Raw genomic sequence first — 483,447 nt, forward strand, 5'->3', positions numbered from 1 at the left:
TGGTTAATGGCATGTTATGACTGTAGGATGAGAGGTTAAAATTGATTAGTGTCGCGTTATAGCGAGGGACCGGGTGGCACCTTGCCTGTGATTGTAAGGCAGCGCCTATTTAATGGTTGGGTAGTGGGGGGGTGTTCAAGTACATGCAGTATATCACTGACTATTGTATCGTGGCAGTGTGTATAGAGCTTATCTCTAATTGATATGCTAGCCCGGCTGTAGCAGCTATTTTAACACTGGTGAATCCTGAACCCACAGTGAAGACTGAGAGCCGGCTTTTGATTGAAGTGGAATGGGCCAGGCGAAGGAGAGCCAACGAGACTTGTGAGGGTCACAGCTCAGGCGATTGATTGATACACGGCCAAGGGGAGGTAACTGGTGTGGGGCAAAGCAATTGAGACGAGCTGATGGTTGGAATGAGGATAGAATTACCGTTCTCACATTGAGCACTAAGAGAGAAGGAAGACGGCCTAGTGTATGTTTGCAAGACCACAGCACACTTTCTCAGCTAATTGTAGGATCACTGAGAGACAAGGAAAACCAGGAATTAGCCTAGCAAGACTGTCAGGCAGACCCTACCGGCTAGCTGCCTCTATTGTTAAACTGCATGCATCACCAGCCTCTGACTGTGATAGTCCGATCGGGAGTGATCCGGTGATCATACGCAAGTACTACCGCCGGCTTAGAGTCATTGACAGGGCAAGAAGCAGTGTAATGGACCAGTAATTGACGATGATTGAACGTAAGTACGTGTGCCTGCTGATTTGGCTTGCTCCTGTCCCTCACACCTCACATAGGCAGGGGAGGGTGGAGATTTAGGGGGTGACAGTCCCTCCTGTGGACTGTAGGGGCCCATCTTTAACGCTTTTCACCTGCTAGTGTACCCTCTTTTGACAAGCCCTGCTAAAAAGCTCTCGTTTGTTGATCAAAGTTCAGCACGTGTTGTTGGTGTTTTTACAGCCTAGCCGAGTCGGCAGTTAACTCGCAGGTTACAAACACAGATTACTAGCTGCTGTCTCCACAGATTACGGGGCTCAGTGAGCCCGGAGGGGGGTGGGACAGGGAGGGGGTGAGGGGTGACAGAGGAATCTCGGGTGGAGAAACAGAGACACCACAGCTGGAGATCAAATGATTTGTCTATTGACGAGATTAGGTGTTAGGAATTGTTGCCAGTAGGGAGGAGGGTTCCTAACCCACAAGTCACTATCTGAAGGGGAGAGGGCAAGGTGAGGGTGGGGTTCTTCAGTTCAGAAGGGAGGGGTCACCTATAGGGGTCTTAGACCATGGGAAACAGGTATTACTTTTACTCTAGTATGTAACATCATTTGATTCTTTGCATGACAAATATTTTTGTACCCCAACCGAAAAAGGGTCCGTTTTGGGTGATAAGCTGTTTTTGTCATGAGGAGATACTTTAGGAAGTTGAACTGGAATTATATGTACTCTGATATTAATCTTCCTTTAATTTACGCTGATGACAAAGATCAATGTACAAAGATCTGAAAAGGGGACATCATAGTAATAAAGCTGCATTTATTGGAAAGGGGCCTTTTTTGGGAGTCGAACAGGTTGATGCATTGTGATGACATATCTGTGATGACCTTGGGTGCAAAAAAAGGTGTAATACTGCATATAGGACGAGTAACTTTAGGAAGTCAGACTTTAAATTAATTATGGCTTTAAATATAATAGCCCAGAAGTGCTTTGACATAAAAAAAAAAACAAGGCAATGCTTAATATTTGCCGTTTGCTAATTATTGTTTTGATTCATTAGGTATTTATATATTTATATACATTCCCCTAAAAACGGGCTAAGTAGGTGTCAGTTTCTTTCTTACTGGGCTGCAGTCTTGGGAGACAGAAACAGGTAGTGTTTAATGTTAATGTTAAACAGAATTTTTCATTCATCTTAACAAATCTGTAGGTATGACTAATAAAAAAAATGAACCGATTCATCTATTTAGGGAGTCATAAACAGACACTGTATTCTATTCTGCATATTAAACATAATTCTGAAAAATGGTGATAGATCTATATGTATCCCAATGGCTAAAAAGTGTCTGAGAGAATAAGAAGCTTTTTGTTGGGAGGGGCCATTTTGTGCCCCTAAAGCAGGTAGTGTTTTCACTCCTGCTTCATCAAACATTGTTTTGCTTCCTCACGATGACAGGTCATTATCAAATCTCTTAATATTTACTGGTGTGTAACAGCTAAAAGTGTGGTGGGAGGGACAGACTGACCACACAGACTCTGTGGTCAAACCAATTGGGCCATTGATGAGATTTAGGGACCTATTATGTTAGCAACACAGGCTTTGGAGTTAAAGCAGCCTTGGCATGAATCTGTTGTATTCCTTCAAGCAGATTGTTATCACGTTCTTCCCATCAGGCTATCGGGCAATCTGACAGTGATGAGCTGCTATTAGCGTTTCTTTCAGGAACTTTAATTGATTAGTTAACATCAAACCTTTAAAACTCTCCACCTTTTGTGGTATAACAGTGTCCATTACATTGACTTCAATGGGTGTGCAGATGTACACAGATACATAAATGGCTGAAGTATTTAGATTTTTAATTACGTTTGGAGATTCATTGATTGTTCAATGAATCAGTATTTGAGTGTAGTTTGCATTTGAAGGGATGCCCTAATAACTATTCTGTTATTTTATAAGCCCCAAATCTGTGCATTTGTTAAAAACATTTGAATATAAAAAAATGTCAGCATAATTATCTGTGTTGATAAAACTGTGGTGTAACCAAGGCTGCAGATGTCAAGCAACTGATTCTTTTTCATTAACCTAGTTTTTGGTTCAATAAGTAAATATATTTCTGACATCCCTTTGGATGGAAATGATTGAGGTTGGTTATAGGATGGTTTCAGTGGAATCAATAATTTCAAAGGTGCTTAGGAATCAGGTTTTTAAAGACTTAAGGATTGTGAAGAGAAATGTTATGAATAATTTCTTGCAGTGGTGACAATTATTGATTGACAGGTGACTAGATTAATGGGAATCCACAATGAACCACCAATATCTGCAAGACTTGTTTTCACTCTCTGTTCTAGTGATGCACTGTTATTGACAACCTTTTTCAATAACAATCAGATCGTAGACTAGTGTACCATATAGATAGGATTTGCTTTAAAGCAGTACGAAATAACTAATGGTTCATGATTGATCGAGTATATGGAGTAATAAATGAATAATTGGTAGCATAAACAAAGTGGCAGCAGAGATGGTGAATGAGTTTGGCTCTGTGTTAGCGACAGAGTTGTGTGGGAATCAATCAATCAATGGGGTTGTCAATTACACAGTTGTCACTTGTCCGTCTTCCCGCCTGTCAATCATACTCAGGAAAAATCATCACCATTGCTTCACAATTTGTTAATGCTAACCTCATTTGACCTTACTTGACATTTTGCTCAAGTTTTAACTGTTAGGAGGCAGAATCTCATCATTAAAGATGTTCGGAAGAATTTAATGCCTTGAAAATTGACTGATTATGCTTGTGTTGAAAAATCTATTAAAGTATTTTTTAGGTGTTTTGATACATTTTAATGCAAAATATTGTCTCTCAAACAGGATATTGTATTCTTGGTGTGCAATATCATATTAATATATATTAATATATTTACCTGCAATTTTCTTCTACTTTCAGTATTTAAATTTCACATGAACATTTGTTTTTCCGTACTCTTAAGATAAATTGACTAAAATCTTGTCATTTGTGTCTCTTTGTACAAATTAGATCTTGTATCATGTATATTGCATCAATTGTTCTGGTATTTCATATTTGAATATGAAATGGTTCAAATTACAAACATTTTGGAGAATATACCTTCATTTCTTTTAAACACTAGCATACTAATATGGTTTTTATGAATTGTTAGATTTGAAACAATCAATACCATCATCTGCAGGATTTAAATATCTAAATATCTAATTTATCAGTGGTGTAGAATCCCAAGTTTGATGAAAATTGTGAAAATGACATGACTTTCAAATGATAAGGCATTTGAAAATAAGTAATCGAAGTTTAAATAATTTTCTTTGCATTGGCAGAAGCAAGCATGCAAGCAATAGCATCTAGGATTTGGCGCTATATTTCTAGGGTGTCAAAATGTTGTGGTGTATGTACATATCATGTCTCTTACACTATGTACACTATAATTTATCAGCTGTCAGTAACAAAACATAAACCTCTCGATGGTGAATAACATGTAAATATCTTAAACCTAACCAGTCTATGTGATACACAACAGGATCAAGTAATTATTACCAATTAAAGACTGACTGGCTAACTGACAATCTCCAAGGGCCACAATCAGTTCTACTTGTAATTATGTGTATATTTCATGCTAGGGTTGTCAGTGGTATGTCAAAACCAACATGTCTATCTTGGTGTGTCATGATTATCTGTCGCTATAGGTGTTGGAGGAATGTTCAGCCATAGGTGAGGGGTGTATCGTCGTAATACATATAGCTCACTTCTCCCCCCACCCCCTTGACAATAGTCAAGGCCCCCACAGGCACTGCGTGACAACTTCGTAGACCCAACAGAGGCTGTCTTGTCTGGGACCATTTGTAAAAAGTACACAGTGCGAAACTTAAATTGCATGGAGAGGCTGTTTAAGAGAGTCAAAAGGGATGTCCATTGTAGCAAATTGGTGTTTTTCCATAAAGAGAATTGTGAGTTTCTATACATTAATGTAATGGCCTATGCTACAAATTTTGCAGGTTCACCCTTTTAAAACTGAATAGCTGGTGATATGTTTTCAGTGCGTTCACAACAGCTTTCAATTTTTGAAAATAATTTTAGGTTGAAAATTTTAAAAAATAATTATACGTTAATGAAAAGTGGCAAGAGTTCTTTAAATTGTTAAAAATGTTTCTATAGCTTAGTAATGTTGAGAAATAATTGAACACCATCAAAAAATTAATATTTTACATTTGGGATTTATGATTGTGAAAGACTGTAAGAAATAGATTTATAACTTCCACCCGAAATGAAAACACCTTAAAAGTCACTCATTGCATTGTATATGTCTAGTAAACACATCAGACTGTTTCTTCGAGACAAACTGTTACTAACAGTGTGACTAGATTTCCTCAGGGGGGCTTGCACCTAGACCTTGCTTGAAATTCTTTTGTTGTACATGTTCTCAAATTACGTGTAACATACGTCATTTGTATTTGTGTGTTTCAACAGCATGATCAAGAGAAAGGCTATTCAATGATAGCCACAAGAATGTTGTTACACTATGTTCTATTCACTGTGAAAGATTCAGGCTCACTCCTTCCATTATAAAGTATGTGACATTTTCCTGTTTAGAGAGATGGTATTTTTAAAAGAGGTGAGATTATTTCAAGAAAACACACGTACATTTCTAGGTGACAACTGAACAGAAGAAACCAGTTTAGTTGTGCTCTCATTTTTTTCAGTAGGTTAGTATATAAATAGACATTGTTCCTGCACTTAAGAGTGCCAGTTCCTTAAAACGAAAGACATGATTTGACAGAAAATGTAGTCATGACATTGACAGAAAGAATTGTCAGAAAGAATTTAGGATTTGATCATTGTTGAACGTTAAGGTGATGTTGGTGACAGACAGTTTGTGATCAGCTTCTGTTGTTTAAGAACTTTTGTTTATATTTGGAAAGTAGAGTGGCATTGATAGCCAACTTATGTTGCTAATAAATGAACAGATCATTAGGTAATCTATAAAGATACTCTTTTAAGTAGTTTCTTAGAGATTTTGTATATAAACAGTTATATTAAACAGTTTGTACTTATTTTTAAAGGCTTGAAAGAATTCACTGTAAGACTTCAGCCATTTAATATTCTTGGATTGAGGTTTGCATAGAGGCTGTGATTTTTCCTGAAGAGCAAGGTTAATAAGTTAATGTTATAGAATTTTCTGACACAATTTCCTCAAAACATTCCTATTGGGGATAAACCTGAAGCAGAAATTATGTATTTTCTACTGTTTTCAGGAAGAAATTGTTTGTAGAAAACAATCGAAAATGTCAAATGGTCAGTACCTAAATTGTGTACATTAGGCAAGCTATGTGGACACAAAAGTGGAATGGATATCTTCTATCAGATGTAGGTTATTGTGGATCATTGTAAGAATCCTCACTTCCCAGATAGTCAATCTCCATTACTCTGCTCTGATTATAGTATATAAGTATAAATGTCACATGAAATCCCCGTTCAAATATGGAAATTTGCAAAAAAATAAAAATGGTAATTTTGTCAGAACCAATATTAAGATCAATATTAGTTGACATGAATATCCTTAGAAGATATGTTGTAAGGAACTTTTCATTCGATTAGATAAGATCTCTGGCATTTTAGTTGTCATCATCAGGATTTGTTTCACCATACCAATGTACCAAGGTATCATTAACATAACAAATATGAGCTGTCAGGGTTTTTTAATTTGTATATTTGTATGATTAAATGAGAGAGGTGGTTTTTGACTACTCGTGTAATTTTCCATCATCCCATAAAATTTTTCTAGTAATAAATCATATTTCATGATATATTTTTTTTCTGTCAAACAAACTTATGTAATAGATATATCATTTAAAGCTGTCAAATCTTAAATGAATCTATTAATAACTTTAGGAATAAGAGAAGATAATGACTTTTTAAAATATATTTTAGGTACCCACTTTGAGGTACCCTTTAATCCATGTTATTATATAAATAAATCAGGTTTTGCTCTTTATATATAAGTTAAAAACATTTATAAGTAACAATGTTTTGTTTATTGAATTTAGTATGTATTTGCAATATACAATAAACAGTAGCTTGTCTATAAAGATATGTTTACACATTGACTCATCAGCTTCTAAAATGCCAGTTAAACAGTTAAACTTTCTGTTATTTGATATTTCATTTAATTATTTTCAGTTAATAATGTGACATAATAAAACACACAGTTTGTAAAATACAGTTTAAGTTTTCACAAATGTGTCCTTAAATGATAAACTGATAGGGTTATCAAGTCACCCTCTCATATTGATAAGCAACCCACAGTGAAATATTCAAGCACAATAAACGAGATATCATGATACTTTTATTTACACTCTGTCAGCTCACACAGAATAGTGCAAGCGTCAGGGGACACAAATCTGTCATAAATCAACATCTGTGATTGGCTGTTCCATTCTATTTAGCCAAATATGAAGTCCGACATTTCAATAGCTTTGTGAACAGGTATGCCATACATTGCTCATAGAGATCGAAAGTGTTATTCACCTGATCCTCGCCACAGCCCAACACTGATAAGTAAAGTTTGCTTATTTCTGATCTGGTTTATGACAGATCGATTTTAAGTCGCTGCTGTGTTTGATAAGGCGAAAATGTCACTCCGTAGCTTTTGTAAGTGACTATTATCAGTGATTGGGTAGTTATTTGAGACCAGTGTGGTGCTTCTGGAGAGGAAATCCTGTAGCAAGTAGAAACCTCGTGAACAAACGACCTGCTGCTATCGGTGTTCTCCATAATTTTGGTGATGTTGAGGCTACTCATGGTGCAATCCATCATTTCAGGTAGGGAGCTCTGAAAGTAATGTAGCATTAGTACACGTAACATTTGGAATTACACTTTCTTAGTAAAGTACAAATTCTAGTACTTGTTTTGGTTGAGTCTCATCCGGGATTCAAACCTGCACCTTCAGTGTCAGGCTTTTAGCTGCCAGCACAATTGTCAGCTGCCTATCTCGCTCAGCTAACGCAAGTTCCAATGGGACTCACCAAAGAAAAGACAACAATTTGTACTTTAGTAAGAAAGTGTAATCCCAAATATGACCTGTTACATTTGACCACTTTCTAAGTGCATTGTGTAATCATCACTAGTGCATGTTTAATCGAGTAGTTTAAATATTCCTTTATGATTATTTTGATAGTTTCTTGTCTCTTTGTCTCTTTTCAGTATTCATTGAAAATTATGTTACTTTTTGTATCTTTGTATTGATCATTGAGCATTAGGTATTTTTTAAAATATATTTTTAATTATTAATTATTTTTTTTCTTCATTTCAAAATTGAAAACTATGTTGCATTTTATATCTATGTATTGATCATTTAACTTTAAGCATTTTTAAAATTTTGTCGTTTTTTATTTTTTTTTTTTTTTTTTTTATATAAATAATACAAGAAGCTGTAATGTTGTGAATTTTATATTGCTTTATATTTTTGCCTCAGATGTAAAAGTGCTTACTTGCAATATGTCACCTGTGTGAATATCTATAAATTAATTAAACCATCTGTTAGGATTCTTTGTCAGTAAGGTTCTGAGAGTTCTATCAGATTCTTCCAGGAATAAGAGAAAAATACTTTCCCAATGTCTTCATGCTGGACCAGTTGCCCTGTTACACATTCCCTTAATGTTGTATCTCAATCAAAAGAATACCACAACTGATTTCTTTGAGCAACTTCTTTGAAATGTGACATTTTTACTTGTTTGAAGTATTTTTTGATGTCTTTAAAATAGACAGCTTGAAAGTATGTCAATGTGATTAACACAGTCAGTCTATATCACAGTGCCTGCTTCAAGTCACCTGTCATTAACAGTTTGATGTATTTTGGCACTGTTGTTCTGTTAAAATCATTATCTATAGGTAGTGTCCATGTGAATCAGATGCTGGAAGAACAGGAATGGGATGTTGATGTCTGAATTTGTTCCTCACAGCTCTGCCTTATGTACTTTTCTTTGAATTTTGGTGAAACTCATTCACAAAGGCAGCATTAAGACTTCAAATGTGTTAATGTATTCTGCAGTTGGCCAGGTGGTTTAAGTGTTCATCCTGTAGATGGGTTTGATTTCTAACATGGTTACACTGTATCAGGTATTCCCTATTGTTCGAATATTGATTAGAGGGCCATAAAACAATGGTTTCTCCCACTCACTTAATTGTGCTGTTGGTTGCATAAACCAATGGTCTCTCTCACTGAATTGTGTTGTTGGTTGCATAAAACAATGCTCTCTCTCACATAGTTAAGCAATGTTCACTCTCACTTAGTTGTGTCGTTGATTATATATGCACTTTGGGTTATGTATTTGAAGAGTGAATGAGAGAATTTAGATTTAGGGCGCACTCAGCAATATTCCAGCTATATGACGACAGTCTGTAAATAATCGAGTCTGGACCAGACAATCCAGTGATCAACAGAATGAGAAAGCATGGGTTGAATGTGGCAAGCATGTTTTGATGAAGACGTATTCTGTATTTGAATATGTGTTCTTGGTGCTGGTGTCCTATTCATGATGTTCAGGAAGTGTTCTTGAGTTTGGAAGTAAATTGAATATGTAGTACAGAGGAGAATGCTATCTTTGAATGAATAATTATCACAACATGTGCATTTAATGTCTGTTCATGTTCAAGATGCTCTGTTCTGCAAAATGCTATGATTGACGTAAGTCTATCTATCCAAAAGTATGGCAGATTGCCTTAGACTCCTATGCTTATCAGATGATCAGATTGTTGGGCTTGGAGGCTTAATTTTGTTTCCTCGTAACTTGAAAATGCTCATTATGTGAATCACTGGTTTGTCTGGTTATATGCATGTTGTCAAGAGGAATGTGGCTGAATGTGGCTGCTAAACCATGGCAGGGTAGTAAATACGATCTGCTGAAGTAAGAGAGAAGTAATTTTGATTTCTATAGCAAGAACAGTTCATGACGTGTTTTGAATTCATATAACAGATGAGTAATGATTTTTAACAGGTACATAATTGTGCAGACAAATTGTATGGTATAGTTTTTGTGATAAAACCTTAGATCATAATTAATTTTAGTGTATGTATCTAATTCAACAAACTTTAATGAAACCATAAATTTCAACCTTAAAGCTTATAAAAGAGTGTTCTACACAAGATATCTTTTGTATTGCAGTTCTGTTGAGTTTTGCCTACTGATAGATAATTTTGTAGCAAGGTGTGCCCTTCTAGGAGATCGTAAGCACTGCGATTTGAGCAGTTCCCAAGTCTCCAGAGACATGACTTTGTGTCAGATGAAATGAAAGAAAAGTCTGATTTCTTTATGAAGATTTTTGTCCTTTCATAGTCTTGCAGTGATTTGAAGAGCCACTGGCAAGTGGAGTTACATGGAAGAAATTTATTCATTTCTCAGGGTCAAAAAATGTGTTCGCTCCAAGATCAATTAAGTTGACTTGACAACAATGGCTACGACTTGTCTCCCAATCAGTGCAAATTGGTTTCAAAAGGTGCTGCCTTGGCCATAGAATTGTATCTTTTTGTGTATGTAGAAAATGTTCCACATATTTCATTTAGAAGTCATAAAAACACCACTGAAATAAATTTGTTGAACCGTGTGATCCTACCTTGAATCAGCCATAATCCTTCACTCAATAAAGTTGCAGCATCATAGCAAGAGTAATTATATTGCAAGTGACTTTCTTCTCCCAAGAAACATCTGCAGGGTTATACTACCCAACGTTTGTTAGGGGCCACACTTTGACAAAAGATGTCTATTTGGGCCCTTTGCAAATATCGAGTAGTATATTTGGCAATTTAACAGACCTGAAGCTATTAGCAGATGGAAAGTTTATGTGTTGAATGTCAGCCACAATTCAAAATGTTGAGATTCTTAATGACGTTTTCACACCATCTCATCAAGAAAGTGTTTTGGACACAGTGTTTTCAAATCCAAATCTATTAGTCATTATTCAACTGAGGGTGTGACTGTCAAATGATTCTCACAGTGAGCAATTTGTCAGCATTTATTATTTTATAAAAGTTTATGTGACAATCTCATCATTCTTGTTTACGATGATTCCTACATGATGATTTACCATAATACAAAATTGATATAAGAACTATTGTCAGGGATGTGTTCAGCTTGTCAGTCCAGAAGCTATTATTCATTTTAAACAGGTGTTTTTTATCCTTATTATTTTTAATACTTTGAAAATGTTCATTTTTAATCCACCATGCCAGAACATTACATCGATCAGCTGGATTTATACAGCTTTAGGTTATAAATCTGAAATCATGATTTTGGCATTTTTACTTTGAAAAAGTATGTTTTCGAAATAATTTTGTGATCATCTTTTCACAGATTAATATCTTTATAATATTATAATCAAGATGATTACCTTTGAAGAAAATAAAACATTTCAATGAAGAACACAACATAATTTGGTCTTTATTGTAGCAAGGAAGCTCATTAAATTCTAGGCGTTGAGAAGAAATTGTGATGAATATTAATGAAAATTTAAATAACCAGAAAACCTTTTAAGGTAACTCAAAAAGCCAATACTTTACTCATCAAAGCAAAGTTTATCTGCAGGAAAGTGCCTTTATTTTGGAATATGACCAATAAATTTTGACAGTAACAAGGTGCTATTTGTAGATCCTTGACACATCAGGACTTCTCCCTCACCCCCTAAAATAACTCTCTAAAATTGCCCTTAAATTGTATCGTATGATCATTGCTGCCCTGTCTGTTGCTTGTCCCTAGTAAGTTCATCCGCCTCTTGTCTTCTTGTTTATATTGTGTGAAATCCATACAAGTAGCTGAAAAAAGGGGTATTTTGGGGGTCAAATTACATTTTAGACTGCAATGAAAATCCTACCATTATTACCTGCCAGTATCACATCCTGTGGTTCTTACATTCACACTATCAGTGACAGACTATTGTTATTAACTTGCACATGTCTTGTCAATTTCAGTGTTTGACCAGGGTTGCATATTTCAGGGTTGTGTAGTTGACTTGTCAATTGCGAGCAGTGAGGACATGTTTGGAGATAATCGCAACCTTCCATCCATAGTGTGGGTTTAGAGGTCAGGGGTCAGAGGCTGTGTGTATAACATCTTTATCAGTAGATATGGTGATTCTGTCTCCTTGCTTACAAAGGCTGATAAAGGAAATCTTGAATGTAGCGTTGTTTAGGATACAAGGTTGGCTTGTCTTTGTTACAAAACAAAAAAGAGCATCCTGTGCTTTTTAAACCTGAATGAGTCCAGCTTTGTGGCTTGAAGCCAATGATGGTGGAGTGTTGGTCGAGAAACATGTCATGCAATTTGTCTGTTTCAACTGACCTGGCTAAAAAAATACTTAACTTTAATTATTTTTTTTCTTAAATACTATAAAATCATTGCATAAAAAAAATATTCAGATTTAGAAAAACAAAACAAAACATTTTCATGATTTTTGTGTGCTTTTGTCTTTTAGTGGGTTTGGGAAAGGACTTCATTCATAATTGAAATTCCTGTGATGTCTTTCTTGAATTTTCACACCTGAAACTAAGTCTGTATTGACAGTCTGTAGTGACATTTGCAGCTTACAAGACCGTCATTGTATTCAACTAACTGTTGTCTCTTCTGTTTGTTTTCGGAAGATTGTTTGACTGAGTGAGGTTAGCTCCCTTCTCCGCTGGCCTACAGCATGCTAACAGCATGTTAACAATGCATGTTTCTTAACTGAGGCCTTCAAGACCACATACCTGTACATCGTGCAGATGACATAAGCAGTTCCCTGTAGAAATCTGCATCTCTCCTTGTTAGTTACTGACGGATAAAAGTGCCATCTTGATCTGCTAAATGTTGACTCGATCAATGGTTACCTGCTTTTCTAGTTGGGAAACATGTCAGTGGTTGAACTAAGATGATGAAAATGTTTCTTAGATTATAAAAAATGAAACTGATTATGTGATTTAAGTGTTCCAATGTGTAATTTACATGGCTTGAAATTGACAGGAGAGATGATTCAGTTGTTTATTTCATGTTGTGATTCTTGTCGTGATGTTAAAGTGATTTGAGGGATGGAAATTAGACTGACATGTTTAATTAGAAACCTCTCTGTTTTGATCTCAACATCATCTTTACTTAATGCCACTTAAACAATAGAAAGATACATAGAATAAAGAAAAAAAATAAATGTTGGTTTTTTTTGTTTATTTGTATAGCAACACACTCTGCAATATTTCAGATGTACAATCTGGTCTGTAAATTGGAGTCTGGCCCAAACAATAAAAAAATTAACAACATACCTTGAGATCAAATGAAATATGAAGGTATTAGGCAAGGTCATGTACATTCATTTAAGAAATATTTGCAGTGATTAAATGGGAAAAAATTTGAGATTCTAGTAGTTTCTTTTAATACATCTAATATCATATTCATGGCTTTCTAACAAATCTGGCATTACTGTTAGCAGAAGTTAAATAACAACATTACTTTTAAAGTCATAGGAGAACAGCCACAACATCAGATAGCAAATGTTGAAAACAAGGTTGGAATTCTAGACAAGATCTGAAACAAGACTGACGGTTAAGTTGCAATGGGCTGTTACCCCCTTTAGACTAACGAGTCAGCCACAGGTATATCTGTGAGACGCCATTTAAAGAATGCAACCGAAGTAAGTACTTTACACCGATACGAGTACAATTGGGCCTGACAAAATCAACAATAGCAAAAAGACTTGTTATGAACTCACAGCAGGTCAGGACATGTTGATTTATATTTAACACACATTCCTGGATTTACACACCAAGTTCATAAGAGCTTAAGAAGCGATCATTTCTTACACGTCTATAGAATCAGTCGCTGATATAAGCAAATCACGATTGTTGTAAATGTATACTCCATATTTCTGACCCTTGTGTTGATAACAAAAGAGCGTCTGAAAAGAGATATGTTGTGTTTATGGAGTGTTTCGCATTTCTGAACTCAGCTTTGAAGGTTTTAAGGGAGCAGTGCTTATGGCAGTGGTATAATAGGAAATTATATACTGGTGTCTGTGGAGCGGGCTGTTGTACATTGCATTGTAATGGACAATTGATATGCAGCAATGTACACACGGTGGACCCAAAAGATGAACTGACTCCTTAAGGGAACTAAGTGATGTACTTGCTTGTAGACAACAGTATTCACCTGACAACTGATAAAACTGGGAAACATGAAAGCAAAGTTGTTCAAACTTCTTATTTTTTTCATTCTGAGTTGATGGTGGCTTTTTTTATGTTGATATTTGGTATAGACTGTCGACTATTGGACTACAGGTATTTGTTTATTATTTGTGTTGTTTGTTGTCGCATTTTGACTAAAATGTACAGGAAGTGACAAGACCAAAGAACCAGTTTGTTACAGGTGTCTTCGTATCAATTTAGCCTCCTGTAGTAATGTTAAAATTGTTTCATCAAAAAACTTTTGGGGGGGGGGAGGGGATTTTTTGTTCGTAAAAATTCTGGTTAATTGTGTTTAGTGTTTAGTGATATAGATTATAAGACTGTTGTTGAGCTTATGTAATAAATTATATCAAAGTAATATTAAATAAACCAAAAGATTCATTATTTTCTCATCAAATTCAAAATGAAAATGAGTAATAGTTATTGAGGTAATATAGCAGCTAAACTCGCTTGTTTGCTTGTATTTATAACGTGAATCTGCAGTGTTCATCTGTGTAATGTAGACTTGGTTGTTTGGATTAAACAATAGGTTTTCTGTTTTAAGTGCAGGTTGTGTACTCTGAAATTTAAAATTTACAGAATGTGCAGTTACACCCCTAAGTATATGTAAGGGGATTTTATAAAACAGTATTGAAGATGTACAATTATGCATATCTGTGTCAGCTACTGTGAAATTTGAAAAGCACAGTGGTATTGTTTGTGCTACTAAGTACCAATGTATAGACTATGAAATTTGAAATGACCAATTTTCTTGGTCTTAGACTGGTAGGTCATGAAACAAACACACTGACAAAAGATTGAAAGCCTTTAAAATGCTGAGTTGTATACACTAAACTATATTATGAATGATCACGTTAAATCAGGCAGTTTCACATAGAATACAAACAGTTTGAGGCGTTAACCGTCATGATCAATCATGTGTGCCAGATATGAAATTGATCATTCTCAAAATGAGGAAACACATGGCGATGTAAATAACACTTATTGACATCGGTGAACTTTTATAGGAGATCAAACAAAAAAAAAATTATCATTGATCAGTTAAGAGCTGAAAGTACTACCTTCCCGAATAATTATGTTTATATGGCTAAACATGCATATGAATTCAATACTTGCAGTAGAAATCATATGCTGGATGTTGGTGAACATTCTGTGACATACTGTTTGACATGTGGTTGATTGATTGACACAATGTCAATATCTGGATGATTATCTGCCTCGGGTGCTGTTTTCCTGAAGAATATATCATCATCATCATCATCATCATCATCATCATCATCATCATGTGGAGAACTATATGGTTGTCTCATTGTCTTTAAGATTTTAAAGTGAGTATGTATGGTTTCATGCCCCTTTCAGCAATATTCAAGCAATATCACGACAGGGGACTTACGATTTAAGAACCAGGGCAATTATTCGTAAGTGTTCATAGACTTAACAATTCTTAACTTTTATTGTAGCCAATGTTTTAAGAATGTGTTTTATAAGTTTGCAGGCCTACAAACATTTCGAGTATAGCTGCCAAGTTATGAGGAAAATGAAGATTTAGTCATATATTATTACTGTGGAATTTATGTATTCTTGTATTTTTCAAGTCTGGACAAAATAAAAAAAGTCTAGATTCCTTGATTCCACTTGTAAATATGGTACAGGAGGAACGTTTCTTTTGACCCCCAAAAAATTACATTTGCTTCAAAGTCTTATTACAGTTAACTTACTGTATCTTTCTTTAAATGGCACTGGCACTTTCTAAATGGCGTTGTGTATTCATAGATATTTATTGACTCATCCAAAATATTCATGACCAGTATTTTAGATGTTCCACTGTAGTAATGTGCTGCTGTGAAATTAAAAAATAGACTAACCTTTAAAATTTCTTTGTTGCTATTTTGGAAAGGAACTTAACTGACAAATTTTAAAAATCTGTGAAAAAGTGCATGTTTTGATTTCAATACTGCATAGGAAATCATTTAAGTGGCTTTGGCACATTAATTCATTCTTAAATTTTGATAAAAGATAAGTCATTTTTTTCACAACCATTGCAATTATCAGTGTTGATACATGCAGTGATTGCTAAGTTATGTATATGATTCTGCTGATCAATAACGCTAATGCTAATAGCGTCCTCTACATGGATATGATAGGATAAATATCCATATCCTCTTTGTCGTTATCACGCCATTATCACATCTTATTTGCTTCGACAGATTGTACAAGCGAGTAGACTGTTAAGTCACTGAAAACAGGTACGGGGAGAAATGGCTTGGATTGATGCTCTTGATTAACACAGCTTTTTATGGCAGCAAAAAAAAAAAAGATGAATCAGTGTCAAAGATATGATGGATATGCTCCAATGTATCAGATATGAACTTCCTATGGTCTCAACTTTTCGTCTTCGCTAGACCGAGAATTGTTCGTCTTAATTAGAAACATCAAAAAGGTATTTTTTTAGGTTGGACAGATTTGTGAAATATTGTTCTTCTGTGTGAGTATTATTAGATATAAGTAGTAAAATGCTTTCATTGGTCAGATTTATCTCAGTTTCTGGATAATATTAGGCCTTATGGATTGTACATTATCAAATATGACAGGCATTTAATAAGATATGTCATCCCTCTGCGATGATGCTGGCTCTTTATGTTCAGTCCAGATAGATTACACCTCATGACAACCATTAGAGGTTACATTCACGTAAATATTTTTGCCACAGGTACAATTTTGTATCTGTCTGTATCTTTTGCTCCATAAAATACGAAGTAAATTATTAGTGAACACAAAATGAAATTATTAAAAAGATGTAGCATATTTAAGACTATGATGAAATATGATGGTGAAATTGCAAATGTGCATAATGTCATGCTATTTTGTAATGTGAAGCTAAATTGTATCATTGTGTAATGATTTGTAATTATCAATAGTTTTCATGTCAACATTTTCATGTGCAAGACCTCTCACATGTAAGACCATGTTACTGAGCTTTTATAATTGTTTATCATATTCACCAGAAAGAAGAAAATATGTTTAATGTGTTGTGGCGAGAAAGACCATTCATTATAACAGTCAATGACTAGACCATGAATATGAATGCCCATTTAGTTGTCATGTAAACATATTGATAGATGAGATGATGTCAATGAGTTTTTGCAACACTTTATCAACCTATTAGTCAAATGTATAAATAAATTCTTCTTATTTAAATGTCACAAGAAAGAAGAAAAGCTTAAGTTGTAAAAGATCATCATCTATCTAGTCAAAAGTACAAATTAATCAATGGTTTCATCAGAAAGAAGAAAAGCTCGTTAAGTTGTTGTGGCCTGGAGAAGCTTTAATTATTGCTGCGGTCAAGGACTTGGCCATAAATATGAGTGACCAATCAGATGAGGATGGTATTACTAATTATGTGAAGAGCATTATTGACTGGCCGATACTTTCCTATGTCGTTATGACAAGTGGCGAACAGTGTAGGTGCTGAGAGCCAGCTTACTGTGATACTCAGACAAGGAACTTGTAGATTTCATATGAAATAGACATGTTGTAATCAATAACCTCTCAATGCTTGAGGTCTAAGCTTGATGGTGCTGACTGTTTTCCTGCAGTTAATAGAAGTTAGAAAGTTCACATCTGTTGATGTGTGAATTTTTTGGTTTACTTTTAAGGTAGTCATAGAGTGTTTCATGGGATTTAGATAATATTTTAAACTCTTTTTTTTCTAATTAAGTTTGAAGTATTTCATTTGAAGCATTTTGAAATAATAGTACGAACTAGTCTCAACCTTACCACTTCTGTCACTATTGAACTTGTCTGTATCGCATTACATATTTCACTGTGGGTCTAGTTTTAATCTGACTTCTTCCACAGTTGGTTCTGTTTCTAGGTTGTCAGTGCCATACTGGTGCCTGTTGGTTAAAGAAATGGTAAATGGCTGAGACTCCATCACTATTCCTATTCAAAACTACTGTTCTGAGCAGTATCCAACCTAGTTCATTTGTTCGTTCACTCACTCACATCAGTCAGTCAGTCAGTCAGTCAATCAATCAATCAATCAATCAATCAATCAACCAATCTATCAATCAATCAATCTATCTATCAATCAGATGCCGTTTTGTCCATGGAATCACCACTATGGAGTTCCAACTGGTATTGGTTTTACAAGTATGGCAGTTGAGCTATCAGTCTGGTTCTGAAATTAATCACAGATGAAGTTCTGTATATCATGTGATTTTAGATTGTACTGCGAATAAATTGTTCTTATTGTTTCAAGTGTTCATCTACACCATAAAGACAGTGCCAAAGTTGACCACACTATTGTCAGTATCTTCATGAAAATAACAGCAGTAATCTTTACTCAATACTTTAATTCGATGCCACCCATAATCTGTCCATCTTTCACAAGGTATTTTATCCTTCAAAGCTACGAAAGTACAATATTAATGAGCGTCCAGACGACTCTACTTTTACCTACAAGTGTATCATGAACTGAAAGCTATGTACAAAATGCTTGCCAAGTTGCAATACAGTTAAATATAACAATGATCCAAGTGGTAATGGTGGGGAAAGAGAAGCCAGGGGATCTAGGTTAATAGCATGGTGCGGATTCGGCATCGAGGGGATAGCACGGGATAGTAGCTCCTTGGCAAGCTACTATATGAAAAGAAAGCAGTAATTTGACAAATGTAGTGATAGATAGATTCTTGATTTTATTAGAAGCAGTCAATACAACATTGGTAGTTTCAATCGCTGGCTCTCTGTTCGGGAGCTGTGACATTGTGGGTTAATGTGAAGGAGCCTCTGCATGGGAAAATTAGAAACTTAACCTGTTAAGCCAGCACGATAGACAAGAAGGGAATGTTCAGTTTCTGTGACAATGTATTCCATTGTAGACTTTGAGGACTTTATTCAGGGAAGTGTTCAGGAAGGAGATTTTTCAAATGTTTGGGTTTTTTTCACAAATGTTTATTTTGCTTTAGGTAATTAAAAGAATTCTGCATGAGCTTAGATGTTTTATTTGTCAGACTGAATTACTGAGTTGTAAGTAGAATGAGTTTTTTTAATTACCAGTGAGAGGTTATTACATGTTCTTTTAAAGATGTAAAGTATTGGAAAAAAAGATGCAGAGATGGCACTAAGTAAGGGTAGACTGATTGTCAGGCACAGTAGCAAATGTCTGGAGAAAATTCAACAATCCAGGCTTGTATGAAACACAGGATGATTAGCGAGGTATAGCCTATGTGTGTCCCTGTTTCTATGTTCGTTTCTATGACTTTTATATTTAAAAGATCAATTGGATTCAGTTCAGTGGATTGTCCAGACTGGGTGTTACCTGGCATTGATGTTAAAGTGAGTTTGGTTTTTTGGTGGTTTTAGCAATACTCCAGCAATATCAGAGCTGCAGACACTGAAAATGGGCTTCACTCATTTTACCCATGTGGGGAATTGAATCCAGGTCTTCGACGTGATGGATGACCACTTTAACCACTAGGCTTCCCCACTGACCCATTGAGATTAAATATTTTAGCAGAACAGATGCCTAGACTAACAGCTAGTCTCTGAAATGAACATATTTTACTGAAAAAACGTCCATAGTGAACAAAAAATAATATAATGAAATGGAGCCCAGAGACTTTCATTTGGAAATCTAGACTTGCCACATTTTCTAGACTTGTGTGGGCTTTCTTGGATATTTATGCTTCAGGGTCTGTACGACAGACTAAACAGATGCCATGATAAACACTTTCACGATAGATTCTCCATGTCATGCTTACCTAACAGTTTTTGCGTTAACGCAGAAACCTGCGTTTTTCAAGCAAAGAAAACATGCAAACAATATTTTGCATGCATATATTCTGATCTATTTAATTTTAAAAAGTACCTTAAAACAGCAACATGTTTTCAAAATTTGAAATGATTCAGGATTGTAATGAACATTTCACGCGCAAAAGATTTGGACCATATATTTATACTTTTATTTCTGCATGCACTCATACAAAACCTACCGTGTCAGAAGAAGTGCTTCTAAAATGGTGATTGGATGGGCAGCTTGTCATATCTTGATCATACTGATAGACATACCTGATCAAATCTCTTCCAACAAATCTGGTGGATGCATGCAAGACTGGTGGCTTGGAATGAAACAGTATATTGCAGTATCAGTAGAACTGTAGTATTTTGCTTTCGGTTTGGTATAGTTTTGCATTAAAAGAAAAATCAGTACTTTCGTTTTTTGTACTGTTGTTTTATTATCCTTTTCTAAAATGTATGGAATTTGAATAATTTTGTTGTAGTCTATCCATTTCTTTTCTGTGTTATGATCATATCTCATATACAGAACTGAAACGGACGGAACCAAATGCCTTGTACCACAATAGATACCATACCGTGGTAAGAGCATACCGTTTCACTCCTACTTGTGGCATTACATCAAGAGATAGATCTCATAAACTCCTGTTTTAATGTCTTACATCAGTCTCTTAAAAAGAAGGTAAAGAACAGTTTGAGAAAGTAGGATTAAACAATAATAATTCACTTAAATATTAAAATGTAAATTCCTGCATTTGAAATATTGAACAAGATGCAGCAACAATTACTGATGACATTGTGAAAAGCAACCTCAATCAGTCTTGTCAAGAAATAAGCAATTACTGAAAACTCATTGAGCATGTTATTGTGATAATAATGATAAACAATCCTGATATCTTATCATCAGCTGGAGCTCACTAACCTATAAGCGTGGATGATTGGCGGCTGTCAATCTTGTGTACATTACTGGGTAGTGAAGGGTGATACCGACAGCTTTTCATTTGTCATACAAAACATATAATTACGCTCTGTGAGGACACTGGTGTTGGTGATGCTGTTTATAGATAGTTGTAATCGTCTAGTTCCGCTTTGACACATGTCGTGATGAAGCAGCTTGAAATCTACCACCTAAAGTAAGTTATGTATGATAAACATGTCACTCTACACACATAGCTAATGTGTACATTTCTTATGCAGTAAAAACTGACATGGTTTATTTTGTCATACCTTGCCAGATGGATTACCATGACAGTTGTTTCAGAGATGGGATAATATTTTCATATGCTTTTTAATAATCTGGTTAGAAATTATGTGGAAATTTTACAACTTGCTGATTTATGCAAGCAGGTCATAAATATACAAGCACATGTATATGTGTGATAAATATTGGCTCTGCATTTACTTGTCAATTTCCGACATGCTGCTAACATGCTACATAAAGACTAGCTTTGTCAACTCCTCTCTGTTTGAGCCAAGACCAGCTGCTTTATAATGAGGTATTTGAGATAACACCTGGCTAATTTAATCCTGTCTTTTCCCATCTTTGTGCTATAGCGAGGCAGGATTGACCACCATGTTGTAGGCTGTAATTAGAGATGTTGAACACACAGGTGAATCAGGAATACATACCATCTGCCAGGGCCATGATGTTTTGGCTACTGGCCCTAATGAAGGATAATGATCTTCAAATACATATTAGGATCTGTGCGATTGACTTTAATCCTCTATAGGATTAATTTAGATTACTGGAGTTTTTATAAGAATTATGCCCTATGTAGAGTTGAGTTTGATAGTCTATCTGTGTTAGTCACTGGAGTTTTTATAAGAATTATGCCCTATGTAGAGTTGAGTTTGATAGTCTATCTGTGTTAGTCACTGGAGTTTTTATAAGAATTATGCCCTATGTAGAGTTGAGTTTGATAGTCTATCTGTGTTAGTCACTGGAGTTTTTATAAGAATTATGCCCTATGTAGAGTTGAATCTGTGTAGAGTCTATCTGTGTTAGTTCATTATATATATGGTTTAGAGAATATGGAACTAGAGGTTACGAATAAAATAGGAAAATGTAATAGAACTGACAAAATCCTTTGCACATCCATAAAAATCTCTGCTAAAAGGTGTGTCAACAGTACAATTGTGACTTTATCATGTGTATATTTTTGTCTCAGCAGTATCAGAGCGCATAATGTTGTTCTTAAACAAATCAAGTCTGGCAGTTTGTCTGCATAATGTTGGTCTTTAAATGTACCCAGTGATTAATCTTATTAACATCTAGCATCTTGCATGTACTAGTGGCCTGGACATATGCATTATAGGAATGTAGTAATATCCATATCCTATAGTCATAATAATAATTGTGCAAGATATTATAATAGAGAATACACATTTTAGTCCACAACAGTATTTGAGAGTTTAGGGTCAAAGATACACATGGTTAGGACATATTCTTCTTAGGGTGACAGACAACATGAAACAGCCTATCTGTTCTTCGCAGTACCCTGTTCCCCATGTGCCTTATAGTGAGGCTGACTTGACCACTTGTTGACCAGTGGTGCAGTCTTTGTTGGATAAGGAACACATGTTGGGGGTAGTATCCCATGTGTTTGTGGTCAAGGTTGCCCTTGTACAAGTCTGAATGAAAGCCTGAGATGCTATTGTGACAGCACTGACAGCTCACTTAGTTTGTTGTCTATGACCCCTGTACAGAAATAGGGTCTTTTATGTAGTCATACACTACACGAATCTTATTTTCTTGGATTTGTTGGTGAATGGAAGAAACTGTTTTGGACAGGAAGTGTAGACAATAGTGGTATTCAGCTGTGCATACATGTGTGATAGGTGTGAGTTTGATGGGCTTTTTGTTACTTTATCATTTAGACAAAAAATTTTTCATTCAGTGTTTGGCAATTGGATTATGGTGGATCTTAAACATGGTGGTTTTCTATGTCTTTTTTGTTTGGGTGGGGGTTGGGGTGGGTAAAGTGGCTGATATAGATACTGATGTGGAGTCTTCATATGGGGGCAAAATTGAAAACTTAGAACACATTTTCCTTTCAAGATATTTGATATTTTATTGCACAAATGTTCCATGTTGAAACAGTGACACTGTTCAATAAATTTCTCATTATCACTTCACGTATAAACAGTCAGGAAATGGGTTCAGTAAGTGTAGTCCATGCTTGCTGTCTTCTGTCAGCTGTGCTTTAATGTTTGGGGGATTTTTTTTTGGGCAAAAAGAATGGCATAAACCCAAACGCGCTAACTTCTTTCCCTCCATATATTGAATATTATCTTCCTTTTACCTTGCTAGTCAGAGAGTGAGCACTGCTGATGTGAAGACACACATCAGTGACTGGTTGAGCCCGTTGACCATCAAGGGTGACCCACCCATGACAACCCTTATGCTGGTCTCTTGAAGAGTGCAGTGGGATAGCTTGTCATCAATCAGGGATAATCATTAATATAATATATGGGAACACCACCTTTGGAAGACTCTGTAGTCAATGCTTAGTCCTTGAAGATGAAGAGCACCATTTCATGTATTCTTCTAAATATTCAGATGTAAGGTGACACTTATTTAAGTTCCTTTTGACACTAAATAATAAATTTCAAAGTCTTTCTACAACAGAAAAATTTAACCTCATGTTTAGAAATGACCAACCTAATAGTATAGAAATAATTTGTTACTATGTATATAATTTCAAACAAATATAGAACACTTCTTGATCACCCTAGGCCATTGTTATATACATTATATCGTATGTGTTTTTTTATTGTGTCTCACTATGTACCTGACATATGTAGCATATAGCTTCTAACTGTTATGATATATTTATATAATGTTTTACCTTTCATGTTTATATTTGTAGTTTATAGAATATTGCCACTGATCCTTAATGAAACGTCATGCAGTAAAATATCTTATCTTATCTTATCTATGGTACCACAGTACCACTCATGTGTATGTTTCTACACTTAACACTCACTAGGTACCAGTGTCTTGCTTCCATGAACTCTTCATGACATCTGTATATAGGGACTAATTAAGGGCCAGTCATCTAATGAACTATTTACTGGTGTATCCTCTGAATGAAACTCGATTGTTAGCAACTTTCCTTATTTTTTAGATGCATCAAGTTCTAAATGAAGTCAGTATACTGTTGTCTGAAACATACTTTGATTGTAGGTAACTCTTGCAAGGTTTGAGATGTATCAAGCTCTAAATAGTCATTGATCTATCGACTGAATCATACTTTGATTATAGGCAAATATTCCTGTTTTTTAGATGCATCAAGTTTTAAATGAGGTCATTGATCTATCAACTGAATCATACTTTGATTGTAGGCAACTTTTTTAATGTTTGAGAAGCATCAAATTTGATCTTTGATCTATCAGCTGAATCATACTTTGGTTGTAGCAATTGTTTTCACATTTGTGCTACACCAAGTTTTAGATAAGGTCATTGCATGCTTGACAAGGATTTTAAGGCTTTTATCCTTGTTCTTCTCAAGCACTTAGCAGGCCATATACCTTTCAACACACAGTATTTAGGGCTCACAATCACTAAAAAATATGATACTGTCGGGCAGTATGTCAGTTGGGTACCCACCAATTAACCCATTCTGTAGTGAGAACACTGTCAATTAGTAAGTGTTCCTTTGAAAATACTGATTTCACCAACCAGTCTGTGAACCACATATCTAGATACAATCTTGAATGATGTATGTCTCAGTGTGGAATGTAAACAACCACTCATGCATGAAACACACCTCTTGCCTCTACTCATCTCAACCCTTACCCAACGCTATACCAACCTACTCAATTATCTGCTGATGTGAATGACCAGGCTGACTGACCATTGGTGAGGGTCATTTCTGGCAGCCTCATGATCAGCCATCTCCCTTGCCTGTACTCTATCTTCTCATCCCCTCCCTGCTTTCTGTCTTCCCAAATCCTCCCCATTCCCCCATCCAGCTGCAAGCTCCCAGCTTCCCTGACCAGCAATCCATTTAATATGGGGTCCTGGCCAGAGAGAGGCCTCTATTTCCAGTGAAGCTCCAGTCCAAGTTCAGGTGTCAAGTTACCCTCTCATTAGATGGGGAAATATGTCAAAACTCTTTTACCACTGTCAGTGTGCTTAGCTTTATGTATACCACTCAGCAGCATCTTGTGGGGCTTCACAGGGGTGGGAAGGAAAGACTGTTGGTATATTGCATGGCTCCACAGGAGTAGATCATAGGGTTATAGCCCTGGATTTTGTGGGGCTCCACATGGGTGGGAAGGAGAGATTGTTACTAAAATGCACTCCCATGGAGGGGGCAAATGTGTTAAAGCCTAGGATCTTGTGGGGCTCCACAGAGGTGAGAAAGAGAGAATGTTGGTATATTGCATAGCTCTGTCAATGTAGATGTAATTGTAGTAGCCCTAGATCCTGTGGGGCTCCACAGGGGTGCAAAGGAGAGATTTTTGGTATATTGCATGGCTCCACAGGAGTAGACCATAAGGTTATGGCCCTGGATCTGATGGGCTCCTCAGGGGTGGGAAAGAGATATTTGGTATGATGGACAGCTTCTATGAAGTAGACAAAAGTGTTGTAGACCTGGATCTTGTGGGGCTCCACAGGGTGGGAAGGGACGATTATTGGAATATTTCATAGTTCCATTACAGTAGATGGACATGTTATAACCGTAGATCTCAGGGGACTCCACTGGGGTAGGAAGGAGAGATTGGTAGTGAAATGCACAGCTCCTATGGAGTAGACAGAAGTGTTATAGCCTTGGATCTCATGGGGCTCCACAGGGGTAGGAATGAGTGATGATTGTTGGAACAAGAACAAAAGTTTGATCGTCTGTATTCCTCAGATTCCTAGCTGTATAAAAGCGAATCTGTTGATATGTTGTTTGGTTCAACAGGGAGATATAGGGATGAATGACAAAATGTTTCCAAGTGTTGCAAGTGTATTGAGAATAATCAATTTGAGAAATAGCCACCATTTGATTTTCACATACAGAATGGAAAGAAACATTGAATTTGATTCTTCACAGCATGTGAATTACAAGTAAGACCCCACCTGACACCATGACTTGTTGAAGTTTGGCCTCTTGGTAAAACATTCTGCTGGAAATTCCAAGAAATGTGTCTTGGGGAGAAAATGATATGCATTTATTCAGTACAACAAAGAAGACCGATCAAAACACTTTCAGAACATCTGAAAGTGAAATAAAAATAACTGTGTTCATATTTTCTTCATTTGATACTCTGTAAATATCTATGTCCTCTGATTTGAGATTGGAAGCATAGTCCATCATGAATGATTCAACATCAGTATTGTCACACCAGAATGGGAAGGATCCAAACGCTTTATGTAGAAACTGGCGATACGCAAGTTCTGCAATGTAAGTTCTGTACCAACTGGAAAATCAATCAATGTGTAATTCAATAGCTCTTTAAGGGTTGAAAAAGATTACATCGGTGCAGTGAACTTTACATTAAGTGTCCCATACTGTGGAGGAAGCTACTGTGAGCTGATAAAATCAGCCATGACACTGTATTTGTCCATTAAATCCACACCATCCTTGTCTAAAGGAACAAAGATGGTCGCCTCAGCTATAATACTTTCTCCCCAACTAGTTCAAACACAATTACTGAAACCTGAAATGAATAAATATTCTGCTGAATAGAACTTCTTAGACAAATTTGCTAATTTTTAGCTACTAAAAAAGACAATTATCATTTTCAGGGAATAAAGATACATAGGATAAGTGAATAAATTCTGTATTTGTTCTAATGAAATCACATCTGGAAATGTGCCATTGGTCATATGGTGGTGTGTATTGAAAATGTTGATTGTATATGATAAAGTCAATGAAAGTGCTATCCTGATGATTATTGCAATCTGGATAAAGCATTGAAATAATAAAGAAGACATGCATTAACTGTGTAGAGTAGGACAAGCTTGAAAGGGTCTCTCTCCCTTCAAGAAAGGCCTCTGTGATGCTAGCTTGAAATTCCTGTTCACCTAAATTGGGTTTCTAGATCTGCAGACACAAAGCTTGTGCTCTTGTATTCTACTAAGGTGGTAAATGTTAGAGACCAGAGGATTTTCCTCACACATTAGAAATATGACTAGAAAAGCAGCACTGATTGTAACTCACTCACTCACTCACTTAACAATTGAGCCCAACTAACTAAAAAATGAACCCAACTCACTCACTGAAGAAATTTAGCTGATTCTTCTCTCGCATTAAGCTGACATGACTAGAAAAGCAGCACTGAACCCAATTTACTCACTCACTCAATAAACACTGCTAAGAGATTCTTCCTCATTACTACTTTATCATGTGATATGTGAGAAAGTGAGAAAGTGAATATTCTTATTTGCTACATCAGCAATATTTTAACTATTTGCCATGGTAAGGATAGGAAACTGGTACATTAACTTGAAAACACCAACATATGTATATGTCATGACCAAATAAGCAATATAAAAACAAAACCACCAGCAATAATACCACACAAAAAATAACCTTTACGTTTGTTTCTGGAAGAAGTATCTTGTATGATGTTTTAAGCTGTGTTACCGCAATTGGAAAGGAAACCGATTATGGTGAAATATCCCCAGACATAACTGTATGTGTTGAAACTGGTAAAATAAACTTGTTTGCAGGATATTATCATGAATTCACCTCAATGAGCCTGTGAAGAATGATGTATGACTTGGGAAACCGTGTCTCCATTCTTTCAATTATATATTTTTATCTCATCGGCTTCATGTTAGTTGGGAAAATGGCAGAAACTGGGTTAAATCACTTTCGGGATTTCGAGAAATTTGATCTCTTATGCAATGCCTGTGCCATTGTGAGAAAAGAAATTTTAGCTGGTAGAGAAAGGGGTTTGGCAAATTTGTATTTTTTTTTTTTTACGTTAAAGTGTTTGAGATTCGCGTTTTAAAAACTCATGGTCTTGTGTTTGTTTCCCATCTGTTTAACTTGGAAAGACAGGCGTTCTAGTTTCAAATTACATGCAAGTGTTTATGCATATCGCAGTTTCATGGAAGATCAAACCAATGAAATGTAGAACTAGTTTCTTTAAACATTGTTCAAATTTGTGAAATTTTAGTCTTTAAAACTTTTTAATGAAAAAGAATGTTTTACTTTTCTTTAAGCTTCTTCTTGGATACTATGAGTTTAAACAGATTCCACTGTTTCATGCAAATTAATGATCACAGGTTCATTCAGACAGCAATGATCTCAGTAGAAAGTGAACATATATGACATGTTTTCTGAAAATTTTGTGAGTGACAGATGGAATACAGTCTGCTTAGCAGAACATCTTGTGTCATTGTTTTTCAGTGATCAGTAATTTTCATCACCCGTTTCCCTGTTGCAACCATTTGAATCAGTTTCTGCAGATCAAGATGAGTGGGTTTGGGCCTTTTTTTTAATTTAAGAAATTAGGTATAAAGAAAAACAAACTCAAAGAAATAGTGTTCAATTGGCACTTAATGGTTATGATAATTTACTAATAAATATCATAATATAGGCTTACGCACAAACTGTATCTAATCCCCCTCCTGCCATTTGGATGTAATAACACCAAACCACCCAAAAAATGATAATCAAGTCTGATATATATTTCATGCTTGAGGTTGCATATTCCCGCTAATCCCTCAGCCACTGCTAACTACAAACAGTGTTATGAAGGTGATGAATATGTAAGACATTTCAAACATGGTAAATTAACTTAAAGTGCCTACAAAGCCATGTTTTCATAATTTACCAATTTCCCTGTAATATGTTCTGTAAAACATATTACCACTGACATGACTGTAATTGTTTAAACGTGTTGGTAGAGTATTTGAAGGAATGCAGGACAATTGTTTCAATGGTGAAAATTAAATTTATGATAATAAAAGATGACATATATTTGTTCTTAGAAAATTAATGGAAGACATCTTTAGGCTGTCTAAAGAGCACCAAAACATTTTTGATTTTATGAAAATCATTTATAGTTAAATATTCTCTTGTAGAAAGCTATTGCTTTTCTCAGACATCCTGATAATTTAATGAGGAACTGAAGAATGGTTTGGCAAGTTAGATTGTTCCTGGCTCCGTATGGTTTTTATTTTGGATATATGTTTTTTCATTAGTATTACTTTATCTCTGCAACCAAATATTTGTAAAACGGACTCACATCTTGTTGAGTTTTCATTACTTTCGTAATGTTGGGCTAATTGTGCAAATTTACAGACTTCAGTCTTTGAATATTTTCATTTCCAAGATTAGTCGTTTGTCTATTAAATAATCCCCATGTAATGTGCATGTAATATGAAAGGGTTTACTTGTATTAATTTGTGTTAAACTTGTATGAAGTCATTATCAGAAGGCTGAACATATATTAACCCACAAAGATCAAGGATAGAATTGATCTTTACTAACCCGTGCTTGTCATTAGAGGTGACTAATGGGATCAGGTTGGCAGACTCGATGGCTTGACACATTTCATCATGTTCCACTTGCAAAGGTTGATATGCATGTTATTGACCACTGAATTGTCTGGTCCAGATTCAATTATTTACAAACCACTGCTATATCTGGACTCTTGTTGAGAGCGGCATTAAACTAAAGTCACTCACTGTGGGACATGTTGTCCATGTATTACTGCCTATGTATTTGTGTGGCTATATTCTCAGAAGCATCGAAAGTTAGCTTAACCATCCCTGATGACAGGGCCTTTTAAACAGATTAATGGTCAGCAGTAGGAAAACAGTTTCATGGATGTTTGCCCAAGTATGTTAACAAGGATATAAAATCAGATTACTTTCTTCAACTAAAATGTCAAAGATAAAACATCAAAACCACAGAATGATGCCTTGATTATCTGCTGAATCACATTTGACATAAAATTGTGTTAAGAGTGAGTTGCTTTAGTTTAAACAATGTTCTAGCAATATCAAGGTGGGTGGACATAAGAAATTGGCTTCATGCATTGTGCCCATGTTGGGAATTGAACCCAGGTCTTCATCATAACAAACCTTAACCATGAGGCTACACCACTGTCCCTATTGTGTTGAGAGGAATATTGTAATGTATCACTAAAATTATGTGATGGTACCAGGTGTTTCTGGCAGAAAGAGTAAACGTGTTTTGCTTCATAGGAAGAACCTACCATACACAATATTACTAGTGGATGCAAGCTACAGAATATGTAGTATATGATATGAAATCCTTCTAAATCATGATGATAATGTATATTGTACATTTAACAATATATCCTAGGAGAAGGATTAAATTTGAAAAACACAAGTCTTGAAATACCAAATGGTACATTAGTCTTTTCAGTATCACATACTTGTACAAAGAGCAGTGTTGACTTCACACATAAATGTCAAATAGTAATTAAGATGTTATGAAACTCGCCCACAGCGAGACAGATTATGTATGTTTAAATTGATGGCTGTGAAACCTTTTGTCTGTTAATGTCAGTATGATCGACATCTACCTTACAATCCTCAAGGGCTGAAAGCTGCAAGTGGAAATACAGTTTTGCACGATCTGGTAAAAATGCTGTGGAGGTTTGCAGCAAATTAGAAAGTTTTCCAGTGATTTCTGGTTTTGTAGCTAAGATGATCCTTTAGCTTTTATCAAGGACAGAATTATTGATAAAACTGGAGCGAGTGACACCAAATTATTCATGAACGTTCTGGTTACGCATATTGTTAAATCCCTGGGACTGGAATACTGCAAGTTTCTCCCAAAGGAAATCAGACCAAACCAGTTTTGTATGAACGCTGCAGCCATCACTCGAGTTACTATGAATGATTCACGGAAGGAACACAATTAAGATTCCAAATCAAGCCAATTTTCAGATTGACAAAAAAATGTGCTTAGATACTTTTGTCTGTTAAGTTGTACCTGCAATAATACCTATTGACTTGATCAGACATGTTTATGGCTGGGAAATCAGGAACTGTGACACTTGACACAGAGAATTCAGAAGGCATTGATGGAGCAATGGCCATGTTGATTGATGACGGAGGGATGTGTTATTAGATGTTGATTGCATGGGAAATGTTGGATAATTGTTATCGGTGGGTCACTTTTAGCAATTACATTTGATATTGTGCTTTCACATATTAATGATTTTATTGAGTTATTGTTCAGTTATCCAAGTGCCATAATTTTTCTCCAGAGTTGCTTCCCTGGGATGTAGCAGGAAACTGTGATTATTCCTCTGTCAGACAATCCATTTATCTAGACTTGCCACTCTTAAGGATTAAATTAATATGCACATATTACTAGTTGCTGAATTGTCCTTCTTGCAATGCTAAAGCCCTGAATACAGCAGGTTTAGATTTCTTCAGGTTTTTCCCCATCTCACAAGGGCTCCTTTTCAGTTTAAATGAAATTATTTGCTCCTGTCGAGATTATGTATATTCAGAGACTGGCATAGATTTTTTAAGCTGTCTTAGCGTTAAGATAGTTATAAGTGACACACATGAACATCAACTTTCAACCATCTTAGCACTAAGAGTGCTGTAAAAATCTAGGCTCTGGTTGTGAAATAAGTGAAATATCCACTGAGAAACAGAATTGTGAGGTCAGATTCTGTCATTTCTTTGATTCACAACTTCGTATCCCAAATGTATAGAACAATACAAGTGATAATAACGTCGCTAGATTGCATGATGAGACTGACTATGTACCAACCACTGTCAAATTGCTGGAATGTTGCTGAGTGTAGCGTTACAACAACAACAAATGCCACTGGTTGTTACGAAACAGTGAATCAAGACTTGGGAGTTATGGTACCAGGTGTGCTTGATGGGGTGTCCGCAGCAATCCATCCAGAAACTCCTACACCATCCAACATACTGCTTTAATAGCATTGTTATGAGGGATGGTGACATTCTCAGCATCGTTATAGCTGTAACTTTAAAGGTTGTGACTCCTGCGTATCAGTCAAAGCTAATACATTGCAGATTGATCTGTTAAAGTGCTATCTCATAACGGTAAAATGCCATGGTTACATAGAGTATCTCCTTTGCATACAATAAGATGTTAATTTATTTATGTTGAGAATATCGGATTTGAGACTAACACATTCAACATCTCAAGGTAACATTTCTTGGTCAACAAAAATATGTTCCATCACAGGGCAGTATAGAGAACAGACACTACCTAGAGCAGGTCATGACATCATAATTACGTTTATTAAATATAAAAGACTATGGAATAACCAGTTTGGATTTTTTTCTTACAAGATCCCATGGGTGTAAAAGGGAAAATATGATTGAAAATTTAAATCTGTGATATGACACAAGGTGTTCATGAAAGGTGTTGATTAAAGAACGTTGGAAATTTTGGGTTGAAGTAGGTCCTCAATAGTTTTCCATTTCTTCAAGACCAAATGTGAATTGGCAGTTTATCAGAAGCATTCATTGTCAAGGTTGTACTGATGTAACATTTTACCCTCAGTAACAAAAGTTGCCAGTTTGTGCGGAGTCAGTCTTCAGAAATATTCTTCCAACAAGCCCTATTATTGTTTGTCAGGACCATTTTCTTCTTCATGTCTATCATTACTTTGGAAAGTAAGCAGGGGGTAAATATATTGATCATAATAACCAATTGTTATGCTCAAAATGTGGTGCAGCATATGTTGAAGATGATTTTCGTTTCTTTAGGGTTTGTTTGAAGAATATTTCTGAACAATGACTCCGCACAAACTGGCAACTTTTGTTGCTATACTTTCAATGATAAGGAAACTGAATATTCAATTAGTTGGTTAGTTTGTTGTTTAATGCCACACTGAGCAATATTCCTTTGGCAGTCTGTAGCTAACTGAGTCTCCAGACAATCCAGTGATCAACAGCATGAACATCCATCTACATAACTGTGATGCAATGACAAGTCAAGCGAGTCAGCATGTCCTTATTATAAGGCACCTGGAGAACTTTTTGTACAACAATGTTATAACAATTCATCCCATGATAACTTTGTCTCATTGATGTCAGCAACATATTCTGTTCGTATGAAGCAGTTATGGTTGTTTCTAATATGAAATACTTCATGTGAAGTCGTACTGCATTTGTAGATCAAGATATCTCACATGCTGTCTGATGATTTGGTATCTTAGAACTATGGGCCATGAGTCCTCAAATGCAAATAGACTTGTTACTTGTCTCTATAGTCCAATTGTTTAAAACTAAATCTGGATATAACTATGAATATGCTTATTGTTGTTCAAGAAAATCTAAAAGGATGACATGCTAGGTACATTTTTTATATATATTTTTTTTATTTTTATTCAGTAAATATACTGTGTTGTAGGTATGTCTGTTCAAACCAAAAAAAATACTTGTTTCACCTTATTACCATTTTCGTTTATCTTGTAGTGAGTGAGTATGATTGTATGCCACTCACAACAGCCTTTTTCTTTTAAAGCACACACAAACATGATCTGTGTTATGAAATATTCAATGATCTTACAAGGCTAAACTGATCTGATTTATTTCCACTGGCTTTCATTATCGTGCAAATTACATGCTGTTCTGGTCTGAGCATGGGAAGAGAAGAAATGATATTATCAATCTATTATGCCCCAATAGTGCATTAAATTTCAAAACTGTGTCTCAATTCTGTTCATGCTATTTACACAGAGTTATTTTTCTGTTTCAATAAGGAATCTAGCCTCAGGTGGTGTGGGAAGGCAGTTCAGATCAACATGATTCTTTTAGCCTTATTTTGTGACTTAAAGATTTTACATCTCCTGGAGAGTGTTAATAACATTTTGGTCCAGTTGTACAGTTTGGGGTGAAATCTATTAAATTTTCACAGACTTATTTATTTTTCAAATGAATTTGAATATTAATGATTTAATTAGAACCTCCCATGGTGAGGTGTTAGTTTTTAATGTAAACTAATTATTTATTGTAATGGAATGTGTTTCAAGGCTTGCGGACAGTGATTATACACATGTGTCCTTTTTTTCTTTGAAGAAATCTCATTACTGCCGATGCCCTCTCAACAGATTCTAAACTTTTATGTTTTAATGCATATTTTGATCATCTGCTGGCATTCAGTTCACAGTGTCAAAGTATCATTGATAGCTGTGAGTTTCTATAGCCCTGGTCAGGCAAACACAAACATACAGTTATAAACTATGCTGTGACCATATGAATCCCACCCATAAGGATTCTGGTTAACAGCTCTCTTCAGCAACCCATGTTCATCGTAAGAGGCAACTAACGGGATTAGATGTTGGACTAGATGACTCTGATGCATGTCATTGTATCCCGATTGCACAGACTGATGCTCATGCTGTTGATCACTTTATGATTAAGAGACTGACGGCATATAATTGTTTTGATTGACATAAGAATGTTGGCTGAGTGAGACTTTAAAGAAAAACATTACCCTGGTACTATCAAATGAAACACAAATGTTGCTTTACTAGTAATAATTGGGTACCAGATAGTTTGAGATGGTAATACCACTGTGCACCTTGTCATGGGGCAACTTTTTCTACTTGTAAAATCAGCATCATGAAAGACTACAAGACAGTGGAGATATCATTCGTCATTAAAGATTTCATAGGCTATGTATTGCTTTTTTTAGTTGCAGTGTTAAACAAAGAATTTTTTTATGACATTGTCTTGCTTCTTAGTTTAAGTTTCACTTTCAGAAAAATAAGAACAAAGCAAATCCAAAGAACGAGTGCGTGAGTGAGTAAGTGAGTTTAGTTTTACACCGCACTCAGCAATATTCTAGCTTTATGGCAGCCATCTGTAAATAATTGAGTCTGGACTGGACAATCCAGTGACCAACATGATGAGCATTGATCTGTGCAATTGGGAACTGATGACATGTGTCAACCAAGTCAGCGAGCCTGACCACCCGATCCTGTTAGTCGCCTCTAACAGCAAGCATAGTCGCCTTTTATGGCAAGCATGGGTTGCTGAAGGCCTATTCTACCCCGTGACCTTCACGGGTCTACAAAGAATGAAGTAAAAGCATACTCTTACAGAATCTGAAGATGATAATACTCTGAAGACTTGTGATAAAACAAAAGTTTCTTTCAGCATCAGTGAGATTTAATTTTTATATTCTGTAATGGACCTTCAACATATTTGTTACAGTTTTAAGAGGTAATGGATTAATAAGATTACATAGGCGATTAATAATCAGATTACATGCATAACAGTGTAAAACACAGCTTGTAAAAATGTTGAGAGACACATGCAAGAACGCCGATAACAATGTGTGGTAAGTTCACTTTGAACATTCATATAATGTCTTCCCTCATTTGTCATAAGTGAAATAAGATTGTCGTTTGCAAGAGAATCAGGGGTAAAAACTTTGCTAAATATCTCAGTGCAGAAGACAGCGTTGTTGTGTTTATTTTTCTCCTCATATATCTGTTAATGGTGGGATATTACAACCGCAGGAAGATCACTGCAACAGACCTTGGCATATGTGTACAATCCACACGAGAACAATTAGTCGTACTTAGAGCAGTCTCGGTGTGCCGATCCAGCAAGGGCTACATTGGACCTTGGCGTGTTCCTGCAATGTGACTGCAACCCAAGAATCTGTGAAAAACGCGATAACTAGGAAAACCGCCAGATCTACTTGCTGTGAGTGAAAGGGCTTTGCATTCCTCCCCACATGTAAGATCATGGAGAGCATGTGTGCATGAGTAGTGAGCGAGCAGCGGGCGCCAACATTAGAGTTTTGCAATTGCTTCCCACCACAAATCATTTGATACAAAGTTGTATCATTGTTGGAGCCGAAATAGCACTCAAGCACAAGGAGTTGTACAAAGATGTGACCTTCCTTGGGCTTTATCTAATCACTTGTTTTGTTTCTACCCAATGCCCATTCCTCAGATTGCTGAGAAGGAAATACCTGCAAGACAGGGTGTGTGTTTTTTTCGCACATGGCCGTATGAAAGCAAGCAACATCTTGAAACCATACACACTTGAAACTTTTTCTCACTTCATATTGTCAGGAAGTTTTCAATTTTGCTGCAACCAAACTGTGAAAAATAAATGTTTTGTCAGAGAACTAGAGAATAAAACTATAACGTAGATTTAGGAAGATGTGGAGGATTGGTGTGGTCTGATATAGGCCCACATGTTATTTCTCCTCCTCTCCCCCTCCTCCAGCATCTCTAGCAACACACAGAGGGGATGCTGAAGTGAGTGTAACATGGCTACTAACTACCCACTAAAAGTAACACTTTGTTTTACGTTGCACTCAACGACATTCCAGCTATATGGTGGCACTGTGTAAATAATTGAGTCTGGATCAGACAATCCAGTGATCAGCATGATCATTGACCTGCGCAATTGGGAACTGATGAGCTACTATACTCTACTATTAGCCACTATACATCTACCTCACAACTACTGCATAGCTACTGATGCTTTTGATATTTTTTATTTCTGATAGGTACTTTATTTGGGATTGTTTTGTTCCATCTAGAATGGTCCATGGGATACAGATCAATTCTGGCCAATCAATTGATAGGTTGTCATAATCCATCTGTACTGCTTTCTTGTTGCTAATCTTTCTTGCTTATTGGTTCTCCATAGTCCATCTCTAATGATTCATTGTCTTGATTGGTTGCCCATATTGTCCAGTTTTGATTGGTTGTCAAAATCCATCTCAAATTAATGTTGTCCAGATTGGTTGTCCATAATCATCTATGTTAGTTGCAATGTTAGTTGCTATGTTAGTTTGTCATCCATAATGCTCTATTTTAATTGGTTATCATAATCCATCACTGATGATTGGTTGCTCTCAATCTTTCATGTTTAATAGTTGTCCACAATTGTCCATGTTGATTGGTTGTCACTGTCCATCTTGTTGATGGGCTGGTTTGCATCTCTAATGCAGTCAGTCCTTCCATCTGTAGTGGCCACTTATTCATCTATGTAATACCAACTTTGTGAAACTTCTGGAGGTCAAGCAGTACATTTCCACAAAATAAACTTCAATCTTCTACTTGAGTTTGAACTAATCAACTGACACTGAATATTGTCTGGTGTCATCCCAAGCACAGATCAATGTACATTGCGAATGTTACCAATCAGTCAAAAGAACTGATTCAAATTCTCATTGATTATTCTTTTTTCAATCACACAATACCGTCATATATTCCTGGAAATGAGAAACAACATGATAAAATATTGCAGCATATGCTGTGAGCTTGTTGTGAAAGGATAATGCATTGTCAAAACAATACACATGCCACACAACCTATCACATATCCACAGCCTCTTTATCACATACGTACTGCTGGCCTATCACAGATCTTGAATACATGTCTGACCCCAGGGCCACTTATCGTTTTGTGCTTTCTGGTCAATATTTCATAGCTCTCTCATATTAAATGCCTTGATAAGTTGGATAGGGTGAGGTGTATCTTGCTATCAGTGTAGAAAAAGGCTGTCAGGAGTCAAATCAATGAAGCCTAAATAGAATATGTCTAATCGTGTATGCATAGAGCTTGAATGTAGAAAAATATATATTTAATGTGACTACACTGTGTTTGATTAGCACTGTCAACTCTTTCTACTAGTTACTCGGGGTAACACGACAACATGTTGATTGTGGTTTTAACAGAGTCATTGTTACCGGTGTAGTCATTCTGGTACAGACATAGATGTTAGATCATATGTTGTCAGTGACATTGCGACTTTCCACTCCACAGAGCATTATGTTTTAGTCTGGTTTTGTGGGACGATAGGGAATGTGTGGACTTGTGATTTATTGATTGGTTTTCTTTTTCCATTGAATTTTAAACCTTTCTGTTTTGTCATGTCTTAATGGGAGTGTTTCATACTGCAGTTTGTTGGTTGTTGATAGGTCATAACTCGGTGAATGAGCAGAAAGGCAGTTTGTTGGCGTACAGTTGGAGGTCATTTAGTTTTTTTAGTTTTTTTCTTAATTTGATATTTTATTGCTGAATCCCTGCTACAGATGGGGAAAAGAAGCCAGGGAAATTCCTGCCCTCTTTTGAGGAAAATACATGAGAAAGGATTCAGGTTTTTTGACATGATACAACTGTACCAAAGAACACGAACAGTCACAAAAAGCTTCTGGTGACAACACGCTCATGCATACCAAGTAAAGCTAAGATTACTCAAGGAGTGAATGATACATAGGCCACTTAACACAGAATGTATTATGGTTAGACCTGCTGAGATAGACTCTCCCTAATCCACCCACTTATTTCTGAAATGTTTGTGATCAAGTCCGTATGATGTCCATATACACATACATCTAAGCATCAGCCCTTATGTCATCGAACGGTGCAGGGCCCCGTTTCACAAAGCTCTCGTAAGCCTAAGGTCTCGTAACTTTTCTCGTAGCATCCGTAGCTCCTGTGTTACAATATAGGAGGTACAATGGCTACGAGAAAACTTACGAGTTCTTAGGCTTATGAGAGTTTTGTGAAACGGGCCCCTGACACCCAACTAACGTGCATCAGTTCATATACCCGTCATACACCCACCCTCATACTTATCTATGCATTCATACATTCATTCGTCCGTCCACCCATTCGGATTCGCATCCATCCAAATGCCCTAATCCTACATCTCAGCCATTGACATTCAGCTAATGTCAGATACCCATCATACACCATCCTCATCTATGCATTCATTTATCCCATCCATCCATCCATCCGCCCACCCATCCATCCATCTAAACACCACATCTCAACAATTTGCGTCAGTAATGCTAGCAAACTGCTCAAAACTCAAAAATACCCACCAATCCATATACTACTGATCCGGTTTCCCACCCATATAAATGTTCATCCGTTCATTGTCCAAAAATTCCCACCATCAATTCAAACCAGATATAAATCGATCAGCTAGTGATTTAACTACTTTGCCATGAGTCATCCCATTGATTATTAAAGTGTGTAAATCTGCCCAACTCCATTCTACAAGTTATTTATCTTCCCATCCACCTACATCAGCATGTCTTCTCCCACTGTATCGAACCTATGGAATCCATCTAGACTGCCTCACTACCACAGATCTATACTTCCTAATTTGTGTGAGTGAGTTTGGTTTTGCGCTGCATCTAGCAATATTCCAGCACATCACGGTGGGGACAGCAGAAATGGGCTTCACACATTGTACCCATCTGGGGAATGAAACCCAAGTCTTCCATGAGAAGAGTGAACACTTTAACCCCTGGGATACCCCACCACCCCTTCTGTATCATCTGTTCATCTACATCATCCTTACACCTATCTTCCACTCGTGAAGGTCACAGGGTAGAATAGGCCTTCAGCAAATCATGCTTGCCATAAAAGGCGACTATGCTTGTCGTAAGAGGCAACTAACGGGATCGGAAGGTCAGGCTTGCTGACTTGGTTGACACATGTCAACGGCTCCCAATTACGCAGATCGATTTTCATGTTGTTGATCACTGGATTGTCCGGTCCAGACTCAATTATTTACAGATCACCGCCATATAACTGGAATATTGCTGAGTGCAGCGTAAAATTAAACTCACTCACTCCACCCATCTTAATGTCTGGTCATTTAAAGTAGAGACGAGATGCAACACAATGTCCAGCAATATACCGCTTTATCAACTATCTATAATCATCAGTTGTCCATCTGTCACTCCAGCTGTCAACAGACATGTCCTATCAGCACTTTTGCAACCCTCCTCGGCAAATGCACTACACACCATCCCATTCAGACAAACATTGTCATCATGATAATATTATCATCAAATACCTTATTACCCATCAAACAATTATTGCGTTCTGTCTAGCTTGTTCACTTTTCCATCAAAATCTTCATCCATCTTTTCCCATTGGAATTGAATTCCATCAAACCATTCAAATTTCCATCACAATTGTTTTCACCCATCTATTGTGTAGGTATTAAATTCCATCAAACCATTCAAATTTCCATCACAGTTGTTTTCACCCATCTATTGTGTAGGTATTAAATTCCATCAAACCATTCAAATTTCCATCACAGTTGTTTTCACCCATCTATTGTGTGGGTATTAAATTCCATCAAACCATTCAAATTTCCATCACAATTGTTTTCACCCATCTAATGTGTATGTATTAAATTCCATCAAACCATTCACATTTCCATTACAATTGTTATCACATCTATCTTATTCCACCAATTTATCCATACTTCCATCGCCAGTCACTCCATCCATCAACCCCTATTTCTATCCTCCATCCATCCATCTCCTGTAGCCAAAGCTGCTATCCAGCCCTCCCACAGCTCCGATCAGCTTACGTGATGTCATCTGTCCGTGAACAGGCAGCTAATCTGAACCATCTTGTCACAGGGTGTTAAGAGCACAATGTGACTCTGTGAATACCAACAATAAGCCAAACATACAGGTGATGACACTGAGCTTCGCCAGCATCTTCGCAAAGCTCCACAATCAACCACTGCCCACAACCCTGCCCGCTTCTGCTCACACCTCCCCACCACCTCCGTGAAACCGTTGACCATCCTTCGATCTCACACCGACGTGCACAAGCAGATATTAGACTAACCTCAGTATCAATGTTTGCAAAAATAATGTTTCATTTTCATTGATGGCGCAGGGAGGAGGTCGAGAATCAATAATCTATCTCGCCGTCACAATAGCGATCTCAATAGCTGCCCCACGTGTTGCCGGAGAATAACGCATTTAACTCTGCACTGCCCTCCAGTGTCTCAATGGTACAGCAGGCGCTGATACACATGTTTTTAAGGTGTATGTATTAATATACAGGATGGTACAACTGGGCTCGCCATGGATGTACATCAATTGGCAAGTGTTTAGGACCTGATTGTTCGAGCCCCAGCAATATTTATCTTGACTTGGCAGTTCATTCCTCTAATAGCAGTGTTCATCTGAGCAGAGAGGACCATGGTCTCACTCTCAGCGCGTGTGTTATATGTGTAGTAATCCATGCACGACATAAGCATGCTGTTTGCAGGTAGGTTAGACAGGCTATTTACTGTTGGCACGTTATTGACCTCGGAGTGGAGATCGACTGGTGTATTAGTTTTGCAAAATGCATGATTCGAACTAGGAGATTTCAGTTTCTTGACAAGCTGTTGTTAGCGGGTTGGGATCTTAATTAATACCGAGTGAATATTGATATTGTTAGCGGAAATATTGAGCGCGCAATAAATCAGTGTCTGATGGGTTTTGTCACAACGAGTTGACTGGATACTTGCAAGCTGCTAAGCAAATAAAGCCTATATGATAAGGGCTATGATTGATATTTCTAATGTAGTGATATTTTTGTTATTGCTTGCAATGTTTGGTTGGGCTGAGTTGAGTTGTAGAGACAGTATCATAAGATGGTAGATTTATCATTATATAAGCATAGCATTTTCTGATGGTACTCAAAGTGTAGAATTTACACTTGAAGATGTTGCAAATAGCTCACTGTTTTATGCATTGGAATTGATTTTGTTGTTGCTGGGAAAATTGTTGTTTTTTCAGTTCTTGTTTTATGTCAATCAATTTGTATGTTTATTTTTTACATTTTTGTTGAAATGAGTATAATTATTATATTTGATTGCACTATATGCAATTTTCTTATTTTTTCTTGTATCATTAATTTATATCCAATTCGTGGAGAGTCATGTATCAGTAATTAACTTTGAACCATGTGTCAAGATTATAAATTAATTATTAAAAAATCATTTAAAGTAAGTGGAAGTAAATAACATATGATAATGTAACTTTTTTTGAAAATTAGAGATTTGTTTGAATAACCAACACAAAGACATTTTGCTTGTAAACAAATACATCTGAATATGGCCTTATTCTCTCAAAATATCATTTTGGAAGTAAGTCCTTATTTTAAGCATGGTTATATTATTCAGTGTTCAACAGTTGCCTAGTTGGGTCATGCTTTTTAAGACGGACGGACAAAAAAAATTTCAGAATACACATTAGTTGTAGTTATCTCCCCTTGCCTGTTAGATATATGGGTGTTGATTTATTTTTGTATTCATATTCAAGATTTCTTTAAAACACTGAATGTTTATATTCATCATATAAATATTATATCAGCCTGATTTATCAACAAGAGTTGAGGCAATATTTCTTATTTACAGTATAAATGTTCTAATAAAAACAACTACAGAATAAAATGTGGTTACTCTTTCAACATGTTGGTGCAATTTAAGTTAATTATTTATATTATCAACATGCTAATTACAAAAACTGTGCTGCTGAAACATTTGTTAACACTTCAGCATATGCTGGTCTAATTTATCTTCAGTCTTTTATAGTTCCTTACTGGCTTATCATAGCATCACTTTTCAAAGCGCTTAAGAAATGATGATATCTTGTGGTCACATGTGGTTGTGAAACTGCCGGAAACGCGGGTGATGTCAAAGAATTTGCTAATCGAGTAGCACCATGGAGAGATATTCCATTAATATTTCATCTATGATCTCTGATGGAGCTCCTTACAGTGCTGTATTTTGTATTGATTCTCATGTGTTAGCTGATAACTGCTGATTTACAACAAGCTCATTACAAGTATCCTGATTTTTTTATATCAGCTTGGCTAGATGGTTAGTGTTCTAGCCTTACACACCTTCAGTTTGGATTTGTGGTGCCTTACGTCTGTGACCAGTGCGGTGTAGAATTTAGTTTGCCCTGTAATTTTGTAACAAGACATTTTCCTGTAGCAGACTTTGGAATTTTATAGCAGTTCTTACGAGGATTACCTGATTATGAAGTAAAAATATTTATTTTGTTGACTTTTTCGGAAAAATTGTTTTTGACAGTTTTGACAGTTTAGGTTACAGCTTACTTCAAATCTGTGCTAATCATTTTTTTAGTGTGGGTGAATGTCATCTGACATTGATGATCTGATAATTGTGTTTTGATGCCTGTTATAGTGTGGTAAGGAGATTTTATTGCCAAGGTGCTGACTGAGGAACACTGTATGAAAGCATACTGATTCTAAAAAGTGTGTTTCAGTGCATTTTGTGATTAATTTTTCATGTTTCAGATGTTGGATCGGGAGCGATGAACACTTCACGGTAGTGTGGACAGACTTGAACCAGCCCAATGTAACTGTCGGTATCAACTGATATCTTTCTGCCATGACTGATATGGACAGACATATTCATCAAACCAATGATAGACTTGCTTGTATCAAACAGGTAAAGTACTCTAGGTTTTTATAGAGGTAGCTGGGTAGTCTAATGGTTAGAGTGTCTGCTTGTCACGCTGAAGTCGAATTGATTCTTCCCAACCCATGCTTGTCATAAAAGGCAGCTAATGGGATTGTTTGTTAAACTCAAATTGGTTGACACATGATGTTAACTCCTTAATTGTCTGGTCCAGACAGCTGTCATGTATAGAATATTACTGAATGTGGTGTAAAATAACAGACAGACAAACCAAAATTTAGTTTGAGTTAATTACTCTTATCTCTGTTCCCTATGAGGATCTTGGTTAGGAATGGTCTTCAACAACCTGAGCTTGAGAGAGTCAACTAACAGGGACAGTTGTCAGTCTTTTGGGCTTGGTTGATATCTGTCAGTGTATCCCAAATCAGTAGGATATTGCTCATGATATCAGTCACTGGATTATCTGGTCTAGGCTGAATTATTTACAGACCACTGTCATATTGATGAGAACAATGTTAACAAGTGTGCAATACTAACCCTTGCTTTGACTTTGCTATACATTCAAGTCTGCATCTGAACATAGATAATACAGTGGCCATATGGAAAAGAGGTCATAACTTGAATCCGTATTTTTAGCCTTGAAACAAACTTTATCAGGCCATTGTGGTTAACATTCTTCTTGATAAAAGTGAAGCAACTCACGAACCCTCCCACTCACTCACTCACTCACTCTCAAAGTGTTTCTTTACCAATACAGACTGATAAATAATAAGGATGCAATGTTCTATAAAGATAATATATAATGTATACCCACAACAAATATGCGTACACCTACACATGTACACACCCATGCATGCACAACTCACTCCATTACTCTCACACACACACGTACACACACACAACCTCAAAACTCACTAACCACAGAGCAAATCATGTACAGTGATAGAGATTCAATGTTATTCAGATGGAAATACAAAAGTATGTCATGAAACATAAAAACGCAAGTGTATATCATGCCAGCAAACTTTCAATAATGCTTATTGATCAGAAGGGAAATGTACGGCAATGATTTCAAATTAATTCACCTGTGGTGCGACAGATGGTTTCTCACACACAAACACCATTGTACATCCCTGACATAAGATACCACTGCGCTACAGTCATTACTAAGACCACATCAGCACAGCCCCAGCTTACCTACACGGGATTGTTTCAATCACAAAACATTTGGAGGCCATTAACGCACAAGATCAATTTTTCATGACGCATAAATCAACTTCCTAACCTCTTTTGTCATTAGGAGAATCTGATTATTGGGCGAGAGATACGTTACACCTGATTGTGTTTGCGTTGAGCGAATTCAAGGCAGAAGCTTCCCTTCAATCAAGTCAATGCTGTTGCCGTGACCAGTGCTAATATTTGGTTGTTAGAATCTGGCTGAATTCTTGTAGGCTTCAAGCCAAGCACTAAGAGTTTGTGCATTAGTTTGATTAAAGCGAGTCCCCTGAGGAGAGAGACTGATCCTACTCAGTGGTTGTATATGCAGCAGGTCTGGAGTATAGTCAGGAGCAGGTCTAGAGTATAGTCGGGAGTTGCCAGACTACCTCTTATCAACAACTTAGGCTTTCCTTGTCCCACATACTGTTTCTCATGGATGATTACTGTTACAGATTGTAGTTGTGGTGTATTGTCTACTGTATGTAAACGAGATTTGTGTTGGTGGATTAGCCTGGAGCAAGTTGATCTCTCTTGTGAGGAGTCTGTGTTGTAGTTCTTTAGTGTCACAATTTCCGTCCCTGGTATCTGGGGTGGTGGAGGGTGGTGGAGTCCAGGTGGTGTTGGGGATGGGGTAAAGAGGTTTTTCGTGGTGGGATCAGTTTCATGGAGGTGTTCAAGGATCAGAGAAAGGTGGGTAGGGGTCAACAGTTGTGGGGTTGAGAGGTTAGGGTTGTAATGGTAGGTCAAGTTTGGTTGGACAAGAATGACTGGTGGTGAGTTTAGTACTGGGTTTTGGAGATAACAGGGATTTGGTGAGGGGTCAATCTCGTTCTGGGGAGTGGAGTTGGTGGGGTGGACGAGGTTGGCTGTTGAAAAAAAAGGACAAAAACAATGTAGAGGTTTCATCAACAAAAATGTGAACTTTTGACTTGAATGGTATGATGTCTGATTTTTAAACTTACGAAGAAAACAATACAAAAAATGTTTTCACAGACAGATTTTATATTCTGGGTTTCAGTCAGTCATGGCAGAAGACTGTTTTAAGTATATCTGGATATTTTGAAATATGCATCACTGAGACTCATTTTCCAAAGCTAGAGTATCTGTACGTCATTTTTTGAAGGTTAATAAGTCCTATCAATATTTGTTCTGAAAGGGCAGTGATCAGGTATCAAAGTATGAGAAATCTGAGAAAAGAAAAGAATTAAATATGTGATATTAAATGTTTCACAACTGACATTTTAGACGCAGTCTGTATGGTGTCTGCGTAACCCCTAAAATGTCTTGAAAATGTCTTTAAACATCTCTCTGAGGCCAGAGTTAATGACCTCTATGACCCCTTACTGGCAATATAATGGAATGTATTTTCGGCACAACTGATTGTGTAATATCAGACAGTGTTTTCAGTGTCCATCTTCAGATACCAGGTATTTATGTTTTAGATTAATCTTTTCACATCAAAGGAAAAATGGCCGAAATATCTATTTGATTGATTTGTTAGCATGGAGACTGGTCAATGTGATGAGGAGCAGGAGGACTGAATACCACTGCATTAAATTAAATCATTATAGTGCTGTGCTGTGCTGATGATGATGACGATGATGATGATGATGATGATGATGATGATGATGATGATGATGAATAATTTGGTGTTTCTTGTTATTTTGTTGTTTGTATGTTGTTTTATGCTGCATTCAGCAGTAATATTATTCCAGCTGTCTAATGGCAGTAAATAAACGAGTCTGGGCCAGAAAATCCAGTGATCAACATCATGAGCATAAATCTACTTGATTGATATGCAGTGACGTGTCATCAAGTTACCGAGCCTGACCACCTGATCCTATCTGTCGGGCAATGATCAGGGAATGCTTCCATCAGATGTGACACATACTTTAAGTATTTGATTTGTCATCAGTTACATCTTGTGAGTGAGTGAGTGAGGGAGTGTTTTGTTGACAAACATGTGACAAATAGAAAGACCATCTCCTTTTCTCACAGCACTATTGCTGAGGAATATTTGATGTCACTTAATGTTTATTTTATTTCTTGTTTGATGCGACACACAATGTTAGGCCCAAAGGCCCAAGACTTTTTAACAAATCAGACCAGAAAAATATAAGTATGAAAATGTTTTCCCTTCTTATATTGATAAGTTGCATAAGAACAAAATATTTACTGTTACTATCTATACAAATAAATAATTTGAAATGTTATCATTGTAACTTGTAATTTATGCAAAAAACATCGAAGTGTAACAAATTATCATGAATAGGGATGGGAATTCAATAACATATATTTGAATTTGGTGTTTTAGATTGATTTCATCGTGCCTACTCAGGGGAAGGTTTGGGTCAAAGTCAATATCCTCCCCTCTAAAAAATTACTTATGGATTTGATTGGTAGCATATGGCATTCATAAACCCTTAGTAAACTATAGTTACAACAGGTGGTAACGTTACAAACAATTTTTGGATCAGTACCAAGAGCCACACAGTCATATGACAGTGGTCTATACAGACTCAGGTCAATATTGTGAGCGTTAATAGGTCTACAATGACCCACCATAACCCATGTCTCTGAGTCATTTCTCACAACAAGAATGGGTTGCTTAGAACCAATTCGAACCCAGGAACCCTTCCTTTGGCACTCTTGTTGTTGGTGGTGAGGATGAATCCGTATTAAGGGAGACGGCTGCCTGACTTGAACTCAGGGGAAAATGTAGGATTTCATTAAGATAATGCTATTTCTAGAACTCTATGTACAGCAGTTTACAGCTGTAGATGTCTTTCAGTTGAAAGCACTAATATGTCTTTAACAAAGGTTTGGAATCAGCCACAAAGTTTTACTGATAATTATAGAATATTGTTAATTGAGGTAAGTGCATCAACTTTTCTGTGAAAGGATTTGCTCCATTGTTCCAAAGTTTTCAAGAGTAAACCATAAATGTGTTTATTGACTATGATCTTAACAAAGGAACTGTGTTCTGATAAAGCAAAATGCATTTTCCGATAATCTTTAATTATTAATTGGAAAAATCCCTCAGCATAAAACTTCAAATTATGCAAATGGGTCTAAGGATTCAGGTGCATCAATGTTATCAAAGGTAATGTCATCAGTGGTTTCTTATGTTATCAAAAAAAAATAGTCTTCAAAGGTATGGTTTTATCAAAGATGCAGCAGCCATCAGTGGTCACATACTTTCAAAGATGCAGCCATCAATGCTCACATGCTTTCAAAGAAGCTGTGGTCAATGCTCACATATATGTATATATATTATGAAAGATGCGGTCATCAGTGGTCACATACTATCAAAGATGCCATCAATGCTCACATATTATCAAAGATGCAGCCATCAATGCTCACATATTATCAAAGATGCAGCCATCAATGCTCACATATTTCCAAAGATGCAGCCATCAATGCTCACATATTACCAAAGATGCAGCCATCAATTCTCACATATTACCAAAGATGCCGCCATCAGTGGTCACATACTATCAATGATGCAGCTATCAATGCTCACATACTTTCAAACATCCTGCCAGAGATGAGGCTCTGATGATGCAAATTATCAGAGATACAGTAAACTAGATGTCATCAATTGTGGAAATTCAAAATGAAGTTTCAAATCTCTTTAATACAATCAAGAAGGAGAACTCAAATTACTAAATGGAAATGAAATCCTGAAAATCATAAACCTCAAATTATGTTCCGATAAATTTTTTTTAATAAGGCTTATATCCTGTTAAACGTATTAATCAAAGGTCTAGTTTCAAGTAAACCTGATTGTAATGGTACACCAGAGGGAATGCTATGAAAGAAGTTCCATAAATCTTGTTCATGGTATGAAAGAGAATGACTGAAATCGGGTAAATCGTAAAACAAAATGTTTTGTGTAGCTCATGATAGAATGAAAGATAAGGATGGACATGACCGATAGACCTCAATTCATTTCAGATTGACTACTGCTGTCATAGTCTAGCATATGTTAGGAGTAGAAGCTGCATGAAGAAATCATTTAAGACATTCATCAACTTTTAGAAAAATGGTATTCAAAAATATAGAAAATATGGAGTATACAAACCATGCATCTGGGATCATATGTTCAGAATTGTTATCTTAAAATGTTGAACTATGCAAAATCGGAAAAAAACATCTACATTCTTCCACCTCCAAGGAGATGATTACAGCGGAAACATTACGAAAAGTGCTTCAGCAGATGTATGTGATGAAAGCATGTGATGTGTGGTTTCCAAACCAAATACAATCATCGTTTCTTTGGCAAACACTACTTGAGGGCTCAACAAGAATGTTTCAATCTTTCAAACAGGGCAATTAAATGATATTTACTGTATGTCAGTACACTAAGCATCATTTGAATGTTGCTGCAAGGATTACGAACAAACCATAGGTCTATATCCACTTAGGAGGCAATGGTTATGAAAGTGAATTGACTCAAACAGAAATAACTTCAGCACTTATTTCCTGCACTATCGTCCAGTAGCGCTTTCATACTCTAATAATAGAGTGTTTTCAGAAATACTTATGATGCCTTTCTATAAATAAAGACTTTCTGGGGTGTCTGGCCAAGCAGAAGGGCCTTTGGAGTAAGACGGAACTAGCGCTGATCTCCTCCGTATGGTGATGATGTACGCCCATAAATTACTCTTCTCCTGTGCCGGGTGCTGTAAAAAGAAGGAATCTTGGAAGATGTAACAAAAGACACAAGTTTGGAATTCAGTGGAGATGATTCCTTGTACTCGGGCTGAGGTGTTTTTAGGTTTTCTTGATTGAAGCAGGATGGCAGCAAAATGTGGGCAATTACATATTTCAGAGTGTTAGACTTGTTTTCAAAGAGTCACTTTGAGAGGGTATCGCTGCATGAAGAAAGTGAAGGTGTTTGAAGTGTTTTGAAAAACAGGAAAGCATGTTTTGAAAAGGAAAGGGTTTTTGGCTACCTCACAGATTGTCAGAAAATATTTTGAAATTTTGAGAATTTTCGTTTTCAAACTGATTCAGCATGGTTTATCATGTTTTATTTATTATATACAATGCAGGATATAAAAATACGTGTTTGATAGACCCATGTGTGTCATATACAATTTGGAGAAATTCTGTAAATACTTATTTTTCTAATGTAATCTAAAACATGAACGCCAGAGTGCAGTATGTCTTGGTTTTCAGCTGATAAATATTCCACTAAGAATGTATGGCATTTACTTGCACAAATTATATAAATGGATATCCAGGGAGGGGTAGAGTGATTTAAAAGGAGCAATACTCAAATGTATCATGTTATGCTTAACAAATGTACAAGTTAACTGATGCCTTTGTTTGAGGTAGTGGGTGATACAGATTAAACCCTGAGCCTAGACTTTCTAAGCTATCTGAGCGCTAAGGTAGTTATAAGTAAATATTCATGTATGGCGCTTACGACTATCTTAGCGCTAAAGTGGTTAAAAAGTCTAGGCTCAGGTTGATAAGATAGCACATTGTAGGGGATAGACCATAGTGTGACTGGTAGATGATAGATAATGGTTGATGATGGTGCAGGACAGATAGTAATGGAATATAGTAAAAAAACTGCACAATGGTTAATGGTAGTATGAGAAGACAATGGTTGAGGGTCATAAAGGATAAACAATGGTTGTATGTGGTAAAAGATAGACAGACAATGGTTGAATGTAGTAATAAATAAACAATGGCTGATGGTGGTAAAAGGTAGGCAATGGTTGATGATGGTAAAAGACACTCAGTGGTTGGATATTGTAAAAGATTATCAATTGTTGATGTCAGAATATGGTAGAAGATAGCCAACTGTTGATGTTTGTAGGATATAGAGGAAGACAGACACAAGTTATTAGTGATGGTCTTCGCAATAACAGGGTAAACGATGAAACAGTCAGAAACAGTCAATGACATGTCTCCATCCTTGTTAAGTCATTAATCAACCATTTATATTTATGTAAACGTTTAAAGACAAGGCGTTGGGCACCTACTTCAACAAGCAAGGGCTTGAATATCTGTCAGTCACCAAGCTTGAGTGATAGACCAATCAACTGAATGTGAAACAAATTACATGAAAACGGAAAAAGTTTAACCTGTCAATAAATGATTTATGTTTGCCATGAAGTATGAATATGCTGCTTGCTCTATTAACTCTCTGAGGCAAAAGAAGCCCCTCTGTCTTGGAAGTGTTTTCTGATTGATCAGCTGTAGATGCAATTATTATGCGTGATCAGAACAGGTAGTATATATAATAAATCATACTTGGTTTCAGTCATATTTCAGTTATATGAAGAATGTTGGGATTTTTAGTTTTATCATCCTGACAGGAATATTATTAAGAAACAAATGTTTTCTAGAATCCTTCAGTGGATGTTTTCAGGATTTCTTTAAATATACTAAATAATTTGTCTTTTATTTTTACAATTTTATATTTTTTGCTGTTTGAAATAATAGTTTAAAAAACATATTCTTGTTAAGCACTGAGCCACAAAATGCTTTGCTGTGAAGGTATTTTTGAATTTGGAAGTTTGATGTATTTGTATTGTTTTATTAATTTTTCGAAAACTTCATTCGTCATTTACCAAACTTTAAAGATTATCATTAAGATTGTCACTTCATGGCTGGAATACTGCTGATGTAGCAAAAAATCTTGCATGACTTCAGTTGATAAATGCACATCACAAAATACAGGAAGTACCAGATTCAGTCCCTTCAGTTAGAGTTACCCACCCTTGTTGCCACTTAAAACAAAATGACTGTTTACTTGATATGGGTTTCAAGTTTCTTGCCAGTTATCATAAGAGACTGAAACAGCTTGTTTTCATTTCATATAAACTATACATTCATTTGGGAATTGACTTCAGATGAGACAATTCAATGAGAAAATGAGTCTTGCATAGTATAGTATTGCAATGGTTGGTAGCAATAGACTATTGCTTTCGTTGTCGCAATAGAATGTAACAATAGACTATCAGTGTTGCAATAGTTGTTTCCCCATAAATTGTCACTGCTGGTATGAAACCATTTGGTTGAATGTTTATAAGTTTCCACTTCAATGTAATGACCTCCCTAACATCTTCAGAGAACTGTATGATATCAAAGAAGGGCGTGCAGTGCAGCTGTAAGAAAGACTTGTGATGCCACACACAGTCGCTTTATGACATTAGTCGTAATCTAGTATTTTGTTCCTGGTCTTTGAGTATGCTGACAAGACCTTGTTACTTGGTTGAATGAGAAGACAAGTTCACTTGTTTGACATTCATATTCTATAAGCGTGGTTGAGTTATCTTCAATATTAAAATGCCCTTTTCACCATGATTCTTATGAGTTCGGTAGAGTGATGTCTAAACTGCACTCGACTAGCCCAAAAGGCTGTATAATCTCCTTCAGAAACACAACCTGCATATGCATGAGAGGCATCACATGTCATCTGCAGCTTGTACGGGTTTGGAGTTCCAGGGAAAGCAGGTTACATTTAAATCTCGCTTAAAAACAAAAAAAGTAATGCTGGGTGTGGAATGGAAAATTGCACGTCTGTGATGATATGAAGTCATGTGATAGTTATCATGCGTTTAGTCATACATACATACTGTTATCAGAGGCAAATAACAGGATCAAGTGGTCAGGACCTCTGAGCTGGTTGATGCACGTTCTTATGTGTCAGTCACTCTATTATTTGGTTGAGACGTTATTTACAAACAGTCACGTAGCTAGAATATTGATGAGTGCGATGGGAAACAACAAACAAACAAACAAACATAACAGGCTTTTGTCATGTTATCCTATGCTGACAGGTTATTTGCTTGTTTGTTCGAAGAATTGAAGTTGGCGGATGTTGATGAGAGTTTCAAGACAGATCAGTAGGGGTACCATGATGCATCGATACATCGATACTTTTTCTTAGATGACAACTGTGGATACATTCAAAATTGTATCAGTATTATTTTTAAAAGAATCAGTTTAAATATGGTTATGTACTGTTTACTTCCTGTAATAGTTTAATGTTATGAATGATTATTTTTCAGTTTAATGTTATGAATGATTATTTTTCAGTTTAATGTTATGAATGATTATTTTTCACGTACTTAGATGGAAAATTAGAAATTTGTAATCTCTGAGAGTAAAAAATGTTGATTTTTTCATGAACAGTTATAAAATAAGAAATATTAATGTTCAAAGCGTAAGTAAATTTATGCAGTAAGGCGCGAACAAATGTATCATGATGCTATCAAGTTGTACATCGGTATTGTGATACGTGTCAATCTATGAAACTTATGTATCATGACATCCCTACTGAAGAGACTGTTTGTTGATAGTGGATGCACACATTCTGACTTCATTCCAAAATATAAATAAATGCCATATTAATATGTAATTTTGATCCATTTTGAAGCTAAAATGAACAGATAATAAAAATTGATTTTAAAAAATGAAAGACTATTCTTATACAAGATCTTATGAAAAAGGTAACAATGGGCTGCAAGGATTCCATTAAGAAAGGTGAAATTCATGTAAATAATTGATGAAGGATTAATTATTGTAATTTCCTTTTGACTGGGCTCCTTCCTTGTCTCACTGTAACTTAACATTCTTTTTAATTGTCTAACCATCTTTGAAAGTTTCTGGCAGAAAAAAAAAATATTATGTTTCCGCTTACAATCTGTTTTGATGATTGGACAAGTTTTTTTTCTTGTAAATGTAACCAGATGTTCAATGAGTGTCACAGTTTGAAGACAGCTTGAGAACAAGTTAACAGATAAAGATGCACTTCATCGTTTATTGAAAGATTTCTGTTGTAAACTCTACAGGCACGCGTGACCATGGTGGACAAATAAACAGTCTGTTCTCGAGTGTTGAATAATTTGGGTAATCAGGGGTTTTCGTGTCAGCTTTCTATGTAGAACATCACTGTTCAAAACAAGCTTCAGACCATTAATTTTTTGGAATAATTATTTCATTTTAATTTTTGGGGAAGCTGTTTTCAATATTGCTGGATTCTGTTTCCTTTCTATAACTGAGCAGTGTGATCAGTTTCACGTATGTTATCAGGACGACTAATTTCTATGTGCTAATATTTACACTGGATAATATAATCCAAACAAGTTATGAAGCTGCAATCTAATCTAGTTACTGAAAAATTACACACATCTTGAATACAAATTCAATAAATCAACTGATTCTGTTAATTGCATGTAACTGTACCACAATCTATAAGATTGTGAATCATTCATAGCTTGATTGTTGTTAAAAGGGGCGTAAAATAATATGCTCACTAAATCAATTGTACCTCATAATATCAATCACAGATTTGTAAGGGCAAGGTTTCTTAACTCCCAGGCAACCATAGGCAGTGATATTGCTGAGTTTGCATTGATATGATGTAGAAAAACAACCAATAAATGTAACCCAAACACCACTTCATGATGTTAGCTCTGAGAAAAGTGAATGCTGTCGAGTACTTCTCATGTGCTAGTACCTTGATGACTACTTCAGTGTTGTAATAACATCATAACAACTACTTCTGTGTTTTGTTACAGCACCTACAGAACCCAGGCGGCTTTCAGAATGCAGCAAGGGAACTGTTAGAATGGTGCTCTGATACCCGCGCCTTTCAGCATCAGTTTGAGGATGCTCTTATGAACTGTCTGACCGTATGTACCTTCTTTTCATTGTCACCTTATGCTTTGTTCCCTTGCATACTGAACAAATTTCATTTTGGACTGAGCACATATTTAAGATCTTTCAGTCTCTAATGAGATATAAAAGGATGTAAAACTGAAAATGATAAATATAATATCTTATTTGGTTCAAATAACTATAAATGTGCTGATGTTGTGTTTAACTATGCTGCAAAATATAATTTGTTCAGTATAAGCATCAATGGTTAAATGGGCACTTAATGTTATATTAAGTGTCCATGGTAGATGTTTTACACTTTATGATCTAGATCCATGCATGTTACCAAATGTTGTAGACCATCACAGACTGAACCTCATATACAATTTCTTATGGTTTCTTCGGCTTAAACTGGTCCTTAAACTGTTACATGCATGTCTTCCTGTGGTGATTTCAAGGAAGACTGGTCATAGCTATTCATTCGATGCTTGTCTCTTAGGGGGATTGCAAGGTAGACTGGGCTCCCAGTATCACATGCTAGACTCATAATTGTGATTTCAAGGAAGACAGGTCCCAGCTATTCATTCGATGCTTGTCTCTTAGGGGTTTGCAAGGTAGACTAGACTGCCAGTATCACATGCTTGACTCCTAGTTGTGATTTCAAGGATGACAGGTCCCAGCTATTCATTCAATGCTTGTCTCTTAGGGGGATTGCAAGGTAGACTAGGCTCCCAGTATCACATGCTTGACTCCTAGTTGTGATTTCAAGGAAGACAGGTCCCAACCTTACTGTATGCTTGTCTCCAGTGAGGGGCCCCAGTAGGACTTGGTTCCCAGTATCAAATGCATGTCTTCCTGTGGGGATTTCAGGAGAAAACTGTTCCCTTGTATCAAGTGCTTGTCTCCATATCATGATTCTGAGGAAGAATGGATCCCGACTAGTCAGTGCTTGTCTACCTCTTGGGATTCTGAGAAAAAATGGATCCCGACTATTTAGTGCTTGTCTCCCTCTCGAGATTCTGAGAAAGAATGGATCCTGACTATTCAATGCTTGTCTCCCTATCAGGATTCTGAGGAAGAACAGTTCCCAACTATTAAATGGTTCTTTCCTATAGGTATTTCTGGGACCGATAGTTCCCCAGTATCCAGTGCTTGACCCTGATGGGGATTCGGAGGAAGGATCAGTTACAAGTGTCAGTCTGTATTGGGATTTCAGGGAAGAACACTTTCCAAGAAGCAACTTAAGATTATTGTGTGGTTGGGCTCTGTGAAGTAGGGTGATTATAAATGGATTGTTGTTCATGCTTCCAACTGCTGGTTTGTCTGATCCAGACTTGACATTCTTCTGCCTCACTCACCTGATTATCACAGACTGACTCACTCCACCCTAGAGACATTACTCCAGAATGTCATTCACAAATATCCGATATTTTTCCTCAACTTATGTCATACAGCAGTGGAAATACCATGGCATTGTTCTGTAAGGTGTTTGCCACTGTTAACGTCGTGACACGTATGAATATTCATATTCATGTGATATGTTTATTGTGTCACTGTACTGGCAGCTTGCCTGTAATCTTTTCAGGCACATGACTCTGTCTTATTTATTCTTCAGTAGCAACAAAGCACATATCAATGAATTGATTAAGTTGACAGGGCGCAGGATCAGGTGGAATTTGTGGTCAATTTGGGATTGCTCCGAAGTAAATAAATATCAACCTCAGACTAATTTTGTGAAGTAAATGTAATAGTGTGATCAGTTTTTATTCGCACTGTTGGTTTTGGTTTGAAATCGGACTTCTTGTCAGTCAGACTGAAAGATGCCAGACTCACTCCGGAATGACATTGTAAGCTGGAAGAGCAAGGTCTAGATAGGTCCTTTACTCGACCTAATTTCCACCGGAATATCTCGCAGAGAATTAAAAAATCGTGCTAGCATGGTCAGGATCCCCCCAGATTGTAGACTTGTTAGAAACTTGTGACGATATTACATTATCATTGATTTCTCAGAAGTACAGAGACAATTTACAGCGGAGCATTACGCCTTACGTCAATGAGATGCATTTGGAATGCAAAAAAAGAAGATGGAATAAGTGTATTAGCTCTAACATGTTTGAGAAACAAGGCAACTTTTCTGCAGATACACCAGCTCGATTCATGAATATTTTAGATCCTTTAGATCATATCAGACAAATCTCTTAAAACAAAAATGCTGGCCAAATGTTTTTCATCATTATAAAATGAGTACAACTTGCTGGACTGTGTTTGATGTTACAGTGCGTGAACTTGGACAAGGATAAATTTATTCATCAACATCCGTATCAATTTGAGATTGATCAGATCTGTGTGATTGGCCTAGCTTGAGGTTATAGAAACTCTGGAAGTCATGTCAATTGTAGGGTTCATGTTAACAAAATTTATTGTAAAAAAAAAAGACAGAGTTTTCTGAGCTTGAGAAAAGTGATATTTTCACAGCAATGGCAGAGATTCGATATTTTCATTGCAGTGAAAATATATTTGTAACAGAGCTGCTTCATGGCGAAGTAAAGTTTTCTGTCCAGTACCTCGTTACAAAACACAGTAAATGGCATTGTAAGCATATGCATATCACCAAACACATTCGGTCAGCAAGTTGGAGCTTCAGGTGACCAGCCTCCACCAATAAGGTAATCACCAAGACCTTCACGGTCAGCAAGTTGGATCTTCAGGTGACCAGCCTCCACCAATAAGGTGATCACCAAGACCTTCACGGTCAGCAAGTTGGATCTTCAGGTCACCAGCCTCCACCAATAAGGTGATCACCAAGACCTTCACGGTCAGCAAGTTGGATCTTCAGGTGACAAGCCTCCACCGATAAGGTGATCACCAAGACCTTCACGGTCAGCAAGTTGGATCTTCAGGTCACCAGCCTCCACCAATAAGGTGATCACCAAGACCTTCACGGTCAGCAAGTTGGATCTTCAGGTGACAAGCCTCCACCAATAAGGTGATCACCAAGACCTTCACGGTCAGCAAGTTGGATCTTCAGGTCACCAGCCTCCACCAATAAGGTGATCACCAAGACCTTCACGGTCAGCAAGTTGGATCTTCAGGTGACAAGCCTCCACCGATAAGGTGATCACCAAGACCTTCACTCAGTGAGTGCAGTTTGGAGTGACTGTCCATCTCTATGTTGTATGGAGTCAACACCTCGCTTTGTGCAAGTTTACCTCAGTTCAAAACACTCGTGTGACATGCTGGCAGCATTTGAAATTGGCATTTTATGTACAGTGGTTTTATTTCACCTCATTGTCAAATCCTATGTGTATGTTTGTGTGTGGTAATTATGTATTTGTACACCAGTACCAAGTTTGGACATAGTCTTAGATAGTATTTGAAAAATAACCATTATTTGAAAGATAGTAACCGATATCTGTTGTTTTTTCTTTTGTCAAATGTAGAAATATTTCTTAGCATAAAAGTAAACAGTCTTTTTTACAGTTGGAAGAATTTGGATTTTGTTAATCTATTCTCCTTGTATTGGTAATATTTTAATTTAAGGAAATGAAACTGAAGTATGTAAAAAAAAGAATTTTTCATATACTAGTGTCTTGTGAAATATGATGTATCTCTCTTCTTGCGACATGAAGAACATCACTCAGTGACAGATGCATCATGTTTCATGGGACACATGAAATATCATCAGTTATTTTCTCAATTAATAGTTGCAGATGTTGATTATGTCCAAAATGGTTTCAGATAGACTTGTCAGTTTCACTGTAATATTTGTCAAATGAAATATTGACATTATTCTGAAGTGTGTTTAATGGCCTTGTTTGTCATTCATTGTTGGTATCTGAGACAAGCATTTTTCATAATGTCAAAACAGTGTAATTTAAAAATTAAATTTTGTCTTTTGAATATGATGAGAAGTGCAAGATAAACAAAAACTGTTTAAGTGAATTTGTTTAGATTACTTTATATAAAATCAAAAGTAATAAGTTGAAATGATGAGATGTATTTATGGAAGAAAGTTTAACCACCCTCTCATGTGTATATACAGCAAAGATGGGAAATTAAGTACAGAATCTAGTGCACCGCGTGTACATCAGTTGTCAATATCATCATCATCATCATCATCATCATCATCATCATGTACAAAAAAAGCAATATGATTGGTTATGATGTTAAGTTAATTTGAGGAATATATATACACATATGCACCCCTGAGATTAGCCTTATGTAGGAATCATGGTGTATGACGGAGGGTGCCCGGGTACATATTTGGTTCAATGATTGACAGATGCGTGTGAAATAAAATGTAAATATGTGAAAAGCAATTCAGTCGGGTTTTTTTCCATCTTGTTTTTTGCAGCATCGTATATCACTCTTGCCAAGAAATACATTAGCTGATTATGTCATTTACATGAATTAGTAATTAATGTGATAATCATTGCAAAAGATATTCATTTATGTGTTAAATGAGCTGACTTTATTACTCTGTTTTGACGCCTTGGGAGTGAAATAAGTGTTGTCTGAATATGGTACTTACATTGAACTGGCACTCGTTTACCTCATGTTATCTGCAAATTTGTCTGCAATTTCATGTTTATGATTATACAAAGTGGCAGTTTCTCTGTCACTCATGTTTATGTGTGTAACTTAAGAGAAAATGTTTTGCGTTATATGTCAAAATTAGTGCGATTACTATGATGTTGCATTAAGTGAGTATTAACGATATCAGACATGTGTCATTTCTTTCTTCATATGTGGTCAGAAGTACTCCCTGATATAAAATTAATTTCTGTAATTGTTAAATGAGGTGTTAATAGCCATATTTGTGGTTTAAATTGAGAATCCTTTTTTTCCTCCAGCCACTTATCTAATGCATATTATATGCATATATTGTGATATCTTACGGTTTAAAAAATAATTCTATACTAATACTGTTCTCAGCAAGGGTGTTGGGATAGCTTAATGTTTGCTAGTCATGCCTAAGGCCAGGATTTGATTCCCAAGGTTTGATGGGTACAATGTGTGAAGCCCATTTCAGGTGTCCCCCGCCATGATGGTGCTGGAATATTGCTAAAAGTTTCGTCAACTAAAACTCACTAATTCACCCTCTCACTTTTGTTGAGTGGGAGCCATTGTACATTTCCTATAGGTCACTGTTTTTGCACCTGAAAATTTCTTTCAAGCAAAAAAGAATCACTCATTGAATCAATGCTACTAGCTTTTTTGTATGTTCAAAATTGTATGGTCCTTACAAGTTTGTTAATACATTTAGTCTAGAGTATATGATCCCATTCCTAGCATGTTTCATATCTGAATGGAAATATGTTTCATGAGCTTGCGACATTCAGCACTGACTTAAAGGGTTGAAAGAAATGCACACGGTAGTTGATCTTTGATAAGTGACATGGCAAAACTGAAAACAACCTTCAGCATTGGAAACCTCATATTGGTTGATTCAGCTTCTTACAACCCATGAAAATCTGGGTTAGACACTGGTCGTCATTGGTCAGGCTCCCCATCTTTATTGGCACATATCACTGTATCTCAGTTGTGTAGTTCGATGCTTATGCCTTTGATCACTGGAGTGTCTGGTCCAGACATGATGGTTTACAGACAGCTGCCATATAGCTGGAATATTGCTGGAGTGCAGCATTACACAACAGACCAGCATACACATCTATCAATAAACACTTTGAAATCTATAGTTAGCATAGATTTAAGTTAAAAAAGTAAGTGATAGGTGTTCTGAAAATTATACAATTTTAGGTATGTTTTACATAAAATGTAACCATGTGTTCAGATTGAAAATTTTCATTTGAGTGTCTAGTCAGCTTCTTGTTAATGTATTGAGTCATTATTATTGAACAAACTACAGACCATGAGTTGTGATGAATAATATGAAGCTGAAGGACATCAGAAATTGTAACATTTGGGCTTTCATTGTCTGTTTCTTTACAACACAGCAGTGTGATAGATTTCAGTCTGTGACAATGTCAATTTCACAATAGCCAGTTGATTGTGCACTATACTTCATTAGTTCTTTTCATGTTAATTTCAATGGTTTTGGAACTTGCTTTTAGTTTTGTGTGAAAACCAAATGTAAAAATTCTTGGAAAATGGGTAATATCAAAATAGTAAACTGGAAAGTTTCACCTGCTTATTTCAATGTTTCATTTGAAGTTTGTAAATTTAGATTTTAAACTTAGAGTTAGCCAGTGAGTGAGTTTAGCTTCACGCCGCTTTTAGCCGTATTCCTGCAATATGACGGAGGACACCAGAAATGGTCTTCACAGATTGTGCCCATGTGTCTATTCAAACCCAGGTCTTCAGCATGAAGAGACAACACTTTAACAACTAGGCTACCCCACTGCCCCCTTTAACTTAGAAAAGAAGTGTTTACCTATGTGATTTCAGGACAAGTTATATTTCTTATCTACCCATACATCACTGAAACATATGTGTAGTTTGTTCAACAAGAATCCTAGTAATTGAAGTTCATATATATGTCCTATACAAAAACAATAATACCAGGTCTTTGTCATGGTTGACCTTCAGGGCATTTAGTCACATTTTAACTGACTTCATCTGAAATTGACAATATGAGACTAATCTTTATCTAGAAAGTCTTAAGATAAACATGAACTATTAATTTGATCCCTTCTGACCAAGCAAGTGATGTGATTGGTTTAATGCCACCAAGTCATATTCATTGCTGAGACAAGCAACCTTTGAACATAAGTAGATACATGCAAAACAAGATGGTGTTTTTCCCTAAGTAGAAATGTGATTCCTATTCATTTTGATGATCTGTTGTATTCAGAATACTTTGAGATTGAAAGTGAAATTTGATGTCTTATGTGTCCATGGATTGAATAATTATTATAAAATTGGATACAGTATTTACTTGGGTTGTAGATTTATTAGATTGTTTAGATAATTGCACTCACATAGACAGGTTAATTTGTATGATATTGAGAAAGATGGCTGGATTGTTAGTGTCAAAGTAACTTTGTTCACAAAGTTCATTTGGTATCATATTTCTTGTAATAAGGGCACAAGACAGTGAGAAAATTGACCAAGGTTGACATTTAAATCTATTCAAAGTCAACAAACAAGTTCAGCTTTTTTCTGATTTAATTAGCTCAGAACAAATTTTGTTCAAATGTTGATCAAAGCAATACATTTTCAGAAATTTCACATAGAAGTTACACACCCTTTCTTTACTGCAGTTTTGTGTAACGTTTACTACAAAAATATCAGAAAGTTGTGAAGAATCTCATTATATTTATGGGGAGAGCTTTTAAAGATTATTTGATAGAGAATTTGGTTAGAGGGTGCTCACTGGAGTTTGACTCTTAACACATTAAATACGGTTGTCTAAATTCAGTGTTAAGTGTACAGTTGAAATTAATGTCTTCACATTAAACTGTCCTTTAAGTGATGCAAAACAGTATAATTTAAGAAATAGCAATGAAAAAAAGTCCATTGGTACAAAAGAACTTACTGATTTCTCTGAAATAGTGAGAAATATATTTTTTATATTATCCTGATGAAATTTTTCCTTTCCCAAACCATCTGTATTTAGTCAATAACAACGTGATCTTTGCCTTGGAACAAGGACTCAACGTAAATAACTCCATGCACAACCTAACTTATTAATGACCAGTCAATTATCTATGTGACTGACAACTGACAGTGTGTATGTATGGAGAACCAGGTTTGTACTCCAGCCTTCTGTGTACATCTTTACTGTATCGTTCCAAGCCTGACTGATTAATAACGTGGGTTTAGTTATTTACGACTGCCAATCACTCCAGGTTCGCTGACACAGCATGGCCAGTGATCTCCATCAGTGTTGGAGTGGCAGGGATCATCCACAAAATACATCCATAGCTACATCAAAGAGATGTACATTGCATGAGGGAAAAGATGAGCATCATTGATTTCATGTCTGTCTCTGGTTGATTTAGCTGCTGAGGGACCGACAGTGATTTATATGCGTATTTGTAAACCAGCATTAAAGTGTTGGCACATTTGCAGAAGAAATAAGTGCGGTAAGCACTATGCTGGCCAAAGCTCGCGGAAAATGGCAATATGCTCTACCAAACATTGATCTGATTAGAAGAGGCCATTTGCATAGTCGGATGTATAATGGTTGAGATCGACCCCGAGTTGCTGCTATATAATTAGTTGGCATCAGCCGATCGCCAAGCGCAACCTGCCGTCTGCTTGTGTTAATTTCATTGACGATCCCACTCATTTGTGCTTGGATACGATGACCCTTACTTCTTGTCAACAATATCGATATGTTCTTGGTACAGTCTCCTATCCAACACCCACACAAATGATAACAAAGGGAACAAGAATTTATCAGATGCCACTATAGCATGCAAGCTTGTCATGATTCTACGGATCTTTTTCAACACAGTCAAATTAAAAAACAAGCTTTCGCAGATAATTACCTTGCGTAATTACGTCAGCATGTCGTTATCTGTTAGACCTTGCCGATCTGATCAGGCGTTATAACGAGTGAGGCATGCTCATTGGTTGTACCTTTGTGATTACTTCAGAAGCAACAAAGAGTTATTTTGCTGTGTAATTTCAAGAATCCGGTCTCCTTAGCTCTTAGGATGGATATTGACTTAATGACAGCGTATTGATAGATGGCACAGGTATATATCGTGCAGTGACCTGTGGGTTTGCCGGCTGTAAAACATCCTTGCAGAGCGGTCAACATTAATGACAATTGGTCACATGATAATCACCAGCCGTGTGCCACATTAAATTGATTTTAATAATACTAACAATGGATTCTTCATTATATGAGGTGCTTGGCCGTGGTTTCAATAGTGTTTGTAATGCAGTAAACCTGCTCTAACTGGCAGTATTGATTGGAATCCTTTGGTATTTTCTGGCCGGGAGATATAACAAAAAGATGGGATATTTATGATACTGAACCGGCAACATTTAAGTGGTATATCACAGATATTTCTTAGAAAAGATTGAAAAAAATGGATTCTTAAATCTTTAAAGGAAGCAGACATGAATTCATTTGTGTAATTTATGATGCACAAAGAGTTGCTGGTGGTAAGAGTTTTTCAGGTAAGTTAGAATCTGTATTTCAGTATTTTTACCACAGGCTAATACTGATAGAATTGTTTTATCTGTCTTGTCAAGTAATTGTGTGTTTTTTAATGTTTAATGAGTGAGTGAGTGAGTTTAGTTTTATGCCGCACTCGGCAATATTCCAGCTATATGGCAGCGATCTGTAAATAATCGAGTCTGGACCAGACAATCCAGTGACCAACAACATGAACATCGATCTGCGCAATTGGGAACCGATGACATGTGTCAACCAAGTCAGCGAGCCTGACCACCTGATCTCATTAGTCGCCTCTTACAACTAGCATAGTTGCCTTTTATGACAAGCATGGGTTGCTGAAGGCCTATTCTACCTTCGACCTTCACGGGTTTAATGTTTAATGGGTAGTGCATAGACTAAGTAGATGTTGAAACTGAAAAAGGTAGGGATAAGAGTTAAGGTGGATACAGGGTTCGATTCCCAATGTGGGTAAAATGTGTAAAGCCTATACTTGGTGTAAAACCATAATCACTCACTCACTGCACATAAAAATCTTTAAAAAGTCAAGCGTTATATCCTTTGTGCCCCAGAGTTTACTCTCAGCATTTACATGTCATGAATACAACATTTTTATTTTAGATAGCTGTTAAGGTTGACATTACTTAAAGGAATAGTGTCCCCTTTTCATTTCTGATGTCATGAGTTCCCTTTGTGACCCCTGAATGGCAATATTTGTCCCACAAGAATGACATATTATCAAAGATAAGAAACTGAAATGTATAGGGGTTTATGCCAGCACCTCATTCACCCAGTGCTTTCGTTCTGAGTGACAGAGCACAGGAGTTGGCGCCTTGACGTTAGCTGTTATATACACAAATATGCAAAGATCAAAAATATACACTCACTATGGGACGGAAAATAGGGCAGTTTCAATAGGATTAAGAAACTTAGCTTCGTACGCTTTCCAGGGCATTCAGGTATGAAAGACGCATTTGTAAACGCCCAATTTTCACACTGTACAAGAATAAAGGAGAGAAGTATGTCGTACACCAGCGATGAATGGCCGAGATATGTTGGGGTTCATGGTAGCTCATATTTTGCCGTGAATCAAGAATTGATATCTGTATTGCTAGGGGTTTACGACTCCTACACAAGAGAATAGATTTTGATCCGAGGCACGACTGTGCTGTGTAAATTATTATCTTGTAGCTGTTAATACTAAGTTTTATAAGGGATAGAGTTAGTACTCAGGTTTTAAGGTTAAATGTTTGTGTAGTGTAGTTTAGTGTTCTGAAGAATGAATTTGGTGGATTTTGTTAGTTTTTACAATGACTACAGACTGTGGTAGAACAATAGTGATAACAATTGTTAGACATTTAAACATGATGATCATGGTTAAAGTGAACTGGTTCACAAAACTATTGTGTAATTACCCACTGTCCAATGTTGACTTAATTATTTATTTTTTTCCAAAACATCTGTTTATGTCATTTTTGCATCCATAGTATATCAAACGGTTTGAATCATGCAATGTGTCTGTTTTTAGTGTGATGTTTGTTCAATCACAGATGTATTTATGTTGTCAAACAGTGATTTGAAAATGTTGTCAATCATTTATTGTCTTTTTTTTCTTCTTCATTTTGCTGTTATATTGCTGACTCATGTTAGAGACCTTTTTCATTCAGTCACTCCTGTACAGTCTTGTTGGGTGGAAGACAATAGTATCACCTTTTTGTCATAAGGTTTTATTGTCTTCGATGAGAGTTAAGTGTAATTCTTTTCATTGGGGATCAGACAGTGATACAGATGGACTCATTGTGTCAAACTGGGTTGTGTTGATTTCCCACTTGTCTCAAATCCACCTTCCAGTCAATGAGAATCTCATTATTTACGCTTAAGTCTGTTTAAACTGAATGTCTGGTATCCCTGGTTATATCAGACTGGTTGAACATAGAATCCTTGTCAAGATTCATCCAGTTCAAAATGCTCAATGGCTTCCTCTCAACCAGATGTCCAACTCACCGCACAAATGAATGACAATAATCCTTTTTTAATAACTGAAACTCAACTGTAATATTGCTGAGCCCTGCAAACAAACAAACTTTGGATAACTCAAACTTTTTCCCATGCATTCAACACAACCAGGTTCAATTTGCTTGTCATTAATTGTGTTTTGATTATTTACAGACAACCGACATATAGCTATAATATTGCTCCTACTTTATACAACAAACAAACAAAAAAACAAACAAAAATTGGATAACTATAACCTTTCCACATGAGTTCGACAAAGCAAGTTTCAGTTTGAGCATCTTTGTTATTAGTGATGTAGCATGTAATATAAATGTATCAAAATGTATCATGTGTATCAAAAGAACATGTGAACGACGACCGTTCGGACTTTGCCATGACCGACAAAATATTGAATAGTGTAGAGACGTCATTAGTTGATAGCAGTCTTCGTCTGAGATCAGGGAGAAACAGCTTTGTGTTAGGGGCTAGCTTTCTCTCAGACTGCCCTCCTTCTTTACATAAAATGGGTGTGTTCTCCATTTACAAGGTTTTCTGAGTGCCCAACAACTTGTTAACATGTTTCCACCCTCTGAAGAGAGGCCCACCTTGGTTCTTTTGAAGGAGACTTGTATCAGTTTCTGATTGTATGAGAATTGTACACACCATATTGGATTAATACATTGTACCCCAACTTTGGATATTGAAGAGGGGTAACCCCTTTGGCCAAATTGTTTGGACCTTTTGGGATTGACTGTAGTTTCAGTGTAATGTGTGCCTTTAGTTGCAAAATTTACATCAACGTTGAAACTTAGCCCTAGACTGTGGAGAATGGTATTCTTTTTGGAAGGAACTTGTTTCAAGTGTTTCATAGTCATAGGATGTGTTCTTTTAGTCTTGTTTTAGATGTTGGTAAGTTTAGGATTAGTTTCAGAGGTATTTCAACATTTGTCAAAAGCTTAGTAATAATTTATCAGTCCTGTGGAGCAAGACTGTGTATGTTTTCGTTACGACTTTGTCTTGTCTGTAATTAGTGTCAACTTTATATGAATCTGTTAGGAGAAATATAATCAGACCAATTCTGTTAATCATCCTTCACGATGTAGAAATGATGGAGTATGTGGTTGAGTGGTCAAGGGAAAAATAGTAGCTGAAGCCTGTGTGAAGTTAATTATTTACAAATTCAAAATATTGATATGGAAATGTTACCTGATTAGGAAATGGAGATATAACACAATGATCTCGGGATTTTGGAAGTTGAAGTAACGAAACGTGAAATCTGTAGATTGTAGTGGTTTCCCTGATTTAAAACATGTTATAACCTACCTGATTTTTGCTGTAATGACCTTTGGTTGTGTCAGTATTGGTGTGTAAAATGCAGGACAAGTGTATTCAGAAGTCCAGATACACTGCACCAGTGACAGTGTGTTGTCATCATAATGGTTTAATAAACAAAAATATTTCTCCATGAAATATCAGAATCAAAGTTAAGCCATAGCTACTACTGCCACCTTTAAGTGTTACTGAATGATGTTACAACTACTGGTAATTCACATAGTGGTTAGGGAACTATCTAAACACCACTGGTATCTCATGCTACATTAAGATCTCTACAATATGTAATGGATAATCATCATGGACAGGGAACTGTCTAAACACCACTAGTGTCTCATGCTACCTTCAGATCTCTGCAATATGTAATGGATAATCATCATGGATAGGGAACTGTCTAAACACCACTAGTGTCTCATGCTACCTTCAGATCTCTACAATATGTAATGGATAATCATCATGGATAGGGAACTATCTAAACACCACTGATATCTCATGCTACATTAAGATCTCTACAATATGTAATGGATAATCATCATGGATAGGGAACTGTCTAAACACCACTAGTGTCTCATGCTACCTTCAGATCTCTACAATTTGTAATGGATAATCATCATGGATAGGGAACTGTCTAAACACCACTAGTGTCTCACGCTACCTTCAGATCTCTACAATATGTAATGGATAATCATCATGGATAGGGAACTGTCTAAACACCACTAGTGTCTCATGCTACCTTCAGATCTCTACAATATGTAATGGATAATCATCATGGATAGGGAACTGTCTAAACACCACTAGTGTCTCATGCTACCTTCAGATCTCTACAATATGTAATGGATAATCATCATGGATAGGGAACTAACTGTCTAAACACTAGTGTCTCATGCTACCTTCAGATCTCTACAATATGTAATGGATAATCATCATGGATAGGGAACTGTCTAAACACCACTAGTGTCTCATGCTACCTTCAGATCTCTGCAATACGTAATGGAACATTCAACCTTTAAATGTTAAGTTTGTGAATGCTCTAAAAGCAGAAATGTTATCCGGAACTTGTAATGTCCGTTTGAAAACAGCTATATCCCTTCTGGAGAAATGATCTAGCAAGAATCAAGAGTGAATGTCCAATAAGGTGATGAGTACATCTGAGGTATGGCTAGCAAATCGGATAGATGGTAATGCCTGAGTTGTCAATTCTAAAAGATGGATTTGGTACTTGTGAGAATGGAAAGTGGAAATATGGTGGTTTAGTCAATGTTATGATATAGTGAGTTCGCTCCAAATTTTTGTCAGAAAATGGAAAATGAACACAATTTGAAGTATTAAAAAAATGCTGTTGAGGTTAAGGTAATGTCCAAGCAAGGGCATTTATTTTGCAATGAATTAATAACAGGTTTATGAGTATCAGCTACCAGTATGGAAAGTTTAAATTATGCAGGTAAACATAGTATTTAGAAAGTATGTACAAATGATAAACAGTTTGTAGAATAACAGTGTAATGGCCTTTCCCAACATTTCTTTTTGAAACAATGATTTTGGTGAAGAAAAAAAGATAATGTTACTTCAATGTGATTATACAGGTGAAAATAAAAGAAATATGTCCTAATATTTTTAAGTATGTAAAGAATATTCACCAAGCTTTATATTTGAATCAGAAAGTGTGTATAAGGCAAGGATGATGAACTTTGTCCTTCAATATGAATAAGAGCAAGAAAGGTGTAATGTTTCACATGTAATGCTGATTATCTGTGATATTGGTAGCGATTGACTAATAGATTCAAAAGCAGAATGTGGTTTGTGAAAAAGCTAGAAGGTGACCCTTTGTCACTGTGGGATGTGAACGGAGTGGCTAGGGTTTAATTGTATGATCATATTCCTGGCTGATTTGAAGTCAACAACAGCCCAAGGACTTTGCTATAGCTTCATAGCGTGAAGACTCTATTTAATGTGTGGAAATTTCCTTGGCTTGAATACATGAAACATATATTGACATATAACACATGAATATATATAACATTAATATATAACAGAATCAGGTTTAGGTTATGGCCTTGTCACTGTTACTTGTTCAACAAGAACATTTTCTTGCTATGAATGTTCTACCGTATTCAGTTTCTGTACTTTTATGAATATGTTTTATGGTTTTATTGATTGGTCACAGATCATACTAAGCAAATTGTCAGAGCCCTAATTAAATGGCCTTTATTTCCATATTGTGTTTCTCGGAGATTATCCTTGGTTAATTATTCATGCATAATCAGTTTGTCAGCAATGGAGTGGTTTCTGGTCTGTCAATCGAGAGGTCAGTGCTGTTCATGCATAAAACATCGCAATGGGCGGGTTAGTTGTAAACAAACAATCTGTGTGATTCTATGGTCATTTGCTTGTCATGAAACAAGTCTAATAACCAAATCTGGGCTTTGTTTGCTTGACCAGACATGTAACAAAATGGGAGGAGGTGAATTAACTGGCTGTCATGTGCTTATTAATCTACTGGACCAGTTCCTCAAAGCGATCGTAGCAACAGTCGTAAGTCTGTGTAAAAGTATGGGAGTTTCAATCACCACAGTGCTACGATTGCTTTCTGGGGACTAAACCTGTACTGAAACACGCAAACCTGGGCCTAGATTTTTTAAGTTCACTTAGCACTAAGATAGTCGTAAGTGCCACACATTAGCATTAACCTACGACTTTCTTTGCGCTAAGACAGCTTTAAAAAATCTAAGCCCTGAAGAATCGATAAAACTTCGATATATGAGATTTGAACTACAGACTGTCTGATTAGTGGTTGAACTGCTTGTCCACATGACCAAACAGGTTAACCCCATCACAGGCTGATGAGGTAAGGATACCATCCACACGGAGACTCATGTTCTGTTAAGTTGCATTGAGCCATGCCTTATTAGTTCCTTGATAAAAGACGATTGCACTTGCACTGAAATGTCAGTCTGAAAAAATAATGAAGTAGAAATCCACAAGTCAACTGTGTCAACATTGATAGGACATCAGTGGCACTTAAAGATAGAGGAAGTTAGGTGTGTATTATGGGATACTGACTTGTGGGCCTTAGCTAAAATCCTGCCCCTGTGTCCCATGCCTGCCTCCACCATACCCAAACTCTTCCTGTCCAGGGCCCTATTTCACAAAACTCTTGTAAAACTAAGATCTCGTAACTTTTCCCATAGCACTTGCACCTACTATGTTACAGTACACCAGACACAAATGCTACGAGAAAAGTTACGAGATCTTAGGCTTAAAAGAGTTTTGTGAAACAGGCCCCTGTATTATATCTACAGCTCCATCCTGTAACACCTAACTTTCCTCTACCTTTTTCCTCCTAATTGCATCCTACCCCAGCTACCCATCCAGCCTTATTTCTCCCACCCAGCCCTGAACTGTCCTGTCCCACCTAGTCTTGTCCCACTAACCCCCACCCCTGAACTGTCCTGTTCCACCTAACCCTGCCCCACCCTCCCCTACCTACCCCAACTCGGAATTGTCCAGCTCCACCTAACCCTGCCCCACCTTTCCCTACCTCCTCCAGCCCTGAACTGTCCAGTCCTACCTAACCCTGCCCCACCATTCAATACCTCCTCCAGCCCTGAACTGTCCTGACCCACCCTCCCCTACCTCTCCCTGTGCCCTGCCTTGAACCACTTCTACCCATCCAAACCATTACAACTCTACTTCCCCCAGTCATATTCTGTCCTATCCCACCTAACCCTGCCCCACCCTTCCCTGCCTCTCTCCCTCACCTGTGAATTCTGCAGCTGAAACGTACAAGGTCTTCTTTCTTGGCATTTGCAACATGTTGATTGACAATACATGTAATACAAAGAGATTTGATCACACCAGCTGGAAGATTTAAACTTGATGAAGTCCAGATTAATAAGGTTTGATTCTATACAAAGTCAGCCACATTAGCCTGTGAAATGCATTTTAGATTTTGCTCTGACTTCCTATACATGACCTTATTCTCTCCAGTAATTAAGCATAGTTTAAAAGTATGGTCCTTTGTGGCAAGTGAATGATTAGTTTCTGTTAATTCATGAGATAATGAAAGCTTAAGAGGCTATCTGAAAAACCAAACCTTAAATTCCCATTTACAAAAAAATTAATAGAATCTAAATATGCTTGTTACTCAGATCTACTGTTTCTGTATTTAAAATCCATGTTTTCAAATATGTTGATGATCCAAGGAACCATTAGTAAATATTATCAAAAAACACATTAGCGGGATCCTATTTTCTAAACAAATGTTGGTTCGACTTGGTAAGGCTTACATGGTATTTTGAAAGGAATTAGCATCAAATTTGCTTAACTCAACTATAATTGAGCCGATGTTGGAGGAAAACATGCCAGCCCTACATGTATTGTTCGACAAGCAACTATGGCGTTATTTCCTGATGTATTTAGATACCAGCAAGTCAGTAACGGCTAACAGATAAACATAATCACGGAATATTGATCAGTAGGCAAGTGAACCCAAGTGTTCTCTTCACATCTCAGGGGAGGTAACTGTTGCTACACTAGCTTACCAGTCACCCAGGCAAGCGGTAAGCATGGCTTCTGACTCAGCCGAAATGAGAAAGCCAGCTATCAAATGTGAAATATGGCCAAAGTCAGCACCAGGCGAAACGGAATAATTTGACCAGGCGAGTTTTGACACAGACCAGTGTTAACTCTGCTTGCATTAATTGACCGATAGGAAAAGCCCAAACCGAGGCTGGTGTGTTAAAAGACTTGGACCTCCCTATGTCGAAATCATTAGCTAATAAATGGTGAACTCGCTGCACACTGCCAATCGCGGGCTCAACATGGAATCCTTTCTCTTTCATTGGAAGTTCTATTGATTTATTCTACTCGAGCCATCACAGTAATTTGTTGTATCTTGGGTCCTAGGAAGCATTGTTGGCGGAGAGGAAGCAAATGAATATTGCCGCTTAGCTCTCGAGTTTGCAATTTTCCTAGGTCTCCTGTGAGGTTTATAAAGTCTCCCTTGGAAGGAATAATCTGGAGAAAAAATACTGGCCATCGTGTAGGTGAAATCTCGTCAACGCTGTCGGCCATCATTGCCACTTAAAAGTGTAAAGTAGTCTGTTTATGAACTAGCTGCACTTTCTAATGAGAAACTCACACAAAGAAATCTATTTCATAGGATGATGTTTTACCAAGTAATCAAAGTTTAAACATTACTCTGGCTTCTGTCTTTTATTACTCTCGAAGAGACACACAGGATGGTTTTATTTAAGGTTTTAGTACCTACTTAGGGTTTTAAGTCTTGAATTCAAAACCAGTGGAGTCAGATCAATTTAAATATTTAAAATGTCTTTGGATGAAGTTAAGGTCATCTTAAGCAAATTGTTAGTTGTGTTATTTGTAATTTTTATTTTGTTTTGTTTTTTGTTTTTTTAAATAGATGAATAAAAAACATTAATAAAAAATGCGTAATTTGTTTGTTTCCATTCATAATTGAATGTTTGAAAATGTTAAACTAACAATGTTAAAACGTGAAAATTATCTCAATTTTTTTCAGTGCATCAAATGTCCTATTCATATTGTCAGTATATTTTATCAGGTAACAAAAGGATGAGTTAGGATATTTATTGCATAGCCTTCCATTAGGGAACAGTGGCAATATTCTATAAAATAGAAATAAATGTATGTTTTCGTTTATGAATTAAGGTAAATACAAACCAATGGTAAGCATGTTTATAGGAGTTAATGCATCAACAAGTAATCCATCCCAGTTGGCCCAAATCTTTCACTGTACCAAGGGGATGAAGAAAGCTGAAACCTGTGTATGGGTCCATTACAATGCTGGTGTCTGACCACCATGCCCCAAGCAAGATACCTTCTCAAGTTCCAAGCTACCTTGATTTTTCTATGACCCTTTGATAGGGCTGCTTGGTCTATGGCTGACCTTTGACCTAGGTCAGACCTGCCAGAGGTCAGCAGGCTGGCCAGGGAGCAACTATTATTCACGGTCTGAAAAGCAGATTTACACAGTTCTCCGTGTCCTAGGAAAGAAGCTTAGCACGGATTTGTGTAATTCTCTTGACTTATTAATGAATTAGCTATGCAGGAAGGGTAATGATTAATTAATATGGTAATCATTTCATTGATCAGACAAACTTTTGATGGTCAATTTAGTTTTGTATCAACATTTATTTAAAGGGGATGATGGAATTTAGCCTAATTTGAAACCACTCAAAAAAGCAAATCAGAAGAATAAAGATAAGTTAAGTTGTTAATATTAATAGTAGTCAGTGATACGGGAATATATATTATGTAACCTGAATCCTGTACAGAAAGTTGAAATGCTTATAGTGGCTGTTTGTTGAAATTCAAGATATTTGTAAATGTAAAGAAAAATACTGAACATTTCTAATCTTACTACTTTGTTTTTACCTGGTTCTATTTATGGTTTTGCTTCAAGGTAGTTTGGAAGACTACATAAATATAAAACATCAGTACTGGATAGCAATCAGTTTCAGTTATCCATGGGACCAGATTCCATAAAAGGACACTAAAAGCAAAACAGTCATGAATGTTACGTCAGTGGAATCTGAGCATTAGCAGTGACATCAAGACATTAGTGTAACAAGAAGTCATGAAATACTGTCTAATTGGCCTGGCAAGGTATGGATACATGTATATAAAGTTATGGACAGTTATCTCCCTTTGGTTGAGATGTTCCAGAGTTTTACAACTTGATTTCACCACCAACAGAATAGAGCAACTGTTTGTGGATTTATTTACAAGGTGTCCTACATGTGAGTTAGCAAGCAGTGTGTTTGCAGTAAGGTTTATCTCTTGACTATATCCAAGTAATGGCCAGAAATAGCTCCCTCACAGCCTTTACAATGGTCTCTCTATCTTGGGCATAACTTGTAACAGGTTTCCAATTATTAATCAGATTATGAAACCTTTTGCATCTATATTTGTTTCTGACCAATTTGTCATCTTGGAAATTGTGAACTACATACCTGTATTTGTTGTGTAGGTATAATATACTGCAGAAAATAATAGCACATATGTGTTGATTTCATTAGCAATTGTAACCTTGCATAATTGAAAGTTGAAGTTAGTATACTGTATGTGGTCAATGTTTTCTATTTTCAACTACTTTCTGTATACATCAGACGAACAAAGGGTTTATGTTTAAGATTGGAGAGAAAGTTGCATGTATTTTATATGTTTAAGTGTCTTCTACATTCACTGATATATCCAAATTGGCATTTCATTATCATCATCATCATCATCATCATCATCTCATAAAAGTATAGTGAGATTGGCAACAATTAACTGGTTATTATTTTCCAGAATTATGAATGTTTTTCTTGTTTTCTAGTATCAAGCTTGTCATATTAGACTGCCAGTTAATAATCCAACAATCAGACCCTTATAAATATGAACAGTGTGGAAAAATCACAGCTACTTCAAAAGAAGAGAAGTTGGAGGAATCTGTTTGAATACACCTAGTGAGCATTTAGCACCCAGTGTTTCCTTCTTAAAGAGGTTTATGTTGATAGCAAGAATAGAAACGTATTTCCTCTGAATATTGTATGGTTTTTAAAAATGTTCTTTTTAAGTCAGCTATTAAAAAATATGCATGAAAAATTGATCATATATTATCGATTGATGAAATATATCCCTGTTCACTTATGATGTTTCTGCCAAGGACGAGTTGATAGTCACCTATCTCACCAGAACGGTAGGCCTTTTGTGACATTTAATCTTGAAACTGGATAAATTAATCATAATAATCCAATATTGATGAAGAACATTCAGATCTGGCACACAAGCACAAAGACATATAGCTAATATTACAAGTGCGTCAACAGAGGACCAACAGCTTTCTCTGTTATGGTTTCAGAGACCAAAAGCACCTTACTAGGAGGATTAATTGATTTATATCAGGCGTATGTGAATTGTGTGATAGGCCAACCTGCCCCCTAAGCTGGTGGTTTGTTCTGTACATTGATTTAGGTAGTCTTCTCTAGGTCACCATTATCCCTGCCATTCACTTCACTTCTGCTATAAACGACTTCATTTTAACACAGAACATGTTCATTTCACAGCGGACACTCATCACTTTCAATGTGTGTTTGTATATTATGAAATTGACAGATCAGTTGTCAGTTTCATTTGTGGTGTTTTGATGGCGTTTTATGGCCAATATTGCATTTCGCGTTATATAGAGGCACTGCCCTATGCTGAGGCAGCAAGCGTATGTTACAACTGGGCTTAACAGTCCCAGCTATATGATCTGCAAGTATGTACACATTTCACTCAATACTTATATAGGTCTCTTGGTATAAAAACCTTTGAGTAATACATCAGAAGTATATGAAAGATGGAACTGAAATAACTACCACTCTTAATCCATATATGGGACAATTAACTGACTGAATATATATATATGTATAGGTTTGATTTAAGTGTAATAGAATAAGGTATCTTTTTAATGTCGATTGGGGATAAATGCCTTCGATTATTGTGTTGTGATATAGTGCTTGTCCTCACTGTAGGGATTAATTGGCCCCTCTTTATTACGTTTGATACAAGAATATTAGGTTAGGTTTTGATTGATTGCTGTGGAAGCTGAATATGATCTTTCTGACCAGTCTGAGCTGATGGGTTGAGTGTTTTTGTGTTCTGTGACAACAGAAGGGTAGTCAGTCTCTAAACAGAAGAGGTAACAAAAATGATAAGAGATTTGTTGAAAAATCATCATAACTTTGTCACAGTATTGTGTAAATCATAATTTTTGGTGGCGAGTCAGACCTGTGTGGCATTCTATGGATAATCATTGCCAAGGCAATAACTGGATAGTCGTACCTGTGTGGCATTACACGGATAATCATTGTCAAGGCAGTAACTGGATAATCGTATCTGTGTGGCATTACAAGGATAATCATTACCATGGCAATAACTGGATAGTCATACCTGTGTGGCAATACCTGGGTAATCTTAGTCACAAGGCAATTACTGGATAAACTTTCCTAGACAATACTTTGTTACCTTATAAGGAATTTGTTTTTGATTACAGAGCTTGACAAGAATACAAATACATATCATCAAATGTGAAATTAATAAATACATTATACGAGATAAATGTGTGTTTATTAATGATAAACAATTAAGATGATAACTGGACATTCAGCATTTGTTAAAGTGGGATACTTTAAGGTACAGAATACATTTGAGCTCGTTTAGTCTTGGTGATTGGCACAGAGTATCGGGGGAGGCCAGAAGATAAAAACTTATGCTCAAGATTTGAAAACTAAACTGCACTAACTGGATAAACATAGCTATTTAACAATAAATGGAAAATCGTAACGATGGTACAAGACTGGACAAACACTACTGCTGAACAGTTCAAATACTAAAGAATTGAAAATCTGCCTGTGTGTATTTTCTATGCATTTGTACAAAAAGGCATATTATTCCTAGAGCGTGTATGAAGCAAATGGTATCTGGTGTACTATAAGCCTGAGGGCTTCTGAGTACTGGAATAAAGATTGATTGAATTTGGTAATCAAGTTAAAGTCATCTACAGCTTTAAAAATTCAATCGACAAAAACTTGACTTTATTATAGCCATAGTTGTAATTTTAATTTTTCACCTAAAATTCATTATCTGGTAAAGTAAGTGGACAGGACAAAGTAGACAGCTTGTCAAATACTTCGTACGTGTGTTCACTATAGTCTTAATTGACTGCATGTAGCAATTATGAGATGATAAAAGTACATTGTAATGATGAATCTTATCAGGAATCAGAACTTATTCACTCCGAAAATATTCAGATTACTAAGTAAATTAATATAATATGCAAGTACTGGTAATATAATTTATACCATACTTTGATGAAGTCAGAATGTTAATTATGTCATTGTATATGCGTGTACAAAAAGAATTCACTAATTCCTCCGTATTCATCTCGTTATCCTTTCAATACGGATCAGCATCAGTGCAGTTGTCAGCACCTGCACAAGAACATTGACCCGACTTGCCTGTGATGTGGACAACTTATATGTCAATACTCTTGTTTGTTGTTGATGTCGCTCTGAGCAGTATTCCAGATATATAACAGCAGCCTGTGAGTAATAAGTCTGGGTCAGAGAGTTATGTTATTGTGTCTTTGTTTCAAACGAATCAATTAAAGAGACATTCTTGTGAAGCATAGAAGACGGAACAGATTGATGAATTTTTATTTCTTAAGTGGGCATTCCGACAAATTGGACCTATCACAGTGTCATGTTGCTACTTACATGAACTAATGGGGCACAAAACAAATTTTCACAATTTCTGTTTATTTCAAAATGTACTGATGGAGTTCATGTTTAAATAAAAAGTAAATCAAATATAGTGAATTTAACAATGCCAATCCTTTGATTTTACCTTGCCAGTTGAACTTTTGAATCTCAGAATTTGATTTATCTTAGGATAAAAGTTGTTTGTCAAATGATCATTGTTCCAAATCACTATTATTGGTATGCACATTATTTGAAACATTGATAACAAGCTGGGTTTGTCTAAGTTAATGCTCATCACAAACCACATCTTCTTTTGTTTACTAAGTGTAATGCAAACCAGTAATAGCGATTTGAATATATGATCATTTGTTAAACAACTTCTATCCTAAGTTCACGAAAATTCTGAGATTTAAATGTTCGGTTGGCAAGGTAAACTTATGAAGATCCGCAACCTTACTTGATTTACTTTTTTGTTTAAAGTGAAATTCATTTGTACGTTTTATGGCAAACAGACAGTTAGCATGACTGACAGTTATTTGTGTGAATATTTGTATTTGTTTGTGACAGTATTTTCAGATATTATTGTATTGTCACTTGAATGGAAATCTTGTTTTTAGTGACAAAAAAATAGTGATTGCATGGCGAATAATTGGCTAATTGTTAAATGCAGTATGCAGACTGTAGCTAGATGTTGTTTCAGTACTCAAAGAAGAAGATAATTCTTGATATGAGCATCACACACTGGTCTCTTGGAGATGCAATAACAGTAAATTTGATTATTTATTTAGTTGAAATAGAAAGTTAACATATCTGTGTCAGGGTCAGACTGATGTGTTTCATGACAATTCTCATATGGTTACATTAAATAAGTTGTTAGGTAATCATATCTGAGATACTATTTACCAGAAAACTATTATTGTTGTTACATATCATAAGGTTCATTGTAGGGTTGCTTGTGGGCCAAAACCAGCTTGGGGTCATTGGTAGAGCACTGATCGACAGCTGATCTGCCTTACATAAAACCTGATGCAGTCCATATTGATTGCTAGTGATCCATTTTGCTCGTCTGTGTTTAAATATAACTCAGATATTTATGTGCAGTCACAGTCCTCAAGACTGAGTGGGATGACAAGGATGTTTCGAGTCAAAAGCAAGAACTATTATTTTGTAGCTGTTTAAATACATGTGTATGTTAAATATTGGTTTGATATTTAATAAGATGAGCTTCTCCTTCCATCGTCGTCCTTACTATAAAAACCAAGGACAACCAAACTGCATTTTCTTTAGAATGTAAAAACGACATGCTGTGTCACATTTTTGCCTTTGATAATATGGGATAAGTAAGACAATCTTTCATAAATAATGAACATCATCAAATTGGTCTTCATTAAAAGAAATAATTGCAAGTCAGACGTCAAATGAGACCAAATATGCCATGACTCTCTGCAACGTGAGAACCTGAAATGTTCTGCAGGGAACAGATAATTATGTAAAATATAGGTCAGTACGCACTTATAATATGGCAGGTAATCCAGCATCATCTGATGCAAGTGACCAGTGGTGACTGTCCATCTCAGAAGATGTACGTCTGCTGTAGTCTGATGTTTGACCAACAGTCCACAAGGGGTTATGAAATCCTTGGAATTCCTTTGTGTAATATTATTAGTATACAAGGGTGGTATGTGTCATTTGAAATTCACAATAGACTTGAGCTTGAATTTCATTCATTGTATTTTTTTTACCCCATGATCTTACATTAAAGTACATTTTTTTTCTCTCATTGAAAAAGTAATTGCTTTCAGTGGTGTTTGTGTTCTGGGGTTTTTTTCAACATACTTTCCAACGACTGTTATCTGCTGCTAGAGAATGACATAATATTAAACCAGATAAATAATTTACTTTCAATAGTGGAGCAGTGGGTTAGCTTAGTGGTTGAAGTGTTTGCTTGTCATGCTGAAGACCCAGGTTCTATTCCCCACATGGGTACAATGTGTGAAGCACATTTCTGGTGTCCTCCCCCTGTGGTATTACTGGAATATTGCTAGATGTGGCATTGAATCCAAATCACTCACTACTTTCATTAGCCCTGAAAATGTTTTCATTAAGAGCAGGGCTCATTGTAAGATTCCACCTACATCTGATGTTCATGAATCACTAAATAGAGAGTGAGTGAGTCAGTTTAATTTTATGTCACACTCAGCAATATTCCAGCAATATGGTAGCAGTCTGTAAATAATCAAATCTGGGCCATAAAGTCCAGTGATCAACAGCATGAGCATCAATCTGCACAATTGGGAGCTGATGACATGTCAGCGAGTCTGACCACACGATCTTGTAAGTCGCCTGAGTTCCTGAAGACCAATATACTAACCTGTATCTTCACAGAATCCAACCCAAATGTGGCATCTGTCACAAACACATGCAGAGACAAGGCAATCATTCAGCTGAAAACCACAGAATCATGTGGTACAAGCCAAAATTGGGACATCAAACATTATTTTATCCAATTCCCTATTCAAAACCTGTTATCAATATTGTGGAGGCTGTGTAAGGAAGTGGTATCGCCTATTTGACAGTTCAAGTACCGTAACAGTGTTGACCGAGAGAGATAATACTGGTGACAAGGTTAACTCAGGGATCTGGCGTTGATTACTGTGAATTCCTGGGTAGCAGGAAGCCCGGTCATAGGTCACTTGAAATCTACACCTGTCATGTTATGTCACCACTGGCGATGGCTGAAATAGACATAGGTTGTTGTAAGGGAAATATCATCAGTTTCTGAACATATTTCGAAGATAAAGATGGATTAATGCAGATAATTATATTATTAATGTAATTTTATAATTATAAATGATATTTGGTAATATACTGTAATAACATGTGAATTAGAGACAAATTTTAAACATGGCACTGCTTGCTGCAAGATAGCATGTCTAATGGCAGTAAAATATAGATCAAATTATGTTAACCTGCATTGCACTAATTATGACTGATATTTATCAATTTAGCATGATTATATTAACTTCATTATGCTTCAACATTAATTTTGATAAATATATGTAGTGCAGTGAATTTTCATTTTGCATCACATTGTTTTACACCATTGTGTTTACACCAGTTTGTCTACTTTCAACAAAGACTATGATACCGCCAGTATTATGTTTCTTAATCTGAACTACAGGTCAAAGTTGAAAGTCATCATGCATTATACACACACTGGCTTCATCTTTTTAATGCATTTTTTTAGCATGGCAGTAATTTTGCGTGTGTAAATTTGGCCAAATTGTTAATGATTTTGTTGTTGCAGTATGATCCACTGGATATCAATTTGTTTATATTTTACCTGTACTGCCTTATTCAGTTAATTCAGTTTGTTATTCAGTCAAGCATATCGTTACAGAATCCATCTGATAGTTCATTGTTAATAGTAAACACAAAAGATATTCCAATAAAATCTTTACGCTACTCAAGCTGTGATAATATTGAAATATGATACAGAACAACAGCTTGTTTTTGTTCATAGCCTGTCTCACGGTCCCTGAACCATATTATTTTCCTTTCCTTTCCATTTTAAGAAAATCCACATGAAGCAAGTCTAGATTTCCCAATCTCACCGGGTTTCCTTTTTTAATATATATACAGTTGCTTTTTTAAAAATTCACTGAAATCTACTAGAGACTATTGAATCTTGTTCATGGTAGTCCTCACTGAATATAATTAGGCTGTCATTCTGTACCAGTTCTTGGTGTCTCAGTTTTTCACAAATCAAACTGAAAAAAAAATAACCAAACAGGGTAAGCTGAGTAAATGTCTTGTCTTGTTTCCAAGACAAACTCTTGAACAGATCATAGTTATTGTCGTTGCATCAGACATTTTGATATTCTGATATTGTTCTACACATCCTTAACCTTTCCTGTTTGATGTAAAAAATATTCTTTCTGTTTACAATTTGTTACAAATATACTGGTTATGAAATTACTGGAAAAAATGATATCTGTAAACTGAATAAGATATTACCTTTCCATTACCACCTTAACAAAGGCAGTTTGTTTTGAATTTCAGATTTATATATCAGAGATTGTCATCAGTGAGTGAGTTTGATTTGAAGCTGCTTTTAGCAATATTGCAGCAATGGACACCAGAGATAGGCTTCACACATTGTACCTTTGTGGGGAATCGAACCGGGGTCCTCGATGTGACAAGTGAATGCTTGACATTGTCATGAGGACATTGCGGTCATGCACAGTAGTTGAAATGTTTCATTATTACTTGTAAGCACATAAGCCCACCTCTTCATTTTTCTGTGAAAATATATCTTTATGTTCCTTGTATTCCTTGAAGGAGTAGCTGTGGAATGGATAGCTAATATGGCGACTGAATAATGATTAAGTTTGATCAAGATAATTCCTAAATTACACCACTGAGTAAGTTAATGCACTTTTGATGCTCTTTGGAAAATTTATTTGTCATCTAGAGGTGGGAGAAAAGCATATTAAGTAATTTATAAGTATGTAATGGTTGTAATTTGTAGATTTCAATATTAAGTATATTTTATTTTGGAAGCAACATCTCAGGAGCCCTGCAGTGGTGAAGGTAAACAATGGCAGTCTCTCACAAATAGGTTGGCTGGGCGTAGGAAGGTACAACCGTTAAGGTGTTTTTATAGCTGTGAACTATGTCGACTCAGCAGATATGAATGTTGAATTGGATTCAGTGGGTGTGACTTATCTCTCGTGTTTCAATCCTGGCTTTCTACAACTTGTGCTTCGTTAGGGCTGGCGTGTCCCTGTACCACACACAGCCAACAGAGTGACAAAGATAGCAGACAGGTACATCGCCTGTACCACACACAGCCAACAAAGTGACAAAGATAGACAGGTACATCGCCTGCACAGCTGATTAGTGGGGAGTCTGTCTGACTGTCTGTCTGTCTGTCTGTCTGTCTGTCTGTCTGTCTGTCTGTCTGAGAGAGTGTGTGTCTGTTTGTCTCTGATAGAAAGTGTGATTCAACGCAGTTACCTCGTTTGAAGCTATAATTAATAGTTAATTATATCTGACATGGCATATAGAATGTATTTGAATGTATTTGGAGAATGTTTTTGAGTGCACAGCAGATCATGCTTTGTGTGAGATACTTTGCCATGGACATGTATGGATGAGTAATACTGCTGTGAGTGATGTGAGATGTGATGGTATTAGAGACACAGGCATGAGATGTGATGGTATTAGAGACACAGGCATGAGATGTGATGGTATTAGAGACACAGGCATGAGATGTGATGGTATTAGAGACACAGGCATGAGATGTGATGGTATTAGAGACACAGGCATGAGATGTGATGGTATTAGAGACACAGGCATGAGATGTGATGGTATTAGAGGCATAGGCATGAGATGTGATGGTATTAGAGACACAGGCATGAGATGTGATGGTATTAGAGACACAGGCATGAGATGTGATAGTGTGACAGACACTGGTATGAGACATAGGCATGGGATATGAAATGAGAGACAATGGTATAAGTTATGGTATGAGAAACACTAGCATGAGATGTTGCATGAGAGACACTGGCATGAGATATTGTATGAGAGACTCTAGAATAAGACGTGGTATTAGAGACACTGGCATGAGATATTGCATGAGAGACACTAGAATAAGACATGGTATTAGAGACACTGCCATGAGATATTGCATGAGAGACACTGGCATGAGATATGATAAGAAAGACACTAGCATGAGGTATGGTATGAGAGACACTGCCATGAGATGTGATATGAGAAACACTAGAATGAGATAACAGCGTCAACATCAATAAAGATAAAATAAATATTTCCCATATACATGACATGTTCATGTCACGTGGAAAATACCATAGAAATGAAGCATGTAGTAGAAGAACTGAAGCATCAATGTTTATAAGGAGCCGGGCGAGGAGCAGCCCCTCCCTTACACTTATATACTGAGCACCACAGCATGACTGAGTCTGTGACATGACAGCATGTCAGTGAGCATAATGAGCTGGATGACCGCTGACTGTGTGGCCAAAGTGACTAGTTGGACTAGACTGATTGGTCAATTGTTGTCAGGACCTAGCTGTGTAGCTGCGGTTCATAACAACCTCCTATCTGTCCCACTTCAAATGACTCCTGCAGCATGGTACGACAGATCAATACCACAGTCCAACTAATAGGAAATTTGATAGTGGTGGCATATGTTGTGAATATTTTATATGTTTAGCCCAAGAGTCCCAGGGCACCACTCTACCCTTGATAATTTGCAGTATTTCATCATTAATGGTGTGTTTTATTGGATCATTTGTGTTAGAGTGAAATCGTCATAAAGTGTTCCTTGATGTCCACTACCAAATTGCCTTCACTGCTGCTGGTGCCATTGCACCATCGATGCTTGTCTCTTTTTCCATCCTCTGATTCAGTTTTGTGGTAATCTACAACAAGTGTGAATTATTATAAATAGACAGCTGTGTGTTTATTCAAATACTGCTTCGTAAGAAATCGCATTTGTGCTTCAGAGAAGTAGTTATCTCAATATTTATAGCAAAAGCTTCCAATACACCCTCTGGGTATTTAAGAACAAACTGTCATAATATTTTCTAAATGAGGTCTCTTAGGCCTAGGAAAGGGAAGAAAGAGGAATGATACATTTTTTAAAATATTCTTGGGAAAATGTTTGTGTCTGTATGTTTTTGTGTATCTTTTGGGGGATTTGATGATTTAGTTGTATTATAACGGTATATCTTGCTGCCTAAATATGAGCATGGTCCTGAATAAAGTACTGTGTGCGTGTACACGTGTGCGTGTGTGTGTGTTTAGTTTTATGCCACTTTTAGCAATATTTCAACAATATCACTATGGGTGACACTATAAATTGGTTTCACACATTGTATCCATGTGAGGAAGTGAAAACAGGCCTTTGGTGTGACAAGCAAACTAGACTACACCATCTCCTTCAGTTAAGTACATGGTATAGGGTATAGGTCCAGCAGGTGTTTGCAGGTATTATAACCTATTGTAACTGTATAGTTTTCAATAACATTATGATTGCTGTAGAATGATGAAGTTATTTTGTTCATTGGCAAAACTGTAATTACCTCAGATGAATGTATTTAAATCCTTAACACTTACTTTTGTATTGTTGGTATATCCAGCAGAGAAATAATTGTTTACGTAAGCAAATCCTGTAAAGATATACAAACAAAACATAAAACCATAAACGACCATCATTGCAATGAAACTTAATATCAAAGCTATAAAAGCACTTTATCTTTCCCATGTAGCCATAACATTTAATATTTAAAGACTGTGGTTAACTTATTTAAATTGATTTAAAGATATCTATTTACAAGAAGTGCATAAAATTGGGTGAATAGTTCTTACAAGTTTTTGGTCCTTCCAGCAATTCTTTGTACCACTTCCACTCGTGTTAGGGATGGTGGGGTAGCCTAGTGGTTAAAGCATTGGCTTGTCACTCCAAAGTCCCAGGTTCGAATCCCCACATGAATACATTTCTGGTGTACTATGCAATGATGTTAAAGGACTATGATATTGCCAAAAGCGTTGTAAAACCATACTCTCTCGCTCACTCACTCAACTCTCCTGTAAGTGGATGTTTAAGTAAATACTTCCAATCAACAAATGAGGATTGGATAGTATGCGACTTGGTGCATTGGATGTCATCCTATCGGCTTGCTTAAATCAGTTAAAGCAGCTGAAATACTTTCTGTGAGATTTCAAGTGTGAAAGAAGTTACAGATTAACATGAAAACCCCATGAGGGATGTACTTGGCCTGTCTTTTTGTTTGGGAGGGTGGTGGGGAAGGCCAGTGGTTAAAACATTCGCTCATCACCCCAAAGACCCAGGTTCGATTCCCTCACATGGGTGTGTTAGGCCTATTTCTGATGTTTTCTGCCATGATATTGCTAGAGTATTGCTAAAGTGGTGTATAACCATAATCTCACTCACTCACTCACTCATTCACTCTGGGTGACTCAGTAATAAATAGTATTCCATGGTATGACCAATAGGTACAAGGATGTCATCATATCTCATCTGTGTAGATCGACGTTCATGATGTCAATCACTGGATTGTCAGGTCCAGGTCTGATTATTTACAGGCTGCCATCATACAGGTGGAATATTGCATTAAGCCATAAACATAAAAAAAGAACATGCTGAAAAAGCCTCATGGCTTCTGTAGAAGGAGATTTCGATGTTGAACTGGGGAAAATCAACCACTGACTCACAATGTATTTCTTCCAGTGGTTAGGGAGGCACTGTAGCAGAAATGCCAGTCTCTATGATTTTATCATATTGCTGCTAATTTTTTCCTCAAACTGAAATGACTGAACTAGAAATTAAAATCTGGATATATAGGCAAAAACTTATATTATCATCAATTAAATACATTTTCACTGAAAAGAGACAAGAAGAAAAAAAATGTACTGAGAGTTTGGAAATCTGTGTTTGAGGCATGTGAAAACAGAAGCTTCTATCTTGATTAGGGTAATATTATCTTCCTCAGAATCTGACATGTTTTTAGGTATTTAGTTGACTACTAAGCTATGGTGAAACTACTAATTTTGATCCTTGAAACTATTATTTGCAACACTTTGGGATTGGCATCTGAGCCAAAGCATGAGAGTTTGATTTATTGCCGCTTTGAACAGTATTTCAATTATGTCACAACATGTCGGCTTAATGTGGAGAGAAAACCTAAAATGATGCTGATCTCAGGTGCTTACTGGTAACTTCAGTAGAAGCTGACAAACCCGATCAGCATAATTTTGTTAAACCAGGATTCAAACCCATAATCACTGGTTCCTGACATGCCCAAGGGACATAATTCCACACAGTGAATTCAGTAACTTTAACAGCAAGTTGTAATCCCCCAAATGAAATGAAATGGCTCAAAGGGGAATGTCATTTATTTATGGTATTCATGCATCAAAATTCATCATATCCCATCCCGTTAATAATCGAATGGTCCCAAATTCATATTTGCAATATTCTCAGTGGTAACAAGATGCCCTCCTGAGTGTGAAGTTCTTTTCAAAGTTCCTCCAAAGGCTCAGCCTGAATATGTTTGTGCCATTTTCTTGGTGCCATAATGTACCTTTGGGGAAGCACCACAGAGAAGCTTACCCCTCGGGGAATCATAACAGAGAAGCTGTTGGAATGGTTCCTAGAGGGAACCGGTCTTCTTCTCTTGTCTTGCATGCCACCGAGTAGACCATTCTCAGCGATACTGGTTTAGTGATGCTATCGGTGAAATTGGTTCGGTAGATACGGTTATTGGGATGATGTTGCAGCTTGAAGATGCTGCTGACGGGAAATTGGCAAGAAAATTGGTTAATAGATTTCAGATAGCGCCATATGATTAAATACTGATACAATGTTGCAGTGTGGGGAAGTAAAGTTGTTTGATTTGTAATTGATAGTATTGACATGCTGTGCTTTTGTTGTGATATGTAGGTGGCTGCTTTCTGTGCTGGAATTCACAGAATGTTGAATTGTAGTTTGTATATTTGCCATCAAAGCATATCCTTTTATTTTTCATAATGGTAATTGAAATTTTTAGGTTTGAATGAAATATTTTTTCAGCAATCTTTCTTTGTATAAAAGGAGAGTATTATTTGATGACTGCATGAAAAATAATGCTCATTCTTTGGCATGAGTGAGTTGAAATTTCAAGTCACATGGGCAGTATTTCAGCCATATGACTTTTGGTGTCATGAAAACACAGTGGCTGGACAGTACTGAAAAATTGTCGGACAAAATATGCCCAGAAAGTGTAATCCAAAATATTACAAAGAACAAACAAAATTTACATGAGAGTATCATTTACATGATGTGTACATGCACATTTATATATACATATATTTTATGCATATATGTCAAAGATTTGGGAAAAAAAACACCTTACTTCATGTTAAACTATAAGTGAAGCAGATTTCTTATTCCACAGTAATGATTATAGACTCCTGCACGCTGGAGCATCTTGGACTGATTAGATGCAGTGACTCACTGTTGTTTGCGTGTATATGAAATTGACGACTGTTGATACCACGATGTTGTTGTCAGTGTCAGTTCGTTGTCTTTGTTCAAGTGAGCCATCCCTTGAGTACACTGCAGACTGAAACTGATTATCTTAGCCCAAAATAGGACCGGTCTAGTATTGGCGAAATATGAAAGCTTGGCGGAAATTGCAATCACTTTTGGACATGAAAATAAGCTTCCCTCGAGGTGAAGTGCTAGCTGTGACAGACCCAAACTCAGTCGAGCAGAAAAGACTGAAGTCGTGCAGGAAATGAAAATATCAATATCGCGATCATGGTGTATATTTTCTTGCTGCCGATGAAGAAGGTAGCCGATAATTTATTGATCGGTTTAATCTGTACTAGTGGCAGCAGAAGGAAATTCAATCAGGGAGGAAAAAGACAATATCATCCTGTTAAATGATTGGAGGATATGTGATTGATATCACAAATGACATTCATGTTTTTTCATGCCAAGGCAATAATGAGTCCGAGGCAAAGGGACATTGGATTGGCCTGTTTTCTTTCCAAAACCTGAGATCAAGCGTTCTTATTTTCTCATAGTCATGGTTTTTGTTTGTTCAATATTTCTAGTTCTGAACTTTTGTAAAAACAATTGTAGTTGCTCTGCACTTTCTCCTTTACATTTGGCAAAGATATTTTTAAGAATAATTTAAAAACATATTTTTTTAAATATTTTTGCAGAATGTTCAGTGATCTAAAGATATTTGTATGTACCTGACAATGCGTTTTTTAGAGGTATTCAGGTGCTTGAGTATGTGATGGGAATATAATTTTTTTTTAATGCAAAACTTGTTCCAAATTTTGTCACTGATTTTTTTTTTAATGACATAATATAATACCCTTGTTAACCACAGTCCCACAAACTTCACAAGCAAGTTCTGATTCGTCTGTCTGAGGAAACCCTCTTATCTTGGTTAGGCAAACCATCATATGTAACAAGTCGCATCTTTCAATAAAAAAACATCAGATCAAAGTAGTTACTGGGGAAAAAAGAGAGATGCTCCCAGCCAAGGAAAGAAATAGCACACGATGTCAGTGTTAACAGAAATTTATACCACCAAGCAGAGCTCTATATAGGGGACACAACAGTGAACGCTATTGATTTATTGTCTCGCAAAAAACAGTCACAGTTCCCATTGCCTTGAAGAAACATTAAAATAGCTATCATGTAATTGCCAAAAGATGATAAACCTAGCCTTCAACAGAGAACAAAAGCTGCTTATAAAAAATCGAAGGCGAACGACAAAAAAGTCATGCTCGTGAAAACGCCTCTGATTGAGTTATTCCATGACCTGTTACATCACTAGAGAAAAGAGGCGGCTGAAAGGCATTTTAAAAATGGCTGTAAGCTATAGTTTCCTGATGGACAGATCTCAGTGGTTTTGTGTGCACTGCCATGATATTGATCACTATTGGTTCGTCATTTGCAGTCCCGCATTTACACTTAGCTGCGTTAAGTAGAAATGAGGAGATTAAACTCCACACAAAATGTTCATGCCGTCTGACTTTGCCATCTTTCTTTGGTTTGGTAATAATATTTTTTCACATTTAAAAATTCATGCTTGATGGCACATGCGTCATAGCAGTTCGTAATGATTTGAAAGTAGATTTGAGGAATTCTCTTTAAAGTGAGTGAACAGGGGTTAGTATATAAGGGTGATGAATTATTCACACACGCCTTTAAACTGATTGTTATTTCTAGAAGTCTCGAAGATGGGAGACAGATTTATAAAATGTGTATTAGAATTCTATCCCCCATCAGTAAACTGGATCTTCAGAAATTCTGTTAAAGGAGTGTACTTGATTAGACTGAGATAATGACAAAGAGAATTCATGTTGTTGATCGATAACTGGTTACCACGGTGTCAATATCTACTTTGTCCCCCGCACTTCTTCTCCCTCTTCCTCTCTCTCTCTTTCCCCCTCTCCCCTCCAGCCCTTCTCCCTCCTGCTCTAAGAAAAATATATCCTGTTCACTTTACCATTCGATGGATTTTCTGTGCCTGGTACATAGACTTCTGCCAGAAAGGTGGAACATATCTGAAAGTGGTTTTATACAACAATCTACTGTGGAGATGTGCTCACTCTATCAACCAAAAGTTTGCCTTTGCTATATTCTTACTGGCTGCAGTGATGTGGGTGGGTTTTTTTACCGTAGCATACTAGCCGATTTCCCCCACATACAGCATGTAATGTTTATCAGCATATAACATTATCATGTTGTGTTTTTATTCCTCATTATCTCACAAATTTTTAAATATAACTAAGATTTCTGCTCCAAAGGGTAATGTTTAGAATACAGGACTAGAGAGCTTTCTTTCAACTCCCAATGAATATTACTGCATAACTATGTTCAAGATTAATGAGACAAAAAATCAAAGGCATCTTGAAACAAGGGCAGTGAGTTTTCAAACAGGCATGTTTAGGAGGGACAGAATGAAATTATTTTCCTAATCTCTCCAGTTTAAGCCCTCGGGGATTTCTGTAAATCCTGTTGAGAACATATCGCAGATGAGCTTATTCCTGGATATGATAATAATGAAGTTTAATTTCACACACTTTTTCATGAGATTGATGGAAGTTTTGTTGCTGATGGGCCTACCGTAATTGCCATAAAGAGAAACGCCCTTGATATTTGACAATTAGGGCTTTTGTTTTATCCTTTGATTTTCTGGTTTTTCAGGTTGTTTCCTTTCATTCAGATTAACTTTGGATGTCTCTCTTTATTATTTTATGTGAAACCAACATACATTTGTTTTCATTAAAAAATGAATTAAAACAGGTTACTTTAGATATTCTAGAAATTCATTTTTAAAAAAAGGAAATGAGATATACATTTTTGGAGGAACACGCTTCTACCAGGCTTGTTATTTAAGCCAAGTACTAATCATAAATAAAAGGCTTTGTTTATTTAAAATTACTAAAAGATTAAGGGGGCAGTGGGGTAGTCTAATACTTAAAGTGTTCACCTGTCACGCCGACAAGCCGGGTTCGATTCCCAACATGGGTGCAATGTGTGAGGCCCATTTTCTGGTTTCCCTCACCGTGATATTACTAGCATCTTATGCTGGGTTCGATTCTCCACATGGGTGCAGTGTGTGAGGCCCATTTTCTGGTGTCCCTCACCGTGATATTACTAGAATCTTATGCTGGGTTCGATTCTCCACATGGGTGCAATGTGTGAGGCCCATTTTCTGGTGTCCCTCACCGTGATATTACTAGCATCTTATGCTGGGTTCGATTCTCCACATGGGTGCAATGTGTGAGGCCCATTTTCTTGTTTCCTTCACCGTGATATTACTAGCATCTTATGCTGGGTTCGATTCTCCACATGGGTGCAATGTGTGAGGCCCATTTTCTGGTGTCCCTCACCGTGATATTACTAGCATCTTATGCTGGGTTCGATTCTCCACATGGGTGCAATGTGTGAGGCCCATTTTCTGGTTTCCCTCACCGTGATATTACTAGCATCTTATGCTGGGTTCGATTCTCCACATGGGTGCAATGTGTGAGGCCCATTTTCTGGTGTCCCTCACCATGATATTACTAGAATCTTATGCCTATGTACTTGTATTAGCTCAGACTTAAGCTCATTTTTGATAGTAGTGGTTCACTGAAAGAGATACCATGCTGCACCCCACTTGAACATATTATACTGACTCCAAGCCAATTATTGTCAAGCGCCACGTAGGGGCCAACAAGTACCTCATTTTAACATCTTTTGGTATGGCGTGGATGGGGATCAAACCTGCGACCTTCCACTGTCCAGGCAAACACTCTAAGCACTGCACCTTGAAAGCAGCTGTAACATGGCAACATATGGTTCCTGGATGTGAATTCCAAAACAATTCCAAAACAATTCCAAAATATTTGGTCAGTCAATGCAAATAAAGACGTTTTGTTGATATATTTATTTGTCAACCCACATATTTAGTTAGTAGTCTCATCATGTATATACCTAGTTAATAGCGTCATACAATGTAGAAAATTCAATTGTATATATCTATGGGGGACTCCACAATAGGAATGTGAGATAATTGGAGTATCTGCCTATCACTCCCACTCAACAACCGCTCTACTGCAGCAACAGATGTTGAATACTTATATGATAATGACATTTGTTATGAAGGACTGTGAGAATCGGTGGAGCTTCATCTGATATTTACAGTAGCCAGTTATGTTGTTGATCGTTCTTTATGCTGTTTGAATTTTTATGTCAAAATCTCCATTAGCATTATGTGTGGGCATGATCAGTTTTTCTTATTGTTTTCATTGTCTTTATAACCTTATTCACTGAAATGAAAGAAGTAACAGTATTTACATGATTTCAATTAGAGTGGAAGGGTGTGGAAGAAGTGATGAATTTATGACGGCCATATTGGATTTTCTATTCCTTGGCTTTCGGAACTTGTCACCTCTTTAAATATGAGTCAAATGGAAATCTAAAGTACTTTTATTATGTTCTTCCAAAGAATTTGATATCATATAATATATACTGAGCATTCAATACACTTTGCTTGTTTGTTGTCATAGCAATATTCCAGCAGTATGTAAATAATCGCATCCAGACCAGACCCTCCAGTGATCAATATCATCAGCAGCTAGAATGACATGTGTCAACCAAGTTAGAGAGCCTGACCACCTCTGCCTATATCTGGTGTTATTGCTGAAATATTGCTAAAAGCAATGTGAAACCATACTCACTCTGGGGCCAGGGGTGGCCAAGTGGGTGAAGTGATCACTCATCATCTTACGTTCCAAACATGGGTACAATGTGTGAAGCCCATATCTGGTGTCCCCGCCATTATGTTGCTGAAATCTGCATGAAACTAAACTGCCTCCCTCACTCATACCATATATGACACTTAAAGAAATTGTACTAATACTTTCTGTATGTTCCTGTGATATTCATATCACAAGAATAAGAATGCTATAAGAATCTCTGTCTGTAGCACGGTTTGAGAAGCAGTGGAAACAAGATCAGTGTATGTGTACACACGTAATGTCAGAACATCATCAGTTCTTGTGTTCCTATTGCTGTAATGACTTCACAATGCAGGTAACTGATGCCTTTGATATTAACAGTTTGGCCACAGATACCTTCTCATGACACCCTGTCTCATAACTGTAGAGTTCTTAATGTCTGTGTCGCATACAAGCTTGGAAATCCAAGTAATTGAACCATTTTCTCTGATCTTCTTTATGAGTATTTTGTTGAGATTATCAACTACTTCTAGACAGATTTTTGTATTACGTGTCATGTATTGTGTTATTGTGGTTGTCTTCACAGTGTTTTCTAAAAACATATATAGACGATGCTTCTTCATTAAAAACTCAGGTGTGGATAATAATGAAAATATTACATTCAGAGATGGCAACCTTTACGATTTTATTGTGGTCGCTACGAATTTTAGCTCCAAATTATGTCAGTATGGTTGCACTAGAAATTCTATGAAAATTTGAAGAAAATTCATTAAAATTTGGATACGTAGGCAAAAACATATATCATTGTCAAACAAATACATTTTTGTCAAAAAAGGACAAGAAGAAATGTACTACTGATTGGAAATCTGTTGTTTGAGGCATGTCAAATAGAAGCTTCTATCTTGATTATTGTCATAAGGTCCTTTTCAGAATCCAGCATGATTTTAAATATTTAGTTGCCTACTAGTTTATGGTCAAACTACTAATTTTGATCCTTGAAACTAAACTATTATTTGCAACACTTTGGAATTGGCATCTCAACCAAAGCATGAGAGTTTGATTTATTGCTGCTTAATTTTGAGAGAAAACCTAAACTGATGCTGATCTCAGGTGCTTACCACTTCAGTAGAAACTGACAAACCTGATCAGCATAATTTTGTTAAACCAGGATTCAAACCCACAATCACTGGTTCCTGACATGCCCAAGGGACATAATTCTCCACAGTGAATTCACTAACTTGAACAGCAAGTTGTAATTTTGATCCTTGAAACTACTGTTTGCAACACTTTGGAGTAGGCTTCTCAGCAATACTGAGCGTAACCTTCACATGATTTGTCGATTCATACATTTCTTTTATCCTGTGTCAGGAAATAAACAAATTTATGGTCACGTTTCTTGAAACAGTACAATACTCATGATAATCTTTTTTATTGATAATCAACTTTTGGGGATCTGAAGCTGGATTCAGTCACTGCATATCTTGAGGACAGAGACAGTGGTATCTTGATGGGAGTTCACATCATGAAGAGGGCACGGGACCTTATCAACACACCGATATCACATGAAAACCACTTCCTGACTGCTCATGTCAAACTGTTAACATTTTTGATGATACCAAGTTAGTTATATGTGTTGTCATCTTGCAGGTGGTCAGTAAAGTTGCAGCGCAGCCGGGATATGACCTTGACCTTGGCTACAGGTTACTGGCAGTATGTGCGTCACACAAAGAAATGTTTACGCCAAAATCGGCAGGTAGGCATATGCTGCAGTAGTTGTAGATTAGATACATCTCTAAATATATATATGTTGTGCATGTGTTTTATTTTTACTGGGAATAATGTATGTTAGCATGGGTCATAGATGTTAAGCGTTGCCAATATCAGAGAGGGTCTTATGTCAGCATTTTAAATATTTTTCACAGCTATTTACATACATTTTGAAATCATTATCATTTATACCTGGAGCTAAATTTGAAAATGTAAGACGACAACAGGTAGTGCTGTTGACTTATATAACATGCAGGGGAGACAAAAATCGGGACAGATGCATAAGCCAATAAGTCAGTTTGTCTGGCATGCCATGACTGGTGCCTGTTTCAGTGGTGAATTACAGTGATTTTGCCCATTTTCTGAGCACCTTCTATGTTATCAGACCAGGGCATTCTCAAACAATGACAGTTGCTTAAGTGTTTTCTCAATATCTTTGCCATTGCAAAGATGAAGCTGTGATGACAGTGTATGCCTTGGTATGTTTGAAAATCTGACACTGATCATTGATCTAAACATCTTGAATTATTTCTGTCACAGAAGTAGCATTGGGTACTTTAAATAACAGATTTTTATATTGACACTGAATATTCATAGAAATTATGAAATTATAATTAGGCCTAAGTGTCTTCCAGCGAGTTTCATCAAGGAAATATGTGATAGTCATGATCATTGTCATATGCCAACTAGGGCACTATGACCCTCGTAGCAGTAGAAAACAAATGGCAGTCTTTGTTATGGGTGATCAGTATGGAAATAAGCGTGACAAGGGGCAGTTATTGCAGGGGCAATAACTCACTCTGCAGAGTTGCTGCCCTTTTCTGGTCATCATGGATTTGAACACAAGGTTCACCCTGATTACAGTCAGTATTCAGTCAGCAATATGGACTTCACCCAGTGGTATGACTGCCCTTTTGACTTTCTTTTTATATTAAGATTTTATTTAACCAAAATATTTTGAGAAAAAGTGTGAAATTGCTCCATCACTTCCCTACTGTCATGGTGGTCTGTTCCAAGTGGGTTCGACTCAGTCAAGCTTCTGGGTATGACAACACCAAACGTCATGGGAGCCACCCAGATGTCTCTGACTACATCTCTTTGGGTTTGTTCATCTGTTGCATCTTGAGTAATGTTCAGCTGAATGCTAAAACCATCCCACATTCCAACCATTTCTACCTGTGAAGATCCGATTTTGAACTGGTCTTCAGTAACCTATGTTTGCCTTAAGAGGCGACGAACTGGATGAGGTGGTCAGGCTTGGTGCCTTGGTAGACACATGACATCATATTCCAATCGTGTAGATTGATGTTCATGATTTTGATCACTGGATTGTGAGGTTCAGACTTATTTACAGATTGCCGCCATATAGCTGGAATATTGCTGAGTGCGGCAATAAACAACAACCAACCAAACAACCAATTCAACGTTTTCCCTCTTCCACAAACACAAGTGAAAAACAAAAGCGACATTGTGTAAATGCACTCAAAGATTTGAACAAATCCTCTTGGGTAAATGTTATTAAGAAACTTTGCAATTAATATCTCCCAAGTCTTATTTCTAAAGTAAGGTATTGAGGGCAATGGTTATTTTTAACATTTTGGCAGCACTGTTTTAACATATCAAATTGTTTTGGTTGATCATTTTCCGGAAACTATGAGCGATTGATCGAGATGGTTTTTGTGTGTTTTTCACAAGTTTTGAACAAGCTGTATCTGGCTGACTGAAAAAACATCAGTGTCAAGATAGTAAATAACATGGCTTCCCTTCCTGATCATCGTCTTGTTAAAGATCAAAGGAAGTAAGTCTATTTGTATTTTCTAATTAATCTTAAAATGACAGAAGCTTTCAGATTTTTCAATCCCGAACTCAGCTGTGAATAGCCTCTAAGCCAGACCTTCCAACCCCTGGCTGCAGTTATGATAGAGACGTGGTAACGTGCACAAGCTTTTAAAAAGTTTCAAGCTTTTCAAATCAATAATCCATTATACCAAAGATTGTGATTTTCAGGTCTCTGATTAGTTTTGGGATGGAAAAAAAACCGAGATGTCTTTTTCAGTTTGTACAATGGAAGTGATTTTCTCAGTCAATGACGACAGTGTTCAGATCAAGACACTCAGCTGCTATATATTGATCAGGGGGATTCTTTCGAAATTGATTTTCATGGAATGCTAACTCATTCTACTCAATTGTCAAGTCATTGATCTATCAGTGGGGTAATGCTTTCCTAACAAAATGTATTTTCATGGAGAGACTTGATGCAATCGATGTCAACTGTGCTGTTTTCCTGGCGAGAAAGTCGGTAGAAGATCCGTGGCTTGTGGGAATGTTGGAGGGAAAAATATTTTCTCTGTCTTCACAACACCTGGTTTTGTCACTGTTACATAGATATTTGTAGATTGCATGTATATTTCAGTTTGTTTGACATTTGTGGCATGTCTCAGTAGGCCACATTAAACAGTTTTAGAACTGCACAGAAAGTTGAAGTGATCTTGTGATGTTTTATTTGAATACTTTTCTAATATTTATCATTCTCAGCATATGCGCCATTCTTTCATGATCACGTCATGTACATAATTGAATTCAAATCTTACGTTTAAGATTCTACAAACTCATTAATGGAATTTATCCTTACAATTTAGTAATGTTCAGTACATTACTTATATCTTTTCATCTTAGACTTTAATGTTAACTTTCTTTCGGAATAATTTATCTTGGATTTGTGAGCTATGAATAGTAAAGCCACTTTTACACCACACAGATCGATGGAAAAGAATGGAAATTCTTCCCCCCCAAAATTATGTAATTTAAGTCGCATTGATTTGCAACAATGAAAAATCAATTGCTTTCAAGACTGCCAATGGACCCCTGTTTCAAAAATATCTTTGATTTTTGACTGATTATCATGGCTAACAAACAGTTTCATATTTGTTGAGGCGTGTAAATGGCTTCTGTTTGTTGAAGGGCATGTGATTCCTCTGTTCCGCGAAATCAGCTTTTACCTCATGATATTAGCCACAGTGGAGTAGCGAACTTCAAAAAATAATTTCATGGAATACTGCCATTTTTCGTGTTGATTTTCTGTTCTTCTCGTAAATCAATTATTCATGGTGGTTCCCATTATGATCTGTCTATTTGGGATGGGAATCTGTCACATGCATGGTCATAATTACATTACTTCTAATGGCTTGGAAAAGTTTTCATTGAATTTTACTTAGCATCACCTTTTTGAGCCTTTGGATAAACAGAAGTCAGAGATTTTGAGCTCTTTAGCCATTCTTTTTTCTATTCTCCATTTTTATTTTGGAGGTCACATACTAAGACGGCTGTGTCCTTGAGATCGTTTATGATGCTGTGCAAACCACCCATGATTCATCAGTATGCCCTTAGCTTTGTCGAAATGGTTTATGTTTTAAGTCATTGTCTCTGGCAAGCTACAGTGCCTTCAAGAAAAATAAATCCAAGATTTTCGTTGAATTATTTCATTTGCTGTTTTCAGTGATTGCATATTTATGAATATCAGATATATTGACTTGATAATGAAATTTTACTTATTGCTTAATTTGGTAATTATGTTTTCTGTTTGCAGGTGATAAGGTGTATGTTTTAGTTTGTCTTTTATTACTTCCATTTCCTAATCTTTCTCAAGTGTTTAAGTTTACATTTTTGTTTGCACCAGTTGAATTAACAAATCATTTCTTAGTTCTTAAAATTGAATGGAATTAAATGCTAATGTTTTAATATGCATGTTACTTGACTAACTGGTTTACTTACACAGACGGATGTTGTGTTAAAAGTTTTTCTGATAAAAGAACAATTTTATCTTGTAAATGTGAGATACCAGGTTTCAAAATTTGAATACAATTTTAAGAATGTGTTTGGGGGCACAAAGCAGGTTGCAAGTAGATATAAGATCTGATCATGTCATACCTGATAAAATGCAATCACCTTTTTTACCTGTGGCTTATATATGCTGTTGTTCTCAGTGTAAAATATTGTACGCACACTTTGCACATATAATATGCTCTCTTTGTAATAATCATATAGGTTTGTGGTAACTGCAACACTGGTTAGACTCTGCTGTATTGATTCTTTTTTTTGTTCACGTCTATGTCGCTGAAAAAAAATTATTTAACGACAAGAACAAAGTGTCACCGACATCACTGTCAGTGAACTAGTTTTGCCTCATAAATATTCATATGGATAAAGTCCCACTTTCAGCCCTGTGCAGGTATGGTTAGGAAATCAGTATCTGAACATGAACCGACAAGCCTCATTGTGACATTATCTACAAGAATAGCAATACTGATTATGATAATTTAAAGGTTAGATTTACAACATGAAATGTTATATGTCCAGACTTGTAACCTGAATTAAAAAATATGTTTTTTGTTTCACTTTAACAGTTTCTACTCTGTTGTTGTCATCACCACATCTCCAGGTTCATTATCAGTAGCTTAGTTTTGTTTGGTATCAGAGTAACTTACTTACAATCCAGTTAAAGTGAAAAGAGGCTGAAGATTTACACAGACAGAAGTTCGCAGACAATTGCTCAGCAAAAGCAGAGATGTTAATTATTTGGCAACGATTTAACAAGTGACTTGAAAACCCTGACCCTGTGTTGGCAGAGCTCCAAGATTTTTCCTTGTATTTTGTACTTTGCATTGAGGCACAGGCTTGGTGGCAAACATACCTCACAGATTTCTTTTTCCACACCAAACACCTTGGTCTGTTTGCCAGACCAGATGGTTTGGCCTATGTATATGGTATGCCAGTTTCACCTTGTAATGCAATTGATAAAAACAATAATGAAACTGACAGGATTTGTTGGAATTACTTGAACTGCAGTATACAGGAGTATTGGCATGGTTTGTGGTCATCAGCATGGGTGCTCTCATTGCAACTACCCTTCCCTTGCTAGGGGTGGCCAGGCCACGGTATAGCGAGGTCCATGTCAGGGACGTTACAATGAGGAGTGCTATGCTAGGCTGTGGGGAGGGATTGAGCACTTGTAGAACCAAGTTGAACAACAAGATACAGATAAAGTTTGTGAAACTGCAAGGAGAGAGACAAAGACAGGGTGTAGAAATCTGCATCGTGATTAACTGGATTTCTGCTGTCATATTATCTAAACAGCTGCCTGTGTAGCATAACAATTCCACGCATTTCTAGATTGTTGAGTAAGACTCCACCTGAGGAGGCCCTGAAAGCTCAGAGCTCCAGGGAATGCGTACAAAAGTTACAAGTTGTTTGAATGGGATGATTAACTGTAATTGTTCACTTTGGAGTGTGGAGTTGTACACACATTTCTCAAGCTGTTTATCATTGTTAATGATCCATCATATGAAGCTAATAATTCACTTGGTGGTTGTCAGGATGTCAACTGTATTGGTTCACTGAAAGCCATGGTAGTGGGGTAGCCTGCAGGTTTAAGTGTTCGCTTGTCATGCTGAAGATCAGGTTTGATTCCCACATTTTCAGAACTTATCCATATTGTAAGAAGAAACTTTACACAGCATTAGGGCACATCCTTGAAATTAAGAGAGTTTTTACAAAAAAAGTAAACACCACAAAACAAACATAGAATAGTCATCATCAGCTTCAGCAATTGTGTGTGGTGGGGTAGCCTAGTGATTAAACTGTTTGCCTGTCATGCCAAAGACCCGGGTTTGATTTAATTCCCCATATGTGTACTGTGTATGAAGACCATTTCTAGTGTCTCCTGCAATTTTGCTAAAGGCCATGTAAAATCTATACTCATTCACTCACTCACAGTTGCCAAAGTAAGTGAGTCAGCTTTGGTTTTACACCACTTTCAGCAATTTTCCAGCAATATCGTGGCGAAGGACACCCAAAATGGGCTTCACACATAGTATCCATGTGGGAAATTGAGCTTGGGTTTTCAGCATGACAAGGGAACGCTTTAACCACTAGGCTACCCCACCGCCTACAACTGCCAAAGCTGATGATGACCAGCAAATAAGTGATGCCTGTTGCAGTCTGTGAAAAGAAAGACATGTTTGCTGTTTTTAGGGGCTTTTTTTCCCAAAAGAAACGTAAACAAAAGTTGACCTGACAAGTCTGTAAGGCCAGATCAGTCAGTGCCCCTCATGACCTGAACTCAAATATCACACCTCAGGCTGACCTTACTTTACTACAAGGATGCCAGACTGTAATCGAACAGGACTCAGAATGACAAATCTGGCACAGAAAAGATGGAAACAAGTTACAGTGAATAAATCATGTTTTTGCAGCTCTGCAGGAAATATCTGAAAGGTGTAAAGAAGAGTCTAGCACACACATACGTCTTAATCCTGCATTGTTGTTCAAACCTCAGATACCCATGAAGATGCACGTTAGAACTGATCTTCAGTAACTCATGCCTGTCATATGAGGTGACAACAGGAAAGGGTGGTCAGGCTCACTGACTTTGTTGACACATGGAAGCAGATCCATGATGAGTAGACCAATGCTCATGCTGTTGATCACTGCATTGTCTGATCCAGACTCAGGTATTTACAGACCGCTGCCATATGGCTAGAATATTGCTGTGGGCAGCACAAAACCAGACTCACCTACTCACTCCTTCTCTGGACCCTTTCGAATACACAATAGCTTCATTTAAACTGATTCAAGGAGTCATCCAATCAGATCGTTCTCTTCTACCAGAGATTTTTTATGCTGAGTCAGTTAAAGAACAGATTAAAATAAAGACGTCATTTCAGAACCATACCTGTGGTGTTCAATATATCCAGGGTATTTGTTCTATCAAAATGGAGATATTCTTTAAAAATGGATGAAAAGGGATGTTCCTTGTCTGGTCCTGAAGTTAAAAAGCAAGTGCTAATGTGTGCAGCAGAAATTAGATAAATTCTAGAGTCGGAACATACATTACTCAAAATGTGTATGTGAATTCCACATCTTTTTCCTATAAAAAGTTAAGGTGTTCTACAACAAGTGTATAATTTTTCAATAAAAATGTGTTCACTTTTGCATTTAGTAGAAACAGTTGTAATGAAAACAGTATTTGCAAATGTATGTGCCAATATATACGTGCTTTGCATTAAGGAAGTAACACTAGAGGTATGGCGTATGAAAGCATATAATGTATTATATGAAACAAGTGGGCTTTATCAATGTGATTCTACCTGTCATAATGAATTACCATCATTTGTCAATAAAAAGTGATAATGTTGGTGAAAGATTGACATAATGGTATTGCCTTCAAATGAGAACAGATTTACATGCTTTGCTGAAGATGTATCTCATTTGGCAGCAGTTGTTGTTTCCTCTGATGCTGATGGTGCTGGAGGACATATTTTTGCCAATATCTCTACCATTGCAGTACTGCTGTGTGCTTTCTACTCTCAGATAAATACTTTCCAAGACCCAAGTGCAGGTGGGATCTTCATGAGAGGCCTGGTAAGGGTTGGAGAAATGTACCATGGCAATGCTACAAAATTGCTAGCTGTCAGGTCAGGTTTGCATTTTGTAACAAATGCCGAATGAGACGTATTATAATGATAGTTTTATGTCAAATGATATGATATAGCCTTCACCTTTCTCATATTGCTACCTTTGGCATCTTATATCTAGAAACTATTGAGATGTCGAAATGATATATGTATAATTGAGGTTCATATTGATCAGTGTGTTATTAAATTATTGCTCAAGCCTGTTTTTTTATAAATGTTTAAAAATTTCAGTTGATAAAATTTAGTAAGGATAAGAGTATTTGTAGTAGATTATTTAAGGTGAAGTAAAAAACATCAGTTATGTACTTACATTTGTACTTGTATTTGAATAAATGAAAGATTTGGGTTTCATAACAATTCAAGAGAGTAAAAGGCAGCATAAGAAGTGCTTTGATGTATTTAATTTCAATAACGAGGTTTGGGGAAAAGGTAAAATTTATGTGTTGAGTTCTCCCTCTTTGCCATAGTAAGTTATATTGATTATACTCTCACACTAACTTAACAATTTCACAATAGAGTACAACCATCACTCTGGTGTTATCGACCATCCCATCCAGAGCCTCAGGTGAGGAGATAGGGTCCCAGATTTATTCTTCAGTAGCATTTATAAGCACAAGTTATGCCATTCAGTCTAGTTGGCTAGTGAGTATCCTGATCTGACAGGGTTGGGGGTGGTGGGGGTGAGGAACACTTGGCTAATTGCTGGGACTAACAAGCCATTGGTCCCTACTCAGATGTATATGGAATTGTAATTATGTCATCTTGGGATAGCGTTTCTGCAGTGGCGGCTCAAACACATTCTCAGCATAGGCCAGTCCCATACACTGTACCATGGGTGAGGAACACCCAACAATATGAGGGTCTATATGGCGGGTAGAAGCATGCATGATGAGTATGTTATTTGTTCATTGATCATCAGAACATCTACAAAATGAGGGTCTACATGAGGATGCAAAGTGTCAAAGTCATATTACGTGTTGGTAAAAATAAGCAACATATATTTAATGAAAAGATAAATATGTACATGTTAGTTAACTGTAAAGTTATGTTAATGTGAATATTACCAGTTAGGTTTGATTTGAAATATAAGTAATAACCTATATGATACTAAATCAGGTCTAATATTTCCTGTAAGGTGAGATCTGCCATATCAAAATGTAGATGTAGTAATTTTGGCTAACCTGTGGAAACTTGAAGTTATTCAAATGCTAATTAAACTGAGAGACTTTCTTCTTATCAAAGATAAAACAATGGATTTTCATTTAACTTGAATTTCATGTACAATTTATTCAACATAGTTTCATTGCAGTAGGTTTATCTCATTTTAGTGAATGCCAGTCTGTACAGCATAGTGAATGCCAGTCTGTACAGCATTTTGTAAATGTAATTGTATCAACAAATATATACTGTATAACATTTGCTGTTTTTATATGTAAATCTCAACATTTCAACAAAAAGGAATGCTATACTATTTGACATAAGAAATTTTAACACTTAAAATGTCTTGTTATTTACAAGCTATATACATATTGTAATGGGTGTGTCTTGGTATTATAATTGCCTTTAGATTCTCAAAATCATGAGCTCTGCCAGGAGGTCACAGTGCTTAAAATGTGTTATCCAATATTTTCATCATGACAAGGGGTAAAGATCAGCATTCTGTAATATGTGCCAAAGAACACTTTGACAAAAGAAAGGCTTTTTCCACATAAAAACTGAAACTTTACAGGTGGTAAGAAGTTATGATTTAGAAATTTAAAAAATCCATTCACAGACGTATCACAATGAGATTACTAGTAACACTTACAATTACAGAATGTCCAGGTTTACCTGTGTCGTAATTTGTTTTGATCATAGTGTTTGAATGGTCATTTCTGTCAAAGTTTTGTGTAAGTTACTTGTCCATTGGTTCAGGCATCACTGATGATATGAACACTGTGTGAAGGTTTTCATGACAAGCAGTGTTACAGATAGTAACTTCTTTCATCATGTTCACACCACAGGAACATATTTTTACCATGCCATTAATGGGTAATATATATCAGGAATTTCAAACCAGAATTTTAGGGGTCTTTCTTCTTCTTGTGTGTGTATGTTTTGTTTTTGTTTTTTGTTTTTGGGTTTTTTTTAAGAACCCACAGAGACTAAAACTTGATAACATTTTCTTTGGCAAAATGCTATTTATGTATTCCTGAATGTTGCCAGGATCTACTTCAAGTAGATGTGTACTTTCAAATACCATATACACTTTGAAGGCATTCCATTGATGCCGTTGAAACACACCTGAGCAGGCAATATTTATTTCTTGGAACAGCAATACCACCTGTGTGGACCCCTGTGAAATAGTATTGCGTAAACTGTATAACCACCCTCCTCCTGTAGAGCTAATACGAACAACTGAGATACCCAGGAAGAGAAGCAGCTAAGGGGTTTCACTGCATAAATCATTTGCCAGGTATTTCTTCGCAGCCTTTAAATTCTTGGACTTGTTTCACAAAATGGTGTCAATCAGTAAGGCAGTTAGAGCTGGTCGTGCTGTTTTTCCGAGGAGATGTTTCATGCTGTGGTTGAGAATATATCTTGAGTGGGAGCCAATTGCTAAGAGGCGAAAAGATATTCCCGAGGCAGCGACCAAAGTTTCAACAGCTATTTGATTGAGGGTCTACACCCTACCGAGTACTGAATGTGTGCAAACCAGTTTTAACTTTTGATTAACTTAGAAAACTGAACTAGGGCATTAGGTTGTTCATTCAGCACTTCACTTTCATGAAAGTGTTTCATACAAAATAAGCACGAACTACAATAGTTATTCCACAAAGCGTGACGTCTACACACGGACGGTGGTGCTTATGAGAAGGATGTCTTCCTTGATGCAGCTACACTTTAATTAGAAAAATATACTGAGGTTCACGACAATTGATAAGACCTATTCTTGAACCAATTAAGAACAATTTCGTCAAGTTCATCCTCTCGACCCTCAGGGTTGTCCTTCTTGACCTCTTCTGTTGGAGAAATATGGAGAAATTGAAACCCTTGCAGACGGAGACAAGTTTATACTACCAGTTGTTCAGCGCCGTCTGGCGGAGAGTTTCATGTATGATTGACAGGTGGAGTTTTTCACCTCTAATTCTCACATTGGCACTTTCCCTAAACTCGTGCAAATTTTATGATGGGTTTAGAACCGTTTCTGCGATTCCGTGACAACTGGTGCTCCTCGCTTGTGTCTTCTGCAAAGTTTTATTGACCCAATATTTCTGTTTAATTGCTGAGACAAGCAGTTTTAAAGAAGATGGATATTGTTCCTTGAAGAAATTCGTCAGCAGACTCTTTGACGTTTGTTCGCAGATTGTAAAATATTTTATCTCCCGCGTCAAATGTTTGACAGCGTAGCGCACAATTGAGTGGAACAAGTTACTTAAAACATACAATCGACGTTACCAGATCAAACACTTATTTGTAATAGCATGTAAAGGTAAGTTTCCTAGGCCGTGATGTTGGGGAGTTACGGAAAAACCTAACGAATTCTTTATGGTTCTGAGCGAGACACAAGAAGTAAAACACATGTCTTTGAGGGTTTTTTAACTCGCTGATCGTGCATGGCATTGGTCAGACACCTTGTCAGCAAGCGAGCTTCGGAAATGAGGCTATCCCACTCCGCCTTTGTTAGATTCGCTCAGACATGTGGGGAATTCCTCGCATTTCAAGACCCACCGCAAGGTGGCGCTCAAATACAAATGGGGTTCTCTCGGGGTTGGGTCGTTTAGATCCTAATGGAGTATTTGTTTTGTGTCAACAACACTCAGTCGATCAAGAGTTTCTTCACCCTGCTCGAACCCCGTAGCTCTCGGCACGGTCGAGTGACTCCGCTCTGTAAATCTTTCCCCCAGACAGTGAACGCCGAGCGAGTTGCCAGCCATCCTCATTGTTGGCCTATTATCATAGTAAACGCTGCACGTGCCATATGTCAAGCCAAACCAGCGGTAAAAGCTAGTTTGTCATTTCAGAAAATAGGCCATATTAAACAAGCCAGGCCCGACAACAGAGACCTTGCATTTTGAATTTCATACCCTCCCCGCGCTTCACAATGCTCATAATGTAACCGGGCCTCGTGCGTTTGTTAGCGGATGTTATAGTAAGGATTAATGACGTTATGTTTGATGTGACTAAACTAAGCTTCAATGTATTATCCACCCATTGATCACGCTGAGACAAATATGAAACATTGCATGCCTCGAGTTACTTTTGCAGCCCAGAGACAATGACTCATGATATTGTTTGCCACAGACAATTAGACGAATAAACAGTCGTAACTCATTCGTCAAGGGCAAGGTCACATAAGGGAGATAATTCGTGAGAAAGGATGGGTTAACGCCGTAGAAGCAGTAACTACGGCGGGGGTACTGTAATAACCGTAGTTTTAAGTAGAGAATATTTATTGCGAGCGTCAGGGGTAGTTATTTCACCCGAATATATCTCTTTGTATATCTATATATGCGGGTCACGCGCTGACATCAGATAGGGTCATATATTACGTAGCAAAGATAATAATTACAACATGACCTGTTTACTTTCGTTCCGTGTTCTGCAAGCCAGCTACATTATGACACAACGGCCCAGAAAATTTACTGTAAATTGAACGCACAAGCCTCTCGTTTCGCATAGGTGATTTCTAAGAAAGCAAGTTTGAGCCCGTGTCGGTGCGAGTTAAAAGCCGCATTTCGTAGCCACTTTTGAGAGTTTTCGAGGTTATTAAGTTCTCTAAGAGCTGTATTAAATTATTGGGATTGAGATATCAGGTTACATAACGCCCGGTGACCCCCTAGACGCTGACAAAAGAATTTTAAACGACGCGACGGATAGGAAACGATACCGACGATCAAAGATGTGAGGCTGTTGTTGGGCGGTCGCTGTGTATGGGGATCGACTGAAACGTGAACTAAGAAGTCACTGGCCCTAGTTGTGAAATGCCGCTCTCGGTTGTCCTGAAACAACGCGAAGTAGTGTCACATCTCAATGCTGTTGTCACCCTCCACCCAGCTCCAACCCCTACCCTTATCCAACCGTCCAACCCCGTTGTCTTACGGCCTGGCCCTCAGAGGGAAAAAATACTGGTTGAAGAAAAGCTGTGATTTCTCAACAGCTCTATAAATTATCATACGGCTACAACAGATTAACTGGTCTTCAGAAACGCCGTCGTCAGTTGCTGTTGTCTTGTGGGTATTGTTAGAACTGATCATGAGTGTGAGTAGTGAGTGAGCTGAGATTTACGCAGCTTTTAGCAATAATTCAGCTACAATATCAAAGCTGGGAATACCAGAAATGGGCTTCACAGACTGTGCTTATGTGGGGAATCGAACCCGGGTTTTTGGCATGACGGGCGAACATCTTAACTACTAGGCTACCCCACCGCCCCTAGTATATGATTAACTTACATAACGTTGTAACGTCACAACCATGTTTGTGTCTTGTAATTTTACCTCTCCTTGCTTTTTTGTCACTACTGGTGTTCGTTCATTCATCAGACACCCTGAACGGAATGGATCTAGTGTTTAGACTCGGTAACTGGCTTTACGACGGAATCTTGCTCACATCGATCACTGGATTGTCTGGTCCAGATTCGATTGTTTTCATATCATGGACTAACAGGCGTCCCCCGATACATACTGAAATTTTCTTTGCAAGCTCATCACTATGAATCTTCGCTTTCCCATTTGTACAGAATTGCGGGTGGATCTTATACACATAAAGTTCACATTTTAAGATCTACCCGGTTACAACGTACACCCTCGAATGCATGTGACGCTATGCATGCATATATGACGTCGGTGTATATAGGGGTCTGCCTGCATGGTGGGTAACATCGAGTCCCAACGAGCCGTTTCCAATCGTCACACAAGCAACAGCTTGATCACATGTGAGCATTTAGGTTCGTGAAAAATATATTTTCTAGAACAAAGACTCACTGACAAACTATACCATGATGGTATAGTTAGATGAAAAAAAAATTAAAAAAGAGAGAAAAAAAGGTCTGATCGGTCCCTTAAGGCGCTATTCTGAAGTCACTTTGGCTATCGGCATTGTAAACACATTCATCCTAATTTGAATGGAGTCGTGAGGGAGCAAAACCTGTCTTACTCTCGAAAGGAAGCGAGAATCAATAATATATTTCTTTAAGGCGAAAGGTGTTTTTGAAACAAAACGGATTACTGGCGAATGCAATGAATATTTAACAGCCTGACGAAGATATCTCTCGTAATGGCGAGTCATATGAACAAGATCGTCAAAGATGCTTCTTCGAATCAAGAGGAGTGTTAAAATCTATTGAGTCTTACATAACTCTATTAACTTAACTATAAAAACATCAATAATGAAAGACTACGTGGAGAGAAATACCATATGGAGAGTTAAGCATATGTGCTGCCTATGAAGTTCTCATCTACAAAGTGTTTATGTGCCATAGAAGGCGATACAGCTTCTAAAGGAATGCTTCATGCTGTAATATCATCGGGAAAGAGATGGGCGACCTTCAGTAATCGTCAAGGTATCAGTAGAGCGCCCAGTCATCTTCACAGTAACTCGTTGGGGCAGGAACAGCTGACATTTTTTATTTCAAAAGGGATCCTGAAACATTCATAGTAAGTTGAAATTTCAAAGGTTAAACTCTGTCTCCCACTCCGCTGATGTTTATGAGTTGGAACTACATCTCGCCATTATAGATTTAGGCAACGTAAAGTTACCCCAGACGTTCCCCAGAATCGACATGTTGGGGTGAATAGTTACGATGACACGCTTGGGATAGCCTAGTGGTAAAAGTTTCAAGCCGCAGTCCAGGGTTCGATTCCAGAAATTGTGCAATGTTTAAAGCCCGTTTCCTGCATATCCAGCCATCATATTGCTGGAATATTGCTAAAGCGGCTTAAAATTAAACTCTCTTGGTTATGCCAGCCCAGTTCGAAAAGGAAACCCGAAATCGCACGTCACCAAGTCGATAAAACCAATAATACTACAGGTAGGCCAATGGTTTTGAAATGCATGAAGCAAACGAACAGTGTTGGTGTTAAGCCGACAGCCCGATTTGGGGTAGGAGTATTCACACGTTTGACCAGCAACGACTCAACACGTGACCATCTTCTGACCAAGGCCGGGGCGTCTTCTCACATGTGATCACGATGTTTCGCAGAGGTTAATTGATTTGGAGGTTTGAGCGGATGGGGTGCAAAGAATACTGTTTTGGTCGGTAGTTAAGGTGTCGACCTTAAAAACAAGCACTTAAAAACAAGAAATAAATAAAGACGTAGATCAAACGAAACTACACGCCGATTATATATAAGATCGCCTCATTTTCAACCCTCACCATTGGCCAAGTGTTGGAATTTCCCGAGCAAGAGCGGATATACCAATATTTAGACACGAGTGTCGTAAATAGAGTATGATATGGGAACGACTATATTATTCTGGACAGGACAACCGAGTGATTAACAGCATGAGGATCGATCTACGAAATTCTTGTTACGTATGTCACCCAAGTCAGCGAGCCTGACCACCCAATCCCATATGCCTTCTCACAAACGTCGAAACTGCCTGGTATTGAGGATATTCGACCAGTGTCGTACATTTATATACTTGTATCGCCAAGCTAGGTCGATGTTCACATTGCAAGTCGCCGGTTTGTTTGGGCCGGGCTCGATCGTTCACAAATTGCCATGCGGCTCGAATATTGTCGAGTGTGGCTTTACACAACAAAATACAACCATTCCATGCGCAACTATTGTACTTGGGATTATGTTAATGTATATTTGATGAATGAATTTTGATATCCAAATGCCCAGAACATTCCATGCCAGTACACGTGGACTTCGTTGTCCAACTAAGAGGTGGAGCCGCACAGGTGCTTCTATTCGAAACAGATCCATGTTGTGACTTGCAGGGCCTTAAATAGAACTCTAACCAATTCGATCACGTATCCATTGCAGAAAGACCATCTCATGAGGTATTGATCTGAATTCTGTTACTATATAAACCGGGAAGGTGTAGTGTACAAAGAAGAGCCAATGCTGTAAAACGGGTGTTTGTTTGGCATTAATAAGAGGGTCAAATCATGAAGCAATACTATAAACTATAAGTATGCTTAACAGGGCGTGATGCTCTAACTACATGTTTAATAAGAGGGTGAAATAATGAAGTAATCCTATAAACAATACGTATGCTTAACAGAGCGTGATGTTCCAACTGCATGTTTAATAAGTATATGCTTGTGTGTGAGTTTGGTAGATGGGGGGGATACACATTCGGAAGAGAATTTTATGGATGTCAACTTCTTTATTCTGAGAACGACAACGTTTTGGAATTGTAGTATATATTTACTCTATGATCAGGCGAATTAGTATGTACTCCGACATGACGTGTTCTTCATAATGAAAAAGCTGACATCTATGTAAAAGTCTCTTTCGATTGAACACAGACGCACATATACCACATTAAGTGAGTGAGTGAGTTTAGTTTTACGCCGCACTCAGCAATATTACAGCTATATGGCGGCGGTCTGTAAATAATCGAGTCTGGACCAGACAATCCAGTGATCAACAACATGAGCATCGATCTGCGCAATTGGGAACCGATGACATGTGTCAACCAAGTCAGCGAGTCTGACCACCCGATCCTGTTAGTCGCCTCTTACGACAAGCTGAGTCGCCTTTTATGGCAAGCATGGGTTGCTGAAGGCCTATTCTACCCCGGGACCTTCACGGGGCATATACCACATTAAGAGTATATTAATTTACCAGACACGAGACTTTGGTTAAGGCTATGTAGGGTTACCTGCGAGTAGTTAAATATCCTGATAACCATCGTGATACCTTTTCAGACTTGTTCTAATACTTGACCCGGGACGGAAACACAACATGAGACATTGAGATTACCGTCTAACCTACTAGGTCGTTACGTTGTACGGGTGTGTGAGCGGGTGGTATTCGCTGATGAAACCCACAATTGCTGGACCGTTACAGTGTCCGTATGTCTTGTCACCATTCACCTGTTGAGTTTATTCATGCTTTTATCTGCCCGATTTCCTTAAGTGGATCCTGGGAAGCAACTTGCCGTTTTGTAAACCCGGTACCCATTATGCGTGTGCGCTGACATACCCATTGCTTGTAGTTGTATCGCTAATGGTTGCCGTTTACTCTTTATCTACAACATGTTTAACACAGTTTGGAAACGTAAATAAATTACTGTGAAATATGTTATCAACGTTTTATTGTAATCCGTCATGTCCTGAATACACTTTTAACTAATTTTCTTGTTTTAAATTGTTTACGTTCTTGAAAGGGCGTTTTGTATTCAACATTTTTTTAAATTAAAGGCAGTTATTCACCTATCATCAGTCACGCTTTGTTGCAATGATGGCACAGTGCGTTTTCTTTTGCAATTACCAGTTGAATCGAACGTGAGAGTGGATTAAACATTCGGTTTGCGTTGGTTAATCATTAGATCGTTTACGGTATTTTCAATATTTCGCCGTCCGATGGTACTTCGACCGCGATTCGCTATCTGGTGTCTATTACATTTCGCGCAAATGAAGAGTTACGGTAGCAACGTCGCGGCATTTAGGGCCGACAGCAGTTCCTTCCCTTGTAATCAGAGGGTATTTTTGCCGCTGGGTTTACTTGTCCGAGAATGATTCAAGTTGTGGCCGCCGATCTGTTTCTGTGCCAACAAGTAAACAGGGCGCCCTGCAGTCGAGCCGAAGAGAGGCGAATTCCCGGGATTTGATCGCTATATGCAGACTAGTCCAGAATCCCGTCCACAGCACCACGTCACAAACACGGCAAGGCAAAAATTCCATTTTAGGACACGGCCTCATTAGAACTGACGTGCAATCGTTGGCATAGAGGCTGAACAATTGATAACATCGCAAAGTGTTGATTTATTTGTCTTGTTGAGAAATAGCAAGTAAATGTGTAAATATGTGTGAACGTAGGTATGCGGTGTGGAGTCACAGCAGGGGGAAAGCGCATCGGGACTATTACACCCGATGCAGGTACTTACAATTTATGTCGCGTGCCTTTTCTACTTGGTTAATCAGTTTAAGGTCGAATAAAAGAAATCTGCGTCTGTGAAAACAAAACCTATTCTTCTTTAACCTGTAACGTTGCAGTATTTACTTCGTTTCATAGAACAGAATTAGAGATACAAATGCATACGCATGTGTTGTTTCAGCTTGTCATATTAATGGTTCTTTTTCCAAGGTTCAGACTTAAACGAGTTTTAAGAACTTGGGAATTGTCTCCCTTGAAGCGTTCTTGGTTTCCAACGTTTAGACATGTTGTTGGGGTTTTTTTGGCACGAGCCCATATGCCGTACGAAAGTCTTATTACATTTCCAGATCTGAGTCCTTAATTGTTGACACGCGTGTTAAAGATGAAACTATGCTTGTTGACATTCTGAGGATTACAGATCTGATTAGCCTCACAGCGACGAAAGGTGTCGTCGCGTCATCCCCCGCCTATCACACGATATGTCCACTGAAGCTTAGGCGCTGTTGGAAGTTTAGCACATCCCCGTCCCCACCCCTTCCTATGGTAAGGGAACGACAAATGCATGGGTTACGGCTGTTTAGTTAAACAGGGTGACAATTAGGTGGATTCAACGACGGGCGTCTTTCATACGGTTAGGGCTGGAGTATAAACTGGCTTTGTTCCCATCTGGGGTGTTTTGTAAGGGGTTGTGCGCGGGACGATTCAGATGGTGTCGTTAACATAGATGATGTAGCCCATGGCACAATCAGTTTAGGTGAAAAAATACACAGAGTATAAATATATTACATGAGCATTTGTTGGTCAAATGTCGAGTGATTGCCTGTCCCTTTGAACAAAACAACTTATATTTTTTATATTGATTTGAAAATATATACACTTATATATGAAGAATGATGAGAATACCGAGCGTAGAGTTGTAGATATATAACAAGTAGTTTCCGGAATAATAACACAACACAGATCTTCTCCTACATGTTTCCATCGTTTATCTTTAGGGAGAAGTGTACATATATTTATATGAACGAAATCAGTTTTCGATGTATATTGTTCTCGCCTGAATGCGCTGTCAGCAAGTTAAAAATACAGTTTGTCACAGCGTCAGTCAGTGTTTTATGTGATTATCCGGTAGCGTGGAAACATTTGATTGACAAGTCCATATCGGTAGTACACCCGCGAGGGGGATCTCAAGCGATGTACAATGAAATATACTTATGGCGTAACGAAACACGCTCTATTTAACACGAAGTTTGGTAGCGGGGCTTTTATTGTCGGTGGAATGAGATAAACGAATACTTATACAAGTGCGTATTCATCGTGTTGTTACTCTTGACATGTTGTGACAGACCCTCTTTTTTAGAAAAATGTAATGCATTCACGTTCGCTCGCACAATTACACTTTTATCTGAGAAGATGAATGAAAATGGTTCATGTATTGCAAGTGTATAGAGTCGTTTATCATCACCTGTTCAGAACGCGCCTGCGAGTAAGAACGAATCATACGGAGTAAAAAGTCGCGTATCAATAATGTACTCAGTGATATTACCGAGTCTTACGTCGCTTTTCATATCACTCACGGCATATGCGAAGTCAATTACTAAATATTTGCTCTCGCATTGAAGTACAGAGTGGAGATGGAAAAATAGCTACAGGCATTCTAGAGTGAGACAAATCTGACGAAGTCAGATGGTTTGTCTTTTGATAGCAGGGGCGAGATCTGCGAGTTGAAAGTGTACGTTATTTGTCGACAAATGTTCCCTGAACGCAGTGTTTAACACATTGTCTCCCAAACCTACGCCTTGTAGGCCCAGGGTTCCCATCTGTCGTGTTATTTTGAGGCCGCACGCTTCCACTTTCGATTTGTTTCTTTGTCGAGATCAAGGGAAGCTATGCCGATGCACCCACCCCGCCGACGATCTCGCACACACAAGCTCTTAGGTCATTCGGTGTTCCCAGCTTAATTCATTTTCAAGTCATTTTCCCCTAGTCATTCACTCCGCTATGTTTAGCTTTGCAATGGTTACAAACATCAGCCTCGTGCTGTGCACGCGGTGGTTTGTAATGCTGGTTCCAGGGCTCTAATTAATATTCATGAGCTGTTGGCCCTGGCTGTCTATTGTGTGAACTCTCTAATCGAGCTAAACTCTATGTTCCGGTGCGTGATTGTTGTCGAGTTTATAGAAACTGCGAGTTATCGCGACTCTGTTGTGACCCTCGCGTAAACAAGTGATTTCACACTACTCACAGCTCGGAGACACTTACCAAGAGTGACTGTTGTGTAAAGACACGATGCAAGCGGGACGGTCGGTAAAGTAACTGTGAGATAGTATCTGTATGATGTTTTGATAGCGTGAACGACAAACTCCTCAGTGTTTGGCTGCATGTGCGATCGTCCAAACGCAATGAGAGACAAGTTGTGATACCACTTTCAGGACCGAATATACCTCACAGCTCCAGCCAATGTTGACCAACGTTACCTGCTCTGTGTCAAATCGGATGTATAATTCTGTAAGGTTTGTACACATTTTGCCCCACATGATGCTGTGTTAAATGTATTCAAATGCCTTGGTTTTCCCTCCAAACCTGCTGTCACTCGTAAGGCTTCATACAACGATCGGGTGTTAACTGACTTACAAACAGTGCTCAGTGTTTAACAATCTTCCCTTGTTACAGTCCGACAAAGCTTCATAAGTGTAAGGATGTCCAATGACATTCTCCTTAACCGTGCCAATATTGCTGGAACGGTGTGGTGTTTGTGATAATTGATTTATCAACAGTCATATCTATTAAAAATTTATTACAGACACAAAGCACTCTCAATTTGTACTAGTATTAATGAAGGGTAGGGGTAATTAATATGTTTGAAGAATCCACTGGGATGGCAAAGAACAGTTTGTCATTAGTTTAATTAAATTAATATCACCAAGAGATTTGACTGATTGGTTTATGTGGGGGGAATAATTTTGACCAAGGTTGAAATTGGATTTATGTTTTCCATATTCCCATTCAAGTATAGCAAATATAAATATATGTATTAAAATATTAATTAATGGATTACAACAATATTTTTTTACAACTAGCACTGGTTAAAGAACAATTTTCAAACATGGGATACATTGACCGATATTAACTTAATGATTGAGTATTAGATATTTTACAACCTTACCCTCATACTTTTTCTTAAAGGTAAGTTTGCCAATACATGTAAGTCTGAAACAAACAGCCATATAGGCTTAAATCTGTTATTTTGCTTTTTAAAAATTAAACATTGACAGTTTTGTGAATTTAACGAGGGAAACTCCATGTATACCCATGTTGCCTGCTTACAAGACATAAAACAAGAGTAATTACATTGTACCACATAGTATAATAATAACAGCAACTAAGTAATGTTCCTTAGCATGTATGAATGACAGTTATTACAATGTACTACATTTGCATACATATTATCAAGATGTTTTATGTCTTCCTCTATGTGATATATACTCAACCAACAAACACATACTCTCATGTTTCACATCAAAATGACACCAAATCTGAGACGACAATGTAAATGGAAGGGAGGTAACTCTAATTTTCCAGGATGAAGCAGCTGTGAGTGTATTTGAATGGCTGTCTACAGATGTGCAGGAATCAACTGTATTGATTGTTATACTGAGGGTTTCAAATAAGGTTGTCAATGTATAGTATTGATCATGGGTAATCTTTGTCAATTATGCGAAAGGCATTTCATGCTGATAGTATTGAGATTAGCAACAGTGTCAGCCATGACATTTTGTTGGGTATTGTTGTCGCTTCTCACTGTCATTATTCTTGCGGGTGTGGGTGGTGAATGGCATTGTTATATAAGCAGTATTGAAAGTTTGTCACTGGAATTCCATGGTGAAATTGGGGGTTGAAATTATTTTGGATTGTATTTAGTTCTCATATGATTTCAGCTAGTGTATTTCAAATTTCACATATTTCTAAATTTGATAGATTTCCTTATATTGACAGAAATGTGATAAGGAATTAAATATGAAATGACGGTGTAGAGAGACTAGTCAGTCTGAAATGTTCCATTTCATCAACATGATTAAATATATTGTCATTCAATTTTATGAATGTCACAAATATCTTGGTAGTCCTCTCTAAGACAAAGTAATGCTTCAGCAGGATGACTGGTAATACACATACTAAATTATTGATGTCAAGTTTGCTGAGACTAATGGACTGTTGATAACATAACTGATTGATTACCACAGAGAATAATGCATGTGGGATGACTTGAAGCAGTAAGTAGGTCAAGACAGCCTTTAATTTATTGAGTACTACGCTGCATTCCACAGATACACCATCAATTTGTTAGAATCAGAACCATTATGGTGAAGCAGGCAGAGAGGACAATAATGGCCACCTATTGTCAAGGTGGCCACTGTGAACTGCTAAACAAACACCTACTATATAATCTCACCAGGTTGATCACTCAACTGGAACAGCAGACAACCTCATTATAGGGCAGGAGTTGGGAGATGTAGTACTGACCATTTGCTGACCAGCTGGTTAGACAGGGAGCATGGTCAATTGAACCTGGTATGATATTGGATATATACAACATCGCTGGGAGGGCTTGCAAAGTCATTTCAATGCCTGCTTTGTTTGGAATATATATGGAGAAGCACACTTAACAGGTGTTGTGTGGATAGGTTGATCAGTTAGGAATAACGGTTATGTATGATAAGGGGCATTGATAACAAATTGTTTGTAATATATACAGAACATTTCAAGGATGATTCTTATCCTATCAGTTGAATGAAAGGGGAAGATATGTCCCTGAAATGTTGTTTATATAAATAAAAAAGTTGTTATCCAAAATATTTTTGTCATGAGTATGTCCAACTGTATACTGTGTACTGTATTGTTCTCAGATGTTCTGTAGAATGACTTTTTAAGGATTTTGGATTTAGGAAAAAAATATGTCCTTTTTATAGCGAAAACTGACTGAAAGAATGCTCAGACGTAAGTTATAGATGCAGACATTCCAGGGTAGAAACCTTAAATCATATATATTTTGGTCTGTGGTAGCAGTATTGTGTCTGATGTAAGTGCAAATAGTTTGGTGTTGATAAAAATGATGTAACTTGGAAGATCTGAAAACTCGAACAAAACAAAAACCTATCTTGCTTTTTGTCAATTAATAGGTGTTAATTGTTCTCAACAAACCTTGTATAATGTGAAGTATAACATATTTACATAAAATCTGGTGTTAAGAATTGGGTTCCCAATTGTATAAGAATAAATAATTTGCATATTTATTAACTTGACAGCGATGTTTTATGAACTAGGGCGGACCAAGTTACGGTAGCTAATCTTACTCCAATGGCAACTTGCATACTGACAGCTTTCTGTCAGATTCTCTGTGGACTGACTTGTGTCAGCTTAAGCTTGGACTGTAGACATTAAACAGACTTGATGTATCTGCTTGGTAGAAATATTTAGAGTTTTTATTTGGCTCAGATCTACAGGTGTTTAGGAGATACAAAGATGACACTTTGTAGGCTTAATTGTATCACAAATTTTGATAATTACTATGTGAAATAGTTTTATTTAATGCTTAGTCAAATTGTACTCCATGGGAGGTCAACATAAGGTGGTTACTGTATTAAAATGTTAACTCATAAAAAGATTTCTGTGTGTCAAATATGATTTTTTGTTTTGTTTAAACATAAGATTTACTTGTATTTTATGGCTTTCAGAATTTTTTTTTTTGTTTTTTTTTCGATGGTACAAAATTTAAGTCCCCTTTTACTGAACTTAATGCTGTGACATCAAATTTTTGCCTTCTGTTCTCCAGTTCGAACACTGATGTTATGGTTTGAAGTCAGTTTGCAAATGTTTGTGTGTAAGTGTTGTTACACTGCATTCAGAGGTTTACTACAATTATCAGTTATCATTGCTTCAAAAGGATTTCATTCATTGAATCAGATGCTACCTCAGAACCTTCCTTAAATTAACCAGCTAATGGACGTACACAAACATGATATTGCACGTCAGCCACCAGAACATGCAAACATATTGAAATCCTTCTTCAGTTGTAATTCACCATGAGGTGCATTTTGAAGTCCTGTTTATTTGAAATTTATCTTCTTGATGTTGCAGGGAGGGATCTTTTCTCAGGAAGTCATTAACCCTGAATCTATCTAAGGGCTTCTTAGTCCAACTGTGGAGGGTTAAAGTCTGTGGTTCAGTGTCAGGCTTCACTTGTATCTCATTGCAAGAGTCTCGGAAATAATAAGAAAAATACTTATCCTAAAAATTAATAATTTCACTGGTAACAAAATCCAGTATTTTTTGTGCACATTGTAAGTTGACAGTCTGAAATAAGATATCCTGTATAGATTATATTTTTTCAAATTAAGCCAAGATTTATTTTTTCGTTGTCTAAACTGTTCAGATAGTTTATTCACTTCAAGAATAAGATGAGGAAATACATGCGAAGCACAAAACTAATGGAGGACCAGCCTAACCCACTTTCGTAGTTGTCACTCTCAATTTGTTCAACGTGTAAATTTGACACAATATTATGGATTACCTTTGTAGAATTGGCTTCATTTGTATGGAAGTAACCAGTGCTGTCCTGTCATCACTAGACAGGCGAAAGGCCTAGCCCCAACCATATTGAATGAGGGAGTTAAAATTTAACGTCACATCGGCAATATCTCTACCATGTCGTAAGGAAAACCATTTATACAATAAAGATCATCGAAACATGTAGATGAGAATTTAATTGTACAATACACTCTGATGTGGAAGAGTAAATCATTGTACAATTGTTATACAGTTGAACAGTCATGGTACAAACATGGTAAATTTGTTATCATACAGAAGGTGCCATACAGTTGTATGTATAGTAAGGTTCTATACTATTCCATGTCCTATTATGTCCAAGTTTTAGTGAAGACTCTAAACCAGTTAATTGTTCACAGGCTCCCCGGCTTTGGCTCCATCAGGCTCCAGAGTGGTTTATTATTTATCAATCAATGATTAATTTTGAAATTTAAACTGAGTATTGGTGATCTAAAAAGATATAGTGTGGATTCATCAATGACCCTCAGATATTGGGGAAAGCGTGATTTCATTGATCAGATAGATATTTATTGCATAGCATTCCATGACAGAAAAGTGGCAATGTTCTGTAAACTTCAAATATAAACATAAGTTTGATAAGTCTCTCTATTCTGTATTTTCATATACTCCAACATATTTTAGATTACTGTTATATGCAGTTATACAACTCAGATGGTTAGTAGACATTTCAGTTTATTCACGATGGTCCTGTGCTGAGTGTTTAAGATTTAAGACAATAGGAATTTTGTCCAACATGAGTAGCAGTAATTGCAGAAGACATAGTACTGAATGTCTGCCTAACAAGCTCTCCAGATGAAGTCATGATAATATTAATATATTTAAATTGAAATACACAGATCTGTGAATGAACGTAAAAAAGATAACTTGCCTCAAATGCATTTATTTATAATTAACATGATACAGATTTCTTTTATTCATGTCCCTTTCAATATTCATGCTGAGTTCACCTTTGTTTTCCCAGATTCCAAATCAGTAAGTGCTGTTTCAATTTGCATTGCCTTCTAATGGTGATCCCTTATCAATCAACAATCAGGTCCTTTCACGCTTACTGCTCTTGTCCTTATACTGAGGTAGATATCATTGACTTCTCCCATGCTGGCCTCCTTCCCATGGATTGTATTGCATAACAGTGTCCAGCAGGCTGACTGACCAGCCCTGTATGTTCTACAGCCATGACTGGTCAGTGGACAAGCTGACATGGACAAAAGCATTGGTTAGAGCTGGCATTGTAAGTATGGAATGCTGACTGCCCATGGGTGAGCTGAGATGATGTGGTCACTCTTAGCCAAGTAGGTCAGCAACAGGTGATGATGGAGACTAGTGTGATGGATATAGAGCTGTACAGATGTTCTGGAGATGTTGCCAACATGACTGGCCGGTCCCTGTTTGTGGATTAAAATGGTATGGAGAATGTTGCAGTATGTTTGTTACAGAATGCCTGACCAGTTAAAATTTGACCGTGAAAACCTGTGTACATGGTTGTTGATTTTAGGCCTGACAACAGCCAAGAGCAGGGGATTACTTGTGGCAGAGGACTCTTAAGTCTGAGTGTTTCACACTAAATCATTGATTGTATGAGGAATGCTTGCTGGGATAATGGAGGTTGATACAATAGTCATCCCTGTCGTGTTAGGCATTCCTTCTTGAATATTTGCCAACAGAGGCACCCCTATCATTTACCATCTACGGCAATTTGGGCTAGTCAGTTAGTGGATCATACTAAAACAGTATCCTGGTTTGAAACATGGCCTGCAGACAGCTGTAGAAGTGCTGATACTGTAAAACACCATTCATTCGTTCAGTAAAACCTGTGGTTCACAAATTAATGAGAGAAATTTGTCAGAATTTCAGAGTAATATAATGTAATCGTGTATATTTAACAATGTAAGTCAGTGTCACTTGCCTACAAGTATAAACTTTGTTCCTAAATATGTGCAGTGTGCCTTGCCTGTCCAGGGTCCCCTACCTCAAAGCATTCGTAGGGCTGCGACAACCTCAAATCTATGTTAAAGTTGGGGAGTTACAATCATCTTTAGTGCTGTGATCTCTTTGATCTAAGAGATATGTAATTGTTTTATGCCATTGACTACATGAAGTGTGTACCAGCTGGATGAGTTTTAATGACTGTTTGGAGATGAAGAAGGATGTGGCAGTATTCACTAAGGTTCTGAAACTGTCAAAACGTGCTGCTGTCTGGGTTTATTTCTGTTTAGGAAACTAAAACTGCAATGTCTGTCATGTTAAATTTCCTTAAACTTCCTGAAACTGAATCAGACTGCTCCATCCCTGATCCACAGCCAGTGAAATGTGTGGTTGACTTTTAACCATTCAGAATTAGCAGAAAACAGCAACTAGTTCATGGTGAAGGAATTCATTACCATTAGTGCAAAAACATTCATTAGCTCACCCTTGCAATATTTGTTCTTGCCCAACCCAGGCTAACATTTTTGGTAGGTTAGTAGGTAACAGGGCTGATACTTAGGGAATTGAATTACCAAGCCTCGGCAACACACAGAAACACAGACAATACTTTTAAACTTTGAATCTTTGAAAACTACCTTGTAAATTGATATACAGTTTACATAGAGTTTGTTGAGATGCTTTTCTGATCATGAAATAATAACTGTATCATAAAGAAAATTACAGCCAGATTGTAATCAGATAATGACGATCCTTTGCTGCTTTTCTTCATGCTAATAAGTGTTTCGTATTCTGTTACATTATGAGTTTATTATAAAATCAGAGGCAGTGCTTATGTCAACTGTAAATGTGTGTGTGGTTTGGTTTGTACAAATATTGTAGTTCGGTCTCCAGAATGATGTCTTAATAAACATCTTTATGAGGATTATATTGGTTTTGCTAGTGGTGTATAGGATAAGACTTCTTATCATTATGATTTACAACATACACAGATATTGCTGTCCATGTGACCAGCGTGTGCAAGTCAACAGTGTATCCAGCCTATGCTGGTTTGGCTGAGCTGGAGTAGTAGTTTTGTGATTTAGTAGTGGTTTGAATACCATCTGCAATTTGGGTCCAGCCTAATGAGGTGCTGTCTACTCCAGGCAGTTGTAGAGGCCGAAGCATGCTAGAGCTTGACATTGCAAGGCAGCTGATGAGCTTGTAGAATGCTGATGATGGTGATTGGGGGAATTGAGTTTTGATTTCATTTGAATTGGGATGAAACTGTTTTTAAAGGTTGGTTTGAGTTTTGATTTGGGGGATGGAAGTTTTCTTCTTCTTTTTTTAAGCAAACAATTTTGAAATTGAATTATTATTGTTATCGATTTCATAATAGATTGGGGTGACATATAAACATGAAATTAGCAGTTTTACAAATTTCAGAATTTTTTTCCAAATTGAAATGGAAACAGAATGTTTTCTAGTCTGAAATTAGCGATTTTGGAAAAGATCTGCCAATAAGAGCAGAGTATGTTTCCAAATTATCAATAAAGTAAATTGTTAAAAATAGTATTTATAATTCATTTCTTTTGAGTATTTTACTGCTATAATGTAGGCATGTAAAGAGATGGTTTTCAAACTTGTGATAGAAAGTTTAACAAAGGTCTACTACCCACAAGACCAAGAGTTTCCACTACCGGGTGGGATTGACCCTGTCCCCTGTCCCCACCCCCACGCTAGGGTTATTGTCATCCCTTTATCCCAGTCCCCAACCCTACTGTGATTTCCTGTTTATGTACCTCTTAGGAGTTCAGGTGTGGGTCATGGATATTAAACATTTAGTGTTGAGATTCTGTATGGCAGGGTGAATAAACCAGCACCCTCCCTCAGATAGTATGTGCCCCCCCACATGCTTTTTCATTGGATGACATGTGAATGACATTTTCAATGGGGGCTTTTAGATAACACAAATAAGAATAGGGAAAAATTCTTTGAATTGAAATGAAGAGAAAGGTTAAATTATATTGAAAGCATATTACTTTTGAATGATATTTTATTTCTAAATACCAATTATTATGTTGCTGAAATTTTCTTTAATGCAGCATTAATTTCCATTTAAAATTACTTAAGATGAACATACTTTCTTGGAAGGTTTTTTTTATTGTGAAAACATTGCTTTTTCAAGTCTACAAGTTTGTAATTATAACAGTCATGATATTGAGCATGTTGCCTATGTAATGATAATGAATGTAGGTGAAGGGCATCTGATAACTAGTTACATAAAGTTTATTTCTGTGTCTGCATGGGTGGTCTGTGTGTGTGTGTATTTTTTGCTGGTTGTGCCAACAACAGCTGATACACTCAGACAAAGAGGGTCCCATAAACAGTAATGGTGTTTGAGGGCATGGAGTTAGTGAGTGAGTGAAGGTTTATTCAGGCTGCTTTAGCTGTCTCTGTAAAGGTTTTACAGACTGACCATTTTGGGACTGGAAGTTAAGTGATTCAAATCATGAGTAAACAATACCCATAGAAAGAGTAAATAATAAGGAATCAGAACTAGAGGCATTTAATTTTGTTGCAGCCACCATTATAGTCTTTTCTCTTTTCTTCTTCTTTAAAAAGCGTTTAGAACGTACCGCAATATACATTCATATCCTTGCCTAATTTTGTCTTCAGTATGTTTAAATTTGAAACAAGAGTACTCAAATATTCTGCAGTCAATTTTAATAGATACATTTTCTTGAAAATGAAATAACAGTGGTGCGATCTCCGTGAATTACTTCTGAATATTGGCAGAAGTTTAATCTCTCTACAGTGCAAGTTCAGACCTACTACGTTATTAAGCAGCGGTTTAGCTATGAACAAAGAATAATTACACACTGCCATTAAGAAAGTGGTACTGGCGATCAGGTGCCTGACTCTGAGGGTGTGGGGTCGAGTCCACGATGGGACTCAACCAGTAAAGTCCTAGAATTTGTACTTTACTAAGAAAGTGTAATCCCAAAAATGACATATGGAACTAAAAATGAAATTAACATTATAAGTTTTCGGTGTGAATTTGTTTTCCCCATCATGTTCTTGTTTGTGTATGGTTAATAACTGACTGAATATCATAACTGTGCAGATCGATGCTCATATTGTTGATCACTGGATTGTCTGGTCCAGACTCGAGTATTCACAGACTGCCACCATATATATAGCGGAAATATTGTTGAGTGTGGCGTAAAACTCAGCTCACTCACTCACTGGTTGAATGTAAATTGTTTTCACAAGCATACAGTTAACAATAAGTTTTCTCTTTGTCCAATTTTTAGCCATAGTTTGCTTATGTAATGAGTGTATGCATGGATTCACTAGTGCCCATTGATTAAGGAATGCTCCATAAATATATCATCAGACACTTGATGCTTGTATTCGTAATTTATTTAAAGTAACTTAAAGCAAACATTCACCGACACTTCGTTGATTTTGCCGCATGTCAACAGCTTACTGTTTGCTGTTGAACACCCTGGGGCGAATATAAGACAATATTAATATTCACACATGCTCTACAACCTTAAAGGATTTGTTGTGCATTGTATCACCATTGTATTTGTTCATGCAGATTCTGCAGTAGGCATTTGTTGTCTCGGCAAACCCAGGTCATAAGCACTAGACAGAAGTTAACAGACATGCAGAGAAATATTTTTTTCACGTCCTTTAACAATAATGGCTTATTGTATTTACATTGCTGCTATATTTGTGATGGCATTTCAGAAGCACTTATTAATTTAGAATGTAAAAAACATTTCTACCTACTGAACCATGCTCTCTTTTTTGTGTGTGTATTTGTTTCTGTTTTTTGTTTAGTTAAATAATTTAAAATGAATGTCATAACGTTAATTCAGACAATGGTTATTTCATTTTGGTCTCTAGTTTCTTATAACTAACTCCTTTATGTTTATTTTCTAATGCCAAAATCTACAGATTGTTGAAGGCACTCAAAGGAAAGTCAGCTCTTAAATATCTTGGTTCATGGTGCTTGAAGGAAAGGTGCTCAAAGGGGGATAACTCTGTTTATCCCCCCCAGGGTTGACAGAGAACAGTTTATGTAAATAAATCACTTTGCTAACAGTGCGAGACACATGCAAGCTGCTGAAGAGTCAGTGACATTAGTGGAAGATTTTGCTAATCATTGACATTTGGCACAATGGAGTTTGGCTGAGGAGTATAGCTGAGGTCAAGCATAGAGGAATGTTTTTTGTTGTTTTTTTTTCCTTCAATCAAGGAAAGCACAGCCCACTCAACACAGTGTTATCTTCATGTTAAAATGTATGTGATTGATTTGAACTTAGTGTAGCATTTTTCATCAGTTATCTCCTTTTTTAAAGACAAAAATATTAACTGAAACTTGAGCCAGATTGTATCAATAGTTCATTGCTATAATCCAAGTTATTGTGATATCTTCAGTGGGCCCACAGTTATTGAAGCTGCCTATTAGATTAGAGTTTGTGAATTGTGAAAATTAAAACAAATTTTTCAGTAACTAAGGTTAATGTTGGGAGGAATGTTTTTCCTTGGTTTGTGTAATTTAGTTATGATCAAGAATAGAGGTTTTGATAAATTGTGTTTCATTGAAAGTTTTGGGAAGAGGAAGGGAGTTTTGAAATATTATGATATAAATTTGTTTAGAGTACATCCTGTTTTGTGCTATGCAAATTTTTCAGTAACTAAGGTTAATGTTGGGAGGAATGTTTTTCCTTGGTTTGTGTAATTTAGTTATGATCAAGAATAGAGGTTTTGATAAATTGTGTTTCATTGAAAGTTTTGGGAAGAGGAAGGGAGTTTTGAAATATTATGATATAAATTTGTTTAGAGTACATCCTGTTTTGTGCTATGCAAATAGTTGGTGAAGTTAACAAGCCCCCACACAGAGGAAATACAATCTCCCAACTTCCTCCAATAATTTGCTTCAATACTTCCTACTGTGTCTGTGTAGAGGGCAAAGGTTAACACTTGAGCAGGTCAAGGTCAGTGGTCACTTTGGGATAAGTTGTGAAATACTAATGTTCAGGCTGATCTCATGTGTGATGATGAGTATTTCTGTAATGGGCCATAATTTCTGTAACATTGTATTCAGTGACACTGTGAAATGTGAAAAAAACATTCTAGATAGGTTGGAAAGTGGTTAAACAATGAAACATAGAAACTTGTCCCCTTCCTGCAAACCGAATTCATGATACGAATGAGAACTTCTGTTACTAGTTATGGGTTCATCCAGTCGAAAAACCTGGATGTTTTGTTCAGGTTTTCATGTCCCATGATCGATAAGAATATCCTTAAAAAACAATGACATACTATGAGATAATAACAAAGTTAATATATTTTGTAAAGGAACATTTCAGTTCGAAACAGATTCAACCTGGGAGGCGCATAATTTTATGTATACATTCTTATGTTCATAGCAATGCAATACAGTTATCAATAAGAGAAACAAAAGAAATTTTGATCAAATGTAATGTGAGAATTTCTTGCTATCATGAAAAGGTCGTAGTGCTATTTGACTCTGGCAAATCCATTTGTGTTGTAACATCCTCAGTGTATAGTATGGTGGCTGGTCATCACATATTGATTCCCATCTCCGGCCTACATCTCTAGTGTGGCTGTTTGGACGAACTGAAACCTGGATGTCAACAAACAGTGAACCACAGGAGATAATCCCCTTTCCTTCAGAGTTAGCACTCAACGGTGTGGCTAGGTGCGAGGCGATCCAGTGTCTTCCACTGTTGGTGGACACGTAGAATCGTGTCAAGGGTCATCTTTTTAAATGGGCTGTGAGGCATGATGGTCCTGTGTGGTTGCTGAGCTAGTGCTATAATGTATTTGTATCTGTGGATTGTCTTACAGGCAGATGGCATTGTAGCCATTTAGTTCCACTGCTCTAATGCAAAGCTGGCTGTTCTGATATTTACTGACCTGCATGTTAGGATGGAAATCGCACTTCTGGTGCTGGTCCTATCTTACCATTTAGTTTTCTCATGACAGACGTTGAGGAAAATCATTGTTTTTTCCAGTCAGGAAATTTTTATGGCAAGGAAATGTGATTTGACTGTGAAAATCGGCAAGAGTGATTTAAGTAGCGAGACTTCGGTTAAACGAGAGGGCAATTAATTAACACCCTGACTAGAAGGGAATTGGAGGGAAGAGTTCACACAAGGGCATGTAACTCTTGATTGAGACAGTCTAGGACACAACAGATTGAGATAGGGAATGTTGACCAAGTCAATTTAATAAAGGGAGGGCAGGGATATTGACTAGCAGACGCAGTCTATTTATAGTCACAGGAGATGGTAGTGGTGAGAGATGCCATGGCCCTGTGTCTCCCTCAACCATTTCCCCTTCATACATGCTCAATTCCAGTTGTGTTCCCTGAGGCTGACTAGCACTGATCCTTCTTGCCCCATTGATTTCTATTGTCATGGAACATTCAATAACGCCACATTTAGCTCCATCTGCTTTGTCATGCTTGCAGTAAAACTAAAGATTGGGCAAGTGGATCCACAGCTTATTGTAGTCTATTTAAAGGTAGTTGATTTATTGCTGATGCAGGCAGTCTGTGACACTTATTGATACTGGTAGGTATAATTGATAACACACCTTCACTAGGTGATCAGATATGCTTATCCCAGATGGGATGGTGTAGGAGTTTCAGATTTAGAATTACATGTCAATATTTGTTTGTAATTGTTGAATTTGCTTTACTTACAAGGCAGAGTTTAAACCATTGTAAAGGCAACAAGTGTCTATCCAGTTGAACAGTATCTAAATATATTTAAATATTTCATTATCTAAATGCCAAAACCCGGTCAAAGAAGGAGTTTATCAAAAGCTAAACTGTGGACGGACCATATGTGTCCATGTTAATAACTTGAGTCATGTTATTAGCACAATATCATGCATACAGTTATCTCATTACATTGAAGTGTCTGAAGAGTTAACTCGATAACTACATGTTACGAGCTGTTTCAGTCAACATGACACAGTCAGTTCAATTGTAACATAAGCCTGTATACAGTGGTTAGGAAAGTATGGTTTCCTATAAATGTTTCTGCTTAAACTACATCAATTCCAACCCACATTCATTTATTTCGGTCAAATCCAGGATTATTTTGATCAAAATCAAGAGGAAACACATCTGTTTGTAGTCAGAATAAGTTATATCTTCCCGAAATGATGGAACGTAATTTGTTGACTGACAGTGGTGACTGCTGAAGGTATTTATATGTTGCAATGTTATGTCAGCATATGACCTTATTTCACCAGCTAACCATAAAACGGGCATTCTTTAGGCTCCTGTTCTTCCTCCCCGCAAGCTATGCCGGCATTCAGCTCCTGTATCATGCACTTGGCACCAGGAGGAAATATGACAGATCGTCTATACTTTATCTACCGCTTCATTGTTTATGATGATGTTTAAGTGGGTGCTATTTCCTGGTAGAAGTCATTTTTATGTTTTCCCATGGCTTTCCTGAAACCTTTGTTTCAACTTGCTGCGGACGTTGTGTTTTTTAGACATACAGTATTTATTGTTCATTACACCTTGGGTGTTTCCATATTAAATTATGAGATAACATTTGAATGATCAAATTATATATATATATATTCTGAGTGAGGCGTGATAGAACATATTATATTTACGACACTCCATTACTTACTGGGTCATGGGTGTTTCCATATTACAGTGTAAGATAATGAAAATGTAGTTATGTTTATTTAGAGTGAGAAAAGTGAAAGCATACTGTTTCTTGTGCAATACATTCCAAATAGTGACCCCAGGTTTCCCAGATCACTCCATATGAGGACAATTTGTGGAGCCCAATTTCTGGGGTCCTTCATTGCAAAATACTGTGAAAAGCTGTCTAAAACCATATTCACTCACTCACTCTATAGTCATGTTATTTTTTATGAGAAAAGTGAAAGAAGGTATTCTGTTTCTTCTGCACTAAATTCCAAATAATGACACCAGATTTCCCAGTTTACTTACAGATCAGAGGATGGTAGGTTAGCCTCATTGTTAAAGCATTTGCTCACTATGCCAAAGACCAGGGTTTGATTCCCCTCAGTGTGTGAAACTCATTTCTGGTGTACCTCAACATCATACTGTTGGAATATTGCTTTAACAGCATAAAACTAAACTCATTCACTCACCCACCAACCCACTCACTCACTCCACAAATCGTTCAAAAACGTTCAATATTAAGGGGAGTGTTTGGGTTCTCCATGGTATTACAATAGAGGGTCCTTCTATGACAAGAACAGCCACCACCCACCCCACCACCCTTGGCTTTATTGCTTTATTTCCGAATCCAGCAGTGTTTCAGTGTTACTGCCTTGCAAGCACCTGTTTTATGTGTAGTGAGAGAGGATGGAAATGAATCTGAATGTCCTCACTGTAAACAGAGCGGTTATCCAACTAGATGGATCATGCCCATGCTAGTATGACGGATACACAACTGTTGATGTTATGCTATAAGGAGCCAGTCACCTGTTGACAATAATACTTTTATCCCTCTGTTAAGCAATAACATGTTGGTTCAGAGTGTTTAAGTAAGCAAACTAATTGGTTCAGTTCAGTTTCATGCAGCAGTGTCATTAACTGTTTGCCATACTGTTTATGTAATACCTGGCTTTATCATCATGGATTTTGACGAAAGTGTTTATCTTGCTCTGACAAGATCTATCAAATTAATATTACTTGTACAAACATAAGAAATCATGCCTGACTGACATTAAACTGTCAACCAGTTAGTAAATTTCAGATATGCTGGTACATCATGAACGTTTCCCCACGTTTTGAAATTATTAAGAAACAAGTAATAATGATATGTCATTAGCAGTTAGTATATGCAGAGACCATCTATTATATGGTCTCTGGTATATGCTCTTATTTACTTAAATTTGTGATGATGTATGTTATTCAGTGCCAGAGAAAAATATTTTCAATAGAAGTTGCCTGTAGCAACATACAAGGTATGATTCATTATATATGACAGGCAGATGAAACATGAAATAGGGTATTATCAGTGGCAGTAAAACGAACAAACTACATGTCATCTGGCTCATAATGACTATATTCATTGAGATGTGGATTAAGTCTAGTACCATTTTTGTTTAAGCTCATAAATTCCATACAAATCTTTTCTGTTCTTGATTGATCTTCACAAAGTTACTTTTTTCAGAATTCAGAGTACTTAATTAAATGATTAATTAAATCCTGAAATATCATGAGGGTGTTAAAATGTGAAAAGTTTGTTTCCTAAGTGTGTGTATTAGTATTTGTTTAAAAGAAAAATGTATGTATGCTACTTAAAGAAGTTAAAGAATATCTGGTGTTTTCATATGACTATAGTTTATCAGTGACACATGACAGGTGAACATTTAGTCATCTGAAAAACTTGGGTATTCTCTAACTAATTTTGAATAGTATATGTACTATCAGTCACTGTGTCACACCTCTGGCTACAGGGCAGGATTTACCATGTATTTCAGACAAATACCACACCTGAAGTGTACTCACAATCAGCAAATTATTCTCTTCTGAATCATGAGGACACACTGGGATCTTACCAAGAGCTATAAATAGCAAAGGGGAAATCCTTATGTAAGGTTCTCCATTAAAGTAATGGGTCAGGTGATTGGCAAGAAGCTGTACATTTACGTCAGCTATTCCAGGTAGTTAAACCATGAGCTAAACGGATGTTTCACATCAGTGTTGTAGGTGGCTGAGAAAGGAAGTTCTATAAGTAATAACGAGGAAATTTTAAAGACCCTCTGTTTTAATTGATGTGTACAGCATTATGTTAGTAACTGTCTAGTAATTATTTCTGTAAGTGAGTAATGATTTGACGGTAGTTGATTCGATAGTACAGATTTCATTCAGTGATGAAATGGACATCCCTTCTAATTATATCTAGGGCTCTTAGTTATGAGCTACAAGTCATTGTGTCAGTACTTAATGGTTTTGTAATGTCAACTTTTTCACCCATGTTCTCTTTGGTTGACATTTTACGTTTACGTCTTTTCTTTTATGAGTGATACCGATATAGAATCGTAATTCTGAAATATTATTTTGCTGTGGAACTCATAATGAATAGTTCTGACATTTCCAGAAAAGTGAGGAACTCTTCCCAAAGTATGGTTATGTTTTATCTTCTTTTTAAATAATGTTCAGTCATATAAAAATTTTGTGAACTTAAATATGTGTTAACAGTGCTGTTGTGTTCGTTCTTGTTTGTGTTTCTCTTACTGTTGATCAGTCTACCTTAGGTTGATTCTTGACATGGACTGATGTGCGAACAATTTTCTGTTATCTCTTCTGCGATATAAATGATATATTTGCTAAGAGTGTTAATTCTTGCCCATATGCTTAGATAGCTGTGTGTATATTTCAGGTCTGCTGACGTCTTGGTGTGAGGAACTGGGAAGGTCGTTACTATTAAGACACCAGAAAAATCGTCCCAACGATCTTGGGAAGGTTCCACCACCTGCCATGCACCAACAGATGAAGTCAATGCCGCCAGTGCATCCTGGGTAAGCTTAAACATGATTCCTTATTTTCACTTCACAATATTTTGAACTTGAGTCAGTCTAAATAGAATTCTGATCCCCTGTTTGAAAAAAAGAATGCAGTTTTTTGGTTCACAGAAGAATTAATTCGGTCATCTTTGACTGTAGGAAATGGTCTTTGTGTTATTTGATATAGGCTGTCCTCATCTCTTTAACAACACCGGAAAACGTGAAAAAAAGGATGTGGAATGAAATGTGTCGCATTGGGGTGGTCACTAAACAATAGTTCATAGCGACCCAACACCCTCAGTATTTGCAAGGTAAAAGCATCTTTTGAGTGAGGACAATGTTAACTACAGTTTGCCTTAGAAGAGATGGAAGTCATTGAAGCGTAGGATCACTCCAAGGCACAAAAGCAGTCTTTGGCCCCGGTAATGGTTTGATAGAGTCTGAATGTGGGCCACATAAAGATCACCAAGCAGGACTTGGGTGAAAACTCCACTTGAATCTTTTGTTGGTCTTTGTGATACACTTGTCAGTGTTCCTTGGGCAACTCGACTTCCAGAGACTCTTTAGAAAGCTGGGTTAACGTTGCACCCAATTACCAGCTGGCTGAGCAAGCGTTTTATATACCTCGGGCTGTTGCTTTGTGTGAAAAACATGGCTAATAATATGTGCGAGTGTTTAGTACATACGCAAGAATGTTTCAGGCTGTGATCATTGGGACGAGGTGTGAAAGGCGAATGTTATCTGACTGATTAACGAAGAATGCCATGTCTTTTTACATGAAACAGGATTAAGAGGGATCATGAAAGCACTTCTGATGTTAAGAGGAAAAGCTATAACATCGAAGATAAAGTGATTTGTGATTTACTGTTAAAAATATCACTGTTTACTATTGAAAATAAAAACCTTGATATCGTCACTTGTGACATGTATTCTATAAAAGCTTTAATATTAAATATTCTTCTCTCATAATGAAATAGAAGTTGACAAGGCATGCAGTGAATGAGAAACAATCTTATAAGATTAAACAAATAACCTTCTGCAAGTGAATGAAAAAGTAGCAAAACTAGTTTATGTTTGAAAACAAATTATTGGTTAGACAAGTTGTAGACAAAGCTGAGTGACGTGTGCGATGGAGCCTGTGTCATGCAGGTATCACGTTCCAGGCAATATGTCACTGCCGGCTCCGTCTGGTGCGACAGGGCAGCAGCCATCATGAGGCCTAGTTATGTCGCAGCCTGAACACTTGCAGAACATTGTGAGGGATTGCCACCAGATATGTTATCTCGCATATATATGAGGTAAATGTGTTTCAAGGTCTTTGCTCAGAGTTGTTAAAACTGTACATGATTGTCGGTATAATTTATGGTCGAGTTCATGGAGTTACATGTAGCAAGTCAGAATTATTTTGGGGTCAGAGATATATTTGTCATTTTAAGTGGCAAAAAAACCCAAAACACTAAGCAGCAGTTTTATATTTTAAAAAAAAAAAAATCTGAAAATAACTTGATTCTCTGTCACCAGTCAACTCTAATGTCTAGCAATGTTGCTTTTTCTGTTTGTTTTTTTTCCTTTTTTCAAATGAGTAAATGTTGATATGTTAGGATCAAATTATGTGAAACACAGTACAGAAGATGTTTTGAGGATTGTGGTTCCAAAAGGATTAATTTTTGCCATACAGTGGATAGAAATCATGGTGTATTAGAATGGCTAATTCTCAAGGATCACCAGCATTGTAACAAATGAAGGAAAGAACAATCCTTGATTTCCATATTTTCATTAAGGTGATGTCTGTTGACTAATCAAAAATGAATTCAATGATGAATTGATCATGATCATATGACTAAATGGTCCATGACCAAGTAATTGAACAATTGTTGCAAAATCGGGGATGTAAATGTCATTGCTGATCAGGTTGTAGAAGGTTCATGTGAGCTGAATAAGCATTTTGAAGTGCTTCCTAAATAGATTCTGACAATAGCTTAATCAATAGGTGCACAGTTCATGCTTTTACCTATAGTTGGCATAGTGTCATACCTGGCATCATTTTTGAGTTTCTAGGAAACTGTATTGGAACCTTCTTGCTAACCTGTATATTCATTAGCGCAGTCTTGGAAATCAATATTCACGATTATGAAGGAATACGAAAGGGCACTGAGTGCATGCAAGAAAGTGTTGCTGGAATGTTGCATAATGGGTACATTTTGTATAGATTGGAAGTAATTGATGTTTACTTTTGTTATCTTGAAATGTCTCCCCTTGTCATTGTAGGTACTTACGTTCAGATTCCATATCGGAATACTCTTTTTCTCCTGTCATTGTTCGATCACTCGCAAGTTCAATTTGTTTTGATGGTATAAGTGTGTCTCACTCATTTGTCAAAGTTTAATTGATTAATTATTGATTGGATTGTTTGTACCTTTCTGTTCTTTGAAAGAAAAAAGAAATTTTCTAGAATATTTCATGTTAACCCTATTAAGCATTGTGACTACAATTTGTCTGTGAGTCAGTAGTCTCTGTGTGGTACATGAGGGATAGGTGATAATTCAGTGTTTTATAAGAAGCACTGCTCACACTGAGGGGAGTGTAACAAACGGTAATGACGATCACCAGGCTCATGTTTGTTGCTGCACTTTGGAATGTCTGTGAATAGAAGCAACTTTCCCTCTTGAACTTAGTGTGTCTACAGTATATCAGATGGCCACTTGTGATAGAACTGCTGCATGGTGCTGGAGAAAAGGGTGGGGCAGAGTTCAGGCTGGGGCAGCATACAGGTGAGACAGTGTGTATGGTAGGGCAACATACAGGTGAGACAGTGTGTAATATGGGGCAACATACATATGAGACAGTGTGTAAGGTGGGGTAGCATACAGGTGAGAAAGTGCAAGGTGGGGCAGTATGCAGGTGAGACTGTGTGTATGATTGGGCAGCAGTGTGTAAGGTGGGGTAGCATACAGGTTAGAAAATGTGAAAGGTGAGGCAACATACAAGTGAATCTATCTACCAGGTGGGACAAAAACAGTTGAGACAGTGTGAAAGATAGAGCAACATACAGGTGAGACAGCGTGTAAGGTAGGGCAACATATAGGGTAGTCTGTGTGTCAGGTGGGGCAACATATAGGTTAGTCTGTGTGTCAGGTGGGGCAACATACAGGTGTGGCAGTGTGTAAGGTGGAGCAACATATAGGTTAGTCTGTGTGTCAGGTGGGGCAACATACAGGCGAGACAGTGTGTAAGGTAGGGCAACATATAGGTTAGTCTGTGTGTCAGGTGGGGCAACATATAGGCGAGACAGTGTGTAAGGTAGGGCAACATATAGGTTAGTCTGTGTGTCATGTGGGGCAACATACAGGTGGGGCAACATACAGGCGAGACAGTGTGTAAGGTAGGGCAACATATAGGTTAGTCTGTGTGTCAGGTGGGGCAACATACAGGCGAGACAGTGTGTAAGGTGTGGCAACATATAGGTTAGTCTGTGTGTCATGTGGGCCAACATACAGGTGTGGCAGTGTGTAAGGTGGAGCAAGTGAAAGAGAGTACAGCAAGATTAATCATGGAACTGAAATGGGGCAAGGTATGGGGTGAGAGAGTGATGTTTACTTCTTTCATGGGATTGTATATGATCCTCCAGTTGAAAATCAGGTTTGGTACAGGTAGTTGCATTGATAATCAGGTTTTGTTTGTACAAACAAAATTGCAGTTTGTTTCCTTTTACTTTTGCCATTCATTTAGCACATGTGTGATGTGATTTGCATATTAACTTGTTTTTCTGTTGTTTTTGGGTTTTTTTGTTGTTTTTTTTTGTTGTTGTTTTTTTGTGTGAATGGGGCTAGATATAGGAAACTTTCAGATCATCAGATGAACATTGAAGAGATATGGTAAAAGTCAAAGTGTTAAATATTGTTGAGTTTGGCATGTGATGGTTGTAAAGTTCCACCAGCTGGTGTCCAGTCTTCATCAGATATTGTCCAGCTGTCTTGGGAAACTGCTAGATCAGCACGTCTGAACTTACAACCACATGGGACAAGCCTGGCATAAATCCTAGCTCCGATGAATAAGTAATGGTGTTCTACATACATGATTTAAATCTTGCCATGTCATGGTTACTACAGATGTCAGCCTGACCTCCACCGGTAGTATAAAATGTAAATGTGGTGGCTACTGTAACCCCACCTGTAGAGCCTCGGCAACATTGACCACTTGACCCTGGCTATTGTGGTCATAGGTTACAGCCACCCAGCTCAGCAGGGAGAGGAGGGAACACTGACAGCTCCAGAGTTCATACACTGCCTGGCTACTAGAGGCCATTACCCCAGTGGTGAAAGCACTTCAAAAGGCCAGTGGCAGGTGTTATGCAACAGTTTCAGGCTCTACCCCTAAAACTTGGGGAGGTATCAGGGGGAATGGGGAGGGGGTGGTGCACTGATGAGGGTTAAGGTGCATGTAGTTATAGGTCAAAACCCTCAGTATAAGGCAGAATTAGGATACATGGGTATTAGAACATGTACATGGTACATTTTGCAGTAATTATCAGGAAGGTTTTCTCACAGTCCCTGAACCATGTTATTTACCCTATTGCCAAGCCTTCCCTGCAATGCTAAAGCCCAAAATGAAGGAAGTGTAGATTCTCTCAGGTTCTGAATTTCCCTTCTGACTGAGGCTCCTTTTCAATATAGATGTGTTATGTTTTACAATTAAAATTACAGATGCTCAGAGACGAAGCACTAGTCTAGAATCAGGACTGTATGGTATTACCCCGCTATACCTCAACAAGCTTTTCAAACGTATATCGTCATATGTAAGTGGAGTAAACTGAGTAAAACTGTCTTTGTGAAGGTTTAGTCTCTTTAGTTTTCAAGTGATGTTTCTCTTCATAATTAATGGACAAAGCAACATACTTTTGATTTTATTATTGTAGAAAATAAAATCCTAAACTATCCATTTGCATTTTGTGATGGCTACTATCAGAACAATAATGATTATATTCAGGGCCTTGGTGTGTGAAAATTGAGATGTCATGTACCATCAGCGTCACTACCGTCAAACACTTGCAATATATTGCAATGCAATGTATGTAGTATTTAGAAACAACTCTTGAAAATATATATTATGGGAATTTCCAGAATTCATTACCAGTGTTTTAGTTGGATTTATGTGGATATACAGGTTAGCTTCTTTGAGAAGCATTTAGAAGTTGTGCAGTACAGGAAAGATAACAATATATCGATGAACAACTTCTTTGTACCTCTTACAGGAACAAAGAAGTTGTTCATCCTTATGTTTTGTAACCATCCTATACGAGCTAGGTTTGGGATATTGGGATACAAGATACCACAGACTGAGGGTTCTTCACTGTCAAGAATTACTCTTGTTTCTGTATAAAATGTTTCGTAAGTATACACTGAAACATTTGTGTTCAAAGTTAACACACCTTTACGTGCCATCATGTGGTCTTAACTTTGAACCATTTTGACGTCATACGTCAAGCGGTATTACACTAGTGCAATATTGTCGTAAAAATATTACACTGCTGTTTCTTCAATGGGCGAGTAATAAAACAATGATATCCCACAAGCAGGCCTTATTGGTATGTAACAATGATATCCCATAAGCTGGCCTTAATGGTATGTAACAATGATATCACACAAACAGGTTTGACCATTTGAACTGATGGGCATTTCAAACTAAACAGTGACAGTTGTTTACCAGAATGTATTATGGCCACTAGAGAAAGATGTAATATGCAGTACGATGATGAATTTTTGGTTGAAATTCCTGCTTGTGATGATCTTCAGAATTTGTGCCTGTGATTGGCTGAAAGGAAGTGGAACAAATTATCTGAATTAATATCTCGATGCACGGCAAGACCTAAAAAGACCACACTTCACATTACCAGTTCCTCAGACACCATGCTAAGAATCCACTTCCTCTTCAAGAGCTCATCTAAATATACAGAATGTTGTCATGGCCACCAGACTATCACTTCCCCTCCTAGTTACCCTTTCCATGAAAAATCAAACCCTTGAAATTCTTAAACGCTTTTGTGTGTCTGCCTACGCAGACTTAAAAATTCCTCTGGGGCAATACCAGCATTAGCATATGGTTACAGTGTGTCAATTTCTCAAAATGAACATTGTTGGCAGACATATATGTAAGGCCATACAATTGTATAAATAGATATCCCAGGCACTGTATTCAAGGTTATCACACGGTCGTCTTGAAATGAACATGGTGTATGTAAATAGAATCATTTCACTTCTATGAAAATAACTACAAAGGATGATGCTTTGCATCAGGACCTATTCCAGAATCGGCTGCACTATTTTGGCACAGACTCACAATTACTTTTGCGCGAACATGTTTTTGTGGAATGACATCTTTTGCCATGCATTCACATTAATCTTTGTTAAAAGCTTACCTTAGCATAGACTTATGATAGTTTGCTAAGACCTTTTGTGGTATGACATCTTGGTCCATGCATTCACATCAGTTTTGGTGCACTAATGTTTGTAAAAAGCTTACCTCAGTAAAGTCTCTTGATAGTTTACTAAGATCTTTTTCCAAGATGAAATCCTGGGCCATGCATTCACCGTAATGTGTGTTATTTAACAAAACCGTCTTAGTACAGTGTCTGTCTCTGACACCAATTTTGTAGTGAACTCTGGTAAGGCATAGATTGTTGTTAAAGTCACTCTATGGCTGAGCTCCGGAGGCCACTAATCTAATCTCTGCAAATTACAATGCTAACGTTCGAAATGCAAATACTGTGACATTAAGACCACATTTGTGACTATTTGTGGTTAAGATTTACAACCCCTTCATACTTCAAGACAGGGTTTATGACGATGATTGGTTAACTGGAGTTTGCTTTACACAGTCTATCGTGATAGCATTTAACCTGTCAACAAAAATTTGATGAAATCTCTGCTTTTGTGCATTAAAGCTAATTTATCTAGACTGAGGCCATTTCTTTTATGACAGATCTCACAACCTGATAGCCAGTGCTTTTTGTACGGAAAGTTAGCAGTCCTCGGAAAAGTGCACTTCCTAGAAAACGTGCTTTACATCTCAATGTAACAAATCAAATTAGTAGACTTTCAGCAAACTGTTTTGTGCAATCATCGTTGTGTAATTGAAGACGAAATGCATATGTGTGCCTTGTAAAAGTAACTTGAAAATTTCAATTTTTTATGATTAAAGATAATTAATATGCGTAATGAAGTGCCGATCTGGGTTTTAGCCAAGAACTGAGACTTTCATTCAGTGTTCTCCTCCAGATACATGAGGGTAATCTTTCAAGAGATACCGGAATGCTTCAAGGGTATGTGTTAGAGACCAGACCGTTGACATGTAACCCCTGCACATGCTAGTATGCACTGCATACATAACGCGCTGGAATAATCCCATCCATCAAGCTGTCTTGCTGATTGATTCAAGCCTTATTTCTCAACGTGCAGCAACATGTAATGAATTTGTCCTAACCTGGTAGAGGGCATATGTTATTTCTGGAAGCTCGGTTCAAGTGTAAACCACCAAAGCCTTCCTGTCAAATATTTAAAAATGTTACATTTAGTGTGTTGGTTGTTGCTGTGCTGCAGAGCCAGCTCCGCTAGGTTAAAGAGGCAGTAGTGGGCTATCAGCAACACATCACGTGATGTTTCGATGATAATTCGTGCCTCGGCTGTTCTATTGATTCAAAGAGGGCACTAAGATCTTAACCCTTGCCCATGTGATTTGTATACTGCTGTGGCCTAGGCTGTACATTGTGTAAGAAATGTCGCAACACTTTACCAAATAATGAAAGTGGTTTTCTCCTGAAGCAGACGCTGGTTGGTGAATCGATGATGTGCTGGGTCTGTTTAATAGAGTGTTGTTGGTCCGATTTTTACATGAATAAAAGAACTCACAGAGAGATTATGACCCAATTGCCATGCCAGCTGTTGCAGGATCACGACTGGTATGCTTGATAATAGTCATGTAGCTTGTGGCTGCAGGTGTTACATAGGAACATTATTGATAAATAAATTCTCATACACTTCACTGTAACATTACCAGTGCAGTAGACATGGTTTCCTAACCCATGTGGTCAACTAAATTTAAATTTGGTGAATATGTCTGTCAGAAAATATCTACATCTAATTGTGTATTCATGGTGCCGTCTCTTGCTGATGTGGCAAAGAGCATTCAATGCCCATCCTGATCCAGTCACTATTCCAATATAGATGGGGTGGATGGGTAGCCTAGTGGTTAAAGTGTCTGCTCCCCATGCTGAAGGCCTGGGTTCAATTCTCCACTATAGTAGATCGTGTGAAGCCCATCCATTTATGGTGTTCTTGCCATGATAATGATGGAATATTGCTAAAAGCAACTAAAAATCATACTCACTTCAATACAGATATGTATTTGTGTTGACACAGATTGAACTGGTGACATAGGATTTGACATTTGTTTTGTAGTGTTTTCATACAAGACACAGACACATAAACATCAACCAGCTCTGTGGCACCCTGTCGGGACTTCCTGATCAAACCTTACGCCCCACTGACATCAGAGATTCATCTTCTATGCCAGATAACAGAGGTCTCTTGTTGTCTATATTTAATGTGTTCAAACAGACAAATTTGGTATATTACCATTTCTGCATAACAGCTTGAGCATTGCTTCAGCAGGTTTGAAAAACAGATTCAGTTACCAGAAAAAGAATAATTGAATAACTAAATATATTGAGATATTCTCAAATATTCACAAGTAAAGTTCAGAGTGATGTTGGAAGATTTACATCATTGAAGAACTAGTCCTGTTGGCAGTACATGTGTTGTGACAGTGTTCAGTATTTTCCTATACTGAGCAGCCAGTTAGAAAATGATGAATTTTATCAGGGCATGAAACTCCAAGAAAATTCAGCCAGACCACAAGACTGATTAGATGTAAAACTTGCCTACCCTGATCAAAATTTAACCTAACCGTCTGGTGGATGAATTTGAGAATCTGGCTGTTAGTGTTAAAATAACCTGTCCCAAGCTGTTGGGCAGGCAGGTATTTCGAATGCTGACATACCTGCCTGATTTACTCTATAATGCATTAAACTGTTGGGATTGGTATTTATGTATTTAGAAGGTTTTGCAATTACTGAAAAGAAATGGTGCAACTCAGATATGTAATCTGATGTTGAAATGACAGTAAGTTTGAAGATCATGAAAAGTTATCTTTTTGTAAACTTAAATTCTGAAGGGCAAACCTAAACAGCTTTATGATGCCCTGAGGTACACAGAAAATACATTTTATCCCTGCAATATGTAATAGCTCAAATCAGCTAGTTTCAGAATGGGCATGGTTGAAGAAACATTAATTCATTTTCTGTTGACAACTCTTGCTCACTTATGTTTGTATGATATCAAGATATGTGATGTTTTATCCCATATTGTAAAATAATTTTATTCTAATGATGGATAAATGAGGTGTATATTTCATAGAAATACCATAAAGCCATTTTGGCACAAAGATATCATAAATTCGTAATCTAACATGGACACATGTATCACAGCCTTTACACTAAGTTATTATTTATAAATAATCCCTTGTAAATGTAAGCAGAGACCAGCACATGATTTACAGATTTCTGTATACAGTATGTTACTGATGTTATGCTCATATAGTGAAAGCCACGATTCAGCAAAAATACAGCTACGTATTGCTTACATGGATAGGCTTGTCAGGAAGCAGTACAACCAAATATAATTTAACTAATCGCATCGCTGGAAACCTTCATGAATATTCAGTCACCTGAACCAGCTGTTTTGTCTCTATTGTGTCGACCTTATTCTACTCCATATGGTTCTGTACTGTTTGTATTGGCCTTTACGCAAGCCGTATGACAGTGGAAGATAACATCCAGTTCTGGAATTTATTCAGTAGTTTTCCAACATTTTCTGTTGTCATGGTTATTTCTGAATTTCGATAGTTTAAACTCTGGGAAATACCCAGGCAAGAATATGAAAACTATTTATAGAAAGTGTTTGGGTGACACCATGGTTGGTAATCATTCAGAGACATAAGTTCATGAATTAGATATGCTTTGTTGCCATGTTCAATGAATAGAAGTGCAGTTTAGCTGATTTTCATCATGAAATTACTCTCAGTTTGTAATTACGACACAAGGGCTGGGCTTCACTGTTTATGCGATGAAATGTAATTAATTAATAGGAGGAGATAATTGATGAGAGATGTTTCACGTAAATAGCTAATTATTTGTGAAAGATAATGGCGGAGTAGATTATGCGATGGATTATTTTGATATCGCCTATAATTGAAACAAAAGCCATCTGGTTGCTAATGGAGTGGTCATGTGACCGCCATGCAGGACCGACATTGATCGTGGGTTTTAATAGATCATTGCCGACTGCAAGTCTGCAGTAATCAGGAGGTGGATTTTTTCATTAATAAACAATCATTGTAGGCAGTGGTTGTGTTTGTTGTAAGATACAAGTTGAGCTGGGAAGGATCTTGTCAGTGGATTCGTGTGGGATGCTTATAGCTCGCCTGGATGTAGATGTATGTGTGTGTGTGACATTCAGCCTGTGCAATGTTGATCATATCTAGATACTGCAATTTGGTCGTGGTGTTTCCGTGTTTTTGTCATGACGTCAGGTCATTGGGAAAGTCGTCGGATCGGGTCAGTGTGATTGGCCATCAGAGAAGCGGTAGGCCCAGCATTCAACTACGAAAAGTGGGAAGCTAGTAGGCTGACTCGTCACGTTGATAACAAGCCAGGCAGCCAGACTTCTCACTGATACTTGCTTATATGCGAGAATATGAAACAGGCGAGGAGTAACTCGTGACTGTGTACTGACGAAGCGATCAGCAGCAGACGGACAGTGGCTTCTCTCTCTTCACTGCCAGTAGCCAATGTTGAATGGGACTGAAAATCTTGTAATGACTTGTGCTCTGTGACTGACACTGACTTAACCAGAGAAAAAGACACACTACATCTGTCCCTCGTTCTCTTACAAATTGGATTTATATGGAAACAACAGCGGAGAACACAACCCTGGCTGGAGCCCTTGAACTAGCAATACTGAGGTTACCATTTGCTTGTTTGCCTTTGTCTGTTGCCAGTCAATAGTCCCCACTTTGTTGATTCCCTCGTTATAGCGTGCAACGTGTTAACTCAATAAGAATAGCATGTTAGCCCCTTCAGCTGAATGTACACACAGCTGTGGGCAAGAGGGAGAAGTTGCTCATGAGTTTGCATCACCTAGGCGATGTTATCTCTTTTTCATTGTGCGGTATAGTAAGGTTCAGGTCCAATTTGAAATAATAGCAAGTTGACAAGATGTTGCAGCCAGCTCTGTCTACAGTTGTCCAACTTTAATTTGGTTAATGACAAGTATGACCAGAATATGTTTAATTCATTATGATAGAAGAAATGACGGGTGATGGGCCTTGTTTTCATGGGTGATTGTTTCAGGGACCAGCAACGCCTAAGTAGATGTAGGTCAAATCCAATGACTTGATCACAACATGTTTAGGATTTTTGCAGTCTGAGCTAAAAATAATTCATGAGATAAGGTTAAGATGTGCTGTTTCATGCTTACTGCTACATATTTAACGAGATAATTAGTCTGTGATAGATTACATCCTTGTACAGGATTAAGACTGGGAATTTAAATATAGACATTGTCTCAGGTCAGTGTTTAAGATGTTCAGCGGATATATCATAATTATTGTTAGTTAACTGTTGGATAGGCTCCATAGATTAAGCTTTGAAGAATGTTATGAGTTATAAGTTTGGTACAGGATTTGAGAATGTGTTTGTAGTTTATAATATGACAGGTTTGTCCAAATTGTTTGTTCACATGGCCACATTGAGTATTGTTGTTTGTTTGTGTTTGACATGAAATGTACCAACATCACCCGTCAAATGTCACTCAACAGCGCAAGACTTGACTAAACAATACACAGTTCTTGCTTCAAAGAATAACATTCATGATATGTACTTGTCAGCAGTATGTCAAGTGAAGATGCACATGTTTACTCAATGAATCTTCATTTTCTGATATTTGAAGTTACGAAAATAATCATTGTTGAAAATATAAATGAATTTGCCTGATGAGGGAATTGCCTGATTCAAATAGTTTTGATATTTTACTTTTGAAACAAAATTCCCTATTTAAAACTTTTTTATGCTGACGTCAGTCAGTAAATATACAAATATACTTTTTATCTGGTTGTGAATGTTTTATAAAGTATGTAGCATGTATACTGTAATTTGAATGTTGATTTCATTGAAATGTTCTTTTTGGAATGCTAGTACTCGTGTTTTTGTGATGTGTGGTTCAAAATGTATCCATCGGAGTGCCGAGTGCCTGTGGGCTGTAACGAATAAACAAGTCCTTTTCCACACTGGAGTTTAAAATGTGACCCCGTGAAATGTCCGAGTTTAAGCAAACGTCCTTGCTTGCAGAGGAATAAACCCAAAATTCCTGTACCGCAAGACATCATGTTTGTTTACTGCCTCTTTTGCAGCTCAGGGGAGGCAATTTCAGACATGCACTAAAAACGGCACTTCGAAAGTTGTCGAGAGAGGAATATGAAGAGAAATGTTACTGGGATAAGAAAAGATACTTGCAGTCACTTCCAGTAGCTAAATTATCATGTTACGATCACTCCTTCAATGGTAATCATCTTATGGATACGTTCGGTTATGTGTTGTAGGATTTGTGAACTTATTGGATATTGTGGATTCGTGCGAATCTTAGAGGTGGTAACAGCATCTGTATGTTTACCTTGTCTGTTTCAGTGGAGACCCAAATGGAGGTTGGGGTGCACCAAACCAGCCTGGCTTGTCGGTGGTGACAACGGTGTGGGGGGTGACACAGACCACCCAGAGTGGTCCCTTCACCCACAGCACCCCCACCCCAGGGTTCACGAACACCACCATGACAGCCACAGGATACAGCCAGCCCCAGCAAGGGTTCCCTGGAAATGGGATGCAGAAGGCTCCACAGTATAATCAAGTCATGCCACAGTACAGGCGAGAACCACGACCGAGGTAAATGAATTTTTAAAAAGACAAAAAAAAATTTAGTTAAGTTGGAATTTTAGAATATTTAACTTTGAAATTTTTTATGATCAAAATAAAGTTTATGATTCATATTCATGTGGCAATGCTTTGAAAATATATGTATCTTATAATAACATGAGGTGAGACAAATGTGAAAGAATGGTGAAGTCTGTTAATTTTATGTCTTACTGGTGAAGTCTGTTAATTTTATGTCTTACTGGTGAAGTCTGTTAGTTTTATGTCTTACTGGTGAAGTCTGTTAGTTTTATGTCTTACTGGTGAAGTCTGTTTTATGTCTTACTGGTGAAGTCTGTTAGTTTTATGTCTTACTGAAACTTTCTCAGGCAAGTGGTTAAAGCATTTGCTCATCATGTCAAAGACTCAGGCTCGATTCCTCACATGGGTACACTGTGTGAAGCTCATTTCAGATGTCACCTGCTGTGATTTTGTTGAAGTATTGCTGTAAGTGGCATAAAACTAAACTCACTCGCTGAAACTTTCTCAGATTAGAATATTAATGTAATAACATCATGGAGATTTAATGTAGACCTTTTCCTTGCCACAGTGGGTACCCGCCAACCCCTAACACGCCGGGAGCAAATCCAGGACCTCCTGTGTCGGGTGCCTCGGAGTACACAGCACCCCCAGCAGCACTGTCTGCAGCAGCGTTCGTTGCAGCAGCTGCCACAGCTACTGCCACAGCAACAGCGACCGCCAGTATGGTGCTACAAGAGCAACAGAACCAGCAGCAACAAATGAATATGAATATGCAGATGAGCATGAACAATCCCCAGTATGGACCTCAGATGCCAGTAAGTTCTCTTTTGTTTTTTACCACACTGAGTTTATATACTCAAAAACAAAAGTAAATATGCAAATTTATCAATACTCAAAAGACTCCAGTCTTTCTGAAAATTTACAATAAGCTTGTGTTTATGTGAGCTGAGAATGAACCCAATAGGCCTCCTAAGAAAGAGATTTATTTCTGTACTAGGTGGTTTGGTAGTGTAGTGGTTAAAGCGTTCGCTTATCACGATGCAGACCTATGGTTTATTTTCAATGTGGGTACTTGTTATGGGTGTATGAAGCCAATTTCTGGTGTGATATTGTGTGCTATATCAATGATATTGTTAGAGTATTGCTGAAGTGGCTTAAACTTCACTCATGCTTACACCTCTCTTGGTTTAGTATTGTAAGTAAGATAGGGAACTGTCTTCAGCCTGCAGAGTAACATGCCCAGTGTAAATGTGGACTTGCTAAAGCAATTGAAGTTCTTAGGTATATTTTTATCGTGTTTTGTTCAGTATTTATTGAATTCAAACATACAGATCTATGTTTGTTTTTTGGGGGTTTTTTAATTTGTGGGGGTTTTTTTATTTTGTGTGTGTGTGTGTGTGTTGTTTTAATGTGTTTTTGTTTGTTTGTTGTTGTTGTTGTTTTTTTTGGGTGGGGGGGTGGGGTTTGGGTGTTGTGTTGTGTTGTGTAACTACACAATTAAGTTGACCATAAGTTTTGCTAGATATCCTTGAAATATACAAGCTGTAATATTACAGATTTGTAGAAAATAGTTACTTTATGATTTTGCTTTATAGCTTGTGATAGGCTGTTGTTGTTTTACAGCAATGGATTCAATTAGGTATCAAGTCCCATTCAGTTTCAATAAAATGTTACAAAGTGAAAGCTTTATGTCATTTTACAATGTATGGTGGTCTTAACCCTTGACCTTCTGAAATTTAGCTATTACTGAGAGAAATATTTAAGAATTGCTACTTTGCTAGACATGTTTCATATTCAAGTTTAAACTAGAAAAGCAAAGCTCATAGACTTTTTAAATTGACTTCTGTCTATTTTTAAAAGTCTTGTCAAACAAGCAAAAAATGACAAAAAAATCACCTTTGATCGTATGTCAGATGATATCCCCTGGCTTTGATCACATTGGAATGATGTAAAACTTTCAGCAATTGAGAAGAAATTAAACCAAATGTCTCATGAAGCATAATTTTATGAAAAGACATGTGATTCTGATGATAAACGTTTGATGACGTGCTTCAGTTATTGCCTTGGTTGTGTTGTCTGATGTTGTCATTGGTTGACCTGTTCATAGAAACCTTCAAGGATATGTGGTTTACCTGAATGTATCTTACAATACTTGAGAAATAAATCGCTTGGTCTTGTCCTCAGTTCGAGATCTACAGGTTTAATGAAGTTGATGTCTTACTTGAACTGCTTGATTAAATACAAAGACCCAAATAGTTATTATTGCAGGTATGATTACAGTCAGTGGTAAATTATGACAACTGAATTTGATGGGAGTTAAATGTCATGACGTAGCCATTACATTTTACTGGAGTATCACGTATAAGTTTCTGTTGAAGATTATGTCAACTTTGATCTTCTAAATTTATCCTAAAACATCTTATCTACTAATCTCCTTCAGTGGAAAGTTTGTGAATATATTAGTCCCCCATTTTCCAAGATTTGAGATGATTAGTAAACCATAAACATGATATTTTTTCGAAGTAGAACTGTACACCTGCTCATTTTGTGGACTTCAGTTGTTTTCTAAAAGCTTAAATAAAAAAGTAAAACGTCCTATTCAAATGAAATTGCTGATATGTTTATCTATAACCTTAACCACTAGGCTATCCCACAACCCCTAAATGAGATGCGAAATAGCTTACTTTGATATTGTTTATTATTAGAAAACAATGTTTACCTTAATCACAGAATATTATCAGTTAAGTCCCCATTTATCGTGTTAATGATAATTTAGTTATTATAAATATGGCCACTGAAAAATGCTTGAAAACATTATATAAGAACCAATACCGAATTGTCACCATTTTTATCATAAAGAAGGTGATCATTCATAAGTGTGTTTGAAAGTTGTGTCAGCAACTTCAGGATCTCTCTCAAACAAATAAAAAGAGTTATAGTAAGTTAAAGTCCGTAATTTTCTTTTTTCAGATGCAGCATGGTCAGGCGTTCAATAACCAAGGCTACCCGGGGATGGGTCAACAGCGCCCTCCTGGTCCTATGCCCGGAATGGGCCAGGGTGGAGGGCCAGGACCAGGACCCATGCCCACTAAACCCACCATGCCCAGTATGAGTATGTACCCCCGACGGGCAGGCCCATACCCCAACCCCTCGCAATACATGCCTCAGAAGCGTGGCCCCATGCACTACCCCAACGGAGCCCAAGTGGACGTAAGTATAGCTTTGCTCTTCATTTAAAGTTGAGAAACCATAATTAGAGCATTCAGTAACTCACAAAAAAAGATACTTTTTTTAATCTGAGATGAATATTGTATCTTGTCGAAGAAGATGAATGCAGCAATAACATATGCCAAATAATTATTCTGTGTGTATTAGTAACCATGTTCCTATTTTTTGCAGTTCGGGCCATCATACAATAACCACCAACAGTACCCCACAAAACCGCAGTATCCCCCTACCCAGCAGCCCCTCCCATCTCCAACGTACCCTCCGCATCAAGGCATGAGGCCAAGCGGCCCCAGCCCATACCCCAATGGTCAGAATCCCTACGTCGGACAGACGCAATACCCGCCGAACAGACCACCTCCTGGGCAGGGCCCAGGGTTCCCAGGCCAGTTCCCTGGGCAGGTGAGCAGCCCTGTACGAAACTTTTACTTATTCCTCTATATCTGTCTATAGTCAGTGGTTAACGCTCTACAAGCATGTATTTATTCATATATATCTATAAATAGTCATTGGTAAATGCTGTACAAACTTGTATTTATTCCTCTGTATCTGTAAATATGGATATATAGATACATCTATGTTCATTGGTGAACCAAACACAAGCTTTCACTTATGCCTGAATGTCTGTAAATATCATTTGGTTAATCTCATATAAAACTTTTGCTTATACTTCTATCTCTATAAATATTCCTTGGTTAATCGTCTCAACTGTTTGCTTATTCCTCTGTATCTATAGGTGATAGAAACATGAATACTATCCAGTTGCTCTTACCTGTATTCATTTAAGCAGTTTTTCAGAAAGTAGTGGCTCAATGCCAAGATATGTGAAAGTAGTTGTGCAGAAACTCTTAGCTCTATCTGCCAATGTGATTCAATGATTCATCCATTGATTTCTTTTTAGTTTCAAAAGGCAGTTTTGCAGAATGTGTATGTGAATTTGAACTAGTCTTTGTAAGATTTCTGAAATTAGTTAATGCACTAATATCTGCTGATACAAAATGGATATGTTAATTTCCAACAGTTGACACAATGGTGTTTCTTTTAGCAGCCCAGCTATCAGCACTCACCGATACCTGGGAACCCCACGCCGCCAATGACGCCGGGTGCTGTACCCCCTTACTCTAACCCTGATGTCAAACCCAACTTCCCAGAATTTAAACCACAGCTCCCCATAAAGAAAGGTGGGTGGTGTACCTGTTTTCACCTTCCTCATGAACCCATGAAGTCAATACTAGAACTGGTCTTCAGCAACCCATGCTTGTCGTAAGAGGGGATTAGCATGACTGTCTCTGACAAGTATACTGGTAGTATTAGTTCTATTTTAATTTGCTACTACAAGTTATCTCCAGTATCCACCAGGAGACCATTGCTTCTTGTACCTGTTTTGCCAGCATGTGAAACTTGTTTTAAAATACCACAGATATAGCTACATAGTAACTCGTAGTGGCAAACATTCGAGCAGACATTGATACTACGAGTGTTCTCAAGGTGGCAGTCAACATTTTAACAAGATAGGGTCGTTAGGCTTGTTAACTTGGTTGATACATGTCATTGTATCCCAGTTTCAAAGATTGATGACCTGTGAAGGTCCCGGGGTAGAATAGGCCTTCAGCAAGCCATACTTGCCATAAAAGGTGACTATACCATTTATCGGGTGGTCAGGCTCGCTGACTTGGTTGACACATGTCATCGGTTCCCAACTGTGCAGATCGATGCTCATGATGTTGATCACTGGATTGTCTGGTCCAGACTTGATTATTTACAGACAGCTGCCATATGGTTGGGATATTTCAAAGTACAGTGTTAAACAACCAACCAACAAACTTTCTTACGGAGCATGTCTCAATAGAAGTGTTGTTTAATTAAGCTTAAATCCAACACACTGGTAATAATGCACCCCAGTTCTGATAATTTGATGCTTTAAGAAGCATCTTTTTGTGCACCAAGTCCTCTGTGTTCAGTGAAAATTCAAAACTTGTGTCAAATAACTATAATATGAGAAAAAAAAGAACGTTATCATCAAAATTACAGGAAATATTTATGACAACAGAGAAAGTTCTCTATCATACATAAGGAAAGCATCTAATTGTCATGATAAGGATGCATTTGTTATTGAGGAAATATTTTATTGAGAAAAAAAGGCTTCAAATTTAGAATTTATGAAGAGTTAATTGATCTCTTATATTAGTGCTATAGCACATTAAGTATAAATGCATCTGCATCTGCATCAAGCATCTCCTTGCCGACTACTTGGATTGGCTATGTATCAAGTTGCGAGAGAGTGTGCAACACGCCCATACGATAACACACCTCAACATTGAGGCAAAAGGTGACAGGTCAGCTTGTTTCCTGTGAGGAAATTTGCCCAGATCAACTGTGCGCTCGTGTTGAAGTTTATCTTGGTTTTTCAACTGCATGTTGTCTGTCCCCGGTTACATGATTGCATGGAAGGGGGTGAAATTTCAGGATGCTCTCTTTATTTAACTGTCACAATTTCATCAGCCGCAACTTGGTGCAATCACATTTGTCATAAATGATGTAGACATGGTAATAGGTTTGTTAGAGTTGAATGTTGAATAAATGTATATATTGTGTTATATATTGTTACATGTTGCCAAAATGGGGTAATCTTTGTTTGAAATGGCAACATTTGAGCATTAATGGTTTATACAAAAATAAAATAAAAAAACCCAACAATTTACAGGAATGGGAGTTTCGTTTTGGAATAATGTTATTTCCTCTAAAACAATGTGATCTAATGGTTGCAAGAGGCACATTGTGAACGCTTTCAGAGATTTTTTAAAGCATTACATTTAACAAAATGGGATGAAGTAATTGTGTGGTACTTTGTCAGATGAATGCTTACCACAGATTTGTAATTTTGCAGAGAATGATGAATTGCGGTTAACATTTCCTGTGCGAGATGGGGTGGTGTTGCCGCCATTCCGTCTGGAACACAACCTGGCTGTCAGTAACCATGTCTTCCATTTGCGGGAGTCTGTTTATCAGACTCTGATGTGGAGGTATGTACCAGTGCTGGAATTAGGATCAGAGAAACATGACATTTTGAAAATATTTGTACGCGATTTTTTATTTATATTGTTTTTAAATATATATTGAACCCATATACTGTAAATGAACATTTTCAAAAACTGATTAATCCAGATATGTTACTGTTGCTTGGGAGTTTTGAATATGTTTGTTTTAGGATTTGTATGAGGGACAAAATTTAAATGGACTCTGTAGGATGTAATTTTCCAATTTTCAAAATGTATATTTTTAGTGTTATTTATTTACATCTGTCAATGTTATTGGTGTTGATTTTAATCATTAATATTTTTTTTTTTTTTTTTAAATTTAACATCACTTCCAAGATTTTGTAATGTGTTCCATGCAGGCCTGATTTAGACTGACCATATTGGTTTTCAGTGTTATTGCCTGTCAGATTTTGAACTTATTTCTTAAATTTCTTTCACAGATTCACTCTGGTGTGTAGTTTTGTATTAAAGGGTAATTTGAAAGTATTGCAATTAAAATAAGACAAGATATGATGCCATTACTTTTTCTTTTGATTCTGTAATCCAGTTGGGGAGGGAGGGGTTTTAGCCTGGTGGTTAAAGTGTTCACTCGTCACAAGTTCCAGGTGTGATTCCCTATGTGGGTACAATGTTTGTAGCCTATTTCTGGTATCCCCCACTGTCATATTGCTTGAATATTGCTGAAAGCGAAGTAATGCCCAACTGACTCTCACTGTAATCCATCGCTCAGTTTAGGTGAATTGTTGAGCAATGTGTTTGTGTTACCACTCAGGTCTGACCTGGAGCTGCAGTTGAAGTGTTTCCACCATGAAGACAGACAGATGAACACCAATTGGCCAGCCTCTGTCACGGTCAGCGTCAATGCCACACCCCTCACGATAGAACGAGGGGAAAACAAGTCATCTCATAAACCATTGTACCTGAAGGAAGTGTGTCAACCTGGTAGAAACACCATCCAAATCACTGTCACCGCATGTTGTTGTGTGAGTACCACATTTGTTAGGTCACCCAGTACACAAAACATCCTGTTGATTAGATGAAATGGGGTGAAGGATGTACTGATTCTCATTGAATGACTAGAATAGAAAACCAAATAAACACTAGCACTGTTTATGCTAACAGTCCGCATCAATTAAAGCCACATTCATGAATTAAAAAGAATGGCAACCGTAGCATTGATTTTCTCTTCATCTTTGTACTGCTTTTTGCAGAAGTTAAATTGCCAATATAGGCATTGATTATGTACATGTGTTTCAACGTACACAGGTGCTTCACACTAGGTTGATGACACTAGTAAGTAGGGCATGAAAACTGTCAGCCATATAAATTGATTTCTGAAATTTTACCCACATCTATTTCAGTCTCATCTGTTTGTTTTGCAACTGGTTCATCGGCCAAGCATCAGATCCGTGTTGCAGGGTTTATTGAGAAAGCGCTTACTGCCAGCTGAACACTGCATCACTAAAAGTATGTTCTAACAACATTTGCAGCCATCTTGAATTTTTTTTTTGCATAAGTCAGTTATCAACTAAAGTAGATGAAAACATTGCCAGATTCATGCATATGTTAGAATATTTAACCCATTTCTTTATTGTCTCAAATGCTAGAATAAATTATCTCCATAAATTCTATATATTACCTTTTAAAAATATGCAGATTTTTAACTTACCTTGAAATAGAGCTTTATTGTTTGAAGTTAGGTACGAAGGAAGGTCTAAGTTAGCTAATTGTACTGATGTGTGAATCTTTGTGTGTTTTTTTCCAGTCAAAAGGAACTTCTCTCACGTGCCCACCAACAGCAATGGCATGAATGATGATGGAGTGGAACAAACGGCAATCAAAGTGTCCCTCAAATGTCCCATTACATATCGTCGCATCACATTACCTGCACGAGGACACGACTGCAAACACATACAGTGCTTCGACCTCGAGTCCTACTTGCAACTCAATTGTGAACGTGGCACGTGGCGATGTCCTGTCTGCAAGTAAGTGATGCCACAACTGTATACTTATCTGCAGTGAATAGTTTATAGCAGCAATTGATATCTCCTACCTCCATCCATGAACTGCACTAACTGAACTCTGAAATTTATGCTTCCCCATGAAAATATGACTATTTCAGAACATGTAATCATTACAGCTTAGTCTTTAACAGATAATGTTCATTTTGCCTTGTCCAGATTCATAGAGTTTATTTCTATCCCTTAATCTGAGATATCGTGGAAACATTTTGTTATGTTCCCCAAGTAGAAACATACAAGGCGAAGGGGTGTTTTTGGGTGAGATCTTTATACTGCTCTTTGGGAACATAACACAATTCTGATGGAACATACTCCAGATTCAGGGAGAAGCAAATAGCATGACTCAGGATAAGTATAAAATAAACTTTAAAATATGTTCTCTACACTTAGAACCTTTCTTGAGGCATCTTTTTCTATATAGATGAAAAAAACGTCGGAACATGTGAGCCTATTTAGCTGAGAGAAATGTTTATTTGGACGCAAGACTTACTAATTGCTGAATTCCACCATTGTGACCCCCTGAAGCTCACCTTGTGTACTTGTTTGCAGCAAAACAGCATTGCTTGAGGGTCTGGAGATTGACCAGTACATCTGGGGCATCCTCACCAACCTCAGCAACACAGAGTTTGAGGAAGTCACTATCGACCAGACAGCCAGTTGGAAACCTGTGCCCATCAAAACAATCAAGGAAGAGGACACAGGTAGCAATCATCTGTTATTCATGTTCTTGGTTGAGAGTGAGTGAATGAGTTTAGTTTTATCCTGCTTTTAGCAATACTCCAGAAATGGACATCACACATTATGCCCATGTGGGAAATCAAACCCAGGTCTTTGCCGCAGTGAGCTAATGCTGTTACCTCTGGGCCACCCCACTTCCCCACTTAGTTTAGTAGAAAGAGTTGGTGGTACAGATATACACTACTGCCAGCCCTATGATGATGATGTAGATTACAGAGGGCAGGTTATAATATGCAAGGCTGTTGGTCCAGGCTCTCACAATTCCATGCTGCTGCTGCTGCTATATAAAGACACTATGTAGTAGAGGTATTGCTTAAAACAGTCTTAAACAAAACACTCTCACAATAAAGAGGGAGGCTAAAGTACACTGTGGTTCACATGGAATAGCATCAAAGCAGTGACTTCAGTTGATGTGGTTGGAAAATTGGAGAGTGTGGCGTGTGACCTTAATCATAAATGCTTAATGTTGCTGATCCTGAATAGAACTGTCGCTTTGAATGTAAATAGGTCTCCTGGTGATGGGGTATTGTTTTTGAGATTGTAATTATATCAATGTAACATTTGTTTTTGTTTAGGTCAACCGGAACCGTGTGCGAATTCGCGTTGGGTGAAGGCCATGTCCCCGGCCAGTATGCAGCTACCCACAATGAACAACTGGGATCACTGCCCACAACCCTCACCCTTCGTCATGCCTCCCGGATCACAAGGTCTGTACCATATCCTATAATCAATGTATATAGAGCGGTGAGATAGCCTACTGGTTAAAGCATTCATTCGTCACGCCAAAGGCCTGGATTTGGAATCCTTCAATCGTATGGAGTTTCAGGTCCATTTCGAGTGTTCCCCATGATATTGATGGAATATTGCTAAAAGACATACTTGGATTCCTGTAACATTCTGCCATATTCTACTGTTACCTGTGAAATCATCACAGTCTCAGAGTGGACAGTTGAATTAAGAAGGCGCATACAATCATGCAAATTATTGCAATTTCAGCAATACTATAAATACAGAATAATATGATTCCTGTATTTTTTCTGCTGCCTTTGAAACTATCATTAGCTATCAAGTCAGTGATTGATTTGTAAAATCATTTCTGAAATAGAATATGAAACCATTTTCATTACAGAAAAAGCTTCATATTTCTGGCTTGTGTCAGTAAAATCTGTCTGTATCTTTATAGTTGTTGCGTTATTGGGCAATTCTTTATGAAGTTGGTTATTTAAGTGGAATCTATGCCTTGAAAAATCGTTCCATAATTCTTGTTTGTTTTGCCAGGCGATCAGTTAAGTCAGCCCTTGCGGCATCCCGACCCTCAAGTTCCCAACGGCAATCATATGCCGCCTGGACCAAACCAAGGAGTCATGAATCACCAGAATGGGAATGGTAGCCACCCCCTCAGTCACACGCCAAACTCTAACCAGCACAACCCAGGGGGACCCGGGGACCACAGCTTGTCCGATCTCACCTTCGATCCTCCACCTAGTTTTGGGGAAACAGAAAGTGGACAACCAGGTTTAGATGTAAGCTGCAGAAATTGTTTACTCTTTTACACTGTATTATTGTTGGTATTCAAATGAAATCAGAGTTGTCTTAAAGAGACATTAATGACTTTTTCAAGGAACATTTTTGAGATACGATGCAGAGAATTTGTGATGATGTGTTGTGGACTCATATTTAAGTTGTGGACTCATATTTAATAGAAAGGAAAACAAATGCTGAGTACAAAGGTGTCCTAAGTGACGCCTGTCCAACACCCCACGTGAGCACAATGTGTGAAGCCCTTTTCCTGGTGTCTCCTGCCCTGATATTACTAGAATATTGCTAGAAGCAGAATAAAGTCAGACTCATTCGATATTTTGAAATGCTAGATATGTCTCACTGATGCAGTTCTTTTTCTTTGTTACAGCTTTTGCCAGAAAATCTCGGTGATCCTATTGAACTGTTATCATACCTCGGTCCACCTGATGGGACAGAGTCCTCAAATCAAAACACTAACTGTGGGGGTGGGACAACGGGGGCACAAAATAGTGACGATATTTTGGCATTGTTTGAGGCGTGAACCGATGTCCAAATGTGAAGAACCTGTGATCCCATGTGTGTGAGATAAGACTCCTGTTCAGACCAGCAACCGTCAATATGATGACGACGTTGGTGAAGCAACTTCAGTCATTTGTCATCTTCATCTTCATCTGTGACAGAGCCAACAGAGGAATACTGTGCTATACTGACAAAAACATTACAGGGCAGAAACCATGGGGGATGCGTGCTCAAAAACTGAAAGTGCAAAAAGGGCGAGAAGAATCAGGGAGGCTGGCAGTCCTGAAAGAAGCCACAGCAAGTGCAGCAGATTTTTGTTTTCTATTTTGTGCAAAAAAAAATACAAACCTGCTGTGAACAAGATAGTGACTTGATTCTCCATACTGTGTCTGTTGTCTCATCTGTGTCATATTGCAAGTTGTGTCAGCAATCATGTGACCTTTTGACCTTGACCTTGCCAATGAAGGACATGGCAGGCATGTTGCTAAAATGATAGCCTCAAAAGACTATAAACAGCAAAATATATATATTTGTGTTTATTTTTACCAGTGAATGCCATGCCGACTTTTGGCGGGAGCATTTGTTGCAGACATCAACATGTTATTTTAAGACATGATTTTCAATATTTGTGAGACAGTGACTCGATGTGTATTTAATATGGACCTGCAGTGGTCGCGGGACTATGCGACTTGCGAGACAGGAATATGTGTTGGTGACAATTCAGGAAATCTTCACCTAAAGATCATATCAAACGGACATTTAGTTAGTAGAGGCAGCAACACTCACCCAGCATTTGTTTCAAATCGTTACACACATGAAGTACAGTGTCTTTAATTTTTACATTTTTTTTGTTTTGTTGTTTCATCGTGATAACCAGCGTCATACACTATCTGAAAATAAGACTGAGACATTTTGAGAAAGGAAACTTGCAATATTAAATAAACCTAGATCGTAGACAGGTCACAGTCCAATGCTTCTCTTTACAAACCCATAATATGTGCAAAGAGAAATATTTATATTCAGTATGCAATGAATTTTAAAGGCAATACCTGAAGGAAGAACTGAACGAGGGATTTTTTGTGGAGCTTAGCAATTATCGGTTTGGTGCAACCTGTCATATTTAAAAAGATATTCATTTTAGCTGTGCAACTTGTAAATTCTATTCCCTAAAGAAGTCATGAAAATATTTATTTTATGTTAAATTTTGATTGCTGTTTTTATCTCCACAGAGTTTAATTGTTTGGGCAGTTGGTGAAGTGTAGGGCTTCTGTTTCAAGTGCGATATCTTCATTTTAATGGTATTAATTGTCATAATTTGTAGTATATCTGAAAAACCACAATGACAACAAACCATGACTGTTACCATGGCAGTACGTTGACATTTTAGCCACCAGGGAATTAAACTCTAACATAACCTTGGATACAGTTTCAGACAGTTGTTAGGAGGAAAGATTGTTTTATAAATTATTTAACATCAAGTCTGACATTTTTGTATTCATCGTCATTGTCCTTGTAGGTCTTAAACCTGTGCGTGTTTTTTTTTTTTTTTTTTTTTTTGCTTTTAATTATTTTATGGATCATTTGTTGTTTTAAAGGTGCTTGATTTCAATTAAATTCATGGTTCCTTTCTAATCGGTGTTGATGAAAATTCAAAGAAAATATCTATATTTTTAGTTCCCCCTCTCCCTCAGAGCGCCTTCCAATATATACATATATATATAAAAGATATAACCAATTGTTACCATTGCCAACCTGAAACAAGTTAGTACTGTATATTATTTAAGCTCATTTTAAACATTGTACATAAAACGAGTGTTGTCCATTTCATAGGCTTGTTCAAGTTGACTTGAAAATAACTTTATGTTACCATGGTTATTAGTGTAGGGAAGTGTAAATATTTTAAATTTTAAAAATTTATAATCATCCGATGGCTCTGTAAATGTGAAACTTCCCTCTCCCAAACCCACTGCGGTCAGATATATTTATATTCAATACGACTGAAATCTACACCCACTAGTTAAGTCAATTTCTCAATTATATCTTAAACCTTTCATTGCCAAATGCTGAATGTGAATTCTTTTTCTTGTTTGGAATTAAGCAGTATAATCTGAAATAGGTTAGTATAAAGTGTAAAGGATTAAATGAGCTGATGTTTTAAGTGTAAATTAAAGAATCTTGGAAATTTTATTTTTATGTTAACATAAGTGAAGGGAATTCATCTTGATTCACAATGAGCATTTGACATTCAAAGAGATAGGATTTGTTAGACAACACCTAGTTTGTGTGGGTTTGGGAGTCTGTAGTAACTCTACTTCAGCTGGTGGTATTAGGGCATAGAAGAACTTCAGGCTTCCTGATCATGTGCTAGACAATAGGCTTATATTGTGGACATTTAAATACAGTGGGCATAGGGGTTGATGTAGACTGTTCAACTGGGATGGGATGTAGATATGAAATATGGATTTTAAGTAGATGGTATCTGGCATACAGATTATGTTTTATTTAGTATGGTTTGAAAATAAATGTTGTTTATCCAAGTAATGACAAAAGAAGCATGTTTCATGTGCAGGACTTTTTCGGGGTTTTTTATTTATGTATATTTTTTTTTCCAATGAAACATTTTATGTATGAGTGAAAGGCAGAAGGTTTTATGCAAACAATAATTTTATAAATAGAAATTGTGAATTTATTAACAATCTCCACAATACAAGCCTGTGTATTTGTAGACAAATGTTAATAGTGTACATCCGGACTGCCACTTCTCGCCTATGAAGTTGGTTGGTACTAACAACCTGTGTATTTATTGTCTTCTTTGTACAGTGTATTTTATCAACCGTCTCGCCCTCCCTTCCCGTGTACAGAACCCCTTGCCCGACCCCTCCTCCTCCAATGAGTTGCAGTATTGTGATGTACAAAACTCACCTGCCTATGTCAAAAAATACAACCAATAATTTATTTTTTCCTCTCAGCTCATCCAAATGAATTAAATTCTTGCTGGATCTCAAAACTATTGACCCTGGTGTCCATGTCACTGTCATGACAACTGTCGTTGTGGCAAGGTTGCCAAAGATACCAAGGTTGGATTAGATCAGCCATTTTGTTTCTTATATATATATATATATATATATATACATATATATATATATATATATATTTTTTTTTTTTTCAAATTCTTGCTAAGAGCTGCAGACCACTCACCAGGAGATCTTAGCAAGAATGGGGTCTAGATGACATGGAGTTTGATGAATTGAAATTATATATATATTTCCAAGATAAATATATATTTACATATGTTTAAGGTAAAATCAAATTATACTTGATCTAGATCTTTTATATTTATTAAAGTATGAATTGTACATATTATTTCTCACAGATAATATTCTAAAAGAGTACAGAAATTGCTCATGGAAACCAATGGTAAACTTTCCAGCTATTGAGCAGCATTTGAAACGTCCTTTTTGAATTTTTTACAAGCTGTGACCATCTAGACCCTCTTGTTCATTGTACTATGCCCGAAACTTTCATCACGTGACCCAAGGGAACCATTCAGCTGCTGTGAAGCGATCATGACGTCACTTCCGGCTTCTGTGCAATGAGTGTACATTTCAGAGTCAGCAATGACATGTGATTTTGACACCAAAAATATGTCCTTTAGTCCCTTTCATGTGATCATTATTTAATCCAATAAATGAGATAAAATTAAGCTGATGTTTTGTGTTGATTGCGATGACAGCGTCGCGTTTGATGGCCCTGCTCTCAGAGAAGTATAGTGCCCACGCGAAACCTATCCCCACATATTGTTACGATCAGGGATAATCAACAATAATCTGTATATAGTCTCCTTGCTACGATATAACTGAACGTCATTGATGCAGAAACGGTGGACCAATAATGACTATACCTAGGCGGATCCAGAGCATTGAGACCCGTGAAAATGAACTACGCACGCACAAACCTTTGCCAAAGTATCCGTCCTTGTATATATGGAAACATCTCACTACTTCATGGACCTGTATCCTTTGTCATCACTGGAGTAGGTGTAGCCTAATCATTTCACAAATGAAGAGACAAGTGCCTGTAGATAATCCTACTAGCTGTCATAGGATAGTAGTGAATGGTAAATGGAATCCCCGCGTATAGTATGAATCTTTCCATATAATCTATTAGGGGCGGTGGGGTAGCCTAGCGGTTGAAGAGTTGGTTCGTCACGCCGAAGGCCCGGGTACATGTGTGAAGCCAATTCCTGGGCCCCGTTTCACAAAACTCTCGTAAGGCTAAGGTCTCGTAACTTTTCTCGTAACCTTTGCACCTCCTATGTTACAGTATGCCAGGTACAAATGCTACGAGAAAAGTTACGAGACCTTAGCCTTACGAGAGTTTTGTGAAATGAGGCCCAGGTGTCGCCTACCATGACACTGCTAAAAGCGACGTAAAACCCAACTCACAAGTCTGGTTTAGCATACAGTAAAATTATTTGAGTTTTTAGGGACACATTTTCATCATTAAACAATATGCTCTGAGACTTGCGTAAGTCCTACCAAGGTGTAGCGGCGACCAAACAGGGTTATATAGTATTCAGAAGCCAGATTGACCCACATTGGAAAGATATTTTTGAGAAGCCTACCCTTGCTTGATGTATATAAAGGCCATTTTCACAGGGCACAGATCATCTGGTGTCAGATTGCTAAATCACATGGTTGGTATGACAAATTCCTCCCACAAGAATAGAATTCCTTGGATGATGTTCCACTGTTGGAACAGTGGGACTGGGTAAATGCGACTTCTGAATGTCAACTGTATAAATCTACGATTGATATTATGAACGATATATGGTGGACGAAGTAAATGGATGTAAATTATGGCGTCCTAGTGTATGTATTTCCACGGTGATACCAGTGACGGATATTATGAGCATCTAACAAGCCCCCGGCAAAATAACTCGACGTCAGCGATCATTATATGACCGGGGCCATCCTAACCCGAAATCCACCTTAAGATCCGGTGTTCACACACACAGCGTGTAACCTTTATAACACAAAGCTAAGCACCCCACGTGATACACAGCGAGTACACCACCCATGTCCGTGTACCTAAGGATGCAAAGAATTTACCCCTGTTGACAACGAACCGGTGAAGATCCTAGTGAGAACTAGTCTTCAGCAGCCTATGCTTGTCGTAGGATGCGTCTAACGGGATCAGGTGACTCGCTGTCCTGGTTGATGCATATCATCATATAGATCGTCAGATTATTTTCAGAGCGCTGTAAGACAGCTGCAGCAGTACGGCTGTAAGCAACAGGGACAACAAAACTATATTCAAACCGGATCCAGTGGTTGTCACAGTGCTTGGGGAGCGATGGGGTGGCATTGTGGATGATGCTTGCGCTCGATACGCCCACTGTCTGGACACGATTCCACACATGAGTAGAGCCGACTGATGTTATGTGGTGACAATTATGACCCTCACTCTATCAACCACTGGCCTTGCTGCCCCGTGCTCAAGTATTTACTGTCCGATTAGACATGGTGACTTTATCCATGAGCATATACCAATACAGTACATCACATATATCCAGTAGAAAACATATTACCAATACAGTACAGCACATATATCCAGTAATGTACATGCTACCAATACAGTACAGCACATATATCCAGTAATGTACATGTTACCAATACAGTACAGCACATATATCCAGTAATGTACATGTTACCAATACAGTAAAGCACATATATCCAGTAGAAAACATATTACCAATACAGTACAGCACATATATCCAGTAATGTACATGTTACCAATACAGTACAGCACATATATCCGGTAGAAAACATATTACCAATACAGTACAGCACATATATCCGGTAGAAAACATATTACCAATACAGTACAGCACATATATCCAGTAATGTACATGTTAACAATACAGCACAGCACATATATCCAGTAATGTACATGTACCAATGCAGTACAGTATATGTATCCTGTACAGTACATATTACCAGTACAGTACAGTATATGTTTCCAGTACGGAACATGTTACCAATACAGTATATGTATCCAGGACAATACATGCTATCAATGCAGTACAGTATATGTATCCAGTACAGTTCATGTTACCAATACAGTACAGTACAGTACATGTTATGAACCAATATCGTGAGAAATGAAGTATCAGTCACCTCACAAGCTAAGTATTCCCAAATATTTAAAAAGCAGGACATTCTAATTAAAAACAACATTTTTGCACTAAAATACTCGCTTTACACGTTCGCGAAAACATACTTTTGTATGACAAGGTCAAAGGTCCAGTCCCATGCGACAGATTTCGTGCGATATCTGCCTTGCCAACTTCCGGCACAGGATGACAGAAAAAACGAATTTGTAAACAAGGCACAGATTTTCCGTGATGTTTGATCATATTAAGTGCAGGCACTTAAACTGATTCGACTGCGAGAAAGTGATTATTCGATATGACTTCTGTTATACGTCTCACTACAGGATAAGTTGGCTATGCCTTCAGGATATTTTTAGTTGTATCAATTCATTAGTATGGTGAGGTGAGAAGAGATTTTATACTTCTCATTTAGGATTATTTTATCTTTGCATTTATTAAGCTATCGTCACGCACGCTGACACCACACTCCATGAGTACAGTTATCTAAGTGAGTATCCGAGAATAATGTACTTACCGCTGCACTGTACGTAAATACCTGTATTTGAAGTTTGGCTACAAGTTCGATGAAGGGATAGCGACAATCCAGCAGGGGTCCATGCAGGTTGCAAAAATACTGTAAATTCCTATAGTCCCATGTATGGTGATCTTCACCACCGAAACATTACTACATGCAATGTGAAGTCATTACTAGATGCAATGTGAATATATTACTAGCTGCAACATGAAGACATTAAGAGATGCAATATGAAAACATTACTAGATGCAATGTGAAGACATTGCTAGATGTAACATGAAGACATTACTAAATGGTCTGTGAGAGATGAATACACAATGTACACTTAGGTCATACACACGTGGAATTGGAATTCTAAACAAAGGTCCCATGGAAAAAGCATAAAGAGGCTATGACCGACTCATATGCAGCGGTTTATGGTATGTTCAACATGGGATCTACAGTATACCTTAATAAGGGCAGAAGGGTAAACGCGTAATGTCAAACGCGCACTAGCAGACTGTTTATGCTATGTCCTGCACTAGAGATTCATACACAACCGATGATGCACGGGGCTAGGGCAGGCTGATACAGATACACTGTTCATATACACTCCTGCAGTTATATACACAGGTATTGCCATATATCCACTAGGGCAGTGATATACATAGGTATGTGTAGGTTGATCACCATTACAAGGTAGTGATTTGAATAAACGCCAGAGTTTATTTAAATAACTACGGCAGTGAGCGCGATTAAACGGCTTACGCCATAAGGGCATACTAACATCATACGCGTGTATGACATGACTTTCCCTAGTGGTTTAATGTTATATATACACTAGGGCTGTTATATAAAGAGAGAATCTCACCCAATGTCTACTGATATCAAAATATATCGAGTTGATGAAGTAACAAATATCCGATGTTTACTGAGGATATTTTTACCTTTATCGACTAGCGTTGACATACTTGATATCAGGAGACACAAGGGTGAGATTCTATTTATCATACAAAAGCATTCTTCATTAGTTTTCACTGAAAAATGTACATCTCTGAAAACAGCACTGCCAGTAGATTTTCAGCGGAACAATGTCATAGCATTGTGACGTCATAAAGTTCATGACGTCATAGCATTGTCAGGGCATTGTGCAAAAGCTACTGTCACAGCGATATCTTCTAGGAGATATCGTCTGATCTCACACAAGCGATATCGCCTTTGGAATACAGTTTTGGATGATAAATACAGTTAGTATTTATTAAGAAGCGACTGACAGGATCGGGTGGTCAGGCTTGCTGACACAGGCTCGCTGACACATGTCATCGGTTCCCATTTGTGTAGATCGATGCTCATGCTGTTGATCACTGGATTGTCTGGTCCAGACTCGATTATTTACAGACCGCCGCCATATGGCTGGAATAATGCCGTGTGCGACATAAAACTAAACTCACCCACTCACCAGATGTGCACTTACTTTTTAACGTGCACTATAGCAGTTATATGCAGTGTATATCATATTTGTACTATAAGGAGTTAGATATGCAGTCATTGTTATATACGCACTAGTAAGTTGTATACAGAATGGCTGTTATTTACACACTTGATGTATATATACACTAGGACAGTTATATGCATAGTTTGTGCTGTATATGCACTAAGGAAGTATACACACAAAATAAGTATGTATATGCAGTAGGCAGTTTTATACACAGTTGATGATATAAATGCACTAGCTAGAGGGTTAAGTACGTAGTCTACGTCACTAACAGTGTCTGGATTGTAGTTGCTGGATGCTTTATCAGAACTGTGACGGTGACATGGCCATGTTACACCCTTTCTAGCTCAGTATCATAAATATACAACGTTTTGCACAAATCCTCGTTACCAGTGATGGTAATCCCACAAAACAAGGCGTCGGGTCTTTACGCATCCTTGCTTCCATGATGACGTGTGTGTTGCTTCCGTGCTTCATGATGACGTGTACATGATGCATCCTTGCTTCCTGGTACTAAATATATAGTGGAAATATACAGTCTTGGTTTTGGGAAGGGTGGTGGGGTGGGCTGGGTAGGGTATTGGTGGCAGCTGGAGGAAGGGCGAAAGTGTGGTTGAGGAACAAATGAAGAATAAGATCTCGGTCATGTTTAAACATGTACAAAAGATGCCCGAAGACCCATCTGAGAATTCATCTTCAAGATGTGACTGACTGATTGTGTCGGGGTGTACTTTTTACATCGATTTTAGCAATACTCCAGCAATATCACGCCGGGGAACACCAGGGATGGGCTTCACACATCGTACGCATATGGGAAATCGAATCCAGGTCTTTGGCTTGACGGGAGAACACTTTAACACTTCAAGTCCAAGACTATCCCATCGCCTCCGACTGATAATACCAGGTGGACAGACTCGCTGGCATGATTGATGAACGTCATCGTATACAACTCGCGTAGACTGATGCTCGTCATGTCAGTCACCGGATTGCCTCACCCTGACTTGACGTTTGGACTGACAGTCGTCTGTAACTAAATCCATTTCAAGAGAAGGCACCATTTACATTGTCACGACACACGAACGTGTGACTGACGCAATCAATTAAACCAGCACAGTTCCTCGTGAACTAAACTTCAGCATCCAGGACAGGTCACGTTCGACACGTGCCGAACACTTCCGGGTTCAATACGGATGATGGAAGAAAGTACAATTAACGCCGCAACTCACACTTGTCCAACATCACGTTTTACGTGACAAGGCATTCCGTTTTCATGCGAAGTTACTATAGAAAGTGTACACACGTTTATCGCTGGATGTATCTCTTAAACTCATGACTAACGGGCACCGTTACGTATTGGTACCTACTCATTGTGTACCGGTAGTGGGCAGCGGGATTTATGCTTGTCGTGATTTGACACTTTACGTTCAAGGAAATGCTACGAAACAGGATGCATTGCTCTAAATCCTACTCTGACAGATACACGGATATTTCTTCCACAGGTCGTATTTTCCCTCCGTTTTGCCACTGTTTGTATATTGCCGGAACAAGTCAGGATTCCTGTTGTATAACTGGGTGGTCCGTTGTAAAATTATGGTTACTGGTGATTAACGAGGTGGGCCGTTCTAGAGTCAAGGTTCGTGGTGTATAAATAGGTGATTTGTTGTAGAATCATGGTTCACAGTATATATCGAGGTGGTCGGTTGTAGAATCATAATTCGCATTGTAAATCGAGGTGGTCGGTTGTAGAATCGTGGTTCATAGTATATAACGAGGTGGTCGGTTGAAAAATCATGGTTCGCGTTGTAAAACGAGGTGGTCGGTTGTAGAATCATGGTTCGCGTTGTAAAACGAGGTGGTCGGTTGTAGAATCATGGTTCATGTTGTAAAGGTCGTGTTGTAAAACGAGATGGTCGGTTGTAGAAACATGGTTCGTGTTGTAAAACGAGGTGGTCGGTTGTAGAAACATGGTTCGTGTTGTAAAGGTCGTGTTGTAAAACGAGGTGGTCGGTTGTAGAAACATGGTTCGTGTTGTAAAACGAGGTGGTCGGTTGTAGAAACATGGTTCGTGTTGTATAACAAAGTGACCAACTGAAGAATACTGGCTCCTGGTATATAACGACCATTGCCTGTTGTGGAATCATGTTTCTAGGTGTCTGTCTAACAAGGCTGCTTATTGGGAAATCATGGTTCCTGGACAATGATGATACTGATTGTAGAACCATGGTTCCTGTTGTAAGCGATGTTGGCTGTTGTAGAACCATGGTTCCTGTTGTAAGCGATGTTGGCTGTTGTAGAATCATGATTCCTGTTGAATAACTAAGTGGTCCGTGGCAGAATCATGGTTCCTGGTGTACAACGATGTTGCCTGTTGTGGAATCTGGGTTCCTGTTAGTGGGATGGCTTTAAGTTTAACATGTCTCAGAACAGTATTACCAACTTACAAACGTTTGTCATTATCTTCATATTTCCTTTTACAATCTGAAGCACATGTTGTATTCATATTCAGTGCTATCAACACTGAGTTTGCCTATTGCATATTGCATTACAGAGTAAAAGCAAAATAAACCCAAACTCTATTGAAGTTTTATTTAACTAGTTTCGATTGAATGAATTATCTATCCCTTGCTCCACCAGTATCATAGTGGTTTATTTTCCAAAGCAAAATTTGGTATTTTTTCATGTTTCATTACTAGCATAACAGAAATAAGCAAAAATAAAAACTTATTTAAGTAAGTAAGAATGTAACTGCTTAGCTCACAGCATTGTGCTTGAAGGACTTCTGCGGGGACCTAAAGACATTACCCCACGCAGACCAAACACAAGCAGACATTTCACCACACGGATACCATGTCTTATTAAGTGAAATAAGTCGTATTTTCTGTTTAAAATAGATGTGTTTATAACACCAATCTCCCAGTATACTTTGGAACTTGTAGTTCAGTTTCTGTCCTACCTTTTTGGAAGGTAATCTTTTGGATTCAGAATATCATGGCAGTTACCTATGAACCAGAATGTGATGACTGTTCTCGATGAACCAGGATTCCGAGAAAGTTCTGTAATCAAGAATATCATGACAGTTCTATGATCCACAATACCATGGCGATTATTCGATCCAGAATATCACGACAGTTATAGGATCCACAATATGATGACCGTTCTAGGATCCAGATTATAATGAAAGTTCCTTGATCGAGAATGTCACGACATTTCTATGATGAAGAATACCATGGCAGTTTTATGACCTACAATACCATAACGGTTATTTGATCCAGAATATCACGACAGTTATAGGATCCACAGTATGATGACCGTTCTAAAATCCATAATGAAAGTTCCTTGATCGAGAATGTCACGACATTTCTATGATGAAGAATACCATGACAGTTTTATTACCAACAATACCATGACAGTTCTATGACCAACAATACCATGACAGTTCTATGAGCAACAATACCATGACAGTTCTATGACCAACAATACTATGACAGTTCTATGACCAACAATACCATGACAGTTCTATGACCAACAATACCATGACAGTTCTATGACCAACAATACCATGACAGTTCTATGACCAACAATACCATGACAGTTCTATGATCTGGAATAAAGATGTGACAATGAATGGGTTCATGTGAGGGTATGCAGAGTCAGCTTTGGTCTTTTTGAGAGTGGATGCTATCATATGCTGCACAAAGGTTAAGACAAGACTGGAGTCGTATGAAAAATATTTCTTGACCTCACATTGAACAGTATATGTGTGCGTAAAGTTATTAATGCACATGCTTCACTATTTCAAATCAGTCCGGGAAGAGCACTGAAACAGAGAAGTATTGCCTTGCAAAGAAATTATACTAATAACACTACATCTGTTCTCATCCAAATAACAATCTGTGCATTTACGTCAGCAGTTCATTGTCATTTATGCTAAAAGCCAACGGATCTATACCTCATGACCTTCATCACAGATCGTGTTGACCGGAAAGGCTCAGCGTACGTGATATGTTTCTATGTGCTAACATTTCAATATAGGACTCTAGACATAAATAAATAATGATAATTGTTCGAGTATTTTTGGGATGGGAAATGGGTGGGGGTGAGGGGTGGGTTTGATGGCGGAGAGAATAGTAAACTATTTCGTTCCGACGAAAAACTCGTTCTTTGTTTTCTTAGTTCATACGAGTTTTGTGCACGTCACGAAAAAGAAACCAAACACGTACTTCTGTAAAACTGGAGAAATTACGCTAGGATATGGCGTCATTCGCCCAAACGTCACTTTCGAATTCTTCGACAAAATCATTCAGCTGTGAGAGTCACGAAATGACTAAGTCCGTACAAATACTGATCTAATCCTTACAGATTATTTAAAAATAAAACTACATTAAGCAGCAAGACAGAGTTTTGTGCAAAGGAAAGACTCATTTGAAATCAGCTGATGGAAATGACAAACCCAAACCATGAACACTCGCCACAAACCACCACTCACCACCAACACCAACTGCGCGCCAACACCAACCACTCACCAACACACCACCCAACCACCCCGAACAACCACCTACCGACAAGAGCCACCAACCACGAGTCATGAACAACCGACCCCCACCAACCACGAACCACCAACACCAACCAAGAACCACCAACACTAACCATAAACCACCAACACTAACCACGATCCACTTACACTAACCATGAACCACCAACACTAACCATGGAGCACCAACACCAACCACGTACCACCAACACCAACCACCAACATCAACCAGGAACCACCAACACTAACCAGGAACCACCAAAAACAACACTAACCACGGACCACCAACACTAACCACAAACTACCAACACCAACCACGAACCACCAACACCAACCACAAACCAACAGCACTAACCACGAACCACCAACACCAACCAGGAACCACCAACACTAACCAGGAACCACCAACACTAACCGTGAACCACCGAAACCAACCACGAACCACCAACACCAACCATGAACCATGAACCACCAAAACCAACCATGAACCACCAACACTAACCACGAACCACCAACACCAACCATGAACTACCAACACCAACCATGAACCACCAACACTAATCACGAACCACCAAAACTAAGCACGAACCACCAACACTAAGCACGAACCACCAACACCAACCATGAACCACCAACACCAACCATGAACCTCCAACACCAACCATGAATCACCAACACCAACCATGAACCACCAACACCAACCACGAACCATCAACACCAACCATGAACCACCAACACCAACCACGAACCACCAACACCAACCATGAACCACCAACACCAACCACGAACCACCAACACTAATCACGAACCACAAGGCACCACTTACGTTTAGTAGATGAAAATGTTGGCAGACCATCCTGACCACTGCTCAGGGCGCTGGTCCGGTCAGCCATGGTTGATGATAACAGATCCAGGTCTTACTGCTACCCTTTCCTTTTGACTGTAATAGTGGCACTGTCGTGAAATCACACTTTTTGGTGTTGAAAACATTCACATACTATGGCATTTATCTGCTGGTATTTTCCTTCCCACTATTCACTGTCTTGTGCGTTCATTTGGGTTTTATCTCGGCATTTCTAAGCGCGTGTAAGCTCACATGTACTAGTGACTGTGAAATTATATATTCAGAAGTCGAACAGGAGTTAAGGTTAGGCTTACTTGAATGCGACCTCACTCACTCACTCACTCACTCACTCACTCACTTGACGAGTATTAATCTCTGAGGTGTCATCTGGCTCTTCTAGTCAACCATCACACCTTTGTAATGACGATCAACACTAGCTCGATCCACGTGTACTGTAGCTCACCTTCAAAGCAGCGCAATGGCGCATATATGAATCGAAGACAGCTAGGAGATATGTCACACTTTGAACTGGTCAATATAACGCCTTGCATCTCAACACAAATCTTGATGCTGAAAAGTCTTAAGGTATTTCCGATTTGCTGGCCAATTTTAGCACCAGTTGCGTTCTGGGTAAGAGCAACAGTTCATAGAGAAATGAGATTGTTTATCCTCTTTTATATTATGAAAACATCTAAGCGAGGTCACGGTTAGACAGGAGTTGTCGTTCTTTTCTATATTGGTTGATCAATACTGAGTCGAAGCATTTTGGATACGGATCCGTTGTATTCAGGTCAGAGTCTGTGCAAAGCATCAGCTGTGCGCCACTGACTCTCATAAACAGACAGATCTTTGTTGCTACCCACAGTGACGACGTTGCTGGTGTGAAGACTTGCTGTAGGGGGATGAGCACATATTTATTTTTACTAAATAAGATCTATGGACATTTTCACAGCATTGAGGATTTAATATAGTCATAGATGGATCCAGAGATGGGGTGAAGGGGTATGCACCCCCACCACCCACTCCCCTATAGTAGGGGGGAAGGAAAAGTGTGTCACGTGTATTTGGAGTGGTTGGGGTGGGGGGATGGGCATGAAAGCATATTTCACAAAGTGATGTATTGTAGAAGCGAGATACCACCAAAGTAACAAAATTCCTACATGGAAACCCATCTCAAGCTCATGGCCGAAACAATCCCGGGTGAAGTTTGCGATAACTACACTCGCGTCACTACCAACAGGAAGCTAAAACATCAATGGTTGGCTGATGGTATTATAATCGAATGGAGACATTACGCACTTGATAAGCGAGGATGTATTTGGGACAGTAACAAGTTGATTCGTGACTTTCCTATTCTCGTAAGAAAACAGTCTGATACCCAAAACAGGTATTGACAGAGATTCTAAATGAAACACAATCCATATACTACTTTCACCCCTGTACTGGCTTAACAGTTTAACATGCAAAATCTAAATACACTTTCACTCACAGTTTCCACGACTAAACTGCCTGTCTTAATCTATTAATAACCATAGATGCTACGTCTCGCTTGCAATTAGCTTATAATCCAAACGTATGTGTGTTTATATCGCGGTTAATTCAATCATGTGAAGGAGCATGACTTTCGATATAGAAATAACGCATTTAATAGGTCCAGGCAAGGACATTTATATCTCCCAGTATTTGATATCCGGAAATCACAAAAAGACCCTCCCTCCCTATCTCCTTGACTGCCCCCTAAATATCAAGCAAGCCACCCCCTCCCCCCACCCCCTCATGTTAAGCACTCCTCCCCAACCCCCCACCTACCCCACCCACCCACCCACACATCCCCATCCCTCCCCCATTCTTAACGTCACAGAATCAGTCAGCATACAGAGTTCAACCAACATACATCAATGACGTCAAATGGATTGCCTGATTATCGGCCGGTGGCTATCAACCATTCTCCATACAACAGCGGTTAGCGTCGTGCCACTTTTCCTGTTGGTAATCAAGGCTTGTCTATGAGTCTGTTGTGTGGCTTAATCGGTTTGTCAGCTCCGAATGTTTACGATATGTTCTTTCGCCTCTCCCGCAGTTGTTTTTGAGGCAGCGGAAGAGGTAAACAACTGCTTATTGTAGAGGCTTGTCGATCTAACTGCGTATCAGCACCGTATTCGAAAACAGAATATTTTTCTGTTTCCTCTTGCAATATTAATGCTATCGATTAATCCATATATAGGCTTGTGTTCGATTAAATATCATTTCGAACAATACTTATGAAACCAATACATTTTATAAATTCTTCTTCTGCCTCTAATTGATCAATATTGGTATAAACCTGACTAAGGACACAAAAAAATAAACAGTAATTAACACGGAACAAGTTAAAAGGCAAATGGAACGAATAAAACAGGCATGATACAATAACAGATAAAAGATATCTCTCTAAAAATATAGTTAATGGACCCATCTCTTCATCATGCATAAACATGCGACAAACGAATCACCAAAAGCTATAAATATGTATATCTGTTGCTTCCGGGATGATGTCAAAAGTGAAACTGATCAAGACACGAAACGAGAGTCAAAACAATGGAGACGCGAATCTCCGCCAACAAAAGCTGCGGCGTAACGCGATTCCAGAGCTCTCAGATTCATGGAAGAGCCACGAGTTCGGTTGCGCCTGTGACAGGTTTCCAAAAATCAATGAAGCGCCCTATCGACTAGAGAGAACGGGTCTTCGAGCTTTAGCGGCACGAAATGATCAAGTAATTCAATAACACACAAACCAGTAGCGAACACCGGCCTTGGAATCGGCGACCGACGACTAATCAGAGGGTTGAACCGCGGCAGTATGTGGGATCGATGTCAAAGTGATTCCCGTGTATATAATTCATCCTACCTACATAAATGTTTAATGATATACTACACAGAGTTTCCAATGATTAAATGTATTCCCCCCACCCCACCCCCACCCCCACCCCCAGTGCTGCATTTTACATCAGTGTGTAGCGTTCTTTACATAAGTAGGTAGTTTCGTACGTAAGTGGGTTGCATATTTTACATAAATGTGTAGCACATTAAACGTAGAAAGGTAGCGCATACGTTGATAGCATATTCTACGTATAGGTAGAGCTGTACGCAGGTGGGTGACGTATTTTACATAAGGATATAACATAATTAATGTGGATAGGTAACTCACGTTTATAGCATATGCTACATAGATGGATAGTGTCGTACGTTAGTGAGTAACGTATCTTGTAAGTATGCAGCATATTTAACGTAGATAGTTAACGCATGTGTTGATGACTTATTTTACGTAAATAGGTAGCGTTGTACGTAAGTGGGTTACATATTTTACGTAAGAATATAAGATAAGTAATGTAGAAAGATACAGCATATGTTGCTAGCATATTTTACGTAACTGAGGAGTGTTGTATGTAAGTAAGTAATGTGTATTTGAAAGTATGTAGCGTATTTGACAAAGATAGGTAACACATGGTAGCGTATGCTACGTACGTGATTAGTGTTGTACGTAAGTGGGTAACGTATTTTACGTAAATATGTAGTGTACTTCTTATAGACAGGTAACGCAAATACTGATAGCATATGCTACGTAAATTCGCGGTTTTGTACGTACGTTGGTAAAATATTTTACGTAAGTATGCAGCATATTTAACGTAGAAAGGTAACGCATGTGTTAATAGCATATTTTACGAAAGTGGGTAGTGTTGTACGTAAGTGGGTAATGTACATTTGTAAGTATGTAGCCTATTTCACGTAGCTAGGTAACGGATGTGTTGATTGCGTATTTTACGTAAGTAGGCACTGTTAAACAGACGTATGTAACATATTGTACGTGATAACGTATCGTATTTGACGTAGAAAGGTAAAGCATGCATTGGTAGCATATTTTACGAAAGTGTTTAGTGTAGTACGTAAATGGCATGGATACCGTATATTTGTAAGTTTGTAGCGTGTTTCACGTAGATAGGTAACGCATGTGTTGATTGCGTATTTTACGTAAGTGGGTAGTGTTGTACGTAAGTAGGTAACATACTTTACACATAGTTTCCACTGATTATATGTATTTCATCGGTATAGCTAGCCTAGTTCCGTAAGTTACATAAGTGTGCGTACAGAGTATGCTACGTAAGTAGGTAGCGTATTTCACGTGGGTAGGTAACACAAATGTTGATAGCATTCTCTAAGTAAATGAGTAGTGTTGTACGTAAGTGAGTACCGTATTTTCATAAGTAAGCCCTATGTAGCGTATTTCAAGTAGACACGTAACGCATTTGTTGATAGCGTATTGTATTAAATGGGTAGTGTTGTACGTATGTAGCTAACGTCCTTTACTTAAGTATGTAGCATTTTTCACGTAGCTAACATAACTAACGTAACGTGTTTTATCTGAATGTCGATATTCCCCCACACAAATTTACTTTATGATTTAATTTTACATAATAAGCTCTGTTGAAGAGTATACATTCATGTATTGCTTTTGAAAGGTCTTCAGCTATTGTGGATTTTCCCATTCACACCCAGGAATCTGTCATTATCCGGCCAACTGGTTCCATCTCTTCCAGAGTTATCTCCCTTGCCTGTTCACTCCAACATAAACAAATTACCACCCTTGTTGGCCACAAAGCTCCACACCAGGGCAGGCATCTTCGTCATCCCCGGTATAGTGAGATATCGCTGCATGAAGCCAAGTGGACTGCCCCTGACAGACAGTTACCGTCCGTATCTTGTGGACTACAAACCTGCGTTCCAACACGTACCATCTTCCTTATCTTCCGGTGGAGAGAGCAGGACAGGGTGGAGGGAAGGCATGGAATCTTGCTCCACCCTTTCACATATAAACCTACCGTTCTTGCCTAACCATGCCAGCTATATAAAGCAATATAACCAAGGCTAGTACATGTAGACAGGCGATCAGGTAGGCACGCACGCATATTGCACTAATCCTTCACGCCATTTGTAACTTTCCGTGACCTACAAGGCATGCCGGAATGACACGAGTAGTTAAGAATGCCTTATGTTAAACACCATTTCCTAGTTAATTTGCTAATTATGGCCAATCACAGATGGACCAGACAAACCAGCGGTCGAGAGTTTCAGGATCAACCCATGTGATTCACTGTACAAGTGCCGACATTGTGGACGAATTCGGTCTTCTCCCACTTGTATACACCCACTTGAAGACCAGCTACACGTTTCCTCTCGGCCAGTGCAGTCCACAGGCACATCCTGTTCTGGCGACTTCTTCCACCCATGCAGACATCTCACATGCTGTAAGGGTATGACTTGAGACATGCTTTGTCGGCTGTCTAGAATGTCTGGCCCAGACTCAGAATTATTTACAGATCGCCGCAATATAGCTGCAATATTGGTGAGTGCGGCGTAAAACTAAACTCACATCATCACTCTTTGTATAATTTTAGTCACTAACAGGTGTATACTTTCTTTAGTACGTCAGTATGATTTGATAACTCTACCACCGAACAGTTAACGTATGCCCTATCCAGGGTCGGCTATCAGCTGGGAGACTGCAGTGTCTCGCCCATCTATCATAATGACTAGCACGCATACATCTGAATACCTTGAGAGGTAAATTACTAATGCTTGACAACGGGAGTTATACCTTGGTGTCAGTTGGAGACACCCAGCTGTCTGTTGATGCTGCAGACAGTATGCAGAGGTCTCTATCAGTCTCTGGCTGCCTATGTACCTGATTGCTAGGATGACTTATCTCGTGTCGGATTTACTGTTATTTCAAGAGCCACTGTCACCTCAGGCTAGTTAATCGTCTTAAAAGTGAAGTGCAGTGTTTCGCTAGTACATGCACAGAACAGGTAGATATTATATTGATATAATATTATAATTTATTTAGTCGATAGTATTGTTCATCGTTACAGCCATACAACTGAAAATAATGTTTCGAAATTGTCTTCTGCACAATGTTATGATATATTTAGTTGATACGAATACTCGTAAATCGACTTAATGGGTGCACGCAGAAGTGTATTTTGTTTCTCTCAGCACTACAAAATATAACTTTTGTGTAATATTTAATTTATCTAATTGTTGTGTTCCACTGATATAACCTGGAGGTTTTTAGCACTTGAAATGATATTTTGCATGTTGTTATTTATTCAAATGATTGCAGTTAGATATCAACATATTGTAATGGCAGTGGTGCACATTATATCATGCTTCTGATCAGCTGGGTTTGTTATCCCTCAGAGCTCGTGACGCACGTAGTGCGTCATTGATGACGTGCATCACATCAATGTAAGTGAAACAATGTGTCCCGTATCTGTGACTCTCTTGACCCTTTGACAGAAATCAGTGGACGCTCTCGAGAGGTGGAAATAGCCAATGGCTTGTCGTTCTAACACGTGCGCTCCTCGCGGCAGCCCGCTTACGAGCTGATTACTTAAGGATAGCTTATCGTTGATATTGATGAGTTCAGTGCAAGATGAGAAGGTCTTGACTTTGGTTACAGGCCGTGACAACAGTGAACCTTTAAATACATTGCCTGCTCACTGAAAATGACAGTTGTCGTTCTTCTTAACCTAGCTGTAAAATAGGATAAAACGTATTTGTTAGGTGGATCCGCCAGGTTTAATGGCCAATCGGAAGAAATAAATCTGTTCGGGTATCTTTGGAAAAGCAGGAAGTTCTTGGGTTTGGAAAAAGAAAAAAAAGGGGGCAAAGGGAATATGGGTCATGCCGCCACGGCAGATGACATCGTACAACTGGGCATGGTTGCAGTATGACGTAATGAGAGAATTTTTGTTTTACATCTCTTTCATTCCCGTGAAGATCCGGGGTAGAATAGGTTTTCAGCAACTTATGCTTGCCATAAAAGGCAACTATGCTTGTCGTATGGAGGCGTCTAACAAGATCGGGTGGTCAGGCTTGCTGACACATGGCATCGATTCAGAATTGCGTTCTTGCTGTTGATCACAGGATTGTCTGGTCAAAACTCGATTATTTACAGACCACTGGCATATAGCTTGAATATTGCTGAGTGCTTCGTAAAACTAAACTCACTCACTAACTCACTATTCCAACAATATCGCACAGGAAAGAACAGGAATGGACTTCACTCAATGTATCGAGGTGGGGAATCGAACCCTGGTCTTCGGCTTCCACTGGGCTGCCCCAAAGCCACTCAAGGACAGTGTAAACAATGTATAGTAGTCGGGTATGTTTTGAAAACGTCTTCCTTGTTTTTTTCATGGAATGAGATAGAATGAATGGTAGAATGTTGCTTGACGCCCAGCCAGATATACAGAAAACTATGTTTATAACGAACACGGATTTATCGAACTGATGGAAATAACGAACAAATTGTGGATCCCGATCACTTGCTATATTTTAGTCGAAATGCGTATAACGAACTGAAATGGGTGCTTCAGTTTAAACACAAAAACGTGAATATCCTCGAGACCTGTTCCAGTGCTTCACACTACTGACATTGGTTCATACCGTCGGGTTACCATGGCGTCACGTCATTTTAATCATCCAATCCTCACTAGTTGGTTGTTTTGGTAACGGACAAGGTCTTGGGCGTCTGTTCAGGCGTGTACTGGTCGTGAGCTCGAAATAACAACTGGCTGACTCAATGCAACAGTCAGTATCCGAACATTCCGTTAGCACAGGTCACTCGGTTGCCCAACTCTTAGTCCGACATTTTCCAGTATGTATTCCAGGCATGGAGTGTTCGTTTGTCCCGCAGAAAACCCGGGTTCGATTCCCTATATGGGTTCAACGTGAAGACCATTTTCTGGTGTCCCTCGTCGGGATATTGCTAAGATATTACTAACAGCGACGTAAAACTCACTCACATTGACTTGAAGAGTGGTGGGGTAGTCTAATGGTCAAAGCGTTTACTCGTCACGAAGAAATCCCCGGTTCAGTTCTCACATGGGTACAATGTGTGATGTCCGTGTGATGTCCAGCTCAGTTATTGCTGGAATAGTGCTAAGGGCGGCGTAAAACCATATTCATTCACTCACTCACTCCATAACCATTAGCGTGGTCTGTTAATGTTAGATGACTAAAACCACACCCATCCACTAAACAAGCAGCACTCATTAGAACAACGTTTTGTGCTTATAATGGGCGGATGGGGTAGCCTAGTGGTTAAAGCGTCCGCTCGTCACGCTGAAGACCCAGGTTCGATTCCCCATATAGGAACAACTGGTTAAGCCCATTTCTGGTGTAACCCGCTGTGATACTGCTGGACGATTGCTAAAACCGGGGTAAACCCAGTTTTTAACAGTCGTGTTTGTAAAAGGAAAATTAATCCGGGTTGAAACTAAAACTTATTCATTGCCTCATCAGCCGATGTAACTTCACCTCCGCATGTACGGTGCAGTTGCCGACGTATATGAAAGTATGCCGTGTAACAAAGTGATAACATTCTCTGTTTCAGTATGCAAATATTCAGTTAAATATACATCTAGGTCAGCCAACATCGATCCGTGATAACCATCATCTACGTTCACATAGACTGTACACTTGTCACAGATGGGAGCTAATGAAATGGAATGCCTGTTCTTCTAGATATAGTCTAGCGAACGGGGGGCGAGGTAGCTTCATGTCATGTACGAGGTGTACTAACAAGACGTGCTTGATCAGCTATAGTAGCTGTTAGTGAAGACAGTAACCACTGGTCTACCCCACTAAAGAAATTAACGTTGAAATCGTAAGCGTACTATGAAAAGCCTCTATGCAAATCTGTTGTAGGTGTATATCACACACTAGATAATACAAACATTTCTATATTCACTTCTCTGTCATAACGGATTGACTATGATCATACTGATTGTCGCTGTTCTTCAACGCCAACACTTCCTCACCATAGTTATGGCGGCAGTCGGAACGCAGTGATGAACTTAACGCTTAATCTCTGGTTAAATACAACTCTGACAGTAACTGTTGCATTCATTTAAACTGAGAATGAGCCCCAGACAGATGAGAGATTGAAAACCCGAGAAAAATGTAGACCTTGTTCACATTTTCCTATTTTCACAGTCTTGATTTACTTGAGCCTACTCTTAAGAAAATGGTAGATAAAAAATAAATACGTTCACGAGTGGTGATATAAAGTGTTAAAAATACGGCTTAAGCATCGATTGATTGGGCAAGTCTCGATTGTTTCTGCTGTTCCCGTCTAAAATTCAAATATCCTGGGCGGGTGTTTTTTCATTTTGATTTAATTACCTTTTTAGACATTTATATTTAAATATGGCAACTCTGTAACTTGAATTAGATCTAAATGTCAGGTTAGAGTGTGGTCGTGTGTAGCTGGAGTGGCGTCAAGCAATCACGCACACAAGTATTCATTTAGTGGAACGCGGGTTTAATTGACGCTGTCAGTTACTTGATAAGCATGTAATTACAATACTAATTATAACATACATCATATTTTACCAGTGTGAAACAGGGGAACTCAAAATTTATATGATTTCGCAACAGACTGAACGAATAACAATTAGGAAGTATATATTTATCGCGTCAGTTGCCTGGAGATTATCGCCTGCTGGACGTGTGAGATGAATTATGTTCTGTTAATCAAACAGTTATAAAATTATAAGGTAAATCTACTGAAGTATGATAGTTTATACACCATGTGAAATTTAATTAACTTGGCACAGGCAAATTGGTAGCCCTACAAGGTTTGTTAAAGATGATATGATACTTGGGTGTTGCTCTGGCAACTGAATTCATAAATTGGTCATAAATCTATACAAGGAGTCAAAAGGCTGGTTTCATGCAGTCAAGCATCCTGCTACGTCTATTCTTCAGTTAGGCGGTGGGATAGCCCAGCGGTTAAAGTGTTCTTTCATCGCGCCGAAGAACCGGGTTCGATTTCCTGGAATATTTATGAAAGCAGCATGAAGCTAAAGCCCACTCACTCACTCACTCACTCACTCACTCACTCACTCACTCACTCACACGAGTTATATGCGGATGACGTACAGTAATCTGTGGAAAATAGTTCCTCGCAAAACGTGTGTGTGAGTGATGTATTGAGGTGGATTTAAATGCGCTTTCAACAGTATTTAGCTATATCACTGTATGTCGGCTTGATTTGGAGGCAAAGTCTTTTGTGATGCACTGAAACCCACGGTGTGGAGCTGACCAATGTAGAAATATTTTAGTGGTCAACCGTGGTTCGAACCCACAACCATAGATAGAAGGGACGCATCTCATGTTGATCAAGTTGTGACAGCTTAGACGAGGGAGCCACCCGTGTCCCCCTGACCTTCAACCAGTCCAGGTGTTTACATGAACAATGGACAGGCGTTTGCATTGTGAAGTGGAAAGGGCCGAGTCACGTGTTTCAAACAATCAACCTTGACCTTTTGCGTGATTGACAGCTGTGGCAGGTGCGTCTGATACATGTAAGCTTAGCTTGATTTGATGTCGTGTAATTAGATATGAGTAGTACACAGACTTGCAGGCTGCTGTAGCTACCTAGACGTGTCAACACTGTCACCTGCATCTGAACACTGGTCCGTCATCTGAACGTGGTCACCGACATCTGTACACTGTCAGCGACATCTGACCAGCGTTCCCATCATCTAACCGTTGTCACCGACATCTTAATACTGTCTCCAGCATCTGCACACTGTCACCAACATCTGATCGTCGTCACTGGCAACTGAACGTTGTCGCAGACATGTGAACAGTGTCACGGACACCTGAACAGTGTCACCAACATCTGAACGCAGTCACCGACATTTGAAATCTGATACCGACATCTGAACACTGTGACCATGATCTGAACGTTGTCACCGATATTTGAACTGGGTCAACGACATCTGGACAGCGTCATCGCCACCTGAACACAGTCACCGGCACCTGGACAGTGTCACCGATATATGACCACTGTCACCAACATCTGACTGTTGTCACCAACATCTGAACATTGTCACCAGCATCTGTACAGTGTCAGCAACATCTGACTACAGACACTGGAAACTGAACATCGCCACCGAGAAAAATGAACATAAACGGTGAACAGTGTCAGCCACATCACCACCAACATCTGAACGTTGTCATTGACATCTGAATACTGACACTGACATTTGAACACTGTCACCAACATCTGAACGTTTTCACCGACATCTGAACACTCTCACAATGCCTGAAGACTATCACCAACATCTGGTCACTGTTGCCATCATCTACACACTGTCACCGACATCTAAACGTTGTCAGCAATATCTGAACACTGTCTCCGACATCTTAACACTATCACCGACATCTGAACATTGTTACTAACATCCGAAGAGTGCAACTAACATCTGAACACGAGCATTGACAACTGAACATTGTCAGAAAACAGACCAACTGAACACTCTCATCAACAACCGAGCACTCTCATATCCTGGTCACCGAAAACAGAAAAAGTCGAAGGAACAAAACACTGTCGCCAAACTGACGACTACAGAATCAGTAAATTCTTACATTTTAACACCACTTGAAGTAATTCACGTTTCATATGTCAGTGGATTCACAAAATACTCTAAGCGCAGCCCATTAATGAGTACTGTCTGCGGTTACCTTTCGTCTGGTGTCTATCACGTTAATGTCGTATATTGTGCAGTATACCATTGTGTCGAACTCTGGTGAGTCGAACGCACGGTTGTCCCGAAATAAAAACCGCACCCCTTCGTATGGTTTAAACACAAGTTCATGTATGTTTCTGCTATGTCGAACTTCGTATATGTCGAAGTACAAGTACATACGTAAGTTTCCTTCACTGTTTGGCAGTACTGATCAATAGCGTACAAGGCCATCGCACCACTGTAAAATGTACAACTTTACCTAAACCCATCTCACGACACTCTTCTCAGAGCTTAACTGTTTTTCAAATCGATATGCCATACACGCGGCTTATGTAATAAAGTTGGAACAGTACAGACCGTAAATCAATAGGAAACCTCAGTCTGTTTGGTTAATGATAACCTTTTGTCCAAATATACTGGACACTACCAGGTCAGCGATGACCTCAAGGTTGGTGACACACTAGGAAGGGCACCATATGCCGAATGACATGAGCCGTGTTTTTTAACGACGATAACTGTGATGACAATGGTATTAAGCATGCTCCTCCCACACATATGGAGAATGTTGTGAGATCAATAAGTGATCTATTTACGGCGTTTGCTGCGACGACACTGGCTACTACATCATCGTTTCTCCCACAGTCGGCGATGACGTCATTAGTGAAATTAATCTTATTCACTTCGAGCTGGGTTAAAGTACACCATGTAAATAAATTAGATGGGTAGCTTTACCCTTTTTATGTTAGCTGTGTGATGTGGTTGTATGTGTTAAGGTGAAATATCTATACTGTTACCACTGACTCTCTGAATAACCGTGGATGTGTATATTAAGGTACCATGTCTGTATTGTTACCTCAGTCTATCTGAAAGACCGTTGAAGTGTTTATTAAGGTATCGGGTCTATATTGTTACCTCTGTCTCTCTTCACGACCGTGAATGTGAATATTAAGGTAGCATGTCTTCATTGTTACCCCTGTCTCTCTGAACGACCGTGGATGTGGATATTAAGGTACCGGGTCTATATTGCAACACCTGTCTCTCTGAACGACTGGGGATGTGTATATTAAGGTACACTATCTACATTGTTACCCCTGTCTCTCTGAATTATCGTGGATGTGTATTTGAAGGTACCATGTCTGTATTGTTACTCCTCTCTTTGTGAACGACCGTGGATGTGGATATTAAGGTATCAGGTCTATATTGTTACCTCTGTCTCTCTTCACGACCTTGGATGTGTATATTTAGGTAACATGTCTTCATTGTTACCTCTATCTCTCTTCACGACCTTGGATGTGTATATTAAGGTAGCATGTCTTCATTGTTACCCCTGTCTCTCTGAATTATCGTGGATGTGTATATTAAGGTACAATGTCCACATTGTTACACCTGTCTCTCTGAATTATCGTGGTTGTCTATATTAAGGTAGCATGTCTATATTGTTACCCCTGTCTCTCTGAACGACCGTGGATGTGTATATTAAGGTACAATATCTACATTGTTATATCTGCCTCACTGAACGACCGTGGTTGTGTAAAATAAGGTAGCATGTCTATATTGTTACCTCTTTTTATTTCTCTGAACGACCGTTTACATGCTGGATGGGTTATGTGCCTGTATTTATTCCCAGCCAGTATGCATGTATTTCCAACAAGTTTACAGAACACACACGTAAAAAATACCTTAAACCGATTTCATTACGATATTAATAGAAAAACGGACAGTTCAGTTGCGGTATTTCAATCGTCTGGTTCCGGTGCCGGAAATCTTGACGGATGTTTGGTGTGCCTATCTGCTTTCATCGAAGGCTGACTCTTTTTGACGTTTTCGAGGTTAGAAGACGCAAGTGTGTGTTGGTATGTTGATGGGTTTGAGGTCAAGAAGTTTCCGTCATACTCTTTACAGTTTTCAGGAAATCAGTATATGGTGTTGCCTTCAGCTTCAGCGTGTAAAACCTTCGACTTCAGCCTGTAACATCTTCGACTACAGCCTGTAACACATTCGACTTCAGATTGTAACACATTCGACTTCAGCGATCTCTGCTCTCCCTTGGGTTCCTTTCCAATTTAAAATAAGTTTGTTCGTTACTATCAAAATTATATCTATTGAGAGACTAAGAATTAATCTAGATGTTTCCATAAAAAATCAGGGCTAAACCAGTTCAATTTCTTTATTCCGTTAGTGTTAATCCAGTCTGTCATGGAGACCCTGAAGCAAAGATATATGTTCAAGAAAAATATGTTCATTTCAGAGACTAGTTGTTGGTCTAATGTTGGTCTATCATCGGACCATTTATGTATATGTCATAGACAAGTCCCATAGGTGTTCAATATTCTATAAAAATGTTGACTTTCAAGTTAGTGTTACACGTAGGGGCATTGAATTATAGAACTGACATTTGTAGATTCTTAATTAGAATGCAGTTTTTGGTTGTCAAGTCTGGACCAAACAGTCCGGTGAAATTAGGAGTTTTGTTTTAAGCATATTTCATTCACACAGAAATTATTTGCAAGTTCTCCAGAGAATACCTTCTCCTTGGTATGTCCATAGGTTATGAAATTATGAACATCGATCTACACAACTGGGATACGATGACATATGAAATAATAGCGACAGCGAGGCTGACCACCCGATCCCGTTAACCGCCTGTTACAACCAGTATGCCTGTATGGGTTGGTGAAGAAAACCTTGTAACTGTTTCACATCATGTCTTTTACATTTTTGAAGATTTGATTCGAATTGGCGAAAACAGAAACTCACCTTGAAACATGTGAGTAATCTGATACAGGAGATGTACTCGGTAAAGTGGGAGAGTGAAAAACAGAGTGTTCGAGCGACTATCGTTTTCGGAACAGCAACAGCATGTTGTTGAGGGAACATCAATGTATGACGTCTAATTTCGTGTAATTTCTGTGTCTAGACAGTATTCGACATTTTACTTATGTAACAAATTTTGATAAATATCAATATTTTTTAGCTGAAAATCCAAATTTATCATGATACGGAGGTAGTATGGTCTTGGTCCCCAGAAGTAATTGTTACACAACCTATGCAGCTTATATACAGTGAACTCGGTCTTTGGCGACATCCGTCGGAGCGATTTGTGAAAAAAACCTGAAGATAAAGAGATGCCAGCATTTCTGATTCCTTTTGCGTTGCAGCATCTAAGTGATTTTCTGAAAGTACATTGGAATCTGTTCAATTATATATATTTGAAATGACATTTGATTTTATAATTCGGAGAAATAAAAGTTACAACTAGACATTTCGACGACGTACTGTGGCGAAAACACAATGACTTTGCTGACATTTATAAAATATATATTCATCCCAAGAGCCGATAAAGCAGTTTTGCTCTCTAAATAAAATTACTCCTAGTTGAAAAGACTTTAATATATGTTACCGTGGATCGGGTTCGTATATAACTAGTCTTTCGTCTTCTTAACACTGTGGGAACACACAAACCTATGTGTAAGGGAAGAACAGAACAGGCCTTAGGGATCCGGTGGCCTAGTTTTCTGTCATGGTTCGAAGTTCAAGGCATGTCAGTGGTATGGCTGACAATTTGTTTTTGTCGACATTTTGGAGCATAAGTTATTTTTCAAGAATTTTCGGGATATTTTTTTTTAATTCATAGTGCGAAAGGTTATAGGCCTTCAGTAGCCTATGCTTGACGTAAGAGTCGACAGAAGGGATGGCGACAAACGGGATCGGATTGCCAGGCTCGCTGTTGACCCATATCATAGCAGATATAATCCTAAAAATGTATGCTCATGCTGTTAATCACTAGATAGTCTGGTCCGTACTCGAATATTTATAGACCGCGGCCCTGTAGCTGGAAATACCGGTGTTAACAATGAAGAAACAAATCACTAAAATGTAGTGTCAGTTAAAGATTATTATATAGTTCCACCCACATGATCTGTGCATAAACACTGTTAACATGTCTGTTTCATAAACAATGATTTATGATTCTTGCGCTTAAATAAAACAAAACTTAGGAGAAGTTTGAACATTTTTCTGTTCATCAAAGGAATTTTACACGAGGTACCAGTCTACCAGGCCCTTACAGTAAATGGTTTAAACTCCGTGGTTAGTTCTGATAATGCAACTTATATGTCCATATAATATTTCCAGATGAAACACACGCCTACGAGCTATATCTAATCACCCACAGCACACTGACGCGGAAAAACGAACTCAACCCACTCACTAACTATTAAGTTACGTTCAATGCTGTCTCCAGGGGCATCGTGGGCGATGGTTTAAGTAGTTGTGGTAACGACATCACCTATAGCCAGCCGAAGTCAATACAACCGATGGAGAAGACTGATAGAGTGCAGGATGGGCAGATATGCATATATCCTGATTGTATAAACGTGTCAAACAAACGTGACGTCGTATCCGCTCAAATGAATGGTCGTTCTGATCGTGACGTCATATCCGCCCAACTGAATGGTCGTTCTGATCGTGACGTCATATCCGCCCAACTGAATGGTCGTTCTGATCGTAAGAATCTACTATACATCTCGTTGCTGACATGGGTTGCTGACGGCCACCTCTTTGAGCGGCATTTAGAAGTTGGTGTGATGAACATGGTTTTTTTTCATAATCAGGTCCTTTGTTACAGTATATGCGACGTTTCGGTGTAGATGCTAAAGTTATATATTATTACAATATTTTAGGCTTTTCGGTGTAGATGCTGACAATATTTATTAGTCAAAATATGCGGCGTATAGGTGCACATGTATATGTGCGGCATTTCAGGGGCGTAGCTAACATTATAAAAAACACCCAGGGCTTACTCATGATTTTGAAAGAATAGGTTGGGCAAACCCCTTGAGTAAAAACTAGTCTCTGAAATGAACATATTTACTGAAAACAGTCCATAGTAATAAAATAATAATGATATCATGAACGGGAGCCCTGAGACTTTTCAGAGACTAAACAAATCTGCAGAGCGATAATTTCTTGGAATTTCTCTACGCGTGCTAAGATTCTTATCACCCATTACTGACACGCTGCTGAAAGTGTATGTGACATGACTTTTTATTGAAATTAAAGGAGTCTAGACTTGCATGGGGTGTCTTGGATATATTTGCTTCAGGGTCTGTACGACAGACTACAAGCCCCAGTAGTATCTAAATATGAATATATGTTTGCAGCCTGTCACGACAAAATTAGCTTGCTACGCGGTTGGTTTCGGTGTAGATGCAAACAATATATGTCATTACAATATTCGACATTTCGGTGTAGATGCAAACAATACACATTGTGAATGATTTTGGGTTTTTTTTGGTTTGTTTGTTTGTTGTTTTTTTAATCCACGCTAGTCAGTTCTTCTGAACTGATTGGGAGATAACGTAGTTGGAAAGCGCTCGCTCCAACATCCGGTTGGATTCATTGAGTACAAAATGTGAAACCCGTTTCGGGTGTCCAGTGGTGAGTTTGCTGGAAGATTCTTAAGACACCATACTCACTCGCTCTGGATTTATACAATCCATAGATAGTTTATAGACGTTGAATTAGCCTCAGAGCCTACACATTACCAGCAGGACTGAGGTTTCCTGTAGCATCTAATATGATCAGTGTGCGAAATAACAGCTGGTCCGACAGAATGTGGCTAGTAGAAATTCAGTCGGGCCAGTAAATCTCCACAGTCACAGATGCGACAGGCTTGTGAATTTCCATGTGTGCAGTCAATTTGTAAATATATCACTCTCTCCGACTTCTTATGTTATGACACTTTTGAATCATACTAGATTATCGCCTGATAAAAGTATTCATCATAATAGCAGCTTAATTGTGAAACCCGTGTCTACATTCAAATTTCGGACTATTGAATTAATTTGTGGGCTAGTAACTCTCAGCAAAATTTTGAAACTGTTTCACACACTGAATATGGCACATCTATCAGTTACCCCAGCTCTTCACCAGCATGTGACATTGTGCAGATACCTACCGTTTTCATCGTAATAGTATTTATCATAAGTACACACTGATTATATCATGCCGAGACATGGTTCTCCCTGCCAGATTAGATGTCAGTTGCATTCGATGTGATTATTCTACGTCCGCAAAGCATCTGACAAAATCAAGGTGCTGGACGAATTGTTTTTCTATTCTTGTGAATTTCAATCAAATTTGGTATCCTTCCGAACAGATGAAATGTTTTATGATTCCACATGACCCTTTGATATGATGAGTTATTAGACATTTATCTAAATCGATGCACTGTTTCACGGCTGTGGACTGAAATGATCGGAACAGGAGGCAGACAGGGAGACGTTTGCGTTCCTTAATTCTTTATATTTTCTGCTGATGTTCCTCTCAGATGCAATGAATCAACCGATCTTTAGACGTGTTCTAGTTAGACGTCAATACAAGACTTTAATACTGTTTCTTGTAATACTGGAATCGATGTTAGAGCGCAGCCACAGTCTGTTATCTCTGCTAGGTGTTGCCTGAATTAAGTGTTTCACTAGTGACATGTGCCGCATTAGGTGTGCCAGTTTTGTACACATACGTTGAGCATGCAGCAATGTTCCATCGTTATGGTAAATACAATAAGGCTCCAATATGACAATATTCAGTTAAACATAACATCCATTTTCATTAGCAACTAGAAACAAAAAATCATTTTACAAAAGCAAAGAGCATAATTGTTGAAGAAATCTGTGGCGCGTTCGATTTAGGCATTTATTTAGATAAAACAATAATTAAACGGGATACCTCATACCATAAGTTTCTAGTGGAAAAACTTGAAGGTAATCACTACCTACATGCATATGAAAAAGCCGATTTCACCTGTGTTATGTTTGATAATGATAATTAATACACGGCACTCAATCAGACATGGACAACCAACAAGTCGCAGACAAAGACTCACTACATGGTGTTTAAGTCCATAGTCAAGCAACTTTAAGTACCTATCATCTGTAAGTATAACGTCTTTGAATGGCAGTTAGAAGTAATATTAACAGAAATAAACTAAAAAAGTATTTTAAAAAGCATCCATGCACTGTTGTGTAACCTAGGTGAGACCACCACATGGCTTTAAACAGAGCTGAAAGGCACAACACCCATTCACACTAACACAACTAATCATAAGACAGCACATCCAGCATGTACTGTTCTTGTATCGCTTGTATCCTCTATGTATTGATGACGGTCCTGTCAGGTCACTTCAAGGCACTGAAACTCAATATCTAGATGAAACATTTAAAGAAATGGAATAAATTGTCATGTTTTCCCTTCGGAAGAGAATTTTGTGGATGTTAACTCAACGTTTAGGGGTATATACTACTTACTGTTTCGTCAGATGATGCCGGAGTTACAATGCAGTCCGTAACGGTGTGTTCCCCATAATACATACGTCGACATCCATATAATTCTTTTCCTCGTCTGTCAGTAATCAAATCTGGATTAAACAAAACGGAATTCTGAAAAGTTGAAGAGTGATCCACAGCACCAGGATCCAAAGACATTAAGAAAACCAAGTAACGAGCCACCAGATCCCCAGTAAAACGGCAAAACGGCTCTAGGTACACTTACCTGGCACTATCTATCGATCTATAGTCACTCATATAGTCCCCGTGATCCAACATGTTTCTCCTTCATCTTTCATAATTTACCATCATGCTATTTCTCAATATGATTGAGTGTGTGTAGCTTTACTCTGCTTTCAGCAATATTCCAGCAATATTACGGCGAGGGACACCAGACATGGACTGCACACATAGTAGCCATGTAGGGAATAGAACCCGGATATTCGGCGTGACGAGCCAACGTTTACCCCGCCAACCACAAATATGTGCAAGCCTAGATTTTAATTTTTTAATTCCCCGATTCTCTATAAGATGGAGTTGTTGACTTCCTCAAAACAAACAATAGAATACGGTCACACCTATAGAGAGCGCTATTTCTGATTCAATGTAACCGTAGTTCGGCGTATGCATTCGACTAAAATACCCAGAAACCGACCGTCGCAAAAACACCATCACTTTGTTGTATTCGCCATTTCGTCTTAAGCGTGGTCGGTATATGTGTATTATATTTATCTACATCCAATGAAGCCTAATGGTACTATATGGTGACCCTGAAGGGGCGTAGATCGTAGCCTGTGATTAGTTGAATATATAACGCTGAGTAGCTGTACTTGTACTTCCTCAATAGAAAAAAGGAAATGCAAACGTGTATCGGTCCGAAACGGTACACATACACTAATGTCTTTTCTTCAAATTACACCCACAAATAAAGTGCCTGCATCATTAGGCAACGCCCATAGCGAATAGAGTCACGATGTCGACCTTGAGTTAGCTCGCTTAGCCTGTTTGATACAAGCCGGCTGCATACTGGGCGCCAGTCGATTAAATTTCATGAGATACTATTTTAAAGCAATTCAGATATTCAGGCTTAATATAAATAATGCACAATGAATAAAACGATATATCATACCAAATGGCCGATGCTTTCTGTACATATATATAATTCACGAATGCAAGAAACAATTTAGATAGATGCGTATATGCAATATAGCTCTATAACGGTATCTCTTCATTGTAAATGAGAATATATGTAAGTCGGTGTATGTATTTCGGGAACCTGTTTCAGGTAGATAAGGATATCCGAGCGTAGATTGTCTGGTATATGGATTAGATGTGTCTTGCACTCTCATCTGTGTGAGACCGCTTTACAACCGACAATGACAATATTGTTCTGAATTGTTGGTCGGTCTAGTTAAATTTCACATTTGGAATAGCATGGATATTGATGCCATTCTTTAAGTTTTTTAATGGAAGTTGTTCATATGAGATAATATGCTATGTTTAAAAGGTAACTATAGGGTTAAAGTTTAACTTATCATATACGTAATGTCAAACAATTAGACTAATGTTTCAGCACAATGTTGTACAAATGGCTCGCTTAACATGACCCTCAATCCGTTCTTTAAACAGAATATGTTGACGTGGATAGTTAGTGTTTGAAACCACGGGGAAGCGCTTCCAGGGGGTCACAAAAAACAAACCAAGTTAATAGGCCTTATGAGCGTCTTCTTTGAGAGTTGACATAACGCATCGGCGACAATGACAATGTTACAGAAAATCATTTGTGACAAGCACTCAGTATGCACAAGACACAGCGCTCAGGTGAAACTATGCACTGCTATTCTCGGCGGATTCAGTCGGGCCGAAAAGCAGCCGGTCACTTGGCGCTCTTCCAAAAGTGGTAATATTTCAGATATTTTGTACAAACAAACATGTTGTGTTTCCCCTCGGCTCGGGACAACTAGGGCGACCTTACAACACTTCGTGACCTCTCGCTCAGGTAGAGAAATAAACAAGACAACAGGGTCTGCGCAGAAACAGGTCTTTTGGAGATTTAACAACTGTATTACTCGTTGTGTATATCAGTTTGCATAAATGCTGAATAAGCATTTGTTAGGGAGGCTGTATGTATGTAGATCACGCATTATGGTGAATGAAAACGAACCTAGCCCTCTGTAAAACGTGGTTTCAGCCAAGCTGTTGGATTTTAACGACACCAGAATATAACGTCTGTTGAACCAATCCATCGTTGTATTTAAATGCTGGTGTTTTTAACAAAGACGTGATTCAATAGGGGACGTGGCATGTGTCATCGACCCGGGTTTTTTTTTCATCCAGCTCATCATTTGGTTTAGGACGGGGAATTAGATCATTTTGCCTTTTCTTTTTGTAACGATTATTTTTTCATGACCTGTCCCTCCAACGTCACCCGCCTCTCCACTACCACCACTTCAAAAAGTAAAACAAACAATATGAATACACCATTTACAATGTTTCCAAATTATTGTATTTCAAACATGAATTCTGGAATGTTTATATGCCCCACCCAAACACCCCAGATATATTTCTGATAATTCTCCAAACGCCACATGCCTCTCCTCTTCTCCCCTTCCCCTCACCATCAACTGAGCGGGTGCTGAACGAATACCGCAGTAACGAGTACTCTGGTATACCATCTAAAATATGTATTAGTCATGGAGAATTTAAATGAGATATTGTTACATTGCTTGGTCAGAAAAGGTTGAATGTTTTCGATATATCTTGCAACAAACCGACATATTATTCGACCCAACACACATGTAAGTCGAACATGTAAGTCGAACATGTAAGTACATTGACAGAGAATCAATAGCTAGCTATAAAGTTGATGATATCACAAGAGGATACCGGTTGAAGGGAGATAACTCCGAAAAGCTCGAAATGTGGTATCAAGACACCAGAGAAGCTAATGTTTGTTGGCAGGCAGTCATCGCGTATATTATCTGTATGTACAAAGTGTTTTACGTGTAGGCATTTGCACGTCATTATAGGAGAAGGAAAATGCATCTGGTTGGTGAAGGGAAGCTCTCCCTTGTTATCGGTCGTTACGAAACGAGAGTGACGCTCCGTCTCGCGTTTAAGTGCCAGGGCAAAATGAAATGACTTGGGGCTGACAAAGAATAAACGTATTTATGCAACCACATGCTCAGGCTTACGCAAAAATGTTTATCTAAATCACCGCAGGTAATCGTAATATTTTATGGTGTTTTTACGCTGTAGCTTTTGGCAGGATGTATTCAAATTAATGAATATCAAGGAAAGTTGTTTCAAGTTTCTGAAATGAACATGATTTACAGAAAAATATTCATAGTAAACAGTTATAGAAAAGAAAAGGCGCTAAACTTCCACATGTTCTAGACTCGCACAGAGGCTCGCACAGGCTTTCTTGAACTGCTTCAGTGTCTGTATGACAGACTAATTATTTGCTTACAGAAATATCCTGATACATTAAATCGGCATAACGAAGTTCTTTCACTGAACATGTAAATGCACGTTATTGAATGCTCTTGGGCGTATAGTGTAAATCCACTTTGTATAGTAATTTCTATTGACGACTGTCAACATTTTATTGTAATTTCAAAAAAAGATATACAGCATTTAGCTTCATCAGAGAGCGTTGACATGGCATAAGAGTTAGACGCGAGAGTTGCTTCTGTGCTGAAATCCATGGACTGCATGGAGCAGATGAACCAATGACACAATCAGACGCATCGGGTTCGAACACCCTGAAACTCGGCAGTCAGTGAAACTATATGAACCTCAGACGATGCGAGGAGCATGAGGGTAGCTGAACAGGAATAAGGGGTGAGGTACACATACAAGCACACATGCACGAATAGACACACACAAACTGACAGAAAGACGCATGTGGTCACAGAAAGACAAACATACGAGCTTGCAAACACGAACATTCAGACAGACGCGTCATGATGCACACACAAACGGACAGACACGCAAGCGCACACACAGACGGAAATAATGTGTCTCACAGTCCCTTAACCGTGTTATTTTGTATACAATCTATCCCTCCCTTCAATGGTTAAACCAAGTCTACATTTCTAAATGTTCAGGGGCTCGTTTTCAGTTTAAATGGGTTTATTTGTTGCAGTCAAAAATATTTCTATACAGAGATTAAAGATTGATACGCGTGCGGACACACAGACAATTACACGAGCACGGACATAAAGACAGGCGCGCGCAGACACGCACGCACACAGATTTACGAAAAATGTAACCTCCTCGGCAAGTACAGCTGTATTTCTGTCCACTGCATAGTGTGAATAACTGCACGAATGCTGCCCTTACGCCGAGAACGATGACGTCACACGAATGTAAGTGATTCGGTTATATTTACTTTGAAACGCCCCGACGACGTGCGAGCTTTGCGGCCGGCGAGCAAAACCGCCTTAGCAACACAATACGAAATGAGCCTAGCACTGTCTTACGGCAAATAGACAAGACATGTTTTATAGCGTGTACACGGTGCGTGCAAAATCACACTCTTAGCCATAGGGGAAGATTGAAAGAGACTATTTGCATTGCATAGATTCAACCTGTGCGTCATTTGGATGACGTATGAGCCGATGTAAACAGTTCAGAAAAAAAATATCAAATTCCCTTATGTGTGATTAGTGCGAATATTGCTGTGCGTACTGCAATGTGTAAAACAGTACTGTTTGACAGTCCGATAAACACAAAGCCTAAACATTGTTATTAAGAACGAATATTGATAAGTATAATCAGTTTCTGATTAGTAGAGTTTCATCGATGCGCGTTCAATTCACCCAACAATTTATCCAGTGTCATCAGAGTGAGCCCCGCAGATAAGAATATTCATCCAATCAGTCCTTTTGATGTTGATGATCAACTGGACTAATTATATTGTTAATACAAGTATTTCAGAATCACAGTTGCATGCATATAGCAGAAAATAGAATGAACGTTGTTTAACGGAACGTTGTTTATACCAGTTAACGGACCACTCTCTGAGAAGAGAAATAAAATTTGAAAATTAGAAGAACTCCTCTTTTTAAAGTTATTCGTCTGTTGAAAAAAAACATTAGTTAGTAATGTATCACTGCTTAAAGGATTTTTGCATTTGTGACAAAGGATAACAACAAGATGTTCATGAATCATATGTTCTTGCATAAAACATCAATGACTGTCCGAAGCGAATTTAAGTTTGTATGTAATCAGCTTTGATTAATGATGTAAACAGATGTGCTTAAGGCAGAATTGCAGGGTGTTTAAGAAGCCATATCTTGGAAAAACTCTAAGACATTCAAACAACCTACAATCAAACCTGTGAGTTTGCGTAAGCTTAAAAAATTCGAGAATTTTAATGAATACCAGCACAGGTGTGAGTTTTGACGGGAGCGTTTGGAGATTTTACGTTCGCTTATGACAATTGTCGTGTATGATTCAGTCTCGTGTGGACAGATATGCAAAACGTGCACACGAACGTGTGATTAAAAGTTCATTTGACTTTACAGCGTAAACTCAGCTTGGGGTTTGTCTGTTAGATAGGCACTAAATTAGTTTACTTCGTAAAGTAGATCAAATTTTGGCAAATATAGCAGGTAAACTAACGGTGTTTACTTGAGTGAGTTTGAGGATGGCTACATGAAAGGAACATCAAGTAGCCTTTAAACGGCGATGTATTTTATATACAGCTTCGGCGGGTTTGCTCGGTTTAGTTTTGAAAGCGTTTGTAATCTTTGTTGAAATCCAAATTGAAGATGTGTATTCCTTTTAGTCCGAGAGTGCGCACGTCAACAAAAACAGCTACTTAATATTTTCTTCAACTCTATACGTTCCACTGAAATCTGTATGGCTATTGGTGTCTTGAAATTTATGTTGTAGTCAGTGTCTACCGTGTGCTATAATTGGGATTACGTGTTCGTAGTAACGTACAGATTCTCGTATCTTTTTGAGTCCCATCCCCCCAAAATACCCCCAGTCGGGCAACTAATCCCTGACTTTGTGTCCTTGATGTGTCTGACGGAATACTTAAACAGTCTTAGAAGTTGTACTTTACTGTGAAGTGTAAACACACATGTAACACACATAACATTAGAGATGACATCGTGTGTTCTAGTTGAATGTTTCTCCATTCTAGAAGTGTTATGTAACGACAAAGATGTAGATACTGTTTTTTTTATAAGTTTTGAACACTATTAGTACAACGGCAAGTGCATGTGTCATACTGGATTATATATCATAATATACATATGGAAATTAATTAAGCAACACCAAATTCAAAGACACATAAAAACTTAACAAAGTTTAACGAAGTAATTTTGATGATTGATTATTCAATTTTGATGTATTGACATACAGCATGAGCTTTTCATGGGTTGATATGACGCGCGTGAAGCTTGCACAGCGCACGTGCATTGCTTTAACCTCAACTTTCGAAAAATGCACTTTTTCCCTGGGGTGTTTACAAGCGCAGGTTGTCGATTGCATTCGGTTTTTCATTCATTTCAATGTCATGGCACGTAGGAAATTATCAGAGGCCACTCGTTGGCAAATAATCGGCATGAGGAATGCTGGTATGTCTCTAAGACAAATCGGGACTCAAATCGGACGACATCATTCCATAATTTCAAAACTTTTGAAAAAATACCGGGCCACTAATGAAGTTAAAGACCTGCCTAGACCAGGAAGACCCAGGAAGACCACAGTCCGGGAGGACAGAGCTTTACTGAGACTTGTACGGCGCAGGTCCTTCGACTCGAGCTCTCGGTTGAGACAGGAGTGGCTTCCAGGGAGACCCATCTCGAACAGGACTGTTCGGAATCGTCTGAAAGCTGCAGGATACCGGGCAAGGAGGCCAATCAAGCGACCCAGACTGTCTCCAGCCCATAAGGCAGCCCGACTGGCCTGGTGTAATGACCGTTTGCACTGGAACATTGCCTCTTGGAGGAAGGTCCATTTCTCAGATGAGAGCCGGTTCTTGCTGCACATGGTGGACGGTCGTACTCGGGTCTGGAGGCAGAGGAACACAGCAATGGCTCCACGGAACATCCAGGAGACTGTGGCCTTTGGGGGAGGTTCCGTTATGGTATGGGGGTGCATTTCCATGAACTGCAAGTTGGATATCATTACCATCCGTGGCAACCTTAACGGTGTTCGTTACCAACAGGAGGTTCTTGACAGGGCTGTGGTACCTCATTTTGAGAACCATCCTCTGGCAACGAGACCCATATTTATGGACGACAATGCTAGACCTCACATGGCGCATGCTGTAAATGATTTTTTGCGGCAAAATGCAATTGACAGAATTCCATGGCCTGCCATGAGCCCTGACCTCAACCCCATTGAACATTTGTGGGACTTTATTGGCCGTCGTGTGAGGCAGAGAGACCCACCAGTCCATAATCTCAACGAATTGACGGCTGCCCTGCATGAGGAGTGGAACAGGATCCCCCAGAATCAGATCCGGAGACTCATCCAAGGAATGAGGAGGCGTCTGGAATCGGTGGTGCGTGCGCAGGGAGGACACACTAGATATTGATGAAAGTCGGTGTGCAGACTCTCAGATGACTGTTCTTTCTTTCCATGTGACATTTGTGTTAATACACCTGACAACAACGTCTGTGGATGAATAGTAAATTGTGTCCATTTTTTCATGAATTTAAGACAGTTTTAAGAATTTGGATTTCGTTGCAATAAAGCAAAGTCTTGATACTTTTTCCCTTTAAGTTGTTTGTCAGAGATCGTCTGTTGAATAAAAAAGTGTCAAACTATATCAACCCGGCATATTTTGATTGTCAGAACACTTCAAAGTTGCTCCAATAGAAAAAATTGGGGTGTTGCTTGATTAATTTCCAGGTGTATATTATATATACAGTGGAACATGTCTTGAACGGCACTCATTGCGACTGAACAAATAATCCGGTTTAGACAACCGACCGGATTGTAGAGCCGGATTGGACAGATGCAGGTTCTGACAGCTTCTATTCTAGATGTGCCAGATCGTTCTTACCTGTGAAGATCAGGGTGAACATTGGTTTTCTGTAGCCCATGTATGCTTGTGGTAAGAGGGTAGTCAGGCTCGCTGACTGACAAGACTGACGCTTCTCAATCATATGCACATTTTGCAGAGCAATGTGCATTGTCTCAATCACTGGATTGTCTTTTCAAGACAACATTATTTACAGATCATCAGATTGAAAATTACGGATGAAAAACTAAACAAACATTACCTTGATGTCGATATTTCAGTGCACATTGGGCTGGCTGCCAGAGGATTTTATCAAAGAATAGGAAGCGCATGTTTCGAAAAAATGAAATTTCACAAAAGTAAGCGTTGACGTTTATGTCTTCTATTTCAAAACATGACAAAAATCCAGGATTGATTTTCATTTGCTGATCAGTGTATATATATTATTTATTATCAAACATGTTATTTAGTTACATTATCTACAATGACCCGTTCTCACTGAAGGAGTGGGGTGTTGCGAGGTAGCTTAGTGGTTAAGACCTTGTGATCTCATCACCCCGAAGAAATCCATTCGACTTCACATAAACGGGTATTTTTTGGTGTCTTTGTCCCATGTAATTGGACGTAGAATGGTGCTGCAAAACGGCATTCGTTCAGTATACGCTTGTATTTAATTGGCAATCACCATAATTACATATCCTGCAGGGAGTCTGACGATACAGTCATTACGTGTGTTCCGCGAATACCAAAAGTCTGCTTTACGCGATACGAGCAATGCATCAGTGTTGGTGCATAGGAGATGAGCAAAGGGGAGAAACAATCATAACTGAGGTTAGGTTTATTTTATTATTAGACATATTCTCATAAGTGTGGAAACGGGCAATACACGAGTCTTTAATCCAACAGAAGGCTTGTCGTGATGTTTATGTTCTTGTGGGTGTTCATCAAGCAGAGTTCTTGTCGTGATGTTTATGTTCTTGTGGGTCTTCATCAAGCAGAGGTCTTGTCTGGGGTTTATGTTCTTGTGGGTGTTCATCAGGCAGAGTTCTTGTCTAGGGTTTATGTTCTTGTGGGTGTTCATCAAGCAGAGTTCTTGTCTGGGGTTTATGTTCTTGTGGGTGTTCATCAGGCAGAGTTCTTGTCGTGATGTTTATGTTCTTGTGGGTCTTCATCAAGCAGAGGTCTTGTCTGGGGTTTATGTTCTTGTGGGTGTTCATCAGGCAGAGTTCTTGTCTAGGGTTTATGTTCTTGTGGGTGTTCATCAAGCAGAGTTCTTGTCTGGGGTTTATGCTCCAGCTAGTCTTTATCCGGCAGAGGTCTTTTCGAGAGGGTTATATTCTTGTGGGTGTTTATCAATCAGTATTCCTGTCTGAGGATTATATTCTTGTCGGTCTTCCCCAATCAGAGTTCTTGTCTGCGATTTGTGTCCTTCTGGACCTTCATCGAGCAGAGTTCTTACTGTGAGGTTTATGTTCTTGTAGGTCTAGAGGTATTTCATAAGTCTTGTTTAATCTAGAAGAGACATTGTCTTGTGGTTTTTGCTCTTGTGGGTCCCCATCTAGCCGAGTTCATGTCTGGCATGTGTTCTTGATGGTTTTCATCAAGGAGAGGTCTTGTCGTGAACGAATGAACGCTTTAATCGCCAGGCTACCCCATCGCCCCGCCGTGAGAGGAAAGCTATCGGTTATGGAGGTTTCAAATGACTGCCACTATGGCGAAACCCACAAATGGGTTTGGAGCTGACGGACCTCGAGCGCGGATATGGAGCTGACGAACCGGGGCTTACTGGAATTCGAACCCAAATCTACTCAACGAATTTCGGATAACCAGGATGCGAACCCATGATGTCAGGTTTCTTGAATACCTAAAAGGGGTACCCAAGGGACGCAGATCTGCACTGCACTGCAAATTATGTTACCTCAGAAGACTTCAAACCCGATGTTCCTCGCTCCTCTATAATATCTATACCATTCAAAAACAACAACAAAAACAAAACCAACCAACCAACCAACCAATCAACCAACCAACCAAACAAACAAACAAAAAAATAGTAGGGGATATACCATTTTGCGAGCATACTACTAACCAATGCCAATACATATAAGATGAAACATTTCCACGAAGAATGGAATAAATTGTCACATTTTCCCCTTATACCAAAGTGTATAACTTCAGAATCATTTACAATCTTAAAAATATGCAGTCCAATGTACACAGTTAAACTAAACACATCTCTTTATTGTGATCTGCCAGTTTCGAACATTATGCCTTTCGTGTGAACAAATCCGTATAGAAGATTAGATTTTTTATTGTATACATTGCCTTGTTGTTTAACCAAATGCTTTTTCTTGACTTGTTCTTGGAAACGCTAGCCGGATATATTTATCCTTGAACCACAATGGTTCCATTACTGAGAGTTTCCCATCTCAAGGACAATAAATAGAATGATGGAAAACAAAAAGAGGAAAATGCTAAAAGTCAGGGAAGTGAACGATCGGACAACCACAAGGGGATAAGCTCAGGTACTTGATTGATTTTCTTACTAATGTAATGGAGATGTCTCGCATTACGGCCAGAACTACACGCTAGGTAATGAAAGCTTCTATTGACGAATCGGAGCCACGAGAAGAACTTGATGTCGGATCTGTTCCTGTGGATCAAGTCCTGTTGTCAGCCCACGTTCATGGAATGACAAATTACTTGTGCTGCAAATGTTGGGCGGTATTGATTTTTCTTCACTATGTTGATGGTTTTTCTCATGTTTGTGCCAAATGGCTGTCTGTGGCGGTAATCGCTGTTAATGGAGAGACCGAAAGACACTACAAACTTCATTGCCCGCAGGAGCTCTTTACCTCGTCCTAATTTCGATCGCCAAGACTCTGCCCCGTTTAACCGCGAAGACCTACTACGAAATCGATGTTAACGAAGTGGCAATGCAGGGGAGTTTAGGACAGTTTTAGTAGAATGATGATAAATGTTATATTCCTTCTCACTGTAGGCTTTGTAATGGCCACAAAGTGAGCTTTCATATATCGAGGGGGAGGTGACCCAATCGCTGCTGCATTAAGTGATGGGCTTTCACCAGTAACTGTTTAGAAACGAAGAACGTATGTGACCTCCTGACCAGATTATTCAAGACGTAGGGATGCTGTTTTCGTTGTTAGAAACGGATATTTATCTCAAGAGAACTTACGTAACCTAACAGAACACACAGCAAAAGAAGATCGGGACAATGTTTTCCGTAAATAATACAATGCATCGAATTTTTCAGATATTTTGTCACTTAAAGTGGCCTGATGTTGGTGATTACTTTCTGTGTGTGAGGTAGCCTAGAGGTTAAACGTTCGCTAATTACACCACAATTCGATTCCCCACGGATGTGGAATTTGTGAAGCCTATTTCTGGTAGCCCATGGCGTAATGTTGCGTGACTTACTTACTCACTTACTCACTCACTCACCATTAGTTATAAAATGGATATACCTTCCTTCTCAAAACTGAAGATTTGGTGCTCAAAATGTCTGACAACACGCGCGCGCGCACACACACACACACACACACACACACACACACATACGGATTCGTGTGTTCTTTTAAGAGCGCAGAGCTGTGTATTGCATACTAGGGGGTTGTGACAAGACTGAAAGAGTCTGCACACAAAGGAGACCTCAAGGTTTTTACACCCGGTCACAGGTTGGTACGATCCTGCCACCTCCGAGCTCGCTCGATTACTAACCTGTCGCATTTACACAACTCGTCCACCGCGCACTTCGAGTGTGTAGATGTTTCTCGGCTTATGAGATATGAAATTGTTTTCCTGGTTCAGATTCGATTCTATACATAATGATATAATTGAACTATTAATTGCTAAAAACATCATAAAACACCATGCACTCGTCGGCCTCGGTGAGACTTGAGCATTCATTACATCTTTACACATAAAAGTGACTTGTCCAAACACGACCTTTGGGAACAAACTATATTTAACGAAACCACTCTTCATACTTTTCTTTAGTACATGGGGATTTTTCATTTTCTCGCGATTTTGCATTGTTGAATGTTTTGACGTTTGTTTCTGTGGGAAGAGCATCCACTGGACTTTTGGAATAACATCTTCGAAAAAGAGCAGATGGTCCAACATCATACACCGACACACAGTGGAAGTGCGTTTGGGTTGTACAAGACTCACAAGGTTAACCTGGCCAGACATGATGACAGCTATAAATCCAGAAACATCAAAAGTCATCATGAGTTATGTCTTCCCGTGACTGACATGAATCCTAGTGATCTGTCAAGTATCTACAAACAGACCGTCAACTAGTGTACTAGTAACTAATCACTGCATTTGCCTCACCTCTAAGGTGGAAAACGTGAAGGCTTGCAAAGTATACACTGCATCATGTCTGAATCAGCATATTTGAATTAACTGAGGTGACATATGCCAGTGATGCAGTGAGTCATATTCTGTCTGGAAAAACGCCAGTGAGGGCTGAGGGACTACATGTTCTGGCTGATAATGTCTTTAGTGAAACGGCAGCGTGTTTATACCTTAGGATGTCCTGCCTTGATACCTCAGGATGAGTTAGTGTTGATACCCCTGGATACCCTGTCTTGATACTGTAGCATGTCCTCATGATGGCCTGTCTTGATACCACAGGGCATCTTGTCTTGATACCCCAAGATGTCCTGTCTTGATCACTCAGGATGTCCAGACTGGATGCCCCTGGATGTCCTGTCTTGATACCCCACGATGTCCCGTCTGGATACCTCAGGACGTCCTGTCTTGATTCCCCGGGATGCCTAGTCTTGATAGCTCAGGATGCCCTGGCTTGATACTCTAAGATGTCCTATCTTCACACCCCAGGATGTCTTGATACCCCAGGGTGTCCTGTCTTGACAACCAAGGATGTTCTACCTTGACACTCAAGGATCCCCTGTTGTCATGACCCACACAGGAACCCCTGTCTTTATATCCCAGCATGTTCTATCTTGATAGCACACACAGGAGGTCCTATCTTGATACCCCACACAGGAAGTCTTGTCTTCATACTCCAGGATGTTCTCTGTTCATATCACACACAGGAGGTTCTGTCTTAATATCCCACACAGGAAGTCCTGTCTTGATACCCCACACAGAAAGACCTGTCTTCATACTCAAGGACATTCTCTGTTCATATCCCACACAGGAGGTCCTGTCTTGATACCCCACACAGGAAGTCCTGTCTTGATACCCCACACAGGAAGTCCTGTCTTGATACTCCATACAGGAGGTCCTGTCTTGATACCCCACACAGGAAGTCCTGTCTTCATACTCCAGGACGTTCTCTGTTCATATCCCACACAGGAGGTCCTGTCTTGATACCCCACACAGGAAGTCCTGTCTTGATACCCCACACAGGAAGTCCTGTCTTCATACTCCAGGACGTTCTCTGTTCATATCCCACACAGGAGGTCCTGTCTTGATACCCCACACAGGAAGTCCTGTCTTGATACCTCACACAGGAAGTCCTGTCTTCATACTCCAGGACGTTCTCTGTTCATATCCCACACAGGAGGTCCTGTCTTGATACCCCACACAGGAAGTCCTGCCTTCATACTCCAGGACGTTCTCTGTTCATATCCCACACAGGAGGCCCTGTCTTTATACCCCACACAGGAGGTCCTGTCTTGATACCCCACACAGGAAGTCCTGTCTTGATACTCCACACAGGAGGTCCTGTCTTTATACCCCACACAGGAGGTCCTGTCTTGATACCCCACACAGGAAGTCCTGTCTTCATACTCCAGGACGTTCTCTGTTCATATCCCACACAGGAGGTCCTGTCTTGATACCCCACACAGGAAGTCCTGTCTTCATACTCCAGGACGTTCTCTGTTCATATCCCACACAGGAGGTCCTGTCTTGATACCCCACACAGGAAGTCCTGTCTTCATACTCCAGGACGTTCTCTGTTCATACCCCACACAGGAGGTCCTGTCTTGATACCCCACACAGGAAGTCCTGTCTTCATGCTCCAGGATGTTCTCTGTTCATATCCCACACAGGAGGTCCTGTGTTCATATTCCACACAGGAGGTCCGGTCTTTATACCCCACACAAGCGGGCCAGTCTAGATACCCAGAGATGTCAAGTCTTCATAACCCCTGAATGTCAAGTGATACCTCAGGATATGCTCCATAAATTGTTCTTGCCTCGGAGCGTTACATATTCTGATATATATACATGTATTGCACGAGAAACATTGTGGCCAGGCCAGTACTAACGCTTCACATACACCAGATAACGTAAGCGTCTTAGAAGACCAGATGGATGTGTTGGATCTGGACCCACAGTGACAAGATCTGGAAATTGTTAAAAATGGTAAGTTTTGCAATTTGAGAACTGTCAAGGAAAAGAAAAGGAAACCCGGATGCAATACAACCCACATATTCCAGCGGCACCTCTGTCGACGACGTTGTCAGAATCAATGAAAGTCATCTACATGCCTGATGATGTCGATATCTTTCCACAATCAATGTCGTTGCAGCGCTACACCACGTTTTGGAACGTCACCACAAAACAAAGAACATGCTCCGTGGCAGCTTTAGGATGTGACCCTAAATCGATGGTGCATGAGTTGAAATAAACACGCACACGCACGCACTCGCCATCTTAACAACCACTAAGATAAATTGTTTGACGTTCGGGGCAAATGGTCTATGTTAGAGAGACGTAGCCACTTGTTACCTTCGATATCTTCCAAAATGGAAAAGGGAGAACAACCGGACTTATTCCTAAAGACTGGGGTTTTAAGGCAGCTGGCAACAGTTTCCCGCACTAACAAAGCCACGGGCACAAGAGTATTATGAAATGTAACTGTAAATCAGATGCTTGCAACTTTGGGCGATAGAAATATACCCTGGGGTGATGTATGGAAGAAATATACTACGTATGCAGCTCCTGATTTCAGTGATGAACAGCATAAGACGTTTTCCTTAATGTGTTCCATGTACAATGATGTGCAGGTTACAAAAGACTGATAATTACCATTCATGATAATATAAGATATAATATACAAAGACTGATAATTACCATTCATGATAATATAAGATATAATATACAAAGACTGATAATTACCATTCATGATAATATAAGATATAATATACAAAGACTGATAATTACCATTCATGATAATATAAGATATAATATACAAAGACTGATAATTACCATTCATGATAATATAAGATATAATGGACCTCAAATTACTCTATTTCAATATATGTCATCTTATTGCAAGACTGACAATAAGAAATTGTCTGCTTTAGAATAAATCGGATATATTTAGTTTACTTTCTAAACAAAATGGTAAGGTATATTTGAACTGCATGTCTCTATCTTATAAATATACCATGTACCATGACATTACCACCCTACAATCTGCAACCTTCCCATACCTGCTTAATATTATCTGCTATTCCCCATGGAAGCGCATTGCTGCCAGCAGTGACAAAAATATGGAATATAAATTATACGATCGTTTCATCTTATTATGTGATAAAGGTGACTTCGACTCGATTGTGATGAATACATATAATCTTGATTATAAGTTTGGAGTTTGACCTGTCAACGTGAATATCCGCTGTAAGTTGGAATTTTTATGATTACCAGTAGTCATCCTTATAATCCTCCAGTGGTGTGAAATAGTATCTACTTATTGTCGTTGCTGGCAGGATATAATTCGGAATGTCCACCTCGCAACAGTTATAATCCAAAAGCATGCTGCCCCAAAGTGAGGTGAAAGATCACTGCATAATAATATAATTATAAAAGAGCCCGATTTACAATCTGCAAACGTTTTAGCAATATGTCGCCTCAAACCCGAATCCTCTGGCTTTTTAAAAATTATTTTTATTTATTTTTAATTGAACCCCATGTGATCATCCAAGAAACCAATAGCTTCCACGGCATCTTGAAGGATGTCATTTCTCGACTGACAGGTGTATGAGTGTGTGTTCATCCAGTGTTCTTTGAGGTGCACTAGGCATCATTGCTTCCCTGGTTCCAGGAGATGAAGGCTCTTACTGTATCTCATCTGATGATGTGTGGCCTTGTGTTTCTCTCCCTCCTTGTTGAGCAGTGGGTTGTTCATCATAAGTGACATGTTCATCAGTATTAATAGATATTGTGTGGAGGTACAATGTTACAATGCCAGTTTTGTGCAGGTCATAGCTATCTGTTACTGACATCTCATTTGAAGTGAATTTTTGTTCGAAAACAAACAGATCACATGTGACGTCACTGAGAGATCATTTGTAGACTAGCCATTTGGGAGAAGTAACCCCTTGGCCATTTCAAAAGTTCTTGTTTACACAAAGAACGTTTCATGTCCACTTTTCTGACGCCGCCGCCATCGTTTTCGGACTTGGCCGGTGTGCATCATGTATGCACGCGAATTCTATGGCTCTTGGCTCATTCCTGATCCTCCTTCTCCAATCAGATGAAGGGATCTCTGCAGTCTTTTACGGATTTTCTTGTGACTCTCACGAGCCAGTTTCATTGTTTCAAATAATTCCATTTTTGAAAATTAATTCTTCTTTGACTTTTGGACGATTTCAGAGCTGTGTCCCCTCAGTGTACCTGCACGACTACAAGGACAGTCACACCTTCTACCTGGAAACAGAATAAAATAATGAACAGATGTAACATCAATTTATGATAGAGGCTCATTATTGTAACATACAGGCTAATGCTTGTAAAATACAGGTTCATACTTGTAAAATGCAGTCAAATATGCTTAAAAGTAGAGCGTCAAACCGATAGAGACATAAGATAACTATCTTACCTTTTCATTACTGAATGCTGCTAAAGTGGAAGGAGAAACCTCTCTGGGGGTCATCAACTCAATGATCTCATCAACACTGATGGTGGTTGTAATAACAAGGATACTTCATGAATGTATATCCCACTTTAAGTTGAACTGAACGGTTCTTTGGAATGTGAACGATGTAATGCATATATGGAATTTCATATATCTGTCTGTATAATGTAAGGGACTCACCTTTTGGAAATACAGTAGATTGTTGCCGTCATCGAATTCTTGTGAAATATGCTCATCTTGCAACCACTTCGGCCCCTTTAAGAGCACCATAATCTACTTTGACAAAACTATTGTCCACTCAGGTACCGTGTTATTTAATTAGATAAAACTATCATATAATTAAATAAAAGTACCATCTGCATGTTCAGTTAAAACTGTCGTGTAATTAGATGAAATTATCATTTACTTAGGTGAAATTATCATTTAATTAGATGAAAATCAAATCTAATTAGAACATATACATTTTCACCTAATTAGTTTATAGCAATACATAATTATTGGAACTACAGTCTAATTAAATTAAACTATTATCTACTCGCTTAAAACTATTATATAAATAGATGAAACTATGAGCTAATTAGATGAAACCATCAGTTACGTAAAAATACAATGTGGTCAAAAATAAAATACAATACAAAGTAAAAATACAATGAAACTATGATGAAATTATAAATTATTATAAATTATTCTGCACATTTTCCATCTGATGGCAGCAATGCCCTTCCGTAGTTTCCGACTATAGCCTAGTCTTTGTGAAAGCATACTTGAAGTCCGTCTGAAAATGGAACAAAGATACCTTATTTCTGTTTGAAAATGCCAGCGTTCCTGATAAGCTGCAATATTTGTATTTAGGTGCAGGTGTTTGTAAGGTGGTTATCAATCACGCGGAGCCGTGAAAGTCGACTCGGAAGATATTTTATATAAAGTGTACATCCTTGTACATCCTCGGATATTTAATATAATTAACAACAACTCTGAGACACACTGTTAACAGAATGGTCTTTTCGATTCATGCTATGTACACATCTGATAACTCGACTATAATATGCACCATCTCATATAAATGTGTTTGTACAAGGTTCAGATCAAGATGTAATATATTTAATATTCACTTGACCAGAAAATGTATGTTAATGTTCCATTATGTAAGCACTGTACAGCTGGACACTATATCTCCATCCAAAGTCTCCGTATATCCTCAGATGTGTAGCATAAATAAGAACATGGTGGTGTATTTGAAATATGCTTATTCAGTGAAACACTGCTACCAGAATTTGCCTCCTCAACCTATACTATATACACATCGGGTAACACAACCACAGTATACTATTTTGTACTGTAGGTCGAATGGCCTCGCATGCAAATAAATCTCTCTAATACATGCTGCTATATGGAATGTATCTACGGAGAAAGCAGAGCCTCTTCGATCTTTCCATGTTTGCACGAATTACAACATAACTAGGACGGATTTAAGTGTGCGTGTGCGTGCGTGATAAATAAATCACGATTCGTTTGTGCTTGTCTCGTTATGTTATCGTAACCATAATTTCAGCACAGATATACTTTGTCGAAATTTTCATGACATTTTTGTATATTTATTATTTGTCTTTCAATTCAATGCCAACATCTAACTCACTGTAGACACTGGCGCATACAAAACGTAATTTGTTGCCTCTCCCAATCACAGAAATAATCAAGAAATGTGTATGGTTTCGTGAGTTCACGTGGGCGGCCAAACGACGATAAGTCCACCTACATGCACGTAAGTAGGGCTGTGCAACGTCCACGAAACGTGAGGCATTGCTGGATAAAGCAAATATATGTAGATAACCTACTTACATCGAACTACATGGTACCATTTCTGACTTAAAGTCGAAATACGAATATTTAGTTTCATAACTTTAAAACCTTCTGCTTTTATTGAAGTCACATGGGTAATGTAAATTTATGAATAGTTGTGTGAGTGAGTGAGTTGGGTTTTACACCGCTGTTAGCAATATTCCAGCAATATCAAGGCAGGTGACACCACAAATGGGCTTTAAACAATGTACCTATGAGGGGAATCAAACCAGGGACTTCGGCGTGACGAGGGAACTCTTTAACCACTAGGCTACCTCACTGTCCCGTATATGTATGGGTGATTAAATGTGTTTGTGTGTCAGGTTGAGTGAGTGAGTGAGTGAGTGGTTTGACACACCTTAGCAATATTTTAGCCGAGGCAAGCTGTAAAATCTATATTCACAAGCCCACAGTATCTCCCCGCAATCGTAAAAGGCATACAGCCAAAGTGTGTTTTTTGAAATTATCTATTAAAAAATCTTTTAAAAATCCGTGATTAATTCGTTTTGTTTCACTTCCTCCCCTCAAGGGAAAACTCAATTTTACATTCATTTCTTTCCTAGAAGAAAAGTTTGTCCCATGGCTCTTACCTGCCGTCCCATAGATGACATTCACGATTTGGCGTTGTCGACAACTCAACTACTTACAGAATTTCACTAAATGAAAAACACAAAACAGCAACATTCGTAATTCAGCTATTTAAAAAAGGTGCTTTGATATGCTCTGACTGAAATGGACTTTCTAAGAAAACTTCTGGAATTATTTTCTACGACAGGAAACTTGTGAGAATCCCATACGTATCCAGCGCAACAGGTTGTAATTTCTAACGAAAGTTATCTCGTCAATGATTTCTTACATGAGCAAATCACACATCCTTTTAACACTCCTGGGAATCAGAAGCACACACACAAACAGACACACACACGCACACACACACACACACACACACACACACACACACACACGCACACACACACACACACACACACACACACAAATCCCACTAATAACGTCAAATGATACATCTGACCACTTTCTAAGTGGCATTGTATATTCAAAGCGTTCGGCCGTGGGAGCAAATATTATTTACAATTGTCAGAGTGGTATACAAAGCCACTGCCACTTGTCAGACTTTTGTGGGGAGGCCGTAGAGGCTCAGTGGAGTCGATGTCTATTAGGTGCCTGACGCGTTCGATGCTCGGATGGGACCCAACCCAACAAAAGTACTAGAATCTGTACATCTCGATTTAAGGTATATGTGCACATCTATGTTCTTAATGCAGCTAGTTTAAGGTATATTTGCACATCAATGTTCTCGCTGCAGTAGCCAGGTTTAATATATGTAACACACCTATGTTCTTGTAGCCAGGTTCAAGGTATGTATTTAAACATATGAATGTTCTTCCTGCAGCTTCTTCAGAGCCGCATATACACATCTATGTTGCGACAGCAGCAAAGTTTAGAAATTCATATACAGCTCTTGCAGTAGACAGGTCTGAATGTACGTCTTAATTTATAGTATTATGATTTACAGATTAGGCACAGTCAGGCTGGTAAAGCTCATCATCAGCTCTTGGGCCTCGCCCCCTCTACACGCAGCCCAGGCAGCGAATGGGACTTCTCCCAGAAAACACTGCCTGGTCGAACCCACCAAGAACTTTCCGGAGAATATGAAGGCTCCCCGTCCAGCAGTACATTGCACACAATAAAATCAACCTCAAATTTCAGATTGTGTCCAACAACCTTGGCACGCTTAAAATAGCTGTTGAATTCTTTGCTTTTATCATGAGTCTTGACATGCATGGACCAGAGGATAATCCGATATATAAATATGTGCATAACTACACAATAAAATGAAGAGCCTCCACATTAATCAAACGCCGACCTCCAGAATTTATTGGCATGTATAAACGATTAAGAGAGGAACGAGGGTGGTGTGCTCTGTTATCAGACATGATCCTTCTGGTCAGGCGGTCAAGACTGGATGTCTTGTTTTGTCCAATCAACTACTCCAAAGGAATAGGAAAGGACTGGCACAGCAAAAGTATTGGTAGTTTTGACCTCGTTTCGAGCATTTAGCTCTGAACTCAAGATTTTCTTTAAACGAGATTTATATTCGGCCCGAAGTTTACCTTGAATCTGGGCATTCTGGAGCTTGTCTCGAATTTGCATTCCAAGACAGGTGTATGCCTGATCTTCCACAAGATGTTCAAATACTCCTCCCCCTTGTAACATGACCGATCCATCATTAGTTACCTTACCACGTTTCAAATGCACCTGCCCTTGCGAATACATCTCAAGTTGAGTCGACCAGCAACTCATCAAAACACTGAAGAGACTTCAAAAATACCTTTTTGTAGTCTATCCAGCATATGGAGAGGTTGCGGTGATGCGTTTTAGCCTCTTCCAAAATCATTCTCTGTACAAAATGTTGATCCTTGCACCCCCAACATCCCTTTCTCGCCCCCTTCTGCTCTCTGTAAATTATCTCATTGGACGAGCAGTAAGATGACACGAGGTTTGTCAAACACCCTGTGAATAATTTATATTGAGTATTCAAACACGTGATAGGGCGGAAGTGTTTGGGATCAGTCAAGTCTCCCTTTTTGGGGAGAAGTATTGTGCGACCTTTGCAGAACCATGGAGGAACATCACCTGTGTCCACAAGAGAATTGAAACAGTGAAGTAATGGTGCTTGGACACAGGGAATCAGTTTCCAATACCGGTTTCGAATGCCATCAGGCCCTGGAGCTGTATTAGATTTGGACTTTTTAATGACACTTTTCAGGCAATCTGGTGAGATGTAACACACAAACGACCTAGATACTCTCTCATGCATTGCATGGTCATAATCACTGACCCATGGTGCCTCCAGGTTACAGTTGCCGGGTATAGACCACAACTGTTTCCAGAACCTTTCATTGGCAGCCATGGGAGGCCGTTTGTCATGCTCATCAACACCACTTGTCTTGAGTTGCCTGTAAAATTGCTTTTCATTATTTCTAAATAGTTTATTTTGTTTGATAAATTTGTTTCTCTTTTCCCATTTTTTCTTTCTTTCAGTCCAAAGTTTTATTTTTGCCTTGAGGGAATCGACAATTTGGAGAAGTACCTTTTCTTCTGTTGTCTTGTACTGTAATTTTAATTTTCTCTAAATTGCCTTTTGTCGTTTAGACATGGGATTCCCTGATGATCCTAATTTCAGGCACAGCTCTATCCAGGAAATATGTTTTCTAGTTTCTGTTACTTTAACTTGAAACCGGTTTTTTCTTGGTTTATTGTTCTTAGTATAGGGAGATTTTTCTTTGGAAACTGTGTGAAGCTCCTCCAAAGTTCGAGCGGCAGCATAGATACAACAATATATTTCATGTAATGAACATTCTGCAGGGAGTTTTAGAGAGATAATTTCATTAAGTAAATCAATTTCATTTAATTTCCGTTTCTTTAAAGGTAAATCACAAATTTCCTTATAAATAGATGTAAACAGAATGTACACAGGATTTTCGGTAAGGTCTGCAACTGAAGAAGAGGAAGAGTGAGGGTCCAAAATTTCGGGGCCAATTGGCTCTTTCTGAGAAGAGTTTCCATCAGGAAGAGGAAAGAGGTTGACACGGACGTCCATCAGAAGTTTGGGGTCTGCTGCCACTTGTGCACTTTGCTCTTGCAAAGGTTCCTGACGGGCACCAGTTGTGGATTGAACTGGCTCACGGGACATGAGATGTTTATGCCGCCGGAGTTGATCTCGTAGATTTTGCTCTGTCAGGTAAGCATACATGGGCATGGCATTGTCCCAATGCAGCTTAAGCGACTTGCCATTAATACATGGATTATCAGGCCATCCAGTCGCCATCGCACACTCACGTAGTGTGGATTTGAGATGTTTTGACCAAGATATTCTTGGCCGGGTTCTGTGCCTTCCCCTGGGGCAAGTCCCATCTCCAATAAGGTTGGTTTGACTACCGGAGGAAGGCTCACTTGGCTGCGGAAGTGAAAGATTGAATTTTCTTGTCTTGCTGTAACCCAGTAAGAAAACCAGCTTCGGGGGTCAGCCCTAACTGGGTGATGTACGTTTGGTTCAGGGAATAACATACCACTCTCTCATTCTAACGAGGTACCCAATTCACAGTTGGGTGGACTGGGACACATACTCACAGTACTTTGTCCAAGTTTACTGCACGTTGCTGTACCTGCAAATAGGTGTATGCACGTGTTCATGTGGCCGCCATCTGGCCATATACCAACGGATTCGTGGGTTCTTTTAAGTGCACATGATTGTGTACTGCGCACTAGGGGTTGTGACAACACTGAAAGAGTCTGCACACAAAGCTGACTCCAAGTTTGTTTTCGCTGAATCACTGGCCTGGCGCTTTAACCATCTCACCTATGTTCTGTAGCCAGGTTCAAGGTATGTATTTAAACATATGGATGTTCTTGCTGCAGCTTCTTCAGAGCTGCATAAACACATCTATGTTGCGGCTGCAGCAAAGTCTAGAAATTCATATACAGCTCTTGCTGTAGACAGGTCTCAATGTACGTCTTAATTTATATCACATTTTGTACAAAAAGATTTAAACATGAATTATACAAGTTTGTGATAAGGACTGTCGATCCTGCCATCCACTCCCTGAACAAGGCACCTGTCTGTTCGGTGGTCAACGTAGGTGTATCATTTTGGTGTTAAGACCTCGAGGTGATATGTTGTGGGTGATCACTGTCCTGTGTTTGGGGTACTCCCTCGCTGTGCCTCTCGGGCAGGTAAACTAACCAACCATACTCGATATCTCCTGAGTACTTGCGCATACTGGGGTTGTTCTTTAAATTAATAATGGCCCCACATCATTGACTGGGTGTCTTTTGCTATGCGGGTCTGGCAGTGCTACACGTATGCACGCTGTGGAGCAGGCAGTGAGCATCATACTTGATGGGAATCGAACCTGTAGGCATGGCTTAACAACTGTCCCTCATTGGATGAAGCATGACTTGTCTGTTACCAAACTTTTGAAAATCGTTTCGCTTTGTCTTTTCAGGTCCCGGAGATACAAGGTGGGATAAAGTAATCATTTCAACAACAGTGTTTCGGAATGCCTTATAAAAGCAGTTCTTGCACGCCTTTTAATGGAAAATTTTTATTCAAAACAATGCATCAATGTACACGCATATCGCTTATTTAGACATAACAACATGAGTGTCATGGATATTTCATCTAATACAACACAATATTGTCTCCTAGCGTTAAGAGAGTCTTATGGTAATGTTAATGCATAGCACTTACGACTACCTTAGCGCTATGAGAGAAAATCAAGGCCCAGCTGGTAAACTATACAGTTAAGACCGGTCGAAATGTTACGAATGCAATGTTTGTGTCTCAAGACCCTGTTCTTTATGTGAATCGTCAGTAATACAAGTATAATATGTTTTGACAGCACACTTAACATTTTAACACACGTGTAACAGCAGGTTCTCGCGTGTTTATTTGGAAACAGTCCGGTAGCGGTTTATGTAACCTAACTCTATCTTAAAATACAGTGTCTGTATCTACCCCTGACCAGGGAACTCTCTCTACCTCCTGATAATGATGACAAATGCATGTATTATTCAGTTGTATTGTTCTTTCAGAGTTCAATGAGGATTTCCCGGAGGAAAACCCAGGTGAGTTAGCTTCCATTGATCCTTCTTAAACACAGATTTAGCAAATTGTATTGGAGAGTCCAGCATCCGTATTGTCATTATTCACACCCCTGTGACGATTTCAAGTCAGGATGTGTCTCCAGGGATGCGATCAACGAAGCATTTGTAGCCCTACGGCATTCGTAATCCTATGGTTAGAAAAAGAGTTACGACAGGTCGTAACGTTACGAAAACTTTGAGGTTCGGAACACAGGGCACCTTTCATGAAGTCACCATAATGCTATCTTAAAGAATGGGAGTTAAGGTTAACATGAGCAAACGTTGCAACGTGAAAGGGGGCCGTGACAGTTTCACCCAGAGATGTGAATCCACTTATTTGTGGCGACTTGTACTAGTGAGGTCCTCTGTCGGTATTACAGAGCACGGATACAATGACGATGAATAGCTGTGATATCCCCCTCAGACAGAGTACACTGACACCGTGCTTGTAATATCACCATAAAGCCCAGCCAGGCAGGGTAACAACAAGTTTAGAGTTTTTAGGCATGACGGCCGGTGCGCTCTCCCGGGAACGCTGGTTTCCGGAAAACACTGTCAGTTGCAATGAGGATTGGGTGGACCATACCATGTAATGTGACTTATAACATGAATGGTCTCAGTCAATCGACCCAGGGGCAGCATGGGGTTTCCCTGTTGAGAACCAGTTGATTAACTCGATGTGGTTATAGGTTAAGTCGTGGCATGGTGCAGCTTGAACATTACTGAGAACGTCATAAAACACTTCTTCACTCATCTACCGATTCGAACATTGAACGGAAACAGAAATATCCAGGACTGAATATTGCCCCAGGCAGAGTAAGACCATACTCACTCACTCATACACCCATTGTCATCGTGGTGCGGTCGTTGCAATAAGGGGAGGCTACTCCAGATTAATCGGCTCAATTCTCTATTTTGTTGAGAGAACACGAGCGATATTGGTTCCAGTCATTGACAAACTCAAGTCTTATTTCTATACCACTGGCGGTGAAGACGTTCACCTGATACATGGAAACGTGATGAATACGCGCTGGGAAAGGTAAAAAATTCTCGTTTGTCCATAGTGTTAGCTAGTTTAACAATCATGCCATTGGATCACTAATTTGACAATTTATTTCAGGTCTCTTTGAGGGAGATATCGAGCTTAGACCTGGACAGAGCCCACTGGTGAGAGTGTTTTAGAAATATGAAGATTTAAACCTCTTGCATTTGCGTTTATTGACCCAGCATGCACATGGTCAATATATCAGCCAACTTTGTATGTTACTATAGTTACTTTACATAAATAGCAAAAATGTGTTTCGAGGCTTCAATTCTCACGGGAACAAGTGGGTCAACAGATTCTTTGGTTGATTCAGACCCTTAATTTTCATGTAAACAAGCAGATTCTACAAATCTTTCGAAATCCTTCGGAGCAGTAATTCTCACGAAAAATGTAGGTTATGAAAATCCCGCGCATGACCCTCGAGCCAGTAATTCCCACTGTGACCTGTATCCTCGTCCTACAATGTCTGTTAATGTTTCAGGACATGCCTATAGAGACATGTTGTATCCTCGTCCTACAATGTCTGTTAATGTTTCGGGACATGCCTATAGAGACATGTTGTATCCTCGTCCTACAATGTCTGTTGATGTTTCAGGACATGCCTATAGAGACATGTTGTAGCTTCGTTCTACAGGTCCTGTTAATGTTTCAGGACATGCCTATAGAGACATGTTGTAGCTTCGTTCTACAGGTCCTGTTAATGTTTCAGGACCGCAATGCCTACAGGAACAGAAATTACAGATGGCCAGGAGGCGTGGTGCCCTACGTCATCGACACTCACCACTTCTGTGCGTATATGAATATAGTTGTTGTGTGTGTATATGTAAAAGACGCTAGTAATATGATGAATTATCGTAACATTCGATGTGTATTGAAAACAACGATGGCGAACATATCTTCTGTTGTCACAGTGGTTCCATTTCACTTTGATCATGGAACTTTCTATTCCCTGTGTTTATAATACGATATACCACACAAAGGTTTTGTTTTAACAAAGTGTCTTATACCGTGTTGATTAACAAGATAGCAAGGTCGCATGTGTACTCAAAGTTTGTCAAGGATAGGACGCACACAAAGCAGGATCAAAGGATGTCATACTTGAAAGGAGATGTCCTTGCAATCAGGGCAGTGTTTGAAGAACCACTTGTTCGGTAACACTATATAGAAGGCATCAACGGTCACAGATGCATCTACAACCAAGTCGCATTTGGGAAATCGTGAAAGACGGCTAACATCTACATGTCGTGGTATACAAATTTCTGTTTGTATGGCTTGTCCGTGACGCCATCGTGATATGGGTTCTCCGTGATGGAATCGCGATATGGGTTGTCCCTGATTATGGGTTGTCCGCGATGGCATCGCGACATGGCAAGGTGGTCTTACGTTACTCAAAAGTGGATGGCTGCCGTTCGCAGAGCGATCGTACCGCAGCGTAACAGAATTGGTTGCATGATTGTGTATGTGTGAAAGGAAAAGATTGTCTTTAGAAAAATAACCAAATATTGTTTTTCAATCCTGATAATTTGTTTTTTTTCCTCTCTGATTGCCACTGGCAATCTGACTGCATCAATCCCGAATGAAATTTGTATACCGTTAACAAAACAAATGTAATATATTGTCCAAAACCTCTTTAATTTCTGCTGGATGTTTTACAATGGCTTAAATTGATGACGTGTGCAGAAATGACTTCTTTTTATTACATATCTATTCAATGACAAGGTGTTTGGACTTGTTCACAGTTCATAAAATGGGAAAACCTTTGCGAAACAGTATGACACTTTTGCAATAAAATACGATATATAGTTGGATTACGTGTGCACGTCTAAAAGGAGACCCCTTCAATTTACTTTCAGCTGTAGATAGATTTAGTGTCAATTGGATTTAGTTTGAACACGCAAAATCGATATCAACACATTAAAGCTTTGAACAACATCTGTCGAAAGAAATATATCTTCGTTTTTCTTTGCCAGTTGGACATCTACAGTACATACTACTTTATACAGCTGTTTAATGCTATTCACGTGGATAGGGGCACTGCGTATTTTAAAGGTCACATGCAACGTAAAATACAACTTTGCAGATTCTGGTACCTTTCGGTGTGCACTTACCGAAACAAATCATAAAAAATGCCAATTCAACCTGTAAAGTTGAAAAAAAACGCGATGAAAAAAAGCCCGCGAAATCGGAGTTCAAACGTTTCACTAAATTCCCCCCAGCGCTGGGGGGAAAACTGGTTTCAACAGCTGTGCTGCGCTGCGTCCATAACGCATGCGCAGTGAATAGGTTCGCGGAGCTTGAAACAGTATGCATGCCCAGCGTCTGAGGTCGTGAGCAATAGTCTAATCTCGGTTGTGTACACAAACAAGTACATAATCTACTCGTTACGTAAAACAACTTGCAATTGTTGACTGTGGCAAGCAGTCTCTGTCACAGAGTAAACTCAGTGTCTCGTTTATTCACACCTATATGTCTGTCTGCCTGTCTGCTAAAGACAACATGCAATACACAGCTTCAATCATTGACAACGTGCAATTTGAACTTAACACCTATCAGACTATACGACATAAAGAAAATAATTGTAAGTTGATTTATGACTCGTGCACCCAAGTCCCGTGTCTGCCACATTATGTAATTAGGCACGTGTGATACACATGACATGTTTTTATGTCTGTGGGTTGCAAACAAACTACATTCATTTTATTCGGATGACTGGATGTGACGGAAACTTGTGCAAACTCCAGATTCCAGTCCTGTTTTGTACTTGGACGAATGACAGATGGCTGGAGCCACGCAGTAGTTTACCATCTCTACTGACATGATTTTTTATTGGATCGAGCGCAAATTCAGAGAACATGTATTTTCAAAACCTAACATCTCTATATACATTCGTCATGGATATCGACTTCTTTTGGTGTATATGATTTTGCTTGACAACAGAATATGAATCCATACTGAAACGACGCATCAAGTACACAAAAAGAAGTTGTTATCCACAAAGAATCTTACTTTCTTGTGACTGGCTATACTTCTAAAATGCCCATCAAACAGATCATCTTTCTGTACACACAATGAACCCTCAGCATGTCAGCAAATGGAACAGCCAATCGGAAACCGTCGTTACACTTGAGTGCATATCCACCCGCTATGACTGGGTTCGGTCTCCCGAGGGCTTCGTTTCGGGGGAAGTAAGCCCAAGTACAAAATATTGCACTTTCGAATCGCGATTGTACGCTTATAATTTTGTTTATTTGTTTTTTTAAAAGCAGCAATGTATATTATATGTCATGAATAAGTGATAAATGTGTTTTAATTATGTTTGATTTTTTGGTTGCATGTGACCTTTAAGTTTCTAGTTCAGGAAATATGCAGATGTTTCTTGAACTGGGTAACGTTTACAACAAAACCAAAACCCATACGAACCAGACAGTTGAAAAGACCAACCAAACTGGGAAATAATCGTTTTTACCATTGTCAGGGAATAATTTTTTTCTGATAACTTTACATACTTCCCTAAGGGGTTTGTAGGCAACTTTCAAGTTGTCCATGACAGACGATTTTTCTGGTGTTTTTGAAAGAACAAAACATACCGGGGTTTTACGAAAGCAAGCCCAGGGCTTCTATACGGTTTGACGTCAGTTAGAAGCCCCGGCTTATACCTGGAAAAATGGGTTTTTAGTCGGAATGTTTTTCACAGCGACAATCATATGGAATAAAAATCTCACGGCAATAAGTGAAGGATATCTTCATATTACTTTCACGAATATTGCAATGACTATGCAGTGAAATGGAACGTATACAAACTCTAATGTAACTCTTGTAACTCTGTAATGTTTACAAATTGGTCACGAGAACTATGGGATTCAAACGAGGCAGGCCATCGCAGTCGACACCACTTGCGCCATCATCTATGGGGTTTCTAACAAGTCAATCAAGCAGCTCAATTTCTCCGAAACGACCTTCGTCATCAACGTCGCATGCGCCATCATCGTCTACATCCATGTCACCCTCCTCCAAACCTACATTGTATCAGAGTCAGCCTTGTAGTCGACTGTTCATATTCGATGTAGCACTTTGGAACTGATTAGAAGCCCGTAATAAAAAATATCCGAATTGTGGTCCATGTGCTTCTAAACGAGAGGGTTTGTTGTCGGAAAATCCGGGTACGCCAATCCTCTTACTGTGTTGATGTTTTGATGACATCTTGATAATATCCTGATGAAATGGATCATGATGTCTTGACAAGCACCTGCTTGAATCATTACCATGTTCCCGTCACCACATGTCCAAATATCGCGTCCACATAAAACACAGATGCGTTCCCTTAAACAGCCAGAGAACAGGTTCTCGTGTTGTGTACCTCACTAATCCTCATTTTATTACTGGAGCTCCAGCTAGAGGTTGGGCTGGGACGGGTCCATATTTTCTACCCGGGTACCGCAGCCCCTATTATCCTACTAAATCATTACCCACCCGTTTCCCTTCAAAGGCTTAGTCAGAGGGCGCATAGCTTGTTGTTCACCAGGAAACGCGTAAGGAGCCATGTCTTGTGGTAATTAATAATATTCTGGGCCCTTATTCTCCAAACGTTCGTAGCCCTAAAAATTCGTAACTTTGATCGTAGCCAGTGTCTTAAGAATGGACTTACGAAGTTCGAAAGGTTACGAACGTTTCGAGAATAGCCTGGCTGTTGTCTTTTTAGCTTCTTCAGAACAGCATACAATCCACCAGGCCATGCAGACCATCTCCGACAAAACCAAGCATAACGGCAAAGCTTGTATCACCTTTAAACCACGTACCCATGAGACAGCTTACATCAAGTACCAGGGTGGATCGGGGTAGGTGAACAATACTGGTGCTGATGAGCAGGTGTTAGTGAGGGTGGATTGGGGTAGGTGAACAATACGTGTGCAGATGAGCAGGTGTTTGTGAGCGTGGATTGGGGTAGGTGAACAATACGTGTGCAGATGAGCAGGTGTTTGTGAGGGTGGATTGGGGTAGGTGAACAATACGTGTGCAGATGAGCAGGTGTTAGTGAGGGTGGATTGGGGTAGGTGAACAATACGTGTGCAGATGAGCAGGTGTTTGTGAGGGTGGATTGGGGTAGGTGAACAATACGTGTGCAGATGAGCAGGTGTTTGTGAGCGTGGATTGGGGTAGGTGAACAATACGTGTGCAGATGAGCAGGTGTTTGTGAGCGTGGATTGGGGTAGGTGAACAATACGTGTGCAGATGAGCAGGTGTTTGTGAGGGTGGATTGGGGTAGGTGAACAATACGTGTGCAGATGAGCAGGTGTTAGTGAGGGTGGATTGGGGTAGGTGAACAATACGTGTGCAGATGAGAAGGTGTTAGTGAGGGTGGATTGGGGTAGATGAACAATACGTGTGCAGACGAGCGGATGATTGTGAGCGAGGATTGGGGTAGGTGAACAATACGTGTGCAGATGAGCAGGTGTTAGTGAGGGTGGATCGGGCTAGGTGAACAATACGTGTGCAGATGAGCAGGTGTTTGTGAGCGTGGATTGGGGTAGGTGAACAATACGTGTGCAGATGAGCAGGTGTTTGTGAGCGTGGATTGGGGTAGGTGAACAATACGTGTGCAGATGAGCAGGTGTTTGTGAGCGTGGATTGGGGTAGGTGAACAATACTGGTGCTGATGAGCAGGTGTTAGTGAGGGTGGATTGGGGTAGGTGAACAATACGTGTGCAGATGAGCAGGTGTTTGTGAGCGTGGATTGGGGTAGGTGAACAATACGTGTGCAGATGAGCAGGTGTTTGTGAGCGTGGATTGGGGTAGGTGAACAATACGTGTGCAGATGAGCAGGTGTTAGTGAGGGTGGATCGGGGTAGGTGAACAATACGTGTGCAGATGAGCAGGTGTTTGTGAGGGTGGATTGGGGTAGGTGAACAATACGTGTGCAGATGAGCAGGTGTTTGTGAGCGTGGATTGGGGTAGGTGAACAATACGTGTGCAGATGAGCAGGTGTTTGTGAGCGTGGATCGGGGTAGGTGAACAATACGTGTGCAGATGAGCAGGTGTTTGTGAGGGTGGATTGGGGTAGGTGAACAATACGTGTGCAGATGAGCAGGTGTTTGTGAGCGTGGATTGGGGTAGGTGAACAATACGTGTGCAGATGAGCAGGTGTTTGTGAGCGTGGATTGGGGTAGGTGAACAATACGTGTGCAGATGAGCAGGTGTTTGTGAGGGTGGATTGGGGTAGGTGAACAATACGTGTGCAGATGAGCAGGTGTTAGTGAGGGTGGATCGGGGTAGGTGAACAATACGTGTGCAGATGAGCAGGTGTTTGTGAGGGTGGATTGGGGTAGGTGAACAATACGTGTGCAGATGAGCAGGTGTTTGTGAGCGTGGATTGGGGTAGGTGAACAATACGTGTGCAGATGAGCAGGTGTTTGTGAGGGTGGATTGGGGTAGGTGAACAATACGTGTGCAGATGAGCAGGTGTTTGTGAGCGTGGATTGGGGTAGGTGAACAATACGTGTGCAGATGAGCAGGTGTTTGTGAGCGTGGATTGGGGTAGGTGAACAATACGTGTGCAGATGAGCAGGTGTTTGTGAGGGTGGATTGGGGTAGGTGAACAATACGTGTGCAGATGAGCAGGTGTTTGTGAGCGTGGATTGGGGTAGGTGAACAATACGTGTGCAGATGAGCAGGTGTTAGTGAGCGTGGATTGGGGTAGGTGAACAATACTGGTGCTGATGAGCAGGTGTTAGTGAGGGTGGATCGGGGTAGGTGAACAATACGTGTGCAGATGAGCAGGTGTTAGTGAGCGTGGATTGGGGTAGGTGAACAATACTGGTGCTGATGAGCAGGTGTTAGTGAGGGTGGATCGGGGTAGGTGAACAATACGTGTGCAGATGAGCAGGTGTTAGTGAGCGTGGATTGGGGTAGGTGAACAATACTGGTGCTGATGAGCAGGTGTTAGTGAGGGTGGATCGGGGTAGGTGAACAATACGTGTGCAGATGAGCAGGTGTTTGTGAGGGTGGATTGGGGTAGGTGAACAATACGTGTGCAGATGAGCAGGTGTTTGTGAGCGTGGATCGGGGTAGGTGAACAATACGTGTGCAGATGAGCAGGTGTTAGTGAGGGTGGATCGGGGTAGGTGAACAATACGTGTGCAGATGAGCAGGTGTTTGTGAGGGTGGATTGGGGTAGGTGAACAATATGTGTGCAGATGAGCAGGTGTTTGTGAGCGTGGATTGGGGTAGGTGAACAATACGTGTGCAGATGAGCAGGTGTTAGTGAGCGTGGATCGGGGTAGGTGAACAATACGTGTGCAGATGAGCAGGTGTTTGTGAGGGTGGATTGGGGTAGGTGAACAATACGTGTGCAGATGAGCAGGTGTTTGTGAGGGTGGATTGGGGTAGGTGAACAATACGTGTGCAGATGAGCAGGTGTTTGTGAGCGTGGATTGGGGTAGGTGAACAATACGTGTGCAGATGAGCAGGTGTTTGTGAGGGTGGATTGGGGTAGGTGAACAATACGTGTGCAGATGAGCAGGTGTTTGTGAGCGTGGATTGGGGTAGGTGAACAATACGTGTGCAGATGAGCAGGTGTTTGTGAGGGTGGATTGGGGTAGGTGAACAATACGTGTGCAGATGAGCAGGTGTTTGTGAGCGTGGATTGGGGTAGGTGAACAATACGTGTGCAGATGAGCAGGTGTTTGTGAGGGTGGATTGGGGTAGGTGAACAATACGTGTGCAGATGAGCAGGTGTTTGTGAGCGTGGATTGGGGTAGGTGAACAATACGTGTGCAGATGAGCAGGTGTTTGTGAGGGTGGATTGGGGTAGGTGAACAATACGTGTGCAGATGAGCAGGTGTTTGTGAGCGTGGATTGGGGTAGGTGAACAATACGTGTGCAGATGAGCAGGTGTTTGTGAGCGTGGATTGGGGTAGGTGAACAATACGTGTGCAGATGAGCAGGTGTTTGTGAGCGTGGATTGGGGTAGGTGAACAATACGTGTGCAGATGAGCAGGTGTTTGTGAGCGTGGATTGGGGTAGGTGAACAATACGTGTGCAGATGAGCAGGTGTTTGTGAGGGTGGATTGGGGTAGGTGAACAATACGTGTGCAGATGAGCAGGTGTTTGTGAGGGTGGATTGGGGTAGGTGAACAATACGTGTGCAGATGAGCAGGTGTTTGTGAGCGTGGATTGGGGTAGGTGAACAATACGTGTGCAGATGAGCAGGTGTTTGTGAGCATGGATTGGGGTAGGTGAACAATACGTGTGCAGATGAGCAGGTGTTTGTGAGCGTGGATTGGGGTAGGTGAACAATACGTGTGCAGATGAGCAGGTGTTTGTGAGCGTGGATTGGGGTAGGTGAACAATACGTGTGCAGATGAGCAGGTGTTAGTGAGGGTGGATTGGGGTAGGTGAACAATCACAATGTCCCACTGACACAAAGTTGAACACCCTGAAACTGAGCTCCTGGTGCTGATGAGCGGGTGTTAGTGAGGGTGGAGCAGGGTAGGTGAACAATACTGGTGGTGATGAGTAAGCGTTAGTGAGGGTGGATCAGGGTAGATGAACAATACTTGTGCTGATAACAGGTGCTAGTGAGGGTGAGGCAAGATGTCAGAGTGGATGAGATAATTGGGAGTTAGTCGAGGTTAAGTATTCAGGTATTAGTGATATGGGGATATTAGTGTGGGTTTGATACAGTGGTGTTACTATGTAATGGAGCAAATGATGACAGAAAAAGTTGTAAAGGGAGTATCTGCCTGTGGGAAATCAAAACTAAATGGTGAATCCATATATCCGCTGTCATGTTCCAGATGCCATACCCCTGTAGGATATCACCACAGCATGTCTGGTGTGACCCTTGGAAGTGGCTGCGGCAGAATCGGGACAATCATGCATGAGACTCTCCATGCTCTGGGTTTCTGGCACGAACAGAGCCGCCCAGACAGAGATAGCTACGTCACCATTGAGTGGGATAATATCCAGCATGGTATGGAAAAACACTTCCATTGTCAAATCTTACAAATCTTATTTCACACTCTTATCAGAGTATCAAAGTTTCGAATGTATATCCCAGAAATGACATTTTTTGCCAGCCTCGATTCAACATTTCAGGTCATGAGCACAACTTTGACAAATATTCAACTGCCATGATTGACACCCTCGGACAGCACTACGACTATGAATCTGTCATGCACTACAACGCCTACAGCTTCGCCATCGACCGCAGGAAGCCAACCATTCTGGTCAAACAGAGGGGAGCAGTTATTGGGCAGAGAACTCATCTCAGTCCTATTGACATCAAGAAAATTCAGCTCTACTATGAATGTTGAGATGTACATACACTGGGTGCTTGGTCATTAAAGGGAGTTGATGCAAGTCCAATTGTTCCTGCAGCCTTCAGTTCTAGTCCCTAGTCCAGTCTAGTCTGCATGCCATAGTGGGAGCACACTTGAGACAGACCAGTATAGCTGGAGGTAAACTGTAAGTCAATATCCTGTAACTTAACCAAATCCCTTTTTGTTGGCAGTTTTTTGAGCTTTTTCCTGAGCGCAACTCACTCATTATATAAATAGCCATTCTCTTGTTGGAAACAAAACAATGGATATGGTCACAGTTTTTTATTTTCAGCTGCTTGTACAAAAGACAGAAAACAAACATGATTTGAATATACAAGTAAACATCCATCCAGAAAACAAAGGCAAACATTCATGACAAGCATGCTATGCTTATACTGCATACACTGACTTTTTGCAATCTCATGAAAGAACAATGATCAATTCTGGCAAAACATTTGATTTTCAACTTCCTACACCATTATCTGACAAGACAAACGTAAGGAGAAACTTTATACATGGATCCATGATCTCCTGTTACAGAACTTGGTTACCATAGATACAGATTCAAGTTCTGAATCTCTGAATTTGTCGCAATCAAAATTATACATTCAGAGATTAAGCGTTAGTCTATGTTTCTCATCTATGGATAAAGATTCTGAGTCTCTAGAAGGCTCCATGACAAAAGCCATGACTTCAACCTTCCAACCATCAGCTATTCTTTTCTGCTAGTTTACCAGAAGCTTCAGACTTTTGTGTTCATATTTCATGTTGTTTCACGTAGATTTATACATGCTTATTCTACCAAGCTTTCACACAGAAGTCATGCAACTCTTGCTCAGTTGGTACATGATTTAACATTCAAGACCTCATTAACCTTTCAGAAGTTTTATCATGTTCATGAATAATATTTTCAAGTATCCTATGTCAGTGCCAAATGGTGTCTGATGCAGTTCCAATTTTGGGGGGAATGTTCACATATTTCTTTCAGGTGAACTGGTTTCCTTTTGCATATATCTGTGATGGTTCCAACAGTGTAGGATATGCTCTCCTTTCTGTTAACACTTGCTGTAATCACTATTTGATAGCGATCGATAAACACTTGCTCATGATAAAGTTGCAACAGTACAATCAAGTTTGTTTTTGCATTCAGGTCTTATGGATTATTTGGACATTGTCTCTTCCATTTACATTTCAGATAGCTTCTTAAATACTTGTACTCCAGAGGAACATGACTAGTTTCAGGTTTAAATAGATTGTGACACCCATGGTATTGATTGTTTCAGTTGTGGTCCCTCATTTAAATCTTATTTATTAATATAGGTCAAACAAGATTTAAGAAAATACAAGTGAGCAAAAAATAAAGACAAATCAGGGAATACTGTTATTAGTTGATACAAGAAATGCAAAAGAGTGTTCTTTAGTTCAAATCTGACTCAACATGAGACAGGTACTGGTTGTTAAGGGCTATGTACGGATTGTTCATTTTGCTGTCAAAGTAAACTCAGGCTAAGTAATATTCCTTACACTGCTACACTAAGTCTAACAAACCTTTAGTTGAAGGTCGCATCTGCTAGTCTTTGAGTGACCTATAACCGTCTAATCATATGCATGATGACCGAACTGATTTAACCAATCAGACAAAGAGTACTGTATAGGGTTTGGTGGGATTTACTAAAATTCACAGATACCTCAACAAATGAAAATCCACATAAAACACAGATATTTGCAGTGTATATATGCTTGAGGCTTTTTGATGACATGGTTACCATTAGCTAATATTTCTGCAAGCTGACATCCTTGAATATCGCCAAAACGCTATTTTCAGCGACTGTTTACAAACTGTTGTGGTGGGATTACTTTGCATGACTTGGAAGTGATCACACAGAAAACACCATTCAGAATTATTTGGGTACACACGTTTTGGAGATAAAAAATTTAAAAGGCATGTGCGAATGTCAACTTTCACGGTTTGGCAAGTTGTGTTCTGATTGGTCAATTTAAAAAGTTCTACTAAGGATTTGTTAGACTCAGTATAAGAAGTACAACGAATGAGTTTGAGTTTACTTAAACTGTTTAATTTTGCTGGTTTCTAACAGTGGAGAAGGAAAATACACACTGACTGAAGCCTTGGATCAAACATATCAATGGTCACAAGTATCTGATGATAATCAGTACACTAAGAAATGATACGTAGAGTTAGGGACTGATCATGTCATATTTTGCTGCTCATGAATGACCTCATCTTTTTTGGATAGAGTGACTGATAGATATCACACCTGTAACAAATATCCACTGTAGGCAGGTCTCTATGGCTGCGATTACAAATATCAGCCATGTTGTCATCTGGGCCTTGTCAAACAGTCAAGTGTGCCTTCCAGACATATGTTGGAATGTCTTTTGAGATTCTGAAACCTTTTGTATCTTGTGACCTTGAGTTTTAACCAGCACTTATTCAAAGAATAATCTGTCAAAAGTCTGAGAGTGGTATTCATTAAATTCATCACTGGCATCTGGGGCGGAGACAACAAGTAATTTGAAAAACCCAAACCCCAAATACCCACAAGGGTCTGTAGCTCACCTACTTCTTCTCTTCATCTTCTGTATTTGCAATGAGATATTCCAAAATTCAAAAGACACAGGTCATGAAAGGGTCCACCAAGCAAAACGTTTCTGTAGCCACTGCATTTAACCATTGTCAGCAGTGGGCAAAATAGTCAGGAAAGAAATGTATACAGACAAATCCTGATGAGTCGAATGCCAGCATCTTGAATATTATGCATAACTCAAAGTACCTGTAGGTCCCGACCATTTTTCCTACCATCATAGACATACCTGTGTCTCAAATACTTTGAAAAGTTGAATTTCTTACTTGGTCCCCAGCGATTCGACTCACGGGGATTTGACTGTAAATATAAACTCACATGACATATATATCTGCTTCATACCAGCCACTAATTCACAACTGATATGTTGGATGTTACACTTTGCATGGACAAAACTCCAGAGAAGTGTTCTGTCCATCATCTCTTGTACCCAGTTTACAGCAAGATGGCCAATGGACAGCATATGGCACAGTTGTCTAATGGAGTTTCAACAAAGATGTTTGTGTAAGAGGTTGAGAATATGGCACTTCAAATGTGCAATATCTGTCTGGGACAAGTTGGACTCAAGTTGGTTTCTCAACCTGCATTCCTACACTGTCTTCACAGATACAACAAAGTATCAACAGGACAAAATGATATACCATCTAGGCTGCTTTAAAAAAGTTAAATGTTTCTCAGGCTCATTTTTTTCAAATGTGACAAGGGTGGTGGGATGTTTTTGTCATTTTTGATCCAAAAAAAAAAAAAAATGATGAAGGAGGAACACATTTGCATTTTTTTCTCAGAATTACAGCTTGGAATGTTTAGCATGTGTGAATGAGTTGTAGATTCAGTAACACTCATTCTTACAGACACTCATTTGTATAGTGGACAAATGGATGATCAGGACTAGGCCATGTCAAAATTATTTTTGTAAAATGGCAATAAAACATTGTTACGCACACAAATAAAAGTGATGTGCTGATGGCAGAGAAACATTTCACATTTTTAATACAGCCTTAACAAAAGTATGGGATATTCCACTTTGCAAGCATACCACAAAGCAATGCCAATGCACACGAGAAAAAGTAATATATATCCAGATACATATTAAACATTTAAAGAAATGGAATAAATTGTCACATTTTCTCTTAATCTCTCTTCATCATCTCTTTCCTCCTTGCTTTAATCATTTGCATTTTATCAATCTTGTAAATCCAAAATCCCGTATTTTTTTTAAGAACAAGTATATAATCTGTTCATAAATTCTAACATATAGTGTGTGTAGATACTTCTACTTAAAGACATGTAAAATACAGCTATCTGTCTGTATATCTTAACCTTTTTCATCTGCTTATTTCAAAACACAGAAATCCATTTCAGACATCATAAAAATTTTCATTTAAATTTTGTTCATCTACTTACTAAAACTACATTCAAAGGGGAAGTACTGAACTAAGATGTAAGGAAGCAGATATTACACTATCATGATGACTGTAAATTTCATAAATATGAACATTTCCCTTGTCAAGTCAAACAAGTGTGGTCATATGTCTGTAAGCATGGCAATTATCCATTAACAGTTTCAACAAACAGAATTACAACTTACAGATTACAGTACACTACAGGATATTTACCTCTGACACTAACATCAAAATGTCACATGAAATAAATGTCATCAGTAACAAGAGAAATAAAAAACAACGAACAAATGGGAATGTAGACCTTTGTTTCCATGTTTGACAAATAAAAAATGGACATTACAATATTAAACAATGGTAAAATAGAAAACAATCATAAAAGATAAGAGACATTATTCTCGTCTCTGATTATACGCCCACATGCTCAATCCCAACTATCAGGAATGATAAAAATATGGACCAAACATTGCTATCTCCATGTCGATGCCAGTGTGGTGTATATTTCCCTTACATTACATGTCACTCAAAACACATATCAGCTTGTCGTCATTCACATTCAACTCTCTACCTTAAATTGGTAGATAGGTATACGCTGTCCAAAAACTCATTTTCACAGGTAAATTTATTTGTTACGATAAATCATCTGATTCCTAACAAAACTTTTCACTGTGCAATACCATGATTTGAGTTGTCAATGTCCAAACCATTTTTGGACGAAACATAAAATAGGTTAGTATTGTGACACAGTACTTTCATAAACCTCAACTCCGCAATACAAATGTCCTATAACATTCACTCCAAATTCGACTCTGACCTGTACATCCTTGTCCATGTTTTACAGTGCATGTGCCGTGAAACAGTGATTTTGATTGGTCGTTGCTCTAGGTGACTCATCTGTTTACAGGTGAGTCATCGATGAATGCAAGAACTGATTTGGCCACCTCTTTCACCTTTTCCTCCTCATGTAACGAGAGTTCTCTCGTGATGTCAGCAATTCCAGAGGCGACAAGTTCTTCACGTAGATTACCTGAAAAAGTAACACAAACATCAAAACTGTCAGCCAAAAGGAAGTGAACTTACATTTGCACAAACAATAAACTCACTTCAGAAATACGCCTGTAATCTCAGAACCAAAATTATATCATTCAAATTAGCAAGTTTATTTCCATAATGAGTTTTGTCTAAAAGGAGATCAGGGTCCCATTTGTCAAAGCAATCCGTGCGCTGCGACTGTCATTGGTCACGTTTATGTAAAAGAGTTATGATCGTCACAGCAACAAGACCACTTCCTGGAAGGGGGTGCAGCATTTAGGAAAAATGAAACAGAAATAAGCTAAAAAAGTATAAATAAGCATTCATGCACTATTGTGTAACCTTGGTGAGACCACCTTTAAACAGAGCTGAAAGGCACAACACTCATTCACACACACAACTAATCATATGACAGCACATCCAGCATGTACTGATCTTGTATCGCTTGTATCCAGTATATACTGATGACGATCCTGTCAAATCACTTCAAGGCATTGACCATCGATATTTATAAAGACTGAAAAGTATGCTTAACTTCAAAGCAGATTTGCAGGAATGAATTAAAAATTTGGTTAAGTGATGGGGAAAGAGCCTATTGATTTTTATTCCATTTATATATCACATTTAGTGTCAGGTATTTATAAAATGGCAGATCAATAGTAACAAGGCATGGATCTTGAACCTCTTGATGGTCCTACTTGGACAATAGGACTTTCTGGTTTACTGATTAAATATATTTCCGAGTTACTGTATATATGACACAGATTAGAATGCATGTTACAGAGAATGTGTAGAGACAGACGCTGTTCTTGGACATTCACTAGCATAGTACTTTTAATCTAAGAATAGTTTATGAAATCAAGAGGACAGAATATCATTGTTTGACTGAAGTCTTGGTTAGGATAGGTAAAAATACATCATGAAATACATTTAACATAATCAGGACAAGTGTAAGAAAACATTTCATGGTAAAGCACATATGATAAACACAGTAGAAAATTGTTCTCCCAGCAGTCAGCAGTATTCCAATGATATGATCCAGCTGTTTGGTGGTGGAGAGTAGACCAATCCAATGTGGATCAGACAGACCAGAGATTGGTATTTTGGGCAACATTGCACATTGATATGCAATCAATCAAATTATTGCGTCTGCTCCATCTCAGCTCCATCTAAGTTACTTTGGCTAACTTATACAACACCAATAGCAGAGCAATGGCTGCAGCTGGAAAAGAATGAATGAGTTTACTTTTGTGCAGCTTTTAGCAATATTCCAGTAATATCATGACAGGGGACGCCAGAAATGGGCTTCATGAAACGGAAGTGATTCATCCAGTGTTTCTAAATGTTACATGGTGGACACTACATAAGTTACAGGGTTTATGAACACAGATGGCCAAGGGACTAACATCTGTCATGTTTTCTTGGGAAAATTATATATCTGTTGCTGGAATCTGTCACTCAATTACATTGTGATAAATCCACAAGATGTCTGAAATATGATCAGGAATCAATGACAGACAGAAACAAATCATCCATATCTGACCAAATATTCTGTTATAAGTAAACAGGCCAGACATAAAGTGCACAGTCCAGTCATGGCTGAAATATATACATGAAGTACGGAAAGGTAGCCAATAAAATAAGGTGAAGAAGCTAATAGAATCTAGTTACCAGTTATACAACACAATACAAAACAAGTCACATCTAGTCTACACACGACTGTACTACAGCTTGAGGCAAATTTTTTACAGACACATACAAGTTTCTTGCTTTTAAGACACCTTCAGCTCAAAAAATCACTTTGCCTGAACCACCGATGCACTGGGTGTTTGTTGGATCTAAACCCAGTGTAGGCTGTTGGTAATCTATTCAAACTTGGAATTCCACTGAAGCCAATAACAGGAACCACACCAATGGTTCCAAAGCATGCTAAGCCTTGTGACTTAAGCAGAATTGATCAACAGTTGTAACGAGGACAGTCAGGTTACAGCTGACTAAGTAAGCATCACTACACAACTAGACAGCACATAACACCAATCATCCAAACTTCATGGATTGTTATACACTACAGTCCTCCATCCTCTGTGAACACGTACCACTGTTAGTAAGTCTGTTAAAGGTCACAAGCAACGTAAAACACAACCTTGGGGATTCTGATATCTTTCGGTATGCACTTATCAAAACAAATCATCAGAAATGCCAATTCAACCTATAATGTTGAAAAAAACAAAACGTCATGAGTGCACACCAACCGGCTCTGACTGCCTCGGCATTGTGGCTGCTTTGTTTTGGGGGAGGAAAACCCAAATACAAAATATTGTACTTCTGACTTGCAATTATACGCTTATAATTTTGTTCATTTGTTTTTTTCTTAATCAGGAATGCATTTTATATATCATGAATAAGTGATAACTGTGTTTTAATTATTCTTGAGTTTGTGGTTGCATGTGGCCTTCTACAAAATGATCATATGTTTAACCCTTTAACCTTTCTCCATGCATGAACTTACTTTGTTTCGCTTTTTTGTTGTTTAACGCCACTCAGCAATATCCCAACCCTATGGCAATGGTATGTAAACAATGGAGTGAGTGAGTGAGTTTAATTTTACGCTGCACTCAGCAATATTCCAGCTATATGGCAGCAGTCTGTAAATAATCAAATCTGGACCAGACAATCCAGTGATCAACAACATGAGCATCAATCTGTGCAACTGGGAATCGATGACATGTGTCAACCAAGTCAGAGAGCCTGACCACCTGATCCCGTTAGTCACCTCTTACGACAAGCACAGTTGCCTTTTATGGCAAGCATGGGTTGCTGAAGGCCTATTCTACCCTGGGACCTTCATGGGTCTATAGATAATGGAACCAGGACCAGACAATCCAGTGTTCGACAACATGAACATCAATTTGAGCAACAGGGAAATGATGACATGTGTCAACCGAGTCGGTGAGTCTGACCACCTGATGCTGTTATCTGCATCATACAACAAGCATGGGTTGCTGAAGACCCAATTATAACCTGGATCTTCACCAAACTCATGGACATGGTGCAAACTATACCCCAGCAGAGATGGTGCATGTGGAAGTGAGTTTGGATGTTGACAATTGGTATGATGGGCCATATTCAAGATGCACTTTAGATGAGTAGTCCAAGGGGTTCGACACAAGGAGCACCGTAAATGACTGATCCAAGGGGCACAACTCCAGGAGCAGCTTAGATGATTGGTTCAAGGGTATACAACTCAAGGAGCACCTTAGATGACTGATCCAAAGGGCACAACTCAAGGAGCACCTCAGATGACTGATCCAAGGGGCACAAATCAAAGAGCACCTTAGATGACTGGTTCAAAGGGCACAACTCAAGGAGCACCTTAGATGACTGATCCAAGGGGCACAACTCAAGGAGCACCTTAGATGACTGATCCAAGGGGCACAACTCAAGGAGCACCTCAGATGACTGATCCAAGTGGCATAACTATAGGCGTACATTAGAAGACTGATTCAAGGGGCACAACTGAAGGTGGATCTCATATGATTGCTCCAAGGGGCACCTCAGATGACATCCAAGGGGCACAACGCAAGGTGAACCTTAGAAAATGATGGGCACCTCAGAAAACTGGTTCATGGGGCACACCTCAAGGGGCAGCTCAGACAACAAGGTAACCTTGTTGATTTATGTGAGTGCTCACTGGACTAACTTGTTTGCCTTCAACTGGAACAAACCCATAGCTAGGTTTATCATTCAACTACTTGAAACTACACCTCACAGTGTCTGTATCTATTCCCAGGTGATGGAGGTGACTGTATTGTACACAAACTTGTGGAGACTGACATTACAGCAACAGACAACAGAAGGCTGGGTGAAGCAGGGCTGACTCTCAGTGACAACACCTAGGAGGTTAACCTACTCTGTACATCTGAGAGAATCCCTGTACAAGCCAGGAGACTACAGGGTATGGCCTGAGGACTAGTTGGTGAGGCTGAAACACAAGGGTTATGCTGTTAGAAGGCTCACTACAGCTGTTCAGGAAGTGGCTAGTGCTTAAAGCTGCTGACTACTTCCGGGTGATGATGACGTCTCAAATAGTGCTGCAGCACAACCAGCTCAAAAACATTTGGAAATCCTTAGAAGCTAACACGATATATTTAGATTACATTTCTGAAACTACAGATAATAAAAAAAATTGCATTCAGATCTATCCAGTATTTAAATCCACACTCTCAGAGAGAAGCATGTAATGGCCAACATACAAAATCAAAATAGATAAGTCCTAATATCTGTTATTTACTGAGAAAGGGTTATTCCTGAAATACCACATTAAATATGACCACTTTCTAAACGCACTGTGTACTATAGATTGAATCATGATGGAATCCCCCAATGGAGTAAGGTTTTGCTCTCTGTAAACCACTGACTGACTGAGATCTTTTATCTAGTGAGTGAGTGAGCAAGTTTAATTTTACGCCGCAATATTCCAGGTATATGTCTGTAAATAATCAAGTCTGGACCAGACAAACCAGTGATCAACAGCATGAGCATCAATCAATTGGGAACTGATTGATTGGGAACATGTGTCAATCAAGTCAGCAAGATTGACCAGTTGATCCCATAAGTTGTCTATAGGACAAACATAGTCACCTTTTATGGCAAGCATCAGATTCTGAAGGCCTAATCTTACCCTCAGGAATCAAATTGAAATTTGCGAAAGTCAGTCAGACTTTGTACCCACTTGGTGAGACTGAGACTGTGTACCCACCAGGTAAGACTGAGACTGAGTACCCACCAGGTGAGACTGAGACTGTGTACCCACCAGGTGAGTCTGAAACTGTGCACCCACCAGGTGAGACTGAGACTGTGTACCCACCAGGTGAAAATGAGACTGTGTACCCACCAGGTGAGAATGAGACTGTGTACCCACCAGGTGAGACTGAGACTGTGTACCCACCAGGTGAGATTAAGACTGTGTGTACCCACCAGGTGAGACTGAAACTGTGTACCCACTTGGTGAGACTGAGACTTTGTACCCACCAGGTGAGACTGAGACTGTGTACCCATCTGGTGATAATGAGACTGTGTACCCACCTGCAGTACAGATTGACATGCTGAGACTGAGACTGTGTACCCACCAGGTGAGACTGAGACTGAGTACCCACCAGGTGAGACTGAAACTGTGTACCCACTTGGTGAGACTGAGACTTTGTACCCACCAGGTGAGACTGAGACTGTGTACCCATCTGGTGAGAATGAGACTGTGTACCCACCTGCAGTACAGATGGACATGCTGAGACTGAGACTGTGTACCCACCAGGTGAGACTGAGACTGAGTACCCACCAGGTGAGACTGAGACTGTGTACCCACCAGGTGAGACTGAGACTTTGTACCCACCAGGTGAGACTAAGACTGTGTACCCACCTGCAGTACAGATGGACCTGGTGAGACTGAGAGTATTACACAGGATCTCGGGGATGGTATCAGGATTCTTCAACAGGGTGGTGATGGTAGTTGCCAAGTCAGCTTCCTTCAGGGGCACAGCTGCATCTCCTGGACAGAAGATGTGGAATTAGGAAAGGAGGGAACAGTTCACATGCACCTGTGTGCTTTGACCTCATGATTTGTATGCATGTGTTATGTGATGACTGGCAGTGTGAAAGTCATTGCTGATGATGATAAGAATGTAATATGGATGATATATTGTAAATTCCTTGGACACATTAGGATGTCTTTAACTGCAGGAACAATTTAAGCTTTAAAATTTCAGCATCATTTAACTAAGTGGTATCAGAGAAACTGTCAATGCTGTCTGCTGAGTGAAAAAGCAATGACTGCCTGATTTTGTGACCAATTTTGACGAAGCAGTTTAATAGCAATCATACCTAATACAGTTGAACAGATGAGTGTGAGAGAGAACAGAGCCTCATTCTGCATCACCACATGCTCTGACGTTGCCATGCCGACCAGATACTGTATACCATCATTCTTTATAATATTCTTCATCACATCACTTGACTTGCTGTGTTTGATGAGCCAGGCCAGCAGTCGAGTTGCCTCCCCTGAAAAGATGTCATGTACCAGTTATGATGGATTTTCTGCTTTGAAGGTCAAAAGTAGAGAGATGGAGAAAGAAGGGGCAGTTTTCAAATAACTTGAGTGATTGAGTGAGTGAGTGAGTGAGTTTTACGCTGCTTTTAGCAATATTCCAGGGGGCACAAGAAATAGGCTTCACACACTGTGGCCATGTGGAGAATTGCACCTGGGTGTTCAGTGTGACGAGTGAACGCCTTAACCACTAAGGCTACCCCACTGCCATTCACATGACTTGAATCATTCATGGATAGGATGGTATGGCCATATACAACAAGCAAAGAAACGTTTCAAAATATGTCTCATTTCTGAACAAATGATAGGAGGAACCTGACCTGTGACCCCTGCATGACCTTCAACTCCACACCACTCGACTAGTTTCAACACGAAGTCTTTATCACAGCCAAGTGACTTTGATGCCTCCTCTGAAAACAAGATCAATTACAAATTACACACATGTTCAAAATACACTTTAACTATCTTGTGAACTGTCCCATCCACGTCAAAGTATCATCCATCAACCATAACACAAAAGGAATACCTGGACAATATTGTCTGAGGATTAAACTCATCTGCTGAAGTCATCTCTTGCCAAATGTATAGATATGCCTGCTAGGTTGGTGTTGTTTTAATGATGCATGTTTCATGAAATTCTTCCTTGTTTCAGGACCCGTGAAGGTCCCGGGGTAGAATAGGCCTTCAGCAACCCATGCTTGCCATAAAAGGTGACTATGCTTGTCGTAAGAGGCGACTAACGGGATCGGGTGGTCAGACTACCTGACTTGGTTGACACATGTCATCGGTTCCCAATTGCGCAGATCGATGCTCATGTTGTTGATCACTGGATTGTCTGGTCCAGACTCGATTATTTACAGACCGTCGCCATATAGCTGGAATATTGCTAAGTGCAACGTAAAACTAAACTCACTCACTCACCTTGTTTCAGTTTTAGGCCATATAATCAAAATATCCCTGCTGCATATCCTGGAATGTCACTTCTCAAAATGGTAAGGATCAACAAAAGAAACATAGGGTATCTTTCAGGTTACACTTTCTGATTCTGGATTACCAGACGTCTCACTTCAATTTTGTGGAAACACTGGTGGCTGAGTGGGTTAAATGGCTGATTTTGTGTGATTTCGATCAGGTGCCTCACTCTGCGAGTGTGGGTTTGAATCCCAGATAGCACTAAACTTAACAAAAGTGCTAGAATCTGTGCTTTTCTGAGACAATGTTATCCGAAATAGAACATATGTTACATGTGACAGCTTTCAAAATGGCATTATGTATTCAACAAACGAAGACAAGAAAAGTGTAATGTCTGACCCTGTGAATCGATGAGCATCCTAATGAGTCCCAAGAGCTTGAAGACAACAGCCATCACTTCTGTCTGAGACAGCTTCAACACTACATCCAGCACACCAGCCTTCAGCATCCGGGGCTTGTTTGGGGCTTAAATACAATCAGCCGATAATGACAGTTCCAGACAAACAGATCCAAAAGGTTCACCACAGTTATGAAGGAATAATGATGGCCATATATATCAGATTGGAATATCATTAACAACATTTCCAAACATCACTGCTTGGATCAGCAAGACAAAGTTCAGCTCCAAAAGGACTTGCACTTTTACAAGAAAAGTCTAAAAGATAACAGATGTATGAAAAACTGATTTCTAAAGGAAACGTAAATGAAATAAGACATAAATCAAGGTCGATTGTTCAAACAATCATTCTCATCAGCTGGGTGTTCTCATGAGACCGAGGTGGTCAATAATGTAGGATACACTCAACACTGGAAACCCATTTCCCATGACTTGTAAGTGATGTTAACCTGCTTCAAAAGTAGGTACAACAAACTAGACAATATTTCATGAAGGAACTGCTGCTCTACACCTACAACTACATACTGTCTATATACTATAACCATTGGCAAACAAAGAGATAAGACAAGATAAGATATAACTTTATTATTATTTTACTAACTTTATCACCCTTGGAAGATCCTGCAGAGTAATATTTTTAAGGCAGCATGACACTAGTGTTAATACTGCTTGACATATGACGTCAAAATGGTTCAAAGTTGTGACGTCACAATGCTAATGTCGCTGCTGCAATTTTAATAGACTTTGTTTGACTTGCGGAAAGCAGAGAGTCCTCACACTGTAGGCAATTTCGCCGCAGTTTCTGTCAATTTACGTTGGTGAGTAATAAACAGAATACTAAACCAACTTCCATGAAATATCATTTTCATTAAACTCATTAAAGATGTGGTATCACACTTGCTTTCACTCATTTGATACCATATCATTAACTCCTTTAATACCAATGGTATTACACAGAAGCTTGCTTTGTATCCTCTATCTATCCTGAACAAGACATTTTTAGGAGACAGAGATGTGTTTGAGTTTAAATTAACGGGAATTCATCACATTTATTGCTGCAGGGTTTGAAAGGCTGTTGTACCTGGAATGGCAAGGTTGCGCAGAGCACTGAGGACGGCGTGTTGCAGTGTGATGTTGTGTTCCTTGTTGTCGGCAGCCTCCTCACGTACCAGCTCCAACAATTTGTCCATCACACCATCCTCCACCAGCACGTGACAGTGCTCATCTGAATACATCAGCATTGCGACGTAGTGTAAGGGAGACAACCACCTACAAAGTTCATACTTATCTCCCCTTAACCATACAGTTATCTCAGTCTAAGTATTCGTGGAAGTGTACTAAGCACCAAAGCCATTTTCTTAAGCTTTCATATGCAGAACTATCAATCTCTGTGCAGTTATTCAATGAAGGTAAATACATTAATCATGATGCAGAGTTAAAAAATAAAAAAATTGTATAAGGTATGAGCATAAAATTTTGAAACTTCCAATTTTCAAATCATGCACCAAATATATTTGGAAGTATTTCTTTAATTAAGCATCCATGGTGATCTTACCACTCCTGGCAAAGTTGCCTATAGCGAGGGCCCCGGAGACTTTCAGAGTGTCTGTGTTTCCCTCCAACCACTTGACAGACTCCATGAACACTGGCCCCTCCCCACCTCCAAACAACTTTTCCATACTCTTGTCTGAAACACGCAACACACTCTCAGCGTGTAGCCACTGACTCCAACTCAGAAAAACTTTTACAAGGGACATGAATGAATCCATGAGCACATCCCTCCCCATCCCAACTCCAAAAAACTGTTCCACATTCTTTTCTGAAACACCTACTGTGTGTTTACTCAAACAATGGACAATATTCCAACTATATGGGAACATCTTTTTAACAATTTGTGTCTTAGTTTCCTAGTAATTTTAAGGACAACACACATATCACAAGGTAAGTAACAGTGCGTCCAGAAATATATATCATACAAACATACATTTTCAAAATTCAATACTTATTTTCTATATGGTTAAACAAAATCGCCTAACAATTCTCTCAAATTGCTTTAAGTTATGAACAGGTAAATAGCAGATGATCGACAAAAAAGAAACTTTAGGATTTTCAACCTAGAAGAGTACTTTATAAATTAAATATTAAATGTGTAAGTTAGCAAATATGATTCTCCACTGAAAATTTATAACATTTTCAAATGATTGAGAAAGGCAATAAAATATCACATATGTGACTAATCTTGGACTTGCTGTTGTGTGTGCATGACTTAATTGGTGAGTGAATGGTTGTGGTTTTACACCACTTTCAGCAATATTCCAGCAATATCACAGCAGGGAGCACCAGGAATTGAGCCCATGTGGAGAATCGAACCTGCGTTTTTTGGTGTGATGAGGAAACACTTTCACCACAAGGCTACCTGGCTGCCCCATATTTACTTGGTACTGAGTTTACCATCTTATCTACATAGAAAACATGTAATTCATGTTTGCTTTGATAAAAATATTGGTTAATTTGCAAAACAGTCTATAGGTGAAACATTATATGCAGAGTCACAGACAGTTGGCTTTTGTTTTGTTGAGCTATACCTCCCACTAGAAGAGACACCAGGAGGTCAGAGGCAATCTTGACACACTGCTGACTGTCATCATCCGATCGCCCAGTGTTGCACTGGATGATCTTGATCAGGTGGTTGCTGAGGTTGGTGTCCGCCAGGGTGTCCTTGATCTTGTCTGCAGATAGGAGGATTAATGTCAGTTACATGTCTACAATCATCATCGGGTTTGTAATGCAGTCTACACTCATGACAGTCGTCTAATTAGATGAGGTGATCTAGTTGTCTCTTCAGAACTTAGAACTTAGAGGACGAGAAAGTGTAGATGCTGTTTGGCATTTGAGTGAAGCACTAGTATGAGAATGAGATCTGGAATGTGTCCTGAGACTTACCACTATCAACCAGCAAGATGATGAGATCTAGAATCTGTTCTGCGACTTACTACTATCAGCCAGTCAAATGAGAAGATCTAGAATCTGTCCTGCGACATACCACTATCAGTCAGTGAGATTAGGAGATCTAGATTCTGTCCTGCGACTTACCACTATCAGCCAGTAAGATTAGGAGATCTAGATTCTGTCCTGCGACTTACCACTATCAGCCAGTAAGATGAGGAGATCTAGAATATATCCTGCAACTTACCACTATCAGCCAGTAAGATGAGGAGATCTAGAATATATCCTGCAACTTACCACTATCAGCCAGTAAGATGAGGAGATCTAGAATATATCCTGCAACTTACCACTATCAGCCAGTAAGATGAGGAGATCTAGAATATATCCTGCAACTTACCACTATCAGCCAGTAAGATGAGGAGATCTAGAATATATCCTGCAACTTACCACTATCAGCCAGTGAGATGAGGAGATCCAAGATGGTGTCCTGGTGACTCTCTCCCTCCTTGGATGCAAGGACACTGACCAGGGTCTTCGGCATCTCTGACTCACTAATCATCTCTTTGCCAAAGTCTGGAACACATTTATTAGACATTTCATACATCATTCTCTTAAAAATAATTCCCTTGACTGGAATTTACATCAAAGACAAGTTTAGAAATTTTAACGTTCTATTCTTAAGACGAATGTATCAAAACTGTCACTGAAATGTGTCAACTGTTTTATTGATTCATTTTCAAAACATGTAATAATGGCAAAATTTTGGGGGCAGAAAATAGCCTGACAGATAAATCTACTAAACATTTCACTGTCTGAGCTCCTTTTGTCAAGATAAAACTTCTAAGTTCAGACAATGGATTCATACTGGGGGTACATGATTTGCAGGCTTCTCTTCATATAGATGGTGTACAGAGCACTTATTCCACCATGGAATCTCACACAAAAACAAAATAGCAGTGGAAATATACATTGACTTTTGAAAGACTGTCAACATCAGTCTGAACCATGACTGTTCAGACAGTGACCTAAAAATCCCAACCATGCATTTGTCACCCTGCGATGAAACTTATTCACTTTGTATCACATTCTGACCCAATCTAAAAGATTCTGACACTTATCACCTGCTGGTCTAGACTATATGTTGATATTCATCACCTACTGATAAAGCCTGTATAACATTGATATTTCTCACCTACTAATCCAACCTATATAACATTTATATTTGTCACCTGATCCAACCTATATAATATTGACATTTGTCACTACTGATCCAACCTAACCTACTGATCCAATGTATGTGATGTTGACATTTAAAAACCTCGATAATATTTTAAAGATGATGTTGTAAGAAAGAAATTGTGGGATATGAAGAAATAAATACTTAAAAGCCAGAAAGAAGACCTAAAGAAAGCTACCCACTCTTAATCAACATTCATAAAATTCAAGAGTGGCACTAGCACCTAAATTACCTACTGAAATATTCATAAAAGACATCCAGAAATTTGCTCCATCTCCTCTCCTGATATGTTAGTAATGTAAACTGTCAGTAGAAACTTCACATTTCACCTTATCTCCCCACCACACGAGATGGCATAATCCCATAGGTCATCAGTATCAGAGGGAACAGTGAAGGAGAAACACAAGTCCAAGACAAAGGCATTGATGAGGAGGACCTGGAGCAGGCCCTGCACAGTAGTGTGGGCTTCCTTATCTACATACAGCTACATTAGGGCAGTGGTTGCAGCAGACAGGTCTCCACTATCTGGCTTCTGGAATGAAGGTCTCACCCTGGGTTCACACAATATGGGTCTGTGTATGACTACCTTGTCATGGCAGTAGTATTCAGAGCATCAGTGTGTGGTGGAGTAGATCTGGGGTACTGTCGCTCACTTTGTATGTGTACAATTATATGATCAGATATAGGTTAGATCAGTTACAGTTGGAAGGGAAAATGAAGAAATCTAATCTTGATTCATTTAGGGCATTCGTGTTACACTGAGGGTTAGGCTGTAGGGAAAATAATGTGGTTCAGAAACAGTGAGAAAGACTAGCTCCCTTTGTATGTGTACATTTATAGAGCATGTTGTTAAATGATTGCTATTAAGATGAAGAGAAGTGAGTTGATGAGCCGTGGTAGTGAGGTAGTGAGTGAGGTGAGTGAGGTAGTGAGTGAGTGAATGAGTGAATGAGTGAGTAAGTGAGTTAGTGAATGAGTGAGTTATACACTGCAGTCAGCGATACTTCAGCGATATGGCAGTGGTCGGTAAATAATCAAATCTGAGCCAGACAATCCAGTGATCAACAGCATGAGCATCAGTTTATGCAACTGGGAACCAATGACATGTATCAGCGAAGTCAGTGAGCCTGACCATCTGATCACATTAGTTGCCTCTTGTAACAAATATGGTTTTGATGAGAAGTAATGACCAAAGGTATGGTCCTGAAATACTATAATCCAACATAGCAAATCTGTTATTTAAATCCCAAAGAGACAGCAATGAAGTGTCCTGGACAGCTGGTATGCAAGTCTCATACCACCAAACAAAGCTTCAGCAATCATTGGTCCTCTACACTGGTAGTATTTCATAGTACATAGCTGCATTTCAGTACCATGCCAGACCCTCCTCATCATATGGTTTTCATAAGACCAGATATAATCCTTGGTCTGTTTGCCCTATACTTGTGACCATGAGTTTTACCAGTCCGGAAAACATTTTTAACTTTGGGCTTTCTTCTAGAATTAAGTTGACACACTTCCCAGTTGATGTTATATCACTGAGGTAAAGCCAACTTACTCAGGTAATCAGTTCCTGGTAGTGCTGAGCGATGGAGGGCTGCTTCACTGATGACAGAACAATGTGACCTATATCTCACCATCCTTAATTAACACAAACATTCTTGGGGTTTCTTGGCATAGATGATTACTACGAAAGGTGCCTCCTAGCTTTGTGGTAGCAGCATTGATGGTGGTAACAGCACTAATGGTGGCCACAGCTCAAACTGATGTTAATCTCTCAACTTATGTATACAGGAAAGTGTGACAGAATACTCATTAATGTACCCAAGCAAACACAAAACAGAGAAATAACAGCTGAGGATTGGACTAAGGATTGATAGAATCCAGTGATCCAGGTCCCTTGGCTTATAAAATCCAGAGATCTAAGTCTAATGGCTGATAAATTTCAATGATCATACATAGATTAGTTAAGTGTTCTTAAGCATTTACATATATTTGAACAACAATATAATAAAGAAAATAAAGTGAGTGAGTGAATTTTGTTTTACGCTGCACTCAGCAATATTCCACCTATATGATGGCAGTCTGTAAATAATCATGTCTGGACCAGACAATCCAGTGATCAACAGCATGATTGATCTGTGCAATTGGGAACCAATGACACATGTCAGCCAAGTCAGTGACCACACAATCCTGTTTGTCGCCTCTTACGACAAGCATAGTCGCCTTTTATGGCAAGCATGGGTTGTTCAATACCTATTCTACCTTGGACTTTCACGTGTCAAAGAAAATATAGACGTTTGACCACAACATATTAAAGCAATCTCTATTACAATTAATTACAGAAGAATACTCTGTTAACTTTAACTGAGTGAGCTCCATCTGTATGAACTGAAATATTGATGGGTAGTTCTAAATTTGAAAATGATTTGCTTTAACAAGATATAGGGTTATAAGGATTGCAATTTTTCAATAAATAACCAAAAGAACATTCTCTTTGATACTGTTACCAAGCTTTGCATTTTTTATAATATCCAACTTTCCTTGTTAAGTAGTCATAGCTGGTCCAAAGATTGATAAAACTTAGTGATCCTAGTACTTACTTTACCTAGTGAGGGTTGGGCAGTGCTTAATAAAATTGAGCAATCTCCATAATTTCACAAGCAGCAACTTGTCCAATGATTGATCAAAAGTAAGGATAAACAGAGGTGACAGAAAAGCCAAGTGACAACGATGATATGATCAACTGAGCAACAAAATCCCTTAACCAGAACCATAATTCCAACAACAATAACAAGCTTTCAAAAACATCATCATCCCTACAACAACATTTGCGAACACCCATACAGCTGTGACAATGCTTTTTATGACACATAAACGCTTACACAGAAGATCCCAGGAATATTTGCTACATAAGTCGACTGATGAAGGTTTCATGAACAGTACTTAGGCCAGATCAATTTTATTTCTTGTTTAACAGGCTTTGTCATCAGAAAACCTAAAAACAGGAGGGAAAAATATACTTAAAAATCACCAGTCAAAGTAAAACTCCTTTCAAACACTCAAAAGTATTTCATTTCTGGCAATTTCTTATTTTCCTATTCTTGAAAAAATATGGCTTGTGGATATAAGAAATATGATTGGTCTGACCTTACATTACAAAAATATTCCAGTTGAAAGAAATCACTCTTCATACAAGAATAAAGAAATGCGAAACACCATTTACAAATGCACAAATTATAGCTTATATCTTGGATACTTATGTACATCTGATGTGTCACTTTGCAAGTAAGAATAATACCTTTCCCTTGCAAATGCTAAACCTGTTTTAACAAACACTAACATTTTCCTCTCAGAGTTTATACCACACATTCTTGAACTATGGAATAATTTCACTTTCCTTGCATACAGAAATATTTATTCTCACCTGAAGATAAACATGGATATACTAACAGATGAATATGAAAGGAACTTCTGACAAGCATTCAGCAAGAAATCTCCCCACCTACAGTATAATCATCTCCATCCATCTTAAGCATGTACTATAAAGAAGACAATGCTTTGAAGAAGCAGCTAGTCGGCATCCCAGTGAGATCCCAGTACTGGGAGGTAACATGGATAAAATCACAACACACTCTGAACATACTGTTGGGAGCTTGTTGTACAACATTTGATGTTCTATGGCCATAACTGGTATATTTGAAGATGAACAAGACATATTTCACTATGAGAATAATTTTTTAATCATGGAATAAAAATAGACATAGAAAAATATCACTATGTAAAGAGTCACGGAAAGGTCAAAGCTCAAACTGTCAGTATAATTTTAATTACTATGGATTTTCTGTTATCAGTTACTATTGTCCTTTATGAAATATTAATTTATAAAATGTTGGAATATGTAAGTGCACTTTTCACAAAATCACTTATCAAATGTCACACTGGCAGTGTTTAAGTAATAAAGCAACAGGTTTACAATTTACAAGCCCCTTATACAGGCAGTTATAAACTAGTAACAGAAAATTTGACCATGACATTTTAGGAAAATATGACAAGGTCAAGGTCAGTTCAAGGCCACTGGGTAAATCAAAGAACAGGACAACGGGTGCACAAAGTCGTTTATCAATGACAAACAGCACGTGCATGTCACATTATGCGTTCGTGATGTAGGAAGTAAACAACATTAACTGCACACAAAAACCTCAACTACTCTGTCGGCACCTGCTGCAACTGTGTGATCTCTCCTCAGATGAAGAGTTCTTGTCGACATGGAATCAGCTACTAGAAGTGCTGCCAAATTGTTTCCATGGTACAGGACTGAACTTGTAGTCAACCCTAACTGTCAAAACTGCCACAACAGATGAGGCAGGAAGATGAGGCAGCAAGATGATTTAGTCAGTGGTTTCTGACAATCCAAACTTTCAGAACGCAATTCTTGTATCTGCCTAGACTAATGCTTAGTCTCTAACATATTACTCTGACAGTATGAAAAACACCACCATTAAATTTAAAATGAGACCCAGGGGGACCAGTGATCTTGAACCTGTGGAAATATAGACTTGCTGCATTTAGGGCTTTAGCATTGTAGGGAAGGCTAGGCAGTAGGGAAATAATATGGTTCAGGGGCTGTGAGACAGACTCGTGTCCTAGAAAGAAGGAGTGAAGTCAAGTAATGCTTAGTCTCTGAATAGGTATAATTTTGACAGTAACAACAACAAAAAAATAATATAAATTGAAAAGGAGCCCCATGGGGAGCAGAGATTCAGAGCTTGGTGAAATCTAGACTTGGTATATTTAGGGGTTTTGCACTGCAGTGAGGGCTAGGCAGTAGGGAAAATAATTTGATTTGGGGATTGTGAGACCGACTAGGAGTGAAGCATCTTGGCTGTTTCTGACCTGAGTCAGTAGGCATTGACAGGACACTATTCTGAGGGGCAGCTGTCATTTACTTCACAGTTGTGCTGGAAATACATTTTACACACCACATGTGATTCAGGGGTTTTAAAGTTTTTCGGGGAACCTATTTTGGTGATTTAAGATGTTTTTTTTAAAACTTGAGAATTTTTAGTTTATATGATGACATGAATGCGTGTGCAAGTGTGGCTGCTTGTACTAATCAAGATTTAAGCCGGTTTTATAGTGCTAACTCACTAAGATACCATGCTGCAGTTCGGCATGAATACCCCACTCAACTAGTTCTTGTTTTACACATTAATGCAGCATGCCAGGCAGGGACCAACAAGTACCATATTTTAACACTTTAACATGGATTGAGCTCATGACCACCTGCTCATCAGGCAAACACCCTGACCACCTCACCAAGGAGGCGGATATATTTTGGTTGTCAGATGACTTAATGAATCAGGTTGTCATGATTGGCTACTTAGATGAAGTGTGCATGTTATCATATCTAGTAGCTGGATTTTCTCTTAGATTATCAGTAGCTTGATTCCTGGACCAAACTCAATCATAGCTGCAGCAATTTGCTAAGAGATTGAAATTATATCATTTATTCAAACCATTCTGTCCAATTCTAACTCACAGAGTTATATCAAATTATGTGAAACTGACGGTATAGCTGATGATGGTTTAGAACCACTTACTGAAATGTTTGGCACTATTTAGATAAAGATAAAATCAATGTGCATGATGAAGTACAAGTATTTCCAAACCATCAGCGAAGTACACTCCCTGTCCAATGTTTTACATGGACTGACATGGAGGGCGAGGTCCTGGAGTGTTGCCATGGGTATAACATAAATATAATTATGTGGGTTGAGCTGTGTCAAGGAGCTTTGTCGTGTTTAACACATTTCATCTGCAAACATAAGAAATAGAGTTCCTGTGTGTTAATTTGTTTCTGTTGGAAAGAGTGACTAGGTACACTGTGTGGTATTCTGTAAAATTGAGCGATGTATTTCTAGATTACTGTTGTCTGGACAGACATACCAGTGGTTGATGGCGTGAGCACCAACCATGACCTTTACTGAAACATATACTATTTTCACTGATACTTTAAAAGTTGTGAAGCACAATATTAACAAACTTTAAGGGTAACATTCCTGCTTGACAATGACTAACAATAAAGTCCATTACAATAAAAACACAAGCTTGCACGTTGGTGATGAAAAGGCATGATGCAGAGTAGCTCATCACTGAGTGTAACCCCCTCAAGCCTGTTGTTATATGGCAAGTAAGTAGTTGAGTCTGCATTAGACAATCCAGTGATGGACAGCATGAGCATTGATCTATGCAATTTTTATACGATGACATGTGACAACCAAGTCAGTGAGTTTGACCCTCTGATTCTGTTAGTTGCCCCTAACAACAAGCATGGGTTGCTGAAGATCAATTCTAGCTGGATCTTCATGTGTCCCTTTTTGTGTATGAAGCCAGATTTGGGGGCAACCTACAGTGATCAGCTAATCATGGTATATCACAGAAAGGTATCAAAGGTCTGGGTCCAGCAAGTCAGCGACTGATTCAACATGCTATGGCAATGTTTGGTTTGTACACTAACAATAAGACTTGTCATACATTGCTGCCATTCAGTATTTATATTCCTATTGGTTCCTGGCATTAGAGAGACAGTGAAACCTTCATAGTGGTAAAGCTTTAACCATAAAACATGGGGAAGAGCAAGTGAATCATACAGTCCAACCAGGAATTCCATAAAGGGGAAAACGGAAAGATGTATACCAATAAACAATGTGAACCTCTCTTATTATATCAAATATACATCCTCAGGGCAAGAAGATTTGATGTTACTAAGGTGAGTGAAGCCATCTGAAACACCTATTTTACCATGAACTCCTTGACTACCATTAAGTACAGTTAATGTGCAATTCCAGACATTCCACCATTTGATTAAGGTAAACATCAACACTGACATGCTCCATGAACACTGATGCCATCAAACACAACAATCGCATGCTACACAGCAGGCAGTTCCACAAAGACCTTCACACCAATCAGACATCCTGCTCCAGGTCACCATGTGACGGTATCTACAAATATCTTCATCAGGAACACCTCATGGGAAAACTCATGACAACATGTGGTGTCATGGTCTGTAATACTGCTGAGTGCTGCATGAAACTAAACCCACTCACTAACGGTCTGTATGACATTACATCCTCTGTGCTGATGGAAAACGCATGACCTTGAAAACAATTGGTACTTTGCCAAGTCTCACTTTAATGATGATGGCTTTAGTGGCTATGGTATGCTTGCATTACGCCAACAGAATGATTTGTGATTCTTGCTGATGCCACAGTGAGACCTTCGCCACAATCTCAAAACATAACAATTACCCCAACCAGCTAGCTCTTCAAGGTGGTATTTTTGCTTCAACTGGTGTGAATAAGCTACTGAGATCCCATAGACAATTTTCCTTTGGAACTGTCTTTATGACATATTTGTTATGCTTCCTACATATGTAAGATATGTTCATATTTATCTTGCGGGGTCTGAACAATCAAAATTTGGAAAGTTTGGAATCAAAGTGGGGACCATCTACATATTTCACTTGTGCAATGACTACAGACCCTTTGACTTTCAGACTTACCTCAGTGCACTTGATGAAATATTATGTTCTGGAATACATGCAACCCACTATCTGTTCCTGACAAACAACCTCGGGAAAACAAAACTTGAGCATAATATCCATCAGAGGTTCTTGAACATGTTGTAAAAGATACAGGGACAAGAGGAGGATCAAAATGAATCCTTGTTTATGACTGGACCTGTAACTGGTAGGGTGAGTGAGTTGAGTTGAGTTTTATGCCTCTTTTAGCAATATCTAGCCACATCCTTGCTGGGGACACCAGAAATAGGTTTCACACATTGTACCAAACTGGTGAATCGCACCAGATCCTTGGTGTGACAAGTGAGTGCTTTAACCACTTGGTCACTCCACCGCCCCAGCTGGTAGAGCTTCTGTCCAGCTCCACTGTGACAGAACTTCACACAAACAGCAATGTATCATATAACCTGCAATCACATTTCTCTATCACATATGCTCCATGGAAAGGATCAACCACTGACAGCCTATACCCTCATGCAGATACAATCTCCCATATATACTTTAGTCCTTCGGCCATAAACAGCCCTTCTTGTCTTGTTAGAACTAAGTAATGGTGGTGAAATCTCATTTCTCCTACATGAAATGCCCTTTGGTGTCAGTGGAGAATGTGGACCCTATGGAGCCTATGGACCTTTTCACAAACTCATCATACCGCCATGACTGTCTTATATTTATGTTGAGGTATATACGTAAGGCCATCTTTGTATCTGAGATGACTTTGTAGTTTGGATTCTCACTATGTGAGCACCTTGAACCCATTCTACAGCCTTACTGCAGGGAAGATATATTCAACCATCCATGACAGTAGGTGGGTATAGCCTTTGATGATGTTCTGACTTCAATAAAATGGTCTATAAAAGTACATAGCAGCAAGGTACAGAAGGGTTTCAAATACAGCATGGGTATATGCATGGTCTTACTGAGATGACTGAAGACATCCAGACCACCTATTTCACTATGAACTCCTTGACTACCATTAACAACAGCTAATGTGCAGACATTCTACCATCTGATCACGTATCCATGTTGCTATGTCCAGTCTGTAACATATTGACCATTAAAGCCACTGCGGACCTGCACACACCACTGGCAATACTAAAACCGGCAAAACATCTTCATATCTAGCTGTTCTTTTTATTTTTCAAGATCCACTGTGTTAGAATATGACAGAAGAGACTATGGACCAACATGACCAGTCAGTACTTATCACCAGTGTTAATGAAAACTAAGAAAACTTATGGCACAGAGTCTGGACCTGGTGTGAACTTTCAGCTTTACTGTCGTGGTTATGTTCCGGGCACATGTTCAGAAAGCACACTTAGTGCTATTTGAGTGAGTGAGTGAGTCTCCACATTTAGCAATATTCCAGCAATATCACCATGGAGGACAGCAGAAATGGGCTTTACAGATTGAAGCCATGAAGAAATCAAACTTGTGTCTACGGCATGATCAATGAACACTTTATCCTCAAAGGTACTGACCCTTAGAATTATATGGGACAAAATAAGTTGGTATTTTTATGATTGATATCTTATCAATGTCTCAACTGATAAATATATCACTCTTAATGATTTCAAAATTTACATATATCCCTAACTATTTTTGTCTAGTATATATGACAAAGGCAACTTACGTGTGGCTATTACAATAGGAACTGCTGTCACTTTGTCCCAGAGGACAAAATTACACAATTACTATCAATAAACAACAACACAAGAAACTGACATGTGGCAAGATTACAATTTACAATAACATCTACGTAAGTAGGTAATTCCTCTCCGATGTTCACAACCAGTGTTTACTAGCTTGCATTGACATTCATCAAACCTGAGTGAGAACCCTGTGTAGAGCTGCCCTGTGGAATGCAGACACCCAAAGTACAGTGTTTATCTGCGACCGCAGCATCTGAAGCCAATATAAACTCTACCTTGGGTAGCACTGTATACTTACATGTTGCTGTTCCCGGGCTTAGTGTTGGTATTTCCTTGCCATGTTATTGCCAACTGTGTCGATACAACCCAACAGCCCAACACTAGTCTGTGTCTACACACCCTAACATTAGACTGTGTCAATACAACCCAACACTCTACTGTATCTCTACAGCCCCAAACTAGTCTCTGTCTATATACCCTAACATTAGACTGTGTTGATACAACCCAACACTGTGCTGTATCTCCACAGTCCAACACTAGTCTGTGTCTATATACCCTAACATCAGACTGTGTTGATACAACCCAACACTGTGCTGTATCTCCACAGTCCAACACTAGTCTCTGTCTATATACCCTAACATTAGACTGTGTTGATACAACCCAACACCGTGATGTATCTCCACAGTCCAACACTAGTCTCTGTCTATATACCCCAACATTAGACTGTGTTGATACAACCCAACACTGTGTTGTATCTCCACAGTCCAACACTAGTCTGTGTCTATATACCCTAACATCAGACTGTGTTGATACAACCCAACACTGTGCTGTATCTCCACAATCCAACACTAGTCTCTGTCTATACACCCCAACATTAGACTGTGTTGATACAACCCAACACTGTGTTGTATCTCCACAGTCCAACACTAGTCTCTGTCTATATACCCTAACATCAGACTGTGTTGATACAACCCAACACTGTGTTGTATCTCCACAGTCCAACACTAGTCTCTGTCTATATACCCCAACATTAGACTGTGTTGATACAACCCAACACTGTGCTGTATCTCCACAATCCAACACTAGTCTCTGTCTATATACCCCAACATTAGACTGTGTTGATACAACCCAACACTGTGTTGTATCTCCACAATCCAACACTAGTCTGTGTCTATATACCCTAACATTAGACTGTGTTGATACAACCCAACACTGTGTTGTATCTCCACAGTCCAACACTAGTCTCTGTCTATATACCCTAACATTAGACTGTGTTGATACAACCCAACACTGTGCTGTATCTCCACAGTCCAACACTAGTCTCTGTCTATATACCCTAACATTAGACTGTGTTGATACAACCCAACACTGTGTTGTATCTCCACAGTCCAACACTAGTCTCTGTCTATATACCCTAACATTAGACTGTGTTGATACAACCCAACACTGTGCTGTATCTCCACAATCCAACACTAGTCTCTGTCTATATACCCTAACATTAGACTGTGTTGATACAACCCAACACTGTGTTGTATCTCCACAGTCCAACACTAGTCTCTGTCTATATACCCCAACATTAGACTGTGTTGATACAACCCAACACTGTGTTGTATCTCCACAATCCAACACTAGTCTGTTTCTATATACCCTAACATTAAACTGTGTTGATACAACCCAACACTGTGCTGTATCTCCACAATCCAACACTAGTCTCTGTCTATATACCCTAACATTAGACTGTGTTGATACAACCCAACACCATGATGTATCTCCACAGTCCAACACTAGTCTCTGTCTATATACCCTAACATTAGACTGTGTTGATACAACCCAACACTGTGCTGTATCTCCACAGTCCAACACTAGTCTGTGTCTATACACCCTAACATCAGACTGTGTTGATACAACCCAACACCGTGATGTATCTCCACAATCCAACACTAGTCTGTGTCTATATACCCTAACATTAGACTGTGTTGATACAACCCAACACCGTGATGTATCTCCACAGTCCAACACTAGTCTCTGTCTATATACCCTAACATTAGACTGTGTTGATACAACCCAACACCGTGATGTATCTCCACAGTCCAACACTAGTCTGTGTCTATATACCCTAACATTAGACTGTGTTGATACAACCCAACACTGTGCTGTATCTCCACAATCCAACACCTGTCTGTGTCTATACACCCTAACATCAGACTGTGTCGATACAACCCAACGCTGTGTTATATCTCACTGTCAGTGAGCTTAGTATGACATCCCTCTTAGCAATATTCCAGCAATATCAAAGCGGGGTACACAAGAAATGGGCTTCCCACAATGTGCCTATGTGGGGAATCAAACACAGGAACAATGAAGTGTCCATACAACCCAACACTTGATCATGAGACCTAGTTGATACCATCTGACTACTGATCCTGGAGTCAAACGCATTAGTGAAGCTGCCATTGTACAAAGCGATCTTAATGCCAAGATGATCACAACTCACATACCTTTACACAGACTTACAGCAATAACAGTGGTAAGATTGTTCTGCAGAATGGCAAAACGAGTCTTGCATTATAAACCTGATGGAGATCTTAGTGCCAAGATGATCATAGCTCCAATATCTTAACAGAGACTTACAATATCATAGCACTAAGATTGTTTTGTCCAATGACAACCAGGGCCCACTTGCACAGAGCAATCTTAGCGCTACAATTATTGTAAATCCTTAAGATCACAATCTTAGGCTTCCAACATTAAATCGGAGGTGACTTCTCTGTGTTGTTGAAGAGTCGAGGTGAATCTAACAGTTTTATGCAATATAAAAACAATCTCCAAAAAAAAAGCTGAGTATCTGTGTGAAACAGGCACTAACGTGAATGCCATTTGTCACAGACTACAGTGATCTTACCTCATTACAACTGGTGCAGACCAACTGCAAGATTTGACTGTGATGACTTACAGTGATCTTAGCTCACAACAGGTTTGTGCAAGTGGACGGTGATTGTAGTCGAAGCCTAAGACCGTGACCGTGCTAAGATTGCTCCGTGTATATGAGCCCTGGTGTCTATCTTTACACCTACCTGAGTCTGCTATACTACTGATGGTGAGTAGTGCCATGTTGGTCAGGCCCTGGTCTGGGAGGTGCAGCTGTAGACACTGGTCCAGAAGCTTGAGGACATCCTCCTCCAGGGCCTTCTCCTGTAGGGCTTCTGGAACACAACAGACACCAGTAAAACTCAGGAAATGGCTAGCATGACTATAGACAGGAATGTTCACACACCAGTAAAACACAAGTCAGTGTTACAATTCAGGAAAACAAAGTTTTACCTGGGAGCTAACTTAAGGGCATGGTAAAGGTAACAATTCTTCACAATGCAAAACAGAGAACATACGTCATATCCACTACTATTACATTTATCAACAGTCATGATACAGCCATTAACGTTTTTTTTCAATATGGCTGCCATGGAAGCAATCTGGAAACTTGCACAGAACAGTCTTGTACATCTAAGTTTTCATCACTGAATAAATGCATAAAGTTCCAGCTTCATCGATCCTTTGTTTTCTGTGAAGATGCTTATAGACATCAATGACTTTCACTAAAGCACGCTGAAAACTTCTGGAAAGTAATGAAAAAAGTGCCTCTAAAAACTGTCTCAATGATACAGTAAAAAGAGCAACAAAATGGATAAAAGGTACAAAATGTTCTTTGCACATCATCAAACTGTGGAGATTGAAGAGTGGGCTACACCAGTTCTCTACCCTTGTCACTACACCACAGTACGCGCATACCTAGGTAACACATACTTAGTCTCCATGTAAGATGAACACATTACTCAATGAAAGACTCATGAACTCCCTGACATAGATGATTCATGTCATTACATCCTGAGTAGATCAATCCATAAGATGCCCACCACTGCAAACACATGGCTGGTTAAAAGCAAACATTTACTCTCAACTCAGACAACCATTCTGATGAGTCTAACAATTGTCAGAGTTCGAGAGTGGCTGATGGTATTCATCACTGCCTTGTGTTATTGTGACTACACACTTGCTGACAACACCTGTCTTGTCTACATCTGTCTGAAGGATCAGACATAATACACACAACTGTCAAACAGTTCACACCTGGTGTCATAGGTGTACTTGTGACACCTGCTACGGTTACTGTAGATATCTTTAACACCTGGCATATGAGATATGACATCTGTCTTTGGCAGGTGCAAATGTGACATCTAGGGGTTAGATATAGTTGTGTCACCTGTTCTGTGTAATGAAACACCTGTCCTAAGATGGAGATATAGCTGTGACACCTCTCGAAAGCATAAGATATACCAGACTCCTGTCCAAGGAGGAACATATAGCTGTCACACCTCTGTAAAAAGTGAGATATACCTGACACCTGTCCTAGGAGGGAGATATAGCTGTAACACTTCCCTAAAGAGTGAGACATATCAGACACCTGTCATAGGAGTGTGATATACCTGACACCTGTCAATGAGCTAGATATTTGAAAGATGACAGCTGCTGTAATGCTTCAATGTATATGTGATACCTGTTAGGTAAGAGGTTATATTTAATAGAAGCGCAAGATATAGTTCTCACACCTGCCCTTGGTGAAAGATATAGTAGTGACACATGTGAAGTGAGATGTAATACTTACTATAAGAGCTAGATATAGTTGGGACACATGTCCTAGGAGTAAGAAATAGACAAGAGCTAGATATAGCGGCGACGACTGCTATGTGATATAAGTTAAAAGTTACACAAAACTTACCTGTAAGTTGATGTTTGACTGGGATTCTATCAGCTAATCATGTAATGTATATATACCACCTCAGTATATATATATATATCACCTCCTACAAATGTGGCACCAGATATCGGTGTAATGTGCTTTCCAGCTTTACTTGACAACATACAGCCTGTGATCTGTTTGTCCCAAACTAAATATTAAAACACTGTCCTGCTGTAACATTTCTAAACAACATTCACCAGATCAGACCAGACTATAATGAGAAACAGCCCTGTCAACACAGCCACCTACAGACCACTACAGTAACCATTTAACACATCACAAATGGCTGAACCCTTCACACTGACTGTTTAGGCACACTCATAATACAAACATATTCTGTTATCACTAATACAGGCCTGTAGGGATGTAGCAACTCTAAACAAAACCAACAACCTCACACTCATGTGCTGCTCCAATCACTCCACCCCCTACCTCCAAGCAAACACAGTGGTTCAGTTTTTTTCATTACACAGACAGACTGGAGTAAGTATAGAAAGTGCATCCTGTTACAGGTAAAGTAGACTAACACTTAGCCTCTGAATAGATATCTTTTTATAGTAACAAACAAATCCATATAAATTGAGAAGGAGCCCAAGGAAGACCAGAGATTCATAACCTGGGGAAATCTTGACTTGTTTCATTTAAGACTTTAGCAATGCACTGATAGCTAGGCAGTAGGGAAAATAATGTGCTTCAGGGAAGGACTATGAGATAGAATACAGGTAAACGTGAGCATGCATTATGTAAGTGACACCATTCCTAGAGCCACTGAGGGCATATCTCTGGTGCTTGCACTCAGGTAAAGTGTTGAGCTCAGCATAACAACAGCGACTAGGTATTCTCGATTTGGGACTAAATCAGATTAGACTGTCTGTCAGAACGTGTGCTGTTAAAAAATGGTATACTTTTCTTCCTGTGTGAGTTTTTGAATCATCAAGGAAGAGTGCCAAGGTTTATGTCAGCTGGGTTCAAGGCAACATAACTGAGTCAACATTAAACTTGGACAAATGCTCTGTGTCTAGAAGGTTTGTGTGCACGACTCATCACAGTGAGAGAGTGAGTGTGAGTGTGAGTGTGCGAGTGTGAGTGTATGTGTGTGTGTGAGAGCAAGAGTGAGAATGAGAGTGAGTGGAAATGTGTGAGTGTTAGAGCGAGTGAGTGTGTGAGTGCAAGAATGAGTGAGGGAGTGTTTAATGTGTTTTTTATTACTAATCGAGTTATATCACTGTGTGTCAGTTGAAGATGAGAAAAGTAGAGGTGAGGTGGCTGTCAGAAGCTTACAACATTGGTGAAACCCACAGGTATGGTGCTCACAAACCTAGACACATGACTGGGACAAACCAGGATTTGAACCCACATTCCTTAGTTTCTGGGAAGCATTACTGCACAGCAAATGGCAGCATCTTAGATGACTCAGTCACCTCATCTTTAACAAAGATCAAGTCTGCCATAGGTAAACTGTTCATTAGTGCACAAATCATCTAGTTGACTATAATACACTGGTTGAGAGTGGTAGACCATCAAGGAAATACCAAAACAGCAACTAACAACATTACTTCATTGATATACAATATAATGCAAGCACATAAGAATTCATATCAAATTATGGTGAAAAAGACAAGAATGAATGGTATAGATCACCCAACAATCATAATCAGGGAGAATTCATAACATGATATAATGTTCAGCAGATCCTGCAATGGCCAGGGGATACAACTTGCAATGCATTAGACCACTACATACTTGTGTTATCAGGTGTTAATGGAGAAGTTATGCCTAAAAATATCTTCAGCATGTGTCAACTGTCACTTTGTGCACATCAGGCTAGGGCCCATCAACTGTAAACACTTCTCGGAGCTCTTACAGTACCACAAACTGACATCCTTAGTCCACTAGACTGCATTTTGATAACATGTAGAGCAACCCTTAAAAATGGCATGATAACTAAACTATTCAGCAGTTGGGTGAAGAACTACAGTACCTGTGCCAAGTTCTGAGGTTGTGTTGTCTCACTAAATCTCCCCACTGCATGCTGGCTGTTCCACTCAGGATGTTCAGTTTGAATGACCCAATTACCACAATCATTGCTCTGATAACAACCTAGAAACTGAAGGAGATGATGAGAACACCTGACTTAACTTTGACACAAGATGACATCCCGTCACAGTGATCAGGGACTTTTAACACAAGATGACATCGAGACAAAGTGATCAGTAATATCTAACACAAGATGACATCCCACAAAGTGATCCCACAAAGTGATCAGGGATATTTAACAACTCTAGCAACAAAACCAGTCAGTGAATTAGCAATAACAGGGCCTTGTTTTTTTCATAATAAAATAAAACATATTAAAAATATAAATCAGCTTGTAAGATCTACCTATCTATAAGAGAAAAACAGATCTAATTTGTGTTTAAGATTTCTTCAGCTATGTATTGTACCATCCCAGTCAGCGAACTGTCATACACATGAAGGTTCCGGGTAGAATAGGCCCTCAGCAACCCATGCTATAAAAGGTAACTCTCATTGTCATAAAGGGCGTCAGGAACAAGTGGTCAGGCTCACTGATTTGGTAGACATGTCATCGGTTCCCCCTTACGCAGATTGATCACTGGACTGCCTGGTTCAGACTCGATTACTTACAGACTGCCACCATATCGCTGGAATATTGCAGAGTGTGGCATAACACTAAACCCACTCACTCACACTCACCGAACTATCAATAACAGGGCTTTATTTAACATATAAAAGACTCAAATACCCTAAAAGAGAAATGAACGTGTAAGATATACCTACCTATTGAAGTAAAACAGATCTAATATGTGTTCCAAATTTCTCTTTAGTAAACCAACTTTTCTTCCTGAAACATTAATCTTTTTTCTTTGCTGCTTCTAAAATAAATTGGCACGTGAGCATTATTTGGCCTCATGTCACTGATGGGCGTATGGCCAAATTCCGTTCCCCATTTGGTGGCAGCCATTACCCATTTTTGCAGAGGGTGGTTTCTGTGGATTCCTTAGGCTGGTACTCACTGGCTTCAGACGGCCCTGTTATTAAAAGCCCAAGGAAAGAGAGCAGATTCTCTCAGTGGTATTTATAACTGCAGTCCTGTGTAGTGGATATCCCCTGGTCAGTGTGACTGTGGTATGGACACATAGGGAACAGTGGTAATCTGGGTGGTTATGTGGTTATGAATTCCAAAAGAAATATGAATATTACAAATGTTTGAAACTATATGAAATAATACATAAATCAATTCTTAAGTGTGTTTGATGCTCAGATAGCCATTCTTGTCAGCTATGTGTTATGATACTGAATTGGCAGCCAATGGAATCCATACTTATTACTAAAATGTCATTTCCCACGATTCATATGTGACGTTAATGAAAGGCACAATCTTAGGACGTCTATTTAGCATCATCACAAAAACCATTGGTAAGGAATAAACATACTTTGTTTAGTTTAAGAACTCGTGCTGTTTTCTTGCATGTTTTCATAAGCAAACGTATATCTCTCAATATATACTGGTACTCACCATGTTTTTGCAGTTTTACATGGATTTGCATTTCTTTTGGTGCTGAGTATACTTTGTACACTCAACTACACATTGGTATCAGTAGGTCAAATACGATTTGATGAGTAAGTAAACCAGAGGTTTACAGCAAGAACAATGACCCATACTGTTGTGTCACACAGTCAATGAGCTCATGCACTGTATTCATCTAATCCTAATTTCAGTGAGTACCAACCAAGAAGTTAGCTGAGATTGTGTGAGTGAGTTTAGTTTTATGCCACACTCACCAATATTCCACCTATATGGCATTGGTCTGTAAATAATCGAGTCTGGACCAGACAATGAAGTGATCAACAACATGAGCACTGATCCGTGCAATTGGGAATTGATGACATTTGTCAACCAAGTCAGCGAGGCTGATCACCCAATTCCGTTAGTCACATCTTACGACAGGCAGAGTTGCCTTTTATGGGAAGCATGGGTTGATGAAGACCTATTCTACCCCTGGCACAGATTGAGATATAGTATTGAAAAATGTATTTTCTTGAAAAAAAGCTGTAACACCCAATTTTAATCCGAATGGCTCTTATATCATGGCTTATTCAAAGACATCTAATTAATTATATTCTTAATTAAGTTGTTTGATAATTTTAAATAAACTTTTGTATGAATGGTGAGTGAATGGTTTGTCTGGTTTTGTCAAAATTTATATCTGTATCCCATTAGATTCCTGCATATCTTCTGACTCAGTAGTTCCCTGGCTAGACTAAGTCTTAGTCTCTGAATATATATAATTATGATAGTAACAATTTGAAAAGGAGCCCGAGGGAGACCAGAGATTCAGGAAATCTAGACTTGCTTCATTTAAGGCTTTAGCACTGCAGAGATGGCTTGGCATTAGGCAAAATAATGTGGGACTGTGAGAGAGACTATTCCCTGGCCGGTGAGTTTTGACTGTAATGTGGATTCAGAAATAAACTTCAAATTACATACAGAAATTTGAGTGAGTGAGTGATGGAGTGACTTTTATGCTGCTTCAAGTGATTTGGCAAATTTGGCTCTGGGATAGTGCTATGGAATCTGTTGTCTGGTTTGGGGTTTTGATGTTGGATTAAGCATAAGGTTTGATGTTTAGGTAAAATCATACTTCAAAAAGTCAGGACATTAATTGTTATTGGTAATCAAGTAACTATTAGATTCAATCAAGATGAATAACCTTTTACTTATTTCTCACAAATATATTTTATCAAAATTCTGTTTATCTCATACACATCAGCCTTCTAAGCGTAACAAGCTGCCACCACCAATGTGATTTCACCAGAGTAACTTGGGGGAAAATGATCATACAAATCCCCTAATGTTAAAATACCCAGAAAACCTACTTCAGTGACTACATCATGGGCATGTTGAAGATAGCCAATATGAATGTTCTCGTATGAATGGCCAAATGGTGGAGCCCAGCATAAGACCATCATGGCGCTTTGGGCCAACTAAACTCCAGTTGGCCTACAATGGATGGCGGCATACCTGGAATGAGGCAGGGAGCAACTGGTAGGCTTCATCCTTGAGTTAACCTGAGATTTAGGACTAATCAGGTATCAAAACAAGCTGGAGTGCTTCCTGGGGAGGGGATCTCCAGGCTGATGGAGTATGACAGTGTGAAATTGGCCTCATCCTGATGCAGCACATACATTAGCGCTTCACTACCTGCTGTAGCCTGGATGTCCCAGAACAGCTTGGTGCCGGTGTTTAGTCAGTCTGTTTGGGGCCCAGTGGTTCCACATATTCTGGAAACTGGTTATGTATGTGTAAGTGAGTGGCCAGTGCCTGAGTGTGTGGATGAGTAACTGAGAAGGTGAATGAAAGTGATGGTGAGTAGGGAGGTGAATGTCTGGATGTATGAATGAATCAAGTTTCTGGGCGAATGAAAATTTTGATGAGTGAGTGAGTCATCATTGAGAAAGTAAATGAGGCGAGAATGACTTAAACTTGCATAAGTTAATAATAATTACTTTAAATGATAATTTCTATAAAATATAAGTATTCCTAATGACTTGAGTTGTTAGACTGCTAATCTAGACTTGCCTCTTCAAAAGATAATATTACTATACACCAATGGGTGTAGCATTCAGTACAGTCTTGGAGCAAGGCTTAGAATAACTGTATCAATGAGTGAATGAGTACATGTAACATGAGAAAATTAGGGAAAAAGTGTCCATTTATTCCATTCTTTGGGAAATGTTTAATCTATATGCATACATATTACTTTTTCTCTTATGCATTGGCATTGGCTAGTGGTATGCTTGCAAAATGGAATATCCCCTACTTTTTGAATGGCATATTTCCTGAGCTGATAATTAGTAAGAAGGAATCAGTGTCTCAAGTACTTGTACTCTGTACCAAACATAAGTTATCTTATCTCGGCCATGTCTGCATCAGCAACAAGAAACAAGATGTCCCTCCTAAAGAACCTACTTCAAACTGGCTACTTCCTCAACTGGCCACCCATCCATCATGTCCAGCTGACAGTCTTAACATTAACCTGGAGCAGTTGTGTGAGAGAACAGTCCACTTAACATTACCTTTTTATAGCTAGTGGTCAAGAAACTAGGGTGTTTGCAAGTCCATGCAGGCTTGAAAAGGAAACTTGAATGGCCAGTTATGCATAAATCAATAAAAAAACTGATACTTTGGTCAAGTAAATGTATCATAATGAAATATGGAACATTATTTTAATGAACTTAGGCTAAAAAGAACACTGAGAGTTAAGAAGACAAACTGATCACTATCTATACAACTCAAAATGAAGTAAAAGAACACCTGACCCTTTCAACTGATCATGGCATGCCAGAGCAGCGTAAGTAAAATTGGGTGGTACTTGGCTTTGACTAAGTAGTATGAAGTGGACTGGACTAAAATAAGAGAGCTATACAAAAGCAAATGCAATGCAAATGCTACAAACAATATGTTTAGTTACATATTCATGTATTTCTCAAGTAACAAAGTAATGGATCCTGGTGTAAGGATCCATACCAAAAACATCAAAACAAATTGTGCAAGTAAGTGAGTGAGTTTAGTTTTATGCTGCAATATTATTTTAGCAATATTCCAGCAATATTAAAGTGGAGGACACCAGAAATGGGCTTCACACTTTATACCAATGTGGGGGAATTGAACTTGGGCCTTTGGCATGATGAGCAAACGCTTTAACCACTAAACTATACCCTCTGATCCTTTAACAAACACACACACATATATATCAGATATGCAATACGTTGCAATATTTACCTAAACAAAGATGCTTAGTCCATTGTCTGGACCAGACAATTTCCTTTACTAACATCAAGGTATCCAAACATCCAAACAATTGGGATATGATGACATGCATCAGCCAAATCAGCAAGTCTGACCTTTAGATTTTTTAGATGCCTCTTACAATAAACAGGGGTTTCTGAAAACCAGCAGTAACCAGGCTCTTCACAGGACCTACATCTTGCAGAACTAGCAGACCAACGTTTAGTCTCTGAATAGACATAATATTGATGGCAACAAATAAAGCCATGTAAATTGAAAAGGAGCAAAAGTGAGATGTGATTTAGAATCTGAAGAATTCTAGACTTGCTTTCTTAAGAGTTTTACCATCAGTAGGGAAATTAAAGTGTTTGAGAAACTGTGAGACAGACTCGGTCACTTTGTACATGTACATTTACAGAGCATGTTTTTAAATGATTGCTGTGATGTGAGATGAAGAGAGGTGAATTGCTGAGCGAGACAAAGTGGTATAGGGGTGACTTAAAGATCATAAATACATAAATCATTTACTGACATTGTTACAAATGAAACTCTGTCATTAAAACTACTGATTTCGACATGTAGATATGCCAACCAATCAGTAGGGCACGTCTTCATGACGTAACGCGAGGTATGCCTATGTGGGCCATTGTAGAATGCATGTACACCTCTAGGGGTAAATTATCTTGTTTACAGGTTTGCCTACAAATGCAATCATGACAAAAATTAACGATTTATGTTTTCACAATTGTCTTTAATGTCGTCATCAGATTTGCCTTGCTTCCGACTTGTTTGTCAAAATTGTTGTTGTTATAATGGATAAAAATCATTATGTTAGAAGCTGTGTCATGCAAAATCGTTTTGGGCATGATTCAAAAACATATTTAACTATGATTCTCCAACAGACTTTAGGCCGTGATGCCACGATTTTAAAAAATGGCAACACTTTGTCACGAACATCCTGCAGTCTGAGAAGAAATGCTTTTGTTTCTACTGAGTTACAAATTTTAAACTACTTTATACTGGTAGTAAAATATGATTTTGATTGACGGACAACATGCTTGACACCACAATTTCACTCTTGGAATCAAGATGGGTGTCACTTTGACCACAACCTTGCTTCCAAGGAAGAAATCGCTGTGTTATAACAGAGACCATACAATATTATATGGTCTCTGGTTACAAGTTGTGCCATGCAAAATTCTTTTGATCATCAATCATTTACTACACCTAGTAAGTAGTTCTAATTTTTTCAACTTGATGAAAAGAAATCTGACTAGCATTTTCCACCTTGGAAATGAGGTAGGGGGTGAACCATCCAATTCAACAAAATACTACAAGCTTCCTTAAAGCTTGCTTCGCAATAACAAACAACCCATTTAGCATGAACTGCAGGGTCCATGGAAATCTGTGCATGGTAACACCATCACCCAACTTCTGGGACCAATTGATGGCAACACAGTGATTTGACATGTATTTGATGACAAAGAGAACACAGCAAGACTACAAGTTTCTAACACACCTTCTATACACCTAACTGAAAATCCTTCCTCGCATGATATCATCGAGGTTTGCCGCAGTGCTCTGGCGACAGAGTTACGTAACCTGTCTGTGGTTTTGTTGGTGGGCGAGTGTGAAGCAGACAACTTTTGGGCAGCTTTTAATTGCTCGCTATTAACTAACCAAATGTTTTTCAGAAAGAATTCAGTGTTCTGCTTAAGACTAACCACAACTCTTTCAAAAGCAATGGTTAAATGAGTACAAACATCAAAAGTGTATTCGTCCTTTAACTACCAGCAGAGACTACGAAAAAAAGGATATTTTATATGGCCTGTGTTAGCAGTCACTAACACAAAAGAGACCCCTCCTTCCACACTTTCTGATTGGTCCTGGGGCATGCAGCATAAACAGAACTTGCTGCAGCATATTTCCTGTCAAGAAAGATATAACAGTCATGTCAAAGAAGGGATATATGAGACTTTTAGGTTGCCATTGATAGACATACAAATATTTTACTTCTGCAGCAATCACTGTTCTTTGGATACAGCTTATTTAAAGTATTTTTGTAATCTGGTTAAACAAATCCATTTGATGCCTGATGTGTCATGTCTGAAGCAAACCCGAAAAAGAACAGTTTATTGATGGAAACAAGAATTATACAAAAATACTACAGTAATCACCTTATTTAAAAATAAGAATATTGTGGATACATTGTGAAAACATTGATGGTATTTTGGCTAATCTGTCTTCACATAAATGCCGATATTCTATATACAGCTGCCTCCTGTCTGTAACCCTTGGGGAAATCTCACAGAATTACTGATCATTCACTGTTGAGATTTGCCAACTGTGCTGCTATTTGTTTGTAGCATGAAGGAAAAAGCTGCATTGCAAGCAAATTGATTGAGCTTGCCAGCTTTACTGCAGAGCAACGCAATGTGACTGGAAGATTACACAACATTCAGTCGTGGCTCAGAATGATCCACAGTGTCATATATTAGATAAAGAGTGTTTGGAAGTTTGAAGTCTCACTGAAGATTTGGAACTAACCACTGTAGTGCTCTCTCCTGCACATGGATTATCTCACCTCCTCACTTGCTTATCTCTCCATCCCCCCACCCTATGCCACAATTCCCTCTCTTCACTACACCCAAACGTACATTCCAATGAAAGTTTATTGTGGGGTTTGTTTCTTTGTTGTTTAACACTACATTCAGCAATATTCAGCTTTATGGCATCTGTCGGGCCGTCATGGACTGAATCTGGATCAGGCAATCCAGTGATCAACAACATGCACATTGATACCAATAAGTAAAATAATCTCACCATCTTTTAAGGACAGTTAAAAGCACATTTGGGAGAATTTAGAAATACATATTTTGCAAAGAGTCACATACTCTTAACCTGAAGTACCTCCCCTCTACATATCAAACACACATTCAAATATAATAATTTGTTTTCCTGGGGTGGTGTTTATTTTGGTTAATGCTGCACTTAGCAACATTCAGGTAATTGTCATATAATCGAGTCCAGACATGTTAATCCAGTTATCAATATAAGTACAAGTGAAATAATCTGAAGTCCCACTTTGTTGCTCTTAAGAACAGAAAAGACTTGGGAGAATCTGTACCCAATGGGAATCTGTTTTGCAATGGGTTTAACACTCCAAATACACAGCACAAGAAAATCTCAAATCAGTCTGCATAACTAGTACACGCTTCAAAAGTCATCCTAGGAATAATGTTCTCAAATCAATCTGACACCATATGCATGAAATGCATTAAATACACAAAACAGCCATTACCTTCAAATGCAAACATTATATCAAAAATGGCTGCTGTCTCCTCTAACGATAATAACAGTTTTTGTGGTAAATGTCATAATTTATTACAAAAACAGAAAGACGTAACTGTGGCACAAGCTGAAGCTGACAGTTCTGAAGCTGCTCGAGGCATAGCATGTGGGTGTAGTTTCATGTCAGAATTTATTTTAGATTTCAGAAAATTCATTTCCTTTTAACCTGTGCCTTTTCGCAATAATTGGTTCTAGTTGCGTGCAGGAGTGTTTGAGGAAAACACATAAATTGTGCTGCCATTCTCCTGAAGAAGGCCACTACACAAGCCAGTTGGGTTTAATTCAGGAACCTGCCAGAAGTTGGAGTGAAGGGAGCTGGAAAGTGATTATTAGTTAGGGCTGTACATGATGAACATTCCAGAGAAGCTACAACCACGATGTGCCATCAATGCTACTACTGCCTCCCATGTAAGAAAACAGTAGATAATTCCCATTTGTCCTGGCTCAGTGAGGACACAATGTTGGCCCAGGTCCTCATCTTGGTCCTCTTGGTGCTCTCTCGACTGGGCTGTCTCTAGGGTAATAATTAATAGTTGAAATGTTAATTTCTAACACAAAATAGATAATAAGAACACACTATTCCTCTACCAGACTGATGCTTATATAGACTTGCCTCTTTAAAGGATAGACTTACTATATAATCATAAAGAGGGTATTTTTACCATGCAATAATCCACAACACAAAGTGGCATGATCAATGTGCTCACAAACAGCACAACATTGTTATCCTGGATAACCCAAGCTGTTTGTTTGCCTTGGAAGGTTATGGTAATCTGACACCCACCAAGTACCCATTTGCAGCTGGGTGAACAGAGGTAATTTTGAACAAACTCACTTGCCTAAGTTGAGACCACATGTAAATAAATGGGTATAGCATTTGGTACAATCTTGGAGGAAGGTGAGATGCTTTCTTACTTCTTCTGTGTTATCCCACTGTCGTCTTGACTTTTACTTCATGGTTAAGCATTACTTGGTTTTGAGACAGCTTCAGGCAAACTGTCCGTTATCACATGGACTCCTAATAACCACCCTGATAGTGTTTTTAATGAAAGAGCACTTCAGCTCACCTTGCTATATCTCCACAGTTTAAGATGTCAATGAAGATAAAAACTAGTTGATATCAGCATATATATATATGGAGGGAAAAAAAATATGGGATCCCATGAAAACACAAGGTTTCGCCAGAAGCTTTGTATTGCATAGCTTGTGAGGAAACCTGGGAAAAACATAAAGGATACTTGGCCTTCCATGTGAATCCAAATCTCTTTTCCCTCAGTATATATTCAAATGTTCTGAGACCACAAGTTACAGATACATATAATTTGTTTCTTTGTTGTTTTACATTGCACTCAGCAATATTCCAGCTATATAGTGGCGGTCCATGAATAATCGAAACTGGACCAGACAATCCAGTGATCAACAGCATGAGCATCAGTCAACACAGCTGAGACACCAACCAAGTCAGAGAAACTGACCAGTTTTACACTGCAAATATAATGTGTATTGGTTTGGTTAATGGCTTCTTCAATGACCTTCATATGCTTACCCATAGGCTAAAATAGCCACAAATGGGTTATTGGTTTCCTTGTTGACGTACTGATGTCTGTCCATAAACAGTAATTAATGTTAACGTTTTCTGTGCTGCCCTACCAATGTCTTACCATGAGTATTGGTGAGGTTGAGTAGGAATCCACATGCAATGGTCCTGAGTCTGTCAGCGCCTTCGGCATCATTCTTCAGTTGAGTCCTGAGGAGGTCCAGCAGCTGCTTCATGGCATTAGCTTCATCTACAGCATTACGGCCAGCATCTACAACACAATGATACCATCCAGAGTGTCACACCTGTATACGTATCATAATGCATGGCACCATCCAGATATATAAGTATATACCGTTGTACATACCAATCATGTACAACACTATGATATCAACCAGAGTGCTGCACATGTATCATAATGAAAGGCGCCATCCAGATATATAAGTATATACCGTTGTACATACCAACCATGTACAACACAATGATATCACCAGTATAAATATCATAATGCATGGCACCATCCAGATATATAAGTATATACCGTTGTACATACCAATCATGTACAACACTATGATATCAACCAGAGTGCTGCACATGTATCATAATGAAAGGCGCCATCCAGATATATAAGTATATACCGTTGTACATACCAACCATGTACAACACAATGATATCACCAGTATAAATATCATAATGCAAGGCACCATCCAGATATATAAGTATATACCATTGTACATACCAACCATGTACAACACAATGATATCATCGGTATAAATATCATAATGCAAGGCACCATCCAGATATATAAGTATATACCATTGTACATACCAACCATGTACAACACAATGATATCACCGGTATAAATATCATAATGAAAGGCGCCATCCAGATATATATGTATATACCATTGTACATACCAACCATGTACAACACAATGATATCACCAGTATAAATATCATAATGAAAGGCGCCATCCAGATATATATGTATATACCATTGTACATACCAACCATGTACAACACAATGATATCACCAGTATAAATATCATAATGAAAGGCACCATCCAGATGTAAGTACATACCACTGTACATATCAACCATGCACAACTGAGGATACTAAACGACCTTACATGTAATACCAATTTTATTAAACAAGTTATTGATTTGTTATCAAACAAGCAAAAGCGAGTTTGATGCTACATCTTTCCTCAGTTTAATGAAAATGGCATTTCACAGAAGCAAGTATAGCATTATGTTTATTACTCTAGAAACATTACTTGAGAGAAACCACATGCAGTGTGATGACTCTCAAACAAACAAACAAGTAAATTTAAAGTCTAACACCACTGTAACAGAGGTATTAGCATTGTGACGTAATAACTATAAACCATTATGACGCCATATGTCTTGTGGTAATACACTAGTGTAATACTGCCATAAAAATATTGCTGCCGCTGCATTATCTTCCATGGGTGAGTAATAAACAATTATATCATCCAGAGTGACTACTTTCAGCTACACCCGCAAAGCAAGATTTTCAACGAATGAAACATGTGAGAATATGTTGATGAAAAATAAGTTGCTAAATGGAATTATTGAAGCAGTCAACCTCTTTCTCATGTGACAGTCTAAGGCAACATCTTTTTTTAAGAATTTAGGCACAGGTAGCATATTATAACAATTTCCACTATTGGTATGCTTAGTGGTCTCTTTGTTTTGCAGACATTTGTAAAGAGGAGCCAAGTTTAAGACAGACCAATAAAAAAACCAAAAAAAAATACTACTACTGCTGCTGCTGCTGCTGCTGCTGCTGCTGCTGCTACTACTACTATTACTACTACTGCTGCTGCTGCTGCTGCTGCTGCTGCTGCTACTACTACTACTACTACTACTACTACATGATGACTGTACATGTGTGACAATCAGCTGGTTTAGTCATGGTTACCCATAAATCAAAGCATTGTTCACGTACCAGATTGCAAGAAAATTGTTACAAAATTGAAATGTCAGTAGTTGTTTTGTTACAAAAAGAAAAAAAAAAAGTTTAAGACAGACATTCATATCTCCACTCTTGAAAATTTATTCTTGTCACAGATAGAGATACAAATTGCTGCTTTTGCCTGTGGAATAAGACAAAGGAACTGTGATTGTTAAGTTGATTGTAATCCCATTGGATTGACAGGAATTAAGGCTGTCTGAGCAAGCGGTACTGATCAGCAAGACATTACATATTACACAAAGATATTCCTAGCTGTTAATCCATGTAAGTTTCAACTATTGATTGTGTTCTTTATGGGATCAATAACACTTATTGATCTGACAAAGAATACATTCTCCAGGTCCATATGTAATTTTTTTGTATTTGGACAGTATTTCTAGTAATTTAAGTTTCAAGACTTAACTTCAATGCAGTCATAGGTGTTAGAGATATCTTACTAGCAAAAAACAAACTGGTAAAGTGCTTTCAATGACCTTGAAAATAAGCACACCACTGTGAACTAAGAACTGTCAATATCCCTGAAATTCTTTGGTAACAACCTTCAACCCAGTTCCATGTTCATCACAGTTGTAACAATTATGGGCCTGATTAACAGCTGGATAGATTCAAAATAATGCTCAGCCACTTGCATCAATCCAAATGGACCAAGGTTAGAACTGGTCTTCAGCAACCCATGCTTGTGACAGAGGTGACTAAAGGGATCAGTTGGACACATTTGACTTAGTTGACAAAGGTCACTGTATCCCAACTGAGTAGACAGGTGCTCATGATGTTCATCACTGGATTGTCTGGTCCAGACTCCATTAGTTACAGAGACTGCTGTATAGTTGGAATATTTATTAGTGCAACATTAAACAATGACTGCATGAGACAAATACTAAGATAATAAGCGGAAATTATTTCTTTTTCTTGATATAACTAATGTGATTGTATTTCCCAAAAGGCCCTGATCCTCCCACACAAGGTGTTAAACTAGTGCTATGAAGCTCCCTGGAGTGCCATGCCAGACTGTTCCTGCAGGTATTCCACCTGTGTGCAATATATGAGCTGTCTATTACAGGAAGCAGAAGTTATAGGTCAGACTCAAACTGGAGCCTGTGATATTGACAACAGATGGAAGATCTGTTGCATGTACAGCTGATATACATTTCGCCAGCTCAGCAAGGTCACAACATAACACTGGAAGGTGAGATGGTCTCAGTGAGGTGGATCTCGGTGAGGTGGATCTCAGTAAGACTTCATCTATTAGGAATGTGAAAACTGGACCTAACGATATTTAAAGTGACCTTCACACAGCAAATTAGAGTTTGACAACACAGGTTGTTCAAATCTTAAAAGTAGTCAAACTTGTGTTTTCACATGTCAAACACATGTTGTCAAACGTTCGTGTCATTTCAGAACCATCTCTGTTTTGTAGGCCAAATTGATGACCAAAATATCATGTGACAATATCGGTGACTGCGCTTTGTTGCGTCAACACAAGTTTTACAACACGTCACACGTAAAACTTGAGTTTGACGAACTGAAATTTTGACAAGTGCTGTCAAACCATAGTTTGCTATGTGAAAACTTCTTAAGATTGATGCCATTTCAACAAAACTGTTTTTTTCCTAATTAGTGATGCAATATATGTAAAATTCAGACATTCCAGTTGTGGAGTGAATGAGCTAAATGAACTGAAAGATGATTGAAATACAACACCTGCTACATCCCCCTGGCAACTTTACCCATACATTGATTCACTTATAAAATTGTTACATCAGATGTTTTTATTTATCCAAACTATTAAGGTTTTATTCAGTGCATAAAAGCAAGGATGCTTGAAGTTTTGCCAAGTGGCCATATAACTCACACAGGTATACCTATAGTGAGTGAGTGAGTTTAGTTTTACGCCGCTTTTAGCAATATTCCTGCAATATCGGGGGACACCAGAAAAAGGGCTTCACACATTGTACCCAAGGTATACCTATAACCCTTATATACTTGACAAAATAAGTTAGGGATATTGGTATTTTATGACTGATATTTTATCAGTATGTCAACTGGGCTCCAGATAAGGGCCATATCGGTGTATGTACAGATAAAAAATATGCATGAAGTGGTAGGGAAAAAAATCAGAAAAAGCAGCAGATATGCACAAGAGCAATGGTGTACGGTCTTATAATAATTTATGGACGCATTTATTTGAGAAAGTGTTGCTTTATTGTTTATTGACCTGTTTACACAAGAGTAGCAATGTTGTGGTGCATATATGAAACGAAACAAGATTACTTACACGACATTGAATTCCATTCAATGCTCTAAATGTACTCTTAACTTTCCCCAGTACTTTTATACTGAAAAATATAAGGCATACATACTCCTCATGCTGAAAATTATCTGGAGCCCTGTGTCAATTAATAAATACATCATTATTCATAATTTCAAAATTTGCAAATATCCCTAACTATTTTTGTCCAGTATATACTACACAAGTAAGTGAGGATGGGTTTACACTGCTTTTAGCAATATTATAGCAATATCAAGGTGGGCGACACCAGAAATGAGTTTCTCACTTTGTCCCATGTGGGATTCGAACCAGGGTCTTAACGGTGACAAACTAATGCCTTAACCATTAGGTTACCCCACCGTTCCATATATACTACATAAAGGAAGATAAGGAATGCAGGATTCTTTCATATCTTGGCATGATGTTAACTATATAGTATCATGGGAAAAAAAATTCGGGGTCATTTATATCCCTTTGAGTAGGATTTAATAAACAAATATAACACTTCTCTTTGTAACAAATTGCCCAATGTACACAGTGAATCTGACAAATTAGGCATTCATTTCGCCTATTTGCGATATTGACAAATGCACACTGTGTTGAGAGCCATGTATTGACTCTGTTGAGATCAAACATGGAAATCATGCTGACTAAGCACATCTTGCAAACACTGCACAGCCATTCTAACACCACAAACCCAACACATAATGTACCCCAAGAAGCACAACACAGAGTTAAGGAGCCGCTTCCAGAGAACTAGAAACAGTAAACATCATCAGCCAGAGAGTATGACTGTAGCACAGCCAAGACATCACAGCGCCAACGGATGCGATGTTGATGTGCAGTGTGTATTCACCGTGGCTGCAGCTGAGTGCAGTTGCCGTGGGTAACAGCATGCCTGAATCTTGTCTGATGCTCTGTTGGCACAACATGACGATGAAAATCAGGAAATGACTAGTTGGGTGTTCATTTCTCAGAAACAACATGTCCCTGTTTGGTATTGATAAACATGTTTCAGTGGATCAAGATGATCAACACACAAACGCAATGTTTTCAACATGTTCCAGGGAGATAGCAGGTTGTTGCTGTCGTATAAAATATGTATCTGAACCCCACATTTTCCCCATCAGCATCTTGTCAAGTATAACACATGCTTTTCTGTTCTTTAATGGACCTGGCAAATGGTAAAATGGTTTACAGGTTCTGACTGAATCGCATATTACAGCTTGTTTTATCATTTCGAGTTCAGTTTTCTCCTTTAAAAATCCTAATGAAATAAACATACATATTTTTCAAGCTGAAAAACATGCTTACATGGTTTAAAAAAACATAAAAAACATAGAAAAACTAATGAGAGTTCAATGTGAGGAATGTAAAAAAAATCTTTCAGCAAGACACACTTGACAGTATATAAATTTATTACCTACAAGGGCGAACAGACTGGGGTCATATTTTTCATATGGTGCTCTAGGACAAAATATCACTTTGTCATGGTTATGTGATGTCATGAACAATGCTGTGACATCATGTTTTTTCTGTGACATTGCGTTCTACATGTAGTGACGGTGGGTAGCCAATCTGTGTTTGAAAGCAGACTTGGGTTCATTTTCCTCAATTTGATGACTTTGATACCAAACAGAATGTTATATTTGTGCCCATATCATACTCACTCTGGAAATATGGACATCTAGGCACTCATGTCGTAAACAAAGTATGACATGGGTACTCCTATAATATCATCTATATATGTTACCAACTGGCTACACCAACAGCGTAAGAGTCTTATGAGCAAGGCATGTGCGCCTGCATGTAGAACCAATTTACTCATCATGCACTGCAAGTGCACTAGCCTACATCTGCTTGACCTTTCACAAACCAAATGGGTTTGCTCACTGTCATACACTGCCTACTTCTCGTAAATGCATTCTCTGCTCCGGTCTAACATGTCCTTGTTTGCCAGTAATGACAAACCAGGTCACTGGTGGTGATAAAAGACTCCCCTGGGCCTACCGTACACCTCCTTGTAATCCATTCATGCTCGCCCCTCTTAACCCCTTCCCCGTCCTTGATGATAGTGGGTGCATAGTAGAGGGCTCTGAATAAATGGATGCTGTCAGTGTGGAGGTGTGTCGTGCAGTGCATATGTTCCAATAATGAACTCCAATAAGGGGAAGATAACAAGATTGTTAATTATAAAACCGTTGACGGAAAGAATTGTATATGATTCTAATGATTGTATTTCTTCTCACCGAAATATGCTTGAGCATGGAAGAAGAATTCATTCTAGATGATGTGAAAGTGAAATCCCAAATATGACATATGTTTCATTCTAGATGCTGTTGGCAACTTTTGGCCATGTGTACTACAATAACCAAGTCTTACAAATGTCCACATATATGTGCTACAGTATACACCCAGAGGACTTGGCTATGCATGTCAACATCTACTTTAGTATGCATGGGTCTGAAGGATTGTTTGTGGACTTGAACATAGAGGACCCTTGATGGTGATTTATCACCTCTTTTCTCTCTCTGTCAACTGTAGATTTATTCATCATTACTCAATAAAGAACCTATCCATCGGACTGGCCAGTTGTTCTCTTTAAAACACAATATATCTCCTTGTCTGTCTGTTGAAGTGTTTGGCAGTTGATCGCTGTCTAACTCTTGGTGTAAGTGTTGCATGTTAGCTCCTCTACTCATAATCCTGACAAAGAGTTGTCATCCATTCTCTCTATTCTCATTCTATCTAGGCATAAGGAATATATGCCAATGAAAAACATCCACTGAACACCAACTATCTTATGGATAGAGCATCTACATCAAGAGTGAGAGATCAGTGGTTCAGTCCTGGGCTTTATTGAACATTAAGTGAAGGTACTTCTTGTTCCCCTGCCTGACACTTGGATAAGAGAGATTTTAGTTGTACTCCACCTTTAGCAACATACCAGCAATATCATACCAGGAGACACCAGATATGGACCTCACATTGAACCCATGTGGGGAATCGAAAATAGGTCTTCACCATAACAAGCTAATGCTTTAACTACAGGGCTACCCTACCCCATCCCACACCATGGCTATGCCCCTTGCAGCTTAGTATTAAAGGGATGAAACAATCCATGGAGGTCTCTTTTAGAATTTATCTTCAGTAACCCATGTTTGTCCCTAGAGTCGACTAACAAGATGGGGGTGGTCAGGTTTGCTGTGTCCCAATTGTGCAGATCAATGTTCATGCTGTTGATCACTGGATTGTCTTGTCCAGACTCAATTATTTGCAAACACTGCCATAAAGCTCTAATATTGCTGAGTGAAGAATAATCCTAAGCTCACTCACTAAAGCGAAAAAAAAAATACTTTGTCAGCCCAGATTAGTATCCTGTGTAAACTGGGCATGGTATGTCAGTGGGCGATTCAGGAATGAGATGTTCCCATCCCATATCTTTAACCTTCACCTTGAAAAGCCTCATTTAAAACCGGCTGAGCTGCACATAAACCTGAATAACGGTTTCAGCAAGCTGCCTAAATCTATCAGCCATGTTAAACCTAAACCAGAACTGTATAAATGTCACCAGAAAGCGATAAAGGTGGATTTGAGTTATCCTCAAACAATAAAGCTAAGCATTGAATGGTTGTAAATCTGCAATGAAGGCATGAAACCACCATAAAGCCATGCTGACTCAACCCACAAGAGCTGTGTGACAGAATCAACACCCCATCATGAATCATCCACCCACTTACATTTTTAGCTGAATCTTTCAGTCCACCTGAAAAAGTTTGGCTCGTCCAATAAATCTGCAATAAACCACTGTAAACTTTCAGCATCTAAAAGCGAGTGAGTGTTTGTTTAGAATGTGAGAGTTTTGTAGTTCAGCTGTGAGCTTTGTGATAAAGACCTGATACTTGCTGGTATGTGCCTCCACAGTGATGATAATGAGATGAGGGTATGCCCCTTCTTTTAAGTTTCATCTGCTGATAATAGGATGAGGGTATGCCCCTTCTGTCAACTGCTGATAATAGGATGAGGGTATGCCCCTTCTGTCAACTGCTGATAATAGGATGAGGGTATGCCCCTTCTGTCAACTGCTGATAATAGGATGAGGGTATGCCCCTTCTGTCAACTGCTGATAATAGGATGAGGGTATGCCCCTTCTGTCAACTGCTGATAATAGGATGAGGGTATGCCCCTTCTGTCAACTGCTGATAATAGGATGAGGGTATGCCCCTTCTGTCAACTGCTGATAATAGGATGAGGGTATGCCCCTTCTGTCAACTGCTGATAATAGGATGAGGGTATGCCCCTTCTGTCAACTGCTGATAATAGGATGAGGGTATGCCCCTTCTGTCAACTGCTGATAATAGGATGAGGGTACGCCCCTTCTGTCAACTGCTGATAATAGGATGAGGGTATGCCCCTTCTGTCAACTGCTGATAATAGGGCTTCATGGAAACGAGGTGGCTCTGACCAGAACTTCCTGTTACACCTCTGCGGTTAACAGCAGTAACAAATACAAGGATTGATACTGATGCTAGAATGAATATGTAATACTGTGTTGGACTGATCTACAAGCACCTGCACAAACACAATGTATATGACACAGACCTGTTAAACTAATGGAATGTGGAGCACACAAAACTGTGACTTATAGTATAAGTGAGTGAGTGAGTGAGTGAGTGAGTGAGTGAGTGAGTGAGTATTCCAGCAACATTACTGTAGGGTCACCAAAAATGGGCTTTGATACCCACAAGCATGTGAATTGATACCACAGACTAGGAACCATATCCAGGGGAAATCTAGAATTTCAAGCCATGACATACAGACATTGCAAAACTAGTTAATTCAAATGCAAAGTAACTGCAAGCAATTGAGATCTGATGCCTCTGTGCAAAAAGATACAACATACCAAGGGCATTATAAGTGACAGCTGACACACAGTCAGCTCCTATTCATATGATACATGATGGGTAGTGGGTAGTCTATTGGCAAAAGTATTTGCAAGTGATACTAAAAATTTCCCACACAGGCACTATGTGTGAAGCCCATTTCTGGTTTCCCCTGCTGAGATATTGCTGGAAAATTGCTAAAATCAGAGTAAACCAAACTTACTCACCCACTGATGAGCCCAACTGGGAACTGGGTCTTGGGTTAGTGGTGGTTCCTATCATCCTATAGGCCTTACATACACTGCCAGATTGTGTGATTCAGATTTCTTCAGTGACAGACTGTCATCACACTGCTAGAGTGATTACATACAGCCATTGCTTAAAGCAGCTTTATATATGAACACACATAAACTGATTTCCTGGACACAGCATATTCTACACATCACAGCAGATATGTATCTGTATGGCTATTGAATACAGAAATAAGAACATGCTGCTCAAGGAGGAAACAGCTTGGCGAAGTAATGACCCTTAATGCCTAGACTTCAAAGTTGGCGCCAATGTCCATCATATAAACAGTGGATTCATGAGGCTTCTTAGATACCATAAATGATTCATCTGGTAAACAGCACTCATGGTATATTGATGATGTATAACTGGTTAGTTGTTAGGTTTCCTTGTAAATAATATTCCTATCTCACTGTAATTTCAAGAAGTAATAATTACTTAGCCATTTCTACATCACTTGGGCCATGTTACAAAAATAACCAGAGAACTGTTTACAGTCAGTCCTTTGATAAACACGCAAATATGTACAGACTTACAGTAATAATAGCGGCTGGGTTTGTCCTTTGCTCTACTGTGTTGACAGGTGCTCTTTTGGTTTGCATTCAACATGGGTGTTTATATAATACCACTCATCAATATTCCTGCATGCAGGCAGTACGTAATTAATCAGGTCTTAACAAGACAATGCAGAGTTTAATATTGTGAGCAACCAATCCTTCAGAAAACAGTCAAATCAGCAGGTCTAAGAGTTGTGGAGTACTTGTTTTAAGCCAGGAACTCCAACAGGGGTATTTACAATGGAAACCCTTGAATGTTGTATCAAAATAACAACACTACAGAAATATTCAACTTTATTCTAAATAGTATTTAGTATTTAACATACAAGTGATTGTGTGCTAGAGAACGTGTCAAGAGTTTGACCAGACAGAAATTACTGCATTTTCCACAAATACAAATTGGAAATGGACATAACCAATGTGCATTATCTTCATAAATATTGACACTTATGATCAATATCGAAGTAGTAACAATCCAACGTCATATCACAGATCATCAGAACATCATCAGGCCCCCCTAAGTAATTGAAGGAATTACAGCAAATTTGAAGGAATTGCATCTCAAATGTAAACAAATGCAGCCCACTCGCGAAACAATTGCAGCGATATCGGTAGTTTAACGGTAATAACAGAAACACATCGGCCCTATCGGAAGCAATGTCGGTAATACCGGAAACACGATCGGCCATCTTCGGAGATTTTTCGGTCGCGAGCGGAAACTCACGCAGCAAAACATGGCGTCGTTGGAAGAAGCACCCGTCTCGGTGAGATTTGTTTTTAGTTTCTATTATTACATTTTCATACTTATCCATCTTTGACCACCCGTGTTGAATGCGTTTAGGTATGAGGTGTTGTCGGGGCAATGGCTTATGTTTTTAGGAAAGGATAGTCACTCTAGGAGAGCGTCACAAGACATGCCCCTGTAGTTTGTTTACATCTGAACATCGAAGTCGTGCCGATGATTACGAACGTGCGCCAGATATAACATCATTTTTTTGGGTAAAATCTGTTTAAATTTGTCAATTGCACTTCGTAGCAAGAAAAATTATGGCTCATAAACTTCTTCATGGCGCACGTTCATGATGTTCGTAATCATCGGCACGACTTCGATGTTCAGATGTAAACAATCTCCAGGGGCATGACTTGTGACACTCTTCTGCAGTGACAATCTTTTCCTAAAAACATAAGCTATTGCCCCGACAACACCTCATACCTAAACGCATTCAACACGGGTGGTCAAAGATGGATAAGTATGAAAATGTAATAGTAGGAACTAAATACAAATCTCACCGAGACGGGTGCTTCTTCCAACGACGCCATGTTTTGCTGCGTGAGTTTCCGCTCGCGACCGAAAAATCTGCGAAGATGGCCGATCGTGTTTCCAGTATTACCGACATTGCTTCCGATAGGGCCGATGTGTTTCTGTTATTACCGTTAAACTACCGATATCGCTGCAATTGTTTCGCGAGTGGGCTGCATTTGTTTACATTTGAGATGCAATTCCTTCAAATTTGCTGTAATTCCTTCAATTACTTAGGGGGGCCTGATCATATTACAAGTTGTTTGAAGCACTATACAGATACTTTTTGTGACGTCAATGTGTTAGTAATTAATTGGAGTGGAGGTACACTGAAAGTTTCTGCAGTTTGAAACACGCAGGATGAAGAAGCATGTTTATTTCTAACTTACTGATGATGACAACTGTGGATCTCACTCAACAAGGATGTACAAAGTAGGTGTTAAAGTAGGTGTTCAAAACCTGTATAGAACACAGGCTTATCTTTACTTTGGAATTTTAACTGCTTAATCTTGATAGGTGTAATGACTTCGGTATCATGATGTTTGTGGCAGTTCTGCAAAAAGTTTGGTTTTTTTTGCACGGGAAGTGTCTGTGCCCAAATGAAGCGAGGAAATACTGTAGAAACAGCAACAAGTGATCCATTGTGGATTTTATTTATAGCTGGTCTAATGAGCTACCTTACTCACTGCTGCCACAAGGAGAACCTAGACAAGTGCACAACATACATTATTCCCCAGTCCATCACTCTTCTTATATATAAGGCAGAGCTAATAACAGGTTATTGAGTGTGCAAAAACTGTTATCTATGTCACAGAACGGTGCTGTTCTTGCAAAGTGCAACAGAATAGGTGAATGTTGTTTAGCATGCTGAAGATATTCAAGTTTAGACCAAGCAAACCAGTGACTCATTTAACAATGTCACAGCTGATGTCCATTATTCCACTGTCCAATAAACACACAAGACATTTGAAGAACTATATACACCATCAGCGTGAAGAGAAACACATCAGCTGCATTAACGCTGCAGGGCATAAGGATAGCCTTGTGATAAAAGCGTTAGCTCATCACGCCGAAGACTTGGGTTGAATGCCCATTTGGGTACAATGTGTGAAGCCCATTTCTGGTGTCCCCCACCGTGTCCACGACTGTGATATTGCTGGAGCACTGCTACAAGTGGTATTAAAAAACTCACTCACTCACTCAGCCCATTGCCGTTGTAAGTCTTCCCATTGGTCACTCAATTAAGTTGTGTTACAACTGAAGGCTACTTTAGCACTTTTAGTTACATACGCTCTGTTCCACAAAATTATATTGTGGCTTATAACTGCAAAACTGCTCATGAGTTATTAAGCAATATTCACTTGCTCTTTAGTATTATGTTTGGTTCAAAATTACCATCAGTATTGGCACCTGTGTTGGCAATCAAAATAAGGTTATTTGTGAGACAGCTGAATGATTGCCTGTTGAACTTATCGGTGGTAGTTAAAATTGGGTAAATCATTTTTGGTATCTATGTAACACTGGTAATCCCGGTAAGTGACCCATGTAACTACAGCTTGCATCATCCTGCCCTATCACCACGGAAACAGTCAAGCTATGGAATTCCTGTCTCACACACCTGAAACTCAGAGTAGTTCCTGTTCAGGTGTGTATTGGGTTCCCAATCTTCCACAATCATCTGCAGACCTGTCGTGAAGTTTCCGGGCATCTCTTCCCCAGGAGTAATTAGCCAAGATAATATCCCAGCACAGGGTTTGATGCCTCAACATACATGTATCACCAATTAGGGTATGATGTCTCACGATACTTACTCCAAATCAGGGTATGATGCCTCAAGATACTTACTCCAAATCAGGGTACGATGCCTCAAGATACTTCCTCCAAATCAGGGTCTGATGCCTCAAGATACTTACTTCAAATCAGGGTATGATGCCTCACGATACTTACTCCAAATCAGGGTCCGATGCCACAGGATACTTACTTCAAATCAGGGTATGATGCCTGAAAATACTTTTTTCAAATCAGGATATGATGCCTCAAGATACTGACTTCAGATCAGGGTATGATGCCTCAAGATGTAACCCAAATCAGGGTATGATGCCTCAAGATACCATTTACACAACCCACATATCATGTAAAACTTTGCAAGCACATCATGTAAGATAATGAAGTTGCCATCCATACAGATTTCTCGTCATTATTTTCCAGTTCTGACTCTGTATAAATAAAATAATGTTCACTGAAAGCCAGATGGTCAGAATCCAAACACCAGGAGAGACCAGACTTTGATGTTAACCACAAGCATGGGTATGGCAGAGACAACCCTAGCATAGTGGAAACCGAGATTCAAACCCAGTACCTAGGCACCACTGGCTTCTTGTACAATTAGAATATATATATATTCATTGATGTATCTTGTTTGTTTCAAATCACCCGATGAAGGAGCAAGGAAGAAACGTTGTGACATACAGTAAAGAAGAAGTTTTCATCCATAACATTTGCCCTTTACTTGAATACCAATTTCTAAATGCCTCACAAGAACCTCCTCAGAACCTAAGGGATTCAAAGCTCCAGATTACCAGGTCAGCCATGTCCTAATCTAGAACATGACATTAACCTTCATTTCGCCTAATCTTGTTCTTCCAAAACCTTACAGCAGGCCCATCATGTTCATTTGAAACTAGTAAAGACTCCCCCAGTTGGTGAAAAAGGAGCGTAATCAGATACTGTTTGATCAGACTTTCTTCTGTTCATGGGCTATTTTTTCAGTTCTGCTTTTCATGATTTCTCCCTTTCATCCTGCATCCAAACATATATGTGCAGTAACAAAGATCCCTCGACAATAACACCATGGAAACATTTACCATGTCCACCATGTTTTTAAGAACAGGTCAAAGAAAAAAACTGTATAATTTCAAGAAATATGTGAAAAGATAAAAAAGTTCTTCTAAATTTACACAACTTCAAATGTTTACATTCAGTGATATGAAACATTTCCAGAAACTTTCATTCCTAAAAAAGGCAGACACAATTACTTGAAAAATATCACCAAAGCTTACATAAACATAGACCTCTACTTGCAGTGACCTGCAGAGTCATAGACACAGAGGCAACAGTGTAAAGAAATGTCCTTTCAGGTTGATAATATATCTCAAGGCAGGTCGGCTTGGAGACGGGGTTGGAGCCAGCAAGACATCCAATCAGGATCCTCCAGAACATGCACATTTTAATTGGCCTCAGCCTTATCATATACAGGGCCAATATCTCTGCTTGACACACTGTTTACCAGCTATAACTGGTTAATTAATGACAACAACATTCCAGATGATGCACTGTTGGCAAGAAAGTGGTGTTGTGCACAAGTTGGTGAAATATCTGTAAGCACATGTCTGCAGAAAGACATAATCTTGCCATGTCAACTTGGGTAAAAAAGAAGATGGAGCAGGGAAAATATAACACTAAAGTATCAAATACTCTTATTTTAATGATCACTGCAATTGCTGAAGTAATTTCTTAAATATAAGAGAATGGATAGTTCTGTTCTGAGATGTGTTAGTTTGTTATCAGATGTGTCAAAAGTATTCAACTTCAAGGTATATCCTGTAAACTTAAAACCTGAAGTGTGCTTCTGGCAATACATTAGGTCATCTCTTGCTTTCCCAGAATAACATGGCAGGCATGTTTTCTTCTATACATATGTTGTCTTGCCCAGACACTGCCATCGGGATATGGTGTTGCATAACCAAATAACCAATCATCTCAAAGGACAGACAATTCCATTGTTCAAATGTGATCACAGGCTTGTATATGTAGTAAATGTTTGCCTGTTTGAAGAAATTTCACATAGAAATTACAAAACACTGATGGTAGCTGAGAGGTTAAAGTGTTTGCTCATCATGCTAAAGACCTTGGTTCAAATCTCACATGTCTCATTCTGTCTCCTACAATAATACAGGTGAAATACTGCTAAACCAGTATCAAACTCTACTCACTCACTCATGACATGAAACATTGTAAGAAGAAATGTCTAAAATCAGGAGACCTGTGAAGATCAGGGATAGAATTGGTTTTCAGCAATCCACCCTGGTCATAAGAAGCGACTATTTGCTTGGGTGGTCAGACTAGCTGACTTGATCAACACATGTCATCATATCCCAATTGCAAGATCGATGCTCATGCTTTTGATGACCTGATTGTCTGGTTCAGACTTGACTATTTACAGACCACTGGAATATTGCTGGAATATTGCTGAGCGCAGCGTGAAACCAAACACACTCATTCACTCACTCACTCACTCACTAAAACAGCACTAATGCACAAACACACAACCCTCCCTGACAGACAAGCTGTAATGGACAAACTGTAACATACATCCTGTATAAGACAATTTGTAACACACAACCTGTAAGTGTAACCTACAAGCTGAGACCTACAAATCTGTCCATCATTGCTTGCAGATGACAGTTATATAAACACAAACATGACAAGTTTTCTATACAAATCCTGGCCAAATGTTACAGCAACACTGGTGCCATGTTTGTATGCTTCACCATCGTGTTGTCATACCATTCCGAACTGCTCAACAGGTGGGTATCACCTCCCTGTAATGTCAGGCCAAATAATTGCTTTTCTCTTGAGACGGGAAGTTTGGTTAAGTCATCTTTTGAAATCTATGATACAAACATTTCACAATCTCAATTTTCCACCCCTCTATAACACAGTGATTCCTGATGAATGGTAGTTGTGTTTCAATGGAGCCTGTGAGATGTGGAAATAAATCTGAGTATCAGAATGTACTTTACTCACAAGCCTAGAACCTGTAAAAGGTTGAATCTTTACTTAAGATCCACAATGACAACTAACTGGTATACCAAAGAAAGTCACTGAAATTTCTTGTGTCAAATTGTGAACCTAGAAACTTCATTGTATTGAATCTGGGATTGGAGCCCACAGTAAGAACTATCTTACCAAACAAAGTTGCTGAAATTTGTTGAGTAGTCTTGTATACCTCACACTTCGTTGCATTGAGTAGAAGTGTAAGCCTAGAAACTTCATCATGATAAATCGTGGATTTAAGGCCACAGTAAGAAGTAGAACTACCTGGTTTACCAAAGAAAGTTGATGAAATTATTTTGTTGAGTTGTAAACCTAGACACATGATCAGACTGAATCTGGAACTGGGGCCCACAATAGGAGACATTGGGTATGCTACAGTAATGCCAGTTTACACAACAAATTACAGCTCCTTTGATGACCGAGTCTCTCATGTCAGCCTTTGGGATACTGCACATCCTAAAATGATTTTTAATTTTCTTATCAAACTGGCAACACAAGCATGCAATAAACTACGAGAAAAACAAGCCTGAGACTCCACCCCACTCCCATTTCCTGCCACCCTGTCTTATGTTCACAAAAGAGATCTCTTCATTGAGGCCTGGTGTGTACACATGGCCTTGACGTGTTATCTGTTGTACAGTGATTTATTGACAGAGATCGGAATTGTACCCTTTCTGTTGGAATGTGTAGGGTGAGAGGGATATTGTCTGTAGTCATTTCTATCACTGTTGATATACAAGCTATATAAGGCTTTGAAGATGGTCATTTAGGTTGGACATGATTTAGATACTGTCATGTGATTCATGGTTTGATCATCAGGGGTCAGATTACACAAACTAATTATGTTGTTTCCTGAAACCCTAAGGACAATTGTATTTCTGATTTTATGGTTTATCCCAGTCATATTTGATCAAGAATTAGAAAACACAAAAAACTACTTTTCTTCACTCCAAATATATAATCCTAATGTTGCTATCGGCAAAAAATGTAAATTGACAAGAATTTGTTTTAAAGATTTTTTATAATTTTTTGCATTTAAAAAAATATTACTTTGACTGGTGATGTTTTAAAACATGTCTTCCGCCTGCCTTTAGCTTTTCTAAGGACACAAAACAAGAAATACAACTGGTCTGGCCTAATGGGTTATTATAAATTATGTTCACCCAGTGTTGAAACTGTGTGTTTATGATTATGTTTGTGTAAGGAGACTGGTGCCCAGTGATAGGAAAGATAGTGTTCTGTAGTGGTGGTTTCAAGGGATCATGATGGGCCGCGCCTAGATGTTTGAAGCTCTCTCAGCGCTAAGTTACTTGTATGTGCCATACATTAACATTAACTTATGACTTGTCTTAAGAGGTGGTGATGGTGATGGTGATGGTGTTGTAGTTGGTGATGTTGGTGTAGGTGTTTTTGTTGCTAATACCTGTGTAGTTGATGCAGTTGGTATCTGTGTTGGTGGTGATAGTAATGTTCATAGCAGTAGGGGTGGCAGAGCTCTGATGTTAGCTACAAGTGGTACTGGTGTTGGTGATAGAGTTGGTCTTGATGTTGGTGCTGGTATTGCGTGTTGGCATTGTAGTTGGTACAGCTGGTGTTGGCCCCAAGATTAGGGACCAACATTGCTAGTTTCAGTACTGGTGTCCATGTTGATGGTGAAAACGTCGTTACAGATGCAGGATCTGAAGGTCAGTCTCCATGACAGACTCAGTTTGAAAATGACAGAATCCACAATGAATATTTAAGAATAAAAGATAGATGGATGTTAGATATGAAGGCTAAGAAACAATAATTTCACAATATTAATGTAACAGTCAACAACTCCTAGTTAATTCAAACTACCCTGAAATAAACATCAATGTTGCTGGACAAAATCCTAAAATATCTTCCTCAAACTGCACGCAAAACAATATGTCAGAAACATCATTCAAATACTAAGAAGAATGATCAAACCCTACAAAAAACACATCAGTCCAAACCATGGACATGTTTATGGGCAGCTCCATCGCACTGGTGCCTCAGACTGGCATGGACACAAACACTGGTGTGTGATGCCGGCTGTAATTAACAGGAAGACGAAGAGGGATTGTTAGGACAACATGACTGAGATGGACCCTGAATCAATATGGATACATCATGTAGGCAATCCCATCAAGTTTAGCATTGTCAACCTTCAGGGAAACAGTACAGGAGTACTTGCAACCACAGCAACACTTGACATTTCTGACCTCAAAACTCAATATTGTCTGTGTACATGATCGATCATTTGGAATAACTGTTTCTGAATCTAGATGAATGGATTTTTAAAGACAGACATGCTGTAGCCATCAGAAGTGTTAAGACAGATTCATCCTTTACAGAATTTTAAAAAAAAAACACGAAAAAAATACACTTAAATTACTTTCAGCATGTTGAACAATGTTTCATATAAACCACTGCTAAAGAAAGAGAAATGAAAACCCTGTCCAAGGACCAGTCATTAATACAAGGTTTCAAGAAGTCAGGGAGGCTAATACAGATATATGACATTATTTATTGGAGGGTCTTGAAAAATAATATTGATCTGGGAGAAGGTCTTTATATAAAATTATTTCTAATATTTTTTAACCATTAACATTTACAAGAAAAGCATTTCACTCATGGTAATAAGGTTCTACCACTTAAACTTAGCTTTAGAGCCATGAAAACAAATAGAGAATGGTTGCAAAAAAGGGGCAAACTTTACAATATGTTGATACACTTATATTCAGTAGTATACAAAATCTCCCATACAACCATCGTGTAATAAACAGCAGGCCCCATGTTATGCATTATTCATAAAAATGTTGCCAATAAACCTTTCAGTCCTGATACAAATATGTTTCTTTTACATCAACAGACAATGAAAGGCTTGGGGACCGAATACCTCCAACTGTAAACCCAGTGGAGTCCAAAGTCACTGTAGGACTGAACCAAAGTTATTCAATAACTTATGACAAGAAATGTCTTTGTACATCTGTAGTTCATCATGATAGAAGGGTTCAGTACAAGGGGATGTGTTTGTCCATCAAATGTGTCCACCATACAAAATATGCCGGAAATAATAATGCATAATGGCTGCAGCTTAACTGTTATACACACAATTAAACCAAAATGGATCACAACTATAAGGGGCAGTGGGGTAACCTAGTGGTTAAAGCGTTCGCTCGTCACGCCGAAGACCCGGGTTCGATTCCCCACATGGGTACAATGTGTGAGGCCCACTTTCTGGTGTCCCCCGCCGTGATATCGCTGGAATATTGCTAAAAGCGGCGTAAAACCCACTCACTCACAGCTATGATAACATTATGAATGACAAGTCTTTATGGATGATCAACTTTGTTATTGTATGATGGCGAAGTTTCCGTATAATTCCGCTTTCAAGCATGAAGAAAACAGTATGAGAATTGATTACTCAAATGCATGAAGAAAACAGGATAAATACCTGTACTCAAATGTCACTGTTGTACATTAAAGGAGTTGATAATCCATAAAGACTTGTCTTTCATACTACTTACAACTTGTTGAACAGTTTAAAATGACATTGTTTGTGCACATCCTTCATCAATATGGTGAAGGTCATCTGTTAAATATGTGTTTGCAAATTCAGAAAACTTTCCTTCACACAATCATCAAAGCAGGAAGGAACTAAAAAATATATATTTCTTCTTTCTCTTTAATACTGACATTTCCTCTTGAGAGATTACAAGAAAGAAGAAACTCCAGAAGTACCCACAAAGCAAGATTCTTAATCACTGCTACTTCTGGAGTCAAACCCAGAATGCAGCACACAGGCACCACTAAGGGACATAACTCTGTAAAGCAAACTCCATGTCTTTATGTGATGGCACCAACTGCATCCAAACCTTCTATAACTGAAAAGCACACATAATCAGTTAGTCATAAGTGTCATACAAACTCTGAAGCATACTCCTACTCCTCTATCAAGTGAGTCACACTGGTGAATGCTGGTGCTCTTCAAAACAAAAGTTGATATCCAAAAACCTGGTTTTGAGAAAGTCCCATGAGGTCCTGTCCAACACCTTCTGACTTGAAGAAAGAATTATTTAAAAGAAACTGTGTCACGAACTCGTGTTACACAGGAGCTGCTCAACAAATCACATGTCTACTTCTCTGTGTAAAACATGTTTACATTTCTGTGTAAAACAAGTTTATTCTTATGACTGAGAGAATGTCTGTGATGCTAAAGCACTAAAACAAACAGTATTGATGTCTGCATTTCTTTTGACTGATCAGGCCGCCATCAGACGTGCAACAGAGACCTAAGATTCCCTTCTTATCTAAATACAAATATTTTGTAAACAGATTATCTGTAACATGAACCATGTCTACATTGCAGTTTCTGAGCGGCAGACTTGCTGTCACATTTCGAAACATGAAAACTAATAAAAACACCGTTACTTTCAACATGGCCAAATATGTTATCTAACTTGAGCTGTGATTTGTTCTATTTAAGAGATACCCAAACTTTAAGGGTAACATTTATCCATGGTAAAGATGAATATTGTGGAATATAGTCAAACATTAAAATACATCAAACAGCAGTTACACTGTAGTGAAGATAAAAGTGAGTAAGTGAGTTTATTTTTTTCTGCTGCTTTTAGCAATATTCCAGCAATATCTTCGAGGGGGACACCAGAAACGGGCTTCGTACATTGTACCCATGTGGGGAACTGAACCCTGCTCTTTGGTGTGACAAGTGAACGCTTCAAACCCATGGCTACCTCACTGCTCCAGCAAAGGTAAGACATACAATTTGCTAAAAACAAGACACATCCATGGTAACAGGTACAATGTAGGTACAGCAGGAGGTGAATGAAATGGAATATGTTACCAAGGTAACAAACATCTATGGTGACAGCTATAGTGTTGCTTGGGGAGTCGAAGACAGTGCACAGTAACAGATATCCATGGTAACAGCTATAGTGTAGCTAGGGAAGTGGAAGACCTCGGACGGTACTAGATATCCATGGTAACAGATACAGTGTAGGTAGGGAAGTGGAAGACACTGCAGGGTAACAGACATCCTCCCTCCCACTTCCTCCAGTGCTGCTGCATATATCACTGTCTCCTCTGGGAAAGTCTGTTTCCTGGTGTTTTCACTTGCAGAGGATGTGAGCTCATTTATTTCCGTGTTTACAACAAAACACCCAGGCCTGCTGTAAGTCATCTCAGTGCTGAAAAGCACATTTATGTGGAGGTGAGAAATGGCAGCACTGAGTCTTCTAGAAAGAGTTGAACCTGAGGATTTTCATGACATGTGACCAAGTGTATTTATATGTACACTGCAGTCATGCTGTCTGTGACAAGGCTTACATCTTAAACTCAGCTAGTTTTATCCATTGTTAATGATACATCACAAGCCAAGAACGTAAAGGAATCTATACCATAGTTCAGTATTTGTGATGAAATGTACAATCATTTGAAAGCATCTCAATCACAGCTAAAGAAACAGCATTTCAAGATCCTTCCACGGAACATCCCTTTTATGATATAAATTCAGCATCTTGTCTTTGAAGCAAAAGTACACTTAAAATTCTACACTATCACCAGCTATGTCCATTGCTACCAATATAGGGCTCTGTGTGAAAAAGGAATGGTGTCACTATGACTATGATAAATCTCATGGTTTAACACTGATGTATATCAGTCGTAGTGCTATGATCACTTTGTGGGTGGGTGTGTTCTTTGCTTAATGCAGCAGTCACCAATATTCCAGCTATATGGAATCTGTACATGATGAAGTCTTGATCAACATCATGATCATCTACGCAACCAGGATACAATGTCAACAATCATTTCTCAACAAGTCAGTATGCCTGACCAGCCAGCTCTTTCGTTTGCCTCATGACATCAGTCACTGGTTTGTCTGGTAAAGCTTTTAATCAAATTGTGTATCATGATTCAATAAACTACAGTGAAAGCTGTCAAAACCAGCATCTGTCCAATCTGGCAAGTTGTCAACACCAGCATAAAATATCTGTCCCATCCATGACTTGTACATTCATCATCAGCTCTACAATCTGGCACATTGTCTAAACTGGATTATTTATTCCCCAAATGAGTGCCGGTATAACCAGCTTCCACTGTCTGTGAACATACTTATAAGAAACTAACAGATATGAACAGTTTTGTTGTTGCCCCGACCACTTCATGGAAATCAAATGTGTTAAACGAACAATGATTATAAGAAAGAAAGACAAGAAAGACACTGGAATTGGAATTAAGTAATAAAAGTGGTTAAAATTGTACAATGTGCATAGCTTTACGCTGTTAACTGCAAGTGAAGAATGACTTACCATTGTCGTAGCAGATGTTGCCCAGGGCCCGACACCCCTGGATGGCCAGTTGTACATCATTGCTGTTCAGCAGCTGCAACAGGGGCGGTACAAACCCCTTTTCAACCAGTGGGCCCCTCAAGGACTCTGTAATACAGAAAAGAGTCATGGATGGACACTCACAAAAAGCAACCAAACACTTAATACCACAGAACTGGACTGTTTAACACTTGTAATGTTTACATACTGGGCCTCATTCAACAAAGCAATCTTACTGCTAAGGCTACTGCAAAATCCACACAAACTCAAAATCAGTGAGTGAGTGAGTTTTTATGCTGCTTTTAGCAATATTTCAGTAATATCATGGCAGGGGGACAGTTCACATATTGTACCCAAGCAGGGAATCGAACCTGGAACTTCGGTGTGTGAAGCCAACACTTAAACCACAAGGCTACCCCGCAATCTCAATTTCATTATTGATAGTTGTATCATCAGCAGTATTTCAGCTATATCATTACCATAGAATAAGGACTGGTGAAGCATTAACATTGATTTGAAGAACATGGTCCAGGGCGACATGTTACAAACCCTCAGCACTTTCATTGTAATAAGTGTAAGTGACTTTACATTTGTTATGATCGCCATGCTGCAAAGATTGCCCTGTACAGTGGCATTCAAACTGAGATGCTACCACAGATTCACCACTGTAGCTACAGGGAACCATTTTTTAAGTGAGTGTGTTTCCCTCACTTATTAACCTGAAATAAAAATTCAATTAAATTTCCACATTCACAAATCATCCTCATCGGCTTCACGAAAACAAGACCTCAGTATGTTTAATGTGAAAAAAATACTATATCAAAAGCACTTTCAGCTGGAAATGATGGGGAGAGGTCACAATGCTGCAAACTGTTCCCAGTTGTATCACAGATGACTTCTGTCAAAGTAAGATCTCAGTGAAAAGGAAAATTGGTATATCAGCTTCAGTCAAGGAGCTTTCATATTTTAAAGGCAAATGGAAGTGAAATGTGGCTTTTATCCTCAAAAAAGGGAGAACCAAATATTATCAAGCTACTATGGATAATAATAGTATGTGGGGAGATATCATTCAATGTCAAACTCAACATCATATCAGTGTCACTGATGATTTGTTTGGGAAACACACCGAGCAATCATAAAACACTTGTGAGTGTGCCAGTTGATGTGTAGAATGATGTTGGGTAAAATAATCTATTTCTGTTGAAATGACCATCTTACCAAATTACCATTACCGTGATGTTATAAATATTCAAAATAGCTGTAGCTAAAACTGCATTATAAGTGTCAGTTTGACCATGTTTCTGACCTGTTTTAGCCAGCTCTGCTACCAGTTGGGCACACTTGGATGTGAAACTTGATTCTGATGCGTTTATGAGCAGCTTGTGGACATCCTCCAGAATCCCTGAGTTCAGGAGAGGCTGCGACAAGTCATCCTCACTATCTTCTGGAAGAAACATTTCCATGTGTAGATCCTTGTTGAGAGGAATGGGACCGAACACTGATCTATCAATTAAACATTTAAACTCTGATACAAAAAGATCTATCAATTTGTTCAGTTCTCCTTCAACACATAGGAACCCCCAAAAGTGTACCTGATTCTGGAGATGGTAAGGTCTGCCAAACTTTTACAGATCTGCAAAGGATTTTATTACATGAAAAAGCAAATTACCCGTGAAAATATATCTGTATGTTCAAAATTGCTAAATTTGTTTGTTTTTGTTGTGAGTTTATATTTTGGTCAAAAGTTGACCTCCATGGAAGACATGATCCTTCTATTTATGATGCCTGCCTCTCGGAACGTTGGACAGAAACATCTATAATACAAGAAATTGGTCCAACATGTTAATTTAATAAATACTTTACAAAATAAAATGTAGAACAAGTGCTTTTCTTCACAGTTAAAGACTTGCACATCACACACATCACAAAGTATAAGCAACACAATGAATCACTTTGGTCGAATTCACAAGGAGGCTTCCCTTGAAACTCATCTGCTTACAATAATACATACACTGTAGTCAGAAGGTCTTATATGATGTTCATCAGCTTACAATCATATCATACAGGCACTGTAACCAGTAACACAATGTATTGGTTAGGTTGCAGTCAGGTCTTATCTGAAGTTCATCAGCTTACAAACATATCGTTCAGGCACTGTAACCAGGAACACAATGTATCAGTTTGGTTGCAGTCAGAAGGTCTTCCCTGAAGTTCATTAGCTTACAATCAGCTTTGGTTGCAGTCAGGTCTTGTGCCTAGTGACACAATGTATCAGTTCAGCTGTCTCCCCTGAAAGTCATCAGATTGCTTTCATACAACCATATTGACAAGCAAGTCCAAACATAGCCCATTAACACAGACGACTGATATTTTCTTTTGCACTGGAATCCCTGATCAACGAGTTCAATAAATTGTTTTGGCAACTTTTATAAAATTTGATCCTTACCAGTTCCAACAAAGACCTTCATTGACTGTTCAAAGCTTAGCTTAAATGGAACTAAAGCCCAAGACAAAGGAGGCAAAAGATCAAACCATGATGAAACCCAGGTAAGCTGCTTAGCTGCTTTAATTCTACCATAGATGATGATATGCAGTTGTTAATCACTGAGGCATCATCAGTCACACTAGGCTGGGAGGGGACATCAGAAAATGTAGGCCAGTATTCAACCATAGGTCAGTTATTGGTTGTCAGTGTTCAGATACAGTCAGTGTCCCTGCATGAGAGATATGTTACAGTCTGACAATATCACATTAATATAAATTAAACATCATGTTACTTTTAAAAAAGTGAGTAGTCACAATGAACAGTATTTCAGTTAAAGCATGATGTCAACTTGATATCAGAGGAATTCCTGATGCATATGATTGTTTGGTTGGTTGATTGGATGGGTGTTTGTTGTTTGGGGTGGGTTTGTGAGTGAGTGATTGTTGTTTGGGATGGGTTTGTGAGTGAGTGAGTGATTGTTGTTTGGGATGGGTTTATGAGTGAGTGATTGTTGTTTGGGATGGGCTTGTGAGTGAGTGAGCGATTGTTGTTTGGGGTTCTTTTGTGAGTGAGTAAGTGATTGTTGTTTGGGATGGGTTTGTGAGTGAGCAAGTGAGTGATTGCTGTTTGGGGTGGGTTTGTGAATGAGGAATTGTTGTTTGGGGTAGGTTTGTGAGTAAGTAAATGATTGTTGTTTGGGGTAGGTTTGTGGGTGAGTGATTGTTGTTTGGGGTGGGTTTGTGAGAGTGAGTGAGTGAGTGAGCGAGTGAGCGAGTGAGACATCAGTACTCATGTAGTTAATTTGGGAAGTTAAATACTGTGAATGGGTTTTGGGTGTCATTAGTTTGGTTTACTGCCATGTGTAGCCGGAAGTAATGCAGTTGTCAGACATTTATTAGATTACTTTGGTGGCTAATTCCTGAAAAGAGGAGGTCTTAGGTGGTTACACTTTGGTGAAACCCAGAACCTATTTGAGGCAAATACACTGAATTTCATTTTCTTTCAATTTTGGTTTGATTGGATAAACATTACATTTTCATGTTTTTATAATATAGAAATTTCATATCTTTCAGTTGATTACTTAACGACTTTTTAATTTCAAATCTTTCAATACAGCATGATAATTTTTAAATCTTAAACACTGCACAGAGGTACTTCGTCATCCCTTTTCTTCAAAACACACACTAACACAATTCATATAAAATGCCAAACATCATAAAACCTAAAATCAGAGATTTGAGACAGCACTCCACAAAAAGTGACATTTCATCAGCTGAAATCAGTCACCCCAAACACAATTTGTGACAAAATCCACACAATAGCAGCAGTGCTCCTGTTGTTTGGAGGTGAGAGGGCTGAGTCAGCAGTACACATTTAGGCATGAATATCTCCTCCAGCCATTGTGAAGATCCTGGCATCTTGGTGTGGCTATTATCAGTAACAACTGACCCTTCACCTTTCCTGTCAAGAAATACTTGTAACCTGGTATGAATTACTAAAGAGTTGGTCTTTTGGCTGACAGATCCCTATCTGCTCCCTTGGAAGGAAGATCTTGGCTGCTTCGTGGAAAAAACATTTGTATAACATGAATAAATGTATCTGAAATGTTGTGGTATGGAGACCTTCGCTGTTTCTAATCTATGGAAACTCTTGTCTTCAATCTTTGATGTTGTACAACATTATAAAACTATGATGTTAATTTTCTGTCTGTTTATTTTAATCACTTGAAATGATTCAGGAGACAATTCACAATGTAACACAAAAATACATACTTTTGGTCTCATTTCAAAATCCAATTATTTATCAATAATCTGGAATAAAGAGATGAAATTTTAAATTCTGGAAATTTAATTAGGTATATTTTACAAACAAAATTTAGAACAGTCTCCACAAAAAGCAAACAAACAACTAATAAACATTGTTTGAAATATCTGTCTCTTCTATGTCATCTGTAACTACAGGCTGATGACATTCAACTTTGAAATGCAAGAAATAATTTCAAGGCGAAGTCATCCTATTCAAGCTGAATGAAACTTGAGTTATTTGAATATACCATCTGATATTGATTTCCTTCCCATTCTCTTAGGATAATATCAACTCTAAAAGGTTTCAATGAATAATCAAGCTGACTTTTTCACACTGACACAGAGAGGAAACTATCCATATTTCAAGTTTTTAAAGTGATGCTCTGTGCTTGAATGTGTCAGTTCTGTGGGCCATTGGGTTTTAATTCATTTAAAACACACAAGAGATCACATGAGAGAACAGGGTTTAGTTCACTCCAATGACAACTGAAACAGTGAGGGGGTGAGTGAGTGAGTGAGTGAGTGAGTGAGTGAGTGAGTGAGTGAATGAGAATAAGTGACTGAGACATCAGCACTCGTGTAGTTATTTTGGACAGCAAAAGCAATCTTCATTTTGACTGAATTCAGTCACTGAAAAATAAACATTTATCACCTACAAAGCTTGTGTTATCAGTATTAACATCTTCCGTAACAAGTATCCAAAAGCGCAAAAACTGAAGCCTAAACACACCACATACAAAACATTCATCCCATAGCTGAGACAAGCTGTCATGTCTTGGTGCATCTTCCACTCAGGCAATTGTTCATAACCAATCACTGCCAAAAATTCTAAGCATTTTGGCTGCAGGATAAATTTGAGCTGCATACAAAGTGACAGTTTTAGTCACAGAACTATCAAAGTTTTGCCACTGCCTTATGCATAGGTGCATTTACTTCTGGAACAACATACTTGAAGCAAATTTTATATGACAAGTAGCCATGATCACACAGCTGTGAAAGATGATTAGCAACAATGTTGGTCATTAATGGTCTGTCCCTCAAGAGGTCAACCAGAACCACCATTTGACACAAACTCTTGTATTGTCCAAAACAATATACAGAAAGTGGCCAAACCAAAAGAGTAGTTAATTATGTCCATCAGTTTGATATAAATGTGTTCATCATAATCATAGTATACCCTAACACATGTGTTACAAGAAGTGGTATTCAGGTATTACCATTTCAGGGGGCTATCATGGAACATAAGCATTAAGAGGTACTTAAAGTCTTCCATGATATCCAATAAACCCCAGCAATTACACAAGCATCTTCACTGCCTTCCATCCACACTGATGAGGAATGAGCCCACAAACATCAAACACTGCCGACCACCAGGAAGCCCTATACCTACAATTCTCTCTTCATTACTGATAAGCTTCTAATTTTCTTTCAGCCTCAGTTAATTCCAGACCTGCTGCTGGTTTGACAGACCTGTGGTGTGGAATTCTATCTACCTGAACCTGGGAGTGCAAGGAGAGCTGGGTTTTGAAACAGTTGCATTTGACTGTGTATTGGTCTCAGAATATGAACTTGCTGGCTGTCATGGTTTGGGATTATGGCAATGAACAAGTTTGACTTTTACCTTTTCTTTCACTTCTGTTTTTTTTGTGCTTCTAAAGATTATGATCTCTTGTTGAGAGACAAATGTTTGTTGACATTAACAAGTTTAAATTGTCAGTCCATGATCTTTTTTGTTTAAAAGAATGAAAATGATCTGTTTGATTGGCATTTTCAAGTTGACGAATAATGTGAAAGGTAAGATATTTTGTGGAAGGCAATAATATAGTAAAGAAGTTGTCAAAATTAAAGTATCTTACCTTCATTAGGAGTGAAAATGTTTGTCTAGATTCTGGCTAGTGACTTTGAGATCATGTCCTACCGCCATCAGTTTGTATACTCTGAAACTTGGTTAACCCATACAGAAATCTTTCCTACCAAGATCACCCACACTAGCACACTTCAAGATACACAAATTAAGGGAGTTGCGTTAAAATAGCATTAAATAAGACATTCTCTTCAAGACTGTCGACAGTATGAGCTTTCAAGGTCTCATAAATATATTCAAACCTGTTTCTAGAGATAAAGGTTTGGTGGTCTCTTGCTTATCAAACCAAACCTGCATTCCAATGAGATCTCACTTTGATGAGACACACAATGCAAATCACAGCACAATGTTTTACGGACCATTTTCACATGATTATTATGATGATATCACAATATGACTGAGTGAGTGAGTGAGTGAGTGAAAGAGAGAGAGAGAGAGAGAGAGAGAGAGCGAGAGAAAAGATTTGGCTTCACAAAACACTGATCAGTATTTCCCCTATATCATGGCATGTCATTTTGATGTTAAAGGAAAAATATGAATGAATACTGATCTTTAATGTTCCTTTCAACCCTCTGGAAGAGACTGTAACAAACAGACATAAAACAATGGACGCAAATCAAGTCTGTTCAATCTGAATTTCAATTAAATGCATAACTACCACAATTTTTAAACCGACAGTCACTTGAAAGCTTTCTTGATCTAATGACAGATTGATGAATGAATTCTTTAGAATATTTTCAAAAGCAATAGAAAACAGTGTCCCACAACATCTCAGTGGTTCCTCACACCTCAAGAAAGAGTTTGGTGAAATATATTTTGCTGAAACAGCAAGTTTCCAAAATGCCTGAAGTTGTGGGTCAGTGATGTACATACCAAGGCTTAAGGTCAAAGAAAGCAACTCAGGTATAGCTAACACATGTGGGATACAGGTATAGCTAGCATATGGTAAACACATGTGTCTAAACCTTTACCACATAATAACATTAGGAAATTGGCAATGAATATCACATTTTCTTGGCTTACAACCATATTTGTCAGTAATGGTGGAAATCAGTATAAGAGTTTACAATACAGAAATTTGTTTTACAAAATCATACAGAATAAACATACAATGACTTGATTTTCTTAATATATGAACTAATGGCTGCGTATGTAATCAATGCAAGGCAGTGCTTGAAAAATGGGTGGATGCTTAAAGTCCTTGAAGTTTGCACTTGTATCAAATCCAGGGACCTCCAAACTCCCCATCTTCTGAATAGAAGGGTTACAACAGTGTGAGTGAGCATGTGCATGTGCCTATGCATGTGTGTTTGGGGTTGGGTGGGAGTGGTTAGGGGCAGGTTGCTCAAGGGCTCTTCTTTACCTTCATGCCTTATTTCAACCACTGAGTTGCACCAACTGGAAGTATCCAAGGACACAAACCGAAACACTGAGCTATGTTTATGTTGGAAGGGCATCATCATAATTAATCTAGACTTGAACACATAAACTAAGCAGAAGACAAACTAATTCTGAAATCTTGAATTCAGTTTTAGGAATTTCAAGGACATTAAGTGCTGCACATCAGAATCTAACTACACTTGGATAAATCCATTTACTTGCTTCACTGGGAAGAAGCTCCGTAACCTCAACAATATCCTGAGATTTTCAGTGCTTCATAACACACACAGACCAAAGAAAACCTTTAAGCAAGTTAACCCACTGACAATCTACTTAAACCGACACTCAGCTTTGACCTTTTGCAGGCATTCTGAAGATCTAACAAAAAGTCAGAAGTTGAATTCAACCAATTCGCCTCTGTCTGCAATCAGACAAAGGAAGCAGCCTGCATTAAACATGCAGTAAATATTACCCCCCCTATTGTATTTAACATCAGGGGTGTGGCGGTGGGGTGGCCTTGTGGTTAAAATGTTTGCCTGTCATGCCAAAGACCTGGGTTTGATTCCATACATGGGTACAATGTGTGAAGCCCATTTCTGGTGTTCCCTGCTGTGATATTGTTGAAACATTGCAAAAGCCCAACTTACTTATTTCAATACCATGGATGGTGACTAACTGGTAATATGGGGTGAATTTATAAGCAAACTAACATAATTTTCAGTGAATTTGCTTAAGACAAATGTTGCAATGACATTTCCTTGACGTCAAGCAGATCATGATGAGATTATATTCCAAATTTAAAAATATCAAATCAAAGTAATAGAAAAAGAAGAGACCTAAAACCCTGTATCAGCTGAAGATACATCTGAACATAAATATCTTGACGTATTGCAAAGTCTCAGATAACACCCCGACATGACAAATCCATAGCTGGTAGTAAGGTCCTGCCAACTAAAACCTGCTCATGTCTGTTGAGAAACCTGGAAACCAGACATGTCAGTTGTGTTATCGAAGTAGCTGGTTTTGAGAGAAGAAACTCAATGATTACAAACGATCCATCCAATGAAGATGACACTGTCAGGTTTCTTCCCTCCATAAAACCATAGTGTTCTGGGTTGTCTCATTCATTTGTCAGGTTTGAGAGTTTTAATCTACAACTGAAACATATTCATTGCAAAAATATTCCAGAACCTTGTTATCCACTGTTAAAAGAAACAATCAATGGTAGTAATCAATCCTGTATTCAATCCAACATAATGTCTTACATGACATCAATCTGGGACAACGTCACTCTTTAATTTTTAATTAAGTGTAATTAATCTGTGGAACAACTAAAATACAGACATTGATAATGTTTTATATTATCTTTTAAGCATTACAACCGGTGACTTCGAAATGCTGAACACCTATGTCATTTTTGTTTGGTCTGGGTCAAAGGACCAGCATATAAACTGCTTTAGGTTACTGTCACACATCATCTGGTCCTTACTTGATTGCTTACAACCTAATACAAGCTTCCATCACAGAGCTGAAATACCAGTTTGTGGCATAAGTCAACACATAAACACACAGTTTAAAGACTGCGCCAAAATTATACTGCCCTGATAAATACTCAGTCCTAGTGTGTGAACAGGAATCATACACAGGCCTTCAGAGTCACCAGCGATTATGTTATAACCACAGACATATCTATGAGAGAGATCTATGAGAGACAGGCAAATATAACAGTTACAGTATGGCCTGGTTACTGGTTCATATCAATAATTAGAGGGGAATCCTCTTCAGTTTGAATGCTGAGCTGAAACTGATTTCACATATCCCCACACACCTCAAACTTGAGGACAAACTGAAACAGATACCCAGAGACGTTTTTGCACCTAATCTCATGATGAACTTGACCTCAGTTTATCATACTTGCAGGTTTTTACTGATCTGATAATATAGTAGATCATAATTGTTCTTTCTGAATAGATCAATTAAATGGAGGCATCACAGTCTCTTGTTTATGACAGCCTTCTGTTGTAGTGGTGCTAGTGACACCCATTTCTGGTATTCCCTGCTGTGATATTGCTGGAGTATTGCTAAAAGTGGTGTAAAACAATACTCATTCACTCAACCCCTCCCTACAGTGGCATAATTTGCCAATTCTGAAAGAGTGAAAGGAGAAATTTCCTTTTCCTTTGAACATTAATGTTATGAAGACCCTTTGACAATCATGGCTTGTTTCCTTTGCATTCCTCCTCATGGAAGTTTGATGCTTGATGCTCCTAGTATTGATAGTGATACTAATAACAGAAATGAGGTTTAATGTGCCTTAGCCCACAAAACAATGTATGCTTTAAATGCTGAATTATTATTATCCCAGTCAATAGATCAGTGTGCATTTTATTTTTTTTCTCAGCTCCTTGGGGATTATACAACCAAGTGGGCCAGAAACATGAGTGTAAGGGGGCTAGGAGGCTGATAATCGCCATCACCTCAGCATACTAGTTATCTAGTCAGTGATGGGCATACAAAACAGGAACAAATGAGCCACATCATGTTTGTTTGATGTCTAAAGCCACACTCAGCAATATTCCAGCTATATAGCATCTGTCTGTACAACAACTGAGCCCGGGCCAGACAATCCAGTGATCATTAATTGAGTGTCGATCTACACAGTTGGGATACGATGACGTGTCAACCAAGTCAGGGAAGGTGACCATCCAATCCTGTTAGTGGCCTCTTACAACAAGCAAGGGTTGCTGAAGACCAATTCTAACCTTAAATGGGTATGGTCTGTATAAGCTTTTCAGGCATTATGAGGACAGAAAACCAAATAGGCTAAATTGTCAAACACCATCATCATGGCAAATTCTCAGATACTGCCTGCTCAGTGGACAGTCTTCTCATGAAGGTACCAATGCATTAAAATAATTTACAAGCTTTGAGATTGGGGTCTGACAGCAAATATTGAAAGCAATGCTAATACATGTATCTACTGGAGCAGAACTACCTTTCATTCCACGTAAGCCATTATCATTAGATACAAAATATTGATCTGATGAACCTAGTTCAGGTGCACCAGGTGTACTAAGGGTGCAAACTGGTGCTTGAGCTCTAGTGTTGTAACAGATTTCTGTAGCTTAAAGTCTCTGACCTCTATTACTGTCCCTAGTTTGTACCTTTGATCCTTGTAGCTTAATGTAGCTCTGATTTCGGCCGCTTGAATGTGGAATAGGTAACTGTAACCAGTCTCGCTAGAATGTAGCATATATTATTGCAACTAGTCTGTGGATTGGACTATTGTGGCTTGTAAGTGGACAAGCTTATCGTATCTAGTCTATGGTCTGGATTGGATTATAAACGCTAGTCTATAGCCTGGATTGTTGAGCACAAACTTGTACATGGCTTGGACTGTTACATTAGTCTGTGGATAAGTGTAGCTAGTCTGTCAAAATCTTAGGCTTGGGTTATGGTGTGAGAGACTGAGTTTAGTTCATAGCAATATGCCATCAATCTCATGGTGGGGGACACCAGAAATGGGCTTCACACATTGCACCCATGTGAAGAATCAAACTGAGTGCTACAGCTGAATGCTAAACCAGTAGGTCAACTCATCCCCCTGACTTGGATTATAGAACAATGCTGAGAAAATTCTGTACTGCTGGCACAATCTCAATGCAAAATGACAAAAACAAATCCACTGTGCTGTGGAATCAAGCAACTGTCACATCTTTTGCAGTGCCTGGTGCTACGTTTTTAAAAATGAGAGGTCGGGAAAATTGATGTCCTTTGCATAGAAGCACAAGCTAATGTTCTTGCATCCTCTGTTAGACAATGTTATCATTTAATGATGGTCTTTTGCATTAACGGTATCCGTGTTGGTCATGTTGATCTGTGCTACTGACTCTTAACTTCCAGCATCAGTCCAGTTTCAGAGAGCCTGTCCTTGATTTGACATGTAAATGTGCACATACTTTTAGCACTCTGAGAGCATTGCTGACAGGATCACTCAACAGCCAGTACAAAACATCCATGCCGGAATTGATTTTTGAGAGCAGACGACAATAAATAATACAGCAATAGACGAGTATAGAAAGTTCAAATTGTGTAGTTTGGAATACTCCTGATTAGAAGCAAAAGAATACGGAATACTGATAGCATAAAATAAGCATGATGGTCTTGGGGTCATTAACCATACAAGAGCATGTTCCCTTGATTTAAACAGTACATGAGCAATGCAGTTGGTCATAGGGACCTCAATACATATACACCCAATATTACAGGCGATATTCATGCATCTAATGCCATTAATTATATACAATATTTAAAGACTCCTCACAGTTTTGCATGACATGCAAATGTGCATCCACTACACATAAATGTAGGGAACCGATACTTAAGAAAAAATGCACTGAGACCTGAGGGATGCACAATATTATTTACAGGACCCACAACACACCTGTGACTTTGCTAAGTGATTGGTTGTTTCTTTAAGAGCAGTTACTTGCATAATTTCACTCATTGGTCCACATAATTGATGATTCATTCCAGGTTGTAATGAAATGATCAAAACATACAGTTCTCTACACTGTTACTTCACAGGACCCTCATACAATCTTCAAGGAACTTTAAACTAATAATTAGGGGTTCTCAGAACCCCATGTTTGTGAGTCAATGTAAAACCTTGGTCCCATAGTTGTCACAGCAAAGATGAGAAACTTCCCACTGCTGAACAAACTTGATAAGAAGCAATCGGCCACACAATACACTTGTCAATATCAACGCTATACTGATGATTATCATGGTATGTTGGATACAAACCTCTGTCCAAACCATCAGTAATTGGTTAATGTCTGCAACTACAGTCCATTGTAGATGAAGATGGACTCCCTCACATGTCACTGATGCATAATTAAAGAGGATAAGTCAAAGAGAGATTGGCTTCAACACTAAATGTTGTCTTACCACTTTCAGATATGAGGTCTGTCAGCTTCTCAAGGTACTCCTCTCTGGCTTTCACATCCTCAGTAATCTTCAGTTGTTCTATCAGGGGCATGAGTTCATCTGAAGGGAAAACAGGGAAAATTGTCATGGAAATAGCGAGGGTTTGAAATACTTTTGGGAATTTGGTATCATGCTAAATGATAGAATAGTGAGATGAAATTGACTAATGTGAAACATATTCAGGTGGAAACATGTTTAACCTTCACTGATATTTAACCTATAGTGCTATCTGAAACGTTAAGGCTCCTTGAAAAATAGTCCCAAGGGACTACAGTGTATATTCTAGGACGCGTGATTGCACGATTTGCACTAATAATTAAGAAATACAGTTCTACTACCAGTTCAGGGCGAAAGTGTGCTTTATTACACTATACATGGTGGTAGAGCGAACTGTATTTCTTTTCTAAGATGCCGTATTCAATAACTTCTAAGCCTAATTTCGATTTATCTATGGCAGAAAACAAACGACAGTGTCTGTGACCTAAATTAAGAATCCTCGCACAGGGCTAACTGACGCGCTGTTCTTTTGATGTGTCAGCCCCCTACGTTAAGACAAAGGTTACTAGAAAAACAAATGATGAACAGTTTCATGATGGTTTATGTTCGGGTTAAATATCTGCTCTAGATCATTTTAATTACATCTGTGATTCTCTTAAACCATACAAGGCAATATGACCGCCTCATTTCTACTACCAACGAAAGTTTAGATCAGTACATTCAGAGGAAGCTGACAAGTCAAGCGACATTCCACGATTGCATTATGGGAATGTAAACACTGCCAACATTACCGTGCCTCTGTAAGATTTTGAGTCGAACTATGAAACATTTTATCCATTGGAAAACATAAACGTAATGTTTCCACAGTGATGTTGGCTGTGTGGTGCAACTGCAAACCAAGAAACGGGATGCGACGAAGCAGTTTACTGTGGAAGGCTGTACGAGGCACTGGCAGCCGACATCCATCATGATGGATGGTTACATTGTGACGTAATGCAAAAAAGTTCGATTACGAGGAGGCTGACTGGAATGGCGCTGTGACGTCAACACATTGTGATGTAATGCAAAAAGTGCACATTATCGTCTGATAAAGTATTGTCGGCGCCTTTGATCTGTCTCCGAAGCATCTAAGAATCGCTAATAATAATTGTCCCCCATAGAAACAACAGAGTGTAAACTGTCGCGCATAGTAATTTGCTCCCTACCTACCTTTCAAAAAACATACGAAAAAAGCTTTATATCGACAAGGAATGACTTTTTGAATCGGAGTCCGCCAAGGTGTATGGTATATGGTAATTTGGCACGAATAATGTCACGCAAAAGAATGAAAATAAATGACTCTTTTGCACAAAATACCACTGAGGAAGCAACAGTGTCAGCTATGTCTCCCCAAACCAATACGTCTGTTAAGGAGACGTGTGATTCGAAACCCGTGCAAAACCCCCTGACTGACCCCGGTCCCTCCGACTCTAAAAAAACCCCAAACCAAGTGTTTTTCAGAAACAATGGTTGAAAGAATGGCCATGGCTCTCTCAAAATGTGCATAGTGCTATGATATGTGACTATTGCAGCCAAAATACAATGAGCAATTGTTTCACTGGTGGTGGTTGCAATAACTTTCATACATCCAAACTATTTTGAAAGATGGTAACACAGGTATTCCCCCTACATTTTCCAAATCCTCCCCTTCCTTTTATGTGAGGGGGTGACAAATCCCCCTAGCTTTTCAGTTCTAGAACAGACACTGGTACTGTAGCTTACCCGAAAAAAAGACAAAACAAAAGTGAACACTTCAATAAACACAAAGAGAGTGTTATTATTATGTTAACATTTGCATAGCACCGATATCCAGTTCAACTGCTCTCAGGCACTTTGTTTTCCCTCAATCACTGGATGTGAATCATAACTGCATATCACATTTTCAATCTTGTCTCCCTGGGGATCATACAACTTCATACAAGGAAACCCATTCACAGCTGGGTAGACTGGGACACATAGTCTCAGTACTTTGTCCAAGTTCACTGAATGTTGCTCTTCCTGCAACTAGGTGCTTGCACGTATTCATGTGGCCACAATCTGGTCATCTACCAACGGATTTGTGGGTTCTTTTAAGTGCACAGGGTTGTGTACTATGTACTAGGGATTGTGAAAGAAACAGAGTTGAATTCAAGGTTTTTACACCCGGTCACAGGTGGGCTCGATCCCGGCACCTCCAAGCTTGCTGGATTAGTAGTCTAGCGCCTTAGACCGTTCGCCCCCCATATCATGGCAGGAGAGACCAGAAATGGGCTGCACTCATTATACCCATGTGGGGAATCGAACGCCTGATGAGCGAATGCTCTAACCAGCCCCCAGTACCCCAAAACGGCTACAGAGTTAACAGACAAGAAATCACCAATACAAAGATGTCACAGTATCCCATCAAGTAATTTAGGATAGTTGCTGGGGTCATTAGGCATGTGTAAGCTCAACTCAGTGATCTATCATCTCTGCTATAATATCAAAGAATAAGACCAATGATGTTGAGAGTTTCTTATATTTGTCCACAGAATGAAGCTAGCAATGGTGCCACTTACAGCCAGTGCATTATTTCATTCAACATATTTCTTGCTTGTTTTGGTTTTTTGAGCGATCACTGAGGGAATCATTAGTGGGTACCAAGAACATTAGGTTATTTTGTTCATTAGGTAATTCTTATGATGCCCAAGTTTATTTGGTAATTACTTATTGACACAGCACAATTACAAACAATGTACACTTGCAGTGAACACCATCTCTTACATGAAGAGTCTGAGACACAATTGTGCTCCTCTTGCATTTAACAGTATTAGACAACGTTTTCTTCTGTTAGGTTTATATTTTCAGAGCATATACTAAAAAAGTATTGATAAACAAGCAACAAGTGCAGTAAAGATTTAAATATTTACTAAGAATATCAGTAAATCTGCAAACATTATTGAACCATATCATTTAACAATGATGCAATACAACAGGTACACTTACACACTTTCTAGGGGGGAATATGTTTTACAAATGCATTCAGGTTTTCCCTATTGCTAAACACAAAATACCACAAAAATATGGTATCACTTTAAGGAGAATCTTACATGCCCATTTCAACCTCCCTTTTTGTGATAATTTCAGAAAATATGTTTGGCAGAAAACTGAAAGTTTGTACAAGCATTAGATCAAATTTTATAGCCATAGGTGGTCATATCTTAAATGTCTGTAATGTTTTACAAAGATGGTTGATCAATGGCCATAAATATATTTATCAATACGACAATCATGGTGGTCTGATGAAGGGTATGCATGCGTATTTGCCCCATCTCAGACAACTATCTGTAACAAACACCACTCCTTTGATAAATGGTTACAAACTGCACCTATCCTCAGACATGCGTATTTGCCCCATCTCAGACAACTATCTGTAACAAACACCACTCCTTTGATAAATGGTTACAAACTGCACCTATCCTCAGACATGCATATTCTGGCAACTGATTGTTACAGGCACCCATCTCCAGATAACTTGCCTCTAACAAGCATAAATATCCTCAGACAACCATCTGTAATGAAATAACATCATCAGACAACTGACTGTAACAGACACACAAACTAAGAAAAAACAAATTCTCATCCTCAAACAGACTGTCACTGATACCAATCCGCAGACATGCGTCCGTAACAGACACCCATCTTCAGACATCCAGCTTCAATTGGGACACTGCTTTATCTAGACACCCATCCCCAGACAAACACTGCCAGCTGTAACAAAAACACATCCTCAGATAACTAGCTTCAACTGGGACACTCGGCTTTATTAGGACATATATCCTCAAAGAACCAGCTGTAACAGCCAGCCCTACCTAACAACCAGCTGTAACAGACAGCCATCCCTTGACAATCAGTTGTAAAAGACACCCATCCCCTAGTACCCAGCTGTAACAGACATCCATCCCCTGACAACCAGGTGTAACAGACACCCATCCTCAGACAACAAATTTTAACAGACAACCATCCCTAGACAGCCAGTTGTAACAGCCACCCAAACCCAGACAACCAGCCATAACATGCTCTGTAATAGCATTCACTTGACTGTAATCTGGGATTTGGAGATGGAAAATGAAGCATACATGACTAGTCTGTTTCACTGTCAGTACACATCAATCTCCATGCTAAATGTGGCCCAAAACAATTTCTTTCCAATGAAAGCTATCATTACATTGAATTCAGAGTGATCGTACTGCCATTCAGCAATGACTGCTAGCATCAACAACATCATTTCCTGCGACAAAATATAAGCAAATCTGAAGTCTAAACACATTATTTTTCAGGAGAATCTCTAACAGCCAAAATGTCTAATCTTTCATATTTGCATCATTACTGCAACACAGCAGGGATGCAAAGAATCTAGCACGAACATAGGGTCAGCGACACCTTTCACAAAGCACTAAGGTGATAGTAAGGTAAGGTTAAAGAATGGGACTTAACATTAACCTTAGCAAAGGCTGCTTCATGAAAGAAGCCCCTGGTTAACAATGTCAGTATGAACCAGTGTGGTCCTGTGGAGAAAGTGCTTGAAAACAGGTAGCAGACCAGGACCCATGAAGAATCGTATGGGAATTGATCCCAAGTAACCAAGGCTTGTGGGATTGGGTGGTCAGACTCACTGACTTGGTTGACACGTCAACATATCCCCATTGAGAAGACAAATGCTCATGTTGTTGATCACAAGACTGTCTGGTCCAGACTCAATGATACACAGAGCACCGCCATATAGCTGGAATATTGCTGATGGTAGCGTAAACCCAAACTCACTCACTCATTGAAGATCAATGTCAGGTACCAAATATCAGTCTTAGCTCTGACAAATAAAGACTTATACTGAATTGTGAAGTTTATTGGATCTAGCAGTTACAGCTAAGACTCCATTTTGGAACAGGACCTTTGGCTCAATGTTTGAAATAAGGGAGAAATGATTGGGTTCTGTGTCATAATCTTCATGTTACAAATTACATAGTTAATTTATGGATCACTAGTTTTCTTTTTCAGTTTTTCTTTGTTGTTCAATTTGACACTCAGCAATATTCCAGCTGGTGGTCTGTGGATAATACAGTCTGGACCAGACAATCCAGTGATCAACAGCATGAGCATCAATCTATGCAACAGGGATATGATGACATGTGTGAACCACCCAATCTTGTAAGTTGCCTCTGTAGATTTCTACACATAGGAGCATATGAGAATGACTCAAGAAACATCAGTTTAGAAAACAATACATTACTGACACAGGATATGTGAATAATTTGTGTCGCACTGCCTTAGAACATGTTCTTTAGTAGTTTCATCACATGATACTTCCAACTTTACATTTTCCCTTTCTATTAAGACTGCACAGTATTACTGTAAAATGCAAAGTGAGTCACTGATGATAATAACTACAATAAAGGTCAAAGTTACATGACAATTATAAAATCCAAACATTGCTCAAAAGCCTGTGCCATAAGTCCTTTGAAACAGCAGTAACATCACATAAATAACACAAGAGTGAGTTTAAATTAAGCCATTTGTAGCAGTATTCCAGCAATATCATGGTGGAGGGCACCAGAAATGGGTTCTACACATTGTATCCAAGAGGGGAATTGAATCTGAGTCTATGGCCAGATCCCTGAACAGTTTAATCCCTAGGATACCAGCCCCACTGTGCCCACCTCTAAATAACACTAGACCAGCTATGATTGTATAATAAGTCAGATGGACTGACAAGCTAGATGAGTGGTCAAGTGAGTGGATGGTTGAGTGAGTGGTTGAGTGAGTGAGTTTTAAGCATTTTAACCAGTTTTGTTTATAATGATCAAACTACTTAACCCACCAGACCATTCTACTGGCTTTGAGCACAGTGAAGCCTGCAAGTTAAATGGAACTGACTTCAGAACTAAACTCAACTTTCAACACTCTTGATTCAACACACATGTAGGACAAAACTGGGATATTGGACAGACGTTTAAATACCTTGCATCAATAGATAAATGGTTCTGTCACAATGGGTATCAAAGTAGAAAATGTTACAATTAAAACATTCTGAATATTCTGATCAATGCTTTCATTATACTTTATTCATAGCAACCTTACTTCTTTATTTTACCGAATTGTCAAGCCGGACTAATATAGCATGTCTAGGCTACATGATAATGGCCATGCTTGATGCAACGAACTCCGCTCAGCATAAAAAATGCTAAGATTCTACGAGAAGTGTATTGATTAGAGACAATTCAACCAGGGTTTTATACATATGCAGCAGTATTGCAAGTTTCAGTCCAGTTGCCGTCAGATAATCAATTCAACATTGTACGTCTTGTTTAAAAAGACTGAATCTGCACTTGAGTTATCAACAAGGATTATCAATAATAATAATAATAAGTCATCTTCTATAGCACAGTGTCCTAAAATCAAGTGATTGCTTGAGGTGCTTAAACAGAATCTGATTATTATTACCCCAGATAACCCAAGCTGCATGTTAGGCAATTGAAGGTTATAGTTACATGAATATCCAGCAATGTACCCATTTCCGCTTGGTGAACAGAAGCAGTTTTGAACAAACTACCTTGTCTAAGGTGAGACCACATGTATGAACATGGCGCAATAATGAAGTCCTATAAACTCATAGGAGTCAAGCTGCCAAACACAGCCACCCATCCAAGGACTATCTGAGCTCAACATTGCTTAACTTAAACTGATTTGTGATCTGAGCTCGCCACATACAGCAATCCATTTAGAATATGTTATTCTTTCTCCGGAATGGTTAAACAGTTCTGTAGATTTTTACTACAGTGTAGTGACCCTGCATATCAAACAAATCTTACTACAGTGCAGTGGTAATGAGAGATTTAATATGTCCTGCCTAATACAGCATGTGAAATAATGTGCCATTTTATGGCATAGTGATGCCTTAAGATCAAACACATTGTACCACTGTTCAGTATAGTGACACAATGTTTGATCTAACATAGTTATCACTATAAACTATAGAGATGCTGGAAATATTGTATATCTTGCCATTGAACAGTGTAATAATACTACCATATTCTGATACTGGTATCTCCCAACTGTATGGTATACTGATGCTACTATAGTTGAAAAATTCATTGCCTTAGTACTGTATAACAATGCTAGAAAAGCAAAGACATTCAGCAAGTTATTCAGTTTAGATAATCTTTTATGTGTATCTAAATATTCTTTGCCAGAACAATCGCAAAATATTAAGACATTTTGAAAGTGACTGTTGAGTCCTACAGCAGTTAGTAAGTTACCCAGGTATGGTTAGGAGGAAGGGGTCTCTTTCCATACCTTTGATATGATAAAATTATACATAAACATAAACGCATTGCAATCTGTCATATCTGGTGGATATCAGCATAAAATTTTGAACATGCTCCTCAGTATCTAACTTCATATCAGCCCTACTAACTGTTAAAGTAATAACATTAATTGATGTTTGATAATGTTAAATGATAAATTAAGAAAAGATGTAACACATTTTGCCAATATACGTGATGCTGCAAAATTTATAATAAAAACATGCCATATCAAACTGAAATAGACACGTAATCAATACTCATTCAGTAAACTACACAACTTGTTACATACGATTAATTAAAAATTTAACTGATTTAGGAATCTTATTTGATAAATCTTTACGATATTAAGTTTTTCATTTGGAGAAGGTACCCGATTTAAGTTCTCATTTCTTGTGTTTGTTGAAACGACACGCAAACTAAGTGCTTATTCAGCTAAAGCAGTTTAGAAACTGTAACATGGGAACGTTAAGACTGGACACTGTGTATCTCAATGAATGGAAAAGAAACAGTCAGGCTGTTGATCGTCTTCAGATGTTTATACAAAAGGTATTTCTGAAATGTACTTACCCATTTTTCAGACAGTCGATTCTCAGTTGCAGGGAGACCGATGTACAAAATATGATAAGTGATATGGTTCACAAGTTCTGACAATATCACGATTTCATGATAATGAACTGTATGATCATCGGCTCGTGGGCGCTGCCATGACACCGGAAGTAAACGATATGTCACTATTCAGGCACTTGCTCATCGCCGCGCCTGCAGTAGGCGATCGTTATTGACAGATGATGATCAGGGTGTAAAGTGGTATTTCCAAGTGAAAAGTATCTTCAGGAGGCGAGATACAACCAGTTTTCAGCTGAAAGAGGTATGGTCGATAATGCAGCGTGTGTTTGTTTTGATTTAGCGCTCTACCTCTAAGCAATGAATTCTCCCGTTGGGGTTCGAAAGGAAGCAGTGTTCTCAAATACGATATAATCAAGTCATACATAAATATGTATACGATTTTAGTTGAGACTTCCAAAAATTACAGTTAACAACATGTTAGTGCTATGTAATATTCATATTATGTATATGCATGAGAAAAACAAAATTGTTGAGTCTCAATACTTTTACAGAAAGTGACGTTGTCAGGTCTCCCTGCCAAGCCACTTCGGATTACTTCATGGCGGTTTCGGTCAAAACATGAGTACCTTCTCCGTGGCTTTGAAGGGGGGTTCGCCCTGGGGATTTAGAATTCAGGGTGGCAGGGAATTTAACGAAGCATTGAAAATAGCAAAGGTAAGTCCTGTTTCAATTTTATTATAATTTCCCATTTGTAGTTTAATCGAAAAACGAATTGTAAAGTTTTCACCAGTTGTGCAGTGAAAGCTTAGTGCAACACGACCGGGGTTTGACTAGCACCTCACATGTGATTCACATCTCTGCTAAATAGGTCTACCTAGGTAACACAGATGCGCAGTACCGACTCCCTCTCCTAAGATATTACGGCTGTAATTTCTGTAAGCGTTGTCAGTGTCCTGTAACCAAACCCTTCAGTGATAAAATGTCCAGGTGGAGGCCAGTTTTCAAGTTGACAGATAAGGGGTGTGTCCACAGGTGTGTCTCCCAGCGAGAGTTTCACACCATGCCTGGGTCGGTCGGTTTATCATGTGCAGAAAAATACGTTAGATGACACGTTTACGTTTTTTTCACTCTTATATGAATTTTCTTTTATTGCTCCTAGGCAATGTATGTCAAAGAAAAGTATAACTGGTAGACATGAATCATCAGCCATGGCTGAGTGACCATGCCCATAAAGAAAATAAAGAATGTGCAACTATGCACAAGGATCCTTTTTTTGCTTGCACTCCTCTGTGAAATCCTTTTGTGTTTTGAAAGTGGGTCTTTCATCCACATGATCTTGACATTCAGGTTTTGTACAGTTTGGTTGTTATAAATATACCTTGTGGCAGTTTATTTTTTGTATATTTTCCTTTTTCAGAAATTACCTCCAAGTATTGTGCACATTTTTGTATGAAAACACTTACTGTTTCATTCTTTAAGTATGTCCTGAAAGAATTCATGGTCTAATTAGAAGAATGTGGATGGGAATAAATAAATTGCTAAATGGCAGCTGTCACAGTGATTGATTGGTCATCACAAGTAAAGAGATGTTTTTGATATAGTCAGCTTCAATAACCATCTACACCAGTCATCATGACACTGAGATGAATTTGTAGTTAAGAAATATAGAAATTGTAATTTTTGGTGAAAAGATCTAAATAGTTTTACTTATTCATGAACCATTTGAACATCAACAGATTAATTGACCGGTAGCTAATAAACAAGAGAATGAACTGGAAAAAATCTACATCTTGAATTTAGCAGAGTGTGACTAGTTATGGCTACCTACAAGGTGATATAACAGGATTAAGCCTATTGTCACATATTGCATCACCATGCACTTCAAGTATGCCTAGTAAGGTATTATGATTCAGTGAAATGGCTTACAGCTACTTTCTATATATATAACAGAATGACAAGTCATTGATAGCTGTTTAAATCCAACTGGAATCTGATTTACGCCTGTATGCCCCCCACAACATACTCCTCACCAAGTCTACATGCTTAGTGTGTTTTCATTGTTACTTTCGTGTTAACTGACAGACTAAATATACCTTAGTACCCTGATTAAGTGATGTCAAAGCAAAATCAGTTGAAAATATCTTGCAGTTAATTTACTGTCAACACTTTGTTTTGACTCATTGAGGGATATGCCAAATTGGTTAGTAGGTGAAACAATAATATGTACATGCAAGATGTAGATGATGTGTACCTTTTGTGTGCCTGCTAGGTTGGCAGTGTCATAGCAGTTGGTTAGCTACACTTTGCAAGGTGTGATATATGTAATTGAATCATCCATTTTATTTTATCTCAGTGAATAAGGTATTTTATTTCAGTATGAGGAAAATTAAATTTGACTAAGTTTCTGTTGAAAATATTAAATTGCTATTCACTAATGATAATTTTCACTAGATGTTTTAACTTTTATGTATATATACATTTATGTTTTTTTGGGTATCCAGCTTGCCAAACTATTTTAAGTATTACATCCTTTACAATTTTGAAATATGATCACTGGAATTTTGGTATTTATGGAGTATTATGCTCTTTATAATTCTGGAATATATATAATGACTAGATTTTCTTGTCGAGACACAGTGATTTTGCAGACAGTCATCAAATAGCTGGAATATTGCAAAAACTGAGCATGTAATTGAAATTTCATAGACTAAATGTTACTCTCAATGAATTTGATGGTTCCCCAATATTCTCCCTACTCATTGTCCAAATACATTTACCATCTTCTCATTGGCTGATAGACAAGGGTTGTACTTTTCGTCAGCTCGTCAAGATGTTAATAGTGTTAATAATTTAACATCCTGTTGCCATTTTCCTTATGATGGATCCCTGTTTTTTTAGTTTGACAATACAGTCTTTGTCTTGCTCATGTCTACAGTGTCAGATTAATGGACATGTGCAATAAACCCTTTACAACACAACGGCTACAAACTTTGCAACCATATTAAAGACACTGAGTTTTAGCGATAACAAGCAGCAACAGAGAGGGTTGAATAAACCATGTGCAGATATGTGAACATTTGATTTATAGAACATAGTTGGTCTCGTAAGATGACATGAATAACTCGTGATGTTTGCAGACAAAATAGATCAATGAGAGGGATAAATATATTGTTCCAAACTATGAGTGTGCCATTGGAACAATGGAAGGCATATTGGGAATGATAATTACTTGTTTACCAGAATGTCATTTTGTATTTCAAGTATTTTCTTGATTTCATAGGTGTATTGACATTTCAATTTAAACACTTTATTGAAAAAAGTTATGTTGAAATTGTCAGCAGTTTTTCATTCCATTTTGGGAATTTGGTAATATTGGCTACTAAGCTGGTCTTGTTATATCCATACATGTTTAATGGTGTCACAAATGATGGTATTATCATATATCTTATCACTGAGTGTTTCATTAACCTGTTAGCTGCAAGTTAAATGAAATTTAATTTTTTTTTTTGACTAAATTTTCCGTTTCATTTTTTTAACACTACAGCATGAAAAGTATGTTTTCTTATGGCTATAGTGGCTAATATTTAACTAAGTCCTATTATACCAATACCTTTAGCTTCATTTTTATTTTATTGTATGCTGAATATCATATTTCAGTATGTTTGCTTTGGAAGCTTAACTAATGATTTAAAAAAAAAAGCAGTCATCAAGTGTTCTCAAGGAAATCTTTCATCATGTTCATGCATATGTATGAATTGTCTTGTTTAAATAAAAGGACTTTTTCTGCAGTAGATGATGTAAGATTAAATATTCAGGTTGAAAGTATAAAAAAGATTGAGGTGATCTTGTTTTGGGTTCGTGTCAGCTTTCAGTCCAATCACAACAAATATATGGTATGTACAGTATGAGTGCATATGACAGGTGATACGGATTGTCCATATCCTGTTAAGGTTATTTGTAATAGTGTTTAGTGAGGTGGAAAACCCCAGGGAGATAAGATTAACTGGTTTATAATGTAAGAGCATGACTGTTCAACGTTAACATTACAACCTTGGATGGTAGTCTTCTGTTACATGTACCCTGTGTTTGCTGGACCTTTTAATGACCTAAAACAGGTCATAAAGGGGATGATTTGACAGTATTAAAGAGGGTTCTGTTACCCTAAGCCTTTGAATGGCGATCTGTGCCAGTTCGACATGACATATTGATCGTAAACAATTATATTAGCAATTTGCTACAAATTACAAATCTTGATGCTGAATGTTTTGTTAAAACAGGTGAAGGAGCTCTGATGATTTTAATATATATCATTACTTCTATTCATCACAAATTGTCATATTTTCTGTTACATAAAACTTTTCTGAAATATGTGACTGATGAAGGGCAAGATATTGTCCCAAAATGTTGTGCATATATGCAGTAAAAAAAAGTTGTAAGACTTTCAGATGCCTTTAAATATTCTCATGTAGTTAAATGTTCATTAAGGCACCATACTGGCTGTTTAACGGGTTCTGTTCTCTACATTCTGGAGCCCATATCCAGCCTTGGTCTAGACATTGTCATGTCTGCCTTAGCTGGAGCTGAGATATAATGTGGACATTATAGACTTACAAGGGCTGTGATGGATTTATTTGTTTAAGGGTCTGTATGACAGATCATTGATTTTTTTGTATGATGTTGAACTTATATATTGATGTATTTTATCCAGGTAAATAAATGATAAACAGATGAAGTGGGTTCAGAGTGACTTAACTGAAAATGTTAAGATTGCTTATTAAACTGAATTAACGTAGTAAAACCCATTAAATGTGTTTGTTTGGTTTAAAAGAATCACTACTTTAAATAGTACATTTAGACCAGTCGAATTTTATTTCTTGTTTTACAGATTTTTGTCCTCAGAAAACCCAAAGGCAGGACGGAAAAAATAAAAATAATATCACCAATCAAAGTAATATTCCATTTAAGTGCTCAAAGTATTTTATTTTTGACAATTTATGAAGTGTATATGGGGTGAAAGATTTTCTCATCAGTGTACATTTTTGGCCAATGAAAACACTAGGATTGTATTTTTTGAGCAGGGAAAAGTCACTTTTATGTTTCTTCTAATTCTTGAAAAAATGCAGCAGGCAGATCTGTAAAACAAGAAATAAAATTGGTCTGGCCTTCGAAGAAAAAATTAGATGAAACTTTGTCAAACTAACCGTGTGCAGTTTGGTTTGATAGAAGAGAAAACACTAAGTTTTGTGATTGCTTTGGTCTGAAACAGTGGTGACAATATGTAAAAAATAAGTAATTTAACAAAAACAGTGAGTTATCTTTTAACCAGGACCTTTTCATAATATTACTTCCATAATAGTGTGACATGACTTGTGACCCACAAGTTTGCTTGTCATTGATTGTCTGAATGTTTTGTAAACTAACAACATGTAACAAGAAATAAAGAGCTCAAGAATGATGAGAGGCTTCATGATAATGATGAATGGTTTCTGTTCCTAAATCCCTTACAATGTTAAAAACATGTTTCAGAATAGTAACCACAGTTTTTTAAATTACTAATCATGAAAACATTTGTGTTTAGAATGTGTCTGCTCAGTATTGTTCTTTTAGAAGCCGTGAAACTTTCTCAGTTATCTATTCTTGGTATGTATTGTTATAGGAACCATCCTGAAGAGTACAAGCTGTTTTGACCATTCTTTCCAGTGCTAAGGTGCCATATGTTAGCTTACCATTCTGGCATGCCTGCAACCTCTAACCTGGTCCATGAATTCCATTGTCTCCTCTTACCCTTCCCGGTGCTTGCCATCTCCATGGAAACCTGACACCCCCTGATGGCTCAGTCACTGTTGCTCTATTTGCAAAGTTACCTATAAGCATCTTCATCATATTGGTGTGTCTGATGCCCCCCCCAGTAGACATTAGTATGATAAGTATCTTCTGTATGCATATGATTCTCTACGGTTGTGCATTTAAGATTGATGTGTATATCATTGAGTTAATAGTTTATGTATATAAGTTATCTTATTTTCATCTCAGTTTGGTGAGAGAAACAAGAGAAAAAGGACAAGGTAATCTGAGAAATAGTAGTTCTTCTAATCCAACTAATCACCATGGATGAAATAGTCTCCCAACATTTGTTGCCATTCATCAGGGACTGTCCAGTGATGTTTTGGATCAGATAATGAATGAAGATAACTGGCTAATAGCATCCCTTCCATCCAGCCAGACAGACAGAGACCCTGGAAGTTTCAGTCTATACCACTTCTGTTGACCCTTCAAAGCCCATGTTTGACCTTGTAGTTATTGGCGTCATTGGCCAGCTGCTGACATGTCCAGGTGGTAAATCTGGAGGGAAGAGTGCTGTTGTACATTACATGTTGTTGGTAAACCATAGGTAATAAATAAATATACTTCTTAGTAAATGTTTTCAATTACAACTGTAATGGTGTGTATGGTGGTGTTAAAATGGTATATGACATTCATGTGATGAATTTACTTCTGTCAACCCATTAAGACTACTTACTTGAGATTCCGGCTGAGAATAAGGATCTCAACAACCTATGCTTGTCTTAGAGTGAGTGAGTGAGTTTAGTTTTACGCCGCACTCAGCAATATTCCAGCTATATGGCGACGGTCTGTAAATAATCGAGTCTGGACCAGACAATCCAGTGATCAGCAACATGAGCATCGATCTGCGCAATTGGGAACCGATGACATGTGTCAACCAAGTCAGCGAGCCTGACCACCCGATCCCATTAGTCGCCTCTTACGACGCTTGTCTTAGATGTAAGGTAATGAACTTAATGATATGTCCTAGTACCCAGGCAATGTGGATTGTTGAACATAATATCAATCACTGGATTATTTGCTGAATTATTTATTGGCTGCTGTGATATAAATGGAAAATGGCAGGGTGTAGTTTTTAAACAAGAACAACAAAATAACATTATTATTTATCATCTCAGTGCCTCCAGAGTGGAGTAGCTGTTGACATGCCTTCTTTAATTGAAGGATAAGAGGCAGAATCTAGAAGCAGCCCTGTGTGTTTAAGATACTTAAAAAGATTTGTTTGACAGACTTGTAAATACAATTTGGTTCTTTCCTGTGAGCCGAAGATAAGACTTTTTGACAGAGTTCTAACAGTTCATCTTGCAAATGATCATTCATAATATTTAGGATAGGATAAATACATGGTGAAGATGAATAACCAAACCAAGCCTGTTTATAATGGCCTGATGATTGGTTTGTCCATTAAGCCATCGTGTTTATATTTTTTTTGTTGATTTGTAGAGACAGGTGTGACTATCGCAGGTTGAAAAGAAATATGTCAATAAGACTATATTTGGTTTTTGACATGGCCCCTACTATGTTTGTTTCAACCTTTGAGGTAAAGCACAATTTCCATGGGCTCAGTGCAGATATTATGTAGCTTCATAAATATTTTTTGCTACATCTCATGCTATAGTATTGACATACTTGTTAATAGTTTGTTGGGATCAACCCTTCTCCTGATCAGCTGTCTACATGCTCAAGTGAAATGGATGACTTGTTGACTTGGTTAAGCACCTCTGCAATGGAATGTATTTCATGATAGGTACACCATTAACAGATGTAATTCATAATGTATGTGCTGTATTTATGTATGTGCCATGTTTTCTCGGTTTATATTGCAGTTGCACTGATCAATGTATGTGCACTGAAAATAGTTGGTGTTAAAATTCTTGTCGTTGGTGTTTACAGAATTTTTCTGGCACCTTTTTGTCACTGGAAATATGTTACTTCCAAATTTGTCTGTGCAAGCTGCCATCCCTGTTTTTCTGAACTATTATTAGCAGGTTTGACAGGTACCCTGTGACCAGGCGTGTGTGAAATACCCACTTGTTACAACCTGTGCCATGTTTTAAACAGTCTCAAAACAGATCCCTCCTTCCCCGAAAAAAATGAGGAAATACCTGGTGAAGTTGGCAGGGCTCCAGAGTCTAGGGTAGTTTGTTGAAGATGGCCTAATGATGGTTTGAAAAATTCCAAGTCTTCAGTCATAGCGAACATTGGTCGTTTCCACGGCTACACAGGGAATTGGAAATAGATTAATGTCTTTGTGTCTGTTTATTAGGTACTTTGTAACACATGTTTCTAAAGAACTGTTTTATTTTGTTAGTATATTTTTCAGAGAAGTTCTGTTTTTAAGGAGAATAGCCATTCATGATGTATAAGACCATTTTGAGTGAGCAGAAGTGATTGTATAAGTGAGTAAAAGGTGGGAAAGGGGGCAAGTAACATTCTTTTAAATATTCATACATCACATCATCAGAACCATGATTGTCAATAACCTTGTCACTTTCAATCTATTAGCATGATGTGAATGGCTTCCAGTGAGTGTTATGTAATACAGAATATGGGAAGTTCAGACAGGTATTATTTTAGAATTGAAAGTTGTTTTACAATGATTCCTTTCGAGATGCAACTATAGTTACAAATTTGCTATGGTTGCTATAAGGAAATGAAAACAATTTTAATTTCTTCGCATTTGTAGCATGAATTATGTTCCATTAATGCTACAATTGGTGAATGTTAATGATAAAGGATTTTTGTAGCAAGTGCACCTGAAGAAGATGGAGACTCTTCATGTATTTAGGATGGAATGAAAAACATTTTATATAAGTATATAAGCTGCATGTCAACATCATCATTATGAAGTGGACGAAAAATGTCTTAAGATTTACTTTTCCGTATGACTTCACAAATAAACTCATGGAAACATAGAACTTTTCTTCTTTTTTTAGCTTGGCTAATTTTGTTTGTGTATATAATTAATCCCTTAAGAGCTGTTTATCTTTCCTAATGATGAAGTAATCGCTTTCTATTCAGAACTGTATTATTAGTGTTTTGCAAATAACCCCAGGCTGGACTTAGGCTAAGCAGCAAGCAAATGTATGAAGGTGAGGTGGAAACTGTCGTCTGCTTCACCAAGCTCAGGGAGCAGTCATTGTTTAGGAATGTATGGAAAAGGCTGTTTAGTTTTGGCCATCTTTCAAGTTTAGTCATAAATATGATGACTTAATTTATTTATTCATTTCTTATTTATGACTGGATGCAACCATAATGTAAATTATGCCGGTAATTTTGTGAACTTAGGTACTGTTGTTCAGTAACTGAGGGAAATATAAACATTGATCAATGATATTTTGTGTCAATGTTATGTGAATATTTTTCACAGTTTACTTTCTTCCGGGGGCTATTTCATTTGTTTGCTTATTGAAGTTGCTTGTGAACAGAAACAGAAAATTTCACACACACACATTATGAAAATAATAACATCATTTAGAATTTCAGGAATGTTGTAGGATATTGAATTTTACCTTGATATTTCATTATTTTTCTTCATTGTAATATTTTAATATTTGCTATGTTTACTGCAGTACATTACAGGATACTGTTGTTTCTTCCAAGAATTTCATGTTTATTAACAACAATTATTTGTATAAGCCTACACATTAACATAACGTTAAAGCGTCCATACAAAACCTATCGTGTTGATATTCTTGCCTCTTTCTATTAATAAAACATTCCTTTTGAACCAAAGTTAGCTGACAATTAAATGTCAATTATCTGAGTGCTAGCTGTCCAGTGGATAGCCTTGTGGTTAAAGTATATACTTGTTATGCCGAAGTGGTATAAAACCAAACTCATTAACACACTTCAGGTGTGTGTACCAACACTCACATGACTGTGTTCCAGTATTTTGAAAGGTGTTCATTATGGTAGTGAAAATGCCCAGCCTTCCTGTAAAAGTTTATTTGTTTTGTTTTTCTGTACTCTCTGCTTGCAACACTGTCTATGAAATTCACAATTTCCAAAGGTTATACATATCAGTGAGTCATTTCTTATAATATCAATCAATGGTTTGTGTGTTATTTTGTCATTGCTGAAATATTGTTGAGTGCACTTTAAACACAAGACCAACAAGCAAACAAATATAATGTATCATTGCCTACATGCTTGGGGGCGGTGGGTTAGCCTAGTGGTTAAAGCGTTCGCTTGTCACGCCAAAGACCCATGTTCTGCTCCCCACATGGGTACAGTGTGTGAAGCCCATTTTCTGGTATCCTCCACCGTGATATTGCTGGAATATTGCTAAAAGCAGCGTAAAACTAAACTCACTCACTCACTCAGTACATGCTTGGCTTCAGCACGGGCTTTCCCCATGTACATGTAGTTGGAATATTGACGAGTGTGGTAGCTATTATCTAAACTGTACACAACACAACATGGCCTACCCAAACTCTATATTTATTGTAAAACTGACTTCTAGTGTTGAGGGAACGTTGCAGCCACTAGACTACCTCACTGCCCCTGACAAACTTGTAGGTACTGGAACTATTAAGTTTTTACATTCCATTACAGCTCCTTTTTATTGAAATATTTCATTCTCTGGCCATACTCTAAATTCTGAAAAGGAGACACTGACTTGTTAAAGTTTCAAACAGGACTACATTGAAACAACATGCACATACTATGGCAGTACTTTCAATGCTATGTGACATGAAAGGTAGCCTGATGACCAACGCAATAACAAATTTGAGACAGCCTCTGATGGAATAAGATCCCCTAGGACACTTAAGTTTTGCAATTTTGCCAGTCAATTTACAGAAAATAAATTGTTTTGAAAAACAACACTGATTTAAACATCCATAATGCTTGTAGGCAGCATTAAGTAATCCATACCAGTCTGTCGAGTGAGAGGGGTGAAGAACAAAATGACTTCTAAATGTCACATATGATCATGTTTTATAGGAAGAGGCATGTTAACATAATCAAAGTCGTAAGCATTTTGTCTGGTAATATTCATTAAACCCTAATATAACAGTCACGACTTTGAATGCTGGTTACAGTTTAGGAACAGTAGTCAAGTGTCTCCATCACAAAGGGAAAAGTATGCTGAAGGCTATTAGTGTTCTCAATACCACAACTACGGTGAGTAATTACCAATGTCGAATGCAAGATCATGCACTGGGTCCACAAGGTTCCTGCCTCTACACACCGAACATGACCTTTCTATCACAAACTGGCGTCTTACCTGTCCTGTTTCAAACATGTCCCCCTCGACAAACAATAGGCTGCTGACATGATAGCACTGACTGGACAAAGTTGCCATTTTTTCCTCATCACTTGTCTAACTTGATCCACAGTTGCTTGTTTCACTTATTGCTACTTGACATGTGAGATTATGTCCACAAACATCTAGTATGCAGGGCTTGGTGGAGAAATCTTCCATTTTTGTCAGGTTGACAAGACATAGTTTGTTTGAATTCTGCAGCTCTTCTGTTTAAGCTTTGGAGGGGGGAATATGCTGACAAATACTTTGTTTTGTTTTAGTTTTGTGACATGTTCCGCAGTGTTAATTTAATTAGGAAACAACATAGGGAACAGAATCTCCAACTGAGCTTTAAAGATTGAGCTGTGTCTTGTTGAATGAAAGAGATTATGTAGACAGATTTTCTAGGAGTGTATGTTGGTGTGTATTGATGAATATCAACAAGTGATTTAACATACAGTTGCTTTATGTATTGAAAAATTGAACCGAATAAAGAATCTTGAATGAAAGATTCCAGCTTGGATTTCATAGGCATTTCCTATTTTCATTTGTCTCAGAGGCCATTTAGGTCAGACAACTCTGTGTCTGTACTGAAATGTTTAATATACACATGTATGTATTATTATGTATAAGGGATTGCAGTTAATTGTGTGACCAGATACTGAACTATTTTCTTGTCTTACATAAACTATAGTTGCTGTTACTGCTAAATTAATGACAATGAGATGTTTAATTTGACACACTATCCCATCTATCAGTATAAGTTTGTTTTGTCTTGTCTTGATGATCATTTGACAAGGATTATTTGTTTTTGAACAGTAGTGTTTGGGTTTATGTATTTTCATAAGTAAATTGTTATGCTAGCTGTGCCACTGTTGCTGTCCATATACTGAATTGTCTCCATAGAACAATGTTAGTGCATGTCACCATGGAAATCGATTTGCCAGGGTAGAGTTTGTGTAGTTGCTATCATACAATATTAATTTGTATGTAAGCAAGTATAATCAATAACAAGATTTTCAAGATCATTAGTCACCTTCAGCTTTGAAAACATTTGTATTCCTATATTAAATATGCATAAAACTTGCCTGTCTGTCTGTCAGACATTAAGAAAAGTATAAAGGAAGACTGATTATAGTGTCTCATAATATACAGAATTAAGGCATCTTTTTGTATTTGATTACTTTCTATATTTGTTTGTTTAAATGGTATTGTCCTTGTGTGAATGACATTTGTATTTCTTACATAAGAAAAGCAGGTTAAAACATGGGAGTCTTCTCATATTACGAAACCAAAAACACAACCTAAAATGGAGAGACCTTGATCTGTTGATGGGATAATAATTTAATTATTTGCACATTCTTGCTGTAGATGATAATGAAGTAAGAGTATGTTTGAATTGATTGATGTGTTTATATGTTGATGTTTTGATGAAAGTTTTTAATTAATCCCTCAAGATGTTGCAAATGTACTCCAGTTATGTGCTTTCGGAGTGGAGTTGATGAAAGGGGGGAAAACTCGTAAAATCCATGTTTAAAATCATTTTGAGGGTTTTTCCAAAGTTGATTACATTCAACAAAATATGCCATCCATATTGACATGTTATGTATGCATTTGGTTATTGTTGTATGTTTAGGGCATTAACTGGAAGACTTACTAGGATTATCAGCACTGTATCTTATTCAGTTACCCACTGAGAGCTCTGTTGAACATTTCATATGCATAATGAGTGGTTGAAACAGACAGAGGGATGGAGGGATAGTCTTGTGGTTGAGGTTTGTCACAATGAAGACCTGGGTCTGATTCCAGCATAGATACAATGTGTCAGTCCCATGTGATTGCATACAGACACTGAAAAAAAATATGTCCAAGAAAGCACTTGCAAATCTAATATGTGCAGCAGGTTTAGAGTTCTTCATACCACAGGGTGCATCTCCTCGTAAAATCTCCAGTTCCCCTCATCACTGACGTGATGTAATTATAAGGTGTCAGGTAAACAATCTATAATTATCAGTAGACAAGAGGCTATTAGTGAGTGTTCCTTAGCTACCTGTAGCTTGTTTACATGATGTGAAGGCTATATTCTGTAATGCCGAACGCACAATAATCAAAGGAATGCCATGTTTTTTGTGTACCTGTGAGGAGCATGCACTGAATTTTGGATGTGATCTGGGCGCTTGCATCAGCAAAGGCATCTGATGCTGTGGGACAAATTGAACATAATGTACAGATATGATAACCATGGCCTAGATTTAGGCCTTCTTTAAGTTCTTAGTGCTAAGATAGTCGTAAGTGCCATTCATTAACATTAACTTATGACAATCTTAGCACTAAGAGAGCTTTGAAAATCTAGGCCCAGTATTAGAAAGCAAGGGAGTTTCAGTGAGTATTCACATTTCGTGATATGGGCATGCAGGAGATCCTGTTACGTAGAGAGTATATACTCTTTAATTTTTTCATCTATTCGATGTTAAACATTAGGGTTTTTTTCCCTAGAAATTGTACACACATAATGTGATAAGAATTCATTTTGTTTTGGACAATATTTTACTTGAACATTACCAGAAGATGCCATTTTCTGTTTTGATACAGTCAACAATATTCTTAAAAAACTCACTTTTAACAAACTGATGGATATAATAAACTGTTTTTCATATTTTGCTGTATATGTAAGTTGAAATGTGTATAATAAATGACTGTTAAAACAAAGGAAAACAAGTGGACCTTTTGAGTTTATTATGACATGGGTAGGCGGGATAGCCTTGTGGTTAAAGTGTTTGCTCATCACGCCAAAGTCCTGGGTTCAAATCTTCACATGGATACTAAATGTTAAGCCCATTTCTGGTGTCCCATGCTGTGATATTGCTGGAATATTGCTAAAAGAGGTGTAAAACTCACTCACTCACTCACTCACTCACTCACTCACTCACTCACTCACTCACTCAATCCATAGTGTGCTGAACATGCAGACTACAGAATCTTGACTGGTGACAGTCAGTTAGCATTTGCAGATATGGTTGCACCTCTCTTTAAGCTTGAGACATCTGGTTCTTGCACCCTTCTGTCATCAACAAAAAGAAAATATGTCCTCCTGAATAACTTGAATTTGACATGGCTGTACCGTAATAATGTTTTCAGTGGGATTCAAAGGAACAGCTTGACTCTTGAAAGCAAATCTTACACACACAAGGGAACGATTATGCTTTGGCAGCAGGAGCCAGAGAATCATCTGTAGGGTCATGGTCAAATACAACTGATCCCCATGCATTTAAGACTGTCGAGAGATGCTTGTTGGGATGTGATTGGAGTATCTCTCTAAGGACCCATGGTTTAACTTTAAAACTTGATAGTACTAAATGCTGTATTCTTACTTAGATTTATCATCAGGAGGGGACAGTTCATAGGAGATAATGAAATATTTCATGTCTGAGTATGTAAGATGGGATATGCTACATATGATTTGAGTAGTGTCCATATATTTTTGTTGACTACAACATGTCATCTGAATGGATAGTGTGGGTGATTGAGGTTCTGTGACTCGAAAGATTTGGTTCAATGTTTACAGCCATCTGTTGCCACGTTTTGTCATGATATAATGGATATATATGCACGTGATATGTTTCATGTTTTTGTGCCTATTTTTGTGGGTTGATCAAAGTTGCGAACTGTGGACAGATGTTGCTTCAGCCATGACATGTTTCATGTATTAATTCATCAAACAATTAGTCATCAGGTTGATGGTCTAGGAAATGTGGGAGGAAATATTTAGGTCATATGAGTGAGTGAGCTTCACACATGTGGGGAATAGAACCTAGATCTTAGCGTGACAAGTTACACATTAACCATCAGGCTACTCCACCACCCCTTTAACATGTATGACCCACCATATCTCTCTAGAGTGGATTATTGACTTGAAGGATTGGACCACCAAACCAAAGGTCCAGGTTCAATTCTCTTCACAGGTGCAATGAGGTCCCCCGCTGGTATTTGACAGAAGTAAAGCCTTACAGCATCAACTGAAAAAGTTTGCATGAAAATATTTTTCATGAAAGACCAACTGTAGATAAATTCCAGAATGTCAGTGTTGCGATGCAAATGGTTTCACTGTAGCGTGTAATTATATTTTTTCCCTGACTCATGTCATTTGTTGGTTGTTGATTAATGCTGTCCTAGGCAATATTCCAGCTATATGATGGCAGTCTGTAAATAATCAAGTCTGGACCAGACAATCCAGAGATCAATGGTATGAGCATCAATTGATGCAAATGGGATATGATGACATGTGTCAACCAAGTCAGTGAGTCTGACCACCTGTTCCCATTAGTCATCTCTTACGATAAGCATGTGCTGCTGAAGACCAATTATATCCCTGATCTTTACCAGCCATCATGCTGTTAGTGCATATCAGTGACACAAGTACATGTACAAATTACCTGAAAATTGATGGAAACTTTTGACTTTATGGCTTTAGAGATTGATCTTTTCAGCTTTGAGCTGAATAAACAACTTACCATGATAGTAGTGGATCCTTCATTGTCTGTAGTAAATTGACTGGTGTGAAGAGTTAGTCACACCCCAACATTCTTTCATTTTAAGGCTGTTGAACATGAAACAGAAAAGAAAATAACTGGTAATAAGTATTATGTGTTGACAGAACAACAACTTGAAATGTTCTTGTATGTAATTCAGGGTACGCCCTTACAAAATATTAATGACAAAGACATTTATACTTCCAGTGTTGGTCATTATTATAATTGATGACACAGAGACAGATATAACAGCACTGTTGATCATAGAGCTTGTTTCTGAAGTACATATACTGCAGAAAGAAAATTAGGGATAATATCTTTGTATACTACATATGCTTGCAAAAATTAAGTCTTCGCTACACATCTTAAAGCAGTGGGATAGCCTAGTGGTTAAAGAGTTCACCCGTTATGCTGAAGGCCCGGGTTCATTTCTCACATGGGTAATATGGGTGAATCCTGTTTGTGGTGTCTCCTACCTCAATATTGCTGGAATGTTGCTAAAAGCAGTGTAAAACTCAACTCAACTCAACTCAATTCAACTCAACTCAACTCAACTCACTCTTCACATACCCTCAACTTCCTTGTAAATATTCATGATGCCTAACTTCTGTGTTCGGTACATATTGTCTGTAAACAGAAACGTAGAATGCTAGTAAGCATGATATTTGTGTGAGAAGTAGGTTGAGTGATTCAAGGTTTAATGTTGTCAGCAATATCTCTGCCATATGAACACGTCAAGAAGGCCCAATGTTGACTCTGCCATCAGGTCATGGATATAAAGGCTGGAATGTCTTTCACTATGCCGACAAAATATACAAAAACTTGATTTTATTTGATACAGTATGGCAGAATAATGAACCATATCACCCAGGCGTGTTTGTAATCCTTACTCAATAAACTGAATCAGCATGTGTGGTGATCTACTCTATGCAGCACAACCCAGAAGGGTACCCTTGTGATGCCTGTCTTCTACCCAGACACCTGGCCAGGGATAGGGGGCATATCAAAACTTTGTAAGGTGAATATATATAGACTTTAAAATAATGTATTGTCTTTTCCTGCATAGTTTAAGGCTGTTGGGTAAAGCACTTGCCTTGTCATACCAAAGATGGGAACAGGAGCAACAATTTAATCAGAGTTATTGAGGTACATGTTATTATTGTTTTCTTTTGATTTTCAAAAAAATACTGGCCTACGCTCCATATGTAGATAGATAGCATTAAGAAAACATGCTGTTAAACTAGCTTTTTATACTTCAACAAAGATACAGCATGGCAGTCACATATTAAAATAACAAAATTTATAATAATATGATCACATTATCAGATCTTTATAAATGATCGTATCCAGATTCTTAGCAAGGAGCACTCAGGAATATGTGCTGTTGAAGAAGTTGATCTAGACTATTGATCAGAGGCTGAACAGAGAATCCTCTGACCACTCGACTCAACGCTCAGCTGTCACATAGCTGTTATATTGCAGTCTACATCATTGATCTGAGCATTGGTAGGCTTGATATTGATATTGTTTACATTTCCCAGATTGCCATGGAAGGACTGTGGTAATGCTGATTCATCATCCTTGTAGTGCCCACGCTTAGGCCCTGACCGTGATTTAAGATCCTAAGTGATTTAATTGATTGCACATCGTCTTCCCAGGATCATTGCTCGCAATATCAATCACTGGCTTGTCCTTAGTTCAGATTTGATTATCTATTGTCCCAAGAATATTGATGAGTGTGACAGTTATACAATAAGCATGACAATCTTACTGACTGTAATCACAGATGTGTATTCAATCCCAGTGTGGGCAGGGGGTAGCTTAGTGGTTGAAGCATTGATTAATCACACTGAAGACCTGGGTTCAATTCCCAACATGAGTATAATGTATGAAGCCCATTTCTGGTTTCCTTCATTGTGATATTGCTGGAATATTGTTAAAAGTGGGGTGAAAGCAAACTTACTGACACTTACTCAATCCCACTGAGTGTACCCAGGGTAGAAGACATCAAAAGCAGTGCATTGCTTGTAAGAAGTAACATCATTGTAATGACTGGTCTTTGGACTTTGGATTTGGAGCTTTACATTGCTGGTTCTATTACCACTTTTATTTTTTGTCCTTGATTCAAATATTATACCAGGAAGTTCTGAGTGGGAGTCAACAAAGAAACAAAACTGATACTCAACTTCCTTTTTGGTATTTTTAAGGTTCGTAAATTGCCATGACAAAAGGTATAAGTAATCCCCTCTGAACCAGCAAATATACCACAGACGGGTCTAAAATATTCAATGATATATTGAGGAAACAATGAGCAAGTTACAGTGAATCACAATACAGATTTCTAGTTCAGTGCTATTGAGTCACAAGTCTAAAGCAGTGAGTCACAAATATATAATATCAACTTACCAGAATCGTGGCATTTTTACAGTGAGATCAGATATACTAGCTGAAGGTAGTTTCCACAGTGAGGAGTCAGGAACGGAGTGTCAATCTTGAATATGATGTTGTTGACAAACAGACGTTGATAGGCACAGGCCCACCGCTCCAGTAATTGAGAGTGTAAGTCTGTGTGTGTTCCATCAACACAACAACCAGCCTTTATATACACTGACAGGGTGCCGGGAACTTTCAAGCAAAGTGTGGCCATCGCCATTTAGTCAGACATTTGCAAACAGGAAGTAAAAAAAAGATTGCCAAGGGCAAGTAACTGGGGCACTATCAAAAAGCCCTGTCGCCAAAAATATTGCTTTTGCACATATACATGATAATAAAAGTGACCCACAATCCATGCTCAAAACTCTAACCATTGTGACCCAGTGATAGCGATCACTTAATATATCAATGATAATACAATTACACAAAACACACTCTCGTAACAGTATGTCTCACCATTGTTATTGTCTCAGTGAACTTAGTCTCAGTAGACGAAGCCCTATATGTAAGTCTTGGCATCAAGCGAGAATAAGCATAAAACAATAAAATAACATACAATAAAATAACTGGGTAAAATATCTGATTCCTTTTCATGGTGATGCCATACCACATAAGAACTTTAGTCAGGTTTTATTCAGATTAGGTTCTGTCAAAGGAAAACTTAATCGAAGGCTTAAATAAAATAAGATGGGCAGCAGTAAGTTTTGGATTGTATTATACGGATTGTAAATGATTACATTACACAGAAACTGTTTTCATGAATTAATAATGTATTTTACATTTCAATTGTCATTGGCTGTAAACATTTCGTGGATGTAGGTCCTGATTGCCTCACATTAGTCTCTGGAGAAGGAAAGAATTGTGTTAAGAAAGATGAACAAGATACCATTTTGTTTCATTTGGTAAAACGTGAGAGCCATGATCTCAGTTAAAATTGTTGTTCTCAGTGATACAAGAGAGAATCCGACATAATTTTACGTCAAGTCCACTTGAGACACCACCCCCATCTAAGTGCTATAGCATAAAGCTAGATTCGTCATATTTCGATAGAGTAGCAATCAAATCGGATCAAACCTGTTTCGCTTATATGGGAGCATGAAAAGCTCCGTTCATATACCTTGCCTAGATCAGCTTGCCATTGTTCAAAGAGCCTGTTCATTCAATTGCTTGACTGAACCTGAATGTACACCAGCTTTTATCTGTTTATCTTGCACTATGCAAGCTGTGTATTTTTCTGTGTAGGGTTAAATTGGAACTCAAACAAATTCCACTGCAGACTGGACAGAATAACTCTTGCTCTGGGATACAGAACCATGGATCGTTCACACGTCAGTTGTCAAAAGTGTCTTTATAAACCAATGTTTGAAAAAAGTTCAAAGTTATTTTACTTTGTAATTAGGTCATTAACATTTTGAATTGTATACATGGACAGTCTAGTGATCATGTGGATATGTTAGTATGTGCATAATGTTTCATTTCGTCTGAGAATGTAACACCATTCAAAGAACATTTTGAACATTTATGCACATCTTGCTAAGACTCTCCCTGTCTCCAAATTCAATGCAATGCATATTTTGTTTTATTTTGATACAGTTTGTTTTGCAGTTTGGTATATGCATGTGTGTATGGCAACTGTGGAGGTGTTAGAAGAGGTCCCACTGTTGTAACATCTGTGGACATGTGAAGACCAGCTGGCTGTGTGTGTCTTGATCACATGTATCATGTGTGTACTGTGGTTTGTATGTTTTGAGAGTTCTGTGTATGTCATGCCTCTCATTTGGGTCATGTGTCATGTGTCCTTGGGTCATATATCTTTTTGGAAACGTATTCTTTTGGTCATGGGGTGGTAGCTTAGTGGTTGATGCATCACGCTTGTCATGCTATCTGCCACCAGGGCAGCTAAAGTTGTCATGCTATCAGCCGCCAGGGCTGCTGACCCTGATTGTCGTCTGTGATGTAGCACGTATATTGCTGACAGAAGCATCATGTAACACTCTGTCACCTTCTGTCGTGTTCAGATGCTTATATTTTCAGTCTCTCTGCAATATATACTGAATGTATATCTAATAATAAATTCCATTTTTGATTGGACGTTATGTTACACTGATAAAAGTTTTGGAAGACATGTGAAACATGTCAGTCTGTGACATTCTGTTCATGTTTTAGGCCCTAAACTGTACAGATGAGAGTCTTCAAAATAGATAGACCTAAACTGTACTGATTAGAGTCTTCAAAATAGATAGACCTAACTGAAGCCCAGGGGACAGGTCAGTGCCAGAGGCTTTGACTGACAGACATCAACAAAATGCAGGCGAACAATGCTCTGTTTCGTTGAAACCATGAATAAAAACACAAAACATATTTGAGAATTTCTTGATACAGTTTCATGAATTAATCAATAGCTTGAGTATCCGGACTTATAGTTGATGACAGTCGAAATGTCAATGAATAGGCTTCAAAAGTGTTGATGGAAGGAAGCAAATAAAGGGAGGTAACTCCAGCAAACTTAGTGAGTCAGTGAGCCTCTTTTTCTATTCCTAGCTGATTGAAATACCTCACATCTCCAGAGGAAGTGAAACAGTTGGGGATGGGGGGGTGCTGATATCAGCTTTCAATTAGATCATAGCCCAACCACTCATCTCACAGGTAAAAATAGAATCTTTTACGCAGAAGGTAAAAAATATAAGAATCTTGTAGAGAACTACTTTGCTCGAGGCTTCCTTTTAGCTGAGAAGTTTTCGTTTCGAGGAGCTGACTTTTGAACTATACAAAATGGTAAGATTGTATACATATATCATCAATATATGTAACTAATATATATATATTTTTTAATCTGATTTTGTCACAGACAGACAATATGTCAGTTGTCACATGTAAATGTAATATTTCACACAACTATGTTCGATAATATTTTTTAGGCAATGTGTAAAGAAAGAATCATGAAAATGGAAATGTGTCTGTCAAGTTTTACCAAAGGGTGTACATTCAAGAGACTATATGATCTACTAATAGTTGATTTACATATTGGAAATAGAATGTATGAAATGTAAAACAAGAATGATCCATTGATTTTTTATCTGTTATATATCTGTTTCATAAATGCCTTAGATACCATTGAAGAGATTTATTTGGGATTTCAAACTTAAAGGGGGAAAAAATGTGATATTGTTCAAAGTGTTGTGTGTTTTATTTTTAACTTGTGAAGAAGACGAAAATGTTTTTCACACAGTGAGAATTCTTACTGTCATTTGCTGCAGATTTTTGGTCAGGGAATGAGCCCTGAACAGGTTTGTTATGTTAAAGAGAAATAAAGGAAGTTCAAAAAGTGAAACATTTGTTTCATTTGGAATGGCACTTGTTGAGGCAATTTCAAATTCTATTTCTTGTATATTGCCCATCCAGGATTCAAACCCACGCTCTCAGATCACCAGCAAGTCAGTGAGCTAACTCACTCAGCCACCATGGGTTCCAGGTGTGAACCCAACTGTAACATTTGTTACATCCGACCACTTTCTATAAATCATTTTATTTGGAGTTAAACATTATGTGTTCATAAAGTTCCAGGTGTTCTTGAGTATTTGAATCATGGTAATTCATTTGGAACCGATGGTGATGGTGTTAGTTGAAGGTTTCAAATCCGTCAGATACTCAATAACACCTGGAAATTGGCCAACACATGGTGTTTATCGACATTGTAACTACAAAAGTAAACCAAAATGCCCACATGGGTTTTACTGTCTGCACTCATTGACATGAAGGACGAGTACAGCAGTGAAGTGTCACCTATGGTAGCATCTGGAGCTGCTCATTTGTGACATCATTCTGACTTTACGTCACTATATGACTTGAATGACGTCACCACTGCTGACAACGCAACAATACATTGGTGTGTGTGCATGTCTATATGCAGTGAAAAGTCTTGCAATTTCCAGAAATTAAATACCATTTGATGTTTTTCAACCAATAAGGTGAAAGAACATGGTGACTTTTGCTTAACAATTCTGCTTGTGCTAATCCCTTAAACAGTTGTAAACATGTCTTTAGAAAGTGCAGTTTTCATTTCTATGTTACTCTATGTTAAGAGATACAAATATTTGTCTTGAAAAAATGATTTTTGTTGTATATTTGGAAATATATGTAGGATGTGATGTCTCATATATTATAGGTGTGTAGTTTTGGGACAGTGTAAAGATTGTTCATGTTTTAAGATTAAATATGAGTCATAAGTTACTTAGACAGGAAATGCTTCATTATGATGTGCCATTCCCGAAACAGGTTTCCCTTTATCACAGGACCTGCAATGATTCAAAACACATGTTCAAAAGATATTTTAGTGACATAATTTCATGTTTGTAAAAAAAATTGCTGAAAGCATGAATTGAAATAATTGTAAGTGTGTATGTGTGCTCAAAGAAATAAATATATTTGTAACATATAAGAAAACAATTAAGAGCGTTTGAAGTGAAATGAATGTAAAGTATTTATTTTATATAAAATAAATTTATTCTTGAAAGAAGAAAGGATTTGAAACACATGAATCTAAATATAAGAGTATTTATCTTAAGTCTAGTGTCTCGTGGTAATTAGAATCAGTTTAAAAGAACACTGAAACTCTTGATGTCTTGCTAGTGTCATTCACTGTCATGTGTCAATGGTAAACTCAAAGCATTGCATGACTAACCACCATTTCATCCCAATTTCAAGCTTGGTTTATGTCTGACACTCAGTTTATTTACTGGTGATTAGTACCCATGAAGCTATCTTTGTTCATGCATTGAGAATGTTTGTCATTCAATTGCTAAACTGTCACTGTTTGGCTTCAATATTGATCTGACATTAGAGGATGTTCTGCTTTACTGCAGGGCTCCCTGTTTGAATGGTTAAGTCAAGAATGCCTGTTGCTTCAAGCTTGCTGGACATCCCACCTCAAATATGTGTGTTGTTGACTGTCCTAGTCTGACCATTGGACATAGCTTGGACATGTGTAGACAGTGTTAACTGTGCACCAAGGCATTACTATTGAGCCTTGTCCTGTATTTGTTAAATGTATATTTGTTTTGGTAATATATATGTTCATATCTTTTTTTACATTGGTTAATTTATGGATGTAGGTCTTAAACTTTATCTATAATGTGTAATCAGCATATTACATTTGGTTAGTTTGTCATTCAGACCCAGATACTACCAATTCACAAATGCATGCAGGGCTAATGTGTGGCAAATCTAGATTACCACTGTGTTACAATAAAGATAGTTCATGGGTTCCTTTTTTCATATTTTATTAGCATCATTTAGAAACTTGATACTAGTGTAATGCAAGATGTGCTCAGTGGTTTTATTGTATGTGACTGTGTAGCCTAAAACAACATGGCATTAAATTCTGTGAAATATGTTACCAGTAATTTCACAGACAACTGATCTAATCAGCAGACTAAAACTATTGTCAATTATATGAAATCAGTGATGTTTACAGTACAATGATATAGTGTAAGTTCCACCCCATCCAGGGGCATTGGGGTAGCCTTATGAATCAAATGTTTGCATGTCATGCCAACGACCCGGGTTCGACTCCCTACTTGGCTACAATGTGTGAAACCTACATAGGGTGCTACATGGAGCTCACGTTTGTCTTTGCAACCTCATTGATCCAAAGGTGAGGCTTGGTGACTTGCTTTATAACAAGTTATACCTTTGGCTCATAGGGGTGATGATGTAGCCAAGTGGTTAGAGCTTTACTCATTATGCAGGGGACGTGGGCCTGATTCCCCACATGGATAAAATGTGTAAAGCCCATTTCTGGTATCCCCAGCATGATATTGCTGGAATATTTCTAAAACTAAACTCGCTCTCTTTGGCTCATAATATCAATCACTGGTTTGCCTGACACTGGAATCCAAAGACTACCATTGTCTTGAAAGAAACCTAACCTCTGTCAACTGAGTCACAGCATGTGCTTAATGTTGCTCTGAGTTTGTTGTTCAGGTGCCAAGGCACCAGGTGAGAGACTTAGGGTTGATCAGTCTACCTGAGTGACAGTTGCGGGGAGCAACAAGGGGTATCGTATAGCAGGTGTCAAAAGCGAAGCAATGTTGATCCTACTGTCTTACTCTCTAGGGGGTGGCAGGTTGTCTTACTGAAGACATTAGGTGCCCAGTAATAGTGTCATCATGCACTGCTTAACTTGATACTTACTTGATAAAATGAGTGATTAATGTCTGTCCTCTGTTAGCCAAGTCTGTAGTCAGAGGAAACTGGACTGGTGTATATTTGATAACTGTAGTTGCTCTCAAACTCACTTTTGGTACATGATTTTTTTGAGAGGAGTATCTTGACACAATTTTTTTTCGTAAGGGAATATCAGACAAAGGACATTTGTAATTGATGACACAAGGTTTCGGAAGTTAAACTTACAGAGGACATTTGTAGTTTATGACAGAAGATTTGGGAAAAGAAACTCTTACAGGGTCATTTGTAGTTTCAGACAAATGGTTTTGGATGGGAAACGCTTACAGAGGGCATTTTTACTTTATGACACAATGACGTATAAGGTTTTGGAGGGGAAACTCTCACAGAGGACATTTTCACTTTATGACACAATAACATAAGGTTTTGGAAGGGAGAGTCTTACAGAGGACAGTTTTACTTTATGACACAGTAACATAAAGTTTTGATAGCATGAGTTGTAGTCTTCATACAAAGTTGTGGGAGCGTTGTTTCGTAGAGAAGACAGATGATTGTGTACATCGTCCACATTGTGTGAAGACATATATTGACTACAAGTCATCTCCAGCATGTGTGAAAGCAAATTACTTGCGTGTAATTGTGTGAAGACATATATTGACTACAAATCTTCTCCAGCATGTGTGAAAGCAAATTACTTGTGTATAATTGTGTTAAGGAGTCCATCTAACTGTGACTATTGTCAACACAAGTAGACTAAACTACACAATAGCCGTCATATATTCAAACTTTTCTTCTTTGTGACACATTTACACCTTGTACATTATTGTTAAATACAACCATTTAAATGCAGTAATATGACATTTACCCAGACAGGTAGTATGTGAGTGTGTCAGGTCTAGTGAGTACTACTGAGACAGATTGAGAGCTTGCCTGAGTGGAGTGTCTGCCCTAATGTATGGGTCTCTCTCATACTTCCACCTGCACACGGGGGACACGTTGACATTCACCGCAGGTAAATATTACCCTGTGTCCCTCGTCACTTTCCACTTTTCATTTTCACGGGACAATCCTTTGATGTATATCCGCCCGTAGTCCTTCTCAGCTGTGCCCTGCATTCTTGTCACCAATTTTGAGACACTTGAAATTTTGACACTTTTGCAAAATGTGAATTGTTGCATGGCGTGGAATGTTAGTGAGACCTTCACAGATCTCTATAGATTGGATTTTTGTATGAAGAGGTAAGTAAAATTGTAAGCAGCAAGTTTGTGGTTAGGACACTTGTATATTTAGTGAAGAGAAATGACGCTGAAGTGATCAGTTTGTCTTGAGAAGTATGCACCGCTATTAAGGACAAGTGATATGTGGTAGGTATAGTAGAGATTTCATGTAACATTCTGCCAACCACTGTAATGATTGTCAAGGAATGAGGACTCAGGGGATGGATGGGTGTGCAATGTATGAGTGTCACGTAACATGCATTACACACATGTCAGCTGCGCACATGTCAGGACCTTGTTGTCAATCTAACCTGGCATTTGGAAATTTAAAAATGCAAAGTTTTGCAACAAAAAGACCAGCAATATGGTGATTATAAATCATGATGTTACTTTTTTTAAGTTTGGAGAATCTTGCTTTGGAAAATTTGTGAATGAAGAATGTTAGAATAGTAAATATAAATGCTGAGAAATGATTTGTAGTTCATGTTTCTATCACCTTTAGTGAAGCTGGAAAGCTAATCTCCATCTTGATTACATTTGTTGTTTGTCTAAAGTGTTACATATGGAAATTTTAATTGCATGGATTAGCACTTAGCCACAAACTTCAACATATTTTTAAGCTTGATGGAAACTATTTGACACAGGGGTATGGTCGTTTCAAAGTAATTGTATACATTCTGTACAGATACTTTGTATTTTCAACATTGTTCTTTGTTTGTTGATACAGGATGTAAATTTACCGAGAGCAAAGCTTGATGAGGGGGACCTTTGTGGATGGCTTCCATGACCATCTTTACACAGTACATGTAGCATGGCTTCGGTTTCTACCTCTTGATGGTTACAAATATTGATTAATTCCATTTTCATACCTCTGATTGATTTCTGATATTTATTTCATTGCAAAAGAGGGTCTCTGATGTGATTGTTGCTGTGGGTTGATTATAAGGTCTGATTCAGATTGCATCTCATGGGAGTTTTCAACTGATAGTGTTTAGGAGGCAGCTTTGATCGTGATTGTGTAAAGCTGTTGTGCGGATACTGTTTTTTTCTTGAATTAAATGATATTTTCAAGCTGTTTTGGGAATTGGGTTGAGTTTGTATACGTTTTTAACGTTCCTCTGCTGTTATAGCTTTATCATGCTGGCATTTAAATAACCGAGGTGCAGCTTTATCATGCTGGCATATAAATAACTAAGTTTAGACCAAGTGGTTGATAGCATGAGCTACAGTGTAACAGTGTCATATGTACACAGTCATTCAGGCAATATTGTCCACTTTATAACCACTATACAACCACTATCCAACATCTATAGAGCCACTATAATGGAGATGCATGATCCCTAGGGAGTTGAAATAGATGATATATTAGCTGTTTGAGATTGACATCCAATGGTTGAGGGAAAAATAAAGGGCCTTTGTGCAGCTGACCTAAATATTGGCGCTATACAAATATTAGCATAATTACTATATAACCACTTACATGACCACTGTTTCTAGCTGGCTCGTCACTCTTACTAGAGATCTATTCACTGATGTGGATAGCATTGTTATTTCTGGGGACATGTACACAACATGTGTACCAGGTTGAACAACTGAAATTCCCATCAAACAAACTTCAGGGACATAAGACATGTTTTTCATTACTTTCCAAAGGAATGGAAAAGCGATAACTTGATATGATTTCACAGAAAGAAACACAGACTCTCCACATTGATATACCAGTAATTGTTTAGGCTTGTTTACTCTATTTTGAAGGAACATATCTAAATTACAAGAACACATGGAAGATGATATGAATGTTTTGCTGATATGTAACTAAAATCATCAGGTTGAAATTTATTGATGGGTACAGTTGATGTGTGCCATGCATGAACTTACATCTCATCATTGTCTCCTTTGGGGAAAAGCTACACAATCATGCCCCTTTTGAAATCAATTTTCCATGTATAGTTACAAGCTATTTTCAGACACAGGAATGAGCTTTGCATCTGGTTTATGTTTTAAAAGTAAACACGGACTAGCACTATCAGACAAGGAGATTCAAGACTGGCTATTTGGTCAAATCTTGCTCGTTTATTACTTTTCTGATATGTACTGCCCCGACAGTTTTGAGTCTTTCATTATTAGGGATGGTTGAGGTCATAAGGTGGAAGGAGAAGTGGCGCTAATTTACCTTCTGTGCTAAAAATAAACAACATTTCTCTTCCTTCTATTTTTGCTTTCAGCAGATGATAAAAAGGTTGTGTGTTGCTCGCTTATAGACGAGCAGTGTTATCCTACACCACAGCTTGTTGCAGACAGTGAGAGCTTCCCCACCTTGAAAATATCTGCTGTTCTCCTCCTTGCGTAGTCTTCCTCACCTTTGCTGTTCATTTCTCCTTATTAAATTCCATATTTTCTAGATGTTTTTGCCTCAGTGAACATTTTCATCCAATTTGTATCCAAATTTCAAAGTTAAACGTGAGTTCTTACTCGTTTTTTGCCAGTCAAAGGAACTGCAGTTGAGCACCGGTGTTCCATATAAGGGTTGAGTGTGTCTGATGGGGAATGACCTACTGGGATGAGTAATCATGTGACTTGTGGAATGTTCCAACTCTGTGTAGTCAGTGTCTATGATTCACTAACTTTTTGCCTTCACCACTAAAAAACTTAGTGAAGGGGAATTCGGGGCCGGGTGTGAACTAAGCTGACGGAACCTGTAGGTAACCCAGGTAAGTGGACTCTGCTTGCCCACAGGATTTCAACAGCACTGACCTTAGTGGCTGCTGGGTATATCTGCAACTGTATAAGATTGCTGATACCATTCTCTCTAAGCTGTTCTAAATGAGGCTGGCTTCCATAGCAAAAGGAGCTTGTCAGTTACTGTTACAGCAATTTGGCAGCGGAAACTATACCCCAGCCATTGAGGTTAAGTGCTAGATAGGTATTTCCAGCCATCTTGTCACACTCTTCTGATGCCACAGAGATGACAGTACATTAAAAACACAGTGCATCCTTTGTTGGTCTGAACTTCTGGCACTTTGGTGGGATATGTTGCTGTTTCGCTGTCCTAATACTTCCACCTTGCCAAGTGTAGCACTGATGGTGTTTTGTCTGTTGGTCATGTTGGAAAGTCTCCATCCCTGTGTGGCCCAGTCAGAATTTACTAGTGTCTGGTATGAATTGGGACTGTTTCTGTTTCTCCTTTTTTGTATCTGAGAGAAGACTGGATGTGTTTGTTTTGATATGCCTGGTCCGGATAACTTTCCCTCCACTGACCTTGACTCTTTTAAGTTTAATTTTTTAATTAGTTAAACCTTTTTTAGTGTCTTGAGACCAGTGTGCAAAATCACTACTGGCTCGCTAGCCTGTGGTTAGTGAAAATCCAGTCAGACCAGTAAATCTCCACAGTCTCTGACCCAACTGGCTAGTTAATTATCTCGGGGTCATTTCATAAATTTATACACCATTCTCTCCGACTTCTTAAGTGATAATGCACTTATGCAAGATTAGGGCCTGATGAATGTTCATCATATTAGCAGCTTATTGAAGAAACCCTTGTATACTCAAATTTTGGGCTAGTGAATTATTTTGTGGGCTAGTAATTTCCAAGCACAGAGAGCCTAGCAAATTTGAAAACTATTTTGCTCACTTCTTATGACTTGTGCCAATCTTTTTGAGGGAAGACATTGTATTATCATCATTTGAAATGCATCATTAATATTTTGAAATAGCATGATTTCCTCAGAGGCCAATCTACATTATAAAAAGTATAACTGGCATTGATAGCAGTAGATTCTTTAACCTTTAGAAAATCTAGGTTGAATTCATAAAATCTCAGGTGTTAATATGTAAGTCATCAATCTGCTGATCTAAATGACTGAGGCTTTCTCAGTTTGATTGTTCCACAGATTAATTTCAATAATTGAATTAGGGCAGTGGATTAGTATGAAGGTTAAAGTGCCCACTTATTGTGCCAGAGATTCAGGCTCATTTGCCCACATAGGTACAATGTGTGAAGCCCATTGCTGGTGTCCCCTGACATGATATTGCTAGAATATTGCTAAAAGTTTAGTAAAACAATACTCACTCATTCAATAAATGAATTTCAAGAAGGAAACTTTCATTGCTTAAGTCTGCATGACATTTTCTGTTTTGTGGTCATGGATAGTGATGATATCTCAGGATGTTTTTAATGACAACCAGTCAATGTCTTTGAATGCTTACAGACAGAAACCTTTCACCATTACATTTTCCTCACATCTACATAAGGACATAAATTATGTGCTTTTTAATCGTAAATTGAGTATTGATGGCTTTTATAGTTGAACTTTTCGACCATCGTCCATGACATCTGTATGCCATAGACAGATGATCTAGCACAACATCTTCTGTGATACCTTTGTCTTCCTGCAGCAACATGCTAGGTCGTCTTACCCAAGACAAACCCACAAAGGTCATGTCTTCCTTGTTGAGATGATGGAATCCATGCTGTCATGGAAACCACCCAAAGATCATTGCTTACGTCAGATGGGTCATATTTGCCCAATTTCTGTAAAAATTACTCTGGTTTCCATGGTAATGAACATGTTCCTTATCTCTGTCAGATGTTGCTAGATTCCACAGTACAAGCATATATCTTCCTTTTGTTATTACACAGCTACTTCACTGGTTGTATATATAGGTCATGGTGTTATGGTCAAAGGTTAAAGGTCACAGATTAAGGTCAAAGAATAAAGGTTAAAGATCAGAGGTAATTGATTTGCTTTTCTCTTTTGTATTGCATAATTTTCTTGTCACATTATTCTCTAGTCATCTTATGCACTTAAAGCTAATTATTAGATTGGTGGATGGAAAAGATGTGGTCTTGTTCCTGTCATATTCTTATCTGGGATTATCGCCATCAACACGTGTTAAGTTAACCCTCTAGATTCTCCACGGATTTAAAAAAAAACAGCTGACTCTAAACTGTTAATTTCACCCACAACTTCGTTCAAATGGCCTTTGTGGTCTGGATATATGAAAGTATCCCCAAGCATGACTCATTATAGCCATTAGGCACATTTCTGTCAGTTCGGAGGCAAATTACTGCCTTATCTGTAGTATGCTATCTGTATTGGAGTGCAGGTTCATAAGTTAATTTGGCTGTGACATTTTGTCCAATAGTATCCAAGATTTAGTTGAACTTTTTGACATCAGGTATGATAAGAAAACTGTATTTGGGTCATCCATGTTTATTATGAATATTATTGTAAGTGTCATATCAAAAGTTGAGTCATCCAGGTTTTTAGCTCAGGAGGACTTTTGTATTAAGGCAGGTGTGTGATTTGGATCATTGCTGTCATCTGTCTCTGTCATTCTGTTGGTAAGAGACCTGTGAAGACCTGTGAAGATCCAGGTTAGAATCATCTTCAATAGTGAGTGAGTGAGGTATTTTATAGTGTAGAAACATGCCAGCTATATGGTGATGGTCTGTAAATAATCGAGTCTGGACCAGGCAATCCAGTGATCAATAACATTAGCATTGATCTGAGCAATTTGGGATATGATGACGTGTTAACCAAGTCAGCAAGCCTGACCACCTGCTCCCATTAGATGCCTCTTGCAGCATGGGCTACTGAAGATCAGTTCTAACCAGGATCTTCATGTAACCTATAACTCACTACTTCTGTTGATTAGCTGGCTGCAGGTTCTGAGCTGACACAAGTTCTAGGAGGACATCTGAGGCAATAATAGAAACAAATAATTTTTATTTGTTAAACATGCTAAATTAAGCTTTTCACTGTAATCAATTTAGGTTTTGTTTATCATGTAAATGTGAAGGTCTATCCCATATTGTAGATGAATTCCATGTACTGTTCATATGTGATTCCTTACAAAATTTGTTAAGAAGTCTTATACTGTATATTTTGTAGCAAATCATACGAGAATGCTAATGTAGGCACTGCAAAATCTGTTGCCTTATATCTATTTTATGTTAAAGGGATTATTATAAACACCTGAGTGATCACTGTGACCCCAGCTATAACAATTTAATTTCATTTTGAATGTATTTTGGGCCTACAGCCTTTTACTGGAATAAACTCTGTCTGTCTTAACCTTCTCTTCAGAAACTAAAATGTTAAAGATTTATGCTGGATCCTGACTGAACCTTAATTGTCCATAGAAGATGAACATGGTGCGGCCTGTTTATTTCTTCATCTTTTCCAAAAGATATTTGATATTGACATTTAATTTATGAATCAAGCTGTTTCTCTACAATGGAATGCAAAATTTTAATTTTTAATTCAAAACACTTTTCTCAAAAGCACCTGTTTCTCACCATGACCTGATGTCGCTCTTAGATATGACATGGTGCTTTGGCCTGGTGGGTAACGCGCTTGTTCAGTGTGGTGATTTATAGTTAGGGCAATTAGATCTGTGACTTCATTATAGCCTGTCATTTTGGAATGTTGATCATAATACCAATCACTGGTTTGTCTGGTTGAGGCTCTATGGTCGACCTATGTTTGGTTGAATGTTTGTGAGTGAAGCATCAAGAAAAGAATAGAAACAAAGTCTCTAATTCTTTTAATTGTTCCAGCACACAGCGTGTAGCCGGCAATCAGTTAGCAATCAGTCCAGGTATGAGTGAGCCTTTAGTCTCAAATTCCATCTCAGTGATGGTGAGGGTATCACGTATTCATAGTACACTATTGTCAAAGTCCTGGCCCGCCCATTCATGTGACGTGACACAAATCTTAACCCGAGCTTACTACTGTTTATCTACTGCTCTCTCACTGATAAACATGCAATCTTTCCACAACCAACTCTTCTCAACAAATATGACTAATTGCTAAGTAAGGTACCCACAACTATCAAACTGTGGCCCCTAAATGCAGGGAGCTGAGTGACCTAGTTTGCCTGCTAGCGAGTCGTACTTCATTGATTTTCTGATCGTATCAACGTGGAGTGTGTTGATATTGGCTGTACGAAGCTGGCGATTTGTGCTTGTTGTCATTAGTGGTAACTGGCGTGCACACGTCCGTTGCATGTGTAGATAGGTGCGGAATTTTACTGTTGCTGCGAAAATGTAAGTTGTTTTCTTGTAATTTATCTTGGCTGTATGTTGACATTTGAATTTGCATTTCTTTTTTGAGTGTGTGAAGTGATTCTCTGTTGTGTAGGAATTGACAAGTCACAAGATCTTCACTGTTCATATAGCTGATATTGTATGATAAAATGTGTCATTCATGCTCTTCCTAGTTTAAAAATTTTGACCAGATACACAAGGGAGTTGCTCCTAAATTGTAATTCTTTTTTTTTTTTAATCAATTTTGTGTGTAAGAAGATGATGTTTTGAAGGAAACAAAAGGGTGTTTCACAGTGTATTCTGTGGAGAAATATTATTTGTGAATAAGACAAATAATTGTAATATCTGTGGATAGGAATATTGAAAGTATATGATATATGTTCAAGATCAATTTTGTGTCAACATAATGTCAGTAAAATTCCTTAGGTAAACTATTTGTAGTAATGGATTTGTAAATTGATTTTAGCTATTTTGAGATACTATGCTTGATGCATGTTGTCTTAAGCCTAAGTGGAGTCTCACGAAACTCGTGTTGTATTCAGACAGAACTTTTGGATAAAAATCTTTTGTTAATGTCACACCCGTGAAGTGACATGCATGGGTTAAACTTCAGGTTATATGGGCTAAATGGTCCCACAGGCTTTTTAACTATCATTTTAGACAACACTTTTCTGTAAACAGTCTTCAAAGATACCTCCTGTTTTGAGCGAAAATATCACCAGGAAAAATACACTGGCATTTGTCTCTGCTAATTCAGGCCACAATGAAGGGAAGGAACCATTCATTCATCAAGACAAGTTTCATCATCAGATGCTGTTTAATGTATTGCTTGGACGTAGATTTCAGTGTGATGGATTATGAGATCAATATTTGTGTACTGTCCTTTCCTTGCGGAAGAAATGATTTGCTTAATTGGTGGAGTGGTTTTTGACATCTTGTTTTTGAGTCAGGGATTATGTGAAGTGAATGACCTTGTTGGTGGATATTTCAGCCAATTTGAGTGTTTTGGGAATATAGGTGATGTGGAAAGGTTATGTTTGCAATTATGTTATTTCTGATTTATAAAATAAGGAAATGTACTTTTTTTGAGAATGAATGCTAACAACATTATTTCTTACTGATCTATTTGGGTTTTTTTTGCATTTTGACGAAAAAATATACTATGTATCAGAAAGTGGGGAAAGTGATATATGAATATGTTCATTGTGGTCATATTTCAAGTATTTGCCAATAACAAATAATATTTTATCAATCATCAGAAGTCTCCCTTGAAATCAGACTCTATTATACAGTTCCAACTATATCAAAAGCCTGTGTAACGGACATTCACTAAAAGACAAGCATATCATGCCCCACCGATGGTGCAGAAAATGATTTTGAAAGTATGTTAGACTTTCATATCTTCAGAAATATGGTTCCAAGAAAGATGCAATAAACTAAAAATAGGTTATGAAACTGTGAGATAAGGGGAATATTATTTGCCTGCAAATACGTTCCAAGAGAGGACTGTCATAAAAGACAATTGAATGGAAGGCAGTTAATTACAATTATCCCATGCCAGCATGGAAGTCCATTTATCTTGTATGATTGGAGATGTATGTAAAGGCTTATGTATGAAAGCTGGATGTGCCAGATACATGTTCCCTATCTGAAAACATTCCTCCACCTGACAGTGTGATTGATGCCGCTTTTAGCCGACACTCTACAGACCTGTATCACACAATTATGATGTGTGCCAGAATCAGCTTTATCGTGGAACTGGATGGCGATATCTGGAAACTGAGTCACGGAAGTAGCTACAAGAAGAACACTGTTGCAGTTTATCGACTTCCTTGAAGTTATTTCCTTTGGCTAACTGATGTTGCATGTATGTTGGTGTTGGAAATGGCCGGAATGTTGGCATCAAAGTTCTTGAGTTCACACTCAATGATAAACTTCTTTAGAAGGTTGCTGGCAATCTCTCCCACTGCTTGGTTTGTGGAAGCAGAGTACATCCTTTGGGCCAATACAGGATGGGAGTGGGGCAAAGAACTGGGAAGGTGATGCAGATTAGAGTCACTGATGACTGTTTATGTAATTAGGACACTTTAGTCATGCACTTCTTATCTTATATTTATAGGTTCTAAGTTTTTGATCTTTTAGTATAATTGTATTCAGTTAATGACATTGATCAAATCTGTCCTCAAAAATGATTATGAAGGTCTGGAGGTATGTTCTGGACTATTTAGTTTTCTTTCATTCTCAGTTCTTTTTAGCAGTTGTCTTTCAATCTTTCAACTGTTAATGCCATTAGTGTTGTATATTTAGCATGTCCCAGAAAAAGTCTGTGCCTTAACCCTAATGTGTTAGAGTCCACATTTAAAGGGTATCCCAGGATCTAAAATAATATCAGTTGAACTTTGGTTGCATTTGTCAGGGAGCTAACAATCATTAGGTTCCAAACTGTCAGTCATGTTTGCAATATTAAGTAACTTAAAATTTCTGATCATATGGACTCCAGACATCAGTGACTTAGCAGGAAATATTTGGTCCATCTATAGAGATGCTGTAGGTTCTAAAGCAGATAAGATCTAGTCTTCAAGCATGCATGGGTTGATGCTGGATGGTACACTGACAGGGTGAAGCTAGTCTGTCTCACAGTAGCCTAATTTTCCCTACAGCGGGTTGATGCTGGATGATACACTGACAGGGTGATGCTAGTCTGTCTCACAGTAGCCTAATTTTCCCTACAGCGGGTTGATGCTGGATGGTACACTGACAGGGTGAAGCTAGTCTGTCTCACAGTAGCCTAATTTTCCCTACAGCGGGTTGATGCCGGATGATACACTGACAGGGTGATGCTAGTCTGTCTCACAGTAGCCTAATTTTCCCTACAGCGGATTGATGCCGGATGATACACTGACAGGGTGAAGCTAGTCTGTCTCACAGTAGCCTAATTTTCCCTACAGCGGGTTGATGCTGGATGGTACACTGACAGGGTGATGCTAGTCTGTCTCACAGTAGCCTAATTTTCCTTACAGCGGGTTGATGCCGGATGATACACTGACAGGGTGAAGCTAGTCTGTCTCACAGTAGCCTAATTTTCCCTACAGCGGGTTGATGCCGGATGATACACTGACAGGGTGAAGCTAGTCTGTCTCACAGTAGCCTAATTTTCCCTACAGCGGGTTGATGCCGGATGATACACTGACAGGGTGATGCTAGTCTGTCTCACAGTCCCTTTTTTTCCCTACTGCAATGCCTTACATGAAGCAAGTCTACATTTCTGTAAGCTCTGAATCTCTGGTCTCCCTTGGGCGACTTTTCAATTTAAATGGGTCTGTTTGTTGCAATCAGTTATATATATTCAGAGACAAAGGGTTAATTGAGGGTGAAGACCAAACTGTACAACTAGACAGTCTGATCAATCTGTCCCTGGAAGCAACTACAGAACTGTGACTCCCCATTTGCCTTACCTTCTTCTATACTTTGACATAGACTGTTGGTATTCTGAGATCACTTTGTGAATCTAGCAGGTCACATGGCTTAAAGGTCAACAGGTGTACTCTGGTCAGTCAAGGAGTAATTTTGCATGAATTGAGAGCCAGTTCTTCCCTTGATGTTGGCCCTCCTCTGCCCAGTTTTATGTGCAAGAGAGAAAGATTGTGTGATGTTAGAGAGGTTATGGAGGGTGCTGAAGTGCAGCAGTGATGAGAATACCAGGATCAGTGGTCTTCAAGGAAACTGCTGACACGTAGGTATTGGTGTCCATCTGCTTGGAGATTTCATGATTTCATCTGAGATTCTCCCATGTGTCAAAGGTTGAGCATCTGTTCCAGAAATGTTTGGTTTGTAGAAAGATAACAATAAACAATATATGGTACACTGATATTATCCATTAATTACAGTGTACAAAACATTGCCGTTTTACTGAAAATATGCAAACATTTGACTGCATAGAATGTGGTATTAGTGACAATAACAGTTATGCATGATGGAAGTGTCATTTCCTATAGAGGGAGTTTTAAGGGAATCAGGATAAGATTGCAAGATTGTAATTTGTCTAGGGAGGATCCTGAAAAAGGGGACATTTCATGATAAAATATTGTATTTCTTTTTCTTTTTTTATTCATTTTGTCTTTTGAAGTATTTTGTACGGGTTCATGAATATCTCGAAGCATGGTTAGATTCTCCATCTTACTGACCAAGTAACTTTATCGTACCTAGTGTTTCTATCAGAGACAGGTACAAGGTTGAGATCAGTGACGTGAAAGTTAACTGCGATAAATCCATGAGTAGTGTAACATGTGGCTACCTGTATGAAAATGGCGCAAACATAGATAAGGTGTATCAGTGGGACACTTGTTGGCTATGTGGGGAATCAATGCTGTAGGCAGCATGCCTATGTTGACCTGTGTTACCATCAAGTGCAGTGTTTTTTTTTGCGTCTGCTGATGTGCAGCGTGGTTCAAACACTTGCAGCATTCTTTGTTCTGTCTGATTCAAAAAGGGCTCATGCATTGATACATTTTTCACGAAATCTATAGAGCAGCCGTTCAGTATGTGTGTTATACTTCATTTGATAGGAATTACAGTTTTGTATCTTTATGTTTTGTATATTACAGTCTTAGAGTTACATGAAGCCATTTTAATATGAACAATGTAGGGTTTATTTGATTTTTACCAATTTTCATTTTTGCAGGGTTGTCTTAGTCTGTGACTTTCTCAAGTGCCATGCTCCAATTAATTGTCTGGATGGAAATTTATTGTTCTAAACTTGAATTTTTTGTTGTGGTATTTTTAGAGGAAAATTCACAGGGGAAAGGTAGTGAAACCAGACTGTGGATACATTTAACGTTATTATTGTTGCATTCCTGATCAAAACTGGAACTACATGAACAGGATATATGTGTCAGAACAGATCTGAACATTGGGCACAGAAATATTCGTGTTCAGATACACTAGCTTCAGTGTATCCAGTTCTTAATGGATTCAGTGATCTTTGATAAATCTGCATATTACATTTTGAACAAATCAAACATGATCCTGGCTCTCCATGGAATCTGTTGACTTTACAAGAGTGTTGATCCTTTTGCATGCCTTCCTAACATGGAGGGCATAGCTGACCAGTACCTCCACTTCGGCTGAGTTTGCCCCCAGTTCCAAGTCAATCAGCTTGATTAGACTGCAAAAACAGTTTAGGCCCTGTCATGTTTGAGTGTTAAGACATATGTAAAGTGAGGAATGTTAGAAAAACAGAGAAATTATTGACAGAATCTGCGCATGGAATGTTGTCGTCTCATGCCGTGTTTGTCTCACATCAACAGATGACACAGTCCAACTACAAAAACAAAGCTGTGCTGTTAAAAACCAGAGGCTATTTCAGTCTACTACCATTCCTTTTTTTAAATTTTAACAAAAATTGCAGTGAAGTCACGTTTTTTTTAGGGCTAGGTGAAATGTTTCTTTTAATCTCTGAACAAGCATCATCTATATGTGACCTGGCTTTCCTGAACAGAAGTGTTGTTGTAATCAATTAATATGTGTCATTTTGTTTCCTTTTAAAAGATTAGCATAGCATTTCCTGGACAATTTGGTCAATATGAATGATGTTCTTTTTCTTTGTGCAGCTAAATATGAATGCTAAATATAGGTTTACTGATTTTGGTTACAGATGTTGCAGTGATGTTGCTTGTTGTATGTGCAGAGGGAATAGAAACATTATGAATGTCAATGGACACATTTAGTTTGTCTCTTAAACACAGCAGACTGTATATTTAATGAACTGTTTAATCTCATCTGATGATACTTTTCACCTTCAAACTTGACAAAGAGATTATTACTTAATTCTTGATGTTTTCTTTTATTTATAGAAATATTTCCTTTAACCTTATTCTGAGGAGCATACAACATTCACCATCATTGTATTCTCATCTCTTTGCACCTCAAGCAGCTTATTCTCATCCAACTCCTGTCTGAATTAAGGGAAATGTGTTCCTAATTACTTGATGCTTTCATCATAGAATTATTTGTATTTAACTCTATTTGGGGGCAGTAGAAGAGAATACTATTCTTAGACACGTGTATTTGTGAGATGGCCTAACTATTTCACTAATGGAACTTTAAGTCGGAAAAACTTTCAGAGCTTGATGTTTTCTTGTCATAGGCTACATGCATGTTTGAGAACAATCAGTCAGAAGCAGGTCATGAAAAATCATGTCTGACATTTTCCTTTTGACATTACTAGAGGTCATGCTGTAGGTCCAGAATTCATCGCCCCATGCACTCGCACATAATGGAAGAGCAGTGTGAGGCAGCACAACATTTGTTACATCAAATGAGACAGGGGAATATCTAGACTCCCTCTTTCATGAACCTCTGAAGGTCATTCAATGGAAGCTCCTGACAGGAACTGTGCTCCACCCTTCAATTGGACTTCATACTGCAGAAATTTGGAGCACATATGTCCTCCACACTTCATATATGTAAAGAAAAAATGGTTGTTAATGAGCAGGGGATCAAGTTCTGTGCCTTTTAGCTTTTTATGTTCAGAATATTTAAATGTCATTTCCCCAAAAATGCTACTTAGGTGTGCAAGATTGTTTTTAAATGGTAATGAACATGAAATTGGAAGTGCTATTAGCTTAAATCAGCATAACTTTTATGTGTGGACCTCAACAGCAGAAATGTTGAACTGTGACATCAAGGAGACAACTTTCAATGGTGAATGCCAAGACATGACGTAAAATTGGACAGCTTGTTGATGTTTTGCATCACACAACTGTACTATTACAAAATTGGAACAAATTTTCTGCTAATTTCACAAAGTACAGTGAGTGTTACAGGTGAGACAACTGTGGCATGTTTGGAGGGAGAATTTAGGGAATGCCCTGTGTCTAAATATATCCCGTGTTGATGGGCTCACCAGGTACCCACATAAGCTGGTGTGAAGTTAGGTAGGTGAGACTTGATGATGAAGCGATGGGTGGAATCTCTGGAACTTGTGTCGGAAGGGGATTATGGGATGTCCTGCTAATGAAATAGGTAGGTCCATCTGTTACTGAACAGGGGTTGACGTCATTGATAGGGATGACTCTAGATTATGGGTGAGTGAGTTGGGTTTTATGCTGTATTTAGAAGCATTCCAGCAATATCAGGAATGCCAGGAATTTACTTTGCATATTGTACCCATATTGGGAATCAAACTCGGGTCTCTGGCTTGAGGAGTGGTTGCTTTAACCATTAGGCTACCCCAACCCTTCTCTGCAGTTTGTGTAGAACCTCGTCTGACGTGTTTTATTTATAATGCCTCTATAACTGATATCGCCATTAGTATTAGAGTCCTGGGAATTTGGAAAAGTGTATGTCTTTCATGGAGTAGATGGAGTTTCAAGTGGATGGCAGGGACCAAGACTTCTGTTAGCATTGTTAGTCTTGTTTGATGGACAGATTCTGTCAGTGGTAAGGAGTCATGGAGTTAGTGTAGGAATAGCCTGGAGGTGGTAGAGGAACTTCCTAGGAACTTGTGATGGACCTAGACAACAGTGTTCTTGCTTACAAAAGCAATATTATAAAGATATTCATTGATACGAAACGTGGAGGTGGATGGTTGAGGAGCTGATTTATAACAAGAGGTGGTACAGCTCAGTGTGACTGTGAAGTCAGACCCAGTCAGAAGGCACCTGAGAGGTGAAGCTGTATGAGAGTGAGCTCTTGCGTAATATTAGTAGTTGCATTAGCGTTGAAAACCTTGGGGTGTTGAGTATGGGAAGCTGTGAGAAATGGCAGTGGTGTATTGTGTTCCCAGGTTGTCAAATCAGCAGAAAGATGCCATGTTCTGCATGTGTGGTAGTGACCTTGAAGCTGTCTGCATGTCTGCCAACTCTTGGTAACATCTTTTGAAGGAAATGTCTACCAAGTACTGATATGATGTATGAATGGGGATATGACATGGTCAGGTTTGGCAATATCTTCACATGAAGCACCATGATTTATGGGGAGGTTTGTGTCAAGGTTGTGTTCCCTGTTCAGTGGATCTCTTTGTGGTGCTGTTATAGCTCATGTTCATTCGTCAAATTTTGGTCGTCTTGGTCGATTTTTGAAGTCTTGCTGTTTTGAGTGTATAGATTTCACTCTCAGCAATGATGACAGATATGAATAAGAATTGTATGTATGTAGATTCAGATCATTTCCCAAAAATAAGAACTGTGCATCCTACATTGTCTCTTCATCTTGAGGATGTGACAGCAGACGGAATTATTTCCACCTGTGGTAATGGGCCTAATGTTAGTTACTGCAACCTGTAGCATCTTCATACATCATATTTATTTTGACATTCTTTCAGTGTTAATGCTTTTATTATTCTCGTTTACTCTGTAATATTAATCTGAAGTATGGAAGTGGTCCAGTCATGCTATTTCTTCAATCCTTTGTGGTCTGTAGGTTAGAGGTGCAGTGGGATAGTCTAGTGGTTAAAGCATCATCTGCTCGTGAAGCTGAAGACCAGGTTCAATTCCCCACAAGGGTACAGTGTGTAAAAGCCATTTCTGGTGTCCCCTGCTGTGGTGTTCCTGGAATTTTGCTAAAAGCAGCATAAAACCATGCTTACTCCCTTCAAGTTAGAACTGGTCCACAGCATGTGTTGCTAGTAATAGGCAACTAATTTTTCATTGGCTAGTTTACCTGATGGGTGGATCAGTGCTCATGCTATCAATCACTGAATTGTCTGATCCAGTCTCTGTTATCCTAGTAAAATTAATATAACCTGAATGGCACAGCCAACTCAGAGATTGTACATTCTCTCTACCTACATACTCGTTGACACCTGCTGCTAGTGCTGGAGCTAATGGGTCATGGCTTGAGGACAACTGAATTGATTTATTGATTTTCACACAGTGCACACAGTAGATAAACTTAGTAATATATCTCCACCAAACACAGGCACCTGTTTCAGCTGTATTGCATTTGACCTAGATCTCATTCACAGGATAATCTCAATGGTTACTGCTTTTGTTGACTTACAAGAAATATTCTACTGACAATGTGATGTATAATTTTCTGCTTGTTATTATGGTAAGGCTGATTTAAAAATGTTTTTTGCTCAAAAGAATCAACAGTTCTGACATTTCTGTGAACCTTTTCCATTGTTTAACCATCTGAAAGGTAACATGCATGAAAAACAGTGATTATTCTTATCTCTATCAATATTTTACGTCTACTTTTCAAGTATTTTTTTTTTTCATATTTATCATTTATAATAACTGATATGTGGAATTGTAACTGCACATGACATTATTTAAGACAGTTATAAATGCACCATGTAAATCATTATACATGTCTAGGAAAAGGATAGGATCAATATCTTCTTGTAGTTCTGTCGAGTAACCAGAGTGTGTTGTGTCATGTTCTACACAAAGACATTATCAGTTCTACCGCTGGCAAGTGTTCACTGAACAGAGCATTACTCAGTTGGACATTATGATTATCAAGTAAACTCTGTCTGCTTTCTTGATAGTGATTTGTCATTCAGTGAATATGAAGAATATGGTCTCCAAAAAACTACTTGTGCAAACAATGTGATTATTAATGGTGGGTTTGCCTTAGAATCTGTTTCAGTATGATGAGCTTTAATATACACCTCCATTCAGGTCATTGACTGTGTGTGTGTGAGCGAGGTGGGTTTTATGCTGCTTTTAGCAGTATTCCAGCAGTACCATTGCAAGGACACCAAGGATGGGCTTCACACATTTTGCCCATTTTGGGAATTGTCTTCAGCATGATGAGTGAGTGCTTTTAGCACAAGACTACAACACCGCCTCGGGACACCTGTAAGGGACACCTGTGAGGGACACCTAGGTTTGATTTCATGTTTGGTTGCTTAGCCTGTCTCAAGGATCCTAGAGGAAAAATGAAAGAGCCTGGTTCAAGTCTCAAAATCACTTTGTAAGTGAAATGGGTCGGAGTGGTAGCCTATTGATTAAAACATTTTCTTACCACACTAAAGACCCAGGTGTGATTCTGTCCATGGGTACAAGGTGTGAAGCCTATTTCTTTATTGGTGGAATTAAATAAATAGTCTCACTCACTCACTCCATCTTTGACATGCCTAAAGAAGAAAAAGTTTGAAGTCTGAAAGTCAGTCCCACTGAGCTATAAATATCTATACCTAAGATACTTAGAGACCACTGAATAACATACTTGCAGTACCCTTCAATAATCTAATTAGATTCATTATCTCCCATCAATTTCAAATCTGTCAATTAATCTATTTTTAAAAAATCAGATTAGTGCCTCATTTTGACGCATTAGCTTCTGTGAAACATACAAGTGTCAGTGTATAGCTGGTAGCCATGTCCCCAGCTGACGGGGAATTGATAAGTGATTAGTTTTATTGTGAGTTGATGTAAGGACTTCTGTGAATGTCTGCAGGGCAGTTTTCACACTTGATTGCCCTGTGTCGATTTACATCTGACTTAGTGTGGTATTACAGTAAGTTATCTCACAGGATAGGGTTTACTTTGCACGTATTGTTATTTCTCCAAGGTGTCTTTTGTTTGTTATTGACAATATTTGATCAGCTTTTGACCCATTAAATGTAAGGGTAAATTGGAAGAAAGTGGAAAGGTGTCATTGTGAAGTTGGCATACAGGCCTTTGTGTGTCTGATAAATAGGCTAAATGATGGGTGAAAGTTGGTTCGGCATCCATTCAGAGTTGTTTGAAGCAGTAGTAGAGTTTTGCAAGGAGGCTGACTTAATGACTTGTCCCTGAGTTGTGAGAAAACAGAATGTGTTAAAATACCAGTGTGATATCTATTGCTGATGCATCAAATTACTAGGGAGTTTAAGTGGATCAAGGTACTCTTGTTACGATAATGTATCAGGAGATTTTCCTTGACTTCAAATATGGGAGACTGTTTGCAGGAAAATTCACCTCTTAGTTGTAATATTTGTTGGACATTTATGTCTTTTAAGATATGTTTATTTGGCATACCTTTAGTGGTGACTAACGGGATTGGGTGGTCAGGCTTCCTGACTTGGTTGACATGTCATTGGTTTCCAGTTGCTCAGATCAGTGCTCATGCTATTGATCACTGGATTGTCTGGTCCAGACTCGATTATTTACAGAGCATTGCCATAAAGCTTGAATGTTGCTGAGTGCAGCGTAAAACTAAACTCACTCACTTATTACATGTTTATTTTTTGGGGGAAAGAAACTAATTCCCTGCTTGTATCCTTGGTTCCCATAGACATGTTGAATGAAGTAGGGGTGCCCTGATAGTTAGTGTGTTACATGGTCATGTCAAAGACCTAGCTTCATGTGTGAGTATGGATGCACAGTGTAAACCCCATCGCTGGTGTCTACATTCAATAGATGCTACTTCCCATACAGACTCATGCCTCCATAAAATATACATGTATATGCAACAGCTTTCAGGATAGAGGAAATTTCCTGGACTAAAGATATTCATGATTTCATTTTGTGGAAGCATTCCTGTGTAATATGGGGACTTTTGACCTTTTTGAAAGACATTAGAAGATCCCATCCTCGATACTGGACTGGACTGGCACCAGGGGGTACCACATCTAACAATTGCCCAATTCACTTGTCTTGGGATGTATCCAGTTTTATGACGGATGCTGTTTCTGCCGAGCTGGTCGATAAATTTGGCCAGTTCCATGCTGGTTATTACATCCCATATAATCTGGAACCCTCGATTGGATGAATTTTGGGGGTTTCAGACTGGCGACTTTAGAAATTCCATGACCATAGCCTTCGGTAGCAGTTGGTCAGAATTAAAGTCCTGTTATTGATTCATGTGTGTCATTATGCATGGTTTGGATAATGAGGATATTGATTATTTTGTCTTCTTTTTCATAGCCAGGCCTAGAACATTATGCAAATCCTGTGTACAATGCAGTAGATAATAATTTTCCATCTGATAAATCATTTCTTATTGATTTTTAACATGGCCTACCATCCTTGCATGGCCTGTCATTTTAAGAGTGGTTGGGATATTGGTGGAATGTTGCAAAAATCTCTGGAACAAACATGCTTGATAATATAATTATTTTAAGTTTAATGAGTTGTCAGTTGTTTTATGTTAACCTTAATTGTATACTTTCATGTTGTATCTGTATGAAGATTTGGTTCAAGATATTCTCTGGACATGAGGCTAAGGAAATCTAGACTTGCCACATTTTCAAGACTTGCATGGACTTTCTTGGATATATTTGCTTCAGGGTCTGTATGACAGACTAGATAATCTCAGTCTTTAGATTAATTAACTGAAGATGATCCATTCGTGATGATCCTTCAATGGTGATCCATTCATTATGTTCCTCCAATGGTGATCCATTAAGCCTTTGTTGTCGCATCTTCCTGAAAACTTACCATCCGCATGCACTAAGCCTCCAAAGAAATGTTCCCTTTACCACAGAATACAACACATGTATGTAATTAGTGGATTCCCCCTTCCCTCCCCCTGAACCACTCAGGCTTATCAGTGCCCTAGGGAGGGAGGCAATGGCCCAAGGGGAGGGGGTGGAGATACAGCTAGCTAGCCACAGAAGATGTGAGGATTAGAGCAGTCAGGCTTGGCTACTGATCGGAAGTGTTGGCTGACACTGACCTCAGGATTTCACTATCTTCTGCTGGTCTGATGAGAAGGATACTGAACTTAGAAGAGAGCATATGTAGTTCTGTGTGTTTTGTGTGGCTGCATTGAAAGGATACAACTGATCACATCAGTTGGATGTTGTATTGATGAGTGTAAACAAAACTTGATGGTTGTGCACTCAGGAGATGTTTTAAGTGTTGACATAGATTTGTGACTCACTGCAGAAGAGACCATTTGTTTATTAGGAAGTGTGCATTACCGCCTTTACATTGAGATAATATTTGTCCTGAACCTAACTTTGGACCAGACCTCATTTGTGGACAGAACAACTCTCTGGACTATGTTTGATACACTGGAGGTAGGTGCAACTTCAGATCAGAAGAGTCGAGTCACATTATTGTTAGCTTAATAGGTGATTCTTATGCATTGGGAACTTCATGAAAGCTTAGCTAAACCCTAGCCTTGCTCCAAAGCTGTACTGAATGCTAAGCCCTTGGATGTATAAGAGGCAAGTCTACATCGCTAACAGTAGGTATTTATATGCCAGTCTGTTATTTATATCTTTTTAGAAATTTGATTCAAATTATCATTTATTACTTTATGCAAGTCAAGCTAAATTCATACTTCAAGTACAACACAGAACATTGAAATCTACAGGATTTTTGTGTAGGAGAATCTCTTCTGTGAAATTGTGTCACCGAGGTTTCCTACAACCCCTACAATGACATTCCAGGTGTCGAAGTTCTGTAGCTACATTCTTACCCCTATTGTTGTCAGCATCCTCCTCCTGGGAGGGAGGCGCTTGACATCAAATCACTTGTTGTCAGCTCACTACAGCAGGGGGCAGTGTTGACATCCCCGATGACATACCCCATATCATAACAATAGGAGAATGATGGAGAGATGTGCCCCTGTATATATTGGCCACACATGGTCACCGCTCTATCTGCAGCTGTAGGTTTATGTATGTCATGACAGTTAAACAGCAAAATTTCTATGAACGCGCACCCTCGTATCCTTTCAGAACAGAGGTTGTGGGTTGCTGGAGCTGAGATGAGGATGAAAATAGAATAGAGGGGATTGTTTTCTAAAAAAATATACTTTAAGATCTGTAAGAGATACTAGCTTCCAGGGAACAAGTGATACATGAGATATGTAGAGATAGGTGATACTTCTTCAGGACAGATGCTCTCTTCTCGGACATGCCCTGTTATTGTGTATTAATGTGCCGTTGCTTGTATATCTGTTTGATATTAAAAAGTTACTTGTGAGATGTAAATGATTACTGACAGCATTTTCTTCTGAAACTTAGTAATCACAAGCCTAAACTGTCATCTACAATAATTAATTTGTTAGATTAACTAGTAGAGTATTTATGCAAAACTTGCTGTAAATTTTGGTAGCCAGTGTTCATTGTTCTGTTGCTTGTATGCTTAGCTGGTGTCTTTTATCCTGGTGTATTGAACACACAGGACATAAGCCAAGGAAGAGCATCAAGAGAAGTTACAAACACTCTTGATTTGTTAGCAAAATAATTTCATGCTTCAGAAATAGTAATTATATGGCGTTCATATCTAGGCACATTGCCTGATCACAGTGCTACACACATTACTGTCCATAGTCATTGGACACTATCAGACTTTCTGATACTTTTTCAGCTCACTAGGGATCATACAGCCATGCTCTGTGTTAGGTACAGTGAACTAAACATTCACATTGCAAGCTCATTCTCAGGGGTACCCATTTTACAGCTGGGTGAACTGAGACAATGTGGATCTAAGTATCTTGTCCAAGGATACTATGCAAAAGTGCCCACCTCTTGACCCGAACCTAGGTTCCTCCACTGGGGATGAAACCTAGTCCTTCATAGTGATAGGCAGATGCCTTACCACTGTACTATTGCAGTCGACAATACAGAACCAGTATTGTGTTGTATATGATCTACGAATGATGCAATATTATTCATAGAGATTGTTGAGTGATCAGGGGACTGATGCTTTGCACTGAGCCTAAGGCTCTCGACTGCTGCAGTAATGGATGTCAGTTGTCCTTTGTACTCTTGGTGGATTGTGACACTAGGCATACTGAACATAATATGAAGGAACAAATGTAGCCCAGGTTGCAGTTTACAGTTTAAAGGAAGGCTAGACATAGCCTAGTGGTTACAGGATTGCTCAGAAAAAAACTCACTCACTCACTCACTCACTCACTCCAGTGTGAAGAGTGTTCTCATGTTCTCATTATTGATGCTTCACCCCCACATCACCATCTGTCCTCATATTGACTGTTATCACCATCTAGTGTAACCAGTTATAATATAGCTTCAGGCACAGCTTGTAACATGCACTGTATATTCATATGTCCTTTCCCTCAGGGAATAATCCATGATTATAGCTGTATCTCCCCATCAGGAAGTAACCGGTTTTAGCCTGCTGTAACCTGCTGTTTTGGGTGAAGCTGTTACTCAATACATGCGCAGACAAAAGCTTTGCTGCTGAAGAGGTTTAATTGTATATTGTAATAGACATCAAGATGATGCTTTGTAGGCAGTAATGAGATGTATTGGGATAAGCTATGTACCTGGCAGTCTTTATGGGCAGTTTATGTGCAGGTGGTAACAGCAGGAGTATATTTGTTGGATTCATGGTTGACAAGATGTAAAATATTTCATAGTTCATAGACACAATGTCATTCAGAGGTTTGATGCTTGATGTTTTGTTTGTAAATAATAAAGTCTGGATCTGAAAATCAAGAGGGGCATCAATCTAGAGTACTGGTATGTCAGACCACCGACCCATTAGTCGCCTATTATGACAAGCATGGGTTGTTGAAGACCTGTACGAACCCGGATCTTCATTTGTGCATGTTAAATGTGAACTTGCTGGCTAAGCATTCTAAGAAACAGCCAAACTCAATGCAGGTCAGAGCTAGACCAGGTTCTTGTTTAGGGTTCAGGTGATTATTATTGTTGGTTTCTCAGCACTAGGTGGCATACATTGATTCTTTGAAGTTTTAAATGTTTCCTGTTTCATTCATAGTGAGATTTTGTATCTTGTTTCGAGAGTGCTATTGAGTAGTAGTTTTGGACTAGAACTGGCACTGAATAAATCTTTTGACGATGATGGTGATGTGTATGATGACGGCATAATACCATTGAAACATTTTTAACCTTCACAAACACTGTGCATGAAGCTGGACCAGGTAAAAACATACGGTGACTAAGTAATAGAATTCTTCATGGATTGACAAAAATCCCTTTGAGCATATCAGCATCTTTTGTCTGATAGTGTTATAGATCTCCCAGCTTTGGATCATGACAAGTGAGTAGTAAATCATAAATGCTATAGAAGATTACTAGTTTTCAGGATAATAATATAGGTGAAGTCAGTGTGATAGCTTGTCTTCTCTGTAGGGATCCACTTGGCGTCAAATGACCTCCCTCGATACCAGATAACACTCTGCGATCCCTTGAGACAAGAATCTTGTCTCATGACCAGACAATACCTTCTCTTAACACAATCCTGTTTGACAAATTATAACATGACTTGTACTAGTTTCTTTCCTATGGAATTCACCAACTTGCTGGAAATAATTGTTTTAATATAATAACCCATCTGTCGAATAATTTCACTAATCGTTATTTCAGGTTTGTATTACAAATCATAATTAGTGAATTTATCTTGAAAATTGGCATTAAAGAGACAAATATCCTTAGTCCCATATCAGTGTCAAATGAAAATAATGTCAGAGTTCAAAGAAGAATCGAATAGTAGAAATCCAATTAACTGTTGTCTCTGGTGCAGATCTGGCTGTCCACTGATAAACATTGTTTGCCTTGACTCAGTCAAACAGCCTCCTCCTGTGAGGATAGATCCATTGAAACAAAGGCATTGTCATGGCCAGTCTAGGGTCAGGCAGGGTCAGGTTAATCATATAGGCTCAAAGTCTTGAAGTTCTTTAGAATGGTACTTTGCCTTAGGTTCTGAACTGTCTCAATGGTGGATCTGGTGCAATTTCATGTTTGAGTGCAGGCATATTTGTTTGGTCAAACAAAAGAATATTACTAAAAGTTGATTTGGAAGAAATGATATTATAAGGGCTAAAAGTTATTATGTTATGGTAATATGATCGATTACTTATTTGAAATTGTGTTTGAATTTTGAATCAAATGCAGATGGACAAACTTGAAAAGTAAATTAGAAAGTGTAGACTGGTTGGTGTGTTACTTTTTATATTAATGATTTGTGTTCTTGGTGAAGACTATGTCTTTGCCAGTGTTTCAAGTTAAGAATGAGTTAATGTAAAGTAAGCAGGTTAACAAAAGGACATTGCCACAACTCTCATGTTAAGCATGGGAAAGTCCTATATTCAAATACTATAGGAGAAAATCACAGGGCTTAGGACCTCTTCATTTCATAAGGTATGCAGAATAATCAATGAAGTGTGCACAAGTTCTTATGAGTGGGACGGCAAGGTAGTCAGGTGCTAAAAGTGTTCATCTGCAATGCTGAAAGTCAGAGTTCAGTTCTCAGCATAGGGATAACATGTGACTCATTTACTGTATTCTTTGTCTTAATGTTGCTGGAATATTGTGAAAAGCAGAAAAGGATGGTAGGAGAAACCTTGAGTTAGGTTTCTTGATCATTATTTGAGGCAACAACCAATTAATAGTTCAAGAAGACAAGTACAGTTCGCATTCATAAAACTTTGTTCAACATGTCATGATCACATGCACAGCATGGTCAGTGCTACCATTGGTCAGTTGACAGCTTGTCACCATTGTAGCATTCTTTTATTGTCAACGACTTTATGATGTCGGCCCTTGAGAGAAGCCATGATCCCAATGACAGAGACCCTTGAGACTGTCCCAGACTGTGGGACATTGTGGAATATTGACAGGGATTATTGCCTTGTGCTTTCTGCCATTGTTAAAGACATGGATTGTTGGTGTACTAGGGTTTTATTATGTCCTTGCTGAATGAGAACGTCAACGAGTCCTGCTCCTGTTTCAGTTTGTGATCAGCTGACATGTATCTGTATCACAGTGATTGATGCTCTACAAAGAAACTTGATTGAAAATGCATGGGTAAAGAACATTTGATCTGTCTCGTACAGCTTGACATCCTGGGAGACCTAATTGACTTGTCACATAGTGAAAAAAGATTATAATGAATTATTGGAAAGGTTCAGAAAAAAACAGTGGAAACAATCATTTATCAGTTTATAATGTAACTGTACCCTTTCTGTTTTAAGTATTAATTATGTTGTTGTGTCTTCTTTTTGTGGCACAATAATAATCAACATTTGCAAAGAATGGTTCTTGTAAAATGTCACACCATTATGGTTGAAGGAAACTTGGCTGATTTGAACAATCATCAACATGGTGTTAAAGGACCCAGGTTAAAGGACTGTCTTGTTAGGTTCATTAATCTAATTATTTTCTTAATTGATGACTGAGACCATTAACATCGGTGGTGAAGTTCACTGTGATCCCAGGATCAGATTCTGCTTGCGATCCCTCTGTTGATGCCAGTAATTACCCATCTGTCTTAACTCGCTTGATTGGAGAACCTCTCAGGATGAGGTTCATCTGGAGACATTGTTCAAAGAAGTGGAATCAGATCAGTACCCTGGGGCTTTTTCATATCTTCTTTGCAGAAAAAAATAACCCCCAAAAAACCCCAATCATTTGCTTTTGATCATGCAAAATAATTGATTAGAGGTGAAACAGAGCATTCTTAATCAACAGAATTGAAATTCCTTATGATCTCTCAGTGACCTAGTTCCAAATCAAAGAGGTTTGGGCAGGAAGTGGTAGTAAGGAATAACTTTATCAAATTCTTTAAGTTCAACATTTTATTATCAGAGTAGCAAAGAAAGCAAAGCCTCCGTTTTTGAAACAGATTTTACTGAATATTATAGTTGGTTGTGCTGAGAGGAAGTGAACTTTATGGAAATGTGTTATCTCTTTGATGCCTACCCCATCCATGTAACACATCCTCTGATAGCATCTCCATGGGGAGAGTTTCATGGACAACATCTGGATTCATCAGTGCTCTGCCATTAAACAAGCGGCAAGTAGCTGTGATCAAGTAATTGGAAGATCAATGCGAATCTTCATGCTGGCCTTGGTGTGGAGTGCTGGTCAAGTGGTGTATGCACCCTGCATAGAGCTGACCACTGGCAAGTAGGGGGATACTGTTGGGTAATACTGGAACAGGGTGTTTTGTGTGAAGGTCGTCCATCCTGTTGATGAAGGGTAAGGTGGAGGTGAGTGTGGATTGTTTCAGAATCTGGTGATTTGTTGGTTTCATTCCTATAATTTGTCAAACTCTTTTTAACATAGTTGTTTACCTTTTATTGCAATGGTGATTCTGCCTGTTATAACTTGGTGTGGTTCTGACCGACAAGCTGCTCCCAGTTTAAACAACCTGCTCTCAGTAGTGTCATTTGTTACAATTCATAGTGTTCCGCAAAAAAAACCCAAACAACAAACAACATGTTTAGAGTAAAGTATCTTAAACCTTTCCTGATGATATTTCTTATCTGTAGTTAAGTTTTGGCACTGGTGTGTTATAGTTTTGAGAGATGCACATTTGCCAGCCTTGTTTTCCTTTAATTCATCCCAGCCCTAGCACCTGCAACACTATCTCTTGCCATGTTGTTTATCTGTCAGTAATGTTCTTCAGCTTCTAACCAAAGTGGATTAATTCCATCAAATTTATTAACTTTTCATGGCTGGGCTGAATGCCTGACATGTCAGCTAACTTAATTTTCCCCTATGTCTATTTATGTTTTTATCTAAATTGTTTTTTCACTTTATTCTAGGTATCAGTAGCAATAGGTTTTATCAGTATTCTGTGATGAAAGGAAGCACATGTTATCTGATATATGTCCAAGGTTTATCACTGATTTGTGATAAATGATAAACAGGCCATTAAATCTAGCCATCAAAGGTCCATGAAAGTGTCGGCCATCATAACAAAACTGTGATGTAGATGTGTGTCCTGAGGTCCAGGATGAAACAGTGAACACACACAGGGGCCCTTGGTATCTGCCAGCGAGATGTGAACTCTGACCATGTCCCAAGGTTGTACAGAATGATAGTCCATAGATTTACAGATAGACCTTGCTGTTCATATACAGTACCTTGTGAAAAGTGAGTCGTCAAAAGTGAAATTTCCATAGACTTACATTTTAATTTCTTGTAATATAAATGATTTTCACTAATTTAATATGCATTGAATCTTGGAAATTTTACACATTTGTGTATAATCATCGTAGCTATATCGACATAATTTCTGATTAATTTTCCGTTATATATGTTTTGAATGGCATCACATATATCTACACATGTACATAAGTTTACAATTGCATCCCATATGCCGCCATGTTAAATGTTCTCACAACAATGTATATATGTTGATAAAATTAACATCATTCCAAAAATATATGACGGAAAATTAATCAGAAATTATGTGGATGTATACCAGTTGTATACAAGATGTATTTGCTCTGATAAATATATAAAAAATTACATACACTTTTTTGCCCTAATTAAATTCAATATAAACAGATATGTTTTCAGTTATCTTTTATTGATAAGGGATGCTACTGTTTCATGTTTTATGGGCGCATGTTGCAACTTTTGAATTAGTGCCAGCTAGATTCTGGTGGATACTATTTTCATGTTTTGATTGAATTACAGGGATATATTTTCAGTTTCCGGTTGCTCCGCCCAGGAATTCTGAAACAATATTTTCTCAACTAATGGATTATTTGTTTACAGTTAGTATTACAGAAATAATCACGTCCATTGGTATGTGTCGTCTTGGTGTTGATGCTCAGAATTCTTGATTACATACATACAGATTGTATAGTTGTATGAAAATATTATCTGTCTTTATGTCCTTTACAGTGATCGTGTTGTCATTGGGCTTCTCTGTAATGGTCGGGGGCTGGTTGGGTAGCCTATTGGTTAAAACTTAGTTCATCAGGCGAAATAACTGGGTTCGATTCCCAACACAGGGTACACTGTGATGTCTATTTCATCTGTCCCCCAAGATGATGTTTGCTGGAAAGTGGCATAAATCCATGCTTCCTCCCTTCTTCCTTCCCTCCTTCCCTCCCTCCCTCCTTCACTCACTCATTCACTCACTCACTCACTCACTCACTCACTTTTTCTAATGGTCATCAAGCTAGTATGTCTCAATCCCTGAACCACTTTTTTCTACACAATTGCCCAGCCCTTTCTGCAATGCAAAATCCAAACCAAGTCCGAGCTTCCTCATGTCTTAATATCTGAACTCAAAGAGGCTTCTCTTTAATATAAATTGAGATATTTGTTTCTTCCAACATTACATATTTTCAGAGAGTGTGTTGTTTAGATGATGAGCATGGTCAGCAGTTGTTGTAGACCTATCGCCAGTCACCTGAACTGGGTTAATTTGCTCCGAGTGTGACGATCAATATATGATATGATAAATTCTTCAGGGCTGATGGCTTTACGAGATTATGATTGGGGAGTTATTGGTCACTGCATCCACGGCTGAGATAAGTTGAGATCAGACTGGTCTTTAGGGTGATGATAAATATGATAAAACTATCACGTCTTAGTGTGATGATAAATGTGTTGAGTGTAATCTTGTTTATGACCTCATTGTTCTAATTTTATTGGTTGATCTCTTGTAATGAGAATTGTTGGTTGGTTGGTTGGTTGGTTTCTTTTTAGTGCAGAACTCAGCAATATTCCAGTTATATGGTTATATTTGTAAAGAAACAGGTCTGAACCAGACAATCCAGTGATCAACAGCATTTAGCTTAAAGCTAACTCTTAGTCTCTGGATATATGTTATTGTTATAGACATAATACTGACATTGGAATTGAGATGGAGCATCAGTGAGATGGGAAATTCAGAACCTGAGGAAATCTGAAATAGCTTGGAGGGTTTTCATTACAGAAAGTGCTTGACAGGAGGGGAAAACTTCTTGTTCAGAGACTGTGATAAAGACTATCAGAGCTTTAACTTGGATTTATTCCCAACATTGGCCATGACATGATTGACATATTGCTTCATGCTGTGAGAGTTAGTGAGTTTAGTTTTACACCACATGTAGCAACATTCCAGCAATATCACACCAGAAATGGGCTTCACACATTGTACCCATGAGGTGGAATTGAACTCGGGTCTTCCGCGTGATAAACAAATGCTTTAGCTACCAGGCTGTACCCGGTCTTCAGTGTGATGAATGAACGCTTTAACCACTAGACTACCTCCATGCCCTATTAAATGCTGTGTGTTCAGCCACTGTGATAAAGACTATCAGAGCTTAAACTTGGATTGATTCCCAACATTTGCCATGACATAACTGAGGTATTGCTAAATGCTGTGTAACATCATTCATGTTTATTGCATGACGCTGGCAAGGAATGAAGATATAAGTTTCAGCTTTATTTCATGGTCTCAGACACATGCATCAAGCAGACTCCTCCAAGAGAGTCTCGACTATTGCTGTTCTGTTGGAATCCCACCAATTGCTTGTATGTCTGTACTGTGAAGGCCTGGACACTGGTGTTGAATGTGGGGTGTCAGTGCTGGGGCATTAACAGACGACATGATGGACATCAATTACACCTCAGGAATGTACCCCAGTTGTAAACCTTTCTCGGCACAGTTTCACTGTTGGGTCAGAGGTGTTGCCTAATTAGGTATGCGAGTCACAGTTTTACAGCTCATGGGTGTCATTATTTGGAGGTATAAGTTTAATGAGAGATTCGACAACTCACAACAAGTGGATGGTAATAACTCTCATCTATCTCTCACTTTGTATGTAAAATGGAAGTATGTCTTGCCCCACCATGAAAAGGACAGCCATTTTCACAAACAACCACTATGGCTGCACCGATACCCCTGAACACTGAGTCTGATAAGAACAGTTGCAAAAATCGTTGCCCAAAGTTTTCCAGTCTGTATTATGCATTGTTGTGGGATAACAATGAGACCTGAATCATGCACCATGGAGTTAAGGGTCCCACACGTAATCTCCCTGCCCACAAGCATGTCCAAGTGAAGTAATTTGTGCTACCTGTTAAACCAGTGGTTTTTCTGAATCACACTACACACAGTCACAGTGCACAGACACATTGAAAACTTTATTTTCATTGGAAGAAAACCCCAAATTATCCCTTATGGCCTTCTGCCACATAAACTTTAAGGAATTTAGGATGTTGATGTAATTAGTTATTAGTACATGTAACATATTGTTCGTATCAAATATATGATATGATGTTAAATATGATACAAATATTTCAGGCTGTACACCTGTTTGATAAAGTGAAAGTAACTGAGTGTACTATTTTGTCTTTATATCATACATGGTTTAGGGATCTACAAAGACCACTCTGTGTCTGATTAACAGACCTTGAAATCTGGACGCAAATTGAAATGATACGCTATCTTATATTACATCCATCATTACTTCATCCAACATTACAACATAAAGACATGTTGTATACTGCTTTTCAAGCCAGTGGTACCTCAACAAGGACCAGCTTGTTGCTGATGTATCTAACTTCTAGAGAAGGATCCACTTATCTCCATCTGCCCTAATTAGTCTGTCTTTGTTAATTATCAAACGCATGGCCAGTACACTGGTGTTGATTGCTTCCTGGGTAACAGTTATTCTGACAAGATTCCAAGATGTCTAGAGAATTAAGCTCTTCTTGGATTGAGCTCAGCAGTCTGTAGACTTTGTGAGAGATGTTTCATTGATTGGAGGAAATAACAGCTGATGCTGGAATTCAGGGATACACTGGACGTTATCAGTCTTGATGCCAGGGGAGCAGCGATGGTAAGTATCAGGAAGTTTCCAGTCCTAAAGACTCCATTCCAGCAATTAATCTCTTGGTTAAAGAGTTAAAGGACTTTTTTTATTTTTATCAGATGAGTCAGTTTTGGATACCATTTTGTACAAGAAATCAGCATAATAGCAACATCATAGACAGGTGCTAGCATTATGTTCAGTGTCCAAAGTCCTAATGGTTCTTGAAGGAATTATTTTTGTCCATATGTTTTTAAGTTGACAGGTCATGTTTTGCTGGTTAATTTGGAGTAATTTTATGCTCCTGTAACCCATTGACATGAAACAAAAGTTCGCATGTTTAAAGATATGTCAAACAATGTGAAATATTATTCCCCCCAGAAACCTTTTGACCAGTGCTTGACAGGATGTGTGTGATGTGTGTGTGTGTGTGTGTGGTGGGGGGGGGGGGGTAGTCATTAGCATAATTGACATATGGTCGGGCAGGTTGTATGTAAACATTTATGATGTTTGTGTAGTTGTGGATGAGTAGATGTGTAACAGGTGACACATGGTTTGGATGAGAGGAGCGAGTGATGGGGTGACTCAGCAGTTGGTTAAACACTACCCTGAGGTTAAGACTGGATGTTTAAACTGATCAAGTGTCACAGTCCCTGAACCACATTAAAACCCCTACTGCCCAGCCCTCTCTGCAATGTAGTCTATCTCACAGTCCCTGAACCACATAATTTTCTCTGCAGTGCTAAAGACAAATATGAAGCAAATCTAGATCTCTTTTCTTCCTTGGGCTCTTTTTCAATTTACATGCTTTTATTTGGTATAGTCAACATATTATATTCAGAGACTAAACGTTAGTCTAAAACGGGTCTCACATCCTTGAATCATCATATTTTCCCTTCCACTTAACCTTTTCTTTAATGCAAACACTATAACTGAAGCAGGCCTAGGATTCCTTTACCTTTTTAATGGAGGTTTTTTGTTCCTTTAAAAATGTAGATGTTTTCAGAGAATAAGCTTAGGCTAACCGATTAATAACCGGTGATTGCACAATTTTTGCAAGAGTTGATGCTTAGTCTCTGAGTGAAACAAGCTCCATGACAGCATCCAATATGTCACCCTGTGGTGTCATGCAATGCCATGACTGTGACAGTCTGTTGTCCCCCACTGGTGCCAGCTGTATCAGAATGGTGTCAGTAGTGGAAGACCAACGTAGATGTAAAGGAACTAGGTCAGTTAGTCATTGGCTTCCTACAGGTGGTTTATCTGCTACCTTTCAACAAGGGATTTACTGAACCTATTTGTGGATGGTTTGTCAGGTCTTCCAAACTGATGCTGGAAACTATCTGTACTGGCATGAGTACTTCTGAACCTCCTTTGTGCAATGGTGTGTAGAAATTACACCAACCGACATATATATACCTTTCTGTAAACATTAATGAAATCCAGCCATGAAAGCTTGGGCAGTTGAAAATTTAAATGTAACATGTCATTGTTAATTTATCTTGCCCTTTGAGTCATATCCGAATAAAAACAGATCTGAGCCTCCTTTCACAAGGCACTAAGGTGATTGTAAGTCATTAATGTAACCTTAGTGCAGTGTTAAAGAATGGGAGTTAAGGTAAATCTTAGCAAAGAATGCTTCATGAAAGGACCCCTGGAACCAAACTTATATCTCAATAATAAATAACACTGTGATCTATCATTTTTATCACATTTAATAAATCTTAGAGTCAAGTACCACATAGTGTTATCAGTAGCTTTGGATATTATTGGTATGTTGACATAATTTTCTTGCATGACACCTCGATTTGAAATTGGTGCCTGAGGAAGTCTGGCACTCTAGGTCTTTCTGACTTGATCAGCTTCATCTGTTGGTGTAATTTTCTTGTCCATCACCACGGTACCTATCTATTTGTGTATCAGCCTTTCACGGTCAACACCGGATGTTAAGGTTCTCAGGATCCCCATGTTGAAGGTATCTTATACTGATGAACATGGCTGGCTCCCAGCAGATTACATTTTGTAGACATGACTACATGTTTTGTCTGGAATGGGAACCATGATGGCGGTTCGGGGTATTTCATAGTCTGTCTCACAGTCCCCGAACCATATTATTTCCCTACATTCAAACCAACCCTGCAATGCTAAAACCCTAAATGAAGCATGTCTAGATTTCCTTAGGTTCAGGATCTCTGGTCTCTCCGGGGCTCCTTTTCAATTTACATGGGGGTGCTTGTTTGAAATGTCTAAGTATTTTAAGCCACATTGTAATAGAGATGACCAAGCCATTTCTGTATTTTCTGAAAATTGTTCCATGATTCAAACTATTTCATAAGCATGTGTTGGTAAATCACAATTGAACAGTTATGACACCATGTAGGCCCTGAATAAGCACCAAAGAGATTCCTGTTAGGTGCAGGCAAATTGTGTTAGCTCATTTTGATTATACTGGGGTGGTGGGGTAGCCTAATGCTTAATGCATTGGCACACACTGAAAGATCTGGGTTTCGATTCCCCACATGGGTACCATTTCAGATGTCCACTGCCTTGATATTGCTTGTATATTGCTAAAAGTGGCATAAAACTAAACTCACTCACTCACTCATACCAGATACTGGTATTTATCATAACTAAATGTAGATGCCTTACTGTTAACTCCTGAGATAATTTCACCTTACTGTTAGTGTTACTTCCAAATGGAATTACTCATCTGAATCTTTCCCCAGTATATCTTATTGAAAGTTAATAATGTATCATGCATCGTTGCAACACAACTGTGGATGATTTCAACTACATATGCCAGATTCATTAATGAGCTGCTTTGAAATAGCTGGAAAATTGATGGCTGAAATATAAAACAACATTTACTCACTCACACACTGTCATGAGGTTTTCTTTTGTAGTTGATGATGTTGAGCTTAGCTTGAATTAAGCTAATGTGTAGGGTCCTTTGACTCTTCAGTACTCTGACAGAGGTGGCTGTGAAACAATGGCAAATCAAACCCCAGGAAACTCCACAAGCCTTCTACATGCATGGCCACAGAATGTGCAGTTCAGTTTTCACGAACAACTTTGTGTGAACAGATGAGACCCATGTTGACTAACCAGGGATGACTAGATGCTCATTTTCACAGCTGCATGTTTCAGTGACTGACTGGTCCCTTCAGGTAACATTAGAACCAACTACCGGTCTGGTTGACTGGCCATCCCTCCCTCTGCTGGCATTGTCCCAGCAGGAGAGCCACGTGCATCTTTATTGCACTTCATTTGTGCCAGGCTGTCTATGTTAAGTAACAGCTGAGAAGTTGTTTCAGTCATACCACTGGGTTGCTGATAGTGTCTTAGGAGTTTGGTGTCAAGTGGCCTTTTCATTCAAGACAGATTCTCATCTAAGTGAGATAATAAGGAATTTCCTTACCTCTTCCTGAACATATAGATTAATTGATGTATTTGTTATTTGAAACACCCTGTAGAAATAACATTAGACTTCCCAGATGTGGGGGGTTCTGGAAGCCATGTTCCGACCAAGGGTAGATTGTGTGTAGACTTACCAGTTTGAGCAGGATGCAGACACTAAAGAGGTGATGAAGCTGATAATTGTTTCTGGTTGGGAGTATGATTTACTTCTTACAGGTGTCTGACATTAAGGGGTGGTGGAAGAAGGAATCAGAAATAGCAGCAGAGGGTGTTTACTGCTGTTTACTGGGCAAAGATTCTGTCAACTGTTTTTAAAGCAGAAGTTCAAGATCTGCCATACTGTTCTCCTCTGAATTCTGACAATTCCTATAGAGAATAATTGGAACTTCTGTAGTCTCTATGTTTGCACATAAGATTCATTATTTCCTTAGGGCATTGTGTTTCCTCCTGCAATTAGCTATACAGATTTCTATCCCATTGGGTTCCAGGAACTGTTGAAGTTTTTTATTCTAGATTCAACATAAATTGTTCTGTATTTTTGTATATTAACCTTTGCTTGTTGGTTTCTGATACAAGGCTAAGGTGGCCTCGCTTAGTCTCTGAGAAGGTCTATATATAATTTTGATAGGAACAGATAAAACATTTAAATTTGAAAAACAGCCCCAATGAGATGGGATATTCAGATTCCTGAACCAGATGGACTATAGACTTTGCTTCATTTAGGGCATCAGCATTGCAGCCAGATCTAGGCAGCAGGGACAGTAATGTGGTTTAGGAACCGAGAGACTGACTAGCCTTGCTCATCACAAACAGATATGGATATTGTTTTCTTCAGCTTTAGATAGTGATCCACTTTGATTATCCTGGGCTTACATCTTGAAGTGAGGTCAAGGATCAAGCAACATTTGCACAACTTCTTCAGATAATGATGTTACTCAATACTGTTTGATTAGGAGGTAATGGTGGCCATTCACCATACGCTTAGTTTACCATGCAATGATGTCCCATCATCTTGCACTACCTGGGCAAGTCACACCGCATGGCCATCTGATACACATGTCAACACAATACACCGTTGCAGTCCTCACAGAAACAAGGGCTTGTCATTGATATTTGCATTTCTTTGACCGTAGAGCCATTAACTGAACATAATGCCCGTTGTAATGATTTCAAAATTTGCAAAGCTGAACGCTAGTGTGATTTTATAGCAGTTAATATGTATTCAGATCAGACAGCCTGTCAAGTAATGTTGCCATCTTGACCTCTGATAGCTTAGTAATACACGAAAGATGAAATATTATCGGAAGCTACTTGAGACCTAGATAAAGTAGCTTGTTGGCCTAGCAGGTGCTCCCCAGGTTGTGGATTTTGGACTGTTTACTTTCACTGATATACTGAAGTATCTTGGTCCAGTAGTCTGACATTGGATTATGTTATTTTGTAGTGTAATGAGTTAAAGAGGAAGAAGGATCTTCCATTTAAACTGTGTGCATTTGAGGTTGTGGTATGATCTAATCATGTTTAAACTTGTGTAGAAAGTAGTAGTTCTGGCTAAGGTCGTATGGAAACAGTTGAATTTTACTCTTCTTTAATACTTTCTTAGATAATACTGTTGGTTTAATGGGAAATGTGATCAACTGATTATGACTAGATTGCTTTTCTCAGTGTTGTTCATGTCATTTTTTATACATTCTGAATGAATGGGAATATTCTGGCAGAATATTTATTAAGACTACTGAATACCGGATACCTTCTGCCAACATTGAAAGCATGCTAGTTTACTTTAGTTTAGGGTAAGGGTTAGGGTTAGGGTGAGGGTGATGTTGCACTAAAAAGTATGGCTGGTCGGCATCTGGTGTTCTGTAGGTCTACCAAATATTTGTATCTGATATGCTGAGTTTTATATATCTTCTACCTTACAGGATTCAGGGTTAGAAATTTGCTTAGCAACCTGTGTTAGTCTTAAGAAGTGACTTAGTGTATCTTGTGACCAGTGTTGATGACTTGGACGGTTGAGTTTTGATTGCTGATCATGATATCAGTCATAGATGTGTCACTAGTCTGCCACGATTTTCTTGCTCAGCTTTGTACTTTGTCACCATCATTGGGATTGAACATTGTAGAGCTAATGAACAAACAAGTCTAAAACATCTGTTTTCATAGCAGTTTGTTGAAGGGGAGCATAGTGAGTACCAATCACAAAATGTGAGCAGCCATTCCACAAATACCCTGGTACTGATGTACACATAATGATTATGTATAAGGCTAGGTCAGCCTCAACAGCACCACCTATCATCAGAGGAAGGTCCTATGAGGTGATGGATAGCTGGTGTGGTGGTCTTGATGATGAACAGAAATGGAAGGAAGAAGCAGAAGTGACTGACACTTTGCATTAGTTAGATTGTCAAATACTAATGAATACAGAGATAGTGGGGATGGAATAGTGGCTAGTATCTGAATCTAGCTGGTCTTCAGTTCTGTGGTAAGACCTCACAGATAAACAAAATCTTTGCTTAAAACCAAGGATTGATGGGTCTGTCTTCGCTTGATGGAGTGTGATGAATCTGAAGTTGTCTTTTCACTATTGTCAGGGGTTGAAAATGGAGGTGAGATTATGGATAGGTTTTTGTCTTATTTCTCTTGTTTGGAATTAAAATCGTGTTTGAGTTTGCATTTATCATGTTTGCACTCAAAGTAGTCAGGCTCGCTGGCTTGGTTGACACGTCATCTTATCCTAAATGCATAAATCAATGCATGGGTGCAGTGTAAGACTAAACTCACTCACTCGTGTTTTAATGCCAGGCAGGGAAACAACAAGTTCCATCTTTTAACATTGTTTGGTTACCATAGACTTGCACAAGTTTCCAAGGTATTGATTAATAGATTAAATAATAATTTCTAAAAGATCTAAATATTCCTCAAACAGAATGGAGGCACTGTCCCCTTACCTAGACTTGCTTCTTCAAGGGATAGCATTGCCATACATTCATGGACGCAGAATTCGGTACAGACTTGGAGCAAGAATACTGGTTTACCACTTTATGGAACTACATCTGAATTTATCTGAATGCTCATTCTATCAACAGTATTGTTGTAGACTGTGCCCTTTTCTGACATCAGGTGATACCATTAGATGATGTTATAAGGTGCATGGCATTGTCAGTGACTGTTCTGATTCTATTACTGGTTGATGGTGAAGTACTGCAATATTTGTTTGCTTCCTGCCAGCTGTCAGAACACATCACCCACCTGGATCACCTGTCTAATATTGCCAGGAATTAACCACCTGTCTAGCTGGAATGTATTTTCATATATATCCTGGATGTTATTCCATAGCCAGCCATGGCTGTGTTTAGCCTGATTGGGAAGATGTTATAATGATCTGTTTCATAGTTTCATGTGTCCCAATTTTTCTGTGTGTGCACAGTATATTTATTATATTTTTAAGGGTTTGTGAGTAAGTGTTGCTTTGAGCTGCTGCAGCAATTTTGCAGAAAAAGAAAAGATGAAAGGACAGAACTGTCACTGTTACTTTAAGCTGAAAAAGCTATTATTTATTCCTGACAAATTAGCAAGCAATCCACAGAATTAGACTCCTCCAGAGATCCTTATTGCCATCTGCTGAATGACTGTTTCAATCTGATTGGTGAAGCTGTTCAAATACAATGCTACTCCAGCATCTCATGACTTCATCTAAAAGGTTGTTCATTCATAGAACCGTCTCAAGAAGTGTGTATAGATGTTCTGCTCCTATCACACACAACCATGATCATCCTACTTACGCCTCAGAGTCTAATGACCATCACCTGTATGGTGAGATCACGGCAATGGAATCCACCATCAGCGCTGGGCTGGCTTACATGAATGATCATCTCTCCACCTGACTGACACCATCCCTTACACGTGCCACACATTCAACTTCCTGTAACTCTAGCTTGGAATTCTGGGCTGGTTCCTTGCATGAGTTTGACACTTCCATATAAGGGCCAGTATATTTTTTTGGTGATTCAGTTTTTGTCATTATGGATAGGATAATCTCTTCTTCCGATAAAACACTTTATACATCCTCGAACTTTCTGGTTGAAATGGGATTCTTGTTTCGGATTGAGCTGATAAGTTGAGAGATAAATGGTTTTAAGTGTTTGACATCTCAAGTGGGGTGGCTCGTGCCATCAGAGATGTAGATTAGTGTATCAAAGTCAAGACATGATGAGATGCGATAGGTACTCAAAGAGAGCTACGAATGTGTCCAGTTGGATCTCTGCTACTATGAAGACCAGATGTAGACCTGATGTCTACGTAAGAGAATTGAGTGTGGTTGTCCTGTATGAATCTCAGTATGTTTTTCTCATCCATTAGCTACTAAACATACACTTCATTCATAAATGTGAATACATTAGCGCAATTTATTTTTATAAAAAATATCATTACCAAGATTCAGTGTTAAATAATGAATAGAAAAATATTTCATAGTTGACTGTTGACTTCAGTTACATGTATGCCTTCCCATATCACTGTGTGAAAAAGTCAGAATGTGTAAATGAAAAGAAATAATGTATACAGTGAATGATGACAGACAAACTGATCTGTATAGTGCAGCACATGTAGGCAGGTGTATTTCTCGTGGGGGATATTGGTCCACATATGCAAGATACACATGTAAATATACACATTAGCAGTTTGTGATGGTATACAATACAAATGGAAAAGAAAAAAGATAGGCCTGAATGGGAGAAAGAGAGTTCAACTATAAACAAATAACATGCCAAAGTTCAACCATCATAGATGTACTGCGTTACACACTGGAGTATATCGGAGTATATGAAATGTGTGAACAATATGTTCACGGTAAGTAGCATTCTCATGAGTCACTGTTGATGTAGCAATTAGTCTGATGTTGTGGGTGTGTTAATTACCAGCTGAGACCCTGCCAGTAATGAAGGGAGTTAATTAAGTAATTACATGTCTTGGAGCGTGTCACTAATATGGAGAGGTAGATTAAGACCCATGCTATAGGCTTGTGTGTCTTGTGCTTGCTGGTTTCATATTAATGGGGTAATCCAAGACTTGTGTAGGAACATGTCATCTGGTGTCTTTTCACAGGTCTTTTTAGTGCGAATGGGCTTACGTAGCATTTTATTTTTTATCTGCTGTTTTTGATAAGAGTCTTTTTAAGTACATTACTGCTTGTGTGTTTCTAGAATCTCCTATAAGTGGTTTGCACCTTGAGTTGTTCATATTGTTTTTTTTTTACTTTTGTTTTTTCACATTAATAGCTTTGGTAAGTGAACAAACTGCTTATTTGCACCCTAAAAATTGAAAGTTCATCAAAGTATTCTAATGATTAGTTTCTTTTTATGAAAAAGTCAGTGATATGTGTACATGTGAAGAAAAAGCAGTCTCAGCAATGTTATGTATTCATTATTAAAGTGAAATATTATCGGAAGCTACTTGAGATATTAATATTTGAAATGTTAATCTGGAGGGGTTTACATTTGCCTTTGACACTTGTTAAGTTTGTTCAATGTCAAGAAATAATCATGCATAAGTTTGCAAATAAAGTAAAAACATTGTTCTTTCACACAACTGTCTTTATTCAGTTGGGGTCATGGGTGGCTCAGTTACCTTACATTCAAAGTGCAGAGTTATGTCCCTTAAAGATGCCAGGAACATGTTATTATGGGTTTGAATCCTGGTTCACTCACATCATGTTTCTTGGTTTGTCACCTCATGCTTTTGTGTTGACTAAACTTGAATGTATGAGACCTACGTCACTTCAAGCGTGCCTCTAGTGGATATGTTCAGAGTACTCATTCACTCACTCACTCCACTGTTTATGGTGCAGGATGTGACCACAGTGTTATGTGGTCATCATACCAGTACACACACCTCCGACCTTCAGCATTAGCACCAGAAACAGTGTGTTAATGTCTCAAGCAAGGCATCACCAGTTGCCTGACTGTATACACTACCACCATTCCCAGTCAGCTATTTGGCTAGAATCAACATCAATATTACAAAAAGGGATAGATTTCTCTACTCTCCCTACACAAGTTATTTACAATGCATGGTTAGACATTGTTCCAAGCTGCTTGAGTCTGGAAGCTAATATTTAGCTTTTGTCAGTTGTGGGTTCAGACGGATGGAGCCAGAAAGATGCAAAAATAATTGCTGCATGTGTTTATAGCTGTATCTGTTAGACAAGGTGGGTGTTCGGTCAGAATAAACTCAGGGGGTCATAGGTTTCCCAAATATATGTAGTTTCACTGCAGTATTCTCTAGGTATGTCAGGTGGGATATTTTCAGGAAAAGGTACCATTAGAAATGGGCTAACAAGACAGGTATGTGAGTTACATTTAAGACAGTTTTAGGTGGCTCTGCTAGTAGTATAGGGAATGATAGTCCGAAAACACTTTTCAAAAACCCCTCTAAAAAGCCTCATTTACTAAATGAGGCTTTGGTGGGACTATTAGCTCTTGCTATTATTGCCCCTACTACAAAGCCACGCCATCACGTTTACCGTGACTTGGCAGGCGGTAACACTGTGCCGTACGGTACGATCAATAATTCTTCTCTTACAAACCCCCTACCCGGCCCACCCCTCAAGTAGTACAAGTTAGGTTCGTCGGCTTTCATATCCACTTTATCTATGTTGTAAGTTTTGACTGACCATATAGGATCGGTGGCTCGCTTACGGCTATCGCCCTCGTGTTCCCCCGGCTGGTATAGATACCTAACTAAGGCCCTATCTGGTATCTGTTTCTCCTTTCCACGCAATGGAGCAGACGACTCTGCTAACACTGATTTTAGTTTGATAGCGTCTGCCGGTTTCTTACCAGTGAGCCGGGTTACTTCATGGTTGATTGCCGACACCACCTCGGGTAACCTCGCTACCCATTCGGTCGATCGTTTTCCAGTGGTTGTCATTTCCCTAGCATATTGATGACCGAACAAGCGCTCAGCCAAAGTCCTATTAAATCTCTCAACTATAGCTTGGCTGCGATGGGCTCCGGCCGTGCCACGTCTGACCTTTGTATCGTGTTTGGCTAGCAGTTGTGAAACGGCACCCATGAACTCCCGTCCGGGATCAACTTGCAGCTCTGTTGGCCAAGTCAGCGGGCTGCGTTTGTATATGCGTTCTAATCCTTTGGCTACTTTAGCCGAATCTTTCGTGGTCAAGGGTTCGGCTTCCTTGTAACGACTGGCTACGTCCACTACGGTTAAGGCATACTTGTACCTCTTATCATGAGGTAGGAACAGTAGGTCTGCCTGGTGAATGCTATTAGGTATGTTAATTCCGAAACTCCTTCTAGGTACGTAGCGTGGCGCCGGCAAATAGATCTGCCACAGGGCTTGTTTTTCAAGCCACGCTTTGGCTTTCTCTGGTGATACTCGTGCCATTTTAGATAGCTTATCTACTGCGCTAGCTCCTTTCCAATATCCACGCGGGCTGTAATAAATAGCCTCAAATTTTTTCATGTCCATACGCGTATGTGTTTATACCATCAATAGCTATCCAACGTTTCGTGTCCATAGGCGATAGGGACGTCTTGTTTATAGTCAGTCCGTATATCTTATGTCCATCACTTCTAAGCGTGTTCATCTTATGCCTAAAGGTACGGGTCTTGAACAGGGCCTCCTTGAATCTGGCGTGTTTGATGTGTTGTTTCACCACATACTTCTTAACCCCTTTAGCTTTTCGGATCTCACTATTGTCGGCTTTCAATATGGAGTACATCTTAGGCCTCAAACCTATGTACTCAGCTATTGGCGTGCCAGCACACTCGTCCTTCATCTTACCTAGGACCTTTTTATTTACCGTGCTGTGTATAGTATGGGTCTTAGGATAGTCGCTGGTGTCGTATAAATCGATGTGTTTTTTCATGTCCTCGTACACGTCCTCGGTTCGAATCTCCATCAGCAGGGAATCCGTGTCAGTGTACAGCACTTCGCACCTGTCGCCGTACTGTTTCTTGAGCTCGTTGTAGTAAAAGTCGTACATCAGGTGTTTGGATAAATCGAGGATACTCATCCCAACGTAAACAGGTCGGTTGAATTTTATGTGGCTTTTCTTCATGTGTATGGCAACTAGGTCGTCTGTGAATATTTTATTACGGTTGAATGCCGGACTGGCTATCAATTTCCTGAGCTTGTCTTCCTCACTAGATCTAACCAGTTTCACGGTTACGCGTTTCCTCAGGTTTTCCATAGTCTTACCAAACACCGAGTTGTTCATGAGCTTGTAGAGATTTTTCTCAAAATCACTGGTGGCTTTTTTTCGTAGGTCTGTGTTCATTCTGATGTAGGGCTCCATCCATGGGCTCTGGTCGAACATGAGCACCCTGTGTATTTTGGTCAGCCTCATACCCAATGACAGGTACAGCTGTAGGTTGCGATAGTGAACTATGTACTTGGTCTTATTCATTAAGTTAGGCACGAGTTTCTCAACGTCCGCCACACGACCACCTGACAAGTTATGTTGGTACTCAGACATCCAGTCTGTGTTAACCTTCATACGTTCGGGTGCAAGGGGATAGCTGTTGTGCGATGTGTGTAATTCCTTGGGATACTCTAAGTCAACTTCGAGGATATACCCTTTGTTCGAATCTGGTGCAATGCTCATAATATCAACGTGGGGTACCCATTCGAATCCCCCTGTAGGTAGATACTGGCTCATGGCCCAGCCGTACAGGTTGTTTGCGTCGAGGTAGAGAATGTGATTGGTTGGTTTGTTAGGATCGTAACCTTTCACGTATTGATTATTTGCTTTCGCGTATCGTTTGGATACCATGGAAATCCCACCTCGCAAGCCTTTCTCAATGAATAGGTGCATGTCGTAATCTGTGAGCAATTCTAAATTAACTCCTGTCTTTTTAAGCAAGGCGTCCCACGACAGACCTGGGCTGGTGTAATACCATGCGGGGTCGAGTTTATACTGCTTGAAACATGTCCGCCGAAACGTCTCGAACACGTCGGCTAACAGCAGTACATCTGTCCTCAAGTACAGGTCGTGATAATCGCCAAGGTTCTTACAACCAAATTTATTCCATACGTTAATCGCGTGCGAGTAATCGTCTCGTGAGACGGACGCCTCATTCAGCTTGCTATAAAAGCAGTCGATAGGAGGTAGTCTGGTCTCTGTGAACTTAGCCCAGCTATCCATGTACTCATATGGGTATACGCCCTTCCTCATGAGCAGGTGTCTAGTCTCGGCGTCTGTGTATCGATCTGTGATAGGGAAGGTATTGTTGGCCTTGACCAGACTGTCGAGTGACGACAGGAGGAATTGAAACGAGTCAATGAACCTAAGTCCGTTTAAGCTGAAGGAGATGTATCTCTCCATGTTGTTGGGAATGCATGATATATTACCATCGATTTTCGCGATGGCCTGCATGATCAAGTGAGAGTCGTATCCTCTCAAGTTGTGAAAGACAACGGGGATGTTTATTGTCTTAGGATTGATTTTAAGCTTGAGGTTGCACGCGTTGTGAGCGGCGCCTCTATACTTACCAGTTATGTGGCAGTGATCTCTCACCGAATCACCGTTAAGTGGCGAGTCGCACACGTGACAGTTAGTGCTACTGGCGTGAGCTAGCTTGTCGGCTCTGGTCATACGCATTGGAGCGATTTTATACAATGCATTCCTAATAATTTTTTCTTCCTCCTGCAAGCACTTTAGAAACCTTTCAGCCGCGTCAGGACCCCTATACACTACCGGAGCTTTCGTTTCCCCGTCACAACGGACGACAATGTATCCAAACGAACAGGCTTTATGCTCTTGTGTTTTGTGTGTGAAACTCCCACTAGTGGATGATTCCCCAACCACTAAGGCTTCGAAGTCGGCGTATATTATATAAGGCACAGACATTTGGTTCTTGTGATTGTCGAATTTTAGGATATTTTCACCTTCCTTAGGCATGTCGACTCGTATGGCCGTCTGCCCAACACCTTGGCAATCCTCCAGGTGGGATTCTAATAAATCGGCCCGACTGAAACAGTGTAGGCATCGTACACAAAAGTGTTTTTCCCCAATGTGTTTCGACTGGTCGTGCAACAACCGGCTGAGATGTTTTATCCATGTGTAGTGATACTTTTCACCTTTTTGAATCATGAATAAATTAATAACTTGACAATCCTTCACCGGGCTGACCCTGTGTACTATTGTTGTGTTACCTTCGTGTCCAAAGACATTTATAGCCAGATTATTCTGTTTTTCTACTTTAGTGATCTGGGATATTGGGGTGGGTTCATCTATACCATCCCAATTAAGCCCATCATCATGTGGATAATTAGAAGGCCTGTTCGGATTAGTGGCAGCTGGAAATAAGGCTGACCTGATAGATAACCTCAGGCAATCGTTTCCTCTATTCTTAACGTTTACTATGGCTTGTTTGTTCTTATAGTAGGGAGGCAAGGCTAGGTATGATCCACCTCTGAACGGCACGTATTTAGCTATGTCTAGATAGACATTATCGATTTTATCTACAGCCCACCCGGACCCCATGTGCGTGTAGCGTTCTAGGTATTCTCGTATCTGCTGAAAACTATTATCGATTGATGCGTCAATGGTCTCTGTATGTGTGACGACCTCTTGTTTACCTCGGAAGTAAGGTTGAACATACTCAGTGGTACTCCCAACCTGCTTATCGAGCGACATTTTCACTGTGATCTGAAACTTGATACTTCCTAGATTATTTAGTTCCTGGTTGACCTTATCAGCTATCAGAGGCTTAATATCTGTAATGTCTATGTTTCTATCAATGTGCATGCGCCAACCTCTCAAATAATTGCCTACGGCGTGCTCAGTGCGCACAAACTGTAGGTCAATAGCTCTATTCTGTCGTAATAATTCTACAAGCTGTGGTTTTCTCATACGAGAATACCCGCCTAAACCCAAATCGTGTGCCTCGGCTTTCAGTTGTTTTACAGTGGGACGTGCTACTGGGGCATGTGATAATAATGTGGTTAACCCGGCTTTCCCCAGTTTTGAATAACCCGTGTATCCAAGCTGTTTCGCTTGAGCTTTTAACTGTTTTACCGTAGGAGGGACTTCTAAACCTAGTAATCTCAACAATGCTGGCTTCCGCATTCTAGAATACCCGATGACACCTCTCTGCTTTGCGGCCCGCTTGAGCTCGCGCACAGTAGCCATAGTGTTTACACCTAAGAGAATCAATGTCTAATTGGTCGGCAGTAACTCTTAAAAAATATTTTCTGGTGGCCGGGTACAATTCTAGACATTCTGTCAAATCGTCCCACGTACCTGGTAAAATATATAGTGTGGCTGTTTCAATCCAGTACTCGCCTTGGGTATAGTATTCCTTGTATTCACTTATACTCGAAAAACGTTCTATATGGTATTGAGACGCGATATCCCGCTCCCATTCGAAGGGGTGAGTATACTTAACACCCTCTTTAATCCATACCACGTCCACTATTATCTTAAATCTGAAGCTGCCCCATAAGGCCAGTTCATATTTGAATATGTTTTCCACAGACATAGCTATACGTAGGTGTGTATAATCTCTAATTGGAGTCTATCTTGAGCAGTCGCCTACGTTCTTTTATGTAGCCTTTTTTATTCTCGTATATGAGTTGATGTCTGACTACGTTCGCTCCGTGAGCTTTACATAAACAGTAGTGCCCTTTAACCCCGATACCACACACAGAACATGTGTAGTTAGGACTTCCCATATGGAAACAACAGAACCCCTGATTCCTGCATTTCCTACCACAGGCCTCGGTCTTCCCCATAAGTATATATTCGCATCGGTATGGAGCGGGTCTCATGTTTACTTATATAGGTATTTTAGTTTAATTGCTTCGCAACCAACGCAGTAGCTGCTATACCCAACACTATGAAGCCCAGTTCACGATTCATTTGTCCCTTGGATGGTGTGTAGTACTGAGCGAGTGTGGGTTTATTGAGCGGTTCCAATTGTTTACCAGTTAGTAGATAGTATTCTTTCATTGCTTCATCAACATCGTTGAATGTTTGAACGGCATGGTTTTCACGCGTGAGTTGTTCGTTAATAAAATCGATCCTCTGGAGGCGTTTTTTAGCGTACTCGGCCTGTGCTCTTTGTAATTTCTCAGTAGCGAGATCGTGTCGCTTCCTTTCTTCCTGTATTTCAGCCGCGTGATCATCTCGTAGTTTCGAGAAGAGGAAATTACTCCCGGAAAATGCCAGGGCATTCACTAACGCCCCACCGACCATCATAGCTATCGTGGCCATCCCTATATTTATTTCATTATATTATCAGGTATTATTCCTTGTTTTACTAGGATGTCTTTCGTGGCCATCGCCATACCAAGGTTCATTATGAGCATACCCATATCCTGCAGGTTGAAATCTAGCTTGATAGTTGGTTGTTTAAGCACCATTTTAGTCAACCGAGCGTACCCTACGGCTAGACTGGCTACCACTGTGGCGTGGTATGCGTCGTTGACGAACGTTTTCCCCTCAGACATTATGTATATGATATAAAATATTAAAATTATAACATGATATGCGGGTCTACCATGGGGGATACCCCCATACCCCCACTGTTGTGGGTGGGGGGTGGTGGCTCACTGTGGGAGGCGTATAACCATGTTATAACCACGGCAGCAGTTACGCCTACAGCCAACAACAGTCGGGTTGGGTTGGCCACTTTATGTTGGTTACACCACCGTTTTTTACCGGCAGCTACTCTCTTAGGATTCTTCTGTCTGGTTACTGTAGGGGGTGTGGGGGGTACCACCACTGGGGTCTCCACCGTCACTGGTTCCTGTGAATCCACTGGGGTCTCCTCCTGTGCAGCATCCATCTATACTATTATTATTATTCTTTCTCTCAAATTGGCAATGTTTTGCTGTGATAATCGCCGCCGTCACTGGGGCCAACAACATGCCATATTTGTGGTACAGCCCGCAGCTGATAGAGCTCACGGCGTGTTCGATAAAAGGGTCTTTCTCGAGGTCCTCCCACAGGTAAAGTCGGCGCTCTGGTGGAATGGGAAGGAAGTGTGATACAATACCGGTGTATATCTGGGCCATAGCCGATCCTATTGTCTTTGTCATTTCTGCTCCGAGCCGGGACTCGTATCTAGCGTACAGCTTATTGATTTCTTCGGCTGACATTTTGTTGATTTTATCCGGAGTGTAGTCTCCAAAGTAATGTTTGGCTTTACCACCAACAGCCAACGCCACCAGTTTCTCTCGCTTGTCATCAGTGGGGCCTGCCGTACCCCCAGGTACCAACTGTTCGAGCAATTCCTCACACTCCATCTTATAATATAACAAGTAAGATTTAGTTTTAACTATATAATACCCGATGCAGACAAAACACAGAGAAATGAAGGTTAAGTTGCACACGACAAATACTTCAAATATCATAGCTTTGCTTAGCTTTGCTTAGCTTTGCTTAGCTTTAGCTTAGCTTTGCTTAGTATACTCTATATGCTACTGGTTGGTCGGTTTTTAGAACGAGCTTAGCGTGTTTAGTTTCAGCGAGCTGTTTCTTCACCCGTTCCCGTTCTAATTTACTCATCACATCGTTCTCTCTCAAACACTCCTCAAACGAATCCCTGTCCTTGCAGTGAAATAAGGCCACCCATCGCGTCTGCTCCCTGAGGTCTTTCAACACCGAGTTGAACTTCTGCGTTAGCACCCAGACGCTGTGATTTGCATGCCGGCCGGAGAAGGCCAGGTACGATAGCATGTCTCTCTTTTTTGTTATCTCACGATTAGCGCTGCAGTCGTCCAGTATAAACAGCGTCGGTTCCCCTTTAAATTTCTCGTGAAGAGCTTTCAACCAGTCCTGCAGGCGTGTTCCAGGGTCGATTTTGTGTACGTCCGGGTCCGTCATCACCCAAGGTCGCGCGTACGTTTTATTCATGCTCAGAGTAGGGCACATGATAACGATGTTATCGAACACATCCTTGTAGTAACCCTCCAACATATCCAACACGAAAACGGTCTTCCCACAACCAGTCTGCCCGCATATGATAGCGCAGTGTGGGTCAGTGGGGAGGTGGGGCAGTTTATTGTTGGGGGGTGTGGGGGGGTACCCCCCATCAGTAGATGGCTTGCACAAATCTCCCATTGTCTATATTAAGTTGCGCGTCCATAATAACGTACAGATATAATTTCAACTTACCAGCGGTTTGAGCCTTCTTAGTAATCTGGATAGTTATCCCTTCGCTACCGTTATCTATACGGCGCCCGCTACCGTGCAGTTTATCATCATCCGTGGATCGCATGTCCAACCATAGGGCGTACTTGGTGGTCAGGTATTCACCGATCTGCACGGAGCCGAGGTCCAGGTCCTTTGTTATGTAATCCCCCACTGGTAGCTTTTTTATCTCATCCCACTGCTGGTGTGGTCTCATACCATGACTGAACAGCTGGTTGGGCACGCCCTCGATGGTAACTTCCACCTTTTCAATCTCGGGGTTGAAAAACTTCTCGCTGTCCCTCCGGAATGGATCGTAATCTTCCACGGGGACGACCAGGATACCTTTCATCGATCGCGCCGGCACGTTCAGGTTGATGTTCCACACAGTGTCGCTCTTATCTCGCACGACTGATCTATGCCTCAGTACACGATCGTACAGTATAGCCATCTTCCCAGAGTACTGACTTCGAACCTGCCTGGCCAGCTCCGGGCTAGTGACCATGTCGAACTCCAGAGAGATGTTGTCTATGGAATAACTGGCCTCATCACCGTTCGGCGTACGCACTACTTTGCTATAGTCGTTAAACGTGAGCTCGTATTCGAGCCTATCACCCAGTGCGGCCTGGTAAAACGGCGCGTGTCCCGTGAGCAACTCGAAGTCGAGCGGCACGCAGAATCGATTCCCGTATGCTAGAGCGATGGCCTTTTCACCGTCCGATAGCTTGTCTTGCTGGTCTGTCGTGAAGACGTATCCTATGCGCGCCCGGGTTGATTTGCTGATACCCTGGTACACATCATTGACTCGTTCTCTCTCACTTTTCCAGAGATCCTTGTAGCAGTGAAACACGTCGCTGTCGTCGATGCTCAGTACCTCGTTACCGCTGATCTTGACGGTCGTTTTCTTGATGATAGCTCGACCCACGTTCCGCACTAGCTCGCGTTTGTCGTTGTCGGAGGTCAACGTGATATTGAACGCCAGTCGAACAGTGCCTGGTACAATGAGGTCATTCTCACCAAGGTTTGGAAATCTAACCAGCAGAGTTTGATTCTGGTCTATCTTGCTGGGATTGTTGGTGATGGTCACCGACTGTCGCACGGCTCTGGCACCTAATGGCTCTCTCAATTTTCTGAAAGGATCTAATTTTCTACCGTACATTGTTATATAAATGAAATATATTTTTAATACTAATGGATGAAGACATACCTATGGATGATATGCGGGGCGCTAGTGCCCAGGCATCCGATGAGCAGGAGACCTCATTTACTAGTTTGCCATTGAGCCAACAACTTTTAGAAACAACGGTAAATGATTATTACGAAAGTTTAAAAAGCGATAAAAACTACGTTGAACCCCAGGGTCGATACCATAAGGATTTTTTTATTGATACAAAGGGTGTTCTACGTCTTAAGTCTGCCCCAAAGGTTGACCTCTTTAACAAGATCACTAAAAAACCACTGGCCTTGTCAACTCTAGCCAGCCGCAATGGTGGTGCTAAATTTATCATTGAACATCTAAACATGCGTGATTACGTTGGCACAATACCTAAGACCGTTAAAGAAGATCTGCAAGCTACCAGATCCCACCTCACCACTATAGATGAAATGACGCCAGAGCGTGCTACAGAAGCCTCGGACAGCATAGAAAAACTGTTGAGCACCTACTGGGACAAACCGTTACCGGGGTTTGATTTTCCGGTAAGGGAACTGTACGGCTTAGACGAAGCCGTGAAACGCGTGCGTGGAGAACTCGTGAACAACATGGGGAAACTGAACGAAATCGACGAGCACATCGCTAGGGAAAAAACCAAACTAAACGAAACTGAAAACGATGATATGAAGCGTCGTATCAATGAACGAATACGTGATTTAGAAGACGAGAGACGTACACGATTGGAAGCCGCTTCCTCGAATCGTGAACAGCTTCGATCCCAGATCAGTCGTATTCGGGAAACAATCGATAGAATACTGAACGAGGATACAACTTTAGCCAACAAGATTCGGATATTATTCCGGGAGCAAGGGATCACCATCGCCAGCATTCTGACTGCATTGGGTTTAATCATATCAACCCTGGTGGTGTCACTGGTGGGGGGTGCCCCCACACTCCCAAGTGCCGGCGGCGGAACTCCAAGTGGCGGTGGTGGTGTTAAAGACTGGATAAAAAAACTCGGTGAAGGCCTAGCTAAACTGGCTGGTAAAGCCGCCGAAGCCCTTCCCGGCATCCTGGGTAGCATCGTCTCGTGGTTGTTGAGCGCTCTGTCTAAAACTGCCATGTGGCTCAGTCAAAACCTGTGGGCAGCCATCGTCGCCGTGGCGGGTCTGGTGTACGTAGCGGCTAAGAAATCTTTAACCAAATAAGTCCCAAAGCTACCCCACCAACCACTAAGGCTGTTTTATTATCAATATGCTGCTGATAGGTGGTGGAAACCCCCACACCCCCCGGGGGTACCTCCACATGAACTTTAGGCTCCGGGGGCGGCGCAACTATACCCTTTTCACGTGGTTGGGTGTGTGGGATATAGGGGGTGTTAATATCGGGGTTGATACCCAACTTTTGGTCCGCCGTGGCTATAACTATTTCGTTGTTATAACCCACCACTTTTTTTATTCTCAGTTGCATATCACTCGGCGCCATGTACAACCCCACGCCGAACACGTAATTGACTTTCGATCTGGCGTATTCTAACACGTTTTGGTAACGGTCGATAGCCCGCGGTAGATCAACTGGAGAATTGATAGCATCCTCAACGTTGGAAACGAATTGTGTCTGAGCGTCGTAAGCAGTTCCCTTACCGAGGATGTTAGAACGCGTCATCGACTGCGCACCCAACAGCGCCCACACGTACGTTCGAATCGAGTCGTTCAAGCGTATTGTACCAGCACGAGTGAATCCTTTCGATGTTTTTGAGATCATTTTAGTCCAGGCTGTGGCTGCATCAGGACTGGTTTGCTTTATACAGCTGACATGGATCTTTTCATTCGTTGTGGGGCCTGTAAATGTATGCCGGTTTGGGTTGTATGAACCATCTTTAGAACCGGCATAATATTTTCCGGACCTGTAGAAGTATACGAGAACTATACCGAGACCATGGTTCACACCAGGAAGGCGAAAGTCTTTATTCGTTGGAATCTCAAACTCCCCACAAATACGTTCATAAGCGCGTCTATCATAGGGGTTATTCGTCATACTCCACGCTTTATCTTGGGGAAGAGGAGCACTTATTTCCTTCAATATTCGTCTCGTTTGATAATAAATATGAAACAAAACAACCGCCTTACTCAGTTCGTCTATACCGTAGTCTGGTGTCACACCCGACCCTGTCGTCGCACACCACACAGCAAAGTTGAGTTGGTTCTGCCAAAACTGCATTGGGTTTTGATTCCAGTTTACCACCGCCTGCGCGTTATTAACGGACACGACATACTTTTCAAAGATATCAATAAAGGTTGTTTTAAACCCCGTACCATCTGCATTCACCACGATTTTCAAGTGTGCTAAATCCATATTATAATTTATAATTCATATATTATAATATGTACATAACACTTCCAGGAATAACGAGCGGTGAGGCCGTTCAGCTGACGCACGCGATCGATAACACGTCAGGTCAACTCGAAGTCGCACTCTGCGATATCACCTACCTACCGCAATGGACTAACATCAATATCAGCAACAATAAGCTGTTCGTCAGTGGAACTCGCAGCCAGATAACTGACGGCTACTACAGCGTGTGCTCTCTAAACGACGAGGTCTTCAAACCCCTGGGAGCCGAACTCAAGATGAACGACTCAAACGGTACAGTGGTGTTAATCAACAACGGAAGAACCTCCTTGAGGCTCGGCCGACCATTAGCGAGGATACTCGGTATGTCTCCTGACGAGATAAAACCAACAACAACCGTCACAGGCACGAAGTTACCCGACCTAGTACCGTACCGAGAGCTGTACATTCATCTCGATCAGGTGAGCACAACGTACAACATTCAAGGAGGCCACCCTTCCACTATATTGAGAGCAGTGCCGGTTAAAACTGAGAAATTCAACGACGGTAGAACCGAGTCATTTTCACCACGGCAGTATAAGAGATTAACCCAGGGCAACATACCTGAGCTGACAATATCGGTGTTAGATATAAATCATAATCCTGTAAATATAGGATACCTCAGCTTAACGCTTCACGTAACATGACCAGCGCACAAGGGCCCGGAGTGAAAAAATGCGTCAATATCGGGATCTCCGACCTCGGAGACACACGCGGTTTCGACGCTCCCGGAGTAGATGGTAAAACGTACGCCTTGCAACTGAAAAACAACATTTACAAACGCGTTGAAGTCTCCTCCGGTGGAACCCTAAGTGATATGATAGATACCACAGGGGCAACAGCCAACACTAAGTACGCCCTCGTCAACACCGGTGATGACAACTGGAGAATATACCCATCATTCGGAGGTAAACTGTTCGACTTAGACGATGTTGAGAGCACTACCGTCGTCAAAAACAAACCATATATGCTCGTCTTCACCGAAGATGACAAGTGGGTGTTGTTACCCGATAACAAATGGTTTCTCAATATTAGACTCGTCTCCCCTTACGTGTTCACGGATAACAAAGACAACCACCTAAACAAAGTCGTGAACAATGGAACCCTGCTCGTGGCTTACGTCCCAACTCAGAGACGTAGTATAGTCGTCAGCCCAGTCAACACTATAGCAGCCCACATGCTATCGAGTAAACCGGCCATGCAAAACGTGAAATTGCAGTTGGTGTCTGAATTCGAAGGCGTGGTTAAGATACTAGAGAGTCTACCGGCAAACTCAACACTGTTCATCAAAGTCTACCTAGGGGAACCATCGGGGAATGATGTCGAGATCGTGAAGGGGATCAAACTCGGGTGGGTGAAACGACACCAGTTTCAAGTTTGCAACGTTTACGTACGGGTTGGTGTCGACTCCAAGACCAGTCTGCAGGGGGTCAACGTGATCGTGGAAAACAAGATATCATTAATCAATATCTTCCTACCTGGCAACATACACTTCATGGGTATTAAATTAACCCCTGAATTATTATCAGAAAACCAGTTGGAAATTATATCATAATAGTATAATAATGACTAGTCATCATCCCAACACTACACTTAACGACCTGGGAGATACAGAGGGATTCGATCAGCCTGGTGAGGAAGATGAATTATACATCCTACACTTCAAAGACAACGTGTACAGACCGGTGCCGTTACCAGATTTTACAAAACCTAAATGGCTGATCAACTTAACACCCACCTCACCTTATATCACAATAGACGAAAATAATTGGATCACTAAGATTAGGAACAACGGTATCTGGGCCGGGGATTTCATTTCGGAGAGGGGATTAGCACTCAGACAATCTGCTGGTTACAACAAAAAAAGGTTATTATCAACTTTCTTCGAAAATAAATTAACATTTAGTAATCCTGAAATAATAACCCCCCCTTTCACACTCATCATAGAAGTCTTCTTTACGGATTCATTCGATGGAGACCCCCCAATAGTACACCAAATTTTACCCGGGGTGTCAATACGCTGGGATTACACAAACGATTATTGTCGTATTGTTATACAACAGGATACCACGGGCCCTATAAACCACTTAATAAGCCTCAGTGGGGTTTTTATTAGAATAGGATATTTTATTAGCCTCTCACCTATTGCCCTGACTACTAATCTAGAACTTATAGGCTTCAAATACATTGATAGATTTTTAACTGAACCCCAATTAAAATATCTTTCAAAATATATATTATAGGATGGGTCTGTACCCAGTTGTAGAGGAAGTAGCGAAGACATTGGAAACCGTAGATGGGTTCCGCTTGAGGCAGTTATGTGATATGAAACGCCAACTAGAACAAGACCGTGACACGCGGAAAGCATTATGTAAAAAATACAATAGAGCTTTCAATATCGTGGATGGGGCTGACACTACCCTTATGGCAACCAGCATGGGACTAGGGGCGGCAGGTGTTGGGTTGTTAACCACCATCGTGGCTGCACCTATAGTGCTAGGTATTGAAATAACGGCTGGGGTGACAGGGTTGGTAGGGTTGGCTCTTAAGTTAGTATCACGCAGACTTAATCGTAAGGTATTGAAACACGACGAGATCAGGGTTCTGGCCGAAGCAAAGCTGAACACAGTGAGTGAGCGAATTTCCACGGCACTCTCTGACAGTAAGATCTCAGAAGAGGAGTTTAGTTCAATCCTCTCTGAACTCAAAAAATATAACGGAATGAAACAAGATATTCGATCCAAGTCTCGTAAGTCTGCTATCAGCGAGGACGAGAAAAAAAAGTACATAGCACAGGGAATACAAAAAGCCCAGCAAGCCTTTATTATGAACACCAAAGAGATCGTAGGCGGTTCACGTTAAACTGTTTCATCGATATAAACATAACATAACCGTAAGCGAGCCACCGATCCTATATGGTCGGTCAAAACTTACAACATAGATAAAGTGGATATGTACTACTTGAGGGATGGGCCGGGTAGGGGATTTGTAAGAGAAGAATTATTGATCGTGCCGTACGGCACAGTATTACCGCCTGCCAAGTCACGGTAAACGTGATGGCGTGGCTTTGTAGTAGGGGCAATAATAGCAAGAGCTAATAGTCCCACCAAAGCCTCATTTAGTAAATGAGGCTTTTTAGAGGGGTTTTTGAAAAGTGTTTTCGGACTATCATTCCCTATACTACTCTGCTTGAAATAACACCGAGACTCTTGCTAAATTTTGAAAGAACATTGCATTGAATTGAAGCACTGGTATCCTTTTTTGAAGAAATGTTATGACATCTGTGGGCACCTGTTGGACAAAATGGCTGTTCTTTTGGGTTACTTTTGGAACTGAGGTTTGCTTTGGAATGTTTGGGTTGAATTATAGTTATTATGCCCATCTTCTAGGAAACCTGCAGCTGCCAATTGCACAAACTTAATCACTTTCCTAGTTTTTGCCAAATAGACACTGAAACTAAACATATCTGAAATCCCATACAACTCTACAGGACTTTAGCAAGTTTATAAATTCTGGTTCCTTTCTCTGTGTTATAAAAATGACTTTAAAAAACAGACATTGAATCATTTTCATGTCTTTTTCCTTCATTCATGTCAGGCCCCATACAGACCTTTTATTGAGGTAAAGGGTGTGCATGTTCTTTTGGAAGAACAGTGGTTCAGGACATTGTGGTTTAATTTTGATGAAGGACCCCATCTCCATGTTGGTATCTTTGTAAATAGTTCGGCACACTAAGTGAATGAGTAATTGAGGTTTAATTTCAGGTGTAAATTAAGGCATATAGAATGGGTTTCATTAATCCTACAATATTCTTACTTCTGGTTCCACTGGTGACATTTCAAATGGGGTGAAGGAAAAACATCAGTAGATTTGTTTGTTGTTTAACAAACAAACAGCAGTATTCCACCTATATGTTGATGCTCTGTAAATAATCGAATGAAGCAAGTCGGTGAGTCTGACCCCCTGCTGTAACCTCTTACGACAAGCATGGGTTTCTGAAGACCAATTCTAACCTGGATCTTCACAGGTCAGTTTAGTAGATAGAGCAAGTTGTTTACAGACATGTAAATCTCTAGGGTGGTCAGGACATGCCAGGGATTCTCGAGTCAGGTATTTCAGGAATGTGTGATTAGGTACCTGTTATACTTGACCAGTGGTCAACACCCTTACCTTAGACATACAGTTTAATTAGTAGCGCTGGTCAGATAGCTCTGACCTTGGTAGAGTTCCCCTGAAAGTTTGGCACTAACGGGCAGATACTGACAAGGAGGTGGTCTGTAAATAATCAAGTGTTGACTAGACAACGCAGTGATTAATGGCATGAACATCAGACCGGAAAAAAGATACATCAGAGATGAAGTATTAAATGCTGGTATTGGACAGATACGGTATTCAGAGCTCGTATCATCCTTGGTAGCATGGTGATATCATACATATTTGGTATTCAGTTCTGTCAGAATCAGACATATATGGTATTCAGTGTTGTCTTAATCAAATCGTGTGGTATTTGGTTCTGTTTGAATATTGGATGTATATGGTGTTCCATGCTATCTGAATCAGACATATATGGTGTTCAGTATGGTCTGAATCAGACATATATGGTGTTCAGTATGGTCTGAATCAGACATATATGGTAGTCAGTATGGTCTGAATCAGACATATATGGTAGTCAGTACAGTCTGAATCAGACATATGGTAGTCAGTACAGTTTGAATCAGACATATATTGTATTCAGTATGGTCTGAATCAAACATATATTGTATTCAGTACGGTCTGAATCAGACATATATGGTATTCAGTGCTAACTGAATAAGACATATATAGTATTCAGTACGGTCTGAATCAGACATATATGGTATTCAGTGCTGGTATCATCCTTCAGAGCATAATGGTGTCAGATAGACGAGGTATCCTTGTAATATTGCCCTTTCAAGTATGTTGGTATCAGACAGATATATAATATTCTCTCCAAGTATTGTCTCAGAAAGCAGGCTAGTACAGGAAATATATGTATTTTGTAGCTTGCAGTTCACTACTGACATTGTTATCAGCAAGCAGGAATGTCTTAGACAGCTCTATTTAATTCTGTGTTACCCTGATGCCGTATCTATGAAATCGTATAAATGGCCATCTGCTTCAGTATCTTTGTTGTATAGTAGAATTATCCCCAGACTCATGTTACATGGAGAAGCTGTTTAAACAAGACAGATGAATAACTAATTCATGTACTTGTTTTTGATATAACTTCTTTTGTAAACTGGAAACTTGATTATCTTATGAAGCCTCCCATGGCTATGAAGCCTTTCACAAGTGTTTCAGTGAGTTAGCAAATTGATTAACAGATTGATATCGGACTGTTCGCCTTTATGTACATATAAATCCTAAGGAATGTCAGATTTTCTCAGTCTGCTCTTTGGTACCTATTGATCTTTTCTGTTATGGAAAGCCTTGTGCAATGAATGGCTGTTTGTTTGGGCTCCATTGAAAGCTGTATGATTCAATCAAACATTCAATGGCAGTGATTCGCTTTATCAGGAATCAATGTATCAACACAAATAATGTTCTTCCAGTGCATCTTTAGTCATGGGATTAATTTGGAATGTCATTTTTTTTTTAATTTTGAAAGCTTTGCCCTTCATTATGTTCATTGGGGAAACACAGTATGAAGATTTAGAACAGCAAGTTAACTTCAGGAATGGCTTATTGAGTGTTCTGCTTGGCGAAGTCAGCACAAAACTATGGACATTGTGTGCTAATTACAGCCATGGCCACATGGCTTGTGGAAAAGGAAAAAAAATAAAAATTTATTACTATTGATATCTGAATTATAATTAAGATCTCTTTAAAATACTTCAGTGAGGTACGAACAAAATGTAATGTTTTTTCAATGGGAAATAGTCATCACTTGATGAAAATGTTTTAGAATAATATCATTATTTTGTACTGTTTCAGATAAATCCCAACAGCAAGGCGTACAACGAGGGCATAAAGGTTGGGGACTATGTGTTTGCAATAAATGGACAAAGAGCTGATGGATTAAACCATGGTGATGCCCAAGCTCTTATTAAGAATGCTACGGACAAACTTTACCTCGATCTAAGAAGGTAAGAAGTTTTTCAGAGACAGTACAAGAAGAGTCTGAGCTATTCAGAGGAATTGTAACTGGACAAAACCTGAGTCTGAGAAATATTGACTACCACGAATCTGAAATTCCACAATGTGCCCAATTATGATTGTTCTTTGTTGCAGTCAGTTGGGTTGGTCATTGATTAAGGATTGGCTTGTCATGCCAAAACATTAGTAGTTGTACTCATCACAATAAACCTGAAATGTATTGCCAGTGTTTTTAGTATACTTCACTGTCCTTCCTTTGTGTTAGGACCTGAACCACCTTGTGAATGTGCAAGATGATGGGATGCCTAGTGGTTACTGAGTTTGCTTGTCTTGCCAAAGGTGTGGGTTCACTTCCCTTGAAGGTACAACGTGTGAAGGCTATATCTTGTGTCTTCTTGCTGTGAGATTGCTGGAATTCTGCTAAAAGCATCATATAGTCATACTCACATACTTCTAATTCTATAAGAACTCTAGAACAGGAACTGGGGCATTATTTAGCAATATTAACCTAGTTTTATGACTATTTATGGTGGATAAGACAACATATCCTAAGTGTCATACAGCAGTAATAACATGCTGTTATGAAATGACTCAGTGGAATGGCTCTCCGCATAATACTTGTTGTATAGCGCTTCTTACAAGTGGACCATTTTGTATGTTCAAGAATGTGTCACACCACAATTAAAAACTAAACGCCTCGGGTATGTTATCAAACTGTTTAGCATGAATTGTAGGGGCTATCCTCTTGAAGGCATTTGTGATATTTTAAACCTGCTGTTGAAAACATTGTAGCCAAGAGGGAACCCTTTTCACATCAGGTGTTGTCAGCATGATGAATGAATGCATTATGTCTTCCCAGTTTGAACCCGGTCCCCTATTGAGGAAGTGGGTGCTTACTGAACACTTACATTTAGAGTGCTTGTGTTACAGTCCAGGTTGTAGAAGGCTGCTTATTTCCTGTATGGCTCTCGTCATCCACTGATGGTAGGCTTGTATACCCTGCTGTAGTCTCACAGTTCCTGAACCATATTGTTCTCCAAACTGTCTAACCTACCTTGCGAAGCAAGTCTAAATTTCTTAAGGTTCTGAATTTCCCATCTCACTTGGGCTTCTTTTCAGTTTAAATGGGTTTATTTGTTAGTATCATAATTATATATATCCAGAGATTAAGCCTGGGTCTAATACTGCTGGGAAGATCTGGGTTAGTGTTGATTTTCAGCAACCCTTAATTCTTGTGATTGGATGATGTTGTGGAGGCTTGTCATCATACCGCAATTGAAATGTATTCTATTCTATAGTCTGTCATACAGACCCCGAAGCAAAGATATCCAAGAAAGACCACACAAGTCTATACTATATGTGACAAGTCTAGGTTTCCACAGCTTCCGGGTCTCTAAAATGAAAAAAGCTCAGGGCTCCTTTTCATTTAATTTTTACTGAGCTTTTCAGAGGCTAGTGGTTAGACTGAAAATGAAGAAAATCTCAGGGATCCCTTTCGTATCATTTCATTTATTTACTATGAGCTTTTTCTTTCTGTAAAATATCATCAGTTCAGAGATTAGTTATTTGTCTACCTTATCTATAAAATGAACTATGCCAGTGTTGTCTTCTTAATCTATAAAGGAAATAAAAGAGCGAAAACGACTGATACAGAAATATCTTTTAGATTGAAGAACTCCATTGATATTTATTATTGGCTGCTCATGACAGGAATGAAGAGCACCTGCCAGAGAAACATGTTATGATGTGTGATATATCTGTGATCAGTATTAGTGTGATGGATACAGGTAATTAGATTAATGGGGTAATCAGTCATGTGTCTGTCACACATGACATGTTACCAGATATTTTACATTTCATAATCAATTTGAGCAATGATGTAGGCATGCCGTCGGGGAAATAACATATAACTGTTAACTGTTGAATCACTCTGATTATTTCAATATATCATCATGTACACTTTCCTGGCCCTGAGCCAGATGTAATAAAAATTGCTATTGCTGGAATATATTAGCTTGCTGCTCACAGAGAACATAAACAGTTGTAATGAATAATAAAAAATTGTTCATATGGGTTACTTTTTGCACGCATTTCAATCAGATTTTTTGTTACTTCGGATTGTTTATTACCTCTTGAAAGTGAAAATGTTTACTGCAATTAATATGTATATGGACCAAAAATTCTGGCACTCAGTATGTCCTTTGTACCCTGTAATATTGTTGTAGGAGTTAGTTAATTAAGATTTTATGGTGGGGCCAGGCTGATTGCATGCCAGGGTGTAGGAGTTGTCTAGTGTTTAAATTATTTACTTGTCACACCAAGACAGTCGTTCAACTCCCCACATGGATATAATGTAAGGTGCCAATTTCTGGAGTTCCCTACCGTAATATGCCTGGAATACTGCTAAAATCTTCACAAAACCATATAACTGTACAACTGTAGTTGTGTGGCATTTTGCTTTGATGGCAAGTATTGTTACTGATGCTACCACCAGTAGTTGCCTAGCCGAACTTAGACCTGATGATATATACCAAGGGCCCTTTTCAACCTTTACTAAGGTTAACCTTAACTCCCATTCTCAACACTGCACTAAGGCTACCTTAGTGACTTATGAACACCTTAGTGCTTTGTGAAAGCAGGCACAAAGGCCCTTATCTTCAAACATTTGTAACCCTATGAATTCTTAACTTTGATAGAAATCAATATGTTTTAAATGGGCTTAAGAAGTTCCTAGGGCTACAAACGTTTCAATGAAACCTTGCCTGATGCTGCAAGATACCGTGGCTGAAATATTATTGTGTCATAAATCAACATTCTGTTACCTATGTATCATAGGCATCAACAGGGTATTGACTGCAGGTGTCCATATTATGATGAACAATATAAATCGTGGATTATTTTTCAAACTTTCCAAAACACGAGAATGTTTCCATTGTGTGATCTACAATAAATGCTTCAGCAACAAGTGAGTTTGAAGTTAAGGAAGTGCAAGTTGTGCAGTTATTTGACAGTCAAATACATCATGATCACATTACACGTGAGAAGCCAAAGCCAGGCTGTAGGTTATCAGTGTAAGGGAGAAATGTGACAGATATGTAAATGTTGAAGGTGAGCGAGGTGTACGTAATTATATCACCTACATCACTGCACATGTAATGTTTGCCAAATAGGTCACCCCATACTGTGAGATGCTCACCTGTAGAGTCGGCCCAACAGGTCTGGAATAAAAATAAACCCTTGCCAAGATATCTTCCATATGCTCCAGACATTGGACTCAGGTTTCTTTTGTCTTATCTGTACCTGGGAAGAAATAGGTGAGTCACATCTGATGAGAATGGAATTAAAACAGTTGCTCTTTGTAGCATCGTTAGTTGGGTGTAGGGATGTAGATTGTAGTCAACACATCATTAAATTGTGTGCAAGTAATGTCATCGAATGTCGTGAGAGTTATCTCCCCTTTTGGGTGTGAAGAGGCTGGAAATAGAACATGAGGCTGGAAAATGATGTGGGGCAGTAGGGTAGCCAAGTCTCTCTCACAGTTCCTGAACCACATTACTTTCCTTAGTGCCTAGCGCTCACTGCAATGCTAAAACCCTAAAAATCATACATAATCAGGGACTAAGCATAAGACTTTATGGTACTCATCGTGTTTAAGTGTTGGTTCATCATGCAGGGCTCTGTCATGGGTACAAATATGAGGCTTTGTTTTGTGTCCAACAACCATCTCAGTATATATCCGAACACTTCAAACTTTATGGCTTAATCATGTAAATGATTACATGGTGAAGTTGTTGAACTTTATATGAAAGGTCTGGGTGATCTGTGCCAGCATCAGTTAACCATAAGGAACTCTGTAGACATAATTATAGACCAAGGTGGCCTTAAATCTAGCTTAATGTATTGCAAGGTTTATCTGTTGAAGCTGAATTGCTTCAAAGCATCACTTTTTTGTTTGTCACAAGAGGCAACTATATGGATCAGATGTAAGTGTTTAAAAATCATTATATAGCATTGATTGTTGCTTATGATATTAATCACTGGTTTGTCTGGCTGAAAGTTTGTAAATTCAAGGATACATTACTCAGCTGGAATGTTGCATCAACACACCCACAAACTCTTTTGACAGCAATATCCACCAGAAACTGGGACATTATGGATCCATATAAAACAAGTTTGATAATGATATTGATATTATATTGATATTGATAATAAATGCATTTATGGTGGCATATTTGAGTCCTCCTTCAGGGCTTTCACCGTGCCATTGGAGTTGTGTTGACTTTACTAGCCAGGCTAATCCCACAGTCATATTTGTCCATTGCCCTTCAAACTCATTGGATCAGAAATGTAAATATCGTGTCCAACATTATCCCATGAAATAGGTTTGGTTGTTTATTCAGGAAGACATAATTTATATTGAATTGTTAAGAAAGTGCAAGATTTGTTGCAAATTATTGCTGTGATATTTATCATATAAATCACCATAGTGAAAATGAAATTTTATTAATACAAGTGGTCACTTGGAACAAAGTTTTGAATTCAAATGTCACATGCATATCTGTGCTTGTAAAACTTGCAACAGAAAGATTTCGGACTCATTTTTTTCATCCTGTGTCTAAGAACAAATGGTTTTTATCAAAAACCTTAACATTAACCCTTACCAACCCTAAGCCAACCCTAACTCTTATCCCAGAATCCTAAACCCAACCCAAAAACCTTGAAATAAACCTAATAAATTGAACACATTTCAAGCGTGGGTTTACTGGCGGAACTCTTACCTTTGCAACTACACAAAACTAGCAATCATAATTATTATTTTGCCATGATAATCTGGGTTGGAACCGAAATGGAAGCCTGTATAGGCTGAGGTAAAGCTGAGCAGAACTGAGTCAAAATCTGAAAAACATAAAGTTTATATTCTGAAATTTGTCAGTTGGAGGTGGTTTAGCAGGTTGGATCTGAAAGTCTTGCGCAGATGTAAGCCAGTCTGTTCTGTGGGAGGAGAATAACAGCACTACTGACGCACAAAAACAGTTGTTGTAAATAACGGGGAAGCCAGGCCCTATAGTGAGTAGTCCTAGCAGACTCAGCTGGTGAGGTTATTGGGTGGGTACACCCCCCAGCATTTCCCTATAGGGCAGTTGGCTACACCAGCACACATATACATACATGTAGATACTACCTACCTGAACATGCTTACTTAATCATGGAGGTCACAGGGAGGGATAAGAAGCCACGGAGATGTGTTCTGTTTCATGTTTCTGTTGGTGGTTATGAGCTGGACATCTGATGCAATATTCTCTGTTTTGTGAATACAGAAGTAGCTTTAAATGGATTTAGGATGTGCATAGACATAGGTAAGGTGTTCCTGATACAGTTAAAACAACTGATTTTGGCAAACACAAATTTGAAGGAAGATTTGGTTGAGGTTTCTAATTTGAGATGTGTAAGTTTTAGGTAACACTGTGTGCTTCATCAAGGATTTTTAGGAGCCTAATTGGATTCCATCAGCTTTGAAAGAAGCACAGGGATTTTGTGAGATTTGAGCAGATGAACAACATGCTTTTGAACATGAGTTTGTGAGACGTGTTTCTGTGTGGATGGACTTGGTTATAGTGTTGTGTTACCTCTACCTTAGACAAGCTTGCTGCAACCTTCTCTAATGAACAGCAGATAATTGCTGATAAGACATTGCAATATTGTGTGTGTCTGGAAGGATATGCTTCTGCGATGGGTGTGGAGAGTGCCACGAACATAACATTAGTATAAGGATGCAGTTTGGGAGGCACTCTTAAGGACAAGATACCTATGGACATAGTGTGGAGATAGTGATTAGTGTTCCTGTTGTTTATGGACAATGAGTTTGTGTTGAATGTCACTAGACTTCTAGACTGCAGATGGACTTGGAGATGAAAGAGGTAAACAAGACAATGGTACACCTTACCACTGATGCTCGAGTCTCTACCTTGTATCAGTGTGAGATCCACACCTTGCATGAGTGTGAGACTCACAAGGGAGCATTTTATGGTGTCCCTGGACTCAGCTATGAATGTCATGTGTGTTGGGTTAACTCAAGGTCCTGTTGGGTGACTGAAGAAGGTGGTGGTGTAAAATTACCCTTTTACATAGACACAGTTTCACCTGTTCAGAGTTTCTGACGTCAGTGGATATTTTACTTGTGAGTAGGAAAGGATATAAACAGAGCAGCGTGGAGCACCTGTCAGATTTGTTGGTTGGTTTCACTCAGTGCCAGGGATACCTCATCCTGGATTATCTTGTGTATCATGTTGCCATTCCATAATGGTAATAATCTGGGCCCATTCGCTACAGAAGCTTCAATTCTGAAAAGTAGTTGTCCAGTCAACAGGAAGTATTCACCTACTGTCATTATGTACTATCTGAAATAAAACTAGGAATATCTGGCTATTTAAGGACCAGAAAGGTCACCATTTAATACCCAATAAAACATCTACTCATTCAAGAATTTTATGGAAGTAAAATATTTTAGAAATATATTGAGGGCTAGGTCTAGTGTGGACACAAATTTGAACGTAGATCTATACCGAACTTTGCTTGGAAGAGGCTTACTGATTGGTTGTTGACTGAAATTCTGTGGTAGGTTAGCAATAAAGGACAAAGATCTAGAGAATCATTAGTATAATCATAAGCATTAGTCTTCATGACAGCATATATTTTAGATTGATTGATGCTCTTAGTATGTGTTTGAGGTGAAGCAATACCCATTCTGTTTTCCAAAAGTCAAGTAAGGCTTAGTGTGTGTTTGAGGTGAAGCAATACCCATTCTGTTTTCCAAAAGTCAAGTTAGACTTAGTATGTGTTTGAGGTGAAGCAATACCATTCTGTTTTCCAAAAGTCAAGTAAGGCTTAGTTTGTGTGAAATATTTTATGTTATGCAGTCAGAATTTTCACCCTGTTGTCACTTTTAATGGATTATGAAAATCATGGAAGAAAGTACTTTGTACTCAACAAATGGGACATTTTATTCTCTACTTTTGTGGGTACTACAGTTTTGGTACTTGTCTTCTGTACAGATTATTAGTGATGTTATTGGTGTTTGAAATATTGTTAGTTCAATGTTTTAAATATATTACTTTCTGAATTATTACAAACTTTAAAATTTACAATAATTTTGAAGAAGTTTTGTAAGTGTGTTTTTTTTCATGCCAAGCTTGAAAGTGTATGACTTTACTTGATCTTGAGAGCATTTTCTTACAACTACTTATACTAGGTGAACCCTTTGAGCAACATTAAATAAATCCATTGCCTTTATGGGGATTATGTACATACAGAGATCAGATATTTTGGTATCAGACTGTCAAACATAAATGAATGGGGAACTTATGAACTGGGTAAATAGGTTAAGGTTTTACACATTGGAGCGTTGTCAGGTAAACATGATTTGAGTTCAGAACATTCAAGAATCTTTTCCTCCATGTTTATTCCATGTTATTTCTTGAATTGGAAATTTTTATCTGGTGTATCTGACTGGGTTTTTGATATCTACATACCCATTAACTAATTACATGGTAGGCTGGGTTAAAAAGAAAACTGATGTTCTTGTGTCAAGAATTATCTCTATGTTTTAGCTGTTCCATACAAGCTGGCATTAAAAGAATGATTTAGTGTGCAGTCTGGCACATGATTTATTAATCTTGGTGTCAGTCGTATCATGAAGGTCAGATATATGTCACATGATATACTTCTCTGGCATTTAATTGTTTTCTTCTTGACCTTTGCAACATTGTTAGATTTGGAATGTTACCACCTTAGTGACATCAGATGGTAGTTACACAGTATTTTGTACAAATCAGTACAGATTTAAGATTTTACATGAATTACTCTGTTAGAATTACTCTATTAGATAAATATTTAGTTACTGTTTAAACAGTGTTTTTCTTTGAAGGGATTTGAATAGATTATCAATAGATACCCTCAAATAACACTATTATGAACATATGTACATGTCTGATACATGTCAAAGGTAGAGAATGAGCATGGTGTATCCATCAAACCATGTGTTCTTTAAACGTCTGTTGGTTCTTGTCTACTTGATATTGTGTGTATTGAATGGAACTGTTGTCATGTGTTCTGTAAAGGTCTGCTGGTTCTTGTCTACTCAATATTTTGTGTATTGGATGGGAACTATCACCATGTATCCTGTAAAGGTCTGCTGGTTCTTGTCTACTTGATATGGTGTGTATTGGGTGGAACTATTGTCATGTATCCTGTAAAGGTCTGCTGGTTCTTGTCTACTTGATATTGTGTGTATTGGATGGAACTGTTGCCATGTATTCTGTAAAGGTCTGCTGGTTCTTGTCTACTTGATATGGTGTGTATTGGGTGGAACTATTGTCATGTATCCTGTAAAGGTCTGCTGGTTCTTGTCTACTTGATATTGTGTGTATTGGATGGAACTGTTGCCATGTATCCTGTAAAGGTCTGCTGGTTCTTGTCTACTTGATATTGTGTGTATTGGATGGAACTGTTGCCATGTATCCTGTAAAGGTCTGCTGGTTCTTGTCTACTTGATATTGTGTGTATTGGATGGAACTATTGCCATGTATTCTGTAAAGGTCTGCTGGTTCTTGTCTACTTGATATTGTGTGTATTGGACGGGAACTATCACCCTGGTCCATCATGCAGAGATATCAAAATATCCTGAGTCTAGATCATATATCCTGTACAAGTCTCAATTTCCTTGGGGTCATGTGTTTGCCTAGTGGTTTAGGTGTTTGCTTGTCACGCTGAAGACCCAGGTTTGATTCCCAACATGGGTACAATGTATGGATCCCATTTCTGGTATATTGCTGGAATATTGCTAAAAGTGGCATAAAAACTTACTTCCTCAGTTCAGAATATGAGCAGATTTTGTGGGTTTCTTTCTGTTACGTATTTAAAGACAGTTTAATAACAAACGAAATAAAATGTTTTCATTTCTGAGACAAAGTCTAATGTTGTCCTGTCCTGTCTCATATCTTTTTGTCGTCAGTGAGGATTACATACATTAACATATGAGGAACTGTTTCTGTCCATTTATAACTTATCAATGAAGTGAACTTCCCCACTCAACCTTCATAGATATGTAAGCTGTGCCTCCCTAATACTGGATCTACAGGAACAACATGAAGGCAGTGATAGAGACAGTTACAGTATAGTTATATTGTAGTGTATGAGTGTAGACGTAACCGGAGCATGTAGTCATGTGGAGCCAGTGGAGCTGGGAGATACCAGATGAGTCAGGGGATATTCTCTACCAAGATCTTCTCTAACATTGTTCATCTTCTTGATCGTGTCAGACACTTGTTCTCACTTGTGACTGTTAATGTAAAATTAAACCTTGTCACTGTCACCAGTTGTAAATTCCTGTAATTCCTGCTCTGACTTGGACTGTCAGTGTTGGTCTGTATAGTATATATTCCACAACTGTTGAATAACATTGCAGAACTTTATATTTATCTGAATATGCATGGACTATTTTCTCATTTGGTTCAGTAATGAGTGTATTGTCAAAGTGATTTGTTTTGAATTTTGGTTGAATTATTGTTGTATGTTTAATTTCCTTGTGTTTACTTTGTGTTGTTTGTGTGTGTTTGTTAGAGGTGAAGATACAACTACTACAAATGGTCGGCACAACGGGGAGGTTTTCAGTTCTACACAGACTATACAGGTGAACTCAGGTATGGAATTTTTCTTTCAATTTTTTTAATTTTAACTGTGTTTTTTTATGTATAAACGTTGAGTACAAGATTTGTTTTGCAGTTGTTATACTTCAGGCTTGAGTTCCCTTTGGGGACTTTTCTTGTGAAAGACTGTGCAAAGTTTGAATTTGTATTTTTCAGTGTGAGATGTTTACCTTCCAATGTTTTTGCATAGTTGGAGTTTAGGTTCATTTCTCATGAAAAGATCATATTTGATCATGTGCTTGGTATATGATCATGCCACATAGTAGGTTGTTTGATATAGATAAACATCTTCTCAGATTTGAGTGGCAAGTTTGGTTGTACAATATCGAAGAAACTTTATGGACAACAAGTCCTTTTATTTGATTTTCTGCGTGAATGTGTATCGAAATGTTACACTCACGAAGTATAAACTGCTGTCCATAAAGTTTGTCAATGTCATATTTTAACAGGGCTGGTGCTTGCTAGGTGTATAAGTGTGCTTCTGTATATACTCTCAATGGCTGACATCACAGCAACTAATATATTATCAGTTTAGGAGATAATTTAGATTGCCAGTGCAGAAGAATATCCAGTCTTGATTGCCATCAGAACCAAATTCTGTTTGGTGTATATGGTATCCCTGCCGTGATATTGCTGGAATATAGCTGAAAGCGGCGTAAAACTTGACTCACTCACTGTTTGGTGTAATGGGCAAAAACATACTGTGAAAATTACATGAATGGATCACTGAAAATCAGAAATGTCCATGGTAGACATGTCCTGTCCTAAAAGTGGCACAGGTCATTTACAAAATTTGTGTGAAAAATGTAAGTATATTTTGTCAGACATCGCACAGTAGTATTTTTGCCGTGTGAAACATACCTTCCAAATACTTTTGTTTTTGGAAGAATGGATCATGAATAAATCTGATATAAGATTACTTGACATTCAAGCTGGAGGAAAATGTTTGGATAAATAAAAAGTTTATGTGATTGATATTATACTGGAAGGCTTGTAATGCCAATGCATTGTCTGTGCGGCAAACAGCTTGTGGTGCTAGTAGAAGAGATATCTCTATGCATTCTTTGCCACATTAATCACAGCTCAGCCTAATAATAGTCAAAACAGCTTGCACTTAATCAGAGCCAGATGACTACAAGCCAGAAAACCGTAGGGCATGTTTTGCTTATGAAAATATGGCACCAAGAGGGTGAGACCCATCTCATTCACTCTTTCATTGACATACAAGGTCACGCTGCTTTGTAAGATGATGGGTTCCTTTATATTGTTGTGTCAATGATATATCTGTTCATAATGTCTGTATACAGCTGTGTATGTATATCTGTATTCTCTCTCTAAATCTGTGCTCCAATAGGACTGTCTTCTGTCATTCTTATTTCAATTTCTGCCAAACCAAACATAGAGAAACTTTTGTCACAAATATTGAGATTGTGAAGTTTATGTCAAAATTTAACTGATTATTAAACAGATCACATCTGTTATTTTCTGTAAAAACTGAAAACTTTTTGAGAATTTGTGAAGAAAAGGAACTGTAGATAATATTTGTTTACTTCAGTTTTTTTGCTCTTTTGGGAAAGGTCTAAGAAACCCCCCGAAATCCAATATTTTGTAGATATTTGCCGTTTGCCAGGCCCAAATGGGTGTTTTTTTTGAAAAGATACAAACTTTGAAGCTATGCTGTATGGCCAGTACTTGGGGGAAATATGTATTTTAAATAAAATTAATTGTTTGGTGTTTGAAGCAGAAATGTTTTGTGCAAATATTTGCATGTTAACTAGTCATGCTGTCTAATGATTGGCTGCTTTTGACAGGTGGTAGGCGGGGCCTGCCTAAAAAAACAGTCAGTCCTGCTATGGACAATTACGGTGACACATTCTCTCATTCAACATCTACCTCACAAAAATGGTCGCCGTATGGTGCGTTTTCTTCTGCCTTCTTCTTTTGAAAACTATGAAAGCAATAAAGGAAATATGTATCCGTCTTTCACACAATATATTTGAGCAAGTTTAACTGGCTATGTTTTTTTACAAATCAAATTGGGTCATCTTTCACTATTTTATCATTACTAGCCTTGTGTGAAAGTTTTTGCCACTGCGACAAAATTTATGCATAGTGAATGGGCTACTTATTGCTTTTTTGCTTTCATGGTTGTGTGTGTGCATGTGAATGTTGTAAAGCCTCTTTGACACAACTTGTGTTTAGTGTCTAATGCCTTGTGTCTTGTTCAAACCATCACATTAATAATCTCTGTTAGTATTAACAAACTCTTGCACAGTATAGAAGAGGGCTCATTTAGACTTTTGCATGGCATTAATCTCTTCCCATTTTTCCGTCATCACTTGTGAGATGTTCTTGTAATTTTTTGAGATTTACATTTCTTCTGTAGATTGATTTGTTATACCTTTGTGGAGTATGCTGTATTTGGTTTTCAAATCAGTCCTTAACAATTGGGGGAAAACACCAAATCTACTTTTTCATTAATATCGAGGCCACCAGTGAAGCTGTTTCAGTTGCATTTCCAATAAGTTTCAGCTTCTTGTGGCCTGATTAAAACATGTTTCTTTCTGGAAATGTTTTTATGGCATACATAAACAGATGGTATAATGTTGTTTGTTTGTGTGCTGCAGTGATATATCTATATCAGTGTTACCTCCCTTTGCATGTGAATGTTATTGTTTTCAGGGCACACAGGACCTACTCAGTCCTATAGGCCTGTCAATTTCTCCATCAATCAAACAGCCACAACTACAACAGCGACAACAACAATCATTACATCATCTCCCACAGCTACAACCACAACTACTGCAACAACCACAACCGCGCTCACAAATGGCCTTCCTGAGTCTATCAGAACACCATTGACCATCAAGGTTGATTCTCAAGATAGTACAGGTAGATTATATGCCCAAGGTTGCCTTTACTCTCAATGCCTAGATTTCACTTTTATGTGTTTGTTTGAAAACTGGTTATAATCATTTTGTAAACAGATAAGTTGCTTCAATCATAGCCTTGTTTGAAGGCAACACTGAATGCTGAACCCATGGATATATGGTAATATTCGATCCTTCCAAGAGGCAGGTATAGATAAGCCTACAGTGCCCCAGTATGTTATTTATTATTTATTAGAAATTGTCATTTAAAGCATTATTTTGTACCTTAGAAACTTGTGCAAGTCTAGAATTTCAAAGACATAATTAATTTTATAGCTTTGTGACTTATCTCGTTATCACTGTGATTGAGTGTTATGTGGAGCATGAGTGCTGACAATGATTGCAGTCATATAGCAGGTTATCAAGGTGAAAGGTGCATACTGCTGTCATTTATAAGTAATATGTCAGTCCTGAATGACATGTGTTGCTGTATTAAGTGTCATCTAGATTTATCGAAATATGGCGCATTGTGTGAAAATCATCAATCACCAATACTTGTTTGACTAGACAGGCAAATTATCTGTCTATCAAGTTATGACTAAAGGTGTTGCCAGTCATTCATAATTGACCAGCAGTTATCAGTATGAAATGGCCAGACTGGCTATCACCTGTACAGCTATCTTGTCACTTTCCGTGAATCATCTGAAAACATAGATAAATAACAGTCCATGAAGCAAGGCAGACATACTGACAAGCAAACACTGGTTATGATAGGCCAGCAATTGGCGGGACACATGTTGGGACCACTATATCCACAATGGGTATTGATCTATTCTGTCATCTCTGATTGTTTTTGTAGGAAGGTGTGTGGCATGGCGCCATAATAGCATGACTGGTGATCTCTATCAGGGCCAGTGTTATGGGATCACTAGCCCTGAATATGTACTCAGGTCATTTTGTTTTGGTTATGTGTTACAATGTCTGTAATTGAATGCCGAACTTGGGGTGGTCTGGGGTTAGACATTCACAATCAGGTCAGATCGTTAGGTTCTGCTTCTACTGATGTATGTATTAAGGAAATTAACTTCCACAGTCGCTCGAAATAAATTGATTAACCTGCTGACCATCAAGTTTAGGTTGTTGGTCTGTGCCTCAGTTGGGTTGTCGATCAAAATAGGAAATTGCATTAGATACCATATTTATCACTGACTGTCCAAATTTCTCCTGTATGATTTTGGAGTAACTGATGTATAATTATTTCAAACAACAGTCAATGATATGCAAATTTTCCTAATTGATGAAGTATTTTTGCTTTTTATTTTGTACAAACTGTGATATATGGGAATCTCAACCAGCAGTATAGAAATCTATTTTAATATCAGATATGTGAATTATGTATATTTGATTCCCTTCCACAGTCCTGTAGTGAAATGGTCCTGTTGTAGAAAGAAAATAAGAGATGACTAACAGGTGTGGGTGGTCAGGTTCGCTGAATTGGTTGACATGTCATTGTCTCCCAGTTGTGTAGATAGATGCTCAGACTTTTGATCACTGCATTGTCTGGTCCAGACTCGATTATTTACATACTGCCACTATATAGCTGGAATATTGCTGAGTTAGGCACAAATTTAAACTCATTCACTGTAGAAAAGTAAAGTAGATTTATTCAGCACAAGAATAAAGGTGAGCTTCAATCCCTCACCTGGAAGTACTGAGCAGCAGTGTTCAGCTACTATGAGAGTATGCATGTGAGACTGATGGTCTGCAGCAGACCCTGTTTGCTGGACAAACACTGCCGTGTTTTCTCTCCAAACATATTTCCTGTGTGTGTGATAACAGTCTGGTTCTAGTATTTAACCCAAATTGTCTTCTGTGTGTTCTGTGGACAGTTCTAATGTCTGCCATGATATCTTCCTGTAATTGTTGCCATTTCCTTCTTTGGTTAATGATGTATATTGATTGATTACTTTTACACTTTCCACCTTTTGCATGAATAATTAATTTCATTGTAGTTTTTTCACATGATGAAAAATTGACACCATTTATTATGTTTTAATGTTTGTATCAACTGATAATTTGTGTATGGTAATTAATTGTTGAAGGATATTTTAATTCCATGTCAAACATAGGTCATTAGTTTATCTTAATGCCATCTTGAATTAATTTGTTTCACCAGTGCTTGTGTTGAAGCAGGAGCTCTGTGTCTGCAATCACTCCCAATCAGCATGGCATCAGGGGGTGGTGCGGTAGCCTAGTGGTTAATGCGTTCGTTCATCACGCCGAAGACCTGGTTTCGATTCTCCACATGGTTACAATATGTGAAGCCCATTTTCTGGTGTCTCCCAGCCGTGATATTGCTGGAATATTGCTAAAAAGCGGCGTAAAACTGAACTCACTCACTCGCTCACTCAGTATGGCATCATGGTGTTAAGCATAGATGTTGATGATAGTGTTATGGTAATCATGTCATTGATGCCTATCTAGGTATGAACGATCATGGAGCTCCCAGGGGGGCGGGGCCCAAGTACTCCGCCCCCATCAACATCCCCGTGTCTTCCAAGCCCTCCGACAGAAGAGGCTACCCTGCAGGCAGTACAGGTACAAGTGATGGCATGCCTCATCTGCCATACAGTAGAAGCATTATGGCATGTTTGGTCTGCCATATATTGTGGAAACTGTTCATTGTAACCAGTTTGCCTGTTTTCCGGTCCAATGTAGTCCCCCTTTGTATTTCCCACTTAGATATTTATTTTCCCACTTAAATATTAACATCAGTACTAAAAGTTGACTCCATGTCTCTGGTTGCATGTCATCAAAGTGCTAGTCCGTGAAATAATTTCCTTGTACACACCTGTGCCTATTCCTGCATAAATACTAACTCACAAACACCTTTAATGATGGCATTGATCTTGACTGACATATTCAGACCAAACACTGATGATAACATCATCTTGTCTTGTCAGGTAACAAGTTCTGAAAGCTTGACTTGATTAGAATCCTTATTGTTTATTGTTAATAATAACACATTTATGGTGAGGCATCCTGCATGGTGTGAAGAAACAGAGCCATACCGCCTATCATGTTTGATCTTTAGGACTTGCTTCTCCTGTGCTAGGCATCTGGGGACTGGTTGCATGCCTTTAGCCCTGGTCTGTGGAGATTGTAGGTGTGTTTCCCTCAACTGCATGTGCTTTGTGATCATCCTCCCTTGGAAATTTGCCCAACCATGGAGACCTTGAAGCTCTGTGACAGGTGATATTTGGAGTTATACTTATCTCTGATAACATGAAGTGGTGAGAGAAATTGATATCGACTGTGGTCTTGGTATGAGAAGGACAGTGTGTCAGTATGTGCAGACAGATGCACAAAATCTTTGCAGAGTTGTTCCCCTTTGCATTGCCAGAATACTATAAGGCTTTCTCCAAATATGAGATTCACCTATATTATGTTTCTTAGTCTGTCCATATTCATGGATTGAGCTAAGTGATGAATGCCAAAATCTGGCATCACTTCAGGCTCTTCTCCCTCATGAAGTTGATGCCCAGAAATACCTTTCAAAAGCACCTCAAACCAAACTTGCTTACACACACAAGTGTACTAGAAGGGGCAATGTATAAAGATGTCAGTATGCCTCTGTAGATCCAGCTGTCTGTAACCAGCTTCCTCTAAAGTAGAGTTGTGACCTTCAGGCAGTCTAACTGTCTGGCTGTGCCTGACCTCCTGCTGCATGTGGCAACTCCCTGATCCCCTCAGATGCATGATCAATAATATTCATGGTTATACAAGTACTGCAGGAATCAGTCGGACCGATAAGTGTTAAGTGTCAAGGAAGTTTAATAATGTGTCTCAGATACTTGATCACTCAACCAGGACTTTGTGAAGCGTATACATTCGGTTTTCCTTGCGAATGTTGAGTATTTATGTTCAATATGTTTTAGTGTTTGGTTTCAGTGTTTAGTAAAAGGGAAAAGGGAAGTCTTCAGAGCGTCTGAAAATGAAGGTGTGGATAGTCTATGTATGTGCTTTATAACGCTGGCAATGTTATCTGAGGAAGAACAGTAGACAATAGCCTGCTTTCTGCATCCAGAAGTGGATAGCTCCCAGTAGCTGATCTTGCGTTGTTGAATTATATGGGACACTTTAGGGTAAAAAATGTTTGCTTTTTGAAGTGTGTTGAAACTTTGAGATCATGAATCAATCTGAGTAATAACAGTTCAATTATCTAGTGACCTGATCCTTGCTTTTTCTCATCTCTTTCGGTGGGAATCGTGTCCAAAAGAAACTGAAACGTGACATAGCATCAATACTCTTTTCTGTGGAGGTGAAATGTTTTCCCCTTGTCCCAGGACATTGTAACCATCAAACCAGCATGTTCTGGCCAAAGATAGACGCAAAGTCTGCACGTTCTGAAGATCAGAATATCCTAGTGGTTCCTGTCAGGGTCTGGTGTTGAGCATTAGTGATGTATGCTTGCATATGAGCTGCCTGATAATGATGCCATTGTCAGATTGGAGACAACCTGCAAATATTGATCTGTGATGGAAGCACCACTAGCTGTGTATCTCTGTGTACATGGATGAAAGTTATGGTCAGACATGCGTTTACATAATCTGCTCAGGTCCATCCTGTTATGTTGTCCAGTTGTGCTTGGTTCTTAGGACATCAGCTAGACTGTGGGAAGTTAAGTGCTTCATTGACAAGATAGAGAGTTGGTCAAGGTCACTGTTGTATAGACAAACAGGTTTGTTTTGGAGCTGCTTCATACATCAGAAATCTCTTAAACAAAATGCTTTTAAATGGTTTGTATTCTTTGTTATTTATTGATTTTCATTTTCATGTTCTGAGAGCAGTACCAAGATTCTTTTAGACTGGAACTGATGCTGTGGACCTGTTTTGATGATGATGATGATGATGATGATGATGATGATGATAGATTTCTTTTGAAACTTCGTAACTTAATCTTGTATGTTATAAAAAAAATTATTATAAAGATAAGGTCTCTCCATTAATGTTGAACATTGTGCCCGTCTCCTAAATCTGCAGTGGTTGGCTGTAAAATGTTTCAGAATGGTTACCAGTTCCTTTTGGGAAGGTTTGAATGCAATAGGATTCTCCATGCATGGTGTGAGGTGTACACAACATATGTTCCCAGAATGCAGCATTGTTTTGTTTTAAGTTGAAATTCTCATAGCCTTTTTGTTGTATCATCAAGCTCTGCAGAATATTATTTTCACTAATTCACTGAACAAAAATTGTGCAGGTTAAAGATTTTTTAATCAGAATTGTTAGCTTCTAAAGACTCATTCCTTGTCACATAACATTACTTGTTGACATTTGTCTACCAAGAATAACATGTTTGTACTAGATTGTTGTAGTTTGAGAGATCATTAACAGAAATATGTAACAAGATGGATGGATGTTGTTTATGTTGTTGGTGTTGTTTCAGACCAACCAGATCCCCAGGGCGTTGTCAATATTCCAATAGGTATTTTAACACTGAGTGAACTTGAAGCATGACACTGTCTGCATATGCGTGACATCATCCTGTGAATCACAAAACCAACTAGTGCCATGTCTATACTGCTCACCCAAAACAACTCATGGATATCATTTAACTGCCAAGTCCTGATTGCTAATAACCCATAAAGACATACCTTTATGTTCTGTACTGAATAACCTTTGTAAAATATGCCAAAGACTTCAAGTTTGAATGAATGTGTAGAATTCCCTGATGAATGGTATTATCTGATCATAAATACTAACTGTTACTTTGAAGATTTTTTAAAATGTGGTTTGATATAACTATCAAAAATGTCTTTCGGAGGATGTGTTGGACGTAGCTCCATTCGTATCCTCTGTCAGTCTGTTCATGGTGTTAACAAAACACCTAATGATGTTGTACTGATGTTGCTGATGTTCCCCATCTACTAGACTTGATGTACTGTGAGACTGCTGTATGTTTAGGTAGAAGTAAAGACTCAGACACTTGTAGTGCTTGTAGTAGGTAGGACATGGTGCTAACACACTAGGACATCCAGTTGGACAAGGCCATATCTCTGGCTCAGAACACGTTGCTGTTGTACAAAGTAATCATAACCCAAAGGTTATCATAATTTCCAGACAGTAACATAGACAGTTGTATTAGTAAGGCTTTGTACAAAGGCACCCAGATCTGGAACCATTGGTCATGGAATTGATTGGTGGTCAGGCTTGGTGATTTGGTCACTTGTATGTCACTGCTAGATCATCTTGTCCATTTACAAGTAGCCTTTCTGTACCTTAATACCTCTGCATGAGACATTAAGAGAACAATTTAGTCTTCTATATATCTCCACTAACTTTTGGTGGGGTCTTTGCTACTGACATGGTTTTCTTCAATGTAGTTATTGCCTTGTTCAGCTGAATGTCCTGTCTGTCCTGAACATGATATCTTCTAACAGAGATTAATTTGCTTCAGATGTACACACTACTTCTCTGATTCAAATTAAACATTGACAGCTTTAAGTGTAGCTTGCATGTAAGCTTATTTTAGATTATGATTCAAAGATGGAGTTTGATTTACTTGATAACGTCTTGTAGTTGCTGTAATATGCTCTTCAACCATCTTGCTGTGACCGAGTTCAGGCGTGCCATGACTGCGTAATACTTCCCAGGCCATATGCAAGCTGCTGTCCAAAGACCACTAGTCGTTTTGTTTGTAAGAGATGAAATATGTTAATGGATCCAAATTCAGTATTTACTGATTGTACGGGTGTTTCTAAGTTGTATCAGACTTAACTGAAATTTCAAAATTGATTGTCAGAGATGGCAAGGAGCAACCCAACTGCTTCATCCCCAATGTGGTCAGCAACAAAAGCTTCAAGTGGACCTAAAACTATGCCTAAGCCAGCCCCTAAGCCAGTTCCTAAGCAAGCACCTATGCCTGTCTCGAGCTTTGAGCATAAGCAAAGCTCCAGATATGGTAGCTCACCTACGGAAGGCTCAAAGGGCAAATCTTCAAAAGGCTTGGACCTCTTCTTACGGCAGCAAGAAAAATTAATACAGCTGGGTGCAGATGTCAAAGGTAGAATGCTGTATTCTGTCAGCATGAAGCATGACCTCAAGAATGACCTGACCCTGAGTGACCTTGACCTTTGACCTCAGATAACCACACCCGCAATGCAGGCTTATCTGGAGTGCACGTTTGCCAAACTCTTTGATAATACACAAGTGTGTGTTTTCTATTTTTTATAATTTTTTTTGACAAATAACATCTTATGCAAAATTGGTTCATGTCATACTTTTCCACTCAAAGTAATACTGACTGTTTCTGTGTTAAGTCATTTCTACAATACAAGTTTATAGCGACTGAATGAGTAGAATTTTTGGTATGTGCAGGCTGTTACTTTTTGAATCAAAAGGTTTTAGTGTATAATCTGTTAGTGAATGATAACTGAAACCTTTTGAACAAAACCGTAACATCAGAGCTTTGAATCTATCTTTTGTCACAGCTGACCACAGACGATTAGACATTGAAAGCAGACATCACTGTCTCACAAAGGAAACCATAGTGCAATGTTTTTCAGCTGACTGAGAAAAAATGAGGGTGTCATCAGACCAATATCAACAGCATCTATGCTGTGTTGAAAATGTATTATGAAAATTCAAAGGTAGTGGACATGTCTGATGTCATTTGGTAAAGACCTTTGGTTCTGGAAAAAGACATTATGGTGGACACTCATTGATCATAAGATTTTTCTAAATTTTGATCACTGATGGTATGATTCCTCTGAGTTGAAAATTTGAGGTAAGTTTACCGATGGGAAGATGCTCTAATCTGGGTTGAGTCCCCAGAGTGTACAGGTAGCCAGTAGCAGGTGGATGATTCTATGTATCAGCTGTGAGGGAAGATTGCAGCTCCCTCTCCTACACTCTACACATGGTTACAGTTGCTGAATGTCTTCAGTTGTTGTTACAGTTTGGTTCTGTTCTGTTGGTACATCGTAACCTAAGGCAGTTTTTCATCTCCTTTCATCACATGCTTCTGTAAGTCAGTGACTCAAAATCATGTGTACACAGTTGAAATCATGTGTACTGTTTTCATGCAAAACTGCCTTAGTAAAAGTTGGAACATAGGTGTTTTGAATTTCTAACAAGATTAAACATTACAGTAGGTGACTTTGTGAAAGATGCTTTTGAGGTATTTCAGTTATGTTCCAACTTCTTGTTCAGTTCTTGCACTGTGTTTGATTTATATTTATTACATCACTCATTTTTGTTGAGTTCAAAGTATTCACCAATTTCATTTTCTCTGTAGAAGTTGATATGAGTCTTGCACGGACATCAAGCCAAGCACCACCAGCAAGACAAAACTTCCCTCAATCCCCTGCTGCAGAGAGCTCAAGACCCTCATTCGGACAGACACAAAACCGTGATGGAGTACAGCCCCAGTTTGGCCAGTCCTATCCTCCACAGCAGCCCCAGATGACTCAGAGGCAGATGGGACCAAGAGATTTTGTGCCAACTATTGGACCAGATAGGAGGCCAAACTATGGCCAACCCACACCTCAACAACCACTGCCAGCAATGTCACAGAGCCCATTTGGTCAATCCTATAGTCAACAGTATGTTGTTCAGCACGGCCAGCCTTACTCCATCCCTCCTGGACAGCCATTCCCCCAACCACCCCCATATGACAGACATAGAGAACTTAGTCAACCTTTCCCAACACCCCATTCACCTCGACCCTTGTCTCCTGAACCTCCACGACAGGGGCATCAACAAGGGTACCATCCCCAGTATCAGCAGTCAGGACAGCCTGCAGGCTATGACCAACACCAAACCCAGTTTCAGACTCCACATTCACACCCCCAACCCCCAGCGGCACCTTACTATACCCCTTCTAGAAGCATAAGTGTGGACGAAGGGGCAAGGGTTATTCCAATTACTATACAGACTTCTCAGCCAAAGCCTGAGTCGAAGCGTTCGAGGAGTACCAGTGAGGGAGAGCCGCTGGGTTTTGGTACGCCCCCTGTTGGTAATTCAGGGTTCCTGTCATGGCAGAGTGGCATGTCAGACCAGCGAGGAGGAAATTTTGCTCCAGGATCTTATGCTACCTTACCAGTCAAGAAGTCTCATAGGCTTCAGGAGGAACCTTCAGGTCCCAAAATTCTGGAAAACAGTACTTTTGCCCCAGGATCATATTCCACCCTCCAAGTTAAGAAGCCATCCAGGTCTCAGGAGCAACAAGTTCCAGTGTCTCGAGACCTAGAGTCTTCAAGATTTGGTGGTCCATCCCAGCCAACAAGACTTGGGGATCCGTCAATGTCCAATAAACAGGATGGACCGCCTGTGCCCATGAGACACAGTGATCCTAGAGAGTCCAGCAGAAATGCTGGTTTATCAGAGCCCATTAGAAATGGTGGTCAGGCAGTGCCAGTCAGGCATGAATTTGGTCCTAAAGACCCCCCAACTTTTGGTGGAGGCAGCAAGGAATATGCTAAGTATGGTAGTGGTCCCACAGAGTCTGCCAAATATGGTTTAAGCCCCAAAGAACCTACCAAATATGGTGGTGGTCCACCAGAGTCTTCCAATTACGGAAGGGCTACTACTGATTCTGCCAATTATGGTGCTGGATCATACGCCACTTTACCTGCTAAGAAATCTTCATGGAAGAAAGAAGAGACAACTGATGCTAGGGATGATGATGGACACTTTGATTTCAATCTCTATTCCACACTTCCGACCATAAAGCCACTTAGATCACACAAGAAAGTTGACTTTGTTGGAATAAAAGATACTAAAAATAACATGTCTGTTAGTGAACAGCATATACCAGATCGTAGACCAGATCAAACCGTAGGAAGCTTCATAGAACCAAAACGAAATCAAAGTAGTTTCACTCAGCCAGAACTCAAGCCTCAGGCATCCAGAGACACAGAACAAACGGACTTCTCACAGCCACTATGGACCAACACAGACCTCTCAAACAACCTGTTGGGAGGACTGGAGGCTGAGTCCAGGTCACCTCCGAGCTCAAATGTGACGAGCTCCGATTCGAGAGACACAATCATTTCCAAAGACTCACTGATTCCAGTCCAGGTTGTCCATGAGGAAAAAGGAGTAAGGAGCCCAGGAGTGCTTCCAGATCAAGGAGCGTCCCAGGATAGATCTGGATTGAGCCTTGGTCCCAGTGCTGGTCCCAGCGCTGGTCTTGGTGGTCCCAGCTCCTGCAACACAGGTATTGGTTGACTGATGACTGTCTTGCTCAGTCCAGCAAGATTGCAGTGCATGGCAATGGAGCACAAGTCACATGACCAATCACATGACTCACCCAAGGCATGGTCGGTGTTTGTGTGTGCCATGGAGTTACATGTAGTTGCATGGAACTAACACACACACACACACACACATACTGACACTTAACTTTTTGAAAAGTGTGTTATTTGTTTTGGGGCAACCCACATTTCATATTTCAACTTGTAACTTGTTGTTTTTAAAAATGTTAGTATTGATTAAAGTCATTAAGCTGATTATTTTTACTTATCATATTTCACCAACTGAAAATATTTATCCAGTAAAAATTGTTTTCATTCATATGATCATTTAGCATTCTGCAAGTGTTCATCATCACCATAAGTGTCATCATTCATCCTGTAGATATTAGTGTTGTGACATTGCCTTTGATGTAATGTAGACGACCTATGGGTTCTAGTAGCATGAGTCAGCAAGACGCCATGTTTATATTGGTTGGTGCTTTATATACATGATTTAGAAAGAATCTACATTTTGGACTCTCTGAGATGAAAGTGTTTCCTATGCATATCCTGCATGTAGAAGCTTCCGGCCTTATGAAGATGCCAGGATGCATGTTTTCGGAAACGAAAGGGAATTTCAAGTATTTGCCTCAAAAATGCAGTTTGGCTGTGATAACCTATATATGCTGATTCCCGCACCCATGCTTATTGAATTTTCAGAAATTTATCTGGCTTTTTAACAGGTAGACTATTGTTGTCTTAACACTGTAACAATTAAATGTAGACATGCCTAATTGTAAACTGTAAGGCGTTTTGACAAGCACATTCTAATCAAAATCTCACATGAAATGTAACAAATTTATGTTGTCCATTATGTATGTTAATGTTGTAGTTTAACATCAATGGTGATCAGTGAGCATCTAATTAAAGTACATATTTATATGAAAACTAATATTCACAATTAATAATCACCTGTAAATGGCAGACCATTGACATATACATAGATCTGCATTTTCCCACCCAAGTTGAGATAGTAGATATAGAAGTGTTGTAGTTATTTGACTAGTTAGTGTTGAATGACGTGGTGATTGTGTATGTAGGAATGTGAGAGAATCTTAGATTTTATAATGTTGATGATAATTACATACCGTTGTTAGGTTCTGACCTATGATAGGTATATGCATAAGTATTTGTCAACTTGTCTAACCTCTTTTGATTTTTTTTTTCAGTTTAACATTTGTATTTTTCACAATTTAAAGGATTATTGACCTAAGATTTTTGTATTTATTGTGCAGAACTTTCATAAAGTGTAGTATTTATAGAGTATACGTTCTTATTATAAAATGGTTTCTTAATTCAGTTTGAAGGTAAAAGTGAAATTATGTGCTTTGGAACGTTTCAGTGCCTTCATGCCAAATGTTTTCACTCTTTGCCCTTGAATATTGGTAAAAAAACAATTAGACTCAGCTACATTTAAATCACATATACATCAATAGTGATTACTCTGACAAATATTTACATCCAGTGATCAAACTTAACAGAATAGTTTTGGATTTGCTGGTCACTTCAGGTTTGAAGTTTGACCAGTATTTGGTTAGGTGGCAGTGAGAGGAGACAACTCTCAGCAGTGTCTGAATTAATTACACGACTGTAGTAATTTTGTGTTATTTGTAAAGCTGTTTGTGCCAAAGTTCGTAAACTTCAGACTTAATTACACTGGTGCTACCTTTCCTTTAGGCCTTCTAATTGTTTTATGCTCTCCAGTGTGACATGAACTATTGGTGGCCTAGTGGTAAGGGTGTTTGCCATCCTTCCAGACTCCTGAGTTTAGTTTCTATCATAGTGTCCCTAACACAAATGGTATACAGTATTGCTTGATGTGCTCATTTGTGAGTCTTACAGGGTAATCAAACCATGTTGGTATCCCTTGAGGATTGCTCAACACAGACAGTAGAGATCACATGAGTACTGAGATATAGCTTGTTTGCCCTCATTGTTACGTTTGACCTTTATGTTTTATTACTATGTATTATCAATATTGATAATACCCCAACTATCATGACAGTGTTGTTGGCTCCCATAGACAATTTGCATTTGATTGCGTTCATCAGTGTAATGCCATACCGCTCAATAAAGGTCAGAAGCCATGCGAAGGGGAACCGCTTTCCTACATGTACTCAGGGAAGAGCTGTTATTCTTGTATTACATCGACTGTAGATCGGGAAATTCTGACAAGGTGTCAGTGATGGTTACTGGCTTTGTCAGATGAAATACTCAGGGTCACTCTGTTTTGTGGAAATATTTTATATTCCAATTTCAAAATGAAATGATTTAAGGGAAAAGTTGAATTCTGTTAACACACGAGTATGAATGAAGTCAAGTTTAGATGTTATTACAATTGTAGGTTTGAAATACTAATAGTCTTTATGTGTAATAATATGTCATATACACATTTTGCTTTGGTTAAACATTGACATTAAGTATCACTTTGTGGGTATTTCAGTGAACTTCTCAGCTTTGTTTTATGTGTAAGAAGTTTTGTCTGTACTCTGGTTTGATACTGAAACTTTTAAACAAAATTAAAAAAAAATCTCTTTCTAATAATAACAAACTTCAAAATATCAGTGTTGATATCTGTAATCAAGAACTGGGTCTGGTATTTTTCATGGCGGAGGTATATATTCCCTTATCTTATGTTACTTCCATACATTGATAGTGTTGTAGTTAGCTGCTGTGACTTAGCTCCCTGGTAGGACAAGTCAGTAGGGGAACAGGCCTTCCTACACTGCCTGATGTATCTAATCTAGACTCTAGTGCACATCTAAACCTTGCAGCCTTATCTAGGAAAGGGTTTAATTCAGAGGAATATGATAGGAAAATATGTAGGTTTGTAGCAGGGTGCTAGGTTGCTGAAAAAATGGTTGTATTTTAAAAACATGGCTGCTAGGAGGATGGATGGTTTTGTTCAGTGGGGTAGGACTGTTTTCTTCTCGTTAGATAATAAGGTTTCTGAAAGATAAGGTTATATGTTATTGTGTGTTGTGAAGGAATCTGACCTCAGTCAGGGAAGGGAAGATTCATCATATAAGTCTTTCGGAAACAGATTTAATTGCGATAGTTTCTGCTATCATGAACCAGACACAAATGTCATGTGGATTCATTTGAGTGAGCAGAATGAGACAGTTGCTTATTACATGTCATGTTTGGAGTTACATGTATTTGATTTGTTTGAAACTAGTGATTAGTTTTTATTTAAATGTGATGTGTACATATGTTTTTGCTGACTCTGTATTTCTACCACCATTGAGTGCAGTAAGTGACAGCATTTGTGTATCTGTTTCAGAAGACTCTTTCAGTAGTCCTGTATCACAGTCCATCAACGCATCCTACTCAGGTGGGTCTCATGGTGTGTGGGTCTCCTACAACGGTAGCTATCTAGACAGGGTGGTCACATGACAAGTGGGTCTCATACAGCTGTAGATTTTTAGAGGGGCGGTTTCTGACAGGGGTAGCTCTCCAGACAGGAGGGTCTCATGGTATTCGAATCTCCTACAGCTGTAGATTCTCTGACAGGGGTAGCCCTGTAGACTCAAGGTGATCTCATGGTGGATGGGTCCCCTACAGCCTTAAGCCTGTGGACAGGCTTGTCTCTGGAAAGGGTATTTCTTTACACAGTGTCATCTCATAGTGGATGGGTGCCCTACAGCCTTAAGCCTGTAGACAGGCTCGTCTCTGGAAAGGGTATTTCTTTACACAGTGTCATCTCATAGTGGATGTATTCTCCTTTTGTTTGAGGTCTGCATTTGACAGGGATACATGCATGTGTAATGGCATTTCAAATTTGAAAATAATAGCCTTTCCTAATTTTTAATTATCGACAGTAGAAATAACTGTCCCCTTACCCCACCCACTTTTACATTTATTGTCTTGTGTAATAAGCCAGACCAATTCTATTTCTTGTTTTACTTCATTTGTCCAAAGGCAGGATTTTGTAGTGCAAAAGTTTTTTTCAGTGCTACTGAACCATTGACCCACCTACCAAGTACTGTGACCTACAGACCTCTGTCCATGTTAAATCTTTGAAGGGTATTTAGAAGTGGAAAGCATAAGAAAAGCCAGGTTTATGGATGTCAGCTTGTTTATTGTGGATAACAACGTTGCAGAGCATATGCTTGCTCCTCCATCAGGTCAGAAAAGTCAGATTTATGGATGTCAACTTCTTTGGGAAAGGGATAACACAGTACGCTCTGAAATGGAGTGTTATCTACAGTAAAGAAATTGACATCCATAAATCTGGCTTTTCTCTGTCCAGGTGTCTTGAATATTGGGTATGTCATATAATACGAATCTGTTCACAGACAAACCTCAAGCTGCCACACTACCTGGTATTTCCCATCAAAGATCAGGGTCATCTCCATCATCAGCTAAAGCAGGTTTGTGTCACTTACATCAGTATCTCATCAAATCCCATTTGTCTTGACTGAAAGCTGATTTCAGTGGAATTTTTTAGAAGAATCTGACAACATATTGTCGAGGAGGAAATTTTTGAATTCAGAATTTTTGTCTTCATTAGTTCTCTACCCTTTATCTTGAAACAAACAGTTTTTACCTAAATTTCAAAGTTTCACAATTTGAAACAGTTGAATTTTTAACTTGGCCCAAACAACTTAACTAATCTAGCCACTTACCTCAAATTGTCTTCTAAATTTGATTTTGATACCAGTTTGAGTTCATTCTGGGAATTTTCCTGCCTTTCCTCAAATTTGAGTAAAAACGCTAACCTGAGTCAAAAATATATTTGTATCAAGAAATCGGGATCAGGCGTTTGACTGACCAAACTTCAAGTCAGTATTGTGTATGTATATTAGTTATCAGTTCATTGTGTCTAATCACGGCATCAAGTACAAAGTCTGTTCGTCATACTTCAACGCGAATGAGTGAGTTAGTATCATAATGATACATGACCTATCGAAAAATATACAGAGAGAAAATGAGAGATGAGACAATCAAAATCTGTTGTTTTACAGGTGTGTGGACACCTGGTCTTCAACCATCAAAATTCCGACCAGATGTCACACCGCCCAAATCAGAAGGAAAGAAAGAAGAGCCAAGCCTAAAAAATATCGCACCAGTGTGGACGCCAGGAGGCAGTCCCGCTCGAGCCAGGAAAGAATTCAAACCTGTAAAGCTAGACACATCTAAGACTATATCTCCTAAGCCAAAACAGGTAAGTCATGATGGATGTTAAGTATTTATTAGTGATTACAATGCTGGTGTTAGCCAGTGTCAGGATATAGCTGGGAAATAGGTGCCAGATTCCGCGAAAAACTGTTCCCAGGAGAAATGGCATGTAAGGGAGGAGAAATAGTGGGATTTTATGGATGCTTCTTTTGACTTTTCAAAACCATATTTTGTTTCATTCTTCATAGAGACACGAGTCCTTTTCTATGTAGCTCTGGACCTAGATTTTTTAATCTCTCATAGTGCGAAGATAGTCGTAAGTGCCATGCATTAGCATTAACTTACAACTGTCTTAGCGGTAGGTGAGTTACGAAAATCTAGGCCCTGCAGTTTATTGTACAGGGTTGCAGGCCCTCGACATATGCTTGATCTGCAAATCATGGGTTTGACTCACTAATATTCCCTGATCATGATCCCTGGTCTAGCACCCAACACAGGTTTCACCACAATAGTGACTGACCATCAACTGCATTATTACTGTTCCCATTTCCAACTGCTATACCATGATATATGATATAATTAGAACCGTGCTTGGTTTTACAAAAATATTTAGTAATAAGGCGTAGATTGTTTGGATGCTTTGTTCATCCCCGTCATTAATGAAGCCCAAAATTAATGACGTTACTTATGAATTGAGTATCATTCAGAAGTGAAAGACATCGTATGCAGTTTGCAACACAGTCATATGGTCAAAGTTATTCCAGTCTCCTTTCACAAGGCACTTCAGTGATTGTAGGTCACTAAAGTAACCTTAGTGCAGTGTTAAAGAATGGGAGTTAAGGGTAACCTTAGTAAAGGTTACTTCATGAAAGGAGCCCCTGTTTTATGTCAAATAACTTAAACACATGTGAAGACATGGTTTTAGCAGTGGGAGTTTTATTTGTGAGGTATGAACATGTTTTTGGCTGAGTTTTGGGTTGATTGTACATAGGTTTTCTCCTATTTTACTGATTTTCTCTTTGGCTCTCTTATGTGAATGCTATAATTTACACCTGAATGTAAATGTTTTGATACCACTTCCTGTAACGGTGTGTTTTTAGATGATGACAACACGTTTGCCTGAAAAATTGAAAAACTGTGGAAGGAAATGTAGAGTATGGTTTATGCATTATAATGTGTAGGATTTTTCATGTTGAGTTTTTAAGTTCATATTAAAATAGTGACGCTTTCCTGTCACGATGTCTTGGGTTAAACACAAAACCAGGATCTAATGCTCCACTGGGGTCCTCAAGACAAGTTATTGCTAGTTTTTATCTGTCTGTTCCAGTACTCAAACCCTCCTTCAGCCACATCGGAACCGCCTAGTTTTTCATGGAAGCCCGAAGAACGGAGTAAACCGGAACTTGATGTACGAGTGGCAAGTGATATATCCGTGACGCCTTCGTCTGTTCCGTCCAGTAGTGTCACAACAAACTCTGTACCGGGACTCTCAGTAGGGGACACGGCTCATATGAACGGCAACGTAGATAGCAGTAGTGCATTAGCAGAAGAAAAAGATGATCTAAGATTACCTCCAACGCAGAGTCCATACATCACCTTGCTGCAGAAGAGTCGAGGTGAGTGCAGCAGCAATCTTGGTTGAGTTATCTCTTGATAACACATCACAATGTTGATGTTAAGTGTAGAAAAACTTTTTTCCTGTTCTTCTTGTAATAAATGTTACAGATTCAGAAAAAAATACTTCATAAATAGATGTTGTAAATACTCTTTCTTCACAATTTTATTCTGTAATCATCTGAAATTCTGTAAATTATTTATCAGTATCATTACCATTGTCTTATGCTTTGTTATACATGTGTTTCTTTCATGTTCAAAACATCATTTTAGGCAAGACCAATTTTCACATTTTAAAATAAAAACCATAATGATTTATTTGCAATCATGTCATAGCTTCCTATGGCGTAAAACATAAATTTTAAAATAAGCCAATAAATTACAAAATAAGAATTTATGAATTTTTTTTTAGATTTATCATATATGCAGGACAAACAACTGAAGCTTTTGTGTATAATCTTGTAGCTCGTGTGTTTTTGGAAAACAAATTGGACAATGATATACCCGATGAAGTTTTCAAACCAAAACGTCGAATAAAAACGTTGAAAACAGGTATCTTCTTCTTAACCCTCCTAGTGCATGAGGGGGACAGAATGTTGTTTGACTTATGTTCATTTTGCATTTTGACTTCCCTCTTACTACCTGTGATGGGTTTTGTTTCACAATATATAGCCACATATATATATCTATTCTGTCTGGTAACTGAGTGCACTTCTCACCAACTGAGTTGGGAGCATTAAGAATGCTTTGAATATTGTTGACCAGAATGTATTGTCCTAGAACAGGATGTGTAGATGTTATTGTATCAGTGTTTAGAAATATGGGATTGTTTTTAGGCAGATCTTTGGCTGAGGGCATTGCAGATTTGAAAGATATATTCATGAAAAAATTGTTGTCAATGTTTAGAAATATGGGATGGAAAACTGTTTTTAAACAAATCTTTGGCTAAGGGCATAGCAGATTTAAAAGATATATTCATGAAAAAATTGTTCTCAGTGTTTAGAAATTTGAGATGGAGAGTTAAACAAAGTTTTGGTTGAGGGCATAGCAGATTTGAAAAAAAAAAATCATAAAATTATTTTTGTCAATGTTTAAAAAGTTGGTATGGAAAATTGTTTTGTAACAAATCTATGGCTGAGGGCATAGCAAATTTGAAAAGTATATTCATAACCAATTTGGGAAAAGTAATTAGATGTGTCATTTTTTATAGTTTGTAATTTCAGAAAAAAAGGAATACAGATTTGTATACATGTAATTGAAAGTTCAGATAGTTACATGGTCTGTAGCCATGAGAGAATATTTTGAAAATATTTAGACAAGGAAGGAAAATTTAATAATTTGACCAAGACGAAATGGATACACAAAAATATTATATAGATTGTTTCAAGGAAGAAAAAAAATTTCCCCAGAGGAAAAGGATACACACAGTTTGAAAGCAGTAGCTGTTGATCATCCATGTTTTTTCAGAACTTGAAAATCTTGATGAGAATTTACTAGACAAACCAATTATGGTGGATGCGGGTAAGACTGTATCAGCTACTCTGGACATATTGGACAGTAGATCGCTTCACGCATTGCTTGCACTATAGTCATGATATTGTACTGTAATTGACCACAACTGTTGACCCCAAAGTTGTTATTGGTATTTCTTGAATTCCCAGGAAGAAATTCGTGCAATCAGATGAAAAAAAATTCAGTTTGAAGTTGTATCATTTTGAGTTAATCCTGATAATTTCAAGTTTTTGAATGGAGTTTCTGAACCTTTTGCTGAAATAATGAAGTTTCCCCAAGCAGACCAGCTAACAATTTGAGGTCCAATCATGAATTCTGTCATAACATCATCATCTTTTTTCAGTGTGATTCACAACCTGGTTCATCATTGATGCTCATTCTTTGGTCAAGGGGAGACTACTCTTGAAGGAACAATATTGCTTGTAATGCTGTTATGGCCAACAGAAATGTAACTGATGTCCTTTTAAAAATGAAGATAGTTACATATATATGAATATCATATTATCATGCTGTTTTTCAAGCAATATCTTCTTTCAAGAAATCTCCTTGTGTGTTATAATGCTATTTTAATCCTTGCATTATCATCATTTTGTCTCTTATCTAACGACCATTGTTTAATATTATTATTTTTCAAATCACATTTACTTTTTGAAGTTTTCTAGCATGCTACATTTGCTTTGAAAAATAATTATTTCAACAGTGCTTCTGAAATTGTAGAAAATTTTACAATTTGGGAACTGATCAGAGCATATTTTCTGTCATTCAAAACAATTTCAGAATCACTTGTATTTCATTAACACGAGTGCTGCACATGTTTGAACAAAATCAGAAAAAGGTTGCACCTTGAAAAAGGTCTACTTTGTTAAAGATACATCTATTGCAATTTTGACTTGAAAGTCATTTTTGCTTTTGCACTACCTTAAAAGGTAAATTATGATGTATTTTTCTTTAATTGCAAGTAATGATATTTTTAGAGATCCAGAATAACTTTTGACATGATAATAATAATAAATCATCTGTCTGTCTGTGTTTGAACCACTAATTTGTTGTTGTGTATAATATGTATTACTGTTTAGTCCATGTTTATCATTTATTTGGAGGTGGAGAAATGTTGCATATTGTTAGGGCTAGGTTTCTGTTTATGTTGATTTTTCCTTGGTTTGGGTATAAAACACTCGCAACATTTTTATTTTTTTAAAGCAATTTGCTGTGATCACACAACTTTTTTTTCGGCACATTCGCTTTCTGCTAGCTCTGTTTAGTTAGTGGTTATGTTCTGGGTTTGGCTAAACTTTTTGTCTTTTCTCATCTTTTATAATTTTATTCTAATATTTCTGTGCAATCGATTCTATTTATATTTCCTTTTAAGTTTTTATGCTTTTTAATATGAGAAAGGAAATATGTGCATTAATCATGTGCTCTGTTGCTGAAGATCATTTCCTTCTTCTGAGACTTTGTAAGACCTGAACATTTCATTTATCGTCAGCTTCTAAATGTTCGAAATGGAAACTACAGATGATGTAAGTAACAGTTGTTTTTTTCCCAGAGGGACAGATTCCTAAAGGTGCAGTGTACCTGGGCAAGAAGGAGGTTGTCGACGGCAACCAGGTACACACAGACTCCTACTATGCCCAGCCTACCACGGAGGAAACAACGACCACCAAAACTGTTGAGCATCGACCCAAGAAATATGATGGAATCGGTCCCTTAGATCAAGAGGGTGTGCCTCTTGCCTTTAGAAAGGTATGGCAGACATTGGAATCAGTGTAGAGCCCTTCTATGCACTTGCAGATCATATTGGCTTTGATTTGTTTGTTAAAGAAAGAATGATTATTCAAATCCTTGTGGATTAAACATTTTCGTGAAACCTGAATTTTGAATAAAGAAGATGTGTGCTATCTTTTAGAATGGTTTGGTAGACATTGAAATAAAGGAAAACATTTTTTTACAATCACAAGTTATATAGTCTCTGCAATTTGTTCACCAGAATGAAACAGTGTGTGGTATTGTATGCATCTGATTTTTTCATGCAGTTTTTCAGCTTTTACAACCATCATATACACTTTGTGAGCTCAGAAATCTGGCCTGTCTGCCTCGTAATATGACGTTCTTGTAAAAATCTTGATACAAGATGTGCTTTTTTAGTTTAATCCAGCACATAGTCAGTGAATGTAAATGATTAACCCAACATTTGCAGAACATTGATGAGGAGAACCAACATGCGTGGTACAAGCAGATGTACAAGAGTCTACATCGGTCTGAGAAGGAAAAGGAAGGTGGGTGTCCATCTGCCACTCAGTCGTACAGTATGGCATGGAGATTCATTACAGTGGTGGACAGAATTTCTTGATGTTCCGACACCATTTCTCATGTTGTTTTCAAAATGCAGGAGTAATCAGTATTATTGCACAGGGGTACTGTTAATTGGTATTGCATTTTTAAATGATCAAACAAATTTCCCTTTGGAAGTTAGGACATACTTTCAAACAGAAGCTTCCATGTATTTCCTTAATTAACCTTTTAGCGTAACATGGCTTCATACTGTCTGAAAGTGTTATTTATACCTCTTCATTTTTTTCTTGCGAAAGCTTTGGTTGATTCTAGACGAAAATATCCACTGCTGTAATCATCCAAGCCCTGCTCCACAAACAGTTGTTTTGCCTCTAGTTGTGATAGTCAGGTTTTTGGAGCCTGTTGTGATGGGGTTGACAGTGAGAGATGTGTAGGTGTGTCTCCTGCAGACAGTCTGGTTTTCACTCCCAGTATAGACACCTCCTGACATAGTGTGGTCCAGTATGGCTGCAGTGTTTTGGTGTTTGCTGTTATCTATTATGCACTCTTGAACATGCACAGTGCGTATACGTGTCAATATATTTATCAATCATTCCCCTGTTGTTTTGCCTGGACTTTTATGGCCAAGTATGTTTTAGATTGAATTTAATGCTAAAATTATTTGAATGTGATAATTTAAGAACGAAAGTAACAGTATGAAAGAAAATGTTCCAGTTGGATGGAGATTCATCTATACTTATTTTATTATGTTTATTTTGACTGACTTCATCAAGAAAGAATCTGCAAAAGTTTTTGCGATGTTTAACAAATTTGGAATTAAAAAAGTCACATGAATATGAATTATTGTATGACACTGAGAATTTAGACACCTTCAGACAGTTCCATATTTAGATATGTTAAAATACTTCTTGTTCCTCATCATACACCCAAGCTTTCTCCCAGTGTCTGTCCTGTATCATGTATAGCTGTAATTATCTCCCTTGATGTGATGTCTGCACTGGTGCTGGCTGTTGTCTGCACTTCAGGAATAGTTATGCAATGTGCACCGGTCTTTTGCAGATGGGATACATGGAATTAACAAGCTCATAGACTCCATTTTCGAGGACGCAGGTGCTTAAAGCATTCGGGTTATGTTGAATGTTTGTTAGAAAGAATTGATAGGCCAGAGTAGTGGAATGTATAGTTTTACTGAAACTTTGAAATTAATTTTAAACTATTTCCTTTTGCAAGTTTTGCAAACGATTTAATACAAATTAAGGATGATGCTGTTTGTCAATGGGAGAGGTTGAAATAATGAGATGTCACATGACTACATTCCCAGCAAGATTTCTTCTGTAGTGGCCTGTCAGTTCTGTCATATCTAGCATGTCTGTGTAGATCACCCATCCAACATCTAAACGCATCACCATCATCACCATCATCACCATCATCATCATCATCATCATCATCATCAACATCATTAACACACTCTGTGTCCATGTTGCTGTGAAGGACACATTCTTCTTTGGGTTTCCATTGTTTCATGCATTTTCTAAAACTGTATTTCTTTGTCATTCTGTTTTCTCAACATCATTAATTGCACATACATTTGGACATATATTGTGACAAAGTTTTAAACCAGATATCTGCTTAGTTTTTGGCAACTTATATGCCATGCTTCTGTTTATTCTGGTAGGTTTTCAATGTTTTGGGTAAATGTTAGAAGACATAGTTCTGTGCCCATGTCCATTATCTTTGATTTCCCACATTAGTAAAATATGTAAAGGAAATTTCTGGGATCCCTGGATGTGATTTTGGTTGAATAGTGTCGGAAGCGGCATAAAGTCTTACTCATTCATAGTCAACCTCGGTGAATCCAGTAAGAACTGTGTAGTTTAACCCAGTTGGTAGTACTGCATGGTAGTATTGTTTGTGTCAGTGTAGACCCCATTCTGCTTGTAGAAATTGTGATATACTTGAATCCCTTCTGTAAATTTACAGAGGCAACTCCTCACTAACCATCTTTCCCACACGTTTTTCAAGCCTGAAGATATTGCTAAGTCATTTCATAACTCGTACCTCTGTCATGCAGAACCCATTTCTAAGCTCATATTTCCCTCATTCAGCAGATTTCTTTACCATGCTTCACATCCATAAACATGAACACTGAACTGATGGTGTCATGTCATAGTAGCATTCGTGCGTCATCTTCATTGATATTTTTAGGGGCGGTGGGATAGCCTTGTGGTTAAAGCATTTGCTCATCATGCTGAAGACCCAAGTCTGATTCCCTATGTGGGTACAATGTATCAAACCCATTTCAGGCGCCCCACTGCCATGATATTGCTGGAATATTGCTAAAAGTGGCATAAAACCGTACTTCTTCACTCACTCATTGTTATTCATAGCCTTTATCAGTGAAAAGTCATTGATGCTTGAAAATCCTTGGTACAGATCCATTTTGTGTCACTTCTGGCGACGTTCTCAAATGTGCATCCTTCCTTTCTTGATGCCTTCCTTCACCATGCCAGAAAGTCTCAACACTATGGCCCTCATGTTTGTCTTGTCAGATGTTTGGCTGTTTGAAGAATATGTCTACATTGTCAACAGCAATGGATAGCCCGTTACCATCAGTGCATGAGCCTCAGACATCAATAACTGACCTTACTGCACAGTTTTGTATAGCTTGAAAATTACTTCAAAATACTGAGCCTCTACCACACACAAATGTCAGTGAGTAATACATTCCTGAGGAGAGCGTTCATTTCCTGGTTTGAAATACACATTGCCTAACAGCTGTTCGTGCCTGTAATTGTTGCTGTAGATTGTTGAGTGCATGACCCCGACTTACATATGCATCCGGTACCAGGCAGTGCAAAGTCAAACATGTTTGTGTGCATCAGGGTACCTTGTAGTGAATTGCATCGGGTACCTGGCAGGGTGATGTCAAACATGTTTGTGTGCATCAAGACACCTTGTTGTGAGAAGTGAAACACGGTATCTGCCAGGGTGTTGTCAAACATGTTTGTGTGCACCATTCTACCAGATAAGGTGATGTCATACATGTTTGTATGCATCAGGGTACCTTGTAGTGAGAGGTCAGACATGTTTGTGTGCATCAAGGCACCTTGTTGTGAGAAGTGAAACATGGTACATGCCAGGTGTGTTGTCAAACATGTTTGTGTCAACCAGTGTACCAGAAAGGCTGATGACAAACATGTTTGTGTTCCCAACAGCTTGTCTCAGTACTTTATTCAACTTCAGTCTATAATGGATACAAGTCTGGGCCTAGATTTTCGAAGCTCTCTTTGCGCTAAGATAGTCCTAAGTTAATGTTAATGTATGGCACTTATGACTATCTTAACGTTAAGAGAGCTTAAAAAATCTAGGCCCTTGTGCATGTGTTATACATAGCTAAAGTTGATTCCACTCCTAGGTCTAATACTGTGATGGATTGTGCTGAAATATTGTCAAAGGCAGCATAAACCCCTCCACAATCCCAGTGTTTGACTCTTTAATACATGCCATGCTTTTGTGCCATGTGTGTGCAGGGCTGTAGAAGGATGCATGGCAAGTGTTTATTTCTTCTGGAATGTTAAGAGACTTCTGATATTGTATGACATACTTTTTCTATTTGAATGTTTTCTTTTCAATCTAGACTGTTTAAAATGTGTGGTTGATGTGTGACACGTACATTATTTTGGTAAATAAACTGAATTGCAACACTGTTTCGCCCAGTAAATGTGATGTTATCCTGTGTTTGTTTAGGCAAATTAATTAGCCAACAGTTCTGGAAACGCCTTGTGCAACAAAATGAAAAGATTGTTTAAAGATTGTGTATTGCATATATAGCACTGTAAGGAGGTGTTCATTAGCATGTTTTCATGCTACAAGTAGGAATTTAGAATACATTCTTTAAATAATATACACTTGGACTAAGCCTGAATATCACATTTGTGACCAGTCATTTTAGGCTGCCTAAGTAATTATGACAATGTTCCTGTCAAGGTTGCTGCACCTGATATTTTGAACCCATCAAACATGAGAAGAAATTAGGACTCCTAAATATTGAGATATCAGAGACAAAGACCAATAGTTGTCAATTATGAAAACAAATTCATATAAAACAGTTGCAAATGTCTTATATATTCCACCAAAAACATTCTCAAAATCTCACACAGGTTGGAATTTGTATCCTGACTTTTAGAAACTTTTGAAATTAATTTATGTTTGAATGGAATTTGTGATTGTTCATTTGATTAATCTGTTACTATATTTCTTCCTGCCTCCAGTGAAAGATCTGGGTAAGATATATGTTATTTGGCTACAGTACACTAATACATGTGGCTGGTTGGTGTCCTGTGACATGTGACGCTGCTATAGATGGCCATTTTTCACACAGCTAATGGTGTGGGGTTGCTTTTGTACAATTTTACTGAAATACACATGTAGCTTTTCTGTTTCAGGGATTGTTTTGGTTTTATGTGCATGGTACAGGTTTATTTTGCATGTCGATTTTAAATTTGTTAATTAAATTGTCATTAATTATTCATTGTTTTGTTAATAATACAATTTCTTTGGAATATGGTTAACTTAAGCCACTTGCTTTGCTTGCATATAGTTCAGTATGTGCTTATATTCTGTTTTGAGTTATGTTCAAAGCAGATGATAATGTGTTGGAAAGAAATATATTTGTCAGTCTTCAGGAAGTGAACAAATTTAATGAATGATTATATTGATTATCAGTTTGGACAATACCCTTCAAGAAAGTCACTTTGAAAATGATTTTGCACATTTTACAGCTCACAAATAAATAATTAATTTTTATCTGAGAAAATCAAACAGGAAATGGATTATGAGTCAATTGGGGTTAGGGTTGTGATTGATTAAAACCCCATAATTTTGTGATGGGCACCAAAATTTCATAATTCTGACACCCCCTTGAGACATTCAGCTGCCTAGTCTGGTTTCCTCTACTTGGAACAATAGTTTAAGAAGTTGGCTCTTGAAAATTTTACATTTCCCAGTACAGCACTTTGCATAGTTGCACAGGTAAATAGAAGTGAAACACAGGTGGTACTGTTTCAGATGAAAATACTTACCGTCCTACCTACCAGTTTCCCGATGATATCTCAGACACAAGGTCTGAGGAAGGTATACCTGCTTCTGTTTTTTTCTTTGTTTGGAGAATGCTGTTTTCGTTGTGCCGATCTTTAGTTCAGTTCATTTCCTCACTGATTGCATCCTCATGTAATAATATATTTCATAATTTTTGGGCATTTTAAAAACTGTTAATGCTCTTAATTTGATTTAAAACGTTTCAAATAATTTATGATCAGTTGTTGTAAGTCCTTCAAATATATACTCTTTCTGTGTGTAGAGATATTTTGGAAAGATGTAGATTGTGTATGAAGCTGCACTGATGTAGCTAGTTCTTTTCACCTCCATCCTTCATGCCATGATGTTCTAGCCAAAACGAAAACCCTGGAAAAAAAGACTGAAAATGAAAAGAAGCCAAAACAAAATGGTGAAAGGGATGAGAATGGTAGTAAGTTGACCTTGACATTGCTCAACAAATTATCAAGGAAATGGCTTCACTATTGTCTTTGTAGATGGGGTGGGTCAGAATGGGGGATAGGAACCATTTACATACAGATGCATAAAAAAATGTTGAATTTTAATACAATAGATTCATTAATTAATTACAGCAAAGGGAATTATGTTAACCTTTCCAATGTATTTTTTTCTTATTCTTTGCCAAATAAGTACTGATGAAAAAATAACATTATTTTGGATGGGTGGAAATATTTTCCGTACATGAAGTTTCAAAGTAGTCAAAATCTTCTGTATATGAAAATATTTATGACAACTTTACACCATGTAAAGATTTAGTTGATAGTTGGTGTTCCTATCCCTCCCTCAACAATATACCCCTTGCCAGGCAACTCCAAGGTGTGTACCACCTCGCCCACTTCCTTCACTGGAACTAACACCCCCGTTTGATGCAGGATGCTTGATAACCTTAACCTATGCACTCTGTGCATGTGAAGACTAAACTATTTGTTGCCATTGTGGCTCTCTTGTCTTCTAAGTCTTTATTCTCTTCTCCAGAGCACAGTTATGTTTGACTTGTCACAATACAGGATTTATTCTCTAGCATGTAATTTCTATATCTACTTCCACGCTACTGGTATTGATTGGACTTGAATGTATTGTATGCAGTCAATATGGATAAACTTCAACTTGTATTATGAACACATTAATGTAATACAGTTCTGTATGTAAGTATGTATATGCATATTGTTTGATATTCAAGTTGTGCACAGCTGGTCACAAGTATGTCTATAACAAATTGTGATTTATCATAACAATATGTCAAAAAATTTACTTTTTCACTGAAGTATACTGTCTCTTTTCTGTTTTAATTAGTCATGTTATATCATACATTGTTTTGAAATATCTTCTTTGATAAAAGAACATTGGTACCAGTGTCAGTGTATAAATCCATTATACCTTGACCAAATTATATTCCAATATTAGGAGTAAAGGATAAATATAATTATCCCATGCTAATGCTCAAGCTCTATTACTCTACTACCTAGGGGATGGTGGGGGAGTCTAGTGGTTACAGCATTTACTGTCATGCCGAAGACCCAGGTTCAATTCCCCACATGGGTACAGTGTATGAAACCCATTTCTGGTGTCCCCCTGCCATGATATTTCTGGAATGTATCTAAAAGTGGGGTGAAACTTCACTCTCACTCACTTCAGTACTAAATGCTCACACTTTGGCTCCAACTGAATGGAATGTTTTTGACACAGCTATTGTTGTAACTTACTTGTGATCAGCACTGTAAGCGCCAGCCATGGTGGTGGGTCCTCCTCTTGGGAAGCTTCTGCAGTGTTTCCATGTCTCTCTCAGTCATATGCTGCTTCTGTGTACCACACATGACACCTTCACGTCTCTAGCGGGAGCTTCAACAGCCTCAGCCATTCTGTAACACGAAGTAAAATTATGTGAAATAATTCAAGTGTGTCGTATGTTTTATTTGGAGTTACTACTTTCTTAGTAAAGTACAGATTCTTGTTCTTTTGTTGGGTTGAGTCCCATCCCACACCATCAGACTCAGGCACCTAATAGCCAGAACACAAAGTCAGCTGCCTAACCCATTTAGCCAGTCAACTTCCACTGTTGAAAATTAAAGATTAGTTTTGGAATATTTCTTCAAGGAAATAGCTTCAGACACAAAGTCAGCTGCCTAACCCATTCAGCCAATCAACTTCCACTGTTGAAAATTAAAGATTAGTTTTGGAATATTTCTTCAAGGAAAAAGCTTCAGTAAGATTAGGAACATTTCCATAAACAAGAAATATCAGGAGGATTTGTTATGGGAGTGGAGCACTTAGAGTATATATTGGGTGTGTATGTTTTATAGTGATATATGTGATTATATTACATATGTGATTTTATAGAAGGAGTAATATTTTGTCATAATGTGAGCAGCATCCCCATAGCTGCAATTTTTGTCTGAAACTCACTCGAGAGTGAATGTGTCATGTTTGGGAATGTATATCACATGATTTGTTCTTCAGAAATAACATGTATAATCTCAATGAAATTGCCATACATTCATCTAATGTATGTTTACAATTGACATTAAATACAACTGCAGAAACTACTAGTCTTGATCATCTAACAAAACAAATTCTAATTACAATAAAGTCAAAATGCAATACAGATTTTGTGTTTGGTTTCCTGTATTTTGTTCTGAAAGCGTTAAGTGTTTGTACAAAGTGTCACATCTGAGTTATTCAATTTAAAATACCTGAGTTTTATTTGACATTATGTAATGGTTGTGTCTGGGAGTGAAATGCCGGGTATGTTTTTCAGATATAAACCCCTACAAACCTAGCTATGAATTCCCTTCCAAGGTTAAAGGTAAGTACACTAATATGATTAGCTTTCTTGTCTTAATTCTGTAAGAATCCTTGAATTAGCAGCTTTCTGTATGCCTACTGTGTACACCATCAAAATATGGCTGGATCATTGTTGCGAATACTTAGGAAGGATAAGATATATGGATAAACAACTTCTTTGTTACATGTAATCAAGGAACAATGTCTCGGTGTTTGTTTTAATATAGTTATTAAGTCAGTGCAGTAAATACATCGTTCATCCGTATGCATTCATCTTGAGGCACACATAAATGTTTTCTGTTTGTTGGTAATTTTCTATGTAAACTGCTGCTGAATTCATTTGGTACTTTGTGGTAGTAATTTTTTATCTCAGATAACATTGAACTGCATATGATGTGTGGAAATTGTTGATGTTTTGCAAATGCAAATCAATGGAAGGAAGACAACACTAAATCTGTTTTCTTGTTGTCTGCACAATCCAACCCATGTTCCCCTCATCACCATTGAACAACTTATATCTTGTGAATAATCACAACATTGATCCATCCATATTTTGATGCCATAAAGTGTACAGAATGCTTACTAATGCCCCTCAAAGTAGAAGATACCTTTGACAATGTTCACGTTATTTTGGTGAGATATTGTATGAACAAAAATACCAGTGTTCATGGTATGTACAAGGATTTCCTACCACTGAACAATGTCAGAAGCTGTGAACAAGAAGATCATCGGAAGAATGATCAGTATTAACAGGACAGTTATGGAGAATTCCAAGAAATACTTCCATGTATTGTGTTTCCAGATGAATCTGGGTATCGTTCAGAGCCTGAGGGGAGGTACAAGGACCTTTACCGACCTCGGCACCGCAGCGAGTCAGGCAAAAAGGAACCTCGGCGACAGTAAGTACCCTTTAATATGCCACCACTTCATGTCATGCACACACAGGAAAGGGGGAAATATATAACCTTGAACTAAGACGTTTTGCTGTCATTATATAGACCAAATAGTGCATGTTCATGGTTACTTAATCCTGAGGTGACACATGAGCTATGTCGTCATCATTTGCTGTCATTGCTATTCTTATTACACCTATCGTAACCTTGGTAACATAGTTCTCTCACATCTCTTAATCAAGGAAATCAAAGGTGCATGAATATCAATATTATCCATCAGTGAAGTAGGTTCTAACTGCTAGTCTTATGTAACAACATATGAAGGTGTTGAAAGTCATTACCAGGAAAAACACCCATGACATTTCAAACAGAATGTAATGGTGACAGTTGCCCATAAAAAGATTAAACCTCTAATTTATATAACAGAAATATGTTTATTTTATTTACATGTCTATTGGTCAAATATGGAGGCCAAAAGAACATGTTCACCACAAATCACGCCATATTAATACTTGGCAGTGAAGACTGGTAAAAGAGTATTAAGTTCACAAGTTCACAATCATTACATATTCATTCAATTCTCAAAAGCGTGATGTTGGAGGTATAATATTATTCTTGTTATACTATATACGCAGAGACCATATAATAGACTATGGTCTCTGATAAAAGGCATACAAATACTGTTGAATGGGAGTATTTAAAGGTACACTGTTTTAAGAGCAGAGATTACAGATACAGGAAGTTCAGTTGATACAGTAAAGTATGTTTAAAGAATGCATGTATAACAAAACTATGGACATAGGGAACAAACACATACAGCGCAAGCCTTATAGCATCCTTTTTTGTGAGAGAAATGGAACCAGATAATGTATATATTATGCAATCTGATGAAACTTTGGAGTGAAAAGTCATAGTGTCATGTTGACTGAAAATATAAAGTACTACAGTTAGACGCAGTTGAAAGCAAGAAACAGATTCACCATAAGATCCCTAATTAACCAATTTATTTGGTGAAGTCGTCACCTGTTACAGAACAGGACTATCCCTAGAAAGCCGATATTGTTTAGCTGAACAGTTGGAATGAGAACTATTAGTGTTGCGACTTCATGGTCTGTTAATGAAACTAAATAATTAATGGGAGTAAGACAAGCTTGCCGATCCTAATTAACTTTCTCAGATCTGTGCTGATAATGAGGACGCTTGGTCATTGGAGTAGCATTGCTAGGCTGTAACGCTCAAACATGTGTAAGCTAAATCTTCACAAGCTTGAATTAAACATCACTTTTGAAATTTAAATGAAGGAACTTGGACACAAGTTGCGAAAAGAGTGGAATCAGATTTCAAATATGTTAATAATTAATCTTGCACTGTTCTTAAACCTGATTAACGGAGAAGTGAATAAAGAAGATTTCTGTCAAAACATCGTCTATGATTTCAATCAATCACAGACAATAACATGTGATCATGACAGTGTTTTGTCTGATGCTGATATTGATCTTGAAATGAATTCTGACAGTTTTATTTGATACAGGAATGTAAATATCTCATTTTATGTAAATAGAGATAAAAGATCCTAAAGTGTCCTATGATGTTGGTCAAGCTGTAAATGTTAGTAGCTGATGGGGAGTGGTTAAGGTGTCCACTTGTCATGCCGAAGACTTGGGTTTGATTCCCCACATGGGCATAATGTGTGCAGCTCATTTGTGGTGTCCCCCACTGTGATCTTGCCGAAATATTGCTGACAGCTGCCTGAAACCACACTCACTCACTCACTCATTGTGGCTGATGGAGAAAAATACTTTGTAATTAACAGGTAGCTTATACTATGCTTCCGTCATAATGGCTCAAGGTCAGCTTGCATGGCATCAGAATTATTTCTAAGGTAATAACATTGTTTGCAAAATATTTTTATAATTTATGTAATGTCGAGATATTATGCCCAAATATGTAAACAGTGATTTGGAGAATGGTGTTTTTAAGAAATGTACCCGTAACATGTAGTATACTGGGGGAGAAAGTCAATTATGTCAGTTAAATATATTTTAAAATTACAGCAAACCAGGGTGAAGTGGTTCTACATTTGCGTAACATCAGCAATATTTGAGCAAAAGAGTACACAGCTGCCTGTGGACAAACATTGAACACATGACACCACAAGTGTAAAGTTTCAGCAGTTATTTCTAGATAATAACCTGGTTTTATGGTAAATCATGTATGGTGGCATTTTTATGAATTGTTGTATTGTGACTCAGATAATAGCAAAACCACAAGAACGGCTTGTTTACATTCAACAAAAGCAAACTATACTACCCAGGACAGATGTATTTTGTCTGAAGTGCCAATAATGTATTGATTCTTCATCTAGTGTTTGAGAGGGTTTGGTCCAATATTCAACCTGTTGGTGAGATTTGAGCAAATTTTCCACTTTAATCAGTGTCATAAATATTCATGAATTCATTTTATATCCTTTTATTATCTTAATGCCCTCTGAATCATTCATCAAATCTCAGTTTAGGGGGGGCAATCCCATTCCAAAGACAGGTAAATGATTTAATCCTGAAATTATTACTCAGAACCTGTAATGTCTAGTTCCAGGTTTGAGTATCAGATTGTGCCGAGGTGTCAGTGGCGAAACTGTTATTATACTCATACCGTATTGATTAGTCTGTAATTTCACCATTCACTATCGAAATGGGTATTTTGTTAAATACTCAGTAACTCAGTGACTAATTTAATATCTTTATTAAAGTATTAATGGATATTCTGTAATAACAATGAAAATGCCTTAATGCTGTTGTATTGGTCAAGTGTCAGGAACAGACTGATTGAAATAGCTGATTTGACAGCAGTATCACTGCAGAAGCTAATGCTTAGAGAAGACTACCTTGTCAGTCATTGTAGGCACTTTTTGAAGCTAAGGATTTTCATGTAGATGCATATTTGCACATTTGTGACATGCACTCGATTCAATGTTTTCATTTGTAAATGAATGAGTGCTCATTATTGGTTTGGAAAATATCGTAAAATATATTTGTAAAATACATGATTTCTAAGTGTCTTCATTCACCAGGATCTTGTCATGACAGTACCATTATCATTTGAACCTTATTTCAACTCGAAAATGTAATTCCAAATCCTGTAGTGTTCAACTTGTACAGTGTATGTTGAAAAATTGTGTATCATCCTTTGTTCAAATGTGTTATGCCATAGAGATTTGAATTGATTTTTATTTCTTGTGATGAGGTATATATAAGGTATTGCGAAGGTACTATTTGATGCTCCCAACTGCACTATGCATCTAGTATCTATATATTTGTTTCACAAAGCTTTTATCAGTCTACTTGTAAGATATATATAAGGTATGTTGGAGGTACTATATGATGCTCCCAACTGCACTGTGTATGTAGTATCCGTGTAATGTTTAAAAACCAAATTATGTTACTCTATTTTCTTGTTTGTAAGTATATGTAAGGTATCTTACAGGAACTATTTGATGGTCCAACCTGCACTGTGTATAGTATCTGTATGTGTTATCATTTTTTTCCCTGCTGCCAGTTCAGTACCCTCACTACCAAGGTATATTCTACACCAGTGTCTTGTGAAGCATGAAGCATGCAGTAGCATTGTCATAGTAACAGGAACACAGGAACCTGTTATTGATAACAAGTAGTTATTGCTTGTAGATATGTTATAAGGGTACTTCTTGCCCTATTCATGTTTCATTCTTGTTGAATACTGTCTGTATTCACCCTATGAAGTTTGAGACATTGGTGAACTGTCATCACAAACAGTGAAAATTGTGTTCTTCTGGGCACAAGGATAGCCTAGTGGTTTGAAGCGTTTCCTTGTTTTGAGGGTTCAATTCCCTACATGGGTACAATGTGTGAAGCCCATTTCTCATGTCCCCCATTGTGATATTGCTGAAGTTTTGCTAAAAGCAGCGTAAAACCATACTCACTCACTAAATTATCTTCTTCCAACCTGTTAATGCAGGCGCAAAAAATATTTTATTTATTTTCAGTAATGTTTATCACATTTTTTATTTTCAGTACTCCTAATAATGTACTCGTGTATATATTTCCACGCCTTAAATCTTTTTGTGGAATATTGTCTGTTAAATTGTCCTGTGTAAAATGCATGTAATATGTTGTTAATGTCCTTTGAATGTTTGTGGCATTTTGTAACTGTGTACATGTTACCATTGTTGCATACAGTACTCTCACTGCCGGTCCAGATATAGAAACAGTCCAAGATATTTGTAAGACTTCCTACTCATTAACAGTAAATTTGAAAGTTTTCCAACATTGATTGAAGCCAGCCAAGCTTGAACTCGTATTTCCTGTTCGTGTGTGTAACAAAGGTACAAATCACTTACTGCTCATGTCAAAACATTTTCAGACTATTTACTTATTATTTCCCAGCTTCTGGACTCCAACGCACGCCAGATCATCCATCGAGGTTTACAGGAACCAGCCCAGAAGCATCATGGATTATGAACCAGGATTTTCGTCCATTGCTCTGCGGGAAGCAAAGACGGTAGGAACATTTTTCACTCAAATTTATGGTTTAGTTTGGGACGTCATGAGCATGAAATCTTAAATCTCTTTTTATGTTTTTGTTTTACTTTTTAACATTGGTACTTGAACTAAATGCCATTGCATCCATTTTCTACTTCTATTTTTTTATATTTATAACCTGTTTAATAAGCATGTTGCTTTTTATACTTGACATTTGTTCTGAGCTTTTTAAGTGTGCATGATGTATGAAAGAGTTTAAAATTCTGAAAAACCCTCTGCAACAGCATGCTACTTTTGAGGACTTTATCCAGCAAGGCAGGACCATATGATCGTAGACTAACCAGTGTAGTACTAAACACATCCAGATGATATGGAAGACATATTTATTGAATGCACTGAGTTTGCACAACAGAAATATGAAACTGCTTGTGATAGAAATTACTTAGGGAAGTTTGTTCTCATGACGTCAGATCCTTGACGCTGAAATGTTCTTTACCCTAAGTAAATATCTCCAAAGGGGTACACCCATATGAGATCAATAAGCTGTTTAATCAATCAACATGTGTTGGCCATTCTTGACAGGTTTCTATGGTAATCAATGTTCAGCTTTGTCTGTACTCAAAGCTGGCTACAAATATCTCCTGATGTCCTCACATGTGGATGAGCTGATATAACTCCAAACAATACTGAATGGCTGTTCAGATGTTACGGACGATAACTTATAATGATGGTCGACAGCACAACTAGCCATCACAACAAAATGTACTTTTTCTCATACTATGGTCCAAAAATGGATAGATCACAAAGCTTTGGTTAAATTTTTCCTCATCAACTTCAAAGGAAATTCTTTTTAAGAAAATTAGTATTGGTGTTACATGAAATATTAAAGAATAACAAGTAATAACAGGGAATAATAAAACGAAAATAGTGGGAATTTAACAACCAGATTTATGTTCCATAATAAAAAGGAAATAATAATGAAAAATTTCAAAGAGGTAGTTCTGTTCAGTAATTGTGAATCAGGTACAAAGCTATACGTCTTCCCCAATTGTTAGCTCATGCTGGATTGGGTCTGAGTAATGAGTCTGCAGTGAACAAAGACAGGAACAGCATGACTTGGTTTTACCCAGATAAAAACACAGCACCTACAGCTGCGGCCTATTATGAAGGAAAATGAACAGAATCAATAATTTCTATCGATTTCAAGTCCAGCCTCGTTTGCATGTGACTGTCGCTGGGAGATGCCATTTGTGTGTGTGTACAGGTAATGCTTGTTAATTATAATCAAGGTGCGTCTACCTTGGTGTATTGAGCATGCCCAGGACTCGACACCAGAGTTGATGCTAGACAATGCATGTACGATTTGAGATTGAAGTGTGCGTACTTGTCATGGTCTACTAGTGACTGTTTGATGTTCGGTACCTGTAGAAATTCCGGCCCAGAGCTCAAACCATCAGTTCATTGAGGGATAAAAAGAAGAAGAAGGTATTGGCTGTATGTTATAGCTTGTGTGTACTGACAGTTCGGTCAGTCTGATGGGCGTGACGGTCTTGTCAAGTTTTGATCGGTAATAACTGACCTCACATACTGACCAGCTGAGAGTGTGTCAAGCCATATGTCTGACCGTGACGGCTGACCGAACATCGTGTGCTAGTTGGCGTTACGCTTGCTTTCATTTTCACTCTAATATAATCACTTGTTTGTCTGTTTCTCTGTCTTAGATTTGAGTGATTTTCCTATTCCTTTTTAAACTCTTTACCATTTCCTGTTTTCACAATTTCCTTTATATCATAAGGATGAAGTATTACCAAGCAGATATCTATAGGTATGAAAGGTACAGGACTACACAGAGTGAGAGGATGATGTCCCACATGGGGTGTCTCTCCCATTGTTCCATGGCTGGCTGGTCATAGGCTTAGGATATGAAATGTCCCCTGTCTATTCAATGGATGTGTCAGAGTATGTATCGTGACATTGTGAAAGGGAACACTAGGTATAGTCAGGTATGATTACAGACTATAAGTCAGATGCGCAGTTGGCAGGGCTGTGTAGATTAATGATCACCTTCTCTGACACCCTGATGTTGTAATGACATAGCAATGGGAAGCCATATATATGTACCGTTCAAAAAAAGTAGAGAATATTATATTTTGTGAGGATAGCACTTGCTGATACAATGTATATGAGAAAAAGTATTATATATCCATACAGATGAAACATTTATAGAAATGGAATAAATTGTCACATTTTCCCTTAATTTCTCTTCTTCATCTCTTTCCTCCTTGCCTTAATCATTTGCATTTTATCAATCTTGTAAATCCAAAATCCCATAATTTTTTGGAATGGTATATGTATTAAAGTCAAGGGTCTCAGGGTTATTTGGCAGACAGCTACTGTGCACATGAAATCATGTCTGTAGCTTAATATCGCGGTGGATTATATTCTTTGTCTACGGTCATCAAAGCTTCAATGGCAGTTTTTGATATGCTTGACTGTATATTTTGTGTAGGCGTTATACTTGATATTCTGTCATATGCTGAGTAGGCTTTCAAAAACAAGCTTATGTCCGGAGATGATTAACAAATATTGACATAAACTTGTTTTGGATTGAAATGTATTCATGTAGTGTTTGGTGTTTGGTGTATGAAATGTTTGGGTTTTCTAGGGCAGTGTAGAGTCGCTGATGTTGTCATCACTTGGCCACAGTGATTACATGGTCTCCTTGTGCATTCATGTTTGGTCATCATAGAAAACCAGCCCTCTGTTGTGGCCAAACTGGTGATGATGCTATACTCTCAGCCACTTGCTCACCAAAAATAAAGTATCTTGCCTTTATTGTTGCTTTTGGTTGATTAAAATTAGAGAATTTTGTTCAAAACAGAGTTGAAGGCTATTTTAGTTTTATCACAATATGTCTGCTTATTGTGTTTTGTGAGTTATGCAAACATTTTTGAGAAACCCACTAGCATGGTTTTGGTTCAATGAGCATTGCCAACAGCCATAAATCTCGCCACATAAAGTGTCTGCTATTATTCTTGTAATATGACCACAATGATGCATACAAATTCTTTTTAAGATAGAAAAATAATACATTTCTGGTAGGATTTGTCCATAGCTGTTTTGTTCTGTCCTTTTCTTTATTTCCAACTTTCAGTTTGAGACTAGAAAGTTACTGAATAACCAAACCAAGAAACCCTTGTATGCATATATGTATGACTTGGTGAAAGTGCAAGCCAGCTTGGCAGGGTTGGTCCACTTAATGGCATATGCATATAAGCTGTTCTTGTTTTGTTCATCAGTTGCACTGGTGTATTGACCATCTTTGACTGCACACATCACAGGGGACATTGAAGGCTTGTACTAACCCAGACACATAGGTACCACCTTTGTTGATTTTAGAACTGTTCAATCATTACCATGACATTTCACAATAGTGAACAGTGGGTTAAATAGATTTTATCTTTTCTTTGATTGCCTCCCTTGGAACAGGATCCTACAACAGAGGTAAATGACCTTTTGAAGTGATTAAAAGTTCTTTGTTGATTTGTTCAGTCAAGAAGATCAGTTAGCGTCTGTCAATTTAATGTTACAGGTTTGATCTTGCCATGTCAAATTTGGATAAATATTTTTCTGCTAGCATTTTTACAACAGGTGATACCATAAACATCTTTGCTAACAGTAGTAAAATTGTTAACCATTATATCCCTATGTTTCTTTTTAGCAGCCGAAAATCTTGCTGTGTTATGACCCATGAATTTTATTTTAAATTACAAATATCTAGCTGTATTGAAGACTAACCTTTTGTTCCTACAGCCATACCTTCATATTTCAATATGTGATTTATATACCATGAATACATGCACATACAATTGCTGCATTTGTATATAATTGTCTGTTTGCAGGGTATTGTTCACAACCCTCCCATTGAGAAGCCTGGCCAGTTCAGCAACTAGTGAGTACATTGATTCTTGCTCTTCTTAGTACAGGTTTCTATTCCAGATGGCGATCACTTTGTCATTATTGAAGTCTGCCTACGTTGCTGAACATCTCAATAGCTTCACACAGAATCACTTTGTGCATGACTTGAAGCTCAATGTCCTGGCTGTTAAATATTGATTGCGTTGTAAGTGTTTTTAGCTGTTTACTGGTTGTCAAGATGTGGGATTGAAAGGTTAAGACTTGTCAAGTGTTGTCTTTCAATTTTGATAAGTATCAGAGCATACGTTTGTTAGCGTTTGTCAGAGGTGGATTTGATTGGAGATGATGTAAGTTGTTCTTATCTTGATCTCTGTCTTCTTTGGGGTGATGGGATAAAATGCCCTAGTGGTTTGCTTGTCACACCAAGGACACATTTGATTCCCAACAGAGGCCTGAGTTTGATTCCCCACATGGTGAAGCACGTTTCTGGTGCGCCCTGCCATGATATTGCTGGAATGTTGCTAAACACAGTCAAAAAAAGCTTCCTGACTCATTCCCATGAAAATCTTAAGATTGATAGCAGTAACTGTGATGTGTCTAAGTGTATGATAACTACACCCAAATTCAGCCTCATCACTATACTCAGTTGTGAGGTGTTTATTATAAGATGAAATCTATCATCATTAATTGTTATCAGGAATACTCCGTCTCTGTTAAATTCCTCGAATAAAAGCAGCTGTTCCTACAGCCCGGTTAGGCTAGACCAGGCAGTATTGCTTGCATTGCCATTTGTATGTGAGCCATCGTGTTTTGGAAACAGCTGGCCAGTGTGTCGGTTACATTGCGTTGCATGTAAGGGTGTGACATTACGAATGTCAAACTTGTACAAGCATTATATTCTCTGGTCCAGACTAATAATGCTATTTACTCCCAGCTCCATATAGGAGTTTCTATTATATTTCAGTTTTGTAAATTAACTTGCCATCCAGGTGGTTATGTCAATGTTATCATGTCATTAATGTGTGTTTTTTATGTTGAGGACATACTAGTATCTATTTGCACCAGCAGATGTATTTTGTTTAGTCACTAACCAGGGAAGGGGATAGTGAAGGGGCATGAGATTATGCCAATTGGTGTGTGAAGTTGTGTCCCTTGGATGCACCTGGAGTTGCAGATGCTGGGTTGAATCCCAGATTCGCCAACAGTACATTCCTTGGTTAGTTAGCATCATGTGGCAGTTGTTGATATGTGGTACTAATAGTATAATTCTTGTATAAGTCACAATACTGAGATGTACATACATATCATCCAAAACGGATTTCAAAGAACATAGTCATCTCAACCTATGAGATATCGATCAAATGGAAATGTTTTTCACTGCAATTTGCAGACCATTGTAATGTGATCAGTTACCATGACATCACAGTTAAATGACATCAGTACTGTCTTGGGCACCAAAATTGTAGCAAAAAAATGTCTTCTGGACACTTGGGTGAGATTCACAGTACATACCGATACTTGGTTATAGTTTTCATATTACATTCATGAAAATCTATGAACATCACATAGCCAATTGCATAGATTGATTCTTATGATGTTGATCGCTGTATTGCGCTGTATTCTGGACCAGACTTGATTATTTACAGACCGCCTCCATATGGGTGGAATATTTCTGAGTGTGGCATTAAACAACAAGCCAACAAAATCATAAGCCTGAACATAATTTGAGTAGACAAAATGCTAGTTTTGATCTGACAATCCCACAGTCTGATTTCATGTCGGATACATTGCAGGCAGCCATGTTGTAGTCCAGTGGTAAAAGTGACTGCTTGTCTCAAGTCCACACAGGTTACAGTGTTTGGGGCCTGTTTCAGTAATGTTTGCTGGAATATTGCTAAAAGCTCGTTATTATTTCAAACCTACTCATCACATACTCCATCTCGCAGTGATTCACTTTAAGTTGTTGTCCTTGTTAACTAACATTTCCCAGTTGCACTGGCTCAGCAGAAGTGTAGAAATGATTGTTCTCCTTTCTTAATCAAGCAACACGATCCCCAGACGGAGACAAGAGACAATAGCTGATTGCATTAGTCGAGTCAGATTTCACTGTCAATAGGTTTAGTTAGTTAAGGTTCTTTGGCACAGTTTTCCAAGTCCAGTGCGGATGAAGGACAATCAAGTCTTCTTGGGTGAAGATTACTGACACCTCTAGTGGTCACTTTTGCTTGTCCAAGTATTTAATGTCCATGTGATATTTGTGGCATCAGTATTTGGAATACATATGAAGTGAACTGAAGACAGCAGAGAAGTTCATTCTTGTGATGGATCGGAGTTGTGGATCAGATAGTTCCATGTGGTTCTGGGATAAAACTGGAATGTATTCTCACTACTATTACAGGTTAGCTTTTGTGTAACTCTTCACTTTGTAAGTCAGGATGGTTTTTGTCATTTTTAGCAATATTCCAGTGATATCATGGCGGGAGATACCAGAAATTGTCTTCACACAATGTACCCATGTTCAAATTTAAACACGGGTCTTCGGCACGACAAGTGAACGCTTTAACTAGGAGGCTACCCTCTGACCGTCTTCAATTTGTGTGAAATTTGTTGGTGATAGTGTTGCTTGCTGGTATTCTTGCTTGTACTAGTCTATTATGTTATTTTTTTGGAAGTACACAAACAATAAATTGACAGAAAATAGTTGAGAGTAGTTTTGATGTAATGGTTTTGAAATGTTCCAGTGACCTTTACAGTGAAATGGATTAAGTCATGACATAGCAATTCTGGAAACTCGGCTTGCATGTTGGAACATCTGTTCTCATGCCAAGGACACTGTAACGATTATTAATTTATCCAAAAATTTATTCAGGCCAGGCAGTTTAGTGTGTGAGTTACTGTACATTGTATGCAATCATCAGATCATTTGTGCTGATTCAGACAAAAGATTTTCCATCGACAATAACAGAAAAACATCTTTTGTTTAATGACATAGGCCCTTTGATGAAAGTAGCATAAATGATTCATGGGACAACTGGCGTTGATAGAATATATCAGCATCTAAAACACTGGTAATACTGTACACAGAAAATAGTATATACAGTATCAAGTAATTCGAAGGACTGTCCAAAGAGTGATGGTATTGACTGAATATGAACTGTTTTGTGATGTCAGATGTTTGGGCTGAGAGATGTTAGGGCTTAAGAAATATAGAAGGCTTTAAGACAGATCACACAAGTTTCACAGGAGAATTACCTCCAAAAACAACAACCGCTAATTTTCATGCAGTGTTATAATTACATATTTTTCCCAACATGTTCCTTCCTGGATGTCTGTGGGCATACAGCTTGCCAGGGAGTATTTGTCACAATTGCCCAATATTTATGTTAGGTAAATATTAGTCTCACAGCCATCATGTTGACAATATCAGCCGTTTATGATGTAGCACTGGCCTTGGCTGTAATTCATTACAGCTGCATCCGACAGATGTCTCGTGACTCTACATAACCAATACCTATCTTGACTTGGTTTCTTTGGTCGATTTTACATTTTCCTTGTATTTTCTGCACGGATGGAAATTGATTTTACTGTTGCAATTTGTACATTTTTAAGACACTCAAGGACAGTGTTGCCCACACAAGCTGAGACCATACACATGAAACATATTCTATTACATCCTCTGTAATATTATTCATTTCTATGGTCTCCAAAGCAAACTAATATGGTCGTCAATTACCAGGGGCTTATGGGATAAGAATAGCGTCAATGTGTCTGCACTTACCGTAAGAGTAAACTGTGTTGGGGGTAGTGCTTTAACACATTTGTCACATGACCATTAGCATGTCATCATGTTCCTGTGACTTGGAAAGATGCTCATATCATCAGTCACCAGTTTCCAGTTTAAATTGTTCACTCATCATTCTGAGAACCTGGGCTAGGTATGATGTGTGAAACTTTGCTTGAATATTGCTAAAGGCGTAAGACTATACTCACTCTCTCCAGTGCCAAGTTATAGTTTGAAACATATGGTGTTACACAACATTATCCAGCCTCATGTAAGAGTGTTGATTTTTTATTGATTCACGTGACTCTAATAAAATATCATGTACACACGTCATGTTCCACGAGCAGGGAGTACAAAAGTCGTATCATCCTGCCATGCCTTGGTGATCACGTGAAGTGAGAAAAGTTTGTATCACCAAGCTTTTAAAAAAACGTGTGATCCATTGAGGTCAGTCAATCAGCTGGTGTCAACATGGCAGCAAGGAAACGCTTTGCCACAACTCGATTTCATGTTATTATATTGTTCTCTTTTGATTCAGTAAAAACATTTGGCAAGATGAATGCATTATCACATTGTGTTAAGGAAATACAGTGTTTTATCAGTCTCTGGTAAGGTTGTATTACCCTCGCCTTCGGCTCGTTCGACTCATTCGGCTCAGGAAATACAACCCTACGAGGGACTGATAAAACCCTGTATTTCCCTTGAAACGATGTGTGAACTTATATTCTTGCCTTGACTGATATGATATGTTCCTGTGACATTGTCAAAGTAATATCTCTGTTATAGAGCTATGTTTTCAGGAATGTTAACATGTTAAATATTCAGGCCAAGTTATTGTTTCACTTTTATCAGTCTCACACATTTTAAGAGTCACATAAGGAATTGACTTTGTATCTAGTGTATTGTGACACTTGGCAGTTCCCAGGGCAGGTGTTGTGCAGGGTAGTTACAAGTAGAAAAGTTCAGATTGAAATGTACATTTCATGGACCGCTTTTGTGTCATTGTTGAGTGTGAAATTATCTCCCCTGAATCTTCATATTAACTTGTATGCACCTGATAACATACAAGTTTATTGATAGCGATTGAATGCGCATTGGTTGAATGAGTTTCAACTGATGCAATTATAGAATGATACTTCCAGTGCTGTAGAAATACATGAGTCAGTGGTAACTGGTAGCTTATGATATTGAAGTGGATGAGGCCCAGTAAATTTCACTAGTCTAGAAAAGTATACATGTATTGACATTATTCGAGCTTTACTACTTCAGATGGGTGAATTTTATATCTATTCATAGATAAGCAGTAATCATGATATTGAGGACATGGTATTTGATCAATAAATTGTAATACATGGGGACAAAGCATTCTCTACTAAAGGAGACATTTTCTGGATTACAGTGTGGAAACACTGTGTGTCATAACCAGCCGAGCATAACTTTTGTACAAAGCGTATGTAAGTATTGAATGTTACACTGAGGTACGCTTGAAGGATAGGTGGAAGTAGCATACTTTGCATTGTAAACATTCATGTTTAATTAATAACTTTACTCTCAGCTCCATAAATTGATTTTTATGAAGACCTAACAAGACTTGACCTGTTTCGTTAGTTGCGATTGTGAGTGAAGCAAAAAAGCGGGAAAATTCCTTGCATTGGTTGTATTTTTTTTGCACATGATCTGATGTTACCAGCCTGATTTAGTTCCATCACCTCAACATCAATGTGGATACTGTCACCGTATACAACCTACAGACACAGCTCACATGACATAGTCCAGCAGAGGATCCGATTGGATTTCACCATGTGACAATCAGTTCCTCGTGTTGTCTTTCAAATGCAAATCCTGGAGGTCAGGAGAGGCAGGAATTAGAGGCTAAGAGAGTAACTGGGCCTATGCTTGTGTACTGAAGAATTATTGACCTAAATTTGGCAAGGCAGGCGGGAGTTTAGTAGAGTGAGGCGTGCACTGGGATGAGGAATAGCATCTTGTGGTGGGACGACCAGCTTACAACAAGCTGAGACAGACATGTGGTGAAGGGACGCGAGACTACCCCTGTTGTGAATACAGGACTCAGTAGTTACGAACTGGCCCATTCTGATTCATGGATTAGTTGCCTTAACTAGAAGATAATGACGAGGAGAAGATGCAACAGTTGATTGAGTCCCTGTATAAGCCCAGGTGAGGTGTTAGTGCAGGAGAAATGGTTATGGGGAGTCATAAGTACTTAGTAACCATTTGTTTGTACAGTTGAGTACAACATGTGTAGGGATTTGTTTAAAATGGCCTTTGCTTGGCATTCTAATAAATTTCAAGACTTATGTTTGAAAATGAAGTTATATATTTGATATGTCAGATTGATCTGACAGTATGATCTTGCAGTATGATCTGACCTGTGCAACTGTTATTGTTGTGTGGATACTGATAGAACCACTCTGATTATCATCGTGGACTGGTAATTGATATTTCCAACAACTAATTGTTATTTAAATAGGTCCTAATGGTAGGTTTTTGGATAGAGTGTTTTCACATCTTGTAATGCACTAAAATTACAGCATATTGAAACATACGTTTCTTCATAAATTGTTAATATTTACTAGAAATGTGTGGTTAATTACATCCAGCCTGACATTTATTTACAACTCTTAGGCAGCTGAAATTTCCGGTTAATCAAGAAAAACATCTTACCAGGACCTTCAAACATGCTTATCTCTACAACATACATGATGTTCAAAGACCACAGCAAGCTATTGCCCACTTTAATTTCTTTTTCCAAAACAAGGATTTTTATTGTGAGATGGGTCCTAAGTATATGATTCATAAACAACAGGTGTGAGTGTTATGGTGGATTCATGCATAGATGATGGTGTAATGCTGTCTACTGTATGTGTATGAGAATGTGGCAGTAGGTAACAGGTGACCTACATTGTGTTTACCTGGGTAGCTTACCTGACAGTGGACCGTGTGGGTGGTGGAGTTTTTACATATTTACATGTGCTTGACAGTCATGTCATGTTGATTCTAAACGTGATGTTGTTACCATTAGATGGCTGACATTTGTTTGCCTTGTCAGTTTATTATGGGATTTGTTTCCTGTATTGTGATATATATGTAGCTGTTTGGGTGGAGTTAATGTTTACATACTGGAGTACATGTATATATACTTGTGGTATAATAAGAGCATCACCATATGGTACAATAGTTTGTATGGAAGTGTTCAATGTACATTATCTGTATAATGGTTTTTATCATGTTTGCCTTGTCTTTCGCAAATATGAATCCAAGAAAAATATTTCACAAGAAACAAATCATTGATTGAAATAATTTCTTTTAAAACTGATGAAGTATGAATGTCATTTGGAAAAGGAATTAGGTTCATGAGTTTAATTTTAGGAGGGAATACACACTGGAATAATTTTCATACCTCAAAAATCACACAAAAATGTTTGTCTTTGTCTGAGCATCTCCAGAATCCAAGGCTCCTCTAACATTCTTGTACAACAATGTGGCATTGAGATGAGAAGGTAAAACCCACAAAGCCATGGGCAGCAAGGACCTGACTGAAGGAGTAACTAGGGAATTACCTGCTAGCTTATCTTAATATTTATGGCATCTTATCTGTCTCCTCTTGTCCACTAGGCGGTCAACTGCTGACCAGCTGCCATGAGAGGCTTTGTTTGCTTTGAGTGTTTGAGGGAACCAACCTTTAAGATTGAAATAGTTTGGTTAACAGGATTTACAGCGACGAAAGTGACTAAAATTTGGTGAATACATAACAATCTTATCATAACTTGGTGATATTCAACATAAAAACATAGTAATAAATCACAGAGTTTATGTCCTCACCTCTTTGTCCTATGGTGCAATAAAATCTGTCTGCTATGTTTTATGATGATATGAATATGTTTGAAAACAGGACACCTCAGGGGTAGAATGATATGTAATTATAAACTTGCTTGATGCTAACTAAATTCCAGTGGAATATTCTAGTCATATTCAGAGTAATGGTTCATGTCTGAAAATAAAATATTTCACAGGAAAATGGTTCCTATATTATGTTCATGAAATTTAATGAAAAGGAACTCAGAGACTGTCTTCATTTTCAGAACCTGTGATAATCTACTCAGAGAAATTTCTGGGTTTCATATTCTTTTTATTCTTTAAACCCAGAGAGCTGATGTCCAGCCAGTAGTATCTTCTATAATGCCAATGGAGCATCTGTGATAATCTAGTTCCTGAAGGATTATTTACAAGTGGACAATAATTGGCATACACATGTATTCATAATCTAGACTTGCCGCATACTTCCATATTCTCTTGGCTGTATATTGGGTATATTTGTTCAGGGTTTGTACGTCACATTTATATTCAGTATATAGTATCCTTTTTGAAAAAGGGCTCCTTTTTTTCAAACAGAAAGAACCTTGTTGTAACCATACCCTGTAATTATATAAGTCACGCATATATTCAGTATACAGTGTCCTTTTTGAAAAAGGACTCCAGTTTATTAAACACAAAGAACCTTGTTGTAACCATACCCTATAATTATATACCCCATTGCATAGCAGAGGCCTTGTTTGCTTAGCTAAGTGAATATTTTCCAGTAATTTGTCAATTATCAGCTTAAAGTGTGGACTGGATATCAACCATGTGCCATTTCCTGAAGCTACACAGAGAAGTCCTCTTCCATATGGTCTTTCATTGTCTGCTTTGTTTGGAAGTTCCATCTCAGGACAATTCCGAATGTCCTGTTTTTGTGTAATACCCTGGTGATGTTGGGATGCTAATATTTGAAACGTGCCTTTGTCTTTGTTTTGTTATTCTTTCAGGCTGGCAAGCTGGCAGGGGTTGAGAGGTATTGTTAGGGCAGTGTTTAGGTTTTTTTAACAACTATGACGGTTTTTGGAATATGGTGATTCATGAAGTTGTTGCAAATCGTTGTGGAAGTTATTACGCAGAGTAACAGGTGTTGAATATGTCTTGACGTGGATGGGTATGTGTTACATCTACCAAATGGTGTTCTAGTCACACAAGCTGCATGTGTGTGTTCAACAAAATATTACATTAGGCCAGACTAATTTTATTTGTTGTTTTACAGATTTTTGTCTTCATAAAACCTAAAGACAGGTGGAAACAAACAAACATAACACCAATGTTGTTTTCCTTCTGAATACTATAAGTTTTACTTCTGGCAATTTATGAAGTGTATATGGGGGAAAAAATCTAAACAAATGTTGGTAAGTTTGCTCTTTTGGCCAATGCAAACATTGGGATTCTATTTTTTGATCAGGGAAATTGATTGTTTTTTTTTTGTGACAGGCAGGTTTGTAAAACAAGAAACAAATTGGTCTGCCCTTATCCATGATTTCATGGACCAACAAGTGAACCAAGTATTACTGCCAGAACTATACCATGTTTGTATTTGTCATTGCTAACACATCAAGTAAGGTGAGTGGATTGTAGCCATGTCACAATTGGGAACTGCAGTATTTGGCTGCGAGTGAGCTTCTTTGTGGTATTGTACCCGTGGACATCAATATCTGGCTGCATGTGTGGTATCAAGGTAGGGAATCAAGACTATCAGTAAGCATTATGAGCAACACTTTAACCCCTGGAATACCCAACTACCCAAACAACTGTGTTCGAACTACTACCTTCGCATTCCAGTTTTTCAAGTGTCTTCCATTTGTTTAATCTGCAGTCAACAGAAATGTTTTGACTTTTGTGAATGTTGATTCAGGCCTGTTAAGCAGTTTGAATTAAGAACTGCCTCCAGTCAAGATTCTGCACCTGCGCCAGTACCTTTAGCTTGTAGCTGTTTCCAGGTTGCTATATATCTCAGTTGAACTTCAATTGTGACAGGAAAAAAAGTTCAGCCGGGAATAGTTGTTGATGTAAACTTGATTGTCCCCAAATGTGTGGTGCTGTGGGTCAGGTCCCTTTCTAGGCTTCTGGTATAATGAGGTTCTCATGGGGTTCAGGAAGTACTGGAGGTGCTCTGGGAGGAAACCTTACACTGGACACCACACATATTGTAAATACTGCACATGTCTTGCTGTCAGATATCTTTTGATATTCTTGGACAAACATGTTTCTATGTGATTGGAGAATTGGTTTTCTGATTTTGTGAAATGTTCATGATCAGAATCATATGTTTTTCACATGTGACAATGGAATGTTTTTGTTCAGATCTGAGCTAGCCATACTTTGTTCTGATGTAGCTTGAATTCTCGAGAAGTTAAAAAGCGAGGACAAAACCAATGCCCATGAGGAAAACCTAATGGTTCATAAAGATTTTAAGACTGAATTCTCAACTGTGGATGCTCATCTTTATTCATATACTGAATTTCCATGATTCATGACAGAACATATAAGTATTAACACTGATTAAGGTACTTTTCCCCTGCTCCAGCAGTGTGAGGTCAAGTGAAGATTAAACAAGAATACACAACCTGAAATAACAAGAATGTGGTTTGCGTGAGAGGGGTCAAGGGAGATGAGGCAGAACAAAAGCCAACAGAAGCTTCCATCAAGATAGTTTTTGTTGTTGGAACTTTATCTTACCAATCATCATACTCTTCTATTATGCCATCAAAGGCCATCTAGGTTCTTGACAAGACTTGATCAAGTTATTAAAGTGTTCTGCAAGACTGCTTCTGTAGTGTCAAGGGTGGTAGATTGTGGGTAGATCCTGTGTAGGAAGGTGTCCCATATGCTGTGAATAATGCCTCACATTTGCTTTCAGCATGACCTTTGTTCAACTTGGAGTTGGTTATCTACAGAAGACATGCAAAACAAATATTTTATGTGATTGTTGAATACTGCTTCTGAACTTGTTAATTCATTTGGGTACAGGTGTTCTCCATGTTCTTGGAGTGAGTGAGTGAGCTGGTTTTCACAATGTCAAGCAATATACCAGCAACAATACTGGACAAATAAGTTACGGTAAAGATATTGCTATTTATTTTATTGATATTTCATCAGTGTGCCAGTGAATAAATAGATCATTATTCATAACTTCAAAATTGACATATATCCCTAACTACTTTTGTTCAATATACAAACAGGATTCACACATTGTACCAATATAGCGAATTGAACCTAGGCTTTTGCAAGATGAGAGCATGCTTCAACCACTAGAAAATACCACAGCCCCTCATTTTCAAGGAGGGTGACTGGTTGCTGATGGAAAAATCACAAGTCACTAGTCTGTGACAAAGTCACTTTTGTGGACACTGTTTTGGCAGGTTTGCTCAATTCAGCTCTTACTTTAGTATCTGTGAGTATTGGAAATTCATACTGAAAATAATCTGCTTGGGCTATACCAATTTATATTTTTTATGTATTTTTATTGTATTGTTTTACAAATCCACTGGTCATAATTTTCCCTGCCCAAAAAGTGAAAAACTAAATTTTTAATGGCCAAAAATGTGAACATTTGGAAAATTTGTTTAGATTGTTTTTGGCCAATATACATTTCATGAATTACCAAAAATAAAATACTTTTAGTATTTAAAAGGAATATTACTTTCACTGGTGATTTAAAAAAAAAAAATCCGTCCTGCCTTTAGGTTTTCTGAAGAAAACAATCTGTAAAACAAGAAACACGACTGGTCTGGCCTTATAATGTTTCAAAACTTGATCTGCATACAGCCTGTGCTCAATGTGCAGGGTGAAGATCAGCAATGTTGTTATGACTTCATGTTGGTTATTGCCTTTGTGAGGTTGTGTTTACAGGTTTTACGGAAAGCCAGCAGAATAGTTTATGTGACTTTATATATGATTCTTGATGCTTAATCTAAAGGTTTATTGTCTCAGTGCTTTCTGGTTAATAACAAGACAAAAGGAGTCATAAATGCAATCACATGGTGGATCAGGAAAGTGATGGTAAATTTGAATCCTTGCATTTGCTAAGCTCTCAAGAGTGTAGTCACTTTGCATGAATTCATGAGGATATATTTGTGTAGCTTGTGGCGACAAAAGTCTAATGGCCAGTGACCATACATATTTGTTGTGGCAGTTTCTCCCATGCTGACTGACAGCCTGAGTGGGGCCAGTTTCATCATGTAAATAAAAGATTTAGACCAAATGGAGACCATGTGTAACTAATGTTTTGTGTTCATTAAGTTTGGGTGAGGCTTTGTGGTGTTGCTCTGTAGGGTTGTAAGGTAGTGATGCTGACCTTTAGTGTGTTGGGGAGAAGATTAGCACATTTAGGTGGAACATGACCAAAGTCTTATGCTTGTGAATTCTCCAATGATGACTACCCTTCAATTACCTCTCATATTCATTTCAGCAACAATAATAAAGAACTGTATTTAAGTCAAAGTATCTTTTTTTAACCTCAAGAACTTAGATTGGTACATGTATGTGTGCACTGATGAGCAAGCTTAAGTGTTGCAATGGGAATTTGAAAAATGAGAGTTGGCATTGCTTCAGGTATTGTGAGGGTTGGCTTTGATTGATGTTACATGGCAGTGCATCAGTAATGGTGTCTCAGAAGAGTCATATGTCTCTGATTGCCATGTTGTGTTTGGGTTCAGGTAGAGGCTGGAATGTGTTGTCTAGCAGATTTACAATCAGGATAACATTGTTTTACATTTCATTGATGGGAAGGTTACCATGGCAGCTAATACATAACAGAAACACAGGAAAGATACTGCTAGTGCTGGCTGTGGGATATAGGAGTATATCCCTCAGGGGGCAAATATGTATGGATATGACATGAGATTTCATTGATTAATTCATATCAACATAAATCATTGGTCAAATAGTCATGTGATAAGAGGCTGTTTGTGTTGAAATGATTTAACACTTAAAAATATATCATCTTTTAGCTTAGAAGGCATATTTACAAAGCTGTAGAAGAACATTAATGAAACGAATTATCCATTTGATCAAACAGATTTGAACTGATGAATTATAAATCTTGACACAAACTATAATGTCAGTTGCCTTCTCACATGGTATTGAAATGTATCAGCTGTGCCACATAGGGTATTACAAGAGTCTATTTCCCACAAGAAGTGAGATAGGCCTGCTGGGTATGCTTCAAAAGTGAAGGTAGATATGATTGTAACATGATTCACATTAGCATTTCCATACCTGACAGACTTGCAGTAGGCTGTGAGATAAACAAGACCCAGTGGTCTGTATCTACCTGTGGTGTTTGTAATGTGTGACTTCTATAGGTATACATCCCAGATATACTCACACAGATAGATAACCTGACAGGACATATTAACTCAAGTGGCCCTTGTGTCTGGAACTTGATATAGTACAAACAATCTGATTAATGTAGTATTGCAGATGTGTTTGAGGCAGATGCTATAAGTAGGGAGGGATATACATTCTCTTATCCCCATACCTGATGCCTTTATTGATTTCAGTGGTCAGTAAAACCATACTCACTCACTGAAATATTTTTCATTGCAGTTTAGCGTTTTATGTCCTGGCAGGGAATATAGACTGATTATTCTCTGGGGCTGACATTTTATATTTTCTCCACGCAATATGTTGAGTGCAGTAATCAATAACAGGTTTGATGTACGACAGTGTCACATGCCTGTGATAAACAAGTTCAATTTGCTTCTATTTTTTTCTGAATTTCACATCAATGGGTTTGTGTTTCAGTTTAGAATGGTCCATTAATTGACTTTTCCAGGAAAGGAAACATAATTGACAGGACTTTCTTTTCTTTTTAACCTAAATTATCCACCAGCCACACCTAATACCAGCCAGTAAATGTGTCACCATATTTTGGGAGAAACAAACAGTTTAATGTTGATTCTAGAACCTAAAAAGATATGTTAGCTGTTGCCAAGTTGTAATCTCATGCACACACCCAAGGTCAAGGCTGCACAGCATGTTTGAGTCACATGTAGCAGTTTGTTGTATCAACCAGTATATAATGCTTAGTCAGCCAAACAACTGCCTCTGGTTATAAATTCATATTATGCTGTTAATGTCTTTATTGACCATCTACATGCAGTACTGGGAATAACTGTGGTGGATGGATAGGTTCAGTAGTGCCAGAGCACACATCCATTGGGATTGAAGGCTGGTGGTACAGATCTAGTCTGACCAGTGGATCCTGAGGGTCCAGCAATACTGGTACACTTATAGAGAGATCTTGGTCTGAACATGGATATTGAGAGGGTCCAATGGTACTGTTATTCTTGTGGACAAATCCAAGGGCATGGTTACGGTGATTGCCTAGTGGTGCCAAGAGGTTTGTAGACAGATCCATTAAGAGCATGATTACTGAGAGAGTCTGGTAGTACTAAAATTTAGGCTTATAAGCAAAATCATTAAAGAAAGAGCCTGGTGGTATGTTTAGGTTTCTTTTTAAATCAGATCCATTAAAGAGCTTGTCCAGCAGAAAATGATAAAGAAATCTGAGCAGATCTTGACTTTCTTTACCATAGTCATTGACAGAGTAATTGGTTTTAGACATGAATCATCCTTTCTACCATTGCTGTATATTATACTATACATACCAGCACTGAAATACCACTCAAAGCTGCCTTAATCCCAATGCCCTCACTCCCTTTAAATATATACCTAGCATCCATGTGGCTGATCTGTGTAGAGCCTGATTCATCACCATGTGCATACCAGTGTTTAATAAGTCCATGTAATAACAGTAATTATACAATCTGCTGAGCTAACAATAGTTCTGGCATTTTCAGCTGACTGGCTAGGGCTCCCTGTACTCCAGACACTGCCAGTGATCTGGTGGTATTTTGATACTTATCAACACTATGCCTGGCATTGGGCAATGTGTAGGCAGCTCACACAGTCTGTTATGTTCATTATCAATGAATGTCACAGATTTCCTTCTGCCAAGTTATAAACTTGTTGGCAGGTTACACATGTGAAAAGCACAATTCCATTTAGAAACTGGTTAAATGTAACTAATGTTAAATTTTGATCTTCATATTCTCAGTAGAGTGTAGGCTGGCAATTTTGTGCCTCACTTGAGAATGTGGGTTTCGATATCAAATGAAATCAACCCCACTAAGTACAGGAATGTGTACTATGTAAGTGTAATCCCTCATATACTGTTCCTTACAGGTTATACACAATATGGTTATATACTATATGGCTAAATATGAAGAGTATTGCTGTTTTTTTAAGTTGTAAGGGCTGAAGGGAGGCTGTTAGATGGTTGTAAGAGGCTGTTAGATGGCAATGAGGATCCTGAATGATTTGAGGGTTAAAGTTAGTGAGTAAATACTGTTAAACTCTGCCGTCAGCCTGAATCAAGTTATATCATGAGAGTCTGCAATAAGTGAGCCTGTGTCAGGAAACTGCCATGAAAACCTGTGATACACACTGATAATGATCACATGTAGTCAGCCAAGTCACACATTGGTTGACTTGTGTAACAGGCATGTGTTACTAGAGACCTGATTGGGCCCATAGGTGAGGTGTGGAGGATACATGGGAGTGAAATAAAGCATACAGCATAAGGTAAATCAAATAATATTTGGATAACTCATCACCAATGGCTATGTTAAGTTGCAGTTTCCTTCCTGTTGGAGAAAAACATGTCTATTGCAAGAGATTCTGTTTTGTAAATTATCATGAACTTGGTTCAGGCAAATCTTTAGTTGTCAGATTCCAATCCAGTATATGGATTGTGATATATTTCATGAGAGTAATATTTTCCTTTTCTACCAGAAAGGTACACTTGTGAAACAGCTTGAGACAAGTGTCCCTATCAATAGCAAATTGATTTTAAAACTATCGATCCCTTGTCATCACGATGTTGGAACAGTATTGTAAGGTCGAGGTCACTGTACATTGATCTGCCAGTAAAAGTTCTCATAGATGTACTGTCATTTACGTTTGGGTAATAAATTATACATGAACATCTTGATGCACAACACACAGTGTATACCTGGCGTATCGCACATGAAGATAATATTGTGATTGCTGGACAGGTAGGGGACATGTCTTGGGGATAATAGGTATGGTTATACAAGGGATGAATTATAGATTATAGCAGTTATATCCCTAGTGATAAGGACTGGTGTTTTTCTCAGCTCACATGGAGAGATCTGTTGATGCTATGTCCCTGAGTGGAAGTGATGAGGATGAAGGTAGGAGAGGAATATGTCTTGGGGGCAATATATGTGGTTATACAGGGGATGAATTATGAATTATAGCAGTTATATCCCTAGTGAACAGTTGATGCTGTGTCTCCGAGTGGAAGTGATGAGGATGAAGGTAGGAGATGTCTTTGAGGTAGACGTGTCAGGTTACTTCCAGGCTGATAATATGGTGTACTTTTGGTGTTCATTGATTTATGATGCTTCATCAATTTTGAAGATGTTGTTAGTTTTGTAAGTATCTCCTGAAGATAATATGTTTGAATATATTTTCTAATCATTTCTGGAGCAGTTACAGATCATAGTCAGTAAACCTGACACTCTACAGTAACATAGTCTTTATTCAGAACTGAAGGCCACAGGCAAGGATATATATGTACACTTGCTAGTGAAAAGAAACTCATAAATTCTCAACATGGTACATACAGTGTGGCAAGATCATTCCCTTTGTGCCCTTGCCAGAAGTAGCATAAAAGTGAACTCACGCACTCACGAACTCACCCACTTAGTCCAGTGTCACTGATCTCTTGTGAAAACAGTATCAGAATTTGTAAATGAATTGTTGTTGTAAGCCTGATTTGATTGGAGGAATAGTCTAGCTCACTTTCTGATAATGAAATCATGTTTAATTTAGTTCATGTCCACTGGGATGAGATTGTTTTTGGAAACTGCGATACAGCGCAAGGAGCTGATCATTTATTGACAGCTTCCTGGCCAAGTAATGAAATGTTCACCATATCACTGGAGACAAGATGAAGCTGACAGGATGTGTGATCACTAATTGGGATTTTACTGTATTAAACATGTTTTTTCAAGTGAAAAACTGATTGAGTGATTGATTTTACAGGTCTGGTTGATTGACTGATCGTATCACTTGAATCAGATATTGCTGACAAATACAGAGTATTGATCAGATTTGGAGTGATGAAATTTATATTTATGTTGAATCAGATGTTGTTGAGGTGTACTGAAAATTCATGAAGTCTGGAATGATTAACTTTATATATGTGCTTATTGAATTGTTGAGGTGTACTGAAAATTCATGGAGTGTATATTTATGTTGATCGCCATGCAGTCAAAGCAAACACCTGAACTACACCCTGTTTATCCAGTTGACAGTTGTGTCAGAATGTGAGCCTTGGATTCAGGTGGTTTAAGTGCTTTTACATCAATCACTCCTTCCTTTAAATACTGAACAATGTATTACACCTCTGTGAATAAACACGACACCTGATGCAGAAACAGGCATTACAGCTTTTATACACCTATGTTATATCCCAGCTGTATACAGCCAGACCACTCTGCAATCCTCTTTCATATCTTTCAAAGGAAGGCTTCCTCTTTGATTTCATAAAAACGTATTTGGTCTGAATGCCAGCGGAGGAGGTGTAATATTTAAGAAAACAGCTTCCTTCAATCTTACATGCTGGTTACATATTTCTGAAAAATGTTTGTGCAAGATATGTGTAGATGACAGATCAAACAAAGGCTATTTTGGAAATGTAATAATCTTATTTCACCCAACCAAGGCTCACTAGCTGCATATGGATTAAAGATACCTGCTTTTATTACTCTGTCGATAGTTTCAATGACCTGCTGTCTTCCTGCCATCTGACCTAGATTTAGATATTCTTTTCACCGTGTGGATGAATGAATCAAATCTAAGTACCAGGTGATTTATGGTTTGCGCGGTTTTCAGTTTTCAAAAGTAAACGGAAACACCTGTACTAGCCTTATACTTTTAATATCATTGACACTGATAACATTTGTTTTGATAAGAGAGTGGGTATGAAGTTTGTGTAGGAGGTAAGCTACCCGTGTTTGTGGTGGGATGTTAAAGTTTACCACAAGGGCGCCTCATGGAAAACTGTAAGTAATGGAATGGAATGTGCTCATTACACCTCATTGATGATTTATATTTACAGATAAAAGAAAGTCCTACTGTAAGGAATTATTTACTGCCTGTCTTTGCAGTAGGATGTCCTCTTATTTGCAAATCGTGGTGTATGAAGTCCATGGGTTTGAATCACATGGTTTAGGTGGTTATGGAGAGGCAGTTATTGACTGCTGGTCCAATGTCGGTATACCCCGTCAGTATACACCGAATCTATTAGGGATAATGAAGCACGTAGGTGATAACCTAGTTATACCCCATGTTTGGAAAATGCCTGCTTTAGCCTCTCACATGTTATGTGTAAACATAATTAAACAGTGTTGTTGACAGGATGTGATAATCCTTTGTTGGAATAACTCTAGCTTCTTGGCCACCAGACACAGGGGTACCTGGTGTTTGATCTCAGTACGAAGCCTTTTCCTATTGTTAACCTGGGCAGGTGCTCTTGTGACCTTGTCACAACCAGGTGTATTTGTTGGAAGTGTAAAAAGGATCTTGGGGAAATCAGTTGCATCATGTAGAACTGCACCTGGCTTTTCTAAATTGTATTGTTGATGATGAATTGTGATTGATAATGACTCCTTCAAAAGCACTGGCTTTGGAATTGAGCTTTTGTACAGCTCTTAATGTTGGATTGAGTCACTGAGTGGAATAAACATCCAAAGCCAACACAAGTAAAAAGGATGTCATATGGTGATATTTGTTATCAGTCTTTCTACTAAGTGACTTTAACAAAATAATGTGGCTGAATGGGTAATTTCGTTCATGCTTCCTGCTAATATAAACATCAGAATTGACAAGATGAGGTGTATTTCTTATTTAAGTGCTATGTATGGTGAGATAACAGTGGCCTTGTCACAAGATAATGTATCACTATTGTCATGAGGATTTTTTATCTAATTGTAAACTGTTGTACAAGTATGTTATATCTGCTGTATAATGATGAGTGTGAAATTTATATAATGTCAGGTGGTCTTGTCATCTTAGACTTAGCAAGAAATGTGTTATTTTGCATGACACAACCCTATTATCATTCAAGTCTAACGATCACCCTGACTGTTTTGGGTTTTTTTTCAAAGTTTGTAAGCAACATACCCTTGCTTGTGGTTTTTGTGGTACATTTTTACAGCTGTATCACTTCAAGATCACCTTCCCCATTTACCTGAATATATATCATGAAACAAAGAGTTAAATACTGTTCATAGTTGCATTATTCTCAATATGGATTTTGTTAGTTTGTCAGTGTAAGATTAGACAGAGATGACAGTTGTATGAGTGAGTGAGTTAATATTTAACATCACATTATCTCAGCCATATCATGACGAGGACAAGTGTATCAGATCAGAGGTGTTTGTTTTAGCATCTAGCCATGGAAACTAAATGGTTAATGTTGTAATAGGGTTGACGCTTTCTGAATGCTGACTTCTGTTTGTTTCAGTTCTTTGGGTAGAAAGCGCCAGACCTCCGTGCCTGACATTACCAATGGGGATGACAACTGGAACAACACAGAAGATGTATATAGAAGGGTTCAACAAGGTGGGGAAATCCCCTACAAGGGTCTGCAAAAACCTGCCCCAGAAAAACCGAAAAGTGAGTTTCTTTCCATAATCTTACTCTACCTCATTAAGACTTTATCATTCAGTTATGTGGGTATTCTGCTCTAGTCTTGGATAGATGTAAATGAAAAAGATATATAATCACATCAGAGATTCCTTATTTTGTAAAATGTGAAGAATTGCAGCTTTAGACATTTATGATAGGTTCATTTGAAACTCTTTGGATAAATGCATCTAAGTTTGCATGTGATCAGTGACTAGTGCAGAATATTTTACCAATCTAAAGTTGAGCTGCTGGTGATTTTGTTGATTTTGGGCTTATATTTTGTTCTCTTAAGATCGTCTTTTGTGTCACATTGTTTTCAGTTTTGTTTTTGTACTCTGGGTTTGTTGTCTTTCATCTCCTTTATTTCTTTGACCTGTTGACTTTTAGTAAGAACTGTTATCATTCACCATTTTGAATAACAGAAACTACTCTGAAATGAAATATTGTGGGTTTGATTCATTAAAAATGTGCATGTAAAAAGTTCAAGTATTAAACAGTTCACATCATCTTTTTGGCTACAGACATATTATATGGGGACTAGTCTCTTGCAAAATGGCTATCCATGGCAGTTTGATGTACATCATTAATCTAACGGTTAATTCTTAAAATGACATGTCATCTCAGTTTTACCCAAGACATGGATATCAGTGTCCAGATAAAGACTGGACATGGGTAGAAGTCCGTAGAGAATAGTCCCCCTTTAATTACTACATCAATAAGCCAAACTTACGTGAACGTGTGACAAGCAGAACAATATGCACACCAACAAACAAGCAATGTCACATCAAAACCTATGCCATGCATGCTGATTATATCATTACACACAATTATCACCCCATCAGCCAACATGAGCAACTCAGCGATGAATGAAGTACGCACTGTGAAAGCAAGTTAGTTCTATACTGTGATACATGATGAAACTGGCCTGGATCAGATAGTTGGACAGTGTGGACATGACACTGACAGACATCTTATCATGCAGTGTGTGATACATACGGACTCCATGGACTTTGTCTTGCCTTGATCCTCGTATCCGTGCTGTGTTGTTTCATATCAGCTCACTCTATTCAGTCACATGATGTTTAATCCTTCCCGTTGTGGCTCGCCAATATCAACTTCGGATATGATTTGGTCAACCACAGGACCATTTCTCCTTTCATGTAAGTAGTTGTTGTGTCCTACCAAAATTCCTCCCCTTTGCCTACTGTTACCATGGTACCTCAAGCAACCGACCAATAAGCTTATGTTATGTTTGTTTCAAGTGGAGGGACTTTATGTTTTGTTTCTGTCACTTCTGCCTGTCTTTTGTTTCATTAGCCAGCAGCTTCATTCACCATGAAAAGCCAGCCATGATTAACCGATGATTGTCATCTTTCAGCTTCTGTCTATTTCCAACATAATTCAAACAATTTGTATGTAAATTGTAAAATTTTGTGTAAATGAATAATGTTAATGATTTGTCTTGGACTTAAATATTGTTAGTAAAACATGTAACTGAAATTTCAATCAGTTAAAATTGATCTAATTCATATTACAGTGTGCATTTCCAAGTTGTTTGTGAGGAGGCCCCTATTGCATGGTGGATGAACCTGACTGAATACTAATCCAGAATAATCTTATCCAACTACTAATATCCATGCATGTCTACAAACATGTCTAAATGCAATTCATGAGACCTTCCCAACAAGACCATTCCTTAAACAGACCAAAATGGAAGTGTCATCATCTCCCAATACTGATGCAACCCTGCATGAACCTGTGTATAGTACTGAGTTTCAAGGCAACAGAGATGCCACTAGAACCATGTTAAGAACACCTGTAGTGTCTAGGAGTACATCAAGCAGTGGCTACCAGACTAGTTATCCCCAGTACCATAACTATCAGCCACAACAAGAAGGCCGTAGAAATTTTGAACAGTTGTCTAATATATACAAAGGTCGGTTGCTTGAGAAACCCTCATACAGTGAATACATGTCATCAAAACTTTCCAGCTGCCACCCAGGTTCAAATGAACAACTTGACTGGAAAGGTACTGGGTCAAGAATTGAGACTCATTCCTCAAACACTGGCCAGAACAGAGGCATCTTGAAGGATTCCAGAAACACAGCTGGGAGACAACAGAGTCATCAAGTGCCAACTTTAAACGAATATCATGGCTACTTGAGTGAGCCACCCCGAAATCCACGACCAGAGACCCTACAATTACAAAGCAAGGATGATGTTGCATCCGTTGAGACAGGAAGCACAGAGAGTTACTCCAAGCTGTTTGACCGAGAAGAACAGAAACGTAGAAATGCATACCGTAGGAGAGTAGAAAAGCATTACAACAGACTCATAGGCGAAGAGCAGCTCTCTCCAGATACTGCCAGTATACTAAGTGATGCTTTTGCTCAGGCGGAAGACAAGGCAAAATACAGATCATCCCCCATTCATTTGCAGAGATCTCCTGAATATCAGGTTGGGATAGACAAGTCCGTGTGGAAAGCTATTGATCACACAAGATCAAAGTCTATTGAGAAACTGAAGTCAAGTCCTGATGAGGTGTTTGAAATTCAAGGTAAAGCGTCCAAAGGTTTCCCAAGACATAATGTAGATTCTCAGGCTATGCACAGACTTGGTAGTGCTCATGAGCACAAGTCCAGGGAAGGACCTAGCGTAGAAACGGAAGGACCGAGTGTAGAAAGTGAAAGGACATCACCATACATGGAAATGACGCAAAATGTGATACATAGTTCCACAAGGCCCAGTGGAAATCAGGCAGGAGCCAAACCATACAGATCAGGAGCAAAGGTGGATCCAATAATTCTACCAGAAAAAGGATTCTATTGGAGCAAGCAGAGATCACAGACACCAGGGCCAGACCATTCTAGACCTCGCTCAGTTGCTAGTGATCGATCCTCTCGACTCGATCCTCACACTTATCAGTCATATGCTGCAGGGATTCTCTACTCATCTGGGAGATCTGAAAAGTTCTTGAACTTGACTAAACATTTTTCTGTTTTGGAAAGGATATCTGAGATTGAACGTGCAGCCTCTCAGAGGAAGCAGAGTGCAAATGCTAATTACCCATCAAACTGGGATCCCAAAGACTATGTCAACATGCTCTCAATTTATGATATTGAGACAAGAGAGGAACTGAAAGAACTGTACTCTGAGCTTGAGGAGGCAAAGAAAAAGAAGGAGTTTTACTATAGTTCTTGTAAATTGGCAGATGTTCAGTGGAATCCTGAAAAAGACACAGGTCTTTTAAAGAAACAGAAGTCATTTTCTGACTTGAAGACTTGTTATGTAGACAACGCTTCAGATGTTGATGCTATTACAACCATTTCTAAGGAGACTGTTGGCAGACAAATGCCTTATGACCAACTTTCTGCTAAATACAGAACAATGGAAGAAAAACAAAAGCTTGAAGAAATGAAGTCACTTGAAGACACACAGCAGGAACAAACTTCACCTAGAAACCCTGGTCCATATCTAAAAATCAAAGAAAATTCAGCCAAAATGTCTAAGGAAAGACCATTGTATGGAACACACATCAAAGAATTTCCAGTAAACAAGTATGAAATCCATGTGCAAAACTACACACAACAGGTAAAATCTGACAATGGCCTTCATGTCCGATCAATCTCTGCTCCAAACAAAGAAAAACAGGAGGATATGCATGGTCCTTTACAAAGATGTGACTCTTCCAAGGAATCTTACTTCGGAATGGAACATGCTGCACAAGATACTGCAAAGGAGGCTGAAGTGATTGTTACTCCAGAAAGTAAGTTAAAGGGAGCTCCACTGATAGTGAGAGACAGTGGTAAAAGAAGACAAGAAGATATTCCTAAGCCAAGTACAGATCGGTACCAAAGACCCAAATCCTGTTTACCCCTAGAGAGTAACATGCTCCAGGCAAGTACAAAAGTGTCAGATCTAAAATCAAAGTTTGAAGATAATGCAAATAATGAAAGTCATACAACAGGGGTTAAAATTGTTAAAAGAAGACCTCGATCAGTGCCCCCAAACTTCAGTGAAACACGATCGGGAGGTCAAATATCAGCAAGCAGAAGTGAACCTCACAAATTCAAGGCAGATGGGGACTTTAAAATATCAAAATATGGAGTCCTTGATGAACATGGTCGATCAACTGAAAATAAAGGGCCATCAACTGGAAACAATCAACAAACAAATAACCCAGTTGAGAGACCATCAAGGAGTACAACAAGGCAAGCAATTGCTGTGAGACCTCATTCATCATACAGGCAGGACTCACAAAACATGCGTACTACGACCAGTAGATCGACAGAAGACTGGAGGGATAGTACAAGGAGATCTGCTAGAGAAATAGGAGAACATCAGCCCTCTCCCACACCAAACATGCCACCACCGTCCGGGAGTCTTCATGCAATCACTGGTCATTATGTAAACAATAGATCAGATGATCAAAAGCTTGGCAGCAGATTTGAATATAGACTCAAAGTTGCAGATGGAAATGGACAGACTGATAAACCTTCCCAACCACCGTCTGAAGAACCAGTGGCTCCAACGTTAGGTGCATATCCAGAAGAATCTCTTAGAGAAAGGAGCAGGACACCCCAATTCCAAGTGAAAAATCTTAGAAGTTTAGCAGACAATAATGAATTTTCAAAGTCCAAATTTACTTGGTTTAGGAAACCTGATTCTACAAACACAAGCGCTGTGTCTGAAGTTGATCAAAGGGACAGATTACGATTGAAGGGCTCTACTAGCCAGGGAGCTTCTGTTGCAAATTCTCTCCATCCATCCCCAGAAAACAAGGGAACATCAGTGAGGACTACTCTGCTTAGAGGGGCTTCCCCTGCAAAGGCTCCTCCTGACAGATCTGTATCCCAAAATTCATCAGATGATAGCTCTGAACCACACAATTATGGCCAACTGAGGAAATGGTCAGGCATGGCAGATAACATAAATACAAATCTTGATCAGAGACCTCCATCAAGGATGGCTAGTCTAACTTCAAGAGATGAATCAGAAGGCAGTTTTGGGAGCACTGACACCTTCATTATCAAAGGTAGTGATGATGAGAGTGAAACTGATGTCAGATCAGATTCCTCATCCAAGCTGAAGGCTAGCTTTGAAAGAGACTGGGATAAATCAAAATCAGAACCTGATTTAGCATCCCTGAATGATGACCCTCAGAGACCCAGATCAGCAAAATCTCAGAGTTCCTTGAACTATGACATTTTCAAGGAAGGTCTGAAATCCAGAGACAGGCAGGGAACACTGAAAGATGCATCTGAGATACCTGAAGTTCTTGGGAAGATGCCAAGGACAATATCTGGTGAATTAGCAGATATCCGAAAGAAATGGGAGAATGGTGACAATTTTGGGAAGGCAGTGGGGGAACGATTCCGATCAAAGACCCCTTCAGCACATCTTGATCCCATGGGAAAAACACCATATTCTGCAGAAGCAATGAGGGACCGGACCATTGCACGACCATCACAGTATGAGCCCTATATTCCACCTGAGGATATTCTTAAAGAAGTCACAAGTGTAAGGGAAGGGAGGAAGAGGGATGAACCACTTAATAAGCCAAGAAAGCCTTCAGCTGTCAGCAAGATGACTCTTGACTATTTAGATCAGATTGGTGGAGAATGGCAACAAAGTAAGAACAGACCATTCAGTAGGGCCTCAAACAGGGGCTCTGTTGAGGGTCACACTTTCAGAGAACATGATGGACGAAATTCTCGTAACACAGGAAATATTTCAGCTGTAACCAGAACAACTCCATCTGGGCAGAGACCGTACAGTGGCAGGTTAAGTACTCCAACAGCGAGAGTTCCAACAGCTTCAGCACCATTGAGCAACACTGATGGTGATTATGCTCCACCACTGTCACGAGCACCGTCAGCAAATAATCCTCCAATACCCCCTCCTCCTTCACATCCCCCTCCCCCACCACCCCTCCCCAGGCCAAAGGACAGAGGTACTGCCAAAGGAAGAATACAAACAGGGTACCGCACTGCAGGGACCAATAGAAGAGGAACTCCTCCTTCCTTCAATAAAACTGGTAATCTTTGTGGTGTTTGTAAGTTCATATATTTTGTCAAATCTTTGTCAACTGCTTATCACAATGTTCTTCAGGGCAGGAAAAACACAACCCACAATATTTCATCCATACATTTTGTATTTTCTGTCTCCTTTGGAATGAACAAGCATTTGCTGATCAGTTCTATGGTTTATGCTTGTCAGTGTTTAATTTCAAACCTTGTATTTCACCAGCAGCTTACCTTTTATGAACCACGCTGTATCCATGCACACTGATTACTTTTCATTAGTTGTATTCAAAGAGCAACAGATATTCTAAACAAAATATACAAATCTATTCTACCATATATATGATATTATGCACATAAGAAATATTTATGTCCTTCTCAGTCACATTTTGCTTTTTTAAATCCTGTTGGCATGCTCACCTCCCCTGTGTTGACATTCTCTTTCTTTTCCTTCCTCTGCATGCATTTTAGAAAAAACCGAGCCATCCGAACCCAACGAGTCGTTTACTTCTCGTAGTCACGAGAATAATCAGCTTTCGCCCAATGATCATCTGCAGCCCAGTGAATCGACCAATCAGAGCTTTAAACCTAACACGCCCTCAAATGTCCCAAGTCCCCCGGCAAGAAATAACAAATCGTCTATTATCCCCAAAGTCAAGCTGCGAACTCCTCGCAGCAACTTATCGGCTGTTGAACAGCTTGGACTAAAAAGTCCGCCCTCAACAAAAGTGAATCAGAATGGAGGTATACACTATATGTATCTCAGATATTATCTAGAAAAACTTTAATCGCTGCTCTAGTTTGCTTTGGTCAAGCTGAACCAATAACTCCAACAAGAGCTAACATAACATTCTCTACAAGCTTTTTGTGTGCTCATTGATTTGCTAATGCTGCTTTGCTAACACTTAATTGTATTGGCCAAAGATCTGTATGTGGTTTTGTAATCATAGTAATGATAAATATCCACAGCTTAAGGTTAATGTGTTTGCATGTAATGAGAAGTAGATGCTTCAACTAATAAGAATAATGAAGGTATTGAGGGGCTTAATGGTATTGCAAGTTTCATGTATGTTATCAAAGACATTTTAACACTTTACGTAATCAGTCTTCCTACTGACAACTTAAAGGATTCATCATAATTGGTGTTTATGTGGGAAATATCAACCAAGTCTCAGTTGATCGTTATTTGCTGAGCCTTTGGAGAGGTAAATACCTATTAATTGAATAAGGTTGATATATTCCATATTGAGAAATACTTGTGATGAATTCTGTGCATCATTTCATATTACGGTTTTAATTTTTTGAAATAACTACACCTAAAATTAACATCAGTAGCTTGTTGAAATATTACTTGTGTCTTGTGTATAGTTACATATTTTCCATTGCCTTGGCGACCTGTTCACTCCTTTTTTGGCACATTCATTACTTGAGAAATGAAGTTCTTCAGGTTATTGAGAAAGCATACTTGAACAGAGTTTTGCCAAATAATTGAAACATTAATGAGTCTGTATCTTTGGTGAAATTTCATTGATATTTGACCTTTTGAATTAAACATTCTTTTGGAGAAAAAAGTTCCCATGCCAGTTATCAAATATATACACTTGCATCAAATCGGTATGGCGTACATGTACTATGTCATAAGCTTATGTCACAGGTATATTATTGGATTAAATGATAAATCTAAATTCAAACTCTTAGATAATGTGTGATCTGTTGTAGCATCAAATGATGTGCTGAGGTTTAAATTCACATGCATGAACTGGTAACTAACACTTCACAAGTGGACAGATTAACCCAAATCATTTATTTAAGAATTCATTATTTTATATGTCAGTTACTGGGTTAAATGACACAGTAAAATTTGTTTAAATAATGTTTCCAAAATGGTACATATTAATTTTTTTCACAAAAGATAATGTGCATTTTTAAAATTTTAATGTTTCTATTTTTGGATAGCGTTTTGGAAGCTGTTAATGTTTGCTGAATGTTACCTTGACTTCTGAAACACAAAAACCTTAAAGGACCCTGTGATTTCGAAATACTTGGTATTTATCAAAATCCAAAATCCAATATTTATAATGTCTGTAAGGGCAGAAAAAGAGAAAGGAGGTAAATACATTAAACCATCTCTTTGCAGTGTAACTTACGTTATGACAACAATGCAAGAACACAAGGGCATCCTTTGTAGTAGCAGTTAACAATCTCACATTGTATCATCAGCTCCATGTCGTGCTCCCTCACATAGGCACCTCTTAGTGTCAGTAGCACCAGCAGTGTACATCATTCAGGACATAGCCCACATGAACCAGTCGTAAAACTTTTTTGGTCAATCTTAACTATCCTTCAAATTAGAGTAGATATAGATCTGGCTTGGAGCCAGGCCAGTATATTCATTCTAAAGGTATTTGGCTAATGTTTTTAATTCTTTATTTAGTTCAGAGAACTTGTCCCACGATGAAGAAGTATCTAAATATATCCCAGTGCTTTTGCAACATGCAGCTTTGTTTTCGCTTCTTTCTCACAATTTTCCTTCCGTCATTTGTTCTCTTGCTTTATACCATCAATTATGATTTCTTGTAAATTAAAAATTAATTTTCGCTTCAGTACTAAGTTTGAGTAATATAACAATTTTGAAAATTTTCGCTGTTATTTGTTCATTGTGTTTGATTTGAAAGTTTACTTGGACACAAGCGTCATGTTTTTCATCTTTTTTTTTCAATCATTTCTTCTAGCTTTCCGTCACCAGACGATTGATGTCAAAAGGGCACAGCCCGTCTCGGAGAAGGACAGAAGGAGACGGCAAGAAGACGAGGCTTACCGCAAGAGGAGACTGGTATGGCATTCTTCCTACCTTTCTTAGGCCAGGAAAAAGACATTTTCTTACCTGAACTGAATGTTTTAATGACTCCTCTTCTGGTATGCTTGCCTTTTTCCTCAGTTGAAAGTGGAATTTTAAAATTATTTAATCAAACTTAGTGGCATAGAAGAGCAAGAAAATGTAAATCTTTTGGTAAGGTCTGAACAGTCATAACATGCACAGAACTATTATTTTCAGTTCTGGTTTAAACAAAGTGAACAATTGCAAAAAAGCCCAGAAAAACCCAAAATTTGATTTTTGATCCTAATATAATATAATATTAAATGTGGATTATTTTTTACCATAACGGATAATTAATTAAAAGAGTCTCATATTGATAATTCCCAAAAATTCTTAATAAATCAGCTTGCATCAGCAATAATATCCCTTACTGGTTGTTGTGCTACTTAATATTAACCACCACTTACCATGCACACCCAAGCAGCTGTATGCTCTGTAGCCATCCACTGATCCATGGTATAGGAGGGGTTAAGTCACCAGCAGTGGGTGGTCTGCCCCATGATGTAAGGTTAGGTGATGGTGAATGTGCATCCATCAGGGTTAGACACTGCAGGCAGCCTCCACATGTGGAACACCGGACATGCACCACACTGCGTTACAGTGGTGCATGTTTACTTTCATTCTTGGGAGCACCTGCTGTAGAGAGGTAGCCGACAGCAGTAAGTGAAACACATTTAATCTTATTATAGGTGCTACTTACACTTATCAGAATAATCCTTAATGGTCATTGAATCACAACTGCTTTGCATTCAACTGTATATTTCATCTCGCTTATGTTCAGGTATGCATGATGTACTGGGGAAAGCCAGTATTTTGAAATTGTTTACTTTTTGATGACTTGCATATAACTTGGTGTTATCAAAGAAAGATAAAACTGGTCACTTAGTGCAGTGATTACAAGCTGTCACTCAAGTAATCAGCAGCTGAAAGCCAATGTCCTGATTGTTGGGGAAACCTACTTACAAACTCAGCTCAGTCCTGACAGAGATTGTAATACTTTTCAACATGAACATTAATACATGTTATGTACTGAATGAGTTGGGGAGCAGGAAGTGAATGTTTTGGGAGATACTTTGTTGTCGCGAAGACAAACTCATAGAAAATTGCCAAATATAGCCATTGATCCATAGCTTTATTTGGTTCCGTATTTATTATATGTTACACACAGTTTGTAAAGTCTTTGGGCAAACTGTGCCAAAGTGTACCTGGTTTCGCTTTGAAAATGTTCTGGTTCCAGAATGTAATTACGACTCTGAATGGAGTTGAGAGACATGTTCTAAATGTAACATCAGGGTAAACTGTTACAGTGATCTAGATCATGAAACTGATTCAGTGTAAGACTATAAACTGTCTGAGAAAGTTCCTGTTTGAGGATTTGAATAGTGGTAAAAGTGCCAAGGTTGATTCCCCATGTGGGTACAATGTGTGAAACCCAATTCTTCTGTCCCCTGCAGAAACACTGAAAGACTATTGAAATTAGCAATGAAAATCTTGCACTAACACTCATTCCTGTTTGATAATGTTTAGAACATGCATATAAAAGTCAATGTATTTCTTGTTTGATAACACTGTTATATCCTGAGTGTGACGGAGGCAGCTGCGTGATAACCAAGAGATAGAGAGACAGCAAGAATGTAGTGGGAGATACGATGTCATATCCCATACATCCATGCTGCTTGCACCCCCAGTGCATTCATGATGTAGCACAAAGTATCCATGTTGTGTTACAGGAGCAGCTGTATGACGAGGAGAGACAGAGGAAGATACGACAAGAAGCTGCTGATATGGAAGCCAGGAAGCATTCAGATTTCTTCACGTGAGACACTTTTTGTATTTCTTGTGTATTGACAAACTGCTTACTAAAACTTTTTATAAAGTGACAAGTCATCTACAAACCTATCATATAGTCATTCACTGTATAGAAATATGACAATCAACTTAACATTTTAACTTTTCAGTCTAGACATTGTGTGCCGATTAAGGGTTGAAACATGTACATATTGTAGGGTATTACCATGTTGCTGTATTGTATTGTCAGGTATGATCTGTACAGACGTTGTTTCAATATAAGCAGTCAGTGTATACATGGAATGCCATTTATTGTGAATGTATACACATGGCAATGAGGTGTCTGATTCTGTCCCCATATTGCATCAAAATATCATTCTGCAGGGTTTGTAGATTATTTTATCTCAGATTAAAACCTCTGTCATTCTAACTGTATGTTGTCCACAGCCCTAGTCAGAAGTCCCCCATCCCTCTAGATCGCTACAGTGAAGAATCGCTAGGGGGTGGTCCTACTACGATCCCCTCCCCCAGTGTTCCACCTGAGAGGAGGCGAGGCTTCCAGATACAGGGCAAGGGCAAGGTGCTCTACAACTTCACAGCCCAGAACCCAAGGTCAGTTACCGTCTTCAGTACATATATCATTGTTAGTGACCAAAAACTTAAGATTGTGGGCTGGTACTGTGAGGGCTTATTTCTGTGTTCCTTTGTCTGTTGGTGATAGGAGCCTGGTGACAGTGAGCATAATCAACACAGCCAATAATCACTGCATGTTTTCTTGATTGCCCAATTTTAAGGGCTGGTACATTGAGGGCTTCATTTTAACGATGTTCATTTATCAGTTTTGTCATTATTGATGAACAAATCAAAAAAATAATTGCAACCTGATGATAGAATCCTTGGATCTGATAACAAAGTCAGTAATCACAGCATGTTTTCTTGTGTTTATGCATGTTGTCACTTCAAATGACCTTTGTCACATCATACTCAGTGCATCATATATATTTAAAAACATGATGGCCAGGTATTAAGCTAAATTGAATGTGTGTTTGCATACTATGTATTTGTGTATTAATTATGTACATCATTATCCCATTGACCCTTTGGTCATGTGTGGTAAAGTCTCCATGTGTGAGATCTTATGGTGTTAGAGTTAAGGTCTTTTGGTTGTAAAATGTTCCACTTCAGAGTAGCACAGAGAAGAAAAACCAACAACACTTGGTTACTTAGTGATGTGTTCCTGTTTCTCTAGAATCTGTCCGAAGGAAAGTAATTTGGTGGGAGGTGTTGGGTTGCTTCTCTAATCCAGGGGAGATAACTCATTTAGACATCATTGAGATTTTCATTGATTTTCATATCCTGCACCTTGGTAGTTATTCCAGTAATGTTTCACACTCTAATCTGATGAAGAAGTAATAGTGGACAAAAAGGAATATTTTGAATGGAAAAGCATGACACATTCTGTGGAGATCTCTATGGCAGTAATATAAACAAATGAGAACAATATGGATGAGTGAATGTTCATTATAGTGTCACATAGTGCTTCAGTGAAACATTGGTGGTTAAAGTGAAGAATAATGAACACATAATACAGTCGGCTAGTGTTGGTCTACAAACATCACATTGTCCTGAAAACAATGTGTTTCTTTTATTTTTCAGAGAGCTGTCTTTGCGGAAAGGTGATACCGTGTACCTTATCCGCCAGATTGACAAAAACTGGTTGGAAGGGGAGAGACATGGGAGGGTTGGAATCTTTCCCATAAGCTATGTGGAGGTCATGACATCTATCGAGGCTGCCAAGATGGCTGCCATGCAGGCAGAAGGTCAAGGACAGGCCAAATACAACTTCACAGCCCATACCTCAGTGGAATTGTCTCTGCGCAAGGTCCAGTTTTCACTTTCTTTTTATGATACATTATGAATTAGTTATGCTTTGAATTTACAAAGAAACTCTTTCACTGCTGAAACATCATTTTTATGGATGTTTTAATAAGCTTGTTATTTACAATTTTTATTTTGTTTATCTATTGTTTCTTATTTGGACATATTAAATATGCTGAAATTAAAATTACAGGGAGAATTTGTGGTCCTGCTACGAAGAATTGACGAGAATTGGTATGAAGGAAAGATTGGAACTCGTCAAGGGATCTTCCCTGTGTCGTATGTGGACATAATTCGTGAGCCATCAACTCCCATGGTGACTCCTGCTCCCTCCGTGATCACCACCCCCATGACAGGTACACGTCGAGGTCAGCTATTGGTTACTTATAGCATGCACTTCTCTCCGAGTGAGTGCAGTCCTGTTCCCTTGTTGACTGTGTGCCTACAGTAGATGTTGTGGTCTGTGTGCAACACTGTACATCATGGATGTTGACAATGCTGCTCCAGCTGCTGGAGTCAGTGCATGGCAGGACATGCGGCAGATATATCAGTGAGATTGGATGGGTTGAAGGGGAAATATTACAGACAGATATATCACTGAGAGTGAGACAGCTGTATGGGAAATATTACAGATTGATACATAGGGCAAAGTTCTGGGTAAATTTCATTCAGAATTTATGAAGAGATGATAAATATGTGAGATTTCATCTGGGGTTAGTTATTTATTTATTTATTTATTTATTTATTTATTTATTTATTTATTTATTTATTTATTTAGAGAAGTTTCAAGGTAATTCCATCATGGAGATGAAATGCATTCCTTTCATGGGTACAAGGCTTAGGAAAACATGCTATTTTGTGTATAATAAGCAGTTTTGAAACGACATGACATTTCCTTCAGGTTGATAACCAGCAGACAACAAACAAGCTTAATGCAAATGTATATTTGTAAAAATATGTCTAACATACACAGCGTATACCTTTATACATCCCAAGTTTTAGTAGCAGTAAGCCTCACATGAAGAGCCCTTTGAGGTTAAGTCAAAGAGGATAGAACTTTTTCCTGAGGGGTGGTTGGGTAGCCTAATGTCATTTAGTGACATTAAACGAAATGTCCACTCATCATGCTGAAGACCAGGGTTCGATTCCCCACATGATGGCCATTTCTTGTGCTCCCCGTCATGACATTTCTAAAAGTGGCACGAAATCACTGACTCTTTTTCCTGTCTTTCTTATCTCCCCTGAATCATGGCCATCACTGTCCATGTAGCTATTCATTAGGGGTATTTGTGTTGTGGGCGATAACAAGCCATGTTGTGATTATATAGTTGTACATTCATGTTATTGTTGCTTTTGTGTAGCTGTCATTCTGCCAGTTATCATTAATGCTTCATACAAATAATTCATACAAATCTTATTCATGTAATACTGCTTATTCGTGTTACCTACAAAAATATAGTTCACCATCCATGGCTTTTGTTATATTAATACTATTGTTGTCCCTTGTTATCATACCCAGTTTTAATAATACTGAATCATTTCAAGACACATTTATACATTTGTAGTGCATAACTATGTTGAAAAAGTAGTATATTCAGCATTGTCATTGAACAGTGCAGTCACCTTGTAGGATGCCATGAATGTATGGCTTCAAGCAGCTGAGTATGAGACCATGTTGTTTAGGCTCATGTCACTCTGACTTATACCCGTGAAGGTCCCGGGGTAGAATAGGCCTTCAGCAACCCATGCTTGCCATAAAAGGTGACTATGCTTGTCGTAAGAGGCGACTAATGAGATCGGGTGGTCAGACTAGCTGACTTGGTTGACACATGTCATCGGTTCCCCATTGCGCAGCTCGATGCTCATGTTGTTGATCACTGGATTGTCTGGTCCAAACTCGATTATTTACAGACAGTCGCCATATAGCTGGAATATTGCTAAGTGCAATGTAAAACTAAACTCACTCACTTACTCTGACTTAATGCTTTCATGAACCTGGAAAAGCAAATGACCATGAAAAACAATGAAACTTCTTTCTAAGAAGTGAAAACTGTTGTTTTTCATACCATTGTCTTTCTTTACCTGAGTTACACCCTTAATAATTATGCTGAGTATGTTTTTCTAAATATAAACACTGAAATCATGGATGTGGAATTATGAATTATTCATTATGTATTGTTTTCTATCAGGTACCCCTGAGATGCTGTCTCCTGTGAGTTACGACGCTGCACCAACACCACCCCCTCAGCCATCCCCAAGTGCATTTGCCCAGCGCTCCCCCACCCTATCATACGGGTATCGCCAACCCAGCCCAGGAGGGCCCCGATCTCAGTCCAGTCAACTCTCACCAATGCTTGACCAGGATTTCCGGTCATTGCCTCGCAGCGTCCAGCAAAGTCCTACGATTGGTCGGAAGCAGGTGTCGCCATCTAGCACCATCCCTCGATATGGAGCACCATCGCAATCTGATCGTAATCCACTCAGTAATCATGACTTCACAATCAAGAGCAAAGTGTCTGATGATGACCTGGCCATTAAAAGGTAAGATAGTGTAGTTGTTAAGAGAGACACTTTCTGATTTAATTTGATTCTGAATGTCTCACTTATCTAATGTTAGAATCACTTGTTTAGATAAAACATTAGGTTTTCGTCTATATGTTTTGTTGTCAAATAGAAATCCTTTTCTTTACTTGAATACCCAATTGTAACCATTCAGAATTTGTATATAAAGAGAGAAATGGTCTTTGCCCCTTGTCACTTTCCACTTCACAATTCTCCATTATAATATCATTTTCAGGTACCGTGCTCTATATGCATACCGGCCTCAGAATGAGGATGAATTAGAACTGAATGAAGGTGATGAGGTTTATGTAAGTGAAAAATGTGATGACGGCTGGTACGTGGGCACATCAACCAGGACAGGACAGTTCGGTACTTTCCCTGGCAATTATGTACAGCAAATATGTAAGTACTTCTCCACACTGTATACCATTATCACATACAGTCTCAATTTTACACCAATAGATATCTACAGAATACTAAATATGTGCAGAATTTCATCTATTTTAGGAGGCCAGGGAGGTCTCTTTTTTAGTTTCAGAACAATAATCCAACAATTCATAGCTGTTCGTAAAAGTAACAGTTATAAAAAAAGATTTCATGACGGTTTTGGTAATTTGGTGCATAAACAAAAAAGGAAGAAAGCCTTCCAAAAATTTGTATGTATACATTCTTCTCATGCTGCTAATGGTATTTCATTACTGATATCTATTATTCAACATGGTTAGAAATTTATATATTTTGTTTCTGTATCACATTTCAGGAATAATGGCCTCTGGAGCGCCTGCTGTACAATCACATCGAATCATCGTCAGTATCATCATCGTCCATGACAGCTTGTCACTGCAGCAGCATAGCTACATGTATATATATCCTGCATCTGTCTGTCTGTGAGTGCTGTGGCGATATGTGTGGTATAGTGTGCATAGTGATGCCAAACTGGAAATACAAGCAATGTATTGCTTACGCTTGCTGTGGTCAAGAAGGGAGATATGGCCTCGAGGAGGACAGACTTGATAGTGCTAGCAAAATGTAACATTCTTGTTTTAAAGCCGTCAGTGAACAAACAGGATATTGAGGAAAAGACTATCTGTTTTGTCTACAATCATATCATACAAAATACTCAAGGAAAAAGATCTGTTTCATGGCATGGAGCATTTCCTGTGAGAGTTATCTCCCCTTGAATATGGATCGTGAATCTCCCAGTCCAGCAAGGATGGATGTACCAGTTTGGAACAAGACGGAGGACAAAGTGCTTGTATTAAAGTGTAACAAGAAAGAGTGTTATAGTCCACAGATCTGTAAGCCTCCACTGCAGGACCCACAGAGGCTATGGACAGTGATTGAAGACATATTGATACAGAAAATGACAAGTGTACTATAGATATGGAAAGGATCTGTGCAAGATTTAGCTGAAAGCATTGGGTGGTTGCCTCCCCCAGTGATCCCTCTGTGATACTGTAGATGAGGAATGTACATATATAATGTCAGTCTCACAGTGTCAGTAATAGTTACAAAACAAGCACCTGTCCCTACTAAGCACACAAGCTTTGGTCCATCTACGCATACAGCCCTAAACAGAGTGCACTGGAACTTTGACCGGTTGTTTGAACATTCTCTCTGACTCTGGTCAGCATTTTAGTGTGCACTGTGTTAATTGCTGATGGGCTTGTAGATTCTGCATTCACCAGTGTTGTATGAATATAACCCATGCTATTATACTGTCGGTTATTTCTAAAGGATACATTCAAACCTATTGTCATTATAACCTGAATTTGAGAACTATGCAAAGCCACAAAGGTTTTGGAATTTTCTCTTTTGAATATTCATTTTAATGTTGCAAGAGTTTTATATGATGGTCCTCTGCAGAATAAAGTTTTTAAATGTGCCTTTCATAAAAAGGGCAGATTATCCTTGCATAATTTTGCATGTCGAAAAATTGTTAACATGGTTACCATACTTTGTGTTGTGAGTTATTGTGTTGTGCTTTTTATGATTAGAACCAGTTTGTGTCCGTGATGGCTTATGATGATTAATATACATAGAAGATAATTAATTTATGTATGTATGATTTTTGAAAGGAACGAAGTCAAAAATTAGGCTATAGGTACTTGTTGAGTTGTTGTTATTTGTGAATTTGAGACAAAGTTTATTGATTATATTTATTATTAACTTGATATACTACTAAAGATTGAAAATATTTGCTGACTAAACTGTGTTTATGTGAATTTATAAAACGTATGAATATTGTCCACAACTGGAAAATGTTCATGCTCATAATTAATGAAGTCATTATCATAAATTTAGATGCAGATTATAGTTATTCTATGAAATATGATGCTTTTGTTTATGGTGAACGAATTAGGTTTGGCAGAATTGATTTTCAAACATGGTGCTAGCTCTTGTGAATACAGACGTTTTAATATGTGTTCATATTTATTTATAATCATTCAATGACCCGACCCGGAGGCTAACCTCTGCAGGTTTTGTTTGTTTTATTTCTGTGGTTACAGCAAAAACCTTCAGGGTGAGGATACTGAATAAACATTATGGTTTTAGGGTACTTTACTTATCTGTAAATTCTAAATCCAGTATATACACATTTTATCTTTAAAATGTAAATTTAAGAAAAGGTTTTTATAACAGGGTGTACCTATTAATTGTAACAGCATATGTATTCACTAATAACAATTCTAATTCCACCAGCCAATCCCTGAAGATGTTTGCAGTATGTTGTAAGGAATTTGAGTACTCTAGAGTTGTATAGTTAGATTGTATTGTAGAACCCTGTACTCTGTTTCTAAGTTTTATTTGACCCTTAGTGTGTTTAAGTATTCATATATAGGGAAAACTGTATCTGCTGGAATTCACATTGCTAGATGTCTTCCATAAAACAGGATCTGAAGACTGAAAGGAAAGAAGAATTTGTGTTTAGATGTTTTCTCAAAGTTAGTATATTTCATTTCCAAAACGTCCATATTCAAGCAATTTGATTTAATAAATTGTCAATGTGCCTTTAAAATCTGGTATTGGTTCAAACCAAGATGCAACATTGTTTACTTTTATGATTCTGCTTTCAGTCTAGTAGTTAACATTGAATCGGATTAGACCTCAACAGTTTTGGATGGACATTTAAACTTTTCCATGATCTAGTGGTGTGATCCTGTTTATATAGTGATAGTGTATGTCCCTACAATAACTCATCTATGCATTCTACAGGTTGAACGCCCCTACCGCCCAGCCTTCCCATCAAAGGACACATGCCTAGCCAGTGTTCTGCTAGGTGTCTCCATAGCGTCCTTGTTATCTCTGTTGCAGCCAGTGTGCCACTGAACAACATGTACTGCAACAAATATTTTGCATTTTATTTTCAGTTGAGATTGCAACAGTTTTCTCATGACTATAGCATACATTAGCCAGATTTTGATTCCACAGAAATAGCAACAATTATTCCCAGTATATATTTCACTGATTTACTGAAACTCCATAGATCGGTCAGAGGATATACATTTCTCTAGGCATTATCATGTTATCCCACATTTTCCATTTTCCTGCAATCAACATTAACAGTTCCAGCTTAACCTGCAAACTCGGAATCCAAAGTTTAGCATTGCTCTGATCATTTAAATATTTTTTATCTTTGGTTGTTTGTTGTGCCCTTATTTCCCTGTTACCCTGGCAACCATTAATAACTCCTCTCAGTTGTGACCTGTTATGAGTTTTAGACAATATCTAGGGTATTTTGTTTGGTTATCACTCATTTTACATATGTTGGTGCATGAGAAATTAAAGTGTTGCTAGAAGGTGAACATGTGTTTGTTATTTATTACCAGAGAACTGACCCTGAATCAGGATGAGTGAGTGAGTGAATCTAGGTTTACATCGCTTTTATTCCAGCAATATAATGGCAAGGGGACACCAGAATCAGGCTTCACATACTGTACCCACATGGGGAACTTGTGTTTTTGGTGTGACAGGCCACTGGGCCACTGGGCACTTTATCAGGAGCACAATGTCCTTCTTCCGCTAGTTAAATATTCATCTTGCTTAAACAATGAAATATACCTAACAACACTGAAGCTGAAGCATACAACGTAATGGATGACAACTTCTTTACTGCAAAGAGTGGTGCTTTGACTTGCACTGAAACTTTTACTGACTACAACCAAGTGATGAGAAATTTATATAAACATAGTATGTCATGACAAACAGCAGATAAACATTAACAACATCATGTTATTGCACAACTAGAGGCACACAAGAGGATGAGGCCAGTTGAACCAAGTTCAAGAACCAACTTCGAGAATGCAGATCAGACAATTAAGCTTAAGATGTTATCGTCTAATCCAGACTAGAATTATATCAAAATCAGCCATTGTATAGCTAGAATATTACTGAGAGTAGGTTTAAACAACAAGATCCACCCAAAATGAGGATTTGGGCAGGAACTTTGAAGTATGTATGAAAAATGAGACAAGGAAGTACTTCCCGTACACAAACCAATATTTTGCCATTAGTGTAGATTTGAAAATCGACTTTCATCCCGAGAGAGCAAAGTTGCAGGTTTGAAGCTTTGGTTGCATCATGCCAGAAGATGTTACTTGTTACCATGGAGCAAGGACTGATTGGTCAGTATAATGTAATTTGGATATCCAGGTCGGACTGTCCCAGTCAAAAGTTACAGTGTAACAACTTTTGTCTGGACCATCACAAGCAACCATTCCAAGCTGCCACACACATCCCTTGATGAGTAATCTTAAACACCAGTGTAAGGGATTTAGTTTGTTGAACTGGGCTCATGGTTATGGATGCACAATGCTATATTGAAAGCCTACAGTGGCCAAATGGATCAGATCTTTGTGAAAGCTTGTTATAGGTGCCTCACTCTGAAAATGTAGGTTTAAATCCCTCAAACTCAAGTCCCCAAAATATACACATGCACAAAAGTTAAGCGCCATCCACTATTTTTGTGATCTGCTACTTTGGATACTCAATGGTAACTATTATAACAAGATCTATGCCTGTCATTGACATCATTGGTTTGATTATGTTTGGCAACTAAGTGGGTGATGACGCTGTGATAATGACCCATTTGCCTTGCAATGGCCCTGCATGACATGCCAACATTTTTCATGCCTATCACATGTCATTTCTCAGCGGTAGTTAACTTTCTCCTCTGATTTTCTAACTCTAAAGTGAAAGGAGAATCTCACAACAGACTGGTGAAAGCAAGTGTGTGAAACTTGATTTTCAAGATTCAGATGGTAGGGAAATGGAGTTGCACAGAATGTTTTCCTTGTCATGTCTTGACAATCTTAGGTTCAAGAATCTATGGAAGGCTAATTCTGTCATAAACATTTATAGTTTGTATTTCAGATCTTCAGTGGTGAAATCAAGATACTATGAAAATAGTGGCGCTTTACTTTGTGCACGTATATATTAGGATGTTTACTTTAACAAAGTGCAATGCCATTGCTCTGAACCCACGACGAAGGGTGATTTCAAGGACAAATTGGCCCCTGTGATATTCTCAAGTAAATGAAACACAGTTTAAGAGGCGATCAGCATTATTTCAGCCATGGTGTGGGAGCCTGAAGGACAATCCAAGTCTCCAGGACACTTAACACCAAATATGCTAAGTCATACTGAGTTAGATAATGAACCATGAACAGAGCATTTTGTTTGTTCAGTGATCAAAATATTCTTCATCTCACATTGTGTCACAACCTCTGTAAATTTTTTGGTACTGACAATATCAAATGTAAACTACAAATCATGGAAAATAGCTAGCACATGTGATTATATGCCAGCATGATTTAAGACATAAGTAGTGCAAGTGTTTTGGGAGTTTGCTATTGCTATAAGCCAATGCCAATGCTCACTGAACATTGAATGAGTACCACATGAGCAAAATATACAGCCACATCATGCAGTCATTCACAGGTGTCTGAGGATTGTATGAGCGCATGGATGACATGAGTCACAGTTCATTATTAGATCATTATTAAAAATTTCAAAATTTGCATGAACCCCTAACTATTTTTGTCCAGTATATATGTATATATATTTTCTGATGTAAGCTCTTGTAGTGTAGTGTAAGAGGGAAAGGATGCACGCTTCACTTTCACCCGAATTTCTTTCAATGGTCATATAACCAGAGATTGGGAAAGGCAGGGGCCATGGGCCATTTTGCACATAAGAATGAAAAATGGCTCATTAAAATTTTGAAGTTTAAGGGAGATATAAGGGCAGTGGCCCGTTCTAAATTCAGAAAATGGCTAATAATCCTGAAAATGGATCTTTTTCCCAATCCCTGTATAACAACAAATCTGGACAAAATGGAATGGGCATGACCATGTACCCCTTCCTCTGGATCCACCTATGGTCAAGTCATTGCTCTGGAACCAACACCATACTGGGGAAAATTAACCTAAACCAGTCAAACCAACACTGAAACGGTACAATGCCTTTATGGATACCACCTGGGTACCAGTAACAAACTAATAGTTGGTAGATCTAATGGGATACTTTCACTTCCATTATGCATATGGGTTTGAAATGGCATTAAGAAACTACTGGCATCAATGGTGTTTTGGGGATTTCCAAACGTATAACGGGTGTTCATACATACTGACATTTATACAAATGTATTTAAATTGATTATCCCTGCTGTGTCTAAAATGGACACTAAACTAGGTGGGCTAGCGCACTACATATCTTAAAGTACTCCCAACCTCCACCACCCCAGTCAGATAATGTGAAGTATGATAAACACAATTTTGTTTCATAGGAGAATAGAAGCATACTTAGCTTTCTGGATCACCAGTTACATTTCATACAATAGTTTGTTTTCGATACGGACTGTAAACATATGGAAGCAAATGTGCAACAAAGAGATTTGGGGTTTGAGGCAGCATGTCCGTAAGAGACTTTTTAAAGATGTTAATACAGCGTTAATTTTTTAGTATACTTTGTAAATCAACAAAAGTTACCGTCCTGTAACCATTTGATAGCGAAAATAATAAATTTACTAAATGAGATAAGATTCCTTAGTTTGAAATGCCATTATAAAAATATTTTTTAATTTCAAATGTAGTATATTTAATGTGAAAAACAACAACAACAACAACCAAAAAAAAATCAAAAGAGAGGAGACTGGGCATGTTTTCGACAAATTTCTTCAAATAAATGAAACTGAATAGGTTATTGCAACGTAAACTGTGATGAAAAACGTAAAGAACTACTCTGGGAATTTATTCAAATTTTGAGGAAATAAAATTCTATATGATACAGTGGAAGTCGCGGTGGCTGTGCGGGCTAGGCGGCTGACTTCGTGTGCTGGCGATTAGGTGCCTGAATCTGAGGGTGTGGGTTCGAATCCTAGACGGGACTCAACCACAAAATGTTTTAGAACTTGTACTTTCCTAAGACAGTGTAATTCCAAATACAACACATGTTGCTGTGTGATAAGCAATACCCTCATCTACAACCTCCCTCCCTTCACCTCCTCAAATAGGACGAATGCATTTCACGGATTCCAGAAGCTACTTCTTCAGATTTTCAATATTAGTACCTGAGAGCATATTTCACAAACAAAACTAATACAGAGGGTTTCATGGTGTGCAAGTGATGTCCAGCTTCATACAACCCAGTTATGTGCCGTTGAGATGGCAACCGCTTACTCATCCCACCAACATGACAATGTGAACCAACCAAAATGAATGAAGTCACTTTGTAACTCACTGAGACCAGTCGACATGCAGGAGACAATGTCAGCCACCTTATGAAAATAAACACACATTTCGAATTTACTTTACTGTGTTTGTATCTTCAAATTAATGTGTTTCAATGGAGAAGGGTTAAGACTTAGAATGACCCACTTGTTTCTCACGACAAAAGCACCCACTCGTTAATTAACGTTAATGCAACTACCACCTTGTTGGCACAAACACACCTGGTTCATGGGCGCAGCCCCTATATTTCAGGCAGCCCTGACTGTTTCATCTTGACTAGACTAACGCTTAGTCTCGGATTATATTAACATAATTTTTGAAGTAACACACTGTGCCGTATAAACTGAAAAGTAGTCCAAATGAGGAGAGAGATTTGGCACCTGAATTCCTGAACCTGAGGAAATCTAGATTTCATTAGGGCTGAAGCATCTGCAGAAATAACAGGGTAGAGGGGAAAATCTTGCGGTTTAGTGGGGACAGTAGAACAAATTATATCCTGACAAACATAGCTGTGATGGTGCACGTTATTATCAGTACCGAGACAGTACATGCATATGATGCTGATTGTCCCTGACGAGATCGGTTACAGGGTGTGATGTGGTATTTCCCTAATACACTCATACACTGCATGTATATAGCTGTCTATATAATGTTACACGCAAGAAGTTCGAGGATATATAATGCCAAAATGAAAATGATACCAGCCTTTCTCCTTGTCTCTACCGTAAGAGATTCTGTGGCATTTTCATCTTTAGAACTGGCAAGGTTTATGTATAAGTATATAAAACGGACAGTTTCTTGCGTATTATTCAGAAAAGATTATTTTATGACTAACTCCAAACAACCTTCAAAATTTGACATACAAATAACGAAAACTGGATTAATGAAAATTATTACAGCTACACACAAATGGCATGCACGTGCATGAGAATTCTGACGACTGACGAATACTTACGTCCCATATTGACTGCAACAAATATACATAACACTTTGAGTGATTATACTATTTTCACTTATATTTGCTGGGAGGCCCTTATTATTCCAAGGAGAAACTATGCATACCCATCCTTTCAACACAAGCAAAGCTTACGTAACGACCAAGATATTTTGAAGCAATACTGTATTAATAATCTGAAGAGAGAGTGAGTGCGTGAGTGTGTGCGTGATTATACGCCGCCTTTAGCAATATTCCAATATTTAGCAATAAAGTGTGCTCCTCACTATATATTAGGTCATCTCTTGT

The 483,447-nt window shown here is 38.5% G+C and overlaps 4 protein-coding genes across 23 annotated transcripts; 3 read left to right on the forward strand and 1 right to left on the reverse strand.

Annotated features, from left to right (window-relative positions):
- Nucleotides 1-396: 396 nt before the first annotated feature.
- On the forward strand, nt 397-155,315 carry LOC137284581 (zinc finger MIZ domain-containing protein 1-like). Of its 7 annotated transcripts, none has more exons than XM_067816446.1 (18): nt 397-742; nt 42,763-42,916; nt 53,650-53,763; nt 92,843-92,948; nt 129,425-129,563; nt 142,345-142,596; nt 143,174-143,420; nt 145,576-145,815; nt 146,005-146,244; nt 146,876-147,011; nt 148,718-148,853; nt 149,641-149,851; nt 150,230-150,335; nt 150,634-150,853; nt 151,439-151,590; nt 152,203-152,334; nt 152,906-153,150; nt 153,537-155,315. In XM_067816446.1, exons 2-18 carry the CDS (start codon nt 42,857-42,859, stop codon nt 153,687-153,689), a joined length of 2,889 nt encoding a protein of 962 aa, XP_067672547.1. In that variant the 5' UTR covers nt 397-742; nt 42,763-42,856; the 3' UTR covers nt 153,690-155,315. The 7 variants fall into 7 exon arrangements, with proteins under 7 accessions (XP_067672547.1, XP_067672548.1, XP_067672549.1 ...); XM_067816447.1 differs by having other exon boundaries at nt 146,879-147,011; XM_067816448.1 differs by having other exon boundaries at nt 146,005-146,232.
- Nucleotides 155,316-209,486: 54,171 nt separating this feature from the next.
- On the forward strand, nt 209,487-220,816 carry LOC137284586 (zinc metalloproteinase nas-6-like). The gene is made up of 8 exons (XM_067816458.1): nt 209,487-209,546; nt 210,095-210,103; nt 210,410-210,440; nt 211,579-211,625; nt 212,213-212,291; nt 216,203-216,338; nt 220,296-220,471; nt 220,597-220,816. Exons 1-8 carry the CDS (start codon nt 209,487-209,489, stop codon nt 220,812-220,814), a joined length of 756 nt encoding a protein of 251 aa, XP_067672559.1. The 3' UTR covers nt 220,815-220,816.
- Nucleotides 220,817-224,579: 3,763 nt separating this feature from the next.
- LOC137284583 (rap1 GTPase-GDP dissociation stimulator 1-like) lies at nt 224,580-306,334 on the reverse strand. 2 transcript variants are annotated; one of them, XM_067816453.1, is made up of 16 exons: nt 306,171-306,261; nt 298,207-298,305; nt 287,029-287,166; nt 285,705-285,830; nt 263,363-263,509; nt 249,819-249,947; nt 236,718-236,843; nt 235,910-236,053; nt 234,880-235,011; nt 234,406-234,549; nt 233,267-233,392; nt 232,276-232,365; nt 231,733-231,909; nt 231,272-231,400; nt 229,766-229,837; nt 225,629-225,850 (listed from the first exon to the last, which is right to left on the reverse strand). In XM_067816453.1, the coding sequence occupies exons 1-16, from the start codon at nt 306,172-306,174 to the stop codon at nt 225,714-225,716; spliced, it is 1,920 nt and encodes a 639-aa protein (XP_067672554.1). In that variant the 5' UTR covers nt 306,175-306,261; the 3' UTR covers nt 225,629-225,713. The 2 variants fall into 2 exon arrangements, with proteins under 2 accessions (XP_067672555.1, XP_067672554.1); XM_067816454.1 differs by lacking the exon at nt 229,766-229,837 and having other exon boundaries at nt 224,580-225,850; nt 306,171-306,334.
- Nucleotides 306,335-306,748: 414 nt separating this feature from the next.
- LOC137284579 (sorbin and SH3 domain-containing protein 1-like) lies at nt 306,749-478,280 on the forward strand. Of its 13 annotated transcripts, XM_067816432.1 has the most exons (35): nt 306,749-306,884; nt 389,162-389,313; nt 398,942-399,021; nt 400,839-400,943; nt 401,710-401,919; nt 404,382-404,495; nt 407,344-407,382; nt 408,700-408,960; nt 410,194-412,116; nt 415,476-415,526; nt 416,491-416,565; nt 417,160-417,359; nt 418,641-418,929; nt 420,395-420,448; nt 421,986-422,182; nt 422,637-422,715; nt 423,791-423,841; nt 427,799-427,864; nt 428,181-428,258; nt 430,602-430,649; nt 431,430-431,526; nt 435,942-436,056; nt 437,466-437,522; nt 439,527-439,541; nt 439,940-439,989; nt 459,182-459,333; nt 465,840-466,112; nt 468,101-468,201; nt 469,977-470,062; nt 470,482-470,646; nt 471,691-471,916; nt 472,106-472,280; nt 474,102-474,453; nt 474,710-474,876; nt 475,235-478,280. In XM_067816432.1, coding segments are annotated over exons 1-35 (6,201 nt in total). In that variant the 5' UTR covers nt 306,749-306,788; the 3' UTR covers nt 475,237-478,280. The 13 variants fall into 13 exon arrangements, with proteins under 13 accessions (XP_067672533.1, XP_067672536.1, XP_067672534.1 ...); XM_067816435.1 differs by lacking the exons at nt 401,710-401,919; nt 420,395-420,448 and adding an exon at nt 419,393-419,479; XM_067816433.1 differs by lacking the exons at nt 400,839-400,943; nt 420,395-420,448 and adding an exon at nt 419,393-419,479.
- Nucleotides 478,281-483,447: the final 5,167 nt, after the last annotated feature.

The sequence above is a fragment of the Haliotis asinina genome, chromosome 5 (genome assembly GCF_037392515.1).
Source record: "Haliotis asinina isolate JCU_RB_2024 chromosome 5, JCU_Hal_asi_v2, whole genome shotgun sequence".
Taxonomy (NCBI): domain Eukaryota; kingdom Metazoa; phylum Mollusca; class Gastropoda; order Lepetellida; family Haliotidae; genus Haliotis; species Haliotis asinina.

Excerpts from the sequence above, each read along its gene's own strand:
- LOC137284581 (XM_067816446.1), top strand. The coding sequence starts at position 42,857 with ATGACTGATATGGACAGACATATTCATCAAACCAATGATAGACTTGCT. Across the intron at positions 152,335-152,905 it reads CATGCCTCCCGGATCACAAG|GCGATCAGTTAAGTCAGCCC; the intron begins GTCTGTACCATA and ends TTGTTTTGCCAG. Across the intron at positions 153,151-153,536 it reads GTGGACAACCAGGTTTAGAT|CTTTTGCCAGAAAATCTCGG; the intron begins GTAAGCTGCAGA and ends TCTTTGTTACAG.
- LOC137284583 (XM_067816453.1), bottom strand. Across the intron at positions 285,831-287,028 it reads AGCAGAGCTGGCTAAAACAG|AGTCCTTGAGGGGCCCACTG; the intron begins GTCAGAAACATG and ends TCTGTATTACAG. Across the intron at positions 231,910-232,275 it reads AGGTCATGCAGGGGTCACAG|GGGAGGCAACTCGACTGCTG; the intron begins GTCAGGTTCCTC and ends ACATCTTTTCAG.
- LOC137284586 (XM_067816458.1), top strand. The coding sequence starts at position 209,487 with ATGTTGTGGGTGATCACTGTCCTGTGTTTGGGGTACTCCCTCGCTGTG. Across the intron at positions 211,626-212,212 it reads GACCTGGACAGAGCCCACTG|GACCGCAATGCCTACAGGAA; the intron begins GTGAGAGTGTTT and ends TTAATGTTTCAG. Across the intron at positions 216,339-220,295 it reads AAGTACCAGGGTGGATCGGG|ATGCCATACCCCTGTAGGAT; the intron begins GTAGGTGAACAA and ends GTCATGTTCCAG.
- LOC137284579 (XM_067816432.1), top strand. The coding sequence starts at position 306,789 with ATGAGTACCTTCTCCGTGGCTTTGAAGGGGGGTTCGCCCTGGGGATTT. Across the intron at positions 415,527-416,490 it reads CATCAACGCATCCTACTCAG|ACAAACCTCAAGCTGCCACA; the intron begins GTGGGTCTCATG and ends ATCTGTTCACAG. Across the intron at positions 416,566-417,159 it reads TCCATCATCAGCTAAAGCAG|GTGTGTGGACACCTGGTCTT; the intron begins GTTTGTGTCACT and ends GTTGTTTTACAG.